This window comes from Silurus meridionalis, chromosome 3, assembly GCF_014805685.1.
Source record: "Silurus meridionalis isolate SWU-2019-XX chromosome 3, ASM1480568v1, whole genome shotgun sequence".
In the NCBI taxonomy this organism is placed as follows: Eukaryota; Metazoa; Chordata; class Actinopteri; order Siluriformes; family Siluridae; genus Silurus; species Silurus meridionalis.
This window is the reverse complement of record NC_060886.1, coordinates 18938673-19474518: the sequence shown is the minus strand read 5'-3', so window position 1 is coordinate 19474518 and position 535846 is coordinate 18938673. Positions and strand designations below refer to the sequence as shown.

Here is a 535846-nt window from a genome sequence, read left to right as displayed (position 1 = left end):
CTAGCTGTTCTTCTTGGACCGCTCTCATTAGGAAGGTCCACAGCCCACAGAAATGCCACTCCCTGGATACTTTATGCTTTTCACACAATTCTGTATAAACTCTAGTTTCTGAAATATTTAAACCAGCTTGTCTGCCACCAGCAACCAAGGAATCTGCATAATTTTATACATTGGTAATTGATGATAACTGGGATGAGAATGATATTAATATAATTATATAATTTAATTCTTAATTCAGAGAGGGATTTAGACTAGAATTGATAGTAGCATCTTAAAGGTGTAGTTCTTTTCTAATAAGTCACAGAAACTGCGCATGTGTTATACACCACACTTTCATTTGTATCATTTACAAGGAAAAAATAAGTTGATTTTAAATTTCATGGCATCAACACATCTCAAAAAAGTTTGGACAAGGTCATGTTTATCACTGTGTGGCATCCCCTCTTCTTTTTATAACAGTCTGCAAATGTCTGGAGACTGAGGAGACAAGTTGCTCAAGTTTAGGAATAGGAATGTTGTCCCATTCTTGTCTAAAACAGGCTTCTAGTTGCTCAACTGTCTTAGGTCTTCTTTGTCGCATCTTCCTCTTTATGATGTGCCAAATGTTTTCTATAGGTGAAAGATCTGGACTGCAGGATGGCCATTTCAGTACTTCCTACCATCCTTCTTCTACGCAGCCATGATGTTGTAATTAATGCAGTATGTGGTCTGGCATTGTCATGTTGAAAAATGCAAGGTCTTCCCTGAAGGAGAAGGAGTTTGGATGGGAACATATGTTGTTCTAGAACTTGGATATACCTATTGATGGTGCCTACCAGATGTGTAAGCTGCCCATGCCACATGCACTCATGCAACCCCATACCATCAGAGATGCAGCCTTCTGAACTGAGCGCTGATAACAACTTGGGTTGTCCTTATCCTCTTAAGTCCAGATGACATGGCATCCCAGTTTTCCAAAAAGAACTTCAAATTTTGATTCGTCTGACCACAGAACAGTTTTCCACTTGGCCACAGACCATTTTAAATGAGTCTTGGCCCAGAGAAAACGCCTGCGCTTCTGGATTATGTTTAGATATGGCTTTTCTTTTGACCTATAGAGTTTCAGCCGGCAACGGCGAGTGGCACTGTGGATTGTGTTCACCGACAATGTTTTCTGGAAGTATTCCTGAGCCCATGTTGTGATTTCCATTACAGTAGCATTCCTGTATGTGATGCAGTGCCGTCTAAGAGCCCGAATATCACGGGCATCCAGTATGGTTTTCCGGCCTTGACCCTTACGCACAGAGATTATTCCAGATTCTCTGAATCTTTGGATGATATTATGCACTGTAGATGATGATAACTTCAAAATCTTTGCAATTTTTCTCTGAGAAACTCCTTTCTGATATTGCTCCACTATTTTTCACCACAGCATTTGAGGAATTGGTGATCCTCTGCCCTTCTTGACTTCTGAGAGACACTGCCACTCTGAATGGCTCTTTTTATACCCAATCATGTTGCCAATTGACCTAATAAATGGCTAATTGGTCCTCCAGCTGTTCCTTATATGTACATTTAACTTTTCCAGCCTCTTATTGCTACCTGTCCCAACTTTTTTGGAATGTGTAGCTCTCATGAAATCCAAAATGAGCCAATATTTGGCATGACATTTCAAAATGTCTCACTTTCAACATTTGATATGTTATCTATATTCTATTGTGAATAAAATATAAGTTTATGAGATTTGTAAATTATTGCGTCCATTTTTATTCACAATTTACACAGTGTCATATGTGTGTTATATATATATATATATATATATATATATATATATATATATATATATATATATATATATATATATATATATATATGTAATACATTATAAAATTGAAGTACATGACAGTGATTTTTTATCTGCATATTTTAATGCTGACAGTAACTACAATTTACTGGTCCAACAGAAAAAAACCAATTCATTACATTTTATTCAGACTGTATAAATGTTTAAATGTCACTGCTCAAATCACAGCTTATCTACATTTCTTTAATACTAAATATTTTTTTTTTTTTTTTTTTAAGTTTTAGTATACTATTAAAATCCCCACAGACACAAGTACTGTTTGCCATACAAAGCTGCCAGACAAAGTAATGCCTGACGACTCCATGTAACATGAGTGTAATAAGTACTTCCACATTAGCATCCTCATCAACCAGTGGTCAGCCAAACAGCACAGGTCACGTTGCCTGGCAACAGCCAAGGAGAATCTGCAGCCTCACTCTTCATTTAAATGATTGTCTTTCAGATGAGCTTATTGTGTTTGGCAGTCATGCTGTTATAATAGAGGCTACTGTCTGTGATGTTGCTTTTATTTGAAATATAATAGTGTTGTGGCTACCGGTGTGACTGAAGCTCTAGTTTTGATCTATGCGCTTGTTTTTTATTAATAATAATGTAGTATTGAAGGTTTGTGGTGGCCATTTCATGGGGAACAGATGTCACTTAAGATGTCACTACTGATCAGGTCATAAGTTAAAATCCCAGCACCATTAAAGTGCCTTTGTTAGGCCCTTGAGCAAAACCCTTAGCCCTTAACTGCTCAGTTATATCATATCTCAGTTGTATGTTATGCTGGAAAAATCGTCTCTGCTTCACAGCCTCACTTTTTAAATTGCACTTAAAAATTAATGACCTTTTTAGTAGCTAGCAGATTTTTTTTTATATTCAAAAAAACACTGTATAAGCCATTGTTCCATTGATGTGCTTACCTTGCTTAGATACTAAATATCCTGATGGAGTAGTGATAGTTCATAAAAGTAGACAATAACCCGTTTGCAGACTTTATTCATCATGCATCATTGCATTTAATAAAATACTAACAGTACTAATAATAACTTATGTTTAATGGTCAAGTGATTAAAATAAATGCTAGTCAAAAAAAACAAGTCAACAAGTTTCCTTGTCTCTAATTGACGTGCTGCATAATTAGTCAAACTGTATGATCAACTCTTTAAATACATAAACAGGTCATTGTAACTGAGCTAAATATTTTGTTGACTATATATCTGCATTTTCTATTTGTTTGCCTGCACACACACACACACACACACACACACACACACACACACACACACACACACACACACATACACGCACACACCCTCTCTCATTTCACCATTTTAGGATGAGGAGATAAAGCATTTAAGTGCTCATTAGCGGCAATAGAAGAAATGGACACTTTAAAAAAGGGTCTTTTCCGGCAATGTGGAACAGCCTAATGCTGATTGTGGTTGGACTGAAATGAGCATGCTGAAAGTCATAAAAAAGGGTGATTGGGAGAGCACAGGGCACTAATGCTTTCCTAATTAGGTGTGGTTAGTCACTTGAGACCGAAGCTTGTGGCCATAAAAGCATATCTCTTGCTTCAAACAGGCCATACTGCACATCGGTTTATTCTTACATGTGCACATGGCCTGGTCTTTTTAAACTTGTGCTTTATTTGCAATAGTAATGAGTCAGCAAAATAGCATTTAACAGAACAGCCATGATTTACATTTGATGAAGCAAATGCAAAACAATTCTGCAACTCACTTTTGAACTTTAATCTCCATAGTCCAAAGGATTCAGCTAATCTCAGCTTAATTCAGAGTCATCTTTTTATAGTTATGTTATTGAATATATATTACTTATTTCTTATTCATTCTTTATTCTTATAAAATTACAATAACAATACAGCAATTCTAACTGCATTATATGTGAATGATACAGGTTAATAATAATAAAAGAATAGGACACAAATTCCCAAGTAACAAGACACCTTTATTCTTTTGGCTTTCTTAATCATTTGACTCATGGCAGTACCTTGCATGCAGTACAATAATAGATTACAGGTTTAAATGTATATATAAAATATCATCTATCACCTGTGCTTATGTAATCAAAACATTCATTTTTTTAATAAACTTAAAATTTCACCAGCAAAAAAATGTTGTTATTACATGTATAACACAGTTACAGAACAGGATCATAGCAGTGTTTATGTTAGACATTTATTATAGCTCTATAAGGATAAGCAGTTCAGCCTAAAATTTACATACATAATCGATAAAATTGCATAAAAATTATTGTAAACATATGCAAGGACTTGTTGAATGTAGGTCACAATATTTCAGGCACAGATATAACCAAAGATATTCTCGATTTCAGTTGCAGATAATATTAGTGCACAGGGAGCATGCACAGTTTGCAAAGAGATATCTTCAAATTATAAGTGAGATTTAAATACACAATACAGAAATTTAGATTACAGTCTTTGGAAGGAAGTAATTAAATAAAAAAGTGCAACCAAATTGTGCATGGTGTGTATCTTAAATCCCTTTACAAATAACACACACACACACACACACACACACACACACACACACACACACACACACACACATAAAATGTATAAAAGCAAAGCAAATATACAGTATATTTCAGCAATGCAATATAGGCATATTGAGGAAATAATTTCAATTTAACACATTGTTTCTTACCAACTTCCTATTTACTAGAAGCAGAACACAATTGCTTTGTTTATTATTTTCCACATCCAAGCATAATCTCTACCTTATAGAAAATATGCTACACTATTCATATCTATACAATATGCTAGTATGTATGATGGACAGATTTTTGTTGAGTGTGTTTATTTAAGACAAAGAATAATTGTTTAGGGAGATGTATTTATTTTAAATTACTGCTTCTGAATATTTAAATGATTTTAATGTTCAACCGATTATTTATTATTTTATTAATAAAAACATTTTACTTAAAAGAAATTTGATAATTAATGGTATGATGATGCAAATAGGCACATATACTAATGGCTTTCTAAGAGGCACACGTGAGGCATAGAGCCATCCTGAAATACTAAATGTGATACAACACTTTCACTTTCTAGTCATTACAGCTGTGTTTCACCAAAATTCATTAATTGGATATGTTCGGAATCATAATAATACAAATATGTTTTCCATGAACTTAATAATATCAATCTTGGCAAGCTAGTATGACCAATTAATGTTGGCAGGATCAAATCTGTGGCACTGCCTGAATGTAAAAGAACACAAATACCCTGGATGCATAGCAAATCCATTCAATTTTTTAAATGGACTGTGTCCAAATGCACAATCTACACTGGTATAATCAAATGCAGTTGATAGGTCAAGGTTTATATATACACGTGCTAAATGAAACTAGTCTAGTTACAGCTGGTTATGGCTGATTTTGCCAGTTTATGTTGTGTATGATGTACACAATTTTTCTAGTACATTCATAGGCACATTTACATACATTGTCTCATTTGCTGCAACACACATATCCCTCTTTGGTTAATATTTTGGAGGATAATTCCTGCATAAGTACCACCAATTCCCCAAGGATTTCATGAGGAACTAGCTGCTTCTGATTCACGCAGCATTTGAGAGGCTTTGTTTCAATCCTATCTCACTAATGAGTCCAACATAATGTGGCTTAATATCTCTGCTCATAAGCAAGAATGAAAAAGGTTTCATCAACTTCTTCGAAAGATAAAATTCCCTGAATTGTCCATTGTAAACAAAGTGATTCACTGGAGGTCAAACTCGAAAATTCATGAGTTCTAGCAACATCCATGTTGCAAAAACTGCACAAGGGGAAGGCATAGCTTGAAAACATGGTTGTTGTCTCACGGCAGAAACATTACACAAAGTACATGGTTTAATCGAACAAGGACACAATAATGTCTGCAAAAATAACAGGAATTACAGTTGATAAACCCATATAAATTCAAATCAATCTTCTGTTCTGTTGAGCTTCAGCAGTAGCCTGACAAAGGCATCACTGAGAGCAGGAAGTATGTCAGAAAACAGACAAATAAGAAAAAAAATCTATGAATGGTCCCAGACTGCTTGAGAAGATGCTAGAAAGCATTAAATGGCTTTCCTTTGGTGAAAAGGGAGCAACACTAACAGTAAAATGGAAACACAAAATCGTTTCTTCAAAGCAAACTCATTAGCAAGATATAAAAAAAATAATAAAATACAGTAATATGATAGCAAAAAACAAGAAAATTTTGCCACTATGGCATATATATAATCACACTTTAGAAAAGAGTATAGTTGATCCGTGTTCATGATTATAATATAAACATAATCATATTGTAAAACTCTATTTCTAACGTGTGGGGTTTTAATTTATTGTATCTTTACCGCTTCTTGTTATCTTTTCCTTTTATTTCCTTTTCCCTCTTGTCTTTCTCATATTTGTTCTTACCAGATTGTGTTACACTGGCATATGATGGTGGGACAACGGTAGAGGACGATGACTCAGATTTGTCTGAAGCAGAGTGGTTGTTACATCTGTCTGTCACCACTGGGACCTTGTTTGAAACCATTCCGTTCTCCTGTACTCCTTCCTTGTATGTGCTAGAGGTTATGTTTACATTCTGTCTCCTGACATGCATCCTGTAGGCACGCTGAATGATGACAGCGGACACGTCCTCATGCTTGTGGCGAATCGTTGTAGTGATAGGCTCATAAGATTCCTTGGAAGGGTTCGATGCCATGAAACGGTCCTCCATCTGCCCACGAAGGACATCCATGTCACCACTTTCACCCAGGACACGCTTTGTAAATGCAAATAAGATATCCATGCAGTGAATTCGCTCCCCACTTACTATTGGTAAGTCCATATTAATCAGCTGGATCTTATTGGGCTTCGGAATACGGAGAGGTGGGTCGAGGGAATCAGCAAAGTCAGGTAACTGTTTGTATTCTATGAACTGTGTAGCGCCAGGATCGAATTTTTCCCACACCTCATAAAACATTTCAAAGTCATCCTCACTTAATGGCTCTGCACTCTCTTCTGTGGCCACACTGAAGTTCTCAAGGATCACAGCTATGTACATGTTTACTACAATCAAGAAGCATATTATAATGTAGCTCACAAAGAAGATGATACCAATAGCTGGGTTGCCACAGTCACCTTTCTGTTGACTGCCAGGGTGATCCTTTTGTGGCTCACAATCAGGTGGCCTGTTTAGAATGGGTGCGAGGAGTCCATCCCACCCTGCTGAGGTAGTGATCTGAAACAAACACAGCATGCTATTGGGGAACGTCTCAAAGTTAAACATGTCATCAATTCCAGCTTCCTTCTTGACATAGGCAAATTGTGACATTGCCACAATTGCATAGATGAACATGACTAAGAAGAGAAGAAGGCCGATGTTGAATAGAGCTGGGAGAGACATCATTAAGGCAAACAAAAGAGTCCGTATTCCCTTGGCACTTTTGATAAGCCGCAGAATTCGGCCAATCCGAGCAAGCCGAACAACCCGAATCAAGGTCGGAGAAAACAGGTACTTGATGACTTCAGAGACAAATGTGCCTGTCAAACAGAGGAGGGACATTACAAATACATTGAAAAATATCTCCGCAAACAATTAATACAATTTCTAATCGTGTATGAAATCAGATCTTACCAACTATTGAGAGAATGACCACTACAAAGTCAAAGATGTTCCAGCCACCAGTGAAGAAGTACTGTCGAAGTGCAATCATCTTTAGAACACATTCCATAGTGAAGATTACCACAAACACCATGTTGATCTTCTTTAGATGACTGCGTATTTCTTGGGACTGATCTTCTGCTTCCACCATCATAGTGACCATATTAAGGCATATAAGTACCATAATGAAGATGTCGAAAGCTTGATTTGTTACGACATCAAAAAGAAGAGCCTGGAGCTTGTTCTAAAAACAAAAACAAAAGCAATTAGGCCAAAATAAATAATAATTTTTATGCCTATTCAGTTGTAAGTAAATATGTAATTTAAATAAATAACTAAAAACAAGTAACATTTGAGTGGAAAGTCTTACAGAAGGTCTGGGAATTGGTTTTTGTGGCTTCTTCGAACCAAGTTTCTTCATAGCGTTGTAATATTTCTTCTGTTCCTCTGTCATAAAAATGTCCTGACCTCCAAAGTAATTTGGCAGAACAAAGTTAAATTTCCAACTTATACAGTAAAATCAGTTATATACAATATAATTATTATTTTATTAAGAGCTAGACATATTAACTTTTATCAAGAGCTATAACATAACATGATGCAGTTAATAGATATAATATGCAACAGTTTAGCTATTTACAGACACTGAAAAAAGAAAGTACACCCTTCTTCACTTCTATGTTTTTTATTTAGCAGCACCTGGTTATTTGAAGTCATTTTTTTTCCAAATAATTTTTGTCAGTTTGCTGACTCAGGTGTTTGTCTATATCAAGTCAAAAAGAAAGCCATAATGTCAGATAAGCAATCATATCTTTAAAGGATCATCTGTACACCAGAAATTTTAAATTTACCATGCCACAATACGAATTGTTTTATTATTGAAGAGCATACATGACAATTGGCAATTTTCTAAGGAGTGCACATCCCAGCAATGAACTAAAGCTTGTTGTAAAGAAAAATCCGCCATTTTTTTCCAAATGTGTGATAATAGTAGAAAAAAGCAGTATTTTATGTTGTACAATGAATTATAAGGTGTACTTATTTATTTCAACACAGTTTCTGAATGTTAATTTATTTTTTGTAATTTTTGTATATGTTTATTTGATTGTAGTGTATTTTTGTTTTGTGGATGTTAGTACAGACCATACAATTGAATACCATACACTCGATAACTAAAATATAGACATAACCATAATGAGAGTGTACTTTCTTTTTCCTCATTACCGTATATTGGCGGAGAGTTTAAGACAGTTCATATTTTTATTACAGTAAAAACAGTAACAATTTACATCCATGTTATACTAAAGAGATACTTATCTTTTTCTTCTGCTGATTGAAGTTGTCAATAATGACACCAATGAAAAGGTTCAATGTGAAGAATGACCCAAATATGATGAAGATTACAAAGTAGATGTAGTAGTAAAGGCTTGCCTCATATTTAGGCTGTAGATCCACCTACACAGGTACAAAGAGCAGTAAATGTAAGCAATATAGCTTTATAGAATCCTGTTTACTAGAGCAAACCTAAATGTTTATGTTCATTTTTTATTTTCATTATTACCCAAAATGTAATCATTTACCATTTCCTAGCCACCTGGAAAATCTATCCTATAACATGACAGACAAATCTAGCATGTGCTTCCTTTGAGGCACACAGCCTCAACCATTATACCTTTTCAAACTGCTGCTCATAGAATGTCAAAAGAAAGTGCAACACACTTGGTGTAATGTTCTCATGGCCTTTTTTCACATGAGCCAAAGATTTCGTTTCGTTTCCTCTCAACAATAGTCAAAAACATTTTTGTTCAGCTTCTCAGGTAATGAAGTTTTGTTTGAAAATCAGTGGTTTTAAATGTCTTTTTAATCATGCATTTTCATGTACTGACATATTTTCATAAACTTAAGTCCTGCTCAAACACATGACTGCTTTTGCAGCTGTGAAGAAGCCTGTCATTTATTGGAGCTCTTGAAAGATCATCCTCTGGAACTCAGGAACTGATCTTGAACGAACTTAAAGAACTAGTTTGGGAATGATTTAAACAAAATGGTAATTGTCATTTGTGATCAAACTGAACAAACTATGTGAGTGAATGAGAATCTGCTGACTCACTGATGTTGGCTTGGTTGATATATGCATGTGGTATGTTCAGTTCACCACCCTTTCAACATGCAGAGAAAGTGGAAGGAACATTGCATTTGAAAAATAAGAAGAAAAAAGGCCACAACTAAATTAAGACAAGCCTTGTGTGTTTTTGTGTTGTTCATAACATAATTCAGTATACATATATAAAAAAAATATATATAAAAAATATTACTGTTTTTTTCCATTAATATTGTAGAATTAAAAACTATTTCTTGTTTTTATGATTATTTTATTTTAATCATAACTATTAGCCTGCACTGATGTAACTTATGGAAAGATTCCACAAACAAATCAGTGAACGAATCAAAGCAAATAACTTTGGTGAATGGTATTAAAAGATTTGTCACTGGGATGAATTAACTACTTTCAGGAGCCCAAACATTTTCAAAGCATAAACTTACACCACGGTGGTCTACTGCAGCATACATAATATCCGTCCAGCCTTTAAAAGTTGCCTGAGAAGACAGCAGATTGAAATGGATTAATAGAAACACAGTAATGTGTAAAAATGTATATTATTATTATTAATGTTTAAAGTATTTAAGGATGAAGCTACTGTTATTTTAAGGACAAGTTTATTACTTACCACTTGCAGCAATGCCAGATATCCTGCTCCAACATTATCAAAGTTGATCTTTAAATTTTTCCACCGAGCAATGTCACCCAGTTGCAGACATTCATTTTTGTATAAGACCATGGTCTCATTAATACGAGTGCCTGAGATTGGATCCACACATTCATAAAACTTTCCCGCAAACAGGTTGACACCCATGATGCTAAAGATGAGCCAGAAGATGAGACAGACAAGCAGCACATTCACAATGGACGGAATGGCACCAAAAAGAGCGTTGACAACCACCTATTGGAGAAGAGTAAACCACTAGATTATAATACTGATACATTCAGAAGTTCCTCCAGTCCATTTTATTTTGCAGCAAGATGTTTGTTATATTAATGCATATACTTTAAAGGGATCATAAGCTAAACAAGAATTTAAAGAGAAAGCAAAAGTAAAGTTAGTGTAAATCACAATTTAAAGTACCACAATGGCAAAATTGTTGGCGAAAAGCTAAATTTGTGGTTATTGCAGGGAACACAATGTGAGGTGAGGAAATAAAAGTGTTTGTTTCACATATTTTTTAATTAGTTAATTTTTTTGCTAGTGAAACCTCCCTATTTAACCATGTCATGAATATTTGATTAGTGAAAAAAGACCAACCTATTTCTAAGACTTAAACATACAATAAATGCATATAAAGAACAATATGAAAAGCGACCCATTCATATTAAATGTATATTTTCCAAAACAACAGCACAAGATCCAGTAGATCTGATAAAAGGTCAATCATGCAGATGGAATGGCTTGCTGGTTACCATGTAAGGAAAAACATTCAACTGAACTATTACACTTGAGTGCTTGGTCAATACTAGGTCTTTCAAGCTCCCCAAGATCCCCCTTACAGTTAAGAATGCACATCTCTATCCTGCACTGTCACTAACAGTTTCTTATTTTTGTGAAGTAATTTATCTTGATTGAGGCAATGTCCAAAACTGGATATTGTATTTTTGTCGCCCTTTCGTATTACATTGTAGTTCAAATTACAGCCAACAAATTAATACGGACAGCTCTTCTGCAGCTCACTAAACATTCCTTACAGGATAATAGAAACTAAATCTAATGTCATGAAACACATTTGGTTGGAAGACTCAGAAAAGGTGAAGATGATAGAATCTGTACAGGGTCAATAGCCTACAGTGCTCATATATGTACTATGGAAGTAATGCAATATCATTAGCTGCATGTTTACCAGTACCTGAATCTGTTTAGTGCTACAAATACTTCTAGATGTATTCAGATTTCGAAATGAAGAATGCTGAAGAAACACTGGAACACACTGGAAAAAAAAACTTTAGCTAGAGGTGGCTCTGAGAGTTTTCCTACCTCAGCTACATAATTTTAGATTTTAATGGTCTCATCTTCAAACGCTTGCTTGTATTATTATTATTTTTTTCATCCTCCTCTTGTTGTTAATGTTTTCTACCTGCCATTTTACATTTTTATGAATTTTAGTTGGTTCCATTTCTGAATAAATTATAAACTATATAAACACAGATTAGGCAGTTACTAATTATGAATGAATGAATATTTCCATACACTCTTTAGCACCAAGTAGCTCCTTAATTACAACTACACTATATGCCAATTCACTTTTCCCATTCTTGTCTACAAAGAAAATTAAATTCCTGTACCCAGATCATATTGGCTATTAAAAATATTCTGATTCATATAATTGAGGGGTTTAGTCTCTGTAGGTTATAATTATAGTGCTTCATTCTGCTGTATTACAAAATGGTGATTTATTTGTGCAGCAAGTGAACAGGAAGTAAAACTAGACATTAATGGATGTGCCTCTTACCCTCATGCCTTCAAAGCGTGATAAAGCACGAAGAGGTCTCAGAGCTCGAAGTGTACGAAGAGATTTGATGGCAGTGAGCTCTGAATAATTGAGGGCACTGGCCACTAGGCTGATCAGAGAGACCTACACACACACACACACACACACACACACACACACACACACACACACACACACACACTGGTAAATATAAATGATGTAATCAGGACCCACTTCTCTCATCTGTCTCATCTTATCCCTCTTCCCTTCCATCAGTAAAGTCCCATGAGTAGTGGCCTTAGACCCACAAATGTGCAATCTATTCACTCACTCAATCCTTTTTAAATAGAATCATGGACAGATACACATGCAGTTGCACTCATCTGTCTACACAATGCATAGAAACAACTATTATTGCACAAAAGAAAATGCAGTAAGGAAACATGAAATCAATTCAGTGTCATTAATTTTAAATAACTGCTTGTAAATTAAAAAAATGTGTACATACGCCCACTATCAAGAAGTCAAGCCAGCACCACGCATTGGTGAAGTATTTAACAAATCCATATGCCAGCCACTTCAAAAGCATCTCCAATATGAAGATGTAGGTAAAAACTTTATCAGCGTATTCCAAAACAGTCTTTATATTTTTCCTTTTCTCAATGTATATGTCTTCAAATGCCTGAAAAAAACAAATAAAATTACACTGCAGCACATTACACAGTACAAAACATCACACTAATATTACACACAAATCATGTTGTTCCTTTCATTGCTTTGTTAAGCTCTGAATCTTATGTACGTAAATGCCTCACTGATAAAAAGCACACAACTCCTCACCAGTGCTGCGCTGCTCAACAGGATCATAAAGATGATGAATGACTCAAACCAATTATGCTCCACTATCCTGTAACTGGTGTGCCTGACGGTCCACCATGTTTTCCATTTGCCTTTTTCCACATTCACCTGGCAACATGGAAACCTGTTCACACAGCCTGGGAAAAATGAAGACCTTTAATTCTTAGATAAGGGATTTATAAAATATTTGTTTACATTTACAAAAGAAAACATCTGAATTAAAGAGAACCTCTGAGCACAGACATATATAAGGTGTATACTTGTTGGATACACATATCTTGTATCTACTTTCACTGCCCATTTTGTATATTATTACACTGGCATAAATCTACAACAAGCATACACAGCTATATACAGTTACACAAAATTACTACAGCCTGCTGTTACTTTGTTCCTTCCCCTGCATTTCATGCATCAATAGAAAAAGATCAGTATAGATCCACACAGAATACTCGTATCAGGTATCAGTCTGATACTGGGCTCATTTACTTGTAAAAAGTATACCTATACCAACATCTGACACCATGTGATAGAATTTGACAAATGCTCATTGCAGTAAAAAAAAATTAAATAAACAGCATAATTACATAATATATTAAACATATAATACATACAACTAAAATCTAATAATTTTCATTATTTTATATTTACCATCAAAGCAAACTGCTCTGTGAAAATATCAATGTTTTAAAACTACATGTTAGGCCAGCCTTCCCTAGAATTTTAAAAGTAAAAAGTTAAATTCCTCATTAAATTCAGAATTGTAGTATAGCAGTATAATTGTATACATAATTGTTTTCATAAATTTAATATTTCAGCACAACAAAAAAAATCAAATTTCTCACTTATATTGTGCTGTTTATTCATTTTATTGCTATTAGTGTTTCATTCTTAATTAATTAAAAATGTTATTTAAAACACAGTGAAGCCTGCATGCAAAATTTATTTTGAAAACCCTAGTACATAATAAAGCATATTCTGATTAAATGTGACTGAAGCTAAGTGCTCGTTAGACAACACCGTTTTAATTTGTGATTTGGGGCCCCACCAAGAAGCTTCACCCTAAGTTTAGTGAAAAGTGTTTACCTGGATGCATGATCTCTTATCTATGATGATCAGGGTTCTCTAAAGGGGCTAAACCTTATAACAAACTGCTTATAACTAAAACAATATTAAACATGACTAACATCACAAACTCAAATATATAAGTGCCGGTCAAACATGCCTTGATCAGAACTGCAGTTCTGGTTAATAATCAAATTACCACAGCATCTTTTTAAATCCATGTACTCTGAAACATCTTATGGTGTTTAAACTTCAATAAACATTGGCTAAACACACACACACACACACACACACACACACACACACACACACACACACACACACTCATTCACACACACATATACATACACATCCTTCCCACTCACTCACCAGTATCTGACCTGCAGGTCAATGTGCAATTCATTGTACCTTGTATTTATTTTTAATGACTACTCTCACTGATACTTCTCTATTGACTCAGGTTAGCATCCCTTGTCCTTTTTTTTATTTAAGATACTGTTTGAAAAACACAATACTAGAGCTTGAACTGAAAACCCAGCATCAGAAATTCATTCCTAGCAGCAAACAGCAACAACCAACATAAACTATGATGCCACATATTTTAGGTTCTCAAACTCTAAACTGAAAAAAGAATATCAGATGTGCCCCTACAGTGGTGGACCATTCTCAGTGACATCGCCAGTGTGTGTGTGGTTCTCTGAGTGTATCAATACAGCATCAGCCCTGATTTTTTTTTTTTTTTTTTTGCATATTTCTACTTAACACTTTACAATCTTTAAAGCTAGATGTACAGCTAGAGACTATAAGTAATCTGTATTATTTTTAATTGTCCTCTAGCACTTGCTAATCTAAGTTGCTGACCACAGGACTGCTGCTGGCTAAATACATATATTAGGTTGGCAATACTGCTGCACTTGATTTGGGCATCCCTGCACCACATACCTTTCATTTAGTTCTTAAACATTATCTGATCAGTAGATCAACTTATAAATCAACTTATAAATTGGTAACTGTCAGTAATCCACCTGCCACACCCCCTTCGGCGGCTGTCATGCTGCCGCTTTCTCTAAAGCTCCCGGCTTCAATCACACACCTGGGACTCATTAATCATTAATCCCCGGCTCCTACATAAATCCCACACTTACACTCACTCCCTTTCCGTTATTGTAAGTGTATGTTGGTATATGCGTTCCACATCCTTTCAGACTCTACACTCTCTCTACGGCTGTGCTTTCTCCCAAAGCGCACCCCGGATCACTCCTTTTCTCCCGTGCCTTTGTCTCTGGACACTGTGGACCGCGCTCCCCTGAACGCACCACGGATATTTCCTTTTCTGACACTTCTGACACAGTTGGTGTATGTTTGTCGCTCTGCCTCCTCTTTATTAAACCTACACAAACTGTACTCCGGCTTCCGCCTCCGTTTTTGCCGCATGACAGTCACTAAGTGTAGCTACATGTAAGTTATACCTAATAAAACTTTTTTTTAAATTTAGAGTGTGGATAAAGTGTGATCTAAGGGACTTTCACTGTGGCGTGAGAAGTGGTGCCAAATGGGATGATTCAAATATTTCAGAAACGCTCATGTCCTGGGATTTTGCACACAGCACTCTCTAGAAAAAAGTGCTAAAAAACTAAAATAAATATCCAGTGAGCTGCAGTTCTGCTTGAAAATGCCTCATTGTTAAAAGAGTTTAGAGGAGAATGACCATAGTGGCTTGAGTGGAGAGGAAGGCTATATTAACTAAAATAATCACTTTTTACATCTGCGGTGAGCAAAAAATCATCTCAGAACACACATCATATTGAACCTTTGAGTTAGAACAGATAAGATCATGTTTCACTCCAGCCAGCCAAGATCAACCATCTGAGGCTACAGTGGGAGGGCACTCACAAAAAAAACGTGTGATTGAGGCTTGGAAAAAGATCAGGTAATGTTTTAGTCGCTTTTATCGGTGTAGTTTTGTAAGCCTGTGACCACTACCACTACTCCTCAGATTCCTATTTGGCCATTCTGAAGCTCTTGACCTGTTGTTATGAATTTATACATTATACTGCTGTGGATTATTTAATTAATTTGCTGGTTTACACATGTAATGAAATGGATTATTAGTGTAATAAGTTTAAGTATAATTTCATGGTTTCTTCCAGGAGTGACTCTCTAACCTTGTGTAAAACAGGCCTCTGGATCGTCCACTGGTAATTCAAGCTCGAAGTCAAGTAATTCTATTCTCTCCTTCAGGGGCCGGAGGTCCACTGTACTGCCTTCTGAAGAACTCATACCATCTGACAGCTTCTGCAAGAGCAACACACACAGAGTAAATCTTTATGACAACATGTTGGACGTGAGCCAGTCATCGCGACATTACCAAGGAGATGACATACAGTGCCTCAGAATGCCACCATTTAAGGCAAATCATCAGCTAATGACCATCATGAGGCCAAGCTCAGCCCATGACTTTCTTTTTTACATTCCAAAGTGCATGCAAAGGCAATCAAATGTACCCACAGACTGTTTCAATATTTAAATGCAGCTTAGAGTACATTCTAACAGTTGTTCAATAATAATTCAGTTTCGCTATAACAGGTAAATAAAAGTTTGGTTGCAATAAGGAACATTCTGTGGGTAAACTTCAGTTTAAAAGCATGCATTGAGAGCATGGTTCAGTAAAAACTTTGATATCCACAAATAATATGAACTCCAGTACATGTAGACAGTTTTCACAAGAACAAATAAACTGACTCAACAATTAATTACATGTTTTCCTTTTTCATATGTATTATACATTGAACGTTAGGCCTCTCTAAAAGACGCCAATAGTAAATAGTGAAAGGTCATTCATAGAAATATTATTGACATAGAAACTTTGTCACTTTTTATGAAGTAAAAGATTTTCTTATTGCTATTTCTGAATTTGCATTCAAAAAGCAAAAGTACATATGATTGTAGGGATGAACAAAAAAATCCCATCAGTGTCACTTGGAAAACATGTAGCAGCCAGTACATTTTGCTTTTACCAAAGCCAGTTAATGAGGTTCTCCTGGGCATGATGTAAGCAGACCAACATCAATAATCTCAAATCTATTCACAAATTCTACTTCCAGAAAATAAGAAACTACAAATATATACAGTGCCTTGCATACATTTTCATCCTCCTTGAACCTTTTCACATTTTGTAGTCTTTCAACTTAAAGACGTAAAACTAACAACCTCCAACTCACATTTAATAGGTGTTTTGATATGAATCTACATAACATATTCCATAAAAGGGCAATTTGTTTGGCATAATTATTTACCATATAAAAAAAGGTTTTATTGCATATGGTTTAACCAACATGCAATAATCTCAAATTTACTGTACACCTGTTCCCGGGCTTAACAAAAAAATAAAATAAAGTAAACCAAGACAAAGAACCTATAAACACCATGCATTGAAACATGGTGGTGGTCTTGGCTGTTTTACTGACTAATGCACATTAGCCCTAACCCTAGCTTCCTCAACACAAAGTCACACTTATTACTTTTTTTTTTTGTATTTAAATAATATATTTAATGGCGATCTGTTGCGTTTTTTGCTCTTATTGACAATTTTCCTATATTGCATCCCAAAACCTTTTTTGATAGATAGATAGATAGATAGATAGATAGATAGATAGATAGATAGATAGATAGATAGATAGATAGATAGATAGATAGATAGATAGATAGATAGATAGATAGACAGACAGACAGACAAACTTAGGTACTTCTCAAAAAAGTGAAGACTTATTCAATCTTTTTTTTTTTTTCTTTTTTTTTTCATTTTGTTAATAATTTTCCAATCTATTTATTTGATTTTTCTACCCACTGCAATATTATGGGCCTTACATTAAAAAATATTTAAAGCATTCAAGGAGGGTGAATACCTGTGAAAGCCACTTTACTTTATTGAATAAAGTTATTCTTTAACAGTTCACAGTACTGCCAAAATCTGCTTTCATCATTCCAATATGGAGAATGTGAAATGTCATCAAACATGTTTTGACATTCATTTAATGACTTAAACAGATGAATTTTGACATTATGAAGCAAAATGACATTCTTTTAGGTTGATGTAATCAGTAAGGGCATTCTGTGACATTTCAGCCAACCACGGGAAAAGTCAAACCAGTCAAACAGACATCCATCAATGAAATAAGCAATGCTGCTCATTCAAGATGTGATAGTCCCACAGCAACAACACATATACAACTAAATATCAAAAAAATGAGTGAATAATGTACATGACATTTTTCCTGCATATGTCAGGAAATATGGAAGGACTGGAGTTCAGTCACAAAGTAATTACATGGGACTATGTATCCCTTTTCATGAGTGGTAAATGCAATCTATATGGTGTTGTATGTTCAGTAAATGAGTCTTACAAGTCTCCTGTCTGAAATCTTGAGAGCATCTCTGAAAGAGCTGTAATAACAAACCAGGTTAAGAGGCATAAGCATGAGGGAAGAGATACCGGCATGCTCTTCTGGGCCTGCAGGAAAAAAGCTTATTTAGTGCTGCTTAGAAAACCTCTTGATATGGTACAATTTTCACATTGTCTAATTCATAGTGTAGGGAATTACAGGCTTTTCTGAACTGATCATATTTCTTTTTTCATGTTTACATGTGTGGCTACACCCAAAAGTGTATTTAAGGATTTTATAGAAGAGCACAGAAAATTAGACACTTTAAAAGGGATTGCAAAAAAACACTAACCACCAGATTATTTTGCTTTTAAAATAGCACAAAGCAAATAGGTATGTTTTAAAGAGGAGTCCAAAACAAGAAACACCAAGCTGAAATGCACTCACCCATAAATGTCACATAATGTAATCTAGTTCCTGATCCTAAAATGTCAGGCTACTATAGCTTTCTTCTCTATGTAAGACTGCAGCAGCACATATGTATGAATATACAACTTTATACAAAACTGTATGGACTGTATCGACAATGTATATACAAAAATACACAAAATCTGATTATTGTGTGATCCGACTATTTATGTGCACAATATTTATTATCTGTCTGAATTTACAGATGCTCATCTAAATCCTGTTGTACATATTATAAATCGATTGTAGGAAACGATTTGTAAATAATAAATTTAGCTACCATACCTCTTTATCTTCCTCCATATCAGAAGAGAAACTGCTTAAATCGTCATGGCCCTCAGGGTCAGAGTCTGCAATGGCTATGGGTACAGAAACAGACACGGTGGGATCGAAGATGAAATTATCAGAGCCACTGTCGACACCTGATGCCTCTTTCTCACATCCTGGGTCTTTAATCAGTTCCACTGTAGTATGAGTAGACATCTCAGCCAGCTTCTTGCCATTTTTCAGGTCATCTTCCTCCTTTACTTTATTAGGTCTCCTTCTAAAACAGTCACTGTGAAAGAAGCTGTGCAGATGTGCTTTCATAAATGCGACACCATTGTGGATGCGACCCACTGCAATCTGCAAGTTGTTCATTTCACTGTCATCATTTGTGGCTGCCAAGTTATCTGCACTAAAAGAACTAAGCAGCAAGGCCAGGAAGAGGTTCAAAACCTGAAAAAGTTCAGAAAGGATGTAATTGCAGAGATCTGATTCTATTAGTTTCATTTGTAAGGCATAATACAGACAATGAAAAATTCAAGATTTTTGTTTATAGACATTTACATTTAGCTGGAAATAATATATATATTATGTATATATGTATATAAAGCTGTAAAACATTTCAGATATATGCCTACCACAAGATTTCCAATGACCATGACCATGAGGAAGACAAATAGGCACATGGTCTGTTCAGCCACCATCATGCAGTCCCACATGGTCTCGATCCACTCACCACACAGCACACGGAACACTATTAGAAAGGAGTGGAAAAAATCGCTCATGTGCCAGCGAGGGAGACTGCAGTCTGTGGAAATCTTGCACTTATGGGTTGTGTAATTTTTCCCAAACAACTGCATGCCTACTACGGCAAAAATGAAGACAATGATGGCCAGAACAAGTGTCAGGTTGCTGAGGGCACCCACTGAGTTGTGAATGATTTTGATCAGCATATTTAAAGTGGGCCAAGACTTGGCAAGCTTAAAGACTCGAAGCTAGAATGAAAAAAAAAATAACAGGTTACAAACTTTTTGACAATCATTCCAAATACAAATTATACAGGATTCAGTTAATCTAATGTTTCTATTCAGTATAAATAATTCAAGGTAGTTTTTCTTACCAAACGAAATGACCTGAGAACAGACATTCCAGAAACATTTTCCAAGCCAAGCTCTGTAATACTCATGGTTACAATGACACTATCAAATATATTCCACTTTTCTTGGAAGTAGTAATAAGGATCCATGGCTACAATCTTCAAAATCATCTCAGCTGTGAAGATCCCTGTGAAGACCTGAACATAAGGGTGGATAATGAATGTACTACAGTGGAAAGTCTCTATACTGTAATATATAAATGGATATTATACAACAATTAGTTCTTGTCCAATAATTTGTTTTGTTGAAACGTGCTTATACTTTGCATAAAGACACTGTTAAAATCACCTTAACGTGAATGTACCGATTAATGTGAGCTCGCCAGCTAGCCGAAGTACTATAAAGTAAGTGTCACTTCTTCTGTATCTATATTCATTAGCAAAGCTAAAATAAATAGATAATTTGGCCATATTGTACAGTATATGAAATGAAATTTCAGCTACACAATAACCACAACATATTTTAATATGCAGTCATTGGTAAAAATTAATAACCATTCAGAATAAAGAAAGGAAAAAAGTATATAAGTATGAATAACCCTTTATACTTTTACAATCATTAAATAAGAGATTAATTAGTAGACAAGTGCCACTGATTAAATACACAAGCTTAGTTAATAATCAAGAAATGTGACTACTTCTATTATATCTGAATTCTGGAGAACTTAGTTGTGTGCCTACATCATGGCAAGAAGAGAGGACATAATGTTTGACCTGAGAGAACAATTGTCAATTGAACAATTGTTATCAATCAGTGAAGGGTTATAAGGCCATCTCAAAATATCTACAACTGTTAAATGGAAATCTTTTGAAACAGCTGTCAGGGTCAGACCATTTAATGCTTCAAGATAAAAAAAAAAAAAAAAGTGTAATGTTGTTAAACTGAATTTTTCCAAAAACATTGTAGGACAGTGATAAACTCCTATGGAAAGTGCATACTTCAAGTCATTGTAAAGGGTGTATTTTCTTTTACCCATAACTGTAGCTACAGCACTTGTCCTTTGGATTTTATGCCCTAAAGCCAACTCACAGAAATGCTAATATTTAGATATACCACATGTGTTTGTGAAGTATTACTTATATTTAGAACTTTTACAAGTTTGTTGGTTGTACCTCTGGAGAAATTATTAAAGCTTCTATATCAAACCATCAAAAAGAGATCCCCCATGAGAATGGGTTTGAAACTAGAGCTGTTTGCTAGAATCAGTTACAGAACCTGTAAATATGTAATGATTAACTCAAATAACACGTAATAATAGCTTGTTATGAATGTACTTTACAATGGAAACATTTACTTAAAATAAAAAGTTGTTCTTACATAGTTGCCCACTGTAAGGACTGCCCCAAAATGTTTAGCCTTGTTGTGATGCTCCATGGCCATGAATAACGTATTGATTACAATGCAAATAGTGATGAACAGATCCACAAATGGGTCCTTAACGAACTTGTGAACTAATTTCTTTAATTTCACCCATGCTGGTAAGCAATCCCAGATTAGAAATGTTTTTGCAAACTTATACCAACATGGATGGCATGCCCGCCTTGAATCCTCCATTTCTGCAATATAAAAAAAAGATAAAAAAAAATATATGAAAAAAACAACATATTTATAACAATCATGATCATGCTACTGAAGTAGATAAAAACAAAGGATTTATATCATGAAGCTAATATGCAAATACTTGCATGTATTAACAAATTAACATCTACATTTCATTTCATTAAATGTTCATTGAATTTACTGTTCAATTGAAATGAATTTTATAATTGAAACAATCTTAAAATATGATTGAAAATCAAGGTCTCCGACCCTAAGAAAAAGATTTAGTAAAACAAATGAGTACAAACAAATGAGAACCATAGCATTGCCTGAAAAATCATTATAATTAGAAATAGAGCTCCAAAGTTAGATAAAATGACCTTTTTCTTATGGACTGTTGATTGCAGTAGCATGGGGCTGGGGCCATTTTAAAACAAATAAAGAGGTCTTCTCAAGTCATAAAATGGTTGTGCAATCATTTAACCTACCACGCATGTCTGTCATTGTAATACTGATCTATCATTCACTTTACAAATGATTTCTGGTAATGGTGCAAACTCTCCACAAAAGAATGTTGTCATATGATCAGTGTGACCTCTGTATAATTTAACTCTTTGATTTGTCTAGTTTGGGACCTTTGGTGTACAATGTACAATTGCATTTGGTCCTTAATTAATAATATGCTGATTTCCATTATGTGTTACACATTTTCACAATGCACATTTTTAAATCACATGTTAAATGCTGATTCATTGTTACACCCCAAATGTTCAATTAATGCAGCTTTTTATGGTTTTTTTTTAACAAAATATTTTGAACCTAATCAACATTCTAAGATTCTGAAATATTCTTTTTTTTTAAATAGCCAGATGTTCAGGTTCAAACAGGAGTGCAGTTACCTTCCATTGTGTTGGTGATAATACTAGCTACACTTAGAGCCCTCTGTCTGGCTGTATGGTCATCTAAAAAACCTGGTGAGAGATGTTCAGCCTCATACCTCCTCCTGTACTCCTCTTTTTTCCTCTGAAGAAGAACAATAAAGACATTACAGTCTTATTAGAATAATTAGAATTATAATGAATTACAAGTCTAATTAGCCAAACTTGAACTTAAACTATTAAATAGTATAATAATTGTAGCACACCATACATGAGGTGTAGAAATTATATCACAATGTTTAATAAAAAACAAAACTTTTGTAGTTGGCTTTTAGCCTGTGTTCTACTATTTAATGGGTTATAGTGGTAGTATATTTACCTATAAGATGTTTACTATATTACATATTGCTTCAACTGAGTGCATAGTTGAAGTACCACCTAAGATGCAAAATTCCTTACACTGTCATCTATCGTGACTTTATCTATGGTCACCTCAGGCAACTGCAGAACCTCTGGAGAGCTTGGCAATGAATTCCCAGTCACATAGGACACTGTGCCATTGCAATCCACAGAGCTGCGCACTTTTCCATTTGGAGAGAGGAAAACACGTGGGGTCAAGCTGTTCCTGCTGCCAGTACTGTAATGACGCTCAGAGCAATGTGGCAGAAACAACGAGCCACGCCGGCTGCCTGTGTCCTCAAATGCACTGTGCTCGTCATCTGCAAATCCATTGTCTGATCCCAGGCGGCCACGAAAGGTAAAGATGCTAGCCCTACTGTTTCGGCGTGGAGAGAACACTGAGCCCTGAATACTCACAAGTGACTGAAAAAAAAATAGGCCTCAGGCTCACGTCACATGTAAACACCACACAAGATGAATTGACAATTACATTACAATGGTCATGTGGCAAATAAAACTGGCATGCCAAACATAAAATATGGCAAACGATGATGATGATAATAATGATGATGATGATGATGATGACAATGATGAGGATGATGATAAGACCAAAGACCAAGAAAATAACAGAAATAAAATCTCAACTAATGCTGCAAAGATTTTGGCGAATAAATAAATAAATGCCAATGACTGAAATGAAAAATTAAAAAGCCACGGAAAAACAATGTCAAGAAGGAAATGAAAGTAACAAGTAAATAAGAAACAAATATGAAGCTGAATAGAAGCTGAAAATTTGAAAAGAAAGCCACATGAAGCTTAAAGACATGATGGTGACAATTAAATTAATAAGTATATGTGTCTAATACAACAGTAATAATATAAAAACTCATCAACGGAGCATACAATGATAATCAGTACCACGGCAGCTAAGAACCATTCCTGACCTGATGAGGAGATTGATATGTTCTATCATATGACAGTATGTTTCCATCCACAGAATATCGGAAACTGGTTCTTCTAAAGTTGCTCTCTGGGTCAGAATTGTGGATTTTTCCGTTGTCCCCTTTCTCAACCTCCTCCTCTTTCTGCTTCATTTTCTTTCTCCGGTTGCATCGTTCTTTGGCACTTTTGGAACTGAGTTTGGAGGCCTCAGAGGAACTGTCTCCACTAAGAATGCCACCCTCAAATACTGCAACTGCCACCTAGTAGAAATGTACAAAATAGCCCCATGGGATTTCCATTAGAAAATTTCATCTTTTTATGATGGAAATTTACATCGGGTGTTCATTTGGAATACCATGGCAAATTGGCATAGGATTAGCTAATTACAACTAGTAATAATCATAGTCAGCTCACTGACTATAATTATAAACATCTCATTAGTCATTTGGATTTTTGTGGGCTATTCTTTGAAATTTGGTCACTGATCAGCCATAACATTAAAATGACTGACGGGTGAAGTAAATAACATTTACGGGCAGCAAGCTAACAGTCACGTGCAGTGTTTGAAACAGGAAACATGGGCAAACATAAGGATCTGAACAACTTTGATAAGTTGCAAAGATGGCTAGCAGATCTGGTCTGATGCCAAAGAAGAGCTTCTGTAGCCCTAAGAATTATTTGCTGAAAAGTTAATTCTGGCTTTGATGAATAAAAGTCCAAAATATTGTCCATCACAGCCTGCTGCATATAGCTGTACAGCAGATCAATCCATGCTGACTGCTGTATACTACTGAAAATGTCTACAAGGGGTAAATGAGAATCAGAACTGGGTTATGCAAGTGTTGGAAGAAGGTGGCTTGGACTGATGAATCATGTTTTCTTTGCATCATGTGGACAAATGTGTGTGTGTGTGTGTGTGTGTGTGTGTGTGTGTGTGTGTGTGTGTGTGTGTGTGTGTGTGTGTGTACGTTGCTTGCCTAGAAAAGAAATGGCACAAGTATGCAAGAAGGCAAGTTCTGCAAGTTCTGTCCGGCTGGAAAAATTCAGGTCATGGCATTCATATTGATGTTACATGGATATGTACCACCTACCTAAACATTGTTGCAGTGACGTACACCCCTTTACGGCAACGGTATTCCATAATGGCAGTAGTTTCAGTACTTAGTACTCAGTACTTCAGTACTCAGTTTTTTTTTAAAAAATGTAACGGTTGGAGGAAATTCCCCAGATTGAATCCGACTAAGTGTCTGGACAAAAAAGTCTTATTTTTGTACACAATGACTTACATGACTATCAAGATCCTTGAGATTCAAGGATCTACTGCTAAGATCTTGGTACCAGATACCACAACATACCTTGTCTTGTGGAGTACATGCCTCAATGGGAAAACAAAGCTGCTTTAGTGACACAAGAGGAAGCAAATCGATAATAGGCATGTGGTTTTAATGTTATGGACGATATTTTGGTACAGTTTGGTCTGTTTTGAATTGTGTGGGTTCTTAATGAGATTTTAATAAGTAGCTAGCAAAATATGTTAAATATTTATGTCAAATAATATACATATGTACTGAATATACAAATACAGTATAGCTAGAATACATTTACTCTCTTGTACAAAAATACATTTCATAATACAGACCGATTCCAAAAAAGTTGTACAAAAAACACTGTACAAATTGTGAATAAAAAAGGAATGCAATAATTTACAAATCTTATAAACTTATATTTTGTTCACAATAGAATATAGATAATATATCAAATGTTGAAAGTGAGACATTTTAAAATGTCATGCCAAATATTGGTTCATTTTGGATTTCTTAAAAGCTACACATTCTAAAAAAGTTGGGACAGGTAGCAATAAGAAGCTGGAAAAGTTAAATGTACATATAAGGAACAGCTGGAGGACCAATTAGCCACTTATTAGGTCAATTGGCAACATGATTGGGTATAAAAAGAGCCTCTCAGAGTGGCAGTGTCTCTCAGAAGTCAAGATGGGCAGAGGATCACCAATTCCTCAAATGCTGTGGTGAAAAATAGTGGAGGAATATCAGAAAGGAGTTTCTCAGAGAACAATTGTAAAGAGTTTGAATCATCTACAGTGCATAATATCATCCAGAGATTTAGAGAATCTGGAACAATCTCTGTGCGTAAGGTTCAAGGACGGAAAACCATACTAGATGCCCGTGATATTCGGGCCCTTAGACGGCACTGCATCACATACATAAATGCTACTGTAATGGAAATCACAACATATGCTCATTAATACTTCCAGAAAACATTGTCGGTGAACACAATCCACAGTGCCACTCACCGTTGCCAGCTAAAACTCTATAGGTCAAAAGAGAAGCCAGTAATACAGGCATTTTCTCTGGGCCAAGGCTCATTTAAAATGGTCTGTGGCCAAGTGGAAAACTGTTCTGTGGTCAGAGGAATCAAAATTTGAAGTTCTTTTTGGAAAACTGGGATGCCATGTCATCTGGACTAAAGAGGATAAGGACAACCCCAGTTGTTATCAGCGCTCAGTTCAGAAGCCTGCATCTCTGATGGTATGGGGTTGCATGAGTGCGTGTGGCATTGGCAGCTTACACATCTGGAAAGGCATCATCAATGCTGAAAGGTATATCCAAGTTCTAGAACATTATATGCTCCCATCCAGACGTTGTCCATTTTATCAATTACAACATCATGGCTGCATAGAAGAAGGATCCAGGTACTGAAATGACCAGCCTGCAGTCCAGATCTTTCACCCATAGAAAACATTTGGCGCATCATAAAGAGGAAGATGCGACAAAGAAGACATGTTGAGCAACTAGAAGCCTGTTTTAGACAAGAATGGAACAACATTCCTATTCCTAAATTTGAGCAACTTGTCTCCTCAGTCTCCAGACGTTTGCAGACTGTTATAAAAAGAAGAGGGGATGCCACACAGTGATAAACATGGCCTTGTCCCAACTGTTTTGAGAAGTGTTAATGCCATGAAATTTAAAATCAATTTATTTTTCCCTTAAAATGATACATTTTCTCAGTTTAAACATTTGATATGTCATCTATGTTGTATTCTGAACTTCCACATCATTGCATTCTGTTTTTATTCACAATTTGTACAGTGTCCCAACTTTTTTGAAATCGGGTTTGTAGATATTAATTGGTAATCATATAAGTTTTGTGGAAGTCCTCTTCCATGCTGTTTGTTTAAATAATTATGTGTGCTTTAGGTATCCTTCATCACAGTGCATAATACAGGTATTATTAAACAGGGAAGGAACAGATCTGGAGAGATCCACAATTCAGATTCTAGAGATGCTGTTAACAAGGGAAAAAGGCTTTTTCAACAAGTGCTTTAGAAAGACACTTTGGGCTAAATGAAGTCCCATGATGGAGACGCTGCAAATCGTTGATGAAAGGCAAACATTTTAACGATGGAAAAAAGCAATGTATTTGACAGATCACTATTCTACGCAACACCCTGAGAACACCATCTAAGCAGTGAAGCATGGAGAGGAAACATCATGTTTCTTGCAAGATTGATGAAGCCAAATTCTTGAACAAATGTAAAAGAAAAACTGCTGGGTCTGTATATGATTTGATAAGGGGAAAAAGAATCACCTTCAAACAGGATACCAGCACTATGCATACTATCAAAACTACACTAGATTAGTTCAGAAACTGGGAATTTTAGTGTGTTTGACCTGCCAGAGTCAGAATGCAGACCTCAATTTGAATGAAGCATATCCCAAAAGTCTTGTGGGTATAATTGTAACTAAAGGTGGTTCCACCAAGGAGGGGGCCTAATTAGGCAAATATCCGTAAGCTATTACAGACATGAATTAAAATTTATTTAGCTTTTTAAAATTCTGATTCAAAATACAGCACTGTCTCAAAAAATATCTTGTCATTCATTATAATTTAAACCCCAAAACATGGAGTGGAGCTCTTATCCATAACAGTATACGCACTGTGGGCATTTTAATGGTCATACTCTCTACACTATAAGTCTGGTATAGTTAAGATGCATGCTGTGCAATACCTGGGCGTCTGCTTGTTGTCTCCTGAGCTGCTCCATCATAGCCTGGAACTTTTCTTCTTTTTGCAAAGCCTCCTCCTGGTTGGCCTGGTTCTGTTCATCATATGCCATGGCCACCACAGCCAAGATCAAGTTCACCAGGTAGAATGATCCCAGGAATATCACCAGCACAAAGAAGATCATATAGGTCTTCCCTGAGGCTCGAAGAGTCTAAAAAAACAGCTAACTCTTAGCCATTATCAAATTTGTGCAGTATCTCAAAGTGCTCTTGGGCTCTTGTTTGGAATTCTTGATTGGAAACTAGTAGCAGAAGAAGTAGCATTTTTAAAGGTAGATTCTACATGTGTTTCATTGATCTGAATATGGCTGGGATTTTCAATATTTGAATCAGCATAATAGTCTCCACTTAATTTTTTTTTTTGCATTTTGTTTTACTGCAGTTTGGTTTTGCAGTTAAAACACTAAAGGCTTTAATTCTCATTCATATCAATTAAAATAAAATAGAAATAAATATAGAAATGCAATGAAGCACCTGTTCCATATTCAAAATATTTAACCTAATTTAAAGTTTAAACTTTAATATCACTGCATTTAAACTGATGTATGTACAGTGCTGTTTAAGGTCTAATATTATATCAGCTGAACAAATACAGAAACAGGTGCAGAGGACCTCAATGGAAAGAAACCATTTAACTAATCAAATAAAAAAAAAACCTCTTACCTATAACCCACATACAAGTCTCCCAACACAACACAAGCATGCACATAAACACAAGGCCATTGATGATGTGAACAATTATAAATAAGCTTTTCACTACACTGGGCCTCAGAGTGATGTGATATATATATATTTATATATATATATATATATATATATATATATATATATATATATATATATATATATATATATATATATATATATGCATGCACATACCTGTTGGTAGAGATTTTCCCAGTAGTCTTGAGTCATCAGTCTGAAGAGAGAGAGAAAAGCCCAACCAAAGCTATCAAAGCTGGTGAAGCCGTAATTTGGATTGGTGCCTGCTTTGTGACAGAAATAACCATCTGGGCATTGCCTGGAGCAAAGTGTAAAAAAAGTATGAAGTAGAAGCCTTTTTTTATTTTTTATTTTTTTACAAAATAACTATGCAGATAAGCAAATGTAACAGTACAATTTTTTTTTGTGAATTCATGTAGTTAAGAATAGGCAATGCAAAACAGATTTACAAAAATCCATACATAAAATGTCAGTTAAATGTTTACATTTATCCCTACGATAACAAAAGGAAACGTGTGTGCTTTTAATTCCAAGCCTTGACTTTTGTGACATTTTACACATTTGTGTCCGAAATAAAACCAACTGTTTCAATGACATTAATACAGAATATTTTACTCATTAAAATAATAATCTATTTTCCTTTATTTACTTATTATTTACTTACCCTGCATCACTGTTATTTCCACAGAGCAGAGGATCTTTCTTTCCCTTAATTGTATAATAATTGTCTACAGGAAAAAAGAGAAGTGTTTAGACCCCTTTTGAATGAAACAACATGTGACATTTTTGTAATGTGAATATTTTATTCCTTTATTGGTGCAAATATACAGAATGTAATGTTAAAGCTAGTCAGTAGCATTTTGGCTGTGGTATCAGGTCCGGTCAAACTTACTTTTTGCACCAGTCAGCCTGTTTGAAAGAGCACTTTAGCATGAGTATCAAATTTCCTTCCTTAGTAACAATAATTGTCTTAATTTCTCTTATTCCTTTTCTTTTCCCCGGTACTAACACTGTCTCTAACATCTGAAAGTTAGCAGAATCCCTGCACAAACCACATTCTGATTAACCACTATGTTGTATTTTCCATTTCACAAACAGTTACAGGCTCCCCTGTGCCACTTCTGTCAATCATTGTTAGCTCCTAGTCAGCCTTGAACTCTCACCTTCTCAATCTAATCTATGCCTCAAGAGATCTCAATGCTAAGACAGCTAATGCATGCTAATGTCTGATGGGTGGAAGAGTAACAATTGAATATCAAAGGAAAATCACCCTCTTAGTTTCAGCACAGTGGGGAGATTTTAACAGGAAAAGCGTCCATACTTTTGTGGCTCCCAATCCTATGCCTAGGAAATATTCATGCTGTGTGTGTTTTCTGTTTTAGCCTACTGAACTCAGTAATAAGCTGATAGGTGGGGGAACAATGAAAAAGCGCAAACTGGGATAATTAGATATTTCAGAGACTCTATGAATTGTAATGAATTACTCAGAAGACTATACCGCTTTACTCTGCTAACTTGACCTATACTTTAGTCATTTATTTTTCACCACAGTATCAACACTCACCCGCATTTTTATAGTATGCTGTATGGTTGAACTCAGTGAAATTGTCACTAAAAACCAGCTGTCCCACCTCATTTATAGTGGCATTGTTTGGTAGCTTTATGCATTTATTCCTCAGGTTGCCCATAAATAGCTGTAGACCGATCAGTGCGAATACACTCAAACAAAATATGGTCAGTATCATCACATCTGAAAGTTTTTTTACTGACTGGAACAGAGCACCTACAATAGTCTTCAGACCTGTGATCAACAAATAAACACAATATGTCATTATGCACAGAATGTCATTCAGTGAACTGAATGGATACATTTTACAATTCTGTAAAATATTGTGAAATAATGTTTACTACTAATTAATTCTTAATTAAAGCTATTACAGATAGAAAATAAACAGGATGCATTATACAATAAGGTATGCTATCAGGTATGAGAAAAATATGTTTATTCAAGGTAAAATCTGCTACATAAAATATTGTAGTCGATTATGAGCATGTCCTTACCTGGAATAACTGATATTGTTTTCAGGGCCCGAACAACTCTGCAAGATCTCAAAGCCGAGACATTACCCAAACCGTTTCCAAACTCTGTCACATACCTAATATAAAACAATAAGATTGTAAGTGATTTCACTACTTATATTGTTATTAAATTGTAAACAAAATTAAAGCAAACATATACCAAGAGCTCAGTATCTAAACATGCAGAAGGTATTGTCTATGAAGATTTACACGGTTACACTGATCGAATCTTGTATATGAATATACAGATTTTAAAGACTATGCATAGAATAGTTGTAAAAAGATATTGGATCTACTCTGGGCAGACAAGTGTCAGCTTAATGATAGATTTAATCAATAAAATCATGTCTGGCACAGCTTGAAGGTAATTAAAACACATCCATCAAATCAAGCATGCTTTTATACACTGTCTCAAAGCTGTTTACTGTAGAAAGAGGATTATTCAAAATCAATGAGGCCGACTTCTCAAATATCACTCCAATGCTTGTCCATAGCAAGCACCAAGAACAAAGTAGATATGAGTCATTATTCTGAGAATGAATATTAGCAATGTTGCCAAGGATAATTTGCAACACTTGTCAAACTACAAGTAACCACTGATTTAATGTAGTTAATCTACACTTTTGTTTTTATACTGTTTTCTAGCTACACTATACTACACAAACTAGTCTTTCATACACTGAAGCCTTGTCATTAATCGTGGGATTTGATAGCTATGTGGTTTAGTTGGATTTTGGAATGTATGGTTATAAACTCAATCCCAGAACCAACAAGCTGCCACTGCTGGGCCCCCGACCAAGGCCCTAAATCTTCAAATGCTCAGTTGCAAAAATCAGATAAATGTAAGTTGCTCTGGATAAGGTCTCTGCCAAATGCAATCCAATATAGATGTTTTAAAACGTTGCATCACATACATATATACATTTTGACCAAATGTTTCATCCTCATACATCCAATGTATCATGCTATAGAGTCACTCTTTCTCTAACTTTTGCTGTAGCAACATGGTTTTTAACATGCCTATGTTTAAAAATGCTTAACAGGCTCGCTCTTCAGCAACATAGTAGATCTATTACACCAACACCAAACCTATTTACACCCCATTCACATAAATATATACTTTTTTATCTATTTTTCACTCCAACCTGTTTTATGTTCTTGAACCACACATGGTATGTTATTCTGATTATACCCCAGGAATTACAATTTTTTATTTTATTAATGAATGCTACATCAAACATTTTATAATCAGTGGTAGACAAAGTACACAAAGCATGTACTTGAGTAAAAGTAGGGATACAGTAGGTAAAATATTACTTCAGTAAAATTAAAAGTGCCCCATTTACACTTTCACTTGAGTAAAAGTACAAATGTATTTAGCTTTAAATGTACTTGAGTGTCTAAATTCTATGATTTATTATGGCTATAATGTTCCTATTATTATTTTTGTCACAAGACTTTTTGCTAAATGAACTCAGTTTATGTGAAAAGACTCTAATGTTACTCTTAGCAAACCAATCTATTAATAGAATGATATTAATGAGTCATACACTGATTTAAATCTAATAAATTACCATGAGACCAAAACCTTCTTTTCAACGACTTAAATAAGGCCTATAAGGCCACGGGTGCTGTGGCAAATTATAGTCAGGAGTTTCTTACATCATTTATTCTTCTCAAAATGTTCTGCTTGATGTTGAACTGACACTGAACTGTATGTTAGTGCTAAGTAGGTACCACCATGCAGCAATAGCGGTTCTAGTTCGAATGACACACTTGGTGAACCAAGCCACAACCCAACGTCTCCCCCATTGATTAGTTTCAGCTTTGAAAAGCTCCTGTCTGCTTCAGCTACCATCACTGGCTGAGTAAAACATGTTCACAGAGCAGTCCGCAAATTTGGATACATTTTTGAGAGCTCTGTTTCATGTATAAATATCACACTAAATGCATTCATTGCACAATTAAATACACTTGTCATTGTGCAAAATTTATCAAACTCTCAGAACCAAGAACCATACAACAACTTGGCTAGTTGTAGCCATAAGATACATACAACATCTATATTCTTATATGTGTCTTTTAAATTCGCCTTTTAAGCTGCACTGAAAATTTCCTCAATTGAACTTAGTTCAGGGCCTAAGAAGTAAAAAGAAAAACCTTCACAGAATATCTTTATGATATCACCTTAATTAAAGGAACCCAAATCTACAAGTGCTAGTTTACCTACAATCGAACTAGACTTGTCAGGCTGTAATTGTTTTGATGCTACACACATTATATTAAACTACATACTATAAATGATAATGTTATGCAAAAATACATTTGGTCTATGCATAAAAGCATAGCAGGCAACATAGCATAACCTAAGTCAGAGGTTTCCTGACCTACCTTTTTTTTCTGGAGACCCCTATTTTATCACTGAAAATGTTTAAGGCCACCATGCCCTCCCCATTCAAACACACTAGCAAACACATTTAATTTAATGTGACATTCATTTGTATATGTTTTTAACAAATGCAAAAACAACAGAATGCAAACAATTAGCTGCAACTTGCAACTATTCATACGAATTTCTTTGCAGCAAAAGGTTTCACTATTTTTCCTAAACCTGATGAACAAATAACAGCAGCATTAACAGTAGCATTTTAATCTGTTAATGTAAATACAATCAAATCCATAACAACATGCAAGTGTTCACAAGGACACACTTTTTTTTCAGGCTCTGCTATTTAACTGATGAACAAACAACAGGAGCCAATTATAATCTATTAACATAAATATCATTTAATCAGAGAATTCATCTATTATGGTATTTTTTTTTGCATTCTAAAAACTAAAAACATACATAAGTTAAAACACAACAATAACTTTTTATACATAACAATAATTATTTATAGTGCAGTTTAATTATTTATCATGCTGTTTTAAATGAAATAAGTTAATTAATTTAAAAAATAACCAACAGTGCGCTTGGCGACCCCTCAAAAACTTTAGCGACCACTAGTGGGGGTTGGGAACCAGAGACCTAAGTGATATACAGTTATTAGATTACACATCTTTATCTTTTGCACCTTTCCCCCTTGGGCTACTGAGTGTATGGGTCTTTTTAGTCATCTATAATTTTAATTTGGATTCCTCCGGGTCACTCGGCCTTGTCAGTCCCCCCCTTCCAACAATACTTTGAAAAAAGTATGAAATTGATTGTATATACATTAGATATGTGTGCGCACTGTCCTGTACTTACGCCATCACAATTACAGTGAAGTCCAGCCAGTTGAATGGGTCTCTGAGGAAGGTAAACTTGCCTATGCAGAAGCCCATGGCAAAGATCTTTATTAATGAATCAAATGTATAAATTGCAGTAAACATGTACCTGTAAAAACAACACAGTACCAATCACAAAAAAAAAGACAATGGGATTTACTAAGAGTTCATCAAAAGTATGATGAGTATCTGTGGTATTAAGTCATTCCCTGTATTTAATACTAATAGACAGAGACTTACTCTATATTCTTGAACAAGGATCGTTGTTCTGGGCGTTCAGGGTAAGTCATAAACACACAGTTTGCAAGGATAGTGCACATGATTATTATGTTGAACAATGTGAAAATTGCAGTCAAGAAAAAACATGATTGTAATGTAAATGATTTTACAATAAATTTAAAGGCGACAACTTTAATTAACAACTTAAAAAGAATGTTCATTTAATTACAGGTTATTTAATATTACTTGTGATTCACACTCATTTTTTTAGTCACTGTACTGTACAGTACTTGATAAGCATTATAGGGCAATTGCAGGGTAGAATTTACTCTGAAATAAATATTTTAGTAGCATATGGAAAGGATATGAATGTACCAAAATCTTTATTGATATTCTTCTGATTGGGTTGAATGGACTTAGCATGAACAAGGCAGAAGTGGCATTAAATCGGAAGATTCTCTTCCCTTTGTTTAATACTATAAAGGTCTGAAAGAAAACAAAGACAGAAACAAAGCTATTGCAAGTATAAAATCACAATTTATATAAAATGGAAAAAGCTTAGTGTGTTTCTTGTGCATTTACTGATTTGCATAAAACCTGACAAAACATATTTTTTGGGTCTGTTATAATCAGTTCTAATAATAATAAAAAAAAAACTTAACATTATACTTTCAAGCATTTTAATAATGTTAAGCTTTTAAACAGTATTTCAGTTAAGCTCATTCTTTTGTACCAACATTTTCTCTTGACAACATTCAAATACAAAACCAGCACGAACAAAAAAAACGCAATGCAACATCAGTGCAGAAAAGGAATATGTAATAGTATTGTGAGCTAAACACTATTAATGTTAGCTAAATGGTATCACGCCTCACCAGAGGTCTGTGAAGCCTTTTAAAAAAGGAGACTTACAGTTTGTTAAATTTGGTATATCTATTAAAATTTTAAATCTAATTGGTTAGGACCTTAAAGTAAATGGGTTTAGCAAACAGCCCATAAAATTCAACAATCGTAATCAGCTTAACGTAATGTCACTTGCTTTTTCTAACTAGGAAATAGCTGATGAGATAAGAATCCCTTATCTAGAACAAAAATCCCAATCAAGCTTATTTAAGTAAAATATATTGCTAAAATGTCATCGCTTGTAATCATGTTAATCAAAAGTTCATGCATTATGCAAATTATTCAGCTAAAACCTTTTATAACCTTTTATAATTCGCTGCATCAATGACCATTCACACATTACCGACATAAAAGCAGTCTCCAGCCACCCGCATCAGCACTCAAATTCTACTAAAAGCCCATTAGACTGAGCACAGCCAAATGCATTTTCAGAGTAAGTGCAAACAAATCAAAACTTACTTTCTGATTGCAATAAAATGGGTCCAGGTCTTCCAGCGGTGTGGATACCATACCATTGGGAATGTCTCCATATATGAATGGCAATTTCTTTCCTGCCCCAAGGTCACTGTTAGGTTGTGGCTGATCTTCATCATTAGTATTTTCCTCTTGCTCTCCTTTTTTAGGCTTTTTACTCTTTTCCTCTGCAACTCGTTTTTCAATGGCCTTGAGCGACTCCCGGGTGAACGGGCAGAAACTTTGTGGTCCCGGCGGTGCAAGAATCTGTGCCATCTTTGCATCCTGTACCTTCTGGATGATTTGCTAGTCCACTATATGAGAAGCAGCTACAGCCTTAAAAAAGACAGTCAGTGTTAGAAAGAAACACAAGCGATGTGCTAAAAGTATTGACATGTAGTTTTTATTTTAAATATTATTTGAAATGATAGCTCTTCTACCTAACAGTACAGTGGTTGTTGGCTACTGCCAGTGTGGGGTTTCCATCTACTCCCTAAAATTAGGCTAGTGGGTTGATTGGTTATGCTAAATTGCCCCTGGATGTGAATGAGTATATAAAGGGTAAAGGTGCATTGTACATTTCACATGTGCTTTACAGCACAGAGAGATTCTTTCTTTGTATATCCCAGCGAGGTTATGAAGCTGGGGTCAGAGTGCAGGGTCAGCCATGATACAGCACAGAGGGTTAAGGGCCTTGCTCATGAGCTTGGCGATACTGGTCCTTGAACTAGCATGCTGGACTAGCATCTCATTCAGAGTCCTGCCTCATATCAATGTTCCTTTGAAATGCCAACCAGAACCCTGATCACATGGATCAGGGCACACTTATATGTGCCTTTGGGCAATCCAGCATTTGGGAAGAAATAGCAGAACCTTGAGAAAATCAATGCAAACAAGGGGAGAACAAGTGAAATACTGCACAGTACACCAATCTTTGGATCAAACCTGGAACCCTAAAGCTGTAAGGCATCAATGCTACCCATGACTGAATGCAATGACAATGACTGAATATTGTACTTCAGTATTGTGTTGTGTTTTTTATGTGTGTTTGTAAACACAGGAAAAAGAGCAGAGCATCTGTTGCAATGCTTTTTTGGTAATTCTGTGTCTTTTCTTAAACCTAAACAAAATAAAGAAAATTGGAACAAAAATGTACTGTTAGCAGGGAATAATATTTAAGTGACAGCACACATTGCAGGTGTAAATGGCTCTCAGTACTAATTTAATACTCATTTAGGAATTAAATGATGTTTATGTAATATTTAAGTATTTAAATGTCTAAGAGTACACCAGTATGTAGTATGGTGTAGTACATAGTATGATTATTGAGCGCAGTTAATCCTTCATCCTCCTCTGTGCCATAGTCTCTAAAATATGACTGAAATCAACATCGTCCAACTTCAACTACAAGGAATATTAGATGTGACACCATGCAAAGGCAAGGACAGGGGTAGAGAAGCCTGCTGTGACCCTTGGTGCCTTTTTGGTTGTTGCATGTATATACAGACACACACACACACACACACACACACACACACACACAAACGCATGCACACACAAAGACGGAAATGATAGACATTGGTGCTTGCAAGGTTATGAGTGATGTTGTCCGTGGTCCTGAAATCTCAACCACACTAGGTTTTTAAGCATAAATCAAATGTAAAATACATATTGAGAAACAAGAAGCCTTGCGTAAGTGTGGAGACATTTCCTGGAGTGAAACTAAAAACCACTAATAGAGCACTTGGCAGCAAATCCCCGAAACACTCACTGCATTCGATAATGGGTCCGACTGCGTACACACTCATATGTGATCTAACATAAAACAACAAGCACTTTTTGCCATGGTCAGGATAGAATAGAATAGGATAGAATAGAATAGAATAGAATAGAATAGAATAGAATAGAATAGAATAGAAAGAGGTACAAATAAACAGAACATTAGTTAAAGTATTAATTTTGTTTACTCGCACACAATGGCAATACTTGAAAATGCCAATTGTTATATTACTTATTATGATAGTTCAGACATTAGTTAATGCCATATAATAAATAAAACCAAATGCAGTATCACTTAGGTGATATCTAGTGATGTGTAGATTGTTGGCTGTATCACTGCATGCAATATAGTAAAATATCGAAAGATGTTGCTTTACTAGGTGTAGCTCTATGTTGCTTGATTTGTTTCTGGAGTCTCATTTTACTGTGTACTGTGTCAGCTATATGTGGTTGAAATGACAATAAAAGCTTCTTGACTTGACTTACTTGTGGCTGATTGAAAAAGTGTAGAATAATTTTAAAGCTCACGGAGGTAAAGAAAACATTCAGGATGTTGCATGGACATGCAAATGGACGATGCAAAAGCAATGTCAATGCTATAAGTGTTAACACCAGGTCAGCCAGGTCACTGCATCTATATTGGCTAAAATACACATTACTACTGACCCTGCTGTTCAATATAAAATACGCTTTTTTCCAATCCCAAGCTCACTCAAAGCTGCAAGCATTAAAAACACACCCATACCCTTAAACATTTCAAACCTTTTACACATGCATTTTAGAATTAGATACTTCTTTGAACATCAAGTGACTTTGCAGTTGAACTATTTCTGTAAAGCACAGTCCACACATGACAACAACATCTATGCTTAAATGCTGATAAGTCTGGAACATGCCAAACCCACCCTGTTCAGCCCCTGATTTTGTTCTGTTGCCAGATTGATTGTATACCATATAATTAATCTATTTTTAATCCTATTGTGATGGGAAATTGTCCCTTGGGTGATAGATACAATCGAGTTTAGCTATAATTTTGTTGACAGATCGAATTTATGATTAGCTAGCTATAATAAAATTTGGGATGTATAATGGTGAATTAGGCAGGCTTTAGTCAGCCAGTCTAATCTGGCAACCCAGACTGGCTCTACAGTTTAGGCTCACTCTGGTTTGTTTTTTTTACAACAAATTCTATTAATAGAGATTAAAATAAGAAATAAGAGTAATAACCTGTAGCGCTTATGTTTAGGGGTTGCCTACAGGCTTGACAGTGTTTGAATTATATTATAATAATTTATTTACAGTATGTACAAATGTGTACTGGATACACATACATATAGATATTTTATATATATATATATATATATATATATATATATATATATATATATATATATATATATACACACAAACACACACATACAATTTAAAACATATATGCCTAAATAAGCGGTCTGGTCTGTCTTTGGTCTATTTATTTGTAAATACCACAATTTATTTTAACATCAAATGCAATACATTTCAAAGATTTTTTTTTCCACATTTAAAATGAAATGTGTTTGATTAAATCACATTTGAGATACATATGCAAAAGGATCTCAGATTCTCAAACTTCACCCCACTTTAATAACAGCTAAAGAAAACATTATATATATATATATACACGAGCCGGCTGTCAGATGCTTCAGAGATATTACAGGTATATTACTGCTCATCTTCTGCAATATCTTCAACACCACATCAGCAAAAGTGTTTTTGCTTTAAATAGATGTTATTTGTATTATAACAATAGTGCAATTGCATAAAATGATATGTTTGTTTTTTTTTTCCATTTTAGATTCCACCCATGCACACTTTGGACACTCACCATCAGCACTCAGTAAGTCAGTGGAGAAGCAGACTCAGAGGGAAAACGCCTTAAAAAGTCGTATTTTACATTCAAAATCCAATTCAAATCGATGCAGCCGAACAGGAAAAAACCCGAGAAATAGAAAAACCCAAAACTCGAATTATATTCGATTAAAAAGAAAGAAGTTAAATCCGTGTTTCTTCGAGCACAACAGAGGAATCACAGTGGACCCGAGCGAGATGTATTGATTACATTAAGACGCGCCTGAGAGCAGAGCGAACAGCGCTTCCGGTTCTTCATTATAGAGAGCTGACGCCACGTCCAAAAAAACACACGCTGCGAGTTTTGGGAAGTGTGACACCACCACCTGTGGTACGCACTGGCTAACCTCTCTTGGGGCGTGCTATAATGGCATGCTACTAAATACGTGGATGTGTAGTTTTTGATGATGAAGGTGTGTGAGAGTGAGTGCTACCTGAGATTGAAGTTCAGAAGTGGGAAATGATCCTACAGTATATACCACGTGGCATTAAATACATTACTACGGCATGAGTGGAAATATACAGCAAATTATCCAATGTTGATTTGTTCTGCAGCTTTTTTTGGAAACAGATCTTGGACATTATTTGTATGAACAAGATATTGAATTAAGTTGCTTTCGGACTCTTGCTTCAAATGTTGGAAATATGATGAATGGTGTACAGTATTGGAAAAAAGAACAATTGATTTCAGGCTCTAAGCACTAAACCCCTACCTCATTATGGTAAACTTAGATCTTATTATGGTAAACTTAGTCGTCTTTAGTTGTTAAGTGTTATAGCGACATCTTGTGGCCGAGTATAGTCACTATATTAGATATTATGTAGGCATTATAAGGGCATGTTCCATGCTTACATGAACGCAATGTAAAGTTGTTTATAAAGATTCGGTGCAAAGAAATATCTTCACTGAAGAAGCGTCCATTCACCATCTTAAATTATTAAAGGGTTTAATTAAACTCATTGATGAGCAAACTTTGTTGATTGGTATAGTTGTTTGATTGTTTGATTGATTGATTGATTGATTGATTGATTGGTTGATTGACTGATTGATCAAATAATTTATTTATTGTTTAATTTTTTATTCTTTCACAGTGTACCAAATGAATTTTCATACCTAGAAGTAATTTAGACAAAAGATCATGGATGAATGTAAGCACACAAAGAGAATATGATAAATTCAACACAATTACAGGTGCATGTATGTATGTGTTTGTTTGTATGCATGTATTTTTGTATATACAGTATGCACGTATGTATGTGTGTGTGTATGTATATACACGGACCAGGCATAACATAATGACCGGTGAGTGAATAACACTGATTCTCTCTTCAGCATGGCACCTGTTAGTGGGTGGGATGTATTAGGCTGCAAGTTAACAGTTTATCCTTGAAGTCGAGGTGTAAGAAGCAGGAAAAATGTGCAAGCATAAGGATTTGAGCGAGTTTGACAAGGGCCAAATTGTGATGTCTAGATGAATGGGTCAGAGCATCTCCAAAACTGCATCTCTCGTGGGATGTTCTCAGTCTGCAGTGGTTAGTATCTATCTATAGTGGTCACAGAAAGATACAGTGGTGAACCAGCGACAGGGTCATGGGCGGCTGAGGCACACTGCTGCATGTGGGGAGTGAAGGCTGGTCTTTGTGGTCCAATCCAACAAATGAAACTGCTGAAGAAGGTGATGCTGTTAATGCTCGATGGATCATAAAACATAATGTTATGTATGATTGGTGGCCATAAATTTATGCCTGCTCTGTGTATGTATGAATGTAAAAAAAACATCTTTAATATTGACTAACCAATAAACTGATGAGAAATATACTGATGTTTAATAGTCATAGTCATTGAGTACATTTCATGGCAATGGGTAAAAGTGAAACAGATCCTTCAGGGATCTACTGTTCAACATGTAGTAGATAAGGAATACTAAAATTCTGCAACATTTGCACACGTTTTTATTATCATAACAAAAATTTGGTCTCACTTGTAGAAGTTGAAGTAAAAGCTTCTTGACCTCTGGAGTGATTTGGATTGGGCATAACTCCTAAACTGTGCACAAGTCCTGTTAACATTTTTTTTTATTAAAACATTTTCAATACGTTTTATTTAGATTTTAGACTTCAAACTTAGATTAGTCCAGGGTTCACAAGCATTCACAATTGTTTTATAGAATATACATGCACTGTGGTCTGCAGATTTGTGTGAATTGATCATTTTGTGTAATTCAATTACAATTTGATGTTTGATGCGTTCATCAGCTTTGTCAGCTAGTGGTTTGTGTCACATTGCTTTTATGTCACACGCTTTTTTGATGTCCGACTTTAGGATGTGAAAGTTTTGCCAATCAGTGTGATGGAACCTTCAAATCTCCAAGGAAACTTCTGATAGATTAGTCACATGACAGTCGCTTAGCAGCAGCAAAGACGACTTGCACTACTCAAGAGGAGATTGCAAAAAGGGAGATGAGAAAGAACAGAAGATGGACCAGCTTTATTTTTTTTCATCTGCCCAGCTCTAAAGGATTTGGAAAGTTTTAATTTAATTTAAAATAAATTATTTTTATTAAAGGCTAACACTGATAGGCGATTGTTATAATTAGAAGAGTATAAAAATTTGACATTTTAGGTGACAGACAGACATAGATAGATAGATAGATAGATAGATAGATAGATAGATAGATAGATAGATAGATAGATAGATAGATAGATAGATAGATAGATAGATAGATAGATAGGCAAATAGATAGATAGATAGATAGATAGATAGATAGATAGATAGATAGATAGATAGATAGATAGATAGATAGATAGATAGATAGATGACGGAAATGTGAAGGGGAAGATTTTAGTGTACTTTAGTGGGGATTTATCACACATTTTATATTTCACATCTAGGGCATGAATTTTGTTTTGTTCTCCAGCATGAACTAGCATTCTCGTGTTAACTAAGTTACATATAACTATAACTTCTATTTAAAAAAAATAAAAATAAAAATAAAAATAAAATTATATATACTTACACTATTAAATGCTTTGCCGTCATCAGGCTCGTCATTTTCGTCATGAATAGTGGTGAGCGGCGGGTGAAACACAGCGCCCTCTGTCTGCTGCCGTTACCGAAACTTTTTCACTTGTTGAAATGGAGAAGAGATCGGATAACAGCACTGGACATCTTTACGAGGTAGGGCGCAGATATAAGAAAAAAAAGTTTATTATAACAAAATACGTGGAGATTGCGAATATTCGTAAACTTTTCTTTCAGCAGGATGAAAAAAGCGAGTTACTTCCACCGCATGTGGAGCATACTAAGGGTGGCACGAGCTCCAAGACGTCTGCCTCGTTCAATTTCATTAACTCCATCCTTGGATCAGGGCTTATAGGTAAGCAATGAACTTATTGGTTATCAATTAATATTTACTGTATGTCCTGAATTCTACATTGAGCTGCATTGCAAAATCAGTGTAAGACCACATCTGAGATTAACTTTTGATTACACTGTAATGAGAAATGGCCTTTATTCAGTATTATATATGACAATCTAATGCTACTTATATTATATGTGTTGGAAAGTTTTTAATTATTCCACAATTAAAGATTAATTTTTTTAATCATACATTAATGTGTACATTTTGTTGTTTAAACATAATACCAGTAAGGTCACCACAGTTGATGTATTTATTTATACATTTTAATTACATATTTTAGGTCTTTTTTAAGGCAAGGCCCCATTTGTGGGGTATTTTTCTGGACACCATTAAAACTGTCTCAATTTGCCCCAAGGTGCAAGATCATATGACTCAGCACAAGGGTGCATTAGTTCACTATTTATTAGAGGAAACTTTTACTTATGATTAAATAAAGTTATTAAAACTGCATAACAATGAACACATTACTGCAATCCATGTGTAATAAACCTGATCACATTTTCTAATTGGCTCACCAACAAAATAATCACAATGAACAATGAACAGTGTTTCACTTTTTCCAAGAGCAGTTGTGATCTAAACTTTGACCTAAACTTATCCTTCACATTAAATCTGCTCTTAGAACAATTGAAACATTTCAAAAACACTCACAAGACCGAACAACTGCAAAGCGGGGTCAGCTGAAAACCATTCATCATTCATTCATTCTTCATCAGTAACCTCTTTCTCCTGGTCTGGATCACAGTGGATCTGAAGGCTATAAACTGGAATATACCATCTAATTCAAATTCATTCATTTAATACAAGGAATCAAAGATTTAAGATAAAGAATTAAAAGATGCAATAAGTTGGCAATAAATATGTTATAAAGTGTGTTTTATTTGATTAGGCCTACCATTCTCAATGGCTCAGGCTGGCCTGCCTCTGGGACTGCTGCTGCTTTTTCTAGTTGCATTCATTACAGGTGACTTTTCTATAACTCTCCTATTAACACACTAAGTATTATCTAAAATCTTTTTTAATAATCTTCATTAATGTTTCATGTCTAGTTTCAAGTGTAAAATATTGGCTATGCTTGATAATTGGAAAATGGAGCAACGATATTGACACTATCAGATACTGATTATGATACCATTTGGTAATAAATACAGTGACACTGTATGTCTTTCCTCCACAGACTTCTCAATCATCTTATTAATAAAAGGGGGAAACTTGTCAGGGACACACAGTTACCAATCTCTTGTATACAACACTTTCGGCTTTGTTGGATATGTCATTTTGTCAGTCCTCCAGTTCCTCTACCCATTCATTGGTAATTACTACTACATTGAACATGTCACAGACAACATTATTTATGAAGGACCATTTATGAATATGCATACAATGTACATTGTATTTACATGTTTTAACTATTTTATCTGCCATATTTATGCAGACACACTTTGTAGGGATATATATATTTGTTCATTATATAGCCCATTTGTTGCTATGTGTAATTTGCTGTTGTGCACAGTTTTTCCTTTAATTTTTCATGAATTGTTTGTGTTATTCTACACTAGCCCCTTATTAGTGGTCCATTTTGGACCCCAGGGCCGATGTTGGCTAAGTAGTTTTTGATTTCTGGCCTTTTCCAGTCCACCAGAGACAAATCAGAAAATGGTCCACCACCCAGGATATATATCAGGTTAATAGTGTTACTGTGGTGGTCCCTTTTACCTGAATATAGAGCTATTCGTCACAATTACCTGATAAAATGTTGAACACACATACAGGTCGTGAGCGACCATGTGTAACGCTTTTTTTTTTTTTTTTTTTTAATAATTTCATCCAGCTATGATAAGTTACAACATCATCACTGGAGACACTATGACAAAAGTGTTTCAGGGACTACCAGGAGGTATGCTAATATATATACCGGTAACAGTAATTGCTTGATAATATGTTGTTCCTATAGTACTTGTGTTCATGAGGTTTGAAACAGGTTCCATTCTTTGGTGTTTCTTGCAGTTGGTCCTGGTCACATTCTGGCAGAGAGGCAGTTTGTCATTTTGGCTTCTACCCTCCTCTTCACAATTCCTCTCTCACTGTTTAGAAACATGGAAAGACTTGGCAAGGTCGATGAACACCAGTTATATCTACTAATTACAAAATATTATTTCAGTAATTTGAGGACTCTTTATTTTCACAGGAATTGAATGTGTGTTACAGTAGCAAGGAATGCAAAATGACAATGATCTCCTTTTTTAGGTCTCATTAGTGTCCATGCTGTTAACTCTGGCCATCATTGTCATAGTAGCTGTGAGGGCTGTCACACTGGGACCACAGATGTATTATTCCAAGCACAACACTGCATTATATAACGTGCTACACATGATTACTATGACAAGATGAATTTTAGTTAATGTCTTAATGCTGTTGCTTGACTGTTTTCTTCAGTACACACATAGTATATATACAATGTTAATGTAATGTATATGTAATGTTAATGTAATGTATATTTTATATACATAGTATATAAAATATCTGCATGTTACATTTTAGTGTTCAAAATGTCTTTTGGATCTTGTTTTAATAGCCCCCCCTCTAAGGATGCGTGGGTGTTTGCACAGTGGAACGCAATTCAAGCAGTTGGTGTCATGTCTTTTGGTGAGATAGATCTAAACTAATATATCATTTAAAAAGAGTAAACATGCCTCATTCTCGTGTATCTCATTTTATGCTATCATCCTTTACTTTTTATTGTGCAGACTGGTAATTCACATTTTAAATGTTTCTTGGTTTTGCAGCCTTTATCTGCCACCACAACTCCTTCATGATCTATGGGTCGCTTAAGGAGCCCAGTTTAAATAATTGGTCCCGGATCACACATGTGTCTGTGGGCTCAGCTGCTCTAGTCAGTGCACTGTTTGCTGCTACTGGCTATGCTACGTTCACTGGGTACACCCAAGGTACAGTCAATTATGCACAGAAACAAACCAATGTATGTTGTATGCCACTGTTTTTATGTGGTTTATAAAATGTATGCAAAATAGGAATGACATTACATTGATGTTTCTTATTTTCTTATTTTAGGTGATATTTTTGAGAACTACTGCAAATATGATAACTTGGCGACATTTGGTCGATTCTGCTATGGACTCAGTATAATCACCACCTTCCCTTTGGAGTGCTTTGTGACCAGAGAGGTAACCCTAACCCAACATTATTTTGATGCTTTTATGTAGCATTGTTTAGTAAGAATTTATCGTTTTGTGTGTGTGTGTGTGTGTGTGTGTGTGTGTGTGTGTGTGTGTTTGTGTATTTATGTATTTAAATATACATTTATTTATTTTTCCTGTATATTCTCAATGTTTTTCCTATGGAAATGTTCAGTTGTAGTAGCCAGACACTTCGGTATTACTTATTTTTATATGTAGTGAAACATGCCTTTAAAGACCCATTGTATCATGAATGCTCAATGATTAGACTATTTTATAGTCAGAAAATAAAATAGAGTGGAATACTACTATCTACATTTACAAATAATATTGGTTTAAAATATTTTCTGCAGACATGCAATTGTGCTGCGTGCAATGTGATATCATTATTTTAGAGAGCACGATTGCATGTTTTAGCTGCCAGACTAATAGCCCACTGAAATTGTTGGTCATTTATGGAGTCTCTCCCATTTTCTGTCTTCCAGGTGGTGTCAAATGTCTTTTTTAATGGACTACTTAGCAGCACATCCCACATCGTGGTTACCTTGGTGATAATATTAGCGGCTGCAGCAATATCCCTTTCATACGACTGTCTTGGTGTTGTGCTGGAGTTGAATGTTAGTGTTGACTTTTTACAGTTATATGATTAACAAAATGCACAGTGTATGTATCTAAGAAATGTATCATGTAAAAAAATTGAAGATGCTTGTGATATTGCTTTAATTGCTTGCTTTTTACATTGTACATATGTCGCTGTTTTTTTGTGTAAAAATGTTTGTGTTTGTGTTTTTCAGGGCGTTCTATGTGCCACGCCACTGATCTTCATAATTCCCTCAGCCTGTTTCCTGAAACTCTCCAGTGGGCGATGCTTTCAGATGAAGAAACTTATGCCATTACTTATTCTTATTGCTGGAGTTTTTGTTATGATTGTTGGCCTGATTATGACAGGATTGTCTCCTCAAGACTGTTCACATGGAGTGGAGATGTTTTACTGCACAGAAATGAACTCCTCTTCTTCACTAACTATGACTCCAGCTAGAAGTTCACTTCCGATTATAAATTCCACTCAGAACATTAGCATTTTTTAATAAAATGAAATACAATTTCGAATATTCTGTTTCTTTGTATGATTTCTTGCCATAGTACACCTACTTGTAATAAACTACCAGTTACAAGTCTTCTGCTAGATGTTTGTCAATGGACCAGTTTGTTTTTTCCTTGAACGTTTTGTGAAATATTTATAAATTCAGATATTTAAAAAATCAGTTTTCTGTTTTCTGTAGTAAACATACTGTATCTATCCTGTTGAATGCCCAGATGTGCTATATTTTCTGCCAGAAGGTGTCGCCAAATAGAAAAATCAAATGTGATGAATTTGATGGCATGTAAAGGTACTGTATACGCATTTAGCGTACCTTATTTCGACAGCTGAACAGATGAGGCTTACGTTTCTTGTTCAAGGGCTCAGCAGTGACGGCGTAGTGGTGCTGGGATTTGAACTCTTGACCAATCATGCATCCACTATATTACCTGGTATATTTCATTACAAATTGTCAAGATGTTTATACTGTTGTTTAGTGCTGCATCTCACTAAATAAACCAACACAGGGCTGATTTAGATGTTAGGAAAATGAAAATGCATGTCCCATTAGGTTTGCCTCTCCATTAATGATGGTTGGACAAACTCCACAAAATACACAGTGTGGATCAGCAGGAATGGACCTGTGATAACGAGGCCACTGTAATCCAGCAAGTCTGGCATCCCGGAAGCTGCTCTGATCTCATGGATTAGCGGGCAAGTGAGAGTATTGCCCATGGCTGAGAGCATGAGAATAGCAATCAGAGGACTCGAAAAAAGCCAGCTAAAAAGTAGGCCATACTGTGTAAATTCACACCAGGATTTAATCGTTATCTAGTATAGGTACCTTTGCTCTTTTAATTAGCTTAGTATTCATTTTGGTGGTGATGAGTTATTGCTGATTATAGCTAATGGTGGGATACATTGAAACATAGGACACATGTATCATATAAAATACTTTCTATATTACAAGAATTGTTTTCTTATATTATATGCACCTACATAAAAAGCATATTGGGGTTTTCTTTTTTTACTTTCCCTTTATTCTCCATGGACTATGGACAATTTAGTCTTTTAAGCATGTGACACACAAACAACAAGCTATGCATGTCACATGCACGTCTGATGAACACAACCTTAGGGTACTTCTGAGCAAACAACTATGTTTTTCTCTTCATCTTGCTAATTTGACTCAGTCATGTTTTTCCATCTCATCCAGCTGTTATGTTTTCTTTTTGGTCATTCTTTTAACTGCTGATATCATATTTAAAACACTGATGTTTGGCTACAAACTGCAAAACAAATGAGCCTCCACCTACCTTAAGACACACATCAAACCCTGCTCTAGATCACATTTCCTCTAGTACACTAGCTCCACTGGCTCACCAGTCCTCAAGATAAAAGGGAGGCATTCATCAAAGGTCTCCTCTGGCATCAATATGGTGGAATGAATTTCCCCTGGCTACCCAAATAGCTTAGTCACTCACTGTCTACAGAAGACTGAGGACCTACCTCTTGACTAAGCACTTAAATAAGGACTCATATGTCTATGTGTATTTAATCATTATGTAAATAATGATTAAATACACCAAATTAAAAAGTAAGACAGAAAGGGTGACACTGTGGCCTGAAGTGTCATGTTGTTGCTTGACAGCCCCAGGGGGCCTAACTTAATTCCTGACATAAGGGTTTGTGTAGACTTTTACTTGTGCTCCCTGTTTTTGTGTGTTTTCTTCTGAGTTCTATTGTTTTCTTTCATGCCTGGCTGCTTGGCTGCATTATCAGGACCCACAGTGGCTCTGATTAGGCAATTAATGAAGATGGATGAATGGATGGAAGAATGGAAGAATGGATGGATGGATGGATGAATGGATGGATGGATGGATGGATGGAAGAATGGATGGATGAATGGATGAATGGATGGATGGATGGATGGATAGAAGAATGGATGGATGGATGGATGGATGGATGGATGGATGGATAGATAGATGGTGGATGGATGAATAGATGGATGGATGGATGGATTGATAGATGGATGGATGGATGGATGGATGGATGGATGGATGGATGGATGGATGGATGGATGGTGGGTGGATGGATGGATGGATGGATAGATGGATGGATGGATGGATGGATGGATGGATGGATGGATGGATGGTGGGTGGATGGATGGATGGATGGATGGATGGATGGATGGATGGATGGATGGATGGTGGGTGGATGGATGGATGGATTGATAGATGGATGGATGGATGGATGGATGGATGGATGGATGGTGGGTGGATGGATGGATGGATGGATGGATCAATCAATCAATCAATCAATCAATCAATCAGCCTAACAATTATTTAGATTCTACTGTATGTGTTGCTTTTCCAAATCTCTGTACTGAATCCTTTCTAACATGTTTTTTATCTTGGTAATATTTCCACACCCTGATCTATTTGCTCTTACATATGATTTATAAAGATATGACGTGCACTATAAGTCGCTCCGAATAAAGGCATCTCCCAATGGCTATAAATGCAAATTCACAGATGAGTCCGCCGTGACACACTCTCCTGTTGATCACTATTTTCCCGATGCCTCCAGGAGCTGCACTTTTCATGTGATGACTGTGTGCTTACGTTTACTCTACAGCATCACTGTTACCCTGGCAACAAGCAGGCCGTTCTCACGGCGGCTGACATTCGCTCGGATCGTACCAAACACGGGCCCGCGGGGTGTTCTCCAAGCGTCAAACGAAAAACAACAACCATTACAGCCAGACAGCATGAGGCAAACGGCGAGCAAACATTTGCGCGGTACGTCGCTATTTAACACATATCGCGTTCGAATCGTTTTCCTCCGAGTCTCGTTTTGGTAAGTGTGCTCGGTTGCGTGGCCCCTCCCCGTTTACAACTTGGGAGCTCTTCCTGAAAAACAGAGTCAAGCTGTCAAATGCTTGTTGCTCGAAGGAAAGTCGGTGCTGCGGTTTCAAGAATAAGTATCGCGTTCCCGGTGAAGGGCGATCTCTCCGTTTCACGCGCTGTCCGGACGATAACATGGTTGATATTGCGTCGAGTTTTTTATTTGATGTTCGATAATAAACTCGTTGGTGTATCCCCCCCACCTCACCCCGCTCCCATTTTGGCTGTACTGGGCGGATTGCCGTGGCGGTTCGTGACTGACGGTGTGGCTAGCAGCGAGATTTCGCGGCGATGAGGTAAGCCAGGTGTTTAACCCGGCCAGTGTTACCTCATAAACTCTCCCATATTTTCTCCGTTTTCAACTTTGTGTACTGTGAGTTACTCAGGGAAAGTCGGTGCACTATAACGTTGGTCCTTTATGAAAAGATAAAAAGCGCATGTGTGAAACGTGAACGCGCAACTGAGCTGAAGTGAACGCCGGTCGGCTAGCGCCTGTATCATTAGCCGCCTTAGCTAGCTAGCGAACTACAGTAAGTTTAGCTCGGAAACTGGGTCTAATGGCTCAGCTAACTGACTAGCCGTGTGTACTGACTGCTGGCTAGCGGTCTGCTCCAACAAATAGCCAACTTTCTTTTTGGACTTCCAGAACAGCAAAACGTTTCACATTTGAGGCTTTTCAGCGCCTTGAATTTGCGCAGTCATTACTGCTTGTCTGAGTTCCAGTTACTAACAGTCATAACCATGTAGTAATTATTTAATAAGAGGTGTAAACTTTACTCATTAACCCGCCTGGGGGTTTTAAAGTGCACTTCCAGGACATGTGAGCGGTTAACAGGTAGCGCTTAACGTGTTGATGTTTGCAGGCCATCATTTGGATCTATGAAGTGTGTTTCAGTATATAATGAACTCGGCACGATGCCACACATTTGGATTAAAAACGCAAATGTTTTCTGGCCCGTTGAACAGCAGGAAGTGCTTTTCAGGAAACAGGATCGAAAGGAAGGGTGAGGTCGGATCAGGGGTGGATAAGTAGGCAGACTTTTGTATTCATGTCACCAGAAATCTTGTTAAGGTCTGGACTGGGATTGTGGTGAGTACTGAGATTAGTAGCTGGTTCTCTTTTAAATAGATCCATGTTTTCTGAACCTTTTTCTAGAGTTAAAATGATTTTAAAAAATGTGCAAAAACAGATTTACACTTGGTTTGGATTTTCACTTACCCTGATAGGGTTTATCAATATAAAAGTGAAAGTTTGAATGCATCCAATGCATTAGAACAGGTTTAAATCTGATTGCTTATGTCAGCTTCATGACATGTTGTAAGGCAATTTTAACCACGTTCTTTTTTTTTTTTCGGCGTAAAGGTGTGTTTCTGCAACACTTGCCAAAATACTACATGATCACATATTCAAAAGACTTCTGTATTTTAACGTACACAATCCTTTTCTGATGAAGTCGAATCGTTTACATAAATCGACAGCACTCACAAGGGACTCGTTGAATATAAGTGGAAATGCATGTGGATAAAAGCTTTTTTTTATGACATTTCTGATGCAGGATGCATAAAAAGCCAGCTTGTAAACTGGGTCTAAACTGGAGTTTGTGTGTGTGTGTGTGTGTGTGTGTGTGCTACAGCAGATACAGCAAGTTCAACCTCTGTCATCAATGTAGATCAGTACTGGCCTAATTTAGACCCAATGCCTCCGGCTCAAAAACTCAATTATAGCATTATTTGGCCATTTCAACATAACCAGAGATTATGCATTGGGGCTTTTAGCATGATCTATAATTTCTATTTTAAGCCATATTTTGAGAACCTTAAGCAAGTTACAGTTTGTTTGCACATGAGAATGGGGATAGTGAAGGATATGTTCCAAGGTTAAAGAGATATTTTATGTATCATGTGTCAGGAGTGTGCATGAAGTAGTGCAGTAAAATAAACTGCATTGCATCATTCAGTTAAAGACACTACATTAGATTAAAAATAGAAAGTTATCAACTAATAACTATATATATATTCACACATTTTGTTCCAAAAAATGGTTGTGGACAACAGCCCATTACAGTCATTTTTGTGGTTTCCCCAGTGGAAGCACAGAATGTATAGGATGTTTTTGTTTGCTATATCACTGAAACTAAGAGGCTCAAACCTGTTCCTACATGACAGAGCGAGCTCCATAAAAATGTAGTATGCCAAGGCTGGATATTTGGTTGTATGTCACATGGCGTGATGACCGGGTGTCACAACCTTTGCCATATCGTATCTTATCAAAAAGAGGATTTCAATACAATGTCAATTATGGTAATATTGGCCTGGCTGCTCCGAAAGGAACTGAGGGGTGATTCTCAGAATAAACCAGGCATAATTTAGGCCAGGATTTCTCCTGGGGAGCTGCTGCCCAGCACAATTTCAAGTTTTCTCTTCTTCGCAATGATCTTCATCTGACTGATGAAGGGTTTAATAATTAACTCAAATCCCAAGACTCATTGGTTGGTTCTAACTTACTACCATACTCATGTAACTATATACTCTTTCCTCTTTACCTAATAGTAGTTACAGAGTAATAACTGTAACAGTACATACTTTTAAGAGGAATAAATGAATAATAAGCTGTAAAATTAGATGGCTAACTTTTGTTAGTTTGATCAAGTGTATTAGAGCAGAGAAGTGCTCATTTTCGTGTTGCATAGAAAATGTCCTTGTGCTTTGAACCGTGTTTGTCCATGTCTGATAAAATAGCTTATACAGCAATAACACTGACAGAGACAATAATGCTGTTATTGCCAGTATCACAGTAATAAGTTGCTTGTATAGATTTTTTTTCTAGATAGATCAGAAGTAATAAAGCAGCAAATTGCGTGTAGTTGTCTCACCAAGTGGCTGATAATGAAAACACCTCGGGAATTTTTTCTGTAGACATCTGCTCTGGCATTTCTTCATATTCTGAGTATCCCAAAACTCTTCATTTAAAAATCTCTTCCTCAAGGTCATAACACTCGCACATCAGAGCTAATTAGTGTAGCACGGAACCCTGGCACACTCACTAGTTTAGGTATTGCAGTCCCAGTGATGCTGTGAAACAGCAGCAGGAAAAATGCTAGAACGCCTACACGGAGCCAAAGGTCAGAATATTGAGAAGCAGAATGTAAAACAGTATCTCTGCCCACCGTCAGCCAGTCAGATATCCTGTTTACAAACACCTACACAGTAACTATGCACATCTTAACTTTGGCTAATAATGCTGATGAACAGGCTGCCTTGTTTTTAGACATTAAGCACATTAATACATAATACGTCTGGTAATAAATGCTTTTTCCTCCCTCTTAATGAAGACCGAGTTTGTTCATATCGTTTTGTTCTGTCATTGAGCATTAAAAGCACAATTGCCCAATTTTGTTTGAATCCTTTGGGAGAACAAAGCGAGGTTAATTTAAATGAGTGAGTTGCTGCCCATCTCAAATAGGGTAATGCATGTGGCCTACTTACCCTGCTGCTGTATTAAACTAGCTGTTATTCAATTAGTACTGAACTAAATAAAAAGCTTTGCAAGCAAAGTATTCAACAGTGTTCTTTTGTTTGTGGATTTTGCAGTAAATGGTGCAATACCACGAAGATGCAGTACCACAGTGAAATCAATACCTAGGGCGCTTTCCTCAAAAAAAAAAATCTTCGTTTTAAAAAAATGTAAAGTAAAATGTTGTGACTTGCCTATGGCTGAAATTAACATACAGTGAAAGCAGGTGTACCACATAGTATGTATTTGAATAAGTCACTGCAATTAGTTAGTCAACTCCCAAACCACAGAATATTGTTCTAAACCCTCTAAACCATGGACATGCCTATTCAGGTCATTTTATATAACATGGTAGACTAAAGTAATACAAGACAGAAATTAATATCTATTAAAGCATAAAAGCTAATCACATGTCTATAAACAGTGCTAACAATGCACTGTAAAGACTGGGATCCAATCAATAATTCATATACGCATTATGTTTCCCATTCTGATAAATCTCTCTTTATTTATCATAGATCAAAAACATACATTGGAAGCTCTTTTTGCTACATAGGCAGCTAGACATATTCAGACACTTCAGCCCATTCCCATACATGTATACCTTTGCTGTGCAGGATAAGCTTAGGGAAAATAGAGGGCATAGTCACAGATATAAAGTAGCTGAACGAAAAGAAAGGATGAGGCGAAAATGCTACCCATTTAGGCTTATCATTTAGATGAACTAGCTCATACTACTGAACAACAGATGAATTTTCCTTCACCTTTGACTAGGCTGTACTCAAATGATAGTATTGATTTTTTGGGGGCTGGATTTTTCTTCACACTTTGTTGGCACTCTTACAATTAATGTTTGTCTCTGTTGTAGAGAGCCACAGCACTGAGTATGTTCTGGTAATTCAACTTCATATGTATACGCCTGGGAAACAGGATGGTTAAAAAGACAACAGAGTTCCTGTGGATTGAGCAAATAAAATCATAATGTTTTTCACATTATGGCCATTTGTTTGAATTACTTGTTTGAAGTCCTAAGTGATGTGTATTTTACATAACTCCCTCTATATACATACTGTGTATATTACCATATGCTGTATACTCAATTATAAATCGTACTATATGCAGTTGTGTTTTGAATAGTGCTGTAGTAATTTAAATAGGTTTTATGCTCCTCTCCCACAGAGCTAGTTTGGTATTAAGGCTTCAGAACAGAAATGGGCAGAAAATCAGCAGTCACTCTGATAACTATGAAGCTGGTGTACATGTGTGTATGCAGACCAACAGTTGCAGTCTTGACTGATTAACAGTTGTCTTTGCAGATTAGTTATCAATAAGTAACTAACCACAGTCAAAACAATTCGAAGATTTGTTCATCTGTGCACTAATGTGCACACACTGCCTCTCATCGCAAACTGGCTTAACACTATAGTTTGATTTATTGAATGGTAATTAATCCTAGTTAATACGTTGGGCTGGTGTAGTCCCCCCAAAATAAACCCTTGCCCTTTAGCTGAGGTTGTCGGTTGTCCATTGGGGTTCCTTCCTCAGACCACGTGTTTAAACGTATTAGGAATTGACCTGCTCTGCTATCCTGCCATTAGTAGCTCAGATTGCTCAGATCTACTCAGACTGCACTTTAACACAACATGGTCTCTCATGCACCAGGCCAAGTGATCTGGACCAGTCTCAAATAGCCTTTAAAAGGTTATAGTCACTTAGTAACAGGGCTCTGCCAGAGTCCACGGTTTGTGTTCTGAAGTTTTATGCAAGAGGAGCTTTGCCAAGCATAATTTGTGGTTTGTGTTGACATTTGCATGAGCAAAACTTGGCCAAGATATTATGTCCGTTCCAGTCCTGATCCACATGTGATGTCAGAGAAATTAGGCCTCTATTAAACATTTTCTTTTAACAAATTACGGAGATGATAACACGATAATGCATTTAGAAAACAGAGCCCAGGATGATAGCATCATTGCCAGTGCTATGTGTTTCTGTGTTTGGCTGTTGCCGGGCAGTCTTGATTTCTGTCCTGATTTCTCTGAAGTGAGCGCTCACTCTGTCTGTTCACCAAATCCCCTTGGAGCATGTGATATAATAGGATTTATGCTGTGCCGTGATCCGACACAGGTCTGTCAGGCTGCCGTTTGTGTAGAGATCTCAGCCGGGTAGGGAGGCCTTATCTCCAAGCCTTGGAATGCAGCAGGAAAAAATTATACTAAAATCAGCCAATTTGTGTAATTCCTTATGGCTTATATCTCTGTAATAAATTGGCTGGACTGCTTATTGGTGATTTTTGCCTTTGTGAATAATTTAAAAATAACTTTTCTTTTTCCTCTTATTTCCTAACAGACCGCTATCAAGAAGTGCCTTTCAGATGACTCCCCGTGTCGCTGATCTCTGGTCTCTGGCGTCCTGTACCACCCACACTCCTCTCTTTCCACCTCAGTCAGAGTACTAATCCTCCCACCTCAAAACGTTCCTTTATCCACCTGACTGCAGCATTCAGTCCCACCCACAGCTGCAGGAAAGCTCAAAGAGTGGAGAAAATTATAAAATCAGCCTGTTGTCAATGTAGTCAGAAGACCATGCTATGCAGGAACATTACATTTCATAAATAAAAAACAGACGTGTGATTCCCGTTCCGCCAACCCCTAACAGTGCCCTTTGCAGTAAATAAATACGCTGTACTCAGACATCCTGAAAGTAGTGGATAAGTGCCCATATATTTCGTTCAGTGAGTTTCACTGCGCTTGTCAGCAAAATGTCTGTGGCATTGCCAGCTGTGCGCGACACTAAGTGGCTGACTCTGGAGGTGTGTCGTCAGTTTCAGAGAGGCACGTGCTCTCGCAGTGACGAAGAATGCAAATTCGCTCACCCACCCAAGAGCTGTCAGGTGGACAATGGCCGAGTCATCGCCTGCTTCGACTCCCTCAAGGTAAGAAGCTCTGTAAAATTATTACAGTGCGGCATCTATTGATCTTCCCTCAGAATCAATAGGCTCTTTCTCATGATGTCTCTCATAGAATGGACCGAAACAAATGACTTTATTTAGGCAGTAGGAACAAAAAACAATATCGGAAATTTTACAAAATATTAGAACAGTAATGCGGATGTGCAACATGCATATTAAATGTTTAACTCTACAATACATTACGTTTTAGCATTTTTGTCAATTTAGTGATATGAGCTCCTGGCAGAAAGATTTCAATAACGTGTGCATTTTTCTCCACCACATGGTGAGCAAGTAATGCACATTTAAAGAGAGTTTAAAGGTGCACCCCCAGCCATATTCTACACTCTAAATACAGTATCATGCAATTTAAGCTGCAAAAACACCATTAGTGTATTGACAAACTGCAGTTATTACATGGTGGAATGCAACCCAAGTATTTGAGACTGTAATGAGGATGTAATTCAGTATCTGTTGCTGGTGTGGTCATCACCTTGGTATTACAGAAGTGTTATGAGAATAAAAACTTTATTGTGCCTGTAAGAGCTAGCGAGTATTGGAGATTTGCCTTTTAGCTTGTGCCCGATGCCATCAGCTGTTCGTGCACTTTAGTGCTGTGATTGTGATTCATTAGCACAATTTAACTATATGAGATCAGAACAGAAGCACAGAGTTTAACGCAAAATATAAAATAGATAAAGGCTTATTTTTTATCATGATCCATTATTGAGCAGCTGAGGCAGGCCTAAAGAGAGGGATTTCATTCTCTCTGTGGACCTGTGTGCTGCTCAGTAACCAATGACACCAAGATTACTGATTAAGTTGGGACTGCTAAAAGAAGAAGGTGTCTGATGTCTTCTGTATATTGGAATATTTTAGTAGTAGGGGTGTAAACACAAAATTCACAATTCTGTACGTACCTCGGATTTTAAGTCACGGTTCGGGTTCATTTTGGGTACGGTTAGAAAATGTCTTGTGTTTTTATCAACGCAGTTTATTTTAATAATGCTTGGTTAAATAATATATAAAATAATAATTTATAAAAAATACAATAAATAAAATAATGCAATATACCTTGTAATTATATTTATTAAATTGAGTAATCAATTAAATTGGCACACATTAAAATAATAAAATTTAATAAATGGAAAAAATGTTATTAAATAGTTTACATTTGTTAGACCCAATTTGGGTAATACGGATGTGCATATAAGTTGCGTGTGCGTGTGTGTGTGTGTGTGTGTGTGTGTGTGTGTGTGCGTTTTACATTAAATATTTAATTTAACTAAATATATGATCTACTTAACTGTTCCACTTATTTCAGCATACTTTAACAAATGTCTTCATTTCTTCCATCCTTCTTTCATTCACTCCCTGGATATGTGGAATTGCCTGGTTTTTCACCTTTTAAGAGAAATTCTTCATAGCACTAACGTTGGCGTTACCTACTTCCTGGTTAGTGGCTAATGCTAGCGCTATGGATTTTTTAGCATTTTAATTCCCGGTACGGAGTGAGAGCCACAGGGACACTGCGCTAACTCTAGTTTCTTTTTTATACCCCTGGCATTGTTGTGTATGTTTTCAAGTTTAATAATAATAAAAAATTTAATTCCAAGTGCGAGGCGGAGACTCAACAAACTTGCAGTTCGCTGCTTACCGTATTTTTCGGACTATAAGCCACTACTTTTTTCCTATGTTTTGAACCCCGCGGCTTAAACAAAGTGGCTAATTTATTGATTTTTTCTGAGTTTTTCCCGGTTTCACAAACTTCAAGCTAAAAACTGACCAATAAAATTAGACCAATGAAATTTCCGAACGAAAACGAAAAAAGGCACCTTACCTGTGCTCTGAGCTGCACGGCATCGGGAGAAAAAACTTTTTTTTTTTTTTTTTAACGCACGACGATGCCAATAGAAAAACTCTCAAGAGAAATAGTTGTGAAAGGAAGGAGGAAGACAGTGAACAATGACTTACTTGGTGTGCTACTGTTTAGATACAAGCCATTGTAACGCGTTGTATCAGGGTCAATCAGGGAAATCATATAAGCACAGACAGGTTTCCAAAACTTGTGCTTTTTTATTTTTTTTTGGCAACAGCGTTACTAGTCAAAGAAACTTAGAAATGAGCATCAGAAAATAATAAGGACATATTCCTCGGTCTTGCACACATGCAGTAATAGTGGAAAAATGCGGCGGCAGGCTATTCCAAAAATGCCGCTCTGCTCTTAAAGGAGCCACAACATATTTCATCCGTTACACTGTGTAACAGACACTGTCTTTCGTTAAAGCCTGTGTAAAGTTCTTTAGTTTCAGTGTAGACATGTAGTTTCAGTGCAGCTTATAGACAGGTGCGGCTTATTTATGTTTAAAATAAAAATCTTTGTCAAATTTAGTTACCGTAATTATAAAGTGCACCCATATATATGGGTGGGTGCGGCCTATATATAAGCCGCACCCACCCATATATATATATATATATATATATATATATATATATATATATATATATATATATATATATATATATATGGGTGCACTTTATAGTCCGGAAATTACGGTAATATGTTCCCTAGGAGGAACTCAAATTGTAACTATGTTCCACACATAAAAAGGATTGCATTTAGTCCACATGTGTACCGAACCGAAAACCCTGTATCGAAAAATTTCAAATACGTGTACCGTAACAGCCCTACTTACTAGTTTTTTTTGTTATCCAGTCTGATCTGGATTCTGTAGTTTGCCTCATAGCTAAGTAGTAAACGTTACAGGGAGGGACACTTCCCGTATTTCTTTCAAACATTATGATGTAGGACATCTGATCTGGCATATCTGAGTAATGACTGAATCTCTGAGAGTTAGTATTACATGATTCCCAGGATGACTCACGTTAACTCTGGAACAAAATGTTTTAGAGTATTGTTTTGTCTTAAACTTGGCATCTGAATTATTTTGCATAACAAGTGTTTTTTTGTGTGTGTGTATCAGACAATGGGCAGTATTCTCCTTCAAGTCTGTACTTACTTACTGCACTTACTCTATGCACCAGAGAGTAAATGATTTTCTCTAATGCTGAAGGTGGCAGAAGTGGTGCTTAGAAACAGGAATGGATGCGGTCATCTGCCTCAAATCCTCCACGTTAGCGTACTAGAGAGACGTCCCTGTGTGCTCAGGACGCTTTCATTACCATGACACATGACATTTTAGGTTCCTCAGCGCATGTCCAAGAGACTAATAGTATAAATGCCTGGGTGAAGTACTGGGCAGGCTTCAGAAAGATACATGCATGCACAGCAAACACACAGCCCTCAGTTGAGGGACAGTATACTTACTGTTTCTCACGATTTAATTGTATTCTGCTATTATATCTCCCTTCTTCTCTCTTTTATTCCTCTTTGAACCCCTCATCACCAGCACTACCACATCTTTGTGCTTTGCCATCATGTTGTTTGCCTCTGTTATGCTGGCTGTCATTCACTTGCTCTTCAAAGACCTTGTTTTTTTTGAGAGAATCCTGAATTTTTGATGATTTTGTATGCAAGAATAGCAGATTAAACCACAAAGACCAACAGTTTGCACCAATGCAACATTTTTATTTTTTGTTTACTTTTATTAAGCTTATAACCCATCCAATTACACATACACAATAAATCAAACAGTAAACCCACAACTGGATCTTGATATTGTATGACACATAATTAAAAATCGACTGTCAGTTTATGTGGGCGTAGACCTGTCATGATTAGTATGGCATTCGGTTGAGGACTGATTGTCATACACACACCAACTTAACAGTGTAATTGTCTTTTTTTTTTGTGTGTGTTATACAACAGTGGCATAAACCCGCACGCCATTTGTGAATTATAATAGGTAATATATAAAAAAAGAGAATTTATATAATTGCTAAATTAAAGAATAAGAAACCATAAGAAAGAGAAAAAAGGAGCACAGACAATAACTTAAATATAAAACCTATTACAGAGTTCCACGAATTGGCAACCTGCTAATAAACAAAGTGTTGTAACATTACAATTTCTAATAAATCACTGCAACTAACTGTGGTTGTGCAGCTCAATACTTGATCATGTGTATATATATATATATATATATATATATATATATATATATATATATATGTGTGTGTGTGTGTGTGTGTGTGAACATTTTATTGATGTCTCAACCTTAAATCCTTCCTTATTGATTGGCGTCCAAACATGAAATCCCTCTAATCGGATTATGAAACATTTGGCCCTTTTTTAATGAGATTTAAAGTGCAATGGACATGCTACATTAAAGTGGGTGTTATTGTTTCTTTGTTGTTTTTTTCACATTAGCATGATAATTAACATTAATATTAATGTTGGTGAAATATATTCTCTTAGGAGAGAATGTGTTATGTTCACAGATTTTCCTTTTTTTTTTTTTTTTTTAACCCTCTCCCTATCTCTTCCAGTAGAATGATTATATCCTCTCAGATATTTTTGTACATATATCTTGAGGCAGTTTCAATAGATTTTACAGGCCACAAACTCTGCCTCGGACCAATAGGCAAGTACACTGACTTACCATAGTTCTAGAACAGCTATTTATATATAACTACAGGTAAAATGTTTCTTTTTCCAGCTGGATATTTATAAAGAACAGGCTTGTTGTGCTTCAGGCAGAATCACATCAGCATACGTTGTCGGGTCTTTTAATAATGCAGGTATCTCTATTACACTAGCTAAGAGAAAAAGACTTGTTTTCATCAGGTCATGTGGCGTATGTGACACAATGATTATTATTATAAAGTGTCAGAAGCACAGCAGATGGCTGCCGTTGGTTCAGGTGCTGCGTGGCTACATATTTTAACGGTCAAATAATATTCAGCCTTCTGTTTAGCGCAGCACACAGCTTTCACTGCGCTGTCACTCGCTTTCAGTCATGACATTTGCCGTGGTTACACATCTCTCTCTTGTTTTCCATCCCCCACCCAGTTTAGTTAAACTAATGTTTATTTAAAAGCATGTGTAAACTGTGCCTCGCACCTGCACAGTGTCAGGGCTTACCTTGGAAGAGCCAAAGTAAAAGCAGAACATGTTTTATTACTGTGGCACCTTTGTGTTACTGGTAGACCTCTCACAATGTTTCAATCGGAAAATGTGACCCAATTTATAATGTAAACTACATTTCTGTCGTATATTCGAGGTTTTAACAGCAAACAATGCACTGCATCCAAAAAACAACTCCATTAAAGATTAATGTATAGTTTAAAGCACTTGACTGAGAAACATTACAGAAATATATTGTACAGCACATGATTGTACTAATGAACCTTGTGTTTATTGATTTTTGGGCTTATTTTGACAGACTGATGACACGTAAGACAACCAGGACTGTATATGCATAATAAAATAAATGTATATGATTCACTCTGAGTCAAACTAAGCATTGCATTGACATCCATAAGTTGGAAAGAAATTGTATTCATAAAATAGTTTTGCAAAGCTACTAGACCTGGCAGCTGTATTTGTATTGATATGGACATGTCCACACATAGCTACTTTATTCAAAGTAAAGTAAATCCAGCTGTAGTGTTTTACACCATCATTTAGCACATTTGTAGACTAAAATCTCACAGAGACAAGCAAGTTGGTTTAATTTGGGTTTGGGTTTTGAGTTTTGAGTTTGGGTTAACTAGCTAACCTGTTTCTTCTTCTTCTTGCAAATAATGCAACACACATCCTTAGTTATCTGTCTGATACAAAGTCCAATACATGTTATTAATGTTTCATTTATAAGCTGAATCTATACAATGATTACATGCTGTTATATCTAACATTGAATGCTGGTCAGAAAACATCACAGGAATTTAGAGGTAGGAATTAAGTTTGTGACATGAAAAATCAAAAACATTAATAACAGGGAAAAAAATTGATTTAAATTAATATTTTGGGAATAAATTTGTACGAGACCGAGAATTTGACTTATTTTAATGAATTAAAAAAACATTTATTACAATTTTTGGAGACAGTATGGACTCTAAAATATAATGTTATAAATATTGATCCATATATTGAATTTTAAAGTGTTTATTTGTACAGTTCATCTGTTTTGGTACAGAAGGATGACAGCTTCCTGGAAGTGGCAGCAAGTTGATCAGTAGGTCAATTTGTTGAGCCCATAATTTCATTGTGTTTGATACGTGTATGCAGTTGTAATTTTTTATTTCTTTAAACATTGCCAAACACTTGCTACATTAAATTTAATGATATTGGGGGTGCATCAGATTTACCTCATTTATGGATCTGGCCCCTGCTTGTTTCTCTCAGGATGTCATCCACCTTCCCTCTCAAGTTGTGGTCTTGGTAATACCTGTGGACATTGCCATTCTATTTTGTTCTATTTGTCAGGAGGCTTCTTAAGTAGACAGCATTTTGGGTGGCATTTGTGCACACATTTTGGAAGAAGTATAATGCTGCGCTTTTCCAAGGTAGCTTATTGGCTCATAATGCACTAATGTATTTTCTACATCACGCTCATGAGTGGCAGAACAGAAAATCTGTCACTGAAACCCTGTGAGTTTGAATCCCAACGCCACTGCAGCCATCTTTGGCTGAAAGGCAAGAAAATATAATTAGCCCAGCTCTCTGGGTGGGGACCGAATTACTCTCTCTTCCTGTCGATTAAGGTGACACAAGCCAATTGTGGGCGTCTGTGAGCTGTTAGTGGCCACTTAGCGTCTCCAGCAAGCATGACCGGCTGTTTGAAAAGCTGCACCTATCTTAGAGTAAGTGGTGTGTTAACCCTCCGAATTTGCAAAATTAACAAGTTAATATTTTATTGTCACTGGGTTTTCTGTAAATTCCTAATTCCAGCTCTAGCAAATATTTTATGTCAATCAAAGCATGTGGTTCATATATCATCTGTGCCATGAATAGACTGGTGTGTGAAATAGCTTTGTGCCTATAGAAAGTACGGTGTAAAATACAATATTTGTTGTGGCATAAAGAGATTCAGAGACCGTGTTTAACTTGGAGCACATTGAGTTTATATGGCTTCAGCAGTCACAACTGTTATTGTACTCCTGCAATATTCTTTACAAAAAATTGACTGAGTGCAACTGATATGTGGAACAATCACCACCCATGCTCTCCTGTTGTTCTTCGTGCAATTCCCATGCTTGTTTTCCAAGAACGAGAAATACCAGTTTAGCTTCCATTGGGCTTCATTTCAGGTCATTAATAACCTTAAAAGAATGTGTGTTCAAAAGGAATATACTGTGACATACAGTGATGTTCAAGAGGTGTTTTATAATCAACTGCTTAGTTTTGGTCTAAACCTAATGTCATTAATCTGGTTGGTAATCTTTGTTTTTTTTTTATTAGCATTTTCCTGCATTATTCATAGTGCTATTGAACGACCCTCATATAGTATTGTTAATGGGCATTAGACCACCTGTGTTATTGCAACTGCACTGCGCAGTCATCGCACACCCCTAAACCCTGGATTTTAGAAAAGCCTTTATTACATTTACAGACTTACAGTTATCTCATTTATACAACTAAGCAGTTGAGAGTTAAGGGCCTCCCAAACAAGGGCCGAGCAGCGGCAGCTTGGTTGTGCAGGGATTTAAATTAAAGATCTTCCAATCAGAAGTCCAACATCTTAGTTGGACACTAAGCTACTACCCCCTCACTTCCTGGCTTATTCACTTTCTTCTCACAGAAAAACATAAACGAACCAGCACATTAGCTACACTAAACATATAACACATAGATTGAATCTATATTTCAATATGTATGCATGTGATGTGTTTTTATGTGGACTTCTCCTTGAACTGTAAATGCACGTGTGCACACAGGTTGCAGTTTAGTAAGCGCATTTTCAATTTGCACAAGAACCAGTTGTCTGTTGCCATATCTAACAGTGTAATGGAACACCATGGTTAATTTCCTTGAGTTGAATAAATAACACACTGATGCTCATTTTCAACATTAAAATCTCTTTCGCTTTTTTCTTACATTTCGAGGTGATTATTGTAGTGGATCCATCGCACAGTTTCAAAGCTCATCTGATCACTAACCGACTTCTGATTGCATAGTGGAGGTGGACCCTTTCCAAAGAGCATAGGATATGAGTTCACATACAAGCAAACATTTCAGCCCCTCCTTTTATGCTCTCTGTGTAGTCTGGTTCAAAGCTGCTGACTGGTGCGACAGCGTATGAATGTCAACTATACTTATTTCTGACCTCTTCTCTGTAGTGGGTCTATTTACTATCTAGTCACTAAAGCATCGATACAAAGACATGCACTTGATTTTATTCAGTAGAGGTAAATTTGGATCAAACTCATTTGATGATCTCTTTACTTATTCTACCTACAGAGAACTATGTGTGGCATTTTCGAATATATAGTGTTTTTTCCTGACACCAGCTGACCTGCTGGTAAATCGGTACAATATAAATAGATGAATAGAAGCAAGGAATCCTAGAAATATATATTTATGTGGCAGTGTTACTTTAATGTGCATTTCACTTTGTCATTTCTTATCAAAAAGCATTATGGGAAATTCATTTACAAATTCGGTCACATTTCAAAAGACAGGCTTGTTTCAAATTGTTCCTGATTTTATTTTCATTTCAGGGTCGGTGTTCAAGGGATAACTGTAAATACCTGCACCCTCCATCTCACCTGAAGAGTCAGTTAGAGATCAATGGAAGGAATAATCTGATCCAACAGAAGACGGCTGCAGCCATGTTAGCCCAGCAGATGCAGTTCATGCTGCCAGGATCCAGCCTGCCTGCTGTGGTATGTCCCACCCCTATCAGTCATTTCATACTGGAAGCCTCCCAGTGTCTGGGACTTTTCAAGCTGTGTATCTGTGTGTGTGACATGAATAAATAACATTTTGGCTGTTTTCATTGGACATACTACATGCTGTCACATCCACAACAAGTACTTTATTTATATTAATGCCATGATCAGTGTAATCTACATGTAAATATAGTAATGTATATTCTATGTACGTTCTATGTTGTTCCAAATAAATCACTTCAGCATCTTTGTTTGGCACAATTACTGAGGCATCTTGGCTTGCCTCCCCATAGTCAGTCTGTCAGAGTATGTAAGAGAAGCAGCCATCTTGCACATTGGGATTGTAAGTTTGCCAGACTCTAGGTGAAGTGCAGAATCCTGGGGAGGGAGTTTAGCTCAGCTTGAGCCCTGGAGGTTTTTTGGCAGTCCATTGCTGTTCAGCTTGGATGGACGTGCCATTTAGATCATTAGGCCTATGCATATTAATCATGTATTGGAAAAAAAAACATATAGTCTTTTTTTTTTTAAATCTGTTTCAATATATCAAAAGGTAAAACAAAAGATGTGTTTTTGGCTCTATGTTTTTGCTTTTTCAGTCTTCCTTTCCTGTTGGTCAGAGTCTGGGGCCAGGACCTGGGATCAGCTACTCCCCCTACCTCTCTCCTGTCACTCATGGGATGGGGCTGGTTGCCACGGAGATGCTCCCGAACAACCCCGTGATTGTCTCTGGTAGCCCTGCGGTAGCAGTGCAGAGCTCGAACTCATCTTCCTCATCTCAGAAAACATTGCGCTCTGACAAACTGGAGGTACAGCAACTATTTATGCAATTACAGTTAACCGGTTCCTTTATCTCACACTCCCTCGCACACTCTCTCTCTCTCTCTCTCTCTCTCTCTCTCTCTCTGTTGCATGTAGACAGATTTTCATGGTACACTAAAAGCATACTAGTACTCACACAGGGGCGCACGTATGCCCAGGTTTCAGTCGTTACATTGCATCGGATCTGAGAGTTGCTATTTTTGTTGTTGGCTGATGCTGTATGTGTAGGTGTGCAGAGAGTTTCAGCGGGGGAACTGCTCCCGAGGAGAGACAGACTGTCGGTTTGCCCACCCTAGTGACAGCCCCATGATTGACAGCACTGATAACACAGTGACAGTGTGCATGGACTTTGTGAAGAGCCGCTGCTCCAGAGAGAAGTGCAAATACTTTCACCCTCCTGCTCATTTGCAGGCACGCCTCAAAAGCTCTCAGAGTACCCAGAGCACTGCTGCAACCGCTGCTATGGTGAGGCTCAGTAAACACACATGCACGCATATTATATTCTGTATACACTGGATTCAGAACCTCTCGCTGCTTTTTTGTTTCTGACGTTGTGCACACCCACAGACATAAACATCTCAAATACCAAGAATTAAAACACTCCAAATATCGGTACTTTTTAATCATCTATTGAGTATACATTTACACCCTCAACACCCCCCCACCACCACCACCACACACACACACACACACACACACACACACACACACACACACACACACACACACACACAAATCTAGACTGCTTCTTTTTTTTTTACAGATACATGTAAAGCATCAAGTGGCAACTCCTGTCAGACATTACCACTGACTATGCTTCATTAGTTCACCTTCAATATTCCAGTAGCTCTACAAATAAGCCAAGAAAGAAATTGTGTGTGTTTTTTTCGAAGATGGAATTAACATGCTGCTCTTTTTTTCATCAAGTTATTGTGGTTTTGTTGAGCAACTAATGAAGCATCACGCAATTTTGTGCCGTAGTAGTGTATTTTCTGCAGCTTCTTCTTTTTTTTTTTTTACCGAACTGTTCATAGGGCTTAATAAAGATAACACTGATTTAACTTGTTTTGTTTGTGTGCATGCATATGTTTATGTAGTAAACAGCATTCCAGTTATTTCATTTTTTTTTTTGTGTTTTTTTTTTTCCTCTCACCTCTCCACAATGCAATGCTGTTCCCATGATGCACCTGTGCTTGCTGTTTGTTAATACGCTTGACTCCCATTGGCCCACTGCCATCATGTGTTGGCTGCGTGCTGTGTGCAGACTCAGTCAAGTGCCAAAGTGCTGAAGCGACCCCTCGAGGCAACTGTTGACATGGTACTTCACCTTTCACCTCTGGCTTTGCATGGTCTTAAATCACTGTTATTGTACTGTGGCTATTTTCAGATTTGATTTCGCTTCCTTGTTTAAAATTCTCGAATTGCTCATCCTGTTTGTGTGAACATCCTGTGCTCTATGCTAAGAGATTTTACTTTCAAATCCTCAGGTGTGTCAGGTCATATCTTACCCCTTTAAACAATTTCTTAGGGGTCATGATTTAATTAACATGATTTGATATTAGTCCTCAGTGTAGACATGTTAAATGTTGTTGTTGTTGATGATTATTTACATTCTTTTTCTTACCCAGTCTTGCTCTCTTTCTCCCTCTCTCTCTCAGGCATTTCCTCACAGCATGTTTCAGCCATTGGCCAAGCGAGTGGCTCTAGAGAAAAGTGCAGGACATGGTGGTCTTTTAAACCCCAGTGTTTTTCACTACCAGCACGCTCTTGCCAACACACCTCTGCAGCCTTCTACTGCACTGTTCCCTACAGGTACATACACACAAACTCGAACGTACACATGCACGTACACACTCTTGGGTTTCTTTCATGTGTTAGCCAAAGCGTCGTCCTTTAGATTTGGTGCACGCAGTGTTAGTTACTGCACACAAATCTAAATCTTTTAACTTTATTTTGGACAAAGTCCTTCCCTAGTCTGTGATTGTGTGTGGGCTTTGCTGCCTCTCAGTGCCAACACCTCTATTATGTTTGAGCTTAAGCTTCTGTTAGGTAGATACATGTAAAACACTTTATATATTTTGGGCAGTTACATTAACCATGTCTTTTCTCTACTGCTGCTGTAGGCTCAGTATTTTGCATGTCTCCTGGACCTGGCATCGGTATGTTCCACTCTGCTGTTTCTTTATCATTTTCCAATGATCTCTGTCTCTTCTTTGACAGGCTTCTCAGCTTGACTGTGTGTCAAAATGACCTCTGTGCCTCATAGATCTTTAGATCATTTAATGTTTACTAGACAGTATAACAAAATTATACAGTATGACATAAAGTAAAAAACTGCTACCATATGCATTTCGAAATATGTTAGTCATATATAAAATAATATACTCAACAGGAACACACTATTGAAATATAAAAGAAATACTAAATAAAAACTGCACTTCTGCATGCTGTGCACATCATGTATAGGGTGTCTAGCTAGAATCATAAAACATACAACATTCATAATATATTTTGCAGTGTATCCCCATAAACCTTCCTAATTATAGCACACTATAAATTCCAGGCTGTAAAGGTCATCCACAGTGGTAGTAAACTCTTGATCTAAAGTTTTTACAGGTACTGAATGGCAAGGAAATTAACCAAACATTTTGTTGATTCTGCACATGTTGCACAAAGTATTTACAGAAAAACACTCAAGTGGGTCTATAAATAAACAGCAAGCTGCAACCTATGAGTGGATTTTTTACATGTTCTAGTAAATCATCTAGAAATTTGTTTTTGTTTTTCAGTGTCAACACACGACTTGCATTACATTGTCTTAATCTACAAGATTTAGCACTTGTCTCTTTAAATCATGAGCTTTCTCAAATTGATTTTTTTTTTAATGACTCCACATCAGCTGCAATGCAAACGAGCATCGATCTTCTCCCTCCAACCAGTTCAGTTGACATTTATATTTATGCATGTGTACAAACAGTAATTGTGTTGCACAACATTCCAATTACATGAAACACTACCACTGTAACCTTAAAGTATTTTCAAATATTTCCACTTGCATGCAAAATCAAACATGCAAAGATTTACTGATATACTGCATGAACTGATAAACGATCTGGTCACAATATTAGACGTTTATGACTTCATGTCTGTATGCTAAGCTAAAAAAAAAAACACTGCTTTATTAGCTAATTATTTATTATGATTATTATTATGATTATGATTATTATTATTATTATTATTGAGTAAGCATTCTGTATTTGGTTTATTACATGTTTGCTTTCATGACATTCACAATATAAATATATAAAATTAGCTGTTGTCAGACATAGTTGTATCTTATTTTTGTCTTTACTGTCACTTCACTCATGTAGAAATTACAGTTAAAAAAAAAAAAATATATATATATATATATATATATATATATATATATATATATATATATATATATATATATTACATAGTCACTGTAATGGCTCTGTGAAAAACAAATGCATTTTGCCTTGTACTGTACATGGGGTTAGTGGTTGCATATTTAAATCAGGTTAAATTCTGAATGACTGCTTGTATTTGGTTACATGAACTCTTTTACGTGCATTTTTGTACCTGTGTTTCCGTTCCGGCCTTGTGCCATTCTTCATAGTGCTTTTATACACTTTGGTCATTGTGAATTTCAATTGAATTCTTATGCATTTAAATCCTAAGCATTAGTCTTGTTTATTATCCTCTGTTGATTTTTATTTCTGTTTTGAACCAATATAGTGCCTTTATTAATAATAAGGCATCAGTAATATCTGATAGACAAGTTGACTAATTTTTTCCTTCTCTCTACTGCTTTGCTTGTTGTCTGCATGCCATCTGCTGGTTTGATTTATACTAGTGGCTTTACCTTTCTTTTTATTTCATTATTATTAGATACAAGCACACGCATATAAAGATATATCCCACACAATTCTATGGTTACCGTAACGCTGCTCCTCCTTGTTCATTGCTTTCATGGTTCCCTTCCTGAAAAAAGTTCCCATGATGCTCAGTGCCCCGCCTGCTACCGCCTCCGCTCCTGCTGCAAGCCCCTACGCTGCTGCTGCCGCCGCGGCAACCGCCAATCAGGTTTGCTCCTTTACAAGCTCTCTCTCACTGTTCCCACCCTCGTAGTTCAGGAACAGAATACTCTCTTTTACAGGAGTATCTCCTTTTACACAGACCAGACGTCTCCGATAGCTCTCGTTTAGCCTAAATGCATTTAAACATAAGCTATCAAGAACGACTTCCTGATAGCTTATTGGCTGCTTTTCTAACACAGGATGCATTCTGCAAACAGTCGTTAGAGCTAATGACCTTATTGTGAAAAAGAACTGCATGTATATGGTTAGAGTATTAGTTATGCAGTGTGACCCTGTTTTTTGAGCTTTGTTGTTTTGGCTCATGCTGGCTCTATATTGCTGTTAGTAGTCTGAATCCTTAAACAGCTCATGTCTCCTCGATTTCTCACAACAGCTGTTTGGAGCTCCTCCTACATGCAGTGTGTAGTTTTTGCTGCTTCATTGCCATCATTGTTTTGCATGTTTGCCTTTATTTAGCTCTCATTGACACTGGCGCACAGAACACAGTTTGTCTGGTTGAATACAACCAAAGCGATCAACCTGGCGATTTGTCATTAACGAAAGCACAATGAATAATGCTGTCTGCCCTTGAATTCTGTTTTCAAGTGTGATTTAGCAAATTCATAATCCATGTTCTACTGTCCTCTGCTGGTCACTTTGCAAACTCAACACTTGCACTTAAAAAACCTTAGGATGTTGTTAGCACCTATCGAACAGTTCCTCAGTCTGTTCTAGTGAATTTACAGCGACAGCCGCACTTCCTTTCTTTCGCTCAGAAAAAGACACTGTTCGCACAGGCCGTCCGATTACCTGTAGCCTAGTCAGTTTCCGGACAGGAAGGGCCGAGACTACATCATCAGTAAACTGACTGACTGAGGGATGATGTTTAGAATAAATGTGATAAGAAGTTGTACATATGTAATGCTTTTATATAACGTTTGTTTAAGTATGATTTCTTAATTATTACCCACGATAAAATACACGTAAAGAGGCTTTACTAGATCATTACTTATACACTTATTATAGTCAGTACCTTTATTTAGTAGTGGAATTGTATTTTTGTTGGAACGCATTGCAATAGGTTCACTGCAATCAATGTAGGATGGAGGTACAAGAAGCAGCACTGAGAAGTACGTCATTTCATATCAGATCAAATCAAATCGGTTTTTAAACATGTTTAATCTAGCTAGGATTGGACTATTATATACTACATGTAGGTAGTAAACATGTGTTATACTCAGCAGTCAGTCAAGGAAATGAATAAGGGCTTGTAGTCACCAAAATGAAGGCAGCAGCTACTTGCAGGAGTAGGAATATATATGAAAGGGTTATGCCATTTGACTTTATTTTGTCTTATTTAGAATATATAAGATTTTATATGGATTATGAATTTGCCGGCTAGTAAAAGAGCAGTTGCTCTGCCAAATCAAATTCTGCTTTTACACATAAAAAAGCCAATTCATGATGACCCCTAAAGCATCCATTTTCAGGCACAAATGACATCAAATGTGCCCAAATTTGTAAATGTAAAAACTTTCATTTCCTACAGTGTGCTTCCTATTTGAAGACACTGGGAGTGGTACAAATATTGTTTTTTAGCACCTTTACTACTCAAGTGGCAGGTTATTGTGTGAAGGTGGGAATTGGTAAGCTGAGTGTTTAGCATGTTGGTTAAGGTTGAGCTCAGTGGTTTATGGTGTTGGTTATGGTGTTGGACTTCTGATCGGAAGGTCGTGAGTTCAGTTCCCAGTGCCAAAAAGCTACCACTGCTGGGCTCCTGAGCAAGGCCCCTAACCCTCACCTGCTCACTATAAGATAAGTCGCTCTGGATAAAGGCGTCTGCAAAATGCTTTAAATGTCAAAACGAATCGCTAAATAATTATTAGAGCCGCCATTACGACTAGCAACCATTAGAAATCCCAAAGAATTCTTCAGTTGTTCAGCCGATTTATTTTTCCCCCCACTAATTATTTCTGCTTGTTAAAGTTTTTACAAATATTTTAACATGCCTTTTTGCTCTTTCTGCTACAGATCATTCTGAAATAGAGCGCAGGAGAGGGACGGAGTGCCAGCGCAACACACACACACTTCTCAAACAACAACTGTGTGGATATAACAACTTCAGCTCCACATTACTGCTACATGCATGCTAATACACACACACACACAGCCTTATAATATTTTCCCTACAGTTATGTTCAATAAATAGATTATACAGACAAATATATACAATATATACACAACAATGAAACGAATCAATCATATATGTTTCTAATCGAGTTTCATTCACTGGGACAAAATCATACTCTTTTTGCTTGTTTAAGTACATTATATAATTCTATACTTATACACAGTATCATCGCCAGTGTTGAGTAGGAAGTTTTCAACACTCGTTTTACTGTGCGACTCTACTTGCACTTTTTTTTTTTGTTTTTTTTTTTCAAGTAAAAGGACAACATCTTGCGAAAGACTACGAGAAGCCCAGTTTGAGGATTTATAGTTCCCTCCAACATACTGATTTTCGAGAGTTTATCTGCCTGCACCGGCATCAGAAGGAACTGTCTTACCGAATGCCGAAGCACGTCAATGCCATGCAGGAGGATGGCAGGCAGCATGTCACAACCCTGTAAGAGAAACATGTCAAACCGCATGTGAAAGCTATGCAGGAGAAGGACAGAGTGAGTTCACCTCTCAGCTCCCCACTCAATGCTTTGGATAAAGAGAACTCTGTTAGCCAAATTATTGATAGAAAGAGAAAAAAAACAAAACAAAAGATGTTCACCTTTAACAGTGGCCAAACAGAGTAGTGACACACTAACCCTTTAAAACTTGATGTGAATCTGAATTTGATTACTTTGTTTCAGCCGTTCTTTTATCATTTCTTTAGCTGAGAATTTAGTGTCAAAGGTTTTTTTTTTTGGTTGTTTTTTTTTGCCATAGTAGAAGCTATTCTCTTATTCTCTTGATACTGTGCCATCGGTAGAGAGTGAACACATGAGAAACAAAGAGATGATTGTGTGTACTTGTCTGACTTTAAATGTGCGTGTGTGTCGTGCATAGTAACAGAGCAAAGCATAAGTTGCTACATCTGGGCTCTACAGCTAGACTCAGGGTCTACACGTCCCAGCAGTATGAGCTGTGTATAGTCGAGCCAGACTGGGCTGCATTCATCCTGTTGTTGTTGTTGTTTTTGTTTGTTTGATTTTTTGGTTTCGGTATTTATTCTGTTATGATTCTGTATAAGTGCCTAACAATGTTCTTCACAAAGCATAGTATGGATAAAGATTAGTTTGAACTGTTCATGTTTAATTTTTGTTTCAGCAATCTGTCATTCTCTCTCAAAAAGGAAGGTAAAAACTGTTTAAAAGGTTGACCATAGACGTCATGATATATGACTGCTGATTTTTTTTTTTTTATCCTTTTAATGAAAAGGATAACAGATTTGTATTTACTAACCCAAAATGACGACCTGTAGGAGACGAGCCTGTGATGGCTGTGTGGGAAAGCCTCTTCTTTACATTTGCATAGTGATTTATCGAGGTGAATTGGACTAAGTGGGAAAACTACAGTGTGTTGAGTCTCAAATCTATAGCAACTGTAGAGAAACAATCTTCCCAAAGTAGCACTACTTCATTAATCAGCTGCTTTGGGGCACAATTAAAACAGATGTTTTATTTATATTGAATAATTTCTATAGGCGTCTATAAGATCTTACATTTATTTCATCTCCTAGCATAGTGATTGACAACAGTGTGACATGTAACTGACCTAATACTAAATAGCTCTATTATTCTAATCCACTTTGATTTAGGAGGCAGTCAATCCTATCATTTTTATTTGTATGTCTGTTTGTGTGTTTTTATGTGTGTTTTAATTCAGGGCGAAGATAAAAAAAACAATGCCATGTGAGAACCTAGACAATCTTTAGTTTAGATACGCGAAGGCACTGCTCAGACTTGTAGTCATTTAACTTCTCAGCGTCGCCTGAGGATAATTTATGTTGTGATCTATAAGATATATGAGAACTATTATGTAATGTATTGATTGTGGTAAATGGACCATTGTTATGTTTTGTTTTGAGATGAATGTAATTTATTTGATGTAGGGCCTTGTTGTTCAGACGCTGTTTAAAACAAAAAAAAAAAAAAGGCCAGCTTAGTGCCACCTTCCTCTCCTGCATCACCTGACTTGTGAAGGAAGAGAAACGCAGGGTGCTTGACTTTTTTTTTTTTCTTCGGAAAGTTACAGCGTCCACGCCCGAAAGCATTAAGCGGCACGCCGTTTTACACAGCTGTTTGTGAATCTAACGCTTCTATATAATAGTCGTTGTTTGAGGTGTGTAACAATAGCAGAAGTCTGCTTTTGTGATAAAAAGAAGCCTAGCAGTGAGCGGTACAGGGAGCCAGCTGAGAGAAACACTCAACACTGCATGACACATCAGTGCAGGTCAGGCTGCAGAAGTGTTCACGTTATGTCAAAGATAACACCGCATTTCATTTTATAGTTCGCTTTTTTTGTGTGCTAATATTTTAGATCAGTACTAATTTGTTAATGTGACAGTTCAAAATTGCTATGAATGAAACTTTTTTAAGTGATGTTCATGTTATGGTTTTTTTTGTTGTTGTTTGGGGGGGAGGGGGTAATTGTTTTTACAAAATGGTAGGTTCAAGTATATTTTCCTTCTGGAAAAATACTTAGATTCAATGCCTTATTGTTATGGACCATACTATTTAATAATAAAAAAGAATAAAAAGAACATATATATATATATATATATATATATATATATATATATATATATATATATATATATATATATATATATATATAGATTAGTCTTAAATTGTTTTCACTTATTATAATAAATGTTTATTTCCATTGTCCAGATGTAAATTAAGATTTATTGGAATTTCTTGGAATCGGTCATCATACAAAAAAAAAAATGGTGTGTCATCGGTTTGGCGCATGAGCACAATCCTGCTGTAACACACTATAGGAGATCAGACATCACTGACATTACAATAGAATTGTGGGTTTGTTTCAGAGATAATTATAATAACAAATGATAATAATAATAATTATAGAAATAGCAATGTTTACTGCTTTGTCCATATGACTGATCCGGACAGACTTTGTCATTACAGAACTATTACTTAACATATGAATGTGTCTTACCATCGGTGTGCATCAGTGCATCTCCTGCTTTCTTAGTGTCAGTCTGGTGGGTAAGAATTGCAGAATGTAATTTAGCTCTTGACTGTTGTAGCACATTCTGGACAGGTTTATGACTGGAGGGCTACAGAGCACTCACTACCTTAGTCTGTTCACATGTGATCTTTGCCTTATCTTCTGTGTTGCTCTGACCATTTCATGTCTCTTAACGTTGTTTGAAAGTTTTTGTAAAAAAAAAAAAAAAAAAAAAAGGAAAAGAAGTCCTCATTGGCTCTCCTAAAACTAAAATAAATACAAATTTATGAATCTGCTGTTAAAGAAGGATCAGTATAATAAAACCTTTTCTCCACAACTGGAGTGAACATGTAGTTTCAAGCCCAAAGATTGCTAACAGGATGAATGCCTGGATATGTTGTTTTCTGGTGTGGAGAACTGCCTTTTAGGTAACAGATATACTAAGCTGTACTTTGTTTTCTGAGCACTACTTTGTTCCTTGGCTCTATTCAACAACACAAGTTACAAGGATAAATTCACACGGCCAAATTTCATGCAGATTAATTACACCACACATAAGAATTTATAGAGCTTTTTATATGTTTCTTTGTGTAATATTAAGTAGTTTATTTCTTTTTTTTTTTTTGGTTCTGTAAACATAAAGTTTGTAAAATATATTGTCACAAAGTGAATAAAATCTTTAATGGCCACCATGTGTTTTATCTTTATCAATATGGGGGAAGTAGTGTTACATATATAGAAGCTGGAGAAACACACACACTGGAGTAACACACACACACACACACACACACACATATATATATATATATATATATATATATATATATATATATATATATGTATACATATATATATATATATATATGATGCAGAAATTGTGCAGTGATGTTTTTGAGGCAGCACATCTCTAAATAAAGAGCTTTTCTCAAATTGACATGTCACTGTATGGCCTGGGTGTGCAGTCAAACTAGAGGACATGATGATTATATTCAGCACCCTGTGGACCAGGCCTTACTTGGAGAGACCCATCAGATCATTTTCTTTTTCTATATATATACTGTCCAGTAAGTACTGTCAGAGGAATCGGTCAACCACCATTCCATACCATAGGGCATAAACCAGGTACAGCAAGAAATGTTCTGCATGTTCACCTTTAAGGTCAATCCACTGATCCACATAATTGGATGATGTGATTTCATGAATAGATTTTGTGTTCAAAGTGGCCACCGCAGACCTTCATCTGAGCACCTATACATGCAAGGTGAGCTTATTGCCAGAGCATGCAGTACGTTTTCTGATGATCACAGATTTGCATCAAAACTCAGTTTAAGTTTGGCCTGTATGCACTCCTGAACATGCGGAAGATCCAATGCCAGGTTCTTAGAGAATCATATCAGATGGATCCAGCTGATGAGGTAAACACCCCATGCAGCAGGCTACATGTGTCTGGAATACTTAATCTCCAGAATGGGCACATAGGACCAGTTCAGCAAACTCATGAATTCACTGACAACCACAGGAGAGCAGGAAACTTGTATACATTCTGAAAATACCTGTCGTGCTAGAGGAAGACTAAAAGTAGAATGCCACGCTTTTGAAGACAAATCTTAGAAAGGGTTCTGATGTGATGAGTGTCTTTGCACAGCTTGAACTACCCCTGATAATTTAAGAATATAAAGAGGGATGGTCTTTAAGAACAGGTTCAACGCTCCAAAATCTAAAATTGGATGAAAAACACAATCCTCTTCAATCCTCATCCCCTGAAAAAGGAAGTAGAGCTCACTTCTGAACTGTGTGAAGTGTAATTCTATCCAAGAGACAAAGATCTTGGGTTAAATCAATAACTAGCATGAATATATTGTTGTTCATGTGGGGGGGCTTCTTGCAAAGTGAGACAGACATAAACTGCAGGCATGTGACCCAGTCTGACCTGCTAGCGATCCATCATATTCGCTACAATGCACACCGCTGAGTTTGGATCACTAAAATCGCTGTACTGTAGCATAATAAATTCTGTCATGACTTGCATTGTGTAAACAAACACATTCAGTGCTGTAGGTTGCTTAGGACTGACCCAGAACCATTTCTAACTTTGCTGAAGCCGAAGTTTAACACCTAGGTCATTCCTTCCAGGAGGAGCGAGGACAATGACTCATCATTAAGGGTCTGTTAAAGGACACGATCCCAGCTGAGTCAGTACATTGCCTGGTTACTCTTTTTAATCTTTTCAGTAGATGCAGGACATGGGAATTTGCAAGTTGCAAGTTGTTTGGGCTTTGAGGCTTGAGTCCAATTTAACTCTGAAGGGTCTGAATCTGCCAGCCAAGTGCACTGTGTCAGCATAAGCATTGCTGCACTTAATGCAGGAGATGTCCTGGTCAAAAACAGTCTTTTAGCTGGTCAATGCAAAGACATTGAGGATAAAGCTGCTGCTTGTCATCAGACGCATACTGCACAAGCACAAGTCTTGCATTACACTTCCTGATATGAAAACCAGGGAAATTATATTCAGGATGAAGAGAATGAGGAGTTCAAAAGTGTGAAAGGAACCGACTCCAGCGGTATGTGCTGTACTGTGGAATTTGATTTCATTGATCAGGGAAGAGGCTTGGAATGGAAAGATGAACTGAGATTAAGTAACAACACAGGATTGTGGCAGAGGATGGCGATGGAGTTTCTGTATGACAGGCTGGCTCTGGCCTTCTGGAGGAAACTGAGCCAGATGTAAATGGAGAACCTCTTCACTACAGACTTTGGTCTTACCTCAGGAACTATAGTGAAAATAACGGGGAATTAACAGTCTGAAGTGAAACAGCTACAGTGAAACACTACTTCTTACATTTTCAAACCAGGCTCATCTCTGTATTTTTTTTATTTTTTTGTCTTATTGCACAGCCCGAATGAAAAAGTAAAAAGAAGCCTTTACTACTGCTTGTTTTAGAGTCACGCTGGTAACTGGACCTCACGTCATATTAATATATCCTACAATCATTAGATAGAAATTTTTAAATTCTTCTCCATTAATATATTAACATGACGTGAGGTCCAGTTACCAGTGACTCTAAAACAGCTAGTAGTCATGGCTACTTTTTACGTCTAAACTTCTTTACTTTAATTGGAAAAAGTGTAATCAGTACTTCAGACTCTTTTAAATCTCTGAACTACAATGAGACTACAGGCTCAGGCGCATCCACTCTTGTCCTTTTGGAAGGCCTAGGCGTTTCCATAGCAACAGCATCCGGCGCTCTGCTCTTTTCGGCACGCGTCCTCGATCCCGTTGCCTATTGGACAACCGCCCACCCCCTTTCCCGCCCAACCTGCTCCAAGCGGAAATCCGTGTTTGGAAGTCGTGCGCGCTCCCTCCATACAAGCGCGGGCGCGGTTTTGAGACGCGTGGCCGCGCTTATCAGTGCTCTCCCGGTTCAGCTCCGTCCGTACACGAGGCGCTGATGACGTCCTCCTGCTAGCGCTGGCTACGGAAGCCGAACAGCGGAAACAGGCGGTAACGCGGCGACGGCGGCGTCGGCGTTCGTGGGTCTCCACCCGAGAGCATGGCGGCCGCGGATGTGTCGGTGCGCGGAGGAAGAGGAGATATGAAAACGCGCACGAGGGACTGTCTGCTCTAAACCGCTCCGTTTTTTGGTCACTGTAAAGACAATCACATGTGTGACTTTTCTATATATTTATATATGTAGATTATATATATATTTGCAGCTACGAGATTCCGGGTGCAGCTTTGTTAGCTTAGCCAGTACTGCAGCTAATGTTCCTGTGCGCAGGAGCACCGGAGTCTCTCCCTCTCGGATGATTTAGGAGCGTGAGTTCAGCAAATGAAAGAGCCCGAGCTGCCGAACGCGCTGACGGCGGGAAGAAGGTGCAGCAGCCGCGTTTGCGCTACTAGTCTAGGCCTGGGCAGGGTCGCGATAATGCGCCGCTGCTTCTCCGTTTCCTCGTTCGGGCTCCGCGCCTTTGTGCGCCGCTTGTTTACTTCGCCGAGCTAAAAGCAAGAAGGCGCCAGGAGCAGCATGGGAGCCGCTCGGTCACTGGCCCTGTAGCGAAACCTCAGCTTTGCCTTTCACTACGTTGTTAAATGACGAATACCGGGTGCTAGGGCGCGTTTTTCTTTTTCACGTTTAGTTTTATTTCTTCCATTTTTCCCTTTTTTTTTGTTTATACCGAGCTATGCGCGAGTATAAAGTGGTGGTGCTGGGCAGCGGCGGCGTGGGCAAGTCCGCCCTCACCGTGCAGTTTGTCACCGGCACGTTCATCGAGAAGTACGACCCGACCATCGAGGACTTCTACCGCAAGGAGATCGAGGTGGACTCGTCACCCTCGGTGCTCGAGATACTGGACACGGCCGGCACGGAGCAGTTCGCCTCAATGCGCGACCTGTACATCAAGAACGGCCAGGGCTTCATCCTGGTGTACAGCCTGGTGAACCAGCAGAGCTTCCAGGACATCAAGCCCATGCGGGACCAAATCATCCGCGTGAAAAGGTAGCGCCTGGAGGAACCGAGCCTGCAGTGCACTGACGTAGCAGTGATGACAGGTTCTGCAGTAGTGCTTTACTGCTGGATCTTTCTCTGTCTCTTTGACACACACACACACACACACACACGTTCAGTATTGACAGATGAGCACTACCTCTTGATCTTGCAATGCATGTCTATCTTAGATATACAGCAAATCTTTAGGGGGAACACCACCTGGCCTCTGGGCACTGAGTCAATATTTTGGCTGTCATCTCACTCCAGGGTCATGCTAGAATAACCCACATAGCAAGGCCTCCTGCTGCATTGTATGAAGTCCTGCTCTGCCCTCAGGTTGGTCAGTGTGTGATTAACTACTGTACCTACTCAAGATGGCAACTACACAATGAGGCGAATAGTGTGTGTTGTTTCCCTGTGTGAGTTGGTCAATCCTTAAGCCCATGTTTATAGACCACCTGGTGTGTGTGTGTGTGTGTGTGTGTCTTGTGTCTTATTTCACTTTCTTTTGCTAGAATTTCTATAGTTTAAATTATATACTGACATTTTGGGGTCTGGTTGATTTTTCTCTGCTGTGATTATGCAGGATTTTCTATCAAGACTTAGATAAATGTTCTCGATCTCTGTTGGCTGATACACACATGACTAAGCACTATAGTCCTGAAGCAGCTAGGATAATCCCACAACCGCTATATATTGTGTAAAGCAAGGTAAAAGTTCAGTCTTTTGTTTTTGTAGTTTGAAATAATAGAATTCGGTTCTATTTGCGTAGTGCTTTTAGCAATGGACACTATCCAAAAGCAGCTTTATGTATATACAGGTTATAAAATTAGTATTTATATGTTAATGCCTATAAGTTTAGTTCCTATAAGTGTGTAGTTAATGAGCAGGTCAGTAGTGACAGTGCCAAGGAAAAACTCCCTGAGATAGTATATGAAAGAAACCTCGAGAGGAACCAGACTCAAAAGGGAACCATCCTAAACTGGGTCACACTGAATGGCCGTTCTCTATAGTTTTATCATTGTCATGGCTGTTTAGTGATGGACACTTAAATCCAGAACTGTTCATGCAAATTGTAGTCCTAAGCCATTGTAGCAGACTGTTTATAATAATTATAGTCTAAATCCACCCTCATCCAAATACTTTTAGAGAGGAACATAAAGGTTGATTATTTTCCACCAACTCCATGTCAACCATGTTGTCCTTTATACTTCATAACAGACAACATATAGGAGTGTTAATATATTTTGTGTGTATATGTATGTATACAGTGTGTGTGTGTGTGTGTGTGTGTGTGTGTGTGTGTGTGTGTGTGTGTGTGTATATATATATACACACACACACATGTAATGTTGGGGTTCGAAAAATTTGCAGGTTCTCATTTGGAACCAGCAAGTTGCGTATTATCTTAAAATTCACGGGAGTCCGCAGCGGGACCAAATGTTCAGGAACGCTGGGAATAGCATTTGAAACTCTGTTTTCACTTACAAATTTCAAAAAGTTGTTTAAAACACATTATTGTCTTAAAGTGACAATGTCCAGATGAACAATGCAAGGGTGTGTCCAAAATTTGTCCAAAACTTCGGTGTGTGCGCATAAATAAACAAATATACATATACACATACATATATATGTATACATACATATACACACTATATAGTATGTGCATGTGTAAATATACATGCTGAGACACCACTCTCTTGCATTTTTCTGTTATGAGGACATTTGTGCCATTAAGTAAGAAACATTACTGCATTACTACAAAAGGTGCGCTTGGCAAAGGCGCAAGAAAAAAACTGAGGAATGCATAAAATATTGCAGCTACATGCACTGATGTGTTGCCATTGGCATGGAAAGTTGCATGGTGTGTTTTGTTTGGCTCATGCAGCTACGTGCAGTGTTTTCATTGGCTTGTGAAGTGGCATTGGATGTTGTGATTACCCTTATTTATTATTATTTATATATTTATTATTTATTTATCTTAAATATCTGAATGTATTCTATCATTTGGGTCTCAATCGAAGGAGTCAGTAATAAATCATATAAGCAAGTACCTGTGTTGAATTTGGTCATCGTATTTGGCTGCAGCTACAGTAGTAGCATCCATTGATCAGTCAAGTTTAGCACAGACAACCACAATTTGCATGCGGCGTACCTTTTAACATAATTTCCTGTAAAAGTGTCTAAATAAAAAATAATCTGCATTGTTACTGCAGTTGTTAGTGTTTACTGTTATAGGATTATGGGAGTAATGATGTCACACACTATAACCTCTTGAGATCTTCTAAAGGGTTAGTGTTACATGATGAGAAGCTGTACCAGGTTGTGGATTTAGATTACCTGAGCCTACCACGTTATCCAGTGAAAAAGCGATTGTGTGCTGTACACTGCTGAGTTCACACTCTGATACTGCCACATGTGCATTTCACAGCTGGATTTGCACAGGAAGTGGGAAAGTCTGGAAAAGCTTAGCCTCCCTTGTAAATGTGGATGTGTGTTGTGCAGTTGCGAAAGGTTTTTTTTTTTTTTTATTAAGAGTGACCATGTTTTATTGAATCAGGGTTTATGAAACTGTTAGTTGCTTGTACAGCACAGCTTTTTTCCCCCCAATGCTATATGTATCTTTAGACCATGGAGGCTCTTAAGTTTGTGACATTTCCCTTTTACAGCATTGACAACCAGATGTACAGACTATTCATACATGTTGCTAGAAGTCTTAAGTAGAGCATTAAGGTGCCAAAGTCATTTAGAATCATTGCTCTTATAGTTTTGGATAGTTTTGGATGGGAAGACAATGTTTGAAGTCTTTCAGATCACAAATATATGTATTCATACAGCCAGTGCTTTTATTGAATGATTTCATTTCCCCATGCTGTATGTCTAATCTATATATTTATTTTTTTTTCTTGAAAAAAGTCAATGTATGCATTTGACTAGTGTCCCACCAGTTACAAGTCTTGTATCTGAATCCCCCTTATCACTCAGCTACCCAGTGGATTGGATGAAGGCCTGTACATTCTTTATCTGAGACATTTGAAGAGGACCACCGCAAGTTTTTGAACTGCCGCTCCTGCTGCATCACTGCTAGTTGCCACTCTTTTGCACATACGAGTGCAGAGATGTTCATGATGGACTAGTGTCACTCTAGTTGCCTAAAAGTATGCCATTTTTCCAGCTCAGAGAACACAGCCCCAGTTTAGCCCTCTTGTAGTAATGACCATGGGACACACAAGGCATTGGGGGTTTATCGTCAACAGGAGTGCAAATGTTTTTTGGATCTGAGGATTTTGAGCATGTTTGTCAAGAAAAGAAGGCAGAATTTGTTGCTTTTCCACGCCCAGGTTTGCGTCTGGATTTTTCGAGAGGTCATGAAGAGGTGCACATGCGCTCTAAATGTCAGTTTTCATGTGGTAGTGTTCCTGCCCTAGAACGATGATGTATTGTAGCACAGTTACTGTTTTTGTTAAAAACATTTCCTTCTAAAAATCTGATAATTTTGGTGCTGCCTGTCACTTTACATGCACTTGCATTCTGTCGTTTCCTGAACAACACTGTAATGATGTCTTGAAGTTTTTTTTAGCGAGTGTGCTTTTAGGGAGCTAACCGAGCAAGGCACAGGTCATTAGCACCTGATTGTGAAAAGCTCTTTTTGGCTAAAAGGAGATGCTTTGGTCTGATCAGACCAGGAGCTTGGGCTGTCTTGTCAGGTTTAGGGCTAAAGGATGATCTCTGCTTTTCCCCTCCCCCTTAGCTGGTGTGTATCAGTAGAGTGGTCATGTATTATATATAAGCAGTGTTTGTGTGTGCCTGAGCCACTGTGAATCTGGGCAGTGGCAGCAGAAAGATCTGCAGTGTGCCTCTGATAGACCTGAGCAGTGCAGTGGGAGTAGATGGATGCATTTCTAAGCTCAAAATCTATTTATATCTTTTCAAATTACATGTTCTGATATGTATTAACACGTACTCACTGGTGTGTGCGTAATCCTATCAATTTTGAAAGATAATGTCATGTGTACCACACTAAAAGCTGGTAGAACATGTCCAATGTACTGTGAAAGTATATATAAATGTATATATAATTTCTTAGTAATGAGGAATGCCATGAGAAATAGAGTTTGTTAAAACATCGCGGGTGGTTTGCGCTCACGCACAAAATTTGCCGACGTGCAGTTGCTTTTGCACTGCGCATGTTTTCATTTAAATGCTACGTCTATACAAACAGTGTTTGTTTTCCGACGAGCTCCCAGCATGGATAGACTGCTGTGTGCATTATTTTCGCTGCTGTTCAGGACCACTAAAATCCCATTCTGAAACACAGATATACCACCTGAGGGCAAGTTATAATTTTTTCCTTCATCAACCATAGAGTAGCATGCGCTCTCTTTTCTCATCCAACTGGAATAGACCTCATAACTTCAGGTTAAGCTTTTTTTTTTTCTTTTTATGCCATATGCTTAATGCTCATAAAGTGTTTCAAAAGTGACAGTGTAAAAGCTATTTAGAGAAAATGCCTCTAATTTAATCAGATATTTGGTCAAAACATGCTTCCTCATCAGTGTTCCGTAGCAAAGCAATTGGCATTAATGCCATATTTTTTTGCGGGGATATTATTATTTTTTTTTGATAAATTGTATTTTTTGTAAAAATAATGTATGTGTCCTAAATGAGTTAAGTCATGCAACAAAATTCTAACCAAGTCTCATCGTAATTCTTCTGCGACTGCATATCAAACGACGTTGCACCGTGCAACAAAACAACAGTTAGTTATTTTTGCTCCACTAATTTGATTGAATAAGCAGCATTCTCAGTGTGGTGATATTCAGTACAACAGCACCAGTGCATTACAATGTTTGCATCACTCCTCTCGGCTGTTTTCTCTTCCTAGAAACCGAAATCTCACCGTAGTTCATTACACCGAAACCTTTCCAGCACTTGCTGTGGGCTGTCGGTCAGTCCTGAATGTTGGCATGGCAAAAGGCAAATCTCTATACAGCTGTGGCTTCTTTGGGAGCTAATATTTATTTTCATTGATGGGGCGAATAAACAAAAGACCCACATTGTGTCTGAGATGTCCGTTACTCGATATTAATTTCTTGTTTGTAGAGCTGTTATGTAAATATGATATCGCACTCTGAATATCAGCACAGCTGTGATTACCTGTGACCCAAAGCTGAATCAGCGTGTTGCTGATACTCATTATGACAACACTCTCGCTCGTGCGATATTGCTCAAACGGCACACCACTCCGCTACTACGACACTATTATGTTATAAACTATGTAGTGAGCACTTGTGGCAAGGAGGAAGGCACTTGGGATTGCTCCCATGCGAATTGTTCAAATCGAATATTCAGGGTTTTATGTGGAACGTGGGTCGCCTGAGATGTTTATAATCCTGGTGCATGTCAGCAAAATAAAAAGCGGAGCAGCGGGCAAATAACGAGGATGTTGTAACTCTAATCTTCAACACGAAAGCCTGGATCAGTACCGAATCGTATTTAGCGAGCATTAGCGGTGTATGGCATTTTAATGAAATAAAATGTCATTCGTATTTTTAAGGAATTTGACATTTCTAATTTAAGAAAATCTCTCCCTCTCATTTTTTTTTTCACATTATCTGTGTTGGAGTGTGTGTGGCCATTCAATCAGTAATAGGCAGTGTCTGGGTTTTTTTTTTTTTTTTATTGTGATGGCCACCATCTTAGCACATCACACCACTCCCCCTCCTACAGTTCCCCTGCTGTATTTTCCCACAGAAGCACACGAAGACATCTTCATGAAAGACAGCCTAACCAAAACCACTGCTATGTCCACACGCCTTCCAAGCACACGCTGCACAGCACAGCTATCAGTCCACCACTATAATCAGTGATTTATTTAAAGAGTTGTATCGTGGGAGTGTGTGCTCTCTCTGTGTCACTGTGTCATTGTGTGTGTGGACAGAATGTTGTATTTGTTTTTTTGTGTGTGTGTGTGTGTGTGTGTGTGTGTGTGTGTGTGTGGGTAAAAATAGTTCAGTGTGGTGCTCGGGCCTGATTTTTACACAGCCTCTCTCACACCCACGCAAAATTTCAGAGTGGCCGTCCTGTCATAAATTCAGCGGTTTAGTAACAGCACTCTGTACAAGTTTGGTTCACTTCTGAGAATGGAATTGTTTCGTGTGAACGACCCATCAGTTTTTACCGTTTTGTCCCTGACCCGTTGTTGTGTAGTGTAGTGCTTCTATTTACGTCAACTAGGACTAGGCAAGCCTTGTGTTTTTTTTTTTTTTTGTTGTAGTTTTTTGGTTGATTTTTTTTTTTTTTTCTTTCCTTTTCCTCAATTCAATTTGACACTTTCGAGAAGTAATTCACATCACCATAGCAACCATAGCAAAAGATGTTGCTTTTCCCTGCCAGTCTTTCACTGGATATTTTTCATACTCAGACTTCAAAACTGTCCAGTCCGACTACTTAAGAGCTACTCGTCAATTCCTTGAAATGCGTTGAAATGTTTGGAAATTATTTGTTAGCTCACTGATGCACCATTGCCATCTCGCATATCCAGCATCCATGAGCTTAGGTGTGGTATTCTCAGTGATCTATGGGTTTCCTCAGGGTTCTCCGGTTTCCTCCCATGGGTGGTGCAACGCAATTTATTGCAGAATGTATCCCTGCTTCATGCTCCGGGTTTCTCCCATAAGCTCCAGATCCTCCTCGTGCCTGATCATGATATAGCAGTTACTGAATGAGAACTAAAGAAATATAAGGCAGCAGGTTTAGCAAATTTATAGAGGAACCCCTGTTTTTTGCTGTTTTAACTGCTACTAATTCAGTAATCTAGAATGCCTCATGAATTGTCAGACAAAAATTTGCTTCACATTATTGCAAAACTTTACTGCTTTGCTGTTTTATCATTAAAATGGAAATGAGATGCTCCCATAGAGACTCATCTGCTAACCTCTCATATTCAAAACATTATGCTGAGGCTGCTCCTGCATTACTCTCAGACAGGACATGAACAAAAAAAAAAAAAAAAAAAAAGGCAGTCCACAAAAAGCTGTATGCTCATGTTGTAGCTCTGCCAAGACTTTATCCATTTCCTTCAGAAATGCAGTTTCCTGAGCTCAGTGATGGCCATTCACTTTATCATATGCAGACCTGACCGGCACAATGCTGCACCACAACGTGCGTTTGAAATGCCATGAATATTTTATACACAAAAGCCAGAGCCTAATGACAGAAAAGAGGTCCATTCTGTTGTCATGCTGGTTGTTTTTTTTTTTTTTTGACGTGAGCCGTTAACACACCAGTGCTCTGTGCATTTGAAATGACTATACTATTTAAGCAAACTATTCACCCTCCGTTCATTTTTCTTCTGATTGCAGTCTTTTCTCTTATGAACACCCAGGAGCATTAATGCTGCTGTCCTTCTGATTCTTTTTTTTCTCTCTGCGTTGTTTCTGCATTGGATTTTTTTTTGCAAAGCAGCCATCTGGCTGCTGTTTCACATGTGCAGCATTTGCGTTGCCTCTTTAGTGGAGTTTGTTTAGGCGCACACTTGGGTACAGACTAAAACAACCAGTTCCTCATTATCTGCTCAAGTTAGCCTTGGTCTGCTTCCAAGTAAACTTTAGTATCAACTTTAGTATCGTTCAAATCCAGTGAGCAAATGATTCCAATTTGAATCAACCCCAGCCGATTACAGCGCAGTAGCACTACAGAAATGCGATGTGTTCTAATAAAATAAATGAAAGCTAAATGTGATGCATTAAAAGAAGCTCATGGTTGATCTAATTGTCTACTCGTTATTTAGCTTCAGCCGATTTCTGTGATATCCGCACATACTTGGCAGAGCTGTTGGTTTTTCCAGTTGCCAAATTTTTGCCTAATGAATGAGAGTTTTGCAAGTGTGTACATGTTTGGCTTTACAAGCACCTCAAGCCCTTTCATGTTCCTTTTTTGCTTTGCTAACTAAGTGAAAGGTGAAAACCAACTGAGAGTTTACAATGAACAGTTTAATAGGTGTGACTGCCTCCTTATAATTAATTGCACTCCTCTTCCTCAGATTCAGTTATAATGACAGGTTGTTATTTGTGATCTAAAGCAATAAAACAGTCGTGACCCATCGAGCATTAACAGCATGAACTTCTTCAGCAGTTTGAGCTACAGCAGCTGGTCTGTTGGATCGGACCACAAGGACCAGATTTCGCTCCCCATGCATCAATGAGCCTCAGCCGCCCATGACCCTGTCGCTGATAGATACAGACTGCTGCAGACCGGGAACATCCCACAATAGTTTTGGAGACAGATCTGATCCAGTCGTCTAGACACAATTTGGCTCTTGTCAAACTCGCATACATACGCTTGCCCATTTTTCCTGCTTTTTGTTTTTTTGTTTTGCTTCAGTTTTTTTATTTTTATTTTATTTAATACTCATTAAATGTCATTTAAGAGAACGAGTGAACAGCTCGCCTACAGGAGGCTGACATTTGTTTTCTCTTCACAGGTATGAGAAGGTGCCGGTGATCCTGGTGGGCAATAAGGTGGATCTGGAGAGTGAGCGGGAGGTGTCTGTGAGCGAGGGTCAGGCTCTGGCTGAGGAATGGGGCTGCCCCTTTATCGAGACATCAGCCAAGAGCAAGACCATGGTGGATGAACTGTTCGCCGAAATCGTCCGACAGATGGACTACGCAGCGCAGCCAGACAAAGACGATCCCTGCTGCTCCTCCTGCAATATACAATAACCCTCCAGCACGAGGGCCCACGCAAACACACACACACACACACACACACACACACTTTTCACACACTGCACATACATGCACAAACATGCAGGCACAGTCATGTACATTTACAAAATACACATACATTTCAATAGATGTTCTTTCTGGTGCATCAGTTTTCTCATAGTGTAATTCATTCTGGCGTATCTATAAATATGTCCGAATGAGCAGTTTTTGTCACTTTACCTGACTGACTCACAGAGACGTGCACTGGCCTTAAGAGTGAGTGCCCTGTTTCCTAGTGGAATAGGGGTTTACGCTTACTCCTTAGGTTTGTTAACACTATTTAGCCATTGTTTATTATTTTTATTTTTTAATTCATAAATTGTTTTCTTGTTAATTCGACCCATTTTGATTGAAGGTGTGTTTTAATCATGTAACGTAGACAGAGCTCTTCTAGGCGAGGAATCGACCTCCACAACCTCAACCATTAAACTTTACTAAAAGATTAAATAGAGGTAGAAAAAGATAGGATGATCACTCGCTTCAACACTACCAAAAAATACATTTGAAACATTTGCTTTCCCCATTTTTTTTTTGTTGTTCTGAAGGATGGAATTGTAGACGATTCTGTATTTTTGAATGAATTTTTTTTCCCTTAAACATCAGTGTGATGTTATGTATCAGTGTGTTTTCTTTCTGAGAGATTATGACAGGACTCTGAGCACAGAAAACCCAGGCCTCCTTCAGTTTCTGTGGAGATTTAATCATCCAGCATTTGAATTTTGCTCCTGAGTTGGGTTAAACATTCTTCACATGGTGCCATCAAACTCCAGTCTAGTGCTAGGGTTTCTCACACACAAGAAAAAGAAGAAAAAAGGAAAAAAGAAAGGTACACCGGGAGAAAACCAATTTCAGACAGTAATGATATTCATTGATGATGATGCTGGTAATTTAAATACAAATATGGATGTTGCCCGTTCCACTCCGGCTCCTCCTTCCCGTGGGCCTGTGGACTGCGTGCATGACCAGAAAGCTGAACAACCCGAAGCCGGTTTAAAGAGTTTGAGCCAAAAACGACGATCACTCCGGTCAGACCAGAGCAGTGAGGTGCTGTGTATTCATTGTTGATTTTATATTTTTTTATGTGAACATTTACTCTCTCCTTCCTGAATGAATGGTGACACTCTTTCATTTGGCACCTCAATAAAGTGTGTTCAACACATCATCGTCGCTAACGCTCCTTTAATAAAAGGTACGACTGCAGGGAAAACCGCATTAAAGAGACGCAGGTTTTTCAGCATGCAAGCTGCCCTGCTTTTATTCAGATAATTGTGAAAGATGGTGTGTTAGTCTGTACTTGTGGGAGTCTGCCAAGACAATTTTTTTAGTGATTAAATAATGCCAGTGTGTATACTGTATGTGGGCATGTTTATACCAATGTCCTCACAAGAATACGAATGTCCAGCTTTTACTTTTTTGGACATTTGTCTGTTCTCTATGAGAAACCTTTTGGTTGTTTGCGTTAAGTTTAGGTTCTAGTTTTGCTTATGTCAGGGTAAAATATTCAAAAAGATGATGGGAAAAACGTGTGTGTGTGTGTATTATAGGATGTCATTCTCATAAGAAATTAAATGAATGCCAGCTTCTCAGAATGAGACAATTTAGTGAAGTTTTAGCATTATTATTGGTTAAATCAAATTTTGTATTATAATTTTCTTTTTATATCCATAAAAGCAGGTTCAGATTAAAATCTCACTGAGAAAGCATGAGACATGAATAGCTAATTGAAAACATTAATAGATATTAAGAGTGTGTCGGTTAGTCCAGAAGAAGCGCGCTCGGTTGTTAAACAACCCCATTTAACACTTCTACACTAACAGTAACGGTTCCATTGTGCCACAGATGGTGAGAGTGATGGAGGGTGAAAGATGTTGATTGAGGGGAATTTCAGAGTAAGATTCATGTTCTTGTGTTCTGGCTGCTTTGTTCCCAACACCCCTCCTCCCCCGAACGTTTCCTCTTTTGAGTGTTAACAGATTATAATGTGTGCATGTGTAAATGAATGTATAGTGTTATGATTGTAAATGAGTGTGTGCTTTGAGTACAGTCCCAATGATTATTTTTCACACATTTCTGAACATTTCGACCTTGTTACAGTCAGTTGAAGTTTGTTTTGACATCATTAACTTTTTATGCCTCCACTACGTTTGTGGATTCCCTGGCTGGGATTCTCATTAGGGCAATATCTCAAGAAGAAGCAGTTGACTGGTTGTAGGATTTCTAAAAATATCTTCATAACAAGCAGAGAAACCATTTCAATAAAATGTATGTGTACAGCGCTTTTAACAGTGGATATTGTTCCAAAATAGCTTTACAGAAATAGATTATGGATATTAATTTAAATAGAACCTAAAAAATGTGTCTTCAAGTTACATTTTGGAATTGACACAAACAGCATCAAGGTTATGGCAAAGTCAGATGTCCTATTGTTTTTCCTTCTTGTCTGAAGTAGGTTTTAATGGTATTTAAAAAAAAAAAAAAAAAAAATGAAAGTACTCAGATGGTAATGAAGGCATAGATGAGTAGTACGAAACAGCTTTTGATTTGTTCTACTATTGAATTATTAATTTTTTGCCAAACTTATTAAATAATTCTACATGCAACATAGATCAATTCACTGAACCAAAATCTACAATGCAGACACTGGAAAATACAAACAATGAGAATTAAATATGTGCCTGAAATTTATCCTTCATGTCTTTAAAAAATGCACCTAAAATCTATATTAGCCAACTGGAATTTCAAACAGCAAGTCCTCTCAGTGGTTCATGTGGGGAGTTTAGCATTTTCTCCATATGCTTTTGTGGGTTCTTAGGGCTTCTCCAGTATCCTCCTACCTTAAAAGAATGCCTGTTTCCTCTAAGTGTAAATGAGTTTATTATTGTATCATTCCCTGGGATTCTCCTAGGTCTCCTGATCCACCATGCCTCTGACTAGATCAAGAGTTTGCTGAAGATAAACAAATGAATAAGGTATTTTTTGTATGGTGATTCTGCAATTATCAGTCTACATCATAGCTAAACTGGAAACAGTCATTTTGGGATTAGTCAATGCAATTATCCTGTAGTTAATACATTTGTTCTATAGCATCATGTTACAGGCAGATTTTAGCTACAGTGTTTTTTTTGAGTGCTTGTATGTGTCTGGACAGGACTAGAAATGATGCCTGCCGGTTGTGGGTCAAAGAATGTCATTTCACGTTCTTCTTGACCTAAGTACTTTTGAAGTGTGCATCTTCTCCGAAGGTGATGAATACCGAACAATAATATAGTAAAAAAAAATTCTGAAGCAAAAGTGTAGTGGCAAAGGCAATAAATCTAAAAGAAACAAACACCTTTTGTGGTTGGCTTACTTGTGGTTTTGTGAGTATTGAATATCAGCAGTTAACACTACCCTGTCCACTTCTGAAACTATTGTGACGAATTTGATTTAAATTATTTATAACTCTTACGTCCATGTCCAGAGATGATACACTATATGACTAAAAAACTAATTTGGAAGCACACATATGTATTGGATGTCTTTGCATGCTGAAAGATTTCGCAGTACTGGAATTAAGAAGCCTGAATCTGTTCATCAAAACAATGCCACTGTGCACAATATGATCTGTATGAAGACATGGATGAGTGGAAGAACTTGAGTGGCCTGCACAGTGGTGACACCTGACCTCTCTAAAGCTCTTGTTGCTGAATGAGCACAAATCCCCACAGCCACGCTCTAAAAACGAGTGAAAACGAGGGCAGGCAATTATAGAAGCAAAGGAGAAATACGCCACATGTGGGTAATTGTCAGGTGTCTATAAACTTTGAACTGTATGTGAACTATACTGTATGTTACATTGCATGATTATCTCACTTTACCTTAAACATCACTTTTGTTTGGTTTGACTGGCGAGTGAGTCAATCTGGTTATGTTGTTTCAATATATGGACAAAAGTATTAAGACACATACTAATAATTGAATTTGGGTGTTTCAATCAGACCCATTGGTACAGGTGTATAAATACAGCTGCACCGAGCCATGCAGTCTGCTTCTACATGCACATTTATTTGTTTTGAAGAGATCATTGAATCTAAACATGTTGCTCTGAAAGGATGCTTCCTTTGTAATTTATCCCTGCTAGATATTCCCCAGTCAACTGCAAGTGGTTTTATTGAAAAGTGGATGCGTTTAGAAACAGCAGCAACTCAGCAATGAAGTGGAAGAGCAGGTAAAGTAACAGAGCGAGGTCACAGTGCTGAGACGCATGGTGTGTAAAAGCCGCCAACACTCTGCTGATTCCATTTTAAGAGTTCCAAACTTTCACTGACGTTAATATCAACACAAAAACTTCATGGAATTGGTTTCCATGTACAAGCAACTGCATGCAGAGCTTACATCATCAGGGAAAATGCCAAGATCCAGATGGAGTGGTGTAAAGCCCACCACCACTGGACTCTGGAGCAATGGAAACGTGTTCTGTAGAGTGACGACTCACGCTTCTTTGTTTGGCGGTCTGATGGCCAGTCTGGGTTTCGGGATGCCAGTTTGGTGTAAAAGAGCTTGATTATCCAACACCAAACCCCAAGTTTAGTATGAACTGGAATGGGCCCACTTCTCAAACATAATTGACTGACATTACAAATTGCCTGCTGGATAGATGGATGGATGGATGGATGGATGGATGGATGGATGGATCCATCCAAAATTCCAACAAAAATGCTTTAAAATGTGGAAATCTTTCCCAGCTTTTAAAGCTGCAAAAGGGTTGTCATCTCCATATTAATGGGTATGTACCATCATCACAGGCCCTGTTGATGTAACGGTCAGGTGTCCCAATAATTTTGTCCATATAGTGTGATTGTAAGTTGCTCTGAAGAAGGAAAGGTGTCTGCCAAATGCTGCGACTGGTTTACAGCTAAGCACAACAGTGGCTTCTGTTTGTTTCAACCTATTCATTTTAGCAGTAACATGGTCAGTGCTGTGGCGTGTTTTCCGTCTATGCAACTGCAAGCACTGAATAGTTAAAACCAGGGTTCATCCAACAGTCACAACACTTAAACAAGCTTAAAATACAAGTTTGGAATTCAGAACACATCTGCCTACACCAAAAATAGCCCAAAATTAAAGGTCAGATTTTCTTTTCTCTCAAAATGACTGTAAAAACAGTGATTTTGCTGTCTCAGTGCCATGTTTTTCAACGTTTATGCCATTTTATTCTCAAACTGCATCTGGGGATATTTTCACATATTTGACAGTGCCACATACAGCTGTTTTTAGTCTGCTGGCTGCTGCTTGATTTGTTGAGGGAAGCTTCTGATTTCTTTTATATGTTAAAGTAATCATGTCACATTGGTGCCGTGACTGGTAAACTGATGTGTTCACACAGCGGTGCGCTGCAGGCATTTCAAGTTTGTGTATTCTGTGTGAGAATGGAAAAGCACTCCAGGCCTCTGAGCAGGAGAGAGGGAATTTAGTGCAGACCAAATGTCTGTACTGTCATAAGACAATCAAATGAACTAGTGTGAGTTGTGAGATTGGTGCTGATATTGATAGCCAATGCACAGATCCAGTGTTAAGTTCTATTAACATAATTACAGCTGATATATGCATCTGCTAAAGGGCAGAATGTTGTGTGTAGCTCCAAGGTCCCTAGTTTGAACCTGAGCATAGGGTAATGTCTGCATTTTTTTTAAACGAATATCTCTGTGTCCATGTAGATTTTCTCAGGTTTTCTGCTTTTCTCCTAATTTGACTACACAAATTATCTTATAAATATAAATTAGTGCATAAATGATGCCTTGCAAAATAGTGGCAATTCTGTCCTGGGTGTATTTTCTAGGGTTGGCTGGGATAAACCTATGAACCAGCAGGATATAGCTCTTAAGATTTTATTATATGGCTCTGCATTACATTCTTATGAAATCCTCTGCAGTATTTCTAATGTAAGATTGATTTGAGGCTGCAAGTCTCTGGTCAAACTCTCCTTAAAGACCTCCTGCATTGAGAGAGCTGTTTTCAACGAAAGCCTTACATAAGGTAGTGATAGCAGCAGTTGGATGTTCTCTGATGCGTGGGAAGATGGGAGATGCTGGGTGAGATCTCGGGAGAACTCACAGTCTGGAGTCTGCATTCATGTATTAGTAATAAACTGAGTCACGGTTTACCTGTGTGTGTCCACGTAGGTGTGTGTCTATGTGAGAATATGAGCGCCGTGCTTACAGACTTGGTCTAAATTAGTTACTTTTCTTGTCATTGTGGATTTGTGTTTGTGTGTGTGTGTGTGTGTGTGTGTGTGTGTGTGTGTGTGTGTGCTTACAAAAGCCTATGAAATCTTAATGTCGATGCATTATCATTAAATAGTAATGCTACCCAGTTGTTTGTGGATTCACAGGACAAGTCTGATATGTTTGTTCTGTACAGTTAATTCCCACTAGATTTGTGCTCAGCAGCACACAGAGCTACAAGAGCAACACTGCGGAGAGAGATGAAGGGAGGAGATAAGAGAGGTGTGAAGTGGCAGGACTGCAAGATGGAGCGACATTTAAAGCAGGAAAAATATTTAGACAACATAAGCAGCCTTTCTATTAACCGTCAACATTTCCAGGAGTTTGTCAGCGACTGCATATGGGAGAAGATATAGATACCATCCATGGGATAATGTTTAGAAAGCACATTGCTAGTCTGAGAGTGTATTGGGACTACAAGTATTTATTGGGGCATCAAGAATGATATTGTGCATGCACTGCTTTCCATATGGGCTCAACCCTTCATTCCTGACTGTTATTAGAGCATGATACAGAGCTTGGGGAATTTGTTAGCCATGTGCAGTATTTGCCAGTGACAGTGGTCTCTACACCTCACAGTAAGTTTAGCATGGCCGTAGGTAAGTTTTGCAAAAAAACTAGCTAAAAATAAGAGGACTGAATTTCACATACATTCAAATACATGTAATTACTTTCATTAATTACATCACTTCATGTATCGCTTTACTCCACCAGAACGTGCTTCACTATTTGGTCTGCAGGCCCTTTATATAAATAATGTGATTTATTCTACAATTATATTAATTGCAATAAATTGGGGTAATAACCCACAGCAAAAAAAAAAAAAAAAAAAAAGGAAATTCAAAGAATTTCTACTCTTTTATTTCACTCAGGAGATTTATACACCCAGCTGCATAAGCTCAATCTGACCATGTTAACACTACAGCAAGCAAACAAGCAAGCTTGGTTTAAACCAATGTACTGCATTTAATATAGATGAGAATATGTTAGAAATATAGAGACGCATTTTGGTGACGCATAGTACACCAAAGTTCGGCATATTCCTGTGCAGCAAGATGCTTAGTGTCTGCCTAATGTGAACCCATTAACCCTGTTTAAAAGGTCTCATCATTTGACCCATTCAAATTATCTTTGTATAATTCAATAAGTGAAAGAGTGGGATTGTGTTGAGGACTTAATAGCATCTATCCATTATAGGATCAATGAAGAGCTGCACAATCTACACTGATGTTACTAATTAATGTATCTGTATGTGTGTATGCATGAGGTGGATGATTCTTTTTGGCATTAGTGCAGGTATTTCTTTTTATTTTGCAGTTAGAAATGGTGTTTATTTTCTTCTTCTTCTTCTTCTTCTCCTTTTTTTATAGGATATTAGCCAATAGAGTGAATGCACTGATCTGTGCATTAGCATTATCTCAACACAGACTCATTGCTAACATCCATGCTAAGCTTCCTCCTAGCCTATCTCACCTTCTCAGTTTCCATACTGGCATAGATGTGCAATGTGAGTCATGTGTGTGTAGAAGATGAGCTTCTGCTTCTATAGGCTGGAAAATCACTGGGCAGGAAATGGCACCCCTGCAATTAAAAAAAAAAAATGAATACTTGCATCACATTCTTCAAAATATTGGTGCTTCCACTTGTCAAATTGCTTTGGGGTCATACATCTAATGCTGGACTGATGCTTATGTATAATGCATACATTTCTCCAAAGAGAATCACCTATAACAATAAAAGGAGCATGTGACCTTGAATAGCAATCAGACAACCTGTAATCTATAATACACACTAAGCTTGTTTGAGTGCATGTGTGCTTTTGTGTGCCTACAGTGTCTCATAACCTTTACCTCAATGTTCATAGCACCTTTGTGTGTGTGTGTGTGTGTGTGTGTGTGTGTGTGTGTGTGTGTGTGTGTGTGTGTGTATGTGTGTGCTCATCACAGAAGCTTTTCCTCTTAGGGACCTAGAAAGCAGGTGGGCGGCTGAAATGAAGAAATGAAGAGAAGAACAGAGCTGCATCTTTTTATCCCTTATCCCTCTGCTCAACATAGGCATGAGTGGGTGGTGTGGAGGCACCACAGCCAGTTTACACCCCCCCACCCCCTTTCTCTCACTTACACATACACACACATTACAAGAAACTCTGATTATCTTCTGATTATACAGTCTACCAATTTCTACACTTCTACATTTTTGCTCATATACGTTTGTGAGAATGCAAATGTTCAAACACCAGCTTCACAAAACTAATTTTTCATAAAGAATGTTTGTCGCAGTGCTTTTGTAAAATACTGTGTAGTAATGAGTCATTGAAAACTTTCACTCCTTCTACTGAATAGATTTTAGCTATTCGAGATGCACCTTTAGCTGATGCAGGTGTTAAATTGTGCACTTAGTTGTGTATTCTCTGTAGGAAAAAAAACAACTGCAGAGCTCTGGAGAGCTTGGTGAACTTCATAATGGTTCTATCATAGAATGCCACTTTTCCAACAACTCAATATATCAAATTTCCACACTGCTACAGCTGCCTGGGTCAACTGTAAGTGGCGTTATTGTAAAGATGAAATGCCTTGGAGCGACAACAGCTGGCAAACAAACCCACAGAGAGCTGCAAAGCTTAGCATGTAAAATTATTTTGCCGTTACTTCAACCTCCAGCTAAACACTGTGGGTTTTCATGGTCGAACAGCTATTTAAAAAAAAAGCCTAAGATCACATGTGCTGCCACAACTGCTGACAGTTAGACTATTGAACAGTCTTTATTAGGGTCTTACACAATAACAAAGATATTAAAGAATTCACTGTTAATTACTTACCTGGTATAACATGAACATGATGCTCAAAAACAAGCAGAAAAATGTTGATGTGGATTTCAAACCAGATACGACATTGTCAAGGAAAAACTCTTTGAGACCACATGAGAAAAAAACCTTGAGGGGGAACCACTAAAAAGAGAACTCGGTGTTTTTGGTACACACCAGGCTCAACACTCCCCTACCCACATCTGCTGCCTGTGAGTGCCTTTTTAGCACTGCTGGCTTCATTTTCAGTCCAAAAAGAGCTTGAATAAATTGAGAACCAACTTTTGTTTAAGTCGAATAAAAATATTGCCCCTCTCTGAGACCGAGAGCTGCATTAAATCACAGTCAGCTCTGAAGTTTTGTTTCTCCTAGTTCAAGTGAAGAAAAAATGTTTATGATACTGCATGGAAAGACATTATTTACAATTGTGTGCCTCCAACTTAGTGGAAGAACCACGTATGCCCGGAGAATTCGGGTGTCGCGATATTTTTGTCCATGCAGTTTATCTTAAATATGGAAGTCTCTCTAAGATTAAAGCTATACGCTTTTTATTATGAACTAATTCCCCCAAGATGTTTCTGAATTTCTTGAAAAATATGTAAATAAATCAATTGTTCTAATTCAAGAACTTACTTCCTATTAATGCATGCATCTTCTTTTGTTTATAAACTCAAAAAGCAGAAACTTGTTTTTTGAGGTTTTTAAGCTTGAAAACAAATGCAGTGTCCTGTTGACCCTTTGTTGCTCTAGAACCACGGCATATACCTTCAATTCGTTCGGAAGGCAATTTCATTTCAATTTGTGAGAAGCGGAGGTGATGAGAGTGAGCATTCAATCATCACTCTTCCACACACCAGCGAATTGTGCTCAGGTGCAAACCTACGTTCTGTCACTCAAATCAAAATGGTTTCCTGCTGGAAAAAGTTCAGGATGCCAGTTTCCATTACCTAGATGCCAGGTGAATTGTTTCCAGATGTCATTGTAAAACCCCCAGCTTCAACATTCAATAACATCTGCGGGCTGATTTGGTCCTTTGAATCTCCCAGAGTACTTCGGCGATGTATTAAATTTCGAAGCTCTTCTATTTGCTGAATTGGTGTCACTTGAATGTAATTCATATCATATATCATGTTACTGACTGTCTTGTGGACTGGAGCTACTGAAATGACATTGTGGGACTGCTTTGTCCTCTGTGTGTAGATGCTCATTCGTCACATAAATGTTTGGCATCCTCTGCTGTGGGGTGGTAGGAAGTGCAGCTACAGTTTCTCTATAGCTCTCACTATTGAACACCTAGAAGTTTAAAAAAACCCTTTATTGTCATCCACTATTAATAACGTGCCATTATTTGCTCCTGAATATCGACATAGTTCATAGAGTAAAACTTGAATGTGTTTTCTCACCCGCTGCATTATTTTACTAACCCTTATATGACATCAAATCTGAACTATATCTTTGCTTGTCTTGTGTATGTTTCTTGAGAATACAAGATTACTAAAGGTTCTGAATTAAAGCCTAAGTATATAATAGTTGGAGGTGCAAAGAAAAAAAGAAATAGAATGTTGTGAATGTTATGAACCTACTGTGTCCAACGGGGCTTCTTCTTATAATTAATAATACATGCATTTTGCTGCAATGATGTTACATATAAATAAAAACATTAAGAGAAAAATAGCAACCAGCCACCAGCCGAAGATAATTTTCCATGCTCAGTAAATAAATAGAACATGACCCAATCCTAAAATAAAAGTTTTGGGAAGGCTGGCAGAGAGCAAATCATCCATATTTTAGGTTTTTGTTTAAAAGCGTAGTGACATATTATATTCTTAATTCTAAAAATGTAGAACCAGGTAGTGTGAAAAATTATTGTTCTCTCTCTGGTGCAACTTTCATTCACTATTCACTCATCAGCTTTATCTTTCCTAGGATTATGATGCATCCAGAGTCGATCCCAGGAACACATGACAAGACTGATTTGTCTTCCAGTCCATTAAATGGCACCATTACACACCTTAGTGCATGTACATTAACGGAAATATGTTTTCCTATCATTTTCTCCTGATCTACTAAATAAAGAAATCACTAAAGATGAGAAAATAATAGCTGTGAATACTTCACAGTGCTTTAGCACCATGGGAGTGCCATATACCCTCTCATGTTTATACACGTGGCATATCTGTGAGATAGTAGCTTAGTGGTTAAGGCCTTTGGATCAAAAGGTTGTGAGTTAAAATCCCAGATTCACTAAGCTACCACTCCTGGGCCCCTGAGCAAGGCCCTTAACCCCATAGTTGCTCAGCATGTGATAACCACATAATGGTTTTTATTATTACACAACAGTTCTTAGGTACAAGTTTACAGTATCCAAATGAGAATATTCAGTGGGTGAAATTCGAGCATAAATAGTTTTTGGTGTCCACATGGGAACTGACCACAGCAGCAGAAAGTGTGTCAAGAAACTCTCTCTCTTTATCTCTGCCCCATTCGAATCTCAATTCCTTGTGAACAAATACAGATATAAAACTAATGAGATCTTTAATTTAGAATTGTAAAAAGGGACACCTCTGCCCTGTGCATGCTGAGATGCATGTTGTGCATGTTCTCCAGGTACTCCAGGTACTTTGGTCCCAACCCCAAAATACCTCTCCCCATTTTGAAAACTCGCATTATAGGCTGCTTGGTGGTACCAAATTGCCTCTAGTGTACCAAGTGTTGCAAAGGGGTGGAAAATTTACTGTAAATTTACAGAAACTTTCCATGGCAACTTCATCTGGGGGATTTTGGGAATATGTCAAGTTGGAAACTTACCAGGAATTTATGGGAATTTTTGAAAATGAATTAAAAAAAAAAATCGGGAAATGAATATAAACAGTATTGAATACAAACATAAATATTAACATTTGGTTGTTTGATTTTTTATTTGAAAATGACATTATTGACCTTGATTTTATTGTTAGTATAATTTTGTTGCACTTTAGCTTACACACAGCACAAGGAAGTTTTAAACATGTGATATTTTTTAAACATTATATAATATTTGTGTAATTTACGCAAATAATTGCCAAGATGGATTTTTTTTTTTTTTTTTTTTACAATATTTTGTGTGCAGGATTCAAGAAAACATGTGTTATGTTATGGAGAAATGCACAGTGCATACAAGGGGCTATAGCCTCAGTGGCCCTGCAGTAAGTGTGTATGTGATTGATAAATGCACAGGATAGAAATTCAAATGAAATTGCATTCATTCTGGTTGTTTCAACCCAAAATGATTGTGCAAGATGTTTTTTCAACTACATTTAAATTCCATGTTAGAGTCTAACCTGCAATTTTGTAAATGTATTTATCTAATTTATTGGATTAAAAACATGCACAGCCTCTAAAACAAGACAATACAACAAGCAAAAATAAACAACCCAACAATCACAAAAAAAAAAAAAATCAACAACAACAAAAAAAGGGGAAGGGGGGGTGGGTAATTCAATAAAATGAGCCCATTAATTCCAATATATTCTTGTTCATTCCCATGAAAAGTTTCTAGTCTTGGAAATTCCTAGAATTTTGCAACCCTAAGTGTACCAGTGCGACCTGTAATGGATATTGGGGTGTCCCTGTGTATGTGAGAAGTATAGAAAATTGATGGATGGATGACGATATTGGAAATGTATAATAAGTTATCATTGGTCTATGGCTGGTTTGGTTGGTTTAAGGTAGATTAGATTAGATTCAACTTTATTGTCATTGTGCAAGGTACATGTGCAGAGCCAGTGAAATGCAGTCATTAATAATGTCCACGATAACAACTTTAAAACTCAAAATCAGATCTTTTTTTATTTGTATTATTTTTTTTTTTTAAAGAACTGCAATTTAATGAAGCGTGGAATCTCGCCGTGGCCTTTAGGTGGCGGTATAAACTCCGGCTGCGGCGGCTGTAATTCCAGTCGACGGCTTGCTGATTGTAGTAGAGCGGTGGCGCTCCTGCTCAATCCTCCTCCTGCTCCTCCTACTCCTCCTGCCGCCGCCGCCTGCACGGGGAGCCGGCCGACATGGCGACCGCCACGACGCTCCGCTCCGCAAACAACCGCATCTGAACCGGTTTCGGCTGGTGTTCGAGCTCAGACTTTGGAGCCCGTATAGATACTAATTCTATTGAACTCCATTTCAGGTGTGTGGAAACAAGGCGACGTGGACGCGGTGCTGTGTGTGAGCAGGGTAAGTTCTGTCTCTGTAGCGCTCCTTGTCTTCAGCTCAGGCGGCGGTGTGAAACTTGGATGAGGGAGATGAATGGGTAGTCGAGTGTATGGAAGCAGGGGGAGGTTTATTCAGCTCGGTATGTGAGTCGAAATGGATGTATTGGAGTTGTGAAGACATGTGGATTGCTATACAGGAGATCATTTTGTCCTCCTCTGTTAGGCTGGAGGAGCAGGATCAGTATGATCAGCCACGTCTCCATTGAGCACTGCAATAGATTCCAAATCAAGTCGGAGGTGTAGAAGGTCTCGGACATCTTCTTCTCACTTTTCATTTCGAAAACGGGATTTTCTGTGTCCTGGCTTTGTGTTTGGCCTCGGATTTGTCTTGCTGGAGGTTACAATAAACCCGAACTGTTGCTAGCGTGTGTTCCAGTATGCTACTACAAAAGCCTGAACACACACACACACACACACACACACACACACACACACACACACACACACAGTCACACACAGTGAATATGTAGGAGAAGATCTCATGATGTTGATCTCAGGTTATAATCGAAGCCACATGTTTTCCAGTAGCTCCACAGCTTCGTGCCAGGTTTTCCCAACACACTGCTGTACATCTGATCTTTGTCCCTGTGGATCTGTCAGCTGTCATCCTACTCCTCTCACTTCTACATGTTAATTACTCACAATTAGTGGAGGATTACATGCAGTTATTGACACTAACTAATACACTGCAGTGTGAGTGATATGTGTAGAGGGACATGTCCATGTGATCCACATGATGAAAAGATTTCAGTTGGCCTCTGGAATGAATTTGGTGATTTAGTGGAAACTTGATCGTGGGTAAAACTGGCTGTGCCACACCCTAACCTGCTTAATGGAATGAGGGGTAATGGGGTTCTGGTGTTCACATCCTGAGGGAGAAGGAGAGGGTTTAACTCGGCATGGTGGTGGTATAGGGCAGGGACAGAGGACCTACTGTTCCAGGGTAATCTCCAACACACACACACACACACACACACACATACACTCACTCTCTTGTCTTACTGTCCTTCCATTGATGTAATCATTAATAACCCCAAACCTTTACCTTCAGCTAATCTTTAACTCTGTAACCAAAAGGAAACTTTTTGGCTCTATAAATGTTTTAAAATCCTGGTAGGGCCTTTAGGTTTTCAAGGGGGAAGCATTTTCTTCTCATGTGGACGAGACAAATGTTCCCACAAGGTCAAAACTATCCAATATTTATATCCGTGTGGGGACATTACATACACATACAAACCCTCTCTCTTAGTCTCTCTCTCTCTCTCTTACACACACACACACACACACACACACACACACACACACACACCCCACACCCTTACTGTCTCATGTGGAATTTTCTCTGTAAACAACTTCAAAGCCAGCTGGGACAGCAGTGGGGTCACAGCTTTTCCGGCCGTTAGAAACCACTCATGCTGTAATGGGTGGTTTTTTGCAGGAATCTACATTTTCACTTCCAAATCGGTCGCAGTGATGGAGGACGACTACTGCTTTAAATGTATTTAAACGAACAGAGAACTGTTGCATGATACTATTTAAATTTGGAGAAAGCCCACAAAACACAAACTCTCCAGTTTTTACTCTCTTGATGCAAGTAGGAAGTTAAGAGTTGTCAGATTTTGGGGGATGAGACAAGCAGTCCGTCTTAACCTGAACAGTAAAACTTTGCTGATATGATAATGACTATCAGCGTTAAAGCCTGGAACATGTTATTGGAACGAATATACTACATATCCGAATTGAATCATTAATTCTGTAGAGCATGTCTGCTAGTGACAAACAACAGATCGCGCATGTGAGTGGAGTAAAGCAGTTGTGCTGCAGCACGCCAGCATCGCATAACTTGGCAACAGAGACGCTGCAGTTGCCATGCAAACGTCAAAGTTGATTAGTATTAAGTAATGGTTGATATACAGAACCCTGTTTTTATTGTAGAATTAAAAAATGTGAAGTCAAGGTGTTTAAAATGAAATACCCAGGCCATATTTTCACCTGAACTAGATCAGAACAGTAGAACTAATCAATGTAGCTTTAATACTGTTTCCGAAACTGTGTTTTTATGGCTTCGTTCCACATCTGTTTTCCATCCTGTGTGTTTGTCTTAGTTGGAACATGTTCACATTCACACTAAGAAAATACACAACACCTCAATGTTTGGAAATAATTTCTTGCCGTGTGTGGATCTTAATGAGCACTTCTTCCTGTATGCCTGTTTGGGTGAAACTGGCCAGGTGGAGGTGATCATTAATTCTTGTTCTAATATGTTTAGGTTGTTGATTTACCATTCAGCATTGAGAGACTGAATATTCATAATGGAACGCTGGATATTCATGAGGCTTAATTAGGCTTAACCAAAGAAACGATGTGAATGAGTAATGCAACGGGCCACTAATTTAATTCTTCACTCTGAGCCAGAACTAACATTTCAGACTCATGTGATGGCTTGTTACTTTATAAAAATCTTTAAACAACTCCACGGTTTTCCAGCTTCAGATCTGCTAGAATGAAATGGATCCTCAGTAATACACATCGTGCTTTGTTTCCGTCCTCTGTGCGCTCTAGTCGGGTCAGTCTGGCCCTACGCCTCAAAGTGTCCGCAACAATAAAGTCTCAGCGTAATGGACGGTTTTGAGATTGTCCACTGCTTGTTGATCTTGAACTGGTGTCGATTTCCATTCGGAGGCATTTGTAACCCAGAGATTTGAGAAACTGCCCCACTGGAGAGGCATCATGTTATTTCACTGCATGTCCTTGATAAGGAATCATGATGAGATTGTGTGTATATATACATACATACGCACGCACACACACACACACACACACACACACACAATTCCTCGCTTTCTCTCTCTCTTCTCTCTGCTGTCTCCCCCACGGTCTCAGATGCCCCCCAGCCAGTGGAGGCTTTGTGGTGACATCGCTGGTCAGGAATGTGTGATAAACAGAGTGGAACAGACTTGGAATCGGAAAGAAGCAGCAGAGGTTTGAGAGGACAGCTCTTTCATTTAGTGCAACAGCTTAGAGAGTCTCTCAGTGAGAGAGCCTTGGACTTGTAAAACCCTTTTCTTACGACGTGTGTTCACATTTGTGCACACACACACACGTACACGCACAAAGGCTTACCTTTGTGGAAACCCAGGTCATGTTATGAAGGGGGGGTTTTGAGTTTCAGCAAAATGGAACAAGGGTGAGGTTTTTCTCTTCGAGCTCTAGTGCTGTGTGAAAGTTGCCGAGGCCTATGGAGAGATCAGCCTGCAAAGATCAAGCTGTTGTCACTGATCATGTGTGTATCTTCATGTATGTAATTCTGTTTGCTGGTAGTAATTTGAGAGCACACAGAAGATGGTGGCTTATTTGATGGCTGTCTCTTAAGGGATACATTATTCGGAAAGGGAACACTTCATTCTTTATTATCCACGGCCTCCTCTGGGTCCTAATGTTCATAGTATCGATGCGATCTAAAGTGATTGTGTCCGAAGCCTGTTTTCTGGAGTGCAGCAGAACTTGGCTATCGAGAATGGATACTACTCTTTTGTTGGGTGTTTTTGATTGGTCATATGGTGTGTGCATACCAGGGTTAGAGTGATCATCTGTAAATCTAAACATTTTGCAGATCGCACTCATACCTTTTGGTTTGATGCTTCAAATGTGATTTTAGTCCACACAAAAAAAAAAAATCTTGGACCCACTGTGGGAAGTCTGCAAGAACTGACAGAACATGTAGCATGGGTCAGTGGACACCTAATGCATGCAAAGAATATAGTAGAAGATACAGTTTGGTGACCATGGTTTTGGGTGTTGCAGGAGGGATATACACCAATCTGCAGTCTTTCCTCAATTTACGTTTTTGATGATGGCACTCACCAAGCAACCCACCCCACCCTCACCCAGCTGGGTTGAGATCTGCTGACTGGGAAAGGCGTAAAAGATCATTCCCATTATTTTTATTTCCAATCAAAACAATCCCTGGGTGGATGGAGCACGGGGGTCATCCCGGATGAAGCCACTCCCATCAGGAAATATTTCCTCATTCGATCAGTTTTCTTTTACAAGGACCCAAATATGCTTTTTAGAGCCACCAGTTTTACAGCCGAATACTACATTTGCTGTATATCCTGTACATTATACATCTTTAATGGCGAGTTAAAAGTAGGGCTGCACGATGTATCGTATGATTTATTTGAAGACTCACATCACATGGGTAAGCGATATAAGGTAGACTCGTGTGCGTGACGGACGTATCTGTGGATTGGAAATGAGCTCATTTGCATATTGTGGCCTTTTATTGATCTACCAAATGTGTGACAAGCAATATATAGCGCAGCACAGTGTGTTTATCGTGATAAAGTGAGCCAAATTAATTTTCTCGGACCAAACGTATCCCAGTGTTCAGTGTAAATGTACAATCTCGCTTTCCGATTGCTACAAGATAAACTTCACGGTTATGCTCCCTTACAAGCGATGTGTATGCTGTGTTCATTTTCCAGGCCAGTGGAGGGCGCGAGGAAGACCATGGTGGAACAGGAGCCAACGTCCTCAGCAGGGCAGCGTTTGGGTGCCCCGGAGTCTCTGGGCGTCAGCACGCTGGAATCGGGCCAGAAGCCGCCGGCCATGTCCGCCGGCCGCCGAATAGCCATCAGGGTGCGCATGCTGGATGACTCCGAGGAGATATTCGACATCTCAGTGAGTGGCGCTTTCATATTTCATTTCCTGCTCTCTAATTTGCCAAACTACGGGTTTGTAGTATCGGAGGTTTAATGGGCTGGATTAAGTCCTAGTGCCAGAGTACATTTTCGATTGGTCAGTTGTTAAATATTGCGAGGCATAAACAGAATTTTTACACATTCGTGACTGTAGGAATTTCTTATTTTTTACTAAGATCAGAGTTTTAGGAATGCATCATTAAAACCACCAATATAAAAAAATATCAGTTGACATGAGCATAATTTTATTAAACTGCTTTGATTGTTGTTTTGAATCCTTTTTATTAAGTGCATTACAGTTTGTTTTAAGTTGGAAAATTGAGAAGTTGCTGCATTAAAGTAATCCTGTTTAAAAATCGTACATTGACAAGAATGTGTTCATTTTTGACAAGTGATAAATAAAAACAGATGGTGGTAATAGAGTCCACAGTGTGTGTGTGGGGGGGTGTGTTGGGGGGTGTGGGAAATTAAGAGCTGCCTGCTTGACCAACGCATGTTGGAAAGGACTGGCTGCAGTTAGCTGTTGACATGGTAACTGAATGATTTAAATAAAAAAAAAGTTGCCTGTTGCATGAATGAGCAGGAAGTAGAATTATTCTGCTTCAAAATCCACACCTGCGGTTACGCATTCACAATCACGCCTTCTTACGCTGCTAGTAACTGATGCTGTTTCAGACCGATTGACAGTAATTGTTTGTTTCCTGTATGTCCGTGTGTAAAATTGTGAGATTATGAGCGAGTTTTGTTTGTGAAGTTACGATCAAATAGTTGTCTGCTCCGTCTGGTGGAAAGATGCGCTTTTGTTTTGCCGTGTGTGCGACATTAACTAGGCAGGCTAAAGTTTGAAGTCGCCATGAGGTTCAAATCAGCTACTGTGTGTTAGTCCCGTGTGTGTGCGCGCATGCTCGGAGATTTGGTTTGTGCAGAAGTGTGTGAGGTTTTGCGTGAGGTCTTTTTCTGCTCTCCATCTGATAGCGATCCTGATTTTTAGAGCTTGATGGAAGCGAGTAGTCTTTAGGGTTTTGCTCCACTTCCCCAGTGTGAGTTTGTGGTCAAGCTGCATGTCGCTGCGAAATCTGAAGCAGGATCATCACGCCGGGTGGAGTCTGAAACCGTATGTTTATTTTAGATGGAACCTGCAATATCGCAAATTTTCTCGGGCCGCTGCTGAAGTGTAGAGGGAGTGCGAGGGAATGAGAAATGCTTTAGAGAGGTAGTGAAGGAAAGGGAAATCAGGCAGCTCTTTTTCGTGTGTGTGTGTGTGTGTGTGTGTGTGTGTGTGTGTGTGTGTGTGTGTGTGTGAAAGAAAGGGGTTGAGGAGAGTTGCCCAGAGCATAAGCTGCAATGGAGTAAAACTCTGTAATATAACACACAGCTTGATGTCCAGCCCTCACACTTGTGTGTGTCTTCAACATTTCAATCCACTCACTGCACAGAATAATGCTTTTTTGGCATCAGCACATGAGGACTATAACTTTCACACAAAGCATGCCGTACTATTTTTAAGATCCGAGATTTTCCTTTTCCTCTTTGTTTAGAAAGAGAGAGGAACTTGGTCAATTAGCAAAAGAAGTAAGAAAGTAATTGTGCTTCAGTTCTGTTTTGTTACTATATATATATATATATATATATATATATATATATATAAAATATATACACAGTACAGACCAAAAGTTTGGACACACCTTCTCATTCAAAGAGTTTTCTTTATTTTCATGACTATGAAAATTGTAGATTCACACTGAAGGCATCAAAACTATGAATTAACACATGTGGAATTATATACCTCTCTCTCTCTCTCTCTGTCTCTCTCTCTGTCATTGTCTATCCCGAATTCATGCCCAAGTTAAGTACTCTAACGAGCAAACAGGAGAGTCCTAAAACATTGAGCATTGCCAAATGTCCCACATTATAGTTTACCATATTATAGTCACCTTTATAATTTGTTCTTTGCTTATTTGGTGATTGTTCCAGAGCCCCATTAAGTTATGTTTACTTGTGTTTTTGAAGAGCATTACACTGATTCTTAGTGAAATTGAATGTCAATGGATAATGAAGACAAAATATAGATGCAATGTGGGAAAAAATTTAACAGAAATGTGAATATACCTGAATATGCAATATAAATGTCTGTTAAGGATTATGGATTTTTTTTTTTATATTGGAATTATTTATTGTAATGTCTTTTGGGCCTCTGCCAGCATGGGGCTGCATAAGTTCCTCCTTTTTGGAACTGCACCATAGTTTGTTTGAGGAGCGATGCTTAGGGGTGTAATAATATACACTCCAGTCAATCTGATTTACGATACTGGCTTCACAGTTTATAGAAGAATCGATCTCCCTAGAATGTTTTGAAAACAATTGAAATAAAGAAAATGTATGACTTTTGTAGACTTTTATTTCAGTCATAATACAAACACAAATGTCTGTGTAAAATGAACTGCACTTAAAATAGACCAAATCTTAAAAAGTAAAAACTGGGATTAAATAAAGTGCCTGACTTTAAATCTTAAAAAAAGAAAATAAGAAAATTAAAAAATAAATAAAAAGCTCTGTAGCAGATATAGAGCTTCAAAGTCGGATAAAATGCCCATTTTCCACAATCTCTGTTTTGAAGCAAATTTTTAAGTATTATAATTGTTGTTTATATATTAGCATACACTTTGTGTTTTAATGTGGATGACTGTTGGTAGTCTTTGCACAAAAGAGCATGGTCATGTGATCAGTGGCCATACACCACATCCCCTTTTTTTTTTTTTTTACATTGTAAATAAGTTAACTATAATTAATATACCAATCCAGGTTTGACTTTTAGATAAGTTTGTCAATTTCTTAGATGTTTTGCGGTTCTTGCATATTGAAGAGAAAAGACTGAGCAAGCTGCTGAACAGGTTAATTCCACTGCATTACACATCTCTGTGTTCAATCAGTAGGGAAAGTGTTTAGTAGTGGAATGTGAACACTGGCCTCCTCCCCTGTCTACCTGTCTGTCTGTGGTTTTTCTTCTTATGGAGCTGCACAGATGTTGCTAAAAAGGGTAATTGCAGCTGGGTATTTTCCCCAAAAACAGCTCAGTGTTGTGCTTTGTGGCCTGGAGCTGGTACATGTGTGGACCCAGCTGTTTAGGAATGAGGTTTTGCGATGTTTCATGCGCACAGGTTATTTATTAGTAGTTTTTACGCATGCAATGAATATTTAATTAATAATTGATGAATATTTAATTGGGTAAATCTGGGATGGCGCCCTGAGCAGAGCTTCACCACCCAACACGGCACGGCCAGTTTAGCTGTGCTGAGAGTTCAGCTTCCATCCTTCTGTTCAGTTTCATTGCAGCACTCTGAAATGTCTCGCTGAACATTTCGTTGAGAAAAGAGCTTTATGTTGTGAGATTTCCGTCATAAAGCATTGCATAGGATGACCGTTTCAGAAATGATATCTAGCACAGGGGTCCTGACTATAATTTATTTTCCGCAGCTGATTTTTGGTATTAAATTATTAAAAAGGAACACAGGAGAGTTGTTCAGTTGCATTTATTTGAAAAAGGAGGCTGCTGTTTTGGGAAAATAATCACTGATTGGTGTGATTTGACCTGACCTTTTACTTATAACACATCACTTGTGATTGATCAAATGTAACCTTAAATTAAAGAACATCATGTCATACTTTTTTAATCAGCTTCTAGTTACATTTAATGTCGTGGAAGGTCTGTGAGGCGAGTTAGATCTTGTTATAACGCGTATGATCAGCCATTCATCTGTTCTTTTCTTTCTCGGATTTAATAAGGCAAAACAAGTGCAACATTGTCTGTCTTGAAGATTCTCCTGCGGCAGAAAGCGTAAAGGAGCAGCCTTACCTCTGTTACAAAGCGCTGCCAAATTGGAGAGGGTGTGAAAGAATGACTGTTAGACAGAGAAGAGGAATTCAAACGGACGTCAGCATATCTGCACTAATGCTTTTTTTCCTTTGTTAAACAGCATGCTTTCGAAATCTGCAGCAGTGTGGTAAAGGCGAGCATTCGATATTAATTTAATAGTAATATTATGACTGCCAATTGGGTTAATGTATGAACCCTTTCAACGTGTAATTAATACTTTACAAAAATAATAACTGTCACTATTTTAACTGCACTGACCGGCTAATATTCATTTAAAACACACCAATAATACCATGTTTTTGGTATATTCTGATTGTTGTTGATTATAATTTTTGCGCAGCTCTCAAAACCTTATTGAGTTCATTGTAAGATTTGAAGCTATTGCTTTAATGCCATTGTTGTTCTTTTGCCATATAAATCCATTGCCAAATTGTAGAAGTAGCTCAAACTATGATTACTCTAACTATGGTTACCAAAACCCACAATTTTCCAGCCCTCAGTGAGAGCGCGTTCTGACACAGCAATCATGAAAGCATTTGGTTTTGGTTTTTTTCCCTTAAGGAATGGTGACTTATGTTAATGTGAGCTTCAATAAAAAGTAGTTCAAGTCTAACTTTGACTCGTACAGATACAATTATACGTTCTATGTGCACATACCATGTCTCAGACTTTCAGCTAGCCATTCTTTATTTCCTGCCTTTGCCACCAGTTGGAATAAACAGGGTATGAAGTGTCTTAGAGTAACAGAAAAGCCCAAAGATTTGGATATTTGCTTAGTGTAGATTTGTTTTCTAATCACTTTTGGAGTGGTTTTGCAGGTTTTTTGTAAAACGTGTACCACAGAATGAGAGAATCTCTTCATTCCTTGTGGTTGTTCTGAGCAGCGGCAGCACAAATCTCAGTGGTCCGGTTTGGCTTACACCATGTCTAATTGCCCCCACCATTTAACAAAGATTAGATGGAAGGCTGAAAGTCCCCCCAAATGAGCAGGAACTGCAAATGACTGCATTACAGGCTTTGGCAGACCATCATCAGGCTTCCATGTCATTTGGCGATATTTATAGGTCTCTGCGTTGTTTTTTTTTTTTTTTGGTTTAAATAAAACAAAAGTTAAATTTCATACTTGTAATATAAGCATGTGAGCTCTGATTTACTAGTAGTGTCATATCATTGTGGCTATTTGATCATCAAGTATTGCAGCACTAAAAAGAACAGAAACTGTAATCGGTCAATTACTTATATACACAAATGTCTTTTTGAGAAGGAAATCTGCTGTCGTAACCCCCGTTATTGCGTTATTGCTTATTGCATTATAAGAAATGCACACTTGTCTGGGTTATGGTGGGTGAATAATTCAGCAGAAGAGATCACTTCATTAAGTCAGGCGTGATTTGCCGGGTTGAGTCACATGCTGCGTTTCATCCGCTCACCGCTTGATCTTGTGTGTATGTGTGTAACGGAGTATTCCCAGCGGACCGCACTGGATTATTGTTTATCCGCTCTAACAGGATGTGAGTGTGTGTCTGAGTGGGAGTGGGCGTGGGTGGAGTTTATTTGTGTGATTGTGGCAATCACAATGACCATCACAGGACGTTACATGCCTCCTCACTCCGCACCCTGCCACGGCTGAATGCCCGGAGTAAATCAGTGACTAGATTAACAGTAAATGATTTAACAGTACATCATTAATTAACGCCGCTTCCTGCATCGTGTTCGATGGTGTCGTACACCTTCAGATGGGAAAATGTTTTGTTTAGAGGCAGGTCAGTTTATGTCTCTGTGTCTGCTTTACATTCTTGATCCTCTGATTTTGATATCATATGAGCTACATGTTGTCACTCCGGTCTAATTAATAAGGGAGGAACCAAACTGAGAAACCGGGCCACTTTGATGAGCGTGCACGCACACACACACGCAGACATGAAACCATTGTTCCAGTAGCTCTTCATATTAACCTTTTATCCTGTTGGAAACTGGGACAGTTTAAAAACACCCCTGTAGCCTACCCTCAACACCCCCACCTGTTTTCAAAACGCACATCTGCACGCACACTTACATGCTTCTTTATTGTGTTGAATTGAATAATCAGCGCAGACGGATCATTGTTTTATTTTCCCCCCAGATCAAGGAAAAGCAATTGCCTGATGTCAGCCTGAAGCTTTTTCTCACTGTTCAGAATTCGCTCCTCTCAATTAGACTTATTCTCTGCACAATCGTCTGTATTTATGAATGAATTTCCCCCTATAATGAAATTCAGATTCCAGTGAATAAAGTGCATAATATCTATTCAGCATGCAGTGGCTCTGCCAGTCCTGGACCAGCAAGACTCGTCGAGTGAATAGTTTGATTGTCGATGTGCTGCACAGACCAGATGGGATGTTGTTTTGCGTGCATGTGGGTGCTGCTCGGAGGACCGATGTCCTCTCTACACAGGAAGTTCCCACTGGGATGCTATTCTTATCCACCCGCTCACGTCTACTGCTGCAACGCCTGAATTCTGGACCACTGCTCGAGTCTCTGTAAGCACACACACCAAATTCAAGTAAACAGCAGATCATTCCCTGTATAACGTTTCTCTCTGAAGAACTGACACAAGTGTGTACTTCAAAGTCCCAGTCTGTGCTGTTTTCTGTGAGAGAGAGAGAGAGAGAGAGAGAGAGAGAGATTATAGTCAGTTCTTTTAGTCTAATGATGTACATACTTTTGCTTTAATGATGGTGATTGTAAGGAAATCGTCACCCAGAAGGTGGATATGTGAGATCTAATAGATAAATAAGCTGTGTGTCAATACCCGTGTCATTCTGTGCTGTTCCATTATCTTTTTTTTAGCGTAGCAGACTTGGATTGTGGATTTAACGGTTTCAGAACGTGCGTAACGCCGAGCATGCGATACACAATGGAATAGTGAGTGGCGTACCAGTGAGGAGCCGGATCAAAATTCGAAGCAGTCATTTTTATTACGTGATCCTTCCGAGGTCCGCAGAGACTCGTAACAAGCAATTAAATCTAAAAAAAAAAGAGCTGCTGTCTTCAGACCATTACATCGTGCTCCTCAGCAGCACTGGATTTGACTGCATTAGATGAACTGCTTTTTATTAGGCCGAACCCTACGCTACAAACGCATGCAGATGGAATGGAGTGGATTGGAAGATGTCTGGAGACACCACCCCATTGCTTCTGGATGGAAAAGTTACCATGGAAACGTAGTCCTATAAGAGTGTGTGTGAGTCTACAAAAAGGAAATATAATGGAGAACTAACTAGGCTGTTGAAAAGGGCTTGGCTCACTTCAATGAAGCTTTATGCAACTCCTCCCCTTCCCAAAAATCTGTCCGGGGCAATTTCTTGTTCTTTTACTCGTCAGGAGATTAAATTTGCATTTGGCCCTGTGGCATGGACTGGTTCTTCTGCTTTTCTATCCAGCAGAAGCAGAGGACTCATTTGAACGTGACCTTGTGTCAATATGAAAAGAGCGGCATATAAACATTCCCTGCCAGTGCACAGTGTGAGCTGTGCTTTCTCCTGGTTTCCCTTTAGCACCAAGCCAACCTAAACTCTCACCTTCTTGTGTTCGTTTCAGTTTCATTAAGTATCAGTTGCACATCAGCGGGAAAAAAAATATGTCGTATAAAAGTATCATGCGGCGTGTCAACACAAACGATCTGTTTAAGCTCGATTCATTTCAGCAGAGGAGGTTTGGATAGGATATCGTATCTGTGATTATCCTAACATTTTATAAATTTGCCAGTTATAATGCCGGTGCCTGATTATACACGTCAGCATCGGACAAAACAGTCAAACGGCAACTGTACCGGTTTGCTGTTTTCAGTTATTTCACCACAATGTTGATTCTAACTGAATTACTAGTGAAAGGGCTTTGTGTTCAGATAAATAGCAAGTGCCTTTTGCTCAATTTGACATAATACTATAAACATTGATGTTTTGTACTTGGATTAAAATCTGCTGATCTCATTAGCAATCGCTTAAATGACCGATTAGGTGAACTTGATCACGGAAAGGGACGACGTATGACATGCCGAGGTGTCGTTGCTCACGTTACACAGTTGGGGATCAGTTTCCTCATCGGTGTGTGTCGAAGCAGCTAGATTTTCTGATACCATTTGGATGAACTGAGAGTAGCAGTTCCCAGAACAGAATGAGAGCGAGAGAGACTTTTTTTTTTTTTTTTTTTTTTGGTGCAAAAAATAATGCAGTTACATTGCATCCTCATTTATTTATGTTGTCTTCATCATAAATCAAGCAGGGTAAAACCACAAGGATCCCAAAGCCTTCAGAATCTCCCATGATCCTCATAGGATAACGCATTCCCTGGTTTGAGTTGCCATGGCAACTGATCGCCCGGGCGTACATGTGGATATTCTTTTCATCATTCTTGTGGATTTCATGTCATGTATTCCAGCACGTCTCATCTGTCTACATGTATGTGTGTGTTTACACATGTATGCTTGTGCTTGCTTGTGTGTAGATTCTTCAGTTGCTGCTATCCTAGACATCAGGAACTGAGCATTAATGACCTCAATCGTGTGTGTGTGTGTGTGTGTGTGGCTGCCTTCTGAGAACTACTGGCATTGAGAATTGAAGGATAAGGAGTTTACTTTAATCTGCACACAGTGGATTTATCGGGTTTCTTTCCAATGGCTGTGTGCACGTCATAGGGGTGTGTGTGTGTGTGTGTGTGTGTGTGTGTGTGTGTGTGTGTGTGTGTGTGTGTGTGTGTGTGTGTGTGTGTGTGTGTGTGTGTGTGTGTGTGTTTTAGATACAGACCTCCTTATATGAATTTAAGTGTGACTTACCAAACAAAAATAATCAATGGCACATTAGGTGTTATTGGAGAATGTGTTTAATGAACGATTTTGTTGCTTTTTACTTCTCCCTGTAGAACAGCAGATGATGGATCGCTTATTTCTTCTCGTTATTAAGTCTAATTGCTGTAGTCTGTATCACTTTACATTTTATTTAAACCTGAACAAGACAATTTATTATGGAAGTGCAGGATTATTTCTGTATTTATTTATGGTGCGTGTGCATCATGTAAGAGTGATCGTTTTAACTCTGTAATATATAAATATCTTATTTTAAAGGCTTGTTTTTTTTCCCCTATTTTTCCTTAATTATATCTTGGTCAATTCCCAGTCAACAGTCAACTTTCCCCTGTATTAGGAGCTAATGGCTTCTAACCAGGAGCAGCATAACAGCATTTAGATGAACACGCTGCTCCATGGGGCTGGACTTTCGGTCAAACTTGTGCTCTAGCAGTGATTGGATGAGAGCTTTCTGTTGATCACCCAGGAAGCAAAATATATTGATGACCTTAAACCAGCTTTCAGTGTTTGTGGTTTGGAATTTGGCAGCTTTCACTTAATCTGAATTTACATTTTTTTCCAGCTTTGATACTGTGTGGTGCCACCTGATGGTCTGAACATGATTTTCTTGGGGGTAAATTATTAGCATAGATAAATCTGCTCCAGGGCATCGGGATTTATGGTAATGCCTAAAATCATCATTTTAGGTTAAGATATTTACATTTACCTTATTTGGTTGACACTTTTTTCAAGTTTAAGTGACTTACCAACAGTTGTGGGTTAAGTTCCTGACTCGTGGTTGTGCTGGGATTTGAACGCATGACTCCCAGTGTGAGTGCATTGATCCATCACAAAAGGCTACCAGCTTATACTGCAAAAAGCACACATGCATATATATATATATATATATATATATATATATTATTATTATTAACATTTGTGAACAACTGTTTACATTTGAAATAATTTTAAATAAAATGCCTGCTTAGTTAAATAATATAAAATATTATATTAAGATAAAATAAATCAAGTTGATGCAATACACTTTATTATTAAATTGAGTAATACATTTAATTGGCACAAAGTAAATTGATTAATGAAATAAATAAATGGAAATTAGTCTTACGTTTGTTAGACCCCGTTTGGTTAATACAGATGTGTATATAAGTGTGTTACATTTTAATATTTTCATATTTAATTGAGATATGATCTACTTAACTGTTCTGCTTATTTCAGCCTACATTAAATGTCTTCATTCCTTCCATCCTTCATTCATTCACTCCCTCGAAATACGTAATTGTCAGATTTTTCCTCGCTATCGTTAGCCGTTAGCCACGTCTTGGTTAGCGGCTATCGCTAGCGCTGTGGATTCTTTAGCGTTTTATGTCCAAGAATGTTTCTTAAAAATGAAATAATTCTTACAATTTCTCTTCATCTAAATAGCAAAATTTGTTTGCTTAGGAAAGCCAACGTTGAAATGGTTGAGTCAGAAGCTGTTCGGAAAAACACACCAGATCATCAGTGTGACTTAAGTGTACAATGAACCATATGATCAAGGTAGAATAGGTCTGATTATGTAAACACACTCGAGCTGCAGCTGTAGGCCTCACATACAAACAGATGTCAACACTGAGTGAATATGGTTGTTAGTGTGTGTGTGTGTGTGTGTGTGTGTGTGTGTGTGTGTGTGTGTGTGTGTGTGTGTGAGAGAGTGCGAGAGAGAGAGAGAGGGCTGATGCCATCATGTCAGTTATACAAGCTGATCCAGGCACATGAAGCTGTTGTGTGTTTGTGTCTTTGTGCTGAACAGATGGGCCTCTGCTCAAGATCTCAGGACACATGACCTGCATTACTTTTGTGAAATTACAGACCTCTTCTGAATCACTTTATATATACAATCAATAGACTTAAATCTCATCAACTTGTCGCTATGGACAAAATATTTTTTATTGTGATCTAATCAAATGTATATCACAATATTATAATTTCTCGAAAATGTATAAAAAGACTATAGGGACAAACTAACTGCATTTGTTCATGTTTGCTTTGTTGCATATCATGCGAATGACTTTTTTGTGGCCAGTGCCCGATTTGTTCCACCCAAACCCTGACCACACGACAGAAGTGCCTCCCTCTTTGAGTTCCTCATCTTTTAGTGGAGCCGAGGCTCTGTGTCCGAGTGTTGCAGTACAACTCTATTAGCTGCTAGTTCCAGCTTTATAGCAAGTTCACAAGTTATTGGTTGCTGCACTATGAAGGTATTGTATTGGTTGCCATAGAAAACTTTATCAGCAGCTAGCATTCTGCTTTTTTTTGCCCTTTACTGTGTTCACTGCCATTGGTAGTTGCTGAACTGCTTCATTAATTAATTAATTTATTTATTTATTGAAAATGTTTACTTTTCTGAACTTTGTGCTCCTGGACACGCCCACTTTTTTGTTGCCAACAATTGCTTATGTCCTCGGTAGTCACCAGCTCTCATTAAAATTTTGTCAATGTGAGACAATGTATGTGTGACCGATGCTTTAATGACGTAAATACGCTTTTGTGATTTTGGTGATATAGACGTTTTTGGTAAATATTTATCAATTGATATTTTTCTATCCTACTACAATGGCCAGACCACACAGCCTTAAGTGGCAGAAATGATAGACGCTGCACTAATCGTGTAAAAAATCACAGCATCTCGAAACCCAACCTCAATTCTGTGTTCCTGCGCTGTTTTCTGGTCCTGGTCATCTTTTTCTTAACAAATGTGCACCTACATTACAGCAAAGATGTCAAATTAGTATATCGGGGCTCCAGACTGCGACTAAAATTGTCGCATTTGCGGACAATTATTATTATTTATTTGCGAGTAATATTTTTGCCGAGATCGCCACCTGCGGCCATATAAATGTACACGTTATGACCGTGTAATCTGCATGTTATGAAATTTATGTGCGTGTTCTGTGAGGAAAGGCCTCTCACATAATTTGTTGACTGAATGAACTGATGCATGCGCCGCCTACGCTCGAGTTAAAGCGCCGAAATAACCGTTAAAGCAAAGCTCAAATTTCCGCATCAAAAAACGTCAAAACTAAAAGTATTAGACTTTTTCCCTAACAGTCTCCATCTCTGTGCAACACTTCCGCTGATTACAGCGTTGGAGAGAGGGAGAACGACCGACACACTGAGGACCATCTTTCTGTCAGTCAGTGAAAACATAAGTGCCAAAAGACATTTGGAAAAACTTCTTGGGTTCAAGAGTTTTCATGGCGGAGACACGATTGAGATGGTTTGGACATGTGCAGAGGAGGGACATGGGGTATATCGGTAGGAGAAAGCTGAGGATGGAGCCACCAGGAAGGTAGTTAGGTTGAAAGAAGCAGTTAAAAATATCATTTGGCTCCTTAATTGATATTATTATTTATTTATTTTTGGTCTGGAGCCCTGCTATATGCTTGTGTAGATTTCTAAAGGAGTTTGTATTGTAATGCAGTCGAATATTAATGAGGGTTTAGTTATATGCTGCTTCAGAAAGAGTGCATTTTAGCATTGCTACAATTAACAAGGGATCAATATAATTATAATGAGCACAACTGTGTGCGTTTCAAGGGTAACATTTTATACTCATGGTAATGTATTTACCCCTGACATCTTTCTCAGTTTTAAATTCCTAGCATGATTACAAAAGTTATTCAATTGTGTCAAAGAAATCATGTACAAATACAACAAACTCATCCGGGGTCATCAAAGCTTGTGTGATGGTTGGCAAGAGCTTTCAGCTAATCAGCAAAGAGCGAGTGTGAGCGCATAAACAGATGGGAGTGAAAGAGTAGAAGAGTTTATCTTCATACTACATGGTCAAGATACGCTAATTTCTTTTGGTAGCGTGTGTAAACGAGCTGAAATTATTTTTTTTTTCTCCGTGATTTAATTTATTATAAATGGGATGTAACATCATGACGGCAGCTGATGCGTATAGTTAAATAGTTGGCCTAATCCAATCACAGCTTGTCCGGATCCTTGATTCTGATTGGCTTGGAGGTGTACAGTAATGTACTTTTTCAGTAGGTTCTGTTCTATACAAATGATCTGTATTATTTCTGGTAAATGACCAGGGTGTAAATCTTTACTTCGGGTGGTTCTTTGCATCCATGTCATGCATTACATTCGTTCAGTAGACATCTAGGGGTATGTTATTAGATATTAAGCTAATGAGAAGTTGAAATCTCATGTTACATTTTGGAGAAAAGAAAGTCATTTGCCCTGCCAAAGGTTCACTGAGCAAACTTTTCTTGAACCGTTGGTGATGGAATGACCCTAAATATGCTGACACGTATTTTTCCAAGCGGGAATGGCGGCTGAGCGGGTTGACGTGGGCATGTCAAAAAAATGGTGGTAATGCCAGTAGTAATGAGAAGCAGATTTGTTTTTCAGGCAGAAAGCACCAGTGACTGAGCAACATAAAGGCAAGAGTTATTAGAAGAATTCCTGGATGTATCTTTTCTTCCTCTTCTGTCAGATAACAGTAAGATGAATCATAAGTGAGTGAATGTAAGATGCGAGTCAGCAGACCTGTTCGGTGACTCGGAACCAAGCAGCTCTTTGGCAAACAAAACTAAATATTTTCTAAATGAAGACTAAATAAAGGTTCATTTAATCTAAGCGAAATTGATTATATTTATATACAGTAGCTGTGTCTTTGTGATCCTAGAGAGGGATTTAAAATATGCAGTGTATATATGGTTTAAAAAAAAGAACAGGTGGAAAGGAAAGAGAAGAGAAGAAAAGCTAGATTTAGCATGCACTTTTGGCTTGGGTATTGTTGCTCTGCAGCAGAAAAATGAGTGCTTGCAAATTCCTGTTCCCGTTTGGGCTATAAGTCTTTAACTTAAAAAAAGATTTGAAAGCTATTTGGTTTTTGTTCTTTCTCGTTTTTTTTTCCCTCTCTCTCTCTCTCTCTCTCACTCTCTCCGTCCCTGGCCATGGGGAGATTTTTTGTATTTTTTGTATTTTTTATTTTAAAGATTGATGATGTGCCTCAGATAGTGATGTTGTCCAGGTTAGACATCTGCACTGGCGTTTTCGATTTGTCCCTGGCAGTGTGTGTGAGTGTGTGAGTGTGTGAGTGTGTGAGTGTGTGAGTGTGTGAGTGTGTGAGTGTGTGAGTGTGTGAGAGCCAGGCCATTCCATATTGGATTTTCTGCTACAGTGCTATTTCATTTAAGTTTCATACTGACAGATGCTCAGTGGAAGTGAAGACAGAGCGATAACTTGACCTACAACTTTTATCCCTCTCATCTTAACGACCTTACTTTTGTTTGTCCGTTTTTTTAAAGGGTGTATTTAGAAAGTATCGCCCTTTTGTAAATAGGTGGTATTGTGCTATACAATTATAACGTGAATACTAGCTGTAGGTGTTGTTACCCACTCCCCCATGTTTCTTTTTCTCCAATTTGCATATCTGCCACCAATCAAGTCTTTTCATCATATAATTAAAAAGATTGATGGCTTACATGTGCTTCCTCTAAAAGATGTAAAGGCAACCAACCATATCTTTTTGTATTGCTGTGCCACAAGGTAGTGTAAAGGCATGATCTACCCTCTTCTGCATACATGTTCACGATTGGCTGGTGTGGCAATAATGATAGGTGAAAGCTGGTCTGAGCAAGGTCACGGCACATTTAGCTCTTTTTGCTTCTCTGGCCACAGAACCTTTTTTTTTTTTATTGCCTTTATAAAGCAATTTGCTATTGAATAATTGTAATTTTTTTTTTTTTTTTTATAAATAAACTAATTAATGTGGTGGAATGTCTAACAGTTTAGTCTGGCTGCTGCAGTCAGTTGTTCTCCAGCCTCTCTTTTTTTCACTTCTGAAAAGAAATAAATGAGCATGTGTTGCTTTCTGAATGGTGTGTCATTATTTATTAATGTATTTATTTATTTATTTGAATGGCAGACAGGTAGTGTGTATCCCTCAGGGTTATGATGGGTTTCCGTTTCTCTTTTTGTTTTTTCTCTTTCTGTTATAGTAACAAAGTCAGCAACACATCGTTCTAAAACAGGCCAGGGGTAAACTCTCACAAGCTTTTTATTAGTATTATTATTGCTTGTGTCCCTTGGCACACTAGACCGCAACATAAAGTGAAAGAAAAGCAAATGAGATTACATCTTTTCAGATTGCTGCTTCTTCTGGCTGGCACACACAGACACACAGAGAGAGAGAGAGAGAGAGAGAGAGAGAGAGAGCAAGAGGGAGAGAGAGAGAATATATGTGGGGAAAACAGGGCTCAGGTGTGCTACATTAGTCATTACCCCTCTAGCTCATCCCCAGACACCTTCTTCCACTGCAGACTCCCACTAAACCAAACCCCTACCAGCTACACTTTACTTGCTCCTTATATGAGATCAATTTGTCTTTCGAATATAAAGCTATATTGCTTGGATAGTAAAAAAAGCAATTAAAATGTTTTAGGATAAGTCTAACTATTATCTCTTGACACATATTTTAGCTTTATGTTTCTTCTGTCGTGAAGACCAGACCCTGAACATAGCATGTCCTCACAGCAGTAGTGACAGCTTGGTCTGCTCAGCCTTGCAGGCCTTCTCCCATCCCCCCCTCTTTCCTCCTCACATTCGCTACACTGACCTACTCAGACAAGCAGTCTTGTCCAGAAGGCCGTCTTTCTCTTTCCTTGTGTGGTATGACCAGTTGCCGTGTCCCTTCTTGTCTCGTGCCTCAGGCAGCAGCAGCTCTCCTTCTGTCTGGAATGTTCTGCCGCCCAGCGTTACACGGCTCATCAGACACTCCGTAAATATTCTGGCTGTTTTGGCCTGTGAACCTCGCCCTCTTTTTGCACCACGTTAATCGCTGAACAGTAGCAGAACAATTCAGGCTGCCAGTTTTAGCACAATGGCCTCACTGTTCTGTTATCAGTCCAGCTTTCAAGAGTTCAGTGTGTAGAGCAGAAAGTGATGCTGGTCGCCCTGATGACTGTAAAAGAAAAAAGATAATGAATCATCTGGAGACTGCCAGCACAACCACCTGAGAGATATTTATCTGTCAGACATAAGTTAGCATAGTAGTGAATGCTGTTTCCTTATGCAAATACGTTTTTTTTTTAATTATTATTAGCGTATGTTATGAATGAAATTGATACTCTTAATTGAAATACATTGTTTGCCACCTGTTAGTGTACATGTTGTAATATTAATAATCTACCAAATTATAAATGGTAATTATGGATGGAAGTATGAAAATGGTCACTAAACAAAGAATTCTAAAGAATTAATCTTGATATTGGGGGGAAAAACTATATTTGTTCATTTTGACAGTTGCTGGGAGCAAGTTATTTACACACAATGCCTGAGAGGGCACTCGTAACTAACACACTTTAATTTTTCAGGCTAAAATTCCCCAAAATGCCCAGCCTGTAAGATTCCAGTGTCCATCAAATACATTTTGCTGGACTGCGATACTTATACCCCTTTAAGAAACTTGTTTTATTCTGTTGATGATTTTTTATTTTTTTTTTTTATGAATCTCAAACATCTTGTTTAGTTTATTTGTGTAGCTAAACCTGGCTTTCACTATGAACATAGCCATAGAAGTTTGCCTGATGTTAAGGAAAAGGGAAAAAAAAGTAGTTGTTATTGTTAAAGGAGTAGTGTGTGGCTTTGTTTTTGGCCCTCTGCTGGCAGCAGTATGACTGCAGTAAAAACACGGATAAGTCCTTCCTTCATTTAAACAGCTGTTGGAAAAAGAAAAAAAAAGGACAGCTCAGGGTGGAGCCAATTTCCAACCCAGAAAAAAATCTATATATAAAAAAACCAGAAGCCTGAATTAAAGAAGCTAACCTTCTCAATCACCAAACTGAATGAACGTATCTGTAAGAAACAATAATGATGAATATTACAGCATTAAAAAGACCTTAAATTACGTTTAATGCACTTGAGTTATTTTTAGTGAATATGCACTACTCTGTGTGGGGAATGGGAGGGGGGGGGGGTGTGCATGTTTGCATTTGTGTGTATGGGAGTGGTGTTTTCTGCTGGCTTGCAACCTTTCAGTAATTGAGTGGGCTGCTGTTAGTCTGGATTCATGTGTCTGTTCCTTGTGCTGGTTGAGAAAAAGGGGAAGGAGGAAAACAGAAGGTGAGAGAGATGGAGAGGAGAGGCTGGGAGAAAGGGTAGGCAGAAAAAGAAAGAGCGTTTTGTGGGAGAATAACAGAGAGGGGTTGAGAGCAAGTGAAAGGAGGAAGGACTTCATGCTGGTTTAGTTCTGGTTTTTGGCACAAAAGCTGCTGGTGATTTTGGCAGTGGGCCGCTGCCTGTCTGTTCTCTTGGATTTTCCCTCTTCGGCAAAACATCAGAACTGGCTTGTGTGTGTGCGTGTGTGTTGGTCTAATAAACTCACTGGCGTGCTCTCACCTCTCCAAGCAGTGTGCACATGCATGTATGTGCATGTTTTGTGCCTGTAAGACACATAGCCAGACTGTGATTTGTTCTCCGCTGTAACGAGTAGCGTCTCATTCACTTCATCCGTCACCAGCAAAATCTGTGTGCGAGGGAGACAGAGCCGTAGGCCTAAATGGCCTCCCACAGTCAGGCTCATTCAGCCTTTTCCCAAGCAGGAAGAGGGAAGTGAACAGGGTGATAGTGATACAGAGGCAACCATGGAGTCTTCTATGGGAGTTAAAGGGAATGTTTCGAGGCATTGAAATGGATCAGAGTTTTGGCTTGAAGTTTCCTGGCCAGTTGAGATGTATTAAATCACCCTGAACTCATTCAGAATATTTCGGACTGAGAACTCTACAACCGTTAAAGAAGGCTTCTATGTGAAACATGCAAACAATTGCAAATTCAAGGACAAAGATGGTGATGGTGGTGAGAACTGTTGAACTGCGAGTCTTGTGTTGAATCACTGCTTTGTGGCCCTGTGCGTTAGTTGCTTCTACACTGTGCTTGCTTAGGCTGCGCATTGTTGCAGTGTGATGAGAGACGAGGTGGTATCACAAAGTTTTGAGACTGGCTTTGTAACATGCCAACAGATGGCAGCACAAGGCTGCACGCACGGTCACAGGGAGCACCGACCTTCATAAGCCAGTGTGTCAAAAGACATCGTCCTGTGTACTTCGGGGGCTGTCTGACCACGTGTGCTATTCTGACCACGTGCGCACCCTGTCACCAGAGAGGGTGCCGGAAACGTGTCGCCGGAAACAACATGACCTCACTTCCACCCTACACATCATATTTGGCTCCTGCGGACTTCGCCCTGTTCCCGAAGATGAAGATCCGGCTGAAAGTTTGCCGTTTTGAACCCGTTGCAGAGATCCAGAGCGAATAGCAAAAGGTGCTTGACACACTGCGAAAATACTTACAGGGACACATTCCAGAAGTGGTGGGGGAAGAAGGTGATAGTGTGTAAACATAGATAAATGAAAAACTTCCTTGTAAACAGAGCTAGTCTCGAAATATGTTGATACTACCTCGTGCATCATGTGCCTCTTTGTGGTATGTGGTGCTGTGAGTAGTACTACATATTATTCACTCCATTACTGTGACTTATGCCATATATGTATGTTTTTATTTATATAAGAAAAATGCAGGAGCCAAATTTCAGTGTGTATTAGTGTATCTTGTAAATTTCCCACTGGGATGAATAAAGTATCTGTATATCTGTCTCTCTTGTTCTCTGATTTGAAGTATCCTTTTCAATCTACTGGTGAAGCTGAATGTTTATGTACCTTTTGCTTGTCTTTTGCAGCAACGAGCATCCGGAAAGGTTTTGTTTGAGATGGTTTGTGCTCACCTCAATCTGGTCGAAGGAGATTACTTCGGTCTCGAATTTCAAGACCAGCACAAGATGATGGTGAGAATCGTGCATGAGGCAATTCTAGGAAATACACTCTCTCTCTCTCTCTCTCTCTCTCTCTCTCTCTCTCTCTCTCTCTAATATTAATATATATATATATATAGAGTGTGTATGTGTATTATATATAATTATATATAATATCGGTGTTTCACAGCTTTGGCTCGACTTTCTAAAGCCCATCACGAAGCAGATCAAACGTAAGAGTTCTTCTCATGCATTAGGAGTTTTTCATGCTTCTCTCCCCGATTTTCAGTTTCTGACTCGGATGTGTATTTTTGCGTTAAGGCCCCAAGCACACAGTTCTGCGGTTTGTGGTGAAGTTCTTTCCTCCTGACCATGCCCAGTTGATGGAAGAACTGACCAGGTGAAATATCATTGACAAGTGCTGAATCATTTGTTTGCTTTTAATCATACTCGTCTCTTCAATACTTTTGAGCGTTGTAAAGTCATATTGTTTGACCACGATGTTATGTTTTTTAGGTATCTTTTTGCGCTCCAAATCAGGCAAGATCTGGCCGGAGGTCTGCTCACCTGCACAGACAGCAGTGCCGCCCTACTCGTCTCGCACATCATCCAATGTGAGTGTCTGTGTGTCAGTTTTCAAAGATGTATTACATCAAACTATTCAAATGTCTGTTCACATATGATTTTATTTTTCTGCTTGGAAAAGAATTCGACAGAAAAGTGTGACCTGTTGCCATGGATACATTTTAGTGCTTATGCGTATGGATAAAAGCCAAGCTGTCATACCAACAGAGGCAGATTGTGCTCCAAAACTCCATCTCAAGCCCGGGCTTGCATATTATATAGAATATAATGCTATCATTGAGTAATTCTGATTGTGATGTACAATAAAGAAGTACACTCTTTCAGGTCTTTTATTCACACTATTTTAGCTGCCATAAAAACACTAACAAAAAGATACAACAAGCGTCATAACAACGCAACTACATTCAGAGCTCAGTAAAAGCGTTATACCTGCCTTTCGTCTTTCCAGTTTAACTGCCCCTCCCCCCATTTCTCCTCCTTTCCCACGCTGTCTGGACCTGTTTCTCCTTCCTCCTCCTCTGTTTTTTTTTTTTCTTTTTTTTTTAACTCACTCTCTTTCTCCCTCTTCCAGCTGAGATTGGAGATTTCGAGGAGACTCAGTGCCGGCAACACCTCCTCAACAATAACTACATTCCTGACCAGATGGCCCTCATAGACAAGATCATGGAGTTTCACCATAAACATGTGTATGTACATCATGACTATGATTGAGTCTAATGACAGCACAATAGAATCCACTCCCACATGACCTTTATTTCTATTACGTATTGTTGTGTTCACTTTGTTCATTCATTCTTTCATCTTCAGTAACTGCCCTAACGATAATGATGCTTCAGTGAAGTGTGTGCATGTAAAATAACATGACTATATGTGTGGTCTGTGTTCATCATAGTGGTCACACCCCAGCAGAGTCAGACTACCAGTTATTAGAGGTGGCACGTAGACTGGAAATGTACGGCATCAGACTGCATCCAGCTAAAGACAGAGAGGGGACCAAACTCAGCCTTGCTGTAGCACACACAGGAGTGCTGGTCTTTCAGGTAGACACTACACACACATTCTGATGTTCTAGTTTCAGTGACAACATTGAAAGCAAATGCATCCTCATTACAAAGCAATTAGGTCCTGGTTAAGAGTTAGTTCAAACATTTGTATTATTGATTAACACCTCCAAAGACATACTGTATTTTTCGGACTATAAGCCGCTACATTTTTTCCCATGTTTTGAACCCCGCGGCTTAAACAACGAAGCAGTTAATTTATAGGTTTTTCCTGGTTTCACAAACTTCAAGGCAAAAAACTGAGCGACATAACATAAAACCAATGAAATTTCCGAACGGAAACGAAAAAACGCACTTCGCCTGTGTTCTGAGCTGCACGGCATCGGGAGAAAAAACTTCCACCGGTGGTGATTTTTAAACGCACGACGATGCCAAAAAAAAAAACTCTTGAGAGAAATAGTTGTGAAAGGAAGGAGGAAGACCGTGAACAATGACTTACTTGGTAGGCTACTGTTTAGATACAAGCCGTTGTAACGAGTCTGGGTCAAGGGAGAGCTCACTAACTCCAGTTGCAACAGAAATCATATAAGCACAGACAGCTTTCCAAAACTCGTGCTTTTTTTATTTTTCTTGGCAACATCGTTACGGGGTTAGTCAAAGAAAATGAGCATCAGAAAATAATAAGGACATATTCCTCGGTCTTGCACACATGCAGTAATAGCGGAAAAATGCGGCGGCAGGCTATTCCCAAAATACCGCTCTGCTCTTAAAGGAGCCACAACATATTTCACCTGTTTCACCATGTAACAGACACTGTCTTTTGTTAAAACCTGTAAAGTCCATTAGTTTCAGTGTAGACAAAATAAAATTCAGTGGATGCGGCTTATATTTGGGTGCGCTTATTAGTCCGGAAATTACGGTAACTGGTTCACAGAACTAGTAATACTGCACTAGTAGTACAGAGAGAAAAAAAACTCCACTGGGGAATTCTTCCCGGATTGTGTACTGGAGGGCCCCAAGTGATTAAGGCATAATGTGCTGTGTTTTCTTATGCAGGGTCACACCAAGATCAATGCCTTTAACTGGTCTAAAGTACGCAAGCTCAGCTTCAAGAGGAAGAGGTTCCTTATCAAACTCAGACCAGACCTGAACGTAAGCACTTCTACTTGAACAATGCTACGTGCCTGTTTTTTTTATTTTATTTCTTTTTTTCTGCTTGATGTCTTCATTGTAGTCGTATTACTTCTAAGTAAAGTGGGTCATTAGACACATTTATTAAGTGTATTGTCTGAGCAGATAAGAATCTGTTGTGTCTGCAGCAGAGTGCATGTCAGGACACTTTGGAATTTGCTATGGCGAGCCGGGATTGCTGTAAAATCTTCTGGAAGATCTGTGTGGAGTATCATGCCTTCTTCAGGCTCTTTGAAGAACCCAAGCCTAAACCTAAACCTGTCCTTTTCAGCAGGGGATCATCCTTCAGGTTCAGGTAGGGGTGTGGGTGTTGCTAACACGAATCAGTCTTGGACTAAGTTTTATAAAGGGGTGATATAATTGTGCTTTGTCTTTTGTAATATTGCTGGAAGTATCCTCATAAATAAATGCAAATTTGTTGATAGTTTTTTAATGCTATTTCTATAATGGATAAATTACATAGGGAAAAAAGCCTTAAAAGGTTGGAGAGTAACAGAGTTGTTAATGCGGAATGGAAGCAATTCGGCCCCTTTTGAGACCTGTATATTTTGAGCTCTGTATTGAGTGTCATATGACGGTTACAAAAATGTTTACTGATTGACAGCTGCGAGTACATAATCAAAGCAAACATGACTATAGCGTTATAACTGTGCACCTTCTCACAGCAGTAAGAATCTATTAGACATTACAACATGACATTAAGAGCAGTCGTGGGTCTCTTACATCCACCCACTCATTCCTTAAGTGTGTTTTCTGTATACCACTTCTCTCAAGATTCACTGTACTTATTTTATTCTTTGTGCACAGCCTCTTATATTGCGAAAGACTACAGTAATTTGATTTGCATTTCAATCAAAACAGTACCAGGGTTTCCACGGGGTCTTAAAAAGTAAAAAAAAAAAAAACGCTAAAATGTAGGCCCTAATAAGTCGCTGTTCTAGGTATTAAATCATTTTAAATAGGTCTTAATTTTCTACGATGATTACAAATGAGATCAACATGAAACAGCCAAGCTTAAATTTCAGTACTTCAGTTGTCATTTTAGTAGTTTTTTTTTTTATTATTATTATTGTGGCTCTATATTGTGTATTAGTTATTTGTCTCTTTTGTATTTAACTCTGTAACCTGTTGTGTCCCTCAGCGGCCGGACTCAGAAGCAGGTGATAGATTATGTAAAAGAGGCTGAGTTTAAGAAGCATCCCTTTAACAGGTGAGACTAATCAGAAGTGCCTCATCAAGACAAACATTCCACTGGTCACAACCTGCAATCAGTGTTCGTTTCAAACACAGTTACAGTTTACATACTGTACCCTGTGAAAGTCATTTTTGGTAAGTGTGTGAGAGAGAGAGAAAAAAGCCACTGTTCTAATACATGCTTTTGTGTGTCTTTTGCAGGAAACACAGTAAAGTTCAGTACAACAGCAATCTATCTCCACTGCCTTCCCCTGCACACTCACAAGTGCCAAATCAAGTAAATCTTTCTCTGGCACACATTCACTTTCCACTTTTCAGTGTGGCCTGTTGTTGTTTAGGTACTAATCTGAATCTACACCTGTCTGTATCTACTTGAGTGCTTGTGTCTGTTTTCCATAATGTAGCACTACTCATTATTGTATAAAGAATTCTTAGGAAACATGCAGAAAGCAACATTTAAACTTTTAATTCCAACAACAGAAACACCAATGGAGGTCTGATTTATCTTCTTTAAATACCTTTAAATAAAACCAAATTAAAGAAGTGTTGAGTCGAACGAGTCTATAATGAGACTCAGAAGAAGGAGTAGTCTTAAAAAGTGATTTGTTTATTTTCTACTGGACACGCATGAGCAAAGAATCTCAATCTCTGACCCTAGTCAGTCTTTATATTTGTATCATGTGACTCCAGTGGCGGGCCGTGCATTTGGTACCTGGGCTTTCAGCGAGGACTTACCCGACTTAATCCACCTCTTAACAACACCACTATCATGTCGCAATTATAGAAACCATCAATACTGTACAAAAACACAATATAACAGTTATATTGTTATTAAAAAAAAAAAACATTTCCCGGGCTGAGACTAGCTAGCTTCGGGGTTGGCCGAGTCTAGCTTTTCTTGAAAATTTATTTATTAAGTATGTCCGAGATCAAGTCAATTTCTCTTTCTTAGTAGGCATAAAAAAGTCTAACTCGGCTGTATTAATGTGTGCAGCGTGCTACACGTTTTGCCATTGGAACTTTGCTGTAACAGGTTCCCTCTGACCAACCAATTAGAGGACGGAAGATTTCTGACGCTATTCTGGGCCAGCTAGCTGCCCTGTGAGGCGAATTTTTAATCTAATTGGTTAAAGAAACAGAGCTATTTCTTAAGGGGACTAAGGTAAAAAAAAAGGGCAGCAGTACAGAATTTGAAGGCTCTAGGCAGATTAGATTGACATGTTTGCGCAAGAGGCTGAAATCTGATTGGACAAAAAATCTATCATCTACATACACGTACTGGAATCATTGCAGCCAAGAATAAACTGTTGGAAAACATTAATTCAATTTCATGGAACAAATATTAGAATTTAGGTTGTAAAAGTAGGTCAGTGCTTCTAATGGTGTTTAGGCCAGCAGAGAAGTCTTTGCTGGCCCTGACGGCCCACCACTGCACGACTCCCATTGATGCAGCACAATGCAATAGAGCGGGATTTTTGTCAGAATCTTGACTTTATTTTTACAATGTTTATGGGAGTCACGTGACAAAAGAACTAATGATACCGATAAAAAGATTTGAGAAGGTGAAGCTACTCATTCTGTTTATCATAATTTGTCTTTAGCTATGAGATCACAAAAAAATTCTCTCTCTTTCTCTCAGGTTGATGGACGAAACTGGAAGGAGTCTGCATTGGTAAGCTCTGAGGATTCGGCTGCGTTGAGGATCCGTGAAAGCCCTCCTCCTTCGACTCAGCAGAGCGATGCCGTGTTCTCTGAAGCGTGTGTCAGGCAGCAGAGTGGCGAACTCAGCACTGCAGGTGTCGCGTCCCATGCAGCTAAAGGCAGCTGCTCCTCAATTCCGTACATTGACTGCAGTGATGCAGAGATTAGTGAGCTGGAAGTCAGAGGTCGAGTCAGTAGGTCACACTCTCGCTCGCGTCACAGGCAAGGGTCTCTTGGCTACTGGCCAGGGGACGATGTGTCCCGTGCACGCGAAAGTAAATCCAGTCCAAATAAGATTAAACACAGTGAATCTCCTCCTGTATCTCCTGTCACTCATACCCCACCCCCCTCCTATCCCAGTCCCACTCAAACTTCTAGCACCACCTCTCATAGCCAGAATTATGACGTTTTTGACTGGTCAGTTTCTGGGGCTGCTGTACGTGGAATACTCCATAGCACCTTACTGGATGAGGTGGCCACACGCAGCCCTGGCCCCATACGCCATCTGCCAGGAACCAGGAGCTTGACCTCAAGCCCTGCCCTTTTCTCCTTTCATAGAACAGGATCTCTTAGCCAGGCAAGATACAATGGCCATGGGCGGCACGAAGGCATAGATGGCTTAGCTATTAGTGGGCGGAGTTTTAGCCTAAGGTCAGCTGCGCAGGAGGAAAAAAACAAGTTTTTCAGCAGCTGCTCTCCAATCATGAATCACTCCGTAAACACGCCAAAGCGCCAGAATGTGGGTAATCGCTCCGAGACAGACCCACTGATCCTGAGTCAACCGCGGCCTGTTTTTCCCAGAGCTGAAAGAATGGCCGCTCTCGAACGCCGCATGCTGGCCAACGGCCTTTCCCCTCTTGGCCAAGTCAAAGCCTGTGCTGGCTCTCCACATCGTCGCCATAGTGCCATGCAGATGATTGATGGCTCAACAAGTAGTGGTACGGATACCAGCGACTCGGACGAAATGGAGTCAATTGGCTCTTGTAGCCAGTCGCTGGGTTTCGCAAACCCGGCAGCGCACAGCTCCTCCCCCGTTTCTCACCTATCCAGAAACAAGATGTCATTTGGGAGCCTGCAGCTGGATGATGATGTTGAGGGAGGGGGGGTGGATTTCAGTGATGAGGAAGGAGCCCAGGTGTTTAACTGTTAGTGTAGAGAATTCAGAGGTTCAGTCAGCAGTGTGGTCTAACGCAGTGTGTGGTCTAACGCTCTGGGAGGAATGACAGGGAAAATTCTTGGCAAGGGATTTATTTCTTGGGGCACACTGTATGTGTAGAGGTATGTGTCACACTTCTGCACAGTGTGAGGTGTGAACTAACAATAGCTGGCACAGTGATTCTCTCTCTCTCTCTCCATAGTAGCAATATTGTTCTTGATTGTTATTCTTTGATCATAGTGAACATATCTTTATCTGTGAAGAGAGCAAATCATTTGCTTAGTGCCAAGTCCTTTGTTGGACCTTTCACCTGAACTGTAGATAAGTGAACTAGCTGGCTTTGAATCAGTCATGTTGAGTGAAGCCAGGCGTTCTTGTGTTTGTGAAGCAGGATTGTGATGTGGGCTTTAGTGTGATGGTCTGGGAGTTTTTTCCACTCCACCAGAGGCCTTCATTATCTTTTCATTAGCAAAAGAAATGTTGACATGAATTCTCGATCAACAAAACAATGCACATCACGCACACACTTCTTTCAGCTTATATGCGTTTTTATTAATGTAAAGAATGAAGTTTGATATTTGATTGTGGCACTTTGCTATTTTTAAATAAGTGTAGTACTTTTTAGAAGCACGAGTGAGGTTTAGGAAACAAACAAACAACAACAAAAAAAAACGTTAACGTTCATATTAATGATTGTAGTAATATTTACATAGAACACATCTGCATATGACATTTGTAACGTGAAGGACGTAACTCGATTCAAAATGTATCGTGTTTTGGAAAACAATTCAGAAATGGCTGCGAGTTTACATTGTGTTTTGACGAAACAGAACAATATTCAGCCGAAACTCGAACTTTTTAAATAATATCTTATATAAGGCCCTTGTTAACTGTAGACTGTGCATGTTTTATGGTCATGTATTTTAGACTTGTGAAAAAGCTTTGCTTTTTTTTCCCTCCAAATAGCTCTTTAAGTTCTTTATGGTTCTCTGTGATTAGTGTGATTTGGATGAGAATATGCAGAAACATCCGCTGATGCATCGTTGGTAACGTTTGACACCAGCAGCCATCATAACTCAATGGCATATTATGCAGTGATTAATATAGAGTCCCGACGCTCTGATATTTCGATGTAGACGCGTTTGCACTTCAGACATTTCGAGGAACCCCGGAACCTTTTCCAGGTCTAAAGGCACCTTTCCTTTCACGGAACAAGGACTTTTTTTTTTCCACAGTAGTACGTTTGTGTGTCAATCAGGAATTATTCGGTTAGGGTAGCTCTGATGAACACACAGTGGTTGACGGGTTTGTGGAATGATCAGCACTATTACCTAACTGAAAATCTCCTTTTGTCTAATAAACGAAGCTGAGCAATTCCACACGTCGAGAGAGTATCCAGTATGTGCTTAGAGACTTGCTTCAAGAGTTCCGTATGGTCCATTCATTTAAAATCATATCTGCACACAACGAAAAGGTTGTGATCTCTATGTGGTGCAGTATTTTGCCATGTGCTGAAACGACGTAACCATTGCACAATATGTGCAACCTCTTACGTAATAGTCATGATTCTTGCAGGGCAGTAGGATTAGAAACTCTCAGTTCTCATTTAGCACACTTCCAGTCATGTTTAGTTCCTCAAAAATATATGGAAACCATAAGGACTTGTTTTTTGGCTGTACTTCTTAATATGGCAGTGTGCAATATTCAGTCACAGTGTCAAGATTAAAAGAGCAGAGCACCTGATACGGTTATATTGTCTTTACAATGGTGTCCTGTGGTGTTCCTGCCTGCCACGCCCTGTCTGTTACTGTTTGTTCCCATGGTAATAAATCCTAATCTGGTTCAGTTATTTCAACTCACCCCCCCACCCGCATGAAAATAAAATGCACAAAAATGCTTTCTCTAAAAGTAACCAGCTTGGCATATTTTGTCTACTGAATATTTCGTTTCAAAGGTTGGGTTCTGTTTTCTTTCTGACCCCCCACTGGCTCTGGGTGTGTTCCTGCACAGGCCGAAGCTGCTTAAGCTTGTCATTTCCATCACTGTCATTTATGATCAATAAATGCTCCTGTTATTTTCTTTACTTTTCTAAACTGTTTAATGATGGAATGGACGAATGAATGGCTGTGGGATTTGCCTTTGTAACACACTGATGCTGGTTTCTGAGGCTTAAACTGCATGCTTTCCCTTCTCTCACTGCTTTTTTCCTGTTTGTATGTTGTACAGCAAAGACCACAGTCATTCCAGGCACTGCTTCCTGTTTCCCATATGAATGTGTTATACGTAAAAGTGATATTGAAACTGTGACACCATTTATCCACTAAATTTTGCTTCTTGAGCATTTTTCTTTTCCTCAACACGGTCATTGTAATCGTTTTATTTTGATGGTGTGCGGGCATTGTCTTTTTCATATGCACTCATGCAGAAACACGAACACTCACATTCACACACTCGCATTCATTCTCTTTTTCTCACTTTCAGATTCACACACTCATACAGCATCTGTGGTTTTTCTATTGGCTTTTGCTACTGACTTTTGAACCCTGTTTTATTTTTCTTTTCTCTTTATAAAACTTTCAACTCTATAACACTGTATACAGATGTGCTCTAGTGTCAATAAAGTTGGCCTTTATGAATTTGGGCTCAAGAATCTTTTATTAAAGATTGTGTCACCATCATCCTAGATTGTAGCCACCCCCTCCCCCTCCAAATTGTTTGTGTGAGCTGTTAGTGCATGAGTCAGGCTGTGTGTATAAATGCATGTATATACAGTGAGTGTATACATACATTTGGCATGGTGTTTTTGATGCATGCGTAGGCTGTCTGGTGTTTCTCATGGCTCCCCACCATTGCATTGTATTGGGATGTGATGTGTGTGTGTGTGTGTGTGTGTATGTGTGTTTGTATGTGTGCTGTCTCGAGCTGCTCTCTTGGCTGTTTTATTTAACATGGCTGCGCTGCAGACAGGGAGCACAGGAGGCGCAGTTGGGCAAGTACTGAGTTCACTCTCCTGGGTGTTAGGAATAGAGACTGGAGTGTAAGTGGGTACACTTATACACTGCCACATATTCAAATTTTTTGCACAAGAAATCTGTATTTCTATAGGCAGTCAGAGTCAGTGACCAGAACAGTGAGCCATATTAGATTCTTTAATATATGCTCATTTAATATAATGATTGGACAAAGCCTGAGTGTTTAGACCTCTCTTTTTCTCTCTCCTCCCTTTCCGGCTGGGTCTTTTATCTGCACCGTAGAAGTTCCAGGTTTGTCCATATCTCTGGTAAACGGTCATCGCCATGCACACGAGCTGAACGGCGCCAGTCCGAGCCCGGATGATCAGCAGCCATCACCTCTCACTTCCCCGCTCCTCAACGATGCCAGCACTCTGCGCACCGATGATGAAGAGGAGAACAGGAGGAAGGTGAGAGAACAGTCACCATTTCTGGAAGTTTATCGACACCGGTGCTGGAATACAAATCTTTTATACCTAATATACCAAACGTTACCACATCTGTCGAATATTTTAGATTTACCATCAACAACAGCATGAGGATTGTAATGTGCCAATAAACTGAGTCACTGTGATTTTTCTTATTATATAATAACAGTAAAACGCCAAGGAATTACAGAAACCTATTAGGATACTTGCTTTGCTCTAAAGGCAGTATTTTATCTAGTGTTTTTTGATGATCTTTTGCTATAAACCTGTATTGGAAAACAATAACAAAATAGGAAAAGCGAACCTCTGAAAAAAGACAAATCTGATCAATATACCATTTTCTGAGGAATGTAATACCATTATAAACCTTGAATTCTTCATAATGCTTTTGACAGTCCTAGTAAGTCAAGTTTAAGCCTTTCTGTTCTTTACTTGGAAAAAAGAATGATGTTCAACTTTATCTCTATGGCAAATCCACATGTGATCCTTTTTGGAAAATGCAACCTTCTGCCATGTCTTTAAACAAATGCAGTTGGTGTTACTGGATTAGAATAAACTTTCAATCTGTCTGGGTGTAAAATCCAAATAGGTGCCAGGTGTCGGCTATTATCCTTTATGGCACATTGCTGTGCATCTGCTTTAACTGGAGCACAACTCCACGCCCTGCAGTGCTCTTGTGTAGATATGGCTTTCTTATGCCAAACCGTAACGTGGCAAGAGACTAAACGTTAAGCAGGGAGACTCGATTCGTAAATTGCCGTTCTTGCTGTTGAAACTGATGCTTTTGTTATTGTGTGATACAGAGATTTCCGACAGACAAGGCGTACTTCATTGCCAAAGAGCTGCTCACCACAGAGAGAACCTACCTGAAGGATCTGGAGCTCATCACTCTGGTAATGAAAGAATGAATCGAGGATAATGTGTATGTATGTCTGGATGGACAAAGGACTCGTTGTTACCATACCTTGTGTCAGTAGCAGCTAGACATGTCAGAGGACTGCAGTGTATTGGACTGATTAGCCTGATGAGCAGACACTTCTTGCTTCTACTCAGTGAGCTTGTGTATGTTTGTGCGTGTGCGTGTATATATATTAAAAGTAGCTCTTACGGTAATATAATTTGTTATTTAATAAATAAAAACATATAGTCAGGGTCATGAAGTTTTCAGTCAGGGGAAACCTTAATGGAAAGCTTGTTTAGGAGAGAATAATCTGATAACATGACAAAAACCTGATTAACAAGTGAGGGAATGATGTTTATAGCTGTTAAGCTAAAACAGAAAGTAGCTTGTCCCACAGTCGTTCCATAAGATGAATCTATAAAAGTTTTAAAAAGTATGTGATGTTCATTAACAAAGTAAAATATTCGCTGCAGTGAAATAGTTTGCTATAGTAAAACAATCCACTTCAGAATAGTAATGGAGTTGGTCTTGAGATCTTGTCTTGTCTTGAATTTATGGGCATAACCGGTGTGGTGCAAGTCAACATCCCACCTTATAAAGCATTAAATTAGAAGTGAAGTCCGACTGACTCAATGCTCATCTACTGTGCCATGCTGGTATCGATTGCGATTCCGAAATGCAGTATCAGATCAGCGTATCTCGAATCTGTAAAGCCTGTAGTGAGGTGATAATTGGATCAGATAGCTGGAGTTGTAGTGCTTTAGGGAGGGAGTTGATTGATTTCTTATCAATCACATGCTCTGGGGGGTTTGGATTAAAGCCAGAGTTTAGTGTAGTAGTGTATAGGACAGCTGTATCACAGCTCATCCACTCGAATACAGTTTTACAAGATTACACAGTACACACACACACACTACATCAGATCTGTGGTTTATGTAATAACCGGTATTTCTAGTGTACTTGACATTATGATGCACCATATTTCTGTTCAAGTTTGCTGACTAACACAGTAATGTCACATTTGAAATATCTGTGAAACTAAAATAGTTTAGCACGTGATGTTTGTTTTCCAGTCGCATGTCTCAAAGTGTTTCATCCTATTTATACCACAACCATGAATCAATTATTTATTTTTTATTGAGTAGGGAATGACATGCTTTTTATTTGTAATTTACATTTAATGTTGTTGAATATCCCAAATTCTGTTATCACTTACAATATAGCAGCTTATTTGTTCTTTTTTTTTTTTAAGTTAAAAAATTAGCCTTTTGTCTAGCCAAAAGCTATAAAGAACAAATGTAGCAGAAAATATAAATGGCTTTTTCTCAGACTGTTACATGCTGTCTCTAGAAACTCATTTTATAATTCTTGAGTAAATGAAAAGTTACATAAATGTTCATAAAGTTCATAAATGATTAGTTGTCATTAAACAACAACAACCGTTTTTTTTTTTTGTTTGTTTTTTTTTTTTAATTTATAGAATTTTTCAATTTTTCCAACTTGCAAATCAGTTTCAGCTTAGAGAGACTTGTTTGGCACACACTCTTTGTGTTGTTTTGTGGATGTTTAATATTTACTGTATTTATTTAATATAATGCATTTTAAATGGTATTCGTTAAAAAAAAAAGAACAGAATAGCTATTATGTGATGTCCAGGTTTACACACGTATGTTAAGGTGTGTGTGTGTGTGTGTGTGTGTGTGTGTGTGTGTGTGTGTGTGTGTGTGTGTGTGTGTGTGTGTGTGTGTGTGTGTGTGTGTGTGTGTGTGTGTGTGTGTGTGTGTGTGTGTGTGTGTGTGTGTGTGTGTAGTCATTTCAGAATGCACTGGCTAAAGAGGAGTGTGTTCCAGAGTCTCTGAGGAACCTTTTGAAATCCAGCTTTGAACCGCTTCACACCTACCACTCCGAATTCCTTAAAGAGCTGGAGCAGAGACTTGCACTGTGGTTAGAAACACACACAAACACATTATTGCTGTAGACTTTTTATGATTCATGAATTTTCATGTGCAGTTAGTCTTTGTGTTTGAAAGACCAACATGGGGGTTTAACCATAGACAAGTGCACGCGCACGTATGCCATACACATGGTTTCCATGGCAACCACTTATCCCCCAGTGGAAAAAATGCTTGCCTCAGGGTCCATGGTTTCCATGACACCTGGTGCTGTCCAGTTCCCAGTGGTGACATGTGAAAATGGTAGGTACTCAGGACTATACCGGGGTTTATTTTTTATTTTATTTTTATTTATTTTTTTACAACCTTCATCCTCATTATCACCACCACCATCATTGTCCTTTTCATTCTCATGCTCTGACCCCGTCCAAGCCATCTAATTAGATTCACAGTATAACTAAGAGCGGCATACATATTGTCTTTGTATGTACACATCACTGTGTATTTATAAATTCACCCGTTTGCGTTGGTTAACCGGAAGTGAGATTTGGACGCACATACAGACACACAATGTCAGTGTGCAGTCACTGAAAACCACAACAGTGACACCTGCTGGTAATCCACAACACCACACATTAGCCTGGTGAAACCATTTATTCAGGTCAAGTGTTTTTAATCCTGAAACAACACAAACAAGGTGTGTGTGTGTGGGTGTGTGTGCGCGCAGGGAAGGTCGTTCGAATGCCCACATTAAAGGGGATTATCAGCGTATCGGGGACATCATGCTAAAAAACACCCAGGGACTGAAGGTAAAATTCTTTCAACATGCTCAATCATGCATTATGAGACTTAATCTATTAACTTACACAACTTTTTCATCATCTGCTTTATTAAACCTACTCTGAAGAAACATTTACGTGTGTGTGATTGCACCCTCTTAGCTGTTGACGGCTCAGCTGCAGAAGCACTCAGAGTGTGTGAGTGAACTGGAGGCGGCGTGTCGCACAGTGCATCGGCTGGAAACTTTGTGTCGAGACTTTGAGCTGCAGAAGGTGTGCTACGTGCCATTAAACGTGTTCATACTGAGGCCTCTGCACAGACTGCTGCATTATAAACAAATCCTGGAGAGACTCTGCAAACACTACCCCGCCACACACTCCGACTTCAGAGACTGCAGGGGTGAGCAGTTCAAATGTTACAAGCAAATCAGAATTCCCATGTATTCTGGAAAACCTGTGTGTGTGTGTGTGTGTGTGTGTGTGTGTGTGTGTGTGTGTGACACTTCATGCTTATGTTTTGGTATGACTTATATTGTCTTTTTATTCCAATTAGTTCTTAATTTGTCACTGTTTGGTGTTATTTTTTAGGGTTTTTTTGGGGGGCGGTGGGGGGGGGTTAAACAATGATGAATTGTGAATATTGAGAGAGTATTTGTGTGCATCAGTAAGAGATTGTTTGGGAAGATTAAGTTTTTGTTTTGAGAATGTCAGCAGATATGAGTCACTCTAAGATGTCTTTCTATGAGCTACAGATTTCTTATGTACAGAATTTAGGCTTTTTTTTGTTTAAATAGATTTTGAAAACAATAATTGTTTGGTGAATCTCTTCTCTCATCACGATGTGTTTGATTTGTATTTACAGCTGCGCTGGCTGATGTCTCCGAACTGGAATCTGTGCTCCACTCCAGCATGCTGAAGACCGATAACTACCAGAGACTACTGGAGCTGCAGAAGGACTTAATTGGGGTTGACAATCTGGCAACCCCGATGCGCGAGTTTATCAGACTAGGCTGCCTAAGCAAACTTTCTGGGAAAGGCCTGCAACAGCGCATGTTCTTTTTGGTAAAACACATTTTACAAAGTTTCAGGTGCTACCATTATTATGTATATTACAGAAGCTATGTAATGCACTGTGCAATCCGTTTTCCAAACAGGAAATCTTTTAGCTCTTTTAATCCCACAAAGTGAGTAATGCCTCTCTTTCTGTGTGTCAGTTCAGTGACGTGCTGCTGTACACAAGTCGGGGGATCACAGCGTCCAATCAGTTTAAAATACATGGCCAACTTCCTCTTCGTGGAATGACGGTGAGAACATCTTTCATTTTTTTCTCGACATCTCATTTGAGCTAGTGGTTAATCTGCTCACTATCTGTGTGATTAATGGTCTGATAAAGTAAGGGTGTGTGTTTTGCAGATCAGGGAGAGTGAAGAAGAGTGGGGTGTTCCTCACTGTTTCACTCTGGTCACACAGCGTCAGTCAGTGGTGGTAGCAGCAAGGTAATATACACACTCCTGTAACTCAAAAGCTATATATCTAGATAGAGCGTATGCTAATTTTCGGCTCACGATGCAGAGAATCGATTAGAGAGTGGGTCTGCATCACAAAATAATTGTGGGTAACAGCGATGTGTGTAGGAAATTGTGAACACTAAAGTTTTACTGTTTTACTAATGATGACTGTAGATCAGTTACACAGGGTTTCTCTGGGGTCTTAAAGTCTAAAATTTGAAAAGACAAATTTTAGGCTTTAAGTCTTTAATTTGCTGTTATTAATATTAAATATTTTTAAAAGGGTCTTAATTTTCCGATGTCCATGTAAAGCCACCTCTAGTATTCATTGCAATGCTCCCACAGCACTTTGTTTTGTTTGGTAATTTTCTGGTGTCGCTAGTCCAAATGTAATTTGCTGTATTACGGCTACAAATGAGATCAACATGCAACAGCCAATCAGCTTTCTGTTATTGGCATGAGTCTCGCTTGAATTGTACCACAGATTTAATTTTTCAGCTATAGGAGAGTTGCAGTTTTGGTGATCCTCTCTGTCTTTCTCTCTAGTTCTGTATCCGAGATGGAGAAATGGATGGAGGATTTAAAGATGGCAGTGGATCTGGCTGAAGACTCTAATGGACCATCGGCAAGCCTGCTGACCAACAGCAATGACGTCAGTAAGTACTGACCCCGTCACACCGCCTTTAACAGACCAATCAGATCGAGCGGTGTGCGAGATGAGCCAAACTACTCTTGCATGACAAAATGATAATCTCATGATTACTCCGGAATCCAAACAAATTCGGTGTGTTTTTTTCAGACAGGATGAAGGACATGAAGACTGATATGGGGCATTGTTGGATTGTTATTGATTAACAGTGCATGTCTTCAATGTTTGAATGAAAATGATATTGAAATTTGAGTTCTACGGTCTAGTTTAGTTTTATTTGCTATTTCATGAAAATGTGTGTAAAAAGGGGTTTGCTGAGCCCAACATATCTTTAATGTGTAATGATTAAGATACACAGTCTGTAAGCGTCATGTATTTTAAGGTAACGGGTACATAGAGTGCATTCTTGAACGACAAGATTGTTCAGGATGACCTGTGCAGTGACCTGTGTAATGTTGGAAGTGATTGCGTACTGTGATGGTGTGTGTAAGTGATGGTGTGTGTAAGTGATTGTGCGGGCCGACGCATTAACATATCAAAATGTTCTCAGAGCCTTCAGGGGAGTGGGCCTCGGAGGTCGAGTCGGAGGATGACCTGGCCGGGTCACGTACATCATTGGAGCGCCATGGCAACAGCTCAGCACATCACCGTGGTAACACCACGGTTCATGTTTGCTGGCATCGCAACACCAGCGTTTCTATGCTGGACTTTAGCATAGCGATGGAGGTACCAGGTTCTTCGCTGCCTAACCACCTCTCTGTCTTTCTCCTTCTCCTCCTGTTGCCATGTGTGTAATGTTTTGTTCTAGGTGGCAGTGGTGTCTCGTTTCTCTCCTCATTTTCCACTCCAGTGTCTCCTACAGTGTCTCTTAACTCTGTGTGTATTAACGCATGCCTCACTCACTCTTGCTTTCTTTCTTTCTCTCTGTCTGTCTGTCTCGTTGGCTGTGTGTCGGTCCTCGTCCTTCCCCTCTGTATCCCTCTGTCTCTTAACCCCACCCCCGGCCTTCCTGTGTGTGTGTAGAGCCTCGTGCTACTGTGAGTGTATGTGTCACACGGGGGCAGGGAGCAGTACCTGTGTCTGTAGTGTGCTGGTACAGAATGCAGAGTCTCTCCTTTACTGACTGCTGCATCAGTCTGGAGGTAACACACCCAGACTCAGCCTGCCTCTTTCACCAAGCGCACTTAAACCCCTAGAGCAGCTCCCACACCCCAAACCACCTTTATTTATAAATAATACGAAACATTTTTACACCAATAAAAAATGTATGATCTAGACCTCTAATCTACCCTGAACTACAGCATGCTAGTCACCTCAAGATTTGAGGAAAAACTATACAACGTCTTGCATCTTGTATGCCGTTTAAGCCGAAGTGGTCTGATAATCGCTGCATAGAAACCTATAATAATACACAGAACTGCATTATTGCTTTGACGAGTAGTTTTCTTCGGGGTTTTTTTTTCTCTGTAGAAGTGGCGAATGGTCAGCATTTTAAGTACCGCTAATTCACACAATGCACTGTTAGTCCTAGACCACCAGGCACATCATTTGCCATTGTTTAAAAAGCAACTCGTTCTGCCCTGCTGTGTTTTTACAGTCCAACTCGATTTTTGTTGCATAAAGAGGCATTCCAATCACACTATCCCATTTTGTTTGTTTATCCTGAATTATATTTACCATACTTTAATAGTAAAGTTAAGAGTCAGGATAGATTTAATTAATGATTTTTTTTTTTTTTTTTTTTTTTTTTTTGCAAATGAATGTAGTGCCATTCTTACTTTATATGTGGTACAAATAAAACCTTTAAGATGAGAATATTTCAGATATAACGGCACAGTGTAATCAGATGTTGCATGATGTGCCATGTTACACTCTTATTGACCACTATATTGGGAACATCTGCAGCCCTTTTCAGGCATGTGGCAGCATTGCAACAGCAAAAAAGAAGAAAAATCACTGGGCGATGGATTCGGGTAATGTTAACATCAAACATCAGAAAGAGGGGAAAATATGATCTCAGGGATTTTGACCGTGGCATGGCTGCTGATGCCAGATGGGCTGGTTTGAGTATCTGCCGAGCTACAATTTCACTTCAAATCAGTGTCTAGCATTTACACAGAATGGTGCCTTAAGAACAAAAAATGAACCCCTTCATTGAGCAGCAATTCTCTGAGCAAAAACACATACTGTATGCCAGAAGAGAATGACAAGACTGGTTTTAGATGGCCGGAAGGTTATAGCTACTTAAATCATGATACCATTAGGGTGTGCATGTGTGTGCCATTATATACCTTTTCAATTATATACTCTTTAGCTGCAGTGTATATTTATGGCTCTCCAATAAGAACAGCCACAAAAAAACAATTCTTTGTATTTTTTTAATATAGGACAAACAATCTCAGCAATTTAAATCCTCTCTTTGTACGCATAACTCGCTCTCAATAAAACATTTGGAAATATGGTAGTAATTATAAGGTATGAACTCTCTTTAGAATACACCACTGTTACACACTCACGTTGAATTTTGTGTAAAAGTTCACTCTGTCCATCAGCTTGTCGTCAGGCAGGCAGAGGTGTGAGGCTGTAATTTAAAGGCAGGTAGTGAGTATCTGTGTGGTTTTCTCTTAAACTTTTCTCACACACACTGTTTCTAAAGGTTTAACTGGGAATGCTTAAAAGATAATCTAACACAAAAAGACGACACTACATGCTCTGCAGAGAGCACTGTCTGTTAACTCACACTGTTATTGACCTGTCACATGTATACACACACACACACACACACACACACACACACACACAGATGCTGAGCTCTCTTTTTTTTGTAACTCTGTTTTCTAGAACCAGCTGTCTGGGAACCTGCTAAGGAAATTTAAAAACAGTAATGGCTGGCAGAAGCTGTGGGTGGTTTTCACCAACTTCAGCTTGTTTTTCTACAAAACACACCAGGTGATTACACATGCACGCGCGCGCACACACACACACACACACACACAAACACACACTTACCCACACACAGTACACATGCACACACAATAAACTCACAACATGTACACACTCAACTGTTTACACTATAAATGTCTTGTGTACCAGTGGAATTTCTAAATAGTGTTTTTCTCTCTTACTTTCTCTCTCTCTCTCTCGCTCTCTCTCTCGCTCTATCTCCTTTTTGTTTCTTGCTCTATCTCTTATGCTCGTCCTCACTTGCTCTGTCTTTGTCTTTCTTTTTGCCTGTCTTGTTGTTTTTCAGGATGAGTATCCATTGGCAAGTTTGCCTCTGTTGGGTTACTCAGTAACTGTTCCTGCCGAGTCAGAGAACATTCATAAGGATTATGTGTTCAAACTGCACTTCAAATCCCACATTTACTATTTCAGATCTGAGAGCGAGTACTCCTTTGAGAGGTATGTCGTGTGTGTGTGGACAAGGAATTACACTTGCCTTTTACTTTAGCTAAAATATATTTCATATATATTGGAAACAGAAAATGCGCATAATTGTATCCAATGTATGTTGAAAGTTGTGTAATCAGATCTGTGTTGTGTTCTGTAATGGAAGTTGCACTGTTTTGTGCTGTGTGCAGGTGGATGGAGGTGATTCGCAGTGCCACCATCTCCTCCAGCAGAATTCGTTATCTCAACCGCAAAGAGCCCTATTGAGCCTGTGTGTGTGTGTGTGTGTGTGTGTGTGTGTGTGTTTGCTTGTGTAAAAGTGTAATCTGATCTTGATGATCAGTTTGTGTTCTCTCTTTAAAACAAAAATCACATTTTATGACATTTTCTATCATGATTTTACACACCATAAGACATTTTTTGAGCACGTCTGACCGTCTCCATGGAGAGTCCTGGTGCTTTTTTTTAACGGTGACATGTCTGCTGCACATCGTATTTTTCGGCATATCAGCTTTTTTCTGCATTTTTCCTGCATTTTTACTGGGCTGTTTGCCTCTTTTATAAAATCTCATTTTATATACTATTATTAATGATCTATCTGTGTGCACTCTGTTCGCCACAAGTGTCACTTGTTACTTCATAACAGAGGCCCATCAATACTGGTGCCCTGATTTTATTTTTATTATTTTGTTTTTATGTAAGTGCATTCATAATTTCTGTGAAACGATTTTTTTTATCATTTCAGTTAACAGAACCTTTTGGAATTCATTCGTCAATGTGCCATTTGGAATCTCTTTCATCTAAATACAGTTTATTAAAATGGAGCCTTCATACATTTAGGTTTTAGAGGTTTTAAAAAAGAAATATATATATATATATATATATATATATATATATATATATATATATATATATATATATATATATATATATAGCTTTTAACATTATTCAACACAATTTGTTTAGATGTTGAATTGCTAAATTGATGAATTTTTAACCAATTTTCACAAAAAAGATACAAGGTACATAACATTATTGTATGTCTTTTATTCCATTTAATTAGTGTTGATGTTGAAATTTTTTAAATTCAGGGTTGTTCAATCTTGCACCGCTATCAATTTAGAAAAAATGAATTCATATTAAAGCTACGGTATAGTTAGAAATAGCCATGCTTCACTCTCACCAATCAGACACTACATATATGAAGAATGCCGTGGAGGAAGTAAAGCTTTAAGGTTTTAGATTTCTACATGAACTTGTAGTTTTATTCATATTATTTACTCTCAGATGACAAGACTGCCTCACACGAAGGTTTTATTGGTGGTTTGTCTGTGAAGAAGTTTGGGGATGGGTGGGGGGGGTGACTTTGGTAAAGTGTGTCTGATAAAAGTCTATTACTTTACTTTCGGAAAGAGGAAGAAATGTTTCATATTCCTGATAAATAAAAGAGAAACCGTGTTTGACTCTGTAAGCAATAAAAACACATTTGAACATCCAGAATAATGTAATTTTTTTTCTTCAAATTATTATTTTTTATTTATTTATTTTTTGCTTGCATCTGTTGAGTGACCCATTTTACAGACACAGGCTTAATTTTGCGTTATATAAATAAGAAAGTGGTGATGATTTTCTTTAAAGAGACTTTTTTCCATTGTGCTTTGGTCAGTCAAGGCCAGGATCTTTCAGATTTGTAAACTCTTTCAACCTCTAGATGGCAGCAAAATTAAGGTTTAATTCATTGTAAAGTTTTTACTTCCCACGTCATATTGTATGTAACCTTTTCTCATACGTGTGCAGTGCAGTACAGCTTGTGGCTTGAGGGCACACGGTCATGTTCTGAGTTTTACTAGCCCTGGTAGAGGGTTTAGACACCAGCAGGGGCCTCGTGTAATATCAGGGATTTCCCTATGATCTAAAATGGAAACTGCCCCTTCTATGATCTTATACCAAGTAAACTCTAATGTCTGTACCAAGCAGTAACATCCACAACAAAGGAAATGTTTTACAACATTCTCATTTATAAGCAATATGGATAGGATTTCATTGTTTCAAAATAACCAGTGATTTTGGGGATTTAGTTTTTTATTAATTCGTCATCAATAATTGTTATCCTAGTCCAGGGTTACAGTGGGTATGTGACCCTGATCAGGATTACAGAATTATTCATATATGGATGGATAATATATCACATCATGCACATGTTTGCAAACATTTAGAAAAGATGTGAGACTACACACAAGATCGAAGCTGAGGCATCAGTTGTACCAGTGTCCTACAGACATTACAATAGAGTTCAAAATTGTGGAATTTGGAAATAAACATTGGGGAGCATAGATTGCTTTCATGTCAGCTTTGTGAAAGTGTAGTGACCATGTGAGTGATGGATCGCCATATTTAGATTTCCTCAGGTAAATAAGCAAAATTGATTTTACTTTTCCATTGTGTGGGGTTTTGTGTATAAGATAATAGATGTCCCTTGTTTGGTGAAATGTCCTTGATAAATGTGATGTGTATCCCCTATTAATATAAAGGGTCTGAGTAAGATTGGATTATCCAGGGCCCCGATGTGGGAGAATCTCTCACTGGGTTGAATAGGAAAAGGTTTGCGTTCCTAAAGGATGGAAAAGTGACTGGAGTGTGAATGCACAGAACAAATATATAAAATGACTAATTTCAGTTTAGTGGAGTATTTGGTGTTGTAGGTTTGGACATAATGTAAGATCTATTTAAAAAAGGCCAAGTGTGAACCTGCTTTGGGGTTTTTTGTTTGTTTTCTTCTCTTATTGAGGAGATTAAGGGATGCTATATCCGATTTTCTGATTCGACCTCAGACACTTGCACCTTTACTGTACTGCATTTATTGTTAAGAAATACACCTACCAGCCCTGGCAATTCCTAGGCTTTTGATCGACCACAAGCCTAATCAGGACACTGAAGCAGTCACTGAACATAAGCGAGTGAATGCCTGGAGCTATATTTCCTGCCTGGTGTATTTATAAACTCAAGGAAGAATAGGGTGAGAAGACAATTGCCACTGTTGGTGCAATATTCTCACTGTGTGTTTTGTTTAAATGAGTGAATGTTATACAAGCTGAAAGAGTCTCAATGTTTAGTCTACCTGCTAGGAAAATTAGGTGGTGGTAGTGTTGCTAGCATAAAGTTACTAGCTAGCTTGGTTTTAAAGAAGAATGCAAAGCTTTTGATTCTAAAGACTTTTCCATGTCTAAAGGAAATCTGCTGACTGTAGGCCTGACTGTAATCCAATTGATAGGTTTATAATACGGCACTTATTTTAATAATAATTTAATGTTTTTTGTAGTATCAGCTCATTTTACAAAAACTAGTATGGTGGACGCTTCACATAATCTAAGTTTAAAAATAAACATAAAAAAAAAGTCCTACAGTCCTGTTTTTGGTGTCAGTGTTTGAAATAGTTTCTATTTTCTACTATGGGGAATTAATTCATTCATTAATTCATGTCTACATTAATCTTCTCAAATCACTTTATCCTGTTCAGGGTTGTGGTGCATCCGGGGTCTATCCTAGGAACACTGGGTTTGTGGAGGAAATGCACATTGGATGGGACACCATGTACATTACAGAGCAACACCCACATTTACACTTTTTGGGCAACCAATCCAACTAGCAAAAGATTTTGGGGGTGAGAGGAAACACACACACTATCATAAGCAATAGGTCAGCATGCCCTGCAGTGGTGTGCACCTTTTATAGTGCATATGATTTAATCTCACTTCATATCTTAGGTTTTAGTTTGACTGAATGTGTGAATGTAGGTTTATTTGCAGAGGTCAATATTGCACATTTGTTTATATTTTACTAAATGAATTATAACCTGACATCAAGACCAGTTAAGTACAAAGCTATAGAGGTTCATGTCAGATTTCCTATGAATACATTTATCCCAGCCTTCATCAAATATATTATACATTGTAATCTGTTCTATCTGTATGAACACTATTCTACATCGACTTTTTGATTTAATTGTGACAATGATCACAATACTGCTGTTCATGACTTGATCACACTTCATCACTCCATCTGAATCTGAACCTCAACAACATAAACAAGAAATCTCTGCTGCTGAAAGCCGGAGTTTGAATCTCTCAGCGTGCTGTCGCATGTCTGAAAGCTATAGTCTTACTTTAGAGGTAATTAGTGGTATTATTTGATTCCTGTGAGACTCCACAACCGCAAAGTGCCACTTGTCCTATAGACACAAGTCTGTTTGTTTTGTCTGGTAATTTTGTGTGTATCGTGCGCGTTTGCATGGATCTTGGTGGTCCACTGGGCAGGATTTAACACAATGATCTACATCTTTTAAAAAAAAAGCCATTAGTTGAAAAATAGATTGTCCTTTACAGCATAACCTACACTGTTGTACACTCTTAATACAACTCTTTTATAATATTACGCATCGTTTACAGTGTGTAGCATGCGATCATGCGCATGCGCAAAAAGTTAACCGACCGCGTCTGGGTTCACACGGAGGTGTGTGTTCGGGACAATCTGGCAACCCAAGATTCGGAGCTGTCGGGGCACGGCGCGCGCGGACGTTACGCTCGACTAGCGAGCGCGTGAGCTGAGCTGCGGAGACCTAGCCGCGCCACTGCGCGCGCGAGAGAGATAGATAGTGAGATAGAGAGAGAGAGAGAGATTATGCGCACAGTTTATGGACACCGGAGACCTTCACGAAAAGCCCCAAGCTGAGTGTCCAGTGTTTGTGGACAGCGGGTTTAGAATGAGCTTTGGACGAGTTGGACGCGGACTGGATTACCGGGGACGTCCTGATTAGAAGCCCGAGTTGAGGCGCGTGCTCCAAATAAGGGGAGCAGGGAAGAAGGGAAAACCTAACAAGGGCGGGTGGTGTGGTGTGTTTGCGTGCGTCCTTGCTTAAAAAAACCACAAACAAAAACCAAAGACACATTCGGGAACGAGTTAGGGAAGGTGTTGACTGAAAAATGTCTCTGCCGGGCCATGCGGAGACCCGGAAATTCACGCGGGGACTCGGCAAACCGGGAACCGCCGCCGAGCTGCGGCAGAGCGTCTCCGAGGCGGTGAGGAGCTCCGTGCTGGTGGTGAGGACCGGGTTTAACATCTCTAACTGTTTATAAACATCTCCCTCTCTATCCCTCCCTTCCCTTCTCTCTCTCTCTCTCACACACACACACACGGGCCGGTGTGTAAGGAGTGAGGTCATTCCTGGACGCTTTCTAAAAATATAAACTGTTATTGTTATAAACTTTCTTGACCACAATTTCCATTTTCAAACAGTGTTTTTTTTTTTTTTTTTTTTTTTTTTACCTCACCTCTGGAACAGCTGTGAACTCTTTACCTTCTTCTCCAGTATATAATGTTTATCAGAGTTTATTTAATCATCCAACACCACGGGCAGACACTGTTACTCTCTTTTGGGTACATTTTTCTAACTCCTTTTTTCTTTCTTACCCCCAACACACACACACACACACACACACACACATGCTGCAGTAGTTCAAACATACCTACAGGACGCAAAGTGCACAGGGTTTACATGATCTGTGTTGCAATTGACCTCATTTCATTTTTGTAATGTTTTAAAAAAATTAACAGTGTAACGAGGCGATGTTGCAAGTGTGGGTTTGATCCTGAGCCTGGGATCTGTTTATGCTTGTGTGTATGTGTATGTGTATATAATATATATGGGTTTCCCGGTTTCATTCCACTGTCCGCAAAAGCCATGCAGGTCAGTGAGTGTGTGGGTGCCCTGTGATGACTGACGAGCCAATTCCTGCATGATCCATCTAATGGTTTAATTGAAGATTAATGAATTTATAGTCATTACTCATCTTCATCTTGATCATATCTTAGGTTTGTAGTTTGACTGAATGTGTGAATGTAGGTTTATTTGCAGAGGTCAATATTGCACATTTGTCTATATTTTACTAAATGAATTATAACCTGACATCAAGACCAGTTAAGTACAAAGCTATTGAGGTTCATGTCAGATTTCCTATGAATACATTTATCCCAGCCTTCATCAAATATATTATACATTGTAATCTGTTCTATCTGTATGAACACTCTTCTACATCGACTTTTTGATTTAATTGTGACAATGATCACAATACTGCTGTTCATGATCCGATCACGCTTCATCACTCCATCTGAATCTGAACCTCAACAACATAAACAAGAAATCTCTGCTGCTGAAAGCTGGAGTTTGAATCTCTCAGCGTGCTGTCGCATGTCTGAAAGCTATAGTCTTACTTTAGAGGTAATTAGTGGTATTATTTGATTCCTGTGAGACTCCACAACCGCAAAGTGCCACTTGTCCTATAGACACAAGTTTGTGTTCGTCTGGTAATTTTGTGTGTGTTTGTGCTTGTTTGCAATGATCTTGCTGGTCCCCTGGGCAGGATTTAACACAATGATCTACATCTTTAAAACAACAAGCCAATAAAAGACTAAATAGAAGATAAAATAAGCTAAATAGAAGACTTAACACACAATTCCACTCCCTCTGGGATGAGCAGCAACACTACAACATACGTTTGTCAGTGGTTGCAATGTCAGGTTTTTACATAACAGCCCTACTAGATAGTAACTACCCTCTCTGTGAATCCTGTCCTGATTGCTATGTTTTCAGATCGGGGAGACTACGTGTATTTTTTCCCTTTTTTTCCAGACATGTATTATTTCTGAACTTGTAAAGATGCAGCTGCATTTGGGAACCTGCTTAATAAAAAATATAATTGTTTTATTTTTTTTCATTTTTACAGGCATTAGTGTTTTGTATGTAGGCTGTTAGCAAGCTTCTTTTTTTGTAAACATAAAAATGTCTATGTAATGTATATTCAGATGTATTTACGTTATTCAACCTACCATTCATTTCCACTCACATTGCACCCAAGGCTGTGTGTGGAACATTTGTTCACTCTGACCCGAATTGAACACGGCTTGCACGGAGGTGTGTATTGGTTCACAATGGCAAGAAAAGTAACAGTTTATCATTTACACATCTGTGTATATCCATGTGTTGTCCTGTGTGGGGTTCAGATGTCTCTTAACAGGTTGCCAAGATACAGAAATGAACACCATCCAGGGCCATTGTCAGAGAAATGGAATCCTTAGAAACACACTCACACACACACTTGATGCCTCTCCCCTGTATGATTAATTTATCCTCCCATACTGGAGAGATGCTGCAGGACAGCACAGAAGCAAAGGTACAGTTCAGGGTCAGGAGGGAAAAGTACATGTTTAATGACCGCCTCCGTCAACCTGCAGCCGGAGTTTCTGCTGCGACGGCACATGTTACATTTGCAGTGGACAAACAGCAAACGGCAGACTGAAGACATCACTGCTCCGTTTTGGCTCGCTGGCTGGGCCTGATCTTTTTACCGAAGTAACGTAGGGTACACAGATCACAGTCAGCTGGTTGAGTAATGTATTTACTTTGTGAGGACCATACTGAAAAACCGTCAGTGGGCTGAAAATTGTGTGTGACTGAGGTTAACTCATATGCACACATACACTCCAACATGAAACATGTAAATACACAGTGAGTGAAACACGGCTCTGTGTCAGAAGAAGAAAAGGGAGATTGTGGAGGGCTTCTTCTGAATGGAGCTCGATTGTGGGCCCATAAGCCTGCAAACACAAACGTATTGTGTGTTGCTTGTGTCCCGGCCATTGTGCCAGAGCATCTATTAAGAACTCGGCGCCACTGAGCATCTGAGGGTGTTGCAATGCAGAAACATAGAGGATGGCAGGGTTTTCTTCATTCACATCACGAAGCTGACACATTAATCTAGAGATAGTCCAGTTACACGCAAAATAGTGAATCAAACTGTACCTTTAATAAGTCAACTGATAAGCTTGAGTGCAGGAGCAGAGTCAGTGAATCATAACTGTAGTTGTGGACTAACAAACACCAGTGGCTTTTAGTCGTAAGTTTAACATTATGCCACAAATGTACTTAATTGTTTGTTTGTTTATATTACAGTCTGTCAATGTTTGATTCTGATTGTTTTGGTTAGTAGGTAGTAGTTTTATAGTTTTATGAGTTTGATTACCGCTCTAAATTAAAGTGTCGCCTTATAAATAACTAACCGTAGTATCATGTGGTCACAGTTTGTTACCGAGCGAAACAGCAAATTTTGCATTGCTTTAAATTCTGTACAGCCGCTTGGATACGATGTCTGTTGTAAAACGCGCTATTGAAATAAACTTGACTTGATTTTTAACTCATATGGTGATGAATTTCACAAACTGGAGAGGACAATGTTAAAGAAAAAAACAATACAAAGATTTAACATGAACAGCTTCATCATTATTAGTAGAGAAGCAGCAGAGAGAACATATTAGGGGTTTAACGGTACACGTATTCGTATCAAAATCTTTCAGTACAGGGTTTTCGGTTCGGTACATGTGTAACGAATGGAATCCTTTTTACGTACGGTTCAAATCTGAGTTCTTTCAGAAACATAGTAAGCGGCGGGCTGCAAGTTTGTTTAGCGGCCAACGCTAGCGGTATTGATTCTTTAGCATTGTATGTCCAGTTTCAAGAATTTCTCTTAAAAGGAGAAAATCCTGACAATTCCGTATATCGAGGGAGTGACTGAATGAAGGATGGAAGGAATGCAGTAATTTGTTGAAGTATGCTGGAAAATGTAGAACATTTAAGTAGATCATATCTTTAGAACATTTGATATTAAATGTAACACACACACACACATCTATATTACGCAAATGGGGTATAAAAAATGTATGTATATATATAATGTATATGAAAAATTGGCTGATGTAATTTGTAAATGATTAAGAAAGTTCTCCTGTTTCAGTATTTACTCATAGATTATTAATCTACAGTCATTTTGAGTCTATGTGTCATACAAAATAATAATTCCATTTCTCAGTGTCATAGTGCTTATGACTCTTAGTTTTTTTTTCCCCCATTAGAGAAGAGTATTTATCCTCAGCCATCATCCCAAGTTAGCAGTGCAGTTGTATCCATGAGGAAATGACGAGCAATATCAAGTCCCACAACATATAATTTTCTATATTAAGGACATGCTGTTCTTGTACCGCTAACCGCAAAACGTAACATCCCTATGATCACATTCTGAGTAAATTCGTTATTAATAGGAAGCATATAGCTTAAACATATAAACTTTGGTGCCTGCTCATGAGCTGGGAGAGCAGTCTGTAGTCAGACTCATTGAAAACTGAATAGACTTGCACTGTTCTGTCTGATTCGTGCTGTTAGCAAGCAAAGCTGCTTCACTTTAAAACCCAAAATTGGTCCACATTCTTCCTGTGCTTTATCAGATTAGTCTGGATTACAAACACTCGGCTCTACATAGGATTGCTTGCAGCTACAAACGCTGGATCTGCTCTAAATGCCATGAAAGGGTGGTTTGACTGAGTTGTCTTAAAATGGGACTAGATTTAGAGGGTAAGAAGAACGTATGTTTTCCATGGCAGGCTTCCCATGCAGCGTTGTGAAATTCACAGGGATTTTTTTCCCTCTCTCCATTACATCACACTGTTTAGGCAGTAGTCATGCTTTCTCTATTGTGCCTTCATTGGGGATGGCAAATATTGACATTAGCCCCTCTGTTAGGGCGCCTGATCATTCTCTGTACAGCACTGATAATAAACACCTTGCTTTGAATGTGGTGGTTGAACTGATACACTGTGATATGAACTGATACAAAGTATAGCGTCATTACATTCCATAGATCAGGTTGTTTATACTGAAGTGACAAGTTCTATTTATTTAGCATCAATGCTCTAGGCTGTGGATGTTTCTAAAAAAAAAAAAGGGCTGTCTCTGGGCTAAGATGTTTCTAGAAAGAAAAACAAAGTGTATGGTATCTGTTCGGTAGACATCTTTATTCTCATGATTATAATGTGCATTCCTGTGTTTAACAGCATTTTATTGGATAGCAGTTACTGTGATGAGAAACAGAATTAGCCAATTGGGATGAATCATGTTTCAAACAGCCAGATAGCTGCAGATAGCTCGAGTTTACTGCAGTCTACTTCAAGATTTGTAATATAAGCTGATTCTTTTGTATATATATATAAATATTGTACAGAACAGGAAAACAATCGTCATTTTGTGTTTTATAGTTTACTCATCCCACTGAAATGAGTGTATGGTTGCGCCGATGCAGCACAAAAACAAAGGTGCTTCTGAAACATTATTTTTTTTAAACATGAGTGTGACTGACGTAAAGCGCATCACCTAGGCGTTGATATCAACTCGCGTTAAGAGCACGATAGAAACCGGAGTGCACGTGGGATCTGTTTTGGAAGGAGGGAAAGCTTCCTTATCAGATTTAGTTAAACAATGTAAGATTTGAGTCTTCGCTCCAATGGTGGTTAATTCCGCTATTTTGGATAGTACTATATATGGCAGTTGTGTATGACCAGTTTGTTGTTGTTGTTGTTGTTGTTCTACATATAATGAGGATGATCATATAAACAAGGATCATGGCTAATCAATATACTTTAAGCCAAATTGAAACTGTCCAAATCCACTACTGTCAATACAATTTGCAAACACTCTGTTCATGTTCAGTATTGATTGTTTAAAACTTTAATGAATAAAGACTGAGTTTGAGCTTTTAAACAGCTAAAATCTAATTTGGTTGGTGCACTTTTCAGACTGAACGTGGACTTAAATGATGTATAATGGCTTATAATGCTTTGAGCATGCCTCTTTGGTGGGTCTTGACACAATTGAGAGATAAATAGAAAGTGAAGACAGAAGCTCTGTGTAATTGCAGTCAATAATAAGCAGTGCAGCATAGCAGGCTTTTTTTTTTTTTTTTGGTCTTTTTTTGACGTTTTTGCCCTGACGTGTTCGTGTTGCAGGGTATCATTATGTGCTGGGTCTAAACATGGATTTGCATATTTCTCATTATTATTATTATTATTATTATTATTACTATTATTATTATCTTTATGCAATCATCAGAAGCAGATAAGTGAATCATAGCCGTAATTGTTGACTAAGAAACGCCAGTGAATGGTCATCATTAAATCCCACTGCATCCTGTTAGTCATCATGCAAGAGGAAATCCACTTATGTCAGGAAGAGGGTTGGGCACTATCAGTACTCTCGTGTGCTGATTCGCAATAACATTTAAAGGTATTAAATGTGTAAACACTCTTCTAATAGCACACATACACACGTTTTCCATATCGCCACTTTGTAAATGACATTTCTTCTAGACAAAATGAGTGGCAGGGATCTGTGTTTCTGTCTTGCACCTGCTGTCTCATCTTATTGCATTAATAGTGTGGATAAAAGCTTGTCATCAATGTGTGTATGTGTGTATGCACTTGTGAGGGATCATGTCTCATGCCCAACAGAGAAGACATTGTCTTAGCAGTAATGTAATTAAATGCTGCCTCTACGTTCGTATGGCTGTCCAGGTTCTTTCTAGTACGTCAGTGTCCAGTGGCATCACCCCATACTAGTCACCAGTGACATCAGTTTCTACTCCCTGGCTTGAAAAACGATCCTGCCTCTTCACACATCACGTGTTCCAAGTCTGTGTGAACTACTAGAGCAGCTATCACATTATTACACTTTGCATGTGTGCTTAGTAGTGTAGCTACGGTGTGTGTGTGTGTGTGTGTGTGTGTGTGTGTGTGTGTGTGTGGTTTTCGGCCATAGTTGATTAATAAGTAGCCAGGCTGAGTACACAGATCACGCAGTTTACTGAGAATGCCGAAGTTTCTATTAATGGATGCTGTCTTTATATTATTCACTGTATAAAAATGTAGACGTGTTCATTTTACCACAGAAGCTGCGTGTAATACAACACTATAATATTCATCCCTAATACAGCAGCTGTATTATTAACAGTAGCAGCAGCTAAATTGTTGAGGTCATTTTTGAAAAGTTTCGACATTGATGCATAACATGAACATTTTTTTTTTTACTTTTATTTTAATGTGACCAATAAACAAAACACAAATGATCAGAGCCAAGTTTGTGTACATTTTCAACAGGAGGACTGTGTTTTTTTACCAATCAATTGTACTTGTTTTTATCCATGGTTCTTCTGCTGTAGGTGTTTCTCCAGGGGACACTGTCAGAACTCATATACAACATTGCACTATATATACATTCAACATTGCACTAGATATATATATATATATATATATGCAGCAGCGGACTGTTACTTTACCCATTGACCTTCTTTCAAAACACATGTGCTTCAGTGTTCTTGCTGTGTTTGTGTAAGTAGTAGCTCAGTGGTTAATATGTTGGACTTCTGTCTGGAAAGTCATGAGTTTGAATCCCAGCTCCATCAATGCTTCCAGTGCTGGGCTCTTGAGCAAGGCCCTTAAACCTCAGCTGCTTCGTTGTAAATGAGAAAATCGCAAGTAGCTTGTGCCATAAAATGTAAAATGTTTTTTTCCCCCGCACTCTCTAATCTCCAGCAGCAACCAAATAGCTTTGAGGAACAAGTCTTATATACAATTACATACAGTGCAGCTGGACTCGGGATTTCTGCAGCATTATGCAATCTTTTTGTTTGACTGCATTGTCTTTTGGTTTGTACTTTTGATTAACCGTAGTGATGTCATGTTTGTCCGAAATGAAATAATACTCAAAAATGAGCACCAAAAAGACTTTAATATGGTTTATTCTGTAGAGGAAATGAGAATGTTCTGGATACATCGTTAAGTGATAAGCGTTAAGTGCGTCATAGATCTTCATAGTAATTCCAATTTGGTTGCTATTTTGCAAATCGTACAGGATGCATGGTTGAAAAGCCACTACAGATTATGTCATACGATGCAGGCTATATGCATCCTTGATGTTCAGATGTAATAGTCATTCTAATTAAGTTTCCACTCAGTTTCCACGGACAGACCATTTGTTATAATTATGGTTTCATCCAATCCTGGAAACAGCCCACAATTTCCTTTCCACTGTTCTATTATATGGCCTTTACACAGGGCATGGCATTGGTGAAGCCTACTTGAATAGCACCAATTTCTACGTAGAGAATGAACGAAATGTGGCTTTATCACCTGCTTATGTTGCCCTAGTGACAAATTGAGCATAAATGAGCATGTAATCATTATAGTAGACTGTAAAACCGCATTTTTGTTTTCTTATAAGTATACAAAGATACAGTATGTTGTTTTAGAAATATTATAAATTTCTAATACTCTGTAAATTTAGAAACTGGGCATTCGGGCTTTTTTTATTGTCTTGCACTGCAGGATGGAAAAAAGAGATGGAAAGAGAAATCAAGCCAGACATTAAAGGACTGCAAACAGCATTTCAGACAAAACCACAGGCATATTTAATTTCCCACGAGAGTTCGTCTTCATCACATTTATTGCCAAATATCTTTGAAAAGCACAAAGCCAAGTTCCTAATGACTGCATAAGCTATTACAAATGTGCTTAATGCAAATGGTTTTTATGGGATTTTGCTTTTGTGATTCTGGAATAAAGCACACTTATAAATATGCCAGTAAATACTGACCCATGGATTTCACAGATCTACACAGATATTAGATCAGGATCGGAAACCTGGATCATTCAGTACGTCTTGCGTCCTGTGCGGCCTGTTTAACATTGATGACATCGATGATAAAAACATTTCAACCTTAATTTAGACTTCGGAGCCACATCAGTCTGAAGCTTATGTGGAAAATCTGCGATTTTTCCATTTTCGAACTGTCTAAACTTCTGACCTGTGAGAGAATCCCCAGACACTCACATACACACACCCACACACCCAAATGCAGGCCATTGTTTCAGCCAAACCTCAGTTAGTCTGCTCATGGACATGAAGCCAAATTAAATTATGTTGAGGCCAAGCAGACAGCTAAAGTTCTGACAGACCCACAGATGTTACTTCAAGAACATTCTTAAGAATACGAGACATGTTAGTATTTTATTTGGGATAATCTGAATTCCATGTATAATATGTGATCCTGTATGCAGATAAGATATTTACACTGTATTTTGTTGATTATTATTATTATTATTATTATTATTATTATTATTAAAGCCCTATTACTTTTCTGAAAGCTAAAATATTTTTATCTGTTTATTTCTTTATGTGCACGCAAATCTGTGTTTATGAACCGTGGGTTTAGAGTCACAATGGTTCATTGATCCCTGTAGCTCAGGGCAGCATTTGTGACGTTTGCACTTGTACATCCGAATGTTCTCAGTAACAGAGCAAAAGTCTGAATGAAATACAAGGCTCAATGACTCGGGGAAGGACACATTAAAAAAAAAGTGCTTGACTCCAGAGTTTCTTGAATATGAATATTCATGTATGATCTGTAATGAAGGCTGGACAGGACAGGACAGGACCATGGTTTCTATAGCACACTGAAACAGGAAGCACCCAAGCTTTCCTGTTGCCCTCACTCCCCCATCCTCCTCTTTCTGCCTTTCTCGTGCTGTCTGATACATTTAGATTGTTATAGTTCAGGAGGGATGTTGCCATAACAAACTCTTTTAGTCCAACTGTAGTGGTGTGTTCCTGTTCACAAGTGCAGTGTTTTCCTGTTTCATGTCTTCATGATCTGTCTAAGCAAAATGCGCCAGGGGGAAAAGGAATGAGAGACGACCGCGTTCTCTATCAGAAAATACAGGGGTTTCTCGGTGGTTTCCGATTGTAAATGAAGGAGCGTAATCATCGGGTGGAGTTGTTTTTACATACAGAAAATCAGATTCTCACTTTTGAGATTGATCGCATCACACACAGCATAGCTTCTCACACACATTTTTACTGCTTGTGGTTCTAGGACACACCCAGTGTAGCAATTTTTCACTCTGACTTAAAGGTTTCACCGTAGCATTAGAAATGTGGGTCTGTGTGTTGGATGAGAGGCAATTTGGTTTATATGAGCATGTGAAACCACAGTGGTCCAGTTGGAAAACACACACACACACACACACACACACACACACACACACACACACACACACACACACAGTTGTTTGGCATGTAGAAATGTGATTCCATGATTTGGGTCCTATGCATTGGGCGGTCAAAAGTATGTGGACACCCCTCCTAGTCAACAGTTGTTCCCATTGCTAACAGGTGCATGCAATCGAGCATAGTTCCATGCAGTCTCCATAAACAAATATTGAAAGTAGAAAGGGTTCAGCAGTGATTTTAAAATTCATTCGGATGCCAACTTTGCCACACATCGGAAATCTTTGCCTGCTTGATCTTCCCTAATCAATTGTAAGTGCTATTGGAAATGAAAGTGATTAGGAGTTTAAATGGCTAAGCCCCGAAATGGCTAGACCATACATCATCACCGAAAAAGGTCTGGCAAGCGCTCAGGACAGAGTTCCAGACTGCCAATGGAAGCAACATCAGCAAAAACTGTCCATCAGGAGCTTCATGAAATGCGTTTCCAGGGATAAGATAATCATGTGCAATGCTCAGTGTGACTGAAGTGGTGTAAAGGAGCAGTGGAAACATGTTCTCTGGACCGATGAATCACACTTAACTATTTGGCAGACTGGTGTACAGATCCGGGTTTGGTTGATACCAGGAGAACACAAACTGCTAGAATACTTAAGGGTAATGGAAATGCTTCAGCATGCATTGTAGACAACATTAGGCTTTTAGTTGTATGGCAACTGTTTGGACCATTTCCTGTGCCCCTTTCAGAAGGCACTTAGGTACTGTTATCTTTATTGGTAGTTTAGCAGTTTTTTTCTTTCAAAAACAAATCAAACCATCAAAATATGTACAAATTAAAATAACTGCATAAATTATTACTATTTCAATAATCCATTTTTGACACCTTGTGTTCCAAACCTCAGTTATAGGTTATCTTAAGTGCATTTTTTTTTTTTTATTAAATAATTTATTACATTTAATATATTAAATATTTAGGAGTTGAAGTCATTATTTCTGTTATTTTCAATGATATTGTGTTGTGGTTCATGTGAATCGTGTTACTCAGTATAGTATAGTTTGTAAGTGAATTATTTTCTTATATATAAGTCATTAGCAAGGACTTAATGTCTAAATGTCATTAGCATGGACGCTAGGCAGTTTACTAGGCAGTCTGTCCAGATATAATTCTTTTAGGATTTTCATCTCTGTGATAGAGTAACACATTTATGAATGGATCCGTTCTTTTTTTTAATCTGTTTCTGTGCATTACAAAGCACAACAAAAGGAACTTTATTTTTAGAAAGGACACAATAATAGAGGACTCGCCAGTGTCAGATTGCTGTCTTGGATTTAAATAACTATGCATTCTGTCAGTCTTATCGTTCTCTCTGAGGTTTGTGTCTCATAACAGTACAGCAGAATATTGTTCAAGTTCTGGCCTGCACTCAGAAACTGATTCACACACACAATCACACAGAGATCAGTAACGTGGGGTGTGTTAGCCTTCACAATCCAGACACACTAACTTCCTCAAGTCCTACTTCTGACAGGAAATGGGTCATTGTTACTCTGGACCAGTTTAAACTGTGCCTGAATGCAGGAATCGGCAGTTTACTCGCGGTGCTACGAAAGTGTGATATTACTTACATCCTATTGCAGCCTGAGATGTTCCCAGACAGGGTCTGAATAGAAATCTCTGTATACTTGGGTACCAGTTTCCAATGTTTACAGCAGGCAGCCCTTTTAAAAGTTATTAGAGCTTTGTGGATATAGTAATGGTGGATGTTTGTCAGTCATCTGCCATTTTTTCTAGCCACATTTAGTAATGAAAATAACCACAGCAAGTTAATGCACTTTTAAACATTAACATTTGTGACTGGAGGAACTACAAATGTAGTATCTAGCCATCCATGTGAGCAAAAGCCTGCATGTGCTGCTCAGTTGTTTTTGGTTTTTTTTATGTTTTTGTGCCTCGCCTTCAGTAAAAAAAAAAAAAGGTACGTAGATTGTGGTGGCAGATTTGGCTGGAATTTTCTGTTGCATTTTTTTCCTTTTCACGTTAGTGCCAATATTTTTGCCTTAATTATATTTAAATGAAATGACCCGTTTTGCGTGTTCTGCAACGATCCTCTCTTATCAGCTCACTTTAATGAATGTGTCTAGTAAGAATCCAGGTTACAATTTGCCAGGCTGTGCATCAGCTGCTGTGTGTAGTTCACCAATGTTTTGTTTTGTATGTTTTGTCAACAGAGAGAAGGGTTTTATTTTCTTCCTCAGTTCGTCGAACCTGTTTGTTTGCAAGGCAACTAATTTCCTCAGACACAAGATCTGCTTGACATGTTTCCCCGCTTAAAAAATGTTCATACTTTCTTCATACTCTATGTAAGCAAACAAAGAAGCCAGACATCAAACAGCTACAATGACGCAAGGAACCGTGATCTGTGGATCGGTAACAGACAGGATGAGCAAAAAAAACGTGTTTAAAATTTGTCTGGGCAACTCTTCCCCGTGTACGGTATACTTCACACACGTGCGTTTTGAGCCAGGAGGACGACCTCAAAGAACAATCCTCAGCATGATTCTCACAAAAAGAAAGATGGAAAGTTTTCACATTAAACGGAGTGCAGGAAATCCTTTCCGGACGGGTTTATTTTTATAGTCAGGGTTGTTTTTATTCCTGCAGGTTAAATAAAAAAAAAGCTTGAAATGCCTACATTTACTGTAGATACTTCTCAGTACATACCAAGTGAAGACAGGCAGGCTGCAGACTTAAATCATGTTGTAGCAACGTGTATGGAGGAACGAGATCTGGAAATAAGAATAGAGAGTATTATTTGTAATATGCTGTTAAAAAAACTGTTTAGCTCATGTAGTGTTGGTAATGTGTGAAGCTAAACCAGTGCTGTGTGAAGCTAAACCACGAGGTTGAAAGGTTCTGTGTGTGTGTCTGGATGAGTGTGTATCATTGGTCTTTGTGCATTCTTGGTTGGTGGGCCATAACTTTTCCTTCTCTGCTCCCCGCACAGATGAAAGAGCACCGAAATGTCTCTGCGCTTTTCTTCAGTTTGCGTTACTCGTGTCAGAACACCACATGACCGACCTGTCATGTATTATGCTGATCAGGTGCGGTTCAGAAAACACGCCAGGCCTGGAGAAAAGAGGCAGAGATCTTGGGTCTCAGGCAGCAGACTTAACATTCTGTAGAATGAGGAAATTGGCACAAGGAAGGAAGATGTATGCAGCAGGTGTGACGGATCACATCAAAGATTACTAGGCATGCAAACAAAGCGGGCAGCAACACAAACTCCACATTGACAGAGAACAGTCACTCAGACACACAAAGTTCAGTGAAAGGGAATGCAGCACATCTGCATTTGCTATATGGACAAAAGTATTGGGACACCTGATTTTCCAGCTTTATGTGGTTCTTCTCCAAACAGTTACCACAAAGTTGGAGGCGCACAACTGTATTGAAAGTTTTCAGATGCAGTAGCATCAAATTTTCCCTTTCACTTAATCCAGGCGAGCCAAACCAGAGCACAAAATGAGCTCGATGGAGGTTTACATGGTTTGGAGGCGAACTTGAGCACAAATTTCTAAAATCTCCAAAATCTAGTGGTTAACATTCTCCCAGGAGAGTGCAGGTTATTATAACAACAAATGGAGACATGAAATATTTCTGAACTGTCAGGTGATGGTCTGTATGTGAGGGCTCTACTTTTTTTCTCTTAATTGAAGACTGTGGTGAAAAACACAGCTAAAGTAAGAAATACTTTAAATACTGTTGGCTGGAGGACTGGTTACACATGTTAATTGCTTTGACAGTTCTTTTTCTTCTTCATCACCTACTTTTATTAATTTGCTGATGGTTGTACACATAACTGTATAGACAGACATGCATGCTGTGGAGAAAGTTGTTTTGGAGAATGTGAAATATTTCCCACGTTTTAGTTAGATTTAATCTGATTTCGTCACAGAAATATGGCACCAGTAAAGCAAAATCACAGGCTTTGTGCGACTTTAGGGCGTCATGCTCTACGTTGTTTGTTCTAACATGCCTGATTCAGATAATATGCTAATTACAGCTTTACTAAATAAAGGCAGAGTAAATATTAAAATGAGCATGATACAGCAGGACTAGTGATATGAGCCACTGCTATAGGCTAAAGCTTCTTCTTTCGGATGATGCGCTATTTTCTTTTATTATTATTGTTTTCATTATTTCATGAGATCCTAATGGCAGTTTCTCATAAACAGTTTAGTAATATAATTTTGAATGCAAGCTTTTCTGTATTAAACGTACAACTGAAATTTTTAATCAATTCTTTTTCTACAACAGAAAGTGTTTTATATCATAGTATTTTGCCTCAGTGTTGTCAAAGACTTTTCATTTATGTATGAATGATATGTTTTTAAATAATTTCATGAAGCATGCTGTGGAATGCGAGAACTAGGTAACTTCCTGTTATCCTTATTAGCAGTTCCTTCAGCAACCTCGTTTTCTTTCACTTTTTTTTTGTGAAGTTAATCAGACAAAAATCAAGCAGCATTTTATTACCGTGAAACTGGAAAGTCTTTAATGAAAACTGTTGAGTTTTTGTTCTGAGTATATAAAGAGTTAAAATCTTGTGGTTCAGTCGTGTAGTTCTAAAGTTAACCTACAGTGTATATAACAAACACAAGACAAGAATATAAATGAATATAAACATCCTTCTTTTAATTGTTACAGCTCATTTTAAAGTCGTTACAAGCAGATTAACATAAAAAACATTTGAAGAATAACCATATAATATGGTTGTCAGAGCTGCTGATGTACAAAAAAATCACATGCAATCACATTCGCAAATTTATCAGTGGTGTAGTATAATAAATAGTAAAGTAGAGTTTGTGTGGGATTTCTGGTGCAGTGTATTTGGGAACAAGATGTGCTTCAGTGATGTGATGCTGCTGCCAGTGTTTATTGTTTGTGTATATGCTCAAGAGGTGCTGGTCATTAGCCTGAAGAGATCAGGAAATACTAATGTTTGTGATCGTGTGTGTGTTTGACAGTCAAAGCAAAGTGCACTGTCCTTCTTGTAGGGTGAATAGGCCAGAAGTGTTTATACACAAAAATGCCTCGGTTAACCCTTAGACAAAGCATTCAGTGGCTAACCACACAAACGTAATCCTCTTCCAGTCTTTACTCAAACACAGTCGCACACTGAAACATTTCCTACAAGTGTTCCTGAAAAGAAAACGCTACATGTTATTGACCTTCATAAATCCACCCTCGAGCACTGCAAGTGGCCAATGCGCTTTAACTTTCCTCTTTATGAACTCAGGCTAGTTGCAACAAAGCACAACATATCAGTTACTCAACCAAAAGAAAGATCACTCGTTATTCCGGTTGCGACATGATTCATTAGCTTGATTTAACGCGCTATTAAAAAAAATAGCTTAAAAAGGCATTTCATGTCCGAATGAAGTCCGAGCTTTTTCAGTGATCTGCACAAACATTGCAGCGTTTGTACAAATCGGATCCGATGAAGAAATTTCACTTTTCCATTATCTATTATTTTTAGTCTGGTGATGATCTGGAGTGTTGGATCTTATCATCATCATGTCTTTCTAAGGTTGCTCGCAACTCGAGTTTCTGTCTCATCAATCAACATAAGTCGAGAAAAGCTCAAACGCAAGGTTCTCGAACAAGGACACACAAAATGTGTTTCCTAGACAGGAAGTGCGTGTTTATGTTTGTATGTATGACAGAAAAAAAAACTGAAGTGTCTTGGTGTCCAAGATAAGGATCATGGCACTGTGCCACTTGCCATACAGCCAGTGCAGGCCAGTGCAGCATGTCCTGATGGAGCAGCTCCTCTCCTGCACTGAGGTGTCATCCAAAACTCTGCTTCGTGTTTATAGTTGTCTCTGAGTGTTTATGCTTCAGCTCGGTTGCCTGTTTGTTTCTTCAGTCTCTAAGGTGAAGTCACTGGGCTTCCAGTCTCTGGTTGTGATGTGGTGTGTGTCCATCCAAATCCTTATTTAGCTTTTCTGAGTTTTTAGGTGCCTTGTAGCTCTGTCACAGATAATACTGCATTCGAGTGCCCATACCATGAGCAAATACACGTGTGATTAAACCATTGTGAGTACAGTGCCCCTCATTTCCCTTAAGTGTGTGTGTGTGTGTGTGTGTGTGTGTGTGTGTGTGTGTGTGAGTGAGGAAAACAGGCATGCACGTACTCAAATAAACATTCTTGCAATCTACAGCGGTTTTCCATTTATTAGGTTGAAGATAATAAGCGACACACAGAAATTAGACAAAAATAAATAAATAAATAAATAAATAAATAAATAAATAGTCTGTTTGACTTTGGGCAATATTCTCAATCTGAATAACCTCTCACACATACACCCACTCACACACGTGTTCACACAGGATAAAGCAGGATGACTATTGTCAGGAGTCAGGATTGTATTGAGATACAATGCACAATTGGAGCTGCTTATTACTCATGTCTGTTACTGACTATAAAACTCACTGCATACCTGTTTGCTGATGCTTTAATGCTGTTCTCATGATGAGAAGTTTTAACTCCGTAACGCAAGTCTGCTACCGTAACCTGACACCAGCGTATTTCCTCTTTAACGCTCCTATTTTTTTTTTTGTCTCTGGTCAGTCTGATTCAATTTGTCTTGCAGTGACATTCAGCACTATCCATATTGTTTCCTTTACATCAGAACCACTTCCTGCTACCCTCTTACACTTTCTTACTCAATTTCCTTTTCCACTTTTCGGGCCTTCCATGTAGGAGAACTCCCAAATTGCTGCTTAGATGTCAATACAGCTGGTTTTCCTCTTTCTGTTTTGTTATTACAAAACCTAGTTAGGACATTTTTTTAAGTCTGCTGCAAGAACAACAGTCAGGAAAGTGCTAAATGGTGGATGGGGACTCTTCTTTTTCTCCCCCTGATTTCAGGCCGTTTGTTAATCTCAGCAGGGTGCATATAAATGATGCTGACAGAATTGTACGTCATTTTACTGTTTTTGTAAATCAGATTAATCAGCCTATTATTGAAGAGAAACAGAACGACTGTTATGTTGATCACGCTCGCGTGGAAATGCAATAGTTTTTAATTTTCAGATTTTTAATTTTTAATTCACTAATATTCCACCAAATGTAATCGTTTTTGGTCAGAAACAGATGTGTAGTGAAGGTGAATTAACATTACTGAGAAACACTCAGAGCACTAAGAAACAGGTTTTATGTAAATAACGGTAAAATGTTCAATAGATGTGACAGGAGCGACTCCATCATGTGTTTGGTCTGCTGCTTAATTGTTTGGTCCTCATTTCAGAATTAACCCTAGATATGAACTGCATATGAGTGAGTGTTCATGTTTAATGTTTTGTGTGTGTTTGTGTGTAAACATGTCTGGCCTCTTCTGTACGTGACTGGAAAGGAATGTACTGTATGTCTCTAAGCTCCAGACCTCTTTCTGTTTCCTCTAAGCTTTGCATTTTTTTTGGGGGGGGACTTTTTTTCTGATTTTCCTAAATTGATTCCATAAATCTGTCAAACAAAAGGTGAAGTGGGCTTGTGAAAGGCAGACCACTGAAAAGAAAATCGAACTCTCAGTTTTTCTAACCTTCCTGGGAACGAAACTGTGTTTTATTTATTTGTATCAAGCTGGAATGGATAAGAGATGTAATAAGAATAAATATTGTATTTAGGATAAGGGGATTGAAAGACATTGGAAAGAATGTAATTAAATCACATTTTTTATACTAATAGCTTCAGGCTTCATCACTTTGCAGGCAAAAATAGTATTACAAGTCATTTTTTAAATGAAATAGTAAACTATTTTAAGTAAAACAGTCTTTCCACAGATTTTTAAACACATGGACTTTCAGTAGCGTGTAGTAGTCACTTGCCGTATTCAAGATAATCTTATCTAGCATGTGTGTTATCATATCCGCTGTGTGAATTCATTGTGTCTAAGTAAAGTAAAGGAGAAAGAATAAAATGCATGATAAAGTTTGGGTAAACGCAGTTTGAAATCTTTTAAAAGGGACAGCGTGGAAAGTCAGTAACTTATTCTATTAATATTTTAAAATGACCGTATAACCTGACCAAGCTTAATATGAATAATCATTATACCATTAACAATACATCCTCTGTCCTTCTTTCCATCATCTGAAAACAGGACCCTGAGATCATTTTGATAAGAAAAGCAATGCTGACTGTGTGTGTTCTGTCCTGCAGATGGCAGCAGCGGCTTAGCATGTTCTTGAAGCACCTCACTGCATCCAAGCGCAACGTAAACGCATTATCAGGGAGATAAGTCGAAGACTATCTCTTCACGTTCACGCCTCCAATCACTCTCACTCTCACACTACGCATCTCCAAGGACCATGGGGCTGAGAGCACAGTGTGGAACATGTCGATTTTTTTCCACAGATACAAAGGTTCAGAGATCGAGCCAATGAAATAGGTGAATAGATTGAGTATGAGTATGGGGAGATGTGTAAGCAGGAAAGTAGTTGAGTGTGTCTACAGTATATATGTGAGTGTGTGTGTTGGTATTAGTGTTCATCGGTCACTTTTGTTCATCTCCTGCCATGGCTTTCTGGCTCTAGTGGACACTGTGGAAGGTTAAAGGCTGAACTGTGGATGACTTTATATAGCCAGGTGATGAAGTTGAAAGGCAAAGAGCGTTCTCTGCTTTGGAGAGCTACCACAAAGGATCAGCAAAAATACCCCCCAACCCAAACACACACACACACACACACACACACACACACACACACACACACACAAAGACTTCTTCTGAGATAAATAAACATTTGTGGAATATTTTGCCACAGGAAGAGGATGAGACCCTGCTTCGCTGTGCAATTTTGCTAAAGGGTGTGTGTGTGTGTGTGTGTGTGTGTGTGTGTGTGTGTGTGTGTGGGGAGTATGTGTGTTTTCATATGTAATACCTCTGTATGATAGCTTAGACAAATTAAATATTGGTGTTTGTTTGTTTTCCATTTATAATAATTTTTTTAAATAAGCTAATAATTATGATAAACAAATCTTGATTTCAGTAGAAATCAAGCCAGAAATGCCTGAATTACACATTACTTTGCAGACATGGTTATATCTTTTGCATAGTGCATTGTCTTTTTGTTTCCCTTCCTGTCCCTGGCTTGGACTCACTCCTGTCACTCATCCTCCTGTCACTCTACTGGGTAAGGTTACACTTTGTTTTTAGTCTTTTTAGTGTGTGTGTGTGTGTGTGTGTGAGAGGAAACTGGGCACTTAGAACATCTTTGTTGTGGTTCAATTCATATAACAAGGAAGCAGCCGCTTCCTTCTTAATGAAGGAAAAGCACATCAGCATCTCCTTCTCCCCCATGAGACCACATGGCTCCTCTCTTTCCTTTGCTCTCTTGCTTTGCATATCTGTGTATTCCTCTTACAGGAAAAAGGCACATGATTAGGCCACTTCCTCTTGTTCAGTTCCATTTCACACTGACCACTCTGGATATCTCAGACCCCTTGGTGCTTTCCTTTGATCTCACACACTCACATCATGTGTGTCCTGATTTCTTAGGACTCATCTTGTGCCCAAACCAGAGTTTCTAGTGCGTGTTTTAATGGTGTATACAGTGGTGCTGTAGTGAAATCTCTTCCCGTTAAGCTTATGTCTCTCGTCCGACTTATCTAAGCCTTAAGTCCAAGTTAGTAAGACATTGTACCGTGCAATACCCGACCCCTCTGAAAGTGTTTTGGAAACTCCCTCCCAGGAATTCCCCTGTACTAAAAAATCCTACCGTGACCTCCATCTGACCTTTAAATTACTTAATTTTTAAATACAAGTGTTAGCTGTAGTGCAGTCATTATAGCAGGTACGTAGAGTTTGTGTTTGGAGAAGGATAATATACATCACTCGTCACAGATACTTGGCTCGCTTCCAACTTTGTACCTCAAGGTCAAAAATGGTAAGACAAATGCAGCGTAATGCTCTTCTAACGCTGCCAGAACTTTGTCCTTAGTGGGTTTTGGTCAAAGTTGCATGGTCACAGATCAGAAAAGAATTCTTTGGTTGCAAGTCAGCAGCTCTCAAGTCCAGATCAAGTCACAATAGATGTGTTTGTGTGTTGAGGTGGAATGGGGACTGCTATGGATGTGCTTTTTCAGTTGCAGTAGCCACATATACTTTTATAGTTATTATAAATGTTATTTTATTATTGATTTGTATTAATATGTAAGTATAATTGTTTGTATAAAAATTATATAATAAATAAATTATTTAATATTAAAATATTTGTCACTTTTGTTAATGGGCCCAAGTCCGAGCGTCTTGACTCCAGGTTTCATGACACTAAAATCTGGATTTGAGTTCAGATTTAATTCCATATCGAAGTGCTGCATGGGCGAATTGTAAAACTGTAGTGTTAACCAAAACGGTGGAAGAGAAGATGTCAGGTTAAAGATTGACTCAAGTATTGATTAAGATACTGCTTTCAGACAAAGTGCTGAGAGAGCAGAGCAGCCACCACAGAAATGAACACTGTCAGTGCTGCTCCTGAATTTTTAACTCACACGTATCTCTAGAGAGCAGAGGTGGGAAGTAACGAAGTACAAATACTTGATTACTGTACTTAAGTAGATTTTCCTGGTATCAGTACTTCACTATTTATTTATTTATTAACTTTTTGCTTTCACTCATTAAATTTTTTTACACAAACATCTGTACTTTCTACTTCTTACATTTTCAAACCAGACTCATTACTTTAGTTTTTATCTATTTAGTGACATAATCAATATTTTTTCTTCTCACTGCTCCGTTTTCAGCCCATTATCCTATTTCTTGTCATTGCGTGGCTTTTTCAATCTACCACTGGCTATCTATTTCCTGACTCTCACACACCACAGACGTAGGTTCGTTTACGAAGCAAACAACGAGCACGACAGAAGGCAGCCAGAAGTCTGGGGTTAACGTGGGTGAGACAGAGGGAGTCAGCGATGTAAACATGACTGAGAACAGAGACATTCCTGATCACCTGATCATCTTTTCTCTGCTTGTGTTCTCTATGGTGTTTGTTCAGTCTGGATGCATTCATTATGTAACAACATTTGACATTTTTTTGTATTAATATATTAATATGATGTGAGGTCCATTTACCAGTGTGACATTAAAACAGGTAATAATAATGGCTACTTTTTACTTTTTTTACTTTCTACATGTCAGAGCCCAAATTTCTTAGTTGTAATGAGTACTTCAACTTTAAAAACATGAGTATCTGTACTTCTACTTGAGTGAGGGGGGTGTGTTATTTTGCCATCTCTGCCAGAGAGTGTGTACTGTATTGGTTAATTCGAATGCAGCTAAAAAGAGTAAAGCACTGAGTGATCCTAAATAACATAAAAGAGGAACAGAGGAGTTTGAAAGCAGAGCAACATTTTATCTTTAGGCTTGTTGGCATTTTTGAGCTCTTGGGTTTAGTTTCCTTCCGTTTCAGAGAAAACTGTATCGGTTTACAGTAAGTGTTCTCCACCCCAACCCCCCGAACTCACTACAGTCCCCACAGTGTATGATGGGAAGTCCATAGTCCTTACTGAAATTTGCTTAAGAAAACCCTGCTGCTGTATTCCTGAATGAACCTTTTTGTTTTGGTCAGTAAAATGTTTAGTGACGCTTCTATTTCCCCCCACACAAGCAGTACATTTGAATAATACTGATCACTTCATATCAGTGTTAGCATCTGCAGTTTATTCATTCATCTCATCCCAGTTCATTCATTTCATTCATCATTCGATGGTTAGAGAGTCACCCATCCATCACAGTCCACTACAGTGACTCAGCACTGCCTGAAATATTCATAGTTCATCTGTTTTCTTTTGTCTATTTGATACCCGAGTTTAAACCTCATAAATGCCTTGTGTACACATTATGAGCAAAAGTATTGTGACAGCCGACTTTTCCAGCCACATGTTATTGTTCTTTAGACCGTTACCACAAAGTTGGAGGCACACAATTGTTTAGAATGTCTTTGGTTGAGGTAGAATTGGAATTTCCCTCCAATGTAACTGGGAGACTAAAACCTGTCACGGCATCCAGCAATGCCCCTGTGCACAAAGCGAGCTCCATGAAGATATGGTTTACATGGTTTGGAATGGAACAGCTTAAGTGGCCTGCTATAGAGCTCTGACCTCAGTGTTTGAATGAGATCTCCACAACCACACTTAAAAATCTAGTGGAACATCTTCCCAAAGGAGTGGAGGTTACTATAACAGCAAATGCAGAATACATGTGAAATGGGATGTAAAAAAAACCCCACATGCGCATCTTCTGTTCAGTTTTCCACAAACGTTTTGTACATATTGTGTGTTTGTGTAAAGCTGACGGAGATGGGTGTGTACATTCCAGTGCAATATGAGAGGGAGCATTGAGTAGGTCATCCCATTCTCATTGTGTTACTAAATTATCACTCAGCTCAAAAAAAAAAAGTGTATTAAAGAACAAGTTTTACACTCCATGGCCATTTATAATAACATTTCCTGAACATGGACTTCCCATGCAGTCTACTGGACAAAACTGGTAGTAATCAAATAATCCTATCTATCTATCTATCTATCTATCTATCTATCTATCTATCTATCTATCTATCTATCTATCTATCTATCTATCTATCTATCTATCTATCTATCTATCTATCTATCTATCTATCTATCTATCTATCTATCTATCTGAATGAAACTGAAAAACAGGTGACAAGTGAAACTGAAAAACAGGTGACAAGTGAAACTGAAAAACAGGTGACAGTTCCTGATTGGGACACAGTTACAGAAAAACTCCTTGTTGTGGAAAAAAAAAACAAAAGTTTTCAATAGAGTGTCCAGGATACCGTCACCTCCGAAGTGATGAGAAAGCAGGAGTGACATAAATAAGAGATGTGGCATCGACACGTAATGTTCAGGCATGATTTTGCATGCGTCATAGCAGAACATGTTGAATGGGTGATCGCTGTTGAAACATTAGATATGCCATCGTTCTGCGAGTGTGTATATCCGTGGCTGTGTAAGTGCGAGACACGCTGAAACATGAGCTGGACGAATACCTGCCCTCAGGACATGGAAGCAGTCTGCACTTTGGGTCTGTGTCAAAATGTATGTATGTGAGTGCTTCATTAAGTCAACAAGTTTTCTCTGCTATAAGTCTAACAGATGTCAGTGGAGGCTCATAATGTGTCATAGCGTAATCCTGTGTGTGGGTGGATAATAGCTTACTTGAGGCTATTTGCCTTTGTCTGTGCATACGCTTGTTCCAGGCTGTAATTTTCTTTTGTATTTTACTAATATACTGTCTAATATACTGCTTTATTATACATTATATGCATTAGCCCTGAGAGTTCAGCCTTTACTTTGTTTTGATTGAATTATCCCCACCTGTGGCCTACACACACACACACACACACACACACACACACACACACACACATATAGTGGCTGCATGCCTTTTGTAGAATTCACAGTCAGGATTACTTTAGCACCTCATTATTCACACACCCCATGACTGCCTTTTGCACAATGATTTAGTTTCAGAAATGTAAAAATGCAAACTGAACATTATCTGTGTAAACAAGCGAAATTGGTGGGATTTTCAAGTTGCGAGAAAGACTGGGTGGTAGAAATAATATTTGAATAATATCCTGATATTGTATTCATAATACAATCCATAATTCACTGTCAAAAGTCGCAGTTGTTACCTCTCATAATATCAAGTGTGTGGGGTGGGGGTTTGGGGGGAATGTTTTTATAACTTAGCTAGGACCAAATGTCCTCACAAGGATAGGAATATCATTAAGTGGCCTTGTGGGCATTTGGCTGATCTATTTAGGTGGTAAACAGTTTTGCTTTTAATAACAAAACAGTTTTATCATTTTCTTTTGCTTAATGCTGTTGGGAATCGGTGTAAGATTGGCATTAAGCAGCTGCATTAAAAATAGTATGAGTGTGTGTGAAACCTATTCAAATGCTAATCTTCTATTTGCCGTCTTTCGTCTGATTGAAACCCGCACATTAAAGGCTCACTGTGTAACATGCTGCGCTTTGTAAATATCTGTTAACACTAATCAGCCTGCAGGCACTAGTTTCTAAACACTGGACCATAATTCCCATACAAACACAGTTACGTTTTCAGAGTGGGAACGGGTGGAAAGCAAACTAATGGGTTTATTGTGTCTGTTAAGAGGAATGAGAACTGTTTTAGAGACTCCAGAGAGAATAAATGGTATAAACGTTGATAACTGAGTACAAGTTTGTCAGCTGACAGCTTTTACAAAATATTTGCAAGTTTCTTGTATGACATTCAGATATGTACGTCTGTATAAGACGATGAGCAAGTCGCTGAGTCAGATGAGAGGGAAAAACAAAACAGATCTTTGAATGAAAATCAGAATGAGTAGCGACTGTAAAGTGAATTATAGCAGCACCAGCATAAAGTACATTTCTGAATAAGTGTAGTCACGTAATCTGATTATCCATCCTTCTTTTAACACACAAGCACATCCACACGTTTCTCATTTCACCACTGTGTGAATGTGTCCTGCTTCAAATTGCCCACACACACACGCATACACGTATAGATATTCAACCCCCCCCCCCACGCTGTATCAGTTCGTTAGAACAGCACTCACTGCTGTCAGAGCGCACTAAGATCTCCACGCTGCACACGGCTCGCTGCTGCTCTTCTCCATGGAGCCTGACAGAATCTGGGTCACTGACGCTTTAGAGTGATGCACAGTCACAGCTCGAGTCATGGGCTGCACCACCAGCGTGATTCTGTTCGATGGGTTACGTTCTGCACTCGAGAAGAATTGTGGATACTGGAAGAGAGCAAGTGCAGCTGAGCTACACGGACAGGCGGAGACAGAACCATCCTCCACCAGCTACAGGGAGTCCAGAGTGTGGCCCATCAGGACTACATCCAAGGTGTGGGTCGAGGGTGTGTGTAGTGTGCTTGTCTTGTCTGTAAAGTCCTGTGGGTTCTGTCCTGGGCTTATTCTGTGCTAATTTGCTTTAAAGCAGCAACACCCAGAAATAGGACTCAGGAGATATGTTATAAGAGTGCTTAGTCATGGTTAGTGCAATGCATCATTCCTGCATACTTCTGTAGTTTATAGGCTGATGTGCTGAAGGATAAATGTGTTGTGTTTCCTATTTGGAAAGTGTGTCATTGTGTGCCTGTTTGACAAGAAAATTACCTGGAAGACACGTAGTGACCGAAGAGAAGTGAGAAAGAAGAGCTTGTGATTGCTGAGTGTGTGTTTGCAGGAACAGATCAGGAGATCATGGAGGAGGAGCAGTTCCCTCATCGCCCTCACGCCTATCCAGAGATGACCTTTTTCTTTTAGAACACTGTGGTTGCAATCGAAAGGAGTATCCATACGTTATGCATCCTCCTGCCTTCTCCTACTTGCATCATCCTGTCTGAATGTGCTATGTATGCGATGTATGAATATCTATGTCTGCTATGAGTGAGCACTTTAAAATATGTCTCTAAGAATGCAGACCTGAGCATCCTGTTTCTCCTTCAGCAACACAGACGCCACTAATGGTTCAATGGATCAATAGATGTTTACGGGTAGAAAACATTAAACTGACTTTTCCTGATCCAGAAGCTCGAAAATGCTACAGATGGGTAAAGTAAGAGTGTGTGTGTGTGTGTGTGTGTGCTTGAGGTAACGAGTCTCTATGCTTGTTTAGTGGAAAGTCGAGCTCTGTTATTATACTCGGTGCAGTTATTAGTGCAGCACAGCCTTTTCCTTCCTCTTCCAAACTCTGGCTTTACTAAGGGTGGATGGGGTGAGGGGGCCACATGTGTAGTGCGAAGGCTAAGAGTTTCTGGTATGCTTTTGCTGATTCTCTTTGACAAATCTGGTAGTGTACTTACCAGATAGAGGTCAGTGAGAGGTTTATTGTCTTCTTGGGCTTTAGTCTTAGAAGTAGGGAACAATGCTGCAATTGATGTGTACTCGAAACGTAATTATTCTGAAGGAAAGTTTTAGGCATGTGTCAAACAGGATAAAGTTATTCAGTTTGTATACACCATTCCTATGGCGTTTCTGCAGAAGTGTGATTCCTATACATCATTTTTTCCCCTTAGGAAATGCTTTAAAATGCATTAAATGCTTTTTCATGTATCCCATGAATGCGCACAAGGTGCTAATAGACCTAAAGTAAACCTAGCACTGTTGTCTGTGTAAAACCAGGTGAGACACCGATCATGTCTGTTTAATTGCACATGGGGGCAGTGTTTGATCTTCAATACTACATCCTTTAAAGGGGAAAGGTGAAAACATCAGGGCATCATTAGTACTGTGCTGGTTTATGCATTACCAGTACTTGTGTAAAGAGATCTACTAAGAATGATGCTGATTAAGTGAAATAGATCAAATTGTACTGTGTTACAGCTTTATTTTGAAAGGTAAAATCAGCTGAGGATATATGTGAACATCTTTTTTTTTTTTCTTCAGAATCAGAATTGTGCAGAAGTGGAGCCTGGAGTACACGTGCATTCCTTATTTGAGCGTTTTCATTACACTTTTATGGCTATGCATCAGATAACTGTGTGCATTGGGACTTCGTATGAAAGATGCTCAAATATGATGTAAAAAACGTTTTATGTTTAGGCAAAAAAACTGTATTTGGGATAATATGGACGTAACCTTTTATGTTTCTAGTCTGACTCTGATGTCAGTCACACTTTCAAAATGATTCTAAGCTCTTAGGAATGGCCGTTGGAAACAGAACTTATATTGCTTTTGGGGAAAATCTGATCAGGTGTGTGTTTGCGCGCACCTTCCAGATAACACCCCATGGAGTTGATGTCTGTTACAACAGACTTGGTTGTAAAACTGTCTGTATACAATAGGTTATTGTAAGTGATTTCACATATGCTATCTTACACATAGAGAACAGGCACTCATGCCCTCAGGAAGAGATCGACTAGAGGACATTCTGACCTTGTGCCTTTCGGAAATCTGACAATCCCTTAAACAACCGTATGGTGAAATTATCCATGTGGGTCCAGGGTCAAAAAAAAGGAAGGAAGCTTATGACTGCATCAATGGAAGGATGACACGTTGTTTCCAGTATGAGAGACTGAGGAGAGAATAAAAGGCAGTTTTTTAGGGAGCAGGTGATGTCAACAAAACACAAAAAACCTTTGCAAGCCCCACATGCATTCCCATAGAATGCAGGATGCAGCAGATGATACACACACACCATCAACAGCAATAAAAAGAACAGGAATTATGCATGTTGGACATCATTTTAGTTTGATAGGATTAGAGGCATTCAAAGAATAAAGTTTAAAGTATACGGCAAAAGCTTTTCATACTTTTTACGATCAGATTTTATTTTTGCAATTAGATTTTGCACAAGACCGAATTGTAAGTAAGCAAGTAAATTACGCAGATTAGCTTTAGACCATGTTGTTCTGTTTACAGATCAGAGTGTTTTCATCTTGCGTGATTCAGTATTGAGCCGCTTGAATTGCTGGGAGGATTTGTACACCATATATTGTACTTTTTCAATGCCATAATTTCTCCCTGACTTCCTGTGCTGCAATGTAACAAAAACCTGGACAGTGATTTCACCGTTCAAACACTCGCATCTGGAACAGATAACAAACATTTGATAAAATGAGACCTTCACTTTCATGCTGCAGTGTAGACTGTAAATGCAACATATTCCAAAATACTGAGCTTTTTTTTTTTTATTATTGGTCAGCTTTAATCTGTACAATGTTTGGCTATACTTTAACAATGCTATGAAAATGCACCAATGACCAATAAGAATATCTTCTGCTGTACTTGTAACTAGTCTTACTAACTAATTTCTAATGAGCTGTGGTGTTTTTCATCTCCTAAGTTACAATATTTAAGCTTCAAAATACACTATATGGGCAAAGGGTTGTAGAAATTTAAATATACGATTTGTATGTGAAATCTGATTCCACATTTAGTCGCCTTTTATTTTTATAATAATTCTGGGAATTTGATACACAAGATTTTGTATTGTGCTTATAGAAATTGTACCCATAAGGCAGTTAGTAAAGTCATGTGCAGTCCAGTCAGTGTTCCAATTGATCCAAAAGTGTTCAATTGGTTGAGATCAGAGATCTAGAGTTCTTGAGGCCACTCAAGATCTTCCACTCCAAACCAAGAGCTCGCTTTGTGTACAAGAGCATTGTTATGATGGAACAGGTCTGAGGAACAAGAACAGGAACAAGTGAGAGAAAGTTTAATGCTGCCTCATCCAAGACATTTACGAATGTGTGCCTTCAACTTTGTGGTAACAGTTTGGGGGAACAACCACATGTGGCTGGAAAAGTCATCTGTCTTTTGTCCATGTAGTGTAGATCACAAAATCTTAGAAGTGCTCACTATTATTAGCTTAGATTTCTCACCACATAGCCTAGCATCCAGGGTTTGTGGTTTAAAGTTTATTTTAACTGTATAGAGTTTGTGATTTGCCAGAGATTGGTCTTGTATTTAGAATTTGAGAACCACATGGGACACCATTCATTCAGAAATTCTATAATGCACCAAATTTGACCAAATTGTACGATTATATGAAACTATAAAAGACTATATTAATTATTGAAACAAGCAGATATTCAACTAGTTTCAAAGGGCTCACAAACCTTTGTTACATCTATACAAAGAGACACGCATTTGTCCTGTACTACGGTTTCTGCATCTATGTGACATGAGTCATTAGTGTGCAGGTAAATTCTATAGGCTCTGCTCACTCATGGGGGAGGTGTGTGTGTGTGTGTGTGTGTGTGTGTGTGTGTGTGTGTGTGTGTGTGTGTGTGTGTAGGGTAGCACAGCTGAGCTGAGTGTAGGAGGAGTCTCCTGTCACTGCCTACAGTGCAAGAGAGAGTAGATTTGGTGTGTGAGTGTGTAAGAGAGAGTTGGGGAGAGAACGAAGTAGAACTACAAGTTTCCCTCTACTGGACATGCTGGCTGCTCCATCCAGTCACGATTCCACCCCGGAGAGAGCCACATCCAGTGCTTCTGCTGGATTGTAACTTGATTTTTTGGATTTTGTTGGTACTGGACAGAGAGTGAGAGAAGCTGAAAGCATGCAGGGGAGGGCGGCTAAAGGAGCGAAGATGGTGATTGAATCTCCACAGCAGTTTAAAGCTCAGCCTGTTGTCGAGCCAGAGCAGGGCAGCAACTCAGCACAGACAGTGGTAACACACACACACACACACACACACACACACACACACACACATATGCACATGCACACACACTGCAACAAGTGCACCATTTAGATGATGTGGAAAAATTCAGAACTTGTGAAATTCTCACTAAATAACATGAACATCTCTGAACCAGTGTCATTAAGGATTGTTGAGGATTTTTCCATTTAAAACCTGCAGAGAGAGAATAGTGTAGCGTGTATATTAGTGTTGTGTGTGTGTGTGTGTGTGTGTGTGTGTGTGTGTGTGTGTGTGTGCGCTCATGGATTAGAAATGATGAAAAAAGGAGTATTATTAATTAAATAGGAAATGATTAAAGAAAGAACGATGGTTGTTGTACTTGCTGGTAATTAAAGAAAACACAAATGCAGTCTGCGTGAAGCATCGAACTACACAATTTTAATCCGAAGTCTTAGACTAGAATTACCATTCCAGCATTATGTACTTATTTACTCCTCTAATCTCATTTGGACCAGTCTGAAAATCTGTAGTTACACGTGTTGCCCCATAAATAAACATCTGCTCTCCTAACCACACCAGCTGTTACGGATTGTGACAGGAGCTTTAGTTGGGGCTTCCCAACACTTAGCCACTCAACACCCTGTACTACACACACTTTAAGAAGGAAACCTTTTTGAAATCTTGGGAAATTAATACTGTTGCATGTCATGGACAGAAGTAGTTTCTAATTTTCAAGGCATTGAAGTGAAACCACTGTCAATCTTCAATTAAAGTTTTTTTAAGAACAAAAGCTGAGCGGTTCTTATTTCTTTACAAATAAGAATAATGAGACAGTATTACAAATAACAGTTATAGTAACTATAAAAATATATTTTCATAGTTTGAAGCAGGTGATCAGGAGAAAATTGTGTGTGTGTGTGTGTGTGTGTGTGTGTGTGTGTGTGTGTGTGTGTGTGTGTGTCAGCAGAGCTGTATGTTCTCCTGTGGGCTTTAGTGTATGAAGCATATTGTCAGTTGCATAGGTACAACCTTGATACAAGAATATGGGAAGCATCAGTGCAGTTTTAAACAACAGTGGGAGTAAAGCATGCACACACACACACACACACACACACACACACACACACACACACACACACACGCACACACCCAGCAGACTATACCACACTGAAATCTGAACACATTCCACAGTCCTGACTAAACTGAGAGCTCAACCACAATAACTGCATTTCATGTCATTGTGAACACAACTGCCCAAACCTTTGTGGCGCTTTTGATGTCTGAGTCTAAATAAAGGGCTGAATTTCCTGTATGCATAAAGATCAGGCAAATTCTTCACCCCATGTTACTCTGAGCCCTGCCTTACCTTCGAGTTTTTTCCGTTTGAACAGAAAAACCTAAAGGAAAAAAAAAAATTTAAATATCGCAGTCTAGAGTTAAAATTGCCTTTGTGTTTGTTGTTGCTTTCGTACAGTATTTAGGTAGAGCAAACTTTGTGTTTAAGTGTGCTTTCACACCTGCCTTGGTTTGTGTTTGGATATTTATTTATTTATTTATTTTGTGGAATTAGTTTGGACAGATGTGAACACACTTAAAACCTGGTTTGCCAAATGTGGTCTATATCCTTAGCTTTTATGAAATCTTTGGTCTGCACCAAAATGATGTGAAAGGGTCTAAGTGCATACATAATCACTGTAAAAAAATTAGTCTTTTTTCACTTTACAACTTTTAAAGGTCTTGTAAAAACTCAGTATGAAAAGATCCGTATGACAGCACAAAAAAACCCCACCAATTCAGAGCTCAAAGGGTTAAATATGTTTTATGGAATATTATATAATTTTAATAAACAACAAGCCTGGGTCAAACTAAAAAAGGGTTCATAACTGTTTAGATTTTAAAAAAATCTTTAGAAAAAAATCGTACTACCGACTTTAGGTAGCAGGTAAAACTATTCTGAATAATGGCATATAAATAACTAGCAGTATTGTGTATTTGCCCTAATATTTTATTCTAGATTTCTCTCAATGAAATGACCTGAAGGAACAGCAGATTTTAGCAGGCGAGCTAGATCTTAAAACAGCCGACGTAGCAGTCTGAATTGGATGTGAAGGTATTGTGATCGAAAACAGGCTTGTATTACACGATGTGAACTCTTACTCTTGATTCACCGCCTTGTCACCTGTCTGTCATATGATTGTCATTATTGCTGTGTCTATACGGCTTTTGAGAGCTTATGATTAACCTTAAATGCACACTCATGTGCCCATAGCTGGGTGTCTGAGCTGTATTCTTGGTGTGATGCTATCAGCTGTGAGAAACCTGCAGTGCCTGGCCTTTTATCAGCGAGCCCTTAAGGACTGACTCACCTGTATGTGCGCGTCTTTGTGCTCCATTGTAGCAGCACGCATTCCTTTAACACCTGAAGATGTAACATTGTACTTAGGAATGAAGCAGACATGAAGAAACGCGTGGACGTGTCTGTTCTCCTATCGGAGATGGAGGTTCGGTAGCGATGTCAAAAGTGCGTCTGTGTTTCTTCCCCCAACCCCCCCCATTGTGGGTCGGATAGCACCGCTTAGTAAATCTATTCCATTACCATGGTGATCTCTCTGACATCACCCAGCTGATATCAGGACCAGATGTGGAGCAACCTGCGATCTCACTTACCAGCGAGAGCAGAATTCATAATTGCTTGCTGCACATGCGCACCCACTTCTAGCATAGCGTTCTCAATGAAGCATATCTGCTAAGACTCTCTACACACTGTGCTTTGTCCAGATGCACTTTATTGTTTAATGTCATAGATAAAATGAAAAAAGGAACGAAAAGGGATTTGAAGATAATACGAGTGTGTATCTTTTAGTAGAAACCTGTCCTACCTGTGTGTCACAAATGTGGTAGAGATACTACAGTATTCAGACCTTGTCATTTGAGCCTGATTGTTTTTTGTGTGAGTCTCGACGTATGGGGGAGGTGATTGTGAAAACAGAGCGCTAACAAATTTAGACCTCATGGCACCAACATACCAACAACATGGAGGACTATAATCTCATGGATTACACTTCTGAGCAGCTAAGGCTAGGCTGATGTCAAGCTTAAACATCCTTATGCTCACTATTGCTATTGTGTTTCAGAGATTGTTTCTACATCAGACAGATAAAAATGGTGTACAGACATGTGTACACACAGAGGTGTGGCCAGTTAGATTGGTGTTGGCAGGCCTCTGATTTGTTGTGGCTTGCTGAAAGTACTGTGAACTAAACCAGCACTAAATATAGTTAATCTGACCAGGATTGAGAAACACAACAAAGCTGCAAAGGGTCAAAGAGATGGATTCCTTGTGAGGATTCCTTGAAGCCCCATGAACATTGGAAAGTGTTCTCCCTTCTCTGAAAACTCCTACACGTACATACAAACACTTCTGTCTGTTCAGACCAGTCACACCCAAAAAGACCAGATCATTTAACATGTACTCTTCCTCCACCCTTTTCACTTCCATCTGGTGTTTGAGTTTTTTTTCCCCAGATTTTTGTTTCCGTTAGTTCCATATCTGCCCTATTATTATCACGTTTACTCTTTGTATACATTCTCAATAAACCCCAGGCTCTCTCAAATGAAGATGTGTCTAAACAGAAATTGGGAAATACCTTGAAATGCAAGTGAGCGTGATTATATAACAAAACTGACATTTATAAGTTACTTTTCACATTAAGCATTTCTTCATTTCATTATTATATTTTATTGTAAATAATAAGTGTGTCTGTGTGTGTGTTTGTGTGTGTTTGCAGCTAAAGCCACGTTTGATTGAGCCATTGGATTATGAGAGTGTCCTGGTCCAGAGAAAGACTCAGATCCTAAGCGATGTTCTCCGAGACATGCTGCAGTTCCCTCTGGAGGATTTTCAGGTGAGGTTACCTGGCAACCCAGCTTTAATCTGATAGTGCAGTTTAACAGCAAGTCATTTCGAAATATGGCTGCAGTAAAGTCTTCAGTTATACACAGAGAAGTCAGTGCTTGTTTTTGTTGCTACTGGTACAGCTGGAGAGCTGAGTGAAGGGGAAAATGGTGTAGGTTTCCACAGTAGGGTACAGGTTATATAGCCATACCCTGAATTTGCGCACACACATCTCTAGTTACCTGAAGAGAGGAATTTCTCTTTGAGTGCTTTATTATACAATAGTCTTTGGCAATTACAAGGTTATTGAACGGTAGTAAAAAAAAAAAAAGAAAAAAAAGTGATTTGCGGAAATCAGCTTGAAGCCTGAGCAGTTGTTAACGTGCAATTCACAATCATAAAACACAGACTGAATCGAACATTGTTTCCTGAGCTCATATTTCATTAATATTATGATAACGCTGTTGTTGGAGGGTAATTTTCTACTGCAACAGTTTTATTTTATTAATATCACAATTTAGCAATGCTTGCATTGTACGTTCGATACAAGTAACAGATTTGTTTCATGTTGAACAAGTTACTGTTATCACTTCCATTATAGCAGCTATAAACTGTTGTTCCCTCACTACTGTCTTAGTGTCTCTACACTCAAGTTATTAAGACAAAATGTAGCTTGTCAACACTTTACAGATGCATGAACATGGACTCTATCACTGACTGTTAATAGCACTAACACTGTAGAATCCTTTATTAGTAGCTCAGTGGTTAAGATTTTGGATCAGATGGTCACGAGTTCGAATCCCACAAGATGCCACTTCTGGGCCCTTGAACAAGGCCCTTAACCTTCAACTGTTTAGTTGTAATTTGCCCTGGATAAGGGGCGTCTGCCAAATGGTATAAATGTAAATGAAAACTGTAACCAGTGCCATGGTTTTGCTTTTGGAAGATATGTCTGTGAAGACCTTGAAAATAGGCATTTGTTTTTGTTTTTATTAGTTATGGAGCAGTGTTGTACTGTCAGATTTAGTGTGTGTGTGTGTGTGTGTGTCACGGAGCTCAGGTTGCAGGCTACACTTTCTGATCTAGTGTCTGAGTGGGAGGTCTGCTTCAGACATCTATACAAACGCGCACACCGCATGCTCAGAGAGAGGAGTAGCAATAGGGACACTCACAATGCAGACCCGAGGTCACACCCTTTAACTAGCCTACTATTTAAAGTCTATGGACAATACTCATTATAAAAATGCCTCAGTGTAATATTTAACAGATGTTTGCTGTTTGGAATTACTTCTCCAAACAACGTGCTTGCGATGAGAGAGTTATAGCGTGAAGGGCCTTCCAAATCGTTTTTGTAGTCTTTTTGTAGCCTGTATGCTTATTTTCACACTTGTTATATTTGGATGAGTGTTAAATGAACAGCTATGATTTCCTACCAAGGTGTACTGGCCAGGATTGCATTATTACCAGACACCATGCTTGGATATCTCGCACAAACACAGGCTACACTGTGGTTTGATGTGTATTTGCTTTCCCTGAATGCAGGACGAGAAAGAGATACAAAACAGAGACGACTGCAAGAACCTAGGGGAGTCGCTCTTTGTAATTCTCAGCTGTAAGCACACAGAGAGATCATATCGCTGGCCGCTTTCTGTAAGTTCCCTCAGCAATATTAGCACTAATGTCTTTCCCATATCTTTACTTCAGGCTGCATGGCCTCCTTAAGGAGATCGTTCTACACAGGCTTCTGTATTTGCACAATACTAGAGGATTGCAGCACAATTAGTGGCATATCTTTCGGGTATGATTGTGATATGGAGTAAATGTGTACTGTGTGTGTGTGTGTGTGTGTGTGTGTGTGTGTGTGCGCTTGTGCATCTATGAAGGTCAAACAGCTGCATGGGAACTCTCTGTGATAGGACAACAGCCTTGACTGCACCCATTAATCTCTCTCATGTAACTCATTCTCCACCCCCAGCCCCCAGTATCTGTCTGTATATTTCACTTTGTCAAGAAACACGATCTCGGAGAAAAGGTGCAGTGTGTTCAGAGCAACAGGTGATCCTCAGCTTCGCTGCAAGAATGTTCAACAAAACCAGAAGGCAGGCACAGAAAACACTGTCACGCACTGCTGGAAATGTTTGCTCTTCTGTAGCTTACATGGGCAAGTGTGTGTGCGTGCGTGCGTGTGTGCGTGCGTGTGTGCGTGTGCGTGTGTGCGTGTGTGTGTGTGTGTGTGTGTCAAATTTTGATTGCTGCGTATGTGGTCACTGGGTGGGTTAGTGGGCTGTGCATGCAGAGAAGCAGAGAAGCAGGCCTGTGGTGGGTTTTAGGAGAAATGAAGGCCACATAGGTTTCCTCTTGAATGCTTGTTGCTGCTGGCTCCGTCTAAATCTGTGAATGATAGAAGCTCAGTCAGCTTTATGCTTTTTCTCCGTCTGTTATTCTCTTTCTTTCACTAAAATAAAAATGGTGAAAGAGTTGTAATGTTACAAATTAATATTCTTGAAATAAAATCTCCATAGTAATGTGCCGAATAGGGAGCTAGAAGTCTGGTCGAAATGATCCTAGTAACTGGGGAAAAAAAAACTACATTAACATATAGCGTCTTTTTATTATGGAGGATTTCTATTAAAAACTATTTTACAACTCGTGAAAAATAATATATATTTTTTTAATTACCCAGGTACAACTCTAGGGTTAGGGCATGATAGTAGCATGATATTAGTCACGCTAGTCACACAATAGTCCCATTTTAAACAAGCACAACCAGTAGAAATGGCTGCAGCTCCCCAGTAAAATTCTGGTATGTGATGTCAGTGTTGAAAATGATTTCACTTTGTACTTATCTAAACATGGTATATTATCTTGTAGGGATGGCTGCTTATACCACAGCTGCTTGATGTACGGGATTCTCTGTTCATGGCTTGTGTGCAAATTCTTGTATTCCGGACGAAACTTGAATTACACCTATAAACTAATGCTCCTGATAGTTTAATGTGTTATGCATTTAGTATCGAAATACAGGCATAACATTATAAAATTAGGGAAAACGGACATGCAAGGATTTTAGCGAATATGATAAGTGCCAAATTATGATGTTCAGACCATTGGGTCAGAGCAGCTCTGGGATCTGCAGTGGGCAGTATCTATCAAAAGTGGTCTGAGGAAGGAACAGTGGTGAACCAGTGACAGGGTCATGGACGGCCGAGGCTCACTGATGCACATGGGGAGCGAAGGTTGGTCCGTGTGGTCCGATTCAACAGACCAGCTGCTGTAGCTCAAACTGCTGTAGAAGTTCATGCTGTTAATGCTCGACGAGTCACGACTGTTTTAACAGCAAAAGGAGGAACAACACAATATTAGGCAGATGGTCATAATGTTATGCCCAATTTGGTGGCCATAAAGTTATGCCTGGTCAGTGTATTACTTTTCAAAGTATTGCAATGCTAAATAAGTAAACGAACTCACATTTGTACAGCAGTTTAGAGCATAAAAACTCGGAATAATTTGAGACAAACATAGTATAATATTAATAGCAATATCAGCCACTAGAAAGAATATTACGCTAATTCTTTGACATGCCAATCACTTATGCGAAACTGACCTAAATGGGTCATGCATGTGGTATAAAAGAGATATTGCATGCCAAATTGGCACTTTGTGTGTGTGTAATAATTGCTTTTAAAGTAGAGACTGTTGGGCAGGCGTGGACCCGTGGACCCTGTGTAAGGTCAGCCTTTCTCTAATCATACAAGAAAGCATTAACTCCTAACCAAGTGCGTGGGCTGGGATATGAAGAAAAGCATCTTAGGAGTTTGGGAGTATGTGAGTGTGTGTTTGTGTAGAGAGAGAGAGAGAGAGAGAGAGAGATGTGTATTTTGTGGGCAGCAGGGTTTGAAAGGGAAAACAAAGCTGTGAATGGATTCGGTACCTCCTCTAACAACTCAGCTGCATTCCAGCGCTGTTTTTACTCCTTTACTGTATGCATCCCTCTCTCCCTTCATCTGAACACCGCCGTTTCACTTTTCCACTCTATCTGATTCTCATCTTCCATACAGGAAGTCAGGATTGAAGGAGGAAATAGTGCAACAGTAGCAGGATATTGTGTGAGGCTCTTAGGGAACCTGTGGAATGCCACATTAAAACACTATATTGCTGGACGTTCCGCTGATGTGTGCTTCTGATGACGTCCACCCTTTCACTCAGTGCAGTCTTTGAGGAGCCAAGACTTCCTCCCTCTGTGATCAGAGTCACACCACGAGCTTTACGTTCTCAACTGGTAGAGGGCATCTTTCAGGATTCAGTGCTTATTATTAAACAACTGGTTTTGTGGAGAAAAAAATAATTCTAAAAGTTCCATTCCCAAATATTTGCTTGTCTCAATATACGGCCACATGCAAGGGATCAAATTTGTGTGGGTTCCTTCAATTGTTAGCCGCATTAACCCCGACACAAATGTAAAATATAAAAGGTTTTCTACATTTCTGCATTGGGAATATTTATTTATTTATTTATTTGTTGTTTGAAAAAAGTTTTCTCAAGGCTTCTTTGGATATTGAATAATTCATACAGCTTCTACTTTAAACATTTCGCAGTGTTCTTCTTTGAAGGTTTCCCAAAAGGGCACACTGATAAATGTTTTATAGTGCTCCATTAACCTTTTTTATGCATTTATATTCAAGATCGAAAAGGAACTCTCCCGAACGCTTCCCGAAATTATTATTGAAAAAGAAGCTGCTCCTTCCTGTGGGTTGTTCTGTTGTAGGATGTGAGCCAGGATGGGAATTTTTACAATAGCATTGTTTGGCTAAGTTTAACCTGTGTGCTTTGTTTACCATTCGCTGAAGTGGCTCTTTCTGCAGCAGGAATTCTAACTTTTCCTCACACACATTACCACACTACAGAGATTCTCGAAAACTCCCTGCAGGAGGGAGTCAAAATGCGTTTATTTATGAAACACTTTCCACATATTTTTATCTGGGATTTTGTGTCTCTGGTGGAAGCAAGTAAATAAAGGCAACGCAGTTTAGTGGAGTTTCAGTATTTGTTTTAATCATCAGTCATCAGTAACAGCAGGAGGCTGAAGCTGAACAATGAGTCTCCTACTCCTCTGCCTGATCTCTTCAGCACAGCCAGACCTGGGAGTGGCAATTAGGCAGGAATAATATTTAAAAGCTATTTGGAAAATCGCATGCAGCTGGTCTGTATAAGCTTTTTTTAGGAATAGATTTTACTAGGTTGCGTAAAGTGTCGGTGATGCTGAAATAATACTGATATCAAATGAAAAAATTTAAACTTCTCTTCACATCTTATTACACATTTAGTCCCAATTTGCTGTTATAATAACCTCCACTCTTCTCGGAAAGACATTCCAATAGATTTTGTAGTGTACTTGTGGAGATTTGTGTAAATTCAGCCACAAGGGTGTTAGTAAAGTCCGGTACAGATGTAGGGTGAAGAGGCCTGAGGTGCAGTCAGCGTTCCAATTTATTTTGAAGGTGTTTAATAGAGTTGAGGTCAGCGCTCTATAGCAGGCCAATCAAAATCTTCCAGTCCAACCAATGTAAACCATATCTTCATGGGGCTTAGTTTGTGCACAAGGACATTGTCATGCTAAAACAGGTTTGGGTCTTCTAGTACAAGTGAAGAGAAAATGTAATGCTTCCACATCCAAAGACATTGTATGTAATTGTGTGCCTCTTACTTTGAGGTAACAGTTTGGGGAAGACCAACATGTCCCAATACTTTTTTCATGTATTTTTTTGTTGTTTAATTTTTCTCTCACTCAGACCTGCACTCTGCGGCGTCAGTTCCGCACTCTGTACCCATCCGTTCCGGAGAACGCCCAAAAAGAAGCACACAGCCTGTTCGTGCAGGAGGTAAGAGACAGGCCGAATGTAATTCTGTCTCTGTCTGTTCTCTGAATGTCCTATAATATTCTCTGATCATGATCTATAAATGATTCAGCTGTGGCTCTGTGAAAAAATGCAAAAACTCATTGCTCTCAACACTGGATTCTGTGGATCTACTTTACTGTTTATAGACTGAACTTTGGCCAAGTATGAAGCATTCATCTTCTGTAACCCACACATGCTATAGAGTAGCATAGAAAGGAGAAAAGTTCACCAGCTGGACAGTAAGTGTATGTGCGTTATGTGTGTGTGTGTGTGTGTGTGTGTGTGTGTGTGTGCATGTTAAGTTTTAAACTTGGTCAAAGTTCACACAGTAGAGAAAATTAATGTAACATAAGGTTCGTGATCCATGTTACTGTTGTGATATTGAATAGATATCCCAGTAAAGAGTTTTTGATCTCCTTCTGATTTTTTTTTCCTTAAACTCAAATCTGTGATAGAAACCAAATGCTGGAACATCCTGATTAGGACGAGAGGCCCCCCGGTCTTTCATCTTGCCCTCTCTTCCTGAGCAGTCAGATTGGACAAAGAGCAAAGAGCTTTTACCCATCCTCTTACCCAGGATGACTTTTGATGAAACTGTGGCCTGAAATAGCATATGCTCTATTTTTGTGTAACAAACACACAGTATCAGGTTCTGACTCTAACAATCATATATTGTTCCTTGTTTCCTAGTGTCTTAAGACCTACAAATCAGATTGGCACGTTGTCAACTACAAGTATGAAGATTATTCTGGTGACTTCCGTCAACTCCCAAAGTAAGACACCTCGTGTTCATTTTTAACCCTGTCTCTATAGCTCTAACAAAATAAGAACAGGATCTATACAACACACATCAGACAAGTTAAAACAAGCCACACAATAAATACATAGAACCATGGGTTCAACAGCGTATCACTGCCAATTGTATTGTGTGTATTATATGTCAAAGCATTTCAGTTCTTGGAAAACAGGAGTCTTTACAAACTGCACATTTCCTCCTCTTAGCTACAATGGAGCCAATGGAACAATGTATGAGCTCATGTGTTCCTGTAGGGACACAGGGCAGTTGAGAAGAGCCAAATAAATTCTTCATTCTTTTAATTAGATATGGTTTTCACATCACTACCTCAGGAGAAATGTATAAACATTGTATATGACAGATGGAAAACACAGGTGGCCAATAGAAACAATCAATGCTTGAGAACAAACAGAAACCATTGCTAACAGTGAGACATTAGCTCTCTTTATTCACTCACACTGTGCCTTTGAGCGTAATCATTCTCATGTTTCATTATGAGCACTATTGTCATTGTAGTCTTGTTAACTGCTCTGTTGTGTTTTCATGTGTTTGGCTTTTGAACAGCAAAGTGTCAAGACCTGATAAGCTAGGGGTTCATGTGTTTGAGGTCGATGAGGATGTGGATAAAGACGAGGTAAGTGAATCTGGTTGAAGCATCCATTTTTTTTTTTTTTTTTTTTTCAATAGATTGGCAAAGAAGATCTTCAGTGAGAGAAATCCAGATGTTTATATTTTTTCCATTAAATGCAGTTTGTTAGGGAAGAGTGAGTCAAAAGCAGACCAAGGCACGCACTGACACAGCAAGTTCTTCTCATACCAATCTGTTACCATTTGCATCCACTGATAATTAAAACATTTGCTTTGAGGTTTACTGCAATACCAGCAGCATCTCCTCTACAGATATGCCTGTGCTCTGGTTTAAAGATCTCCCCCACACACAGTTTGCCTGCTAGGTCATGTCCCTATGAATAGTCTTGCAATTTCTGCCTGGACAGCATCAATAAGGTATCTAATAGCGAGCTATGATGACTCCTTCTGCCTCTTTCCTGCTTCCAAGGAATCCCCCCTGCAACCCAGCAAATGTAGGGTGTCCTGTTTGATTAATCAGCTCCAGCAAACAGCAGATCAGGCCTTTCCAGACTGACAATCCAAGATATAAATTAGTATTGCAGACTTCAGAGTGATCAATAACGATATTACTGAAGTTACTGAATTTGGTTTCCATACATATAAAAAGTGGGCACCAGTCTGCACAGTACATCAGAGAGTTAGCAGGCATGTTTTTACTTAAACAAATACTATGAACGGTGGTCAGTCCTCCTCAGTTAACCTCAGAGCAAGAATTCAATCATGTTGAAGGTTATTTTCTAGCCATAGATTTATGTAAAATGTTTTTTTTTAAGCAAGCAGCAGTACACAAGCATTCATCTGACTGTTAAACCTTAAACCTTTCAGTATGTTGACGGAATATAACAGCAAAAGTATTTGGCTATACTTTGCATTTCTTTCTTGGATTTGTGGTTGAATCGTTTAGTAAAACTGCACCAAACGGGAGTACAGTATACGCATTCACTTACATTATCTTGTCCTGATAAGACTTTATGGGAGGCCTGCAAATGAATGTCCTAGTCCTCATTGCTTCACATTTAAAGCTTAAAAAAACAGAAGGTACAATTAGAGCATAAGCTGCACTAACTGAAGGAAACTTTTTAAATAGTTTATCAAGTTTATCTTATATTTACAATTTAAAATATAGCAAATAATTGCATAATGAAGCTTTATATATTATATAGTTCAGTGGTTTATTTACATTTATCAGTGTTTTTGCTGTTGTGCCTTTTTTTTTGCTGGTGAGCAGGAGTTAGTGAACTGGATTCCTTTTTCAATGAACCCCTGTTCTCCTAACATTTACTTTAGCTGCAAGATCAAACAGAGAAGGGCTGGAGCCACATCACAAAAGTCATTCTCCACTTTCTCTTCCTCTGTGTGTGTGTGTGTGTGTGTGTGTGTGTGTGTGTGTGTGTGTGTAGGACACAGCTTCCTTGGGCTCTCAGAAAGGAGGTGTTAGTAAGCAAGGGTGGCTTTACAAAGGAAACATGAACAGTGCGATCAGTGTTACTATGAGGGTGAGCCTTTTTATACACCACACTCTGTATGTAACTCAGTGCTCTTTCTTCTAGGGAAAGGTTTATTGTAGCTCAGGGGCCACATTAGGTTTTAAATAATGAGTTGTGGGCTGCATACTGTTGTCTGATTTCAGATAACAGCTCTAAATGTAATTACAGAAGAGCCGCTTCAATACTTCCAGCTGAAATCCTAGATTTTTAGACCCAATCAATGTTCACACTCATGTCTCTGAAATGATACTGTTTGGCATATCCTGTTTGGATCTAAATCATGGTAAACTTAATATTTCTAGATGTATTAACAACAAAGGTACTGGGTGGTATCAAAAAGTTTCGAGACTAGTTTTGCAACACAGCAACAGATGGCAGCACAAGGCTGCACGCACAGTCACAGGGAGCACCAAACTTAATAAGTTGTTGTGTCAAAAGACGCAAACGTAAAATTCTGCATGAAACTGGGCAAATCTGCCAGAGAGACATTTGTCCTGATTTGCCAAGTTTACGGCGTTGCTGCAATGAGTCATTCGAGGTGTTTTGAGTGGATTCCCTGGAAGACGTCAAGAGATCAGAAGCATCTTCAACGAGCTCAACCCTCGAATATGTCAAAACAATTTTGGTGTATGATGATCATCAGAGAACAATTCACCACATTGCTGCCATTGTCGGTGTGTCATACAGAACAGTCCAGATTTGAACATGCACCTTTTTGCTGCCAAGTTTTTCCCCAAGCTGATGCCCCAGGAGCAGAAGGAACACCATGTCGAAGTCTGCTAAAAACTCTGTCAGCATGCCGTTGATTCCTTTATGTCAGGGTACAGGGACGACCCTGAGTCTTCACAGTGGAAGAGCCCATGACCGAAAAAGGCGAGGCAACCAAGTGCATGCTCAAAGTCTTTTTTGACATTTGGGCTTGTGCACTGAGAATTCGTTCCCAGAGGCCAGAGCGTCGATAACTAGTTCTACCGCCGGGTTTTAAGGCATCTGAAGGAGGACATTCAGCGAAAGCGACCAGATCTGTGGTGCACGAGTCTTGAAAACTTTTGATACCACCTCGATACCACCTCATGTGTGCCAATTCATATGATACAGTTCATTGTATGTTTAATGTCTAATGAGTAATATGACAAAAGTTACATTTCAACTGATGCTTTGCTATAATAGGGCTGCTGGATAAAATATACATAATATGGTGTGCTGATTGTGTTTACTGCATCAATAGAACAACCTTAATTATGTTTCTGCATAGAGTTGCGTGTATGAGTGCAGTACACTGGAAAAAAATCAAATGAAAAAAAATACATTTGAATGGCAATTTTACAGGGGCCAAGAACTGCAAAACATATTAACAAATTAGAAAACAAATGAAAAATTAGAAAACACTAACAACTCCGAAAACAAAATAACAAATGCAAAAACAAAAGAACAAATCCAAAAACACAACGACAATTCAGACAAACCGGAAAAGGTAGGTATAGTTTGTGAATGGAAAACTTACCGATCATTGGACAAGACACCCGTCATTCAAGATGTATAGGTATATACAGATATAACACGTAGCCCTGATTCAACTGCTATTTTATGTACATTGTATTCTTATATTTTATTGTCTATTTTTTGTTTTACTGGAAAGCGCCTTGTGCTCCTTTTGGTGGTTGTAATGCGCTTTATAAATACAATTTGATTGTTTGATTGATTTTGCAGTTCTCGGCCCCCGTAAAATTGCCATTAAAATGTTTTTTTTTTTTATTTGATTTTATTTCCAGTGTACTGCAGTCATACACGCAACTCTGTGCAGTGTTACTCTAGTGCACCAAAGTACATTTTTAGCGAAACAGCACAGTTACGACAACTGTAGTTGCAGTGAATAATTTTAGCAGGTTCTTTGACAGGAAGAATGGAAACCTGCTTAACTGAAAGTCCTAGAACTGATTGAAGCAGTTGAGTCCATTCAGTTAAATATGCATAATGTGCCATGCAAAATTAAAACTTTGTCTTACGCTTCTACGTAAGGCACTTATCATTACCGGAAGTAAAGAATGGTTTACCAAATTTCGTCTTTTGTAATTTTATTTGTGGTATTTAAAAGAGCCAAACAATTACGCAAAAAATTTCAAAACGCTGTTGCATCTTTGCAAACACTCATTACACACATTAAGGGATTTAAAAAGCCTTTCTGTTATTTCCTCACTGTGGTCAGTTTCACACCTGCTTTAGACGCAGTGGATTGGGATTAGGCTAAATATGGCCTATTCTTTTAATGATATAAAACGGTTCTTTTTAATGCTTTGTTCCAGTCTTTCAAAAGGAGGTATTTTCACCTCACACAATTTGGGGATGGCTCCTATAACCTGAACTTCTACAAGGATGAAAAGATCTCCAAGGAGCCCAAAGGAACCATCTTCTTGGATTCTTGCATGGGTGTTGTTCAGGTATGAGAAAAGTGGTTTGATAAAGTGTAAGTGTATTTTTTATAGCCCAAGCTATCAATGTTTTTTCTTTATAGGTGAATGCTTACGTGTGGATTTAAGAGAGTTCTTTTTAGCACATACAGAGGAACATATCATCATACCCCACTCTGGAGTTAAATAAATATGTGCTTTGTCTGAAACAGTGCACTAGTGATATGGAAACAGATGTGATATCCATATGGAGATTATATCAGTGGACTACATTTTCTCTCTTTTTCTTTAACAATCTCAATCTTTTAGTTACTTTAGCACCCTGTCATTCTTGGTCTCTGGCTTAACACTAATGAATAGTAAATGTGGATTTTAAACTGCCAAAACAATTTGCATGTGTGTGCACCCAAATTGTGTATTGTGTTAAAGAGAGAAAAAAAAAAGTCCAGACACTCATTTTCTCATAGCCTATTGTTTTGTGATCATATGAGTTTTTCTGTAATTATTTTAGTTAGATAAAATAGTTTGCTATTAGATATTGTCAGATATATGCAGCTATGTGTGCACATCCATCATTTCTTTTGCCTCTGTAATTAGTGTGGGTTTTGTTGCCTAAAGATTCGAGAATCTGATTTTGATCCAAGAGGTGTGATGCCATATTTGCTCCGAGAGCGGAAAGCATTCCAGAAAAACACTGACGAAATAACTTAAGAAAATGAGTTAACCTGTTCCCCTGAGCAGCGTACTCTCAGTCTAGCCTTTCCCAGTCTGGCTTTTAATAAACTAAGCTATCTCAAGCATGTCCTCCAATTGTGCAGTTAGTACTGAAACACTCCCACTCTGTGAACTTGGAGACTGATTGCCTGCTCCACTCAGTGAGTTAAAGTCACTCACTGAGGAATGCTTTCTAGAATAATAAACATATTAAGCAATCTGGCAGAACAGGGACAAATAGGTGATGTAGGGTGAAAAGCAGGCTATACATTTTTTAAAAATGTTCACTGTTTTATTATTGCAGAGCTATAGGAACGCAGGTCTTGTATATTACTCGTCTATACTAACATATCTAGTGTTTGGTATAGTCTAGTACTTTACTAGTATATAATAGTATATCTAGTATAGTCTAAGAGAGCTCTCCAATAACCCACACATAATCAACATTATTTTGCATTCGTCCATTGATCTAGAGACTTTCCAGAAGCACTGAGTGCAAGGCAGAAGTGTACCCCAGAAGGGATGACACCCCGTCCTCCATGCACCATGTGCTCGCACATTCACTTTTGAGGAATTTAGAGAAATCGAGACAGGATTCGAGAACTACCGCATATACAGATGTGCTAGCAACCCTCTGCTGCAATTTCAGCCTATGCCTTAAAGAGGTCCCTGTGCTTGTCCTTGATTTCCTCTGGTTAGCTTAATATTCCTCATCCCTTTTTAGTTTTCTGTCTGATCCAGTTAAGCAGTGTTTTTGGCAGCCAGTAGCTCTTTTGTCCTCCATATGGAAATATTTTCACCCGTCTGGTTGTTTGCATGAGTATACATCCTTCTCTTACACGGACATACCAAATCAGAGCAGGAATTTAAAGTGTTCCCATACAAAACTGATGTCAAGTGGATTTGTTCATTAGAATTTAAAATACACTTTATTTTCTTTACTTCATGAATCAAACCACACATCCCAACATTTCGGTAATTGGTTTTAAAGCAAAGATGTTTTGTTCGTTCTTAGTTGCAAAAATCACCCATATCAATGATATAAATCATATATATTAATCAGAAGAAGAACCTGCACCTCATTATTCTCTTTGTCTATTTTGGAAAATTAGAGCTACTGACTCTGTTCCAACTTGCACTTTACACCCATTACCAAAGCAGCAACGCTGGCCAGACTCCATCTGTGATGTTAACTGAGTAAGTATCCAACACATGTCTTTTTAAGGTAATCTGAAGCTTTTATGTCTTTTATCCGTGTAGAATAATAAGGTGCGCAGGTTTGCATTCGAGCTGAAGATGCAAGATAAGAGTACGTATCTGTTGGCCGCCGACTCCGAAAGTGAGATGGAGGAGTGGATCAGCACGCTGAACAAAATACTTCACAGCAGCTTTGAGCTCGCCATGCAAGAGAAGAGGAATGGAGACCTACATGATGGTTTGTGTGTCTATCTACCTAAATATGTGAGCTTTCATATTTAGACCACCCAGACAACTACCACCCCTGACTTGACAGCAGATAACATAGAGCACCTGCAACTCCATTATTAACCCCTGTACAGAATCACATGCCTCTATTCTCCAGAGCAGTGAGATATCCCAGGCCTTTCGGTTTATATTTGCTCAGTGCTCCACATGCGTTATTTGGTCAGTTGATGAGGCTACTATGACATTTCTCTCTTTAGGAATTTATCTATCATTACCTACAGTTTTCTTTCTTGGCTCCAAGATGTAAGCCATTGTAATAAATCATCTATTTGTTTTCCCATTATGTAGATGATGAATTGGGGAAGACCGACAGCTCTTCTGGATCGATGGACAGTTTTCAGGTAGGTCCTGTTTGCATAAATGTCCAGCACCAGACTTAGTGGTGTTTTCTTTTCATTTCAACTCAAAATCAAAATGTTATACTCTGATCTTGCTTGAGACCATAAGCATATAGTAATATCCATTTTCAAGAGTTAAAATAAATGTACTGCTTTGAACTAACAGGAAAGCCAGGAATGTTTCTTGTTCTTGACCCTTAAGCTTAGAGGGGTTTCTACTTTTCTTTTTGTTAGTACTTTTTCAAAGTAAACAAATGATGACTTATGCATCAATATAAGCAGATGCCAACAAAATATTTATTAGTTTATTTATAGAAGACACACACCACTTAACCACTGTTCTATAGATTGTCTATAGACATGCATGAGAATCAGCTCAAGCAACAAGTGTAGACACTATGTGTTTAGACACAGTTCTGGTCTGTACAAACAAAATACATTTTTATTGTTTATTACTGTGAACAAGTGCATGTTTCTTTAAAATGTTATCCCCATTCTTCAGCACTCGTCATTATGTCATAACCATTTAGTGATTCCTTCTCTAGGCTAGTGTGATTGATATGCTTGTTGTGCTTTTCTTTAGAGTGCCAGAGATATCGAGTCTAAGATGAGAAATGAAACTCGGCTAAAGCTCTTCACATTGGATGCAGACACACAGGTAAAAAAAAAAAAAAAAGGCAAGATAAGCAAATAAAACAGTCTGACAGTTGGGCAGAAGTCAGAAGATGACTGGAAAATGCTCTAAATGTGTTTTTGGTGCCTTTAAGATATCTGGATGTGTATGTATGCAGAAGTTAGATTTCTCTGGAATCGAGCCAGAATCCAGACCATTTGAGGAGAAATTTGGGAAGCGGATTCTTGTGAAATGCAACGATTTGGCGTTCAACCTGCAGAGCTGTGTGGCAGAGAATGAGGAGGGCCCAACCACCAATGTAATCCATAATGCCTTAATTAATTTACATCATACAGCTTCAGTACCTGAAGCAGTGATCATTGCAGTGATTCTTTTTCTCTCTGTACATGGCAGGTGGAGCCGTTCTTCGTCACTCTGTCTCTGTTTGATATTCAGAACAGCCGGAAGATCTCCGCAGATTTCCACGTAGATTTAAACCACCCGTCAGTAAGAGCCATGGTGCCAGGCTCCGGTGCTCAAATCATTAATGGCGCTTCAGATGCAGCACAGGAAACGAAGAATGATCTATCGGACAGCTTTCTGCAGTATCCACGCCAGGTTGGATTTGTCAGTTGATATTTGAATTATATATATATATATATATATATATATATATATATATATATATATATATATATATATATATATATATATATATTGTATAATTTGATAATTTTCTTTTATAACACTTTTGGCACCATTTACAGCCTCTGTTTTGAGTATGATGCTACAAGCTTGGCACACCTATTTTGGGGCAGTGTCTCCTATTCTTCTTTGCAGAACCTCTCAAGCTCCATCAGGTTGGATGGGGAAAGTTGGTGCATAGCCATTTTTAGATCTCTTCAGAGATATTCAATCTGATTCAAGTCTGGGCTCTGGCTGGGCCACTCAAGGACATTCACAGAGTCGTCCTGTAGCCACTCCTTTGTTATCTTGGCTATCGTGTGCTTAGAGTCGTTGTATATTTATTTATATTTTCTCTTCAATATTTTTGTTTTAATCTTTACTACGATCTTTTACTGTGAACAAGTGCAACCAAACAATTCTCCTATAGGATCAATAAAGTATTCTGATTATGATTCGGATTCTGATGCTATCCTGTGTATGCTTTTTTTTGTGTGTGTGTGTGTCTAGGGTGTGTTTTCTGTGATGTGTCCGCACCCGGATATTTTCCTGGTCGCTCGGATTGAGAAAGTTCTTCAGGGAGGAATCGCTCACTGTGCTGAGCCATACATGAAAAGTTCTGATTCCACCAAGGTCTGTGGATCTAGTTCACAAATATAAACACCTACCCACCGTTCTATTTACATAATCTCTTCACATATTAAGTGATGCAAATCGCATGAATATATTCATGTAGTGTTTATACCATTTCCGCTGTCTCTTACTGTACCTTTACAGAAATCTTTGTGTGTGTTGCAGAAATAGAGGATATAAACGTAGAAAACAGTTGTATGGAAATGTGTTCATTGATTTATTTTCTGTTTGTTTTTTTCTCTCCTTTTTCAGACAGCACAAAAGGTGTTGAAGAACGCTAAAGTGGCATGTAGCAGGCTCGGCCAGTACAGGATGCCATTTGCATGGGCAGCCAGGTAAGAAAAATCTAAGATGCATGAAATAATTGTCTGTTTGTGGGCGCTACACTTAAGTGTAATTCTTGGGCTTAGGGAACTGCACAATAAAAGCTACTCTTGTGAAACGAAAGGAATCATCAAATGTGCGATATTCCTTCAGATAAGGAAAGGAGACACTGTGTCTTGGAGAGTCCAAATGAAACCTCTGTTCATGTTTTTCTTTTCTCTGTCCCTCTCTCCTTGTCACAGGCCTCTGTTTAAGGATACAAGTGGAGCACTGGACAAATCTGCACGTTTCTCAGCAATCTACAGGCAGGACAGTAACAAGTTATCTAATGAGGACATGTTCAAACTTCTGGCAGATTTCAGGAAGTTAGTGCATCTTTTGGTTTATTGGCTGTGATTACATCTGAACACTTGTCTTCCCTCACTGACAGTGTTAGCATGTACAAACTTATCCCTCTGGGCTTGGGAAGTGATTAATTGTAGTGTTTTACATACAGTTTCACTAAAGATAAAAATAAATAAATAAATAAATAAATAAGGATTTTTTTTTTGTTTTAAGCAGCATGTCATGAAAAAGTCACTGCGCCTACTATTCTGTGTGTTTCCTAGGGCTGTCACTCGATTAAATATTTAATCGCAATTAATCACCTTATTGTCATGAGTTTAACATTCGTATGTGTTCTAAATGTAACTCAATTTTTTTATATATATATATGGATACAAATGTGGATGTTTTTTGCAAATGTATGTTTATTATTAGTGAAACCAAATTTAACCTAGAGCATGAAGACAAATTTTTGTAAGTTATTGTGGTGTTTTTAAATTACGTAAATCATGAGGATACCATATGGATATGTTTCCACACGGACGGTCCTAATTGGCGGATGTGTGCATAACTGTGAATTTTCATGCTTGATTCGAGGCTTGGCGGATTAGTATTTCAGGATTTTTCTGTGGAGCTTATTCTTTTTTTTTTAATATCTGAGTAAAGAAAGGACGTCGTGAACATATGTGTGCTGCATTGCCGGTTTAATTTAGCCTCTTTTATATTTATTTATTTATTTATATTTTTTTTATTAAAACGGTCAAACAGAAATGCGATCTGCTTTAACCGCACGTTAATAGAAAAGCCCTAGTGTTTTCATTATTATTAGAGTAAGAGTGAGGATTAAAAGAGCTTCTTTCCTGTCCACAATCTGTCCTTTGTACTCTTATTTTCGCTCAGGCCAGAGAAAATGGCTAAGCTGCCAGTGATCCTGGGGAATCTGGATGTCACTATTGACAGCGTTGCCCCAGATCTCCCAAGTGAGTCAAACTTGGCACTACTTCTACTAATCCAATTTATTCTTACAGTTATTTCTGCGGGTTTTGAAACGCTGTGCTGTGTGTATTTTTGTGTTTATTTGAGAAGACTCCATAACGTCCTCATATATCCCAGTGCGTCTGTTTGAGAGCAGTAATTGGAACGGGGTGTTGTTCGAGGTCGAAGAGTTTGTCCCATGTATAGCAAAACACTCACAACCCTTCGCCATCTACAACAATCACCTCTACGTGTACCCACGCCACCTTAAATATGACAGCCAGAAGACCTTTGCTAAGGTACCAGCACTAAAGTGCTCTCTTTTCTTTCTTTTTTTTTGTGCATTATTATTATTATTGTGATCCTCTTAGAGGATGACAGCTTAGCACTGTGCATTGTGTGTCTGCAGGCTAGAAACATCGCTGTGTATGTGGAGTTTAGGGACTCTGATGAAGAAGATGCGCTTCCTCTAAAAGTAAGATATTGTCTTTTACAAATGTCATAATTTCACTATAAACCCACGGACCTGAACACATAATCCTATCTCTTTGATCTATTTTCGTACCGTGCAGTGTATATATGGTCGTCCAGGTGGATCACTTTTCACAAAGAATGCTGTTGCATTAGTGTTGCATCACCAGCAAAACCCTGAGTTTTATGATGAGGTAAAACACTCGAACCCTTCAATGTTATTTTATCCTAGCAACATTACCATTAGCTTTGGGATTTTGCAAGATATGCATATTGTTTTCTCTTGTCAGGTTAAGATTGAGCTGCCGACTCAGCTGAATGAGAAGCACCACCTTCTGTTCACGTTCTACCACATCAGCTGTGACACCAACAGCAAAGCTAGCACTAAGAAGCGGGAACAGGTGGAGATACAGGGTAAGGCAACGGACACACTCAGGGTCAACAGTCACTGAAGTCTGTCTTAGTACATTCCTCTCTTTGTGCCTAACAGGTGTCTGCACTCCAGAATGAAAAACAATGAGTGAATGTGTTTTTGGGTTTCAGAGAAAGTTTGTATTTTACCGGCTCTGGGGTTTTCATTTGTTTCCCTATTTTTTATTCTCCCATTTACTTATCACTCGCATATTCTTACTAGCAGTACCATGAAAAGCTAGATTATTTCTGAGATGCACAAAACTGTCTAGAAGAATGAATTGTAAAGACTTGGCTTTTGATAATATTAATCTGTTTTATGCATTTATTTGTAGATTGACATATTTGCATTATTTTATTTAAGTTAATCTGTTTTCACCTTGTCATAACTCTCATGTGTGTGCATATTTGTGTGCATGTGTGTAGTGGGCTATGCATGGCTGCCTCTACTGAGGGATGGCAGAGTGATCATGAATGAACAGAATATTTCTGTAGCTGCAAATCTGCCTGCTGGCTACCTCAGCTGTCAGGAGGGCAACAGCAAGGTGAGCACTTCCTGCAGAGACGAACATTCAGCATCATAACAGATCGAGTGGATATTTAGCAATATTTATTTATTCCCCTCTTTCTCTTTGCTCTGTATGTGTAGCAGCACACAGGCCCTGAAGTGAGATGGGTCGATGGAGGAAAGCCAGTGTTTAAGGTCTCCACCCACCTCGTGTCCACCGTTTACACACAGGTCTCAGCACAGCTCTAACGCTTTTCCACTTCATTTTCAGGCATTTTTTATTCCAGTTTTCTTCCATTTCTTTTTCATTTTGTGGTATGGTTTGTAGACAAGATTTATTTTCAAATATTTCAGGATCAGCATTTGCACAATTTCTTCCACCACTGTGAGAGTACTGTGTCTGCAGCCCAGTCCACAGGAGGCGAGCTGGTCAAATACCTTAAGGTATTGTAACAGACTCTGTAAAACTTAACTATAAAGCATTTTCCTCTGTCTTTTTCTCTTTCTGTCACTCGCTCATGCTCTCTACGTATATACGTTTTAATGTGCTTGTCCATATGTTTCCAGAGCATGTTTGGCAAGTCAGCCTTGTTTTTGCACTCTAATACCACTTGTGTAATGTACTTACAATACATTACAGAACTAAGTAGGGAGCTTCACACAGACCCCATGTCTCTGGATTGTATGTGTAAACACACCATTCCTCTCTGATAACAGCCCACAATCAGGACTTTTGGTCCTCCACCCTTAATCCATTAGCGGTGGTTTTCCAGCAAAATACACCGGTACCCAGATGTGGTAAATAATGTTATAAATAATAAAGCATGGTCCAACTGCTGATCAACATGGGAACAATTGGGAACATGTGGTTTAAGTTTATTTAATCAGCCACTTAAGAGTAAATGATCAGCCAGGTTAAAGGATTGTGCATGTATCGTCTTCAGAGTCTGCATGCAGTGGAAGCTCACGTGATGATAAACTTCCTCCCCACAATTCTGAACCAGCTGTTCTGCGTCCTCATCAGCACAGCACCCGAGGACGTTGCTGTGAATGTCACCAGGTCAGTTCTCACCTGCTTTCCTGAAAAGGTCTGATATTGAGGAAGAACTTTTTTAATTAGTAAAACAACTGAACATTTTATTTATTTTATGTTAGTTTTACATTTATTACTAGTTATGTGTGAAATGTGCCTACATACTTCAGTTTGTACTCATCTGCTCTAAACTATTATTGTGAGGAGACAATGGTGAACCTCAAAAATCTGTCATAGTCATAGTTTAATGTGTTCAAACAATGTCCTAGTGTTCTTAGAACATACTTACACAATCTTTAACTATATATATATATATATATATATATATATATATATATATATATATATAGCTTGTGTGAAATAATTGTTTGTGTGTGTTCAATATGTTTGCCTGATAATTAAACAAAATGTAGAAATTAGCCAAGTAAACTTTCCAAGCTGTTTCCTCAAGCCAGTGCCGTTAATTGTAATAATGTTCCTGAAGTCTCGTGGGCTATTATTTTGTGGTCTTACGCTGTATGAGTAATTAATTTGATGTATGCCTCATATAAAAAACTGAGTCTGTTTATTTTCACTCAGAGTTATGATCCATATTGTGGCTCAGTGCCATGAGGAAGGCTTGGAACATTATCTTCGTTCATATGTCAAGGTGAGCAACATCAATAAATCTGTGGTATCTGCCTCCCTGACTGTACTGCATTTACTATTTTTAGGATGTAACTATTTTCCCCAAGTGGATTTTTTGCAGTTGACTTTGGATTCTTTTTGCCAATGAAACCTCATACTTGTTTTATGTGTGTTTTATGTGTTTGTCTGTGCATAGTATGTTTTTAGGACAGATGCTAACACAGCCACTGGCAAAACAGTGCATGAGGAGCTGGCCAAAGCCATGACCACCATTCTAAAGCCCTCAACAGATTTCCTCACAAGCAACAAATTGCTCAAGGTGATTTTTATGTTGTACATGGGTAGATCACAATGTTGGAATAAAAAAAAAAAATACAAGTGTTATATATACATAGGTTATTGTATAAAATTCAGCATATGTGTATGGTGGCGTGAAAAAAGAAAAAAAAAGAAACACCTTAACCTGATGAAATTTGTGTATATTTTAGGAAGTGTTTAACAAATTAATTGGTCTAAATTTATTACTTGGCTTTAGCATGGCAAAGTATAATGCCTATTTAGGTAGGCAGATCTGCTGCATATATTAAAGTGCCTTACATCATGATCCTTGCAAGCAGATAACTTATGCACAATTAAAAAAATAAAAATGCTGTCTTCAGCCACAGTGACATGTGACGGGTTTTCCCAGACCACCAGAAATGTGCATAAGGGGCGGCTGTCTTTGTTTGTTTTGTTTTTTTTACTGTGATTAATTTTTCCACTGTGCCACAATGATTTGAAGCAAAGTCTAGGCTTGTGTGCTTTTCTTACCTGCTTTTATTTTGCTCTCTTCAGTACTCCTGGTACTTTTTTGAAGCCTTAGTGAAGTCCATGGCACAGTACTTGGTCGAAAGCGGTAAAGTTAGGGTAAGTCTGCACCATCATTTGTGAATATTCTCGCTGAGAAGAGATGATATTTGCTGTGTTGTGTAAATGATTCTTGAAACACTGTGAGGAACAGAAGTCAGATTTAGAAATGTATTTTGATCCGCTGTGGCGACCCCGAATTGGAGAAGCCGAAAGAAGAAGACTAATGTTTTTAGTTTTTAACGTTGCTTTCTGCATTCCAGCTGTCTAGGAACCAGCGTTTCTCAGCCTCCTTCCACCACACTGTAGAGACCTTGGTGAATATGCTGATGCCTCACATTACGCAGAAATACAAAGACAACCTAGATGCAACACGCAATGCCAACCATAGCTTGGCGCTCTTCATCAAGGTCAGTGTTGACATGCAGACCACAGTTGCCACACACTTCACCTAGACTCTAGAAAATGAGCTGTATTTATTTATTTGTTTGTTTGTTTATTTTTTGACTATTGTCTATGCGGGTGCAAGTGGACTGACAGCATTGAGTGATCTGATGAACTTGTGTTATTTTTTCCTCAGCGTTGTTTCACTTTCATGGATCGTGGCTTTGTCTTCAAGCAGATCAACAACTATATCAACTGCTTTATGCCTGGAGATGCTAGGGTACCTGGTTTCTGCATTATTAATTCTAATATTTTCTTATGATCTCAGACACATCCAGAGTCATTTTTAAACTTCACACTTGCTAATTATGTAATCATGCTTACGGGTGGCCATTGCTTCCTTCCAAAGACACTGTACGAGTTTAAGTTTGAGTTCCTGAAGGTGGTGTGCAACCATGAGCACTACGTCCCTCTTAATCTGCCCATGCCATTCGGGAAAGGACGGATAATGAGGTTTCAAGGTGAGACCTATCCCAGATATAATTTTTCAACTAACTCAGTCTTGTTTATAGTCTAGAACTACAGTTGTGTTCAAAATTATTCAACCCCCAATGCTGTAAATGGTTTTAGGGAATTTAGTGTACATTTGTAATTGTATTCAGAATGAAATCCTACAAGGACTTATGCAACTAAAATGACATTAATTAGTTTTGTAATACAGTAGTAAATGTTTCTTTTGTGAATTCTTCATTGACATAATTATTCAACCCCTTAAAGACTACCACTCTGAAGAACAGAGGTTCAATGAAGTGTTTTCAATCAGGTATTGAAAACACCTGTGGATATCAGGGAGCAGCAATAAAGCCTAATAAGCACCAATTAGGCAGCTTTAAAATGACTGTGATACTCAGCTCCTTCTAGACATTTACTGGTGTGGTTACAAACATGGTGAGGTCAAGAGAATGGTCCAGGAAGACAAGAGAACAGGTGATTACTCTTCACAGGAAGGGCAATGGCTATAAGAAGATTGCAAAGATGTTAAACATACCAAGAGACACCATAGGAAGCATCATTCGCAAATTCAAGGCAAAGGGCACTGTTGAAACGCTACCTGGTCGTGGCAGAAAGAAGATGCTGACTTGACTGCTGTGCGCTACCTGAAGCGTAGAGTGGAGAAAAGTCCCGTGTGACTGCTGAGGAACTGAGAAAAGATTTGTCAGATGTGGGTACTGAAGTTTCTGCTCAGACAATACGGCGCACCCTGCGTAATGAAGGCCTCCATGCCAGAACTCCCAGGCGCACCCCTTGCTGTCCCCAAAGAATAAGAAGAGTCGACTGCAGTATGCCAAAAGTCATGTGGACAAACCACAGAAGTTTTGGGATAGTGTTCTGTGGACTGATGAAACAAAATTAGAACTGTTTGGGCCCATGGATCAACGCTATGTTTGGAGGAGGAAGAACAAGGCCTATGAAGAAAAGAACACCTTGCCTACTGTGAAGCATGGCGGGGGGTCAATCATGCTTTGGGGCTGTTTTGCTTCTGCAGGTACTGGGAAGCTTCAGCGTGTGCAAGGTACCATGAATTCTCTTCAGTACCAGGAGATATTGGATGACAATGTGATGCAGTCCGTCACAAACCTGAGGCTTGGAAGGCGTTGGACCTTTCAACAGGACAATGATCCCAAGCATACCTCCAAGTCCACTAGAGCATGGTTGCAGATTAAAGGCTGGAACATTTTGAAGTGGCCATCGCAGTCACCAGACTTAAATCCGATTGAGAACCTCTGGTGGGACTTAAAGAAAGCAGTTGCAGTGCAAGCCTAAGAATGTGACTGAACTGGAGGCTTTTGCCCATGATGAATGGGCGAAGATACCCGTAGATCGCTGCAAGACACTTGTGTCAAGCTATGCTTCACGTTTAAAAGCTGTTATAACTGTAAAAGGATGTTGTACTAAGTACTAAGATTGAATGTCACTTGGGGGTTGAATAAAACTGATAATGTGAGCTCAGAAAAGACATTTGTGGTTATTTCATTATAAATGTTATGTTATATTTGTCTGACCTACACGTGCCTCTTTGATTTAATTGTAAGCAGGATGACTGAATGATCATAATCAATGTCAAACCGACCAAAACAATAAATTTCAGTGGGGGTTGAATAATTTTGAACACAACTGTATGACTGGACATAAAAAAACAAAGCTTCGCAATTCAGTTGTCTTGTTTATATTTATATATAGTTCTAAGAGATGTGTATGCACTTGATATGCGTTTTATATCTGCATACTCTCCAAAGCACTTGTTTAGTCTGAATGAGTGTGTTCTGCTCTCGTGTTCTGTTTGTTTGCCTCATCAGCAGCTCCCTACTACAGTATGGAGTTTCACACTGCTCTAGGTAGGTAAGGCATAGTGCCTACCACTATGCCTATCATATTAATCAATCCTATTATACTTAAATCAGTAAAAATTTCTTCTGTCATTTTTAAAACAAATGATATACCTTCTCATTTTAGTGTTTCAGTCAGTTTCACTGTACTACATTTAGCATCAGTGTGATTGACAAATAATGTAAGTAGTGTCTCGGTCTGTTAGTGTTCTTAATTGCAGTTGCAAAATAAGGGTTGAAGCACGGAGACAAAATACTGAATGAATCATTGATTACCTAAAAAAAATAAAAAAAATTCATCAGCATTTATGGTCCAAAAGAGTGATTATAAGAGATAAAAGGTGAAAACATTTGGCAGGTTAGATTTTTATGTAATACCCTCAGTCAGATTTATTAACATTCTTGGTGAGTTTATTTAAAAGGTTAATGAAAAATTATTTTGTAGTTTTTGTAATCAATCTCACACTAAACATAAGAAAAAACCTTCAAGGTGAAGTGAATTTATTCCAAATGTAAAATCTAGCTTATGTTCAAGGGGCTACAACTGATCCTCACAATGCAAAGTTTTTGATGGAATCTTGACTTTCTTAAAATAAATAGAAAAGGTAGATTATATTGAAACTGGAATCTAATTAACCAGCAATGTTCCAATAATTTCAGAGTTGACAATGTACATAATGTACACCTTTGCTGTCTTATTCTCAATTCTTATGTTGTTGTATCATGTACAGTTTTCATAATGCTTGCTAATGTTTGCTCTAACCCAACTAGAGGGAGGACCTGCTGTACCCTTCTCCACTTCTTACTCTCTCTGTCTCTGTCTTTCTCTTTCTTTCTCTCAGACCTTCAGTTGGATTACTCTCTAACTGATGACTTCTGTAAGAATCACTTCCTGGTTGGCCTTTTGCTAAGGGAGGTGGGTTCAGCTTTACAGGAGTTTCGTGATATCCGTCAGATAGCCATCCAGGTGTTGAAGAACATGATGATCAAACACACCTTTGATGATCGTTACACCTCCAAGGTGAGGCTCATTTAGGATATATATATATATATATATATATATATATATATATATATATATATATATATATATATATAATATACACACAATTATTGGCACCCCTGGTTAAGATGTAACATGCCAACAAGCTGTTTGAGGGGCATGCAATGAAAAAGCCTTTTCTCACCTACAATAACAAACGCAAACATCTGGAGTTTGCTAAGTGGTACTGGGACTTCAACTGGACCATGTGCTTTGGTCAGATGAGACTAAGATAGAGCTTCTTGGCAATAAACACTCTGGCGTAAAATAAAGGATGTGAATGGGCAAAGCACCTCATGCCCACTGTGAAGTATGGTGGAGGATCTGTGATGGCCCTGGGAACCTTGTTAGGGTGCATGACATCATGAACTCTTTAAAATACCAGGACATTTTTAATTAAAACCTGATGGCCTCTGTCAGTAAGATGAAGATGGGTCGTCATTGTGTCTTTCAGCAGGATAATGACCCAAAACGTGTGCCGAAATCTACACAAAAATGTGGACAAAAATGTTTCAGCAGACACAAAACCAAGCTCCACCCATGGCCATCTCAGTTCCCAAAACTCAGCCTAATTGAAAACCTGTGGGGAGAGCTAAAGAGGACAGTGCATAAGAGAGGACCCAGAACTCTGGATGATATAGAAAGATTGTTCAAAGAGGAATGGTAAAAGATCCCTCTGTCTGTATTCTCCAATCTTGTGAAATGTTATAGGAGGAGATTACCTGCTGTCTTGTTGGCAAAAGGGGGCAGCATGAAGTGTTCAGGGGTGCCAATAATTGTGGTATACATAATTCATGTAACAAAAAAACAAAATTTTTTAATGTTGGATTTTTTTTTTTACTGAATAATTGTAATACTGAAAGGTTTGATTTTTCTCTTTTTTTTTTTTCTATATCGTTTTAAAAATATATTTATTAGAAACCTAAGAACACATCTTAACCAGAGGTGGCAAAAATTGTGAAGGGCATGCACACATGTGTATACACTGGAACCCCGGGGTACGAGTGCCTCGGTGTACCTCAAGAAGACAAGCATTTCTTTTGACGCATTTGGTTCCATTTACAACAAAATGTTATTTATTTCTCTATTTTTATCATTTATTACATTTATTATTTTTTATGTTTGTATATTTGTGTGGTAAATTGGGGATAAAACATTTTTAAGGGCTGACATAAGCGATCGCCTGAGGTCTGGGAACGCTAATTGATTGCTAATTAATTGCTTTTACATTCATTCTTATGGGAACATTAACATGCGAGTATGAGAATATAGGAACACGAGCGGGTTTCAGGAACTAATTAATCTCATACACCGGAGTTCCACTGTATATGTATTAGAATATATATTTGTGTGTGTGTGTGTGTGTGTGTGTGTGTGTGTGTGTGTGTGTGTGTGTGTGTTTGTTTTGTATTCTTATATTCTGTGTCTCTTTTTCTTTACAAATGTGCAATGAGTATGTAAAACTCTGTTTCAGAGTCAGCAGGCGAGATTGGCTACTCTCTACCTGCCTCTCTTTGGCCTTCTCCAAGAGAACGTCAACAGACTTAACATTAAAGACACCACACCCTTGACCAACAGTCTTTCCAGCAGCGTAAGACTGACACCTACTGACTGTAGTCTGTAAATACAGTTATTATTACCTCTTTATAAACTAGTTACTCAGGCATGATGGTCCATTGTGTGTTGCAGACTGTACGGGATGAACCGGTCCCTACAAGCTCTTTGATGACACCCCATAAAGCAGGAAGTCATATTGAGAGCAGCCTGCATAAGGATGTGTTTGGGGTTATATCTGGAACAAGTAAGAGAAGATAGCTGCTGTATAATCACTGTGAAACTGTATTTAATTTTTGGATGGTACAAATGGAGTTTAAATTGTTTAAAAAATGTTAAACGAAAACTTTTAAAAATGTTTTAAACGAGATAAAAAATATACATAACTATTTATTAAAAGAAAAATAAAAGGTTTAAAATAATTATACGCTATGCAAGTCTGTTTTATTCAGCTTTGCTACAGAAAAAGTGTGAAACAATAAATAAAATATATCGATAATATTCATAAATAACTAGATAGAATAACGCGTCATTTATCAGCAAATGATATTTTTTGTGATGTAGTCACTCCACATGCCTCCTCCACTCCGAACATCTCTGTGCGACACGCTGACTCGCGCTGCTCCCTCATCAGTACTGACTCAGGAAGCAGCATTCCAGAACGCAGCAATGACAAATCCCTCCCCCTTGACAAGGTACTGTCCTTAATCATCAATTATAAATATAAAGTTCTTACAAAAGTACTGAAAATATGCACTTATTCATAAAGTAGCGCAATAATTGTGCTAATTAGCATATCTGACTTCTTTTAACTGAATGTTTGTCTTGGATTAATTGTACTGTTAGCTTTATTCTGTCACCTCGGCAGTCACATTCTTGTTTTATTTCTTTGAAAGTGGGAATTTGAATTTGATGCCTTACTCAGTCATATTTCATACAAACTTTGCCTGAATGCATATTGGAGCAATCCAGCATGCTGAGTGTGAGTCATTGGGACTGCATGAAGGAAAGGTGTGTGGTTGTATGTGTTTGCTAACCCGGGTTTGTGCGGTTACCTCTTACCCTCGCTTGCGTCAGAGGGAGCATTTTGTGCGCCGTCACTCCACCAGCATGCTACGCTCTCTCCCAGAGAGTGAGGAGAAGGTCCTTTCCGCAAGAGCTAAACGCCAGACCATGGACTTCTCACTGCTGTCTGCTCCCTCATTCAGCCATCTCACCATCCACAACAAAAAAACTGCACAAGTATTACATCACCTTGCTCTGAGCTTTCACCCTTTCCCATTGTAGAGCTGCTCCAAGCAAGTGTGTGTGTTCCCTGTGTGTGAGCTTTATGTGCATGGGGATTCACAGACAGCTGTCTGCATAGCTAGGATAAGAAGATGAATTTTATCTTTTGTTTACTTTTGTATTTTCTTCTGTTAGCAAGCTTTATAGGAGGAATAAGATCATTCATATTGGCAAGTGGGATGAATTGTTGACCCAAATGTAAGAAATGAGTGTAAGAAATGCATTATTTTTAAACCCCACTATTCTAAATCTATAACATATTCTTGAAACGTTTACTGAGATTGTGAATAGAGATTACGTTGTAAAATTACAAACTATTTATTTTACATTATTTAAAACGGTATATTTTCTGTTTCATACTGTATATTTTAAATTTATTTAAATTCTTATACTCATGATTTAGAACTTAAATTAAAAGCTGATAATATTGTTGAGGTGAAGACATTGCCTCATGCTCTTCATTCCTACCTCCTAAGAGCTTTTTGTGGTTTACGCTTTTATTTCTTGCTGGCAAGTCTGACTGGTGCGTTTCTGTGCCAGCCGTGTGCTTTGGTAGACACATTAGCTCTGTAGCTATAAAACTATACAGCTGCACTCATACCTGCCCTTCTTCTGTTCTATATTACAGCCTTCATGGGTTGGCATTTCTGCTTTGTATTAGGTGTCCTCAGTGAAATGCACTTATTAATGGTACAGTGTAAGTTGATGCTTCAAAATCCAGTGTGTTTGTAAAACATTGAGGACGTGGAATACAAATCAATCCTATTTGAGGGTGTGAAGTTGAGACTTGAAATCGATTCAGTTTCTTTAATCTCGCATGGAGAGTATTTCATCTCACGTGGTTCTTGAAAAAAAAAATGTCTAGAGAAAAGAAGAAATAATGTGCTGGTCTGACTTCTTCTTTTTTTTGTATATTTAGCAGTGCAATGTGGCTGCAGCTCTGGGAGGATCCCTCCTGCGCTGTGATAAACTAGAGCAGTCTGAAGTCAAGAGCCTGTTAATGTGTTTCCTTCATGTGCTCAAGAGCATGTCTGAAGGTAGCAAGCACTTTTTTTTTAAATTTGATTCTGTTTGTGATACCTGCATACTTTATATAAAACCCAGAATCTGACATTTTAAATGAGAACTAATATGTTTAATGTGGAAACATTCCTGTTCCTCAGACGCCCTCTTTACCTACTGGAATAAAGCTTCATCTGGAGATCTGATGGACTTTTTCACTTTGCTGGAGTAAGTCCATCCTTAAAGTGCGTTTTTCATTTTTTTCATTCACTGTTTAATGGGAAAATCTAGTGTATTTACAAATGCTATTGGCAAAGAACTGAAGTCTCACCAAACCATATTTGCCAAAATTGTGCTTTCTGCAGTCAGGGACTCATTTAAAAGGACACCCTTAGCACTGTTTTTTGACTCAAAAGTTTCATTCAATAGTCAGATGCTGCTTATTAATAAAATGTCCTCTAATGTTTTGTCTATTTATTAGAGCCATATTGCTTTTTATACTTTGATTTTCCACCAGCAGAATGCATTAATTCCTCATGGCTGCCAACTTTCTGTCTGTCAAAATGTAATGATGTTAGAGACTGGCATTAAAATATTGTGACCTTTTGTTGAAAGGTCTTGTGTGTGTAAAGACTGAATGACAGATAGATATAACATTTAGGTCACATCATGTTACAGAAGATAATGTTGAGGCATTTGCAAACTGTCTGGTTTTGCTCTCTGCAGACTGTGTCTCCATCAGTTCAGATATATGGGGAAGAGATACATTGCCAGGTAATGCCTTTGTTTTCTACTTTGTTTTTTACTTCTTTTTTTGTTGTTGTTGTTGTAGAAAAAGGAAACAAAAACCTATATTATTGACTATTTAACTGTTGTAAATTTAAAATTGAAATCCATAAATGAATTAAATGAATTAGTTTCCATATGTTTTAATGAATCTTTGCCTTATTTCTATTTAAGCACAGTTGAATGTATTTTAATCTTTAAAGCTAATGTAGTACATGAACACATACATATTTACATACAGTAGCTTGATATGTGCTTCTCTTTGGATGGTTGAGCCCTGCTAGACCTGGGTTAAGAATTGTCTCTAACCGTTCGCAATTATTTTCTCTTTATCGCTGCACTTGCTGCAAGTATAATCCACTGACAAATTCATGCACACACACATTGGCACATGCGGCTCTCGCTAATGCTGGGGTAAGACCAAACACGCTTGACTAAACTTTTCTGCATTTGCATGTATTTGACTTTATCTGTTGCATGGTAACTGATATCATCACATGGGCTTAACTGCATCATGCATTTCTTATTCTCTGTCTCATTTTTAATGGTGTGCATAAATTAGCTTATGTTGGTGATGTCTGCTGTGATCTTCATGCTGCATGCTGAAGCAGCTTAATATTTTGAGCTTTGCAGCCAGTAACTACAGCTGTGTTATTATTCAAATTAGCAACACACCTGGATTACTGCATTTGCTTGAAAGGTTGAAGGCAAAATTTTAAAATTGGGCATGGAAGCAGGGGAAACTATTTACCAGCTGCACATGCATGATGCTCAGGCTGAACATGCATGATTTTCTTGATGAATTGTGCAGTATGATGAAGTATATATCTCTGCGCAGGGACATAAACCGTGTATTGATTTCAGGTTGTCTTTAACACAGCTTTGGATTGTTGTGCAAGTATATAAGAGGTCATCCACATTGGCCCCAAAATCTAAATAAATTGTATTACTTCCCATCCTCAATGTAAAAGTTGTTTCAATCACTATCCATCTCTTCGTAGTTCTTTTTTTTTTGTCTGTCTGTATTACTACTAAAGCAGCTGTGCCGGTTTCGCTGTTTCCTCTTTAGGAGCCAGGAAGGGTTAGTAACACATGAGCGTAAGTCTCAGACTCTACCTGTGTCCCGCAGTAAAGCCGGAATGATGCATGCTCGCTTACAGCAGCTCAGCAGCTTGGATAACTCGTACACTTACAACCACAGTGAGTTACAGTGACTTCATTACGCCTCCTCTCATGCGTCAGAATCTACTTCTCATCATCATTACCTTTATCATAATCCTAACGATCGGCGCAATCATGATCATAACTCATTACCTTGCACCTCTTGCCCCAGGACATTTAAAACTCTAAGCATCTCTGTGAGAAAGCACTAGTTTCCTATAGTCAGTATAATAAACCCAGTCTCTCTGTTTTCAGTGTCAGAAAGATTGCAAGTATACTTGGAATTTTTGTAGATCATGGTAAGAACTGAGCAGGTTTGATGCCAGCAAATATCAAATCAGTATCCACATATTTCATAATATCATCATCTACACATCAGTAATTCCTAATTAACCATGTATGAAGTTGTATAGAAGTGATATAAACAATATGCCTTATAGTACAATAGGACATTGCACCTTGCCATCCCTTCATCATACCTCTCTTCTTACACATCATTCTTTCACTTCTGAATCTGAATGATTACTATATTTATGCTGGGTACAATGTGTACTAGAGGTTTTGGTGGTGATTAAGATTTATGATTGAAGTGTATTACATCTTTGTACTGTCTTGCTATTCCCATATCTTTTAAACACATATTTCCCCCATAACTGCATTGTAATATTTATACATATTATATGTCCTGTACATATTTCTTTTTTTTTTTTAATGATGCTAAAAAAAAAATGTGTACATTAATTTTTGAGTCAATTTGGCACAAACGATGATGCAGAATGCCAATATTTGGAACTATCTACAGTTTTATGTGTGTTGTGTAGCCTATAGTCATTCGGATGCAGATGTGTTGAACCAGTCGCTGCTGGAGGCCAATATTGCTACTGAAGTGTGTCTGACAGTTCTGGATGTACTAAGCATCTTTATCATGGGATTTAAGGTATAGCATTATTAGTAACTTTGTTAGCATCTATAATCACTTTATACAGAAGCCTTAAAAGGCCATGCATTATATATTTTTCTTTCTTGTTATCTCATTATCACAACTTTACTTTCTTTCGATATTGACATAACAAACATTGTTTCCTCGTGATCAGTACTTAATTTTTCTGTGTGTTTCTGTGTGAAAATGTTTACATTGATTCTCTTTTCTCTCCCTCAGACCCAGCTGAGCTTAGACCATGGGCACAACCCCCTGATGAAAAAGGTGTTTGCAGTCAATCTGTGTTTTCTACAGATCAACCAGTCAGAAACAGCCCTCAAACAAGTCTTCACTTTCCTGCGCACATTTATCTACAAAGTAAGTTTGACCTTAGTTTGAATGGTGAATGATGTCAGTGGCTTAGTAGTAGAGGAAATATTGCAAAAACATGTCTACATAGTCCTGCCCTGTAAAATACACTTGTTTATAATTCATATCCAGAGAAGGTTTCATATTTATGCTTCTCTTTGCAGTTCCCTTGTACGTTTTTTGAGGGTCGTGCGGATATGTGTGCATCTTTCTGTTATGAGATCCTAAAGTGCTGCAACTCCAAACTCAGCTCCATCCGCTCTGATGCTGCCCACCTTCTTTACTTTCTCATGAAGAGCAACTTTGACTACACGGGCAGGAAGTCCTTTGTTCGCACCCATCTGCAGGTCACGATCTTAAAGAGCAAAAGACATTACGTGCTATTGAATTTAGAAATATTGAGTGGAGTAAATGTACATTTTTTTTCTACCCATTTCCCATTAGGTGGTGATTGCTGTCAGTCAACTGATTGCTGATGTAATTGGAATTGGAGGGATGAGGTTTCAGCAGTCTCTGTCCATCATAAACAACTGTGCAAACAGTGACCGGACCATTAAAGTGAGTACAACAAATGCTTAGAGTAAGAAATGCATGAACTGATTACGTAACTTATTTTGAAGTTCATTAAAATAAAAATCTTCAATAAGCATTTTTGACATGATGTATATGTTTGAGAGATGTAGACTTTGTGTTCTGGTGACTCTCGTAGAGCACAGCATTTCCATCTGATGTAAAAGACCTGACAAAGCGAATCCGTACAGTCCTGATGGCTACAGCTCAAATGAAGGAGCATGAACGAGATCCAGAGATGCTGGTGGACCTGCAGTACAGTCTGGCCAAGTCGTACGCCAGCACTCCTGAACTGCGCAAAACCTGGCTGGACAGCATGGCTCGCATCCATGTCAAGAATGGGGATCTATCTGAGGTATGAACACACACATACAATCTAATCCACATCCTGTCTTCAATTATATACACAGAGTTTTTCCCAGGCTGAACATTTTCTGTTTGTGTGTATCTTTTTTTTCAGGCCGCCATGTGTTATGTGCACGTCGCAGCACTGGTAGCAGAATACCTTCTAAGAAAAGGTGAGCAGCTGTAGTGATATACAGTAGTACATTATCAGAAACACAAATTTACTGTATTGTTTAACATCTATATTTATTATTCTATCTACATAGGCATGTTTAAACAGGGCTGCTCTGCATTTCGAGTGGTCACGCCCAACATTGATGAGGAGGCATCAATGATGGAAGATGTGGGCATGCAGGACGTGCACTTCAATGAGGTCCGAATCAGTCACACACTGTAACACTATCTAAACTCTCCAAGAGATAATAGCAGCAATATCAGTCATTAACCATTCAAGTGTTCTCACGTTGCTCACATATAAGGAGCAGCAAGAGCTTGTTCTTATGTTCTCGTGTACATTAGTCGCACTGATAAGAAGGCTATATAAAAGCAAGAGATTGTGGCTTCACTAATGTATCTGTACTTATCTCAATCATTTATCAATCGCTGATATCACAGTGCTTGCACTTTGGTTTTTATTTATTATTGATTTTATTTTATTTTATTTTTAAATAAAGGTCTGGGAGAGACAATTGAAGTATATTTTTAGTTTTTTATATATATATATATATATATATATATATATAAAGTGTCTGTGAATAGAGATGACAGACATCAGAGAGAGCGCCCTGTCTGTTTTCAACAAAAGCACTGAGTTTTGTTGTTATTATGAGTGTATACAAATAAAAGTAGACCCTTTACAGATTCGAATGATGTATTGCTCTCATCTGTATGATCAAAAAAGACAGAGTAATTTAAGTTTGTTTCGGTGTTAGGAGAAAAAAAAAATGTCACAAAGCGTTTGTCGACCCCAGAGGGTTAAACGGCAGATTAGTTGTTCCGCATTAATAAAATTTGTGCTGTTAAAATTAATTTGCGTTACTTTTGACAGCTAAAATGTGTGTGTGTGTGTGTGTGTGTGTGTGTGTGTGTGTGTGTGTGTGTGTGTGTGTGTGTGTGTGTGTGTGTGTGTGTATACAACTTTGTGCTTTTGCATTGTTTCTGTTTATATCCAGAAATCTGTTGCTTACATAGATGTTGGGTTTGTTGTGGGTGTTTTAGGACGTCCTAATGGAGTTGTTAGAGGAGTGTGCTGATGGACTTTGGAAAGCAGAAAGATATGAGCTCATCTCTGATATCTACAAACTCATCATACCCATCTATGAGAAACGGCGAGACTTTGAGGTACAATTTTAAAAAAGAGACAAATGAGTAAATAGTACTCAATAATAAAATCATTGTATACAGTAAATGCATATGTATAATTTGCAGTCATATAGGGAAAGAATGGGGTCAGCAGTAGATAGAGAGAGGCAGTCCATCTCAATTAATATTATGTATCCTGTGGTCATATTTGAATTTATCAATGAGTTAGTGAACTACACACATGCTCCAAGATAAGCTTTTCTAGATGCATTGCTATGCTGTTTATTAATATATTCACCTGCTTTGGATTTCACAGAAACTGGCTCATCTATATGAGACACTTCACCGTGCATACAGTAAAGTCTCAGAGGTGATGCACACCGGAAAGCGTCTTCTAGGAACTTACTTCAGGGTGGCCTTCTTTGGACAAGTAAGGAACTCTCTACATAACAGCTTAAACGACATTCAGTCTTTATTGAAAGTTACAAATAGCAAAATCAATGACAACAAAAATAATTTTTTTAAGAATGTAATTTCTCTTTGTCCAGTATTGAACATATTATCTTAACTCTAATTATTGTTGTAATCTCTCTCTCTGCTTGTGTGCTAAAGGCAGCGGTAAGTCCTGGTACTAGTTGTCTGTGTTAAGAGTGCTGTACTTCACTACCTTATTACAAGTCTCTCATTGTTGTATTTTACTTTGAGAGGATGGACAGAATGCATCGTTTAATTTTCAAACTTTATGCTTTTTCTACAAGCCTAAGATTTGCTCTGTGAATAATATCAGCATTTGCACCTACAGAGTACTCTCATTATTAGAATTCTCACTATTCTCAAATGCCTGCTTTTCCGATTGGTCATTGTGGCTGCATTTGTGTGCTCCACTGCTTGTCTTTGTTTCAATGCATAACATCAATTAATTCATTTCACAAACATTGTGCAGTGTGACTAGTTGACTATTTTTAGTCACTGTGTTGTTTGTTGTGTTTAAAAAAACAACCTCAAGAACTAAAAAATATTATTGTTTTCCAGTATTACAACTTTGTCTGTTTTTGGGTTTGTTGTTTTTTTTTCAGGGCTTTTTTGAGGATGAAGATGGTAAAGAATACATTTACAAAGAGCCCAAATTTACCCCTCTGTCAGAGATTTCTCAGCGACTTCTCAAACTCTACTCAGAGAAGTTTGGAGCAGAGAATGTCAAGATGATCCAGGACTCAGGAAGGGTGAGGACATGTGATTCAAATGGAAAGCACTGTGATGAATACATTCTGTAGTGGATGCATGAGAATTTGTGGTTTGTATGATCTGTTAATATTGTTTTTTTTTCTTTTTTTGGTGCAGATCAATCCTAAAGACCTGGATTCCAAGTATGCATATATCCAGGTAACTCACGTCACTCCCTTCCTAGAGGAGAAGGAGCTGGTGGAGAGGAAGACTGAATTCGAGAGGAGCCACAACATCCGCCGCTTTGTATTTGAGATGCCCTTCACTGTCTCTGGGAAGAAGCAGGGTGGTATTGAGGAGCAGTGCAAACGCAGGACTATACTCACCAGTAGGTAGCATTTATTTGTTATATGGAAGTGTATGATAGTCTTACACAGTATAATATCTTTAGCATTGTAGATTTTCACCAAGCATTCAATAAAGAGATGTGCAGGAATATGGGGCAGTGTGTTTATCCACTAGTGCTGCATCTTATTAGTAAAGGAAATGGAAGGTTTAGTCTACAAAATGCAAAATAGGCTGTTTTCATTTAATGAAACTGCGGAATTCATGACTTTGTTCCTGTGTGTACATTTAGAGCATTTGGCAGACACTCTTATGCAGAGTAACTTACATGTATTTCATTTATAAACTGAGAATTTGAGGGTTAAGGGGCTTGCTCAAGGGCCCAGTAGGGGCAAATTGGCGGTGCTGAGATTTGAACTCAAGACTTTCTGATCATAAGTCCAACATCCTGTTTACACAGCATACAACTGTCCGCTTATATATACAGTACCTGTCAAGAAGTACAGTGCTCTGCCTTTGACCTTTAGAATGGCATGACCTCAACTGGGTGTTGATTCTTGGTGGATACATTGAGCAGAAATCCTTTTTATAACTGGAACAATGGTTTATTTCTATGTAAAAAAGATGTAAAACATGTTCTCATTGGTTTTCCGGAGTCACACCATTACCACCAACCTGCTACATGCATAACAAATTAGAGCGCTCCATGGGTACATCTGTACACCAAATTATAATCTGTCCTGAACAAGTCAACTTTTTTTCAACACTTAATTTTATTTGCTACTGTGTGCAGTGCTGCATTTTTGTTCGTCTCTGGCAAGAAAGACACTTCACGTAGTTTTCCATCGTTATAATTGGTGTGTTCTAAAACGACTTGAATTTGCATCATGGCCTGTCTTTGGTAGTCTTTTCTGCTTTATTTTTTATTTTTTAATCCTGATGGCTGCTGTTTTGTGAATGATAGAATAAATGCCCTTTGTGCCAACTATCCTGCTACATCAGTTGCTTTGCTCTCCAACAAACCACTAATGATAAAACGCTGATATTTACCACACATTAGTCACATCACAAATGGCATGTTATAAGAAACAGTTTGTTTAATAGTAGTTGGCGTGTATATTGTAAATGATATTTGGGGATATGCAGGATGTGTGTAGGAAGTAAACACTAAACATTCTGGCAGGCAGAAATGGCATGCTGTAATAATATTGTTTCCTGTATAATAATTAATAAGAGAGATTAGATTTTAAATGTGTCAGCTAAACAAGCAGACATTATAATTATATAATCTATCAGGCCCCCAAAGTCCAACTCTTATCTGTTCATTCTGATAAACGCAAGTATCTAAAAGAGCAACAAATTACCATGCGAAATAATACTATGAAATCTAGCTATTTCTACAAATCATGTACTATTTTCAGTCACATCATTCCAGTCATGATTCTGTTTTCTGGATTCCTAATTCTCCATGGCTAAGTCAGTACCTCTCTTACAGCCACACACTGTTTTCCATACGTTAAGAAGCGGATAGCTGTGATGTATCAGCACCACACCGACCTGAACCCCATCGAGGTGGCTATCGATGAAATGAGTAAAAAGGTGGCCGAGCTGCGGCAGCTCTGTGCTTCAAGTGAAGTGGATATGATCAAACTCCAGCTCAAACTACAGGGCAGCATCAGCGTACAGGTACACAGTCCGGCTCGTTTAAATGGATATCAGTTTCAAAATGACAAATCTAACAAGCTGTGACCAGTGACTAACCTGCTGTCCCTGCATTAGGTGAATGCTGGCCCATTGGCCTATGCCAGAGCTTTTCTTGATGATACGACATCTAAGAAGTACCCTGACAACAAAGTTAAACAGCTCAAAGAGGTGTTCAGGTAAGAGTTTATGCATTATAGGATATACCATGTGTGAGGTTTAGTACTGGAAAGAGTTTAGCACAAACAATTACCTTTAATTGTGAGGTAGCTGTAACGCGGTTTGTGCTCTGGCATATGTAGGCAGTTTGTGGAGGCTTGCGGTCACGGGCTGGGCATTAATGAGAGACTCATCAAAGAGGATCAGCAGGAGTATCATGATGAAATGAAGGCCAACTACAGAGACCTCACCAGGGAACTCTCTGCAATTATGCACGAAATGGTAAGCTATACAGTATAAAAACACAAACACTTGTGCTGTGTCAGGTGCCTTCTCCCTACCTTCTTACATTCAAGATTGAGCACATATGTTCTGTATATAAAAATGATGAATATAATTTGTGGGACAAAAAAGGATTGCATGCTTTTTTGCATCCGTTGGCAAATGAATCTGCATGATTATATTGTTATATTATCTTCTTTTACTTTCCTTTTTGCTAATAAAGGTGTTATGTTTATATACCGATTATATGATACGATTATTATTATATGATTATTATTATTATATGATTATATGAATTACTGTGTTGTTCCTGTCATCACTAACCAATATATTGTCATTCACTTTGGGGTTTTTTTTGTTTTGTTTTTTGCACCATTCTGTATAAACTGTACACAGAACAGTGGAGACTACTGTGTGTGAAAATCTCATGAGATCAGCAGTTTCTGAAATACTCAGACCAGCCTATACCAAGAGCCACAGAGAAATTCACAGAGATCATATATTTTTCATGTGAACAGTAACTATAGCACTTTCCTGCACCCACATGATTTTATGCACTTGGCTGCTGCTGATTGTCCGAATGGATCAAATGCATAAATGAGCAGACGTACAGGTTTTTACATTTACAGTTTAAGCTCTGGTTACAAACAGAAAAAAAATCCTAGATTTTGGAAGACCTCATCTCTGACCCATAAAATATGACGACCATATCTAACATGATCTTCTCTCTGTTTCTCCTCTGCTTCCATGACCAGATTGGATGGTAATGCAGCTCTGAATTTGATACTCTGTATTCCAGCATACTTTTAAATTCTGATACTTTGTTAATATCTCTTCTCTCTCTCTCTCTCTCTCTCTCTCTTTCATTGTTTTTCCCTGTAGATCTCTCCTGTGGAAGATGTTATGAAGAGTCCCCTTCCTGACTCCCTTCACATCTTCAATGCCATCAGTGGCACTCCCACCTCAGCCAGCATCCAGGGCATGCCCACGTCATCTTCTGTGGTCTGAGCTTCACCCTGCACTCATCTTAACCATGCAGTCTTTCACTTTTCATATATGACTGCTTTCACACACAAATCTTAACAGCAAAATGTGGTCTTCTGTTCCAGTTCTTGTGTTTCTGCAAAAACCCAGTGGAGAAATTCTGCTCCATATGTGTCCCTATTAGTAGCAGTTTACTATTAGTAGAGTTTTTTATTAGTTTCTATCCCATTCTAACTGGGAATCTGATTTACTGTTTCCTGTGGAGACTTTTTACATGTTATACCCCCATCATCTGCCAAGTGTTTTTTTTTTATTACTGTTTGTTTCTTGTTCATTGTTTGTCATTTCTAACTTAAAGATCTGTTATAGCGTATGTACAGAATGTCAGTTTCAAAAGTCTTTTAGACGGTCTGCTTGGCCTCCTTGATTTTAATTTAGCTTAGCTTTTCTTTGTTTTATAGGAGGAAAAAAACTATAATGGAAAGCTAGAAACCTAGGCATCAAACACACAGACACAAATCACTTTAATGTCTCAGTTGGAGATATTCTTAAAGCCATGATATTATATGTATAAATACTGAAACAGAGTGCAATATGAAGCAAGCTGAGCTCTTGCTGTGTTTGATACACTGTAAGCATGGTGTTGATCCTTCTTGCCAAAGAGCAGAGGAGAGGAGCCAGTGAAGGAGCAGACACATTACCACATTTAGTGTTGCTTTAAATGTTTATCAAATGCTTTTTATATTCACAGTGGTGATTTTTTTTTCCACTCTATTCAATAGGAAGTCACTGTTCTACTGTACATCTGATGTTCCCTATTGCTTGTTTTAAATAAATTTTACTATTTTAAAATTGTTTTCTTGTTTTTTGTTTACCATTTAAAAATATTTATAGTTTGACAGTGTTATAGTTGTTGATTGTAATATTCTGATTCAACATTAAAATTACATTTCTTTAAAATTCTCTGCATTGCTGATGGTCATAAACAAGTCTATTATTCAACTACATATAGCATTAGTTTGTTTTTTTTTGCAATGTGCATTTAGAGTAAGAAATTCATATCTGCCTGAACATTGACCCTGAATGTGAGAATCAGAAAAATATTTAGAATCAGAAAGTTTTATTGCCAGGTACAACAAAGGGTTCAGCAAAGAGCAGGAATTTGTCTTTGTCAAGTTTATTTGTATAGCGCTTTTCACAACAGACATTGTCTCAAAGCAGCATTACAGAATTTAACAGTTAAGGTGAACAATGTGTATTTATTCCTGATGAGCATCCATGGTGACTGTGGCAAGGAAAAACTCTCTTAGATGTTATGAGGAAGAAACCTTGAGATGAAACAGACTCAAAGTGGAACTCATCCTTATTTGGGTGATATCAAGAGTGTGATTATAAATCATAAAAACAATACAAAACACTGGAGAGTGAGAACTAACATGAGCACCGGAATGTAAGATTGTGAATAATGTCCTTTCTACAGTCTTATAAAGTCAGTTGTTGTTATGGAACCAGGAGCTACTGAGCAACTCATTAAATAGCTCAACATTTTCAACACCAGCTTCTCCATGCTAGAGCCTTTAAACACTCAAAGAGGTCCAATGTCCAAACTCTACATGAAGTGGAATCCAAAAGGTCGCTGGTACGTCTCTAGATGGTTCGGGTTGCTCGCGAGCTCGGCATCTACTTCTTTAAAATTCCATAATCTTCATGAGGTGGGATGTGACTGGAGCTGGCGCAACCTCAGGAAGCCTCGGGATGGGTAGAAAAAGAGAAGCAGTGGAGAGAAATTAGCGTAGCTGCTGTTCATGATATTAACAAGCACAAGTTGATAATGGGCATTTGATCAGATGTCCTGGAGCACAAGGTTATGATGTGATATGTGTTATGTGTAGGCCTTGCTTAAAAGATAAGTGTTTAATCTGTGATTAAACTGGGAGAGTGTGTCTGAGCTCTGTACACTGTTAGGAAGACTATTCCAAAGTTTAGGAGCTAAATGTGAGAATGCTCTACCACCTTTAGTGGACTTTGCTGTTCTAGAAACTACTAGAAGTCCAGAGTTTTGAGATCTCAGAGTGAGATGGATTGTAGTGTGTTAAAAGACTGGAGAGATACATGGGAGCTAAACCATTTAGTGTTATATGGTCATATTTTCCCGACCTTGTGAGAACTCATTCTGCTGCATTCTGGACAGTTTTTAAATAAACAGTTTTTAAATAAAGTATAATAAATTAAATGAATACTGTATACAGAAGGTGGCTTTGCATTTGTGTCAAAAGTTGTGCAATTTAGAATGTAAAAGTAAAAAGTGACTGTCATATATTCAGACATGAAGTATGTACACAATGTAAAATGAAATAAATATTGTATACAGACGTGTGAGTTTGCATGAAAAGAATATGAAAGTGACTAAGATTTTGTAGGGGGCGTGGGTCCTGGTCCTGATGGACCGAAACCTCTTGGGGAAGGAGGGGAAGGACTGAAAGAGTTAGTTTCCAGGATAAGTGTCAGGGTCGGCTGCATGTCTTCGGATCCTGGAGATGTACAGCTCCTGGATCACATTCTCAGCAGAGCGCATGACACGCTGCAGCTTGGCCTTGTCTCTGGCTGTAGCTGCAGCAAACCAGACCGTGATGAAGGTGTGAGGATAGATTCGATGATGGCAGTGTAGAAGTTCACCAACAACATGGTGAAGGAGCTTATGTTCTGCTCCCACTTGTGCTCCTGGGTAATGGTGGTGCCTAGGAAGCAGAAGGACTCGACAGATGTCACCGGAAAGTGTCAGGCAAATTTAGCAGGGAGAGCTGGTCTCTGAGCAGAGCTGAAGTCTATCAACAGTTTCCTGGTATAGGATCTTGGGGAGTCGAGATGTTGAAGGATGAAGTGAAGGGCCATGTTCACGGCATTGTCTAGAGATCTAGAGATCTGTAGTATCTGTAGGTGTACTGTAGTGGATCCAGGAGAAAGTCTAATGTCCTTGTCTTTTTGGGGACTGGGACAATTGCTGAGGTCTTAAAGCAGGCTGGCACATGGCATTAAAAATGTCTGTGAACACTAAGGACAGTTAAGTGGCAAGTTTTTCAGGGTGGAGGGGGAGACAGAGTCTGGGTCTGTAGCCTTGCGGGTTCAGACGTTTAAACAGTCTTTTTACATCTATTCACATCTTCCTCTTTGATGGTGAGAGGTGTGAGGGGTGTGGGGGAAGTTGGCGCTGTGTGGGTAATCTAAGTATGTAACTGTAGGAGGGGGTCTGTCCCACTGTCTTTCAAAGCAGCAGTAGTACTTGTTCAGGCTGTTGGCCAGGTGCAGGCTGTTCACAGAGTGGGGGGCTCTAGACAGGTAATTGGAAAATATGTTGCCGTTATCACAATTATAAAAATTTCCATTAGACAGTGTGGATCTTTATTTAACTTTCTCTGCCCATTTGGTTTTGTCTCCGTTTCATGCTCTCGTATTCCCTCTCTTACTTTACCTGAGGCCAGCTGATAGGAAAAAAATCTTTCTTCATCCTTCCAACACCCACTAGATAAAATATGCATGGGACCTGATAAGCTCAGTAATATCTTTTGTGTTTTTATGGAAAAGTTCAGCCTTCTATAAAACATGTAAACACCATAACACATGTTGTGATATAAACTTTTTTTTAACTGCTGTTTCTCTAGTTTTGCATTACTTCAAAGTACCTCACCTTTTCTTTACAAAAGCTTGGACCTTCTTTTATTTTTACTTTTTATTTCTTTTCTCTTTCACTTATTTCATCTAATATATTTATTTTGTTAGTTGAAACATCTCTGGAATTTGTTTAAATGCAGAGATGTATTATAAAAAATTTTTGTGAGAAATCAAAATATATAGATATATTTATTAAGTATTCTATCTCTCACTCCCTCATTCACTGCCTGTATTTGTATGTTTGGAAAAAGGGCTCATAAACAGGGCCACAGTCCAATCGAATGAGAAACGGTTCACCTTTACACTGCAGGTTCTGTAGACACACAGGTCTTTACATCCACTGCCACTCAGCAGGTTACACACGCAGCCATGTCGGGTAAGACCGTGTATCACTGTTTTATGTATCATTATGACTTCATTATTTTAATATTTGCAATGTATTTGATGCTTTTATACTGATGTGGATCAATTTTTATTGATTTGACAGACACAGAGAAGAACGGTGATAAGAAATCAAAAAAGGTCAGAACAGTGCTGTTGCTGAAACTATTGGAACAGATTCTAATTCTCATAAATATGCAGTAGATCATTTTCCCCTCATTTTACATATTCTTTCTCCTTTTCTTTGTTTTTTTTAATGTGGCTATTGTGTTTACTCCGATGTTTAAGACTGTGACTAACCTAAACCAGTAGAGCCGCAGCAAATAAATGTAGACAGATTGATATTTCTATTAAAAAAATTATTGATGAAAATTGCAATAAGGATCATTTATAGACATATTGTAAGTGCACTAAATGAAATTACACATTAAACCTGGAGCATCATTTATTGCTTAACTTATACACATAAAGTAATTACAAAAGGAAGCATTTTAAGTTTCATAGCTATAGAGTGCTTATACAAATAATCAGGTTTGCTTCACTGTTTGGATTTACATAAACATAGTAAGTAAATCAATCGTTTTGAAAGCACATTGAATCTTTGGCTCACCAGAAATTTTGGGATGGAAGGGAGTCTCTGCAGAGCTTTTGAAGATCTTTTAAAGAATCCACAGATATCATGGACTGAGCTGCCATCTGCTGGGCAACATATATTCATTTACAACTCAAGCTATCAAACCTGCTCCTGGAAATACAGTAGATGCTGTGCTGCACATTTTAGCACATTTTAGTTTTTAGTTTTTCCTGCTCTAAAGAAAGATTCAGGTTTAGAGCAGAGAAAAGACTGAAATGTGCAGATCAGGGGGATTTCAGGAGCAGTGTTGGACATTTTACTTTCACTTACTTTTTGAGCACATATATAATTTGCAAAATTTAAAAATATATAATGCAGCAGGTTGGCATTAAAAAACAGTTATATTAGCAATGGCAAAGTTATTGCCATATTAAATGCAATAAAATAATATTTGTACAAATGTGTGTGTGTGTGTGTGTGTGTGTGTGTGTGTGTGTGTGTGTGTGTGTGTGTGTCTGTGTGAGCAGAGCGTGGAATGCTGTGATTATCCAGTCAGTATATTTTTCATCGTTGTCAACGAGTTCTGTGAGAGATTCTCCTACTATGGAATGCGTGGTAAGAGAACTGCAAAACCTGCAGTGCAGTTTGGAGTATTAATATAGTTTTAAGTGATAATAACAATTTATTATTAAATCACAATATATCAAAATAATTGTTGATTTACTTGCACAAAATCGCAGTATAAGTAAACAGGAGTGGGTCTGTGAGGGGGCTTGTTTTTATATCTTTGATTTGCTGTGCATCTGGAAAGTATTCACAGCGCTTTACTTTTCCCATATTTTGTTATGTTACAGTCCTATTCCAAAACGGATTAAATTAATGATTTCCCTCGAAATCCTACAAACAATACCCCATAATAACAACGTGAAAGAAGTGTGTTTGAAAACTTTGCAAATGAATTAAAAATATGAAAAAGTATTCACTGCCTTTGCGCAATACTTTGTTGAAGCACTTTTGGCACCAATTACAGCCTCAAGTCTTTGTGAATATGATGCTACAAGCTTGGCACACCTATTTTTGGCCAGTTTCTCCCGTTGTTCTTTGCAGAACCTCTCAAGCTCTATCAGATTGGATTGGGAGCATACCATTTTGGATGCACAGCCATTAAGTGGCTGGGCCACTTAAAGACATTCACAGAGTTGTCCTGTAGCCACTCCTCTGTTATCTTGGCTATCGTGTGCTTAGGGTCGTTGTCCTGTTGGAAGATGTACGGTCTCCCCAGTCTGAGGTCCAGAGCCCCTCTGGAGCAGGTTTTCATCAAGGATGTCTTTGTACATTGCTGCATTCATCTTTCCCTTAATCCTGACTAGTCTCCCAGTTCCTGCCGCTGAAAACATCCCCACAGCATTATGCTGCCACCACCATGCTTCACTGTAGAGGTGGTATTGGCTAGGTGATGAGCGGTGCCTGGTTTCCTCCAGATATGATGCTTGGCAATCTAGTTGTAGAAACATCTCAAGGATGATCAGTGGAAACAAGATGCACCTGAGCTCAATTTTAAATGCCATGGCAAAGGCTGTGTATACTTATGTACATGTGATTACTTTATTTTTTTTTTTTTTATACATTTGCAAACATTTTTAACAAACCTATTTTATGTTGTCATTATGGGGTATTGTTTGTAGGATTTTGAGGGAAATAATGAATTTAATCCACTTTGGAATAAGAACAACAAAATGTGGTAAAAGTGAAGTGCTGTAAATACTTTCCAGATGCACTGTAAAAGATTACAGTGGTCTTGTGGGAACATTTGTTTGGGGCTCTAATTTATGTCACTCAGACAGTATAGTAAGACGAACGTTTGATTGTGTGTGTTTTCCCCAGCGGTGCTGGTATTGTACTTCAGGTACTTCCTGCACTGGGACGATGATCTCGCAACATCCATCTATCATGCTTTCGTGGCACTGTGCTACCTGACACCCATATTAGGTGCCATTGTGGCTGATTCATGGCTGGGAAAGTTTAAGTGAGTGCTTTTGTGGGATTGGGACTTTGTTAATAAACCCAGGGTGCATTAAAACTGACCATGTAACAACAAGTAGTGAAAGCATTTCCAATCTGTTCTCTATGCAGAACTATCATCTACCTGTCCATTGTGTATGCCATCGGTCAGGTCACCATGGCAGTCAGTGCTATTCAAGACATCACCGACAGTGACAGAGACGGCACGCCAGATAATATGACAGTGCATGTGTAAGCTTCCCATTAACACCATTTGTATCATTGTAGCCTTTTTAATTAGTATTTACTAAATTATTACTATTATTTATTTATCTTATTACTTTTCTTTTCCTGTTGTAGCACACTGGCTATGTTAGGGCTGATCCTCATCGCTCTTGGTACAGGTGGCATTAAACCCTGTGTGTCTGCATTTGGAGGAGATCAGTTTGAGGACCATCAGGTGTGACCACTAATACACACATTTTTTTATACTGTATATGTAAAGATTTAATCTGTACTTATTTATGAAGCTGTAATTGTATTTTAAGTAGATACTAAATAAACTTCATCTCTTCTTTCATGTCATTTGTTTGTTTTTTTGCAGACAAAGCAGCGAAGTACATTCTTCTCTGTATTCTACCTGTGTATTAATGCTGGCAGTCTCCTCTCCACTCTCATCACCCCCATACTCCGAGGTATAACACTTTCACATCCCAGGTGTACAAAATAAGCATTAAAATGAGTTTACTGACTTTGCTGTTATTTGTGTGTTTGTGCAAACTGGCGAACAGGTCAGGAGTGTGGTATTTACAGTACACAGAAATGCTACCCGCTGGCTTTTGGTGTTCCTGCAGCCCTTATGGTGGTCTCTCTGGGTGAGTTCTTAAGTCTGATTAAACAAATATATAACGTTTGTTTTCTTTTTGGCAGAGGCCTATAGAATCTGAATCATAGAGGTCACAGCATCATTCTGCACTGATTGATAATTCACAATAATTGTTATCTTGTAAATGTTGTCTCCAGAGTAGTTTTTTGTGAACAAGCATATAAAAAAAAGGAACATGTGTGTTCTGAATTTCCGCAGTGGTGTTTATCGCTGGTAGTAGTATGTACGTTAAAGCTGCACCCAAAGGCAACATAATGCTGGATGTGTGTAAATGCATTGGGGTAAGTTTGATATCACTCTGTTTGTATTACTAGCATCACCTTTTCCTTGCCAGCTTTAAAAGACTGGGTTTCAGAAATTCTTAAATATTTAGATTTTGTATCCTGAATGTTGAACCAACTATCTATTTTCTCTTCCTAGTTTGCTATTAAGAACCGTTTTAGACACAGGAGCAGTAAATACCCAAAAAGAGAACACTGGATGGACTGGGCTAATGAGAAATATGATGTAAGTTACCCTCATTTTCCTTTCTGTCCTTTTCTGTCCTTACTTTCATACTGTGCTGTATGTTCTGTTGAGCTCTGCTGACTCCTCAGTTCTGATTTGGAAAGGTTATTGCATTTGTTCTAAATTAACTAATGCATTTGGTATAGTAACACTATAAGAGGAACTGTGTTACAGATGTTCTACATAAACAGATCAATCAGAACTTAAATGGTTAAAACATGTAATGTTAATGTGAGCATGCTTTTTGTGAGATGTTTACTTAGCATTTCAGTAAGAAGTCTCTAGTGTTAGCAAGTTAAAGTCAGAGGTAAAGCAACATAAATGTAACTATCAACTGATAAGTAGTATGACAAATGATTCTTTAATAAATAAAGTACATTTGATTTCAAATGCTGTAGTAAATACTTCAGGACCTGCTACAGGAATGAACTAAACTCCCTTTTTCATTGCATTTTGTTAATTATGTTGTTCATTACGTTTAAAATCACCACTATTTTCTTATATACATGGTTTATTGTGTGACACTCTTCCCTGTGTGCTACAGAAACTCCTCATTGTTCAAATTAAGATGGTGCTCAGAGTTCTGTTCCTCTATATTCCTCTCCCAATGTTCTGGACTCTATTTGACCAAAAGGTAACACTAACAACCTCACTGGCATTCACTTATTTACTTTACTTAAATCAGAGTTTGTAGTATCTGTAATTATTTGATATTTAATTCAATATACTAATATACTACTATATACATTTTCTACATATACTCATTTTAACTTAGCACTAAATTTCCCCTTTTATCACATATTTCATCATTTCATTTAGTCACATACAATCATCATCAGACATCTGAATTCCTAAGTACCAAATGAACAATTAAACAATAAAAATGAGATCACTGCACACTTTTTCTACGTACACTTTGTTATTTTTCACGGCTAACTGTATTGTGACTGCTAGTTTTTGCCATTTAGTTTAGCTAGCTAAACTTTGAGAGGAATCCAACTGTTGATAGTTAGCCTTAGCATTTTTCCACACAATCCTGATTAATGGTGTTATTTTGCAAGCAGTAACTTAATGTGTGTTAAAAAAATCTAACAAATCAAACAAGCATGTTTTTACGCTGGATGCCCTTCCTTACGCAACCCTCTCCAGCGGTGAGAGCGCCGCATCCTAACCACAAGACCACCAGGGAACCGAAAGAGAGTTTCTTAGTGCTTTAAGAACACTGAAGAGTTCTACTTTTCTACTCAATCTTGAATGAAGAATATGAAGCTGTACTTCAACTTTACAAAAAATATTACTTTAGATGAGTAATTAAATCTTTACCTTAGCAGAGAATTGGGTGCTTTTACTACTTCTGGTCATGATGCTTTGTGTATTAAACGAATAAACTCTTAAAAGTATTGCACGTGTGATTTGGTACATAGGGATCACGTTGGACTCTCCAAGCCACCACCATGGATGGGACCTTTGTGAGTTGTTGAAATAAATATTTCACATTTAATGTATAGACTCATAGTATTAAATAGAGCTAACTTTAGATCATAAAATACTGGAGCTGTATTACATTTTATAGCATTTAATGACAAAGTTTTATTGTTGTTTGTTTCTACAGGGAACACTGATTCTGCAGCCAGACCAGATGCAAGTAAGTGCTGATTTTTGTATCAGACTTGAACACGGTGTGACTGCGCTGAACGCATGATATATTGTTATGAGTTTCTTTTTCCTGTGCAGACTGTGAACCCTATTTTGATTCTCACATTGGTGCCCATCATGGACAGATTTGTGTATCCCCTCATCAGGAAGTGTGGCTTCAACTTCACGTAAGAGCCTTGTCTTCAAACTAATAATATAATGTAATAGTGTAATGTACACTTTTTAAAGGAATTGTTATTATCGTTAATGGCCAATGGTTTACTTTTTCTGGAAAGGCACCTTTTTGTTGTAGGGTTGTACACAGAACATTGAAGGGTTCTCACTGAGAAAACAAAGTACAGAACTCCTAGTTTTAACGAATATAGAATTTACCTTGTTACTGTCTTAGCTTTTGGCCTGTATTGTACATTTTTGAACTTTTCCCACAGCCCTTTAAAGAGAATGACCGTTGGGATGTTCTTGGCTGCAATGGCTTTTGTGTCTGCAGCTCTGGTCCAGATTCAGATTGATGTGAGTGTTAAACTGACAGCCATTAGCAAGTACTGAGTTGATGCAAGCTTTGTGTTGGATGTCTTGTACTTAAAAACACATACAGTGTGTTTTGCGTTCTTAAAAACCATGCTTATATAATTTTAATATATATTTAGAAAACACTGCCAGTTTTCCCATCCTCTATACAAAGTCAGCTGAAGGTAGTGAACATGGCAAATTCTTCAAATGCTCAGCTCCAAGTCAGCATCCCTCCCAATACACCTGTTCTGCTCGGATCCATGCAGGTATAGCACACACACACACACACACACACACACACACACACACACACACACACACACACACACATATTATACAATATAGTATATGGTAAAAGGTATGTGGACACCCAACCATCAAAAGCATAAGTGTGCTTTCCAAAACCATGAGCATTGCAGAATCATTTTTAGCTTCCAGTCTTAGGGTAGGGATTTCTATTAGAAATTTGAGTCTGGCTATATAAATTTGTCCATTCAATGAGGTTCGGCATTGATGTCATGCAAGGAGACATAGTGCTACGTGTTCCAATTCATCTCAGATGTGCTCATTAAAATTGGGGACAGGGCTCTGTGCAGGTTACTTGAGTTCTTTCACTTCAGCCATGTCTGCATGGACCTCACATTTTGTACACATTGGCATTGCAATGATGTAACAGTGCTAGTCTTAGTTTCAGTAAGGGGAAATTGTAGCCCAAATACTTTTGGCCATATAGTATGAAAAACAAACTGACACTCTTCTTTATGCCACTACAGGCCTCGGAGGACTACATGACATTTGATAATACAAACATTACAGTCTCTTTGAACACAAATCCTGTGATTACTAAAGCCTTCACCCTTGCTTTGGGAGAACGTCAGACCCTCATCATCCCCTCTGATCCTGATTCCATGTATTTGGTAATAATTAAATAATTGTTTTACTTTTATTCATGAGATCCCTAAATCAGGGATCCCCAAACTATGGCCCACCCAGGCCCTCTGAACAATGCCAGAGACATATTGTGAAAATGTCATTTTAAATATATATTTTTTACTCCTATCATATCTGGTTTTGATAATAAAGGTAAGCTTTCAAACAAAAATGTATCTTAGTTATTAATAAAGGTCGAAGCACCTATGCAAAAATCCATTGCGATAGTTTTTCTGTCTTCCTGTCCGCTGTCCTTACGAGAGCGGCCTCTAGAGGCGAATCGCTGATGCCACATGTTGTTTGTTTTTACACTTAATATATTTATTATTTATAATTTATTAATTATATAATTATATTTATTAATTAATATATATTTATATGTATTTCCTTTAGCATATTTTAATGAATCAGTATGTTTTTTTTATTAAGTTAAGTACTATTTTATGGAGTGTTTGTTAACTATCGGTTGATTAATTGGTTTTCAACAAGTACGATCCAACTTAGCGATTGGTATCGGTAAAATCCACATCAGTCGATAAATATAAAGATAAATAGCCTATTAAAAGAGCATTATTACTATCATAATGACATTTCTTTCATATGCATTGCTATTAAAATCAAAACATTTACTTACTTATGCATATGGTTGGTGGGTGAATCTAACAAATAATGAATTCCCCCTCTCTCTTTTACTCTCCCAGACACAAGATCTAATCTCGAAACCAGAGCAAGGCAACAATGCAGTCAGGTTATTGAAGTTTTTAATTACTTCAGCTTATTCATAACCTTTTTATATCCATAAGGCCATTACCTACATGATACAATACTATTTTATTTTTTATGTATTGTGTTCTGTGCATTTTTTATTTTTTACTTTTCTTTTTTAACAGATTTGTAAATGGTGGGAGTACAGGACTGAATGTTTCAAATGTTGGATTCATTAAACCATCTGCTGTTTCACAAAACGCACTGTTTTCACAGGGGTCGTAAGTTCATCTGTTCAATTTTCTGATGTTGGAAAATCTATATAGAAATATAAATGTTATTGGTAGAGGAAATCTCATGTTGGGTATTTTTTCCCATCAGGCGGACGTTCACCATCACTGACGGTGCACAGTCTTGTCAGTTCTCTACACAGTTTGGGTTTGGAGGAGCTTACACCTTCCTTATCCCCAGCACACTGAACTGGACTGTAAATGTATGTTATCATGTTTCTTATGCTTAAATGATTCTGAAGTGTACTCCCTGTGCACATTTGGTTTATTTATATATTTGACACCCTGTACACATTTGGTCTACTTATTACTTCAAGTGGTTTTAGATGAGTGACTCATCATTTATGCATATGTGAACACAATAATAAACACAGACCCTTCTAAAGCAGTCCACAAAAAAACTTTAATCAGACTACAGAGTTCATATCATAACAATGCAGTTCATGTTGCAGATCATGCAGATATACATGTCAAAAGCTTCTTTTGAGATGTCAAGAGCTTTCATTAATGTTCATATAAAACATCAAAATCAGGGGAATATAGGAACTCATATAAATGTGTATATGAATGCATTTATTCTAGTGATGCCAAACACTTGACTGTCACAAGTAGGTCTAGGAAATAGTTTAAAAATGTATTTCCTTCTCCTTGTTACTTTCCTTTTTCCATACACTACTGGTATTTTAGTACAGTTCTGTTCTTGAAACCGAATGTTTTGAATTACATTTTCAATCATTCACAGCCCTGTGAATTATTACACTGCTGGGGTCTGTTACACTGCTGGGGTCTGAGCTTTAAATAGGTTGTTGTGTAAACAAATGTTCTGATGGCAAAATGTGCAAAAAGAAAATCCTTGATTAAAGCCGGTTGTGAAACACTTTGTTCTTTAAACAGTAAAAAAAATGCATATTATTTATAAACATTACTTGTGCCAAATATTACCAGGCTTATGTAAAATAACTTGTGTATTTTTGGTCTGTGTGTAGTGTGGTGGCTCTGTAGTGACAGTGGAAGATATTCAGCCCAATTCTGTGCACATGGCTCTTCAGATCCCTCAGTATTTCCTCATCACTGCAGGTGAAGTGGTGTTTTCCGTCACCGGCCTGGAATTCTCGTACTCACAGGTACTATCACAAATTATTATTCTTGTTTTTAAATAATAGTCTGGATAAATCAAAGTATTCACAAAATATACTGTAGGTGTCTAAACAAAAAACATTCAAATGAAGACCTTCAGGTTTTCTTCTGTACCATTACAAAGTCACAAAGTAGCTGTAGCTTCATCTGGTTGTAAAAAAACATTATGGGGTATATGCTGAAGCGTTCCCTCACTCTGCAGGCTCCTAGCAACATGAAGGCAGTACTGCAGGCTGGCTGGCTCTTCACTGTGGCAGTGGGCAACTTCATTGTGCTGATTGTGGCAGAGCTAGCAAAGCTTCCTGACAAGGTGTTGTATCCAGTAAAATAAATGCAGTAATGTGCAGTAAACTATGAAATATTTAATATTCAATTCATATTTTATATTTATTCTAAGTTAGGATTTATAATTTGGTTTATTACTTGTAATGTATTTGACATAAGTGTGTTTTTTATGTGTTGCTTTTCAGTGGGCAGAGTATGTGCTGTTTGCATCTCTGTTAGTAGCAGTGTGTGTAATCTTTTCGATCATGGCTTATTTCTACACCTACATCGACCCTGCTGAAATTGAGGCCCAGTTCCAGCAAAACAAAGAGCTGGAACCCTGTGAAAAAGAAAGGGAAGAAAGAAAAGCTATAGAGATGGAAGCACAAAAGGATCTGCAAAACCAGAACAATGAACCCAAAATGACAAAAATTTAAATAAATTATGAGTGAAAACATTACTTTGCTGGAGATATTTCATTACAAAAGAAATCTCATAGTTTGAAATGCAAAACATAAAATTGTCGTTATTTATTACGCAGTTTTTTTATTGTGATCATCAACATTTAAACAGTTTACATTTATAAAACAATTTTAATTCAAATACACGCTTAGGTAAATAATATATAAAATAATATTTAAAATTTAATAAAAATAAAATAAATTGAATCAATGCAATACACTTTTTATTATATTGATTAAATTGAGTAGTCAATTAAATTGCCACAAATTACATTTATGAAATAGAAGTAAATAAATAGAATATAAAAGGAAATAGAATAAATAAATGTGTAATTAAACAGTTTACTTTTGTTAAACCCTATTTGGGTAATACAGATGTATATGTAAGTTTGTGTTACATTTAATATAATTTTTTTATAATCAATATTAATAAGAGAAATTCTTGAGCTGGACATAACATGTTAAATAATGCTAGTGTTAGCCACTAACCAGGATTTGGCTAGCACTATAGATTCAAAATTTATATGAAATACAGTCAACCCCCGGTAATTTGTGGGTTCGGAACTCGCAGCTCAGAAAATTTGCGGGTTCTCATTTAGAACACAAATAACAGCACGTTGCTAATTATCTTAAAATTCAGGAACATTAGGAATAACATTTTAAACTATGTTTTCACTAAAATGTCATAAAAAACATGTAAAAACCCATTATTGTATTAAAGTGACATAATGTCTAGATGAATTCACTAAGGTACCATAGGGGCTGCGAGGGTGCATCCAAAATTCACAGATTTTCTAAACTTGCAGGGGGTCTTAGAACGTAACCCCCATGAGTTCCAGGGGACCACTGTGTGTGTGTGTACAAAAAAATGTACATGCCTACAGTCATGCATGGTGGTGGTAGCATCATGGTCTGAGGCTGCATGAGTGCTGCTGGCTGCATGAGTGGTGCTGCATGAGTGCTGCAGTTTATTCAAGGAAAGAAGGATTCCAGCATGTACTGTGACATTCTGAAGCAGAAAATTATGCCCTCCCTATAGAAACTGGTCAGAACAGCAGTTTTCCAACATAAAAACAACCCCAAACAGACCACCAAGATGACAACTGCCTTGCTGAAGGTAAAGATGATGGAGTGGCTAAGTATGTCCAAAGATAAAAAAAAAAATCCATAAAAAGAAAGAAAGGTTATACATTAATTTGTATTTGATCGAGTGAAATCTATCAAATATAGAGTGAATCCTATACCAAATTAACAAGAATTCTGACTTCCACAGACCCAAATTTGTCCTCTCCCGTTAGGAAGGTACTAAAGACACCCATCACATCCTTTGACAGCTCCTGAACTGAGAACCTTACTTTAATTTTTTATTATTATAGACTGTTCATTTCTTTTGTAAGGGGAAACTCAGCAGGGTATAAAATTATTATTTCCCCCACTGTAAATAACAATGGTGCTCACACAAATGATTGACACTCTGGATAGTTTTGACATGTTTACTTAGGGTGTACTCACTTTTGTTGCCAGCTGTTTAGATAATAATAGCTGTATGTTTAGTTATTTTCAGAGGACAGTAAATCTGTACTGCTGTACAAGCTTCACATTCACAAGTTTAATTTCTATAGTATTGTCTCTTTAGATTATATAATAAAATATTTGCTGAAATGTGAGGGGGGTGTACTCATTTTTGTGAGATACTGTTTATACTTGACAGCCAAGTTCATACATGACTGTAGTTAGACATGTTTTATAAACATGATAAACATAACACTAAGCTACAAATTCACAATTAGCAAACGCGCCTCTACAATATATATATTAACGTACCCACTAAAGGTATTAGTGTATAAAGCTTTTTTTATCCTGCACATCAGCAACAAACCACAAACCACTTCTGTTCTGAAGAGCTCAAGCCAAGCCTCCTTTAAAGCCACGCGCATGCGCCAAAGAGTCAGCTTCCATTTAGTCAGCGCGGGCCGTGGGTGCGTTTCAAATAGCACATTGTTCTACACCTAGTGCACTTCATAGGTTGTGAAAGCTGCTGTTCTCTAACTGATATAGTGCGCTTACATAAGCATCCAAAAGCCGATTGGGGATTCAGCCAATAGACCGGTCGTCAGGCAATTTTGTGCCCGTTTGTCAGGGGGCGTGGTTAAAAAAAAACTTATGACGAAAGAGCGATTGGTCGTGGCGACTCGTTTGACTCCGCCTTGATATAATCAGAGGTTTCAATATGGCGGAAGGCTACGGCGAAAAATGAGGAGGAAGAGATCGGTTTAGTGTATTTGGTGGCATTTTGCATTTGAAAGGTTTTTAAGCCGTTTTAAATGTAGACGCAAACGCATCATTCGCTGTCTTCCGGATTTCGGACATTCAAAGGATCTGTGTAATATTGGCAGCTATTCGAGGCGGAAGTTGAAAGTTAGCTAACTAGCCTGCTGTCCATCCACAGAACTTGTGCGGCAGTTGGCAAAAAAATAACATAATCCTCTCCGGTCCAGTGACTCTGGCGGTTTATCGCACTCAATCATCTCAGCGCTGCTGCTCGAGTCTGGCGTTGTTTTATTCACTGAAGGACCACTGAGGAGCGGCGTTATGGATGTCGGAGTGGCCGAGGTGTAATTTCTCTATCGACCGTAGCTCGAATGCTAGCAAACCGAATCGCACATCCCCGGAGTCATCGTGTTATTAAACTACGATCCATCTTTCTTACTGCAATATATTTCTTTTCGGGACTAAAAACAGTGGCGATTTAGCTAAGCTCGCTAGCCGTCCTCCGAACACACGTCAACTTGGACTGGGGACGGTTTTGGCTGAATGGACCTGGTTGGATGTTTGATTAGGTTTTAGTGTTATGATAAACCCAGCAAGCTAAGATAGAAACCACAGTGGTGGTCACGTCTGCTTGGATCTTTTTATTCTTATTCCTTTTCCTTTTGTTTTGGCCAAGAGACAAAAGCCATGGCTCGTCATTCTCCAGTCCAGAGAGGACTTCCAGTCATACAGGTAACAGATCCAACAGCATCATACAGTAGAAACGACCTGTAATGTGTAATGCTGCATTTCAAAACGATATCACTGAGTATGTTTACTCTCCAGTAAATGTTTCACCTGAGCCTCTTTTGGGGTTTTAAATACACCTGCTACGTGATTGTTAACCCTGGGAGGGTGTATGTTCTGCTATTTCTGGTGCATTTTTTTTAATAAAGATACACAGAATGAGGTTGTGTATGCTGCACACGATACTAGTTCAGTTTCCTGGGGAGTTTCCTGAGCGCCACAAGTCATGAAACAACACCGGAAGTAATAGTTGTGAGCTTTGCCATGATGCTGTATGTGTTTTAATTGTTGAACAGTTTCATCCATAGCGACTGGTTATACTGGGGCTTTGTTTAAAGCAGAGGTCTACAGTCTCATCTTCAGAAAGGACCAGTGTAGCTGCAGGCTTTCTCGTTTCACATTTCAACAGAGATAATAGCACACCTGGTCTCAGTTGTTTAATCAGTTTATAGATATTAAGTATACCTGAAGTGAAGGCCTGCCGGTACACCCACACCTTGCCAATAAGATTGAAGACCTCTGCTTCAGGAAAACTCTGCGTTAAATAAATAGCATGATTGAGAAACTATCCTATTCACTTCACGTGAAGCTGAACCTTCAGGGATCAAGCCGACTTTGACCTCCTACACAGCTACACTGAGCCTGCTGAATCTATTCTTAATCCCACCAACTTCCATTTAGTGACCGAGATGGGGGGGGAACTCATACTACATAGTAAGTTTCATACCATTCAGGAGGTGTTCCTGTACATTCAGTGGTTTTGGGATTGATTTTAATCCACCATGAACCTGACGAGGATTATTAGCTACCAGAAGTGAGTGAGAATATAGGAGGATTCCCAAATTAGACCCATCTGGACTTTTTTGTGAACTCAAATACAACAGTGAAGCGATTATCAATGTAATAAACGCTGAGAAACTTTGGATCATCCGAGTGTAGACTAAAGAAGCATTCCTTAAATTACTGTGAAAACAGAGTGAGGACATTATATTTGGGTTTCCCTTGGAAATGATATTATTTTGACAGGTAGTGGTGGGAGGTTTATATATGGTTTTGAATGTAGAGCGGTGTCTTAACATCTGTGGGGAAAAAAAGCAATGTTGTTTTTTATTTGAAAGAAAATGTTTTATTTCTTGCCAATCTTCTGTGGCAGAGGGTGGACAATTCTGCCATTGGGGTTGTGTGTAGTGTGAAGATAGTGCTGTATAGCCAGGTATGAAAGCAGAAATGTTCCCCCTTAGCATATTTTAATCCATATTATACACAGCAGAACTAAGCTTTGACTTTTGCCCTTTTTAAAAACAAAAAATCTTTGGGTATCTGTGTTCTTAAGAGGAACATAGTCTCATGTAAGTCATATGATTTACAATCAGTCAACTGTAGTCATACTTGTGTATTGGTGACATCATTATTAGTATACACACCTGAGAGGTTCTCTGTTATGAGTCCTGGGAACAGTTCCTGCTTGTCTTGTTGCATGTGTATTGAACTGTGAGATTCTGCGCCTGGCCTGGCTTTAGAAATGTCAGTAGTGGTTGTGGTATAGCCTGTAGGTCTTGTGTCGGATCAGATACGGCTTTGAGGTCAAGACTCGAGCACAGGGTGCTGACTGACTAAACATTATGTGGGTTACCAGCTCTGCAGCCCTTTCCTTCCTGTCCTATGTCTGTCACACAACCATGTACTTTTCTGGCTGTCCATTCTGCTGCCGTGACTGCTGTTTTCATCTCCGCTGGTCTTAGTATTCCTAAAGCTTTAGTATGTAACCAAATAATTCAGGTTTGTATGTGTTCATTTTAGCTGTAAATTTAGTTCTAGTTTCTTTTTCGTCATCAACTGTACTTACTGTTATAAAAGGAAATGATCTAAGAGACAGACTTGCCATCGTAAACATTCTTCATGCATGCTGGATAACAGACAATGAAGTCAATGAAGTAAACATCCAGTTCAGCTTTTAACTAAAACTGAAAATACATTTACAGTTAAAGATTTCAGCTTATAAATGTCCTGTCTAATGCAACATTTATAACCTTAGTGAAGGTTTGAACAGAAAGCTTAGAGTTTAAACTACTTGCACCACTGGGCTGTCAATGATAGACCCCCTAACTTTAATCTGCGCAGTTGTAAGTCTTCAAATCAGTTGATATAAATATAAAATACAAGCCTAATCTACTTGTGGAAATGCAACATTGCTGCCAAAGAACTGTAAGTGGAAATTAATCTTCACTTTATTCAGCATCATCTACATCTGCCTCTGTCTCATCACCTGGGGTAAAATACAAGGTGGAAATATTTGCTGATCCAGTCTTTTCCGTTTCTGGCTGTTATTCTATTTTATTCATAAACTACATTTTTCTTCGTAAACCTCATACACTGTCCTATGTAGCTTTGTTTGATGATGTGTTATGCAGGAACATCACAAACATTTGGGCAGCCAGTGTCAGATCACACATATCGCACAGATCCAGCACGTTTATAGCCATGTTTGACCACCTCACCTCCATAGAAAAAGTGATCTTTGTAGTTGAGCCAAAATGAAAAGGCAGCCTGAATAAAACATTTTCACATCTTATGTATTTATTTTGATGTCTCATTGTATTATAGGAAGAATTTGTCAAGCAGATTTCCAGAATTCAGCCACAGCAAAAATCCTAACAGGTTTTCCTACACTACCACACACATAGCCATGTCCAAATGACTGGATTCCTCAAAAGCCTTTTAATGTCAACATTGCAGTCTGTAGTTTAAAACTAATTGAACAATTTGAATTAAAGTTGTCCAGATTAGAGCAGTTTCAGCTCACTGTTAAAGTGAAAGCATGTTGCCAGATTGTGACGGTCAGTTTTTAAATAAAATGTTCTCTCTTATTAGCGGTGTAAGGCTACACAAGACCCTTTAATTCTATTCATTTTTATTTGTATTGCGCTTTTAACAATGAACATTGTCTCAAAGCAGCTTTACACAAATAATGTGGTGATTAAAAGTGAATATGCTCTTTATGAGTAAGTTTGTCCCTTATGAGCAAGCCGGTGGCGACTGTGGCAAGAAAAAAAAAACTCCCCGAGATAGCATTAAGAAGAAACCTTGAGAGGAACCAGACTCAAGAGGGAACCCATCCTCATCTGGGTTGCACCGAATGTCCAGGGAGGGAGGGAGGGAGGGAGGGGGGGAGGGAGAGAGGGAGAGAGGGAGAGAGAGAGAGAGAAAAGAGGGTGACAGGAAGAGAAGGATATGGATTATTAAGTGTCCTTATTGTTGTATGAAAGTTAATGTCACTGTGCAGTTTGGACTCCGGCAAGACTCGCTAACATCATTCCTTCAGATAGTACACTCATTCACGCTAGATAAGTGTGTGTGAGCAACGCCCTTTTTTACAGTTCGTGATAGTGTTTCACCTGACTGCCGTAGCCTGTATGAATAGTGTTCAGCCGAAAGAAAAGAGCTCAAATGGAGTCTATCAGGCAACAGGTACATTTCTTCTTTTTGTTGTAACCAATTGGCATGTTAAGTAGTGATAAGTTGCAATGCTACGATACAGTTTGGTCTGTTTGACAGAGATTTTAGGGTTTATTTTAGTGTGTGGTCTTTGACTTCTGTGTATTTATCAGACTTGCAGTTAATTAATTTTGTTCTCATCTTCATACTGTTACTGTTCTAGTGTATGTGCGTTAAACAGTAATAACCTGTGTAAAGACTCTCAGTGACTGGGTTTTAAGACGATAGTCCAGTCCATTGCCAGTAAATGAAGGTGTGACAAAATGCATGCTGCGGCAGTATTTGATGTATTAAAACGCAACTCAAAATCAGTCCATGTAAAATAAAAAATGTGCTGAGAATTTCGCATTCTTATTCTGATCGTTTCTGACGTTAAACAGGAGTAAAGTTTTGTTAAACAATTACTGACAGACTTTAAACGTGAGCACTGTGATGTCTGCTTTTGTACTTTGTCACAGTTTTTTTTTTTTTTTTTTATCAGTGTATATATAGAGTTTGAGATCAAGTAGAAAGGAGAATTTACTGGTATTCTATAACTCAAAAACTAGAGAAAACATTAATGAACTACTATTTTATAACCGGTCTAATTAATTGTCATTTCCGGCCTGTGTCAAATGTATTTAAATGGTAATGCGTTTTTTTCCCCCTCCATTTTATTTATTTTACTTCTACTGCCCATATGCTATTCATTCAATAGAATGTGCAACTCAATTTTAGTAAGTTTTTATTATGCATGATTAAATATAAATATAAAGACAACACAGGCAGTGTTACAAAGAACAAAGCCATTGCTGCACAGCAGTTTGGTCATAGGCACAAACACTTTTGGTGTCCTTTTTTTTTTTTTAGCCCTCTTAAATTGAAGACTACTTTTGTGGAATAGTTCAGATGTGAAAAATCTCTTCGTGTTCTACATGTAAATAACACAGAGTTGCTCTTTAAGTTTTCAGTAAGGAGTAATGTCGATTACTTCATTACTTCATATCAAGTGTCCAGAATGTTTAAAAAACGTTTCTAAGGGTCATATATTGCTTGTCTATAGCAAGGTGGAATTCAGGCAGTGCAATTTTAGACTCAAAACAAGACATGGATTTGATTATCAAGGATTTATTGTTTAATTAAAACTAAATCATGTGTGTATATATTTTTTTTAGAATATTAAAACTGATCCAGAAGAGTTGTTTACTAAGCTGGAGAAGATCGGGAAAGGCTCATTTGGAGAGGTGTTTAAAGGAATAGACAATCGTACGCAGAAGGTCGTGGCTATTAAGATCATTGATCTGGAGGAAGCAGAAGATGAGATTGAGGACATTCAGCAGGAGATCACTGTGCTGAGCCAATGTGACAGCCCCTTCGTTACAAAGTATTATGGGTCATATTTGAAGGTAAGTGCATTAAGGCATTACTAATAGTCAAATCATAATAATGCACAATTGGAAAGATGTGAGAACTTATAGTGCAGTTGTCCCCAACCTTTTTTGTGCCACGGACCGGTTTAATGACAGACGGATCGGCCTTTAAGGTGTAGCGGATAAATACAACAAATAAAATGATACGGCCGGCATAAAAACTGGTATTTTCTAAATATGATAATAAACGTGAATCCACTGTATTGTGTTTTTGTTTCTTTTGTTAGTTTGGGGGGTTCAATTTAGCGCTAATGTATTATGTGTTATCGGCCGGAGCAGCCCCTTTGAGAAGGTAGGATGTAGACATGTAAGACATGTGACCGAGGCATCATGTCACGCATCAAGAGTGAGTCATAGACAGATGTGGTGGAGAGAATCCGGTAATTTTCCAAAATAAAACATTGTTCAGAATCAATCTGAGACACCATTTAAAGGCTCAGGAAACCTTTGCAGGTGTTTGGATTTAATTAGCTGATTAGAGTTTGACATCACGAGTCTTCAATATTGAACTTTTTCCACAATATTCAAATTTTCTGAGATACAAAATTTTGGGTTTTAATTATCTGTAAGCCATAATCATTCAAATTAAAAGAAATAAACCCTTGGAACATATCAGTCTGTGTGTGATTAATCTATATACCGTATTTTTCGGACTATAAGCCTGTGTGTGTGTGTGTGTGTGTGTGTGTGTGTGTGTGTGTGTGTGTGTGTGTGTGTGTGTGTGTGTGTGTATATATATATATATATATATATACATACATACACACACACACACACACACACACACACACGCATATACACACTCCTGAACAAAATCTTAAGACCGGGAGAAACTGTCCAAGTATTCACATTTTGTGCCGGGGGATCATAACCAGGTTGTAAAAAGTGCTTCGAAATGTCAAAGGAAAAAAATAGAGATTGGCAATTTATTGAAAACTGCATTTAAACAGGCTGTTCATCAGCTGATCAAATGTTTAAGACCACAGCCCAAAAACCCCCACAACAAAACTAAAAGTGTCAAAAAAGGACTTCTTGTTCATAGCTTCAAACACTCGTTTCGACATGCTTGATGCAACTGCTTCCAGGAGGCTGGTGGGATTGTTGCTCCATGTGTTAAAGCTGGCCTCACGAAAGGCATCCACAGTCTGGAACTGACGTCCGTTTTTTGTAAACTTCCCTTGCATCCATCCCCAAACATTCTTAAGGTGATTTAGTTTAGGGGAACATGCTGGATGGTCCAGAACTGCAGCATTATTGTCCTAGTAGAAGTCCTTCAGGCGGCCGTTGTGAACTGCAGTGTTGTACTGTTGAAAAACCCAGTTATTACCACACAGACGAGGTCATGATGGATGCCTGCTGCAACATGTCCACATTGCCAGATGCCGGTTGAGGCCTCTGCACAAGCTTTATTTTCCCATTGAAGGGAATAAAGCACCCTAGATCATGATGGAGCCTCCTCCACAGTGCCGTGTAGAAAACATCTCCAGTGGGATCTCCTTGTCATGCCAGTATTGCTGGAAGCCATCAGGACCATCCAGGTTCAAATTTTTCTCGTCCAAGAATAAAACTTTCTTCCATCTTTCAATGTCCCATGTTTGGTGCTCCCTTGCAAATTCCAGATGGGCAAGTTTGTGGTGTGGGAGGAGACGTGGCTTTCGAAGACTTTTTTTTTTGTTCTTTAAGCCCTTCTCTCGCAGATGCCGTCTCATGGTTATTGGGGTCCAATCAGCATCAGAAAGGGTCCTTATTTGGGCCGAGGTTCGGCCTGCGTCTTCACGGACCACCCGTCGTATCCTCCGGCTCAGTGAAGGTGATATTTTTTTTTTTTGGTCTTACACTTGATTTTTTTTCGCATAACTCTCAGGATCTTTTAAGAAATTTAAGATGACTGTCTTACTGCGTCTAACCTCGGCAGCATGCTTGTGCAGCTCAACAATCCTGACACTTTCAAAAAACAGAAAGCCTTTTAGTTTTTTCCATCAGTAAACCATGACATTGTGACTGTCTGAAGGACAATGACATTAAAGCCATATTTTTGTACAGATTTACATTTTTAAGACTGTGGTCTTAAACTTTTGATCAGCTGATAAACAGTCTTTTTGAGTTTAAGTGCATTTTTCAATAAATTGCCTACTCTATTTTTTTGTCTCTTGCTCTTGTTTCTTCTTTTGGCATTTTGAAGAAGTACTTACAAACTGGTTATGATCCACCAGCGCGAAATGCGTATACTTGGAATGTTTTCCCCAGTCTTTAGATTTTGTTCAGGAGTGTGTGTGTGTGTGTGTGTGTGTGTGTGTGTGAGTGTGAGTGTGTGTGTGTGTGAGTGTGTGTGTGTGTGTGTGTGAGTGTGTGTGTGAGTGTGAGTGTGTGAGTGTGTGAGTGTGTGAGTGTGTGAGTGTATGTATGTATGTATGTATGTATGTATGTATGTATGTATGTGTACCGTATTTTCCGGACTATAAGCCGCTTCTTTTTACCACGCTTTGAATGTATGTTTGTATGTATAAATTAATGCTGAGGCGGTCCCGTTACCTCTTAAAAATACCTGCATGGCTGTATTCTTTTGTATGGTCTTTGTATTCAAATTCCTCTATACAGAGTTTCACAGAGCATTCTCCGATTAAGAGAAAAAGCTGCGCATTGCACATTTCTGCCTTGACACACCTTTACAGCTGTCTAGAACAGACTTGCTTTCATTTTCAGCCCAAATTTCATTGTTGCTCATCATTTCCTCTCTGAGGCTGATTTTCTTTTTTTTTTTTTGTTTCCTGCTGAGAGAACTCTGTGGTCACTGAAAGTCAGCAGTATACAGCAGGGATTTTCTTTATATCCTATAAGAGCATATGGAGTATATAACATAGTTAAGCATAATTCCTTAATATGAAGATGAGGGAAGTTGCTAACCTGCTGAGCCTTCGTAGATTGTTATAAAACCCCATATACAAAAATGACACACCCCTTGGCTATGCTTCATTTTGAGAGTCATTTCATTGCAGAATTATAATATGATATCCAGAATCTTCAAGATACAGATCCTGTGTTTCAAGCTGCATGTTTTCTAATTGTAGAAACTAATATTGTTTTCTATGGTGTATTTTGACCTGGTTACCTGCTGCTCTATAAGATAAAAAAATTGTCTATAAAATATTAAAACAAACATTTTTATGGGGAAAAACATTAAGCTTTTTATTATTCAATGTATATTGCATTTAAGTGACACCTGCAAGGGTGCATTTATGGAAAATTTATTTTGTTTAAGTTTTTGTAACTGCTTGCTGATGGTTGATGTTAAAACCTTTCATTTGCACTTCATTATAACTGAATGGTTATTCATATCTCAACCGTATGGTCATGGTCACCGATCATGTGAGCTCTGCTGGGAGTTTAGGTGGCATGAGATGCTTCTAACATAATGTCCTACTGTCTCTGTTCTGCTGCTCTTTCTGTGTCAGGGCACAAAGTTATGGATTATAATGGAGTATTTAGGAGGAGGATCAGCGTTAGATTTGGTGAGTAGTATGTAACATTCATGCTCCTGTTTTTTTTTTTTTTTTATTTTTTAGCTATTCATTATGACTATGTAAAATGCTTATAAATGTAGGGTTTATCACACTGTCCCCTCTGTCACAGCTGGAGCCAGGGCCCCTTGATGAATCCCAGATTGCCACTATACTGAGAGAAATTCTCAAGGGTCTTGAGTACTTGCATTCAGAAAAGAAAATTCACAGAGACATAAAAGGTTATTTTAATACTATTGTGAATGCATTCAATCTATAATGCGTGTTGTGATTATAGCTGCATTTATTAGCTCTGACATTATAATTCACCTCAAAGCCTAACGTGTGTGTACATACCTCTACAGCTGCTAATGTGCTGCTGTCAGAGCAGGGTGATGTGAAGCTGGCTGACTTCGGCGTGGCAGGTCAGCTGACAGACACCCAGATCAAGAGGAACACGTTTGTGGGCACACCGTTCTGGATGGCACCTGAGGTCATAAAACAGTCAGCCTATGATTCAAAGGTCAGAGCCCTTCACAAAGCCAGATCTAATCAGATATTAACTCAGCTACACAATAAAATAGCTAATGCTAAAGCATTTTTTGAGTGTGTACTAATGGTGTGACAGGCACCCGGGTAATCAGATAAGCCTTTCTTTATAAATTCAGAAATTTGATGCAATTTCCTTGTTTCTGTATGTGTGAAGAAGTCAGAGTGACTCTAAAATCAGATGATGAGCAAACATGCATCACTGTGATGACTCACATATAAAGGTCCTTATTGTTCTGGAAAGTATGAAACCGCTCATTGAGTGTTGTGTAATTTATTTTTCTCATATAAGAGATGACTTGGTGGATGATTACATCATGTAGGAGAGAAATGCTTTTCATTCTGAAACTAGTAATTCACTTTTTTTGTATTGCGTTATTAAAGAATTTGAGTTCACTTTTTTTTGTTGAAAAGGTCTATTTTTCCTCCAAATTTTATATACCTTTTTTTTTTTGCACTTACTGTACGCTGCTGTCTTGGGTATCTTTAAGAATGAATGTTTGAATGTAGAATTTAAACAGAATTAACATTTAAATCAGCAGGTTATTTTTTTGGAATTGACTCAAACAGGATCTAAAAGCCAAGAGCAAATGTCTGAAATGGCTTTTTTTTTTTTACTTTCCTTTTTAAAGTAAATTTTAATTCCGCTGTGGCGACCCCTAATGGGAGAAGCCGAAAGAAGAAGATTTAAAGTAAATTTTAATAATCTTTTATGCAAGTCATATGCAAATTTGTAACAAGTTGGCTTGTTGGCAGTGGAAGACATCCCTGTTGATGTTGGCTTTTGTGTCACGTGTGGGGAGATTGCTCTAAAGCTGTTTGCGTTCTGATTTGGTTGTAATGTCCACAAATCCTGAGTCTCCATACTCACCCCCACTTTTTAATTAAAACTAGTGCTTAATCTTGGTTGTTTATTAAAGTCTATTGGGTGGGATTTTAGGTGACAGGCAAACAAACTAGATATATTTGTATTCAAAATTAGTAGGAATAATGTTTAAGAAAAGAAAAAAAAGAAGCTAAGAAAAGTGTTTGTGGCCGCTTCCTACTACTTTGTTGTGATTAATGTATAGGTTTTAGTGTAGTCTGTAAAATTTGTAATAAAAGGATAATGAAGCTTTTACCAGCTGTCTAATGTATTTCAAATTGAATCATCCACATGCACTAGACTTTTTTTTTTTTTTTTTTATCGTTGTTCACTGTATTTTTTCAGATGAAAGCGTTACTGTATTAGAGTAAAAGCATGAATGCATGCGAGTGTTGGAAAACTGTTTTATGTGTGGTGTTTGTGTTTTAGGCGGATATCTGGTCATTGGGTATTACTGCAATAGAGTTGGCCAAGGGAGAGCCGCCTCACTCTGAACTGCACCCCATGAAGGTTTTATTCCTCATCCCAAAGAACAACCCACCAACTCTGGAGGGAAACTACAGCAAACCGCTAAAAGAGTTTGTAGAAGCCTGTCTCAACAAGGAACCGAGCTTTGTACGTATATATTAATGACTGTGTGTGTGTGTCTGTGTGTGTCTGTGTGTGTCTGTGTGTGTCTGTGTGTGTCTGTGTGTGTCTGTGTGTGTCTGTGTGTGTGTCTGTGTGTGTCTGTGTGTGTCTGTGTGTGTGTCTGTGTGTGTCTGTGTGTGTCTGTGTGTGTGTGTCTGTGTGTGTCTGTGTGTGTGTCTGTGTGTGTGTGTGTGTCTGTGTGTGTGTCTGTGTGTGTGTCTGTGTGTGTGTGTGTGTGTGTATATATATATATATATATATATATATATATATATATATATATATATATATATATATATATATATATATATATATATATATATATATATATATATATATATATATATATACAATTATAAATTTTTAGTTTGTTTTTCTCTGCCTGATGCCAATATTTAGAAATCGGGCAGCCAATATATGATGCTGATTTTTTGGCCTGATTTCTTTTTCTTTTTTTTCCTTTTTTTTTCTCTCTTCGTCATTTTGACTGTCAGTCAGCTTTAGTTTTTTTTCTGCACCGTTGGCTCTGGTTGGACGCCAGCTGTTTCTCAGCTGATGATCGTGGCAGGTGGAAACGATCCTTGCTTTAGATATTTATGGATCTAGCACTTTTAAATAAATAAAAATATAAAAAAAAAAAAAATATATATATATATATATACACACATATACATACATACATACATACATACATACATACATACACTTGTTATAGGACTTCTTGTATATTACTCTGTGAAGTTATCTTTTTAAGCTGATTTTCAATGTTTCTTTTTCTCTTCAGAGACCTTCAGCCAAAGAGCTGCTAAAACATAAGCTTATTGTACGTCATGCTAAAAAGACCTCGTACCTAACAGAGCTCATTGACAGGTACAAGAGGTGGAAGTCTGAGCAGAGTCGAGAGGATTCCAGCTCTGACGAATCTGACTCGTAAGCATCACCATTTTTTTTTATTTTTACTTTATTTCAGTTTAAGTTGGTCCAAATCAAAATAGGAAAAAGTGCCACAAACTACATATACTGTATGTGTGTTTTAAAATAAGTACAGAGCATATTAATTCAAGAATACTGATTCAGTTTAAATGAGTAAACTGTAAACTTTATAATACTACACAGGATACAGTGTCTGTAGCTTGGACTTTTAAAAATGTTGGTTTTACTACATTGAAATGCTTAAATGCCATTTTTTTGACAATTCTAGTTAGAATCTGTCTCTGTGTCTCTACTCAGGGAACAGGATGGACAGGCCTCAGGTGGGAACGATTCAGGAAATGATGATTGGATTTTTACTATTAGAGAGAAAGACCCCAAGAAAATACAAAATGGAATCATGCAAGCTTCAGAGCTGGACCATGGCGAGGTGAAGGAGAGAGAACTTTTTATTGCTGTTATAGATGTGCATAGGGGTCTATTGGGGTAGGGTTTTAAAACAATGTGTTGTTTTTATTTTTTTGGCCTCAACAGTTTGCAGCACATTTTTATGTAGAATCTGTTAATGTCGTTATTTTGATTGCTTTTCTACAAAAACTACATTGTAATAACTGAACCAGACCAGTAACTGCAGTAGTATTTACTTTGTGTTCTGCAGTAGTATTTACTTTGTGTACTTTGAGGCATTACATTGTCTTTGGTGGAATACTAGTACAAGTCTTTGTGCACAAATGCATGTTAATATTTTTCTTCAAATCGACCAGGAGTTCATGTGTAGATTATAGTTATTTTTAAAAAGCAAAACATTTTTAAAAGCATTATACATTTAAATATGCTAATTTAAATATCTATAACCCTGTTTCTCACTTGCTCTCACTCACATTGTTGGGTTTTCCGCGCCACAGGTACAGAGCAGCGCACAAAGGCCTTTGTCCAAAAGCTTGTCAACTATTATATCTCCGTTATTTGCAGAGGTAAGAACTTAATCACTTTTTTATGCACTAGATTTGGGCTAATCTAGTTATTTTTGCTGATTTTATTTTTAATTTTGTGTGTATTGAAAAACATTATAGTATTTGTCATGTGCAGGCTCCATCAGCAGCAGCTGCTTTGGTGCACTGTATTGACTTAGCTGCTAAATGAATCGTAGGCTGCTATATTGCCCTGCAGTGAAAAGCAGCAGTTTCCTCTTTCTAGACTTGTGTATGTAGGTCAAGTAAGCAGTTTGAGTACTAGGCCTGTTGCCTAGTACCTCATGAGATTTACCAGTTGCTCCTCTTTCTTTAACTTAATTAGTTGAAACAGAAGGGTGAAGCAAGTAATGGAAAGCCAGAGGCAGTCGAGGAATTGAGGGAGGCCATATTCTTGGCAGAAGAGACATGCCCAGGCATCTCGGACTCCATGGTTACAGAGCTAGTACAGAGACTGCAGAGGTATGATTTATGGATTTAATTTTCTCACTGATTTTAGTCATTTTTTGTCTAATAGAGGTAACTGTTGAACTCAAAATAGTTTTTTTTTTTTTTTTTTTTTTTAATTAGTCAATTTTTCACACGTTTGTCTTGTATTAGCTGCTCATTTCCTTATTTCTAAATGGTTATTAAAATTAACTGTCTAATCTTAATTGTCTGATACTTGACCATTAGTTTAATGGAGCATTAGGAATGTAATGTAAACTTAGAGGTATGAATGGCCAGTGGTAGCATTCATTTGTGTGTGGCCAAATGTGTATACACTCAGATGTTCTAGTAGCAAACTTTTATATTTTGGAGCCAATTAGATTTCTAGAGCCAGTTGATTGTAAAAGAAACAGGAGTAAGTGGAAAGTGTTTGCAAATGACCAGCAACTGACCTTAGTCATGGCTTTATCAGTCAAATGGCGTCTACATGTAACAGTAGGCAATAGGTGGCTGTTTATTGACGTAGCAGACGCTAGAGCAGGAATAAATGTCGAGTTTGTGATGTTCCACATACATAAAATTATTTGCATACAAAGGAAATACAAAACTGCTGCTACCACAACTAAATGGAGATTTGATTACACTGGTCTACAAGGAAAAAAAACCTCAGGAATGAAAGTAGCTACATTTGTACCAGAATTGAGTCACTAATAAAGGAAAATTTATTCCTGAGTGTTAATTGGCTCCAGTTTTCAAGATCAAGCTTCAGGTCAAAATTTCATTGAGGTAATTCCATATTAAAAGGGTTGTGTTCATGCCGTTTATGCTCCATAACCTTTATGCAATATGTGATCCAGCAATGAGAATAGTGCCACACCAATCATAATAAATTGATCTTTTTATTGATATGACTTTCTATTTATTTATTGTTTTTTGGGGGGGTTTTCATGGAAAGACTGTTTTGTGGCTGGGTTGGACACATTGCTGTGGAGCTTCCCAGCCTATCAAGATACAGCCTCAAAATTATCGTTTCAAAGCTTACGAAATATAATGTGAATATCAGATAATTACAAAACACAATCTCTAACATCAGATTAAACAACATGGTTCCAATAAAAGACCAATAAATTACAGTTCAATCATAATCTTTGGTATCAAAGTGAAAATAAATGTATACATTTCATATGGTATTCATTGTTCTACTGTACTTTGATGACCTCGTAACTTCTCGACAGACATTAAACTCCCTTGTAGGCAAATATACTCACCTGTCTATAAATAAGTATAAATCTTTATCGTGAAATATCTTGAAAACTTTAGCCAATCAGCACCTTCATCACCTGTTTTCTAATTTATCTAATCAAAATCTGTAAGAATTGGCACAAATAATCTCGGAGTTCGATCGTTTCGAAGAATTTGTAGACCAGTGTTATTAAACACAGAGAGAATAAACACACATTTCTCTGTCTATTTGTTTTCTGCAACCTATTTTTAAACCATAGGTCATAATATCCCTGATCACGATAAAAAAATGTGTATATGTGTAATATAATAAGTCTAGAACAAGGCTCTCATTTCTATCCTTTAGCCGCCTTTAGCTAAATAATAGAAGGCTTTCGAGCTGTGATGGTTCTTGTTTTAAAAACTAAAAATGCTAAATGACAGTCATATATAATTCAAAATTTCAACTGATCACATATTAGATTGTATAATTTCTTCTCTCCTTAATGTTTGGACTAACTACAGGTATGTTCTGTGTGGTTTTTGCAGGTTTGCAGTTCCCCGGGGCTCCTCTCACTGACTGCTTGCTGTGGATTCTCCGCTCTCCGCCCCTTTGTGCAGATTCTCTCTCTTTATGCACACACACACACTCACTCACCCACTTACTCACTCTGTACCTGGCACACTTTTTTTTGTCCCCCTCAACAAAATTTGGTGGTTCACATATCCGGTGCATGGGTAGTGTTGTGAAGGTCTGCCTGGACTCAGACTCACCCTTCTGAGAGCAGTGCACCTTATTCAGCACACACAGGGGCAGAGCAGCTGGTGGTTGCACCAGCGTGTGCAGGTTCCTTCCAAACTGCATGTATAAAGCAAAATGCATCGTAATGACACCATTTTATTCTGAAGCGTCTAGTGAGTGCAGATTCAGTCGCAACGTAATCGACTCTCGCGTCGTTAAATCCGCACTGATATCATTAATCCCTTTCTGCATCTAGCTGAACCAGATGGCTAGTTAACATTTCAGTAGAGCGTGCAAGTCAGAATGTAGTTGAAATGCAAGGAGTGGTTATTTTATAGTAACGGTACATGAGTATTTTATTATTATTATTATTATTTTTAATATTGTTTCTTTTGTTCAGTCGTTATCAGCTGGTCAGTTTTGAGGCGATATCCTGTTTTACACTCGTTCCTACGCCAGTGTGAATTTTACATTATGGTGCATTCAATACAGTTCTGTAAAGTAGGCAGTCGGGTTCATTCGAATTTGGATATTTGGTGCAAACCAGTTATTGAATGTGCATGTGCAGTATTTGAGACCTTTGAGGTGTGTGTGTGCGCGTGCGTGTGCGCTCGAATAAGTGCTGTCCCAGCAGTGAACCTTGTGATCTGAATTATTTCTCTCCTGTGGGTAATTTTAGTTTCTTTCTTTTTTCCTTTCTTCTTTTTTTTTTTTATTATTTTTTTTAAACTCAGGTATTCTGCTCTCAGTAACTGGAGTCTTCTGAGAGGCAGACTGAGCGTGCTCAGCTGGGTGTGTAAATGTGTGTGTACATAGGCTTACAGACATGTCCTGGAGGTACGCTAATGAAAACACTGTGTTAAAAATGGCCAACTGCTCCTGTAGATACTGTTCATGAAGGTATATATGTAAACCGGCCATCACTGAGATTGCCTTGTCTTTTAGTTTGCTTCTTTTTTTTTTTTTTTTTTTTATCATTTGATTAAATCTTTTTCATGTTTTGAACTAAATGCTGCCATTCGACTCGTTTTCACACATCTTTGTTTTCCTGTTCCTTCACAGTGCCATTTGTGCTTCTCCACTGTTTCCATTTACTGTCAGTTTTTGAGTCCAGCACTTAGAAAATGTATTAAGTTCCAAGCCCATATTTTTCCCCCTGATCATTTCAGTCATGAAACAAATAATGCTGTACTCTTGATTTTGTTCCTTTAACAGCGCCACGCTATTTCACTAAATTCTAGTATATTTGATTTGCTGAAAACACGTCATATACCGATAAATCCTCACGTCTTCCTGGAAATCGAAACGGTACGCGTCTACCGACAGCTTGAATTGCACTTAGATAACTGCCTTCTTATGATACGCGAATTAGCCATAAGACATAAGCATGAGACTTGTACAGTGCATTTCACCTCCATGCATACAGGACTGCTAATGTGAGCACCGTCCACGACCTCCACGAAGTCTAGCGCGTTCATGCACAACTCGATCTGTTCGTTGCTCACGTACATGTAGCGTCCGTAATGAAAAGCTAGCATCAACGAATGTTGTGGTAGATCTGCACTTGAGCTAACCCTCTTAACCCTAATGTTACCCCTCAGACAGGGCATTGATGCATTTATTCACCCGTTTTTTAAACATGTAAATCCAGTGATTAAAAGCTATCGCTTAAAAACAGCATGGGAATCTGAGCGTAAGGCGATTCTAGATAGATTTTATTTTCTAATACGTTAGGGGACGTGGATGCTATCACAAGCATGACGCATATGCATGTGTGTAGAAAGTGTTTGAAATTCTAAAATCCAACTGTTTCAATTCTTTGCGCTAACACTACTACAATTAGAATTTTTGTGCTTTTTTTTTCTTCAATTGCACATTGTGCTCCAAAAACAGTTGTTCTTCAAGACTGCAACTTTTTTCAACAGTTCAATCAAAAATGTGCGTTTCTTATACCCCGCTGTAACCCCCGAGTAAAAATGGCACTGGGGTTTAGAACGAGATGGAGAACAAAACAATGACACTGACCATGAGACCAGTAAAAGCACAGAGAACCACGAGGAGTGATGATTTTTCATGTCGTCAGGTGGAAAGTAACTTTTGCTTTGTCTTGGTTATAATATATAATATGCTTATAATATGGCATAAAAAGGCTACAGATGTAGAGTCGATCCTCAACTTAAGACTAGTTTGGAATTAAAGCTGAAGTTGGAGTTTAAAACTGAAGAGCATGTTCTTAAGACTAGGTAATAATGAGGCAATGAACCTTATCGAAAACAATTGCTGAAAGAAACTGAAACGTTCGACAAGTGAAGCTGTTCAAATCATTGCTTGTTAAGTTTGTCGTTCTGTCTGTCTGCAAAACCCATAGATGGCATTTTAATCGAGGCAGAACTCTGCACCCACATTTAGACTCTGTCCTGTTGCTCAGCCTCTGTTTACCACAAAGTGCTTCCCTTTTTTTTCCTCTCTCTCTTATTTGCCCTTTTAGACTTTTTTTTTTTTCTTCCTGTCATACTATTGATATTTGCACCTGAATGTGTCCCTGTGTGTAAGCTGTAATTTTAAATGAGATCACGGTTTGTCTTGTTTTATCTTTGCGACTGAACTTTCTTGAGTATGGCAATAAATTAGGCTGTCAGGTTTCTCAGCACAGATATATTCTATGGAACAGAATTCAATATTTTTATAAGTGTAAAGTGCAGTATTATCTCTCGAATGATTACACCATATGCTATCTAACTGATTTTCAAACAATGTAATTTTCTGTAACATTGCTGAGTGTATAGTCTTGTAAATAATTCTTGCTTTTGTCATCAGATATCAAGGTACTGAATTCCTTGCAAGCTTTCAAGTGATTTTAAGAAAAATAAAACAATGATAGTTTGATTTGATTGTTTTGTTCTGTGCAAAATACTTCAGTTTCCATCCAGTAGAAGAGAAGTTTCTATTTACTCCTCATAAGAATATGCATTACATCGGTTCATTGGTCCATCTCTTTGCCTAAAACGAAATTTGGTCCAGGCCTGGATACGAGCCAGACGACTTCAGTGTCTTTGCTTTAATAAGCATGAACAGATTCAGCACAGCAAGTTTTATTCATACATCAAAAAAACAGATCAAAATTTCCTCACACTATATACACTTATTACATACAATGTTTATACACATATTACATATTTTATACAAGAAAAATATACATAAAAATGTAAACTTTTGTATACAAAAAATACCTTAGACATTAAACAATACCAATAACAAAAGGTGACTAGATTATTAGCTCATCCTATCATTTAAAAACAGTTATACAGTACATTCACTGAGTATAGGAATTTGTCAGCCATTGTTCAGCTTTTAAGCGATTTCAAGTGCCAGCAGAGCCCTGAAGATGGCTTGCTTTAGAGGGTTGACAAGTTGACTGTGCAGTAAATCTCAATGCAACTTATATCCAGGTGTTAGTACAGCTGCAGGGATATGACACAATGGTGTGGAAACTAAAAAATTTCTGATAACCATTTCTGAATCAAGAAATAAGTAAATATTCCTGCATGCAACCTTTGATTTATAAGAACAAATTAAAAGATGAAAATCACTGATCCTACAGCATTGATCCTTCGTGGGTTAAAAATCGAATTCAATTTCATGGTTTCATTTTTATTTATTTCAAACTAAAAAATAAATAAATAAATCCATCACCACACCAGCATTCCTATGAAGCTCTCTCTTTGGACGCAAGCTTTCGCGTTAATTCACAAGAAATCGTTTGTGGTTGTATTCATGCAAACACCAAACTTTCCACTGTTACTGCTAGCTGGATTTTAATAGCTATCAAAAATACTGTTCACCACCATCTTTTTTTGCCCAAAAGAAATGACAAGAAATCACAAACAACATTCATTCAAATAGAAATATCAATCAATAGAATTTTGATAGCCATTAAAACTAGTGACAGGAACACAACTAGAACTCCACCTGGTATGTCCAACAATGTTTTCCTTTTAATTTTTCATAATCATTTTGTAGTCGTTTCACTGTCACTCGGATGAACTCGCCAATAAAACCCAATTACTTTCGAATTCAATTACTACTCTATAAATATGTTACATATGACAATATATGTGATCGTCATTCTGTCTAAAAACCTACCAAAACCATTGATTTACTGCCAGAAATGACTGTATTTAAAAACAGGCCATGATTAAGTGAAGGCTGCTGCCTCTCAGGGGGAAGGAGTCTGAGTGATATCGCCACAGTTTCCAGGCCGTGCAGCCAGTCGAGTGTGGAATTTAAACCTGGTTTACTGTGGAAATTTGAGCAGAAATGTGTGAAAAGTCCTGCTCTGTAGAAATTGCACCAAAGGTCCCAGCACAGCAAAGATAATTTAAAGACAATGCAGTCCTCATGTCTAGCCCCTATTAAAAGACTGCTTTAAAGAGAAACCTCACCAAGCCATTTTAAACTTAAGCACCATAGACAGGAATCCTTATATTTGGTGAAAAATCTATGCTTTTTTTCCCCCATTCGTCATAAAAGCTTTTTGTTTTCTGTATGTTAACGTTCTGTAAATGAGAATAACACAGTCTAACTAGAAGCTCTGTATTAGGCAGAAGAGTTCTTGCTCAGATTTTAATGAGAGAATTGTTTTTTTCCCCCCACAGACCCATTGGTCATGGGAGTCTGGCTCCTATGAGGTACACAACTCACACATGGTTTTGAATACTGTAACGATTGAATATGCTGATGTGCTTTATTGCTTTGAGTAACCAGGTTTTTACCTTCAGGTGCCTGTGAGGTCTCTGAACAGGAAAATGTACAGCCCAGGATAGGTCCACTGAGTAAGCTTAATCTGAGTGTCTGCATAAAAGGTTTAATATGTACAGTGCAAAATAAAATCTTCTGGATAAAAGCTGTTTGGCAGATAGTCCCAATGTTCTGACACCCTCACTGTTTTTTTTTTTTTTTATAAATAATGTGCACACGTAAACAGACAGACACTTCTGCTGTCTGCTTGAAGTCTTGAATGAAAGACAGAGAGGTCAGTGAGAAAGTTCATGATGTGGGAGAGGCAGTAACAGTGACCGTTGTTCTGGGTTAAAACCAAGCCTCCTACTGAAACACAAATTTGGCAAAAGAGATTGTTATCGTAATCCCCGCCTCCCCTGAAAAATGCTAGGATGTGGGTGTGTTTATCTGCTTGTTCACTTGCTCTGCTGGAAAGTGGGTGCGGCACTGTTGGCACCGGCAGCAGTGGCACTTGCACTCGTGAACCCCGTAGGAGGAGCTGTGGAACTGTGACTGGGCTGTACATCTTTCGGGATGCCGCTGTGAGAGGCAAGCTGATGACCGAAGGCTGCACTGAATTGTGGGAGCTGCAGTTTGGGCTGGCTAGTGCTGAGAAGGTCATGAGGGGAGTTTGGAGGAGAGGAGGAGGGAGCAGAGGGTGGATGTGTGATGGAAGGAGGAGTGGACAGAGAGGTGGAGAGGAGATGAGTGTCTTGTGTCAAAAGGTTCCCAAACTGCATTGGTTCTGTAAGGGAAAGGGCGAGGTTGCTCCAGGAGGAGCGAGGAGCGCCTGGTAATCCGCTGAGAGGCACCTCCAGTAGGAGAGGAGGCTCTGTCTGGTAGGACGCAGAGTGTGGGGAGGAGATATGATCGCTGTAAGGAGACGGCACATGGTCACTGCTGTAATGGCTGCCTGGAGGAGAGGACGGCAGCGTGGGCTCGGTTTTAGAGAGAGCCGAGTGAGGGAACGTTCGCTCGTTCAGTGTACGATTTGACCCTGCAGGAGGCGCTGAGGTGGTGGCTGGTGGTGGCTGAGGAGAGAGGGATGAAGGGAAATGATCATCTGCCGAGTGATGGAGGAGATTATCCTCCAGCTCCAGACTTGGGAAGTTGTCCGATGATATTCGGCCGTTTAGGAGATCGCCCATGGCTGTCACCGTGACTCCAGAGCCAGAAAAGACACTCATGGCACGATGGTCATCAGCTGGTGTCAGTTCAGCCATTGAGTTTAAACAAACCAGCGTGTCAGGATATGAGCCCATTGCCTGCAGCGCACGAACCAGCTCCTCCGCCTCTTCTGTGGTGGGAAGCAACTCGCCATTCTTACCTAAACGCAAACATTTTACCTTTTACCTCGCAAGATATATACACAACAATTACAGTTTAATTCTAAATAGCCTAGCAAATGATTAAAATGGCTTTTCTTTGCCATTTCAAAGGTTACGTAAACATTGATATTATGTAAACAATTAATAAATAAAAGAGTATAAATTAATGCCTGCGTTGCATGCAATTACCCTCAAACAGGTCAAAGTCCTGTAGGTCATCAGGCAATCTGGGCAGGACGTCAGAAAAGTCCTCCTGATTTAACTCCAGATCATTTGGAATGTCTGCGATATCAGTGGTGATGTCATCAGGAAGTTCATCTGCGCTGAGCTCAGGTGTAGAGGGGCTCCTGTCGAGAGAGAGCGAGAGAGAGAGCGAGAGAGAGATCTTAAAAAACGAATATCAGTGAAGTGCTACAAATATTCCCCATCGCATAACTTCCACCTTACTGTGTAGTAATGCAGAAAACTGAAACCCCGCGTCTAATACCTAATGCGCAATGATAACTGTAAAACAAAGGACTACTCTAGAGCTAGGCTTTTCTAGAGAACGTTGGACCAAGGAATGAACCCTCTCTCTAAACATATTTATTTGAAACTATTAGGTTTACACACACACAATAATTTTATCAAGTTATCAGCACCATGGAGCTTTTTATTCCTGAACTTTATACAGAGCAAACGTTTCAGGTCGAAGAGTTACTGTGAATAAAGTTCGATTCAACTAAACAAACAAAAACAGACTCGGGTGAATGCCACCAGTGTAAATGTTTTTAAAGAATCATGGTCCCTAACTAGGTTGTAGAGACCAAAATATTTGCAAAGATGAAAAACTCACTAGATTGAGATTATTACACACTTAATCTGACAGACATTTGATTGCCCAGGGAAAAAAAAAAAGCATTCCTTGTAGCTAGTACTGACACGAGTACTGACTCACAACAATGCTTTGTAAACCGTACATGATAAATGATCTACACTATTTCTAGAACCAGATATATTCTCTAGAATTATCTTGATATTTGAACAAGAAAGGCAACAACAAAAAAAAAATAAATTGCTTATGGTTCACACATGAAAACAGAAATAAACGTGTGAAAGAACTTTGTGAGGCTGAAGTGGTGTGTGCAGTAATGTACCTGATGCTGGCATGGTGGGTGGGCAGTGTCAATGTGGGTGGCATGGGCAGGTTGCCCTGTGGTAGTGCAGGAGGAATGGGTTTCTGGGGACGGCGCACTACTTTCCTCCGCTTTTTCTTGTGTTTCTTAGTCAACGCTGGTGGTTTGGTCTTTTTACGTGGCCGTCTCTGCTGCTGCTGTTGCACCCGCCTGTTACTATCCCCACGTAGGAAATTATCCTGCAGAAAACATACAAACCAAGCCCGTCAATAAATTCCTTCAACACAGTGGCAAACAGTAAAATCAATTTTTTTCAATCCCTTCTTTATTCTGTAACAGCCTGGTTTACAGCATAACTATATAGTGAAAAGCAGTTACGTGTTGCATATATAGTTATGAGTAGTAATAAAGTACTCGCAAGATTGATCCTACAGCAGAACACGAAAACACACCCAGGCAGAATGCATGATTATGTGCTTTCTGTTCGTATCGTATGACCCATATAATAGCACTGAGATAGTCTGCTGGAAAATATTACGTTAGCAGCATCATTATCAGTTTTACTCAGGCCTGAAATGATGCAAGCAACCTGATGACAACCGAGGAACATTGTGTACCAGCCAACCCGTGTAATAAAATTGAGCTGATAGATAATGCAATTAAAGACCTCAAAACTTTCTGCTGTCATTGATGTTAGGTGAGTGTAGCACTGCTTTGCCTATTTTGCCCAAAGCCTGTGTTACTTTTAAATACTTGCAAATTACACATTTGCTAATATATTAACAATCCATCTTGTATAATTGGGTTTGTAGTTCATCTCCAGAAAAATGACTACAGTAATAATATTTATGACTTATTTTTTCTATTTACCATTTTCTTGGCATGTTCATCACAGAGAGGTGTCTGGTGTGTGATGTCGAAGACGGGGACAGAGCACTGCTGCCCATCAGCAAATCGTGCTGTGCAGCTGGAAAAGAGCTGCTGTGAACGGTTCAGCAGGATATCTACAAAGCAACACTCAAGGAATAATACAAAACCAAAATAACCATCCCTATAAGATGTGGAACGTGCAGTCGCTAATAACCAAAATAAGGCAAAATACAAAACACACATATATAAAATATAATTGGTAAACTGGTGTTCATTCAAACTTTAGACAAAAGGATACGTTGGAAGCAGTGGCGTGTGAAAGGCAGAGATGGGTTGCTGCAGGGCTGACCCTTGGTGCTACCAGTGCACACAGATTTTTCCACTTTCTGTTGTACTGGATGCCTAGAAAACATGAAACAACCAACATAAAATCTAAATCTTTCAACATAAAATCTCTAAATCCTTTCTCACACACACACACACACACACACACACACACACACACACACATACACACACATACACACACATACACATACACACACACACACTTTTTATACCTGCTGGACATGTGTGATGTTTTGCTGAGATGCTGGATGAGTTCCCCTGTGCAGTCAGGGTCTTTGCTGGCTGCATGGAGCAGAGCTTTCCTGAAAGCGTATTTGTATCTTGTGTGCCGTGTGGCAGCTCGCTCTTGCCTACACAAGTGTTTGTAGCGCTCCTGCAGGTACGTACAGAGCTGAGCCAGACGAGACCGCCGAGGCTCCTCGCGTTCACCCACAGAACTGAAGAAAAAAATCAAAACAAAAAAGAAATTAGCGAAAATATTACAGCAAAGAAAATAAATCCCCTACAGTTATTTACAAGAAGGGCTACAAGAAACTACAGCTAATACACACTATCTTACAATATCCAAAAAGAAGTGAAACTTTCACATTTGTTATTTTGCCATTTCAAATTAATTCCTTACTGGTGTTGAGGACTCCCATCCTGCAGCCTCCTGGCCTGGGGCAATGAAGGAATTCTCTCATCATCTTCTTCTTCTTCATCCTCATCAGCACTTTCATCAGACCAGTCCAGTCCTGAATTTACAATTATATAAGTATGCATAACTCCATGAATACACCATAACTTACAGCAAAGAGCCATTTAATTGGGTTTCACTAGAAATATTTAATTACAGTTTTATTTATAATATATTTAAGTGGTAGGTAGTCGAGGTATTTAAGCATATTAAAACTTATTTAATGAGCTTTTAATACCAAGATGAGGGAAGAGGTCTCCATGCTCTTTGTGTCTGTTTGCACAGAGCTGTATAAGATGCTGTAGCCTTGACAGGCAGGCAGGGGGAGCTGTAAAGGCAGTGGGTCGCATAGTGATGGTGCGGCTCTGTGGACACTCCCAAGCGCCAGCAGGTGGATGACTGGGGGAAGTGTGGAGGGTTTTCCGATACTGCTGGCCTGCTGAGGGTGGTGTGGTGGGCACCAGGGAGGCTCCTGTTGAAGCTGGTGCTGTCTTGCATTGCAGAGCTTGTGATGGCCCCTGCTGAATAAAGGAAGCGTGACCAGCATGCTGCAAAGGTGGGGGAGGTGCAGGTAGTGCTGCTGGTGTTGGTGGTGGTAGATGTGGAGATTTGGGCAGTGTGCAGGCCACCGTGACGGGTGTTAATTGCTCTGAAGTGGGTGATGGAAAGTCAGCGTCATGACGTGGCCCTTGCTGACTGAGAACCAGCCGACTAGCAGGCTTCCTCTTAGGTACAGAGTTCTTGCGTGTGGCGCTCTCCACTCCATCCACGTCCTCTTCGTAAAAGGCGAAGGGGTCAAACAGGTGTGTGCTGGATAAGGCAAGGGGGGGCAGACGGGTACAGGGTGGAGAAGGAGGCAAACCGTCTAAGCCATTAGAGGCTTTGAGAGCTAGGGAGGGCACGGTGATGTTCAATGCTACAGAATCCAGCGCATCATGTTTCTTCTTACGCTCCTTCTTGGGGATGAAGCCCAGCACTTGCAGGTGGCTGTTACAGTATCTGAATAGAAAATATTGTATCATTGAAAACTAATAAAACAATTGTAATAAGTGAGTCATAAACTTTAACAAGTTAAACCAAAGTCATTTATTATAAATAAAACTAGAAATCACATTATTTGATCACTAACGCAACACTAATTATGTAGTCTTATGCCATTTGTAATCGTCAGATAATTCTGTACAGGTAATCACACACTTTACAAGCTGATCCAGGCATGTAGTTGTGAAATGTTTCGGCAAAAATAAAGGATCGACACTGTTTAGTTAGTTCCTCTGTTGAAGAAATAAAGGGCTGTTATTGCCTCATTTCTTTATTCTACTATAGGTAACCAGTCAAGCACCCTGTACAGATGCAATAGGATTATGAGAATGAATGCTTTCTGAAAACAAAATTACTACTACTCTACTGTAAAAGAAAAATTCAAGCCACACTGTGTCATTATTCGATGTGCAAACACCTGCAATTTTGTAGCTCTGCCCCAGTAGTTAAGCTTCATATGCTATTCTAAAATAATACATCTTAGTCACAGGACTGTTTTGTTTCTATGAGAGTAACCTCATATCATTCAGGTGGCTATAAATTACAAGTACAATGACAACTCACCTGCGGTCCTCGGCTTTGGGAATGGGGTTGGTGCATCGCTGGCTGTTGTACTTGGCCACATATTCACATTGTTTAAAGGGAGCTGTCTTGTCCTCTAAAACATGCCGTATACAGAAGGCGTATCCATTAAGTCTACGCTGCTTGCAGAGTTTTGGGCTGTATGAGCACAAAGGCTTATTGTCCACCTCCGAGAAGTGTATGTGTTTCCCCTCATACATCACGTGACTCTATTCCTTGAAAACATCAGCTGACAAAAAAAAAATAAATCGAATTAATATTGTAAGATGCACTTTATCAAAAATCACAATACACAACTCACATACCAGGATGAATATTGGGACTGAATTATTAGCATGTGCACATTTCACAATTTACATTAAATGTTATTCAGATCAAACAACCTGTCAAAATTGACTAATTATTATTCAGAATCAAATGCGGCCTATGGCAATTTCATTAGCTGGCATGCTGACCTGACCAAAAAAAGAAGCGATAGCTCATGTATTAAAATAATGCATGGAGAACTAATTTGCTAAAGTTCATTAAAACAGACTAAGGAAATAAAGCATCTATCAAACGTTTCTATTATACCACATATACCAGTCAAATTCTTTCTTTGCATATCCCAGTCACTGGGGCTTGAACCCCTGACCTTCTGATTAGTAACCCAGAGCCTTAATTACAGAGCTGCACCTCTGCCCATAAATATTAAGGTGTGTCATTCCATGGTATATTTAAATATATACACAACGAATAAAAGCATGATCCTTACATGACATCCGATTGCACATAATATGGCCACAATGCCGTAGATGAAAAGCAATTATATGACATAAGGAATATAAAAATGAATGTTTATATGTTGGCAGAATGCATGTCCGTTACACAGGGGGTTTGTCACAGGTTAAGTGTCAGGTGAGGAGACTGACACTTGTCAAACAGGTCTGTCAATACCACATGCAAATACACTGAGGTCACTGAGGACACTAAAGCATGGGGACAGGAGGAGACTTAAAATAAATAAATAATAGACCATCAGATGGGCCAAGCTCAGGCGAACCTGTACCATCTAGTATATGCATTATCATATGCACAATCAAATTATATGCATACAAATAACAATAGTTTAAATAGTATAAATGATCCGAACGGAATTCCAGTTAAAACCAAGCGGGGAAAAAAGGGGGCACGGGTGTACATTTTGTGGTTTGCGTTTTACTTTCGGTTTGTGATTTCTTACACACGATGAGTAAAAGCTATGAATCTCAACACCGGACAGACCAAAAGCTGTGAAATAACACGAGATCCTATAATCAGTCTATTGAAACCTAGTTTATTAGATAACCTTGTAATATTAATAGAGATTAAATCAAATTATTAACATACAGAAATACATTTATTTTCAATAGATCATTAAAACGACTTGTTTTGCATGCAGGTTATTAGAATTAATCCGTTTACACTGATGTACACCGTCGGTACAGATGCAGTCAGAATTAAATATGAAGTAATGATAACCAACTAAACAACTGTCACCATAACCGACCAGAATAAGCGAAAATTGTAAGGGGAAATGTCATTAGATTGCGTATAATATAACCAATGTTAGCTAAGAGCTAGGTATATATCATAGACAGCACTAGTTAGCTTAGCAAATATATTAAAAAACCCGCTGCGGTGGCTGGAAAACTAGCGATCAGTGCTAAAAACAAAGCCGCCGTATCCAGGAAACGGAGACACATGAACACAGTTCTTGTTTATTTTCTGTCTCCTGAGTGCCTATATTAAACTATTATATTTCATACAGAATTGTGGGATTCCCTTCTATTATTTAAATAGTGTGAACTGTGTTCATTAATCGTGTTTATCTTTGTCGCAAAAAAAGGCGAAGGCCTCTGTACTCAGGCCTACTGAACACCGCCGCTAAGATTAGCCAGTTCCGCAACATGCTAACTAATGTTCCGTTTCAATACCGTGTGCATTATCGCGGTCTTAAAAAACAAAAAGATAGTCATTTTTATGTGCGAGGATAAACCCTGACACATTTATACTTCATGTTGTCATTTTTAACATAGATATGGATCATAAATTGAAAGAGGGACGAAAGCAACGGCCTACAGAAAGCTCGCAATCCCCGGCCCTCGAGTGGGAAGCGTAACGGACTATAGAGCGCAGGAAAGCGGATGCCTCAGTAAGAGAGCGGCCGGATGTAAGACAGTTAGGCTTACCTTCAATTAGTACAGACTGTACAGGGTATTCACTCCTGGTACACTGTGGAAATGCCTAATCTCATCAGCTGGACCAGTTATGCGTCAGTACTCGACATACCACGGAAAATACTGCTTTTTGAAGCCGCTTGCCCGCAATTATAGCGTAAAGGTGCATTAAAATGTATATTACCCTCGGCTAACATTGGAAGTGCTAGGCTGCTGGTTTTTTTTTTTTAGTTCAGTCCTCGGTAGACTCCTCACAGCACCACTATCGGCACTGCGGGGACATGACAACACCGTAAAGCTCGACAACAACCTCTTCTACCATATTGGAAGTTGGGCTAGGTATTAACTATAGGCGAAATGCCGAATCATTATACACTTCCATTTCTTTAAACTGTCACAAGTCTGTGGGACAGAGGATGTCCTGAAATGTCCGGCAAGCAGAGAGTTTGAGTGGGTTCTGTAAAGCATTTTGTCAGGCTGACTACACGTCCTCCCTGATGTCGAGCTAAGTTGTGTCTGTGTGTGTGTGTGTGTGTGTGTGAGAGAGAGAGAGAGAGAGAGAGAGAGAGTGTGTGTGTGTGTGTGTGTGTGTGTGTGTATTAGTCACTGCATGACAGAACAGCTCGCTCTTTCTTATTGACCAGGAGCACTTTTCCTCAAAGAGGTGAGAGCTGTAAAATTTACACACACTGTGACCTTAAAGCAGTTTCAACAGTCAAGTTGTTAGAAACTTAAAAATCTCAGTCTAAATTCTCACATACACACACAAACACACACACACACACGCATATAGATAGATAGATAGATAGATAGATAGATAGATAGATAGATAGATAGATAGATAGATAGATCATGTGTTGTGATAAAATATAATATTCTATATTACACCCACATGGATGCATTTATTTACTTAATTACCTGATTATTTTAATGCATGTGGTCACAATTAATTACCGTCTGAATTGTTTGTAAAAATTCTCCCAATTTTCATACCTAATATTACAATAATAGATAAATGATGTAATGTATGGCCATACATAAAAAAACTAGTAACATTGACTTGTGTGAATGTAATGTATCTGACATTTTGCAAGAGAACAATGGACATATTGACAAACTAGCAGAATGTTTCATTGTGTTTGTCTGTCCAGTCTCTTTTCTCTCAAACTTGTATGTGATGAAACAACCAGTGCATTAAAAAAAAAGCTAGTCTTCATCTTGGGACAAAATAAAGGCTGCACAAATTTGCATTTATAAAATAGTAACAGCAGATTGCCAAATTAATAGTCTGTAAATTTACTTCGACTAGGCTTTTATTTGACCTGGGAAAATGCACAGTAAAAATATAGCTTGTGTACTTTCAAGTAATAATTTATAAATCATTGATGAGCTTTTTAAATTGTGCATGTAAACCTTTGAACCTGCTGCTTGCAATCTCTAGTAAACAAAACAAGTATTCTGTTAAAAAGGCTTGTTTTTTGTTGTTTAACCTCATGATTGGGTCAGTGTTAATAATGCAAAATTAAGTTAACAGCCAAAAATTAGCATATAAACAAATGCACATTGAGAACTGTGTAAATGTTTAAGGGATATGTGTAGAAATGCTGTAAAGCACAGATAAAGATAAGGACATGTAGAATTAAGACTAATATTGAATTAATATAATACTATCGCAATCTTATTGTAAGAGCTCTGTTCTCCACACCTTTATTAAGCTGATGGCTTCAGGTACACTTCTTCAGTAAGAATTCGAGGCTGTGTCCCAAAATACATAGTGTGCACTAAGTAGGAGATATATATATATATATTTTTTTTTACAAAATTGTGATTCAAGTGTTTGTAAACATCAGAATGACAGCTATTGTGTAAAAGAGCGGTACCTCATGACTGCATCTCTATAAATCTCACAGTGCACTGCCATCTCCAATCATCATCCACCAAGAGACTCATCTTACTTTTTCTAGCTAAAATCTAAATCCAGTAGAAAACAAACTTTTCTCTTTGGTCACTTCTGATTTTTTTTATATTATTTTAATATACATATTTTACTATTTTTATATTTATTTCAAGAATATCTGTATAATTGATTTAACCAAACAGCAAAAAATCAATTAAAAATAAATAAATCAATAAATCAATAAATCAATCCACACATTGTAGTGAGGAGGATATAACCAAGTTTGGTCCAGGCTATTTTTTCTTTAGAACTGGGTAATAGCACAAATTTAACAAGAAGGATAAAAATCAGCTGAATACCATATTTAAATCATTAGCATATTTGGCTTTGGTTTAAAACCCCACTTAATAACAAAACATATAAAGCTAAACCTCAGTCTCTGATAGAGGTCTGTGACTTTTTTTAATTTTTAATTTTTTGTGTTCATTTTATTTGTACATGCTCATGATTTTAAGTGTCATCATCATTACACTTTCAAAACACTCCACACACTTTTAAAATAATTATAGCTTTTAATAAAAGTTGGCATAGTTTTCAGAGAAACAGGATATTTTGGACAAAAGTCATAAACGTTTCACAATTTGTCATTATTTCTGCTACATCTGAAGTGTCTGTCCTTGTGTGTTTCCTTTACATTTTAATGTGTATATCCTGTTCAGTTCTTTTAAATATTTTGAATTCATTCCAGCTCCTCATGAAAACTAAATATTTGTTAGGTAATTAATTATCTGTGTATTATTCACCAAAATGTATCCATATTTTAAGATTCAACATTTTTGCATGTATAAAGTGTATTTTCGTGTTGGATAATAGATAAGCCACCAGCCCAGGGAAGGAAGGACACACTGGGTGGGTTTTCTTCCTGCTAATATATATGACAGCTTGATATCCAAGCACAACTGTGCTTAACAGTACACTTTCAGATTAAAGGTTTATGAAAACTTTTGTTTTTCCCTAAATATAATTAATGTGTTTGAATAAATAAAGACCAATATGTGAATGTTGTATATAGAACCATACAGCAAAGGGCTTCCCTTTGTAAAAAACTATTACAATTAGAACCAGATACCGATATTTATTAATCCCACAAAGAACTAACAGCTCCTATCACGAGTTTGTCACAGCACTTTCTTGCATATGCAGGAACACAACACTTGAAACACTGACTTACATATACAGGTTTATACACCATTCACTTTAATAGGAACGCATGTACACCTGCTCATGTATGAGTTATCCAATCTTTCAATCATGTGGAAGCAGCACAATGCAGAAAATCAGGCAGCTACAGATGTCACTGTTCACATCAAATGTCAGAATGGGAACATTTTAAATCAAACGTGACTTTAATCTCGGCATGGTGGTTGGTTCTTAATGGTTATTTTGATAATCTCTGATCTACTGGGATTTTCACGCAATAGTTTGTAGAGTTTACACACAGTGGTGCAATGAAGAAATATAATGTGAACGTTGGTTTCTAAAGGGTAAATCACCTTGTTGATGAGACAGACCAGAGGGGAATGGCCAGACTGGTTTAAGTTGATCTGAAATCTGAGAAAAGCATCTCAGCATGCATTAAACAACACAATTTGGTGCATGAGCTACAACAGCCGAAGACCACGTCAGGTTCCAACTCCTTTCAGCCAAAAACAAGAATCTGAAGCTATCATAGTCACATGCTCACCCAAACTGATAATTAAAAGATTGGAAAAAGAATTTGTATTTTTTCCTATTCTTCAACAGTACTGTTTGGTCTGTACCCTTGATATCGATCAACAATGTGTCTTAGCAGACCCTTTGTTCACATGATGTTTTTCACACCATTTTACGAACCATTTCCCTCTGACCTCTCTTATCAACAAGTCATTTCCACCTTCAGACCTGTCGCTCACTCAATAATTTTTGTTTTTCACAGCAACTCCAGAGACTGTGTGAAAATCCCAGGTAATCAGCAGTTTTTAGGAAATCTCCACCTAGCCCTTTTGACACCAACCACCATGCAACAGGTCACATTTTCCCATTTTGATTTAAAGTGGATGGTGAGTATGTCTTTCTGATACACAAGCAGAAGAAACTGTAATAAGCGGACTGAATAGGGAAAGAGGCTTTGCACTGACAGGTTAATTTCCACTTAATACCTTTTAAATGTTGTGGAAAAAAGAGACTTTTTGCTCAGTAAACCTGTGCCTCATGCAAGCACTTTTATAATGTCTGTTTTGCAGTCTCTCATAAGTTCGGGCACATGCAGAACATGTGTAACTTTACTGTGACTCATCTTTAAGGCAGCTGGAAACTGTGAACATGAATAACAGGAAAGAGCACCTATTGAAAACAAACCAAAATTAAAAAATTCAATCTGGACAGCAGATTTATTAATAATATATTCATTAGAATATTTTTTTGTAGTATATTTATTACATAAAAGCAAATCAGCAGCTACATACTCAGAAAATACCTGCCTTGGACTGCCTTGACTTCTGCCTTGTATATCTCTCACAGCACTCCAGTGTACACATTATTGTTTACTACAAAAAGACATTTCTTAACAAACTTCTAAAATACACAGTCCAAACTTGGGAGTGTGAGCAATATGCTGTATAGCAGTTTCAAAACATGTTATTTAGCTTTTTTCTCTGATTCAGTAATAAAAAACAAAACAAACAAAAAAACACAAGGGGAATCTGATTGCAGTTTGCAAAGAACAATCATGGTATTCATACATATTCCAAATATTGGTTCCATTAAAAAAAAAAATAATAAAAAAAAAAAATAAGGGAACACCTTTGCTATTTTCAAGGACACATTTATCCTGACAGGCTAAAAGAATATACAGCATGCTGGCAGTAACTTATATTAGCATACACTCAATTCATGTGGACTATTTACCTTAGTCTTCTAATAACTACTTCCAGGATAACAGTAAGTTCAGTTCTCTTCAGTGGCCTTCCCAGTCCTCAGTTCCGAACCCAATAGAACACCTTTGTGATGTGGCGGAAAGAAGATTTGCAGCATAAAAAGTGCACCTTGAAAAATGCAGGAATTTTGGACCAGAATGTCAATGGAAGGCTTCCAAAATCTTGTGGAATCCATGGGATCAAGAATTGAGGCTGTTTTGAGAGCAAAGGGAGGCTCCATCCTAAAATAGTATAGTGTTCCCATTAAAGTGCTTTTTAAGAGTATAAAAATACACATGGTTCAATAAGACAAAATGAAATTGAACATTTCTTTTTAAAAATTGTGCCTTGTTTGTAGAAAAGGGGTTGGAAACATGTCTTGTACTAAAGTAGATTTTCAGGTTCTTCACTTTCCCCCAAGTCTGTGAGACGTGGTCGGGACAAACCTTGCTCATATTTTCCACTTTGCAAAATGTACAATCACCCAAACGAGACTGACTTCAAATAAAATCAAATTATAAAAACTCCCTGGTATTAGCCATGTGTGAAATAAAAGAGACATTTGCAAGTTTTAAGATCATTAACAATGCTAATGATCTCAAAAATAGAAAATAGAAATAGAAACTAGATTACATATAAATGTATATTTTCTATATGTCATCAGATTTCTAAAGCATGTACATACATACATACATACATACATATACACACCTTATTTTAAATGTTAAAGAAGTTAGCACTTGTGTTTAACTCTTTTCCTTCAGACACTAGTGTAGACAGTGGGTTCTTCAGGTGAGCAGCTTCCTGGAACTGAAACTGTCTCAGTCTCAGATAGGTTGTGGCTGAGCTCTCTCAGTGAGTTCTTAGTGAGTCTTATGCAAGAACTCTTGACAATCCCCCACACTTTCTTATTTAACAGCCCATAAAGTATGGGGTTGATGCAGCTGTTGAAAAAAGCCAGGCTGGTAGCCAGTGGGAAGCCCACAGTCAGGACATGATGCAGCGTGATTGAGTGGTGCATAGTGAGCTCCATAAGGCTAAAGGTGTGAAACGGTGCCCAGCACAGAAAGAAAACCACAATAACCACTGAGATCATTTTGGAAAAGCTGGAAATACGTACACTGCCAAGCTGCTTCATCTTTCTGGTCAATAAAATAGCAGTCACAGTGATGGTGAGGAACGGCAGAAGGAAGCCAACTGCAGTGCGGAGAAACACCATAGAAACGTGTATCACCTTACTAACATGTAAATTCTCATGGAAGTTGTTGAAACACACAACCTTTTTGTGATACTGTAGTGTTTCTCTAAATATTAGAGCTGGACTACTGAGTGGGATAGATAAGAACCAGATTAATGCACAGACTACCCAGGCCCCCCGCACAGTATGGAAACTTCTGTTCCAACTAGTGTGTGCAATAGCAATGTAGCGATGTAGACTGAGCACAGTGAGGAACAGCACACTAGCATACATGTTCATTGTACACACAAAAGAGTTCAGCTTGCACATTACCAAACCAAAGTTCCAATGAAAGTCGTGCAGCACATAATCAATGGAGAAAGGTAGGAAAAGGACAAACACAAAATCAGCAATAGCAAGGTTCAGGAGCAACACACTTTTAACTGACCGTTTGATTTTGAATCCAGTGACCCAGATCACAATGCCATTCCCAATTACACCAATCACCATTGCTAAGGAATAGATGACCACAGAAATAAGATGCAGAGTCTCTTTCTGGACGTAAGTCTCTTCTTTCAACTCCTCAAAATCGCCATATTCCGAATATTCATAAGAGAGATTGCCATAGTCAGTTTCCTCCAGGTCCATCATTGTGGAGTTTGTATGACTGTTGCTATAAATTAAAAAAAGGGCAAAAATGTCAGCAAAAATATCAGTGTGAAAACATTCAGCAAGAAAATACCAGCAACCTACTAACTATAAAGTGTAGCAAGTAAAAATGATACTGTCACTAAATTATTCGGTTATTCTGTTATTCAGTTTTTAATAAAAAATTCTGCCTGAGACAGATCTCAAATCTGTGTCTTACTGTGTGTTGTTGCTCAAAGGTTCTGCACTAATCCACAGTTTTGATCGACTCCCGGGTCTTCAGGTCTCTTCCTGCGAGAAAAGAGAGAGAGAGAGAGAGAGAGAGAGAGAGAGAGAGAGAGAGAGTGTCAGGCAGAAGGGTAAAGCATTGATTAAAATGGTGTTACTAATGGCACAACCCTCTCCCAAACCTTGTGTATGGGTGTAGAATTCACACATTGTTATGCTTTGCTAATACAACCCACATCCTGTCTTTCATCCTATTGTGCAACTATGAGTTTTATGAATGCTTATGTCAGTCAGCTAACCCTTCTGCCCACAATCAGGGAAAATCTCAGCCACAGGTCACCCACACAGCCAATATTTTCACCCCTCTCAGCGCATGACTAATCCTTATTCAAACAACATGCATCATTCAATTTAAATACCTTCACATATGTGTGGTTTTTTGTGAATATTTTCTGCAGAGCTCTGGCTGTTATAAATAGTGTTAGGTTTGTAGTATATTTGTTTATACTGGATAGGGAAATGGCCTTCTGACTTTTTGAAAACTGGGTAAAAGTACAGCTTTTCTCTGATCATGTGAGATGGACCTGTAAATGAAAAAAGAAAAGAAAAAAAAAACATCTAACAGTATAGTGGAAACTGTATTGGAGTTTGAATGAAGCAGTGACCACCCTGGACCAGTAGGGTATGAAAACCACAGTAAATATTATTCTTTCACAAAAATTTGACAAACCAGTAGTGATGTAAATAAATAATTTCTTGTTCCATGAACTGCCCAGATATTTTGTTGTATTTAATTTTTAATTTTTAATTTTTAGCAGTTTATCAGGAATGAAATGTCACTATATTGAATCTCATTGAAATGAGAAAACTTATTCCTTATTGCATAACATAACCACAGAAATGTCCTCCCTCAGATGTTTTCACACTGATTTTTAAATGGGTGTGCGAGGAAGTGTGTGTGTGTGTGTGTGTGTGTGTGTGTGTGTGTGTGTGTGTGTGTGTGTGTGTGTGTGTGTGTGTTGGGAGAGGTTATTGATAAATCTACACTTTTGAAAGTTAAACACAATACTAATCAGGTTTAAGATGAAAGTAAACGAATAGATTTTCATTGACGATTAATCCTAAAGCACATTTTAGTAGATCTTATCTGCATGTACAAGATCAGATTCTTGCATTGAGCAGCTGGTTATCTGATTTTAACATTTACAAAAGCAAGAGGAATATACAAACAATCTTTTAGGGTGTGGTGCTTTACATAGTACAGATAGTTACATGATATGGTAAGTCATGTAATAGTGAAGTGGGTAAAAGAGCCCGTTATTCCGTTATGAAGCAGTACAACAGCTCGTACAATAACGGGAAAGATATTTTAGAAAAAAACACAGACACTTACCGTTCAGCACTTCCAGCAGCAGTTCCTGCAGTCTGTGACAATGCTAGTAATGTTGATAGTGCCGCTCTTCCTCTTTGTGTTCAGTCTGCTGTGTTCAGTGTGTTAGATTATGATGCGCTCTGAGCGATAGCGGTGCAGGAAGATCGTGCGCGCGCGCGCGTGCGTGCGTGTGTGTGTGTGTGTCTCAGTGCGCAGATCCTGCGACACGTCACACGCTGCGGCTGCAGAGGAATGCAAAAGAGCCTCTGAGAATGGTCAGAAAAGAAAAACTAGATCAATCCCAAAACAAGAAAAGCCAAATACTGCACTGCAAAATAAAAACAAGTGAATATCTTGCATATATTGTAGTATGAAATGTATGTAGTATTTTTTAATTTGTATTAAAAAATAAAATTATTATTAAACCCCCATTCAAGCCATTTGTACTCAAGTCATGTTTAAAACCCCCAATTATATCAGCTGACAATTTGTTGCTCTTTTTTCAACGTTTTCAAGAAAGAAGCAATTTTGTCTGCCAGAAGAAGAACTGCACGGTTGGTGTGAAAATGTGTGGAAATATACGTTTATAATAATATTAATAATAAGAAAATATATATATATATATATATATATATATATATATATATATATATATATATATATATATATAAGTATATACTCATTTATATAGAAACAAAGATTAATATTCAACATATTCAAGATATTTTCACTTGGTAGTATGACTTTTTTGCAGTACAGAAATTACAGTGCAATTTAAAAACAGGCATTATAACTTCTCTTACTATTTTTAGCAGTAGTAGTAATGATAATCATCATGATCATCATCATCATCATGATGTGTGGTGCAACGGGTATTTTAACACTTTATTTCATTAAAAGACAAGCTGAATCAAGTTAGAAGATTTGTCAGTTATCAGCATTATTCTAAGACTAAGTTTATCCAGTCAAATGATTCAAGATTGCACAATAAGTTGGAGAAAAACGAAAACAGACTTTCACAAGAGAAGGCAAAGTTAAAAATAATGCTGACGAGAACTTAGCATTAAGCTTTGCTATCAGTGAAAAGAGTGTTAGAGCAAAGAGTGTTTAAATAAGGGCATTACATAAAATCCTCTTATCTTTCCAAAATATTGAATATACATTAAGGAATAAGAATTTTTTAGCACAGTCAAGATAAATATAATAGACATCCTGGTTCACACATTCGGATAGTCATTCTCATCGAGGATTTAAAGCATCTGCCTTGATCACAAAGCAGCCTAAGCTTTCTCTTTGATCTCTCAAAAAAATTGCTTGACTCTTTCAGGCTGGTAATGTGACATGCTGAAGCAAAGATCCAGCCATAAAGCATCTGCTGATATGTGCTTGAATTCTTTTTAAATATGTGTTTTGATTTGAAAAGTAGATACTCGCCATTGTTGACATTTTATTTAAGGACTGTGTGTGTGTGTGTGTGTGTGTGTGTGTGTGTGTGTGTGTGTGTGTGTGTGTGTGTAGTCAGGGGTGGTGTGAGTGTTAAAAAAACATTATGCCAGCCTGGCTATAGTTTCCTCTACAAACACAGGCTCAGCACATGCAGACTGTAGAGTTGATGACAGACTTAGCAGAAATAAGAATTCAATTTCTTTAAGTTTATATGCTGTACATATTTGTTTGATGTGACAATACAGTGTGAAATATTTAACAATATATTTTTACAGGCTTTAATGAGTTAGAGGGTGCATGCTTTAGGAAAAACTTGCAACTTAAATCAATTAAACCTGCTAAAACAGATCAAATACAAATAAATATATAGTCTAAAACAAAATGACTCTTTTAAGCTCAGAATTCTGCATTTCCCAGGTTTGTTCAAGTAGAAATACCATATTATTTAGAAATTCTAAAAGAGTAAAACAAACACACACTGTGTCCCCAGGGTGTCTATGCATGAATGCCAACAGGTTTTTTTGCCATGAGAGAGGGAAAGTCAAGGATATCGCTTACATGATTGTATGCTTAAAGCTGTAAAAATTACATACCGACTTTATGCCTGAATATACTTTCTTTTCTCTGTACTTTTAACTTTTTTCTCAAAATTTTAAAGCCATGAACTTATATTTGTTAGATACTTGTGCTCTTGACTGGCACAACTGCAATGCATTGGCATTTGAAGATTATGAAATTAAATCCAGACATTGACACAGCCATTCACATTCATGTGCCAAGCCAAATATGGGTTACCAAGCTTTAAGGGAAAAAACTTGGCCTGAACAACAGGACACTAAATATTAACCAGAGCCTAATAGATACAGGCCATCTTGCATATACTCATGCACTCTTGTGGATCAATGGGCACAAATACCTGTAGCCATGGTCCAAAATCTATTCTGAGAAAATCTTCTGAGATGACTGTAGTCTGTTATAGCAGCAGAGGGGAGAGCAATAGTCAAGTGTCCACATTTTTTGCCCTTATACTCTCTGAGTGCAATTTTACTTGTATAGCACAGTAACAGAGGACATTAACAATGGTCCTTGTCCCAAAGCAGCTTTACAGAAATAGATTACAAATATAAATGTCAGCATCATAAATTAAGTCCCTATAAGTTTATTCCTAATGAGCAAGCCAATAGAAAATGTGTCAAGAAACAACTCCCTGAGATGATATGAGGAAGAAACCTTAAGAGGAACTAGACTCAGAACGGAACTGATCCTTATTTGGGGGACAGTGAATGCACACTGATTTTAGTTAAGTCATTGTCGAACATCAGCTGTTCACTTGAAAGCAAAACTGTTCATGGCAGTTGCAGTCCCAAGCCAGTGAAGCAGTTTAAATTAGTTTATATACTGTTTATTTTAATTAAAGTCCAGATCAATCTTCATGGTTCTTGAGTTTAAACTTCCACAGTCACCTTTAGATTGTTCATGTGGAACCATTCTTAGCTGCACTGAGGGATCTCTAATTGAGAACACCATTCAGAGATAGGGCATCAGAATGAATCAGGAGGTCTGGAAAGAAGAAAGATCACTGGTACCCCAGAAGCACATTTAGCTCTGCAATGAGAAAAAGAGATAAAGAGTAGAGGGAGTGTCAGGGAGCGAGAAACATGGGTTTTAATGTCTGCTTATTATTACATAATAGTTAAGGACACTGTGTCATGTGATCAGAGTGCAACTAGGGACTCCAGTAAGACTAGCTATGACAAAAATTATTAGGTAAAAATTATTAAAAAGTATAAAACTTAGCCTTGTGAAATTTGAGTCTGATGTTTGAAAAAAAAGAAAACAGACTATACCAATTAAAACAGAATTTATGACTACTCAGATAGATGGTCATCAATAAGAATAAGAAGTCATTGCCAGAGGGGCCTGTCTACTTGAGTAGATGGACAGACGTAAGACTGTTTTACCATTTCAGTAGGAAAAGGGTCATAGAGGCAAGTTGTGTGTTTTTATGGGGACAAAATGTGGTAGTTATTTGATTTTATTTGGTCAGCACAATTTTTAAATAAGCGACTGGAGAGAACTCTCACTGTTTACTCTCCAGAATGCTACAGACTTTTTCCTTGCAATTAACAGGTGGAAAACTCAAGCTTATAAAACTATTCAGTATTTAAATTTTTTTCTATATTTTTGCACAACAAAACATAAACTAAAATCTTTGTGTATTGCTTGTCTCCTTCTTTTTGTAATTTTAATAAGAGTTATATTTATTTATTGGCTTTAAATATTCCTGTGACAAGCTTGCTTTTTAAAGTCACAGCAATATAAATCAATTCAGTGAACCTGGAATTAATTCTTAACTATAACAAATTGCACCTAACAAGTAATGAAAAAGGGCCCTAAACAGGAGCATACAAGGCACTGCACAAAATGGGAAAATTTGAGAACAAAAACAACAGATGTTATACATCAGCTAACCCAAAATTCCAAGATAATACATTTGACTCATTCTTCCTTGCTACATCAATCCAGAATTTCCCCAAAGCATTTAAAATGTTTAGACATTTAGACATGTAAAATGTTTTAGATATAGAAATATATAATGTGTAACTATTACCAGTGTCCATATGTACACTGTACACTTTTACCCTTTTCCTACTTACTCAGATTTATTAGGATTGTCATCCATGTATATTCAATTCCCCCCGATAGCCCATTCTCTTCATTTCATATTTTTTCCCTCAGGTGCGCTGCTTCTGCACCACCCAATGACTGCAGTTTGACCACTTCAAGGCCCCAGGCTTACAAAAATGTCATCATTTTCACTTTTTCACACGACTGTTATACTTTGTTTTTGTATATTATTGATAGTTTCTATAGCCGTGATGTCATATAAGTGGTATTAACAGGTAGATTGATTCAGGTAGGACACCACTGAAGGCCTAGGTGTAAAATGCATGGCCCACTGCATTTCAGTAGATGCTGACTTGCTGCATTTTAGTTAACTGCAGTCTGGCCAAACATCTCAATACAAATTATATTTGTTGACTCTTATTCTATATATTAGTACTTTGTTGCTAGTTGACTGTTGCTAAACTATAGCTTTCATAAAAGTGATGGTAGAAAATCAAAATGTTGAGACATCTGAGTAATGCGATCTTGCACCAAAGATTTCTACATAACATGGCAAATAATATATGAAATTCTGGTTTTATGCTAAATACCATTCTGTTAAATATTATGTGTACATATTTATATGAATAGTAATAGACCAGAATTATTAGAAATTGGCTTTAGAATAGTTTTAAAGTATTTACGGTGTTATTTTACAGTCAGCACAGTGTTCTCAGTGTCAGTATTACTATATTTGTTTACTGTATTTATACATCTAGTGCATTACCATATAATTGTTTGATTTTAAAATGCCCTAATAATTATTGAAGTTTTTCACTTCTCTGAAAAGTTTCTCTTGTTATATGGAAACAGTATGTAGGTTTAAGGGTTCCTTCTGGTTAACAACAGGAAAAACTTCTTATACTACGTTCCAATTAAAGTTTTAAAACTTAATGTCATCACAAATTAATTAACATGTTGCCACATATTTCTATCCACAACATATATCTAAGTACTGGAGTTTTTGTGTTTGTCTAAGTAGTTTTTTAAAACTAGGGGCTGGTCGATAATTTTCATTTAATTTTAGGACAAAAGTTTATTTTATAATGGCATCTTTTTTAGTGCATTCTGATCTGTAAAGGCACCCAGCACACAGACACTGTGTGTTCTTAATATTTTTGCTGTTTGGTTTTTAAACCTTCACAAACAAAGAACTACTGACTCTGCTGGAGCAGCCTGTAATTTGAGAAGTTCTTTAGTCATAAGGTCATAAACTTGTTTTTCTAAACATACAGCTACAGCATCTGCAAAAACATCTGTTTAGAAATGCAGCGCAATGAACACACATGTTCATGGTCAAGGTTCATGTTTTTTTTGGGTTAGGGTTAGGGTTATGAAAGGCCTCTATGAAAGGCTTTGGAGCCATTACAACTATGACCAGGATAAAGCAGTTCAGCATGTCTAAGCTCGGAAAAGGGTTTGTTCCCAACTTCCAGTCCAGTGCCTACGAGCCGTACAACTGCCTCTGAGGAGCGGTGCAAATTATGTGAGTATGCATTATGAGTTTATTATTAGACATATATTGATTCTGAACTGATCCAGATGATGTAGGTGGCACAGTTACCGCAACTGTGCCACCTACATCATCTGGATCAGTTCAGAATCAATATATGTCTAAAATATTTATACAGTTATTTATATATATATATATATATATATATATATATATATATATATATATATATATATATATATATACAGTTGCGGTGGTAATGTAGAGGTTTGAAGTTGTCTTAACTGGGTTTCTTGCTTTAGTAAAATGGTATTCACCCTCCATATGCAAAATGCCACTCTCTCTGTAATGCCACGCGATGTTATATTGCGTTTTTGTATAGAGTCGATGGTTTCTATTATTGCGAAGTGATAGTGGTGGCATTAAGAGGTGGATTTAGTCAGGTAAGCGTCCACTGAAGGTGGACCCAGGTACCAAATGCACGACCCGCCACTGGTAGGGACTACCCACTGTATACCAGGAACACCGCCTGCCATTTTGGAGACGCGTTGACCCAGTCTTGCCTTCAAACACATCAATGCTGAGAGCAGTTCACATATATATTGTCATTGGCTTGTTTCATTTCTAATGTTGTGGCAGCACTTTTGATTAATGGGTCTAAAATTGACAACAAAGTACATGATTTTTTTACAAATATTTCTGCACTGACCCAATAAATAGTACTTATTTATTATAAATAAATAAATAAATAAATAAATAAATAAATAAATAAACCTACTGCAGCTTTAAACTAAAGTCCCTAATCAAACGTTCAGTAGACTACAAATGAGACACCCGCTCTGCGCAAGTGTGGCGCAGTCAGTGCCCTCATGAGCTCGACCATGCTCACGGAGCAGCAGTACTTGCGGGCAGCTGGCCACCGCCTCGCATTGCGCTGCGCTTCAGCACCCTGCATAGACTATGTAGAGCTGCTCACACTAGTGACACTAGGATGGGTACTCGCCGTATGCATGCGCAGACCTAACACTATTCAAACCGATAACTATGAATCATGCATCTGACGCTTCTCTTCCTTTTGCTCGTGACCATCCTGGTTTTCGGCTTGCAGTCGCCTGTAACGACAGCGCAGAGCGGTATGTACCTTACCCTAACTTATAGTGCCTGCTGTCATTAACTCCTACAGTTACAGCTTGCTGAAGGGGCTTGCTGCAGGGGCTTGCTGCACCTTGTGTGTGTGTGTGTGTGTGTGTGCGTGTGAGAGAGTACCATGTGTAGATTTATTTTGGGTTGGGTTAGAACAAGGACATCCTGAGTGTGGATGCTGAGGGCAGTACAGGAGCAAAGTGTCCTAAGTGGAGAAGGGAGGGAGAATTGATGCTTATCACAGTCACAATGCGTTTTTCTAGATGATGCATAATGCATAAGATGTATTCTGCAAGCATATGCATAATATGTTCAGCTATTTGGTGTGAGCTATCTGGAAAACCTAAAACCTAAATAAAACTGTTTTTTTTAAATTATTGTTTATGTCAATACAAATGAGCGAGTATGAATGAGTCATTTATGCTACTGATGCATCATCATCATTTTTCTTTAGATCACGTAGGATAATCTCGACAACAAAATACATTACGCTGTCATCGCAAACGTGCGAAACCATTTCTGATTGTTATATTTCATTTCTGCAATATATTCAAAAGTTATATATGATATTACTCTATGTCAATTTATCTATTACTTTAACCAGTAGGATTAGAGTTGTAATCCTTGCTTCTCATGTGTATATATATGTTTGTGGATGTGTCAGTGAAGAACAAGTCGGATGCTGTGTCAGTGCGGGTGGAGCAGGATGCCACTGCACCACCTTCCACACACAATGGGAGCACTCAGGAGGCCGAGCACACCATCACATACCCCTCTCGCCTCATTTACTACCTGAACGAGGAATCTGAGAGCACTTACCATAACCTGAACACTCAGACCAAGATTCCCGGCCAGCAGGGCCAGGTTAGTGTGTGCATTATTGTCCCAGTTAAAGTAATTGATGCAAATTTAATTATAGTGCATTTGGGGATCAGTGTAATAGCTTTACTAAGGATGTCAAGGTAAGAGATATGGGGCTAGAGATATTGAACTTAGAAGACTGCAGTGAGGTTTTTTTTCCTCTTGGGGGAATCTGCCTTTTGTCTGTCTGTCAGCTGGCTGCAGCTAATCTTCTTGGCAAGCTCCATGATGCAAAGCTCAATCTACTGCAACGGTGTAATGGCAAAAATGCATTATGTTTATGTGACCCTATTTGTGGGATAATTTGATTTTAAGGAGTTCCTAAATAAATTCTCTTACATTTTCCTGCTCTCTTCTCTTAGGTAGTTCATTTGGCTCAAGCCAGTTTTCAGCTTGAAGCTTTTGGGTCTAGATTCATACTAGACATCACATTAAACAAGTAAGTATTGGATTATGAAGATCTATATTCTCAACCATTCTTTCTAGGTCCAGCATTGTTATTGTGTATTTCACAGTGAAGCAAAACGATTGTGTATTGTTTCATTCACTACACACATGTACACATACTTAGTGTATTAGGTTTCACATTATCACAGCCTGGTCAATACTAGACAAATAATGTATGCTGGCTCCATCTAAAAGACAGGGTTACAGTACAGATGATCTATGTTATAGGAAATGGGCATCATAAATGTCTGCATAATGTAATGTTTATTCCATTGTTATTGTAGTTTTAGACTAATTACAGAGGCTTTCAATATGTAAATGTAACAAACACTTGTTAGGGGGATCCAGATACTTGTTTTCTTTGAACTGTTTTTTATTTGAATTGTGATTTATTATCACAATATGTATTGAATATTAATGAAGGGGCAGAATTGAGCAATAAATAATTAATTCTTCTGTTAATTTACACTATAAAGCTGTACCTACCATAGAATCCTTAATAAGTAGATTGAGGTATTAAGACAAATCTCTTAAGATTTCAGTATGTCTTTATAATGTGACATTCAATACTGAGATGACACTAAATATTGAAGTGTGACGTGTGTTAAGTGTTGAACTTAACCATGAACGGAAAAGAAGCAGATGCAGTGAGTACAGAAGATTGAACCCTCAATTAGAGGGGCCAGACTGGCAGGCTTTCATAACTATGTACTGAAAAGTGTGCTTAAAGTTGAATAACTAATTATTAGTCTGATACTTTAAAAGGGTAAAAATTCAGCACAGGCTCCACGTTGGATGCAACTGAATATCTGCCAGGCATGAATGATGACTATTGTTCTTTCTGTAATTAAATATCACTCGTACCCCATTCCCTTGTTGGTGTCAGAGCAGTAGTGTGATAGAGAAAGAGCTGCTATCTGCGGGTGTAGGGACTGCTGGCTCATGTCCTGAGTAACTTTGATTACAGCAATTGAATAGAGAATGAATCGTGTCCCTGCCAGTCCTTTAACTTCATTGATATGCGGAAGAGAAACTCTATGTAAAGGACTGAGTGCATGTTAACTCTCTGTGTTCTTTTTATTCTCACGCTTCCTTGCATCTTTTTTAAATTTCAAAAGAGAAAATTTAAACATATAAAGGAACTTGCAAATGTTTAAATTGGACTAGATGCATTGATTTAGCGATACGGTGATTCAGACATATATAGTGGTGTAAATTGTGGGTATTTGTTTTAATGGTTGGTGTATAATATTGCAGAAAAAGGACAGCGCAGTCCTTTCCCACTTTTAGAATCCTATCCATATTACAGCCTTCGAGTCGATGCACTTAGTATGTGACATCAAATGTAAAATCACTGCCGCTGTGGCTGTGCAGCAGCAATGATCTGATCTAAATATAGAAATCTCTCTGCATGCAGCCAGTGACTCCTGCTCCTATAGTGCTGCTCTGGCCTCCTCCTCTCACTGCACCTGTGCTGCACAATTCTGCTTAGTCGTCCACATCGCGCCGCAGCCGAAAACTAAATTTACTTTGCGCTCAGACGCTTCCGGCCTCTCCTCTGCAGAGGAACAGAGGGACTTACAGATCTGTCAATTGGAGCATGTGTAATTGGGTCTTTGCTGATTCTTGTCCAGTCAATGGGGAGATTTATGTAAGGTTAGAGGTGTGTTTGGGTTGTGAAATTGAAAAAGACGAGTTTTGAATTGGCAAATGATCCATTAATGCAGTTTGTTTATGCACGTTTGTTGTAGGAAATAATACAGAATTGAATAAAGACAACTATAATTGTGCACATACTGTCCCATTTAAGTTATTTTAAACCATTTAAGAGAACACAGACAAACAGCATTGTCTCAGTTAGTCCTTCTGTTTATCTTTTTTTACACTTTCTCACCTGCAGCCTGCCACATAAACAATTTCACAACACCCTCTCCCAAACTTTTAATCCGATCTGTATTGTCCAACACATTCTATATTTGGATACCTATATTTAAAGCTTGGAGTGTGTGAGGTCTCTCTCTCTCTCTCTCTCTCTCTCTCTCTCTCTCTCTCTCTCTCACACACACACACACACACACACACACACACACACACACACACACACACACACATATAAATAAGCGAAGAATGCATTTTAGGTGATGAAACTGTTTGTGCCCTGAAAACATTTACACAAGGTTGAAGAAAAATGTATCTGGGCCGAAAAGAGCAAATTAAAAGAATGTTCTATTTTGTGTGTGCGTGCATGTGTGCGTGTGTGTGTGTGTGTGTGTGTGTTCGCTGAGTCAGACTCAGAAGCCTGTGAGGAAGTGTTAGAGGACATAAGAGCTGAAGGTGAATCCAGCACCCAGCAGTCTAATATTTCCATCATTGCTGTGTACCAGGCATAGATTGTTCATTCCCAGCAGTTCTAGTACAAATGAAGGATTCCTATCATTTTAAACATTTTAGTGCTGTTGCTGTAAACTAACACTTTTCCACTAGATGTTCTGGATCAGTCATTGTAACATCGTCGCAAATGAGTTTAAGAATGTTAGAATGCCATCAGTGTGAATGTGAATTTTTTACGTCATGTGAACATCAATAATGAGTACTGGGAAGACAGAATGAACATAGACCCTGACATATGGCATTATCATATATATATTCTATTATATATTCTACTGGAGAAATGGAGTCTTACGTAGGGCTGCAACTAAAAATTATTTTGATAATTGATTAATTATTATTTAGAAATTTCCCCACTGTGGGACGAATAAAGGTTTATCTTATCTTATCTTATCTTATTTTATTGATTAATTGGATATAGTAAAATATTTATATATTTTTTAATTCTATGTTTTGCTTATTATAACTACATAAAACCCTAATTCATGGTATTTATGTATAAAAGTGTACATAAAAAATGCAAAAGCCATATATTAGGATCAATTATCTTTAATGTAGACATTTTAAAGCTTATAGTGGCTGCTTGTTGAGGAGTGCATTGGGGATTTCTCCTTCAACAAATTCATTAATGCTGGTTGTTTTTGTAAAAAAAAAAAAAGAAAACAGCAGTTAAGTATGTAAGGTGAAACTATTTTGAAAATTAACATTTGTAGGTTTTTTTTTTTAATTATAATTGCAGATGGCAAGTTAACAACATGCTTTGAAAAATATATATAAAATATAATACAACATTGTTTTGACAATTTAAAAAGAAATACACAGACATTTTGCTCGGTTGTGAACATATAAGCATCTAGAATATATAATTAATTTAATTTTGTATAAATTTTGTACAAATGCTATAAAGAATGGAACAGAGAAACACAGGCGATGCTAACAGGTCTGATTAAAAAGAAAGGAAAAAATATACATTGTTGTACAAATGCATAATCATTTGCTGAAATCCACAGCAGTAAATAAAAATGTAATCATTTACTGCTGCTGTTATTAGATTTAGTGTTTGCACAGTTTTAATTGAATCCATCACTATGTCTTGAGTGAGCTGATTGCGCAACCTGATGCTCGCGAGTCACGACAGAACAGATCCAGAAGTTACAAGCAAACAGTTTACACAATAGCACTTCATTAAACTACACCATTTTCACATGATGAGGATTAAACAGTTTTTACTTACCGTGCTGAAGTTTTACCTTCATCCGTGATGCACACTTTTTCCTGCTGCCGGTTGACCTGTACTCTCTGCCATTTCAAAAAGGGGTTATCTTGCCATCACACTAAGCCACATCTTGTGCAGCCCAATTATTCGATGACGGCATTCGTTAAAATAAAAGTTAGCAGGTAGAACACTGACGAGGGTGGTGTAGAACCTGTGAATCCAACATACAGATGTCATTCTTTTTCTATAGACATGGAAGCTACGATAATTGTGTTATAAGGCAAGCAATTCTGATGATAATGAGGAGACAAATTACTTGTCCATCCTGTAATACTCTTGGGATTTGATGTTGATGCCAGTGTACAGAATGAATGGGAACCTTTAGTGGATGCACTGAAGTCTCAAATTAAAGACATGACATCAGTTGTTGCACCTGTTTCCTTGTCAACAGGAGACTTATTCAAAGCATTGCATTCATCCAGATACCAGTGGCCCAGTGAAAGGCCTTCCTAGGAAACAGTGTACTTCGTCTTTGCCAGACGTAAAAAGAGAAAGTCTGTAAATACTAAAGTTGGAAATGTAGGCACTTGGAAACATCTCATAAAGTGACGAGCGGCTGAAAAAGTGAAGTGGCAAGGCTTTCTAATGTAGTAACGGTGGCAGAGGTTGTTTTTGCTGTTTGTAGGCTCTATGGCCTCGAGCAAAAAGGGTTTGACTGACTTAATGGTAGCCTGCTTCTTCTGTATATATTTTTTTTCTCCAGGCAAAGTCTTCTGTAGTACAGATGCAGATAGACAGATGCAATTAGGTGTCCTGGTTTTATTAAAACAGTTGCAGCAGATGAGCCAAAATGTAAGGCGATAATTTGAAACCTAAGGCAGGCAAGTGGTCAGACAATTAGCAAAAAGGCATTAAGTAAGACCATCTCAGCAAATGTAAAACAAGTCTATGGTCAAACCTTAATCAAGACAGGCAGATGAAAAAGCTTGGAATAATCACAAACCCAGTGCTGAAGCCAGACTTTGCAGAGTTTGTTTGTTCCAATAGAAATCAGTAAAAGTTAATTGGGAATAGGAGTTTAACCGAAGTTTGTCGAAATGAAATCATATTTCATGGTTTTTGCTGTATTTGCATTTACAGCATTTTATCAGTAATAGTGGCACTGCAACACAGATTGCTAAAACAATATGTACCTTTAAATAAAAAGATTAGGGATGGTGCATTGGCATAAAAGTTGCGGATGTGATGCGTCGATTTAAAAAAGTGTGCAATGGATACAAGTTGCCATTTTTATTGTGATGCATCTTTTTAACATTTTCCGTCGGTAAAAACGATTTATTTACATATTATTAGTAGATGCGCTATACTTTTATTAGATTGAAAGTGATATCAATCAAAGTGATACCAATAATTTGTGACAAATATTTTATGTCAACTAATTTCTCCTGGTTAAACTTTTTCTCAGTGCGTTCTCTCAGCACCAGAGACCGAGGTGTGTCCCAAGCCTCATAGAATATAGATTAACATGGCAGAGGTAGAGCTGCATCTTCTTGGAGACATTACAGGAAAAGAATGTCTGGTTTTATTAGAATTTGTGCTTTTTTTTTTTTGCACTACAAAGGCCTGTTTGTTAAAGGGCCATGCGTTACAAAACAGAAGTCACTTGAGTACATTTATAGTTTGCTGTCTGTCTGAACCAAATAAATAAAAGTGATCTGTACCACATCAAACATCATATTGTTTTCCATTGCATCTTATTGAATGAAATCGCATCGTGTTGAATCAAATCCAAATTGGATCGTACTGTACCATAATAGGGGTGAATCGTATCACTTTTTATGTGTCTTTAATGTACCGTATTGTTGGCTAAGCATCGAGATGCAAATCGCATCAGCCTCAGTTATAGAAATGCACATCCCCAATAAACATAATTAGAATGTCACATTTATACAGGGAGTGCAGAATTATTAGGCAAGTTGTATTTTTGAGGATTAATTTTATTTGAGGATTTAATTTGAACAACAACCATGTTCTCAATGAACACAAAAAACTCATTAATATCAAAGCTGAATATTTTTGGAAGTAGTTTTTAGTTTTAGCTATTTTAGGGGGATATCTGTGTGTGCAGGTGACTATTACTGTGCATAATTATTAGGCAACTTAACAAAAAACAAATTCATACCCATTTCAATTATTTATTTTTACCAGTGAAACCAATATAACATCTCAACATTCACAAATATACATTTCTGACATTCAAAACCAAACAAAACAAATCAGTGACCAATATAGCCACCTTTCTTTGCAAGGACACTCAAAAGCCTGCCATCCATGGATTCTGTCAGTGTTTTGATCTGTTCACCATCAACATTGCGTGCAGCAGCAACCACAGCCTCCCAGACACTGTTCAGAGAGGTGTACTGTTTTCCTCCTTGTAAATCGCACATTTGATGATGGACCACAGGTTCTCAATGGGGTTCAGATCAGGTGAACAAGGAGGCCATATCATTAGATTTTCTTCTTTTATACCCTTTCTTGCCAGCCACGCTGTGGAGTACTTGGACGTGTGTGATGGAGCATTGTCCTGCATGAAAATCATGTTTTTCTTGAAGGATGCAGACTTCTTCCTGTACCACTGCTTGAAGAAGGTGTCTTCCAGAAACTGGCAGTAGGACTGGGAGTTCAGCTTGACTCCATCCTCAACCCGAAAAGGCCCCACAAGCTCATCTTTGATGATACCAGCCCAAACCAGTACTCCACCTCCACCTTGCTGGCGTCTGAGTCGGACTGGAGCTCTCTGCCCTTTACCAATCCAGCCACGGGCCCATCCATCTGGCCCATCAAGACTCACTCTCATTTCATCAGTCCATAAAACCTTAGAAAAATCAGTCTTGAGATATTTCTTGGCCCAGTCTTGACGTTTCAGCTTGTGTGTCTTGTTCAGTGGTGGTCGACTTTCTGCCTTTCTTACCTTGGCCATGTCTCTGAGTATTGCACACCTTGTGCTTTTGGGCACTCAGTGATGTTGCAGCTCTGAAATATGGCCAAACTGGTGGCAAGTGGCATCTTGGCAGCTGCAGCTTGACTTTTCTCAGTTCACGGGCAGTTATTTTGCGCCTTGGTTTTTCCACACGCTTCTTGCGACCCTGTCGACTATTTTGAATGAAACGCTTGATTGTTCGATGATCACGCTTCAGAAGCTTGGCTATTTTAAGACTGCTGCATCCCTCTGCAATATATCTCACTATTTTTGACTTTTCTGAGCCTGTCAAGTCCTTCTTTTGACCCATTTTGCCAAAGGAAAGGAAGTTGCCTAATAATTATGCACACCTGATATAGGGTGTTGATGTCATTAGACCACACCCCTTCTCATTACAGAGATGCACATCACCTAATATGCTTAATTGGTAGTAGGCTTTCCAGCCTATACAGCTTGGAGTAAGACAACATGCATAACGAGGATGATGTGGTCAAAATACTCATTTGCCTAATAATTCTGCACTCCCTGTAATTACTATGGGTTCAGTATAACTGTCCTTGACTTAAAAAGACTGCAGAAATTGAGGATTTATGCTGTTTTGTTTCTTGTTTTTTTGTTTTTTTTCTTTCTGAAAACTACAAATGCTTTAGTGTTAATGTGCATGAACAAGAAAGCCAGTATTGTCTAACTTCATTTCTACAGTATTGTCTTCTCAGAGATTCTCATATTGTGCTCTGGAATATGAATACTGAGTAGAGGAAACCCACTGCTGTAGGAAGTCATAATATTTGTTTTCTGTCTGTGTTACAGTGACCTACTATCCTCCGATTATGTGGAGATTCACTATGAGGAAGGAAAACCCATCATGTCGAAGGTAGTGGTTTATTCTTACAGCCTGCTGCTTTTACTCTAATGACCTTTTTATTGACTCATAATGTTATTTTTTTTGTTTTTATTCAGCAGAGGTTTTTGTGTTCATTCAAACAGTTTGTTGTTTAAAGTTGTAATACATGAGCTGCTCATTTTAGCATCAGTGATCATAAGCCTAATTTTGAAATCAATTCTGGAACAGAGATCAGAGAGTGGAAAAGGATGGGAATCAATAATAAGACAGACAAAGAATATGCAAATATATTAAAGAAATATATATATATATATATATATATATATATATATATATATATATATATATATATATATATATATATATATATATATATATATATATGTGTGTGTAAGAAATATATACATTTTTGGGACAATCAGCAGAGGCATTAGTGGTAAAATTCCAAATGAGTTTGATTAGAATTAACAAAAGTTTTACTCTCATGTCCAATCAAATGAACTTTTCTTATTCTGTTTAAAAAGGCCAGTTTTTACCACTGTCTCAGAAATTGGAAGATTCCATGCCAATTTGTTTTCTGTCTTGTTATACACTTTCAAGAATGCACGTTTATGGTGTAATAAGGACTAATAATCTGAATGATGAGAACAAATTGAGCATGTCTGCTGCTTAATTTAATCATTTACTAGACAGAAATTGTCTGAATGCAATTTTTTTTGTATGTGATTAAAGATCGTTGGTTTACATTTAGTACTCATCACAAATTATACAGTTATAAACATTCACAAAACCAGTGTCTATAAATTGTACGTTTTCAGAACAATACTGATAATACTGTACTGCTAAGACACTGTAAGTACTGCTATAGGTGGTAATACAAGCGTAAGTAATTCTTTGTGACCACAGCTAAGTAGCAGCCAAATGCAAGCAGAGAAAAAATGAGCTAAATTTACCTTTGAACAAAGTTTAAAACAGAGAGAGAAACTGAATAATAAAGAATGATAGAGCGAGACAGCATTGAGTAAGGCAAAATGATTAGTCACTGATTCAGCATTGCTGCAGCTCAGATCCCATGACCATTAGACATTACTCTGCAGGAATAATGCAGTGTGAGAAATCTGGCAGCGTGGGAGAGGAGTAACTGAGAGATTGAGTGGGAGAAAATGACTCAAAGATAAACACTGTTGTGAGAGTGTTACTGAGAGGTGAGAGAGAATTAGACTGTAATGTCAAATAAACATAGCAAATACTCATATTTATGGGCAGGATATATAACCTTGACTTAATATTCAGAGAATAATGACAGCATTGTACTGGCGATATTTAACTGACTTTTAGGTATCTATGTCTCAGAAGCAACTGTAACATGTATTATTGAAGAAATGCTTTAGTATAATCGTATTATGGAATATTGTAGAAGTTGGTTGGAAACTGCAGCCTTTTTTATTCACCTAATAAATTAGTTTTGTCCTTGTAACTACTCAAATATGCTACTTATTGTGAGAGCAATTATCATGAACACAATGATTTAATTACACTCATTTCAGTATTTTAACCATACATCTTATTTTGATTTCTTATTTTATTCTCAGTTTACTTGTTCTTGGCTCTACTTTGTTATTATGGCCTCTCTCGCAAATCTGATGACCTGGCGCATAAATCTAATCTACAGAACAGTAGTCCAGATGAAATAAAGCAGCTCTGCTTTCTACTTGTGACTTTTTAATCGCTTTTCTGTTTCCTGCTATTTTTACCCTGCTCAGGCATGATATGAACTACAGCTTGATTTCAAACACTGTTCTAGGCAATTTTTTGTCAAATTTATGATCTATGTAAGATTTTAAGGTGCCTGCAGTAAGATTGTGTGTGTGTGTGTGTGTTTGTTCTCAGGGTGGAGAGCACTGTTATTACCGTGGCCAGGTGAGAGGGAATGAAGCATCTAGTGTAGCACTATCAACCTGTGATGGCTTGCAGTGAGTATAAACACAACAATTAGTCTTTGTTAGAATCACACTTCATAAAAGCCACATCTAAAAAAAGTGTTTGTACTACTTCTCAGTGCTATTTTTCTTCTCTCTTTTTGCTGCTGCCAGTGGCATGTTTGATGATGGCATTCATGTGTATTTTATTGAGCCTTTGAAACACTTGATTGTAAGTATGTTTAAAAACCACTGACAATTCCAGGGAACTATTTAAGCATTTATTACTACTGCTGTTTTCATTACTGTAATAATCTTTACTAATGTTCTGTTTATAAGTTAACATTTACTTAACATTAATGCAATTACTAATTGTTTTTTTCCAGCTGCCTCTAATGAACAGCTGCTGCATTATTTACTAATGTATTCCATTTTATGTGATACGCAGAGTTTTATTGGTAATGAGACTGGTTCAATACGTAAGGATGAAAACTTTAGGGATGTGCTGTAACAGGAAGATAATCAATGTTGAGATGATTTGCAAAATGACAGATCTTCCACTATGTAGTTCAATATTTTTCTGTATCAATACATCCTGAAATGTTTTGTTCTTCTTATACCACAAAATAACTTTATCAAAACTTTAAACAGAGGTCTCTTTACCAGCCTCTTACTTTAATTTGCAAATAGTAAAGAGTTAATAATGCAGAGACCTTTGTCTTAAAGTCTCTCTCATGGCAGGAGACATCATGCCCATTACAAAGTTTTTGTAAAACTCGCCATATCAATGATATAAAATGTCTATATAAGTATATTGTTTTCTTAGTTACCAGAATGAATAATAGAAGGTTTCTAAAATCCGCTTATTATTAGTCTTAGATTATGTAGCATCTGCCAGATTCCAGTGAGCAGGTTGAGAAACAGCAGTATATTAGAGTGAGCCTATTATGAAAAACCTGTGATCATACTTACAACCACTACTGTTACAGTTGAGTTAACCAACACCAGTCAATATTAAGTATTTAAAATTGCTAAGGCGTAAATATTACTACTAAATTAAATAATGGTAGAATTTGTGTACATTAATATGTGCATCATGTGTACAAATTGCAATGTCTGGTCTTTAGGATGGAGCAGCTAGACCCCACAAACTGCACAGAATGCCCAGCTTTCTAAGCTCTCAAAAGCCCAAAGATGCAGGTATACTCAAACACTTTTTGGCCTACTGTTAGGATTCAGGTTCATTACAGCATATTCATCTATTGCAGATGGTAGATGCATCTTACGTACGTACAACTTAAATAGTTGTGTCCGAGCTCATTTTCGAATTTTTTCCTACAATGTTTTTTTTTTCTTTCGGCTTCTCCCATTAGGGGTCGCCACAGCGGATCATCCGTCTCTATACTACTCTGTCCTCTACATCTGCCTCTTTCAAACCAACTACCTGCATGTCTTCCTTCACTGCATGTCTCCCCTTCCCTCACTCCATAAACTTCCTCTTTGGGCTTCCTCTTTTCCTCCATCCTGGCAGCTCCATCCTCAGCATTCTCCTACCGATATACCCTATGTCCCTCCTCTGCATGTCCAAACAATCTCAATCTGGGAATTTTACCTTGTCTCCAAAACGTCCTGCATGTGTTATTCCTAGACTGTATTGCAGCAAAAAAGTGTTAGAAGAATGGCTGTCCCTGTTCCATTAGACACAGAGATAGAAATATGGTAATGAAGTAATTAGTTTCGAAGTACACTATATTGCCAAAAGTATTGGGTCACCTGGTCATAAATATCGTATGTGATATTTAAACATTGCATACCAAATTTAGTCCCAATTTGTTCTTATAATTCTCTCCACACTTCTGGGAAGCTGTTCCACTAGATTTTGGAGTACGCTTATAGATATTTGTATTCTGGCGTAGGGTGAGGAGAGCTGGGGTGCAGTCAGCATTTCAATTCATCCCAAAGGTGTTCAGTAGGGATAAGATCAGAGCTCTATAGCAGGATCTCAAGATCTTCCTCTCCAACGTATGTAAACCATATCTTCAAGGAGCTCACTTTGTGCACAGGGACATTGCCATGCTGGAACAGGTTTGGGTTTCCAAGTTCCAATTGAGTGTCTCCAGCTTTGTGTGAGCAGTTTAGAAAAAAACCACATATAGCAAGAAAGGTCAGGTGACCCAATACTTTTGGCAATATAGTGTTTGTGTATAAGAATACATCAATTAGACAAAAACCTACCTGCTCATAAACAGGTACAAATACAAATTCACATACCAAGGAGTAACAGATGTCAGTAGTAAGAACGTGTTTCTTTAGGTGTAGTCAAGTATTTACAGGGTTACACAAACAGCATATATAGAAGCACTGCATGTGCTGTATGAACCCTTGTGTGTAGTGTTCTTAGGATAGGCTATGACCAGTATAAAGCAGCTTTTGAAGTATTACGTATGTGTGTACAACATAAATGGGTAGGGCTTGTTGTTTTACATGTTACTTAGTTACTTATGTATGCACCCCTCATATGAGTCACTGAAATTGTGGAACATGGATGAGATAAAGAAAATACAAAAATTAAGAGCCACAAAGGAATATGTCATAAAGTGCATAGTGACAGGACAAAATAAAAAACACATGTTTGGGATTGTGTGTGTGTGTGTGTGTGTGTGTGTGTGTGTGTGTGTGTGTGTGTGTGTGTTTTTAGATACTGAGGACCAGCTGGATGACATGGCTTGGCTCCGGCGCAGGAAAAAGCGTGCTGTAAGTCTGGGGTGGGGCCTTCCCCGCACCATGAGATCATATAAATGCAGCAGAGCTGTAGTCAGCGGCACAGGGTGTGTGGTATTCCCCAAAATCTGTATTTATCATACAAACCGATTCCAAAAAAAGTTGGGACACTGAACAAATTGTGAATAAAAACAGAATGCAATGATGTGAAAGTTTCAAATTTCAATATTTTATACAGAATACAACATAGATGACATATCAAATGTTTAAACTGAGAAAATGTATCTTTTTAAGGGAAAAATAAGTTGATATTAAATTTCATGGCATCAACACATCTCAAAAAAGTTGGGACAATGCCATGTTTACCACTGTGTGACATCCCCTCTTCTTTTTATAACAGTCTGCAAATGTCTAGGGACTGAGGAGACAAGTTGCTCAAGTTTAGGAATAGGAATGTTGTCCCATTATTGTTTAAAACAGACTTCTAGTTGCTTAACTGTCTTTGGTCTTCTTTGTTGGCATCTTCCTCTTTATGATGTGCCAAATGTTTTCTATGGGTGAAAGATCTGGACTGCAGGCTGGTCATTTCAGTACCCAGATCCTTTTTCTACGCAGCCATGATGTTGAAATTGATGCAGTATGTGGTCTGGCATTGTCATGTTGGAAAATGCAAGGTCTTTCCTGAAAGAGATGATGTCTGGATGGGAGCACATGTTGTTCTAGAACTTGAACCTTTCAGCATTGATGGTGCCTTTCCAGATGTGTAAGCTGCCCATGTCACACGCACTCATGCAGCTCCATGCAGATATGGCTTTTCTTTTGACCTATAGAGTTTTAGCTGGCAACGGTGAGTGGCACAGTGGATTGTGTTCACCGACAATGTTTTCTGGAAGTATTCCTGAGCCCATGTTGTGATTTCCATTACAGTAGCATTTCTGTATGTGATGCAGTGCCGTCTAAGGGCCCGAAGATCCAGTAGGGTTTTCCGGCCTTGACCCTTACGCACAGAGATTGTTCCAGATTCTCTGAATCTTTGGATGATATTATGCACTGTAGATGATGATAACTTCAAACTCTTTGCAATTTTTCTCTGAGAAACTCCTTTCTGATATTGCTCCACTATTTTTTGCCGCAGCATTGGGGGAATTGATGATCCTCTGCCCTTCTTGACTTCTGAGAGACACTGCCACACTAAGAGGCTCTTTTTTATACCCAATCATGTTGCCAATTGACCTAATAAGTTACAAATTGGTCCTCCAGCTGTTCCTTATATGTACATTTAACTTTTCCGGCCTCTTATTGCTACCTGTCACAACTTTTTTGGAATGTGTAGCTCTCATGAAATCCAAAATGAACCAATGTTTGGCATGACATTTCAAAATGTCTCACTTTCCACATTTGATATTTTATCCATAATTTATTGTGAATAAAATATAAGTTTATGCGATTTGTAAATTATTGCATTCCTTTTTTATTCACAATTTGTACAGTCCCAACTTGGAATATTTGGAATCGGGTTTATATATTGAACAAAACAGTCAGTTACCAAATATCAGTTACCAAATATTGTAAAACTAATCTTTCTACAAAGCTCTGATGTGGTTTATGGATGAATACACAAACCTAAGATCTGATAAAACAATGCTCAGAAAGTCACTTAAACAGTGTTTCAGCTATTCTAATAAGCAAGCATGCTTGATTGGTAACTCCTTTCACCATGCTATGTGACTTAAGCAGTGGTACCCACAAAGCTGAATTGGAATTCAGGCAGGTTAAATGTATTATATAAATTGATCGAATTATAGAAGTATGTATCTAATAGTAGACTATGACTGCTAGGTTTGTTGTCTCATAGTTGCAGAGTCTATAAAACCTATGCAAGTAGGAAAAATAACATCAGTCTTGCCTGGTGTTTAAAGCTTTGGGAATTATTTTACCCAAATTCCTACAATACAGATTAAACAGAAATTCAGGAAAAATATGTGCAGACCATGCAAATGTATCATTTATTCATACTGCATACTAGACAAAAGATAAACAACAACTAATTGAGAGCACACATCCCTGGGGACTGCAGAAATATTTAATAACCACTTTAATGTTTTTTTTTCCACTCTTTAATAGTTTTGAAATGTGGCTCTTTTCTGGTTTCTATCATTATTTCTCTTTCTGTTTTCAGATGCCAAGGAATGTGTTTGAGGAGATGAAATATATCGAGCTCATGATTGTCAGTGACCACAATATGGTGTGTGTTTATGTCTGTGTTTTTGTGGGTGGATGGATGACTGTGTTTGTGTTTAGGTGAATTCAAGACTTGAGAGGTTGGATGTGTAAATAGTCACACATTGCATTTTACTCTCAAATGAAATATGATCCAGTTTATTGGATCATGCAGACATAGTTATTAGATGGGAATTTTTTTATTGGCTTGAGACGTTTGGTCTTTGGGTCTAGACACATGGGGTTTGTACATTGGTTGTGTAAGACACAGTGAAAGCAGTAGCCACAGGAGGGCGCTCATACCACTTTGTCATTTACATGTCACATTCAGGGAAGCATCCCATTTTACATCTCAGTAAAGGTAAGTAGGAGTAAGACAGAGTACATGTGTGTGAATGAGAGGGAGAGCAGTGGAGTGGTGCGGTTGCAGGGAGAAGAGGTGGTGAAAGTGGAGGAGTTTAGGTACCTGGGGTTAACAGTGCAAAGTAATGGAGAGTGTGTTAGAGAAGTGAATAAAAGAGTGCAGGCAGGGTGGAGTGGGTGGAGAAGAGTGATAGCAGGAGTGATTTGTGATAGAAGAGTATCTGCAAGAGTAAAAGGATAAGTTTCTAGGACTGTGGTGAGAATTAAAAATGAGTTTATTATTACTACAGTGCATGTAGGACGTTTTGGAGACAAGGTGAGGGAGGTAGTTGAGATGGTTTGGACATGTGCAGAGGAGGGACATGGGGTATATCGGTAGGAGAATGCTGAGGATGGAGCCACCAGGAAGCAGGAAAAGAGGAAGGCCAAAGAGGAGGTTTATGGATGTGGTGAGGGAAGACATGCAGGTAGTTGGTTTGAAAGAAGCAGATGTAGAGGACAGAATAGTATGGAGACTGATGATCTGCTGTGGCGACCCCTAATGGGAGCAGCCGAAAGAAGGAAGGAAGGAAGACTCCATTTTACCTCTCAATCTACATGACAGTAACATTTTCCCAACAGATGCTAATGGTTTGTTTATCTTAGGGAACCTTAAAAGGTTTTATGCATATCTCTTCAGCTGTTTTTCCAATCTGAGTGGGTTAATAAACTGTAAACATTTAACGTCTTAAAATAACCTTTTTATATTAGTTCAGGATTTAAGTTCAAGTGCAATCCATCCCAATGGTAGAAGCTTAAGAAATGAGCACTGTTCTTTGCAGTGCTTTTGCACCTCAGGGGAACTCTTAAAGTTTTAGCCTTTTAGTAACACTGCCAAAGAATCCTTAAATAATAACTGTCTCTAGAAGTGCATCTTTCAGTATTTATTAGCTGCCTTCTGTTGAGTTTATTATTTTTAAATTGTATTTTTCTTTACCTTTTTCCTTTTACATTGGTATGATATACTAAATGTGATTTTTATATTTTGTATAATTTCTCATAATTGCTCATATAATTTATCCAGATATTTGGCACTTTATTAAAGGAATACATTTACATAAAAGCCTATGTAAATACAGTTTATTATTCGTGCTGGTGTTGCTATGGTTGTTGCTGTTACTTGTGGATAGGTTTCTAATATTTTTTTTCCTTATTTTCTAACTGATATTATTGGTGCAGTTTAAAAGACAGAAGACCAAACAGCAGACACGCAACTTTGCAAAGTCTGTGGTCAATCTGGTAGATGGGGTAAGTTCCTTAGTACTTTATACTTAATAATTTTTTATTAATTGTTCAAATTCTATTATGCAGCATGCTGATAATAAAATTATAAGTACATACATAAATATTTAAATAGATACACTGTTTATTAGGAACACTATTATAATATAGTGTATGGCTTCCCTTTGCTCTTTAAACAGCCTCAATTCTTTATGGCATGGATTTCGCAAGATGTTGAAAACATTTCTTTAAGATTCTGGTCTATGTAGACATGATTGAGACATGCAATTCCTGCACATTTTAAGGTGCATTGTTATGTTGTGCATCTCCCTTCTGCCACATCTTAAGTGTTCTATCGAATTCAGATCCAGTGACTAGGAAGGTCACTGAAGAGCATTAAGCTCATTGTCATGTTCATGAATCCAGTTTGAGGTGACTTTTGCCTTGTGAGATGGTGAATTATAAGGATCGAAACAACCATCAGAGATTGTAAATTGTGGCCATGAATGGATGCACATGGTCAGCAACAATACTCATCTTGGTTGTGCCATTCAAGTGATGATTGTTTGGTATTGTAGATCATCTGTCCCATGGTTTGATGTTTAATATAATCTGAAATGTTTTTCTTCTCACATAGAGTGATTATCTGAGATCCTGTAGCTTTCCTGTCAACTCACTCCTGTCTGACCTTTCTCTGCTGACCTCTTTCATCAGCCAGCCTTTTTTTGCAGAACTGCTCCTTACTGAATGTGTATTTTATTTAATTTTTTTTATTGCACTGTTAACTAAACTCTAGAAAATGTGTTTGTAATACAGCAGTTAAACTAATGCACAAACCATTTTTTTCTGTCTGTAGGTCTTTACTGAACAACTGAACACACGTGTGGTACTGGTTGCTATGGAAATATGGACTGATAAGGACCGTATTCCAGTCAGTGTGATGCCACTGAACATGCTAAGAGACTTTGCCAAATATCGACAGCAGCACATAAGACAGCATGCAGATTCAGTGCACCTTCTCTCGTGAGTCTGCTTCTTTTCCTGCATATTTTTAATAAATAGGACTAGTCACACACTCAAATAGTTTCATGTTCAATTGAATGTCCAGGCTATTGAATTAAAATTCATATTGTAACATAGGTTTCGGAATTTCTATTATTATTATTATTATTATTATTATTATTATTATTATTATTATTATTATTAATATTGTAAGTAGCAGTAGTAGTAGAAGAAGTGGTAAATAATGAATCTATTACATTGTGCCCTATGCTACTTGATTGTGAATATTGCTAAGAATACGGTTCATAAAGATGCCAAATTCCATTCAGCACAAGATGTGTTTTTTTATTACCTTCTTTTGTGCTAATTAACTAATGGACACTAGTTAAAACAGCTCAGCTAGGCCTTATGCAATATGCTGATCACACTCCATTATAGGTCTAAATTCAGGACATGATGAATCAGCATACCCAAAGATGGTGGCCGGGTACTGCTACATGACCCAATCAACTTCATTAAAATTCCCTTTTCCAGATAGCAGCAGCATGAAATATCAAAATCCCCCAAAGGCTTCTCAAACTAGAGAGTTATATAGTAAAAAGGCAGCTGCTGATACAAATAATTAACCGTTATAATAATTCAATTCAATTCATTTTTATTTGTATAGCGCTTTTAACAATGAACATTGTCTCAAAGCAGCTTTACACAGATAATGTGCTGATTAAAAGTAAATATGTTCTTTGTAAGTAAGTTTCTCCCTGATGAGCAACTGTGGCAAGGAAAAACTCCCCGAGATGGCATAAGGAAGAAACCTTGGGAGGAACCAGACTCAAGAGGGAACCCATCCTTATCTGGGTTGCACCGAATGTCCATTTGTAGCAGATATACAATGTTGCGGGGTACAGTGATGATTATCAGAAGCGAACTGTATTCCTGAGTCAGTGTAGCATACTGTTGACATCAACTACAGTCCAATCCATCCTCAAAGCGCCCGTTCTTACTCCGGAATTTCATGGAACCACCCAAGGTGTTGATGAGAAACCGTCCCCAGGCTGCACAGAGTGGCCTCCAGTCGAAGAGAACACTATCCAGAGGCAGGCCTGGACGAAGTGGGAAGATCCACGGAGGGGAGAGGGGCAGGAACAGTGGTCACTGGAGCCTAAGGAGCATGTTTAACTCGACCGAGAGAGAGAGAGAGAGAGAGAGAGAGAGAGAGAGAGAGGGTGACAGGAAGAGAAGGATATGGATTATTAAGTGTCCTTATTGTTGTATTAAAGTTAGTGTCACTGTGCAGTTTGGACTCCGGCAAGACTCGCTATGGCAGCATAACTAAAAGGGAGAACCAGAAGGTAACACAGACATGAGGGATCTCTGGGATAAGAGACGACCCACCACACCACCGTCAACAAACCTGAGTGAGCGTGTGAATGTGAGGGGATGACAGCATACAAATATCCCAGTTCACCAAACACTCTATATCCATGTTCCCTCCAGATCTGAGCCTTTACCTAAGAAAAAAAAAATCTACTGATCAAAGGCTTGACTAAATAAATACGTTTTCAACCTCGACTTGAACACTGAGACTGTGTCTGCCCCCTGCTGTAGTCTTCATTATTTGAGGAACCAACAGATAACCAGCACCTTTTGATCTAAGTAGGCGTGGAGGATCATACTGGTACAGAAGTTCACTCAGATACTGCGGTGCGAGACTGTTAAGTGCTTTATACGTCAGTAGTAGTATTTTATAATCAATGCGAGATTTAATTGGGAGCCAGTGTAGACTGATTAAAACAGGGGTGATGTGGTCATATTTCCTAGATCTAGGAAGAACTCTTGCTGCTGCATTCTGAACTAACTGAAGCTTATTTATGCACTTATTTGCACACCCAGACAGTAAAGCATTACAGTAGTCTAATCTAGAAGTAACAAAAGCATAAACTAGTTTTTCTGCATCCTGTAACGACATCATATTTCTAATTTTAGCAATATTTCTAAGGTGAAAGAAGGCGATCCTGGTGATATTATTCACGTGAGACTCAAAGGAAAGACTAGGGTCAATAATCACACCAAGGTCTTTGACAGCCGTACATGCTGAAACAGAAACACCATCCAGAGATGCTACGTAATCGGAAAGTTTACTTCTAGCTGCATGTGGTCCTAGTAAAAGTACTTCCGTCTTATCTGAGTTGAGCAGAAGAAAGTTATCAAGCATCCACTGTCTAATGTCCTTTACACACTTCTCAACATTGTTAAGCTGATCTCTTTCATCTGGCTTTGCTGAAATATACAGCTGTGTGTCATCAGCATAGCAATGGAAGCGAATCCCATGTTTATGAATAATTTCACCAAGAGGCAGCATATATAAAGAGAAAAGCAGTGGGCCTAAGACAGATCCTTGAGGAACACCAAACTTTACCTCATAGAGTGTGGAGAACTCACCATTTACATCCACAAACTGATAGCGATCAGTCAAATAAGACCTGAGCCAAGAGAGCTGTTCCTTTATTCCAACAACGTTCTCAAGTCTAGCAAGCAGTATAATGTGATCAATGGTGTCAAAAGCTGCACTAAGGTCGAGCAAAACAAGTAAGGAGACAAAACCCTGATCAGAGGCCAATAACAGGTCATTTACCACCTTAACTAGCGCCGTCTCTGTGCTATGATGAGGCCGAAATCCTGACTGATACATTTCAAAATGTTATTCATAAGTAGGTGTGAGCATAACTGCTGTGCTACAACCTTTTCTAAAATTTTGGATATAAAGGGGAGATTTGATATTGGTCTGTAGTTGGACAACTGACATGGGTCAAGGTCAGGTTTCTTAATAAGGGGTGGATAACTGCCAGTTTGAAGGATTTGGTACATAACCAGTGCTAATGGAAGAGTTAATTATTTTTAAAACAGGTTTGATTACCTCTGGAGCTATCTGTTTAAAGAAACTTGTAGGCAAGGGATCGAGAATGCAGGTTGATGATTTTGATGAGGAGATTAATGAAATTAAGTCATTCTCATGAATAGGAGTGAAGCTTTGTAGTTGATTGTCTGCTATAATTACGCTGCTGTCTACAGGGTTACTTGTAAAATAGTTTGGATTTATATTAACCGTCTGGATTTCTTGCCTGATGTTTTCAATTTTATTATTAAAAAAGTTCATGAAATCATTACTACCTAATGATGGTGTGCATGTTAGTGCAGTGCTTTTATTCCCTGTTTATTTTGCTACCGTGCTGAATAAAAATCTAGGATTATGCTTGTTATTTTCTATGAGGGTGGAGAAATATGCTGATCTAGCAGCACTAAGAGATTTTCTATAATTTAGGAGGCTCTCCTTCCATGCTATTTGAAATACTGTTAATTTAGTTTGACGCCATTTACGTTCTAATTTTCGAGTGGTCTGTTTTAAGGTGCGTGTATGATCATTATACCACTCTGCTAATTTTTTCTCCCTGATCATTTTGGTCTTAAGGGGAGCTACATCATCTAGAGTGTAACGTAACGTTGATTCTAGCTGCATATCACTGTAAATACAGAGGTATTCTCTCAGTTAAGTGTACTCTTTGTATCCAGAGAAAACCAGTGAAGTTCAACCACAAAAGTGAAGGAAGTAACCCTTCTCGTATGGCAGACCTCAAATTGTATACTTCCACCTACTGCCAGTTGATATGGATAATCAATACAAGCAGCGATTCCTGGAGTCCAACCATAACCGCACTTACAATCAATTTCAAAAACATTGGGACACTAAAATCCATAAACTACAGGATGGCTACATTGTCATAGTAGAAGAGACCAGCTGGATAGAGATTGAATCTAATAGTATAACAAAGCCAAATTGTTTCTTTATATGTAATTATATATTGGCAGAGACTGAGTCTGTTTTATGTATCTACAGTAATGTGACATTTCACTACCGTCAGAGCAGCGCTGCATTCTTCGGCGGCATGTGTTCACTCAGTCGTGGGGTTGGAGTTAACGAGGTGAGATAATAAAACAGGTTTCCAGTTATGAATTAATTCAAAACTACAGTTTTGGTTTCTCCTGTATATGCTCAATAGTGCAGCAATTTAGTTTAGTAAACATACAGGTGTATGCAGCAGATGTAATTATAAAGTATATGATAGAATGAATTTTCATTTTATGTTTATGTACAATGTGTAGTATGGATCTGCTTGGACTGTGGCTGTCTCACTATCCCAGAGTCTGGCCCAAAATCTAGCCATTCAGTGGGATCCTACATCCCACAAGAATAGTATGTACACGCATAGAGACTTTAAAATTATAAAACCATACTTGGTGGATTTTGTTGCTTTGTCATATTTCATGTTAAGGATCTGTCACTGTGTGTTGCATGTGCTTTCTGTCTCAGAGGAGTGTGGCTGTGCTGACTCATGGGTGGGTTGCATCATGGAGGACACTGGGTGAGAATTTAATCTACCATTGCACACACATTTAAAAATTTTCACACCTGGGGTTATAATGACAGGGTATGGAGTCGGAGGGGGTTCATTAACACCATTGTTGTTATTTAGATGCATCGTAATTATTTAGATATGCCACAAAGTGTTTTTATCCCTTTTCCCCAATGCATAATTGCATGTGGGTATACTGTGATGACAGGGTTTGATTGTTTAACCAGGTGGTTCATGGACAATCAGAATTTTTTAGCACCAGGAAGTAGATGTCAAATCATGATAAACCTGATTGTGCTAACAGTTTTAACAGCCCTGCTAATGATGTGGTACACTCCAAATAATATCTCTCAGACTATTGATTTCACATTTACACAATGTTTTTTTTTGGCACTGGCATGTAATCTCCTACTCTCCTCTGCTGTAGAGTGCTGCACCCACGAAGGTTTTCTAAGTGTAGTATTTCCGACTATAAGGAGTTCCTTCTGAAAGGTGGAGGATCATGCCTCTTCAACAGGCCTAACAAGGTAAGAGTTGTTCACTCTGCCAGCTGTTTTTCATCTGTTTATCTTTATTCTAGCTGTAATGCATATAAGTATGCAGAGGGATGGCTACTATCATTCTTAAAACTTTTACATTGATTTTTGAAATCTAGCTTTGCATTAAGCATAATTCTACATTTTAAACACTGTGTGTGGGGGTGGAACAGCATCTGTTGGTTGGCATCATTGCTGGCTCAAAGCTGTAGGGTTCATTCTATTTCAATTCTAAAATTGTTCGAATTTTTATTATCTTTATTTATTGAATTTAGCATGTTTGTCATGTCTGTGTAGGTTTTCTGTTGGGTTCTCCAGTTTTTTCCTGCACATTGGTGAATTGGCAACTGTACATTGTGAAAAGTCTAGCGAGTGATCATTTAAGGGCATCATTTAAAGGTGTATTCCAAGTGATCAGAGTGTATTCCATGTTCAGAGAAATTAATAAGCAAGTAATTACTCAACTTGATGCAAATAGGAAGTAAATGTTTCCACCCTGCTATTGATCCTCAATAAGATCATCAATAGCAGATTGGCAACATTTACTTCCAATTTGCAACAAGTTAAGTAATTACTTGCTTATTAATTTCTCTGAACATGGTAGGACATGAGTGTTAAATGAGATAAAGCCTTCTTTGTTCAGCAAAACAAATGCACCATCAGATATCGCTGCATTTAAAGTGATCAGATGAAGGGCCCAGGCTGAATTTAGCTTTAAAAACCTTACAATTATAAATTCTAATTCTACCTCATGATTTTCTGTGATGTTAAACCAGCATGGAAATACCACATTCATTATATTAACTCTGAAACAATTCCAGCAGCATGTAATTCAGAGAACAAAGCACGTGTTCATCTCCTTAAATAAATAAGACACAGATGTGAGGCCTTTACAGTCCCACAAATCACTCTAAACCCTATCACAGATGAACAGAAATTTGCAGCTGAAAGTTTGCATTTCTTTTTCACTGTGGCATGAAAAGTGTAATATGTAATATGTTTTACCTGTGCAGCTGTTTGAGCCGACAGACTGTGGGAATGGATATGTGGAGGTGGGAGAGGAGTGTGACTGCGGTGTAAGAGCTGTGAGTCATTGCTTTCACATTTTGCTTAAAAAAAAATAATTGCTTAATCGGGTGATGTTAATTTTATATCGTTTAACAGATAAAAACTATTTATTTTCTGCCTGTCAGAGAATTGCTGATATAAATTGAAGGGGTTGAACATTGTCTTTATTGTAGGAATGCTATAAGGATTGCTGCAAGAAGTGTTCTCTCTCAAATGGAGCACACTGTAGTGATGGGCCTTGCTGCAACAGCACCTGTCTGGTGAGTGAGTTTAACAACAGACTCATGTAATCAATTGATTCACCCTTGTTTAGGGAGGATTCATTGTCTGTTCCATCTGTGTCTTTGTCCTATTTTGAAAATAACATTTTGATGAATTGGTTGCTTTTAAGCTAGCAATCCAATTTATCTTTTACTCTCTTTGTCTTCCTTCCTTTTCTCTTAAAGTTTTACCCAGAGGTTTTAGCTGTCGCTATGCAGTGAATGACTGTGATATTTCCGAGACCTGCTCAGGAGACTCTGGGCAGGTAAGAAGCATACCACTTTCAGTTCTAGCTTTTTTATTTTTTCTCTTTTAGTGCCCAGTTTTTTTGAGTAGCTGCTCTGAATATATAAATAAAATGAAATAACAAAAAGATTAATTTCACTTCATTAGGAATATTGTACAACAGTTAATACACCTTAAATGTGCACATGCGGAACCAATTGCTAATCTGCACTTTGTAAAATTTGAAGGGTTATGCCAGCAAAGCACATTCACTGAGGCTATGTCTTTCTGTCTGCAGTGTCCTTCTAACCTCCACAAACAGGATGGCTCATTATGCCACCTTGACCAGGTATAAAGTGCTAAAGCATGTAAAAAATTATTAATTATTAATTTTTTTGTTTTATTGTATTATTAATTATTTTATTATTGTATCTTCTTTTTTTAAATCCGCACAGGGACGCTGCTATAGTGGAGAGTGTAAAACCAGAGAAAACCAGTGCAAATATGTGTGGGGTCCAAGTGAGTGTTGTATTTCACACAATTCATAGATCTTTATTTTAACTTCATGAATCAAAGCACAGTCCACAATTACCTTGAATCACAGATACAGCAAAATATATGCCTTGAGGCATAAAAAAACATTTTAAACAAATCAATATCCTTTCCCAAAGTTTGTATTTTCTTCCAAAGCACTGTCTCTTTCTACTATTCTTCCTCCATCTCTGTCTGATTTCTACATCTGGGTAGAGTCTGGGGGCTCGGAGAAATTCTGTTATGAGAAGTTGAACACAGAAGGATCTGAGAAAGGGAACTGTGGGGAAGATGGAGATAAATGGATCCAATGTGGAAAGCAGTGAGTGTCTAAAGTGCACATTGCAGTGTATCTAGTCTTGGGAAACTAGATTAATTTGATTATTGATTGTATATATAAAATGCATTTTTATGCATTGTATTGTAATATAATGTAATGTATTGTAAACACCATAATGCATAACTTTATTTATTAAAATGTAGTCCTCCAGATAAACAGTGCTGCTGTCATTACCTTTTTGTGGCCTTTTAAGGGGTAATACAATAATGTAATCATTATTTAACTAAAATGGTATTATCTAGTTTTTAAGTGTATTTACTGCAGAATAGATCCATTTAGGTGTGACATATTGTGGCCATATCAAATTTTAGATAGTGGCACTGGATTTTATACTGAACCTCACTTATTGTATTGCATAACAAAAATAGGCTTGCATCCATGTCAGAATTGTGCATAATTGATAGCAATCTGTTTTTTTTTTACATTTGGTGCAACTGTATGAGTAAAGATTACATCTGTTGTTACATTTATGTCTGAATACGAATTTTTTGAAGTATAGGATTTTTACTATGTGCACTTAGAATATACAGAATATTGCCCTCTGTGACTGCAAATATACCTTCTTATTGTAGAGCTGTGATGTCTATTGCTGCTGATGTAATCTGCATTTGCTGCATTGGCAGTATTTGTATTTTTTACTGCATTGTCAGTATTCTGGTCTGTCTGTATCCTGTAGTCATTAGTAAATGTCTCTGCTTACAGTGATGTGTTCTGTGGGTATCTGCTGTGCACTAACATTGGGCCAATGCCTCGCATGGGAAGAATAAAGGGAGAGATCACACCCACATCCTTTAATCATCAGGGCCGACTGATAGAATGCAGGTGAGAGGAACATGCATCCAGGCAACATGCATTGTTGCTCAGCTATACTGGATAAACTGGATGTTTAAATTTGCGCCATTGTTTTGCATCTTAGTGGCGGTCACGTGTTATTGGATGACGACACTGATCTGGGTTACGTAGAGGATGGGACACCATGTGGGCCGTCCATGATGTGCCTTGACCGTAAGTGTCTGCCCATACAATTCTTCAACATGAGTGCCTGTCCTGCTGGACCCAATGGTCGCATCTGCTCAAGCCATGGGGTAAATACTCATCATGACTAACTATCAGATTAAATTCACTGCACTGTAGAACATTTTATAGAAGTTTGATTTATGCACACTTTTGCACAGTACTGTATGATATATTGTATGATATTACTGATATGCACATACATTTTGCATAGTTAAATTATTATAATGTTGATCAAATTTAAGCAAAATGTAAGATTTTATAAATATCAATATAAGTAAATATTATTCGAATGTGTCCATTGCTGTATGGCTGACAGGTGTGCAATAATGAGGCGACGTGTACGTGTGATGTGACATGGGCTGGGACTGACTGCAGCATACCTGACCCTCCTAAAGTACCCCCTTCTAGTGAAGATGATGAGCCAAAGGGTTTGTTATTTTGTTATTATTTTTCATTTATTCATACACATACATACACAAACAATGTACTATGTGTCAGAGATTCCAAACCCATGCTTGGATTAAAGTTTAACTTGTAAAATAAGTTGATGGCCCACAAATATCAAGCACTCTTTAAGCAATACCCGCAGATGAAGCTGTTGTGGAAGAGCAGCATGGTCAGTAATGATGCGTCCTCTCTCTCATGCACAGCAAATGTGGCCACTAACAGGCTGATAGGGGCTCTAGCAGGGACTGTTCTGGCCCTGGGGGTTCTGTTTGGAGGAACTGGGTGGGGACTTGAGTAAGCATTTTTTTTCCGTGGTGCTGCTGCCCTGTGTGTGACAGTGCAGTGACCTGCCTATGCTGGTGTTTGATTGTCTTTGTGTGTACAGTATGTGTAGTGGCTGTATTGTGTAGCTTGTAACCATGGTGGTGTGATTGAGTGTTTTTTCCTAAGTCTGTGTGGTATCCTGTGATTGATTGTCACCTATTTCCAAATCTCTTGTCCATTTTGTCTTTGCTATGCATCTTCTTGTGTTGTTTATCATTGCTACTGACATTCATGTCAGTAAAGTCTAATCTTCTTGATTTTCAGGCCTTAAATCAATAGCTATTGCGTGGGGTTTCAAAACTGAACTCTATATAGGTTATATAGCACCCTAAAAATCTACAGTATTTTCTAGACAGATCCGATAAAAAACTTTCTTTCGGCTTCTCCCATTAGGGGTCGCCACAGCGGACCATCCGCATGTTTGATTTGGCAGATCCGATACTGATCAGTAATCAGATTTGCACTGTATGCGAGTCTAAATGAAAAACAATTCAAGGCCTGAAGGCCTCTTAATTGCACTGTCTCACATTTTAGCCATAAATGTGTGGTGCGTTTCTGGTATAAAGTTTGCGCCATTCTTTCCTCCAAGAAAGAGTTGAACTGACCGTTGTTTTTTTTTTGGATATACATTTTACTCAGTTGGCACATTTACACAAAGCATTTGTATAAATGAAAGGACATAACTGTTAAGAGAATAAGGAACTTGCTCAAAGGCCTAAAAAGTGGCAGTTTGGCAATGCCCGGGATTGAACATGCAACCAGCAACTCAGAGCCTTAACCACTGAACCATAACATCTCTGTTGACATACAACTGCCCTTTTTATAAGATAGTCTAATAATCTAATAATCTGGTATGGTTCTCAAAACACATTTATAACTTTATCAGCAAAAACTAGCATTTTACACTGTACATAAACACATTTTGCATATGTAATGTTAAGTGATGACATTACAATTTGATTGTGGCATGCTTCATATTAAAAAATCAAAAATCAAACGTTATTTGCATAGATTTTTGGAATTAGATTTCCACAGCATGCTACTATAATTTCTGAATGTGATATTCATATCACAAACAGCTAACTCTGTACAAATGAAATGTATTTTGGAATTGTTTATCTTTCATTAGCAGGGCTTTACGATAGCGCTGTAAGTGCAAATAAAAGTTAATAGAATTCAATACATTGAAGAGCAGAACTGCTTAATTGGGCAGAAGTAGACAGGTTTGTGCAAAGAAGTTAACCTGCTTTAGCAAACAAACATGATTGTTCCTTGTAACTGTAAACTCTTTATAACAATGTTGAGAAACCACATTTAAAGTAAATAGTTTGAGTTTTAGTCAAAGTAAAAATATATATTTTCCCATGCTGCCCCTCCATGACAGGACCTAGTGCCACCAACCTGATCATTGGCTCCATCGCTGGAGCCATCCTGGTGGCAGCCATAGTGCTGGGAGGGACAGGCTGGGGCTTTAAGTAAGGACTGGCCTGCTTGTGTTTATCTTGCAGACTACAACATCAGTATGTCATACACACTCCAGGAGTTGGGCTTCTGCTATAGACAACAAAATGCTCTGAACTTAAAAATGTAATCTATCTTAGAGCCATTTCCTGTTAATTTTATTATTTGTGTATTAGGAAAGGTAGAACATTTAAACTATGGCAGAACCTCCAATGAACTGAATATGTGTGGTAAAAAGCTTGACATGCATGCTAAATTTAAAACTTCAGTTGAGATACGTAAAAGCTACTCTGTCTGGGCACTGATTAAACACAGGCTTGTATTTGATACAAGCATCTTGGCATGGGTAACACTGCGGCACATGAAGTTTTAGTAATCATATGATTAATAAAATCATATTTTATTAATTCTGAACTGTTCATAATCATCTGCCACTGAACTCAGTCAGTGTTTGGTATGAGGTTCACTGTGCATTTCATTATGCCCTTTAGCCAGAGACTAGTTAATGATATGTGCCTATACAACTGCAAAGACCTGGTATGGCTGAACTCAGAAAATATGGCATGCCATGTCAATTCTTCTCCTTTTTCTTTAGGAAATATAAAAAAAAAATGCATCACTGCACCTTTATCATTAGATGTTATTATATGAGACATCTCTTTGACGCATGGTCCCCCTCAGCTTCCATGTGAATGCCATTCTTCTTTCTTTTTCAACAGTTTTTATGGACGTTATGAAAAGACACCTTCTGGAAAAATATTAATATATGTATAAGCTCTTTGGACAAAAGTTAGTCATGTGATAAATGAATCCTGTTCTAGCAGGCCAGGATTCCATGTGTGTTTTAAAAGCATTCCTGTTCATTTTTGCAGACCCATTCACTGACTGGTATACTGTACATCTAAATGTACGCAATGTGCATGCTTCAACTGCATGATTTTGTCGATCTCCAAAAACCAGGTGTAGATTGACGGTTTGTGCGTAGCTGTACAAAAGAAAAGTGGATTGAGATCTAAACAATGGCTTTGTCATGCTGAACACATTCAATGTTTTAGCTTTTATTGTATATCTAACTCAAGTTTTTTTTTTGTCTGTTTTTTCTCTACCCTCGCAATGACAAGAAACGTCAAAAAGCGAAGGTATGACCCGAACGCATCCGCCATCTAGTGGAGAAAATGGATGATGATCCTCCAAAGCTTCTTAAGTAATCTAAAGCTGGACTACAATTTTTGCTGCTCTTTTTGAGTTTTAAAGCATAATATTTAATAAAATGAGATCAAATGGTATACAGTAGATAACAAATCACATAGTTTTGTAGAATTGCAGCTTTTCAGCTCAAGTTTTAAATCCCAAGATCACCAATTTGATTTTATTGTCATGCCTCTTCATTCATAATAAAAAAAAACACACTCTCATCACCTCATCACACCACAGAGCACCAGCTACTCTGACACCTTGGCCAAAGGGCTGCATGGCTACCTATGCTTACTGATACTTGACAGAAAAGAGCAGTAAACCCTCTGAAAGGGAAAGAAGAAAATGTCCTTTCACACATATTGGGGAACAAATAGGCCATTGCTTTGGTACTACATCAGTGTGAAAGGGTGAGTTCTGCTCACTGAACTGCAGTTTATACTCTGGGATAGATGTTAAATCACTACAGACTGCAATGTCTTCAGTGGTTTATTACACCAAGTTGAACCCAGCTGCATATAGGCCTTAACATATTACACATATCACATAGAGGCAGAAAGTAGACTTGACTCTACTGCTGCACAGGCAGAGAACGAGTTAAGATGCTGATCTAAAGATCATTTTACAATGACGGTTTCATCATTAGGCTTTGCTTCTGATGGAGCATGTCATTTAGTAGGCATAGTTTGAAACGGTCATAGAGCCAATTTTTCAAGTTCAACACAAATATATGTAGGTTTAAATGTATAGGTTTCAGATAGGTAGGTATAATAATCCATATCAGTTCAGTGATTGCTGAGGAAATCAATCTGGATAAGTGGTTTTTGACAGGGACTTAAAGCCAAAGAAACATTTCAGGCTTTGGGGTGTCTAATAGAGAACACCTTACCCATTCTGTAGGATTAAAGGCTTCCAATTAAACAGAAAATAAAATTGCGGACAATTTACCATATCAAAATCTCCGGAGATGTCATGTAGCAGTAAGTCAAAAAGTGACTAACATACAGTATAAGCCTGAAGATATTTCATAATTTATCCTCATTCTGAACCAGTTTAGTTGGTCTACACTGCTGAAGCAATTATAAGTAAACTTCTTCAAATGTTCACTGCAAGTTCTGTCACGTTGACTTATTGGTGCGGAACAATTTGGTACCCGGAAGATTAAAACCATTCATAGACATCCCGGAATAATATGGGCTCACACAAACACATACATGTTTCATTTTGATCTTGGATAAGGTCTTGTACCAATCTTGTGGCACTTCATTTAGCTCTAACTGCTAAACCTTTAAGGGGCAATTGCTTTGCTGCATGCATTCACAATAGTTGACTTATTACTATGTAAAACAGTCCCCGAACCCAATAAGAAACATATACTACAAAAGGATACCTGTGCATGTCAGCAACAGAACAACTTTTATTTACTATGCAAAAAAAGAGAAAAAGAAATAAAAAATATTGCACAACCTCAACTAAATAAACTAATGACAATACACCAAGATTGCCTGTAAGGGCATTCTCATCTTCTTCCTCTTCTTCTTCCTCTTCTTCCTTCTCTTTTTTATATTATCCAAACTATTAAATATATTGTTTTGCTTCATATTACAGAAAATTGGTTTTGTGGGTATTAAATGAATGTATTTTGATTTTATAGGAGGGAATGTATTGTGTCAGGTTTGGAATAAATCTGGTAATTATTTCCTTGTCTGATCTTTCAGGTGAGGTTTTAATATCTCACTTTTTAAAAATGTAATGCTTTATTTTTCATTAATTACTGGCAACTTCTCTGTTGTGAGCAAAGGACATACACACTTACCACCTTTACTCACAGTACATGTGCAGACATTCAATTAAATAAAAGATATATATATATGATCAATAAACTTAAAATGTTTTAAATTTTAAGGCATATTTTTCTCTTTATTTTTTTTCCCCACAGTGTTTTTCCTTTGTATTGCAACTTTTACTTTTTACTAGTAAACCTTTGTGTAAATGCATAAAGACACCAGGGCGGGTCTGCAGACAAAACTGGCTACAGAAACACCCTTCTTGATGAAAAGGAGGGGCCATCCTTTAGAAACTGTAATAGAATATGATTTCAGCTGTTGTAAATTTCCAAGCCCTAACTGTTAATATTAGAGGAGCTTGAGTCCAATTTATGACCTTATAAAGAGTAAATAAATTACCAAATTTGATAGACCTTTGCTCACAAAGACAAATCACATCTCACAAAATAAAATAAAAACAAAATTTTGTGAAAACATGCAGATAATCACCCTTAGACAAAACATGTCATGTTCTGATAATATCTTTGGGTATAACTTTCAAAAATATGTTTGGCTCAATTACCCAATGAACAAATCAATGCATGGTCTGCAATGAGTTGCTTCTCTTCAGCTGGAGCTACAGTATAGTCAAGATCGAGAGACTCTTTTTAGCCCAAAACCTACAAGCTTCTGTAAGATTGCTCAAAATGAAACGTTTTACCTGCAAGCATGATAATGGTTCATAGCACAAATCCAACTAAATAGAGAAGAAGATAAGTTTTAAAATGATCTAGTTATATTGCAACTCTAAATTTTACCATTAACCTGTAAAAAACACTGCACACTATCCCCTTATAATGTCTTAAATCTGATGCATTTTGTAGGAGTTGAATTGAAATATGATAAGATGATATATTCTTACCCAATAGAATGAATCACATTGCTTTCATTTGAAACTCTTTAATATCATTTTTGTTGTTTTAATAAAAACTTTCATTACTAGAATCACATTTAAGGTGGAAGAGATCAAACGTTTTAGCTTTATTGTATCTTTTATATTTTAGCCAAAAAATACTTACTAATAATTGAAGGTACATTACATACTTGGACCTGAAGAACTCCTACTTTGTAAGCCGACTAAAGTATACGCCTCGTACGAGACATCTCTGATTTGTGAATATGGTTGAAAGATTATGTTGCATGTGGTAAGTACCACAATTGTAACAACAGAGGCTTCCCTGTCCTATATATATATATATATAATATATGCCACATGAATGAATAATGGATGCGTAATTATTGCCTAACTACAGAACCGCATGCACTGGTCTAAAAAAGCCCCTCAATGGACTCTTAAAAACATATTTTTTTCAATCATATTTGCGTGTACAAATCATTTCTTCCCTTCACAAATGTTTAAATCGGCTGAAACTGGATTTTTCATTCTTTTGGTTTGACAGTAAATGATACGGACAGAGTGTATGTATGTGTAGTGTATATAAATGTAAATAAAAACAGAATGCAATGACTTGCAATTCTGATAAATCCATATTCTTTTCACAAAGAAACATTAAATAAGGTAGAAATTAGGTCTGATAAGGATTTTAGTTGCTCAACAGATCTAGGTGTCCTTTCTTGTATTTTATGTAATGTGCCAAATGTTTTCAAATGGTAAAAGTACTAAACTGCAGGCGGGCAGTTCAGCACCCAGGCTCTTCTACTATGACGTTATGATATTGTAGTAGATGCAGTATGCAGGTATAGTAGCATTGTTTTGCTCAAATACGCAAGGCCTTTGCTGAAAAAGACATTCTGGATGGAAGCTTTTGTTGCTCTAAAACCTGTATATATCAGTCAGCATTGATGGAGCCTTTCTAAATGTGCAAGCTGCCCATTCTACAAGCACTAATGCACCCCCATACCATCAGACATGTGACTTTTTGAATTGAGAGCTGGTAACAATCCAGATGGTCCTTCTCCTCTTTAGTATAGAGGATCTGGTGTCTATGGTTTCTAAAAAGACCACAGACAAACTTTTCCACTTTGCCTCAGTACATTTTAATTGAGCTTTAGCCCAAAAAAAATGGCGCCATTTCTGGATCATGTTCACACATGCCTTCCTCTTTGCATGATAGAGATTTAACATGCATTTGTAAATGAGATGGCAAACTGTGTTCATTGACAAGTATTTATGGAGGTGTTAATAAACCTATGCAGTGATTTCCATTACAGAATTATGACTGTTATTAAACGCAGTGCCATCTAACGACTTAAGATCAGGACATTCATTATTGATTTTTTTACCCATGTCCCTTGTGCCCCATTGTGTCCCAATTGTATGTTGAGAAACATTATTCTGAAATTGTTCCACAATTTGTAGACACAGTCCTTGACAGATTGGTGAAACTCCGCCTCTTAAAGATACACTATTTATACCTAATCAATACTCAGTCGGTTCAGTTAACCTAATTAGTTGCAAAATGTTTCTCCAACTTTCTATGTTTTATTGTAAATACAATATTGGTTATTATTTTTATATTATTATAATTATTTAGATTTGCACTTTATTGCATTCTGTTTTTATTTACATTTACACAGTGTCCAAACTTTTTGTATATATATATATATATATATATATATATATAGAGAGAGAGAGAGAGAGAGAGAGAGAGAGAGAGAGAGAGAGATTACAGTAAATATTATAGTAGACCACGTATCCAATCTTCTTTCCCGTAATAGTTCTGACTTTTCTGACTTCAAACCGAATGAATGAAAAATCCAGTGTTTCAGTCCATTCAAACATTTGTGACAAAGGATGAAATGATTTATAGACGCATGTTACTATGACTTCTAATGCACATTTAGAGGCTATTGAGAGGTTTCTCTAGTCCCATGCGTGCGGTCCCGTCGTTAGGCAATAATTACGCACCCATCACTCATTCACGTGGCATTTCGCTAAAAGCATGAGCGCGACGCACGCAAAAAAAAAGAGTGCGCGAGCCGGAGGGGGTGCATTTACTACCTACTACCTACCTCCTGCTCTTAATTGCGCACTTACTGCCTCACTCTGCGGGACACGGGCGGGGGGTCTACGGTATATCCTCAATGCATTCAAGGACGCAAACTCTGTGTAGTTTAGAAAAACGACTCATAGTAAACAGTTACGACAATTAAAAGTCACTAAATGTCTAAGAAATGCTTCATTTTCTATGATGGTTTTCTATATATGCGCACCACACACAAGCCACACCCGCAAAAAACATACCTCCCCCCTATACCTCACACGTATGTTACACGTAATATTACACAGCTGGTCAGTCTTGCAAATGCTTGTTGCACTGTAAACATAGCCACACTGACACCAATATTTCTTGATCGATACACGTTATATACAATTATTTTTGATTAGAAATAAAACCAACCTGTTATACTATGCCTGTAAAAACCAGCTCAACATATGCACTGCATGACAACCTTTATTCTAACCCGGATGCACTGTGGGGCTTCTCATTTCTTAAACAAGCATGTAGAAGTCTTAATTACTGGCTTGCATTAAATAAAGCAAATATAAAGAAGAGATCACTGGGATTGTGTTACGAACTGTCCAATGCATTATTTAAAGCTGAAAGGACAGTGGTAAACTCTCGGGAAAAAATGTTTGGGACACTACGGGTATGTTTACATTTTGAAAAGCAAGAACAATGCAATAAGCATAATGACTGGACTGAGCAGCAATGAAAAAGGTCACTGGTCTGATGAATCCAGATTAATCCTATTTCCAAAGCTATGGGCGTGTCAGAGGGAAAGGGAAGCGCGTGAAGTGATGCACCTGTCATGCATAGTGCTACAAGCATCTGGATGTACTGTTATGTTCTGGGGTGGCTTTAGTTGGTCAGGTCTAGGCTCAGCAACATAATGCGGCAATAAATTAAAGTCAGGTGATGTAGTATCCGGGTTATAACACTTCAATGTTTTTATCCCTACCTGAGCGCACATGGGTGAAATTAACTCAGTTGCCTCGTGCTAATCCTCGTGCTAGAATTGTGAGAGTTTTTAAGGGGGCAGGAGCAATCATTTTCACACCTATGTCTGACCTTCAAAAGTTTTTAGGATGCTATTGAGAAGACTTTAATAAGTGGTTCTCTTGACTCACCTGTCCCCAAAAACAAGATCCCTGCCAAAAATCTATGCAACTCTGTACCAGAATAAATGTTGTGACATTATTATTTTCCCTGCACTTTATTGTTCTGCGCTAATTTTACACATTTTGGGAGCTTGCAATCAAGAATCCCTCAGTCTGAGACCAAAAAAGACATCATGCAACAAATGCAATGCAAATATTAATTGTACATATCCGACTAATGAAAATATATTGGTTAAATGAATCATTTGATCAGTTATAGGTTAAAAGATCTGAAGCACAACAATGCTTTTGCATCAGCTTGCGTGGAGCATCCCTGTTAAACGGTTTTAATACAGTGACCACCCTCCCTTAATGAAACCGGGGTTGTAACGGAGGTTCACACACAAATCCTGCCAGTTAACGGTGACATCTCAAAGGTAAGCGAATCTTTTTCTGCTTGGGCTTTCAGGAGTATTTTGCAAAAGTAATGCAATGGAAAATACAAATAATCAAATAGGCCATTCATATAAAACCAATGCAGTTAATCTTATTGGTTTAAATGTGTACTGAAAAAAAAAAGATAAATATATAGATAGATAGATAGATAGATAGATAGATAGATAGATAGATAGATAGATAGATAGATAGATAGATAAACTAATAGTAGTATATTTCATTTGGAGAACATTTTATGGCTTGGTTTGAATAAATAAAAATATCCATTGCGCAAACGAATTTGATGTGTGTATAATGCATTATAGACTTTTGACTTACTTTTTAAAATTGTTTAAGTAGTTATTCGGTTATTTGTTTATAAATGTGTGCTTTTGTGGTTGTTAATCTTTTTTTCTTAAATATTGATAGCTGACCCTGAGTGTCTAATCTACTGATTACTCCCGCAGACGATGGATGACGTAGTCACGCGCGCGCGTCTGGTCGTGTTTCTGCTCGGGCTGGTGCACGCGCTTTCCTCACAGGGCCAGAGCCTGGGTCACGTGGACCCGTTAACGCTGAGCCGCGCGGATCCGCGCTGCTGGGAAAGCGCTTCTGCACTTCTGCTGGAAATGCGCACGCCGCGAATCGCGCACACGGTGCCCGACTTCTGGGACCTCATGGTATTTCTGAAGTCTTCGGACAACCGGAAGCACAGCGCTCTGTTCTGGGATCTGGCACAAGTCTTCTGGGACCTCTATGTGGATTGCATGCGGTCCCGAAACCATGGGCTCGGAAGGAGACACATCATGCGGACCAAAAGGCGTCTTACAGTCGCGCGCTCTCTTTCCGCGGACAGTAAGTGTCTGAACTACTGTATAAGTTTAAAGGGAGTGTTATAGAGCATGACCAATGGATATATTGTGTAAAGACAAACAGACAAATCTTAAGGATTCTTTTTTCTCACTTTTGTTACAGTTGCTTTTTGTGTTCCTTGAATTGTGGCTGGAAAAGGCTCCATGGAGCTCAGGGCTTTAATTAAGTAGCTTCTGTCAAACCCAGAAGTGAGGCATGTCAAATCTGAATGGAGAACTTAATTAATTTATGAATGTTATTGATAGCAAATGGGTGAATGGGTTTGCAATCACACTGTGCACTTTTGCAAAAGCTTCACACTTCACACTCAAATATAATTATAGTCCAAAGTTCATTAACCATTAGCCATTATACTTAAACATCTATACTTCTTTTATAGCTTTTGGAATAGCAGACAGTCCATAATATAAATTTTTTATTAATAAAAAAAAAAAAATACAGCTTCAAGACCAGCATTCCACTTACTACTTAATAATCTCGCCCCTTTAGTGCTAGTCTGGTAATAGAAATAATATGATGATAATAAGATTATGAAGAATCAGAACAGCATTTTTTTCAACAAACCCAATGACATTGTGCAGATAAACCTCAGAAAAAAATACAAAAAGCAAACTAAAATGTTGAGGGCACAATACGATTGATGTGTGGGTTGGAAAGTGGGGTGAGCTATGCTCTACAGTGTGGAAGATGTAAACATAGGGGTGGAGAGCATGAGTCCATATCTTTGAGGCAGCTTGAAGACTGATCTGGTGTACACTCAGGATGAGATGCCTCAGAAAGAAATTTCGAACTTTATTTTTAAGGCAGTTTCAGGTCTGATATCAATTGATAATAAAGCTTACAACACATGTATGTTTACAGATTCATCATATTTTAATGAATATGCTTAGTAATACCTCTCCACATAGCTGCAAATACCAAATAACAAATACTCTTGTTTCCTTTTCAAAAGCAAAGCAAAAGCATTGTGATTACATTGTGAATGTTTATTCTTATCGTGTTTTTTTTTGTTGGTTTTTTTCATTCACATGGTTTTGTCTGTTTCCTCTAGAGTCTTTTGTACAAGAGTCGCAGAATCATTTTTCGAAGTTAAAGGAGTTTACTCGGGCATGGTTTCAAATTCAGGTGCAACAGGATGGACCAGGCAACTTGCACAGTGATCTAAATCCAACACGTCAAAGAAAATTTACATCATGAATCAGTGAAAAACAATGAAGATAAAAGTATTTTTATCCATGGAAACATTTTTCTGATTAATAAAATAATTTGCACCTAATATTTAAGCTTTTTGTTTCACTTTTATTTGTGGTAAAGCAAGCTAATCCCATGAAACAATGTGGGATTCTAGCATGCCCCCATGTGGACTTATTGTGGGGAATGCAACCTTTAGGCCAACAACCTTTTCCAAGAAGTGGCATGTGCCCATATATTTTGGTGTGACAGGAGGAAATTAATGATGACACAGCCACCCAAAATATAAAGTATATATTTCAAGAAGCTAATATCATTGACTTTTGCTATAGGAGTTCTATCTATTGATTTGTAAAGGAACTCTCACCCTTTCACAGAATTCAGTTTTATTTTCTCAGACGAATGTTTTTTTTTAATGAAATATAGGTATTATGCACACATAATTCCCTTTTCTTCTACCCGATCTTCATTATATATCTTACAACAGAAATATTATGCTCATTATAGACACACTGTTTCACACATTTTTTTGTAAATGTATTAGATTTGATTTGCACATTAATTCAGACAGAATCTTGACAGCTATTTTCATTTTAAAATAAAAATGCCAGACAGAATATAATTCTTTGTAACAAAATATAAATAGTACATTAAACTGAAAAGATTGCTGTAATAGATTGATTTTAAAAACATGCAGACCACTCAGCATTCATTTTTGCATTATGATGGACATGTATAATGTTTTTACTACTTTTTATTGTAGTGTCGTCTTCTAAAATATAAAATGTTTACTATTTTATTTTATCCTTTCAACACAATAATTAAATATATTTGCATTTTACCAAAAAGCTCCAATTCTCTGGAAGGATTTTACCCAGAGTGGAGAAAATAAGGCACAGTGATCTGTAAGAATTTAGAGCTGGTTGCCCCCCTTTTGGGACACTGTCATATCTTGAGCCATTCCAACAATATGGTGACTGTCAGGACAGCAGGAGATTAAAGAATATTTTACTTTTATTATCTTTCACTAAACCTCTCCAAATAGGATTTTAAACTGTTATCTTCACAGAGAGTGATTTACCCAAAGCAAACCAAAGCACAGTGTGGAAATGCACACACCCAGGGCTTTGGGCGATTACATAATACAGGGGACCTAAATATAGTTCTTCCTAATGGAGCCAAACAGCTCTTTGTGACCTAATGTCTTATTATAATTATCACAGGCCCTGTATGAAGAAACATAGTCCTGGTTTCCACTTGTGCTCCCAGTAGTATATGGAACATACTGGGAGTCCACAGGCAGACTCATTCACAGATCTATCACATATGAGAAGAAGATTGGCACCTTGTGACAGGTTATCTACACAAATAGGTTTGGCTAATTGATGCAGTGGACTGTCTGATGGCTTTGTCATCAAGAGTGCTAGAACCCTAGCATGAGCACTCCTATGAGTACCTTGTGCAATGGAAGTTTTTATATTTTATATTGTGCTTTTCAATTCAGTATACCCACTGTTTAATGTGTTATTACATAAAGTGTTATTATTACTAGAATCAATTTATCTCTGACAACAATGATTACAATATATACAAATCATGTGACTATTACGCACACACTATATATATATACACTATACACATACACATTGAGCACACAATTTGAGATTTTTATACACAAACTATGCACATACATTGAGCACACACTAAGTTTGTTATAGATACAATATACACATACACAAAATATACACATGGCAAAAACTGCCAAGGATCAGTAAGATAAATGTAATGTAATGTAATGTAATGTAATGTAAATAGTCAGTGTTTGATTTTTATTATGCCCAAACAAAACTTCATTCGTGGAGAGGATTTCCATGCGATCTACGATGCCCGTGGTGCCTTTTCTGATCAGGGAAGAATCACACAGCACACAGAATGGCACATATGTTCTTCTTCAGTATAATGCAGATAACAGACAAGTACATATACACACTGGAAAAAAACTAACCTAAAGCTGTTTCCTGTTTGGGTAAGAAAACATAATAACCAAAGATGTGTGCCCAGATAAAGACTTCCTGTATACCTTACATACTCACATCAAAAAGACCTTATAGACACTGAAGAGACAACATGTGATTAGAGAACCAGTGTGAGAACCATCTTAACACTTACAGTCAGTAAATGATTAAGCAAGAGCTTAGCGGCTTGCCAAGTGAAACTTGCAAATTCAGACAAAGAGGTTAACAAATAAAGAAGTGGGTGTTACATAGTTGTTTTACAGACAGTATATAATGATCCAACACATGCATTTCGGGAACTTGGCTTCTAGTCCCTTAAAATGACTCTGAACAGACCCAGACAGAAACTTCTAGAGGAATATTACTATAAACGTCTTTTTTTGGCTGACTACAGCCAAACTTAGGGTTCAAACATCTTCGGGTTTTTGCTTGAGGATCCAACTACTTATTTGGTACAATGGTCTTGAAACATAGTACTGAAGTGATGGGCCACTTGACAATGATACAACGAGTTTCATTCTAATGGATCCTGGTAAAAGATACCAGTACATCAATAGCACCTTTATGATTTTCCTAAATGAGCTGATCCAGTGAACATATCAAATACCTTTCTGGTCAGTCTGATGATCAACAATTTGATTATTATGTAGTATACAGGGAAACTAACAGACTTATAATAACAACCATTGTATTTGCATTATGGCATTTGGCAGACACACCTAGATACTTACAAAGTGCTTTTATCTTTGTCAGTAAATATTACAAATCAAACCAAAACTACAAAAGCCTTTGGGAAACCTTTTTAAAGTACTGTCGTATTTATTTTAATGACAAAATTTACCAGTTTGTCCCACTTTTTGCCCTTTTGACTTTTGTTTAAAGCAGGGGTCCCCCAACACTGGACCAATTCGAACAGAATAACAAAAAACTTTTTGTTCTTTCAGTCGCAGTTTCGGATGCACGAAACTCACATTAAATCTGTATTATAGTGAGTTGAGTTACATTATGTTCATTATGTATGTAATAATTAAAAAAACAATTAAATCATATAATATGTATACTACTAACACGTCAGCATGTGCAGTTATGCAAGTACTCAACAAGCCCCCCCCCTCAAGCCTGCCTACATCATTTCCTTTACCGGAAAGAGAAACCAAAAGTATTGGAAGTCTGATGACTAAGATCAGACTTAGATTATTATTTTCTGTTTGAATCGGACAAAAAGGTTTTGGTATTTAAACACCTTTCGTGACAGCTGTTTAAACCATGAAGGGACCCTAAGACGTGTGTTCTTGATTATCGATAGCCGAGAAGAGAAAACATCCACAATGGAAGACCGGGTAAGTGTGGGAAGTCCTGAGCTAAGTTTTTATAACATCCAGCAATCCATGACGACAGAACAGTGAACTTCTGGTGATCAAGACACAATAAACAAGTGGTTTATATATTTCGGGTGATTTATTTGATATGAGATTTTGTTACTTCGACGCGTGCGACTCTTAATAAGCGGAATTTTTCAGTCCTTTATATGTTGCCTAATTTCCTCGCGCAATATAAAAGTTTTGTTTATAGTTTTATTTCGACTTTGTGGTTAAAAAAAGTCCCGTGGTTATGCATTGTAAGGTCTTTAGACGGTGGCAGGCCTTCACCAAGTTTAACGAGTAAAATTATGTCAAATAATGTCGTGTCAAAACCCCCCCCACCCCTCCTCTCGGGTGTGTACTGTGGATTATGATCAACTCTAATAGTAATCTTACATACAGCAGCTGTATAAAGTTTAGCTTTCATGCTCATTTTGTTTATATGCAACCAACTAGGTCATTAAACTGTATATTGATTTACTTTGACCAATCAAATATATGAGTGTACAAATGTTAACCATTCTTGGCATCCAGACAATTAGTTTCACCAAAACATTCAGCTGTAATACTTACTGTAATAATCTTGTAAAACTTGCTAAAAAGTGTTCTTCATTAGTTGGATATTTCTTTCAGACCTTGCGATCAAGTTTACACCAGAGCAGTTTAGTAGGATTTAGGAGTGATGACTAGGTAGGCCGTTCTATGATACATCACACTCCAGCCGATTGTTTATGAATAACACTTGGAGAGAGCTTGGGTGTGTGCTTTCGGTTATTGTCCCTTCCCTGCTCCAAAACAACCCCAAACTATTACTTCTACCTCCATGACTAGCCATGTGTGTGAGTCAGTCTGCTAACATCTTCTTTCCGGTGCTCTGTCTTACGTAAACTTTTCTGTTAGAGGAACCTGTTTTAGACTCCTCTGTCCACAGAACCTTTTTACAGTATTTTACTGCCCAATTATTGTATGTTTTTATCTTGTACTTAGTTTTTTTTTACATATAAACAAAAGGAACATGCACCGGTCTCAAATCAGGGCTAGGTGTTTCCAAATGTTTCACAGGCAATGTTCATGCATTCATACAACAGTGAATTCAGACATATAAAGCTAGTTTTTGAATTGAAACATTTTCAGTGTGTTATTTACTTCCAGCATACTGATTCATTGCACCAAATTGTACTGAATGGAACATGAATAGAAAATGCTGACTCGAAGGTCTTCTCTATTACCATATTTAAATTTTATATGAAAAAGAGTAGGCCTAATCTTGGCCTAATTAACATTCAAAAAATGTTTTATGGCAGCAAACTAAATATTCCTGATTCCTTACTATGTATAAATTCACTTTATTATAAAACATGATATAACTCTTTGCCCCAATCACTTTCACTTCCCAAATTATAAGTGTTTACAATGAAAAAAATATATTATTATTACAATTATTACAATATAACAATTTATAAGGAAACTTATAAGAAAACTGTACACTTGTCTTGTCAATCACTGTATTGTTTTTATGGATAGGTTCCAGAGATCGAATTCAGCGAGATTCTGATACACGTTCAGGAATCTTTGAGCCCGGCTGAGGTGCAGGAGCTTGTGTTCCTATGCTCTGAAATTCTCAGGAAAGATCTCAGCCGTGTGGTCAAAGCAACAGAACTGTTTACTCCGTTGCAGAAATGTAACCTGCTATCCAACAGTGATCCATCTCTGCTTGTTGAGCTGCTTAAGATCATTAAACGTGATAAACTTATCCGGGACCTGCAATTAAACCCAAAACTCAAAAACAGACATGTCTCGCCATACAGGTCAGTGCTCCACTTGGGTGGTACATCCTCGTCAATTAACACATATGCAGCTCTGTAATTCTGGTTAATTAATAGAAGCAGCTCAAATGAGATTTTTGAAATATTTATTTTCTAAATATAAATCGAATCTAACACATCCTTAGCTGGGGTGTGTATATTTTTAGGTTCCCTTTTTTGAAAACAATGGTCATTTCTAAAAAGCTCTTTTTTTTTTACATTTAGGAGGATGCTATTTAAACTGGCAGAGAACATCACAGATGAGGAACTAAAGAACATCAAATTTTTGCTGCGTGACAAATTAGGTCAAAATAAACTAGAGCAGATTGTGGTGAGAGTACAGTAATGACCTCAATACAGTTAAATAAATGAGTGAATATTAAAGGGAATATAATTAAAGGTATCGTATTCTTGTATTATATTAACAATTGTAATAATGATGATGACATTTTCCAGACAATGCTGCAGTTGTTTCTGGAATTGGAGAAGAAAGACTGCCTTAGTGCTAATAACCTTGGCATTTTAGAAAGGACCGTTGGTATGATATGCCCTAGTTTAAAGAAAATAATACGAGAAAATGGTGAGTAACATAATTGCAACATATTAGAAACATTTTACATTGCAGAACCGAAAGTATTTCAATATTTAACCATGCTAAAAGAGTCTTTCTTAGATTGTAGTCAAATTCTCATGAAGAGTGCATAGAGTAGAAGTAAATTGCACAGTGATGATATAAGATAGCAAAGTTTAACAGTGACTTGTATTCAAAATCCTGTTGTAACAATGTGCTTGTTGAAGACAGATTAAAATAATATTAAAGATTATTAAAAGTTATTCGTAACATCTCATAATTAAGAAATCAAACCAGGGCTAGAAGCAAGACGGCATACTGTTACAAAACTGTCCACACATTTTACATGTGCACCTCCTCCCTAAAAAGTTTGCTTTGTTATGTTGTGATATCTGTGTGCTTAAGATCTTTTGACTTCTGATCAGAAGAAGTGAGTTCAAAACCCCATCATTGCCAAGGTGCCACTGCTGGGCCCTTGAGCAAGGCCCTTAACCCTCAACTGCTCAGTTATATAAATTAGATAATCTGGATAAAAGCCATAAAGTGTAATGTTGTTAATGTAAGAAGCTGAGGTCAAAGCACAGGGGCAGCCATGTTACAGCACTGAGTTAACCCTTCAACTCTTGTATGATTCTAAGAAGCCTTAATAACATTAACATGTATCCATGGCATGTATCCAGAGCAGATTACCTTAGGCCATGCTTAGGGGCCCAAGAGTCGCAGCTTGGCAATACCGGGGCTTAAACCCCTGACCTTCTGATAAGTAACCCAGAGCCTTAAGAACTGAGCTGAATAAAAAAACAATGAAGATGAAAATAAAAAAATATAATCAAAGGGCTGTAAATGATGAACTCCTGAATATTGTACTTTAGCTGTTATCCAAATAAATAGGCTAATGGCACCTGTATGACCACCAAATACATGTTTGTGCCAAATAAGACAGCATTGTTGGAACATTCGTAAAAATGAAATGACAAAACATTAATGTAACAGTGCTAATGTCATGCAACTTTATAAAAAGCAACTGCACTTACAGGATTTACTGCATAGCCTACATTCCATATCTTTTTGTCATGTGTGTTATATTGCTGGGTTCAAAGAACCTGTTGCTTTGTATATATTTATTTAAGCCTTTCCAAGCAATGATTAATGTACAAAAAGAAAATACAATGAGTGTAAAATGAAAAATAATTTATAGACAAAAAAAAACGTACAGATTAAATATAAACCCAGTTCATTGTGATTTATAAATTATTTCAGCAAGATAAAATTATTTTTTTCACATTGCTTTTGTTTTCATTATTAGTTTTAAGGAATCTAGCTTAAGAAGTCCAACCCCTGTTTTCCTGGCTGTTCATTTTATAGGTGCTGGTGTTCCTGAAGAACAGAAATGCAGGGACAAGTTCCAGGACCTCTCAGTAACCACCATACCAGTTCCGGTATTATATAAGCAATTAGACATCATTATTCTCATGTCACATTTTATACATTGTTATATTTCACAGGCCAAGTTAACTGTTAAAAACCATTATGCTGTTGTTTATGTGAGCCATCTCTTTATGTCATTTTCCCTTTGTGTGCTTTTAATTGTATCTTGTTTTATTTCAATGCCATTAGCCCGAGGAATCTGCATGTGCTTCATCCAGCCAAGGTAGAATTTTAGTCTTGATTCTATAATTATTATACTATGTTGCTCAGCTTCATTTGATATTAATGAGATTCTCATTTTGTATTTGCTTTACCATGAAGAGCTGCTGCCCCCCTCATATTTTAGTCAAGCTAAGCCTGTTGAGGTTAGTTAACACACCATTTGTCTATTTCATCTGTCTTCTTTACACATTTATTTTTGCATATTAACAATCGTGCTGTTTTGTCTGTTTCATAGATGCATACCTCGGTGACCTCTTTCCCAAGTAAGATGTGAAAACCTAAAATGCTTTGTGGAAAATCTGTAATTTGCTGTTCCTTATATTTTACAATGATATGCTGGTAGTAAGATTTCCTACACATTGTATGCAGATTTGTTTGTGTTTTTTCTGTGTAGTATTTGCTATCCAAGCTTAGCTATCTCTGTGTGCTCTGTAATATGGCCTCCAGGTAATACCAAAGAGGGACAGGTTGCTTGCTTGAGTCCTTCTAAAACTCAAAAACTTGCCCAAGGTGACAAGAATCAGAGCTTTCCTGAGCCTAAACCAACTAATACACCGGTAACCACCTCTTATTTAGTAATCCTGAAGTTTTGGAGTATGTGTCAGCTGACTGCTGGAATAATCACTTCATATACTTTGTGCTATAGAAGCTGGAGCAATATGACATGAGTGGAGATTGGAGAGGAGTTGCCCTGATCATCAACAATTATAAATTCATAAATTTGAAAGAAAGACACGGATCAGAAGTAGATAAGAGTAAGTTTCTAAGTACAATGTATATATTCTCAAACATGTATTAACACAAAATGTTTGATTTGGAGTTGGTCCACTAAGTATGTTGGATGTATATTAACCTTTCTGATAGTTTAATGATTTAGTTATAGTTTTAATGAATTATTGTTTACAATAGTCTAGTATTATATAACTTTATATTCTGTACAATCGACACATACACTATAATTGAATTATCTTAACATGATTATATTTGTAAGTTTATATGTATGTATGTTTGTGTGTGCAGAGAGTTTAGTTGATGTGTTCCAGTGGCTGGGGTTTGAAACTGTGGTAAAGGAAAACTGCAGTAGAGAAGAGATGCTGACTGCTTTGGAAGACCTGTGCAAGCGAGATCATACGAAGGCAGACTGTGTGGTGTGCTGTTTGATGAGTCATGGCTATGATGGTGGTCTCTATGGAGTGGAAAAAGGGAAAGTCCCAATAAAGGATATGTTGGACAAGCTGGATGGCAGAAATTGTATCTCCCTCATACAAAAGCCAAAACTCTTCTTCATCCAAGCCTGTCGGGGGAATCAGGAGCTGCAGCCGGCCTGCTATGAATCTGATGATTCTAACAACTCAGAAATTAATTGTAGCCTCGATTCTGATGCTGAAGTGCCCAAAGAGTCCATATCTGAAAGGTCTGATTACCTAGTGGCCATGGCGACAGTGCCAGGCTATGTCTCATTCAGAGAGACAAGTAGAGGTTCCTGGTTCATACAGTCACTATGTAAGCACCTGCAAAAACTTGTCCCAAGGTGAGCATGCACAGACTGTTGTTCTATGTAGCTGATCACTTGTGTGTTATATTTTCACTAACCAACGGCTTCGGAGTCAAACCAATACAGTGTTTAATGAACTTTAAATACCCCGGGTGGATTTCACAAGAATGTCTAGATAGTTTTACATTCAGGCTAAAGGTGGTTTTAGTTTCGAAATGATATTATGACTAGCTCGTGATGCTTGTAAAAATTCACCTATGATGTCATTTTATTACATGTAAACTACTATGTCACTTATCTACAGACATTTTACAGAAGTTTAAAAACATTGATAAAAAATATAATATATATATTTCTGTTTTATTTTTGTATGTAGTGGCATTGATCTGCTGTCTATCCTAACTGAGGTGAACAGAGAAGTGAGCATGAAGGCTGATCCAACTGGAAGAAGGAAACAGATGCCACAGCCAGAATTCACACTTACTAAGAGAGTGGTGTTCCCTGTACCGAAAAATCCTATGCCCTCTAAATAATCATTTAGCTCAAATAACAACTGGATTTCTATTCGTCTTTGTCTATGACTAAGCCCCTGTGCACAAAGCAAACTCAATGCAGATGGTGGCCTGCCTGAGTGGCCTACTACTAAGCTCTGACCTCAACCCTGCCATCTTTGGAATAAATTGGAATGCCTGCTGCACCTGAGAACTCCTCGACCTACATCAGTACCTGACTTTACTAATGCTCTTGTGGCTAAATGAGCACCGATCTCCACATCCACACTCCAAAATCCAGTGCATCTTCCCAGAAGAGTGGTGCATGTTATAACAGCAAATGGGGACTATATGTGAAATATGATATGAAAAAAAACAAACAAATGCACAGTGTCTTACAGCAGATTAGTATCACTAAATGGTACCATACTTGAACCGTCTTCAATTAAATGTAATTACATTATTTGCATATGGGTTTGCAATCAGAAATGTGGTTTAACACCAAATATGCTTTCTATTTTTATAGACCATGCAAAGTGTTTTTAAATATATATTTTTTTACATTGGGCACATACAACATATTTCTACTGAATACACTTGGTGTATAGCAACATGTTACTGAAATACTTTTTGTGTTTTAACCTGTGTGCCTTATTGTGCTGTTAAATGTCATCCACTGGGTTTCTCCTGCCGGATTACGATTCTTTATTGATAACGTATCAACCGTGACTATATGGTACTAACTAAAGATGCATGGAATAAAGCAATATGTAGCACTTGTGGGATATTTTATCATAGAAATAGTAAAGTATTTTCCATTCATTTTACTTCCTTTTTCATTATATATCTTTTGTTGTCAAAATAATGTAAAAAAAAAAAAAAAAGTTTAAAGGCTGATCTCAGCTTACTGTAGATTAAGTTTTATTTTTTGCATGTTCTCTGTATTCGAGTTCAAATAACGAGCTACCTGGTATCTACAAATGAATGAATGAATAAATTATTAAACATTGTGCCATTTCATTACAGGGAAAATAAGACATGGTAGCCTAATTTAAAAATAAATAAAATAAATAAAAATCCATTGTAGAGTGTTGTTTTTGCACGTGTACACAGCACGACACCATTATTATAAATATCAAACGATCAAAAAATGTCATTAAAACAGCAGCAGTGTGTTTTAGTTCTTAACCTCGTCTCAAATAGAGGCTTTGTCACATGTATTTAAACTTAATTTGGCATTGAGTGCTGAGTTCTGTGTGTATTCATTTTTTGAGTACCCAAGCTTTCATTTACTTACAGACCTGTGTAGGATTTTTAAAGGGGAAAAAAAATGTAATTCTGTAACTTTTTATTGCCTCATGGGACCACACTGGTATTTGCATGTTGCATTGATATTTAAAGTTAAATGCTGAAGTGTAACATACAGTGCAGTAAAGTGAAACCATGTATAATTTTAAGGGGGCACTTAATATTGGTCTGTTAGCCCGCTCCTGGTCACTGATCATCTTGGGGCGCTGTTAAAGACCCTTTTCCGAGCTCTGAGAAACGGCAAGTCTGTTAGAAAACACCAAAGGTCACTGCCTATTAAATATTACAGTAAAAAAAAAAATATTAATTAAAGTCATAAATAGCTTCAGTCAACATTTGAAAACAATGCATGGGCTTTTCCCTCTTTCTTTAACAAGGTCCATTGCTTAAAAACATTGCATAACTAACCATTCTGTTAAGTTCCTCCTGAATCTGATGCAGAGTTGCCCTAAGTAAGCTAATGGTCACATCTTTCTCCTGTAGCTGCCTCTTCATACCCTGCATAAAAATCACACATTTTCCATTGTTATTGAATTATTCATGACAATTTACTATGTGGCAAATTGCAAGTAAAACCTTTGTAGTTTCTTAATTATATGTTTATTTAGAGGTAGACACCAATATTTGAAGTATTCAAAACAACATTACAGCCATTTACACTGATTCTTATTCAGAATTGTCATGTGTTACATTTGAATACTCTGTTTACCTCAACCTCAGCTTCAAAATTGGCTTGAAGTTCAGCAGTCTCTGACTGGAAAGCCTTTCTCTGCATCTTACTATTTTCTTCACTCTGATTCAGCTGCTCCTTCACTAAAAATAATCACAAAGACAAGATACCCCACTCTTCACAGAAACATGGCATTCTTTTACTATTTTACTATTGCATTATAGTGCTCAGTAACAGATTGTTAGACCACTAACCACCAACTTAATAGATAGTGCCCTAGAGCAAGGAGCCTGGACTCACACCACAACAGTTGCTTCTTAAGGCATCTTTCCTGTTCTTCTTTAGTCTTTGAACAGCTGTTGCCATCAAACACACTGTCCTTGAACACACAAAGCATGCATATCTAAAACCCCACAATTATTATAAAGTGACAAGCACAGAATCCCTAAGAGCTACAGTATTCTTACCTGGTCAAGTCTGAAGGAGCATCTGAGGAACTCATAGTCTCTTTTAAGCAGAGCTATCATAAAAAAAAAGTGTGGAAAAAATATATACATTCTCTAGTCCAATCTTATATAAAGCTGACATCATCATGTAGCTACATTTTAGTTCTCTGTAATCATACCATATCTCTCCTCAGCACTTTTCCGTTCATCCTCTAAAGTCCTGGTGTGAGCTTCCACTAGTTTATTCATTTCAGTCCTGTGGTCCAGCATTAGCTGCCTGAGAATAAGAGCTAAATTAACAGCAAAACATTCTTTCTGTAATGGTGGATTAACATTCAAGGATCAGACTTAAAAAAAAAAAATAAAAAAAAAAAATTATATGATAATATTTATATATATATATATATATATATATATATATATATATATATATATATATATATATATATATTTTTTTTAGGGCTGTCAATCGATTAAGGTCGCACGTTTAACTGCACATTTTTATGGGTTCTAAATAAGGTAAGCTCCAATTTTCGGACCAATATTGATGCGTTATGCAAATGTATGTTTATTATTAGTGAAACCAAACTCAACATAGAGCATAGACAGAAAAGATTCTTTTAAATGTTTCAAATTAATTATGGTATTTTTAAATAATAAGTAAATCATCAGGACACCAAAAGGAACGTTTCCACACGGATGGTTTTAATTGCCGGATGTGTGTCATGGCGGATTTTGGTGCTTGAATTTAGACTTGGCGCATCAGTAAAACAAATGTTTAATGATTATAAATAATTTTCCTGGAGTTTATTATTTGTTTTTTATCCAAGTAAGGAAAGGTTGTCGCGAATAAATGTGTGTTAAAGGTTTTGATTTCGCCTCTTCTATATTTATTTTTTAAATAAAAAATGGTCAAACATTAATCGCATGTTAATAAAATTTGTGCTGTTAAAAATTTATTTTGTTATTAACAAATTAATTTTGACAGCTCTAATATATATATATATATATATATATATATATATATATATATATATATATATATATATATTAATGTGATAAAATAGTCTTAGAATCCTACTTCATCTCCAACTGATGATGATGTCTATATTTTTCAGCCTTGTCTTCTGATTCATCCAACAACTAGAGAATGAGATCGGCATTAGTTTATTTTTTGTTTGTTAATTTGTACAATTTTTTAAAACTGATTTTTGAAAACACTTTTATTGATTTAATTATCTGCCCAGCAGTGTAATAATATATGTGAGGTGTGGGTACGTGTGTTTTTAATTAGCGTATGTATTTATTCATCATTTGTGGCCAGAAACTCTGCTGAATAGTGAAAATTGGGAGGGAGGGAGGGAGGGAGAGAGAGAGAGAGAGAGAGAGAGAGAGAGAGAGAGAGAGTATCTGACCGCACGGTAACTCTGCTGGTGTGATCTGCGTTCATCCTGGAGCAGTGCAGTCAACATGGCCACTTGTTCCTTCATATCCTGAAACACTTCCTGCCTCCTACACACACACACACACACACACACACACTTAGCCATATAATGTAGATATGTTCCTTTATGTTGCGATTAGAAGCCGTATTTTATACAGCTTATCAAATAAATATTCACTACCACAATTACAACAGATAATTATATATGAATATAATATGCGTGCGGACTTTCACAAAGACTAGTTTGTAGTTGTATAAATATAATCATACAATCACTGTAACACATCGCGGTGCTGTGAGTCAATTCATCTCCCTGACCAGAATTCCCAAACATAAATATTACAAAACATTGAACGCGGAACGTGTGCGACAGTGTAATAGGTTAAAATAGCTGTCGATCAAAATAATCAGTCTCTGATTGGTTACAGCTTTGAACACGCCCACAACAACCTGCATCTGATGTGTTTTGGACGCTGCAGCTCTTCAGATACAACTTTCTCCTCACTCTGTTAAGTAATATGTCAAAATAGTTCGTCGCTTGTGATTACTGTCTCAATAATGTCTGAAATCGAGTAAGTTTTAACTTTTATTAGAAGTATCTAATGGTGCATTTTAAGGCGACATATCGAATATAGGTTTATAGATTAGCTGTATTTGCTAGCAAGCTAAATGTTAAGGCTAGAAGCTTATCTTGCTAGTCAACCGAGGCTAATTTACTGATTTAACAATGCAGTATAATTTAGCTTAGATTAAGACAAATGAATGTGTCCTATATGAAGATATAATTTATTTAGCAGGCTCAGCAATGACAGTTACATTAAAGCTATTCGGCTTCCTTTAATGCCATGACAGGAATAATCATCGTTTCTGCGGGGTCTTAAAAAGTCTAATGTAAAAATCTAAATTTAGTCCTTAAAAAAAACTCTTAAAATCTATGTAACGCTACTTCTAATGCTCATTGAAATGCTTTCATAGCAACTTAGAATGGGTTTGTTTGTTAGTTTCCATGGTGTTGTTCTTTCTTTCGTTAGTCCACATATTATTTGCTGTATTATAACTACAAATGAGACCCACATGCAACAGCCAGCAGTTTTCCAATACTTGTGCAAATCTCTTTTGGATTGTATCACAGATGTAAAGCGATACTTGGCTTGAAAAACCGCCAATTCATTTAGGGCATAACAATGTATGCTTCAGATACCCTGAATAATGAAATGAAAGTAAGATTCATTAAAATCTATAGCAGTTAATGCAGGATATTTTAGGATTCGAGGTTTTAGATTAGTTAGTATCAAAATGCCTGGAAGTGTGAAATGGATTGATAAGGATTGTATTAGGGACACAATGTGTGTACTGACTAACCCTAAAGCCTGGATGTAGTTCTGTGTTTTCAGTTTGCGAGATCATTCTTTTTATTTATTTTTATTTTCAGTTTGGGTCTGGCAAACCAACATGTCGCACCTGACAAAACACCAATTCAGCTGCTTCATGAATATGGCATCAAAATTGGCAGTGTGCCTTCTTATGTGATGGAGAGAACTGCTGGAGAAGCCCATCAACCGCTCTTCATCTTTAATGTTACTATTGGGGACATCACCTGCTCAGGTCAGACACACGAACCCTCACACACCATAAGTGCACAGACATACACTAACCCTCACACACCATAACAGCACAGACTCACACTAACCCTCACACTCCATAACAGCACAGACTCACACTAACCCTCCCACACCATAACTACACAGACTCACACTAACCCTCACACACCATAACTACACAGACTCACACTAACCCTCACACTCCATAACAGCACAGACTCACACTAACCTCACACACCATAACAGCACAGACTCACACTAACCCTCACACACCATAACTACACAGACTCACACTAACCCTCCCACACCATAACTACACAGACTCACACTAACCCTCCCACACCATAACTACACAGACTCACACTAACCCTCACACTCCATAACAGCACAGACTCACACTAACCCTCACACACCATAACAGCACAGACTCACACTAACCCTCCCACACCATAACTACACAGACTCACACTAACCCTCACACACCATAACTACACAGACTCACACTAACCTCCCACACCATAACTACACAGACTCACACTAACCCTCCCACACCATAACTACACAGACTACTAACCCTCTCACACCATAACAGTGCAGACTCGCACTAACCCTCACACACCATAAGTGCACAGACTCACACTAACCCTCACACACCATAACAGCACAGACTCACACTAACCCTCACACACCATAACAGCACAGACTCACACTAACCCTCACACACCATAACAGCACAGACTCACACTAACACTCACACACCATAACAGCAGACTCACACTAACCCTCACACACCATAAGTGCACAGACTCACACTAACCCTCACACACCATAACAGCACAGACTCACACTAACCCTCACACACCATAACTACACAGACTCACACTAACCCTCACACACCATAAGTGCACAGACTCACGCTAACCTTCACAGACCTTGATCTTATTCATAGAAGCTTTTCCCAGATGAAGCACTTGAGTGAAAAATGTAACCTTAATGCTATCTACTACAGACAAACAGACTATGCAGCTGCCTTGTATAGGGTAACATTATACATTTTGTTAGATAGTTGTTGTTTTTTTTGGAATCAATAAAAAATTACCATTGAAATTGTAAACCATAAAGGACCAAAAATCTACTACATGGTATGTATGTATGTATGTATGTATGTTCACTCAATCAAATTAATTTCTTTATAGGCCAGGGTCCCTCTAAAAAAGCTGCCAAACAGGAGGCTGCGTTTGCGGCTTTGAAAGTCCTTGATTTAGACATTGAAAATTGGTGAGTACACAACAGAACTTACTTTGAGTTTGACATTTGTGAAGGCTTGATATTTGAAGGATTCTGCCATACACTGTTTGGTCCAATACTGAAATGCAAGACTGAAGAAGAGAACTGCAGTACAGCTGTAACATGTATTTGATGGATCTGAAATGAAATAAGTGATTGCAGTCTGTAAACAGTTTACAAACATCTACAGATGGCACTTATGGACTATTCAAAATCATTCGTATACCTTATTGTTCTGTGCTGTGAAAATATATCAGATAAATATATTTTTTTCTTTTTTTTTTTAAATTATTTTTTGCTTAAATCTGTTCACCAACCTCAGTTCTAATTAAAAACAGAAAACCTAAATATAAAACAATTTAATAAATGACCACAGATTTAGGGAAGAAAACACAAAATGACTTGATTGTAAAATAAAAAGTGATTGTGGACTGGATTTTTTTTTTTACCTCCTATCACAATCTTGTATTTGTCAAAGATTAGTTACAAATTTGACTTTTGATATATTTCTCCCACACTTAGTGTGTGGTTGTTTTTCCTTATTAACTGTAAAAAAAAATGACGTTTTTTAATTGCACCCCCTGACATGATCTAATAGTGCATTTTTGAAAGTTAGTTGTGCCACCTTTTGGGAAAAGGTTCAATTAGTCATTTTTACTGATGGCTACAAGTTGGTGCCATGATACCATGAAATAGCACTGTGCATAGAACGCGTACTTTCTGGCTTTTCTATTGAGTTTTCGATGGAGTTTTATAGATTATAGTTTATTATAGATTAGTGTGTGTGTTTGTGTATTAGCTTTGAGAATGTTTGTGGAGAAGTATAGAGAATGTCCAAAGGAGTTGCATTGTGTGTTTGTGGATTTAGAGAAAGCGTACGACAGGGTGCCAAGAGAGGAGTTGTGGTATTGTTTGAGGAAGTCAAGTGTGTCAGAGAAGTATGTGAGGGTGATGCAGGACATATATGAGGACAGTGTGCAGTAGGAACGACATACTGGTTCAAGGTGGAGGTTGGACTGCATCAAGGATCGGCTCTGAGCCCTTTCCTGTTTGCAGTGGTGATGGACAGGTTGACGGACGAGGTCAGACAGGAGCCTCTGTGGATTATGATGTTTGCGGATGATCTTGTGATTTGTGGTGAGAGTAGGGAGCAGGTTAAGCAGAGCCTGGAGAGGTGAAGGTACGTGCTGGAGAGAAGGGGAATGAAAGTCAGTAGTAATAAGACAGAGTACATGTGTGTGAATGAGAGGGAGGGCAGTGGAGTGGTGCGGTTGCAGGGAGAAGTGGTGGAAAAGTTTAGGTACCTGCGGTGAGCAGTGCAAAGTAATAGAGAGTGTGTTAGAGAAGTGAAGAAAAGAGTGCAGGCAGGGTGGAGTGGGTGGAGAAGGGTGGCAGGAGTGATTTGTGATAGAAGGGTATCTGCAAGAGTGAAAGGTTAAGTTTATAGGACCGTGGTGGAGAGAACACCTCCCTCCCACCCCCTTCACAATAGTGAGAGGGATCCAGTCTTCTGCAGCTGCCCCTCCAATCACAGAGCCACAAACACCAGCAGCTCAGAAGTGAAAAGAGGAAGATGCAAGTGGTGCATGGGACATAAAACAAAAACAGTCAACACTTTTTTTTTTTTTTTTTGTGGTGGGCAAACTTGTAAAGAGCGCAAGTTCCGCTGGAAAGATCGAGCACGCGCACATGCACACGCACACATTCATGCACATTCTATAATACTCTATATAAAATCCATATTTCGTGTTCCCGTGGCGCCATCTGGTAGCCACCAGTAAAAAAAATATATACTTCTTCCCTAAAGAGGGCACTAATAACTTTCAAAAATGCCTCATTAAATAATTTTGTTTTAATTAAAGTTAATGAGGAAAAAAAAAACAGACACAGACAATGTGGGAGAAAAAAAATAAAGCTAATACTGCAAAAAAATTAACAATGAATCAAAGTAATTAAAGTTTAAGTCAGTAATTAAAATTTAATTTTGTCTCCCCCATTCTGTAATGTCTCTTATCAAATATCGCAATTAATTAGTTAAAAAATTTATTAATTTATTTTAAATATTTAATAGTTTTGATCAGAACTGAGGTTGATGAACAGATTTAAGCAAAAAAAAAATATATATATATTTATCATATTTTTTTACAACAGTTTAATTAAGTGGATTTTTCAAAAATACAGATCAATAAGGTATGCTAGTGATTTTGCTCACAGCGAATCGCTGACATTATAAAAAAACATGGTCCCTATATAGTATGTCAAAGTAAAGTGAGAATCATTCATTTGCTGAAACACAGGAAAAGTTAAGGTGAAATAAAAACTGAATGCTGGCCTCCGGTAAAGGAGGCCATATTGCGTTCTGGTGCAATATGGCTGCCGTCGCATCATCCAGGTGGATGCTGCACATTGGTGGTGGTTGAGGAGAATCCCCCCTTTCATATGTAAAGCGCTTTGAGTGCTGCAGAAAAGCGCTATATAAGTATAATGTAATGTAAAGGAAAATGGTGAGAGAAAGAATTTAACCAAAATGACAATATTGCTACATAAATAAAACAATAAATGAAGGGCTTAAATATAGCAGTACCTAACTAATGAACGTACAATAAATTTATAAAATTTTATATTAAAGTAAACCTTAGCTTTCATTTAATATGGCATGGTTATGAACTAAATGGTATGAGTAAATCCCATTGCAAAAGTTGCATAAATAAACAAGAATAAAACAATTACTTACATTGTAATACAAACACAGGTGGTGATGGGTCAAATAACTTTGATTCTGTTTTCAGCTTGCTTCAAATGAAGGAACTTTCAGTATTGTTTTGACTACTAGATCTGGCAACTGTCTCCATGGCATCAGCAACACAGTTTAAAAAAAAGACAGTGGAGTAGAGAGATTTGTAAAAATGTTGTGTAGTACAATGATGCCCTGGTTTCATCAGGTATTTCTCATTTCTCCTAAAGCCTTCAAAATCAGATGATGGAAAATAATGGTTGCTGTGAAGCAAACGACCAGCCTAATCCAATAGGAATACTGCAGGTAAACACTAACTAGCCTTTTTTCAAACGCCTTTATTTGTTTCTCTTTGTGAAATGCCTGTGATCTCTACAGAAGACACGTTACAGTAGTTTTCTCACACAAAACAATATAACTATGATCATGTTTTATTCATACTGTGTGTTTTATCTCGTATTTAGCTTCTGAATAAGTGTCTGTTTTGCAGGAGTTGGCGATGCAGAGGTCATGGCATCTGCCAGAATATATAGTATGTTTAGAAGCAGGTCCAGATCATATGAAAGAGTTTACAGTTATTTGTCGTTTGGAGACACTCTCAGAAAAAGGTTTGTAGATTTGTTTATGGACTCAAGTGTTTATTTTCAGTCCAGTCTCTCTCAGGTTCGATTGTATAGCGCATTAAAAACATTCACATTAAAACTTATATTGAACAAGCTTGTAAAAAGAGATGTCCACATAATATCCACAGTTTAATTATAAATGCTATGGTTTTGGTTTAGATCATGTATAAGATTACCGTATTTTCTGGACTATAAGCCGCTACTTTTTTTCCAACGCTTTGAACCCTGTGGCTTAAACAACAAAGCAGATAATTTATGGATTTTTCCTGGGTTTTTCCCGGTTTCACAAACTTCAAGATAAAAAACTGAGTCCCACAACATTAGACCAATGAAATTGCCGAACGGGTTCAGGTAAACCAATGAAACTCTCCTAAATCAGATGCGCTCCCACTGAATCGGGCCGCACCATATCATAAATATGGATGAGGTTCCTCTGACGTTTGACCTGCCGCTCACTCGGACTGTCAACAGGAAATGCGAATCATTCGTCATGCTGAAAACAACCAGGCATGAAAAAACGCACTTCACCTGTGTTCTGAGCTGCACGGCATCGGGAGAAAAGATTCACCGATGGTAATTTTTAAACGCACGACGATGCCAAAAGAAAAACTCCTGAGAGAAATAGTTGTGAAAGGAAGGAGGAAGACAGTGAACAATGACTTTCTTGGTAGGCTACTGTTTAGATACAAGCCATGTAACAGACACTGTCTTTCGTTAAAGCCTGTGTAAAGTTCATTAGTTTCAATGTAGACACCTGCGGCTTATAGACAGGTGCGGCGTATTTATGTTCAAAATGAAAAATCTTTGTCAAATTCAGTGGGTGTGGCTTATATTTGGGTGCGCTTAATAGTCCGGAAATTACGGTAACCTTTTAAAAAGAAAGGAAAAAAAAGGTTAGTGCTGACAATTTTGTATTCATTAACAACACTTCAGAAAAAACTATGTTGCTAAAATATTCAACATATGCCTCTAAATGTAATGATTTCTCATCATTTATCCAATCAGGTACAGGGAGCTCTAAAAAGAATGCCAGGAGAATAGCAGCAGAAAAGATGTTGGAAAAACTTCAATGTCTCTCAGGGTCTACTGAGATTAAATGGGTAACATTAGTATTCATTTGACCCTCTGTGTTAAAGCTTTTTAAAAATATTTTTAAATAACTCTGTACGTTGCTAAACTATGAAGCTCTGGCCACTTGTATGTTTAATTCTCTGCAGAATCCAAAACCATATGTATATTTGGAGAGTATGAGGAAATCTGAGTTAGAGAAGATTTCGTTCCTGCGGAGGAATCCTCTCAGTATTCCCAACATGGACTATGTACAGATGATCCTGGAGTTATCTCAGGAGCAGGGCTTTGAGGTCACATATTTTGACATAAGTAAGTTTAGTGTTTCCTCATCTAGAAAAAAACATTTTTCTTTGAGACCCAAAAAAGCTGCAGCATGCAAAGAAAAGAATTTCACTGTGCAGTAAAGCAGATGTGATAAATAATAGCTACTTCCTAATTTAAAAAAAGTTAAATTCTGGAATCACAGAATTGTGGAAACAAGTAATTTAGTGCTTCTTATCCTAAGACATGCCTGGGTGTAGTTGATTTTTGCTGTTTACTCTGTTTCTTTAATGTATGTACTGTATATGCTACAAATATATTACCTACTTTGTAGAAATTACTAATGAATTAATTTTACAAACTGGAGCTGAACTTTAATTGCTCTCAACAAATTCTGCACAGTGAATATGCTTTAGGTTGCTAAATCTCACATTATAAATAGGTTTAAAAGACATTGCATGATGTCAGAGTAATGCGTGCTTTTTTTTTTACCACTTTGCCTTTTAAGTCATATAACAAGCTGCATTTTTATTCCTTATTAAACTTCTTCAAGAGAGATATTATGGCTTACCAGAGCACCTTTGCAGACGTTCCAAAATAAATGATCACACAGCTATCAAATGTTAAGCGTCATAAAGTTTCCACAGTGTGAAATGTAGCTATATACAAATACACAATAACTATGCAAGCTTATTATGCTTTAATTAATAGAAATGTGCAATTGTTGGTGAAATACCTGTAGCATAAATGGAATAGATGATAATTAACTTTTTGTTGAATTGCTTTCTGATAACCACACTGTGCTGTTTTATTTCCTATGTATTAAAGTTATCAAAAAATTTGTTCTAATTTAAAAGCTAGATTTACTTGAATAAAGTGAGATATATGCTGTATGTGCACCTAATATTTATTCAAAGGTGAAGATATGGATTTATTTTTTGTGGGTGAACTTGCAATATTTTATGCTAAGTGTGTGTGTGTGTGTGTGTGTGTGTGTGTGTGTGTTGCAGGTGAACTTACAGTAAATGGGCAGTACCAGTGTTTGGTTGAGCTGTCCACCATGCCAGTTACAGTGTGTCATGGTACAGGGCTCTCCTGCAGTAATGCACACAATGATGCAGCTCACAGTGCTCTACAATACATGAAGATAAAGACTAGCACCTAAATAATCACCAGCTATACTGTACAGATAAGCTTTAAATTAATCACCATGAACAAATTGGGTCCGTGTCTGAAAGTGTGCTTTGCCCATTTTTGCTGCAACTACAGTGTCAGTTACTTACTTGAGAGAAATTTCTTTCTTTCTGATGGATGTGTGACATCCATGTAGGGCTGTAGCTATCAATTATTTTAGTAATCGAGTATTTTACCGATTAATCCATCGATTAATAGAGTAATCGGATAAGAAGTCCTTTTTTCTTTATTAAAGAGCAATATTAAATATACAAGAGAAAATAAGACGGGTCTATTCAAATGAACAAGGAAACGCACTGTATGGTGTTTTATTTATGTTTTAGCTTGAAACTATTCCAGACTTTGGAAACTTTGTCTTTTCCTTTGGCCTGGAAGCCCATTATCGCCACATAAAATAAATGTTTGCATAATTCAGACTCGGAAATTACGAGATAGGCCTCGAAATTGTGAGGGGAAAAAAATTACGCAAACTTTAAAAAATATAAATACTTTTCTCGTAATCATCCAACATTTTTGGTGCATCCACTGGTTGTCGGTCTAAAGTTAAAGCTGTTGGTGTATAAACAAGGCCTCCTCTGCTTCATACTCAAGTTACTCAAGGAATAGTAAATTTGCAATGTAGGTCTCAGTCTGACATTTTATTAGTCCATCACTCACACTCTAGAAACAGAACACTAAATTAACCACACTTTACCTGATGAAACATGCTGGGAGGCAAAAATGAGACAATTTGTGATTGAAAAGAAGTATTTTGTACAGTGTGCTGTGTATGAAGTTTTTATATTTTTCTTGGAACCTATAATTGAATATAGAGCATATTATGTTTTTAAATCTTTGTTTTTAAATATTTAATTTGTATTTTGTCATTCTTTTAAAGAAGTGTCATTCTTTTCCACTTCAGTCAGAATTAAACCTAATATTCATGGCTGTTAATCCAAATAAACATGTCTCCTTTATTATTTAAATGTCATTCATTTCCTCAGAATGATATATTTTTTTATCTAACATTTATTGTTACATATTCAATGTGAATCAACTCCATTGAGATTTTTTTACCCGAAGGATGCAAGCAGAAAGAAAATGTGAAAAAAAGCTCTTTAATAATTAATGTGGCAATTTATATTTAATATTTTATTCATAAAAGTCTAATTGAAGTCACTTTCTTTTCTACACTGTTAAAAACGCTGGCATGAGCATGAATTCTTTGTGAATGAAGGTTTGAGTCCTGGATATGAAGTGGGTAGTGTAATATTTAATTTTATAAGCTATGTCTCAAAGGGTTTTATTGAGAACTAAGAGAGCCAGTGGTACTGAGCAGCTGCTGTGTGTTAATTCATTTAAATTATTTACACTGTTAAGATGTTTAGCATCTTTTAAAAGGAAATAAATGGATCACTTGCACACCTGCCTTCCGAGTCCTCATTCTCATCACACCAGCCAGGGTTTCAAAGCACACGATTATCCTACTGGGAATGTTACCGTAGATATGCATTTTAAGATCTGCACTGCATGAATACTAGTAGAATAATGAATAGTATGTATACATGGGAGATAGAAGTATGCATGCTGATATTCAAATTTTGTTACAACAGTGTTAAAGTCAAAAATAAAAGGTGTCAATTGAAAACTGACTGAGGATTGATATTCCTTTAAGCTAAGAAATCTCTGTTAATATGTACGTAATTTCACTTGACTGGTTGTGTTGCTCTAATTGTCAAAACGCCCAGTGTAGAACGTGCTGTCAATATTGGCTTGTTTAATTAGGTCACAGTTTGGCTCATCAGCTTAGCTGACTCAGCACAGTTTATAGCTTAGGATGAATGGCCTGGATGTTTTTGCTTAATGTGCAAATCTAGCAAATGTGCCCTTAGGGTTTTCTTATGCAGTGAGGTGGGCCTACGTATAAAATGCTGTTCTATAGTACTATCTATACCACACCTTTCTGTCTGGTTTAGTGTTTCTGGGTCTCTCTCTCTCTGTGTGTGTGTTTGTGTGTGCTCTTTTCAGGGAAAAAAAAAAAGACAACAAAGATTTCCAGCAGTTTGGTATATTGGAACAAGCACTAGGTAGCAGCGGTGTCCAGTGATTCATGGAAAGAGAAATATGCATTTATACAATTGCACTTCATCAGATGAGACCCGTTGTAAAATGGACTTATTCAGCCAAAAACACACCACTTACAATAGTGTGGAGTCTGCTGAACTGGATGGAATGAAATTCAATGAAATAAATCTGTAAAACAAACAAACTGCTACAGAACCAAAACATCTTTATAAGGCATCAGCAACGTCCATTGGCAGGCTATGTCATGTACACATGCATGTAGAAAACAATGATAAAGGGCGAATGAGATATACAGTCTCCTTTTCTGCTGTTTCTTTACATTAACAACATGTACATTTAACTAGAGGATCCAATTAAAACACTTGCACCTGGAATCTTTTTGTTATTGGAATCAGTGTTTTAGTTATTCAAGGGTGATGAGACTCCTGGCTGAATATCCAGTCCCTCACGCTGGTGACTGAGAGGAAAAAAATACAGTTTTAACTGAGCTGTATGCTACGGTGAATATGTCCCCCAGGCTGCCTGGCAGATTCAGTAAAAATCAGAAGTTGTGCACCGTTTGCATATATATTGCACATAAAAATGTATATTTGTCTTCACTTTGACACAGCAGCCAGGTAAAAGACTGATGATGTTTATGCCTCAGGTATAGAGATGCAGAGTTACAGATTAGGCAGAAATAAACTGTTGATTGCTGCATTGATATACAGTATACAGATGTGTGTTCAGTACTTATCACTCATTATAATTATAGTGCAGTACTGTGTTAGTATCTAGATGCAGTAAGGCACAGCAAGTGGGACTGATACTCTGATATATAATTCTGTTAGTGAGACAGCTTCCATTTAGAGATGTGTAACTCTACATTGTACACACACACTGTTTTTGAACAATCGTGAGAATTTTGGTAATCTAGTGACGATATTCTAAAGCGAGAATATTTTCCCCCTATAATCTCTGTAACTAGTTAAAGTGATCGCCTGACACTGTCTCCTGTGGGTGGAACAGAAAGAACTGGGCACGATCAAGCCCAACAAAACAATCTCTTTATAGAAATATGTTTTGTGGTCAATGTGTTTAAAACTGTGCGTCAAGAAATATTATTTAAAACAATGTTTAAAATAATCACTGAAGCAAAACCTGAAATTTTGTCTCATGGGTGCAAGTCTTCTAGGTAAAATAGAAATATTTACACATCTGATGAAACACTGGGAAATTTGCATTAAATAAAAAATTAAAACTCGTCTTTGGTTGGAAGCAGAAACTGATTCTAAACACTGCCTGCAACATGATATAAGCAATAAGATCTTTGTTTAAGTTGACTTCCTAAACAAAGGTTGAGGTTTATTATTAGAATTAGAGATCCAGTAACATATTTACTACATTATGACTGCATTGTAATAGATATTAAGAAAGTTATCTTATGTTTCATTTCAAACTTAAATCTATATTCTTAAAAAAAAGAAACAACAACAGAGTGGCCACTGGGTGTCACTGATGTAAGAAAAGAACAACTGAGATTAAAGATGTCCTGATCCTGGTGCGTGCGCACGCAAACACACACACACACACACACACACACACACACACACACACACAGCAAATGGAAGAACAGTTTACAATTACATTTCACTTATATTTTACAATCCTCCAAATTCAACATTTAAAACGTTTTAAGGATTTAATCCTTTAAAAACTAAACAATTATAACTTTTTTTTAGAGATGCTAAATATATGTGCCTGGGGATTGATGGCCAATCTTATGGTGATTGCTGTGTGAAGTTTACAAACTAGAAAATCTAGAAAGTCTTCTGGCTGGATGTACTGTAAGCAATGCTATAAACAAAGACACTGACAGGCATACTGCACAAAGTGGCCGAGATTTTAGGGTCTTTAAACACATTTAGGCCTCTCGTTTATGCTGCAGCTTTTCAGCAGGCTCAGAATGCTTTGAGGGTGTATTTCTTTTTAAAGTATAAGCAAATATATTTAGAATGAAACTTAACAGACTGTGGTATAAAACTAAAACCAGTGTCACTTAGGCAAGTCCACTTCATAGTCACTAAAGAGTTGAAGGAGAGCTGGCGGTGCTGAATGAAAGGAAAAGAACTGGCTGGTTTATATGTGCCCTGCTGTTGGGAAATACTTCTTGTCCCTGCGCTGGCAATGAGGTTCTCAGCTCTGACAGCTTACAAAAATACCATTACATTTTAAAACTACAAATGATATGCCAACAAGTCGGTATAGCATATGCCAACGAAAGCTGCCACCTAAACATGCAGGATATTCTGTCGATACTGTCTATGTAACCAAGAGATAAAATTCACACTGCCGGTCTAAATGTGAAGAAATCAAACAGATTTCACTAAAAGCATAAAACTGGGTTATTAAGAAGCGGCTTGTTAAGGCAAGGGCGTAACAGGAAGCCTGACGGGCTTCAACAGGACAGACAGATCTACAACTCCCAGGCAGTTGCTGTGACAACGACCCTGTCTCTATATGTTAGTCCAGTGAGAGAGGCTGTGGATAGGGAGATGTGGTGCAGCATGTGCAGAGTCTGTCCTCAGCCGTCCCTCAGGAGCCGAGTGAGAGCCGCCAGTAAAGTCCCGTGCCGCTGCGCTTCAATGTAAGCCGTACTGTGCATAGGTAAAGCTTCTGGAGTCTGTAGCAATGGTGATATGTTTTGTACAAGCATTTAGATGCTACCACAGTTGAAGGTTTTCCAGCTTTTGGAAGCCAGGATCCTTACGCAGCTCCCAGTATGTGTTATTGGACACCCACCTCTCTCTCTGGTTTAAGTCTACAGTTTTTCTGTGAATGAAAACATGAACAGATTGAAAGTCGATGAAGCGAAGGATAGTATTAAGCATCTAGAGTACAACCGTGTTGAAAGCGCAATTTGAGTCTATTCTACAGGTAGAGCACAAACCGCTGAGAATAATTGACTATTTAATAATGCCCATGGAGACATACATGGAAACCCTGGGTTGCTAGAGAACCCATAACCTTATTCATTACCCAACCACCACTTCCAGAATATTCCTTAAACTCAAAACTAACAGCATTCGGTAAGTACATCATTCGGCATCACAATATGTCTATAAGTTGTAGTCATTACAGAAAAAACATTTCACCTCAGAATTTATGTTATAATTATAATTTGTTTTACATGAGTGCTAACAGAAATTCAATCTACCAGCAATAAGGGGCTGGGAAAAGCCCCTTGAATTTTATATAGACTGAATCTTGGTCTGAAATTGAAACCTGTCTTTGTATTGAACAATGTATACTATACAGTCAAAGGTTTGTGGACATCCATATGTTCTATTTAAACATTACATAGTTATTCCCTTTTAACTCTTACAATAACCTCCACTATTCTGGGAAGGCTTTCTATTGATTTTAGGGCATGCTGTGGGGGATTTGTGCTCATTCAGCAGTAAGGGTCTTAATGAGGTCAGCTGCTGATGTCAGTCGAGGAGCCCACTGACGTAGCAGGTTCCACAGAGAAATGTTTGACAACAGACAAGTGCACAAGCGCTCCTACATTTAACTTTCAATTATCCATATCAAATCCTGATGAATTTGAAACTTAGAAACACCCCAAAAACCTCTTCACCCATTAAACAATATAACATAGCAAAGATCAATTTAGATTACTTATATTAGCATATTGGAGCAGCTCTTAGATGTAACTTTTTAAAAGGCTGGTATACATTATGGTGCAATAATACTTGACTGTCATATACAGTATTCAGTAATAAGTTCCCATATTGTATTTGGGAAACTTTTTCTAAGTGTTCTTCATATATAAAATATTATATCTGACTACTGATTATACTACAACTAGGCTGAATGTGCATTCAGAAAGCAAAATGTGATAATATACTCACTTAAAAAAGCGGGGCTGATGTTTGGTGTTGCTTTCTTCGTGCCACTTCCTCCTCGCTCTCTGAAGCTCCTCAATCCTCTGTTTCTCAGCTGCAGCTAACTCCAGCTTCCCCTCCTCCAGATACCTAAGCAAGTGGATATAAAATAACACCATAATGTTTCAGAAGTCAAACGTTTAGGATGTCAATCTGATGGAAAACAGGCACCTGAAATTGCAATAATTGTCCCCTCCAGAAGATGGCAGTAGCATTTCGTATCTCTGTAGAATATATCTTTGACTGCAGAGTAATGAGTCATAAGAATAGGAGGCCCCTATGTGAGTAGGTGTGTGTGTTTGTATCTAGCATGCTTAATGCTTTCCACAGTGGTTTATTAGAGTATGTGTATATGTTTGTAATCATGCATCTATGTGTGTGCGCATACGGCTCTCATCTGAAGCAAGCATTTGCATGTATTAATATTTTAGAGCTATCAAATTACAACTGCAGGTTGCCATAGTTTCACAGCATCCGCACTAACAATGATATTCCCATGAGCTAGTTACTAAATATACAATGATAATGTGGGACCCAAAAATCTGAGGAAACACTCAGGACCTGTGATTGTTTTTATTCAAAATTGGAAATAAACAGAAAGATATGGAACATTTAAGATTTTATGTTCTGTACTATTTCTAGGTACCAATGTAAATATAAGCACATTTTTAGATTGAAATTATTAACTCCTACATTACCTGTTAAACGTTTGTAAACGCCACTTGTGAAAGGCACATACATGTTCCTCTTTGTTTATATACAACAAACAGGGTAGTTTATTGTTATGAAGATTCACTTTGAGCAAACAAATATATAAATGTACAGCTGTTTACTTTATATAAATTGAAAAATCCTCCCTTAGCATGAATAAAAGATTTACACACTCTTCACATCCAGTAAGTTCATGTAACCAAACACTGGAATGAAATACTTTTCCATGCCTCTTGTAAAACTTGCCAGAGGTATTCTTTGTGAGTTGGATATTCCTTTCTAATCTTGCGATCCAGTTGAGAGCAGTTAAATAGGATTTAGGAGCAGTGACTGGGCAGGCCATTTCATGCTAAATAACCCTCCAACCAACTGTTTTTTCTCTAAATAATGTTTAACGAGCTTGTATGTATACTTTAGGTTAGTGTCTCATTAAATGGTAGAGTTTGTTGCAATTAGCCACAGTCCAGACATGTCGGCCATATTGGTTTAGTTTTCCTTTCAGCTCTAAAACAACCACAAAACTTTAAGCTTCCACCTTCATGTTTGACTGTGGGTGTGAGACTGCTAACATCATCTCTCCTGTTCTCCGTCTTACACAAGTTCTTCTGTTAGAAGCAAAAATCTCAAATTTGCACTTATCTTTCCACAGAACTTTCTTTCAGTCTTTCACTGTCCAATTCTTATGTGTTTTTGTCTTTTACCTAGTTTGTTCCATATAAACAAAAGGAACATGTATGTGTCTCAAAAGCAATAAAAGGTTAAGTGTTTCCAAACTTTTTACAGACACTGTATGTAAAAGCCCATACATGTGTGGCAAGATCATGATTTTTAAGGAGCAGGTGCAATGCAATAGTAAAAACAGTGGACTAAACATGTTTGAGATATCCAAAAGCCAATGATTTTCTATTTTGGATAAATAAAACCTTTTAAGCCCACAGCACTGCTACACAAATGGCTAGTTCAAAAGCTATGAGTAGAAACAAGTGTGAAATACAAAAAAAGACAGAGGAAATAAAAGAAACAAATCACCATTGACTAGTCAAACTCTAGTCAATTTTATCATAGCCCTCTTCCTGCCAGCTTTGCATTGCTAATGTACCCTTCTACTGTAAATGACCAGCTTACACTAAAAATGAATGACCTCTGTTCACTTTGTAGCTTTATGTGATGGCTGGGGTGAGCTCAGAATTACATGATGGGATTTGTTATTAAAACTGAACCATTATGACACTACAAATTATATTTTAACAGTGAAATTTGTTAGGTGAGTGTGTGTGTGTGTGTGTGTGAATGCGTACGTGTATACCTCTGATCTGGTCGGAAGCGAGCATCTGTAGGTGGAAGCAACTCCCTCATCTCTGGACAAAGCTCATTCAGCTCAATGGCAAACCTGGTAAATCCGTAGTAAAGCTCATAGTCTGTAGGCATCGAGCCTGCAAAAGCGCAATTTCCATTTTAAACCCAGCACAATAAACAAATCAAATAATACACTTGTCTGCCATTTTATACAGCAATATAAAGGACATCCAATTAATAATACCTGGTCTCCAGATACACTTAGCAGAGGGTGGTACACCACAGTAAAGACCTTCATGCCATTTCCCGAAGAGCCGGTGGACCACCTTCCCTTCCTGGTCCATCACAAAACCCTGCACCTCGTTCACATTGGAACTCCAGTAGTTACCCTATATGCACATGTACAGAAACACAAAGAAGAAATGAATATAGACAGGAAAAGCAAGAGGCTAAGAAAGAAGTGAGAGGGTGTGTGATAGCTGAATACCTTGATGAAGGTAAGTTTGCAGATGCAGGCACTACTCTTGGTGTTTCGGATGGTGATCTCGCCATAGTGCTCGATCCACCTTCTACCACTCAGAATGTTGTGCACACATGTGGTCACTTTATTCCACTCATAATGGTCACCATACCTTTAAAACACGCAATAATGTGTTTAGTAGGACTAAGATCCATGCCTTTGAGGACAATCACCCACCAAACATTTGTTATTAAAACAAAAAAGTTGTTTCAAATGAATTACTTACATTTCAATATTTACTTTAATAAACCAATAAAATGCAAAAACAAATCGGGTACCTGGGAAGCATGACATTGATGATGCCAATGGGGAGGATTTCCATAGACTTCCCCCAGAACTTATTCTTCCATCTGACATCTAATACATTACAAAAACACAAATCTGTATTAGTATCCTTTTGAAGACCTTACACTGATAGAATTATTAATGCAGCTAATTAATTTTATGCCTATAAAAATTATAGGCATATAATGAGGACATTTTGGGGACCTGACAAATGTCTTCAAAAGTGAAAACTCTTAGATAGGCGTTTTTTCTTTTTTGACTGAAATATTTGCTCCCCAACAAGATATAAAAAAATGCCCAAACATAAGTATTTTTTTCCTAACCAGTATCATCAGCCTTGCCTTCTAGTGGCAATATGACAAACTATATTTAGTTGAGCTTGGAAAAGCAAACAGAATCCTGGAAACTGAGGTTTAATGTGTACTGTACTAATTTTACTGAGCACAGCTGGGAAACTCCACGGCTTATTTTAATGTCCAGTTTATATTAGATTCAGAGAGAGACATAAGAAGAGGAGAAACAAAGAAAAAAAAATTCAATAATCATGCAAATTAATAATTCAGTCTTACCTTGCCAAAAGGTAAAGTTTTTGGACTCACAGTGGCAGGCAGAGACTGGGGGGTGGTGGCTCACCTGAACACAGACACAAATACACAAGTGAGCTGAAGGAGACATTAACTGAGGTGAGTAAAGCCTGAAAAAGATTATTAAATATGTTAGTGAACTAAAGCTCTATAACAAATTCTGGAAATTCTTTACAATATAAATCACACATAATTAATATTTTGGAGAATTTGATTTTGGGCATTAGTTAAATACTATGATACTAATTCATAGACATAGGATGAAAGATATTTAAGCAATAGAAACAGTTTTATTTAAAATTTTGTATCATTCCTGGTTTTGTTCTGCATTTAATAGTGATACACCTAAAATAAAATTCAAACTAGTAGCCCATTGCTCTGGAGCCCCTGCTGTAAGAAAGCATGTATACAACAGAGTAGGTGAATCTATAGTTACAATTAGAGTAATGATTACCGCAACAGACATCAGAGTATTTCTGTCAGTGGATGAACAAAATTTCACAACCACATTGTGCACATGTACATTCAATTCCATCAAAATATTATCTGTATAGTGTTTGTAAAATGTAATTTTTTTACAATATTACAAAGCAGCTTGACAGAAATTTAAAGATTACAAATATAAATTTTAATGTCATGAAATAGTCATCCTTAAATAGCAGGCCTGTGATGATTATGAAATAGAAATCGTGAAAGAAACCAGGCTCAAGAAAAGCCCTATCGCCATCTGGGTGACAGCGAAAGCCCATTCATTATATTTTCATTACTGTCGACATTATCAATTTTTCACTGAGGGGCACTTGAGTGCAAACCTGTTCATGGCAACTGCGGCCTTAAGCTGCATTGGAGCAAACTGTTTATATTCATTATAGTCCATCTTCAGGTTCTTGAATTTAACCCATAACAGTAGCCAGTAGCCCTCGTGTATATTTAAGCTGTTCATGTGGAGCCATCCTCACAAGCAGCAAGTTTTTTTTCCAGTTGATGAGAACTCCAGCCAAAAGTCAGGATAATCAGGCAGGTCCAGTGAGCAGAAAATGATCATGCACATGTATGATATATTTGCATTTGCATGAATGTGCAGTTGTATTGTATTAATAAAATGGACAGTGAGTGTAAACAAACACCTAGAGTGTGTAAGTGTGCTGACAAAGTTCTGCAATTTCTCCATAGGAGATTCTCTCTGGCCTTGCACAAATGTGTGGTCATGTGCACTCGGAGAGATGTTGCATAATAACTTTAGCACTGTTATAACAGCATACTTCTCTTAGTAAATTTGATACTGCTTTCAATTGACCTGCTTTACATCACTGTGATCAGCATCTTGCACATTTTTCAACTGTTTTAATGTAGACTGTATAATTGTGTAATTAAGTAAAAAAAAAAAAAAGTGCACACTGAAGTTGCTTCTTACCTGTTCAGAAAAGAAGCAGAAGCCCTTGTCTTCTCGGATACATTCGTACGTCTCACCCAGTATGGGGTTAAAGGGTTTGCTGCCTGCACGGTAGTATGTGGAGGAGTACGCTGAGACAGCAAACGCAGCTACCAGCGCCTACGCACACATTAGCAGGAGATACACACCAGACACAGCTAAGCAAATTATTCAAGTAAATTAGTGCTGACTGGATCTCTATAAAAAAAGAAGGCGTTCAAGGAAAGAAAAACCCACTTAAGAAATCAAATCGAATGAGATCTAGCACATGTCTCATGTGAATCCTGAATTCTCTCAAGAATCTGAAGCCTTTAGACAGATGACACTTTAAAGGACACAGCATGCAAACTGGTAAGTCAGAGAACATTTACTACCTAACCATAAGTGTGCATCCCAAACACATGCACACAGTCTCTTGTACTTACTTGCTGTAGGCGAAATTCTTCTTCGATAGATAATTTTGTTCTGCTAGGTATATGAGAGAGATTTCAGCTCCTCCCACTCTTACCACACAATATTTATTTTTACTTTATGATAGGTTGAACGATTCTATACAATTTGTATATGTAGGATAGTTTGCTGTTGGTCATTATGCATTCTGCCAACTTGTACACATTCAGAGCTATACAAGGTTGAGTCAAGCAAGCAAAATGACGAACCATTTGTAAAGCTGCACATGCACTTAAGCACTACTCATACATTCACACACACCACACAGGGCAGAGTTTGTCGAAAACACAGGTGGGTTTCTGGTAGGCACAATTCTAAATAGAGCTTGAGCGAGGATCAGTATTGAGAAGAGCACCACTAACAGTTTAATAATTTATTTTAACCACAATCCAATGTACATGATTCAAACCAAATATGGAATGGCATCAGGGCCAAAAAGATCCCTAAATATTTGTTCTTGTAAAAAAAAATGTCTTATTTGATGGAAATGGAGGAGTTAGAAGAAAACACCATCTTGAATGGGCACAATAGTTTTCCGAAGAACCAAATTTTAGCACACTAAAAAGGCTCTTTCATTAAATCATGGGTTTTTCTTTAAAGAAGAGCTCAAATTAACCAAGGACACAATTCATTCATTCAGGAACTCAATGTAGCATAAAAGCCTAAAAAAAGAACTGGGCCCAATAAGCATCCATCCATAATTTTTATACCCATATATTTTGCAATCTTAAAGGAAAATCCTTAATTTTTAAAATTGGTGGTTTGAACACAAAATAATTACTCTTGTCACAAGAGCTCTATATAAGAAATACCTAGCAAGTTTAGATAAAAGAAGTTCAAGTTAATTCAAGTTAATCATTAGATTAGATTCGATTCGATTAGATTAGATTGAACTTCATTGTCACTGTGCAGGTACATGTACAGAGCCAATGAAATGCAGTTAGCATCTAACCAGAAGAGCATAAGTGGCCTATTTACAATAAATAACAGTAGATAATTAGGGTATGAGGTCCATATATACAGGGACGAGGGTGACTAAGGTACATAAGATGCAGTAGGTAATAATATATGGTATATATAGTAATATACAATAATCATGTATGTAAGTGTGGATACAGAAAAATGTCCCAATATAAATATCTATCAAAGGTTTGAAATTTGAATACAGAGATCAGCAAATACCTATTTCAATAAGTAAATAGCCTATAAGAACACTAAAATTTCTGTCTGGAAGTTTTAGTCAAAGAAAATGCTGAGCTTAATAAAGGAAGAGATATTTCTTACTATGCCAAGGTACTCTAAAACATAGAATCCACACCATTCTGTAAATGATAATAAGCTTTATAGAACTTACCATGCGTTCATAGGGGTCATCAGTCTCAGCCGCTTTGTCCAGCAGCTCGGTGTACTCCAGCTCCTCACACATATGCTGCAGAGTGTTAAGTGGCTCATTTAGCTCCACAGGCATGGCCACTTTGGACAAGTCTTTACCGATATTGTTCCTCAGGATATTCCACAGGTTAATATTGGAGATGTCGGGAGAAGGAGTGGGCAGACATATACGCCTCCCATTTCGAAACACTCCCCCAGCCACATCTCCATTCGGCACTGAGGGGATGAAGTACAGGGAGAAGTGGTTATGAGACTAATAGCTGATTTACACCTAAGCACACATTTTCAGTTGTCTGATCAAGATTACATAAGATTAAATTACAAATGCAAACAGATCAGGAATGTCTTGTAAACTGAGTGCAATATCTTGTAAAGAGTGCAGATCTATTGTACTTATTTAAAAAGTCCACAAATGTCAAACAAAAAAATTACAGAATATGATGGCACTAAAAGACTTATACTTTAGTTAGGTGCTGAATGGCAAACAGCATGGATACAATTCTCAGCAATTTTCTTTCCTAACTAAATGACTATCGAAATTGAATAAAACAGTAGGAGAGATGACATTGTATCTTAAAACCAAGACTTCTTTCTCCAAACCTAACAGCTACTGTATCTCACAAAAGTGAGTACACCCCTCACACTTCAGGTGGACACCATCTGAGCCAAACAAGTTTATCTAAGTCTCATCAGCCCACAGGACATGGTTCCAGTAATTCATGCTCTTGGACAGGTTGTATTCAGCAAACTGTTTGAGGGCTTTCTTTGAGTCAGCTTCAGAAGAGGCTTCCTTCTGGGACCATGGTCATGCAAACCGACTTGTTGCACTGCGCGGCGTATGGTCTGAGCACTGACAAGCAGATCTTCCGCTTCTGCAACCGCTGAAGCAATGCTGCAGCACACATGCCAGCTTCTGCACCTGACGCACAGCACAAGGACTCAACGTCTTTGATGGACCCTTTGTGAGGCCTGTTCCAAGTGGAACCTGTCTTGGAAAACCTCTGTATGAACCTGGCCACTGTACTGTAACTCAGTTTCAGGGTGTTACCGATCTTCATATAGCCTCTGACATATTTGTGGAGAGAAACAATTCTAATTCTCAAATGTTCAGAGAGTTCTTTGCCATGAGGTGCCATGTTGAACATCCAGTGGTCAGTATGAGAGAATTATACTCAAAGTACCTGCTCTAATACAAGATAAACAAATTTGTATGGTCCTGTCAAGCAGACAAAAACATGAATATGATGAACAGGACCTGTGGCTTTGCATAGTTACACGATGTACAGCTGTTATCACTTAGGGTGTACTCACTTTTGTTGGCAGCTGTTTTGACAATAATGTCTGTATGTTATTGTCAAAGGACAGTAAATCTATTGTGATAAAAAAATGCACATTGACTACTATAAAATGTATTCAAGTTTAATTTCTATAGTATTCTTTCTCCTTCCTGTCATGAGAAGCAGTGGAACTGAATAATATGCCATATATTGTGGTCTTAGTTCTTTTCATAATTTTCAGCAAAGTTTAATTTCCAAGGGTGAATACACAACCATCAAAAACATCTTTCAATTAAAAATTCATTTAAATGAGATTGTTGTGAGAACTCCATTTGATTTTGCCCTATAGACTTGGTCTAATAACAGATCCACAATTTGATTAGAATAGTGAAATGATAAATGATTAATCAGTGTAGCTGTTTCTATATTAGATTTGCTTTAGAACAGAGCAACACTGCTCACACAATACCACAGCATTCACTGACCAAGAACCCAGCTGGCAAAAAACAGGGCTTCTCTGACTGAATAAACAGTGTTAAAAGAGACATGGAGAAAGACTATTTATTTATAAATGCATGTGGGTCTGGGCGTGTTTTAAAAGGCAGTACAAAAGATTGCACTTAGATCATATTAGCTACTTTCTCTAATGGACATGAGTGCTTTGGGTCAAGGATAAGAGACAGAAAGGGGAAAAAAAGAGACAGACCAGGCACGGGTAAAGCTTACTTTGCCGGGAAACGTTATCTGTAACGCTGGCGTTGTCCTCTGAAATGTTATCACTCACATCACTGACGTAAGACTCATCATCAGAGCCCTGGGGGAAGGGAAAGAGAGAAGGAGAGAGAGAGGGCGGCACTGGTTCAAGTTATTCGGTTACCATTTGAACAGAGTACTGCATACTGAATTATTCTCTCTCCAGTGCTGACTAAATGAGCGTTTGCAGTGTGTGTCTGTTTGTGCATGTATCTGGTCTGTTGTTCTGGCACTCTGCAGTACTGAGTAACACAATGCAGCATTTTTAAACTCCTGATAGTGACATAATCAATAGAGCAAGCGCACTATGCACTACTGCATCTCTCTCTTTTTCTCACAAGCATGCACACACACACACACATACACACACACACACTAATGGTTTTATCACTGTTATGACAATTTTATTCTCAGTAACCAAAAAGGATTTTTTTTACATAAATTTATATAACGAAGACCGGATATTTTTGACACTGCTTTAGTTAGTGGACCCTTATTGATTCTTCCAAGTGTTAATTATGTATACATAAACACATCACAAAGACATCACGTCACTTACTTTATTTTTGCACCTGATAATAAATTTTCCATACATTCCAAATTTTACCAGTGACACCTTCTTAGTAATGTAGCACAGATCATGCAGTGTTCTATAGGTTCTAAGAACCCATCCTCTCATTTTCATCATCTCACCTCATTCAACTATCCCCCCTTCCTTACCACACCCAACATATCCTATTACCTCAACCGACTACTTCTATAAAAATTCACCCTCCTCATCTAGCCCATTCTCTTCAGTTATCCACTCCAAATTATTGCCCTCATTTTATCCAACCTATCTCCCTATGTCAACCAATCCATTATCCAATCTATGCTTCTATCTAGTTCATTCTTTCAATTTTTCAAAATGTATCCAACCCATCTTGCCCACCCACCTCAACTAATAGATTTTCTCACTTCATAGAACCTATCCCACACACACTCTTATTTCATTTCATTCATATTCTTACCTATTCTCAAACTCAACCCCTGGTTTAATCGAAGTCAATTCTCCATTTTTTTAACCAATCTGTCGTCTTACTTTTTCATCCTAACTGTTCACAATCACCTAATTCAACCTTTTGATTCACATGCTCCACCTCATCCCCTTTTACCTCGTTCTCAGATGAGCTGGCCGAAAGCAGAACTTCCTGAGCATCAAAAAATTCAGAGACGGATTCTGACATGGAGAGTCTGCTCTCATTGGAGGCCTGCTGAGTGAGAGGTATTCCAACATGGAGTTGTTCACTTGCCTATTAGAAAAAGATTCAAAGGACACATACAAACATGATCTTTGTCTTGCTGATTTGAGGAAGTTGTCTAAAATATAATAATCATACAAAGTAAAAGGGAGCTAAAAGGTGATTTAATCTGAAGTTCAATTAAGGTACAGACGAAAGTTCAGTGAACTGTGGTTTACGGTGAAATGTGAGCATGGGGTGTTCATACCTCATCAGGACTGCTGATGATGTTAACACTGACCACCTGCTCTGACAGCACAGACTCTGAGTGGATTCGGTTCAGCCGAGTTTTCAGCTCTGCATTCTGAGACAGGGCCTATAAGATGTAAAAGATGTTAAATGCACAAAAGATGAACCACACGATTAAACAACAAAAATTTTGACTTTTATTTCATGTTTATTTTTATGTACATTTTTGTGCTGGCCTGTATAGATGGAAATACAGAATTCAAAATGAGTTTAATTTCATTACAATTTATCCAAGATAATGGAATCCTTTTTTCCCTCCAATTATAGTCATGAAGCTTTTGGAAAACAGTATTTACATAATCCCTCACTAATTCATGAACCTGCTATCAAAGATAATTGAATAAGAAACACATGCCATAAGAAACACATATTCATTATATATTATACTATCAGATAGTAAAAACTTACTTCCAGTCTTATTAACCCATTTTGAGTTACATGTACATGCTAGAAACAATATTTAGATAAGTAGTATAAGGAAATCAGTAATAACCTGTGATAATGAATGTCTTAGTGTCATGACCTGAGCTGATTGGCTTGACAGCTCCTGCTCTGACAGCACCTGTTTGATCTTCTCCTTCTCAATGGCAACAGTGTTGAATGCAGACTTCAGCAGTGAGTGTACTAGAGCACCAAGAAATTCATTCATTTTTAAATACATATACACACACACACACACACACACACACACACACACACACACACACACACACACACACACACACACACACACACTACATACTAAAAGCAACTAAAAACAAAATGTTCTTCTGTAACCCTAAATAAGAGGCCTTGAATTGTGAGCTACTAATGTTTGCGAATTTGAATGAATGCTACCTTTCTGAGCGATGATGCAGAAGTCTTCTTGCAGTTTAATGTAATCGCTGGCACACTCAATGCCATCAGTCAGACGGGCGACTGGAGTTTGGTAATCAACTAGCTCTGCACATAGATTCGGGTTTGAAGCATGAAGACGCATCTGTGACATACTTGTGCTCAGCGGTACCTGACAAACACAAAACCACACAAATTATGAGATAGGATGCCATACATTTTTTTCCTTAAATACATGTAAACAAAAAATCCCAGAGGACAAAAACTAGGACAAAAGCTTCATTCTTAACCTGGCACAGCAAACTTTAAATCCATGGGCTTAAGTCCACTGCTGCAGTCCAGCAGAGAATTTGCCTTTTACATCTCAGTATAAACTGACAAGGTTTTATTCAGATGCACCGGCTGAGAATGCAAAGTCAATTTTATTATTACTCCATGCTGGTCCTCTCTCTGCTTAAGTGTTCATGAGAGAAGGGATTAAGGGGTTAAGTTAAGTTAAGGCATAAAGTGACTAAAATCTTTTTTTTTCTTCCCACCAGTTAAAGTTGTAATATAGATTATCACCAGTTAAAGTTCCGTGATTACAACTGTGCAAATTGAAAGATGACTCCAGAGTCGAGAAACAGCTAAATAGATTTTAAAAGAGAAGAGAAAACACATAGCAAACCAAGAAATTCATTGGGAATTACAGCAAGAGAGACAATGTACCTGCAGTTGCACTTTTGTATCTTTGCTGACACTTTTAGTTCTCCATCTTCTGCTGACTCGCTTGTCTTTCTTTGATAAATCTACACAATTACTCTAAGTTAAAACCACGCACACACAAACACACATATGGGAGTTTATTAGCACATAAATGTAGCATCTTAAGAACTGAAAAGCAAATGAGATTTTTTTTAGATATAACAGCTGTTAAATATAATAACATGCAAATGACAAAATAAAGTGCATGTCAGGGTTTCGGTGTAATAACATTGTGGGGGTCAGGTTTTAAAATGATATTGTAGTATGTAGCAAATGAAAGTTATGAAACAATAATAATAAAAAAAAAACTCATGCAGTGCAGTTTAAGCATGTTTGTTGTTCTATGTGTGCAGTGAGTAAAACAGAAGGAAAACAGTGTATAGTAACTGGGCCACATCTTAGGAATCCTGAATCCACTTTAGCTATCGACAAAGCAACAGCTGAGTTTCAGGCATGGAGCAGCAATTCTTGTAGCAGTAACAAGCAAGGCAGTAAAAAGTGATGTTATGTACTATAAATTGGCAAAAAATATGGTAAAGCAATCAATCCAAATAAGTGCTTGAAATAAATTCCCCAGACCAATCCTACAGTATCAGTTGTTTCTGTGCCAATTCTCTTCACTTTCAGCCTGTACTGAATTTATTTAAATGTATTTGAAATACAATCATGGAACAAAAATGCATGTTATCTATTCCTAGGTATTATTACACTAGTAAAACATAAAAAACGATTTGGCTACTTTATCACGCACCACACACAAGTAATATAGTAATAACAATCACAGTCCCTGCACACTAGGTGACTTGTCACTTGCTAAAATGCATAAACAGTGAAGAAAAGTACAGTGGTCCCCCGGTTATCGAACTTAATTCGTCCCTTAAAACCGTTCGAAATCTGAAATGTTTGAAAACCGGACCTAATTATCCCATAAGAAATAATGGAAAAACCAATTAATCCGTTCCCGAACTCCACCAATACCCAATAATTAACCATTTTTTCCTGTATTTAGCCGTATTAATACTGTCAGGAATCCCCCTGCCATGCTCCCTTTGGTGGCTGTCATACCTCGATGCTTCAGGGAATGCCCTGTTCCTTCGCTCATGCGTGCCCCGCCCACATTGAGCTCATCGCAATCGGGCTTCCTCCGTAAAGCACTGCGGATATTATTTATGGACTGCCTTTTGCCGGATTATCCCGATCTCTGCGGGTATTTTGTGTTGGCTCGGTAAAAGTATAAATTAACAACTTCACAAGAGTAAGAAACAAAATGATTACTGTTCTTACCGCTAAATATCACTAATATGCATGGGTGGCGTTCGATAACTGGAACTTTGTTCGTTCACCGGACCCAAATTTCGTTCGGAAAGCCGTTCGATAACCGGAATGTTCGATATCCGAGCCGTTCGATTACCCGGGGGACCACTGTATTGGTTTTATTCTCAAACTCGGTCAAAAGATTTAAATCAGTACAGTGTCAATTTAAAATGGATATAATTTCCTTTGGTACATAAATTACAATAAAGAATATTAAAGTAAATAAAAAAGGCACTCAGACCAAAGGTGTGCTTATGATAAAGCACTAAAGAGGCACTGAATGTACATCAGCGAATGAATGACTAATACACAGATATATGATATGTTATGGGGCATAGATGGTATAATATAAAAGCTCTAAACATGCTATTTTTAAATTAAAGTGCTTTTTAATGGAGTGGGCTATCACAAATGATTATTTCCATATGATATTTTTGGACTTTATGTTCTGAAAAGCACTTTCTCACATACACACATACACAAAAAACTAATCTGTTGCACTGTCTGCCAAACCTGCAACACATTTTAATGTGGCTGTGTATGTGAGTGTGTGCCTGTGTGTATAATAGATTAGATTAAGCTTTATTGTCATTGTGCAAGGTACATGTACAGAGTAAATGAAATGCAGTTCATCACCATCTAACCAGATGTGCATAAGTGGCCTATTTACACTAAATAGAAATGAGATAAATAGAGTATGAGACCCATATATACAGGGATGTTGGTGATTAATATTTACATATATGTATGAATGTATGTATGAATGCATGTACTGTATGTGCATTACCTGCATATCTGTGAAGCTCGGTGCTGACTGTGTCCTCTGCAAAATCTCCAAACTTTGCAGCAAACGACTAAGCTCCATCAAACTGGACTGACAATGGGCGAGCTCTAAAACACACACCAACATACTGTTTTACTGGATGAAATTTGAGAGAAGGGTGAGGGCAGATTCTGCATAGATTATATAAACAAGCTAAATTCATAAGCTTTTCGTTTTTTTTTTTGCTATGTATCTTTTGTAAACATGATTTTGTTACTTTTAGCAAGATTAAGCATTATATAAGAAGTTTTTGTTTGCTTGTCTGTCTATCTATCTATCTATCTATCTATCTATCTATCTATCTATCTATCTATCTATCTATCTATCTATCTATCTATCTAGCTAGCTAGCTAGCTAGCTATTTATGAACAAGTTTATTTAAATGTAATAAGATATGGATTTCTGTAAGTCATGTTGATGCATAAGTAATTATCTCTGTATGAAAGTAGAAAGTTTGAGTAAATAAAGGATGGGATGTGGCCATTTCTATTCATATACAGTATCATCATTGTGTATATACTCTAAATTAAACAACCATGGAACAAAGAAAGAAAAGTCATCAGCTTGAAAGAAAAATGCATGAAATTGCATCTGTTCATAAGAATTTCCTTTTTCAATTAATCTGTCTTATAAAATGTGTAAATACAACAAATTAGATGAACCATTTAAATGAACAAGCAAAAGCCTAAATTAGGTATCAGAGAAGCTAGATTTCACTGGAATTAGTAAAAAACTTGTTTTGGTCCATTTGGTACGACAATCTTAATATTACACCAAGAAAGTTACGTATGAGTTTTGACTAACGCACAAACTTGCATTTGTGAAAAGTTTCAAATGAATAAAGGTAGTTTAATAATATTAAAATAAATACATTGAAAAAATAGATAATCTACTACCATGACCCACTTAAATCTCTTTTCCTGAGGATGAGGAAAATTTCAGAAGTATTAATTACATGGCTCGAGGGAAGAGAACTGCAGATGATTAAGACAGTGAGAGCAAGTTGTGTGTATGTGTTACCCTCTGCACACTTGTCCATCTCCTCTGACTCCTGTAGCCACGCTGCCACTTTGCTCTGACCATTACTGTAGGACGGTGGCAGGCTGGTGGTGGAGGTCACAGATGGCTGCCAGGGCAGAGAGCTGGGCTTTACCTGCTGCTATGAGAACACACACACACACACACACACACACACACACACACACACACACACACACACACACACACAAAAACACATGCATATGACTCATTTAGCCCATGCTCTTATCTTGATTCATTTGCAAACTGAACAAGCAAAAGTTGGCAGAATGAATCATGCAGAATCTATTGCTTTAAGCCTGCTCAATTGAATTACAAGTGCCCCACGGTATGATAACTGTGCCATATCTGAGTGATTAAATGGTTTTCTTGCATTGCTGATGCCAAATTTTATAAGCTGACAAATGTGCTCATTTGTGCTCATATAGCTCATTCAGTGTCTCTTGCTTGTTGTTCATGCTTGTCTTCATGCCAGTGTCCTTATAAGAGCTCTAAGGGCTTTTAAGTTATAAGTCTTGAAGGACTCTTTAGTAAACTAACTTTATTAAAAATAATTTCACACATAATAGCAGTGCCAGTCAAGAATATATGTGAAGGAAAAGTTTCTATTACTGAAATCATCTATAGCAGAATAGCTACCTGTTCATATATCCCAAGTGAAAGTATAGGCAGTGCATGTAAAATGTAGAGCTATTGTGTTTTGATGAGTCATAGCTGAGTTAAACAGAATGAGTCACAAAGACTTTTGCTGGAGGACAGTTTATATGCCTAAATACATCTAGACATATTAAGAGTGAGTGTATAAGAGATTATACCTTGGATTCGTGAGTAGAAACTGGGGTTGTCTGTGGTGACTCTATGCTGGTGAGAGGAGGGAAGGTGCGTAAACTGGCATCACGAGGTGAACGCACAATCTCATTCTGTCTATACAGACGATGGTGACGCAGCTTACACACCCAGGCATCGAATACATCTGGAGACTTCACCTACACACAAACAAAGAGGACAGTGACAAAACAGACAAAACATGTCTCCGGCAGCTGTCTGTCTGGATTGCTGCGCACTTGGTTACTGCAAACATGCAAACACTATAATGACATCACCATATCCTTCTCAGTATCTTACCTTGAGATGGTAAATGTGCTCTTCTGTATCCAGGTCTATGCGTCGAGCTCTCTTTTTAATGGACATGACAGACAGGCCGACATCTATACTGCCATGCAGCTTTCCTTTCTGAATCTGACATGTACATGGAGAACCAGACATACTCTGAGTAAAAACTTCATGTGAATTGATACAATATGCAGTTTTAGCCATCACGTAATTGTACTTACATCTATGGGGGACTTGGAGTACTTTAAAATCCCGTTATCCAGAACAAAGAATCTCTGTATTTAAAAACAGCAAAGAAATTAAGATTAATATTGCAGGTTATAGAAGACTGCAAACAGCAAGGCACTACAAATTGCTAAATATTAGACCCAGAGCTCCGAATGTGCCATCGAAATGTGCAATCTGCACTTACTGCACAACACACATCAGAAAATGTACTTAATCGGCATTTATGTGTTTTTATTTATCTGAATATGACACACAGTTTCTGTATTTAACACTATTCCAATGAAATGTGACATTTCTCATTTCTGGTAAAGACATAATACACTTTCGGAGATAATGACTTTAATCCATCACTTAAGAGTGAAAAAAAAAAAAAAAAAAGCAAGGGCCTTAAAAACCCTTCTTATGGCAACATTTAAAATATCCTGAATATTTAAAATATGTTTTTAATTTGCACATACCGCAATCACAAATATGGTATTTTTAATAGTAATTCATAGTGCATGGCATACAAATCATAAATATAAACAGAGAAATTAACTTATGTCTGACAGATAGGCTGTTGCAACAGTCCAGCAGTCTTCCAGCAATCTCTATATACTTAATAATAGGTTATTGTAACATTATATTTACATTATACAATATTTTAGGACTACTTATTGACCAGGCATAACTTTATGGCCACTGATCAGGCATAAACACTATGACCACCTGCCTAATATTGTGTTGGTCCACCTTTTGCTGCCAAAACAGTCGTGACCCATCGGGCATTAACAGCATGAACTTCTTCAGCAATTTGAGCTACAGGAGCTCGTCTGTTGGTTTTAGACCACACAAGCCAGCCTTCGCTCCCCACATGCATCACTGAGCCTCAGTCGCCCATGACCCTGTCGCCGGTTCACCACTCTTCCTTCCTTGGACCACTTTCGATAGATAATGACTGCTGCAGACTGGGAACAGCCCACAAGAGCTGCTCTGACCCAGTTGTCCAGCCATCAAACCTTGGCAATTGTCAAACTTGCTCAGATCCTTATGGTTGCCCACTTTTCCTGCTTCTAACATATAAAATTTGAGAACAGAATGTTCAATTTCTGCCTAACATATCCCACCCACTAACAGATGCCATGATGAAAAGATAACCAGTGTTATTCACTCATCAGTCATAATGTTATAAGGTCATAACGTATTGCCTGGTCGGTGTTTCTATGTGATATGTCACTTAGAATGAACATGTCTTAGCTGTGACAAGCACTACTAATTGTGGGCTAATCTATTATGGGAATTTCACAATAGTAAAAGTTAATACAATATAATGAGTCATTTCTGAGTCATTTCTGACATTTTAGCATGAGCCACATCGTCACTCATTGCAGTCAATTTGATATTTATGTTTCCAGTTATGATTCAAAACTGAAATGAATGAAGACATTTGTTTTGCTATCACACAAAACATTCTGGCAAATTGAACAAAGCAGCCAATGTGTCTTTTTTAGCATCAATTGTTTTTCCATCTTGGTCTGTCGTAGGCTGTAATAAGACTAAAGCTACACATAAATGACTGTAAAGTTAAACATAAAACCACCACTTACTGGTCTTTAACTCATAGGTTTCTTTAATGTCTGATCTATACCCTTAAAATGTTGTAAAACGCATGAAACTGGTAAGACAATATAAGCAAAGACATATTCTGACCTTGTGCCAACCCTTCATTGGCCATTTTCTCTTTTTAAGCATAAATCCCTCATGTTTGTCAGGTCTTTGTACATTCGTCTGGCCAATTTTTAATCCCTCGATGATCTCCCAGCTGTCTGCCTCCTAAACAAGACAAAGGATATAGAAAATAACTAAATACATATATGTAATCAACATTTAACAGTTAGCATTATAATAATAAAGAAATAAACATTAACAGTTCATAAATGTAATTTGTCAGATAAATTATATGTGCAGAGACATGGAGAAATTCTAAATATAAATAAATCAATCATTCCACTACTTTCAGAGGGGACTGTATTCAGCATGCAATGTAAAATTTTTCCCCCAAGTCATCGTCCTATTTCTGCTAAGAATAAGTGCACTAGCATGAAAAATGTATTTTTCAGCAATTTACAGCAAAGCACTGAGCACCTTTTTTGTACTAACATCTATCATTGTATTTTAATGCCACAAGAGCTTACCAAAAATAAACGGTACCTACAATTAAACACGAATATTCTCGATTCAATTGTAGCATTCAAGCTAATATAAAAGAAACACTTTCAACACAGCAGTGTACATTCAATATATCGAAGTCAAGCAGTTATTATTGATATATAATCAATGACAGAGTGGTGTGACATGTTGGTGATGTGGTGATACAATGCTGAGGTTGATCACTTTCCAATAACTGCGGGTACTAAAGTATATTATTTCTCTTATGATCAGCGTATCTTATTTGCCTCTAACAATCACTAACAATACTTACTCATATTGTAGCAGCTCCAAACATTTATTGCCTTAATCAGTGTTGGAAAAACTAAGGTTACAGCTTTAGCTCTGACAGTTATAAACACTGACACTGGAGACCAGAAAGATTTTTTTTCGAAACTCTAAATACTAGTCCGAAATCCTGATGAAATGACGGGCCTGTGACTACACTGTGTACACTGATAAATAAATCTGGAACAAGAGGGCAGAAAGCAAAGCTTTATGATGTGATTACTGTAATGTGATATGGCCTGCTATTAAATAAGACATATTACATTTAAATTACAAGCCAGCAGCATTAGTATCAGTAGCCAAAACCAATCAGATCACATTTCTCAGATCAGCAATCTTAAAGGCCAACAGTCTAAAGTGTCTCAAAACAGTCAGCAAGAGCTAAACAATGGCATAATGACATACAGGGGGAAATGGAGACTATTCAAATTTGTGTACCTACACACAGGTTTTATCAGTCCACCTGAAATGCAGAATTGCTCATTACATCTCTCAGAGCTTAGAGCATTTCTGTGAGTTCCTGCTTATAAGACAATAAGATTAATTTGAGCATGTTTTCTATGGTACCTCCTGTGAAAGAGTTTGAATAGACAACTAGATAACATTTCTTAAACAAGAATTTACACTGCTGTTATATGTGGGTGAAGGTTGTTTTTTTTGGTATTCAAATTTTAAGCTGAATTGAAATGTTTTTAATTGAGATTTGGTTTAACTGTGTAATGTCACATAGTTGGGAACAATCTAAACCTGTTTACCACGCTAGTTCAGCAACAAGGAGCATGCAGATCATTTGGGATTCATTACTGGCACATGCACGCACACACACACACACACACACACACACACACACACACACAAAGGCACACACAAACACATGCACAAACACACGCACACACACACGCTCTCTCTCTCTCTCTCTCTCTTTATTGTAGGTCTATGCTTAGAGGAAGGACAAAAGTTCCTTGAGAGTTCCTCAAGAGAGAATATAGTCTATAAATACATGTCCATAATGTTCACACCTACATCACCTACAGAAACATTAAGTGCACCTGATTTTACCCTGAATCAATCTCAGCATTTCTCAATGAGCTGACCCACATTGTGCTTGTGGCGTTTTTTGTGTGTTTTTTTCACTTGTAAATAGAGAAATTAACAAATATTCAACTGTTAGATGCATTTCGATTCTGCAATACACTATCCCCAAGAAGTACATTAATGTATAAAAAAAGTCTATTTACATTATAAAAAATAATTCATAAATAAATAAAATCCAAAATGACCTATTTGCCTTGTACACTCACTACATATGGTATGATTGAAGGGCATTGTAGAGCATAAGTAATGCAATATATGTCCAATATAACAACATTTTATATTAACTAGAGAAAATATTTGATGGCATCAGCATATAGGAAGCACTTAACTGTACTAATATTATTTTTAGTTTAGCTGCATTCAACTGCCTAACAGTTCATTATGAGTGGCAGCATTTGACTCTCTAACAGTCAGTTATTATTGGCAGTGTTTGGACTGCCTAACAGTAAGTTATGAGTGCATATTGCTGTCACTGATGCAACCAGAGCATGGCAGGTTTCAGAATAAAAAATTCATCATACAGCGGATGCTAGGAATCACCTTACAGCATTTCACCATACTGAGCGAGGTCAGTCTGGAGGCTTGTCTGTCACTCAGTAGGTTTTCTCTCTCTGTCTCTCTCAATATCTTTCTGTTTCTCTCTCTCTCTCTCTCTCTCTCTCTCTCTCAGACACACACACACACACACACACACACACACCCTACCGGTTCAGAACATTTGCCTGCTGTGGTTCTAATGTTATGAGCAGTCATTGTCATCACTACATCCTAATGTACAATGAACACCTTCTAATTTGCATACTGCATCTCCCCTGCCACCTTCTCATCGACTATCAGCTGTGATGGACCATGTTATTACAAAACAATGTTTCTCAAAAATCATAGGGAGGTAATACCCAGTGTTACTGCAACTAAAGTAGGGCTGCAGCAATCGATTATTTTAGTAATACTAAATATACAAGAGAAAATAAGACCGGTTTCTCAAATATTATTATATAAATGAGACTCCAGAGCGGTACAAATTTAACGGGTGGTACGTGAGTAATAAAGGTCCGTGGGGAAACACAGTGCTCTATGTATATTACTCGGGTTACTCATGGAATCGTTAGACCCTAACCTAAACTGTTCTGATGCTGTGATGTATTTTATAAAGAAAAGTTGTATTGAGCAGGTTGTGTAGATCTGCACAGCTTCACCAATACTCAGTAAGTCACCAGTAGGATCGTGGATGGATATTCAGTTAACTAATGACATTTTAATTTCTACATTCAGCTGCAGTTAAATTTAATGGAGAGCGAACACTGCTAAAGGGCTACATTTCTCAAGATCTGTCAAACACAAACATGTCTGCCACCACCGGCAGGCAGTTCTATTAATGATAGCTAATTAAATGAGTTTTTTCTTTTTCCAATCTCCCCTAATGGCAAACCAAATATTAGGCAGAATATACATCCCTGGTAGCCAGGCCACATACACTATCACACACATTAGAGACCCTAAGCATTATGAAAAGCCATCAAGAAAACACTGTCCTTGATTTTGATATAAATCTGTTTGATTTTAAATGATTGCAGAAAAACAGGATCAATTCAGGAACCAATTTTAAAGTTTTCTTGTGTGTATGTGTTTTAGGAATAAGCTCAGTAAGCATTCTTTTTCCTCTAAACAAGTTAAAGCTGGAGTAAAGGATTTCCTCTCTGACCATGAGGTAGCAGCTTTGCTGTGCAATTTCAAAGACAGAGTAAAATAACGAGGGCTTCCCTACTACCAGGCAGTCTGCGAACTCACTGACGGCGGTACTGACACTCTGAAATAATGAGGAGCTCGCATTAAGCATTATACACACACACACCAGACACATACAGTGCATCTGGAAAGTAAGTAAAGTGCAACTTTATTTATGAAAAAAAAAAATTAAATAAAAAAATCACATACATAAGTATTTACAGCCTTTTCCATGACACTCAAAATTTAGCTCAGGTACAACCTGTTTCCACTGATCATCCTTAAGATGTTTCTACAACTTTTGGAGTCCACCGGTGGTAAATTCAGTTGGAAAAGGCTGTTTGGAAAGGCACACACCTGACTATATAAGGTCCATGTGCATGTCAGAACACAAACCAAGCCATTGGAATTGTCTGTAGACCTCTGAGACAAGATTGTATTGAGGCACATATTTGGGAAAGGATACAGAAAAATTTCACAGCATCCTGCTGTGGGGATGTTCTTCAGTGGCTCGAAATGAGAGTATAGTCAGGATCGAGGGAAAAATTAATGCAGAAATGTACGGAGACATCTGTGATGAAAACCTGCTCCAGAGCACTCTGGACCTCAGACTGGGGAGATGGTTAATCTTCTAACAGGACAATAATCCTAAGAACACAGCCAAGATAATAAAGAAGTGGCTGAGGGATGACTCTGTGAATGTTCTTGAGTGGCCCAGCCAGAGCCCACACTTGAACCCTATTGAACATCTCTGGAGAGATCTGAAAATGGCTGTAGATGTGATTGTTTTAGGTTTTTTTTTTTATAAATTTGCAAAGGATTTCAAACACACTTCTTTCACATTGTCATTATGGGGTATTGTTTGTATAATTTCTAAGAAAATAATGAATTTTGGAATAAGACGGTAACATAAAAATGTGTCAAAAGTAAAGAGCACTGTCAATACTTTCCAGATGCACTGTGCACATTAATCTATACTTTTTTATTTGTATTCTAATTTTATTCATTTATAGAGAATGCTATTGTATATACTGGTCTAAAATCTCCTATAAGTGACTGCAAGGCCAAAGCAAGTCAATTATATTATTTTTAAAGTCATTGTACCATTCAGTGAATCCTCGAACCCTGTGGATTGAGGCTATGTGATCATAAAAGAAATCCCTTCCATCAGGATCAAAATGTTTCATCACAGGATGGTATTACTTATTACTTATTTCTTTAGATCAAAGTATCAAAGTCAAGCTCTTACACTTTAAAATGTTCTTTCTTTCTGTCAGCTGTCAGGCCTAAAAAAGCATTACTTCACCATAGAAATGAGTCTGTGGGATCCACAGACAAAGCAAGGGCATTCGAGAAACAGAGGCATATCTTATGCTAAGACTTAGCCTCTTTCTTTCTCTCATGTATTTTTCACACAATCACGTCAGAAAGCTGGGGGGTCAGACATTCCACAGCCATCTCTAGTTGCCTTTAAGTGAAGTGAACTGGTCATGACAGACACAGAGTACACAGACAGAGTGAGTGACCGCAGAAGCCTTAAATGATTTAGTATCCGTGTGAATACACAAGATTTCAGATGCCTTCCTGACCTCAACAGCATATGTATAATCAAGATATACAATAATCAAATTACATAGTCCAATCCTATTGTGTGGTAGTCTGGGAAAACTGATATAGCTGGAGATTTTACGCATACAATATATTTCAACACCTCTAATATATGAGATCTTTCTAAAACTGTTTAAACAGGTCTAACATTTCCATAAATAACACATTAGGCAAGGCCAGGTAAGGTAAGAGTGCTTCCTCATGCGGTGAATATTATGCAATCGTCAATTGTTGGTTAGGACCCATAGTAAAATGGATGTAATCCTGATCGATTCAGTTTGTATATGGTCTATTGAACAGCTGCGGAATCATATAGGATGCACGTCATAACTTAAAATTGAACAGATGTAAGCAAAACAAAGTGATAAGACTAAACCATTGTTTTCAATCAATCTGTATGTTAGTGTTTTATTAAAATCTTTTTTCACTTTTGATGCTAATCAGATTTTAAAATGCTTAAACTTACTTGCGACTGAAATGTGTGCAAATAAGAAACAAATTTCAGTCCAGGGAAGCACCATGTAAAGGGTTTTCCCAGGATGCCACACATATGCAAAACACCATGCCCCAGGTAAACAAGATTTTTAAACAAGATAAATGATGAATGAGAATATGAGAATATTTGTATGAGTTTTGATATTCATGTCTGCTCTAGGCAATTGTTGGGAAGCCTATGCTAGTTCCTTTCCTTGTTGCTGTGTGAGCAGCTATTTTGGTATTGACAGAGAGTCAGTATACTAAAGAATCTGAAAAAAGGCCTTCAATGTACAGTACTTACTGCAGACATAATAAACATTAAACTCACCTTTAAATCAAGGAAACCAAAGGCTCTTTCTTATAAGCCATGTCATAATAAAGCTTACTTAACCTGACATGTCCAGTCCTTCTTAATGCTTAACTTTAAAATATGTGACCTATTTCTATAATTACAGTTTCCTGAAAACAAATTGCAATAGTGCATTTATTTACTGAAGAAGAAGTTGGGCCAAAAATAACATTTACAACAAATATATAATGGATCAGATTTCACATGCTTAACATCTAACTTGCTTCTTTCATTTTTCAACTAAAGATATAAATATAGATAATAATAAAGGAAGCTTACATGAACATCAGGATTATCTCTCAATCGGCTAATAGAATTATTAGCATTTATCAGAATTATTTAATGTAATAATTGTGAGTATGCATTTATCTTTTCATATATGTGAAACATATTTGCTAAAAAAAAAAATACTGCATGTGAACGAATGGTTTTGCTCAGTCATATTCACACTATATTATTAATTATTCTAACAATTGCACTTTCACGCTGACCCGACAAATGTACTGTGGGTGTATTGGCAAACATTACTAATGAGTCCGATGTTTGTGAAAAGTGAAATTGATTCTGACCGTTTTCAGCAAGAATAGTTTTTTTTATACTTGATATTGCATCATGCAGAGGCCACATAACCAAGTGTAATAAATTATGTACAAGCTCAGCATGATTTCGAAGTACATGAGACCTACAGCTCCATTGTAGAAATATCTGGTGAGGGAAATGACTGAGCAGAGATTTCTAGCTGTTTAAAGAGTGCCATTTTTAAAGGTTTATGTTTTGTGCCTCATCATTTCTTTACCCTGGCCTCCTGAGATTAGTTCAGATTTATCAAAATAAGCATGTGTGGTCACAGAGCCCATCATATAGTCTTTAAAAACGCATTTATTAATAGCCCCATTGTCAGATCCCAAGTTTTTTTTTTTCTTACTTTTACTTCAGTCTTACCTGTCGGCTGTCTCTTTGTGAGGAGGAGGACGAGGAGGCACTCTTGTGTGTAGGGGTGGAGCTCTTATGAACAGGCGTGGCACACCTTTCTTCCATACTAGCAGCACGGCCTTGGTGACCTCGCGAATGGTGGTGTGACATGATGACAAAAGCAGCCCTCGTGCTCTCTCTTTCTTTCACTCTGTCGGTCTTTCCTCACGTTCTGCTTTTACCACTAGCAAACAACATGACCAGAGAAAGGTGCCTCAAAGGGGACTCACAGCTTCTCAACTGAAACATAAAAGAGCAAGTTACAAAAAAGTTAATCCTAAAATAAACTAATATATTTGTTGGATGTATGCACAATGTCGTTAGTCAAATGCAGCTAAGTGGTTAGTCAAATAGAATCCTCATTTGCCTATGGCCACTAAAATAACAAATACATAAAACCATGATAGGATGTAAGATATCTAAAATCATGTGTATATAATCAGCTGAGTAAATCAAACCATGTGTAAAAATAAATAAACTCTTCAAGCCATTTAGGGTTCGCGACTTTGCTCCTGCTTTTCTCTGAAACGCAAAGCTCAATCAAATACCTTTAGGCAAATTGTACGATTCCCTCAACGTGCCACTTTGCCAAACCCGGGTATGCAGTGTCCTCAAAATAACTTCACTAAAAATGTTTCTTATTTATGACTATAAATGTTTCTTCAACCTCAAATTTTGCTGTGTGGTTGTAGAAGATTATACATGAGCCTTTTAGAATTAAAAAGCAGATACTGTACTATGATGGTCTTAATTCAAATAAATAGTCATAATTAATTTATCTTGAGTAACTGGTTAATCCAGGTCAAAAAGCATTAAGCAGAAATATACCTTTGAGAAAACTAGTGAGCCTATTGAAAACAAATGGGTACAACACAGTGAAACTCTAACACAAGCGCCAACCTGAGTTTATGATGAAATCAGGGGCTGTGGAGCCACCGTCATCATACCACCTTGCTAAACATGGAAAGATCGTATAATTACTTAAAAATACTGAATACTGAAAATTTAAGGAATATTCTTTTTTTTTTTTCCATGTGCAGAATTGGTTCTTGCCAGGCGGAGAACTGTTCTTTTTTATTGACTAACAATATTCATACACAAAATATACATATAAATTACTTTCAAGTCATTTTATAGCTATTCGTATCTTTTCACACATAATTGCCTTTTATAAGTGATGCTATTCTTTTAGTCTTTAACCTACCTAAACACAGAAACATATGAGAGCCTTCACAAATTTCATAAGGTGAAGAAGAGCAGGAGTAACAGGAGATGACCACAATTACAGAAAATCTGTCTAATTACATGTGGGTGTTGTTGGTGTTCACTGTTTTTTAAATTTACATTATTCTAATTAACAGGGGGTTATTCATTTCTGCCAGATAATTGTTTTCACCATTCATCATAACACACCTAACCCAGCCATTAGGGTTGCACAAGCCAGTGCACTCTTAGTGTTGGTCCCAAGCCAGGATTAATGGGGAGCGTAAAACATGTGCCAAATCAAATATGCGGATCACAAATCAGAAATTCATACCGGATTGGTCAGGGCCCGGGTTACCATTGACCACCACAGCTATTGTTAGCCAACAGGGTACCGGTGGAAATTGGGCTACTGTTAGCCGAAGGAGGAAAAGGAGAGGAGGAAGACGTCTACAGAGACGGCAGGGAAAGGAGAAGTGGAAGAAAGTGGAGGTCCGGGTAAGTACTTTAAATGTTTGTACTATGACAGGTAAAGAGACATATAGCTGATATGATGGAGAGGAGAAAGGTAGATGTTGTGTGTTCAGGAGACCAAGTGGAAATGAAGTAAGGCCAGGAACATTGGAGGGGGTTTATCTGTTCTATCTGTTTTATTGCAGTGGTAAATACTTTTCTTTTTTTTAAGACGAAGATGGAGCATAGGGTGACATATAAGAGTGGAGGAAGGTGCACACAGGTGGACTATATTCTATGTAGCAGATGCAACCTGATTGAGATTGGAGACTGTAAGATGTTGGCAGGGAAGAGTGTAGCTAGACAGCATCGGATGGTGGTCTGTGGGATGGCCTTCGAGGTTAAGAAGAAGAGGAGAGTGAGGACTGAAAGAAGAATAAGATGATGGAAACTAAAGGAGGAAGAGTGTAGTGTGAAATTCAGGGAAGAGGTCAGACAGGGGCTCGGTGGTGGTAAAGAGGTGCTGGATGATTGGGCAACTACTGCAGAAGTGATAAGGGAGACAGCTAGAAAGGTACTTGGTGTGACTTCTGGAAATAGAAAGGAAGACAAAAAGACATGGTGGTGGAATGAGAAAGTGCAAGAGAACATAAGGAGAAAGAAGTTGGCATAACAGAATCGGGATCGACAAAGTGATGAGAAAAGTAGGCAGGAGTACAAGAAGATAAGGCAGCAGGTAAGAGGGATGTGGCGAAAGCCAAGAAAAAGACATATGAGGAGCTGTATGAGAAGTTGGACACTAAGGAAGGAAAAAAGGATTTATACATATTGGCCAGGCACAAGGACCGAGCTGGTCAGGAAGAGCACCACAGACGCATTATTTGCTTTGAGAGTGTTTATAAAGAAGTATAGAGAAGGTCAGAAGGAGTTGCATTGTGTGTTTGTGAATTTAGAGAAAGCGTATGACAGGGTGCTGAGAGAGGAGTTGTGTTATTGTATGAGGAAGTCAAGTGTGTCAGAGAAGTATGTGAAGGTGGTGCAGGACATATATGAGGACAGTGTGAGAGCAGTGAAGTGTGCAGTAGGAACGACAGACTGGTTCAAGGTGGAGGTTGGACTCCTTCAAGGATCAGCTCTGAGCCCTTTCCTATTTGTAGTGTTGATGGACAGGTTGACAGACGAGGTCAGACAGATAATGTTTGCGGATGATATTGTGATTTGTGGTAAGAGTAGGGTGCAGGTTAAGAAGAGCCTGGAGAGCTGGAGGTACGTGCTGGAGAACAGGGGAATGAAATCAGTAGGAGTAAGACAGTGTACATGAATGTGAATAAAAGGAAGGGCAGTGGACTGGTGCGGTTGCAGGGAGAAGAAGTGGTGAATGTAAAGGAGTTTAGGTACCTGGGGTCAATAGTGCAAAGTAATGGAGAATGTGTTAGAGAAGTGAAGAAAAGAGTGCAGGCAGGGTGGAGTGGGTGGAGAAGAATGGCAGGAGAAATTTGTGATAGAAGGGTAACTGCAAGACTGAAAGGGAAAATGTACAAGACTGTGGTGAAACCTGCCATGTGGTATGGTTTAGAGACAGTGGCATTGATTAAAAGACAGGAGGTGGAGCTGGAGGTAGCAGAGCTGAAGATGTTGTGGTTTTCGTTGGGAGTGACGAAAATGGACAGGATTAGAAATTAGTTTATTAGAGGGACAGCGCATGTAGGACGTTTTAGAGACAAGGTGAGGGGGCAAGATTGAGATGGTTTGGACATGTGCAGAGGAGAGACATGGGATATATCAGTAAAAGAATGCTGAGGACGGAGCAGATGCAGAGGACAGGGGGGTTTGGGTATGGAAGGATAATCCGCTGTGGCGACCCCTAATGGGAGAAGCCGAAAGAGGAAGAAGATCATAACACACCTGCATTTCCTCGGCGTCACTTCTTGTTTTGTGTCTATCTTAATGGCCTGTAATGAAGGAAATGCTCATGCCCACCCACACCCACACCCACACATACGCATACACACGGCAAGCTACTTCTCACCAGTGTAGAATGCAGTAACCATAGTAATTTCCCAGGAAATCCCTGGTCCTTATTGTTGTAATGCAAAAGATGAAGGCACCACAATCAAATCACTGTAGCTCGGGCAGTCTCTATGGAAATGTTACAGATGGCAACAGTGCTTCGAGATCATCTGTTACTCATTGCACACACTAACAAACATGCTGATGGTAGTTGCCAGCAGCTACACTCAGTGTAAAGGAAACTGTAAATGAACAGTCTGGTCTATAAATGTGAATAAATTTTAAACTGACAAAAGGACGTGTGTAATGTAATGTGGAACTGTAATAGTGAAGTGTGTGAATGAAGGAGATGGTACTGTGTAGTGCATTGAGCCTCTGTATCTGTATTGATTAGGCATTCAGTGAAAAGCAAAACCCTGTCCAGTTTAATTACTCCCACAGGAGCTTTCACACACTAAGGGAAAAAAAGCTTACATTTCCTACATGCTCATTAAAAAGGGCCCAGCCAAAACCATTTCAAGGTTTTTCATCTTAGGGGATTTTCTCTCCTAATATTCTGAAAGGCTTCATAAGAAACAACTTTTAAATCATTTAGGCTGTCACCTTTTGTTGTTACTATGAAGATGGGCTCAATAAGAATAAAGAAGTTACTGATCTTCAGTGATATGAGAAGTGAATTGTTTATTCTGTGAGTTACTGTTACTCTTACTATTACATCTCAACCCTTCATAGCATTCTCATGCTAATTTTGAATTTGCAGTTGATGCAGTGAATGAGGTGTTAAGCGCAAAATACACACAAAATTAATTTTGAATTTGGTCATTTAACAGCAATGTGCACCTTTATATTCTTTATATTCCTGTATGTGGACTTTCTTCTTTAATTTAGAACACAGCTCAAGCCTACAATTTGTTTGCCACAAACCATTTATGTGTTAAGGTTCCTGAGCACCTACTGTACCATCTTGAGTTAAAATCTTGCCACAGCCTTTATTCCGTCCCCTGATGATTGCATCAGCTGGAATTTGGGTGAAAATGCAGTGGTAGATCTGGATATGGTCCGAGAAAAAGCAAGCGTTAGCCTGCTCCCTTTTCATAGTGATTTAGGTTTACATTTCCTTCATCATCATGGTTGACGTAGTTTTTACTTTGGAGTAATGGTCTGCGACATTACCTATAATGCCATTCGACTATTCACTGAAAGTGGTGCTAGTGGAAAGAAAGCAAGGTCTCTCACATCCTCCTCTGTACACTCTACTGAAGTATATTCAAGCTCCAATGTTCACAATAGTTGTATAACGATGAACTGGTTGCTTAACATATTGCATAAACTGACAAAATTGTGCTGTATACAATAGCTTTAACTGCATTTTGCCATCTTTGGCAACCGATTCAGAAAATTCTTGTTCTTTTGTTTAAAATAACTAACATTACAATCTAAAATCTAGACTTTTTGTTTAACTCATTTTTTATGCTTTCACACCACAAACCACAGAACAGCCCAGAAGTATCAGTGATTTCCACCTTGTATGCAGTGCTCTCTTTTACCGGCAATGCAAGTACAGCTCATGGCTTTAAAAAAAATTCTAGTTTGGTCTATTCTGACCAAAAATGTTTATTTTACTGCCTAGTTGTATTGTTTCAAGTGCCACCTTGTATATCAAGGTCCACAACAGAAATTCGGCAATGACTCATTTGTGAGGTCATAATAAACAAACAAATAACAATAGAAAAACATTAGTATCAGTTATTGTTTGGTAATGAAACTGGGCTGTTCTCAGTGAGTGTGTATTATGACCCTAACTACCGTATTTTTCGGACTATAAGCCGCTACTTTTTTCCTATGTTTTGAACCCCGCGGCTTAACCAACGAAGCAGCTAATTTATGGATTTTTCCTGGGTTTTTCCCGGTTTCACAAAAAACAAAAAACTGAACCCCATAACATTAGACCAATGAAATTTCCGAACGGAAACGAGGAAAAGGAGTCACAACATATTTCAACCGTTACACCGTGTAACAGACACTGTCTTTCGTTAAAGCCTGTGTAAAGTTCATTAGTTTCAGTGTACACTTATAGACTTATTTATGTTTAAAATAAAAATCTTTGTCAAATTCAGTGGGTGCGACTTATATATGTCCTTATTTATAGACCGGAAATTATGGTATACTATATTATTTACACATTTTAACTGCTTATATTATTACTACTTAAATTGTGTTTTGATCTCTTATGATTTTCTAATTGGAAATGTATCCCTGATCCAAACAACAATATAACCTTGCTAACCAACTACAAACAACATGCTTTTTGTGTCTGCACAGATAACCTGACTTGTAATCCACCTACTCATGTCCCAGGTAATCCCCAAACCTATTATGTACCTAAAAAATACCTATCAGGTTAGCTTTCACATACCAGTACATCCTTTAAATTGATTAGACTATTTTTTGGAAGCGTTTACATACATTGTGCTTTTCACCTGTGTTAATATCTGTGTTAATGAAGTTTGGGATGTATGACAGATTGACAGCTAGACATTAGCACATTCTTATTTTGCAGTGCCAAAAAAAAAAAAAAAAAAAAGCATTTTAGGCATAAGGGCATTCGTGCCTGGCTTGCTAAATACATTCTCACGAAATAACCGTTTCTCACAACACTCTGTTTAACGCCTCAACAATTTCTCGCTAAAACCACTGAGCATTTTTTTGTGCATTCAAGGCTGTGAACTACTGATTGTAACATTGGGATTTTGAACCTTGGTACTCTGTGATCAATAGAGAATCGTCTTGGTCACTCAAGTGAATGAATTTAAATAACAATATGAAAGAAATCAAAGGCATAAAAATGGTTAAAATGAGAACATGCAGACACCATTATTGGCACACTTCAAGATGTGTCTGGTTCTTCTCAGAGGAGGAGAAGCAGGTGAGTGTTTTCTTGGCAGATCACAAGACTGGGCAATAAATCATGATGGCATCTGTTCTTTTCAATGACTGTATATGTGCATATTTACTATGTCTATATTTATTTTATTTTTGTACTTGAATCTCAGTTCTGCCTGTACATTTGTACCTTGATTATTCTCACAGTGTTCCCTGATGACTTTCTGTGTGCACTACTTGGGGTGTGTGGGTGTTTTCAGAGCTGTCACTGCTGAGAATAACAACCGGCTCAGAGCTCATTAGCCATGTCCAGACAAAAGCACTTCTGCCTGTCACTTTACCTTCACACAGTAATTATTATGTGATCAATTAAACCAGACAGACTTTTAACTTTTACAAATGCATTTTATTTGATGCTCTGAAGAAAACACCTGTTCTATAGACGACTGCAATGAACCCACATATGCAACGCCTTATTTCCTCGATTGTTTTTTCTGTAAAGAAGATGCTGTTGGTGCTCCTGTATGTTCTCCCCTGACTTACTTGCTGGGTGCCGGCTCAATGCTGTGAGAAATTGTGGGATACCTTAAATAATATATGCATGTGTGTGTGTTTGTGATGATCTGGCCTCAAGGTTTGTCTGCCCAAGCATGCTTAGTGAGCAGGTTTCCTCTGGGTAAACCCAGAACAGATGTATCCTGTTGTCAAAATGTGTGTCAGCCTGAATCAGCAGGTTCTTTTAAGGCTGCAAAATGATCCTAATTTTGTATTTAGAGAAAGAGTTTTTAATTCTGGGACAATTGGACACAAAAGATCATAACCACACAGTGAACCATAATCAATGCTCATGGATTTGACAAATTCAGTGGCACCAATGCTCTGATCAGCAAATGGGTGGCAAGCCTGAGTGCAAAATATAATATGATGAATGACTTACAAAAGGGTTTAATAAAACAGGATTGTTTGGTGACCAGGACTGGGAAAATTTCTTATCAGTACATGCTGTTTCACTGTAACTAAGCCCAGGACAATAGAATCAATACTATTTTCCTCCTCCTAAAGCATCCACACACATACACACATGAGATTGCAATAGATATAGTACATCAGATTTGATATATACAGAGAGGAGAAAACGATTATTTTTCTCTTGTCTGAATTTAGATTTCAAGAGAGAGTAAGGTTACCCGCCCCCCACAAACTATAAAATAATTCTATGCCATACATCTCAGTAGCATTGAATGTTAACTAGTCATTTTAGTTGTCACTATTATTACTGTGGAGGGTATTTATGGTGTCATGCTTACACAGTTAGACTAATCTCTCTGCTGAATTTTTATAAATGCAGTTCCATCTATTAATTACCTTTTTTTTGGTGAAGCAGCGCTGCTCACTGTTGTGCTGGTTGGGCTGATTGGATGTTTTCTCTCTGCGTGTGCCACCATTCTTTGAGCCTCTGTCCCTTTCAGCTTATAACAATTTAATAAGATGTTGGCAATTTGGTCTGTAATGATTATGAAGCGTTATCATATCCTATCACTTGATACGAGGCTTTCAGAGATTTAATACGTCTGCTTAACAATCAACACATTGAACAGACTGCAAAATAATGCGGGCAATTCGTCATAAATAATTATGCTCATAATACATCAGGCTCACACTCCCTCTTTGGTAACTTCCGCTTTAATTTCGAATCAGGAAAGAAGGTCAAAAAAAAAAAAAAACACATTTCCCCAAGCAAGCTGTTTTTTTTTTTGTTGTGTTTTTTTTTTTTTTTTTTTTTTTACAAGTTAGTACATTAGCATACTTACTGGAGTTAATAACATGCATGCAAGCACACACACACACACACACACACACACACACACACACACACACACGCACATGCACACAGTTTGATAGTCACTGCACAACTAGCTAACAGCTGTATGTGATATACAGTGCCCTGTGCTTTAGACATGTATCTCTTGAGGTTGACACTAGCAGGTTTTTTTAGGGTTGGATTAATTTCTAAACTCGTGCATAACAATGACCTTGTCTCCAACGCAAAAAGGCTTAACTAAGAACAGGGGAACTGTGACTCAGTGCGTGAATTTTTAGAATAGTTTCAGGTCATTTATGTGCATTTTTTCAGCTCAAATATACACACGCACTGACAATGTAACCAGGTTTGTGTCATGCGATTTGTTTAAATACTTTACTCTGGGTACATAAAAAATATCTATCATTACAGACGAAATATTAAAAGCTGCCATCATGTTCATTTCACTGCTTAATGATGCACAATGGACAACTGGAGTTCCCTTTCACTGGAACTAATAGCTACATTAAAACAGAAACAATAACCCTTTCCCATGACTCAGCAAAATCTATATTGCTTTCATCAAGGCCTTTGGAGTAACAGGAAAATCCTCTCCTTGCCTACTCATAGCTCCTGTTCACAGGAAGCCAGATCCTACCTCTTCACATCAAAGGTCACTGCTGACACCTACACTGCTCTAAGCAGTAAATGCACAAAAACACACAAAAAAGTATCTTTCTGCACCAGTTCACATCCGGACGGTAAAACTAATTTATCTTTTTTCTTCAGCCATAAGCTGTGTAAAGTAAATCCACTAATGCTCTGTATTGGTCTGAAGTTAGAAATTAGCTGATTGTAGAAATAGAGCTGGGTGTTTGTCCTTTTAACTGCTTTAACCATATTCATAAAAAATAGACAGACTGGTGTAGTATATCTAAACGAGCCTTTGAAAAGAAAAATCAACAAAACTTCATTGTCTATACATCTTAACAGGTTAAAGCATTGCATATAAATATAACAGAAACTCGACACGGAATTATTCTTTAGATTTGTCTAAATATCATTCAAATTACACCTAAATGTTTTGGACTGTTGCCCCTACACTTAAATGTAGAGCTTATGGTCTTTGCCATTCTTTACATATATAGACACCACTTTCTCATGGTTTGAGTACATTTTAAAATGTTCCTTTGCTTATATGGAAGCTGTTTTTTTTTTTTGTTTTAATAGAACAACACTTTTTTTGTAATAAAAACGATTTTAAACATCAATGCTTTGATACTGCGTCCCGTGTAGTTAGAAGAAAATCTTTCAGGCATTTGGGAACTGGGAAAACATATATAATATTGTTATACAGTTATAAGTTCTCCCACTAAGGGATAAAGATGAAGTCTATTGTACTTGAACAAGTGCAAGTGAAACAGCGGTTGAGGCAAGTGAGATGTGTAGCTATACTCTGTCACAAGTGACTATGGCCATAATCATTTACATGTGCGTTTGCCTACAAGACTACAAAAACTCAGAGCTGTTCTTGCTGCTACTTCTGTTGGTCAGATAGTTGCTTTTCTGATACTGCCACTTACAATATCATCAAAACTTACATAGCACCAACTATAAGGTATAACATTGCTGTGTACTTTAATTTTGCCAAGTTGTAATTTAAACCTTTTCTCATGTACCTTTCTTTAATCTTTTTAATTGGGTATCAAGTGGCTTCACTCTACCTGTAAAATAGGTTAATTTAAAAAAATGAAAATAACATGGATTTTCATACCATGTCTACAAGAGAATTCATAAAGGACAAGTTATTAAATATAATACAAGGGCAATACAATGATTGGCCATCTAGCTGCTGTCTTGCAAAATTCACTGCTAACAGTACTTCAAAAGGAGGCATGGGATAATCCAACATGAAATTGGCAGTATAGCCCTGTCCTTGACCTTGGACAAAAACAGATTTAGCTAAAATATTTTACAAATAAACATTCTAGAAACTCAGTGAAATTCCGTATGCTTGTGCCACACTGGTTAAAGTATTTTAGAGCTTTCTTAAACAACAGTTTAAGACAAGAGTTTACACATAATCGTGTAATTGTAATTGTAAAATAATTCTAAAAACATCCAGCGGGTGACAGTTTTGTGGGTAAAAATGCCTGATTGCCTTTCTTATACAAATGAGCAGTTGAGGCATAAAGGCCTTATTGAAGAGCATGTTGGCAGTGATGGTATGTGAACACACAAACTTCTGATTAGTAGCCTTTCCTACATTTCTTCAGACAGTTCATTAAATATATAAAAAATTTGGGGACACTTGACTATGAGATTCATTAAGTGCTTTATAAACATCCCATTCCACATATAGTCCCCATTTGCTTTTCCTATAACCTCAGTTCTTTTGGCAAGATGTTCTACTAGATCCTGAAGTGTGCTTGTGGAGATTTTTGCTCATTCAACCACAATGCCAGGGGTAAAGTCGCATACTGGTGTAGGTTTAGGAGGCCTGGGATGCGGTCAGCATTACAATATATCCTAAAGGTGTTTAATGGGGTTGAGGTCGGAGCTCAGTAGCAGGTCACTCAAGCTCTTCCACTCCAACCCATGTAAAGTATATCTTTATTAGGCTTGTTTAAAAATATGCTTATCATGCTGGAACAGTTTTGGGTATCCTAGTTGAATCTAAAAGCATCCTACATGATTGGGTGCCTGCAACTTTGTGGTCTCAAGCCACATATGGCTGGAAAAGTTGATACATTTGTCCTTATAATAAATATGTGGTGAGAACTGACAGCTCAGATGAAAATGCAATGCATTCTTATATTCGTTGCATAAGACATGTCATTTACCACCTGCTTATAAAATGTCTCATTAGGATTAACTGATTTGTTGTTTATAGACTACAGACTACTGTCAAGTTTTTGACCGAAAAAAAAAAAAATTTAAAACAAACAAAAAATTCCAAAACAAAAAACTTAGTACTTACTTACTCTACTTAGATGCTTTGTCTAAAAAAGAAAGCAAAATCTTTAAAATTCGATAAATGAATATAGACAGTAATAAGCATTTTATACACTGTACTAATACAATGACAAACAAAAAAAGAGACTTTTATGTCATTTTATTGTGCCAGATATTGCATGCCAATCAGTACTTCACTATTTATTTTTCAGACAACTTTTTACTTTCACTCATTACATTTTTTACATATCTGTACTTTCTACTTCTTACATTTTCAAACCAGACCCATTACTTTAGTTTTAATCTATTTGGTGACAATCAATATTTTTTCTTCAACAGCTCCGTTTTCAGCCCATCATCGTATTTCTTGTCATTTCGCAGCTTTTTCAACCTACAATTGGTGAATCATTTCCTAGCCATCACACCCCACAGACGTAAACTAGCCAACAAAGCTAACAACTAACACGGCAAAATGCAGCAAGAAGTCTGGGGTTAACGTGGATGAGACAGAGGGATTCAGGGATATAAACATGGCTGAGAACAGAGACATTCCTGATCACCTGATCATCATCATCTTTTCTCTGCTTGTGTTCTCTATGGTGGATGTGCAGCCTGAATGCATTCATTATGTAACAACATTTGAAATTCTTTTATATTAATATATTAATATGATGTGAGGTCCAGTTACCAGTGTGACATTAAAACAGGTAATAATAATGGCTACTTTTTACTTGAGTACATGTCAGAGCCCAAACTTCTTTACTTTAACTTGAGTGAAATAGTGTAGTCAGTACTTCAACTTTAAAAACAGGAGTATCTGTACTTCTACTTGAGTGAGGGGTGTGTTATTTTGCTTTCAAGTTTTTACAGTACAAAATAGTTCGCTTATGTCATACTTCACTTTAGACTGACTGAAAAATAGGCTAAAGCTGTTACAGATCTAAGTGAATGCCTAACAAACCTCTACAACTATTGTAATTAAATAATAAATACAGGGGTGACCAAGTGTGAGAAACTATGTGCAATGGAAGAAATTAGCATCATTTATACAATACATTTTATATAGAAAATTGATGAAATTTCCATAATTTCTGAAAAAAGATGTTAATTTTATATTCATGCTCCTGAGTGTGTATACATTTACACATAAGAAGTCTGACTAATGTAGACCTTGACTGAATTGTATGAACTAAGAATATAGAATTATTGGTATAATTGAAAAAGGGAACGATAAAGAAAGAAATATACCACAGACATTTAAATTAAGACAAATAAAACATGTAATATGCAACATCACTATTCCTACAGATGATTGACTGGTTTGTCTTATAAATCAGCCCTTTTGCCATTGCATTCGCTTTTAACGCTATACAAAATTTTAAAGCCTGAGAAACATGATTTAAAAACAGATTGGTGATTGGTGAGTTTCATTGTATGATGTGCTCAGTTTTCATGTCACACTATTTTCTCTTCACCTTATTTAATTCACACCTAATTGCTAAATTTCTTCAATGGCATACGAGTGATTTTAAAATCATGCCTTTTCCTCCAGAGTTTAGAAGTCATTTTGTGCTCCCTAATGAGTGTGCACATGACCTTTTATAGAGTACTGTGGGTGTCACTAACTGCAATTGAGCTGCGTCATGGCCAATGTTTCCAGTTCACGAGTGACTGTCGTAAGCACAGAGAATATTAGTGTTTACAAAACTTTAGTAAATCTACTATAAATTCTTCATTCGGTTTGGTTTATTCAAATATTTACACACAGGATTGATAATAAGGATCACTGCCTGTGTGTACGTACAAATTATATATACAGAGGAATTAAGGACAGGGTTTTACTTCATAATGCTGAACCACTGCAACACCAGCTGAACGATACCACATGATTATAGATCATGTATGTAGTGCCATTTTTAAGGCAACATTCGAAATGGATGCTCTGTCCAGAGCAATTTATTTTACAGGTAAGAATATTCCAACAAGCAGCTTTGATTTATTACATTGAAAGACAAACAGTAGGGAAATTTAATTTGGTGAGCAGGAGAAAACATTAGTGTGTAAAAGTCATTATGTTTAGATTTTTCTCCAAAGCAAGGTTCTGCTTTTTTGGTATACCCATGTGACTGGCAAAATTCAACAAATTCTCAATAATGACTCTTATAACATTTTGTATCATTCAGGTCATCCATGTCTCTAGATTTTAGTGTGAACGTATTTATAAATAAAAACTCCAAAGATTAGTCTCTGTAAAACAAAAGCCATGCTTGCGGTGTCAGATCACGTGGAGTATGAAAAAACTGGCGAACAATCATTAGCATTAGCTTAAATTTGTATTACCAAAGTATTAGCTTGATAATAATGAGTGACTTCATGAATAGCAACGTTTCAACCTTGTGTTTAGAAGTGATGTTTTGTGTAAGTTTGTTGCTTAGTGTAGAAATTCTTGATTTAAAGCGCATTGTAACGGCCGCCTCACAGTGCTGGAAAAAGGTCCTGATTGGCTCAATTGAAAAAAAAGGAAGTGACTAAGAGCAATAAGCAGCTTATACACCCAGGCAAATGAGTCAGGGATTTCATAATGACCCTGAACTACCACAGCCTGCTGCCTTCCAAAAGATTTTCACAACAAAAGGATTGTTCACAAATCTATACATAACGAAAGGGTGCTATTTGTACATTAAGAGAGCAGTCCCACTGGACACACAGTGTTCCAGGAAATACTCGAGGTCAAAAAATACAGAAAAAAAAATCTATGTACACGTGTACAACACACAGAAGGGCACACTGAGAATTTACACAAAACTCTTTGTTGTGTAAATCAAAATAGGTTTTGCTGACTCAGTCCACCTGCGATATGATTAGAAGGCAAAGTGTGTCCATGGTGACAGCAATAGTGTCCTTACTACTGCATAATTAAAGGAGACTCTGACTGTCACACACATTTGTCTGGTTGAGTTTACAACTCTAGTGCAACTCTAGAACTGAAGATCATCCCTGCACCTGGTGTAATGTGGAGGACAAAATGTTTTTTAATAAGAAACCATTTTCATGGACATAATGAGCTTAGCTTCAAATACGTCCGCTAAGTATTTAATACAGGTTTAACACAGTAGCCAGTGCCAAGGAGGAATCGGCAAGGCGTCTGAAAAGTCTCAAAATCAACGAGAGGACAATATTTTTATTTACAACATATGCTCTACATGTTTACCCATAAGCTCTACCCACTTTCTCAGCCAACATGATATGTTTATTGCAGATTTTTCTCAACATATTCCCATTGCTAAGTCTTACATTACAACACAGTGAAGGACATTGCTCTCTTCGCATATCCCGGTTTGCTAGGGGTCACAGCGCGTTGGTTTGTGATTTCTTAAACACCCTCCAGTTTGTTATTTAATACAATTTAAGTATACCGATTCCTGAAATAGGTCAGATTGGGACATGACATATTTTTTTAGAAGTCAGCAAACAGAGTTAAATTTGACATTACTATTTCAGTAAATCTGTAGATGAGGAAGCTTTTTTTTGTACTTAAACAATGCCATTATTGGCTTGTCATATGACATGATGTATTGGAAAACACACAAGATAGAAGGTTTTCCATTTCCTGTCAACTTTCTCACGATTTTAGGTCAAGGCTGAAAAAGCAGAGGCCTAAAAAATCCTGTATATTTGAAGTGCAGTGTTACAGGAAGCTGGGAGTCTATATTAAGTTCACGCTGCAATGTCACTGCTTGACCTTGGTGCCTTAAAAAGGTAAGATGTCCACTTATATAGATAATAAGATCTAATTGTATAGATGTGTATAATTCATTGAGGTTCTCATGACAGGTAGTGTGTGTCTGTAGCCCATCTGGGCACCTGAATGAAACTGATTGTAGGTAACTATCAGATTTAAACATGCCACTACACTGGAGTAATCAAGTACCAGTAAACCGCAGGTACACAGAGATTAGATGAGCAGATGGGCAGGTATCAGGATGCAGGACACTCATTAATGTCCTCCTCTGATGCTAACCGGTGCAGGGCAAAGCCATCAGAAAACCCTACAAATTTCTGATCACTAATGTAAATCGATAGTACTGATTAAGTAATGTTGTATAAGGAACAACATGTTTTCAGTAATGTACCATAACGTCCCAAATGCCATTAGTACATTTATTTTAATTCTAATGGTTTTAAAATGAACGCCAATACACTATATATAACGCAATAGCAAAAATTGGGAATGGTTTGCAAGAGAGAAAACATCTAGAAAAAAAAAAGAATGGTGTAAAGCATGTGTAAAGAGCTGCCTACTAACCGTTAGCTGAATTGACCATCTTCTTGGCGCATGAACCCGATGCGGCCAGTTCCGGATGCTGTAATCACGAAGACTCGGTGTTTTTTTTTTCAACAAATATCACTGCTTTCTTGACGATCTCCTCTGGGCTGCATTGTTATTTTGCATGGATCTCCGCCATCAATCGCCTGGTTAAAAGTCAGCAAAGTGCTGTGTACCAGTGAATTTGAACGCACCGGAGACAGATGCTCCTACACGCTCCTCCCTGCAGTAAAGAAGATGACTTCAGAGGCCGAGCTTCAACTAAGAGCTGGGCTGGACTGCTTTGTTTTCTTCCCATCCGTATTCTGAAATATCCCGCCCCTAACCCTAGGATTGGCTCATTTTTAATTCAGAGTTACACCTACGACCGCTCATTTATAACCAACCAATCCGAGCGCAGCTCGCTTTGCAATGGCCAATCAGAGCACAGCAAGCGGAATTCGAAGGACCGCTGGAATGCACAGCTGGTTATGCGCAAAAGACGGAGCGGCTCACGACTGCGCAAAACAAGATGTCAGCTCTGGAAACTTGTAGAAGGGGAAAAAAGGTGGGCTGCAGGTCATGCATCATAACCTAACATCCTTCAAACATAGTTTTTTTTATTTAATAAAACTGCACACGAAATGGTTTTGGAAAAGTTTTGTGTTGTCATTTTTATCCCCATATATTATATCATTAACATCATGATTTTTCTTTGTGTAGAAGTGTATTAAAGTGAATTTCACTGTTGCTTCCCCCTCCAATAAACATTTCAGTGTAGCAAAGAAAAACAACAAATTGTGGCAAAGAAGCTCTCAAATTACAATCTCCAACTATTTGCTGTTGAGACCATTAAAATCTTAATATATGACTTTTTTTTTATTTGGCCCATAGTTTGTGCTCAGATGTGTACACACACAGTTCAAACCTTGCAGTATCTTTATTTCCACTGCATTATTCTCCTCATGTTTGGATTTGTATTTATTTATAAATTCAGGAATACAAATGTACTCAAATTAAATCAGCACTCAAGTACATTTACAGGTAAACCATTTCATCATTCTTGTGCAAGTTTATTACAGACAAGCAGAATCCTATGTTCACATTTACTCTGCTAGTCATAGGGTGATTACTCTCACCCGTCTAAAATAAAAAATAATAATGAGCTTTAATATATCAGATGACATTAGATTTACTAACTCATCATGGTTAATTCAGGAGGTGTTGGTTGGCATATTCAGGGCTCTGCCTCATTACAGCTGCACAAACATCCATCTATCAAGCATCACATGACAGCTTTAATGATGCTCAGGGTAAAATATCTGCCACCTGGTGGAGTGCAACAGGTCCTACTGTGTATTCAATATTAAGCACTACACTACACCAGCTGCTATACTACTGATTACATGAGCTGTTCATTTCTGTAATATCGGAGGCCTAACATCATTAACATTCATACATTAGTGCACAGATCAGAAACAAGTTTCATCTCGAGTCAGTTATATCTGTTTCAGACTGACTCAGAGTGCAAATTCAATGTGCAGATTGTGGTCACAAATGTTTTGAAATGTTGAAATCTTGTAAAAGAGATTTCAAAACTAGGCCATGTGGTACTTTAAAAATAAAACATGTTCATTCATGTTAGATTTTTGGGGCACCTCTGATCCAGAACAATCACTAAGCAATTACAAATTAGTAACACACATCCAGCCATATAAATAACAAAAAAATATAGATTATGCATCACTTTACCCCTTTAAGCAAACTGAGATGATCCAATTCTGTTCTATCACTCCAGTATCTTTGCCATGTTATGGATTAACATTGGTCACACATTTCATTATTAAGGAAATATCAAAGAAAAAAAAACAAACAAACAACAAAAAAACAACAGTTTGGGTGAATTCTTTTATTAGTAGCAAGACCATTTACATAAAGCAGAAACCCGCATACAGAAATGAATTGTCTGGTGTCTGTGTATGTTCTGTCAATTTAAGCCTCGTCTTCACAGTCTTTAGACTTTTACACCGTTTAAAGGTGTTTTATTAAAATGACATAAAAGGGAAAAGAACACATTATTAACAGAAGACGTTGCGTTCATCCTCATAGCCTCACAACAGGATCACAAAATATGTACAGTAGTCACTGTCCGTAGCTATGAGGTCGTGTAATCGTAAAAATCCGTCCAGTCATGTCGAGGTCAATGCGTCATGTCACTTAATCTCTGTAGGAACAAAGACAGTATAACCAGTTACACAAGAACACCCTGCTGTGAGACCTGCTTCCTGTGTGTGTGTGTGTGTGTGTGTGTGTGTGTGTGTGTGTGTGAATGAATATAGACATGCACTTGTGTTTGTCACGCTTCATCCATCAGGCAGAATTGTGCCTTAAAGGCTTGTAAAGGTGAGTGTATGTCATTATGACAATGGTCCTTGAATTTAAAGGTGAAATCCTTGTGAAGAAACAAGCAAAAATGTTTTAAAAGGATTATCATCTATCTCCAGCATAATTAAAATTTAGAAAATTTAATCTTACATTGAGCAAATATGTCAGAAGATAAAAATCATTAGCACAAAACAGGTAATCTGCTTATCTGACCTGCAATAGATAAATAGGTTTTTCTTTTTTCCTGGTCTCCAAAAGAATAAAGGCATTAGTTAGAGAGCATGTTCCTTAATTACAAGCACAAACAATGTACAACTCAAAATTTAAATTCATACCCAAATAGTTAACGATGAGCCATTATAATTAAGCTAAATAATTATTTAAATCGTGTACACGAGTCTTCTTTTGCATGGCTTTGATAAAAGGATGACAGTGTTAATGTGTTGGTGTGAGAGTAACTAGATCTTATTCGTGTAACTCAATACTGATCGACACCTGATGAGGTTCCTCAGTTAGCCGAATAATTAGATGGGGCTAAATGGTGATGCCTTACCAGGAGTTGTGACTTACCTTAACCAGTCTGGGGGATGCATCAGTAAGTTCTCTGCCTCTTGTGAGACTCCTCTTTAGGTGGATCAGCGAGCATGACCTTCATTTTCACACCGTTGACCACTTTGCCATGAAGTGCTGCCATGGCGTCATTCGCGTGCTTTCGATCTGCGTACTTAATGTAGCCGACGTTCCGGCCTGGCACCAGATACACCTCCACTAGAGAGCCGAAACGACTGCAGCAAGAAAAGAGAAACCTACATGTTTATTTACAGTAAATGGGAGGCAAAATGATCGTCTAATAAAGAGTCATACTGAACTAAGACTCAATTTGACTCATCATTTGCAAGACTGAGGTTATTAAATAGGTGTACCTAAGCAGCACATACAAAGATACTGTCCATAAAATCAGCAACAAACCATATATCTCACTGCAATGCCTTCATCCAACATAATGACAGACAGCTATAGACACCAATCAGAATCTTTAAGGGCTCAAAAGCGGAAGGAAATCTTGATGTAATTAATGAATTAAAGGTTCCCTCAATATATGCAGATATTATCTGCTGATTATGCTAGAACTCTATACTCAACATGCCTTAAATTTAAGTCCAAAAGCACACATTTACAGAAAATACAAATTTTCTTGCACTTTTTTCATACAAAGTGGCCTTCTTTGGTCACAGAAATAAAAGCATCTTCCAAGGTGCATCATCACAACATCACCCTGAGCATGTCCATTACAGTTTTTCATGTTCTAAATGTGCTGCATCTCAAAGATCTTACTTATCTGTGATGTTGTGAATTGAGGTTCTGGATAATGTCTGTGCAAGAACGTTTTGCATTACGGTAAAACCCAATGCACTAGGTTCCACCTCATTGTCAGTCCACACTAATGAATCATTGTGATTTGCAATTTTTGTTTCACAGTTTTACAATTTTGGGTTTTTCTTTCATTTCTCTCCAACACTTAACCATTGCATCTGAGCAATATAACAATTAAAACATAGGCTGGGATGCTCATATGAGCTTTTTTAAATTGTACATTAATGGACAGAGAGAGTATTAAAAAGGCTGCTTGTAAGAGCAGGTTTTTTTTTTTTAACCAAGTAATATAATACTAGTGTACTTGAGGAACATGTGGGACATGAACATTAGTGGTTTTTTATAATAAGTAAACAGCCTTTTGCACTCACCAAAACACATCTTCCAGTATGTCCACTGGCAGTGGTGTTGGGTTAAAGATGACAAAAAGCCTCTCTTTGACCACACTGTCAGAAGAAGCTAGCTTCTTGTGAGAGGGGAGAACAACATCTGTTTGAACACGAGGCTTCTGGGGCATTGACGGCGTTGCATAACCCTGCAGACAAATTTCATTTAGCTTTAGAGGTCATTACAGAATACAGCCATATAAAGAAAAGCCAGTTTATACCTAATTTTGTGCCTAAAATGCTCTCTAAACTAAAATATATTGAACAGAGCACTGAAAATGCTATTTTTTATTGTGAATGTACTGTCTCATAATAAGCTGCCTGCTGCTGCAGTTCCTAATTTGGCTTTTGAAATTACTTACTTAATCAAACTTAAGTTTGATTACAGAGATATTGCAATGACACAATTATACTGGCTGATCCATCAAGCATAACTTCTCCAAGTGAGGTATTTAAGAGTGTTGCATACTGCAGAGGTCTTCATTAGTTGAGCTCCAGAGGGGCCGTTCCACACCATAGACATCATCTGGGCTGCAACCAATTGCATGGCCATTTTCCCCACAGGGCTGTTGAGAAAGAAAAAAAACAGCAGGAGAAAAGTGCTTATAGATGTGGAGATTTTTCTTACATGAGAGGAATAATAAACGTTAAAATAATAAAATCTCAAAGCTGGCCTCTACCTGGTCCTGTCCTCTCCATCATCAATGAAAGTCACAGAAAGTCTGTTTCCAGGTGGATACTCAAAGCCATTCAGTTTTTCTCTAGCATACACTGCTGAACCCAGATTACTGTACCGAATCATGGCCTGGCCTGTGGACAATGAGGAGTATTAGAATTCCCCCAAAACAATATTACAAAATAAAGTAAAATCTGTGAGGAATCACTGCCAACTACAGTACCGTAATTTCCGGACAATTAAGCGCACCCAAATATAAGCCGCACCCACTGAATTTTACAAAGATTTTTATTTTGAACATAAATAAGCCGCACCTGTCTATAAGTGTCTACATTGAAACTAATGAACTTTACACAGGCTTTAACGAAAGACAGTGTCTGTTACACGGCTTGTATCTAAACAGTAGCCTACCAAGAAAGTCATAGTTTACTATCTTCCTCCTTCCTTTCACAACTATTTCTCTCGGGAGTTTATCTTTTGGTATCGTTGTGCGTTTAAAAATCACCATCGGTGAAGCTTTTCTCCGATGCCGTGCAGCTCAGAACACAGGTGAAGTGCGCTTTTTCATGCCCGGTTGTTTTCAGCGTGACGAATGATTCGCATTTCCTGTTGACAGTCCGAGTGAGCGGCAGGTCAAACGTCAGAGGAACCTCATCCATATTTATGATATGGTGCGGCCCGATTCAGTGGGAGCGCATCTGATTTAATATAAAGAGTTTCATTGGTTCACCTGAACCCGTTCGGCAATTTCATTGGTCTAATGTTATGGGGCTCAGTTTTTTGGCTTAAAGCATGTGAAACCGGGAAAAACCCAGGAAAAATCCATCTATTAGTCGCTTCGTTGTTTAAGCCGCGGGGTTTAAAGCGTGGGGAAAAAGTAGCGGCTTATAGTCCAGAATATACGGTAATTACTGTTTGAAAACAGTACACAGTTCTCTGGACTGTGAATATGGAACAAGGTTCTTGAATCAGATACGCATACAACAAAAATACCTTTAATCTGTAGCCTCAAATCACTTCACTTTTTTCAACATTTGCCAAAAGTACTAAATGCAGGGCTGTCAACATTTTTTAATGCACTTTTAATAAGGTCTTTTAAAATTGACTTTAATAACATACATTTCTGTCATATTTCAGACTGCCATTAAGTAATTAACCAAAGACACATTTAAACACGTCTTTTCAAGGCTGCCAATAATTCTGAAGCTGACAGTAAATTAAAAACTGCTCGACTACATCCCAAGGCAGAGCATTTACATTTTATATTGATGACAATTAATGCTATAGTTCTACATCACCTTTACTGAAACCATATTGATCTCGTTGCATTTCACAGTATTCCATTCCTGGGATCAGATCAAAGAGGCTATAAATCTGCTCCTGTACAACTGGCATACGTGATGACACCATCAGGCACCTAGTTATCATTTCAGAGTTCCATCCTTCCCCGGCGGTGTAACTACTAGACTCTGCACCTGCGAGACAACATACACCCTTTAGTACTAAATATATACAATACTTTGCTGAAACATTTACAATAAAATGTCTTAGTTCTGTAATACTGTATCTCAGCACTGTATGAACATCCCTTGTCCAATCAAATAAGCGGACAGGAACTAATTGGTGTGTGTGTGTGTATATATATATATATATATATATATATATATATATATATATATATATATATATACATATATACATATATATATACACACACACACACACACACACACACACACACACACACACACACACAGTGGAACCCGGTTATGTCGATGTCCTAGGGGGTTGCCAAAAAGCATCGAGGTAACCGATGACCGAGATAAACGAAAATCAAAATGGCGGCAATATATTAACGTGCTTGAAATTTCTTTATGTACATGATGTGCGTTGATAAATGAGAATGTGCATGCGTGTTTTTGAAGGGTTTTTACACAACAGCGTTGCGCGATTTGTTTGATGAAGGCATGCTATAAAAATACATACAGTACATGTTTATCTGTCAGAATCCACCTGCCACGCCCCTTCGCCCCTTCGCGTGTCAGGTGATTTCTCGGCCGCTTTCTCTGAAGCTCCGCTTCAATCGCGCACATATGGTGCTCGTTTATCATCATCACCAGCTCCTATTTAAAGTTCCACACTCTCACTGTCCGTTATTGTTGGTATATGTTGGTTCACGGCGGTCGTTGTTATCGCTCATGCGTATCCCGGTACGTGTCTTCCCACCGGCACTCTCTCAACGGCTGCTCTTTTCTTCCCAAAGCGCACCGCGGATTCCCCCCCGATCCTGCCGGTGTTCATTCTATGCTTTTGCTGCTCATCCCACGTTCCGCGCCGCCAAGCGCGGCTTTCGCCTCCCGTTCATCGCATAACATTTAACAACAAAAGGCATATGTGCACTAACTAACAGCAGAGATTCACCAGTATACAACACCTGTAGCATCTGTAAGGCTTGATTTTTCCGCCACTTCTGCGAGTTCTTCTGCGGCTGCACCGAGATAACCAAGCAAATTTTTCCCCCCTTGTGCTCGAGATATTAGGGTTTGGCGACATAAAAAAACGACATAACCAACATAACCGATAAAAAATGCTTAGAAAAAGCGAGAATTTGGCGGTTCCACTTCAAAAACGTCGACCTAATAGGGTTGTCCAGGTAACCGAGGGCGAGATAACCGGGTTCCACTGTGTGTGTGTGTGTGTGTGTGTGTGTGTGTGTGTGTGTGTGTGTGTGTGTGTGTGTGTGTGTATATATATAGAGTGTATAACAGCACTGTTGCATCCTCAATACTGTGTCAGGAGTTTTTTTTTTTTATACTAGCACAGCTGTGACAGTAGTGATAGCTGCAAAGCAAATCACAGGTTTATTAATGCACTAAAATACATTATCTTTTTTACGAATCAAGTTTAACCATTTTTTTTTAAGAAACATTTTAAAGGTTGTTGTAAACGCTTTCAGTAAAAGAAATAACCTGTAAAACAGTCAAAGGTAAAGTTACACAGAAACATTTCACACAGGTTCCACAACAGTTCCACAAATGTTGCTATTAACAACTTCTGGAAGTGTATGGGGACTAAAACATGAGATGGCTATTCAGAGAAAATCAAATTCAGGTTGGCAACACCACACTAATGTGCCACTTATTATTTTCTACATTTTCTGTAAAAAATATTATATCCTAGACTAGGGGTGGCCAACCAGTCAGTAAAAAAAATGTGGCTCTCGGTCTCTGTGTTACCGCAAAGAGCCACATCATACACATGGGCACACATGAACATCACCCATCCCTTCCTCTTACACACACGCACACGCACACGCACACACACACACACACACGCACACACACGCACCTCTGCTCAGCCAGATTTATTGTAAATGTCACACACCAACATAATGACAGAAATTGACTCCTACAGTTCTAAGACCACAGGACAGTCATTTTCAACAATGAACATTGTGTGCATGTCTTTCACACACAAACTCTCAGTTTAACCAAGTCCACAAAGAAAAATATAATAATTTACAATAGCGTTTTTCTTTTACTATGCATGTTACTTAGTGGGACTTTTGGCATTCCTTGCCTTGAACAATCCCCTTCAAATCTGCCTCGTATTCCGTTGTTGCCACTCGAAGCAATTCTTTCACATGGGTGTCAGTCAGAACAGATCGATGCTTTGATTTCATGTGTTTCACGGTATAAAACACAGACTTTGTTTGTGTTTTTTTTTTTAATGTGCGTGTTCACTTCGTTTGAGTTCAATACGGTATTTTGGTCAAATGCGCATGTCTGTGAGATGAAGTTTCCCAGTAGGGGCAAGATCATGTAAGTCTTAAAAATACCGTATTGAACTCAAGTGAAGCGAACACACACATTAAAAAAAACACAAACACAAACTTCGATATGAACGCAAGAGCCGCATGAAACCAGGCAAAGAGCCGCATGCGGCTCGAGAGCCGCGGGTTGGCCACCCATGATCTAGACTTTCTTAAAAAAAAGGCATACAAGTGTTTGTTTTAATGCAAAGCCTTTTCTATGAGAGACAGAAAATGCATAAGTTGGCTCTATTACCTATCTAGTCATCTTGAAACTTGTAACTCCCCAGTTATAAATAGTAGAAAAAGTACATACCAAATGGGTAGACACTTAAGCCTGGCTCATTTCCTGCATGATCTGATCTTTGGTTGCTGAAATAGTCATTGTCAACTGATGCGTTTTTCGTCCTTGGTTCAGCGAGGATGGCTCTGAATGCTAATCAGACAAACAGATAATATTAAACAAAAATGCCTTATACATTTCTCATGTTCAGATTTCTCAAATCACATTAACATGCAATGAAAGAGCAGAAACATGCCACTTACTTTTGTCACAGTTCTCTATAGCTTTGGCAGCCTGAGAGGGTTTGTGGTATCGAACGTAGCCCAAACCCTTACTCTCTCCTGTAGATTTATTTTTTATGATGATCGCATACTCAATATCACCATAGGTCTGTCATTAGTGAACAAGAGAAACAATAATTAGTAGAATTAGCGACAACATGAAAGGTTTGCTGAGATTCAGCAAAATGACTACTTAACCTGTATATATTACAAGTTATGTAGTGCCATCAAGCTTTTAATACCCTTTCAGCAAGGGTATCTCATGAACTATCAGGTATATTAACAGATCACAAGTATACATTTATAGTAGTTTTTAGTAACAGTACAGTAGCTCTGATTAGGATTATAATAGTTAGAAAAAATGAATTAAACATTTATTAAGAAATACTGTTTCTCAGAGATCAGTTAGAAGACAATAATATCTAAACAACCGGTGGAATCAACCAAATTCTGATCAGTCAAATTGGTTATTTATGTTTAGAGCACCTGATTCATCTCAATAGTGAAATATGTATTGAACAATAAACTGACTTATTTTTATTAGTTTAATCTGACCAATGGAAAAACATAAAACAAATGGAATGATCATTAACATCTCACAGGCGTGGCGTTTGAAATTTCAATATGACTTGGTGACAAATTGTGGCCTTTCTTCTGTATGCATAAAGGGATGTTACTACTTTAAATGAATAATACGGTAAAAGCTTTTTAGACATTTTTATGTAATTTAATAGTACAAACTCTGTTTTGAAACGTTACTCCAAACTTTCGAGCCACTCGCGGCTTTTCGCAAACTATCAGATTTTCCGCGAGTTACTTTTAGTCTGGTTCCAAATGAAAAGTCTCGAGTATCGAGGATCCACTGTACTGTATTTTTATCCTCTGGAACACTAATAAAATTTGATTGTTTTGGAGTTTCCGAAGTGTAATCTGTCAAACTGTGTAAAAGTTTTTTACATCATCATCATGATGATGATCCAGTTATACCTTGAATGTCTCTTTCAAGTCATCTTCAGTAAATGTTTTGGGGATCATTACAAAGATTCTGGTCAGTTCCTCATCCTCTACGTCTCTGTGGCTACCAGAAGATCTGGACTGGGCGATAAACACCTGGAGAAGGAAAACAAGGCTGATGAGAACAATTTAATTCGGTTTTATTTGCGTAGCCCTTTTAAAAATGGGCATTGTCTCAAAGCAGCGATGAAGACATTATACAATTTGAATGTACATGTTACTGCCTATTATCTTATCTCTAATTAGCAGGTCAGTGGCAAGACTCCATGAGATGGTATGATAAAGAAACCTTGAGAGGAACCAGACTCAAAAGGGAACCAAATCCTCACCAGGGTGGCATGTCCATTTATTATAGTTTTATCGTTGTTGAGAAATAATGACGGGTCCTTTAATGCAGAATTGTAGCAGACTTTATATTATTTCCAGACTAAATCCATACTCATAACTCAGAAACTTCACGTATCTTTATGCTTTTAGAATCTGCGTGTGGATGCAAAGCTACATCAACAAACTATTCACGTTCCAATGAATAAGACTTACTAAACCAACAAAATGCTATAACACATTGAATTTTAAAAAATCAATCAAGGTAAAGAGTAAGCACCTTAATAGGTTTGGTTCCTTCAGCCACGCATTTTCCGTGCATTTCCTCCATGGCGTTACAGGCCTGGGAGGATTTAGCAAATTTCACAAAAGAGACTCCTTTCGACTCTTTCGTCTGTTTGTCCTTCACCACCCAGATGTCCTGGATTTCACCGAAAGGACAGAAACGCTCCCGGATAATGTCCTCGGTGATGGACTTACTGGTGACCAGAAACAGGCGGCTATTCGGGGGATCATCGAGATAAGACGATGGCCTGTTATATTCCTCCATTTTTACCGAACTGATTAGCTGCGAACCCTGCTAGCAAACTTACAGAGAGCCTGGCAGGAATTTTTATTTGTTTCTTTAACTCAACAAAATAGAAATAAATCACCTCAAACCGGAAAGCAAATATATATAAACATATATATATTTTTTACCGGACTATTTGATGTTTAATCTACTCGGCAACCGGAAAAGAACTAAGAAAACCCATGTTACACAGTTTCTTTCCTCAAATATCAACACTTCAAAATAAAGGTCTTCCTACTTAAACAAGCAATGATGGTTCTCAATTAAGGAAAAAAAAAAAAAGTATATATATATATATATATATATATATATATATATCTCTTCTTCTTCTTCTTCTTCTTTCAGCTGCACAAATTAAGCGTTGCCACATTGGATCATCCATAACTATATTACTCTGTCCATTTGCCTCTTTCAAAACAATCACCTGCATGTCGTCCCTCACCACATCCATAAACCTTCTCCTTGGCCTTCCGCTTTTCCTCCTTCCTGGGGATTTAATTCTCAGGATTTTTCTACAAATATACCCCACCGATAAACCCTCCTCTGCACCTGACCAAGCCAAGTTCTCAATCATGCTTCTTTTACCTTGTCTCCAAAACATCCTACCTGCGCAATCCTTCTAATAAACTCATTCTTAGTCCTTTACGTCCTTGCCACTTGAAATGAACACTGCAGCATCTTCAGCTCTTCCACCTCCAGCTTTGCCTCCTGTCTTTTTGTCAATGCCATTGTCTCTAAACCATATAAAATAGCAGATCTCACCACAGTCCTATAAACATTCCCTTCCACTCTTGCAGATACCCTTCTATCAAATGTAATTACTAAATTAGATAGCTACATGAAGTGCAAATAATGTGGACATTGAGCATAAGTAAGATATATGTAACCCACTACACACTACATTTAATCACTTTAGTGAGCTTATACACTGTGCCCTATATATTGGACATTTTACAAGTAACAGGGAAAGAAAGACTGAAGGGATAAAGTTATCACAAATCACAATAAAAGATAAAAAAGACTAGGAGAGCAGAAATATGAAGGACATACCATAAGATGAAACTTACTCATCAGCAATGAGAATCAGAAGGCTAAATTGGAACTGGAAAAGAAATGAAGAAATTCTGGGAGCAAACTTGAAGGCAAACCTCTACCAAACTAAAGGAAAGGCCCAAGTGTTAAGAAAAAATGATCTGCTCATGTTCGGAAACATACAATCTCAAGTGTCAGATACAGTGTCGTTGCTTTAACATGTGTAGCTGCTTCTGGGATAGGCTCACTAATCTTTATGAGTAAAGGAATTCATGATGGTAGCAGCAGAATGTGCAGAGAAGCATTCTGTCTAAATAGTTACAGAGAAATGGATCAGGTCTAATTGGAAGGAAAGACAGTATGTTTTAGACTGGCCAAGTCTGCATTTAACATTCTGAACAGGAGACTGAACAAAGAAACCCCCAAAACAAACAATGACTAAAAGCTATGGTAAAATTCTGGAAAATCATTGAAAAATCATTGTTAATTAATGTCAGTGGGTTACTAGCTTGATGCAGTCATTGCAAACCAGTGGCAAACTTTTTTTATATGCTATTTACTTTAAGATAATCTGTTTCTGTATTTTTTTTATACCTAAAACATGCAGTCCCTGATATATCCACCCATTCGTTTATTTATTTGACTCCTGTATCCTTTCACTAAACTGCAATATCTGCCACGACCACTGGAGGCCGCGATCTCTTGAAACTCTCGTTTCACCTAGTATTTCTGTTCTATGGTTTGAGAAAGATTTTGGTATAAAAAAGGGGGCATATTAAAACTCACTATTAAAAAAATGTCTTAACATGCCTAGAAGACCATCATGCTGGCTAATGCATGTTTTGTTCTTGGTTTTACCAAAATGCACATCCCTACACCCAAAACTCAGGGCCACATGTTGGAAGGAACTCAAATCTGATTTGAGGACACTACGCTTCATCAGAAAGAAAAACTCTAAATGTCCTGTTACGTGCTCTGCAGTGTAGCATACAACTGTAAGGAGACACATCATTCTGATTAACATTGCTGAGAGCATCTCTGACATGAACTACGTGTTTGTGACGTGGGTTGGACATAAAGGAGAGCATCATCTGACGTCACTGGCGGATCTACGACACGCTGCTGTGCCCTGTGCTCCTCCACTGCGCTGTTGCTGATGCGGCGCGCCGATTCACAATGAGGCGGAAGCTCAAGTTATTTGAGAGCATGATCTCTCCAGTGCCTCCGCTTACATATAACAGCAACGAGCAGCAGGAACCTCGGCGTGTCCCACACTGTGTGGAGATGTTGGGGAGGCGTGGAGTGAAAGCGGACTTCGGAGCAGGTCAGAATCCATTGGACCTAAACGGATGCTGAAGTTGCATGGGTTTCTATGGATTTGCTTCAAACTGGGGTATTCAGTAATTTTCATATTATGTTTTTTTTCCTTATGATCGAATACTTCCTAAAATTTGGCGATTTCTAAATCTATCCAGAAACCATCGTGCTCAACATGGCAGTGCCTAATATGGTATTTTCAGATGTGGAAACTTTCCTGGATAACCATCCCGAATTGTTTGAGGACTACCTGAACAGAAAGGGGAAATACAGCATGGTAGAGAAATGGCTCAAAACCCACCAAGCAAATAAGTATCCAGCGAGTTCCGGCACGGACGCGGATAAATCGCAGGTGTGTAAGGACAGCTGGGCGAGTAAAGGGGACGGGCTGCAGCGGCGCGCCTCGCAGAAGGAGCTGCGCAAAACTTTCGCCCGCTCCAAAGCGGTCAACGCGAACCGGACGTACGACGAGCACGTGAGCTCGCGCGCGCAGGAGCCGCTGACCAGCATGCGGCGGCGCGCGCTGCTGAGGAAAGCCAGCTCGCTGCCCCCGACCACGGCGCACATCCTCTCCGCGCTGCTCGAGTCGCGCGTCAACATCCCACAGTACCCGTCCACCGCCGTGGACTTCAAGTATTACCTCAAACAGCACAACGAGCGCGAGTTCTTCCTGGAGCTGGTGAAAGACATCTCCAACGACCTGGATTTGACCAGCCTGAGCTACAAGATTTTGGTGTTCGTTTGCATCATGGTCGATGCGGATCGCTGCTCGTTGTTCCTCGTGGAGGGCACTGCGAACAAAAAGACCCTGGTGTCCAAATTTTTTGACGTCCATGCCGGGACCACTGTCTTGCCATCTCTCAGCAACTCAGATGAAGTCCAGGTTCCGTGGGGGAAAGGGATTATAGGTTATGTGGCCGAGCATGGGGAGACTGTTAACATCCCCGACGCGTATCAGGTGCGAAAGAGTGACAGCTCATGAAAAATGCATCCTTTTCCTTTCTCCATATTAGGCCATTAATTTCCTTGGCAAAACATCTGAAGTTTTTTTTTCAGTCATGTACCATTACCAGAAGCTGATCATTAACTACCTTCATGAGATCTGTAAAAATAATGAGCTGGCAGAGGCCATCGATTCCTGAATTGATTAGCTTCCCTAAAAAAATGCACTCTCTCCATTTCTCCCTCCTATGATCTTTCGTGCACTTTGACTCCAGTTAATTGGTCTGTCAATCTCCACTGACGCTCACTAACAAGCGAGTTTTTTCCACACTTTACAAATATAATACATTATAAAAGAGTTTTCCTAAAACGCTGGTTCTTAAATCTTTAGGTAAAATCAGACAAAACGGTTATGCAACAGGCAACAGATGGTCAACTCACACGTCAGTAGAAGTTGGAAAAGCATTTAGATGTAGAGAATTTCAAGATATTTACAAGACAGATTTAAGGACAACTTACATTTGAGAACAAAGCATCACTTCGCAATCAATGAACAATCCGACATATCAGATGGGAATTGAATAACTTCAGAAATGTGTATGTATCTGGAAAGTTGCGCTCTGTTAAATAAGCATTATATTCACAGGATTACTGGATTTGAATATGCATTTTTATATTCAGATATAAAATATATACATACATAATATACACGTTTTGATACATTGAGTCCAAGTTCATTCGAATCTGGTGGAAATGCACAAAAGCTCACAAATGAAAACGTATTACCACAGAGTGGTGATTGTCAATTTAAGTTTTGAATTTTTCACATTTCTAGGCTTTTTCATCATCAATAAACAACCAGTGAAGGGAACATGTGTATATCGTAATCTAAAGAAATGTGGCTTTGTCAAGACTGAGTAAAAAAACATTTGTAATGTTATGTTGTAATTTGGGGGAATCGTGAAATAAATGAAATGATAAAAATCTGTACAATATTTGAACTATCTTTGTGCTCCATTTGTCTGTATTATCGGAGTATATGCACTAGAAATATTTGACTCATAACCATTTACTTTATGAAAAAAGGGTTCATATTGCCTTTTTTCTGCTTTAAAATTTTTTCACATTAGATAGAAGGAATAAATGCTTTTTTAAGTCACATGATTTAAATCATGTTAGTTTTATAAAACATTTCCACAAGGGCTTAAATTAGATCAAATTGTTAAAATGGTTATTAAGTTAAATTGTAACTTTCAATCATCAGGTCAAAAAATCCTGTGAAGTTCCACCATCCTACATTACCTAATGTACCTAATATACTTGAATTCACCGTATTTTGCGAAACCTTAAGCCGCAAAATAATTAATATCCTGAACAATCCAGGATCTATTTGCTGGGTCTGAACTCACTGAGTGGTTTATAGGGGCTACTGAATACTAGTTTTATAGTATAATTCAATGAAAGTCTAATAATTGTGTCACAAAGTGCTATGCTATAATATTTTCTCCCTCCATAGGACCATCGTTTCAGCGATGAGATTGATAAGTTGACAGGTTATAAGACCAAGTCCCTTCTGTGCATGCCGATCCAGAACAGTGATGGAGAGATCATAGGAGTGGCACAGGCCATCAACAAAAGCCCTAGCGGCGCACTGTTCACTGAGGACGATGAGAAGGTAATGTTTTTTCACCTGCTATTGGTCATATTTACTAGCCCTATTGATGATGTTACATTCATGTTGAAAAGCAATGGTTGAATTTGACTATTATGACTAAATGTAAAAGTTTATTAGGATTTATGAAAATTGTTTCAAAGGAATCTCATACTATTTGTAAAACACATACTCTGACACTGTCTTTAAGGAAGCTTGCTGTAGGTGGTAAACAGAGGCCAGGGGTCCAGCACTGTTCTTGGTTTTTGGTTTAAATCTTATTGTGATTCCTGTGGTGTTGAAGTAGGATTTCATTGCATGGCCTGTGAAGGGCTGATTTTGGTACTGTTGTTTTCTTGCGGTCCCATTACCTGCCCTTAATGTTGAGCTCTGGCTATGAAGCATGCAGTCTCGAGAGGCTGTTTGCATTGCAGTGGAAAGTGCTAACCTGTGCATGACCTAACATGTCTAGGGGCGTAACAAGGAACCACATGAACACAGATTAGCAGATTATATACAGTATAATGGGTGATGAAGTTGTACAAAGTGACTCACTGGAATTGTTTTTTTTCTTCTTTAATAGCTTCATTCATTACCAATCCCCACTGAGTTTACTTGTTGTGCTTATATTGTTTGCCAAAGTACGACAGGAAGAAAGCTTTGGAAAAGAAGCGAGGCACACATTTGTCATAAATCAACTAGCATTTTTCATTTGAACAAAAAAAATGGGTGTTGTTAGGAATTAGCAGCAAAACCAGAAAAGGTTGACACTTTGAATTGCAGAATCACCAGGCTGCCTTAGTCTTCCAAGATTGGTGAACCATCAGCGTTCTTCCTTTAGTAAAAAGTACTGTACACAAACTTTACAAATAATTTAATACCATTAAAAATGCCTCAGTAATGATTTTGATAAGGTCACATTGAATAAAATACCAAGTAAAACAAATAAATAAATTGATTACACAATACTCACTGCAGATCGAGTTCATAATGTGTTTTGCTATAAGAAATGATAAACAAAATATTTAGCTATCAATATGCAAAACTGCTATATTGCTAAATGTTATCTTGTTACATGATTGTTATATAAATGAAAATACTTTAGAAAAATCCACCAATCAAAATGAGGGGATTTATGCATGTTATTCCCCCCATGTTCATCCCCATCCTAAGCTCCAGGATCTACTGAGTGGTAGCACTAACTTTCACAGCCACAGTTTAACTCTCCCTTCAATTTAACTTCAAACAGCTTTACAAAGCATCTCTAAAAAATATATATTATCTCAAATGTCTGCACTCACAGCAGTGCTCTTGTAAGCAGCGTTCCAGCAAAGGACATTTACAGCTTGATATTGCAGACAACTGATGTCTTCTTTGTCTAACATGCAAAAAAAAAAAAAAAAAAAAATTACAAGCAAGAGGATCACCTGCTTTCAGAGTTTTTTTCACATTAATAATCATATAATAATTAACATACATTTTATTCACAATTCACCTAGAATATGTAGCAAATGTTTAAATTGAGAAAATGTACCATTTTAAGGGAAAATAGGTTAATTCTGAAATTGATGGTTACACGTCTCACTGTGCAGCATTCTCTATACATCTAGGAACAGTCCATGTACATTTGGGAACAGTGGAGACCATTTGCTTGAGTTTTGGAAGAGGAATGTTGTCCCATTCATGGTCATACAGGATTCTTGCTACTCAACAGGACTGGGTTTATCTTGTCATATTTTTCTTTTCAGGATGCACCAAATTATTATTATAAAAAAAAAAGAAAATTGGTGAAAGGTCTGGATTTTAGGAAAGCTACTACAAAGCCATGCTTTGGAGTATGTGGTTTAGCATTATCTAGCTAAAATATGCAAAGCCTTTCGTGAAAAAGATGTCATCTAGATAGACGCATATGTTGCTCTTAAACCTGAATATACCTTTCATCATTGATGTGCTTTTCCAGATGTGCAAGCTGCCTAATCCATAGGAACTAATGCACCTCCATATTATTAGAGATCCAGGCTTTTGATGTGAGCACTGATAAGAAGCCAGATAGCCCCCATCCTCTAGTGGTCCCTCTCATTTAAGACGCTGCATCTGTGGTTTAAAAAAAAAAAATTCATCAGTTTTCAAGAGCTTCATGAGCTTTGCACAAGGGAAGATGGCTACATTCCTGGATCATGTTCACATATAGCTTATTTTTTCTTCAGACATTGATTTCTGGAGGTGTTTTTAAACCCATGCAATAATTTGCATTACAGAATCATCTCTGTTTTTAATGCAGTACCACCTAAGGGCCTGATGATCAGAGGCATCCAATATTGATTTTTGCAGTTGTCCTTAGTAGGCAGAGATTCCTCCAGATTTTCTGAATCTTTCGATGATATGTATTTTGATATTATGTGTATATACATTGATGAAACTTGCCCACTTGCAAAATTCTACCCCAGTTATTTTCAGTAACACTCACCTTTAGCCTTTTGTTGTCCCCATCTCAACATTTGAGGCATGTTGCAGCCATCAAATTTAAAATCACCTTACCTTTTGCATCTTGAATTACCACAGTTTGGCCTGTTTTCTATTGTGTTCTATTGCGAATACTATATGGGTTTATGAGATTTGCAAACCATTGAATTTTGCATTTTACACAGCGTTCCAACTTTTTTAGAATTGTGGTTGTAGTTAGTATACCGTGGTCCCCTGGAACTCTCGGGGGTTACGTTCAAGACTTTCGAGTTCCAATAATCCACAAATTTTGGAGACACCCCCCTGCCCCTATGGTATCTTAGTAAATTCATGTAGACATTATGTCACTTTAATACAATAATGTGTTTTACTTTTTTTTTTTTTTTTTTACATTTGTGAAAACACATCTTAAAATGTTATGCCTAACGTTCCTGAACATTCCGCGTTTCGCCGAAGATTCCCGCCTCTGAACCTACAGAATGTTCCGTGTTGTGTCCAGTGTGTATTTGGTCTGTTACTATTTAGATCAACTGTATATGTCAGAAAAAAGAGACAGAAAGGTGTATTGTTTAAACATAGAACAGGAGACCATGGGGTGCAGGTCATCATCATTGCCTACAGGTAAACAGAATACCCCAATCCACTCTCACCTGTCTCTGAGAACTGTCAACTTTTACAATCAGCCTTAAGGTGTTTTAGTTCCATGTGATGTAAGTTATCTCTTTCTAACCTTCTCTGGCCTTGCTACACATTTTTTATAAAACAGTTATAACCATAATGGCATTTTCAGCCATTTGGAACCACTGCTGATCTAGATGATCTATCTGTAAAGAACAATATCCTTATGAAAGTCTTATTTACATAAAATTGTGTAAAACAGATATCAAATTCTCACTGAATGGTGGTTGTCTGGTGTTCACATGGTAAAGTTTATCTAAAGATTCACAGCAATGGAATCCACACCAATACCTATCAATTATGTTTCATTGTCATCTACAGTACATTTATTTCAAATTCCAATTTCTTTATCTATTTTACTTTTCTAATCTATTTACTGTTATATAAACAAGCAAAACTATGCTTGTTTGTATAACAATATTCATACTAAATGTTCATTGTTATAGTCATTATCAGTGCTAATTATACCGTTTAACTGTTAGAGCCATCGAAGGTAATATGAAAGAATTTAATCTGAAATTAAAAAGCATTACAGTACCAAAGGGAAATAAATAGCAAGAATTTTGAAGGGTCAATAAATACCATGGTCAAGTTCATAAATGAGAATTAAGCATGCTGGCAGGCATGTTTGTTGATGGCAGTGGAAGTCATTTGTGTTGCTCATAAAGGAAATCTAACAAGTCAATCTTTTACCAATTAAATAAAAGTAATTCATAAGCTCAAGCATGGAAGACAAATTCACAGACAGTAACAGTGAAGTACCCCCATATCTCCACACGCTTTAAACCATTTACAAATGTTAACATTATCCATGTGAATCTATTATCTACTGTGCCTATTTGAGCTCTGTGCTTGTATAACTCGAAAGAAGAATGCCAAGGCGTCAAAGACATTACTGCATATATTAAAGTCTGTAAAAAGGCAGCTTGTCTATGCAATATATAATTATCTTAGACTTACTGACTAATTGCTTTCCATACGATTTATTTTTTAAATGATATATATGCAGAAACATCGGCATTCCACCTGCTACCCTTTCATTAAAATGAAGGAAAATAGTGTTTTATTAAGAAATGCACATCTTTGTAAAAACAGGAGGAACATTTATACTGTGGAGAGACTGATCAGATTTTCATTTAACTTGTGTTAAATCCCCTAAGACTATTATATGTAGATGAGCATGGCGCTGTGTTTGTACACATATTACTCTGACAGGAATGTGTGGGGGAAAGAGAGGATCTCTGTGTTCCAGAGAGCAGAACCATACAGCACCAAGGCCCTGGTTTTTATTGCTACGGATAAATGCTCAGGACTGTGTTTTCAGGACAAATGTCAAACCTATTTAATTATATAATAAATGATTAGTGGAGATTTCTTATTAATTGAAAATGTTTTATACAGAATAGGTTTACTCTTTGGTTTAAAAAAGTGGGCTTTAAATGAATGAATAACTGAATAATTAAAACGTATTTTCATGTATACTGTAAATTACCACTTTGTGCGTTAATCCTGTGGGATTATTGCAAAAGTTTAGGAACAATTTGATGGCTCTGGAGAAGGTAGGGGGTAATGCTCAGTTGCTCAATGGCAGCTTGCCAGTGCTGGCGTTTAAATCCCTCACCTCCTGATCAGTAAGCCTTAACCAAAGAACCACCACTGTCACCAGTGAGCTATCGATACAATATAAAGAGACTGTACTGTGCTGATTTTATTTAAAATATACTCATACTAAACAAAGTTTTTAGATTCTATTCTACTGTAATGATTTATAATACTACTATCTGTTGTCACAAATTAGAGGGCAGGTTCCCTTTTAGAGTTTTGTTCCTGACTTATCCTCTTTTTCCTTCCTCTATCTTAGTGTAGTTTTCCTTACCACTGTGGCATTTGGTTTGTTCCTTAGGAATCAGCTTTGACATTTGAAATACCATAAAGCTACCTTTAATTATTGGTATTAGTTCTATGCAAGAATAAAATGAAATGAAACGAGAAAAATAAGTCTTTCTATGATTCAATAAAATATGTTTATACTTTATTTGGGGTAATGGAGCATCTTTGAAAATGCACTATTTTCAAGATTCCAGTGCATACACTATGTCAGTGCATACACTATGCAAAAAGAATATGAACAAGGTCTTTACATAGTGTAAGGAAGTAATTATGCACAATTATGTGTTTAGTAATGAAAGAGTATTTTAAATGGCAGCATGATGTAGTCCTTGGTGGCCTTGTTTGTAGGCCATTTTGGATTCTTGGAGTTGTAGTTCTATGCCAATATCAAAGACATGACAGAATTAAATAATCTATTATGTGCAGTGTAGCAGTACAACACTACAGTGATTTACTACAAGCACTGAAGTAAATCTATCACAATGAAGAGAAGATAAACAAAGCAACAAAAACTTTATGATTAAAAATTTTTTTTTAATGAATTATTCAGTCCTATGCTCGATTAGTATGATTCATAACCTACTATTGCAGAACAATGTCTTGCTCTATGTTTGCCAATACTAGCTATTGAATGCATTAAATCAAATAGACACTTAAGGCAGTGGTAAGCAAAATAAGAAGGCCCATGCTGTTGTTGCTGCAAAAAGACCTGTGAGGTAATTAGATATTAATTGTACTGTAGGCACTTTGAATGGACAAGGACTGTAATTCTAACAAGCTCAAAGATGCTTAGCCAGACAGATTGATCTTATTAAGTTACAGGGGAAAAAAGACAAGAATGTCAAAGGCAGAGGGTAAGAGAGGGCAACTAAAAATATATATTGAATATCATGGTTATAGTTATATAATCTTATGTATACTTTATACTGTCTGACATGTGGAGTTTAAATAACTGGTCATACATTATAAAAATTAGGTCAACGTTCTGTTACCGCGTTCTCTCTCTCTCTCTCTCTCTCTCTCTCTCTCTCTCTCTCTCTCTCTCTCTCTCTCTTGCTCTCTGATACACACAGGGTTAATCAAAATCTATTCCATCATTTTAAGATACTCTGTTGTCTTGACTCTAATTGTCATACTGAAATACCACTAGAGGCAGATTATTCCTAGGAATAGTAAGGAGACAATTATGAATGGAGATTAAGAATAAGAAGAAAGTTTGTAAAATAAGTAGTGAACAAAGAAATAGTTATGGACAACTATGGACAGTAGAGAAAATGACTGAGAAAATGCAGAATTACAGAGTTGATATAAGAGTATAAAAGTATAAGAGTTATCTAGGGTTCATAGAAACCTATGAACAGAGGAAGTGAGAATCACCTGGAAAATACCTCAATGTCAAAAGAAAACAGCACAGTGTATGACTAATTAATGTCTTAATCCATGTGGCACAACATTTGGCACTACAGAAAGTAACATTTCTGGGTCATGGGTAAGAATCTGTACAAATTCTAAAATTTTTAGACATAGAAAAAATCTGTTGTTCAGAAGGGAAGGAGAATGGTAGATAGTGAGATCAGACATAGACCGGTGAGTCCTGTCTCAGCAGGCTGTCTAGATTCCCAGCAAGAGCCACAAGTGCCAGTGTTCTGGTTTGCCATCTATTTGCACTCTGCCAAGCATTTTCTTGATCTAGGACACCATTTATGGGCATCGATGGCACTTCCCTGAGCTAACTTTCTGTCCATTGACACCACATTTTTCTCAAACAAGTGAGAAAAGCAGTGGCGGTAACTGTTTCTCTATAATAGGTCTTCACTCCTAGAAAGACCCCTGTTATTACAAAAGATCTGCATTTTTATTATAAGGTTGTTACTTAGTCATTGGGATAATAACATAGCTTTGTTTATTTATGTTTAATTCTGAACAGTTTGTAGTTCTAACAAGCCCAGGGGGTTTACTATTGTTATAGCTACTGTAAACAATACCAACAACAAAACTGAAATAAATGTATAAAAAAAATAGAATGACATTCTGAGACAATACATCTGTTTAATTATTAAATATTCCACAGCAAAGAGACAAAGAAAGCTCAAATTTCACAAGAGGACAGGCAACGTATTACATTGAAAGATAACATGCAGCTTTTGTTGATACTGTACCATACATTTTTGCAGTCAGACAGTAGGTGCCAGCAAATGTACCACTAGGGGGCCTGAACAAACAAACTATAATGGTCAATGTTGAGGCAGAGAGCACATTTTTGGTGTTTTTTTTTCAGCTTCCAGAGGACACAAACCCTAGCTGTGAGTGTGTGAGTCTTTCAGCAAAATGTGTTAATTACATGGCCAAGCCAAGAATAGTAGGTTTTATAATGGGGTTAAGGATGTCCACGTATGCCAACAGTATGTACCCACAGGCCTAGTGGTTGGACAGTAAGAAAAGTGGAAAACTCAAAATGTAAAAAAGTGCAGGAAGAAACTGACTCAATAGGAGAATGAGGTGTGAAAAGTAGGGATATTGACTAACACGTTACTGTCAACATCCTAGCCCACGTAGCAGGCTTAGTAGGGAATAACACACCATAGGTGCACTGAGGGAACGAACCATGTGGAGCTGCAAAGTAAAAGAGGAGAATAGAGGGAAACTGATGCAAGCCCTAGTTTACCTTTTATCAGGATCCAGTCAAGAAATTTAAAGCTTGGGGAGAAAGTACAAAGCATGGTGATGACAAGCCATACTAATGCAACTTTAGGACAGGCCTGCTAGTCAGATTGATGGCAGGAAGATATGGTGCTGTGGGAGAACCAATTCCAGTGGGAAAATGAGAGGTGTGTGCACATATGGTTTGCACGTACTGTGACTGAAATTAATATTAATACTGAGAGAAGCCAACTGGATGCTAGGATCCATCAAACCCTGTAGCATTTTCACAAAGGCATGCAAATGTAAAAAATTATTAATTCATTGTGGCTATAGAAACACAAACAGCTGTTTTTAGTATTAAACTGAACTACGTTTTACCTGGATGCGAATCAACAGTATTTTGAACCAAGATTTAGCTATAAGGTGCAAATAAGGGTGAAACATCTGTCAAAACTAATCAAACTAAAGTAAAAGTTTGATAGGTCTTCTGGACCAAGCAAAGAAATAATTGTAGTTAAGAATTGAAAGGGTGCAAAGTGAAAGTGCTATGGGGTAGCAGTGATAAGTGTGAGACCACCCCGCCCGGCAAACAAAACAGACCCAGGCCAGTTTATCACAGATAAACAAGCTGATAATAAACTGATAATAGTTAAAATGACTGGTGTATAAAAGCCAGCATAAAAGCCCTGATGAATAACTGTTGATGAGCTTTTTATCTATTGACAAAGATTACAGCATATTTCTGTAACGCAGTGCACAAACTATAATACGGTTCTCAATATCAGAACATAAAACTTAACTGGTCATCAGATACCCAATATTATGTAGAAGAATGTATAAGAAACTGGCTGAACATGCCAGACAGTGTGAGTGAATGTAGCCTGAAAAACAATGAAAAAGAGAATCACAGGCATATTAGTGTGCATATTCTCCTGAGTGCAACTGTGTTTGTGTTTGTGGGGTATTGCATCAATCGCCTTGTCATAAGATGCTAATGTTTAATGAGCTAGAAGGTCAATTAATCAACAAACTGTGAATCACCATCATGAAAACATAGACACATACATAAACACTTGCACTAACTGCTATATACAACATTTAAAGCTTTTTATAAGATAATACTGTGAATCTGTGAATGCACCTGAGCAGGAATATTATGAATGACAAACTGTAGTTTATTTACATAAAGAGAATAATCCAGGCCAGGCTGCAAATCTGTGTCTCTGTATTTAACAGAGCCTGTATTTAACAGTATATGCATGTGTGTTGAGCTCAGTCCTACAGCGTCTCTCAGGCAGAGCTCAGTGACACTGCTGATGCACTGCTCCTTTGTGGTTTTTATGTGCTTTTCAGTGTGCATTAGCATCACATTAATGCTTGTACTGCTCACCAATGAATTAATGATGAACCTGTGTGTATATATATATATATATATATATATATATATATATATATATATATATATATATATACATACATACATACATGTGTGTTTGTTTGTGTGTGTGTGTGTCTGTGTATATGTCTGTGTGTTTGTGTGTGTGTGTGTGTGTGTGTGTGTGTGTGTTTGTGTGCAAAAGAGAAATAAAAAACAGGCAGGGTTAGAGAGCTAGAAACAACAAACTGTGGGTGATTAAGAGTGCAAGATAGAGATGGGCCTAGAATAGTGTGTAGATTTTGTTTCGAATAAGGCTTTGCTTTGAAATGCCATATGAGCAATATGTAGTGTAGGCTTAATGTGCATTTGTGTCAGCAGTCATTGACTAACATTTAGCTGTGTCAGTACTGTATTTATAGAAGGAATCACTTAAACTACTGTATATACCCCCACAATGGATGCAACAAAATTTTTTTTTTATTCATAAACTAAGTTTTATTCGTAGCTGACAGTATACTTCTGCTTGCATTAGATAAATTACATTCTGGATTGTGGGGATAATGGGATTGGCATTATGAAGGGGTTTTTTTTGTTCAGCAAATGCATACAGTCACGTTCTCACAGTTATTCTATTAATAGATGTGTAAGTCATTCCCTTATGCTTTGAGGTCTAAATAGCTGTAAGACACATGCATCTTATATGCTGGTATGTGTAATCAGATCTAAATTATTCAGTATTGGTTAACAGTTTAATAAATATGAGAATGCATAAAAGAAAATTGTTTTCTTTTCCGTTTGTTAATTTTCTATTATTAAAATAATTTCCCATACTGAATAACATACATGTCCAATAATACTCATTCCTCTAATCATTGATTCATTGATTCACTCATTCATTTAGTTAGTAACCATGTTTAAACCTGGATTGGTCTCTAGTTCATCGCAGTCAAATAGATGATATTTTTTAACATTAGATTCCCATGCTTTTTAATATAATTGGCAGTAAATTGCCTCCAAAAAAATTTGGTTGTGGTTACTTTACAATTCCCGTTCACACAACCTTTGACTTTTTTGGTGCTTATCTGGACGTTAACTCTGCTCGCTTCTGTTTCCAAGCAAGTTGTTGCAATTTACAATTTCTTTTTACCTTCTTTAAGTAGAAAGCCTTCACAGGCATGGAAAGGAGGGTGATGCCACTGCAGTTAGTGCATTCAGAGATTCTAGTGTATTGTTTCTTTTGGATCTTGACTATCACTTCCCTTCACAAGTCTTCTGGGACCACTTTGATTTGCCAGCATTTGTTAAACAGCATTGTCAGCTTTTCAGATATGGCCTGGCTTCCATGCATTAGAAACGTTGCAGGTATTTCATTCAAGCTGACTGCCGCGTTGTTCTTAAGGTTTTTGTTCATGATGTTTACCTGCACAATGGGATTTTGTTGATGTCGACTCTGAGCTTATAGTCTTTTATACCCCTTGAAGTTGTAAGTGGTAATCAGGTCTGGTTGATTAAAAGTTGCCAGAAAGGTTCAATCCACCAGTTTTGTTCATATTGTGTGATGATAAACTTAAGAGTTCATGTATATGATTAGGATATTTGAGGTGCATCTCAGGCTGGTCAGCACTTTGACTGTGCAGTAGGATCCACTTGTCATTTCAGTTGACTGCTCCTTGTGCTTCTTTTCCCTTCCACTGCAACCATTCCTTCTTGTCTCTTTGACAGCTTTTCTTCACAAACTGATGCAACTATGTTTATTGCTGACTCATTATGTCCAATTCTTCAGCATTTATTGCTGGCTCCCTTTTCAGCATTGCGATCATCTCAGATTCTATGATTGCTCTTGGATTTATTTCTCTCTCTGGTGCTGACAGCACCATACAATTATGTACAGTGTGAATGCTGTGATGGTCTGTCTGATGTCTGATGTCCAAAGTTCCACATTCTCCCACATCCACCATGTCTTTAAGCAAATTGAAGCAATTGTGTGGTGTATATTCTATTTTATACAACAGAATAAAAAAGACTGAAACAAAACTACTTGAAGAAGTTAACTTTAAGGCATAGGTAGAGTTTGGAGAGGTCATGGGTAAAGACTTAGGTGGCATCAAAGGTTTTCTGGCAAAATATTTGGCACTTTAGGAGGTGAAAATAAGACCTACAAGGGAAGGTCTGACTATAAGTGAAGTGAAAGTTGTGTCCACATTCATAAAGTATAGTCAAAAGCATTTACATGGATGTCAGAGTCAAGGGTGTGTCACATATTTCCTCTACTGTTTATGGTTTTCATAACCAGGATATTAAGATGCATTAAGATTACTTACTTACTTTTTCTGGCTCTGGTTTTGTTCCCAGTCCTCTCTATATTTAGAAAATGTGTGTTAAGAATGTGTTTTACTCTTTACAGGTGTTACATATGCACATAAGTATGTAGAGAATTAGTCGTACCCAAAACCTTAATAAATCCTGTTGTACATTTAATTTGCTTTGGATTATTTAAACATATAAACACCACTTTACTTAAAGTTTAATAAATGAGGCTTATTCTTCTGATCCATGGTAGTGAAGTTTAGTCTTCTGGGACTTCTGTTTACTGGTCAGTGTATATTTCTGTCCTTATCTATGGTCATAATCTGTATTAGTATCCCAAAGACAGCCTTCAAGAGACTGTTGTAGTAAAAGCATTGCTTTACCAAATTGTGGAATCCAGCTGTCCAGATGTCCCTGGAACATGCCTGCTAGAATTTTATCTGATATATCCTCCAGTTTTAAGCTTATACTGAGGCTCTCTAATAAAGTTTCTTTGACAAAATGACACAACGTTCTATATATTACATAATATAAAAGTATATTCAGTCAGTATTGTGAGACACAATGTCTAATCTATTTAAATACACCAGGGGTTTTAAGCCATCTATGTCCAATGACCACACTGAAAGGTAACCCCACCCTATTATATATTTATTTATACAGAACTCCACACTAGCGATTCAGACTGATAAAAGATGCCATTTGAGGAAGATAGAAGTGCTCTCCTCTGCAGCTGCAGCTTCATCTGTGTTTATATCCTATCTAATAACACAGCTGCTCATGGGGGCCAAAGAGCATGTGGGCTTTTCTTATTCTGAATATAAAAATTAAGATAAATCTATGGCCTGCATTGATTCTCACACACAAAGAATTTATAGTGCCATCATCAGTTGTACTGTGGTGTGACTTGGTCCCCATTAAAGTGTTTGATTGTAATACCTGCTTCTTTTGCCAGTGCAATTTATCCATGTTTTGGAAATAAAGCACCACTGATTATTTTAGGGGTGGTGTATACAGTGTGGCAGGGCCCTGATTGTTCCAGCAGTGATGTGCAAACCTTTAAATGCAAACCTTTAAATAAAATTGCATCTCAAAAGTCACATATTAAATACAAGTTTTTAACAGTGAACAGTGAACATTTTTTTCTTATGTTGTTCCATCAAAATATCCTGGAGTGCTTTACATTTTGTAGTAAAATGCTATAATTTCTAAAGTTGATTGAAAATTATTGCAATTTCAGTGTGTAGCAAAATGTATCAGCTTGGATAATTGGAAATTGAAAACAGTTCACGTCTTTTGTGCTACAATGTTTACATTATATTGCCTGACTTTTTTACAGATTATTTGCTTTTGCTGATCTCAGGTTGGGTGGCAATGGACATTTTGTGTAAACACAGCCACAGACAGTTAATGAGACTGAAACGGTTTACTGCTTGTTCACTGGACACTGATTAAGTGTAGGCTAACTGATGCTGTCTATTGAGACTCGCTAATGAAAAGCATTAGTAAGAGCAGACTTGGGCTCATTCTGACCATGTTTATAATACATGAATTGAGGGCTTAGAATGCTTGTTAAATAAATATAACAGTTGTTGGTGTGCATAGGCAAAGTATAAGTCTCTAAAACACAATGATTATATGAACAATGTCACATACACAACCAGACTTTTTCGTTAAGCTTCTCATTGTCGGCACTGGACTTATCACTCCAGATGTGCATTTTAGTGAAAATCATGTGCCTGTTCACACCGAAGCATGATGGAGTGCTGCTCTCACATTTCATTAGGCGCGTGGCTGACAACAAAGCACCGCTGAGGGAATGACAACAAAGCGTCGCTGAGGGAATCTGTCGATAATGCTCCTCTCGGCCAGGGTCACTTCAGTACTTTATTAACCCATCCTTTAGTCCAGTGTCAATACAGTTTTCTCCTGGCATACAGCCGCATCCGTGACACAGCCCAGGCTAATGGGTGAGCCAACATAATCCAATTAAACCAAGTCAGGCTTTTCCTCGAATCCTTGCATATCGAAGCAGGATTTCATACCTGGCTCTCAGGGGAATGGAAGGAATAGTAAACCCATCTTAAAAACCTCTCAGTCTATCAGGGAATAGAAAAACAATCGATTCTCATACTATTTTTGATTCTCTGTCCAGAATAATCCAAATAATAATTATAACCTTGTACACAGGCATATGCATATCAAACTTATATTATGAACAATGGATCAAACTGATTAAATACCCATATAAATTCTGCACTGGTCACACTTAGGAATAAGGATGACAGAACAACTATATGAGACTACAGAAATCAAGACTGGTGATGCATCAGGATGCAGAAACATTCTTTTTTACTTGCATTAAAAAATACAGATATATACAGAGATATTTTTTAATTCTGGTACCCAAAATCAAAACTGAATCAATTCATGAGGTACTTAGAGATTCCCACATTACCGGTGCATCTCAAGAGGTTGGTGAAGGAACTCAGCAGTGAATACCTGTCTTTTTCATTGTGTTGACTTAATACAGTCAGTCAGCCAAAACACAACAAAAGTGCTGTCTCTGACAGTTTATTTTAAGATGATTTTAAAGAGTTGTAATTGTGTCCAAAAGGAAAAATACAGTTTGTAAATCCTCAATAATAGAGTTGACCATTAAATATAGTAACGAGTAAATTTACTGACATTGCAAAAAACATGGCTAACAACAGGAATTATGTTGTGCCATTTTTTTATTTTTATTATTTGTTTTTGTGCTTTTTGTTCAGATGGCTATTAGCTGTTGTTTTTGCTTAACAAAGAATTTGATTAAGAAAAGTAAAATACATGTTTTTGTGTAACAAATAATTAGCTAATCGTAGCATAATGCAGTAAAATAAAGCTCTGTACTGTCAAACAAGAAAGGTAAACTGTAAAGGTAATACCTCAAAATGACCAAATAAAGTCTTCATAAATTGCACATTATTGTTAAAAAGGATTTGAATCATTCTCAGACCTTTTTGTTAGCTTTAGAGCATGTCTGGTGCCCTACTCACCGAAGAGTATTTGACAAAGACTATGCTTAATTGTTTGTTTGTTTGTTGAAATGTAGTTTTATAAAATCAACATAGTGCAGAGAAATGAAGCTCAGTTTTTACACTTGTTACAAAACAAACTTAAATACTGCATAAATGCCTTTGAAAGTGTTTTGGTAGTTCAGATGTCAGGGAAAATCCAAGAATGTTCGATTATGTTCTTGGCACTTTAAATGAGGTGGTTTAATCTGGGTTTTGATATTGCTTTTAAAATTATAAAACTTGAAGATTTATACTGGTACAAAGTGTAATGTACATAAATAATAAGGGGAAATGGATGTGTTTCTATGTGTGTGGTGGTGGAATGTATGTGTGTGTGTGGGGGGGGAGTATTATGCGGCTGGGTGCACATATATCAGTTTGATTACTATTGACATTGCTTGTGAATGGCTATTTATTGTATAGCAGTATAGGCCTTCTGTGACTGTGATTGTTGTGTGTGTGTGAATCTAACATTCAGTCAAACAATGACAGGTTAATATCAGCTGGTTGAAGTCAGCATGCCCCTAGCATGACAACCTTTTACCTCTGTTTATGCTCAATATTTCTTTTTCTTTTTCTTAACCGCACACTCCTCCCTCCAATCTCTTTACTCGAACGCACAAAAAACACAAAGAATGTTAGACAGTAAAATGTAGATTTTGAATATTTCATACAAACAAGTGAATAAACTGAATCAGTAAATGAGTCAGTGCTCTGTACTAATAGAGGCATTCAGAAAAGGGAGTACTGCTTGGTGTATTGATGAATCAGTCCTTGCCTATTGAAGCTGTGTAGAAAAGGCCTTGCTTTATAATGTTCGATCAATAACTCATTGTAGGGGCTATTCCACTGTAAAAATATGATTGGCTTTCCAGTATACACACAAATATTTTCAATACATATCGGACATTGTAAAATTTATAGGCATGAAATAAACAGTAGTCATGGAGGGACAATCAAATCCCTGACTGTGTGTTTGGCATATGCTGATTATTTCTCTCTTTGCAGGTGCTGCAGATGTACCTGCCTTTCTGTGGAATTGCTATCTCCAATGCTCAGCTCTTTGCTGCATCCAGAAAGGAGTATGATAGGAGCAGGGTAAGCGCTCTACAGTTGTTGTTTGAACAGCTCAGTGCTTTGCTGCCAAACAGAGTGTTTACTACAGAGCCATGTACTTTCAGTTAAAGAATAAAGGAGCAGTGTTAACCCATGTAGTAACTCCACAGTGCAAGCAATGTAGCCTAAATCACAGCTGGAGGAATACAGTGGTCTGAATTTCACATCTCATAATACAACCCTGTATTGGTAGCTCAGTGTGCGGATGTATGCATTGCTGTATGGCTGCCCACATACTCTCCTGCTAAACTGCTTTTTCAAAACAGGGTTAGGGTAAGAATCAGTGTGTGTGCTGCCTTAAGCTATGGCTTTAAATCTAAATGCTGGTCTACTGTGTATTAAATTTATCCCAGATGAAAGTGTGAATGATGATGATGAGAGAAAATAAGAGGGGACAGGGATTATTGATCATAGCTCAGCCCCCCACACTTTATAGTGTACATACCAGAGTGAGTCGATCATGAAAAGCAGATTTTTGTGATAGGTTGCAATAACATGGCAAAAATTGGTCAGATACAATCTTTTTGCGAAGAGAGTTTCCATTTATGTCTGTGAGACTAATACCAAATGCATGACCTACAATTATTATGAACAAAACATTTTATTATTTTTATTGACATGCTCATGTTGTAGCAATAAATGGAAATATTTGCAAATATATTGCAGACCTGTATTGTCATAGATAATAGGTTGTTTGAAAAAATACACTGATCAAGAATAGCATAATGACCGCCTGCCTAATATTGTGTTGGTCCCCCTTTTGCTGCCAAAACAGTCGTGACCCGTCGAGCATTACGGGCATGAACTTCTTCAGCAGTTTGAGCTACAGGAGCCCGTCTGTTGGATCGGACCAGACGAGCCAGCCTTCACTCCCCACATGCATCAATGAGCCTTGGTTGCCTATGACCCTGTCGCTGGCTCACCACTGTTCTTTTCAACTACCACTTTTGATACTGACCACTGCAGACCGGGAACATTCCACAAGAGCTGCAGTTTTGGAGATGATCTGATCCTGATCCCTCGTCAAACTCGCTCAAATCCATACACTTACCCATTTTTCCTGCTTCTGTTCACTTGCTGCCCAATAAATCCCACCTACTAACAAGTGCCATGATGAAGATAATCAGTGTTATTCACATTACCTGTTATAATGTTATAATGTCATAATGTAATGACTGATTGGTGAAGACATACATACATGTACACGGTAGCGAAAATGAATTTTAATGGCACAAATTGTATTAATGCGTGATAAATGCAGCGTGCATTTCTGTTTGACCATTTTATTACAAACTTAAAACAATAAATATGAACGAGGCAAAATTGAAACGTTCAATGCATTTATTCACAATGTTCTTTCTTTACTCAGATATAAACAATTAATAAATAAATATTTTTTATTCACTTAACATTTGTTTAACTAATTAACTAAGTCTCAAATCAAGCACCAAAAACCACCATGATGAGCACATCTGGCAATTAAACGGTCCATATGGAAACATAGTAAAAGTGATGATTTATGTAATTTAATAGCATAATTACTTTAAACATTTACAAGAATATTTTGTCTTCATGTTATGTTGAGGTGATGTTCACTAATAATAAATATACATTAACTTAAAGCATATTTTTGCAGGACTATGTTGTTCAGAGTATTAAAAGCTGGAAAAGTATTAATTTAAGGTACATTTAGAAAATATAATAATGTGCGGTTAAGTTGTGATTAATCACGATATTCTATTGACAGCTCTAATAAAGTAATATATATATATATATATATATATATATATATATATATATATATATATATATATATACATTTATTGTATTATTTATTTATATAATTGTATTATTGTTGTTATTTGGAATTTTATTTGATTATTTCACTTCCCAGCTATGACTCAGTATCAAATATACTGTGTCCATTTCTTAAGGAAGTAAAGAAGCCTCAAATCTTTTTATAGACAAACAGTTATTAGTTCATAAAAGCACTGTTAAACTCTTTGTGTATGTGTGTGTGTGTGTGTGTGTGTGTGTGTGTGTGTGTCTGTGTGTGTGCAGGCTTTATTGGAGGTAGTGAATGATTTGTTTGAGGAACAGACAGACTTGGAAAAGATTGTGAGGAAGATTATGCATCGTGCTCAAACACTACTCAAGTGTGAACGCTGCTCTGTACAGCTACTTGAGGACATCGAGTCTCCGGTGATCATCCTCCTTCCCCCTCAGCTTTCCCCTTATCCAGCATGTTTCTTTCTAGTTCTTCTTTTTTTTTGTGGCCTTTTGGCACCTTTTTGTATTTCCTTCCTTTTTCTTTCCTTTCCTTTCCTTTCCTTTCCTTTCCTTTCCTTTCCTTTCCTTTCCTTTCCTTTCCTTTCCTTCCTTTTTTGATCTCACTCATATTTAACATAAAGCTCATGTAGAATGCTGAAACTATTAAATCTATTGCAGGTGGTAAAGTTTACTAAGTCCTTTGAACTACTGTCACCAAAGTGTAGTGCAGACACAGAGAACAGGTAAGATCCTTTGTTAAACACACACACTCTCACACTATCTCTCTCTCTCTTTTTCTCTGCTCCACATGGGTGCCTTATACTATACAAAAATATTTCGATTTGACTTAATAACTAAACAGAGTCCAGCAGCACATGAATGTCTGTATCCAAACTCTCTCAGACTCAGTTTTTAGCTCAGCAGGAAATGTCTTCTAATGTGTTCTGGCTGATAGGAAAAAGTCATATTGTTAGTAATAGTCATAGGTTGTGGTTCATAGACTTGATGTTGTTTTCTAGCAGTAATTTAAATTAATGCTCTTTTTTTTTTTTTTTTACTTTTATTACTTTTTACTTTTTACTTTTAAGCTTAAAGGACAGTACAAGAAGAAAGGGAGAACAAGCTGAAATCAAAGATTAAAACATTATTATCTATACATTTAAATAGGCTTTTTTACAGTCCTGTTGTACTGCAGTTATTTTCTTGTCACAATATTTTACAACACAGAAAAGTCTCAACACTAAATAAAGATTATGTTCAGCTCAACTGATACTAAAAGTGTTCAGGCCCACTTTGTATTTGGAAAGTGCAAAAAGAATTGAGCACCTGCTTGCTGATGAATTTTTAAAACTGCACATTAAAAGGCTGTTAAATATTTCTTAGCAGACTCATTAACTGCTTAGCGGTGTGTTGTGTTATGCTGAGCTGCGTCAATGTGTACTGCACTATGCACGTTTGATTGATGATTCTCCAGTGCTTCTGCACCAGCGGCTTGGGGTTTCTCCCCATGTCAGCTGCTGCTCACACGTGAAATTCTGCACTGCACCGAATCTTCGAACTCTATCTATTCAGCACTTAGGATAAACCAAACCCCATAGCTCAGCTCCCTGATCAGTCACCACTATCTTCCTGCAAACACACATGATACCAGCCCACCTGCCAGCACATACAAGCATTAGCCAATAAAGGTGAGAACCAGGTGGTTTTGAGAGTGTGAACATCATACTAAAGTTGTTTCAGAGAATGGTGCTGATTGCTCTCGCCTAATTGCAGAGGAGAAATGCGTCTGAGTGCTATCTAAATTTTGTGGGAGACATGCGTGATTGTGCAACATGGTTGCTTGTTTCTGGCATGGTAATGCTAAATGCAAGTGGAATCATTATGGCAGCAGAGAGGACACACACACCACAGTGCTATCAAAGGGCTGTACTCCACTCATCCTTCTTTCTTCCCACTACAACACCTGGCTAATGCTGCGTGCCAAGCTGCGAAATCACATACACTGATGGCTGTGTCTATTAAAACAATGTTTTTTTAAGCTTGATGACACTATCAAAGGAACAAAACAAAGTGCAATAAACATTTTACTTCACAGTTTAAAGATCCATACCACACATCAGAGCACATACAATTTGTGGGAGTGATTGTGCCGCTATCCCATTAGGCATGCTTTCTATGTGCAAAGGACAAATAAACATCACCTAATGGACAAGTATAATTTCTGATTTTATGTCCAGCCTATTAAGCCTAATTCTTCTAAAAAATACATGAAATTTTAAGCTTTAAAATGGGAATTATATGTGAGGTTTGGTTCACTGTGAAATCCCAAATTGTGCATCTGAAGTTTTTACTGCTTCGGTTGGGCAATAAGTGCAGCATACAGAACTTATGTGTTTAATTTCGAGAATACTTCCACAGCAGGAGCTGTTATGTCCATTATCCATGTGTACGCATGTTACTTATTTCCTGCTACCCCCATAGATTTGATCTGCCCGACGTACAGCTCTCGAGAGAAGGGTCTCACTGCGCCTCTCTAACACACACATATCTCACACTCTCTGACTAAAGCAGTCCAGGATTTTGCCAGCAGCTCACATGCAAAAGTGCTATTAACTGTGTTACAGTCACTTGGGTGTGATGTGAAAACATGATAGGGCTATGTTACAAACAAGAGACATTAGAATAATAATACAGAATGAGCAAGTGTGAAGAAGGAGGCAGTTGTGTGTTTTTCTGGGGTACGTGGGCGAATATGACAATGAGAGCGGTAACTTTTCATTACTTTACCAGGCTTAAAAGAAGCTTATTAAAATGCATAAAGGGCTTATTAGATATGAACCGCTGCCTGGGAAGAAGCACCATAAACAACAACAACTCCTAAAACTTTGAGTTATACAGATTGCTAACTAACAGAATCTCTAATCCAGTACATCCATTGGCATATAATTTACTTGGTCAGTGGTTCAGTTCCAAATCCCTTCTCAATTTCCTTGTCTAAAACACAGAGCTGTTCATTCCTAATCATTCTTTTTCTTTTATTAATTTTTATTTCAGTTTTAAAGACAGTATGGAAAAGTCATCATATTCAGACTGGCTGATCAACAACAGCATAGCTGAGCTGGTGGCCTCCACTGGTCTGCCGGTCAACATTAGCGACGCCTACCAGGACCCCCGCTTCGATGCCGAGGTAGATATGCATGCTCACTCAGCAGCCCGGCTGCCACATTCCCCTCAGATTACATTAACTACTACTGTAATCATCAGCTTCCAACCGAGAAAACATTTAGAAATGCCACTTTGATCTGTAATTACTAGTTAGACACTGTATAAAATAGTGCTTTCTGAGCGGTGAGGTATAATGGCTGGTACAACATACCATATTACTTTGCCCACCAAGAAATACAAGCAGCATTATTTAAACAGTACACTGTAGAATCTAATCAATATGAATCAAATGTCTTGCTGAAAGGACTTTTCCAAGAGATAATTTGATTAATGTATGCCCACCTCAGCATTGTCAGTATGTCAGTGGTATATTTGATATAATGGTTTACTCTGGTAAATATTTTGCACCATAAAATGCACATACACATAAAAATGATTTCCAGTAGATTTAAGCTTTGGGCTACTTAAGACATAAATTAGAATACCTAAAGGTACAGAAGGGACTCAATGTTGTCATGTAGGGAAGTGTGCTATTTGCCTGGGTCTGAACTGTTTCCAGGTAGTGAGCATTGTACAGTGTAAATGAAGCAACAGACCAGAGTGATGTGCTGCTCTGCACCAGTCCAGCTTTGATCTTTGGCTGCTGTCGCACACTGATGAATTATATAATATGGCTTTGATGTATCTTTGGCTAAGATTCTTTTAGATTCTCTCCTGTTTTTGCTCTGAAATGCTGGCACCCATGCAGTTTTATTATGTTCTTTACAACAATGTGCTACACTGCGTACCCATCTCCTATGGGATTCAGGCAACCTATCTTTTGCTGAGTTGTGCTGCAGGCATTACAGTAAGTGAGGTATGTTTGGACTGTACTGCAGCATGACACAAATGTAGTGAATTGTATGTGTTGCCTATGTTTGCATTAGGCTGATCAGTTTTCCGGCTTCCACATCCGCTCTGTTCTGTGTGTGCCTATTTGGAACAGCAACCACCAAATAATTGGTAAGTTCATAAATACATGTACAAAAATATATCACTTTCTACCCTTGCTATGTGTCACACTATTCATGTATATATGTAAGGGTTATGTGTTTGTGAATGAAAGTTGGCTAAGTCTGTTCATATGTATGAATGTAAGCAGTAGAGATTTAAAAAATGTGTGAGTTGTGTGCAAATTATGCAGCATGTCTGAGGGTCTTATCAGGAAACAGATTAAAAAACATTATAACCATACAGTGACATGTAGAAGCTTCAACCCAAATTAGAATTGAAGAGTAATTAACTTTGGCAGTAAAGGTGTAGTACTGAGTCAAAGATGTGTTCATTCACATAAATGTTCTTTTTTTTCATCAAATCATCTTTGAGGAACTGAGGGTTTAATTCTTCTTATTATGCGCCTGTTCTGAAAATGATTTAAAATTTCTGCAAAAAAAATCAATGCTTTTTAAAGCTCTTGTTATTTCTAAGAATCACATTTGCATCAACGGTTTAATATGTTTAATCCCTTAATCCCCCTGGTCTATAAAAACGAAATTCTAGATTAACTATCAATTAGACTCTTTAACTTAGCCTTTGATTTCATAAATGAGTGCCTAAAAAAGGCAAGTAAATGAGGCCTTTTTTCTGTGAGGCATCCTGCCAGACCTGAGGACTCGAACATTAAGGAAGCCAAGGATACTCATATGACATCTTGTACCACGTCATAATCATTGCCATAAATACACACACACACACACACACACACACACACACACACACACACACACACACACACACACACACACACACACACACACACACACACACACACACACACACACACCACTGTCTTTCATCCCTCCAGCTATACACCTGTAAAGCACTTCTCATTTATCTCTTCATGTCCCAGATATTTTGACACCATTCAAACCAGGCAGAGAGCAGACATGAGGACAGGATTAGGTTTTTAGTAATTAGGATTGTATTTTATGAAATATTTTACCTTTACTGCCAAAGTTAATTACTCTTCAATTCATATTTGTTCTAAATTCTAATTTGGGTTGAAGCTTTTACATGTTATGTGATTTTATTATTTTTGTATTTACAATTACTTTAAGACAACTACATAATTAATTTAACCTTCTATGGTTAACCTTAAGCTTGCAATTTGCAGTTGAGACAGAGACACCACTGTGTTGTTTCTGAGAAGGTTAAGTAATTAATGGTCAAACTACAGATGAAACAATCTTATTATTCTACACATATTACACAATAACAATCATAATATAATACCATGAATGGCAGAATAACCATGGCCATAAAGCAAATAATGCAAATATGATTGATTGAATGTTTTTTTTGTTGTCTGTGATGTGGGTTATGTGAGGACATTAGTGATAAAAAAAGGGCAGGTACAGGCACAACAGCAGTCTGTCAACACTAATTATACATTTGGGTCACCTACAAACATTAAAATGAACCATCACAGCAACTAAATTGGATCTGAGCAAAAAGGAATGGGGCATATAAGGTGAATAGAGACTATAATAGTGGTGCATGGCTGATTTTTTTAAGGGCAGTGGGTATACTCCTATATCATTTGAGCAGTCGTTGTAGGGCTTGGCCTTTAGAGCAATAACTCTATATTTTTATCCTTAGAGTATAGGGTCTGGATCTGTATATGGAGGTACTGAGCCTCTAGAGCTGTAGCTGTAGGCCTGTGTCCATTAGCTGTACAGCTGTACATGTAGAGTTATATCGATTAATTTATTATTCTAGAGAGGTACCTCTATTGGGTTATGCCTCTTGAAAAGTGTAGCTGTATGGCTGTATATGTAGTGGAGTAGCTGTAGGGATGTAGAGATGCATCTTTAATTCATCAAATATAGATCTGATTCTTTATCTATGTTTCTTTTATTAGGCTGCATCTCTAAAGAAGTCCTTCAAGAATGTATTTCTAAAACAGTAGCTTCAGGACTTTATCTCTCTATCAATATTTTAAAGACTGTATAGTGCTGTAGTTTCTGAATTGTGCAGTAGCTTGAAAACTGTAACTCTAGATCTCTAGCTTCAGGACTGTACAGAGCAATAGCTCAAGCATTGTATTTATAGAGCAGTAGTTCTACAAATGTGTCTTTAGAGCACAGTACACTACAGAAAAGTAGCTAAACAGCTAGATGCATAAAGCAGTAGATTCAAGAGTGTATAGAACAACAGCTTAAATGCTGTCTTTCTAGTTCAGAAGCTTCAGAATTGTGTCCAAAGAGCAGTAGCTTTAGGACATTATCTATAAAACAGTAGTTTCAGGAATGTATAGAACAGAAATCCCCAAACTGGGGCCTGCAGGCCAAGGTTGGTCTGTAAAGCAACTTATACAGATCTTTAATTATAATTTAATGCTTAATATAACATATTTAGTTGTATTTTTAAGCTGCAAAAAACATAAATCTAAACGTATATGTCAATTTATACTAAGTCTAATTTCAAAAAACTCTATATATTTTATAATTAGGGTTTTTTGTATGTTGAATATTGTACTATTTATATGTTTTATTGAACTAGAAATCATTGAATGTAAAATTGCATTAATTATGCAAATTACAAAGTAATGATTTTCAACTTATTTTTTAATTTATAAATAAAATATAATTTATGGCTTTCAATAAAGTTTCATTTTTGGCTCTAAATAGAACAAAGTTTGGGCACCTTTGGAATAGAGAATAGCTTCAGGACTGCATTTATAAAGCAGTAGTTTGATTTTTCATGAATGCACTGCCATAATTAAATAATAACCCTAATTCCATTCTAGCAACAAATGACGATCTGTGCTTTGTGCTGTGTGTGTTGCAGGTGTCGCACAGGTTTTAAACAGGTTGGATGGGAAGCCTTTTGATGATGCAGACCAGAGATTGTTTGAGGTATAAGTTATGCAGTCTGCAAAACTATTACTGTGTTTTTCGAACTATAAGCCGCTACTTTTTTCCCATGTTTTGAACCCCGCGTCTTAAACAACGAAGCGGCTTATTTATGAATTTTTCCTGGGTTTTTCCCGGTTTCACAAACTTCAAGCCAAAAAGCCAAAAGAAAAACTGCCGAGAGAAATAGTGGTGTAAGGGAGGAGGAAGACAGTGAACAATGACTTTCTTGGTAGGCTACTGTTTAGATACAAGCCGTTGTAACGCGTTGAGTCTGGGTCAAGGGAGAGCTCACTAACTCCAGTTGCAAAAGAAATCATATAAGCACAGACAGGTTTCCAAAACTCGTGCTTTTTTATTTTTCTTGGCAACAGCGTTACGGGTTAGTCAGAGAAATTTAGAAATGAGCATCAGAAAATAATAAGGACATATTCCTCGGTCTTGCACACATGCAGTAATACCGGAAAAATGCGGCGGCAGACTATTCCCAAAATGCCGCTCTGCTCTTAAAGGAGCCACAACATATTTCACCCGTTACACCATGTAACAGACACTGTCTTTCGTTAAAGCCTGTGTAAAGTTCATTAGTTTCTTATAGACAGGTGCGGCTTATTTATGTTTAAAATAAAAATATTTGTTAAATTCAGGGGGGCTTATATATGGGTGCACTTTATAGTCCGGAAATTACGGTAGTCTTGTCTGTTGCTTCTGTAATCATTCTGTGTATTCCTGTCTTTTCTCTCTCTCTCTCTCTCTCTCTCTCTCTCTCTCTCTCTCTCTCTCTCTCTCTCTCTCTCTCTCTCTCTCTCTCTCTCTCTTTCTCTTTTTCTCTCAATCTCATACTCGCTCACTAACTTTATTCTCTCTGTTTATTCCTCAGGCATTTGTGATATTTTGTGGGTTGGGGATCAATAACACAATAATGTACGATCAGGTGAAGAAGTCTTGGGCCAAACAGTCTGTGGCTCTGGACGTAAGTCTCTTCATACAGATGCCACACACACACACACACACACACACACACACACACACACACACACACACACACACACACACACACATGTTGTCGTCCTATTTAAACTGTTATAGCCTCTTTCTCTGATGTATCCTAGCTGCCGTGCAGAAGCTGTTCCATCACCCCTAGTGCTTAAGAAAGTTAAGATCCCTTTCTGTAGCCATGCACATTTTTAATACTAGAACCCACCACTTTCACTGATTCTTATACTTGATTTAACATAATAGTTTATTGTGTTAATTGGCATAAATGGTCAAGCCGTTACCACATATTACTCAGTTATTCCTGTTGAATTTAAATGTGTATTACATGAAATTGACTTTATAGTATCTAGTAAATAATCTCTCTCTCTGTCTATCTATCTGTCTCTCTCTCTCTCTCTCTCTCTCTCTCTCTCTAAAGGTGCTGTCATATCATGCCACTTGCTCTAAGACAGAAGTGGACAAGTTTAAGGTAAAGCTAAAAGTGAAGCAGCTCATTTTTTTACTACTATATGCTTAATGACTTCTTATTACATGTCATTTATATACAAATTAATTAGTAACATTATAGTCTGCATTAGAGTCTGTAGAATAATTATAAAATGGATAAAAACATATATAGCCTTACTGTTCTTGGATTACTATATGGGTGTGGGTTTGCCAGTTTTCCCATGCCTGTTTAGGTTTCCTCTAGGTTCTCTGGTTTCCTTACACCAGCCAAAACATGCTAATAATTGGACTTTCTGAACTTAATTGTTCTAGGTATGAATGTGTGTGTATGGTACCCTATTCTCAATTTGCCTCATGCTCAGTGTTCCTGCAATTCTGGATTTTTCCTTTGGCTTTCATGGCTTTGACCAGGATAAAACAATAACAGAAGAATAAATAAATGAGACATATTTTATCAGGAAACATGGGATTAAACTATAGCACATTTTCCACAAAAGTAGGAAACTTCATTAAAATAATGCATTTGTTTCTGTTTAAAATTAATAATACATAACATAAAATGTCATGCATATACACATTAATTGTATGTGTAACATACATTTATTAATAATGATGCAGGTTAATAAGTTCATTAGTAGCCCTACATTACTCATAGCATCTCAGTAGAGTGAAATTTCCCTCATTAGTGATGGCACATCCATCATATTAGGCTTTTCTACAATGATTTTTGCTTTAAATGCCATCTTGGGCACAGAATATTTGCTGGAGTCTTTAAAACATGTAGGCTTTCAGTAATGTGCACAGTGGAGACCAGTACTGCTCAAATAATGCAGCCTTGAGCTCTGTCTCTTTATCTGTTTGCCTTTCCTTCTTACACTCTTTGTCAGACACCCACTCTCTCTTTCCCGTACTCACTCTCTCTCTCTCTCTCTCTCTCTCTCTCTCTCTCTCTCTCTCTCTCTCTCTTTCTCTTTTTTTCTCTCTTTCACACATAGGCTCACACACATACTCACATGCACACAAACACACACACACTGTGGTTCATTTTAAATGTCACTGAAACGCAAGCTCAACAGTCATTCATAAATATAGTGCTGTAGCCCCACTAAAGCACTTTTTTAATATCTCACCTATAAATGTGCATATACAAAGTTATATATAATGTACAGTGTTTATACAATGCAATACCTCTACAGTAGATACATTAGGAGAAGTAAGAAGAAAGACAAAGAAAGATTGTGAGGACGTTATTAATTTCCATTCTTATTCAGGCTAAGCTCCAAAGGGACTGTTCTCCAGAAGGCAGTAACGCAATGACACCATGAAATACAGGACAGGATACAGGACATCACAGACATACTGAAATTAACATAGAGAGCCTTAAAATATATATATATATATATATATATGGTAAAACAGACTAAATTAAAATGTCCTTAAGAATATAAGAAAAACTGTGCTCGATTTGAGATTAGGAAACAAATAAAGAGACAAATGATTTAGCTTGTTTTGCATATTTACCACCTCTTGATATTATTAGTAATAAAATTCACAGGTTTCTATAATTAGTATCTGTCAATGACGTCACTAAAACACATCAATTCCCTTGCCAATGGCCCCCTCCCTCTCTCATTTTCGTTCTCACACTTTTCTCTGTTACGCTGTGTAAGCTCTATCTATAGACCCCTCATTAGCAGTTTATCTCAGTACTGTTGAGATTCTCAGCTCAGTTTAAATTGGATAAGCAGACGCTGTGATATCCGTAGCATTAGGAACAACCTGCAAAGTGCTCCTCCATTCATGAAGCACCTGAATGAACATGGGTGAGACACAGGACCATATACTGCAGCCATCCTCTGTATCCCTCCTCTCCATCTTGTCATTTTCTACATGAACTTTTTAATATTCTTTGGTCTTTGACTTAATAAGACACACCATTCTTGGTGACTACAGTGCACACTGAAAAAAGATTACTAAATTTAGGTTAGAGAGTTGAATTGAAGCCACAAATATATTTGCCTGAGTGGTTTTGCTGTGTCCTGCTAGTGCAATATATTCTGTTTAATTTTCTTATTTGTTAGGTATTCCAGGTTTTTTATTCATGCTTTTTTTATTCATGAGTCGGAACAATCATAATAAAGCATACAACAATGAAAGAAAATTTGAAGATACAGTACTCAAGTATTAATATGTGCCAAGAATGCTGTAATTACTGACATACAGTGTGTTTCTTAATCTTATCCTTCAACCCTATTTAGTTAATATCATGGTATTGCTAGCAATCTACTGGTGCCCAGCTCCCTATACTTTGTGAAGACCTTTGGATTAAATCAAGGTCAGGTGTAAATAATTACACAGCACCATCATACTCAGTGTGTGTGGTGTCAAGATCACCTGGCTACAGATGTTGCAACATCATTCAATTTGGGCAGAAGACAAAAATGACTGTGACGTCCTGCAGTTACCTTCTTTGTCTTTTTCTGAAAATATGCCTAATACCTAGCACAGAACAATATCAAATAGGCAGAGAACATAATTAGGATATTGTATGGGTTGGTCAACAGCTGAAAAATCAAGTCATCCCGGTCAACACACTGTTGATTAATCTGAAAGCGATGAATTCAATGATAAATCCTCTAATTGTTCTATCTACTAGCATGGCTGTATCTTTTTTTTAAATAATGAACAAAATGGACATGCTTAGTACATAGTAGTGGACAGGGTTAATGGCTTTTGCTATGTGTACAAAAAGCATTAGAGTCACAAGCTTACATATCACACAAATAGAGGCCATATCAAGGTCAGATGTCTGTACCATCAATAATGATTTTACAAACTTTTTTTCAACAGAGTAGATGACTTTGACAGGATAAAAAAATGTAAAACTTATAGATTTGAAATGATGCACCCATCTCTTTATCACACTACCAGTGACAATCATTATTATAGTAGCTAACAATAGCATATGTGTAAAATATTGTGTTGAATTATCCATTACTACATTACTAAATACAAGGGTGTCTACCTAAATGCTCTCAATTCTCAACTGCTTATTATGCTTAATATTAATACTTAATATGATTAATAAACAAAACATGATTATTTTAGTCATAGAAACTGATAGTTTTTGATATTTTTTTAATGTTGGTTTTAGCCGTGTCTCATTTTCCACACTAGTTACACTTTATTTGGATAGACCATAGGACATATACTACAAAGAGTCAGCAAACATTTAAAGACAATTAACACCCTCTAAGTTGACTGTCATCAATCTCTATTAACTAATTCTAATATATAAATAGTTTAGTTTGTTTTTGTTTAGTAGATACTGTTAGGTTTTTATTTTTAATTAGAAGATAATTACATTATTAATTTAGTTTATTCGATAATCTACACACACTCTATAGACCTAAATTCAGTCTTAAGTTGTAGCACAATTTCTAATTCAGTTCATGTTTTTAATATATTTCATGATATAAAATTGCAAGATAAGGTCAGTTGACAGAATCTGTAGATGTCTTTACATTAACTAAACAAATGTGGTACCTTTAAGTGTTTTCAAAAAGTCTTCTCCTGTTAGGGGTCGCCACAGCGGACCATCCGCCTGTTTGATTTGGCAGGTTTTTACGCTGGATGCCCTTCCTAACGCAACCCTCCCCATTTATCCGGACTTGGGACCGGCACTTAGAGTGGCTGGGGTTGGTTCCCTGACCGGGGGGTCGAACCCGGGCTGCAGCGGTGAGAGCGCCGCATCCTAACCATTAGACCACCGGGGAACCTAGATCAGATGTTATATAATATCTTATAATTGTTTATATAATAGTAGTTTCCTATCATCTCTATCCAAATCGGTGCTATATTTCTGCCTCCTCTCAAATTTTGTTGCCGAGCAAGATGGCGTGACTGACAGGGTCCTTCTATCAGAGGAGTCAGTGTACTCATTAAATGCTGCAACTTCACTGTCAGCATACCAGGCAGAAATTTTAGAGGAGATAGGACAACAGCTCGACCTGGGAGTGCGTAACCCAGCACTCTGGGACGAAATATGTGTTGTAAATGATTTTATTCTGCGTTTTTCGTGTGGTGCAGTTTAGGGCTGTGGCCGGGTGACGGGCTTGGCTTTGTTAGGTGCTAGAGCATTATGGCTAAACCTGTCAGGCTTGGGGGGTGCGCAGAAATGGAAGGTGATGAATACAGCTTAAGATCCTGCTAAAGGTCAGTTTGGTCCAGCTCTCAAGAAGATGAGAAAAACCAGCACCTTAGGGAAACAAGTGGATGAAGCTTTTAGCCTCTGTTTACCATGCAAGCAAACACCCCGACCACCCTCTCAGACAGCGTGACAGGGCTTTGGTGCAGGGGCAGCAGTGAGAGGGACACAGATGAGGGTGAGCAGTAAAAGACCTGTTTCCAGCAGGCAGCAAGCTGACCAGCGTCCGAGATCGGATTGCTCTGGACCAGGCGGGAAGCATACGTTTGTGGCCGCAGCAGATAGAGACCGTCTGCCCTACCCTGAGCAATGAAAGAAGAAGTGCTCTACCTGACACGTGAACGTTACCCTATCCTCCTCTCTCCGCCTGCGACAAGTAGGGGGGGGAATCCAGCCCAATTTTGAGTTTAATAAGACCTTCAAGTTCTCCTCAAGTTTGAGAAATCACCAAGCACTCACACAATGTGTTCAGACACATTTCAGTTCAGGGGTTTATACTGTACACCAAAAAAAGTACAGTATCACATCTGAGCCACGGGCTAAGAGTAAGTTAAAAAAACATAATAAATGTTCCACTGTTGAAGCCAGGCAGACAGCTGAGGGCCACAGTTTCTGAAAATTTGAAAGAAATAGTAACTGCACCCCTAATCTTACCGCTGGAGGGAGTGATCGCTCTTCCAGTGGAACCCAGCATGGCGATGGTCATGACGTCATAAATGTGCAACCACAAGGTAATAAAAGAGTACAGGGGTCCTCTGTGGGTGTTAAGCACCATATGCAGGGGTACAGACTTAAATTTGTCATGAAACCACTCGGTTTCAACAGGGTGTTAGTCTCTATGGCTTGCGTCCTGGTGGCCGAGATCGACTCTCTTTTAAACAAACAAGCGATCAGAGTTGTGCCAAAGAAGGAAATCTGTCAGAACTTTTATTCCCATTATTTTGTGATTCCAAAAAGAGGGAACACATCTCTTCATCTGATTCTAGACCTGAGTGTATTAAACTAACACAAGGAATTACTCATTCAAAATGTTGACACACAAAGTGCTTTGTCTATCGATCCGTCCAAACGTTTGGTTTGTAATGATCGCTTTGTCAGATGCGTTTTTTCACATAAGCATTTACCCGTCTCTAAGAATAACATGCTGAGGGACTGCTTAAGAGTTTCAAACCATTTTATTCGGACTGCCTCTAGCTCTGAGGGTGTTTAGCAAATATGTAGAAGCTGCTCTGTTCCTGTTGAGAAACAACATAATATGAATATTTTCTTACATAGACAATTGTCTGACACGCTCTTTATTGAGAGAGCAAGCAATCAGAGATGCACACAGTGTGGTAATGCATCTCTGCAACTTGGGGTTTAGAATAAATATGGAAAAGAGCTGATTGGAGCCCTCTCAATGCACAGAATATCTACGCTGACAGAGAGGAGAATCACGTTTTATTTTTTTACATAGTAACTCTCCCGTTTTCAGATAGGAATAGTGGTCCTATTTAGGGCATGCTTACAAATGCTGGGTTTAATGACTTCAGTAATTTCGGTAGTACATCTGGGACTTCTCATGATAAGGGATTTTCAGTGATGGGTTGTGCATCTACAGCTGTGTTCCCGGCGGCATCTCACTTGACCGGTAAGAATAAACTATGCATGCGTCAAAGCGCTCCGACATTGAAAAAGCCCCACGACTCTCAAAGGATTCCCTTGGGGACGGTGTCATCGAGAGTTACTATGACGACGGACGTGTCCTTAAAAGGCTGGGGAGTGACTCTAATGGGAAGAGCTGTGAACAGTGTTTGGCTCCACAGCTGATTCGCATGCATATAAACTACCTGGAGTTGTTGGCAGTGTTTTTAGCACTGAAACATTTTCTGACCTTCATAATAGGCTGTTATGTTTTAGTGAAAAGGAACAATTCCACAGTGTTTTTTTTACATCAACGGACCTTTTTTCTCAGCTGGGAGGGGAGATTTATCATCCGAACTCAGACCAGATAGCTATGGACCTGGCCCATGAAAGGTGGCTCTTGAGTGCAGCAGGTCTGCCCCATCACTCTTACACACAGAGTGCCAGAGCCTCATCCATTCACACACCTTTTCTACTTTGAAAGCATATTTAGCAGCTATTTCTGCATGACATGTTGGTTTTGGTAATGAGTCCGCAGGTCTGCACACTGGCAGTCCTTTTATTAAGGTAGCATGCCATAAAAGGCAGATGTCCAGGCAGATGTCCCACTGTGGGATCTGTCTATGGTCTTATAGGCCCTTTCTCAACACCCTTTCGAGCCATTGAATGGCATGGGGTTAAAGTGTATTTCTCTTGAAATGGTGCTGCTTATAGCTCTGGTGACAGCTAAGCATGTGATCAAGATACAAGCGAGTTGTCTGTCATTCCAGCTTGTTTGCAGTTTGCTCTAGGGCTCACAAAAGTTTGCTTTCTACCTAACTTGGCTTTTATACCTAAAGTGGTAGTTCTTATAGATGTCCCATTACAGAACTTACAGCCTCCCACCCTCCTCCATTCTCCTTGGAGGATCAGTGGTTGAATTTGTTATGTCCAGTGTGTGCCCTTCTTATGTATGTGGAGAGAACAGCAGGCTTCAGGAAGAATGACCAGCTCTTTGTGTATTGGGCTACCCTCACAAGGGGAAGCTGTTGTCATGTCAGCGGCTGTCCCACTAGATTGTAGATGCCATATTTCTAGCATATAAATGCAGAGGTTCTTAAGCACCTCGAGGTTTAAGGGTCCACTCTACAAGGGGCATGGTGGACATCATAGGCCTTACTTAGGGGAGTTTCTGTTCAGGATATTTGTGTGGCAGCAAGTTGGGCTACACACTTTTGTGCGATTTCATAGACTGAATGTGTCTGAGCCATCCTTAGCACATGCAGTGCTAGGAGCCAAAAGGTCTGAGCCTATGTAATTATGTATAGCGGGAACATGTTGTGCAAACCAGGAGTATTCTACATCTTCATTGTGGAACACCGTGTGAAGCCATTAGAAAAAAAAAACGATGGGGTACTTAACATAATCCAAGATTCTTTGATAACAGAGTGAGGTGTTTTACCAACACTTTCCTCCTTGCACAGGAATGGGAAGAAATCTCGCTCCAATGATGTTGTAAGGGGTTGAACTGGGTGATATAGGAGGGGTGGAGCCTAGTCACTTGACGACCTGTCTGTCAAATACAGACGTGGTGTCATAGGAGCTTCCGTAGTTGTTCACGCCCAAATTGATTCCCATTGTGAAACACCTCACTCAAAGAACCCGGGATTATATTAAGTAACCCATCGCCTTGTTTTGACCCAGAAATAAAGCCCAAAAAGGTTTAAAAAAAAAACTCTCTGTCTCCCTGTCTCTTCACTTTCAGGCAGCGAACATCCCTCTGGTGTGTGAGTTGGGCATTGATAAGCTCTCTTTTGATGACTTTTCTCTGGACCAGGATGCCATGATAACTGCAGCCTTGCGCATGTTCATGGAGCTTGGCATGGTGCAGAAATTCAAGATAGACTATGAGGTCTCTCTCTCTCTCTCTCTCTCTCTCTCTCTCTCTCTTTAACACACAGACATACACACTCTCTATACATAGACTCTACCAGTTTCTTCATCTACTGAAATTTTTGGGCTCTCTTCTATGTCTTTTTTCAAGATGAGGTCATGTTGCTCTATATCATATACTTATGGCCTTAAATCTTTCTCGTTCTTTTCTGTCTGTCATATGTTGCTTTTCTGCATCATTTTAAAAGATGCAGAAAAGCATCTTTTTATATAAAAATACAAAAGTCAAGGAATAAAACCCTCTCCTGCTCTCCTATCTTCATTGGACTATAGTATATAAACATTTACTACTATCACATGATTCTGTTTTTTGTTTATTTTTTCTGTTTCTCAATTGCACTCTATTTCTTTAGACATTGTGTAGGTGGCTGCTGACTGTAAGGAAGAACTATCGTATGGTTCTGTACCACAACTGGAGACATGCGTTCAATGTTTGCCAGTGCATGTTCTCCATGCTTACTGTAAGTCACACAGATACAAAGTTAACAATACTCCTTTTGATGTTTCTCCATGTGTATAATTGTTTGTGTGTGTGTGTGTGTGTGTGTGTGTGTGTGTGTGTGTGTGTGTGTGTGTGTATGTGTGAGTGTGTATGTGTGAGTGTGTGCATGCAGGGTAAGTTTATTTGTGTTTAATTCAGGGCAGAAGGAAGACATTAGGCATACTAGAATTTTTACATCACATTACATCATAGCTTTTTTTTATATAAGCCACTTCAATAAATAATGACACAAAATCTAAAACAAAGGTAGAAATTAATAATAATAATATGAAAAGCTGAAACACTATGCAGCCTCTATGTAGATATGGTCAGTGTAAAGTGTTTCTTTTGCTTATCAGGAGTACAGGAGAAAGCACCTCAGTGTTGCTTTACTAGCATTTGCAGCACTCTGCACTTGGTCTGCTGTGCTTCATGCTGGAACTGTTCCCTATATCCCTGATTATGTTTGTGTTGCATTTTTCAATTTTTTTTGAAAAACCTCCAAAAGTACAGTGTGAAAATGGCCCTGAAATATACATTGTGAAAGCCAGAATATATCACATTAAATGGAAGTAAAATGCTTTCAGTGTTCTCTGCAGTTTGTGTCGTAGGCAGGAACAGCACTAGTGCATTAGGACCACATGGAAAATCCTTTTTTTTGTTTTATTTCATTCATTGTGTTAAGACATTTAGAAAAGATCTTGGCTAATCCTGTCAATCCTGAAAACTACTACGCTATTTATAACTTGAGATCTTAACCTAGGTCCAATCCTAAACTCAGGTTATTGTCTGTGTGGAGTTTTTGTGCATGCTCTGTCCATGTGCATGACAACATACAGATAGGCAGATTGGCAAAACTAAACTGCCTGTAGGTGTGAATAAGCGTGTGAATGAACGTGTAATCTTTGTGTAAATGGTACATTGTGATGGACTGGCATTCCATCCACGGTGAATTATTTCACCTTGTATTTTGTGATATCTGTATAGTTTCAAAATGCACTGCGACCCTGACCCAGAAAAAGTGCTTACTAAAGATGAGTGGCAGAATATCGAATGGCATTTCATAATTTTTTTTATCCATTTAGAGTTACATTTAATGTTGGGAGTACCCCTTATATTATATATAAATGTAAACAGTGGATTTCTTACCATTTTCTATTATCTCTTGAAGTTGGAGAATGTCATGTTACAGAGATGCTGCAAATTCCTAAAAAATACTATATAATAGTAAATAAATATATCTCTAATTATTAGAAAAGTTGCTGACACCACAGACTCCTTTTAAAGAGGCTAAATAAATGTCTCCTTACATAAAACTTATTTACATAACAATTAAGAGAGTTTTTGCTAAACAATTTCCCCTGCAATAGCTGCTATTCGAGAAATGTTAATATATATCAGAACATCCATATAAACCTGTTTTTTGCCTTGCAGCTTGCGCTACTGTTGAACCGATGCTATTATACACTGAACAAAATTATAAACGCAACATTTTTGTTTATGCCCCCATTTTTCATGAGCTGAACTCAAAGATCAAGACTTTTTCTATGTACACAAAAGGCCTATTTCTCTCAAATATTGTTCACAAATCTGTTTAAATCTTTTTTAGTCTTTGCCGAGATAATCCATCCACCTCACAGGTGTGGCATATCAAGATGCTGATTAAACAGCAAGATTATTGCACACGTGTGCCTCAGGCTGGCTACAATAAAAGACCACGCTAAAATGTACAGTTTCATCACACAGCACAATGCCACAGATGTCGCAAGTTTAGAGGAAGCGTGCAATTGGCATGATGACTGCAGGAATGTCCACAGAGCTGTTGCCTGCAAATTGAATGTTTATTTCTCTCCCATAAGCCGTCTCCAAAGGCATTTCAGAGAATTTGGCAGTACATCCAAACGGCCTCACAACCGCAGACCACATGTAACCACACCAGCCCAGGACCTCCACATCCAGCATCTTCACCTCCAAGAGTATTTGAGACCAGCCACCCAGACTTCTGCTGCAACAATCGGTTTGCATAACCAAAGAATTTTTGCTCAAACTGTCAGAAACCGTCTCAGGGAAGCTCATCTGCATTCTCGTCATCCTCAACGGGGTCTTGACCTGACTGCAGTTCGGCATCGTAACCGACTTGAGTGGGCAAATACTCACATTCGATGGCATTCACTTTGGAGAGGTGTTCTCTTTACGGATGAATCCCGCTTTTACAGGGCAGATGGCAGACGTGGCGTCGTGTGGGTGAGCGGTTTCCTGATATCGCTGTGGATCGAGTGGCCCATGGTGGTGGTGGGGTTATGGTATTGCCAGGCGTATGTTATGGACAACGAGCACTTTTATTGCGGTGCATTATATTGTTGGCATTTTAATTGCACAGAGATACCGTGATTAGATCCTGAAGCCCATTGTTGTGCCATTTATCCACAACCATGACCTCATGTTGCAGTATGATAATGCACGGCCCTTATGTTGCAAGGATCTGTACACAAATCCTGGAAGCTAAAAACATCCAAGATCTTGCATGGGCAGCATACTCGCCTGACATGTCACCCATTGAGCATGTTTGGGATGCTCTGGATTGGCGTGACAGCGTGTTCCAGTTCCTGCCAATATCCAACTTTGCACAGCCATTGAAGGGAAGTGGACCAACATGCCACAGGCCACAATCAACAACCTTAGAGTGGCCTTTTATCATAGCCAGCCTAAGGCACACCTGAGCAATAATCATGCTGTCTAATCAGCCTCTTGATATGCCACACCTGTGAGGTGGATGGATTATCCCAGCAACGGAGAAGTGCTCACTAACACAGATTTACACCGATTTGTAAATAATATTTGAGATATAAGTCTTACATCTTTTAGTTCAGCTTACAAAAAATAAGGGGCAAAAACAAAAGTGTTGCATTTATAATTTTGTTCGGTGTAGATAATTACATTCTTTGGACTAATCGGAATCAAGAAATTACCATCCTGTTGGTTTAAATGAACGTAAATTAAACAAAAGTGATAAAATCGAGCAAAATAAAGAACATTATTATTAAATTATTTGCATTGGAAATACAATTTGTCAGCTAAACTGTACAGAACAATTATATTTTGATTATACTGCTATATAGCCTCTGTGGAGAACCCTGTTTATGAAATCATATATGCATATTTGTGTGTGTATGTGTGTGTGTGTGTCTCAGACTGCAGGCTTTCAAGAGACCCTCTCAGAGTTGGAGATCTTAGCACTCATTGTGGGCTGTGTGTGTCATGATTTGGACCACCGTGGAACCAACAATGCCTTCCAAGCCAAGTATGACAGGCACACAGTATAAAAATTGATTATGCATAGCCACAATCACCAACCTTTTCAGCTGTAACAAACCAGCTGAATGATAAGCATCACAATTCTAGGTTTATTGGTTGATAAATGTAACTAGCCCAAAGTAAAAGTACATAACATTAGAAATTAAGAAACAGTAAACTCTCTGAGCGCACATGTGTTATCTGTACCATCCACTGTGTACAGTGAAATTGCATCAGCATTCATTCTACTGGAACTTTGCCTCTTGTTATCATGTTACAGCCTAGAAATAGAATGGACTTGAGATTTGGAAATTTTATTTAGAAAACCTGTTTGAAGAATGATTTAGAAATAAAAATTTTAAAGGTTGTGATTGGATTAGTAGTCACCTGCTATGAACTGGAGCAGTATGTGTGACAGAGCGGTCTAGATTTGGCAAATATATAAACTTGTGTTGAGAGAGTGTGTGTGTGATGGATAAACAGTAAACACACTCTTTCACCTGCCAGCGCACTTGCTATCTATATTACCTCTTATTTGGCAGAGCATAAAGCATGTCCTTTCCAGAGTTGTGAGCAAGATATCATGTGTCTCTCTCTCATCACATTCTCATCATATTGCCCTCAGGACAGGTTCTGCTCTATCGCTCCTCTATGGGACCTCAGCTACAATGGAGCATCACCACTTCAATCATGCTGTCATGATCCTGCAGAGTGAAGTATGATCCCTCACACACACACACACACACACACACACACACACACACACACACACACACACACACACACACTAGGCACATTCTATTCATTAACCATCATTACAGAACAGCAGAACAAAAACGATTACAGCTTACTTACTTTAATAACGGTACTGACAGCTACCATGACCGTAATGTCTATCAAACATGCTTTTGAATCCATGTGATGATAAAAATGAAGAATTAAAGAGGCAGATAAAAATGTAGGTTTTAGATACAGTACATAGATTAACAGCATATGCTCTTTACATTACAACTTCTAGCAGCACATCTGAAAAGACCATGTTTACCGTATATTTGAAAGGAATAAGCTGAATGCAACCTTTTATTTGGCATCTTCTATAACTGTTGATCCTCTACTTGCACACTGCAGAGGGAGAATCTGGAGGCAAGCTCCTTAACAAACGTCCTTAGACTAAATGGAAATGTTATCTTTCTCAGATTGAGCCCCTACTGCTACTATTATAAATGTGTTTCAGGTCTTAAGTATTTTTAGTATTACAGTAATCCCCCGTTTATCGTGGTGGTTACGTTTCAAAACTGCAAGCGATAAAAGAAAGACCACGATAAACGGACGCCACCCCAAAAATGCTATTATACGTATTCAGTACTGCATTGTATTAATATTTTACTTCATTTTATAATCAATAATTATATTTTTATTAATACATTTCGATACTTCAACATAAAACTCCATAAAAACAAAGGTTTTTTGATCTATCGTGCTATCTGCAAGAGACCGGGAAAATCAGCTAAACAAATTAGTTATGTGGCAAATGCAATTCCGCAATAAACCGGGGGTGCGAGATTCGAACCGCGCTAAAGCGGGGATTACTGTATAAGAAACCCTGTAGTATGCCCAATTTTTAAAATAAAGCTACCAAAACACATTCAGTTTGGTTTTTAATTTTATTAACATGAATAATCGTGTTAACAGAGAAACATGACAGTGTTTACTGTTATAAAGCACACTGAAGACAAAATATTGGACCAAATTAATCCTCGTGTGTGCGCACAGAGCAGGTGTGGAGGTTTGAAAGGACAAAAATAGGTTGGCATTGAAAATGGGATCTTGACTTAAGTGTGGCATAACAGAAATATGTTTGGAATATCACTCGTTTAAATCACACTGATCGAAGGAAGTCACCGAAAGCAATATTGGCTGTACTCTGTATGTGGGAGGTCTCTCACCACTGTCAGTTAGAGAGACACTATTCAGTCAAAGGTGTTTATCAGTGTGGAAGAGGGCACATTCCAAGTGTGTCATGCTGCCATATAGTGGGGGTTTGATAAACTCATAAGGTTTCCATGAGCTGGGGTGTGTAGAGGTATAAATAGATGAGGTAACTCCTGTTGTTCTCATTTGCTTTAACTACACTAGTAATGTATTACATTAAGATGCTATAGATTTATTGACAGGCTTGATAAACTATTAAAATCTTCGAACTTTTCTAATCAGCAAGAGGCTGCAAACCACAGAGATAATCAGTTTAATTAAAAAGTATAAAAGTAACAAAATATAAATGTACTGATTTATCAGACATTTTCAGCTCCACAGACACATATCTTTACTCTTTTCCAGGGCCATAATATATTCTCCAATTTGTCATCCCGGGATTATGGAGACCTTATGCAGCTGCTGAAACAGTCCATCCTGGCTACAGATCTCACATTGTACTTTGAGTAAGTGCTGCAAAACCACCTACAAAACTCTCACTGAGCGCTCCAAACACCACTAAAGAGTTAAGAGAGTAGGGGATATATATAAATAAATAAATTACAGAAAATACATAAAGCTAGAAAAAGCAAGAAAAACTAATTGTTAGAGGTTATTTCGAATGCCAAGGCTAATATTTTAGACCTGCAAAAGTATTTAACTTTCTCCAAAAAGAGAAAATGTGTGACATCATGTAACTAATAAGAAGATTCCGATCTTTTGTAATGGCTCCAATCCATTGCATATGTTGTTTAAATGCAGAAGCATGAATTGGAACCAGGAATTAAATGTGTGTATGATGAAACTATGTGAATGGGTATGACGTGATGTTTCCTTAGCCTCTACTGCGCCCGTGTGGTTAGAGGTTGAAACACACAAACACATTTTTCAAGACTGAAAGCATTGCCAGGTGCTAAATCAAAGAATGTGGAATGGACGTTTACATTAGAAGATTATTAAAGAATGGGCAGTTATCTTTTGGGTGAGGCTTTTTCAGCTGTCAATAAAATATCTTAGGGAAATACTCCAGTCCCAAGCTGTATAAAAAATAGATTACATGATTGCATTTCTAATGCATCTCTAATTGATCTGTGGGATTGTCTATTTCACTTTGCAGTTCTGCATGGTGAATGGTGCCATCATTAATATTAATTTTCCACAGGAACCGAAACCGTTTCTTTGAGCTGGTAAATAAAGAGGAATATAACTGGAATGTTAAAGAACACAGAGATATGTTCAGGTCAGTCATTTACATCCAATTATGCCTTACTGACATCAGTATGATTCATAGCCCAAACACCCTTAATTAATTCATATAGGCATAAAATCCATACTAGTTGTACATCTTGTGTTTAACATAATTCGCTCTCTATCTCAGATCAATGTTAATGACTGCATGTGATTTGGGAGCTGTGACCAAGCCATGGGAAATCTCTCGCAAGGCAAGCACTATTTCCCACTTAATTACACCACTTTTTTTACTGTAATGTTGCTTACAGCATGTGTGTATACATAAATGCTTAAATATTTGTAATTTCATATATTCTTTGTGTCAATAAAGGTAGCAGAGCTGGTCACAAGTGAGTTTTTTGAGCAGGGAGACAGAGAGAGATCTGAACTGAAGCTGACTCCTTCTGTAAGTCTAATTTAATCTGCTTTTCTTTTCTTTTCTTTTTTTCCTATTCACATTCTTTTTACTGATTAGACTGCTATTGGGGCAAAATCAAAATAAAAAATCCACTGTGATTTATAGCATAAAATAAACAAAATGTTATATATAAAACTATTAAAACTGTTAAACGCAAAGCACATTCAAAGACCAATTAATTATTTAAATATATTACGATTTAAAAATATGATTACATTTTAATACATTTTTGAATTGTATTTTAATTTAATGTGTATCCTTCTTTCTCAAAGCCACATACTTTGTTAATGAAGCTAATATGTGCTATTCCGGATTATTTGTTGAATTAACTGAATTTTAGCTTCTAAATTGTAGTTGGTTTATTTAATGTTAATGTTTTATTATTGCTATTATTTCTATTATTACTATACATTGTTTAGAAAATCTCATAACAACTATTTTAAAGCCATCCGAACAGCATTCATTCATTCACTGCAGATTTAATTCCTGGGCTTGATTATAAACATACTGTCTGACCTAAAGACCATTTACTTTCACTTAAATTCAAAGATCAAACATACAGACACACTCGCACACCCACACAAATTGAACAAAGCAAAAATTCAAAAGCTTTTTCTTGTGTTTATGGCCCCTGATAATTGTAAAGCATGGAGGTGGGGGAGGGGGGGTACATTAGTAAAAAGGGGTAGCTTTTCAGAGCTTTGATGCTTAGGCGCTTTTGTGTACTATGACAGTAATTATGGCCTGGTGTGTAATCCTGGCCGGACACATTGCCTTTCTCCTCTGAAGTATCGCTAGCCTCAGGTTTAGCACTCAGTCAAAGTGTTTAGCAGCAAGTGTGTGGGCGTTCGCCATTATACATTCAGACACTGTGCTTCAGCCTGGGAACTATCTCTCCACCTCAGTCTGCTTTTGGTAGTAATGCAATATTATAACACACACACACACACACACACACACACACATACACACACACACACACTTACAGTACTTCCAGCAGAACCATTCTCAATCATGCCTCTCTGCCTCTTTTGTGATCTTCTGATGGTAAAGTAAATGTTTGTACTGTTGTACCAATAAAGCAGTTACTCATTTTCACTTCATAGTATTTCTGCCTGTACCACGGTTTTCACATTTTCACACAGACACATCTCTATACAGTACATTGTATTGCTAGGTAATGCGGGTAAAATTATATTTTTACATACAAATTTCCTATATGCATTTTTTTCTAGGCCATCTTTGACCGGAACCGAAAGGACGAATTGCCGAGTTTACAGTTGGAATGGATCGATGGTATCTGTGCCCCACTGTATGAGGTAATCATGGTCAAGAAGTCACCAAAACAGTTATGCAGGCTTTATAGGTGGCAAACTTTTATTTGGCCATGACCATTTACATTACATTACATTAGGCAGATGTGAAATCCAGAATTGTATTTATACAATTGAGCAGTTAAGGGTGAATAAAGCCCAGGAGTGGTCAGCATTCAATGCTGGGATTGAATTTATGACTTTTCAATTAGAAGTCCAGTGTCTTCTTAATGTCTTAGCTACCACTACCCACATACATAGAAACACCCTATACCAGCAAGTTTGGACATGTCATTATCTAAGGCATTATCTGAAAAAAGAAATTTCATGATAGCCAGGTGAATAAACACAGTGTATATCCTCTGTGGGACATTATGATACTGTCATCATGTCTCTTCAGTTTAACAATGGGTTCAGGTAGTCATGTGATCAGATGTTGCATTAGGGGAGAGGAACATGTTGGTGACCTAGTAACAGTGTAACTGTATTATTAGGGATCATTAGTCTGTTAGATACAGAGTGTATTGTGCAGTTTTCATGCGGTCAGCACCATTTCTATTCTCAGATTCACTTAGTATAGATTAGGGCTGTGAAATCATCATACAAAAAATTGCATTTACATTTTTTTCAAAGGATTTAATAGATATACAAAATGATCTACTATCAAAGACAAAGTGAACATATACAATATATTTGTGATATGAAAACATAAACTTTCGCAATACAATCAATAGAAGCCTAACCATAATTCTACTAAAAATAGTTTTTTATAACACACTCTTTTTGACAGTGATGATTAACTTAAAAAAAAAAAAAAAAAGATTATTCTAACCTGAATCTGTAAGAAAAATCCATCTTCATGCACTTATTTTCACATAGAAATGAGGGAATTTGGGAAATTTGTCAAAAGAACTAATCGGATTGTTATTTTCAAATTGCAAAGCTTTTATACAGTAGAACTTAATTAGAACTCTCAAATGTAATTAAACATATGTAGAAAAGTAAAGTGGCAAAAATGACAAACATTAATTCAGATCTAGTTTCTGATATAAGAAAGTGTAACATGACTAATATGTTTTCCATATATTACATCAATCTTTTATTATTAAACATGATTTAAACAGTGAATTGTGTCTGCCATTTTTAATACAGACACAAATGCTCCATTACCACAAATGACCTTCTTCACTGCAGGTTAAGTGCAACATGGGAAATTAGAAGAAAAATAATGGCCTGCTCAAAAACAATGGCCCCCTCTCACATAGAGGGGGAGACATGGCCTGGTTCAACATAAATCATCAGGCAGTTCAGCAGAAGCAGAAACAAAACAAAAGAACAGAGAAGACCAATAACCAGCCACAAACAATAAATAGGCCATGGTCTTTTAGAGTTTTAATAATAATAATAATAATAATAATAATAATAATAATAATAATAATAATAATGCATTTGTGTAAATTAGGTTTAGCTTTCTAACGATTAAAAGTTATTTTTCATTTTTTTGTGAGGAAAACAAATTATGGCTGGCAAAAATAGAAGCTTGATCATTAGCGATACTAAAGATGCTTTAAAGCTTTAGATTGCTTTGATAGTCTTATACATTTATCACAGTAGGGATTTTTAAGTGGTGTAGTAAAACTGACATGAAAGGTCCTGGAAATTTACATTTTAATATAGCTACCAAAATCCTACATATTAAATGTATAACAAAAAGCATGTATCCTTTTTTTAAATATGCTAAATGTAATTCACAACCTGGCTTTAATTTGCATTAAATTTTATTTTAAAATATACACAAAACTACTATATTAAATGTGTAAACATAGTAAAGGTTTCTTCATTCCCAATAGACATGACACATCAGTAATGAAGTTTATTATTCAAGTCATTATAGCTGTCTTTGTGTATAGCAGATTTCATTCTGAATTCATCAGAATGCTAATGTAATGAATCTAATTAGATTAGACTTGGTGATTAATTTCAGTGAACATGTACATTACATTACATCACATTATATATGAGCAAAAAATAAAATGGGAAAAATATTTTAGTTCCATTCTGAGCTCAAGTTACAGTTTGTACAGAGTTTCTGTGCATGTTGAACCTGTGTCTCTGTGGGTTTCATCTAGGGTCTCTGGATTCCTTCCAAAATATGCAGGTAGACAAAGTAGGTAGATAAGATAAACAACCCTGTGGTTTAAATGTGTGTGCATAGTGCACGATGGACAGATATCCAAGCCAAGTTATATTCCCCTCACAACCCCCTTTATTCTCTGGATACAGTGAGATCTGGACCCGGATAATACGCTTACTAAAAAGAGTGGGTATGTCAGGAATGCTAATGTTCTGATTCATGTGGGAGTTCCACTGAAGCAGTGTCCTGTTTATGGTTAGACATTCTTAAATACCCATATGATTTGTGTTCACAGTAGGAAAGAGAAATTATTTATAGCTTAGAACTGCTGTTGCTACAAGACATTTTGCCCCTTAAACCTCCATCATTGATCATTGATCAAGAAAATAGACCTTATGTTAACACTGTAATCAATTCAGAAATTACTTTGGTTATTATAGTCACCTCCAAACTGTCTGGTACTGTCTGGTGTCAACAAGAAGAGAATGCATTTTCTTTGGAATCTGGAGTTTGGAGGTTTCTTCCTCATATCATCTCAGGGAATTCTTTCTTACTATTGTCACCTCTGGCTTGCTCATTAGGGTTAAATAAAAAATGTTAAAATTTATATGCATTATTTTTACATTTCTATGAAGCTGCCTAATGGTTTTCTGAGTGCTTTATAGATGTTAATGAATATTCAATACTGAACAGAAATAGAAAGGTCAGAACTATTGTTTTTCTGCTAATTCTGCTGACACAGTGCAGAACATGCATCCATGTTCGCTGTTCTCATTCCTTAGGGTCTGTAGGAGGCCAAGCCTCACTAGATGCACTGGTAATGTAAAGAAAGGTATTTTAAGGTAAAAGTAATCCATTGCATATGTATTTTGCTTCAGATTTGGTTACACAGAACCTCAGAAAATCTGAAAGAAGAGTTTGACTATGTGAGGTGAATGGAGTTATAGGCATCTGATTTCAGTCAACAATCTACATAATGCATCAATTAGCAGTGTGGTCCAGTTTCTCAGTAGACAAATTATTTTCCCTAGTTAGTTCACATTTTTATTACTCATAAGTGCATTATAAATCCAGAGTACTGAGAATGTGCACAAGGAGGAAACAATGATATTTCTGTGCATTTGCGTATAGGTTTTGTGGAAATTCAGTTTTCTGTCTCCCACAGTGCTGTCCCTGTACAGTATACATTGCACTATAAATAGTAAAACAGCCTATATTGTAAAGTGTGAACTAGTTTGCAACAGAATGATTTCATACACAAAATAGAGATACAGTGTATGGGAGGAAGAAAATCCCATTTTTTACATAATCTAATCTCACTTCAAAGTCCATATATTCCTGTCTTCCTCTTCCTCTCTCTGTTTGTTGTGGTACACTATGCTAAACACTGATGTCAATATGCAAACACATGCAGTACAGTATGTATTATTTTTCTTATCTATTATCTATTATTATTTATTACATTCACTGCCAAGACTTTCCACCTAATATATATAGTCAATTTCACATCACCATGACTATACCTTCTGTATAAATCTAGCTTTTTTTTTTATTGATATATTTTATCTAGTAGCTTCTGTCATCAAGACAAATACTTTGTATGTGTGTGCGTGTGTGTGTGTGTGTGTGTGTGTGTGTGTGTGTGTGTGTGTGTGTGTGTGTGTGTGTGTGAGAACAAACTTGTTAATAAACCCATACTGATATTGTTGGTTGGAATCCTGACAAACAGCTGCCATATCTGCAGGTACTAGCGAACCATGGCATAGGCAACATGTGTGATTGCATTGAGCTGCATTAGTACATTGTGTTCTATATAGATGCTCCTGATATCTTGTGGTGTGTCTGTGTGTCATTAAACAGTAATGGTAACAACCGTTTGTTGTGTGAAAATCTCAGAACATAGACAGTTACTGAAATATTCAAAGCATCCCATCTGGCAACAACAACCATGCCACAGCCAGAGTCTCTGAGATCATCTTAACGATTTTATGCTCTTCATTGCTTCGACAGAATTTGGCTTATTGATTGGATTGACTTGAATGGTGATGTGTGTGTTTGAGAATTTCCCCCTAGGATGAATAAAATTATCTATTCATCTTATACCATGCAATACCTGTCACAGTACAATTATATGATTTTAGTTTTTGAGACATTTCAAGTTTGTTTTCAAAACCAGTCATTTAAAAAATAAGTATATTTTTATATTTTTACATGCTGATTTGTCACTGGACACATCTACTTTCAGTTAGTATCTCATTAAGTCAAAGTATGTGTGCGTTTGTGTCTTGCCTTCACCAGTTCTTTACAGATGGGAACAAACCCACTGAACAGAAAAACAACACAAATTAGCATAGCTGCCAGCAAAACCCTGAGTAAATTTGTTATTGATATTGTAGTGGTGTTTACTGAGGGGGGTTGCTGGTGGATCCGAGCCAGGTAGCTAAAGAGATTAGCCATAAAAGTGTCTCCAATGCTTTACTTCAGTAATGACATGATACACTGTTGTTTCTAACAAGTGGCAGTGCATTAGCAAATGCAAGATTGTTTTAGGTTCTTTCTTTTGGAATTGAGGCCTGAACAAAAAAACCCCAAAAAAACAGCCTACTGGCTTACAATAAATCTTTCTTTTTTTTTCTTTTGCTTTCTGTGCAGCTGAAAGATTCTCAGGGGTTCTTAGGATGCTTAATAATCCCACTAATGGACAAAACAGAAAACCCTTACCAACCCTGTGTTCTGTCATCACTTTTTGACATGCTTTTTAGAACACATAAAAAAAAAACAAAAAACAACCACATCTGTGCTTAAGCATATGTGAATTAGTGTGTGAAAGCTGTGTAGTGTGTCAGGGATGCAGGGATGAAAGTTGCGAGTTAATTAATGCACTGTGAGAAACCAGGAAGATACACGTTTAATGCTTCCCATCTGTCAGTGAGGACATTGATCCTGAATGACAGAGAAATTACACCACATTGTATTATAAATTCATAGAATAAATATCAATTATGAATAAGTAAATTTTGGCGATATAATCACTGCTGCAAAAGAAATAATACATCTGCCAACTTGATTTAAAAGCATTTATTAAAATACTGTATAAGGTGTATGTCTAGTGTATCATAAAGATTATACAGTGTCATGGCCTTCTAACTTACTACTCAGACATTTATCCTAGGTTTCAGTCTCTGTGTGATTATGGTGTTTTGTTCCTCCCTGCCTGGTCTGAGTTTTCAGTTGCTCCTATATAGTTCCTTAGTTTAATTAAATTATTTCTTATCATTTTACATGTTATACTATATGTGTAGACGCATTTAGCGCAGTTTATTCTGATCCTGGTGGGGTTTGAGAAGCAAACGTGTAGATACTGTTTTCTTGCATGACTTTAATTCAGTTACATTTTATTTGCATAGGTCTTGTCACCATGCAGCTGTACAGAAATGTTGATAGAGGTTTAGATCCATAGCAAGCAAGCCTGAGGAGATTTGCAAGAAAAAAAAAGTCCCTGGGATGACAAAAGAGGACCCATCCTGTTCTGGGTGACATTCAATAGTGTTATTACAATGCCATTTTTCTTAGGAGGCAAATTATGATGATGATGATGATGATTATCATTTTGAATGTGTCTCTTATTCTTCCCATTTAGGCTTTTGTGAAACTGAACCCTAAGCTGCAGCCGATGGTTGATATGATCCAGGCCAATCGTGCCATGTGGGATGAGCAGCACCAGAAGCGGCAGCGCATCCAAGAACTTGTGAATCTCCCCAGCACTACCTGTGATGGTGACCTGGGTGACAAGGATGTGCTCAAAGCTGCGAGTTAGCTCCTGCCCACCACACCTCATCATGACCTCTGACCTCTTATCTGCAACCCAACCGCAGTGCTGTGCATGTGGGGAGTTTTGGCTCTGCTGCGAGCTTCCGTCTGCTGGAACGATGATCGCAATCTGATCTTACAGTGCCCCTGCAGGCTGCATGTATTAGCTCTCACCACCGGGGTGCGAGAGAACCAGGCAGCTGTGTGACTTGAATGTTTCTGTTTGGCATTGATGTTTTTCTTACCCAGAAAAGTCTGAGAATAGTTCTAGACTCAGGAAGAGGCAGTGTCTTTAGACCTAGAACTCTAATGTAGATGCTGTATTGTAGGACCTGGCCAGCTGTGTTGTTAGGGATGGCTAGGACTGAGCATTGCCACTGTTTCCACAGTTGTATTACTGAAGTGTAATCACTGAGTGTTTGATTATTCTGAATGTAAATCTTTCAGGAGTGCAGAGCTCTCTATTTTGTATTGTACATATTTAATTTAAGGTTATTGTTTGTCTGTTTTTTTTTTCCACCTGATGTAATTATTATTGGATCAGAGGTTTGCTGGGCTTAAAGGCTCGTGGCCATGCTTGCAACGCAAATACAATAGAGTGCTGCTATTTGTGCCTTGGTTAAAATTCTTTATGAAAGATGCATGCAGTCTTCTTCCAGCTTCATAATTATCTAGGGACTAGGTTTTATATCATTAAGAGTTGTGCAGCCGGTATGATGTCGTAAAACTCCCTTTGGAATTGTGATGTTGCTGCTTGCGCCTATTTTGGTTCTATTAATTAACTCAGGCGTGGTGTGAGAGGTCCATGCATTACCATAGAACATTTACATTAACGCACTCATCTATATTCACAATTTATCTTATTAGAGCTGATCCAAGCATTAGCCATATTATTTCGTGTACTGCGGTTGTGAAGTAGTCGACTAAACGGCAGTCATATTACTATCCTGAGCCCAAGACAATACAGAAAGAACATGTGCCTTTATAAATATTACTAAAGCATGTTGTCTTCACGATAACCACGTTTTATGGTTGAAGACATCGTGAACATCAGCATCATTGAAAATATTTTTGTCGATTTGGTTTAAAACTGCTTTCAGTCCTTATGGCAGATTTTCCAAAAATAGTTTTATAGTCTTTTCTATTGGACTAATAAGCCGGAGAGGGCCACAACAACTATCACTACTACAGTTTAGCTGAAGGTAAATGCAAATAGACTAAGCACAAGCACAATACTGGATCAGCCTAACCAAAAAAAACCAATACAAATCCAATAACTGAGTTTAATGAACTCTGTTGTTGAACCCGTTGTGCCTGCTACCACATGGCCACACAATTATTACCCGCTCACAGGTTCCACTGACACCAAGGTGCAGGTAATGTCATTCCACATCAGCTGCAGCTGTGTTTAATCACCTATTAGACTGTTATTTGCTAACACAGCTGGACATCCAGTGAGCTGATCATGACTGACATTACAGGACTTTATACAACTTTTGGGTTTTTCACAAGCAGTTGTTCTGGATGGCAGCTGAGCTATATAAATGTGAATATGCACATAAAATGAATCCATGAAAATCACAATTCTGTCTGGTTTACGTCGCTATAGAAACACCACTCATGAAGAGCATCCTTCAGTCACACACATTCGTTGACCCTGGAGATTGACAGTGTTTCAGTGTTTGCTTTTTTTTTTGTAATTTTTATTTTATTAATTTTTTTTTTTACAACCACTAAATCTCCTTGTTTATTTTGAATGTCATTGCTCTGAAATATTTAACTGTAGTTTTCCTGTGATTATCTGGTCACAGTTTAAATTTGTGTTGTGGCATTGTGAAAGTGTAGACTGAGACATTGCAAGTGCTCTGTGGCATGGATCTTCCTGCTCTTGGGAAATCAACTGAAATAACATGCTAACTGACAATGGGACAAATTTAACTGCATGAGGAAATAACTGCTCTAGATTTAGGGACTGAAGTGACAAATTAATGACCTTCACTGAGATTTCCATCAACGTTTTTAATGTGCGTGCATGAATAATGATTATTGCACCATAGTGGGGGAAAATAGTGTCAAATCTAGTTTTTTTTTTTTTTATTTCCACATGGCCTGTTTTTTTGGGGGTATTATTACTACTATTATTACTGTTATAAATAATTAGTCATCACATCCACATATCAGAATTTTTGTTTCTTTTTAAGGGACAATAAAAAAAAACTGAGGTGTCTTTAAAGCATGTTATTTGGAAATGTGTACTGTTTGATTCAAATAAACGTGCTGCTAGTAAAAAGTCCTTGCATTGGTTAAATGAGTAACCACTTGTGAATGGCTTTTGATTTGATGCCCCACAGCGAGGGAGAAATAAACTGTCTACACTGACCCCATGTGGACAAACATTTAATTGCAATGCAGAATAGGCCAAAGGTACAGTATATGCAAGTACGTATAAGCATTTATGAGGGTTGTGGTTGTTGGAAATGAAGATAGATGATGCACAGGAAATGGATTCTTATACCTGCAGCTATGATGCGTAGGCCAAATATATCGACTTTTTGGTGAATGATTTAAAAATTAAAGCTGCATGAAGTTTTTAGGAGTTCCTTCATAAATCTTCATTGGAACATGTTGGAAGGTCAGGAATGCAAACATCTCCAAATCAAGGGACAAACTAAACTAGTCAGTCACAAACCCCAGAATGAACTGTTGCCTCAGTTTTATGCAACATATTCAGTTAAAAAAAAAAAAAATAACGGTGTCAAACATGTTTTAAATGTGTTCATTTATTGCACAAACAGCACTGACAAAATGAACGCAAAGGTTAAACAGATTATCAAGAAAACTAGAGAATGACCCAAGTAGCATCCAGGACATTTGCAGGTTGTGAAATGGCAGGGATCAGGCTGCTATGAATGTTGAGAAAATGTTCATGAATTCCTTCATTCCATATTTCACACGCAAACACCAGACTGGTTTCAGTAAGTATTTACAACAGAGTTTGTTAGACTTTATTTACCGTGCAGTGAACAAGGGAGTACGCATTCACATGTTGTAAATAGTTTTGTTAACATCGATATGGGGAAACGATGCATAGAAATTATTACAGGATGGCTGGTTGGACCAGTAGAATGGTACAAAGGCAGAGATTATTAAAAACAGCAAAAAACAAACAAACAATAACCTAAAAATAAAATAAGGAATTTGACATCAGTAACTTTGCATTTTACTCTAGCACCATACAGCAGAATACTAGGAAGGCTTAGGTCCAGCTTAAAGCAATACTCAAGCTTTTTAATCTTTCAATCTAAATTTCTTATGTCCACATTTGTAGTGTAGTGATTACCACAGATAAGAATTTCCCATGCATTGAGAACAGAACTGAATACCTCATTACTCAAATCTCACTTACAGCACATTAAGACCCTTATTTTTCACATTTTATTTTGGAGCCTTATGTTAAAATGCTTAAATATTTTAGCCCCACATTAATCTACACTTCTTGATTTTAGAAAGAAAAAAACTAAAGTATCACGTATTTAGACCTTTAACTCAGTACTTAAATAAAGCACATTTGGCAGCCATAACAACCTCAAGTCTTTTTGGTAAGGATGCGACAAGCTTCACACACATGAATTTGTGGATTTTCTGCTTTTCGTCTCTTCAGAATCCGTCAGGTTGGATGGGGGGGCTGTCAACCGACAGTCATTTTCAGGTCTCTAAACAGGTGTTTAAAATGGCTTCAGGATTGGAACAGGCTTCACTCAAAAAACATCTTAAAGATGATCCACCGAATGGGATGCACCTGAGGTAATTTCAGATATATCAAAGGGAGAGAATACTTATAGCAATGTGATTTTTTAGTTTCTTCTTTTTTAATAAAGCTATCACAAATCTAGTTTTGTGTTGCCATTATAAGTAATGGAATGTAGACTGATGTGGAAAAATAGTACTTTAAAGTATTAAGAAAAGGCTGCAGCATATAAAATGTGAAAGAACGAAGGGGTAATACTTTCTGAAGCATTAGGTGTGGAGATGTACCGATGCTGAACTTCAGTCAAGAACTCAATCAGTTCTTATTAAGATATTGGCCTCAAATGCTGATTCAGCATTGTTATAGATTGGATATATTTTTAAGTCTTTGTAGTTATAATAAAAATAAAGTTCTGTCACAAGTATTTAAATACTACACTCTGTATCCTTATGATTACTGTTCCAGCGATAGGACTATTGTTTAAAAACTTATATAACAGTCTAAGTTTACATGGGTATGAAAACATTTTGTAAAGTGCAAGGTTTTGAATAGAACATTGGGCCACACACACACACACACACACACACACACACACACACACACACACACACACACACACACACACACACACACAGTGTATGGACAACCATAATTTGCACACCTGCCCTTTAAATTTAGAAGGTGACCGTTATTAAATGGGATTGGTTTTTTTTTTTAGACTTTTCTCTACACAAGTGTGTTGAAATGTCCTGTTTGTGGTAAATATGATACACATTTGATGGACAGATTTTAGATTGAAGAAAAAAAAAACTGAAAAAACAAAAGCACTGGAGTTTTCCTTTAAGGGTGAGAAAGGATGAGAAAAAATGGAGCAAAAGCCAAATCAGTGCAAAAATAGATTTGGATTGAGAAGGCAAACCATAAGTAACTCATAAGCAACAAGAACACAAGATTAATCCTTACAAATCGTTAGGAAATTTTGACCCATTCAGACAGACAAAAACAGACGGACTATTTCACACTGGATCTGAAATCCCACAAGTTTTTTTTACCCTTAACATCCATAATCAGGCTTCTTTGTGAGCTTGGATAAACATTGGTACTAGATGAAGTGATAACATCCCTAATATTTACAGATCTCCTAATTTTTGCATATGCTGTGTTGAAAACAAGACTTAAATATTACAAATTATCACGGTGACTCTTCGATGGTCATTTTATAAACAAATATATGCATGTGATATAATGATATATGCATAATTTACAGGTACATGAATGCATATAGCCAAAGGACTAAAAGGCTGAAAGTCTTTGGTAGGAGGACAGGGGTCTCACACCTTCAATATTAAACACTATCAACCAAACTAAACTGCTTTCTTCAAGTACACTATGATAGAGAGGAAAATATCAGAAGCTTAAACACATTCACCATGCTACAGCAAGTTCTCTTTGCCTGAGGAGCAAGCTGGAGCTCCCATGAATGTGTTTCCTACAGTTCACATTGAACAGAGACGCTTTATACAAACATTTCACTATTTCAAAGGAGGCCGTAGATAAAACATCCAAGTGTACACAGAAAGACCCTGGCAAAATAGATGAAATGGACTTTTAGAAAAGGCAAAAGTGAGATGTACCAAACTGCAGAGCTACAAAAGAGCTGTGTAGGGATCGTAGACATTAAGAGTCACTCTTTTAAAATAAAAAAAAAAAAGAAATAGTGAAGTTAAGGAAGGCAAGGCCAACACTCACACAGAGACAGAGAAAGAAGGCACACTGCTTTAAAAAGCACAATGCAGTCAACACTAAAGTAGTGTCATGCACAGTAACTACACAGGAACATAAATTCATTTAATATATCAAAAGTTAGATCAAGCCAAAGTTGGCAACTTTAGCGAGAAATGAAAAATGAGTTCAACAGGGAAGCGGGTAAACAAACTTCATGTTTACATAATGAGTGTTTCATAGTCAATTTCTTTGACCTATCTTTCTGTGAAAGACAACTTCTCATTGGCAGTCGATGGATTTGTGAAACTCGATCAAAGAAGTGAACTCATCAGGCATCATGTGTGAACTTTCAACTTTCTCACCGCCAGTATAAATGGAACGTGAAGAAGGGGGCGGAAAGTGAGAAGGGGAAAAACACAGAGGGTGGGAAGTGTGTAGACTTGTGCCGAGTTGTGTGGTAAGTTTTCGGAATAAGAATTAGATATTGATCAAAAGCTGAAAATAAATCACTGCTTGTTTTGCATACATAAAAATTAGCATGTATTATGCTTTAATTCCAAAAGAACTATATGTGATTAGAAAAAAAGGGAGTAGGTTGATTAACGTGGTGTTACAGGAGGTTTCTGTTGCCAAATATGTTGTTGGGGTCGACATAGTCCTTTACGGCCTTCAGCATACCCAGACCCACGCTCGATACAGACTCTCTCATCCACTCCTTCCGCAGCTTGCCCACTGAGAGAGAGAGAGAGAGAGAGAGAGAGAGAGAGAAAGAGAGAGAAAGAGAGAAAGTCAGGGTGCATGTGGCAGACGGTTGCGAGCACATCAATCTTGTGAGAGTGAGAGAGTAAGCAGGGGGTGATGGATGTGTTTATGGGGGGTTGGAACGCTGGTGGAACTCTCCTGAAACACTGGGAGATGTTTTGCATGGTGTGATTTATGGAGAGCAGCAGACTATCAAACTCATTAAGCTGCCGGTGTTCCCTATGGAGGGGAGCTCGCTACGCTCTGCCTACCTCCCTCACTCCCTTTCTCTCTCCTCCATGTCTCCTCATGTCTGTCTGCTTTCGTGAAGCCTGTCAGTTTCTCCCTCGTTTTCATTCATGCCCCGCCTATCAGTATCATTTACTCTTTCTTGGAGAAAAGAAAAAAAAAATTATTTTCTGCCTAAATCTCTTTTTTAATATTCCTGGTATAGTAACAGTCATTTTTTGTGGAGGTCATCTAGCACACACCCTGACACTTACAGGACCCAAACAATCCAGTTACCTCCTGCTATGAGTTTATCACAGAACAGATTGTATGGATCATGGTGGTCTGAGAATCAGGAATTAATGCAGTTGTTAACTCCAGCGGAACACCGTAAACTTGAATATTCATTTGTTAGTAGTTTTTATGAACAGGAGAGCTAGCGAGCACACACACCTTTATTTTATAAGACATACTGAGAGGGTTGGATAACAAAAAGAAAAATAAATAAAACTAAAGAAGAAATAAAAGAATTAGATACATATATTCCATAGATACTAGAAGCAAAATAATATAAATTTTTTCACCTTTAAGGGTATTGTTCTGCCTGTTGTTCTGAGTGTTGTTTTTTTTTTTTTTTGCAAATTTGATTACAGTTATTTATATCTTATTTATATTATTGAATAAAGTTTTTTTTTTTTTTTTTTTTAACTTATTTGATTTCCAATTATGGGATTGTTAGTTCTGTAAAAAAAATAATTTAAATACATAATTAAATAAATAATATAATAATTCTAAATGTTTGTGTGCACACAATTTTTTAGCTTAAGCAATGTCATCAGACCGGGGTTCTGGGGACATTCTGGAGTTTGTGCAGCTATTTTTTGTGTCTAAAGGAAAAAATAGGATAACTGCCTGCTTCATATCAAGAAACATCCCTATAACAGAGACACACAGACATAGTCAACCATCTGAACACTGCTGTTATTCACACTATAATAGAAATGCTTTTATGTTTTTACTTTTTTATTTCAGTTTTATTAGTTCTGTTTAGTTAAAGTTACATTACATTTTTGCACTCAATATGATTTTAGGTGCCGTAAACATAAAGTAGTGTTTAATATGCAAAAAAACAAAACAAACAAAAAAAAAAACAGCACTCAAATCTTTTATGTAGTGGTAGTGTGATTGCTATCGTTTCCCACCAGTTACACAGCTTGCACATTAACAATCCCACATCTACACTATTCACACGGCCAGCATAGCATGATTTCATCTGCCCATATTTGGTAGAAGAGCAGTTGAGAACAATGCGGCTGGCAACACCAGACCCTCATACACATGCAAATGCCAAAAGGCGCTGTGTACAATAGTACATCCTGCTCTCTGTGCCAACCAATCCGTAGCTTTCAACAAGAAACAAAGTAACCTGGTTTATCTACTACTTTCTCTCTCCCTCGGTCCATCTCTCTCAGAAACCCCTCCCTTGCCGTCCTCGACTTATCGTCACTATCCTGCGTTCCTCAGGGAGAGAAGGAGAAACAGAAGGTGGTGGGGCTGCATCATTGCCTCCATCACAGAGATAATTTACACATCTATCATGTCAATTTCTCCCCATTCTCTCTCTCTCTCATCACTATCTATCTCGCACAGCTATGACCACACAGCTGGGACAAACAAAACTGCACAGTCAGAGAGAGCGAGAGAGAGAGCGAGAGAGAGAGCGAGAGAGAGAGAGAGAGAGAGAGAGAGAGAGAGAGAGAGAGAGAGAGAGAAAGAGGGAGGCACTGAACAGAGTGTGCATTCCCTCAGGCTGAAAAATCACAATGTGCTAAGAGTAAGAACTTGGAAATCTGTTCGTGTGTGTAAGAAAAAAAGTAATTTTAGTTGTTGTATTATACGCACACTACAACACAATCTGCTCTCACTTCATCTATATTTTGTATTAATTAAAAAAAAAATCACACTAAATGTCTAAACAACCAAAATCGTTATATAATGCACACAGTGCATAGTGTGGACAGGTAAGTACACTCCTAAACTCCCACAATGCACTGCATTTAGTAAGTCTGCAAATAATGTACCCTCATAATACAAAACACACTTATGGTTGCAATTTGGACACTGATGCAGGTAGAAACCTCTTCTCACTCCACAGCATTTTAACAGTGATGCACAATTCTGGATAATTTACATGTAAGAAGTACAAATAACCAGCTGATGGTTTTAGCACGCTTTTTCTGTCTTTTTGTGCATTCAACTGTGTCAACCCCTTGGAAATTATTGTAGCTAATTTGTTGCCTCACCAGAGTTTACAATAAATCTGGTGAGTGCTAAATAGTTTTTGTAAGAATCTGTATTGATTCAGTTAATTATATCTCTTTTGCATAATTACAGTTAACTGTTCCATTCCTATTTAATAATCACAGCCAAACTGTTTTGTGTCATTAATTTATGTTGAAGCTGATTAACAAAAAAAATTAATTATGTACCAGAATAATAGGGGTTCTAAATGAGACAGGATTTCATTGTGACAGAAAATGGCATTGCAAAGTCAATATTAGGTAAGATATGGCTATATATTTGAAATGTTATACTCAGTACTGGGTTGGTCCTCCAAGTCAGTGGAGGTCAGTTTATATCTGGCCTTGGGGGGAAAAAATGGCAGTCTCAAGTCATTGTCACACTACTAATAACGAACAAACAGTTTCTGCCTGAGAGACTGAAAATACAAATGCCTAGGTTCAGTGAAAGCCAGCAGGAGAATACAATAAAATATAGTTAGGTAAGTGACGGCTCAAATTTGCATTACATTCTTTTGTTAAAATTTTATGCTAAGCACAGTGTTCTCAATAATTTAAGTTTTTGATAAAAAAAAAAAAAAAAACATCTGTGGGTTAAAAAAAAAAATTAAAGAACCCCTAGTTTATAAAATGTTAATAAATGGTTATTATAAGTAGTTATAGTTATTAAAGAATAAACCAAATACAGAGTAGGCCCTGAATCTTAGATGAGAGTGTCTCTGGTTGCTGTTGAGTGAGTTTGCATGGGATGCAGTTTACAAATATGTTTTTATATTCATTGGTCTGACCCGCAGTAAACACAGGCTGGTAACGTGTGTATTTCTACTATGTGCCCTCCCACCTAGCTGGTCCAGACTACATCTGTTTTCTTTACCTCTATCACTCTGTCTCTTCCTTTCCTCTCTCTCTCTCTCTCTCTCTCTCTAACACACACACACACAACATTTGTCATGCTGTGATTGTGGCCAGACAAAGCAGGCTGTCGGCAGCCAGATAGCACTATGCTACTGCTATTAATCACAATTACACAGAACAGTTCACACGTACAACCACACACACACACACACACACACACACACACACACACACACACACACACACACACACACACTTCTCTCTTCATAGCTCCTTTTCCTGCTTCAGCAGTTTCATTCCCCTCATCCTCTTCTCCTCTGTGGGTCAGACTCATTTCCCTGACATCACCAGAAGCTTTTTATTAGCCATATTTTCATTTGTCACCCAGCCACAACCTCCACTCCCCCTTCCTCATCCCTATAATGCCAATGGGGGGTAGGGTAGGGGCATGAGTTTGATATCAGGGAGGCAGGATGACTGGGAGTGTGTTGTGCATGTGTGTGATGGCCGTGATTAATGTGTTTAGTGATGTATGGCTAACAGCAGGTAGATTGTAATGTTGATAAAGTTGCAGTTTCAGCTACAACCCAGAGCTTTACGAGACCACAACAGTACCCACTGTGTGTTATTTTCAGTTTTCAATCGATTTGAACATACATCCCACATTAAAAGTGAATAAAATAAAATTGTAATATATATATTTTTTACTCTTGTTAAGAGCATTATATTGTCCATAACATTTCACGTGTTTACTAAACTGCTTGATAACAGAACTACGTTCAGAAAGGTATGAGAGATTTGACTGAATGCGAGTGTAAATATTACCTCCATGATGGTGACTCAGGCTTCCTCCATTGGCTAGAATTTCCTCTCGGGCTGCATGCTGCACAAAAGAGACATAAAAGTTCACGGTTCATTTCTGTTCTGGACCAGTGGAGCAGAGTTTTCCATCCTGCCATCAAGGACTATACCAAATCACTAGTCTGAACTTGGTACAATGTTATATTCAAAGCATATTACCTTGTAAAACACGGAAATATTCGCCAACATAAAAAACTAAAAAGCAGTGAATAATGTTCACTGGTGTCTTACCTCCACTTGCTCATAGACATGGATTGGCTCGCTGAGACCTCTATAGTTGAAGGCAAAGTAGAAATACACACAGGCACCAGCATCATACGTCTGTGTTACTCTGAGGGTATGGGTAAAAAAAAAAATGGGGGAAAAATTAGAGACAGGAAAGGAAGTACAAAATCAAAAAAATAAATAAAAAAGGAACGGGATAAATAAGAAATGAAAAGAAAATGGACAAGAAGAAAATAGGAGAAAAATCCAAAGATAAATGTATATAAAAGTAATAAAGGAACAAAGAAAGAGAGGACGAGTCAATTTCATTGACTTAATTTATTCAATACAAACTAAATCGAATTTTTGAAATGATTCAATATTAACAATTACATTTTGTTAGCTTGTGAGAAGCTCAGTGATTTAATAAGCACACAATGACCAATAAAATCAATTACACTTATGCTAAATGGCATGCTCACCATAAACACACTGCTTCCTAAGCTTTTTGTTTGAGTGAATAGATATATAATAGCATTCTTGTAACATTTTTAGATTTTAAAATCATGAGTCACAGAATCCATTCTGATTCATCTTGCTCTGGGTTTACGTGCGTGTGTGTGTGTGTGTGTGTGTGGGAAAGGGTGGTCCTTGTCACTTTCAATTTTATCCCATTCATCTGATATTAAATACCCATCAGACACATTAACGCAACACTATCAGTCCAGCAATACACATTCGGCCTCCCACCTTGCGGCCATCTGGAGCGCAGACTGCAGACACATAATGTCAGACTATGAAAGAATAATCTGTTAATGTGATTATCATTGATCTACAAACACTTTCTGCACTGCTAATTGCATTTCCACTGTTTCTATTGCAGCTTTTGCGGAATTATCACGCAGTGTGTGATGACAGACCGTGTCGTAGGGACTATATTATAGTGTACTGTGGACATTTGGATTAAAATTTATAACCGGACATGACTCTCATCCTCTCTCAGTTCTGACACTCGTACATGCTGTGCTCTTTCCTGTGTAGGAGGCTCTGACACGTCTACTCAATCAACGTGTAAGAGAATTGTGCTATGAATGTGATCCATGTCTCACGTTTAAAGCGTGGTTTAGACCTCTGTGCGTCCATGTGTGTGTGCTTGTTGTCAGTCAGGGCATTGCCCTTTCCAGAGGTTAAATGGCCACATCAATCACGTCACAAACAGCTGCACAGCAACCGACAGGAAATGAATGGCCGAGGCATAATCAAGTTTCAAACCCAATCCCCCTCCTTCATTCTCTCTCTGTTTCTCTCTGCCCTTCCTTTATGTCTCTCACTCCAATCTCTCCCCTTAGTTCTCTTCATTCTTGCTCTCTGTTTGGCAGGGTCATTGTGAAGGTGAACAGAGCTGGGTTCAAAGCTTGTGGTCTTGTAGCCAAACAAGCACCCAATGAAATATGGTACTATTTCCTCCTAAAAACACCACAGCATATCTCTAGCTACTAATACTGTCACTAAGCATTTAAGGTTGTATTACACAGTCATAAATTCTTCAGCTTAGAAATTCATAAATTGCACCCCACATTTATATTGCAGCTTTTCAGAGTTTGCATGACTCCATCACAAAGGAAAATAAGTATTATATTTATATTGCATTTGTGTAACTGATCACTGATGGACTAAAAAAATCTTCAAAAGATTTCCACAGCAGAAAAGAAATTCTACTGTGTTGCTCTGGTGAAGAAGAGCTTCACTAAATCTGTGTGATTACAGCTATCTTGTTTGTCTTAAGTATTATTTGGCACACTGTATGAGATGAACATAATAAAATCTTGGCCAGGTTCTCCATATCAGATTTACATGTTGAAGATCATCAAATAAACCTGCTACGATGGCTATTGTTAGATGAGTACTATAGCAGTGGTTACACATTAAGATTTCAATGAACAATTCCAGACACTCCCAGACTACTGTTGCAGGCCTTCTTTTGTTACAATGCCTTTAAACTGACCCATGTGATCTCACTTTCGGACCAAAGAAGTATTTTATGATGTGAGATTACTCTGTGAAAGCATAATCATGCAGCATAATCCCAGCTTTGCTTTAAGTCCTTTACTGCTAGAGTGCAATAGCAATGAATTTGTGGCAAAAAGTTCATGCTTTTTCAAAATGTATTGGTGGAGTTCAACATCTGCACTGAGAGTTCCATTACAACAAGTTTTGATTTGACATATTTGCTGAACTATCTTTTCTATATTAGCTCAACTGTTATTGTAATAAACTGTATTCCACAAAATATTTTTTTTTTTAACAATGTCCTAGTATATTTACTGACTGGTCAAACAAAAGCCTTGTAGGTGAGTCTTAAGGGGAAGTGAGCAGGGATTGGAATGCCCGAGAGTAGAGATCAGTATCATGGAGTGACAGAGAGGGTGAGTGAATTGTACCTGCATGTAGACAGCGGTGGAAACTGCACTCCTCTGTCTTTACACTCCCGCACTATCCTCTCCTTTACATTTCTGCACAAGTCCAGAACTCTGCAACAAACACAAACACGCATGCAAGACTTAAAACTTGGCTGGTAAAGTGATGTTTGCTCTCTCTGCAGTATAAAATGGTAGGTAGGTTATGAATGAAATATAAATGCAGTCCCAAGCAGTGCAGACTGAAGACACAACAATGTTTGAGGTAATGCCTGTAAGTTATCGTCTGTTACTCTAAATCATTCAAGCTAAATATACACGGATATAGTGCAAGTTCAGACTTACTTAAATTTTAGTGAGCAGACGTGTACGAGTGTATGCAACATTGGAGCAGTGGTTTTGTATCTAGCATTTTAATTTTATTGGTATACAACAACAACAAAAAACCTACAGAAATTTTAGAAAAATCCAATATGAATTTGCATCCCCAAAGGGCAAGACACAGACAAAAGAAATGACATGAGAAAAAAGGAATTCGGAGGAACCAGTCTTCATCACAGTCTGAGAGACACCAGATAGTGAGACTACCATCTAAACAGCAGCAAAAGGTGAGAAACACGTGCAAAAGCTCTAACTTTAACAAGTATTAGGAAAAATCTGGCAGATGTGGATGGCAAGAAGTACCACAGCTGTAGGAGTTACAAGAGTTCTGAGTTTGCTAATATTGACAATAGTGAGAAAAAAATGTACAACGGTTGAGAAACATAAGCATCACTGGAACAAGAACAGTTATAATAGAGTGCGGGGAAAAGCAGCTCTTACCTGTCCCAAGGCACTGACGTCTCAAACGACTCGCCTATCACATAGTAATCCATCCCCAAATCCTACACGAAGCAAGACATCTGTCAACACATTTGACTTACATTCTGCAATTTTAAAGCAGAGAGTGAATTAAACGCACCCGAAGGTAAGCGATGACAAAGGTGAGCATGTATCCTCTCTGTCCATTATCCTCACCTGCTGCCAGGCCCCTATAAAACACAGACACAACATTCAAATACACACTACACCAAATATTAAGCTGCACACGTATTCGTACCGAAATTCTCGGTATGGGGTTTCAGTTCAGTATACATGTGTACCAAATACAATTCTTTTTACGTGCGGAACATAGTTAAAATCTGAATTTCCTCAGGAATGTATAAAGTGGCAGACTGCAAGTTTTAGTAGTGGGCTTGCACTTTTTGCTGACATTTGTTAAAAAAAATGTTAGTCACTGTGGCTACTCACTCCGTACTGGAAATAAGATATGTTTTGCGTATGCAAGAAAACGCTAAATGATCTATAGTGCTAGCGTTAGCTAATTAAAAATTTTTTTCAAGAAGCACTGTGTTTCCCCACGGACCATTATTGCCGACACACCATTCGCTAAACTCTGGAGTGTGCTGGACAGGTAACACAGAAGATGCTGCAGAATAATGGCCACGTAGAGCAGGGAGTGGAGCATGTTTTGAAAGCTGGTTAAAGTTTTTAAATAAATATACAGATTTAGTTCATGGAAAATTTCAAGCAGCTGAAGAAAAGAAAACCACATCGCAATAGTGCAAGATTTAAAAAATAAATAAGAGTAAGAATAATACAAAGTTTTATTAAATGAATATTTTTCCATAACCTACTCTACGTGGCCACTGTGGAGGTACTTTTTGAACGTGTTGTATTTGTATTTTGATGTAACATGGCTATTAAATGCACTGAATGGTTTTAGTTTTCACAGATATTCTTGTATGCAATTTCAGCAATAAAAATGTATATTCTTCTAAAAAGAAAAACTAATTACTCACTTTCTCTCTCATTTAGTATTGCTCTTTAATAAAGAAAAGTGCTTTAATCCGATTATTTGATTAATCAACGGAATAAATTTCTAAATAGATTACTAAAATAATCAATAGTAGCAGCATTATTGGAATCCATAGCGCTAGCATTAGCTGCTAGCCACTTCCTGGTTAGTGGCTTACGCTACAGCTGTTGCTTCTTTAGTGTTTTACGTCCAGCTTCAAGAATTTGTCTTAAAAGGAGAAAATCCTTACAATTACGCATATCGAGGGAGTGAATGAATGAAGAATGGAAGGAATTAAAACGTTTGTTAAAGTATGCTGAAATAAGTATAACAGTTAAACAGAACATATCATAAAAACACACACTTACATATATGTCTTTATTTCTCAAATGGGCGCTAACAAATGTAAACTATTTATTAAAATTTGTTTCCATTTTTAAAATGTTATTTAATAAATTTAATTTGTGCCAATTTAATCATTATAATAAAAAAAAGTGTATTTCATTAATTTGATTTATTCTATTTTTATAAAATATTATTTTATATATTATTTAACCAAGCAGGCATTTTATTTTAAATTGTTTTAAAAATGTAAACTGTTTAAATGCTGATGATCACAAATATTAATAATAATAAAAACTGTGTTAATAAAAAAATTACAAGAATTTTGTGTTTTGCATTTCTTCCCCCTAACCGTACCCAAAATGAACCGAACAGTGACTTGAAAAAAACGAGGTACGTTCCGAACAGTGAATTTTGTGTACCGTTACACCCCTACCAAATAGACATTTTTGTCTGTTCAACGTGATGTGAGATATAAATAAAATGGACCAAATATTTCGTCTAACCAAAAAAATAAAAAACTCAGAGATCTTGTATCTCATTCTTACTCGCACCTGCACCACACTTACACGAAACAACCAGTAGTCCTCGATATGTTTAACAGTATCAGTCAAAAACATTCTTTAATCTGTGACCCAAACTCCTCAACCTCATTATGACTGAATCCATGAATCAATTTCACCATCTTCCCCCCCCGTAGCGCACATACATTCTACTCAAGTATCAATCAAACCCATCACTTGTTCATGAAAAGGCCATGATGAATGTGAAAAGACAACAGCTTGTGTCTGGCATAGATATGACGGAATGAATTAGAAAGGTCACAATAAGGGTTAAAGGTTATAACTCTGATGACCCTTAGTGATTGGTACTGGTTAAATATTTACTCTATGGAAACAGCAGGCAGTATTGAAACCAAACTGATCGAAAAAGGACACACGCAGATGAAGGTTTCTGTGCAGATAAACAATAGTGAACACAAACTGAAGGTTTGATCTAAGGGACATGTGCTCCTGTAACAGTGCAGAACCATGGAGTGGTTTCCAAATTTGGAGCTCTATGGATGTGTACCATACTACACTCTGCAGTATTAATGTCTTTAGAATATCATTGTTTCTGATCACAATTAATTACTCATCAATCCATATTGTCCACATCGTTCAGTTTTCAATTACTGATTTTTTTTGGGGGGATGATTTTTATGAGAGCATTTTAGCTCTGGCATGCAAATATTACATTCATTCAAGTATTCATATTCAGAAGAGTGAAAACTCCATCTGGGTCGTTTTCAGAGACCAACTCTGTCAGCCTCAGAAGAACTCGATCTTAAACTTGAAAATTTCAAGGGTCAAGACCAAATAAGGTCATGACAGAAAAAAATGTCAATTCTTGAACATATACAAGGCACAGCAGCTTTTGCATATGAACACATAAGCAATGCATAATCAGGAAACTGAAGGACTCTTTTTAGGAATTTAAATATTAAATAACTGACTAGATTAGAAATGCTAATGTGTACAGTAAGTGTGATACTGAACCTAAATGCAGATATACATTAGAATAGAATTTATAAAGACTTAAATTTAATTTAGTTTCTAGCATAGTATGCAAAAATTAAACAAGCACTATTACTGACCCCCTAAAAGTTGCTCTGTGTAGTATCTTGGGCTATACCAGGGGCTTAGTCCTTAAACTAAGTGCTACTTTGACTAGATTAGCTTCATGTGGGAAGGTAGGGCAATGCAATTATCCGGTATGATCTCTGGTGTTTTAGCAGTTTAAGTGGCAATAGTAAAGGTCAGAACATATATCTTGCATTAAAGGTATGTGTTTTTGGTGTGACAATAATCTGTACCTGTTATTAACAAAACAGATACAGGATTAATCCAGCAACATGATTAAATAGAATCAAGCTTTTAGGTCTGTATGTCCGTCTACTCATGCGCGTGTCCAAAGTGTTTATATTGGCCTTTAAATCTGCCAGTAAATTTGGTTAGACCTGTATAAGTTCTAATTATTATTTGAGTTTTATGATATTTTGAGGTTATTTCATTCAGTGAATTTTCTGTCTCAAATGTCTGCTTCATATATAGTGGTAACAAGAATTGTCTTTCTTTTATTTTATATGAAAGAAGTAATTTACTCAGTCGTGTATAGATAAACTAGTGCAAGGCTGACTATTTATATTGATGCAAACATTTTAAATTGAAGAAAAAAAATAAAAATTTGCACCAATAGGGGACTTGAGGCACATTACTGATGTCATACCGCCCCCCCGCAGTGCCACTCCAGCTACATCAAAAAAATCCTATTAGCAATCACATTGTCTTCAATCATTAAGTTTTGCTTGCCAATGTATCAGTCTAGAGACTTTAGATATACAAAGAAAATAATATCTTACCCAAATTTGGCGGCAATGTCGTAAACCTGTTTCTCATGCTGCAACACCTTCTCCCGATCTCCTTCAAACAGCAGAGTGGCCACACACAGGTGATGGGGATCAAAGCCTTTAAACTGTGGAATAAGGTGATTAAAGTGAGTTTCACTGGCTCCATGATGAGTCTAAAGCAACAAAAAACAGTGAAATCCTGAGGACACTTGTGTATCTTTTACCTTTGTGATGTAAAATTTTTTCAGCCCATCCAAAAACGAGGTGAAGATGGAGGATACTTGAGGCTTGAGAGCGTGACCTGGAAGGCCATAAACACACTCACAAATCATCAACATACCATCAGCCAAGCACTATAATAATAAAATTTCATTCCAGCAGTCTAACACCTCTCACATCAGCTTTTGACTCATTAAAAGCAAGAGATAAATGAAGGTCGTATTTTTGCCACCCATTTGCGGCCCACTTTTATCCGCACAGGCTTAAGAGGTCAGATTGATCTGCGATTTGAACAATAGCAGCGTAACGAATGGGGTAGAGTGAGCAAGACTACAGCAGCAGAGACTCCGAGGCCTAAGGGCCATATATCAGCCTCTGACTGAGAGGAAATGCTTTCCACACTGCTATGTAAGTCTCCCTTACATACGCTGATTTATTTCAGAATGATGCACAAAGCACCGCGGACAAACAAAAGTGAGTGGCCACAGCCGAGAGGAAGGCTATCAATCTCTCATACTCCCACACAGAGGAGAGGAAAAAATGTCAGGGAACAGTCTACAGAGAGTTCACTTGTCATTTCACTTATGTACATTCCACTTTCCCTCCATTTCTTTCATCATTCCATCCATCCATCCATCCATCCTTACACACGAGGAGCAGAGAGGCAGCTCTCAAACACTTGATCTCCTTTGACCCTTTTTAGTCTCTCTCTCTTTGAAATGTAACTTACTCAATTACTCACCAGCCAGGACATGAAAGAACAATTGCAAGTGTTCTAATTGGATTTTGTCAAAATACAAAAAAATAATAATAATAGGTTTAAGAGTAAGAAAGATTACATTCAAATACACTAGCAAAGGGTTTAATTGGATCTCTAATCTCTAAAGTGCTCGCCAAAAGTCTGCGTGCAATTATAAAACGCAAAACTCCCGAAAAAAAAAAAAAAGAAAGAAAAAGGCAAAAAAAAAAAAAACCTACAATAATAATAATAATAATAAAAAATTATCAAACAAATTTCCCCACATAAGATAATGGTGAAGGGTGTAGCCTACTAAACGTAAAAGATTTAACTTTAATTTAACAATGTGACAAATTTTAAAGAAAGTCTACAAAAAAACAGTTGGTTTTATAATGTGTATATAATTAAACTTTATTACTGAAAGAGCAAAAAACGAGAAAATGAAGGAAAGAAACGGAAGGAGGTTTGTGTGTAATTTCAGTAATAAAGTCTGTCAGCCTCCATTTCTATATGGTCTCATAATTAGGAAACGAGAAGCTTTTATTAATGAGGGTTTGAATCTTTCTCTGCGCTGCTAGTCTCTCTCTCTTCGGAGGAGACGGAGAAATGCACTGCTGGTGAAAATGTGAGACTGCAGGAGAGTTAATGAGGTCCCTAGAGACTGAGGAACTTTTCTTGTGATATCTCCTAACCCTTTAGATTCCTTCATATATCCACAGACTATACTCTAAGACGTCGATATGCGGGAAGCTTAATTGTTGCCGGGGCCATTTTTCTTTGTTCCTGGATCGTGTGGCGGCTTGTTCGGCTGTTCAGCTGGCAAGATAATGATCGATTTAACTTTAGACAAGACAGCGAATTGAGGCGGCCTCTGTAGATGAATTATATCATGCGAAATTAAACTGCTTGATGCACGAGAAAACACAGAATGCATCAGCTACAGGCAATTAAACAAAGCATCTTGCACATACAACACCAGTTTGTTTTCATAGACGGAGCTGAGGTGAAATGAGGGCTCTAACACCGATCCAGCAAAATATACCGAGCATTCGAATCGTTAAAATGAACCCGGATTTAAAGGCTTAAATAACAGGAGAGCAGTGTTTATTATTTTATTATATCTTCTCTGGACAACATTCACAAAATAGTTCTCATAGACTATTGGCATTTAGCATACTGTGTCTTTGTAAATATAATCATGCTGTATTTTCTGTGACTGATCATCGGATAGCCTGTAGGGATAATATTTCTCTGTCAGCCTTCCAATTACCACTGGAACCATGGCAACAGATCTACACACATTTGCACACTTGCATATGCGCTTGTATTTCGCCTTGTTTCTTGACTAATGACACAACAACAAACAAAACTGCAGATACAGTATGTTGCAATAGATGTTCAAGCCAAAAGAAGATTATGCCTCCCTGCTGTGAAAACTGATTTGTTTTTATTTCATTTCCTTTGATTTTAGTCAGGATGCCAAGCCGAAACTAAAGCCTCATTAATAATGGGCTCCGCTGCAACATCCAAACCATCAATAACCGCTTCGTCAAGCATCGAATGAAAAGGCTAATGCAGAAGGGCTGCTGGACGCAGCAGTGATTTCCAATGACTTTCACTCCTGATATTTCCTCTGATTTTTTAACTCAGCACTTCAGTGTTACAGCTATTTCCATAATAAAGATTTATAAATCAAAGTTCACGAATGTAATGGGGTCTGTCACAAAACACAGTCACAGAAAATCATTTTGTTACTATAAAAGTAAGCTTATAAAGTGATTATAAAGTGGGAAATTGAATATAAACACATGCTATTATTTATTTTCAAGGTTTGAACTTGAACTCTAAAAATATGGTTAGTAAATATAAGGATATAACAGGCCATAATAAACTTACTGAGATATCTTTAGATTATCCCCCTCAAACAATTCAAATACTGATTAAAATTGATTGGAAGCAGCAGACATTAGGATTTAGATTTATTTTAGAGTATCATATTTTTAGGATACTGAATTCTTTTTTATGTAACGTCTAAAAAGGTGTCACAATTTCGCACAGTTGTTTCCTCTCAAAACTGAATCAATTCCCCCAGTTACTTTTAATCAAAACATTGCAGATTGTCTAACATCGAACTTCATGTATGATTATGTCCCACCCCGAATTTAAACCGTTCTTAAAACTTATTTACAACATTTCATTCATCTTTACTGACTGGCAAAAAGCAACATACCAAACTGGAACTGCTCGTTGTCCATTAGTCGAATAGAAGCTGGAGCACATCTCTAAAACACAGAAACGCAAACTTAGTATTTGAGGCCATTTTTCACCAACTAGTTTTAAACACTGTACTATAAAGTCATTCAAACACTTAAGAGATGTAAACCACTTCAACTTAGTTTGCAATTAATAAAACCCACTCAAAGTGGATCTCCAGGAAATTTGCAGAAGGAGGCTTACAATTCTTTTGTCATTAAATCTGCCTTTTTAAATGTTTAAATCAATGAAGAAAAAACAAGACTGTGCATTGGCCGAATGGCATGCTAAAAGCCGGCCTTAGCCTTCCAGGATAGTGAGTCCTGGGGGAAAAGTTTGGAAAAGGATCAGTAACTCGCACATCTTAAACAGTGTGATCAATATCTTCATTGTCTTCTGTGCTCAGAGTTAATTTATGCTCTCATAATGAGCAGAGCTGCACAGAGCTAGAACATAGTCATCAATTACAGTACCATCACTGGCAAACTCTCAGGGCCAAAGCAAACCTCCTACTACTGCTCCAACAGCTCACAGAATAAAGAAAACTTTCTTAATTCAGTCTTATATTTATTAGCAATTTGGGTGAATTCCTCAGTAGTTTGGATAAACCAGAATATAATGATATTTGGATTGTCATCCTCTCCTTTCAATCAGAGGCTATATGTTACGAATGTGTCAAAGGCTTTCAAGCTGGCCTTCATTCTTCTGTACAGTCAACCACCATGTGCTAGCATTTGCCCATTTGAACAAAAATGTATTTTACAGAAAGATGACGAAAATCCAGCTATCCATTACTTGATTTTTCGGGCTTTGTCGGTGTCAGATTGAAGAAGTTATATTAAATAATAACTTTATTTGTAATTGAGAACATGAAAAAGAGACATATATCTATTAAAGAAAGTTTTATATATAAAACAGAAAATGTACATTGTCTACTACTTCTTACATTTTCCACAACCAAGTAAAAGATATCTTGTAAATTGGACCCAACATCTCAGGTTTTATATACATTTTTATTGAGTCATAGTATATGATAACATAACAGCAGAAGTTTGAATTAGACTTATTTCTATTAGATGTTACCTGTTTAGCAACCTCTCGCAGACAGGCCACGCCCTGCTGGAAGTTTGGGAAGACGATAGAGCCGTATTTCTGATACTCAGGGATTGGACGGATCTTCATCGTAACCTCGGTGACCACACCCAGTGTGCCTAAATGACATCACACAAAACAAGTGTAACTGCAAGATCAACCCAAACATGTGTTGTATTTCTACAGCACCACAGAAAACATGAGACTTGTGCACAATATACACGTTTCCACTATATATCTATATAACTATTCTTTTTTGCTCAGACACAGTCTAACACTGGTAGAGCTTGCACTCACGTCTCTCTCTCTCTTTCTCTCTCTCTCTTCCTCTCCCTCTTTCAGACAAAAACACCCACCCACCCTCTCAAACACACCCAAGCCCAGCCCTCTGTCTATCAACAGGAGGTTTGTGTGTTCATTTGCACTTCGGTCCTCTGGTTTCATCCAACACAGGGGGGAGCTGTGTGAGATTTACCAGCTCAGGCTTGGTTGAAATAAAACAGGTCTGTATCAAAGGAAATGTCCAGCCAACACCGGAGACACTGTTCATCTTAAAGCCCAGATCCCAGCATGCTCCATGACCCCCGAGAACTCAACTACTACTGCTGCTTTGAGGCTCATGTTGCCAGTTCATTTAGTCAAGGAAGACCAGTGCTCTGCCCATAGGAGGCATGACTGCAAAAAGTAGCAGTGATGAATACCAGGAAAGGTGTTATAAATGAACTTCTGAATGTAAGAGAACCAGAAACATGTAGAAACATCTACACTTCAAACTGCGTTAGAAAAGAAATGATTAAATGCCAACTCTAACATAAAGCAATAAAACAAAAATAAATAAGTATATGGGATTAGAATAAATGGACAATTGTGGATTTTAAAATGATCAATTAACTTGTAGAAGTACTGCATTTAAAATGTGCTCAAGGCTCTGTGTGTGTGTGTGTGTGTGTGTGTGTTTTAATGCTAAAAGCTGAACTGTGGAAGCAAGCATATCCTAAAAACCAACAAATGGGCTCAAGCACACAGTAAAGATGCCAATAAGGCTGTTTACTATCACATGCATACAGTACACATGACCGTAATAGCCTCCTCTATAAACACTCAGTCACTGGGTGGACATTTACAGCACTTTCATCTTAACCAGTTGACAGTAAATACTCATAAGCGCCATCATAAAACCCCACTATAATTCTGTCATTACTGTGTCGCTTCTGTGAGAGGAAAGGGAAACAGACTCATTTGTTAGCATCTTAATGCCCCTGTCATTTTAAAAACAATTTAAAAACCCAGATGTCTTCTTAATAGGAGTATAAACGTTTACACAATTAACAAAAAAAAGCCAAAAAAAAAAAAAATTATTAATTTGGGTAAAGCAAGTAACAGCTAAAGTACGCCAGCTGTAGATGCTTGTTTCTGCAGATATTTTCCCCAAATTCTGTTACGGCATATTGAGTCTTTTTCTAGAAAACAATTTTAACACTTCTGTTGTGATTTTGTTTTATTTCCATGCACAGGTAGAGAATCAAACATGCAATAAATATGATTACGTATGAAGGTAGCAGTAAGGTTCTAATGAAAAACATCTTTAAATTGACCATTTTCTAAACAATTTTGCATGTTTAATATGGACATTTAAACATAGCATGCTGCCCTCTAGTGGTCCAACACTACAAGTGGTCTAAGATTCTCTGTCTCATATGCAATTTTTTACATTTAAACACGCATTTGGATCTGCAGTGACCAGTTGAGTATGGTGTCTGAGCGGAAAAACCAAAAAAACACTTTTGTAAAAGAGTTTTCTCAGCGAATGTTATAGTATAATGCATGTTTTTAAAATTGTTTTCTGCACGTCTTTCAAGTACAAGTAAAGGTAAATGAAACTACTATTGCTCTTTAAATAAATTCTACCCCATCTAAGAAGAATTTAATTAGGACCATCTGAGTCTTAAAGTCTGAATTGAACGGCCCCAAAAGTAAATCAGGGGTGGGGAAAAAAATTCAATCAGCTAGCCCTCTATGCGATTTAAAGCTACAAAATGCTGCCCAGACTCATGTTTTGCTGCCTGGAAACTGACAAGACTAAATCATGGTAGCTAAAGTAATATAATAACAGCGGAACAGGAAAAGAGCTGTGTTGTTATGCAGAACACAGAGTTTGGGCTGCTTGTGGATTTTAAGCAGAAGGTGACTGCCAATGTCAGGTAGGACGGAGCGTTACAATACGCAGAGGCCACCAGACCACCCACACTGCCAGAGCTGCACACAAACACGCTCACATTCTGACCTTCCAAAACACTGTCCAAATGTATGTGTTTGGAAAATGTTGTTAAACATGCAATGGAAGTTTTTGAATGCTAGGCATTAGAAGTTTAATCATGATTTATTGTTTAATTGTGTACAGCATCCAACATCCACTAAAGTTCATAAATAATCTGTATACCTAACTGCTGAAATCCAGGATTAGCGGAATGCGGAAGTTTACTTGGGGAAAAGGTCAGATTTACAGATGTACAGCTCTCATTTATAGTCTTACAGGATTTATAATGAGCACAAACACACACACACGCCAACTCATCATTCCATTTCCCTGCAGACTGCTGGGGAAATGTGCTCTTTTGCTGTGTGCCTGTGTGTGTGTGTGTTTGTGTGTGTGTATACACGACACACTAGCAGATGGTCACAGTTGTAATGCCAACAATCCCTCTATTTGTTAATAAGCACTGCCGTATGGTTGTGTTATTAGTGGACATGTAAAAGGACACAGACCCTTAGGAATGAAGGAGTTTGTCTGCTGCCTCTGCCTCAAATGAAATCACTTTGATCTAGACAATCTAGTATGTCGGTTTTGTAGAACAGTAAGCTTTTTGCACGGAATATCAAACTTTTGCACTATGCTAATACACAAAAAAATGACTAGTATTTCGTTATTGCTAAAAATTAATATTATTAATTTATTAACATCAACTACAGTGAGATGTCTACATTAGCTTTGGAGATAGTGTGTGCTTTTGCAAAATAATTTTCAACTTTTAGGTGTTTTGTCCCTGATTTGAGACCTGATTACTAAAAAAAAAAAGAAAAAAAAGAAAAGCATTTGATGTGGCTTGATGCTTTTCTGAAACGTTTGATCAGCACTTCTTCACGCCTGATACGAACACAGTATTTTGACAAACTTTTTCGCTTCTAATTATAGTGTAGTGAAGCAGTGTTCCTGCTCACCGTATGCGTGAACTGAATTTTCCCAGGATGATGATGACTCGTAGATCCATCACAAGTGTATACGAAGGTTTAACATAAACACATGCATACACAGGTCGTATTCAAGTGAAGTATTAAAAAAAACACTCCCTTAATCTTTGTAACTAAAATGTAATCGTTTCATTCTTGTACAATTTGGATAAAATAAAAATAAAATTAATAAAAATTCATGCCTACTGACTCAATCACGCACACACACGCGTACACAGCGTAGCTACCTTCAGAGCCGAGGATGAAATGGTGGATGTCTGGTCCTGTAGACATTCGTGGACCCTGGCAGCTCTTCTCAATCACACCTCTAGGGGTCGCCATCTTTATATGTACCACCTAACAATTAACAGTTAATTTTAGCCTCAATAAAATATTAAAACAAACCATAGAAAGCGTGTGTTAACTCGAGTCACTCGAGAATGTGAAGCACAAGATGCTAAATTTATTGTCTAAAGGTAGTGTGTGTTTATGCGATGTGTATGATTTATGTCAATTTTGAGGGTAGAAGATCAAGACTGCATACCAGGTCTTCAATGTTGCCATAGATGTTTTTCTTCATGCCTGATGCACGTGTAGCCACCCAGCCTCCGAGAGTACTGAATTCCATAGAGTCCGGCTCATGTCCAGTGCAATAGCCACTCTCATTCAGCTGAAAGGGAAAAAAAAATCCGCACACACACGTATAGGCAGGTGACATGAATACACACAACCCCACTTTTATTACCAAACCCCCAGAAACCCATTCCTTAACAGCATACCATCTGTGTACTCAAAATGCTGCAAAAACACCCACACACGAGTGTGTGATTGGCTTGTTAACATGCATCACACACTCCTATATTATACTACAGGCCATTTTTCTGCATTAGTTTGATGGTGCCATCTGCTCAGTGTGTGTGGGCAATAGTTTGAATAATAAAAAAAACCCCACAAACTCTGTGCCATTCTCTGCATCTCAATCCACATGTTGAAAGTAAATTCAGAGTGATAGCTGCACACTCAGATGCTCAGGGAGAACACATTCACACTAGCCACTAACCTGCCTTTCCAGGTCCTGGCCAATGATGCCAGCCTCTACATGGGCTGTTAGGTTTTTCTCATCAATCCACAATATTCGGTTCTGGGGGAAAAAGAGCGGGGGTTGGGGGAAGCTAAAGTCATAAAATTGTTCGACTGTGTTGCCAAGAAATTAAAAGCAGACTTATAGTACAGTCATGTGAAAGGGAGAAAAAACAGAGTGAAAGGGAGAAAGAGTGAGGGAAAGAGGGAGACAAAGGAGGATAGAGAGGGAGAGGGTCAAAAAAGAGGCAGAGTAAGATTTTGATTAAAATGTGCTTGTGTTGACAGTGTATATCAGTGTCTGTCTGCACTACTCCATAAAGTTGTCCATCTGTCTGAATTACAGACCTTAAATTCAGTCCAGTTGTTTGGGCTTAGTGCACTTTAGAAGACATTGTGTGTATGTGTGATGCACAACACACAGGACAAAAGCTTAAACCAAGATATAACCCTTTAAGGGAGGTAAAGAGCTTGCTTTTTGATAAGGAAAAACAAAGCACGCCAGTCCCGTGGCAAGATCTGAAGGACAGACCGACCATGTGTCCTGCACTACAAGCCAAACCTGGACAGAATGGAATGAAGATACATTGCATGCGGTATTTTCCCAACATGTCTGCACTCTCTATCAAAAATGAGATCTATTTAGGATTGTGTTGCTTCTGGAACTTGCTGATCTCAATATTAGCTGTTTTAAAAATAAAATGAACAGGAGCCATTGTTGTTTTATAAAACAGAGGTCTCTTGACATTCTAATCACGCTACGATGGCACCCGTCACAGGGTTAAAAAGTTAACTCTGTTTTATGGTCCAATCCCACAATTCCCTGCCAGGGTCAAATGTTGCTCACGATATGGAATACTCTCAGCATGAGCTCCACTCTCAGCCATCAATCATCTGACTGGGATCATAAACCAGCCACTCCTGGCATCCGCTGCCTTTCATGTCCCACCCTCCCGAACTCATGACCTCTGACATAGGTCGGCAGCGCCGAGAGCGAGAGAGAGAGAAAGAGAGGAGGGGTGTTGGGGGTGGCGATGGAGCAAGAGAGAGCTGAGTGCAGGCCCCAAAGTGCCACATAAATCAGTGTTAGCGCACAGTTCTCACAGTCAACATGCACGGCTTTATATGAGCTTTATAAACCAAACTCATTTGCCATTAATTGTATATGAGTAGTCACTATGTTTGTTTGTGCCCACCATCTGAGAAGTGTCTATAGAGACAATGGATCGTGTTTCCTCTGGAGGGCACTCTAGAGCGCTGGACACACTCGTCCCACCTAACGAAGAGATAAATAGAAAAAAAATGTGGTTTATTTACCCATATTTGGCTAATACAATTAATAAAAAAAGGTAAATCTCAGCAGTTCAAGGTAAAAAAAGATGTTTACGTTTGTGTTCTAGGTTAAGTGCTCACCTCCATATGGTATCAAACACACATTGTGCTTGGAGGCCAGCTCCACAATCTTCACTACATCATCGTGACAGCCTGTACGAGAGACAATGCACATGATAACCCATTACAAAAGCACTGCCATGTCCAGACTTTATCGATGAATAGGACACAATAAGACATTTTTTTAATGATTTTGTGAGAAGTTAGAGCCAAAATGGGAGGACAAAGAAAAAGGAGGAGTTCGGTCACTCCTCCTTCTCTGTGGGCAGGACCAATGATTTCCATCTGCAGCCAATAAGAGTGCCTCTCCCTGCCAACCTTGAATATACGTGAAAGAAGGGAACATCCCACACAGCCTCAACAGCATGAGCACACCTCTTTTTCCCCTCCTGCATTACTGCTGCTCATCCACTAGCCTGCAATGACAAGTTTTTTTTATAACATGTACCCCATCCATATAAAGGGGAAAGGAGTGAACTTTAAGAGTGCTGGACATCAAAAACTCTCAAAAAGGTATGGCCAATTATTAAACACAAACGCAGAAGAGTCAACTCGGCTTTTCTGCATGCTTACAGATTACAGAACTCTGCCTAATGAAGGACTTGCTCTTTAGCTCTAATGAGATACAAGTCTACCTCAAATGAAAAACTGAAAACTGCAGGGGATATACGTAGCTATATAGTGCATCTTTTTTTTTGTCTTGTGTATTCTGGGATTTGAGGAGAAAATGAAAAAGAAGTGCATTACTTTTTTTTTTTTTTTTTTTTTTTTAAAGATTGAAGATCAGCAGCTGCATTGCTCACCCTTCTGCTTTACTTCAAGTGCTTAGAGGCACATCTTTTCCGGCATAAGCATAGAGAGATGAGGGCTGAGTTGTTTCTTGGTCATGTGGGACTCAACTAATCAAGTCTGATCTAGTGCTCAGAGCTCATTTCCATGGTGAAATAGATCCACCAATCTGAGAGCTGTAATTCAAACCGCCAGGATTTTATTCGATGTCAAACTTCCTTCTTACACGTCTCATTACAGCACGCACTCATGAATATTAACAAGCAGCCTACCTGCTGATGCAGCTAGCTGGAGATTAACCCTTTACGACATGCCTGCAGCTTTCTCATTGAATACAGGCACTCCATACACAGGGCGCAAAGACATGCAACAAACACATATTTTCTTTCTTGGTATATTTAGTGCTGCTCTTGTGATTAAAAGTATACAACGCCGCAATGCAATAAAAAGAGAATAGTATTTGAGCAGAGCAGCCATAAAACTGTACAGAAATTACTATACAAATGCCTTATACGCAATACATGCCGAGCATAATTGCTCAGAACACCTTATGGCCTGTAAAGAGAGAAATAAAAACAAACACTTGTGAAGTTTGAAGGAATTAATCAATTGTGAATAAGCTGAGCTCATACCACAGGAGCAAACTATTCTAGGCAGCATAAAACTTATTCCAAAAAAAAAAAACTATATTGAAAACCTAAAAAGAAGCTGTTCTAGCACCTTTTGGTAGGGTTTTCAGTTTTGGCATCCACTCAGTAATTTTCGACAGTTACTGAGCAGAAGCACACATTAAGAAAAGATGTGATGACCTCCAAAATCATGGACATTATAGGCTATATTAAAATTGCTGAGTTGGCACAAATCTGTCATTCGTCAGCAGTGTGCATTACTGTGCTTTCTTCATTATGGGAATTATTATCTCATGATAATAGTGCTATAGATCGTGTCCTGGAAAAATGTCTGTGAAAGATAGTCCTCATTTTAAGTTATAGCAAAATTCAAATTATATTGTTCTAATTAAACAGAAGGAAATTTGAGCGGATAATCGGAGGTAAGAGTCATTAAGTCTTGGGAAGTTTGAGGAAAGCTAATTTCTAGCTACCAACTAAATTGTTCATAATATTTTCAAACATTAAGAAAAATAAATGTCTTAATTTCTGGATATTTACCTTTAGAGTATATATTATTTCCAGATGTTGCAGAGCACATGCAAGGCCCTTGTTTATGACATTGTAAATCTACTATCTTTAATCTACTGAAGTCATACTGGGTCAATGAGGGCATGTTTGCTAGGAACAGATGGGTCTGCATTTTTAAAAAGGATAGTTGTTTTGGTTTTGGATATACTTATTTATTCATTCATTTTCAGCACCCATTTTATCCTGGTCAGGGTCCTAGTGGATCTGTAGCAAATTAAAAAGGTACTGGTTGTATGGCTGAAACACATCCTGTATGGGAGCAGCTATACACACATTCACACACAGATTCACGCTTTTTTCTGTACCGGAGCCAGTCTATCTGCCAGCATGATTCTGAAGGTGAGAGAAAACCAGAGAACCAGTAGGGAACCTACATGGATACTGGGAGAACCGTGCACACACAGTAACTGAGCTCAGGATAAAAATTAGTCCCTTTCAATGTTTAGCAAAATGTTCAAAGCAAAAAGATCAAAGATCTCAGCAATGAGTGTACATTTACAAGTGTATTAAAACACACACAATTTTCAAAGTACTCACTTGGCCAAACCACCATGTCTGGTATTCTTCCAATTCTTCCCTCCCTCAGGGCAAAGATCTCATGTAGGCAGTGACCTGTGTGGAGAAGTAAAGCCCTGTTATATCACTGCAGAACAAAAAAGAACCACTGCCAGTTAAACGCAATTCAACCCAGGGCACACTAAAATAGAAACAAACATCTCTTTCCCTCAACTTTTACTAAAACATTTCTGTTTCAGGGGTGCTGTGCAAAACAACCGTGCAAGACATGTTCATTCATTACCATGAGAGCGGAACACTCTGTCCTCTGGGTTAGATGACAGGGCCACGCCGGCAGCCTTCAGCTCCTCCACAAGCAGTTCGTTCAGGTTCGGGGGCGGGACCGCGCTTACGCTCAAACTGGCCTGGTACAGGGGAAAAAGTTATGTGTGCCCACACATGCACATTTCTTACCATGTCAGGGAGGTACAGACTTACTGTAGCTGGGGTTTTATGTTGTAGGTTGGCACCAAATGTACCCTCAAACCAGTCCTTCAGACTGGGAAGAATCAGACCACTCAGCCGATACCTGCAATGAGTAGGGCATGTCTTTCAGTTCACGGTTTTGCAAAATCACAACTAACAACAGAGCATATACAAGGTTATAAAAAATGTTTATATAACAAAATATGAACATTTCCGACACTAAAGGAAGTATACTGGTAGGATGATGAATAAATAATACAAAAATTACATCAGGCAATCAGGTACATGATTTGATATGGCTTCTGACTGAGACTGCGTCACTTCTAACCACTGACCAGAGCTTTTGTCCCGGAGCATAAACTCACACACAGCCTAATGAAAAGGCTGCTGTCAGAGAGGGCAGGATGGACAAAGAAAGAGAGAAAGGGGACAAGGCTTATTGAAATCCCTTCTTCCATCTCCCTTAAGTCAGTATCAAGAGAAATAAAACCAGGCTGTGTCTGTGTGTGTGCGTGTGTGTGTGTGTGTGTGTGCAGCTTTGTTTCTGTGGGCAGATTAAAGTAGCAGAACACTAAGTGGAATTGAGACCAGTCATCGATCCCACTGCTTGTGTGAGAATCTCTTCCACTCAGTCACCCTGCAGCATAGTTATCCAAAACCTGTACTTATTACTTCAGTTTCTGTGGGACTGTACTTTAAAGAGGTTTCATCACTTAACCAGCAAAATAAAACAAAAAAACAACAACTGTTGCATGGTGTAAACTGTTGCTTATGTGTTAACACCAGCACGAAAACAATGTAGAAACCCAGATTTACATTTAATAGAAATGTTACTTGCCAGGCTTTATAATACTTCTTTTGGCAGATGTTTAAATTGCAAGAAGCACCAATGATCCCTGCCTTTTAAGTTTTTTTTGCATAAATACATACACAGGTGTGTGTTTTACTCATGAAACAAATAAAAGGAAGTCATTTTACAGTTGTGAGTTGGGAGCATTTAAAATAAATGGCAGACCACAGCTACAATACAAGTGGCCCAAATCCATAAAAAAAAAAAAAAAAAAAGATTAGGAAAAAAAAAAAAAATCTCATTGTTTAAACATTGCCAGTCACTAACTGGCATTAAAATATGATTTATAGCTAAAAGAAATCTAATTAGTACAACTACATTCTGTGCTATATAAAAAGAATAAATACTGTGACTCCACAGAATAGAGCATCCATAACCAAAATTACACCTCTTTCCCTCATGCGCTCCATTCTGTCTCCAAAAAACCACCGAGCAAAGCACTTAGACACTAGATGGCGGTATCACACCACTCTGCCCGGAGTACAAACCCAGAGCTGCACATTATAGCAAGTGTTTTCGTGGTTGGTGCTACATTTAATAAAATGTACAGATACTGTTATGTTTTCCACAGTGTAATTTTAAATTAGTTTTAACCACTACTCCATCTTAGTACATGTACTACCAACAGTCTTATTACATGTACTAGGGATGGAAATCTTTAGAGACCTCATAATTCCTCAAAAATCTTTTAGAGACCTATAAAGTTCAATGGCGTTTAGTTTTTCTATACAGTGCAATTTCCAGACATCATTATTTACATTCTAAGTAGAAATGCCTGTGTAGGCCATAGGATTTAGGATTCTGTATGAAGTAATCATGTGCAAATAAGAGTTGAAAATAAAGAATTTGGTATTCTTAAAGATAAAGAATGTATTTGTTACAAAATACATAAAAAAAATCACTACTAACAATAAAAAAACAACAAAACAAAAAACAATTTTAAACAATAAATATAAAATTATCAAAAAATATTGTGCTTTTCTTTGTGAAACAGTGAAGAGATGCTGCTTGGTTTGACTTGGGCAGGCCAGTTTAAAACTACAGGCTATGATTCATTAAAAAATAAATAAATAAATCTTTAGTCATTATACAGGAGTTGGTTAGCCTTTTTTTAATTCAGAATGTGCAAGCTTTATGTGACCTTTACTGATTGGTTAACATACCTTCTGCCAGTAAACTCCGCCTGTCCTTTCTTGTTAAAGAGAAACCGGGAATCACTGTAACCCCAGCCATTCCACTTCATTATTTCTTGCCTGAGAGAAGGAGAGACAGAAAGGGGAAAGCTGAAAGGGATAGTTTAACGATTCATAATCACATAGTTGCCCTATTTCATAATTTTAGCTGAGCTGACGAGTGTGCATAGCATAACTAGAGTTAATCAGGCGATAGTAACTGATTTCTGAGATCACGTGGCATTCTTGAAAACACTGACCTTAACTTAACATTCAGAACATGTGACACAATTATATTTAGCGAACAAATCCACACAAGTGACCCAGGCTTCAGATAAGTCCAACTCTAAATGCAATGCTGATCTCATTTTGAAAATCTTTCCTTGCTGAGTTTAGCTGTACACACAATCGAAACGACAATTCAGCTATTCAGGAGAAAGGACTTCCCTGGAAATGTTACCATAAACCTGCTGTTAAAGCGGTGCAAACAAACCATTTATTTACTGACTAATCCCATTAAACAGTCACATGGCAGGTAGAAGAATCAGGAATACCCTGAACAAGTGGACTTTTCTTAGTCAGCTGTTAACATAAAATTCATGTTCTAATTTCTTCCTCTTGTCTGGTCAGAACACATCAGCTGTGATACGCTAGAATACGACAAATAAAACGATCCTGAGACAAAGACGAAACTTGAAAGAAAGTTAACACTCTGTATATATGAAGCCTTGCAAGGCCACCATAGGATTCTCAAAAATATTTCAATTACAGATAAAAGATTACATTTTCACCGGCCAGGTCCCGATATACTCATGTTTTAATGTAGCTATACCTAGTCTCAAGAGTGATTCTGTACAGAAAGAATGAGACGGAGAAACCGAAAGGTTGTGTGTGGGTGTGTGCGCACGTGTCTGCAGACTTTAAATCAGTTCAGTCAGCATGGACACGAGTCAGAGAGCAGAATAAATAACCAGCATAACTCATGATTTTATCTGCACTTCTGTGCCATAAGTCATACGCTGCATGTGGGGTGACAGGCATATGAATAGTGATGAACACAAGCCATGCTGGATGAAGGTAAATAACTGAGGGGAGTGACAAAGATGAAGCACTAACGCCCATTGGCCCTGTCTGTATCAGGCCTCAGCAGCCTACAGAACACAGACAGCCTAACAAACACTGGATTAACAGCACAGCGCTGACACTCTACTGGCAGCACACATCTACTCAGAGGTGTCCTTGATTATCACCAAAATCTAAATGTTTAATCTCATATTACTTTTGGGAATAAGAAACTAGTCATAATCTATTCAACAAACAAATAAAACAACACTGATTGTTGCTCATCTTCCAAAGTGGTTAAAATATGGTTAATTATAGCATGTATTATAATATGTATTATTATTATTTAAAATTTGCATACAAGTAAAATGTATATAATTGTTTTTTACAGTGTAATTGAGGATCACAGATGCATGTTGTTGCCTGTACTCCAGTAGCTCGAAAAACAGGGCTTATGTTTGGTTAGCCCATGTTCGGTTAGTTACAAAATAACTGCGTGTAACAGTTTTGGGAAGCAGCAGAACAATCTATTGGTTCCGCTAATAAACACTGGCAACAAACATAGATTTTTGTTCCAAATAACAGAAGAATGGGAAATAGCATAGAAACAAAGTGCTGACTCAAGTCCTGTACCTCATTTATCTTGCAGTCAATATTGAAGTTAATGGTATTTTGGAAAGTATGTTTCCACCCTTTATTGTTAGCTCAGGTGTAAACGTGGTGGTACTTTTCAACAAATTACTGTGGAATCCATAAACATAATTCTAAAAGATAATGTCTTAAAAGTCTTCAATCAGGAAAAGTCACACATTAAATGTTACTCTCATCCTGCAGATGACTCAAAAGGTATTAGAACAGTAAGGCCAAGAGGTTTTGTCTTTGAAATAAAAAAATGGATATGAGACGATAGATCAGAATGTCAAATTTGTTTCGTGATGATTACATCTAGAGGTGTTACAACTTAAAACATGCCACCACTTTGTAAAGGACCCCCAATTTTTGGAGACTCAACGTTAATTAATCTAAATAATTCAATGAAAGTGAATTCTCTTTTATTGTTGCCTTTCCAGCCTTGTACTGCAGCTTGCTTCTTTAGGCAGTTTGTCCCCTCAGTCTCTGTCTCCTGAAGCGGTCAGAATGCATGCCTGATTGGGTTAATCCTGATGATTGGGTTTTTCCACTGATGTTTTCGGTCATTGTCTTGCTGAATGACAAAATGACAGAACAATTCTTTCTGCTGCTACCACAATGAGTTACATCATCAATAATGATTAGTGAACCTGTTCCAGTAGCAGTCAGACAAGCTCAAGCCATGACAACACCTTCACTGTGTTTAATAGCGAAAACTGACCCATGAGCAAATCCTCTCTTTCTCCACACTTTGATTGAGTTTAATATTAGTAACAGTTCCTTTGTGGCCTTTTCTCTGCAAGCCCAATTTGGCCTACTGATTCTTACTGCTAATGAGCAGTTCCTGGGAAACAAGTTCAATGTCTAGTTGTTAGTACAGCACTAGTCTTGTAGCCTTTTCTTAGATAAAAAAAAAATGGCTTGCTTTTCTTAAAATAAAAAATAAATTAATTAATAAAAAAAAAAAAAAAAAGCTTCATTAAGTGAAACCCAAATCTTAAACCAAGAAAACATTCAGAGCTATTAACTGCATCTCTTTATATTTTTAGTCGCTTAAAAACAGCTGGGCTCGAACAAAATGTATATGTTCTAACTCTTAACACATCCACATGTAAACTATCAGGATATGAAAGCCAAAATTCTGACTCATTATATCATATCCTTAATCGTATCTTTTGTCCTTGAGCCCAAATGATTCTATTGTCTAGCTAAAGCAATGGAAATTCCCAGACATTCCAAAGCTTTTGGAGAGGACTGTATGTGTTTAAGGTATTTAGCAAATCTTGTATTTCAGGAAGGATTCCATGAGCTGTTTTTATGATCCACTTCAGACTGGCTTGTGCAAAGCACCATGATAAAAACACCAAAACCAATGATTCAGAAAAAGGATCTGAAACCCTTACATTATGAACCTTATCTACATGAGGATTTTAACACAAGTAGTGAAAATGGAACAAAATCATATAGATAATAATTGTCCTGGCTTTAAGAAAATAAATGACAAGCCGGTGACACCTAGAAACAAAAGTCCCTTTTGTAGACAATGGAGTACTTTTAATCTCATGTGCAAAACCCAGGACTATCACAGCCATTGAAAGACTCTGTAGGCCTTAACTTGGGCACCATAGTGTATATTTGCTTAAGAAATGCTAGTTTTTTATATTAAGATTTTAATTTAGATCAAATGTATTAAAAGTTGTAATTCATAGTTCAGTATTTATAGACATGCAAAAACAAATAAATGCAAAACAATCATATTAATCTAATCTTCTATTAAAGTAAGTCACACAGAAGCAATTTCTTGCAGTGAATGACATTTTGACCTAATCATGCTACTGAAATATATGGACTTATCTGGATTATAATTCACTGAAAACATTCACTTTATTAATAAACAAACATTAGCAACATTTTATAAACAAATTCACCTACACTTTAAATGCCACACTAAAAAAAATTAGGTTTTAAATATAAAATGATCTAATAAATTTGACCAATAACAATCAAAACTCCAATAGTTTAACCATCCACAAACCCTACTTCTGAAATTTATTCCTGAAGGTATAGACAATAATTTACACGATTCAGACACACACACACATTCCCTGCATGCTCTATTTAACACAAAAGATGATGAAACGCTGACCTAGATTTTATCAGTGACATATTTCTAAGCCAAGAAACGTGTCTCTCAAGGCTCTTAAGCCAAGTGCCATTATTAACTCTCACTTTGCAGTAACACTCCAGCATAGTAACCTGTTTCTCTGGGCATACATAGCATCCAGACTTGCAGGTGTTTTTTTTTTTTAGCTATGTCAAGAATTCAAACTTTCTCCAAGTAAAACCATAAAACTAATCTGAGTAAATTTAAACATCTCATACTGGAATGAAATGAATGTGACTTTCTTCAGCTACCCATTAGCCACGCCATTATTTTGGATTCAGTTATTAAAGCTTCTGCTCTAATCTCGAGCGGAAAGGAAATGCACATATTATAACCGTTTCATTAGCTCTCAGAAGTACTTTTTAGTCATAAAAAAGAGGCATCAGACTAAAACACTATTAATTAGTATTCTAAAAATAAATCAGAAGAGCTTTCCGTATGCTGAAAGCAAACAGCATGCTTGCTGAAGCAGCTTGTTTTCCACAAAAAGAAAGAATCCAGATAAAGCATGGTAGGAATGAAGTCTGATTATAAGTGGCTGACACTAGATGTCACTACTGATTTAAAGCAGCAGAAGGAAACATGCCTTTTGTGGAAGCTGAAGTCAGGCCACCACAACCTTTAGCCAATCAGAGGTGAGAAGGTGTTGAAACTTCTGCTGACAAAATTGTAAGTCACGTACTGCTTACACAGATTATGAAGTTAAAGGACAAATCCGAGTGGCTAATATGAAGTTTTAGTTTATATAGTATTCATGGACTGCTGACACTAAAACTAGACTGATAGACGGAAGACACCTTTTTTATGCAAAGCTAAATTTAATACCTGAACTTTAAGCAGTTGTTTAAATAAGGCCTGTAGGACAGAAACTGTTACATCAAAAACTTGTTTCCGTCACATTTTCCCCCTCCGTATAATTGCACGTCATTTGAACAGCACCGTTTTCACAGCCTTTATTCTGCCTAAAGAAACAATAGCTCTCCCACAATCATGTCCTAACTGCTGATCAAGAGCTACAGTGACTGCAAAATTCCTCAGAGATATACGTTATAACAAATTGGACAATCCAGGATCGGTCAATTGCTGTGTTCATTCATGTCTTTGCATCATAGCAACACTACAATTGAACTAAACACAAGACAATAGGGATTATTGAGAACCTTGGAGAGATTCAACCTCCAGAAAAGTTCAAGAAACACAATAATGTGGCCCATTAGTTGTACAAAACAAAAAACACTCAAACACTTAAACCACTATGGCAGAGTGATGTTATAGGTAAATTAATTATGTTGTGTGTTAGTGTTGATTAGTTTGCAATAAGTGTCAATTACACTATAACAGCTATAACCCGTCATACCCTCACCAATCTTATTTTGTTTCTTTTATTTTACTCTTAAATTAATTAGAAAACAAAACAGTGTGTAATGTCACGGAAACGGCACAAGGCATCGTGTGTGCTGTTCAAAATGCTTTCTTGTAATTGGCAGAAAACTCCTGTTAGAAAGCACTGGTGCTGGAGACTCCCAAAAAAATAAAAAGCTAATAATTTCCTTACAGAAAACCTCACCACATCAACAATGGCAGGCTCAGATCATGTTAAGCAAACATGCAAACTACTGCGTAAGGCCACGTTCACTCTTACATCATCACCATTGGGCCCCATCATGATCAAGATGGGTTTTGAGTCTGGTTCCTCTCAGAGTTTCTTCCTCATACAATCTCAGGGAGTTTTTATGTGCTACAGCCGCACTTATTAGGGACAAGCTTATACATTCCAACTTTATAACCGCTTTATCTCTGTAAAGCTGCTTTGGGACAATATCTATCTTCAAATGCAAAAATAATGCTGAATTGAATTGACAAATGAAGCGTTTTAACCATTGATTTGAAACTATTTTCCACAGGAACTTGTAGTTTTGACCACAATTCAGGATCTCGTGCTTTAAACTGTCTATAGTCCAACCCGGTAATCGCACTTAAACGCTCCGCATTTGCTCCACTTGTCTCAGGTTGGACGTGTTGCCGAACACGCTTACACCTTGTCCATAACGGTCACAGTCACCCACGTCACCCCTAGTCACCGGCTCACCTTGAAATGAATGCACTCTGTTCACCAGGAGTCTCTGTATATGTAAACATACATCAAGGTGCCACTTTGAAATCCAGAACCTATTAAAAGGAGTACACTCATATAAACCTCATATGTAGAGTCTGAACTACTGACCAATCAGATTTCAGCACCAGTACATTGTGGTTTATAGTGCAACAGGTTTATAGGAAGGGTGCGGAGTTGGAGGTCTGCTCCCACTTTCCTACAGCTCAGTGAATGAGTATGTGGATCAGTGTTGGCTCATTCTTTCAGATCCCTCCGTGGCTGACAGACAGAGACAGAGAGCTGTTTCTCCACCGCACCCACCTCCAGCATGAATGAACACGTTGTTTAGAGACAGCAGCTCAGTATTCTTCTCCCTGAACACAGCTGCTACTATTACTGTCCCCAATACAAACCACTGTCCCCAAATCAGCACACGTCTGAACTTATAACATGGACGTAATGAGGTCCTAACACTTCTACCCATCGCTGTTTACTTCGGCAGATCTCCACCCCGTAGACGCGCAATAGTGTTGATACTGGACGGCTGTGTAACGTGTACATGAGCGCTGCAGCAGCCGCTAGCTCCAGCAGCTAGGGCTAAGTGTACCAGGAGCGCCCCACTCTGCCCCGCATCCTCTCCCGCTTACCTCCGCTTCGGCACAGCGGTCCCTTTAGCAGCGCTCGGCCGGGGCGTCTCGGCTTTACACTCTTGCGCCGAAAGCGCCGCGGCTCCATCTTGCTCGCTTCTCTGCAGATGGCCGGCTATAATTCGGAGTCTTCGCCGCGCGCTTCTCTGGTGCTCGGAGATGTCGGTGTTTGACGCCATGCTGCTTCCGTGTTCGCGAGCCGGAAAGCGGCGCTCTGTCAGAGGTCAGGCCCGCTCCTAGACGGGGAGGAGGGAGAGCGTGGAATCTCAATTACGTGACTACTCCCTATTCAAGGGCACTACGTAGGGTATGAAATGAACAACTCTTAAACGAAACCGAGTGCACTACAGATCGATCACTACGCCGTTTGTTACGCAGCCACCGTGGTACCAAGCCCACCAATTTGAGCATGCATATGAGTAAATCTTCTTGTAAGGTTATAATGTATTATCAAGCGATATAAAACAGAGTGTGACCTCTATTTGTTCTGGATTAGTACAAAGGATAGACCACAGAAACAACAACAACCAAAAAAAAGGAGGTAAGTGTTTATTGGCACGTTACTTTGGAAATTACAGGCCCACTATGAGACTCTTGGAGGCTCCTTGATGGAGTGTTGTGTCATTTTGTTGTACTGGTTTTGGGTGAATCCTTTCCAGCAGACTCCTGTGGATTGAAGTAATATACATTTCAATAGAAAGCTGTCTTTTTTATTCATTTATTTATTTTTACATTTATGTTATGATTATTAAATGAGTGAACTTCACCAAGGGTCTGTCTACAGTTGCTCACATTGGCACTATGCTTTTTATGCACTGGGAAAATTTTGGTTTCATTCATATATTGGGATTATTAATTTGTATAGCTGGATTTCCTTGCAGGTATTGGCGAAACAGACATCGGTGCAGGGAGCTCGGTACAGTTTCCTGTGCAGTTTGTATTTTGTAAGGCAGTCCAGAAACATGAGCTTGATGTTTTCTTCTTGAATATGAATTACTGCAGAATTGTCAGAAACACTGGGAACATATGGAAATTCCAGAACACCGTAAATCCATAGCGGCGTGCAGTTTGTTTCAGTTATTTTGCCCCTCTCAGATCTTTTAGATAAATCAATTACAAAACAATCTATCAATCATAACAATCAATCATTGTCTATGATTCATTTTCAGTCACTCCTTTATCTTGGTCTGGATTGCACTGGATCTGGAGCCAGTCCCAAGAACACTGTGCGTGAGGGAAGAATAAAACCCTGGGACATCACAGGCTATATGAAGAATCATAAATATTTTAAAACTAAGCATCATTTTTTATATTTGGAGCTGCTGTCAGAGATTTGGGCAAAATCTAAAGCAGCAGGCCTGTTGTGAAATAATTAATCTGTTCATTTGGCGTTTAATACGGCAGAACCTTTTAACTCGGCACAAGACACATGACATTAAATTCCCATATGTGCTGCAGACGTGGTCTGTTGCTAAACACATATATAAGCTTTCCCATATGAAGTATACCAAATTACCCATTATGATCTGGAAAAATACTTGCAGAATGAGAAACGCCTGTATGTACATAATGACTAAAATATTTATTTTTCATTGCAATAGGGAATGATCAACATTTTGGCTCATAGCCACTTTGTACATCTAATGGCTAACAAATGGGCTTAATAAGTACAGGTGTCAAACACGAATGGCCACTGTCTTCTAGTTGTAATTCGAATGCTTTCAATTATATAACATTTCCGTAAGGGTTTGAGGCAGGAAGTGCTATTTGGGTTGAGTATGTTAAGCCTTGCAGGTGTGGCAAGCTCCATCTACTCTTGTTACCCAGGCCTTTCTGGAGGGCCGTGCAACCTTGATACAAAGCCAGGCTTGTGCAGGTCTGAGCAGACGCTGCTGTTTTACACAGAATCCAGATATCCTTTACTATCCCAACCCCTCTAACCTTAAATATTTTACTCTGAAAACAGTATAAACAGTCATCATTGTAGTCTGCCTCCTGTGGGTCTGGATGTATGTAACAACTCACCTCAAAGGCTACACAAGAAGAAAATTAAAATAAGAAAATTAATTAATTAATTTGTGTAATATAAAAAAAAAACCACAAGGCTCATATGTGTTCAAAAAGCAGTGCTTTATTTTAGTTAATACTACAATACATATGTTACAGATAATAATAACTCATTGAGACAACTTCATTTGTGGATGGTCATTGACAAACAGACAGAGCCAAGCGCCATCAGGGGGGCTTGTGTGGTTGTTATTCCTCCCTTCCAGATGAAATATTTGTTTCCTCCAGAACAGAGCGTTAAACTCCCAAAACAAAGTTCTGTAATGCACTGACTGCAAACAATTAGAGCCAAAGTGTATCACAGAACTTTACTTGGAAAGCCACAGAAGAGCTCGCTAATCCTCTTCTCCTATAGGACTTCTTTTGTTCCCACTGTCAGACTCGGAGGGGGTAAAGCCCATGCAAGTGTCCTTTAATTATTTTCCTTTTTACCTAGTAATGATCACTTTTATTCAACACAGTCCTAGAAAGTAAATAAGCACCTTTATTACATTGTAATAACCGTTCTCCTCATAATCAATAGGATAAAACAAAGCTAGTACATATAATGTGGCTGCACCGGAGTTGAGAAGGGCCTATCATGATGGTAAGGGGCTGTACAGAATTGAAAGAATTATGTAGAATTGTACAGACGATGAAATGCACGAAGTTGACAGATTAATTTTTTCTTTACCCACTCATGTTAAGTTCACAATGGATCCATATGGATTTATATAAGTGTACATGAACACAATGTCTTTATATGTAAATAAAAATAAGCAGTGTTTGGGAATGAAAGTGTGGCTTGACATGAGAAAGGTTCAGGTTTACTTTCAAGGCTTGCTTCAAGGTTGTGAAGTGAACAGTCATAGCGGGGGAAAGGTAAAACAGCTGACGTGTCTATTTGGAGCTGTGGATAAGATCACTGTGTGATGAAAATCAAATTACTGGTTAATCCTGGACTGGTTTACAAAACACAGTTAACGCTTAACTGATATAAAAACAATGCGTAACTGGTATAAAACTAAACATTAACCCCTAGAGAGAGAGAGAGAGAGCGAGAGAGAGAGAAAGCAGCAACTAAAGAAGTGCAGTTGACGAGAATGACATCTGCATGCAAGAAGTGATTTCTTCCAACCGAAATAAAGCTCAAACTATGGATTGTTGGTTCCTTCCCGTTATGTGTGCACAGAAGAGAAGATAGTGTGTGCAAGGTACCTCACTTTTAGCAAACGAGAGAAAAATGTTGAACATACTGTACCTGCTGGAGTTCACAGCTGCAACTCAGCACTTTGTGCACGAGCCTAAATGCAAAGCATGCAAAAACAAAAAAAGGTGGGAAAACACAATTTTTTAGATATGACAAGCATGACTAGGGTACATCTCCGACGCAGAGGTTTTTATTCGTTGATTCTTTTTCTTTTTCTTTATCCGGATCGAGTGCTCAAGCTCGGGCGCCTCGCCGCCGCTGTGTCTTTCCGCGTCGCGCACACAGCTGGAAGAATGTCGACGTGGAGCTGCCAATCGTGAGCGCGCAATCACGAACGCGCTTCAGGCAGAGGGGGGGAAAAGGAAAAAAGTTTCGCTTTTGGTGTAGGTTTCAGTCAGACACTGGGCTGAAGTGGGTAGACTGTAGGTAGAGTGTGAGGCTCTTCGCAGATACGTGTCAGTGAGCCTGGAGAAACTATTAAAATAGACGCATTGAGCTGCAGCAGTCTTTGGAGTACACTTTCAGACATTTGGTATAGACTACCATTTTATATATATATATATATATATATATATATATATATATATATATATATATATATATATATATAATTTTTTTTTTTTTTACATAATTCAATGGATGTAGTGTACCTTTAAAACGACTACAGAATAACTGCACCTTAAGGGGCGACATTTCCTTTCATTGGATTTTAATGTTATAACTTGTTGAGCATACACCATTGCAGGTTATAATATACACTAATGGAAAATGGATGGACTTTCGAAGATTAGGGAAAAGAAATATACACCCGCTGCAGAGCCCTTAGGAAAAAAACTAACAGACAAACAGCAACAAAAGTGTTTTTCATAGTTCCTAAAACTAAGGTCTTGGCTTATTTATAAAGAAAAGGGAACGCAAAATTCAATATGTGGCACTTTAAGCCCAATTTGAATTTGACAAATGAGCAGGTGACCAGTAGAGGGCGCAAGCTGATAGACGGAGTTTCATCAGCACACAGGTTAGGACATCATTTTCAAGGCCCTCATGGCAAATATTTGCTATCATTGCGTCTTCACAGCTCAGTTGAATCCCAATCAATCAGATATATTTCATCATTTAAAATGCAGTTTGGTATACAAATGCACGAACAAGTCTGATTCAACTTTTTTTTTATCCGATAATTCTGTTTTTTTTTTTTATGACCCAAACAATGCAGGCAGAAATGCTAGACGACTTCTTGTTCTTACATTTCAGCGGTTCCTCTAATTCCAAAACAGCTTCCCTATTACTGGATATTTCCTGTTACATAATATTATATGTTTAAGTGGATGTAGAAGCAATGTAAACGAATAAATAATCTTTACACGTCAATGTCAGGCACAGAACAAACTTGGGGATTTAAAACTTTTGCAGAAAAAAAAAAGTATCCCAAATTATCCAAATCAGTTTTGACCTTTTTACATTTCACATTTACACTGTAGCGATTGTGCACTTCAGATAATAGCTTCCACACGTCCCGCAAGGCGAAAAGCCCCAGTAGAAACGAGTCTGATTGCTCTTGGTTGCGTATGGAGGTAGGAAAAGGGGGCGGATACCGCCTCAGCCCAAGCAGCGATTCTGATTGGCTGCTGGTGGTTGGGGGCAGGTCCAGCAAATGCCTGGGGCTTCCCGTAAATTTTCATAACTTCACAGACAGTACTTCCGTCATTATCGGCTGAGAGCGCATCGACCATTAAATAAGGGGTTTTTTAATTTTGATTTTTTTTAGTGAAAGAAATAAAAAAATTTCATAGCCCACCTGGATTTACTCTGTAAAAGCAGACATCCGATTCAAAATGATGGAGCTTGAGCTGCCTAAAGTGCCCCCGAGTCAACAGGTAAATATCTTTTCATCATTATTTTGTCATCTGATTTAGAGAATATCTGATTCGTGTATTCTGTATTTTCTTACGAATGAGGTTAATGTGTCAGGATAACAGTGCTCTTTCTGGTAACTGATGGTGGTGGTGGTGAATGTATGAAGTGTGTAATGTTGGGAACTTTTGCTGTCTGGCTCGAGTTGGACACCGCCAGGCTTCTTTGTGGTTTATTGATAATATCAGTCTCGGCTCACGTGTCATCGTGTTTACGTAATTAGCTTAACCACAGACGCAAATGAATGAACGCTTCATAGTTTTATAATCGACTTGACGGTGAAAATATGATCGTTTTTTTCTGAGTCGCTATCGGGGGGCGTTTCCTGTGTTGTCTCTGATACTGCGCGTCTCTGCGCTCTTGAAGAAAATTCTGCCAAGTCATGGAAGCCGGGCCGTAGAGCCAAACACACACACACATATACATACATACACATCGTGTGTCCCAGAATGATAAAAGGACAGCTTTCTTTAAACGATCGCTCCTTTATGTCGCATGAGTCTACGACATGAGAAGAAATCGGTGTCGTGTCGCTTCTCTCAGCCCCATCGCGTGCGAGTTGCCCCTATCAGCAGCTTCGCCTTTGCTCTACACTTGGTGTTACACAATCTGCGGCGGCGCTGTTTTCACCCCCTCTCGTCGTTCCGGGGCACTTTGCTCTGACGTACTCCAGGTGCAATACATACACACACACACACACACACACACACACACACAACAAGGTGCCATCCATATTCGAGTAAAAAAAATAAATAAATCAATATAACGCATTATCATATCTTTGTTAAACCAGCATGTCACCATACTATTTGAATAATGCTAATAATGTGAGGTTAGTCTGTGATAAGGACTCTCCACCTTTCTATAGTGTCTGTTCTGCCTTTTTATTGTGGGATAATAGGTGTTTATTAAACAAGTGCTGAACAGGTTCAGCAAGCAGATCTGTTTTCTGTGCTTAAATAGAAAAAAAAATGTTTTAGACAGTAAAACAACTGGTCTTTCAATTCCCTTATTATCAGGGTAAAAAAAAGGAAGTGATATGTTCGTGAGCTCGGGTTACTGATTGTGTTTCAGTAAATGTTCTCCCTGTGTTTGTGCAAGTTTCCATCTGCCTCCTGACAACCATGTCAGTGGGTGGATTAACTGCAATGAAATCGCCTGAGAATGAATGGATGAGTGTGGGAATAATGAGAAATAAAGGGACTTCTTCCTTGTTTCTAAGGTTGTAACCCAATGGTATCTTTTGTACCTTTAGGATGTACAATTTACCTGAAAATGTGAATAGAATTCCTAATTAAAGGTACAGTAAAGTTACTAAAGATCTACTCTCAATGGCGGCAACCTTGTGACCAGGAAGAGGACGGTCTGTTATCTTGTAACCTATTTCAAGTTTATATTACGTCTTGGACCAATGTTCCCACCAGAGACTCTGGATCCAACTTGACCTTCACTAGGATAAACCGGTTCTTCTGAATGAATAAATGACAGAATGAGGAAATTATATCTAATCACTTTCCTTTACCTGGAAACCTGCTTGTTTCTGCAATACTACTTCCCTTTTTTTAAGTCTTAAAAAGAATATGGGAATGAACACATGAGCTGGAGTTTTTATTTTCTGTGCTTTCATACACTTATAGAATCTGGTTATTAACGGTTGACTTGGAGATGATATGGAGCTCTGAAATCTAAAAATTGTGATGAATTTGGTGGAAACAAATACCCTGCGTTAGTCAAATATGACAAAGACATAAACACCTGAACATAAATTCCATAGCTAGATAAGTCACTAATTAAATCATTAACTACATCAACCACAGAATGTTTACTTTATCTTAGGTAGAAGAGGATGCACATAATTTATTTTTGAGGATTTTGTTATTACATGTCCAGTACAAGGGTTTTTAATATACTGTAGTAGTCGTTGAAAGTAGACATATAGAATGTGAAATTAGACAGCTACTGTTTGTTGTTGTCAGAGTAAGTTTCCAGAATAAATACTATTTACAAGTAAATGAACCAACTAATCTACAAAAAGTCAATTTATAAAGACAATTATTCAAATACACTATTTAAAGTAAATCTCCAAATGTTTAAAAAACTGAGAAAAGGGTACTTCAGAAGAATGTTGTGGCTGAAATATATAATTATAGTTGCAACCTAGACACAAAAAAAGTTTAGTAACTTAAACATAATCTATATTTTAGTATTGGGGTTAGTAAGACTCTTTTCTCTTTACATACTTATTCCCTAAAAAAAAGTGCCTTTAGTATATACATTGTAGATGACCAAATATGCACAGTGAACATCTGACCTGTGTGAGTAACCTCTAGGCCATTTTCTTCAAAAGCCACCTGGATCCAATGCTGCAAATGTTTTTAATAAAAAATATTTTTAGCTATAAGCTGCATGTTCATAATTTTCAATGCTTTTCAGCAGTTACATTTTAGACTGAACATTAATTAGGTAAATTTTTTTGTCCCCTGTTGAAGCAGAATTATCTGTGAACTTTAGCACACACTCTCAATAGGTAAACTCATCTGGACTATTAACAAACTGTACATAGACATGAGCGCATCTTTTACAAACAAACTTGTTGTAACAGTATATTTATCTTCTACAAACCTCATTTTACCTTTCAAGGTTTTGATGATGTAAAGTTATCAAGTTCCAGCAATTATCTCTAGGCTTTGTATAATCCAAAGAAAATTGTTGAATGGAAAATTGGCAGCTGAGTAGATAAATAAGCTTGGCATTTAACCACCCTTACCCTACATTTTAATGACATACTAACAACCCTTTATTCCAAAGGATTGCCATTTCCCTTTGACACCGTGGCAAGGTATGAAAGTATTAAAGCCTCCCACAGAAACACTCCCACCTATAGAAACATCCAAGTCAAACAAACTAATACTTCCATCCATTGTGTCAGTTATACCAAGAGAGAGAGAGAGAGAGATATTGAAATTTGTATGTGTTAGAGGTAACTGTTAAGTTCAGGTTTAGATATTTCATCACGCCCATCCTCTCTCCACCCTGCCATGGCTATAATCTGGGCCTGGAAATTGTATCTGCCCTGAGCAGATTAATGATATATTGAAGACTTACAGCACTGGTTGTTGCTGCTAGTTTATGTCTCTGGGGTAAAAGGTGCAGGGATGGCTTTAATATAATCCAGAGGTCACCGAGTTCAGACTTGGCTGGCAACACACACAAACACTTTGGTTAATTTATTAAAAACAGGCGAAAAGCTGTTCACATGGATGTGTCTTTATAATGTTTAGTTCGCAGAGGCCAAATGTTTTCATAAAGATATGATAGTTTTGATCTTGTTGGGACCAAAATATAAAAACATGCTAAGAGACAAACACGCACATTGCAGACCAAAACTATTATTAGAAATCTAACATCAATATTCACCTGGTTTAACTCTCAAGCTTGGTTTGAAGTAGTACTGCATTCTTTTTTTTTTTCCCTTTTTTGTATTTTCAAATCAACCAATTTTATGTAAATTGTATACATTCCTTAAAGCTTTTTATGTTTTCACTTCCACCTTTGAGCATGTTTCTTTATAAGTAGGCCAGAACCCACCAATCATACTCACTTCTTCTTTGTATAGTCCCTGTTATTTTTTTTCTCTGGTGGCAGGCCTTGTGATCAATGTTCAGAAAATAAAGGAAGTAAAATTTTGTTACAGCCTTAACAGAAAGCAGAGTCACATGCTACTGCATCATTCTCTGACCTACACAGATTTTACACAATACTCTAGTGATTACACTGCTTCCTTTCTGTAAATAAATGGACTGAAAATATGGTGGGAAGGAAAAGAGAATTTCTAAATGTTTATCTCTTGGACATTCTTGACTTTAGGGCTGATAAGAGCTGTCTGAATTCAATCATGATATGATGACTTATCTCTCATCTGCTCACTTTTCACTCATGTATTTCTATTGTGCACGTCAGTTTTTGAAAGAAGGACATGTGGTTTTTAATGCCTTGCTTTGGCTAATTATTTAATCCAACTATGAGATTTTATTTCAGTTGCCTAAGCATAACAAAGTTTAGCCATTTAGCTTTAACCATTGCATGCATCTTTGGTTTACTGTATATGAACCTTAGAATAGAAATACATTTTAGCATGCAGCCTTTTAAAATGTTGTTGTATATGCTTGTAGGGATTTTTCTTTCCACTCCAGGACCGGTCCTTGGCAAGTTTAAACCAGAGAAAGACATGATCATTAGTTATATTGATATATCAAGGTTTCCTCAACAAACTTAGATAGGAAAGACACACAAGTGGCCTTCTGTCTTTGCCCTTTTAACACTGTGTTCATGTACACGACAATATAACATGACATACAGATTAACTTGGCTCGATGCTGGCTCAGCGTACAGATACAGCTCATGCATAAGTTAAACACGTTAAGGAACATAATGCCAGCATGTTTTACAGGGTTTTTTTCTTACTATCAAAGATAAGTACATTCTCCCTCAGCTAAATGTGTTGTGTATATATAGTGTTGATCAGGCAAGATAAACACAAGTTGCATAAATGTGGTACCAGAACAGGATAGACTCACTTTTTTTTTTTTTTTTAAAGACTTTTTTGAGTTGTGGGTGGGATTACTGCGATCTGAGAAAAGAGGAGACAAGCATCTATTATTCATGGTTGTGTCCTCTCCATTGCATTCATGATAACAGAGTTGTAAGGCGGGTTTGGCCATGCTACGTGCTCGCTGCATAGCAAAAAAAAAAAAAAAAAAAAAAAAAAAAGAACACACTGAGCGTAAATCCCCAGAGTGTTTCAGGGCGTGGTGGAAAGGTGCTGAATGGTGTTGTTTCTCTCCCCCCTCTTTCTCTGTAGGATATGGATCTGATTGATATCCTGTGGAGGCAGGATATTGACCTAGGAGCAGGCAGAGAGGTGTTCGACGTAAGCTACAGGCAGAAGAAGGTGCAGCTGCAGCGGCAGAAGGAGCTGGAGGAGGAAAAGAGGCAGCAGATAGTGAGGGAGCAGGAGAAGGCACTTCTTGCCCAGCTACAGCTTGATGAGGAGACTGGAGAGTTTGTGCCTCGGCTCACGCCTACCAACAACACGTTGACGCAGGCTAACACTGTGCCTGCTGAGATCACGCAGGTACACACACACATTTGCACTCGCACGCACACACAACAAACTCAGATAACCCTATGATGCAAGCTAAGAAAGCCATGGTTTTATCACTAAGATTAGGGTTGGGCAAGGTAAGGATAAGGTATCAATATGGTGAAAAAGTATATGGCTATACTTCTCTGAAATATCAGTGTCAGTGCTTTTATAAGACATGCTTAAAAATATTACTGACAAGTGGTTCCTATTATGAAATAAACAATAAAGCAAATATTTTAAATTAATTGTTTTACCAATCTCTACATTTTCTACCAATTTCAACCTTTCTTTTCCTAAACCAGATTTCTTATATATAGATCTAATATTTGATTTAAAATCATATAAGAAAAATATAGCATACATTTGTCCACAAAATCTTTTTAGTTGTAAATATATTCCTAAGATATATTTGATTTGCAGATTTATTTGAATGTATTTTTTTCTTTACTTTTTTAGTGGCTGATCAATAAAAACATATTTCAATTAAAATGTAATTTACTTAAAATAAACACACACTTCAATAGAAGAAGGAGAAGAAAAATGGCCTGAACCTTTTTTTAAATACAAAACACTTCATTAAAGCAGTCTCAAAGCAGTCTCATAAATTTTAATATATTTGAATAGGTACCAAAACCTATAATTGCATGTCTTATTGTGTGTGTGTGTGTGTGTGTGTGTGTGTTTTACACAAAGCGCTTATCCGTCTCATAAAGTTGAATACAAACCATAATATTATATATCATTTTGTAATTCCTTCAAACCTACAGTAAGTTCACACTGATATATTACTGATACACATACACGTCGAATCACCCCATAATTTGGTTCTAGGAAAACCCCACCCTCCTGTTAACCCAGTCGGGGGCAGCTGCCTGGTTGCTGGGTTACTGCTGCCATAGTGTAATTACTGGAACTCAGGTGGTTCAGGTTTCAGATTAGATGGTTTCCAGCTTCAGAGAAACACCTCTGTATAACAGCTTTCCTACTATAATATTTATTTAGGTCTGTGTTAATGCTACAGTGTTTCAGTGCTGAATTATTGATCAGGAAATTGAGCAGAGACAAGAGTGTGAGATATCAGCAGTTAGTGATGTGTTTCATACTATGGGTGTGAAAGCTGTCTGATATAGACATCTCCTGCTTTATGCATACAGAATGTTGATTTCACGGAGGAGAATGGAGATGCCATGTCATTTGACGAGTGCATGCAACTGCTGGCAGAGACGTTTCCTCTAGTGGAGCCAGCAGAGGTAAAAACAGGATTAACAGCCTGATATCACACATGCTCACCACAAAGCCACGTTGCCATTCGATGTCACTTCATACTTAAAAATGAACACGTTATTAACATGTCTGAATTTATGGCCTCTCTTCATGGATTCTTCTTTTCAGCATGCTCCTCCTTGTCTGGATCCCTCCATTCCTCCCTGCACAGATAACAGCCAGCTCATGATGCCTGGAGAAATACCCATGCTTACCCAGAATCCCTTGATGCCAGGACCCATGGACCAAACCTGGATGGATCTCCAAGTATGGCTCAAAATATTTTTTATGGAATTTCTTTTTAGAGACGGAGATAAAAGTCATAATTAAGCAGTATTCGTTTTACAGAGTGATAAAAGATAAAATACTTGGACATATCGATTATGAAAATTATTGTCTATGGCTATTAAATGGCTATTAATAAACAAGTCTTTAGCAGGTTAATTTCCTAGCAAACTGTTTAAAATGTTTCTAAAGTAGCAATTTAGTGGCCAAAGTATTAAATCCTTTTCTGGATGAAAAAACTCAAACAAAGAAGATGGTATTTATTGGTTTAATACCATTTTCCAGTACACAATGTAGCATTAGCTTGTCCAGTCTGAAAGCACTAATAAACAGAATGTGGACAAAAACTCTTGACCTTACTGATCTGGGCAGAAATAAAATGAATGAGTAGCACCTTTAAAGACCCATATTACTGCAGATCCTCATGTTAAACATTAATTGTCTGAATTGAGCTAAAGACCCAAGTGTTTAGCTTATTGTTCTGGTTAGATGTAGTAAAACAGCTATAGGTCTGCTATTTAGCAGATCCTTGTGTGATCTAGTTTCCACCTCATGTGGACTAAAGAGGTCTCAACCTGCCTGTTACTGTAGTGAGCAACCACATGACCCCACCTTTATCCTCATTCTGTTGACTGGCTGCTGCAAGAATGTTTACTTCACTTGTTGTTTTGCTTCCTATTTTTGACATAATTATTTCATTTAGCATGGTTAAAATGTTGCTTTATCCTGTAATAATGTTGGTGTTATGTTCCAAAAACCGCATGGACTGAGCCTTTGGAAATGTTTGTTAGGAGTTTAACAGTTTGTCTTTGTTCTCACAGATAGAATGCTAGATTTAGTTTATATAAGTAACACTGTGTCCCTTATATCATTTTTTAGCACTGCCTGAACATTCAGGAGATCCTGGATATGTCAGGATACGTAAACACACCCCAGCCTGCCAATGTCTCGGAGTCCAACTACAGCCAGTATCTGCCTAAATTAAGTGATGTCACCACTGGCACTGAAGACATGTGCCCTCCCGAGTTCATGAATACGTACGATGGGGCTTACAGCAATGTTAATCAGATGAGCCTGAAAACCCCAGAGATAAACAAAAGCTTTGAACCAGACGAATTCTGCGACATATTCTACCCAGATTTGGAGGCCAAAGTGAACAGTGCATCGCTTCCTTGTGAAGGAGGAAAGACAGATGGGCAGCTGGATGAGCTCCCAGATGTTCCTTTGCTAAAACCCATGGACCTGCATAGCCTGTCTCCTGGAGACTTTAGCACAGAAAAAGCTGAAGACATTGCTGAATTTCCAGATTCGGATTCCGGTTTATCCCTTGATGCCAGTCCGAAAATGAGCTCTCCTGGAAAGTCCCTGCATGGTGACGGCTCTGCTGGATTCAGTGACTCAGACATGGACGAGATGGAGAGTGGTCCTGGTAGCATGGATTCTGATTACGCAGAGATGTTTCCCCTGCTTTTCCAGAGTGATGGCAATCAACAGTCTTTTCTAGAGCAATCCAGCTTTACTGCGACACAAGAAAAGAATGTTACACAACCAAAGATGGAGGAGGCAGAGGCAAGTGGGCATTCCAAGGCACCCTTCACCAAAGACAAGCAGAGAAAGCGCTTAGAGGCACGGCTCTCGCGTGACGAGGAGAGAGCAAGAGCCTTGCAGATCCCATTCACTGTGGACCTGATCATCAACCTGCCAGTGGATGACTTTAACGAGATGATGGCCAAGCACCAGTTAAACGAGGCACAGCTTGCACTCGTGCGTGACATTCGCCGGCGTGGCAAGAACAAAGTGGCAGCGCAAAACTGCCGCAAGCGCAAAATGGAGAATATCATGGGCCTGGAGTACGAACTGGACTCGCTAAAGGAGGAGAAGGAGCGTCTAAAGAAGGAAAAGAGCAAAAACAGCAGCAGTCTGAAGGAGATGAAGCAGCAGCTCAGTTCGCTGTACCTGGAGGTGTTTAGCATGTTAAAAGATGAGCAAGGAAAGCCCTATTCCCCTAACGACTACTCCCTACAGCAGACATCAGATGGCAGTGTCTTCCTTGTCCCTCGCATTAAAAAGACTCTTGTTAAGAGCAACTAGCACTTTTTCTGCTTTTTCTCTTTCTTGGTACTACATAATTCTCTAGCTAAGTACTATGCAAAAGAAGAAAAAAAAAACTTTATAGGCATTTTTTGCTTAATCTTTAGCAGCAAAGATGGCAGAACTATTATATAGTTTTTGCTTTATTCTACTTTCTTAATATTCTTAATATCTCCTATATTTTGTACTTCTTTATATTTTATCTGAGAATGTTTTATCTTAATGGTTTGTAAATACATTTATACTTTTATTTGCTATTGGAATATCAAACAACATACTGTATTGTACCGTTTTAGAATGCTACTAATTGTGTTGTGATCACTGGCACTCAGAAAGTCTGTTTTTATATCTTAATTTAAAATTCTCTTGCAATGTTATCTCTTAGAGCTTTATAAAAAAAGAAAAGAAAAAAATAAACCATTCGTTTTACTTGAATTTTTATTTTGTGTGCCTTACTATGGGTGAGTAAACCAAAAATTATTTACAGTGTGACAGTGTTATTAATACACCATTAAGAACAATGCCTTGCGTGTACCATGGCTGTAAAATGACAACCAGACCTACAAGTTCAAACTGCTCTAAACCGGGCAGCCTAAAGAACACCTTATCTGTCAGGTTTCTATTGTTAGACTCAAACCTACAATAAGAGAGCTCTCAGATGTGTTGGATAAACACAGAACCTTGCAATCTGTAGTGTTTGCACCACCAGGCTCTTTCACCTACAAACACTGCCTTTGAGATTCAAGTCCAGCCCACAGTAGCCCTTCAGAAGTCTTTAACTGAAACTGAACAAACAGGAGTGGCTGCTTCAAGGACATGCTTTGGACATCACTTGTGTTAACACAAAGAATAGTGTGTTAATGCTTGACTGATTAATTTTTTGCTAATGTACTGTTGCGTGCGAACAATTACAATTTGAGTTATGCAAATACAACTGATTTATAATGACTTGATTATTTGAGCTTGTAACATCTTGTTTATTCTGGTTCAAGTTAAACTCTTGTAATTCAAGAAATCGAAGGGAATTTGTAGCCAAAAACAATACACAATTTGCATTTCGGTTTTGGTTGGTTATGTAGCTCTTCAATGAAACTGAGGATTATGCAGAATAGAATTAATGAAAGTGTCACAATGGAATTCTTTTGAACTATATACACAAACACAGACTGAATGTTTTCACTCCTTAAGGAATGTCACACAAGTCGCTTTTGCAGTTAAATGTAGGACACAGTGTCAAATTAAAAATGAACACACCTTCACCTAGATAATACAAAAATGTAGTTGAATGCTATACTGATATATTGTGTAAAAGTGATGTTTGTGAAGGACATTAAGAAGGACATTACCTGCTAGGAATATTAGCTTTGGAAACAAAGACACAAAACTCTGTCTCCAACGCTGCATAGAATAGTACCATAGAACTATAATTGGTGAAGAACATCGAAAACTTGAACGGAACATGTTTTACATGACATAACATTATCAAAAGAAGGACTCAAATATTTATAAAAGATCTTTATTAAAAAAAGGTTTCAACTCACATTCATTTAAATCTAAATAATGTAGCAGAAAGAAAATGTACTCTTTGTAGTACGTGTTGTATGTATGTGTTGCAGAATTATGTGAGCAAAATTGAACTTGAAATGTAAATCTATAAAAACATTTACTCCTGAATAACAAAAACACACATCCTCCCATAACCAAATAAATTAGATATTACTCCAATAAAAGTGCTCCCTTTAAACCTTCACTTGAGAAAAAGTACAAAAGTATTAGCCTTCAAATGCACTCAAGTATCCAAAGTACTATGATTTATTTTAGCTATAATGTTCCTAATATCATTTTTATTACAAGACTTTTACTTGATCAACAATTCATGTGAAAAAGATGTTACTGTTAGCACACTGATTAAGATCTGTTCAAAATATAAACCCCCAAAACCTTCTTTTAAACTACTTAATTAAGGCCACAGGTGTTGTGGCGGATTTGAGTTAGGAGTTTCTTCAATCATTTATTTTTTCTCAAAATGTTCTGCTTGCTGTTAAACTGTATGTTTGTGCTAAGTAGATACCACTAAGCGGTAATCATGTTCAATACAGAGCGCTCGCTCTACCATGATCGGATTGCTGCATGCATGACCAGCTAAGTTTTTATCCACTCATAAATGAAAAGGAATGACTCATTTCGCAAAACCTTGTTGAGTAAAAAGTAAGATATTTGACCGTGAAATGTTAAAGTAAAAGTCTCCCCTAATTGAAAAACTTCCGTAAAGTACAGAGAAGTGAAAAAGCTAATGAAGTACAGTAACCAATTCCATTCACTTTATTACTGTACACCACTGCCATTTGGAAAGAGATTACCACAAAGTTACCACTCTATTTCCACAAAGTCAACGCACAGGACTGTGCAAAATATTCTTGTATACTATCACATTAAAATTTCCACTGAATGGAATTGAGAAGCCCAAACCTGTTCTATCGTGACAATGCGCATAGCATGCAGCACAAAGACATGTTGTGCCAACTTGTGAACGAACTTCTGTGACCTGCATGGAGCACACTGAACTGAGTCTTTTGGCATAATAATCTAGAACACTGACTGAGCTCCAGATCTCATCTCTTGACATCTGTGCCTGATCTCAATAACGGCTGACCTCATTTATGCCCACAGGGATGCTCCAAAATCTAAAGAAAGTCTTCCCAGAAAAACAAATTGTGGACTAAAATGTTCAACAAGAACATATGGGTGTGATGGGGACAGGTGTCCACAAACCTCTAACCATAAAAGTTTGATTCTCTATGATCAACAATCCTTTTTTAGAATTAATAGCAATAGTAAGATGCCTGATACTGAGTTACCTTAAAGAAATGTAAGTGTTTGGGACTTGAAGAGAATGTGGCTATTTGGCTGCTACTAGCTAACCGTTATAAAATGCAGCTATTGCAAACTTTTTTTCCACTCAATTTACTGTTCTTATTTTTTTTCCACTGTCATGATCTTAGGGCACTACTGCATTATTTGTAAGTTGGAAAAATAGCTAATGTATGTGAAAGCAAGAAAGCGTTTAACAACGCTGCAATGAAATACTTCATCTGAAAAATTCGAGTAAAAATTCAGCTTCTATATGCATATAGGCCTAAATGTTGAAGTGCTTTGTTACTTTTGTGGGTAAAACTAATAACTTCCCTGGCAAGTACTGTATGGACATGAAATACAATAATTCTTGTTCTCATAAATAGTTTCTATGAAGTTTGAAATTAGAAAATCTTTCAAAGAAAAAAAAAAGTTTAATTTTCAAATGGAAAGATTGTGTAACTTTGTGCAATTTAAACCCCCATCAATATATGTTCTGTGATATGTAATAAAGGTGAGAAAAAAAAACCTTTGTAAAAAGAGAAAAAAATAATGCATCAACAGATTCAGCTATAAAGTACCACAAGTCTAGAAACTTCAGTAGGGTCTGTCTGAGACTGTGGGAGGATACTGCAAAATTGTCCACACATATTTTGAGGAATTAATCTTACCCATCCAGACCTTTCGCTGAAAACGTGTCATACAAGATTTGTTGAGCAGCCACTTCAGTTTCAATCTGTAAATCAAGCAGAATGGTTACTCTTACCTGTTCCTAAGACATGCAAGTTTCTTCTTTTGTGGTTTCTTTCACTTGTGTCTCAAACCCCTCATACTCACTTCCCTTCCTTTGCTGGCTAGCATTGGCTGTCATGCTTCTTGGGTCCGGGTACTCGCTAGCCTTTCTTCACTAGCGTCAGCTGCTTTTTGGCGCTTAGGCTAGTATTGGAAAAAAACAGATGCTAGCTTTCTGGTGTGACACCTGATGACTTTGCTCCACAGACTTGGCTCTCGGTGCTCCCTTGTTTTTTCTCCCTCCTCTTTTCTGACACAACTTGCTGTCTGGTCCAGTTGAGGCTCTGTCTTACATCCACACTGGGCAACTGAGACCTGCTTGGTGGCCTTTGGCTAGATCTCGATACCCCTTTGCTCATATATATGTGTGAGCAACATGTATATTAACCTCATAATGTGTTGAAGTGTCTGGGTTCATTGGCTACAATTCCATTAGAACACATTCAACAAACACTCAAAACTGCACTTTCTTCCAGACTCAATGATGCACTTAACTTTGATTAGAGTATTTTCTACATTTTATTTAATCTGGTTTCTTTTCCACTTCCACTAGTGTTCAACCGTCTAGACTATGGAAGTCCTAAATGGTCATGCATTATAATCTTTTTCTTCTTCTTTTATCGTGATCTTGACATAAGAGTTGTTTTCTCGTGATTACAAATAAAGAAAAAAGTATAATGCATGCCCTCTTAGCACTTTAGTACTAGACTTCTGTTTGTACAAATGGATCTGTTATATGCCCTTCAATCTGACAATTCTACACTGCTTATAACTTTATTTTTCATACAATGCATGACAGAACAAACACAAGAATACAGTAAGCAAAAATTATACCATTGTTGGCAGCTAGTTTGTGACTTTTTAATAACAGAATTGCTATTAATAGAAGTTATAAATCTAATAGACTAAAGAGAAAATAATTTAAGAACTTTAAATTCAAAAGCTTACAGAAGATCTATGACTTGGTATTTCAATTTTGTTTTTTTTTTAATCCCCTTCACTTTTTTCTCCCATATACAGACAAAATAAAATACGAAGGGGTTAAAAATCTAGCAAAGAACATTCCTTTAAATGTACATAAACTAACATGAGTATCTGGATACACCCTTGCTCATTGTAACTAGTGGAAATAGTTATTTGTGTCTCCATTTTTAGGGCTTTAACTAGCAGGTCCTGCTTTCTCACAGTAACCTGCTAGATATTCAGTTATCTCAGAGTATTCCCATGGCATGCTTTGACCAGCCGAGTGATTGGATCAAGCCATACCAACCTTCTGTATAGGTGATGTAGGAGCTAAAGTACCGCGTTTAAATAATGGAAGCCGCAACAAAGCCTTTTTCTTTTGGATCAGGGTCTCTTTCTTCACTGACACGGGTAGCAACTTACAACATGCAACTCGTCCCCTTTCTTGTTTCTTATAGCAATATTGGGATAACAAGGATCTATTATACTCCGGGTCCCAACGGAGTGATAAGAAATAAGGTTCTACCAAAGGAAGACAGGAATGTATTAATACTTGAATAGAACTAACCCTAGCAAGGGAGGGATAAGGGTTATTCTGTCTTGCCCAAGGAGAAGACCCTAGCTGCTAGGAACAGTGGCAGGCTCCTTCCCTCCATAGTGCTAGGGCCTAGCACTATGGAGGGAAGGAGCCTGCCACTGTTCCTTTTATGGGCTAGCATCATAAATCTGGGTCCCATGCCATACTCTTAATCTGGTTTCTTTTCACTTTCCAATATAGTTTAACAATCTAGACTTCTGTTTGTACAAATGGATGTTACATGCCCTCCCAACTGACAAATCTATACTGCTTATAACTTTTCTTTTTCACCAATACAATGCAATACAGAACCAACCCACTAACAGAAATTTACACTTGAAACTGATAAGCATCACTTGCTGTGAAACCAAAACATTACAGTAACCAACAAGAATACCATAGTTGGCAGCTAATTTTTGACTTTTATTAATAAAATTGCTATAAATCGAAGTTATAATTCTAACAGACTACAGATCACTGAAAACCATATCATACAAAATGATATAAATTTCATTTGTAGCTAGTGGGAAACAGTCTTTCTTTATGTCATCAGTTTTAATGTTCTGACTAGCAGGTCCCGGCTTTCCCAAAGTAACCTGCTGCTTTCCTGACCTCTACTTATATAAAAGTTGGGTCCCATGCCATACCCTTAATCTAGTTTCTTTTTTCACTTGTCAATAGTTTAACAATCTAGAATTCTAAATCATAGACACCTGATATTCAGTTATCTCGGAGTATTCCCATGGCATGCTTTGACCAGCTGATTGATCAGATCGAGCCATACCAACCTTATGTATAGGGGAAGTAGGAGCCAAAGTACCGCGTTTAAATAATGAAAGCTGCAGCAAACCATATTTCTTTGGGACCGTGGTCTCTTCTTTCAGTGACATGGGTCGCAACTCACAGCAAACAACTCGTCCCTTTTCTTGTTTCTTATAGCAATATTTGGATAACAAGGATCTATTTTACTCTGGGTTCCAAGGGAGTGATAAGAAAAAAGGTTCTACCAAGGGAGACAGGAATGTACCAACACTTGTATATTACTGTAACCCTAGCATGGGAGGCTTAAGGATTATTCTCTCTTGCCCAAGGAGAAGACCCTAGCACTACGGAAGGAAAGGAGCGTGCCACTGTTCCTTTCATGGACTACCATTTTAAAACTGGGTCCCATGCCGTAACCGTAAATGTGGAATAGAATGTTCAAGAAGAACATGAGTGTGATGGGGACAGGTTTCCACAAATTTCTAACCATATAGTGCAACTCTCTGTGATCAACAATTCTTTTCCGAATTAATAGCCATAGTACGATGCCTGATACGGAGTTAACTTAAAGAAATTAAATAAAGTGTTACTAGCTAACTGTTATAAAATGCAGTCCTATTGCACACTTGTTTCTACTCAGTTTACTGTTCCAATTTTTTCAGTCATAGGGCACTACTGCATTATTAATTAGTTGGTAAATTAGCTAAAGTATATGAAAGCAGAAAACATTGAACAACACTGCAATGAAATACTTGAGAAAAATTCAGTTTTTATATGCATATAGGCCTCGCCTGGCAAGTACTGTATGAATGTAAAATAACATACCGAATGCTTTAAAACAATGTTGCAAAAGTATCATAATTCTTATAACAAATAGTTCTGAAATTTAAAACAATCTTTGGGGGGAAAAAATAAAGGTTTAAATTTCAAATGGAAAGTTTGTGTTACTTCTTAATTAAAACGCATGTGATATTATGTAATTCAAGTGAAAAGGAAAACTTTTTTTGTGAAGTCAACAATGCATCAACAGATTCAACAAGTACCACAAGTCTAGAAACTTCAGTAGTGTCTGTCTGAGACTATGGGAAGATACCGCAAAATTGTCCACACATATTTTGAGGAATTAATCTTACCCATCCAGACCTTTCGCTGAAAACGTGTCATACAAGATTTGTTGAGCAGCCACTTCAGTTTCAATCTGTAAATTAAGCAGAATGGTTACTCTTACCTGGTCCTAAAACATGCAAGTTTCTTCTTTTGTGGTCTCTTTCACTTGTGTCTCAAACCCCTCATACTCACTTCCCTTCCTTTGCTGGCTAGCATTGGCTGTCACGCTTCTTGGGTCCAGGTACTCGCTAGCCTTTCTTCACTAGCGTCAGCTGCTTTTGGCGCTTAGGCTAGTATTGGAAAAAAACAGATGCTAGCTTTCTGGTGTGACACCTGATGACTTTGCTCCACAGACTTGGCTTTCGGTGCTCCCTTGTTTTTTCTCCCTCCTCTTTTCTGACACAACTTGCTGTCTGGTCCAGTTGAGGCTCTGTCTTACATCCACACTGGGCAACTGAGACCTGCTTGGTGGTATTTGGCTAGATCTCGATACCCCTTTGCTCATATATATGTGTGAGCAACATGTATATTATCCTCATAATGTGTTGAAGTGTCTGAGTTCATTAGCTACACTTCCATTAGAACACATTCAACAAACACTCAAAACTGCACTTTCTTCCAGACTCAATGATGCACTTAACTTTGATTAGGGAATTTTCTACATTTTATTTAATCTGGTTTCTTTTTCACTTTTCAATAGATTTTAACAATCTAGACTTCTATTTGTACAAATGGATCTGTTACATGCCCCCCAATCTGACAAATCTATACTGCTTATAAATTTTTTTTACACAACGTAAGACAAAACAAACACACTAACAGAAATTTACACTTGACACTGATAAGAATCACTGCCATGAAACCAAAACATTACGGTAACCAAAAATTATACCATAGTTGGCAGCTAGTTTGTGACTTTTTAAATAACAAAATCGCTATAAATCGAAGTTATAAATCTAATAGAGTAAAGAGAAAATCATTTAAGACCATATTATTCAAAAGCTTACGCAACATCTACGACACTTGGTATATAACTCTGGAAAAATAAAACGAAATTTTTCGGAAATGGGCAAAATTATATACGAAGGGGGTAAAAATCTAGCAAAAAATATTAAAGGAATGTACATATACTGACACATACTAGGTCATGTGTATCTGGCTACACCCTTGCTCATTGTAGCTAGTGGAAACAGTCCTTCTTTATGTCTCCATTTTTAGTGCTCTGACTAGCAGGTCCTGGCTTTCTCATAGTAACCTGCTGCTTTCCTGACCTCTCCTCTCATCTCCTCTCCTCTCCACTCATCTCATCTCCTGCTAACTGTCCAACTGAAGCCTGTTGAATAGATACAGGATAAAACAAATAGTTATTCTATGTCAACAAATCAACGATTCTTTAATTGGACTGATAAAGAGAACTTACCATATATATACACATTAATATCGCCTTGAACCATAGCTGTTGCCACCACCACCACTGCCTGAACCATAGCCACCTGGGAACATTTAAAAATAAATCTTGCCCATTTCCTATACTGTAACTGTAAACTGGAGTCAGATTTAAATCTTTTACCTCCATATGGACCACCTGAATTCCTCCCTCCATAGTTATTTCCCTTCATAGGGCCATAGTTTGACTGCTGTCCCCCATAATTCCCAAAATCATTGTAGTTTCCACCTCCACCTCCACCAAAGTTCCCTAAAAAATCAGCATAAAACAGGCTTAGGCAATCTCGTAACGATGACAACTGAACCATGTGAATTTACAAAGCAAATGTAAAAAGCAGAGGTATATGCAAAACATAGGCTCTACTATAAGATGGTTCCAAATAAGAATGAATGTCTCTTGCTGAACAATAATCCATTACAGGATATTCCATGAGTCGGAATAACTGACCTCAGTACTGAATTGCCTCTGCTGTATAATGTCTTACCACCAAAGTTGCGTCCATCATTGTAGTTGTCTCCATAACTCCCTCCTCCTCCCCCTCCACCATGGTGACCGTAACCAGGACCACCGCCAAATCCTCCACGTCCACCGCCATAACCTGGTCCACCGCCATAGTTCCCACCTGAACACACGATCAACACACATTGCAGTTAGATACCTCATAATAAACCTTTCAAATTATAATTAAATATATTGTACTAACTGGGGCTGCAACAACGAATTGGTAAAATGGATACTGAAATTTGTTGACATCAATTAGTTGGGCTGCTGAGGTTACGGCAAGATAACACAGCCACTTGTGAAAAGGAAAAAGAAAATACACTGGTGTCAGGGATGAAGGTGAAACATCAGCACGGTAAGGGAAAACTGTTTAATCCTCATCATGTGAAAATGGTGTAGTTTAATGAAGTGCTATTGTGTGAACTATTTGTAACTTCTGGACAGTCGCACTGGATCTGTTCTGTCGTGACTCGAGAGTATCAGGTTGCGCAATCAGCGCACTCGTGAAATAGTGATGGATTCAATTAAAAAGGTGCAAACAAACACTAAATCTAAAAACAGCAGCAGTAAATAATTAAATCTTTTGTCACTGTTGTGGTTTTCAGCGAATGATTATGCATTTGTACACCAATGTATATGTTTAAGCCTGTTAGCTTGCTGCGTTTCTCCGTTCCATTCACTTTTTATAGCATTTGTCTGCTCCAACAGTTACTTCTGTTTTCAAACGTGATTTGCTACGTTCAAATCCGCTTTTTCAATGTTTGTATATTTAATTTATGTATATATAATTTAATTATTATACAAAATTAAATGAATCATATTCTAGATGCTTCTATCTTCACAACAAAATGCCTGTGTATTTTTTTAAAGCATGGTTGTCAACTTGCCATCTGCAATTATCATTAAAAACAATACAAATGTTCATTTAAACAATTTATACCTTGCATACTCAAATGCTTTATTTTGTTTATTTTTTTTTTACAGAAAAAAAAACAACCCAACATGAGTATATTTGTTCAAAGGAGGAATCCCCCATTCACTCCTCAACAAGCAGCCACTATAAGCTTTAAAATGTCTACCTGAGTTAAACTCAATATCTGGCTTTTGCATTTTAAAGTACAGTTTAAAACATAAATACTCAGAATTAGGGTTCTATATAGTTATAATAAGCAAAACAGCGTATTTTGATTTTCTACATAATTTTTATCCAATTAATCAAAGAAAGAATTCATCGTCCGATTAATTGATTATCAAAATAATAGTTTGTTGCAGCCCTAGTACTAACAATACTTAAGTACTGCATGTTAGTGTTTAAATAGACAATCGGTTTATACTACATGTGCAAAGTTATACATTTTCTAATAAACAGCAATACTTTAAACAGCTTTCCTCCACTGATCTTACCATCTCCACCAAATCCGTCATAGCCATCCCCATAGCCTCCTCGACCTCCTCCATAACCACCTGTGCATAACAACATAGAAGTTTGTGCACTTTTCCCCCAGATTAATCAACTCAAAATGCTGCCTATGTCTTTAAAGCCTATTTATTTTTCTATTTTTCTACCTCTGCCAAAGTTGCCACCTCCAAAATTGCCACCTCTGCCCATAAAATTACCTCCTCCACCACCACGATCTAAAAGAAAGGGGAAAAAAAATATGAAAAAAAATCCAAACAATAAAAACAGTAGTAGTTTGGTTGGACTTAAACACACTAACAAACTATTTCTGTTTTATATGGTACTTACACCTCTGGTTAGAAACTGCCTGCATTTCCTGTTTAGGTAGTGCTTTCCTGACTTCACAGTTATGGGAGTTTATGGTGTGGTATTTCTGAGCTAGAATGAAACACAAAGTGGAATTTTTACATTGATACATGTGAGCAAAATACAAAATAAACAAAGGCATATTCCCTTACCAACAATTTTATCCACAGTGTCATGATCATCAAACGTTACAAAGCAGAACCCTCTCTTTTTCCCTGTTGATCGCTCCTCCATAATGTCAATGCTTTCAATCTTCCCATACCGCTCAAAGTATTCACGTATGTGATATTCTTCAGTGTCCTCCTTTATCCCACCAACAAAGATCTTTTTTACTGTCAAGTGGGCCCCTGGTTTATTAGAATCCTAGATAATGGAAGAAACATTACAAAAATGCACTGCTAATTATGCAATTACTGCAAATTAGCTATTTTATGAGCAAAGGCAAATGATCATACCTCACGGGAAACTGCTCGTTTAGGCTCGACAACACGACCGTCCACTTTATGGGGGCGGGCAGCCATTGCTGCATCCACCTCACCTACACAGGAGTACGTTACAAAGCCAAAGCCCCGTGAGCGCTTGTTCCCGGGATCCCGCATCACCTTGACAGAGCCGTAAGAGTGTTCCATTTAAGTATTGCAGAATTGTGTTAATACTATACAAAAAAAGATATTAAATAGTACATTCATGTCACTAACCACACAGTCTGTGAGCTTTCCCCATTGCTCAAAATGAGCACGTAAGCTGTCCTCTGTTGTCTCAAAGCTTAGACCACCAATAAACAGCTTCCTCAGCTGTTCTGGCTCTTTACTCTCTTTACCCTGTTAAAGTTAATGCAAATGGAAACATCATCAGTTTATCATTATGATTGAAATGATCGATCATGCAATACAACAATGATTTTGTTATGCAAACAATTACATTTAGTATAGAGTTTTTAATATCAAGGGTGTAGATTTCAGTTAGTTGGTTTATTTTCCCTGAATTAGTGGGGACTAGCAGCACAGAATAACAAACATCATCAACACCTGTAATACACGCTGCAGCTCGAGATGCTCAGTCAGCTGTTTCCTGCACAGGTTGCATATTCCGTATGCAGTGGAATGAAAACAAAATGTACTTTACACTTTAATTTAATGGCAGATGAATCGAAAGCGTTGTTAAATTGAGCTTTCTGTTGGAAAAAACAACACCACCACCACCACAACAAAGAGAACAGCATCTCAGCCTCCCTGAGGTCTGGAATGTTCCAAGCGCCTCTCTGTCAAACGCCATTTTACTGCTTTTACTCGGTTTCCTCCATGTTGTTAGCTAATTTCTCCCAGACATTCTTGGCGTCTTGCACCAAAATTAAAAAAAATAAATCCATATTACATTTCATAAACTATAACATGCCACCTGACTGAGGTTAGAAAATAAATAACTAGAAAATTATGCAAATATTAACGTTGTTTGCTAAACAACTCGATGGTCGCTCAAGTAAAACATATCCTGCATTATATACATGCCTGCGCCATATTAATCCCGTGTTTAGTAAAATAAAAATAAAAAACACACGCACACAACCGGTTACCTTATAACTTACTCATCATTAGGATATATTTAACATACAGTTAAGAAAAAGACGCTGTGCACCTTAAGAGACACAATTAGCTGCTGTTTGACAGTTAGCTAGCTGTCAACGTGTGAGTCAAAAATGCACGGATATGCGCAGCTGAAACACATTTCTTATGCAATTCATTCGGATTCTCCTTAATATTTTTTTTATATGCATAAAGCAACAGCGCAATGACAGTTAACCTGAGTGAGCTGTCGTTACCTCCATGTCGCAGTGTCGCCACCCAACCTATATTTACACAAACAAGTCGGGGGAAAAATGGCGCTGCCCGGCGCTTGCAACTTCCACTACACACAGCTGTCCCTGTGTCCCAAACAGCGCTCTGAGCCCTTGCGTATCCGCACTTCAGTGACGTCAGGCCAATTCAGTGCTCACTCAATAGTCGAGTGTTTGAGGATTTAGGTTTTAAAATCGGAGAATTTGGGACATAGCAGTTGAGTCGTTTACTCGAGAGGCTTGTGCAAGGTGCTTGTTACAACTTTCCAAATGAATGAATGAATGAATGAATGAATGAATGTCAGGACCTCCAGATATGTGACACACAAGAATGCTCTATCTAGTTTTTATTTACATAACAACATCAACTTTAAATAAAGCTGATGTTGTTATTTAAATAAAAACGAGATGCAATGATTTGCAAATCTTTCATTATAGAAAATATAAGAAATTTTATTTTCAGTAGGACAAAGAAAACATCATCTGATGTTAAAACTGAGGAGATCATTTAAAAAAAAGGTGGGATAAGACCAGCAAAAGGTTGAAAAATAAGCATTACTAAAAAGAAACAGCTGGATGTCTTTAGCTTAAATGGAAACAGGTCATTAACATGACTGGTTATAAAAAATATTATTTTAGAGAGAAGTAAACTTCTGAGCAGAGGTTCAATCTGCAAATAACAGCATCTATATTTTCTCAATAATGTTCCTCAACCTTATAATTTGGATATTTTGACTATCTTATCATCTACAGTACATATTAACATCGAAAGATTACGAGAATCTGGAAAAAACTCTGATTTCCAGACCCTCAGATGTCACTGCATTAAAAACTGGCATGTTTTTGTAATGGGAATCATTAAGAAATATGGCATTGTCCCAATTTCTTAGAGATGTGTCACAGCTATCAAATTTAAAATTGACATTTTTCCCTTAAAATGGCACAGTTCCTTAGTTTGATTTGTTTTTTATGTTATATTGTAAATAAAATACGGTTTTATAAGATTTGCAAATCATTGCATTCTGGTTTTATTTACATTTTACCTATAATTTTTTTTTAATTTGGATTATAAATTCTTGTACATTAGATTTTATTTGTGTTTATTTTGCACTTTAATTGAATACATTTTATATTCATTATTTCTGTTTTTGACCTCCTTAATAAATATTTCATTGATATTTGTATTTTTTTCATAGATTTACATATGTCCACATTCTTGTATTTCTTTGTAAAGCTTTGCCTATAATAATAATAATAATAATAATAATAAGAAGAAGAAGAAGAAGAAGAAGAAGAAAAAGAAGAAGAAGAAGAAGGAGAAGAAGAAGGATGTGCAAATATCATTAATCATCTTGAAGTGTCTTTATGCCTACTGATTGAATGACTTCTGTGGTTTGACTGTACTTGATCCGGCCCATTTGTTTGTTTCCAGGTGCGCAGGTACAGACCAAGATGGTCAATCTATAATACTGGAACAATCAATTATGTTAGTCTGCCTTATTGGGTAATGTTTAACATGAACTATAAATAGGCCTTAGTTTGCTGCAAAACATTACAATTTTGATTTACATATTCCTTGGTCAGCACTTCACTACACCCTAACCCTAACCCTAACCCTAACCCTAACCCAAACCTCTGAGTGAACCTTGAACTCAGAAGTAACTGCTAGTAGTCTATCTTTCACCCTGGAGTATTGTTCATTCTTGCAAGTCATAATTTTCCTAAGAAATGTTAGCCACAGTGAATAGACACAATCCTACATTAGTTACCTGAATATAAAAGTATTTGAAAAATTGCCTATGTTTCTAAATAATGGGTTAAACCCCCATATGTCTGTTATAAGTATTAGTTCTGCTCCTTCGTTAACACCAACTGTTTAAAAAAAAAAAAAAGATTATTTCATATAGTAGAACTGACCCACTGATGTACATGTATAAGCAACCCAAAATGTGTAAGTAAACTCGTATTCGGTATTTGCAAACTGTGGACGCATCAGTTTTACATAAGCAAAGGTTCCTTGCGCCCCCTGCTGGACATATAGGCTACATATAGGATTTTAAATCACCTTAACATTCTTAAATTTAGACACAATAAAACCATGTGCTGATTTTGGGCTGGTTATTGTAACAATGCAAATGGTGTTTCTTGTACATTTATAATTTCATATTTTCTTTAAATTTTCTCATTCTCATATGTTAAAAATTATTTCATAGCTAAGGTACTAATTACATTTTAAGCTTTAGATAACTAGTAATTTGGTAATTAATAATAGCGTTTTTTTATGACACTTAGCTTTCTGCTTTTCAGAATTTTTCCGTCATGTGTTTGTATTGTTAGTCAATTCAAGTCATAGCAAGCTCCTTGAAATTCAGGACTTCTGTCGGTTATGACATGATTTTATATTTCCCGAGTTTTTGGTAAGTATACCTGATTTTGTCCCAAACTTTGTTAAGAGATTATCCACAGACTCCAATAATCTCAAACATTATTCCTTAAAAGCATCCGAACATAAATGTTTCCTGCAGATGGTGCTATAACTCTGTGTAAAATGGGTGAATTAATGCATTTTTAAAAAATTCTGTTTACTGGGTCATGAATAAAAGCCTATATACTAATATCATTATCATAATCTATATATAAAAAATAATAAAAATGGATTGATCTGATCCAGGAGTGCAGTAGTTTGATCTGTGAACTTTATCTTTAAAAATCTTACCATTTAGTGAATTTGTGTATTGTAGTTTGGAGAGCAGGAATAAAATAAATAAATAAATCACTAAGCATAACATTTTAGATAACACATGAATTCCAGTACTCACATTTTTGCTGGGGTAAATCAGCAAAGTATAAAATAAGATAAGTAAATAAATAATTCCTGCAATGTTAAATTGGGTTTAATAGATGTGATGCATAAGATCTTCCAAACATGTTTGTTCCAGCACATTTACTTCTTAATTAAACATACAATTTAATGACTCAGTTTGCTGTAGAGCTTTAAAACACTTTCACCCTTAATTATGCACTTGCACTTCTGTGCCATCTAGTCACAGCTGCTTTTTATCTTTTTTTTTATTAATAAGACATGACCATAATAGAGTTTTTTTTTAAAGTGGTTTCCAGTGTGGTGTAAGAGGTGTTAAAATGCTTGCCAACTGTGTTTTACAACATGATACAGTGATAATGCTTAACATTGCACAAAATGATCAGTAAAATAAAATGAAGGCAGCACTGAGTTGAGGAGATTCAAAACTAACAGTGAGGCACAGTTGTCTGGAAAGGAGACTTGTAATACTCAGCATGAGGATGTGTTTAAAACCAGACCAGGTAAAGGTATGCCAACAATTCAGCGGATGTCCATTCCTTATCTTGCACACTCAAACTCATGGGCTTTAATATTACTAAATATTTGCTTTACTTTGCATGATACTGCCCGAAACAAGAAAATACTCTATAAAAAAACACAAGCATATACTTCAGTTTATTTCTGTCTTTAATGCTGCAATATTTTGGTAAATTTTCAAGCCTTAAAAATTGTCGTCATTTTGTTAAAATATATTTACTTACAAGACAAAGACCTTTGATGTTGTTCACTCCCGTTGCAGCGTACACTTATTTATATATACACTTAGATATATTAATTTTCTTTTGGTTATCCCCATTCCCCTTCCCCACTCACATATTTGCTGATGCCTTTATCCAGCTGTCATTTAGTTTGTTCGAGCGACAGTGTGTGTTTTTGGACTGTGTGGTTGTGTAGGTGTTTGGTGCATAGGGAGGTGTATCTGAAGTGTACACTGAGTGATTTGTTGAGAAGTTCTCCTAACTGCAATGGCTGCAGTGCAGTTGTTTGTCACGCACCTTTACACTTATTGCTCGGAGGTGACACAGAGATATATCACTACATACATACATATATATATATATATATATATATATATATATATATATATATATATATATATATATATATATATATATATATACACACACACACACACACACACACACACACAGCTGTTACAATTGTTAAAATAAATATATTGTGTATGGTATATGTATTATAACCAATTACAGGCAATTGGTTTCTTCAAGGTCTTTTGTGTAGCATTCCTTGGGATGGAAAAAAATCTCAATTATGTTGAATAGAAATGATAAATATCTCAACAGATACATGATCACTGTATCACAAGATTTCTTTCTTTCTTTCTTTCTTTCTTTCTTTCTTTCTTTCTTTCTTTCTTTCTTTCTTTCTTTCTTTCTTTTTTACAGATAATTTCTAATTTCACATTAATTTACATGTGATGACTGATGGATTTTCACTTATTACAAGACAAATTTATTTCTAAATTAAATACATTAATGTGTGTATATGTGAAATTATACAAGGAAACAATAAATACTTGGTAGAAAAATAGGCTATAATTATTTAACGGGCTCACCCAGCTTTAATTGGCCTACATCATTCTCCTGATTTACCCTTTCCCTTTTAAAGAGAATTTATATGTAGATGTCACTTTTTGGCAGAAAAATGTATGACGTAACCCACTGATCAAATGGTGGGCAAAGTGTCATCTTTCCTGCATTTTAAGACAGCACTTAAGACAATAATTAACCCAAGTTTTATACCTCTCCCAGAAAACTAAATGATATTTTGCATTCAGTATGCCTTACCAGAGCCTGTCAGCTGCATGCTTACATAAATCTTACTTAAGAGGATCAAGCAGCCAATGTGCTCTTCATCCAATCAAATGATGTTATAGAAGAGTTTTTATTATTATTATTATTATTATTATTATTATTATTATTATTATTATTACTACTACTACTACTACCATTACTTTATCACTTTAGTACTGATGCAACTCACACACTGCATTTGTTGCACTCCACCACCACATTTTTGCAACAAAAGCTGCAAACAAAGCAGCTCGAAATAAAGAATGAAAGGCAACAGATTATGTGTATTTGCGTCACCAGTAGATGGCACACTGAGACGCTCTTAAAGAGATTTACTCCAAAAAGCACTTTTGTGCTGATTTTTAAGAGCTATGTAAAAAAAACCCTCAGATACTATAGAACATTTTATAAAACTACACAGTAGCAATTTTCGGACAAAACACTATTATGTATTATATAAACACCCAATTCTTTAATTTAACAATTATTATACATTTTGCTAAATATTTACAGTGCGTTTAAAAAACCTGTAATAGTCTCTATGATAAAGCTTTATGCTTACATTAATTACGGAATATTTAAAAATCTTTTATATGTATTAATATTAAAATAAGATAGAACAATAGCAGTCATTATTAATATTATTATTATTATTATTATTATTATTTTTTTTTTAACATAATAATGAGGGTTACTACTACTACTACTACTACCACTAACAATAATAATAATAATAATAATAATAATAATAATAATAATAATAATAATAATAATAATAATAATAGTAGTAGTAGTAGTAGTTATTATAACTGTAATGATCAGCCTTTCTGCGTGTTTGTTGTGACCCTTAGATGGCGCTGCTATCCACAAAACATTTCACTAATTTTATATTGCAATGGGAAACTGCATGTGCACTTTATATCTAGCAATAAATCCTTAGCTGCCAACCCATTCACTCTGTTACTAGCGTAGCATTAGCAAATATCAACAAACAAAACGAATATACGTTTGGCTACATGATCATTATTTTATAGATCAGAGCATTTTTTATTCAGGATGATAAGTTCTGTGCTTAATTTAACCTTGAAGAAGGCACATGTTCTGCTTGCCCATCCTCCCACACCTCATTAGCATGGTGAATGATTAGCATTTAGAGTGGCTCTAAACACATAGCTACAGCTCTGGCATCAAAATCCTCTCTGCAACCCAAAACATCGGCCAGAGTGCCAACTCACAAAGATCTAACGCCGGACAAACTAAAACCATACTGAAGATTGAAAAGTGCAAAATTCCTGCTCTAACAGATAAAAGTGTAAACTCACCAAAAGTTAAGTTTAACTCCAATATGAAACAGAAATGGAGGGGTGCACAGTGACTATACAGTATGTCACAAAAGTGAGTACACCCTTCTCATTTTGGCAACCATTTTAGTATATCTTCTCAAGGGATAATACTATAGAAATGAAACTTGGATATATTTTAAAGTAATTAAATTTCAATTCATTTTTATTTGTATAGCACTTTTAACGATAAACATTGTCTCAAAGCAGCTTTATACAGATAATGTGGTGATAAAAATGAATAAGATGTTCTTTATAAGTGTATAAGTTTGTCCCTGATGAGCATGCCGATGGTGACTGTGGCAAGGAAAATCTCCCAAAGATTTAATGTGCAAAGTAGTCAATGTGCAGCTTGTATAGCAATACAGATTTACTGTCCTCTAAAAATAACTCAACATACAGCCATTATTGTCAAAATAGCTGCCAACAAGAGTGACTACATCCTGCAGTGAACTACACCCCACAAAACTGTGCAAAAAGTGTCAATATTTTGTGTGAGCACCATTGTTATCTCACCCTGCTTTAATCTTTCTGGGCATTATGGAATTCACCAGAGGTACACAGGTTGTGGCATGGATCCTCTTCCACTATGATGAGATCACAGAGCTGCTGTATGTTAGATACATGGCGCTTCTTCACCTTCTGCTTAAGGATGCCCCACAGGTGCTAAATAGGGTTCAGGTTTGGAGACATATTTGACCTTCAGCAAGGCAGTTTTCATTTTGGCGATGTGTTTGGGGTCGTTTTCATGTTGTTCAGCCAGTTTTTGAAGGGAGGGGTTCTGCTTCAAAATGTCACAGTACATGTTGGAATCCATGTTTCCCTCAATAAACTGCAGCTCCAGAGTACCTGCAGCACTCATGCAGCCCCAGACCATGATGCTACCACCACAATGCATGACTGTAGGCAAGACAGAATCTTCTTGGCACTCCTCACCAGGGAGTTGCCACACATGCTGGACACCATCTAAACCAAACAAGTTTATCTTAGTCTCATCAGACTCTATGACATGGTTCCAGTAATTCATGCTCTTGGACAAATTGTCTTCAGCAAAATGTTTGCTGGCTTTCTTGTGAGCCAGCTTCAGAAGAGGCTTCCTTCTGGGACAACCTGTTCCGAGTGGAACCCGTCTTGGAAAACCTTTGCATGACCTTGGCCACTATGCTATAACTCAGTTTTAGGGTTGTACTCAAATCCTAAGAGAATTCAAGGCTCAAAATTCACTTTACGTTCTTAATTTGGCAAAGAAACAAACAAAAAACCTGTCCAATTAAAGTAAAAAAAAAAATGTGGCACAAGCGATTTCAGTTAGAGAAACACACACAGTGCCTGTCAAAAGTTTGGAAACCTTGAGTTTTATTGTTTTTGAGACACAGATACATATTCCTTTTGTTAATATGCAGCAAACTCATTTAATGGTATGTATATTTACTTTGACCAAACAAATATAAATATACAAATGTTAAACCTTATTTTATTTCTAAAATCCTTTATTAACATAGATTACATCTTTATACAGTTTTGGCATCTGGACCGGTAGTTTCCCTAAAATTTAAGCTGAAATACTTTGCCATGCCTCTTGTAAAACTGGCCAAAGGGGTTCTTCACTAATTGAATATTCCTTTCTGACCCTGTGATCCAGTTCAAAGCTGTTTAAAAGGATTTAGGTGCAGTGGCAGGACAGGTGGTTCCAGGATAGATACCACTCCAGCTGACGTTTTGCTGTCTAATTAATGCTTACAGAGCTTTGACTTTGGCCCATTGTCTTGTATGGTGATGGTAGTTAGTTAGCTAACAAAAAAAATTGCTGCAATTAGTGCCAGTCGCGATGAAATTGTATGGTGCTGAAGTATGAAATGGTAACCATTTTGGTTCAGTATTTCTTTCACTTGGAAAATGTCTCCCACCATCTATGCTCCAAAACAACCCCAAACCATTAGGCTTCCTCCTCCATGTTTGACTGTGGGTGTGAGAGTCTGGTAACATCTTCTCAAAATCATTTTCCAAACTGGACTCATCTACAGAACCTTCTTTCAGTCTTTCACTGTTTAATTCTTGTCTGTTTTACCTAGTTTGTTGCATATGAAGGAACATGCAAAGGATAAATTGCAGTGAAACAATCTGCATGATGTCTAGTATTATAAGAAAAACTGAATGAGTTTGCATTAATTTTGAAATATGCATAATGTCCTTTTGTGCTTACATGCATGATTTTAATTAAATATATATTATTAGCTTGAAGACATGCATTAAGTGCAGTTTTATGAGCACAATAGTGTTAAATCAACCTGGAGAGTTACTGGAAAAGAAGAAAGAAAGAAGCAGGAAATCAAATCATTAGAAATGTCTGAGGAAGGGGGCGTCTGGAATGTTCCAAACTTTAAGATGGAATTTGAAACCTATAATCTATGGAGAATTAAAATACTAAGACATAAGAAAACATTAAAACAAACATGGCAGCAGCATGTAGAATGCAGAATATGGTTTTTGCATGAAAAAATATTTTTAGGAAAAAAAAGATCTTGGCCTGCAGAAATTAGTCTGATTTGCTAAACTTAAATGAGAGTCCCAGATTTCCACATGTGGGCAGGAAAATGGTTTTTTTGGGAGAAAAAAAAAGAAAGAAAAAAAGAAAAAAAAGATTAATAGTTGGCCATGTTTCCTGTGAGAACAATATTAATTTCCTTTCTCATATGATTAGAGAACAACTTGGGAATTTCAGAAAACCCCTAATGTGTCATTGTAAAGCAAAGATTACTACCACTAATCCTAAACATATTAGTGTTTTTCCTTGCTCTAATTCACCTGATTTAACTCATCAGTTAATTAACAACCTTTCCTGAATAGGAGTGTTAGAGCAGGAAAAAAACAATAAAATGAGCAGGACAGGGGGTGCTCCAGGACCAGGGTTGGGAACCTGATGACAGAAAATATTGCACAATCCAACACTGCCAGTAATAGTCTACCTGAGGTCATTCAACTATTTAGTATGATAGTAGATCCTTAATTTTGGATAGAATTCACCTTAAAAAAGGGCAGCAAGATAAAAAAAAAAGGTTGCATTAACTTTTGTATAAATGCAATTTCATTTCATTTCGAAATTAATTTCGAAATAAGTTCGCATAAAGATGCAACTATGAGCTGTGCATCATTTTTACAGGCCGAGAGCTCCCATGTAGAACCCTAAGGTGGCGCACTGCTTTCACCCAGGTCAGTGGAGCTTCTATATCCTGCTCTAATACTCTACAATGAGCTATGTGTAGATATCAGGCGTGTTAGTGCTGTGAAAATGATAAACCATGCAATGAAAGGTTACTTCAGGGCAGCGGCTGGAGATTACTGGCGGGTAGACGACAATAAACCAACCCGCTTTGTTCGTAGCCCCATATGCACATCCTGGGAAAGGGAAACCCGCGCCAAACCCCCGACACGGACATACGCAAGTGGAAACGCACAGGAAACGCAGAGGGGCAGACGCGGAAACAGACAGTGACCGTCGGTGGTGTGTAAGCTGGCGCTCGCGTGCGAGGGGAGCGCACATGGCTGTGCACAGTGTGTGATGGAGAACGCGGTGCGCGCGGATCGGCGGCTCTCCCAGGAATTGAGCTGCAGAACAATCCGCGCGCATCTGTTTCCTCTCTTGCGAGCGCGCGACGGAAACGGCACGTAAATCGCGCCGAATAAAAATAGAGTTCAACTGGCCTTCTCACAACCGACCAAGAGGCTTTTGGTTGGAAAATAGAGACAAACGCAGACATTCCTTTTTTCCCCCCACATATTTACTGGGCAAAAATTCCCGACTGGTTATTTTTCAGGCTATAAACAAGGATTAACTGCAATTATAAAAGCTAACATTTATAATGATTGACGACGTGAAAAATACCTCCATAATCGAGGCCCTACAACTAATGCATGAGCTAACATATAGTTACTTTAACGTGAGAACAAGAGTTATGCAGTGAAATATAGCCTGCTCTGTCTGGCCAAAATCTGGATGCTAAATAAAAAAAATCTCTGCTCTGAATGTTTATGGAAACTGAACATTTGTTTCTTCATGAGACTCGTAAACGTCTCTGCATGGTGCTCCTGCACAGCCAAACACCACAGAGATGTGCTCCTATCAAGTGCTACAAGCAAGCTGCAGTTCTCCAAATCTCTGCATGTCAGCTCTGTGGATCAGACAGATCTCTAGCTGAGTTCTGGGCCTCTTGCCAGGTCCTGTACTGCATATGTGCTCACTTTCCTACCCCTCTGATTTACCCTTTACAGTACATGCAAAAAGAGCCTGTGTATGAAATGCACAGTATAACGAGGTTTAGATTTAAAACTACTGTATGCTCTTTTCCTGAACTTTAAACGAATCATGTTTTATTGGTGTGGCTCTGCAGAAGTTGTATTGCTGTCCGAGGAAAAACAAAAACAAAAAAAATGAAAATCTTAAGAAAAATTAAGATCCATCCATACTTATTTATTGCACTTCAGGGTGGTAAAGTGTACCATGATTCACTTACATTTTTTGGAAATGCAAAAAAACAATTTCAATAAAAACAAAAAACTTAACTATGCATTATAATCTCTCTCTCTCTCTCTCTCTCTCTCTCTCTCTCTCTCTCTCTCTATCTATCTATATATATATATATATATACAGTATATATATATATATATATATATATATATATATATATATATATATATATATATATATATATATATACATTTTTTATAATTTTTTTTTAATTTAAATTACCACTAAGATATTCTAGTTTAATTTAGATATTTAAGATAATTCTTACTAACTAAGACAATATGAATAGCAAATCCATTATATAAATCTACTGGTTCTGCTTTTTGATAGAGCAGTGAGTGGTAGAGGTGAGTTGACCTGGTGTGAGATGAGTGCATGTGAAAAAGGTGTTTGTATAGTATATGTTTGATATTGATACATGGTATTGTGTTTTTAGCAAGTTGTTTTTTTATTGATCTATATATTAAAAATATATAAAATGTAACCATTAAATCAGTTCCTGAAGAATAAATTTGATAATTATGAGCTTAAATGTGTGTAGCTCTGTATCATATCAAAACATATGTAAGCATATTGTATTCTTAAGGCAATGAAAGGGTATTAACATTTATTTTAATATTATATGTATTTTATTTGAATGGTAGCTTCCCCGTTTACAGTATAAGTGCATTGCTATGTAGTTCTGTCACATTGCTTACAAAAAAATGTAAAATGCATGAGAAAATTGTTTTTACTGTATTGATGCATGAGGGAGGGCATATAGCCTAATTTACTGGAGCTCTTTAAAAATGTCCTGTGGTGTTCACCTTCTGTCAATTGACTGCATGGTGTGCGTACACACACAAACACACACACACACACACACACACACACACACACACACACACACACACACACACACACACACAGACAGACAGACACAAATGTCGTTCTCTACATATGAGGACCCTTCATTTAAATATTTGTTAGCATTAAATTATATTGTGTGTTAAAGCTATGCTTAAATGTAACTTTTTTCAAATGTAATAACATATACACTATATAATATAATATATTTATCAAGATGTAACCTCTTGCCCCCAGCCACCCCTCCACTACACACACCTTTATCCAGCCTGTTTTTAAATGTTCAAAAAGAATTACCTTGCTAGCTATTCATTTAGGATTTTTTTTGTCTAGTAAATTCATTCCTATTTCTGAAAAACGAGCAGGGTCATATGTGCTAAACTCCAAAAGAATTGATTAATGCAGCAACATGCATATTATAGCTTGTGCTTATTTGCTGCACTTTGTGGCTGGAAAAGAGAGCCAGGTCCTAGGTGTGTGTGTGGGGTCTTATCAGTGCATTAGCCTCCACCTGGACCATGCATTGCTCGAGCCAGCCTCTCTCCCCTAACACCCTTGCACACGACAAACGAGCAGAAAAGTGCTGCTGTGACAGTTTTTTAGGCACTGCAGCATGCTGATGAAGTCGTGAGGAGAGGAGAGAAGAGCAGGGCAGGTGTTTCCTGCATCCCCAGGGAAACTGTAACTACACCTGCCCGCCGTGGACAGAGCACATGATGGATCGATGGAAGAGGAACTGACTCAGCGAAGAAGCAACACTACCTGGGGCTGTGCCGCTCTGGACCAGATTGAAACACGCTGTCATCACAGAAACAATAACAGGCCATCTTTTAGCAGGCCATAGTGGAGATTGTAGCTCACCACTGGAGCCATGTGAGACTGTAGTGGAATTAAGGAAAAGCAGCATTATTGGTTTAGGAAGTGGATAAACCTTGCCAGCCCACTAATCTTATATATTATTAAGCTTCACTCATGTGATGGATTGTATCCTTGAATAACTTATTGTAGATCATTTGCTTACAGAATAGCAACAATTAAAAGTGCCTTAAAGTATGGGAGCATGGGTTGAGTGATACGACACTAGCCAGTTTTTTTGCACAAAGCTACCACACATTCACCGAACAACAAGGGATCAAGGTCAAAAGCAGATAAAACCATAAATAATAAATCATGAAGACGATGCACTATTATATAAATCAAGAAAGTGATTAAGCCACTATAAGGAAATTGATGATGATTGGGTCATACCAGGTAGAGACTATGCCTGGGTCATCCATTTGGTAGCAGCAGGGTGAAGTCTTTCTGGGTCAAGCCTTGTTGGTCACTGTGATGCAATAAGTTAGTTTATACTATGATTTTGGCCAAAAATAAATAAGCCTTGTTTGTGTAACCTTATGTGTTAACCGAAGTGCCTTAATCATTGACCTAAGTTCATAACGTTGAAAGATTGGTGCAGTTCTTAATACAGTCAATAGAGGGCACCTTGTCCATAATGGTGGTACAAGCCAGGATGTTATTCCCTTTCCACCTTTAAATAGGATTGGGGGTTGGGGGTGAACTGTGCTACAGGGAGGTATGAAAACAGAGTATCTCTATTATTTGCATACAGCAGGTACATTCCATGACTATTTTTCACTTATGAAAGCCTTATTATACAGCCTTATTATGCAAAGTCTACAGTGAATACTAAGGCTACAATCAGGAATATGAGGTAATGCAAACCAAACCGAACAGGCTTACAAAATACAAGTGTCTTGACAGTTATAGATGAATTTCAGTATAATGCTCAAAAAGCTCTGAGGCATATTCAAAATTGAAAGTAGAATCTTATCTAAAAGTAGCACGTTTTGAAAGTGTGATAAAAGCGCTTTGTGTCTCTGTTGTCTCTCCTCTGTATGGCAATAAATCTCACCCTGGAATAATTGTTTACAGCTGAAATTAATGTAATACACATTCCTCTGCAGCTAATAAATTAGAGCTTCTCTCATTAGCATGTGAATTGATATCTTCTTAATTCACACCACACACACTACATGTGTGTCTCATAAGCATAAGAGAAAAAAACAAAAAGCAAAAAAAAGACAAAGGGGACATACTTAAAAAAAAACAATGAATATGAAACTGTATAATATCATTGGGATGCAAATGCTGTATTGTAGCAATAAAAACAAATGGGTGACTTTCTCATTTATTATCCTTATTGTTCTATGTTTTTTGCTTGTGTTGTTTTCTTTACCAGCTCATAGTTTCAAAGTTTGGATCTGGCTTGTTCAGTTGATGCACAATGTTGAGTAACTGTGTGCAGAGTTGGTCCTTTCTGGCATCCCAGAATCCTTTGCTCCTATGCACTTAGCTGAGAGTGCCAGAGTGAGGCTGATGCAGTCCAGATTGGTTGAACAGGTCACTGATGATGACCCTTGCTTTGCAGTTGCTAATACAAATCTCAGAGCAGAGGATACATATTAAAGTGCAAAATGCTGTGGGGGAAAAGGTTACAGCTTTGGAAAGTAATGTATGTGTATTTGTGTGTGTGTGTGTGTGTGTGTGTGTGTGTGTGTGTGAGTGTGTGTGTGAGTGTGTGTGAGTGTGTGAGTGTGTGTGTGTGTGTGTGTGTGTGTGTGTGTGTATACGCAACAGTAACAGGTTGGTAGTTATTATCTTGACCCATGCTGCTTATCTGCTTAGTGTACAGCATTAAGTCTGCTGGGATCTCAGTGCCCACACCTCCAACCATGTGCCTGTGTGTGAAAAGATGGGTTTGTTTTCTTTCCTTTGCTTTCGAGCGAAATGCATATGTATCGCAGTGTGATGTGTGTTTCATTTATGTGGTCTGGCAATGGTACTGGAGCAAGGTGTGTGTGTGTGCATGTATGCATGTGCATTCGACAGAATGGGGTGCGGGTTCCTGATCCACAGTGGTGTTGACAGATTTAGGGGATGTTGCAAACTGTGCCGGACAGCAGTTGACCGTATTGCGGATACATGTGACATGTAGCGCTCCCTTGGTGTCACAGAGTGATGACATCCTCCCTTTAATGAGCAAAGTTAACATGACTGTATCAGAGCTGCACAGATCTGTAAATCAGCCCGCCATCACCAGGGCACTCACACAGGAAAGATTATGTAATGAGTAAATGTAAATGGCCTCTGGTAATGGAGCAGTGTGTGTGTGTGTTTGTAGTTCATCTCTCCTTAAAAAGAGGCCTTGAAACCCACACAGGGTTTCAGTGGCCCTGCAGATGAACACTCGACCAGTACACATTTTCCTCATGCTGCTGTTTCATAAACACACACACAAACACAGAGACACAGACACACAGAGACATATTTGAGAAGTGCCACTGCCAATTGCGCAGTGCACATATTTGAGGAGTTTGTCTGAACTTGTGCCAACTGACATTATCCATCTGCTGAAATTTCAGTATACAAAATATTTGAGATATTTCGCCAAAGTTTTTGGAAATAAGTGCTCCTCTGTCTCAGCCCCATCTGCTTGACATTAACTACAATTTCTGCTTTTTTGGCTTCATTATCTACTATTTTTTTATCCTATGCTCTGGGGCATGAAAAAGTATGCATGTTCATGAAGGTCGATTTCAGAACTGCAATTGCACCAGAGCTGCTTTAACACAAAAATTGTCTGCCATTTCATTGAAAGATACTGAGCGGAATACAAGCAAACCACACTGCTATGGCCTTATCATTTTGTTTAGCTCTTGCTTCAAAATAATAGTGGAAAATCAGAAAAACAGAATTGTTTAATTATCAGTTCAGTAAAAGTATAGAAAATAAATGTAAGCCATGTTTTAGGGCAGTGTGATTACTAGTGTGATTTCTGAATCATTGCTTGCATTAGCTTTAGTTATCATTCATCTTTTTATTTTATTTTTAATTAATTGATTAACTTTTAATTTCAATAAGTAGACCAGTCATTTTGCAATTTCAATACATTATTAGGTTGCCATATTTTGTTAGTTATTTTTACATGTATGTTTGAAATATTTGGTTTTGTGGATCAAAATGCATTTAGCTGATCTTTGCAGACATACACATCCACCTACACACACTGTGCCCTTTAAGCCCTTGCAGTAAAACAATAGAGTGTGTCTATCTCTCTAGATGGAGCCTCAGGCTGGCATTTGTCCTTAGCTGTAATGTGATTGTGCTTTACTGCACAGTGCTGTGTAATTGCTGACTAGTCTGTTAACCTTTCAAATCAGCACAGCTGTGCTTCTGGAGATGAGACTGATAGTGAAGAAGCCCACACCCCACACACACACACACACACACACACACACATACACACACTTAAGTGCATGAGGCAAAAATTCCCAGTACTCTTACCAGTAGTTATATATTCTTACACATGATAAAAGTAACCAGAATCTTTGTTTAATTGAACGTACTTAAGAAGATATATTAGCAATCCAAAACCTAAATTATTTAACCCTTCTAATTTATCAGTTTGACCACCCACTCCAATTGTAAAGTACAGTAATCCTGGCTAGGATATTTTTTTTTTTTGTTAATTAAAGATTGTATAGTTTACATTAGTTACATCCAAAATTCAATTGGGGTTGCATTGAATGGATTTTTTATTATAGTTCCAATTATCCTCTTGTGCTGCACATTGCAACCATGAAAATAATTCATTCTTAATTATTGCATTAGCATAGTTCTCTCATAGGCATCTTGGCTCATCTCGCATACAAATATTTGAATGCCATTCACTGCAAAATATGGTGTATCTCATCACTGCTCTGTGTGATGTTGCTTTGTAACTCACTTGCGCTGTGCTGAATGTCCCCCACAGCCTTTTTTTCCCTGCATGACCCTCACACTGTGTGCATTAAAAACTACAAGGGGCTTGGGGTAAGTTGTAATTAGATCTCAAATAACTAAATCAAATTCATTTCTATGAAAGCAAATGCCAAGGCTGGCTCTCTGTTCTTATGTGTGCTCTGCTTAATTCAGTAATCTAACAATGCCACAGAGGAAGGAGGCTGCACAGACTGTTGCTCTTGTAGCTCTGTGTTTAACCTTCACAAGTCAATATGATACAGACACAATTTGCTTATCTGCTCCTGACACCAGCACTGTAAAGCTTACAGAGGGGCAGAGTGAATACACCATTAACATCGCTCACAAACTCATCCTCCACCCACTCTTTCTCTTGCTCATAAACACCATTTAGAACCTGTAGACTCACTAAAGCTGCACTGATATAAAATGCAAAAAAGTAAAACATTTCAGTCAGCTCCTTTAACTCCTTTTTTTGCTTTGAATCCTGTTAAATCATCATGATACCCATGCTAGTATGCAAGCACTAACAGTGGATCAGTTGCTCCTAGTATTGTGTTCATTCATTCGTTCGTTCGTTCGTTCGTTCGTTCGCTCGCTCGCTCGCTCGCTCGCTCGCTCGTCGCTCGCTCGCTCGCTCGCCTGCTCGCTCGCTCGCTCGTCGCTCGCTCGCTCGCTCGCTCGCTCGTTCATTCATTCATTCATTCATTCATTCACTAACAGGATTATGGTGGATCTGAAGCCAATCTTAGGCAGGAATACATCCTGAATGGTATGCCAATCCAATGTAAGCCTGCTCCATATAAGTTAAGTATTTAGATCGCTTCACAATGCATAATAAGACACACATACACATCACACTATTCACCCAGTGCTTAGAAGCGCTAATGGGAATTTAACCACAGAGCATGGGGTCCCTGGTGTGTGTGTTTACACGTGTGTCCTGGTGTGCATTTGTTTGTGCAGTGTGACACACAAGGCCAGGCCTTTGCCTGTCTGTGAGCCATCCATGTTACTGAAGGTGAGATGATGTAGAGGCCTGGGAGAAAGTTAATTTCTCTTGATCACTGTGTGCAACCTGCAGCCTTAATGGCGGCCGTAATTAATTCTGCTGATGTTAATCACCAGGGCTGGTCCCCACAATTATCAGCCTGCCGCAGATGGGCCGCCGAGCAGACATGAAAAATTAGGAAAATGAATCTGTAATGGGGTGGCAGATCTAATCTACGTCAGAGAAAACAAAGTTAGGAAGAGCGAGGAGCTGCCGGAGAATGGGTGAAAGCCCGCTGCACAAGACAGGCCCTTGACAGTGCTGAAAAATGTTAGTGT

At 37.7% G+C, this 535846-nt stretch overlaps 21 protein-coding genes and 1 long non-coding RNA gene across 52 annotated transcripts; 13 read left to right on the top strand and 9 right to left on the bottom strand.

Annotated features, from left to right (window-relative positions):
• Positions 1 to 3786: 3786 nt before the first annotated feature.
• scn1laa (sodium channel, voltage-gated, type I-like, alpha) lies at positions 3787 to 39938 on the bottom strand. Of its 5 annotated transcripts, none has more exons than XM_046845016.1 (27): positions 39372 to 39938; positions 35735 to 36064; positions 34740 to 34858; positions 34394 to 34492; positions 34134 to 34262; positions 30869 to 30963; positions 30372 to 30608; positions 29472 to 29535; positions 28964 to 29105; positions 28030 to 28236; positions 24005 to 24262; positions 23121 to 23483; positions 22683 to 22806; positions 21562 to 21800; positions 20208 to 20381; positions 19726 to 20082; positions 19109 to 19540; positions 16139 to 16268; positions 12891 to 13045; positions 12559 to 12732; positions 12072 to 12194; positions 10241 to 10513; positions 10056 to 10109; positions 8829 to 8966; positions 7882 to 7986; positions 7485 to 7755; positions 3787 to 7390 (listed from the first exon to the last, which is right to left on the bottom strand). In XM_046845016.1, the coding sequence occupies exons 2-27, from the start codon at positions 36002 to 36004 to the stop codon at positions 6210 to 6212; spliced, it is 5913 nt and encodes a 1970-aa protein (XP_046700972.1). In that variant the 5' UTR covers positions 36005 to 36064; positions 39372 to 39938; the 3' UTR covers positions 3787 to 6209. The 5 variants fall into 5 exon arrangements, with proteins under 5 accessions (XP_046700972.1, XP_046700973.1, XP_046700974.1 ...); XM_046845017.1 differs by having other exon boundaries at positions 23154 to 23483; XM_046845018.1 differs by lacking the exons at positions 23121 to 23483; positions 24005 to 24262.
• Positions 39939 to 42449: 2511 nt separating this feature from the next.
• On the top strand, positions 42450 to 47123 carry slc38a11 (solute carrier family 38 member 11). Of its 2 annotated transcripts, none has more exons than XM_046845452.1 (12): positions 42450 to 42572; positions 42654 to 42771; positions 43706 to 43780; positions 43994 to 44128; positions 44648 to 44713; positions 44824 to 44930; positions 45064 to 45143; positions 45392 to 45462; positions 45603 to 45764; positions 45889 to 46001; positions 46499 to 46630; positions 46808 to 47123. In XM_046845452.1, exons 1-12 carry the CDS (start codon positions 42531 to 42533, stop codon positions 47099 to 47101), a joined length of 1395 nt encoding a protein of 464 aa, XP_046701408.1. In that variant the 5' UTR covers positions 42450 to 42530; the 3' UTR covers positions 47102 to 47123. The 2 variants fall into 2 exon arrangements, with proteins under 2 accessions (XP_046701408.1, XP_046701409.1); XM_046845453.1 differs by having other exon boundaries at positions 42491 to 42572; positions 42657 to 42771.
• A 2631-nt stretch (positions 47124 to 49754) lies between these two features.
• mbnl2 (muscleblind-like splicing regulator 2) lies at positions 49755 to 74746 on the top strand. Of its 6 annotated transcripts, XM_046844923.1 has the most exons (10): positions 49952 to 50296; positions 55861 to 56446; positions 65084 to 65248; positions 65851 to 66060; positions 66302 to 66538; positions 67338 to 67391; positions 67732 to 67885; positions 68197 to 68232; positions 70089 to 70180; positions 72205 to 74746. In XM_046844923.1, the coding sequence occupies exons 2-10, from the start codon at positions 56273 to 56275 to the stop codon at positions 72217 to 72219; spliced, it is 1137 nt and encodes a 378-aa protein (XP_046700879.1). In that variant the 5' UTR covers positions 49952 to 50296; positions 55861 to 56272; the 3' UTR covers positions 72220 to 74746. The 6 variants fall into 6 exon arrangements, with proteins under 6 accessions (XP_046700875.1, XP_046700878.1, XP_046700880.1 ...); XM_046844919.1 differs by lacking the exons at positions 49952 to 50296; positions 70089 to 70180 and adding an exon at positions 49755 to 49895; XM_046844922.1 differs by lacking the exons at positions 70089 to 70180; positions 72205 to 74746 and adding an exon at positions 68973 to 69420 and having other exon boundaries at positions 49946 to 50296.
• Positions 74747 to 78707: 3961 nt separating this feature from the next.
• LOC124383169 (ras-related protein Rap-2a) lies at positions 78708 to 89217 on the top strand. The gene is made up of 2 exons (XM_046845592.1): positions 78708 to 79856; positions 88333 to 89217. The coding sequence occupies exons 1-2, from the start codon at positions 79543 to 79545 to the stop codon at positions 88568 to 88570; spliced, it is 552 nt and encodes a 183-aa protein (XP_046701548.1). The 5' UTR covers positions 78708 to 79542; the 3' UTR covers positions 88571 to 89217.
• A 12413-nt stretch (positions 89218 to 101630) lies between these two features.
• LOC124381809 (FERM, ARHGEF and pleckstrin domain-containing protein 1) lies at positions 101631 to 145369 on the top strand. 2 transcript variants are annotated; one of them, XM_046843689.1, is made up of 26 exons: positions 101631 to 101890; positions 106416 to 106611; positions 125079 to 125183; positions 125341 to 125383; positions 125472 to 125550; positions 125667 to 125764; positions 126307 to 126421; positions 126628 to 126775; positions 127793 to 127888; positions 128059 to 128222; positions 129069 to 129137; positions 129323 to 129398; positions 130761 to 130917; positions 135233 to 135399; positions 136221 to 136310; positions 138129 to 138262; positions 138938 to 139019; positions 139152 to 139389; positions 139852 to 140051; positions 140204 to 140293; positions 140403 to 140485; positions 141044 to 141153; positions 141697 to 141872; positions 143988 to 144095; positions 144397 to 144548; positions 144728 to 145369. In XM_046843689.1, exons 2-26 carry the CDS (start codon positions 106441 to 106443, stop codon positions 144801 to 144803), a joined length of 3027 nt encoding a protein of 1008 aa, XP_046699645.1. In that variant the 5' UTR covers positions 101631 to 101890; positions 106416 to 106440; the 3' UTR covers positions 144804 to 145369. The 2 variants fall into 2 exon arrangements, with proteins under 2 accessions (XP_046699645.1, XP_046699639.1); XM_046843683.1 differs by having other exon boundaries at positions 101632 to 101890; positions 128056 to 128222.
• A 3700-nt stretch (positions 145370 to 149069) lies between these two features.
• zmp:0000001200 (dedicator of cytokinesis protein 9) lies at positions 149070 to 222356 on the top strand. Of its 8 annotated transcripts, none has more exons than XM_046843760.1 (55): positions 149070 to 149632; positions 182451 to 182567; positions 188347 to 188436; positions 189145 to 189227; positions 189815 to 189884; positions 191281 to 191376; positions 193671 to 193805; positions 195750 to 195924; positions 196263 to 196315; positions 196896 to 196970; positions 197104 to 197244; positions 197340 to 197543; positions 198120 to 198242; positions 198495 to 198577; positions 198809 to 198931; positions 199791 to 199870; positions 199977 to 200164; positions 200275 to 200340; positions 200438 to 200530; positions 200627 to 200750; positions 201174 to 201292; positions 201400 to 201486; positions 201610 to 201699; positions 202200 to 202315; positions 202868 to 202937; positions 203112 to 203234; positions 203750 to 203821; positions 204025 to 204171; positions 204342 to 204425; positions 204555 to 204666; positions 206506 to 206541; positions 207375 to 207553; positions 209049 to 209165; positions 209264 to 209375; positions 209693 to 209823; positions 211335 to 211452; positions 211579 to 211645; positions 212144 to 212191; positions 213273 to 213403; positions 214186 to 214301; positions 214524 to 214661; positions 214817 to 214999; positions 215097 to 215210; positions 215362 to 215577; positions 215683 to 215740; positions 215834 to 215940; positions 216786 to 216908; positions 217186 to 217299; positions 217482 to 217487; positions 217946 to 218092; positions 218211 to 218421; positions 219874 to 220064; positions 220158 to 220258; positions 220382 to 220520; positions 221403 to 222356. In XM_046843760.1, the coding sequence occupies exons 1-55, from the start codon at positions 149516 to 149518 to the stop codon at positions 221526 to 221528; spliced, it is 6285 nt and encodes a 2094-aa protein (XP_046699716.1). In that variant the 5' UTR covers positions 149070 to 149515; the 3' UTR covers positions 221529 to 222356. The 8 variants fall into 8 exon arrangements, with proteins under 8 accessions (XP_046699716.1, XP_046699726.1, XP_046699742.1 ...); XM_046843726.1 differs by lacking the exon at positions 149070 to 149632 and adding an exon at positions 174228 to 174416 and having other exon boundaries at positions 201397 to 201486; XM_046843754.1 differs by lacking the exons at positions 149070 to 149632; positions 206506 to 206541 and adding an exon at positions 174228 to 174416.
• Positions 222357 to 225474: 3118 nt separating this feature from the next.
• On the top strand, positions 225475 to 235474 carry slc15a1a (solute carrier family 15 member 1a). The gene is made up of 23 exons (XM_046845230.1): positions 225475 to 225549; positions 225661 to 225695; positions 226656 to 226743; positions 228013 to 228154; positions 228262 to 228381; positions 228490 to 228589; positions 228734 to 228824; positions 228921 to 229004; positions 229214 to 229296; positions 229436 to 229522; positions 230067 to 230156; positions 230947 to 230991; positions 231135 to 231167; positions 231257 to 231345; positions 231607 to 231688; positions 231826 to 231954; positions 232462 to 232605; positions 233320 to 233366; positions 233509 to 233604; positions 233705 to 233816; positions 234600 to 234737; positions 234953 to 235060; positions 235221 to 235474. Exons 1-23 carry the CDS (start codon positions 225543 to 225545, stop codon positions 235449 to 235451), a joined length of 2181 nt encoding a protein of 726 aa, XP_046701186.1. The 5' UTR covers positions 225475 to 225542; the 3' UTR covers positions 235452 to 235474.
• Positions 235475 to 237674: 2200 nt separating this feature from the next.
• Positions 237675 to 256161, top strand: stk24a (serine/threonine kinase 24a (STE20 homolog, yeast)). Of its 2 annotated transcripts, none has more exons than XM_046839030.1 (11): positions 237675 to 238478; positions 243182 to 243412; positions 246889 to 246945; positions 247067 to 247175; positions 247299 to 247456; positions 248777 to 248962; positions 249762 to 249907; positions 250208 to 250337; positions 250813 to 250881; positions 251204 to 251340; positions 253078 to 256161. In XM_046839030.1, the coding sequence occupies exons 1-11, from the start codon at positions 238434 to 238436 to the stop codon at positions 253106 to 253108; spliced, it is 1299 nt and encodes a 432-aa protein (XP_046694986.1). In that variant the 5' UTR covers positions 237675 to 238433; the 3' UTR covers positions 253109 to 256161. The 2 variants fall into 2 exon arrangements, with proteins under 2 accessions (XP_046694986.1, XP_046694996.1); XM_046839040.1 differs by lacking the exon at positions 237675 to 238478 and adding an exon at positions 241850 to 242000.
• A 744-nt stretch (positions 256162 to 256905) lies between these two features.
• On the bottom strand, positions 256906 to 266738 carry LOC124379023 (INO80 complex subunit D). The gene is made up of 10 exons (XM_046839018.1): positions 266220 to 266738; positions 263992 to 264238; positions 262625 to 263385; positions 262333 to 262444; positions 261923 to 262147; positions 261661 to 261764; positions 261363 to 261496; positions 260514 to 260731; positions 259567 to 259724; positions 256906 to 259376 (listed from the first exon to the last, which is right to left on the bottom strand). Exons 2-10 carry the CDS (start codon positions 264207 to 264209, stop codon positions 258466 to 258468), a joined length of 2841 nt encoding a protein of 946 aa, XP_046694974.1. The 5' UTR covers positions 264210 to 264238; positions 266220 to 266738; the 3' UTR covers positions 256906 to 258465.
• Positions 266739 to 270514: 3776 nt separating this feature from the next.
• Positions 270515 to 274783, bottom strand: cmklr2 (chemerin chemokine-like receptor 2). The gene is made up of 3 exons (XM_046839053.1): positions 274505 to 274783; positions 273104 to 273174; positions 270515 to 272908 (listed from the first exon to the last, which is right to left on the bottom strand). Exon 3 carries the CDS (start codon positions 272884 to 272886, stop codon positions 271819 to 271821), a length of 1068 nt encoding a protein of 355 aa, XP_046695009.1. The 5' UTR covers positions 272887 to 272908; positions 273104 to 273174; positions 274505 to 274783; the 3' UTR covers positions 270515 to 271818.
• A 6119-nt stretch (positions 274784 to 280902) lies between these two features.
• Positions 280903 to 312925, top strand: LOC124383062 (disintegrin and metalloproteinase domain-containing protein 23). Its single transcript, XM_046845432.1, has 26 exons — positions 280903 to 281182; positions 281857 to 282056; positions 282416 to 282492; positions 289895 to 289958; positions 291819 to 291901; positions 292022 to 292079; positions 292975 to 293047; positions 294546 to 294601; positions 296748 to 296813; positions 298370 to 298438; positions 299268 to 299434; positions 303306 to 303390; positions 303572 to 303662; positions 303780 to 303831; positions 304250 to 304349; positions 305372 to 305443; positions 305600 to 305690; positions 305873 to 305952; positions 306211 to 306261; positions 306368 to 306431; positions 306660 to 306765; positions 307486 to 307605; positions 307700 to 307868; positions 308117 to 308228; positions 309956 to 310046; positions 311154 to 312925. The coding sequence occupies exons 1-26, from the start codon at positions 281101 to 281103 to the stop codon at positions 311197 to 311199; spliced, it is 2325 nt and encodes a 774-aa protein (XP_046701388.1). The 5' UTR covers positions 280903 to 281100; the 3' UTR covers positions 311200 to 312925.
• Positions 312926 to 318005: 5080 nt separating this feature from the next.
• Positions 318006 to 319699, top strand: LOC124383087 (protein FAM237A-like). Its single transcript, XM_046845463.1, has 2 exons — positions 318006 to 318405; positions 319475 to 319699. Exons 1-2 carry the CDS (start codon positions 318021 to 318023, stop codon positions 319618 to 319620), a joined length of 531 nt encoding a protein of 176 aa, XP_046701419.1. The 5' UTR covers positions 318006 to 318020; the 3' UTR covers positions 319621 to 319699.
• Positions 319700 to 322765: 3066 nt separating this feature from the next.
• Positions 322766 to 330083, top strand: casp10 (caspase 10, apoptosis-related cysteine peptidase). 2 transcript variants are annotated; one of them, XM_046844992.1, is made up of 12 exons: positions 322766 to 322969; positions 324515 to 324798; positions 325021 to 325126; positions 325252 to 325375; positions 326732 to 326805; positions 326984 to 327017; positions 327116 to 327159; positions 327252 to 327279; positions 327464 to 327573; positions 327666 to 327771; positions 328037 to 328547; positions 328888 to 330083. In XM_046844992.1, exons 1-12 carry the CDS (start codon positions 322958 to 322960, stop codon positions 329042 to 329044), a joined length of 1590 nt encoding a protein of 529 aa, XP_046700948.1. In that variant the 5' UTR covers positions 322766 to 322957; the 3' UTR covers positions 329045 to 330083. The 2 variants fall into 2 exon arrangements, with proteins under 2 accessions (XP_046700948.1, XP_046700947.1); XM_046844991.1 differs by having other exon boundaries at positions 327663 to 327771.
• A 250-nt stretch (positions 330084 to 330333) lies between these two features.
• LOC124382769 (serine/threonine-protein kinase TAO1-A-like) lies at positions 330334 to 333247 on the bottom strand. 3 transcript variants are annotated; one of them, XM_046844997.1, is made up of 9 exons: positions 333141 to 333247; positions 332847 to 332938; positions 332508 to 332569; positions 331606 to 331703; positions 331448 to 331500; positions 331281 to 331359; positions 331020 to 331123; positions 330719 to 330808; positions 330334 to 330556 (listed from the first exon to the last, which is right to left on the bottom strand). In XM_046844997.1, exons 2-9 carry the CDS (start codon positions 332874 to 332876, stop codon positions 330497 to 330499), a joined length of 576 nt encoding a protein of 191 aa, XP_046700953.1. In that variant the 5' UTR covers positions 332877 to 332938; positions 333141 to 333247; the 3' UTR covers positions 330334 to 330496. The 3 variants fall into 3 exon arrangements, with proteins under 3 accessions (XP_046700953.1, XP_046700952.1, XP_046700954.1); XM_046844996.1 differs by having other exon boundaries at positions 332842 to 332938; positions 333141 to 333245; XM_046844998.1 differs by lacking the exon at positions 332508 to 332569 and having other exon boundaries at positions 332842 to 332938; positions 333141 to 333246.
• A 39-nt stretch (positions 333248 to 333286) lies between these two features.
• prkra (protein kinase, interferon-inducible double stranded RNA dependent activator) lies at positions 333287 to 343042 on the top strand. Of its 2 annotated transcripts, none has more exons than XM_046844993.1 (8): positions 333287 to 333379; positions 334303 to 334475; positions 335668 to 335749; positions 338723 to 338798; positions 338983 to 339100; positions 340121 to 340215; positions 340333 to 340495; positions 341458 to 343042. In XM_046844993.1, the coding sequence occupies exons 1-8, from the start codon at positions 333330 to 333332 to the stop codon at positions 341610 to 341612; spliced, it is 912 nt and encodes a 303-aa protein (XP_046700949.1). In that variant the 5' UTR covers positions 333287 to 333329; the 3' UTR covers positions 341613 to 343042. The 2 variants fall into 2 exon arrangements, with proteins under 2 accessions (XP_046700949.1, XP_046700950.1); XM_046844994.1 differs by having other exon boundaries at positions 333297 to 333442.
• Positions 343043 to 344999: 1957 nt separating this feature from the next.
• osbpl6 (oxysterol binding protein-like 6) lies at positions 345000 to 388549 on the bottom strand. Of its 4 annotated transcripts, none has more exons than XM_046845325.1 (23): positions 388267 to 388549; positions 372626 to 372895; positions 365644 to 365766; positions 363948 to 364001; positions 363739 to 363852; positions 363429 to 363599; positions 362596 to 362734; positions 361540 to 361643; positions 359403 to 359495; positions 358698 to 358866; positions 358354 to 358484; positions 357820 to 357927; positions 357486 to 357623; positions 356305 to 356392; positions 354264 to 354517; positions 352442 to 352579; positions 351013 to 351076; positions 350437 to 350515; positions 350126 to 350270; positions 349883 to 350027; positions 349649 to 349775; positions 347599 to 347721; positions 345000 to 346516 (listed from the first exon to the last, which is right to left on the bottom strand). In XM_046845325.1, the coding sequence occupies exons 2-23, from the start codon at positions 372764 to 372766 to the stop codon at positions 346408 to 346410; spliced, it is 2757 nt and encodes a 918-aa protein (XP_046701281.1). In that variant the 5' UTR covers positions 372767 to 372895; positions 388267 to 388549; the 3' UTR covers positions 345000 to 346407. The 4 variants fall into 4 exon arrangements, with proteins under 4 accessions (XP_046701281.1, XP_046701283.1, XP_046701282.1 ...); XM_046845327.1 differs by having other exon boundaries at positions 358384 to 358484; XM_046845326.1 differs by having other exon boundaries at positions 362596 to 362731.
• Positions 388550 to 390160: 1611 nt separating this feature from the next.
• Positions 390161 to 399585, bottom strand: rbm45 (RNA binding motif protein 45). Its single transcript, XM_046845214.1, has 10 exons — positions 399081 to 399585; positions 398450 to 398572; positions 397445 to 397571; positions 397215 to 397334; positions 394386 to 394562; positions 393092 to 393221; positions 392881 to 392977; positions 392397 to 392560; positions 391222 to 391436; positions 390161 to 390490 (listed from the first exon to the last, which is right to left on the bottom strand). The coding sequence occupies exons 1-9, from the start codon at positions 399348 to 399350 to the stop codon at positions 391244 to 391246; spliced, it is 1401 nt and encodes a 466-aa protein (XP_046701170.1). The 5' UTR covers positions 399351 to 399585; the 3' UTR covers positions 390161 to 390490; positions 391222 to 391243.
• A 1951-nt stretch (positions 399586 to 401536) lies between these two features.
• Positions 401537 to 454818, top strand: pde11a (phosphodiesterase 11a). Of its 4 annotated transcripts, none has more exons than XM_046845210.1 (21): positions 401537 to 401727; positions 401879 to 402678; positions 404179 to 404337; positions 419740 to 419829; positions 421909 to 422049; positions 422296 to 422360; positions 424672 to 424804; positions 425709 to 425784; positions 428611 to 428678; positions 429556 to 429648; positions 430093 to 430143; positions 437696 to 437842; positions 438237 to 438344; positions 441556 to 441665; positions 442284 to 442374; positions 443996 to 444096; positions 444792 to 444869; positions 445008 to 445071; positions 445191 to 445265; positions 446513 to 446596; positions 452365 to 454818. In XM_046845210.1, the coding sequence occupies exons 1-21, from the start codon at positions 401580 to 401582 to the stop codon at positions 452539 to 452541; spliced, it is 2859 nt and encodes a 952-aa protein (XP_046701166.1). In that variant the 5' UTR covers positions 401537 to 401579; the 3' UTR covers positions 452542 to 454818. The 4 variants fall into 4 exon arrangements, with proteins under 4 accessions (XP_046701166.1, XP_046701167.1, XP_046701168.1 ...); XM_046845211.1 differs by having other exon boundaries at positions 401614 to 401796; XM_046845212.1 differs by lacking the exon at positions 401879 to 402678 and having other exon boundaries at positions 401614 to 401796.
• Positions 454819 to 458109: 3291 nt separating this feature from the next.
• agps (alkylglycerone phosphate synthase) lies at positions 458110 to 492027 on the bottom strand. Its single transcript, XM_046845104.1, has 20 exons — positions 491774 to 492027; positions 485167 to 485256; positions 483166 to 483256; positions 482972 to 483092; positions 482710 to 482784; positions 480206 to 480277; positions 479989 to 480068; positions 478773 to 478853; positions 478257 to 478382; positions 477961 to 478069; positions 474476 to 474603; positions 473370 to 473421; positions 470406 to 470482; positions 470194 to 470306; positions 466575 to 466644; positions 466436 to 466497; positions 465638 to 465727; positions 463224 to 463323; positions 462957 to 463014; positions 458110 to 458739 (listed from the first exon to the last, which is right to left on the bottom strand). Exons 1-20 carry the CDS (start codon positions 491950 to 491952, stop codon positions 458618 to 458620), a joined length of 1896 nt encoding a protein of 631 aa, XP_046701060.1. The 5' UTR covers positions 491953 to 492027; the 3' UTR covers positions 458110 to 458617.
• Positions 492028 to 492172: 145 nt separating this feature from the next.
• nfe2l2a (nfe2 like bZIP transcription factor 2a) lies at positions 492173 to 506163 on the top strand. Of its 2 annotated transcripts, none has more exons than XM_046845106.1 (5): positions 492173 to 492314; positions 501805 to 502077; positions 503244 to 503340; positions 503480 to 503619; positions 504517 to 506163. In XM_046845106.1, exons 2-5 carry the CDS (start codon positions 501808 to 501810, stop codon positions 505726 to 505728), a joined length of 1719 nt encoding a protein of 572 aa, XP_046701062.1. In that variant the 5' UTR covers positions 492173 to 492314; positions 501805 to 501807; the 3' UTR covers positions 505729 to 506163. The 2 variants fall into 2 exon arrangements, with proteins under 2 accessions (XP_046701062.1, XP_046701061.1); XM_046845105.1 differs by lacking the exon at positions 492173 to 492314 and adding an exon at positions 496708 to 496906 and having other exon boundaries at positions 503244 to 503339; positions 503482 to 503619.
• A 2924-nt stretch (positions 506164 to 509087) lies between these two features.
• Positions 509088 to 510971, bottom strand: LOC124382834. Its single transcript, XR_006925123.1, has 2 exons — positions 509419 to 510971; positions 509088 to 509317 (listed from the first exon to the last, which is right to left on the bottom strand). It is a non-coding gene; the product is annotated as an uncharacterized LOC124382834 (long non-coding RNA).
• A 1453-nt stretch (positions 510972 to 512424) lies between these two features.
• Positions 512425 to 518456, bottom strand: hnrnpa3 (heterogeneous nuclear ribonucleoprotein A3). Its single transcript, XM_046845107.1, has 11 exons — positions 518315 to 518456; positions 517194 to 517316; positions 516951 to 517097; positions 516648 to 516858; positions 516478 to 516567; positions 516297 to 516365; positions 516135 to 516194; positions 514714 to 514851; positions 514353 to 514478; positions 514203 to 514275; positions 512425 to 514115 (listed from the first exon to the last, which is right to left on the bottom strand). Exons 1-10 carry the CDS (start codon positions 518318 to 518320, stop codon positions 514217 to 514219), a joined length of 1029 nt encoding a protein of 342 aa, XP_046701063.1. The 5' UTR covers positions 518321 to 518456; the 3' UTR covers positions 512425 to 514115; positions 514203 to 514216.
• Between the last annotated feature and the right edge of the window lie 17390 nt (positions 518457 to 535846).

Coding starts and splice junctions, on each gene's coding strand:
- scn1laa (XM_046845016.1), bottom strand. CDS start 36,004: ATGGCACAGATTCTTGCACCGCCGGGACCACAAAGTTTCTGCCCGTTC. Junction 34,493..34,739: donor ATAAAGATTTTGGTACATTC/ATATCCTTTCCA, acceptor TGCAATTTTCAC/ATTGTTCAACATAATAATCA. Junction 20,083..20,207: donor TTCTCAGGTCATTTCGTTTG/GTAAGAAAAACT, acceptor TTTTCATTCTAG/CTTCGAGTCTTTAAGCTTGC.
- slc38a11 (XM_046845452.1), top strand. CDS start 42,531: ATGGAGAAGAGATCGGATAACAGCACTGGACATCTTTACGAG. Junction 43,781..43,993: donor TCTAGTTGCATTCATTACAG/GTGACTTTTCTA, acceptor TTTCCTCCACAG/ACTTCTCAATCATCTTATTA. Junction 46,002..46,498: donor AGTGCTTTGTGACCAGAGAG/GTAACCCTAACC, acceptor TCTGTCTTCCAG/GTGGTGTCAAATGTCTTTTT.
- mbnl2 (XM_046844919.1), top strand. CDS start 56,273: ATGTCTGTGGCATTGCCAGCTGTGCGCGACACTAAGTGGCTGACTCTG. Junction 67,392..67,731: donor TCGAGGCAACTGTTGACATG/GTACTTCACCTT, acceptor TCTCTCTCTCAG/GCATTTCCTCACAGCATGTT. Junction 67,886..68,196: donor TACTGCACTGTTCCCTACAG/GTACATACACAC, acceptor CTGCTGCTGTAG/GCTCAGTATTTTGCATGTCT.
- LOC124383169 (XM_046845592.1), top strand. CDS start 79,543: ATGCGCGAGTATAAAGTGGTGGTGCTGGGCAGCGGCGGCGTGGGCAAG. Junction 79,857..88,332: donor CAAATCATCCGCGTGAAAAG/GTAGCGCCTGGA, acceptor TTCTCTTCACAG/GTATGAGAAGGTGCCGGTGA.
- LOC124381809 (XM_046843683.1), top strand. CDS start 106,441: ATGGTGGAACAGGAGCCAACGTCCTCAGCAGGGCAGCGTTTGGGTGCC. Junction 125,765..126,306: donor CGTCTCGCACATCATCCAAT/GTGAGTGTCTGT, acceptor TCCCTCTTCCAG/CTGAGATTGGAGATTTCGAG. Junction 127,889..128,055: donor AACTCAGACCAGACCTGAAC/GTAAGCACTTCT, acceptor TTGTGTCTGCAG/CAGAGTGCATGTCAGGACAC.
- zmp:0000001200 (XM_046843726.1), top strand. CDS start 174,243: ATGGGCTGCACCACCAGCGTGATTCTGTTCGATGGGTTACGTTCTGCA. Junction 174,417..182,450: donor CCATCAGGACTACATCCAAG/GTGTGGGTCGAG, acceptor GTGTGTTTGCAG/CTAAAGCCACGTTTGATTGA. Junction 201,293..201,396: donor GTCAGGAGGGCAACAGCAAG/GTGAGCACTTCC, acceptor CTGTATGTGTAG/CAGCACACAGGCCCTGAAGT.
- slc15a1a (XM_046845230.1), top strand. Junction 228,590..228,733: donor ATCAGTTTGAGGACCATCAG/GTGTGACCACTA, acceptor GTTTTTTTGCAG/ACAAAGCAGCGAAGTACATT. Junction 233,605..233,704: donor GCACTGTTTTCACAGGGGTC/GTAAGTTCATCT, acceptor TTTTCCCATCAG/GCGGACGTTCACCATCACTG.
- stk24a (XM_046839030.1), top strand. CDS start 238,434: ATGGCTCGTCATTCTCCAGTCCAGAGAGGACTTCCAGTCATACAG. Junction 248,963..249,761: donor TCAACAAGGAACCGAGCTTT/GTACGTATATAT, acceptor TTTTCTCTTCAG/AGACCTTCAGCCAAAGAGCT. Junction 250,882..251,203: donor TATCTCCGTTATTTGCAGAG/GTAAGAACTTAA, acceptor TAACTTAATTAG/TTGAAACAGAAGGGTGAAGC.
- LOC124379023 (XM_046839018.1), bottom strand. CDS start 264,209: ATGTATGAGGGGAAACACATACACTTCTCGGAGGTGGACAATAAGCCT. Junction 262,445..262,624: donor AGACCTCTTCCCTCATCTTG/GTATTAAAAGCT, acceptor TTGTAAATTCAG/GACTGGACTGGTCTGATGAA. Junction 260,732..261,362: donor ATGAACATGCCAAGAAAATG/GTAAATAGAAAA, acceptor TGTTTTCTGCAG/GATAATTTCCTACGTGGGGA.
- cmklr2 (XM_046839053.1), bottom strand. CDS start 272,886: ATGATGGACCTGGAGGAAACTGACTATGGCAATCTCTCTTATGAATAT.
- LOC124383062 (XM_046845432.1), top strand. CDS start 281,101: ATGCATCTGACGCTTCTCTTCCTTTTGCTCGTGACCATCCTGGTTTTC. Junction 303,663..303,779: donor TCCTACATCCCACAAGAATA/GTATGTACACGC, acceptor TTTCTGTCTCAG/AGGAGTGTGGCTGTGCTGAC. Junction 307,869..308,116: donor GCATCTGCTCAAGCCATGGG/GTAAATACTCAT, acceptor TATGGCTGACAG/GTGTGCAATAATGAGGCGAC.
- LOC124383087 (XM_046845463.1), top strand. CDS start 318,021: ATGGATGACGTAGTCACGCGCGCGCGTCTGGTCGTGTTTCTGCTCGGG. Junction 318,406..319,474: donor GCGCTCTCTTTCCGCGGACA/GTAAGTGTCTGA, acceptor TGTTTCCTCTAG/AGTCTTTTGTACAAGAGTCG.
- casp10 (XM_046844991.1), top strand. Junction 327,574..327,662: donor CTAAACCAACTAATACACCG/GTAACCACCTCT, acceptor TTTGTGCTATAG/AAGCTGGAGCAATATGACAT. Junction 328,548..328,887: donor CTGCAAAAACTTGTCCCAAG/GTGAGCATGCAC, acceptor TTTTGTATGTAG/TGGCATTGATCTGCTGTCTA.
- LOC124382769 (XM_046844996.1), bottom strand. CDS start 332,916: ATGAAGGAACAAGTGGCCATGTTGACTGCACTGCTCCAGGATGAACGC. Junction 331,704..332,507: donor CATCATCAGTTGGAGATGAA/GTAGGATTCTAA, acceptor TCTTATTCTCAG/GCAGCTAATGCTGGACCACA. Junction 331,124..331,280: donor TAAGAAGCAACTGTTGTGGT/GTGAGTCCAGGC, acceptor GATTATTTTTAG/TGAAGGAGCAGCTGAATCAG.
- prkra (XM_046844993.1), top strand. CDS start 333,330: ATGTGTTTTGGACGCTGCAGCTCTTCAGATACAACTTTCTCCTCACTC. Junction 338,799..338,982: donor ATCCAATAGGAATACTGCAG/GTAAACACTAAC, acceptor TCTGTTTTGCAG/GAGTTGGCGATGCAGAGGTC. Junction 340,496..341,457: donor GGTCACATATTTTGACATAA/GTAAGTTTAGTG, acceptor TGTGTGTTGCAG/GTGAACTTACAGTAAATGGG.
- osbpl6 (XM_046845325.1), bottom strand. CDS start 372,766: ATGTCACACCACCATTCGCGAGGTCACCAAGGCCGTGCTGCTAGTATG. Junction 361,644..362,595: donor GATGGACAAGTGTGCAGAGG/GTAACACATACA, acceptor TGTGTGTTTTAG/AGCTCGCCCATTGTCAGTCC. Junction 358,485..358,697: donor CTGCATCATCGCTCAGAAAG/GTAGCATTCATT, acceptor TTGGTGCTCTAG/TACACTCACTGCTGAAGTCT.
- rbm45 (XM_046845214.1), bottom strand. CDS start 399,350: ATGGAGGAATATAACAGGCCATCGTCTTATCTCGATGATCCCCCGAAT. Junction 397,335..397,444: donor TATAGAGAACTGTGACAAAA/GTAAGTGGCATG, acceptor TTGTCTGATTAG/CATTCAGAGCCATCCTCGCT. Junction 391,437..392,396: donor ATACTGGAAGATGTGTTTTG/GTGAGTGCAAAA, acceptor TTCTTGCTGCAG/TCGTTTCGGCTCTCTAGTGG.
- pde11a (XM_046845210.1), top strand. CDS start 401,580: ATGAGGCGGAAGCTCAAGTTATTTGAGAGCATGATCTCTCCAGTGCCT. Junction 430,144..437,695: donor CAGAAGTGGACAAGTTTAAG/GTAAAGCTAAAA, acceptor CTTCACTTTCAG/GCAGCGAACATCCCTCTGGT. Junction 437,843..438,236: donor AATTCAAGATAGACTATGAG/GTCTCTCTCTCT, acceptor CTATTTCTTTAG/ACATTGTGTAGGTGGCTGCT.
- agps (XM_046845104.1), bottom strand. CDS start 491,952: ATGGCGTCAAACACCGACATCTCCGAGCACCAGAGAAGCGCGCGGCGA. Junction 480,278..482,709: donor AGACATGGTGGTTTGGCCAA/GTGAGTACTTTG, acceptor TCTCTCGTACAG/GCTGTCACGATGATGTAGTG. Junction 463,015..463,223: donor ATGTCTATGAGCAAGTGGAG/GTAAGACACCAG, acceptor TCTTTTGTGCAG/CATGCAGCCCGAGAGGAAAT.
- nfe2l2a (XM_046845105.1), top strand. CDS start 496,865: ATGATGGAGCTTGAGCTGCCTAAAGTGCCCCCGAGTCAACAG. Junction 503,340..503,481: donor CTCTAGTGGAGCCAGCAGAG/GTAAAAACAGGA, acceptor TCTTCTTTTCAG/CATGCTCCTCCTTGTCTGGA. Junction 503,620..504,516: donor AAACCTGGATGGATCTCCAA/GTATGGCTCAAA, acceptor ATCATTTTTTAG/CACTGCCTGAACATTCAGGA.
- hnrnpa3 (XM_046845107.1), bottom strand. Junction 516,568..516,647: donor CACTGTGGATAAAATTGTTG/GTAAGGGAATAT, acceptor GTTTCATTCTAG/CTCAGAAATACCACACCATA. Junction 516,366..516,477: donor GGCAGTTTCTAACCAGAGGT/GTAAGTACCATA, acceptor CCTTTCTTTTAG/ATCGTGGTGGTGGAGGAGGT.